This window comes from Cetorhinus maximus, chromosome 4 (assembly GCF_964194155.1).
Source record: "Cetorhinus maximus chromosome 4, sCetMax3.hap1.1, whole genome shotgun sequence".
NCBI lineage: Eukaryota > Metazoa > Chordata > Chondrichthyes > Lamniformes > Cetorhinidae > Cetorhinus > Cetorhinus maximus.
In genome coordinates, this window is record NC_135882.1 from 73441646 (window position 1) to 73980014 (window position 538369).

Genomic DNA, 538369 nt, shown 5'->3' on the forward strand with positions numbered 1-538369 from the left:
TTATAGCTTCACCAGGTTGACACCCCATTTTTAGATATGCCTGGTACTGCTCCTGGCACGCCCTCCTCACTGATCATTGAACCAGGGTTGATCCCCTGGCTTGATGGTAATGAGTGGGGGATATGCCGGGCCATGAGGTTACAGATTGTGTTCGAGCACAATTCTACTGCTGATGGCCCACAGCGCTTCATGGATGTCCAGTCTTGAGTTGCTAGATCTGTTCGAAATTTATCCCATTTAGCACGGTGGTAGTGCCACACAACACAATGGAGGGTGTCCTCAATGTGAAGGTGGGACTTCGTCTTCACGATGACTGTGCGGTGGTCACTCCTGCCAATACTGTCATGGACAGATGCATCTGCGGTATGCAAGTTGATGAGGATGAGGTCAATTATGTTTTTCCCCTCTTGTTGGTTCCCTCACCACCTGCCGCAGACCCAGTCTAGCAGCTATGTCATTTTGGGCTCAGTCAATAGTGGTGCTACCGAGTCACTCTTGGTGATGGACATTGAAGATCCCCACCCAGAGTACATTCTGCGCCCTTGCCACCCTCAGTGCTTCCTCCAAGTGATGTTCAACATGGAGGAACACTGATTCATCAGTTGAAGGAGGGCAGTACATGGCAATCAGCAGGAGGTTTCCTTGCCCATGTTTGACCTGACGCCATGAAACTTCATGGGGTCCAGAGCCGATATTGAAGACTCCCAGGGCAACTCCCTCCGTACTCTATACAACTGTGCCGCCACCTCTGCTGGGTCTGTTCTGCCGGTGGACAGGACATACCCATGGATGGTGATGGTGGCGTCTGGGACATTATCTGTAAGGTATGATTCCATGAGGATGACTATGTCAAGCTGTTGCTTGACTAGTCTGTGAGACAGCTCTCCCAATTTTAGCACTCCTCCCCAAGGAGGACTTAGCAGGGTCGACAGGGCTGCGATTTCCTTCCCTAAAGGACATGTGAACCAGATGGGATTTTACAATAATCGACAATGGTTTCATGGTCATCATTAGACTTTTAATTCCAGATTTTTATTGAAATCAAATTCCACCAGATGCCGTGGCAGGATTCGAACTCGGGTCCCCAGAGCATTACCCCGGGCCTCTGGATTACTAGTCTAGCAACTACTGGACTAGTAATCCAAAGACTGCATACCCTTTAGAATAATATCCTTTGTTTTATACTGTCTCTCCATGTTCTTTGTACCAAAGTGTATCACCTCACACTTCTCTGCATTGAACTTCATCTGTCACCGTTTTACCCACTCCACCAATGTGTTAATGTCCTTTTGAAGTTCTATACTGTCTCCTCACTGTTTACAATTCTCCCAAGTCTGCAAACTTTGAAATTCTCCCCATGCACACCAAGATCTAGATTATTTATATATATCAGGAAAAGCAAGGGTCTCAATACCGACCCCTGAGGAACTCCATTACAAACCTTCTTCCAGCCTGAAAAATACCCATTAACCATTACTGTTTGTTTCCTATCCCTCAGCCAATTTTGTATCACGTTGCGACTGTCCCTTTTATTCCATGACCTATAACTTTCCTCAAGTCTTTTTTGTGACATTGTATTGAATGCCTTTTGGAAGTCCATATACACCACATCAACGGCCTTGGCCCTCATCAGCCATCTGTTACCTCTTCAAAAAACTCCAGCAACTTAGTTGGATAGGATTTTCCTTTAACAAATCCATGCTGATGGTTCGAAATCAATCCACATTTTTCCATGTGACTGTTAATTCTATCCCGAATAATTGTTTCTGGAAGTTTCCCCGCCACCGAAGTTAAACAGCCTGGTCTGTAATTGCAGGGCAGATCTTTACAACCTTTTTTGAACAAGGGTGTAACGTTTGCAATTCTCTAGTCCTGTTGCACCTCCCCCGAATCCAGGGAACATTGAAAGATTATTGCCAGTGCCTCTACAATTTCCACTCTCACTTCCTTCAATATTCTTGGATGCATCTCATCCGGTCCCAGTGCCTTATCAATTTTAAGTACCGACAGCTTATCCAATACCTCCTCCTCATCAATTTTAAAGCCTTCTAGTGACTGAGTTTCCTCCTCTGTCACCATGGCCTGGGCAGCATCTATTTCGTAGGTAAAGACAGATGCAATGTATTCATTTAACACCTCAGACATGCCTCTCACCTCTCTGTGTAAATCCCCTTTTTGGTCCCCAATCAGCCTTACTCCTCCTTTTACCACCCTTTTACTATTGATGTGCTTATAGAATACTTTGGGATTTCCTTTTATGGTAGCTGCCAGTCTTTTTTCATAATCCCTCTTGCTTCTTGTATTTGCTTTTTCACATCCCTTCTGAACCTTCTGTATTCAGCTTGGTTCTCAATTGTATTTGCTACCTGACACCTATCTTAAGCACACTTTTTCTTCTTTAACTTAATTTCTATCTCCTTTGTCATCCAGGAAGCTCTGGATTTGTTTGTCCTACCCTTCACTTTTGAGGGAACATACCTTGATTGTGCCCAAACCATTCCCTCTTTGAAGGAAGCCCATTGTTCAGCTACTGACTTTCCTGCCAACCTTTGATTCCAGTCTATCTTTGGTCCCAGCACTGTTCTTGCTCCATTGAAGCCTGGTCTCTGCCAGTTGATTATTCTTAATCTGGATTGACCAATGTCCTTTTTCACCGTCATCCTAAACCTTATGATACAATGATCACTGTCCCCTAAATGTTCCCCCACTATCACTTGATCTATTTGGTCCACCTCATTCCCAAGAATCAGGTCTAGCAATGCCTCCTTTCTTGTTGGACTGGACACATACTGCTGTAGGAAATGCTCCTGAACACAATCTAGGAATGCTTGTCCCTCACTGCCCCTTGCACTACCACTATCCAGTCTATATACGGGTAATTAAAGTCCCCCATTATAACTACTCTATGATGTTTACACCTCTCTGTAATTTCCTTGCAGATTTGTTCCTCTATATCCTTCCCACTATCTGGTGGTCTATATATTACACTAAGCAATGTAATTGCACTCTTCTTATTCCTTAGCTCTAGCCAAATTGATTCTGTCCTTAAATCCTCTGACATCCTCTTTCTCCAGTACTGCAATACTCTCCTTAACCAAAAATTCCACTCCTCCTTTTTTCCCATTTCTATCTTTTCTGAACACCTTTTAACCATGAATATTTAATACCCAGATCTGCCCTCCCTTTAGCCAGGTCTCCGTTATCGCCACAACATCATAATCCCTCAAGGGAATCAGTGCCTGTAACTCCCCAGTTTTATTAACTATACTCCGTGCATTCAAATATACGCAGTGTAACCCTGACTTAGACTTCATTACTTGCTCCCTTACTCCGACTCCATCTTACTATTCTCTATTTTAGTGCTACTTGCCTCTCCTAGCCTTCTGTGCACCCTGGTATTACCTTCTAATATCCTCTCCTGGTTCCCACACCCCTGCTGAGTTAGTTTAAACCCTCCCCAATAGCAAAATGACCCGCAAGGAACTCAGTACTGGCTCTGTTCAGATGCAACCTGTCTAGCTTGTACAGGTGCCATCTCCCCCAGAGCCAGTCCCAGTGTTCCAAAAATCTAAAGTCTTCCCTCCTGCACCATCTTTCCAGCCATGCATTCATCTGTCTTATCTTCCTATTTCTGTACTCACTTGCACGTGGCATTGGGAGTAATCCGGAGATTACTACTTTAGAGGTCCTGCTTGCTAACTTTCTACCTAGCTCCCTAAATTCCAATTGCAGGACCACATCCTCCTTCTTACCTATGTCGCTAGTACCAATGTGGACCATGACCTCTGGCTGTTTGCCCTCCCCCACAAGTATGTCCTGTAGCCATTTTGTGACATCCTTGACCCTAGCACCAGGGAGGCAATAAATCATCCTGGAGTCACCTTGACAGCCACAGAAACACCATCTGCTCCCCTAAGTAAAGAATCCCCTATCAGTACTGCCCTTCTGCTCTTCTCCCCCGCCTCCCCTCCTGTACAGCTGGCCCACACATGGTGCCATGGGCTAGGCTCTTGCTGCACTCTTCCAAGGATCCATCGCCCTCACCAATACACAGAATGGAAAACTGGTTAGTGAATGGGACCTCTGGGGACTCCTGCACTACCTGCCTGTTTCTCTTGAATTGCCTGGCGGTCACCCATTCCCTATCTGCCTGCTTGCCCCTAACTTGCGGCGTGACCATCTCTCTGAACATGTTATCCACGTAGTTCTCTGCCTCACAGGTGTACCTCAATGACTCCAGCAGCTGCTCAACCTTGTGCAGCTGGTGACTGTAGTAATTATGGTTTTATTTAGTGTATAATGTACCTTTAGGAATAATACTTGTTAAAGAAGATCACATGATGTATAGTAACCAATAGGAGAGTAGCACGGGCTACCTCAGTAGTTAGTAGTATAGAGGTAGAGTTGGAGTTGAAAGCACACATGCAGTAGCTGCTGAGTATCTTGTAAATAAACTTAAAGTTTTCACCAAAGAAGTGTCTGCAGATCAACTCTATCAAGAGTACCAACTTGGCCACCGCTCACAACAAACTGGTAACAAGGATGGGTTAGGATTAAACAGAAGAAATCAAATTGAAAATAAATTGGCACTGTACCTCACCCAGCGATTATAAGTAGAAAGCTCCGTTAAAACTGAAGAAGATATCCCCTCTCAAAATGCCGCAATTCAGGAGAATTGATCCTTTTTATCCAGCCATAGGTAATTGGTCTTATTACAATGAATGCCTCATGTTCTTTTTTCAAGCAAATGAGATTATGGGGAAGAGAAGAGGCGAGCAATCTTCTTAAGTGCATGTGGGAATAAAACCAATGGCTTTATTTGAAGTCTAATGGCACCCAGTGCCCCAAATTTGAAAAATTTCAATGAATTGGTGGACCTCGTATAGGGTCATTATCAGCCAAAGCCCTCAGTAACGATGTAGAGGTTCAAGTTTAATTTGAGAAATAGAGCCCCATGTGAGATGGTTGCATGCTACGTGTCAAATTTGAAGCAGCTAACGGAAGATTGAGTTTGGTACGCCTCCAAACAACATGCTCAGAGATCGTTTAGTGTGTGGTGTGAATGAGGATACTATTCAGGAAAAGTTATTGTCCGAAGTGAATTTGGATTTCAAGAAGGTGCTAGAAATAGCACTGGCCATGGAAAGCACAGGACGAGATCCAAAATCAATACAGGGGATGCAAAATGGCACCGCCCTCACATTGGGTGGGAAACCCCAGCCGAAAAGGTCGCAAAAGTGCTGAGAAGCAGGAAACAGCTAGCCGAAGAATAAGGAAAAATAACTTAGCAGTAAAATGAAGAATTATTTTAATAGAGGTGGAAACAAGCAGTCTTTTAACAATTGTCAGTTTGAAAAGCTCCCACCCGCCCCCACCGAGCCTGCCTGACGAGGGCAAAATTCTGCCCATGGTCTTCATTCAGGAAATTCCTGGATGTGCACTGTGTAGTTCAATTAAAAGTGGCTCCCTTCCCTTTGGAGACATCATTCGTGCTCCCCACAATGAGATGCCATCCTGGCTGGTTATTTCACGTCTTCTGTTGAAGTATGGTTTCATTTCATCAGATATGGACTCCTGTGGCCCAACATCATCGCATGTCATTTTACGCTCATTCGCGTTGGGCACACGCCAGCCAGACAAGCAAAAAATTCTGGCCCATAGCACGCAGCTATCTATGGTGGCCTAGGATGGATGGCGAAATAGAGTTTAGTGTAGTGAAGAATTATGTGCAATGTCAGTAACTGCAATCGACAGCTCCATTACACCATTGGGAATGGCCAGACAGACTCTGGGTGTGGTTACACATTGACTCTGTGGGCCTTTTCTTGGGAACAATGTTTCTGCTCATTGTCGATGCCCATTCAAAATGGTTGGACATGTAGTCACCAACGTCTGCTGCTACAATTGAAAAGCTGTGTCAAAGTTTTGCCATTAATGGACTACCAGAAGTAGTCATTTCTGATAACAGCATGGCACTTACGAGCGCTGAGTTTCAACGGTTTATCAGCCTCAACAGTATCATTCGTGTGAAAACTTCACCGTACAACCCTTCCTCAAATGGACTGGCCGAAAGGGCAGTTCAAACGTCCAAGGCAAGCATGAAAAAGCTAACTGGTGATTCCTTAGCAACCAAGCTTGAACACTTTCTTTCTCATTATAGGACCACCCCCTCATACAACAAGTGTCACACCTGTGCAGTTATTGTTAAAACGCCATCTCAGGATGAGATTGAGATTAATAATGCCCAATTTAAAGGGGAAGGTGGAAAGGAGTCAGGGAAACCAGAAAATTAGACATGATTGGCAGAGTCGCGAGAGGAAATTTACTGTGGAAGAGACGGTATACGTGAAGAACTTTGGAGAAGGACCAAAGAGGTTACTGGGTGAAATAAGTGCAGTGACTGGACCCCTATCTTACAATGTGGAGGTAGAAGGCTGGATCATACGAAAACATGTGGACCATTTAAGGAAGAGAGAGTCAAATCACCAAGAATTGGTTCCACCAGTGATCACGACTGGGTCAACGTTTCCTGTTGAGGGTACTCAACCCAGGACAGACATACCTGATGTTCCTGTAAGAGTTGAGTATACAGAACTGGAGGTGCCCACCGAAACACCTGATGTTCAGGCAGCTCCAGAAAAGGAGGTTCCTGACAAGGCACCTGAAGTTATAAAGCTGAGATGTTCTACACACATCAGGAAACCACCTGAAAGACTGAACTTGTAAATTCCCTACCCAGTGTAAATATTGTGTTGTCTTGAAAAATTTGTACTTGTAAATATATGTATATCCGAGTTAAAGGGGGAGGAATGTAATAATTATGGTTTTATTTAGTGTGTAATGTACCTTTTAAGAATAATACTTGTTAAGGAACATCACATGATCTATAGTAACCAATAGGAAAGTAGCACCATCTACCTCTGTAGTTAGTAGCATAGAGTTAGAGTTGGAATTGAAAGCACACATGTAGTAGCTGCTGAGTACCTTGTAAATAAACTTAAAGTTTCCACCAAAGAAGTGTCTGCAGATCAACTCTATTAATAGTACCAACTCAGCCACCGCTCACAACAGTGACACTTCCTGCACATAGGATTGCCTGGGTCATGACAAGTGTCCACGACTCCCCACATGCCACAGGACGGGCATTCCGCTTGGCTGAGCTGTCCTGCCATGCCTTAACCTTAAACTTTTAAATCATTTTATTTACTTCAACTTTAATTACTTTTACTTACTCGAACTTACTTTAACCTTACTCTTGTATTATTAACTATAAACTGGAGATTAGTAGAAAGTAGAAATTCTATGCCCTTATGCACAAATCAGCTTCCTCTCCTGTGCCTATAAATTATTACTTTCCCTGTGCTTGTTTAGAAATTTACGTTCCTGTATTCACGCTGTTTTCAATCCCCTACTGTCTCGCCATTCGTGCTGTTTTATCTCCCGAGCTCCCGCTGTTCTATCTATCTCCAGAGCTCTCACTCGGGAGCATTCACTTGGCCACAACAGCACTGTGGGTGTACCTATACCACATGGACTGCAACAGTTCAAGATGGCAGCTTATCACTGCGTTCTCAAGGGCAGTTAGGGATGGGCAATAAATGCTGCCGTATCCAGCGATGCTCACATCCCATGGATGAATAAAAAAAATCCCTTTTTGTGAGGTCTATTCCTACCCTTGAAATAGAGACAAGCAGGGCAAAGAATTCTCCATGTGAGGTCTCTTCAAGGCTGCAGTCAACTGTACACACACCTCTTTATTCCTACACCCAAACCCTTTTGCAGTCAAGACCAACTTGCCATTGCCTCCTTACTTGTAGTGATCGCCTACATATTTGCTCAATATTACAATGTAACAAGGACAGTCAGGAATGATTGGACATGCACACCTCATCATTTTCCTAACGTCTAGGGAAGCCTCTGGTTTTCTATTGTTCAGACCTTAGTAGAGAGCTTCACTCTTTTAATCCTCAAACCGCATCCACAGTGTTTCTTGCCACTCACAGCCTATTCAACTCCCCTTGAGGACTCTTTGTATCCACCCACATCTCGCATCAGGGCAACAGCAGCAGGAGATGCAATGACTTTAGTGCACACTCAGCACAGACATCATTCTCAGAGCTCAGAACATGGTGAACTGCAAGTAATGGTTTGCATGATGTGTGGCCAGGCCACATACTCACACATGATGGCCAGTGTTTAAGCCTCCTCGTGTCGGTATATTCAGTAATCACAATGTTGATACTGTGAGAAAAGTAACTCTATAGGAGGACATTATCTGACTATGATGGGGGACCAAGTTCAACACTCTTAACTGCATGCGAGCATTGAAGCAACGAGCAGCAAGATGAAACTCCAGGACACTTCAGAACAGTACGAATGAGTATTTAATTTACAAGTGCCAAAACTATTTACACTGGTTGTACATCCTTGCCACCTGTGTGCCTTCAAAATTTTTTAATCTTTCTTTTCCTTCCACTCTGCCTTGGTTGAGCCACGACATCCTCAGCTGAGGTGAAGGCAACTGCTATGCTCTGTTGACTGTGATGCCTTTGACAGGCATCCTCTGGTGGCATGAGGTCTAGAGGGTCCTGGCCTGCAGAGGGTCTCCTGCACAGGTGGAAGGTGCTGTCTAAGGAACCTTGTTGAGTTCCTGCAGTGTATCTTGTAGATGGTACACACTGCTGCCACTGTGCGTCAGTGGTGGAGGGAATGGATGTTTGTGGATGGGGTGCCAATCAAGCAGTGATTGTCCTGGATGGTTTCAAGCTTCTTGAGTGTTGTTGGAGCTGCACTCATCCAGACAAGTGGAGAGTATTCCATCACACTCCTGAATTGTGCCTTGTGGATGGTTGACAGCGGTTTCATTGCATTCATAGCTGCATTTTCTGTGGCCCCCACTATCTGTCCTACTGGTGAGAAGAATCTGCAATGGGGCATTTAAACAAAGCTGATGAATACATGCTGTTTTTGTTTTGACAAAAAGTTACGTTACTTGCAAAATGGCACACTTTGTCTTATCTGTGTAACTTCCACTGCCAACTAAGCCACCAAAAAATTTCTTGCCTTTGTCCTTGTCCCAAATACCCTTTGCTCAAAATCATTACATCTCAAACTTGGCCTGGTTCTGATGAAAGGGCACAGACCTGAAACATTAACTCTATTTCTCTCCACAGATGGTGTCTAACCTACTGAGTTGTTTCCCAACATTTTCCATTTTTATTTTAAATCCCTGCATAGGTCATTCACAATGTTGTGGAACATTCATTAATTTACTCACACTGCTTCAGCCCACATGATGCATCTGAAGGAGATGCATGCCACCCAACCTTCTGTAATTGCAAATTTACAATGGTTTGTGCCCCTTATGCATGTGATTTTGCATTGAGTAAACATTGGCACTCAAGCTGGCAGCATGCAGCAGATTTTTTTTTTAGTTCATGGGATGTGGGCATTGCTGGCTAGGCCAGCATTTGTTCAGAGGGCAGGTGGGACAAGGCATTTTCCTTCCCTAAAGGACATGAGTGAACCAGATGGGTTTTTACAACAATCAGCAATGGTTTCATGGTCATCATTAGACTTTCAATTCCAGATTCTTTTTTTATTAAATTCAAATTTCACCATCTGCCATGGTGGGATTCGAACCCCAGTCCCCAGAGCATTACCCTGGGCCTGTGGAATATTAGTCCAGTGACAACACCACTATGCCACCACCTCCCCATTTCATTCATCCTATTGCTGCACTGGAGCCATGTTCTCCTCTGGGCCTCACAGCTGCTGACCTGCACTGCTACCTCCATTCAGGCCGCTTTGGTCTGCCGGAATGGCCTCCAGCTGCCATTGCTGGGAAAGAGGACATCCCTCCTTTCCCGGTCGGCCTGAAGGATAACCTGCAGCGAGGCGTCGCTAAAATGTTGGGCCACATGCTGTCTGGTTTCAGACATCTGCCCACAAGGAGGGTCAGCCTCCAAAGGTGGTGCCCAGCAATTAAGGGAGCCATTCGTGGATGGCAGACAACGAATACCTGTCCAGGTGCCCTTTAAACATGGCACCTAAACCTTCGAACCCATGAGGTAGTGGGAGCAGCGTTAACTTCCTGCCCGCCCCACTTTGAAATTAGCTGCCTTTCATGCGCATGAATAGATAATGAGCTGAGAGACACTTAATTGCAGAAGTTATTCCTACCTGCCAAGGAGCAGGTTCAGTGCTGACCTCCACTCCCATCTTCACACATAGAGTGAAAAACAGAAAATTCTGCTGAATAATTGAGGACAAAATTAATAGTCACTTAGAAAAATGCAAGTTAATTAAGGAAAGCCAGCACAGATTTGTTAAGGGAAGATCATGATTAACTAATTTCGGTATTTTTGAAAAAAAGGGACTTTTTTTTGTCAAAGCTTTTCTTGCACTCATCAGAAGAGTTTGCAAGAATACCAAATGAAAGGAAACAGCAATTTATATCGTATGAGAAGAGAGCGCTGATTGGTTGGCAAGTGGACTCTGATTGGTAGAGGCATTGCCATGGAGAATGCACCAGTTAATGGTGACTGACAGTTAACTGCTGAGCATTGTTTGAAATTTAAACCAGGCAGCTGAGTATTGCCCTGAGGAATTAGACAGTAAATGGCTGTCACTTATTTTGTTTAGCTGAAACAGGTGCAATGTGTGTACATGTTCTTTCTGTCTGCATAGAACAGAGCCCTGTGTATTAATATATGTAGATTCCAGTACACGCAAGTGTGCCACACTGCAAGCCTGACTGATGATCTTAAATTGATTGTCACTGTAATTCTTAGTACACTGAAGACTATTTAGCAAATATTGTCCAATTGCGAAATTACATCTAATGTTGGACACTGTGTTTTGAGTTTTGCAAGCACAGGCTGGTTGGGTATGGTCTGTACCTTGCCTGTTGTGAACAGCGGAAGGGACATAAAAACAAAAAACTACTGCGGATGTTGGAAATCCAAAACAAAAACAGAATTACCTGGAAAAACTCAGCAGGTCTGGCAGCATCGGCGGAGAAGAAGTTCTGCTGAAGGGTCATGAGGACTCGAAACGTCAACTCTTTTCTTCTCCGCCGATGCTGCCAGACCTGCTGAGTTTTTCCAGGTAATTCTGTTTTTGTAGTGGAAGGGACATGCAGTTTGATATAATCTGTCAGTCTTTTGGACATACGGCCTACATATGTAGCATCACACTAACACTGAACTTCATATACCACATTACTCAGTTGTGTAATAGGCAGAATGTCTTTTTGGCTTGACAGCAGTATCCTGTTGGTGGTGAATAACACTCATGTTGCTACTGCATAGTAGCAGTGGGAAACAGCTAGCTTCACCTTTTGCTTTTCAGGGCCTTAGGCCCATTCATGAGCTTGCACGATATACAGCGCAAAGTGCTTTGATCTGGGTAACCATTATCCTGCAGGAGCCTTTGATGTGCCCTATTTCAGAATCCTTCACTATGTATGTGGTAAACTTGCTTAAAACTGCTTGTAACAGTTCGCCCAATGATTTGGCCAATTCCTGTTGTACAGAACTGGTCCTAAATAAGATAAGGTGTAAAGGGAGATGACCTTTATGTGTCTTGGACAGCTCATACATACACGGGCGCAGTGAGCCATGCGGATGAACCCTGTCATGTATCTATCAGCCTGAATTTTACCCTTGGCTGGTGCATGCGATCGACGTGCCCGGGACCAGTTGGGAAACAGACCTTGCCTGTAATTGGCCCCCAATCAAGGCCCACCCAGCATGAAACGCGTCTTCCCAAAGGTTGGGGAGGGCCAGTCGGGGGCCTGTCGGGTGCGGGTCAAATGGTGACCCTGCAGGCGTTTTAAAAACGGCACAAGCAGCTCCTTGAAGGCTTCCAGGGAAGAACATATCTTCTGCGTGCTGAAGAACAAAGCTATGGCCTCAACTACGGCTGGAGACATCAGGTGGGAGGGCAGGTCAGGTGAGCAGTCGGCACCTCCCTGCCCCTGTTTTCGGACGAGTGCCTCGGGGTCCTCCTGGAGGAGGTGGCTGCCAGGAGGGATACCCTCGTCCCCAGAGATGGAAGGAGGAGGCAACCACACCTGACAAAAAAAGCTGGGAAGGAGGTGACAGCCTAGGTCAGCAGCCACGACGTTGTGCAGCGCACATGGGCACAGTGCTGCAAAAGATTCAACGGCCTGCTGCGCTCAGGAAGGGTGAGTACTGTGTTGGCATGGATCAGTGTGGTGAAGTGTTAAGGGGTGGCCCTCCCCCTGTGGAGCTCAGGGGTGTTAGAGTCTGAGTGCCAACTGTCAATGACACCAGAGCTGGCCAAGGGGGTGAGCCCCGGCTGCTTGGACTGAGTGCCTTGCAGCTCGAGGGCCACGATTCGGATGTGCCCTGCAAGGTGTTTCTCAGGTGGAGTTGGCCAGGCTGCAAAGGTGCTGCAGATAGACAGTGGACTAATCAATGCTCCTCTGTCCTTTCAGGAGAAGACATAGGAGCCATAACAACATTGAGAGGTCATGGACAGGCTGTGGCCCCCAAAACCTCATAATCCTTACTAGATTTGAGCAGGATGCCTTAGAGCTGGAGAGGCGCCATGTACCTCAGTCAGCCGGTCGTGAAGAGGCTGGAGTGTCAGACAAAGGTAAGAGTGCAGTGCACAGAGGTGAGAGTTTCAGAGGGTGCAAACATTCTTGTGTAGTGTCTTCATTGATGGGAGCCTCAAAACTGGAGTACCCATTGATCATTGAAAGACGGTGGCACCATGATGCAGATCTCCATTGTCCCACCAGAGTGCCTGGCATGCACAGTGACGGTGTGATAACTTAAACTAATGACATGTCATTGTTCTCCCTTAGATTTGCCAGCATGCACTCATTTACAGGACCCCGAGGAGTAAACCCTGATGCCAGAGGACCGCCAGTCTTCAGCTGCACCTGCGTCACACCCGCTCTCTGAACCAGGCACCAGTGCAGATACCAGCACCTCGGCAGGCATCAGATGTTCGGTTGGAATGTCGGAGCACAGCAGTGAGGGCACTTCACATTCGTTTGAGTAGCAGGAGTAAGCAGAGAGTGCTCTGTGCGTCGGCAATCGGAGAACTGCTGGAGACCAGGATGATGCTGAGTCGAAGGCAGATGATGAGCCTCTGGAGTCGTCCATTAGATGGCAGATGCTGGATGTTCAGCAGGATGTTCGGGAGGATCTGGCGGAGTTCTATGAGGGTATGTGTGTCATGGTCTCAGTTGTGGAGGAGACCATGCAGAGCATGAGCACTGCGTTGACCCTCATGGCAGAGCGCACTACCTCCTCCATTGAGAGAGCAGCAACTCTCATGGAGAGGCAGCTGCAGGGACAGAATCAGGGGTTCCAGGGGTTGTGCTCAGACCTGCAAGCCCTCACAATGACCTCATATGGTCAGTGCCAGTGTGGGAGATGGACGAGGCACCCACTATCCCAGCTAGGTGCCCGTCCATCAATGGCGAGCAGTGCGGTCCAGAGCAACTTACGAGCTGTTTATTGTCCCTGCAGGCTCCTCTCAGGGTGCTCTGGATGATGGCAGTCTCAGCTCCATGCCTCTGCCCCTCTCAAGGTGCTCTGGATGATGGCAGGCGCTCCTCCTCCCCTCTGCCCCTCCAGGGATAGAATCAGGGTTTCCTGGGGTTTCGCTTGGATCTGCAAGCCCTCACACAGGCAATGACCTCATGTGGTCATGAGGCACCCAGTATCCCAGCTAGGTGCCCATCCATCAATGGCGAGCAATGTGGCCCAGAGGAACCTCACGTTGGCATACAAGCTGCTTGTCGTCTCTGCAGGCTCCTCTCAGGGTGCTCTGGGTGTTGGCAGCCGCTCCTCTGCCCCTCTGCCAGTGACTGTGGCACCTGATGAGTCTGCAATGACTGGGAAGATGCCAGCCCGTAGCACTGGCTGCTCCCTCCTGGGCAGGGCCAGCATAGACTCCACTGGCCAAAGGACAACTGCCAAGGTCATCAAGGCCAACAAGACAACAGAGTCAGCAGGCTGCATCCAATGCCGCTGCCAGGGAGGGGTGGTGGTGGGGGCACCAAGATGCAGACTCACAAATGTAAGTTTAAGGCACCGTGAGCACAAGAGGGACGGGTCACAGCTGATCTTCTGTTCTGTAATGTTTTGTTTATGTTTACTGGTGTGGAATTGAACAACAGTGAAGGTTGTTAATTTGTTTGGATTGTGAAAATGAAATAAATTTTGTTTTTAGTCGTAATGGCCTGAGTATGCTTCACCTTTATTTTTTGGTGCAGGTACGTCTGTATGTAATGCTGGACGTGAGTGACTCTAATCTTTAATGCACAGGCACTGAGTGGATTTTGGGTTTAAATGAAAGGGTTATTTCAGACATCCTGAATGGAGGTGGCAGCCCAGGCATGAGGTGGAAGCAGACCTTTGGCAGCCTAGCTGAAGGAGCGTTGGATCAAGGCGTCCCTGCTGTCCCTGCCTCACTGAAGGATACGGAGGTCAGCCTTCACACCCTCAGCATTCTCCTCACTGTGCTCCTCTTCTGACTCACCACTGGATTCATCCTCTGTGGCCTGTGGATCTGTGTCAAGATCCTCTTCCTCCAATGGGTCCCGCCTTGCCAGTGCCAGATTGTGGAGAGCACAGCATGCAACCACTATCACTGACACCTACTCTGGGTGCTTCCCCTGAACGATCCAGGCATCGGGAGTGCATCTTCATAAGACCTATGGTCCTCTTTATCACCACCCTTATGGAGGCATTACTCCTATTATATCACTGCTCTGCCTCTGTTCTTGGGTGGCAGAAAGGCGTCATAAGCCACCCTTTCAATGGATAGCCCTTCTAACCCAGCAGCCATCCATCCAGTCAGGCCAGAGCACTGAATAGCCTCAGCACCTGGGAGTGTCTCAGGATATAAGTGTCATGGGAACTGCCAGGGTACCTTGCACAGACTTGCAGAATCTGCATCCTATGGTCACACACTATCTGGACGAGTGGTATCCTTTCCTGCTGATGAAGGCACCCGGCTGACCCGCTGGCACCTTGATGGCCACATGTGTGCAGTCAATTGTACCCTGGATGCAGGGGAACACAGCAATCGCTGCAAACCCTCTGGCTCACTCAGCCTGGCTGGCCTCGTCCATACAGAAATGAATAAATGTCATTACCCGCCTGAACAGAGCTTCTGTCAACAGCTTGACGCAACTGTTGGACAGCTGATTGGGAGAATCCACAAAGATCCTCCCTCTCAAAGAGCCCTGTAAAGAGTCGGAGGCATAGAAGTTGAGGGCCACTGTGACCTTCAGATCCATTGGCATGGGGTTTCCACCCACACATATGGAGGTGATCTCAGGCCCAATCATATGACAAATGGAGCTCACAGTCTCCCTGGAGAGATGGAGCCTCGTTCGGCATTGTAACTCGGACATATTGAGGTAGCTGCATCGCTGCCAGTAAACCTTGGCAGCAGGATAGTGGTGTATTTTGTGACCCCTTCCGCCTTGTACTACCTGCTGGCCCTATGCCCCTTGTGCCTGCGCCTCTCCTTCCACAGGCTGTTCCTCTGGAAGCTGCATAGGGACATCTGGCCTCCTCTCCATTCTGCCCCTCTCTTCCTCCTCAAATGAGGTGCCACCAGCGGAGATCACAATCCTCATTACAAGGGTAACAGAAGGCTGTCTGATACCTGGAAGGGTCCACATGGTCAAAATCCTTCGGGGGCCTTGGAGACACCAATGAGTCCTGAAATGAAGTGTAGAAATGCTAAGAATGCTAAGAACAGAGGTGAAGCTGTCAAGTTCAAATAAGCAACCAGCAGCAAACCAGCTCCTAAACTTCCCACTACTCCCTATGGCAATGTTGCAGACCATTTTTATCCTGCTCTTGGATGAGGTTTTGCAAAATGTGGGCTGCCCACATGCCCGTTTTGCCCATGCAACGAGCGTGAAATCGCATGGGCAACATAAAATCAGGATCAATTGGGTTTTTAATGGCCTGAAATGGCTTTTTAATTGATGGCGGGTGTGGCTCCGTGTTGGAAGGCTGAAGGCTGTGTGTGTTGCGGGATGACATGAGGACGCTCGTCTGACATCTTCTCATGCTATTTTACACCCGACTGGGTCGGGTGCATGCCTGCCATGAGGTGTAAAATTCTGCCCACCATGCGGCAGCTCATCATTCTTACACATGTCCAGCAGGTGGTTTTTTTTAGCTTACTTCTGAGCAAGACAGTCCAGTCATGTTGAGTAGCAGGTCCAATGCATACAAATTTGGACCTGTCATTAAGAATGTCATGTATTTGTTGATATAGTCACATTTGTTAAGGATGACTATTCCCATCCTTTTGTCAGGCTTACTGATGTGTATGTCTGAGTTGGCCTTAAGGCCTTGCAACGCTGTAAGACATTTGTGTTGTATGTGAAAATCAGACAGGACATTCGGAATCCCGCAATAAACATGTGCTAGATCAGCTAGGCGCACTTTCAACAATTCAGCATCTTCAGTGGACACTTGTTTGTGGTGGGATAGTTGGGAGTAGAGGAGTTTGAAATCAGCAAATACCTCTTCCCATTTAATCTTGGATGAAGGCCCACCAAAATTGAAACCATTCGCAGGAACAAACTCCACGCTTTTCTGAGAGTACATGGTCAGAGAGATTTGTTGCGTGTTTAGTAGCATCATTAATTGCATTGCCAAACTGCTTCTACTTAAGTGAGTTTATGGTGTGGACATGTTCCAAACAGGTATTGTTTATGGTGCCATCATCTATTGAAGCAATATAGTGGTATAAACGGATCAAACCAGAAAATAAAATAAATTTGTGCACTTCAGATTAAGCACAGTGTAGGGCATGGCGTAAATTAATAACCCTTTTACCAACCTGTTCAATATTATCTCACATAAACGCTTGGTCGTTTGCTACTATGCAGTAGCAACACGAGTGGTATTAGCCACTGATGGGATGCTGCCGTCAAGCCAAAAAGATGTTCTGCCGATCACATAAATGAGTAATGTGGTATATGAATTTCAGTGTCTGTGTGATGCTACGTATATAAGACATATGTCCTCAAGACTGGCTGATGCTACGTATATAAGACATATGTCCTCAAGACTGGCAGATCTTATCGAATAGCATGTCCCTTCCACTGTTCACAACAGGTAAGCTACAGACCCTACCCAACCAGCCCATGCTTGCAAAACTCAAAACACAGTGTCCAACATTAGATATGACTCTGCGATTCAGCAACATTTGCTCAATAATCCTCAGTGTACTAAGAATTACATTAACAACCAATTTAAGACTGTCAGTTGGGCTCACAGTGTGGCACATTTGCGTCTACTGGAATCTACATATATTAATACACAGACCCCTGTTCTTTGCAAACAAAAAGAACATGTACACACATTGCACCTGTTTCAGCTAAACAAAATAAATGACAGCCATTTGCTGTTTCATTCCTCAGGGCAATACCTTGACCAGTCAGAGTCAAGCTGCCTGGTTTAAATTTCAAACAATGCTTGGCAGTTAATTTTCAGCCACCATTAACTCCGTGCAACGTCGCTACCAATCAAAGTCCATGTGTCAACCAAGCAGCACTATCTTCTCATACAGTATAAATTGTTGTTCCTTTTCATTTGGTATTCTTGCGATTGTCCTGATGAGTGCAAGATGAAAAGCTTCAACTAAAAATCTCTTATTTCAGCAATTAACTAACTTGCCTGAGTTTTTTGATGAAGCAATGAGAGATTAGATGAGGATAATGTGATTGATGTTGTGTAAGTGGACTTCCAAAAGGCATTTGATAAAGTGCCTCAAAACAGACGTGTGATCAAACAAAGAACTTATGGAATAAGGGAATCTGCAGCAACAAAAGTGGCTGAGTGACAAGAAAGAGAATAGTGGTGAACAGTTGTTTTTCAGACTGGAGGAATATTTATAGTGGGATCCCCAGGGGTCAGTGTTAGGACAGGCATAATTAAAAAATTTGCAGATGACATAAAACTTGGAGATATTGTGAATATTAAGGAGGATAGTGTTAAGCTTCAAAAGGACATAGATGAAATGGGTGGACAAGTGGCAGATGAAATTTAATGCCGACAATTGTGAAGTAATTGATTTTGGTAGAAAGAATGGGGAAATCCTCCGGATAGCCTTCTGAATTACGTTGCCTTGGTCTGCATTGTGGCTGCCCGGTCTGCAGTCTTTTCCCTTGTCATCAAAGGCACATCATAATGCATGCAGAGTCAGCTGAGACTATGGAGAATGCTAGTGCTTGGAAATTCCACAGATCCCGCCCGACCAATGTAAAACCATGGCCAATGAGTTTTACGACTCTAAGAGAAGTTAAAGCAAACACATGAGTAGAAAACACTGTGCTGTTGCCTAGCAACAGGGGTCCACCCCCCCACCCCCCACACACACACACACAGAAAAACTAAACACAAAGCAGTTTGAGTTCAGTAGAAAACAGCTGCTAGAGAGAGACTGGAGCAGAAGGGCAGATAGCAAGTCTCAAACTGATGTTGAAGCCAGGACTCCAGAGAGCCTGGAACCTGGGAGAGGAAGCTGCAGAGTGAGAACAGATTTCTCAAAAGAACTGAAAGGTCCCAAGGCCAAAGAGTGAGACAGAAACAGGAGAAAGTCCCAAGAAGACCTTCTAGTCAAAGGAAGGACAGGAACCTGGAAAAGGTCCTGTCAAGTGAAGTTAAGAGTGGGGAGCAGAGGAAGGTTCCAAGTTTCAAATTTAAAGGAAGAAGAGCTGCAGGATGCAGATTCAAAGCAAGAGGCCAGAAAGTCCAAGGATACAGTCAGAAGTCTGTAGCTTTTTGCTATGGGCATGTGAAGCAGTGATGTACTGTTGAGAGCTGAGTCAGTGAGTGATTGTGTGTGGAAGAAAGCTTGAATGCACGTGGTGACCCAGGGGAGAGGAACCCAGGAGAGTTTGTAACCCTGGAGATGAACTCTTGCGGAAGGCGCCTGAGAGAAAGCGAAGATAAAAACAAAATACTGCGGATGCTGGAAACCTGAAACAAAAACAGAAAATGCTGGAAAAATTCAGCAGGTTTGACAGCATCTGTGGAGAGAGAAACAGAGTTGACATTTCGAGTCTGTATGACTCTTCTTCAGAACTGAAAAAGAAAGGCCTCTGAAGAAGAGTCATATAGACTTGAAACATCTACTCTGTTTCTCTCTCCACAGCTGCTGTATGACCTGCTGAGTTTTTCCAGCATTTTCTGTTTTTGTACCTGAGGGAATGCATCAGTTTGGGAGAAGATTCCAAAGTGAGTTCTCGGAGAGTGGAGATTGGAAACCCTCATGTGAAAGACGGAGTTCAGAGAAACTGGTTGGCTCATGCTGTGACAGGTGTCTGGGGGAGTTGAGGAGAGATCCATAGCATCTGTTTGGGGTGGCATCTGTCACTTGGTTTCAGAGTGTGGTGTGCCTGACCACCAGTCGCCAATTCGTTTACATGGACTGTGTGCTTACTGTGAACATTAGAGTATAAGATAGTTTTTGTAACTTGTGTTATCCTTACAAATCTCTATATAGCTGTAAAGGTATGGCTGCGGGTAAAGGAGTATTGTAATATAGATCATCTTTTCTTGTTAAATAAATGTTTTATTCTTTTGTTAAAAGTTCATCAGCTGACTTTTGTGACTCTGTTCAGTAGCCACTCTCCAAGTATCTAAACAAAAAGTAAAAGTTAGGATCTATCAAGCCAGGTTCCACCCTGGGACCAAGCTTTCCAGTAGTAACATCAGCCGGGATCGTAACAAACTTCAGGACCTGGTGGTGAGAGAATAAATACACTAAGCCAAATTAAAGGGGTGGCAATAGTAAAGGTGCCAAAATTTCAGAAAGCTTTTAAAGGGCCTTAAAAGACACCTCAGCCAATTGGCAGGCTTTACCCAGGGTGAAATGGCAAACAAAGGTGAAGAAAACTCAAGAGATGAATATTATTCAGCAGGCATATGACAGAGCTCATTATGGATCCATTCCACACTATCCAAGTGATCTTTTTAAATATTGTTCAAATTAATTTCAAAAACCCATATAGATCTATTAGAAACCATGGCCAGAATATTGCGCTTGTCGGGCGGTTGCACGACCGACCTGGACAAGGGTAAAATAACGTGTGATGACTTTGGCGAGCATCCTGATGTCATCACTCATCTACGCAATATTTCAGTCGGCAGGTGCGTGCAGGAGTCGGCAGCACGCCCACCGACAATTAACAGGCCTATTAAGTCCATTAAAGATCTAACTGAATTAAGTTTTTTGCTGCCGTCCAACCTTATGGTTGGCGGGCAGGCAAAAAGGCCAAGCGGCCTTTGGATTTTTTAGGAAACTTCATTCACGGGCAAGATGAGGTTTCCAACAGCAATTAAAATTAAATAACAATTTTAACATTTCATTCATAACATGTCCCTGCTCACGTGACAGAGTCACATGAGGGGACATGTATTTTACCATTTTAAAATTCTTTATTTTTAATTTTCAAAAATCTTCACCTCCCTGAAGCAGCTTTGTGCCTGAGGGAGCTTTTCCTGCACGCACCCGTGCGCATGCACGAACTTGCGTGCTCACTCTCCTCCACGTTCCCCACCCCCCACCCCCCACAGGTAGCGTTGAGCGCTGCAGCGCACATTTCATTCTGGGTGGGCCTTTATTGGCCTGCCAGTGTGAAATCGCGGTCGGCCCCCAATCACGGGCGGCGGTCGGCTTCCCAACTGCTCCCGCTTGCCCCGCCATGCTTGCAAAGGCAAAATTCTGGCCTATCGGGCTGTCATTACTGGCTAATAAAAATCACCTTGCAATCCTTCAGCTATTTTTAATCAAGCAATCATAGAACTTTTCCAAATATTGTCGCCCACTGAAAAGTTTGTTAACTTTGTTCTTCCAAGGAAAACTTGATGTTCAATAATTTTCTACCTGCTTAAGATGATTAAACAAAATCTCTAAATTAAACTCTCAATTTATTTCACTCAGCTCAAAGACACATAATGGACTTTGTTCTACACTATCAATTCCATCTAGTCAAAAATGTAAGTACCTTATTATCGTATCATAAATTAATTTTTGCAAGGAATGATGTAATTTGGTATCATTCAATTTTTCTGTAATTTAGCGACTCATTTTCAAAATTCACAAATTTGATCATTCTAAAGGCAGAATTTTCTGCTTGTCGGTCGTCCGACCCAAACGAACATAAATTGACGCGCGATGACACCATTGTGAACTCTCACAATATTTCAGTTGGCAGGTGCACGCAGGAGTCGGAGCCGCGCCTGACATTAATTAAGAGACCAGTTAAGGCACTTGACAGCCCAATTGACAGCGGTTTAACGTTGCCCATGCAATTTTTCGTTCGTCGCACGGGCAAAATGGGTAGGCGGGCAGTTCACAATTTGCAAAATCTCATCCATGTGCGGGGTAAAAAGGGTCAGCAGCATTGCCAGTGTGAGTAGTGAGGAGTTGTGGAGATAGTTTGCTGCTGGTTGCTTATTGGTACTTGGTAGCTAAATCCCTGATTGAGGCTTTATTCTTAGCATTTCCACGTGCCATTTCAGGACTCATTGGCGTCTCCAAGCCCCCCTGAGGATTTTGACCATGTGAACCCTTCCAGGTGTCAGACAGCTGGGAATTGTGGTCTCTGCTGTAGGCACCTCTTCTTAGAAGAAAGAGAGGGGAGAAGGGAGAGGATGCCACATGTCCCAGTGCAGCTTCCAAGGGAGGGACCTGTGGGAGGAGAGGCACAGGCATAAGGGGCGCAGGGCTAGCGGGAAATCTAAAGTGGGAGGGGGCACAGAAGACGCCACTATCCTGCTGCCAGGATTTACAGGCGGTGATGCAGCTACTTCAATATGTCCGACATGCAATGCCGAAGGAGGCTTCGTCTCTCCAGGGAGACTGTGACCTCCATTTGTCAGATGATTGGGCCTGAGATCAGTTCTGAATGTGTGGGTGGACACCCCATGCCAGTGGCTCTGAAGGTCACAGTGGCCCTCAACCTCTATGCCTCCGGTTCTTTCCAGGTGTTAGTGGGGGATCTGTGTGGAGTCTCCCAATCAACTGCCCACAGTCCCAATCAACTGCCTCTCCACCACCCAAGAATAGAGGAAACGCAGCAGGACAACAGGAGCCATGCATCCACAAGGGTGGTGATAAAGAGAACAATAGGTCTTCTCAAGATGCGCTTCCGATGCCTGGACCATTCAGGGGCGCACTGCAATACCCCCAGAATGGATGTCACTGATAGTGGTTGCATGTTTTACTAGCTAAAATCTGTTTAGGGGGGGACCCACTGGAGGAAGAGGATCTTGATGCAGCTCCACAGGCCACAGATGATGAATCCAGTAGTGAGTCAGAAGAGGAGCAAGGTAAGGAGAACGCTGAGGACATGGAGGCAGACCTCGGTAACCTCCAGGGAGGCAAGGACACCAGGGATGACTTGATCTAATGCCCCTTCAGCTAGGCTGCCAAATAAGAGCTACCACCTCATGCCAGGGCTGCCATCACAATCCTGGATCGCAGAAATTACCCTTTCATTTGTCCCCAAGATACACTCAATAATGCAATAAAGTTTCGAGCCACCCACATCCAGCATTACATACTGGTGTACCATATACCTACAAAACAAATGTAGCATACTCAGGCCAATAACATAGAAACTAGGAGCAGGAGTAGGCCATTTGACGCTTCGAGCCTGCTCCGCTATTCAATATGATCATGGCTGACTCTCTAGCTCAACACCATATTCCCGCTTTCTCTCCATACCACTTGCTGCCCCTAATATCCAAAAATTTATCAATTTCTTTCTTGAATATACTCAGTGACCCAGTCTCCACAGCCTTCTGTGGAAGAGAATTCCATAGGTTGACCACCCTCTGAGTGAAGAAATCTTTCCTCATCTCAGTCCTAAATGGTCTGTCCTATGGCCCCTGGTTCTAGACTCCCCAGCCAGGGGAATCATCCTCCCTGCATCCAGTCTGTCTAGCCCTGTTAGAATTTTATACGTTTCAGTCAGATCCCCTCTCATTTCTTCTAAACTCTAGTGAATGCTGGCCCAGTCGAATCAATCTCTCCTCATACAACAGTCCTGCCATCACCGGTATCAGACTAGTGAACCTTCACTGCACTCCATCTATGGCAAGTATATCCTTTCTTAGGTAGGGAGACCAAAACTGCACGCAATACTCCATGTGTGGTCTCACTAAGGCCTTGTATAACTGTAGTAAGACATCCCTACTTCTGAACTCAAATCCTCTTGCAATGAAGGCCAACATACCATTTGCCTTCCTAATTGCTTGCAGCACCTGCCTATTTACTTTCATTCACTGGTGTACTAGGAAACCCAGAATCCTTTGTACATCCACATTTCCCAATATATCACCACTTAAATAATATTCTGTCTTTCTGTTTTTCAGACTGAAGTGCATAACTTCACATTTATCCACGTTATACTGCACCTGCCATGTGTTTGCCCACACATACAGCTTGTCTAATTCGCCCTGAAGCCTCCTTGCATCCTCCTCACAGCTCACAACTCCCCCAGTTTTGTGTTGTCAGCAAACTTGGAAATATTGCATTTGGTTCCCTCATCCAAGTCATTTATATATATCGTGAATAACTGGGGCCCAAGCACTGATCCCTGCGGTACACCACTAGTCACCACCTGCCACCCGGAAAAAGACCCATTTATTCCCACTCTGTTTCTAGTCTGTCAACCAATTCTTAGTCCATGCCAGTATATTACCCCCAATCCCATGTGCTTTAATTTTGCCCACTAGCCTCTTATGTGGGACCTTATTAAAAGCCTCCTTGAAATCCAAATACCAAATGATTGCCTCATCCACTGGTTCTCCCTTACCTATTCTACTAATTACATCCTCGAAAACTCCAGTAGATTAGTTAAGCATGATTTCCCTTTCATAAACCCATGCTGACTTTGTCTAATCCCGTTAATACTTTCCAAGCGTTCTGTTACCACGTCTTTTATAATAGACTGTAGCTTTTCCCCACTATTGTTGTTATGCTAACTGGTCTGTAGTTCTCTGTTTTTTCTCTCCCTCCTTTTTTAAATAGTAGGGTTACATTTGCAATCCTCCAACCTGCAGGAACTGCTCTAAAGTCGATAGAATTTTGTAAGATGACCACCAATGCATCCAATATCTCTAGGGCCACTTCCTTTAGTACTTTGTGGTGTAGATTATCAGGTCCTGGGGATTTTTCGGCCTTTAACCCCATTAATTTCTTTAGCAACATAAACCCTTGGTTTACTAACATTTCTGGAAAATTATTTGTGTCCTCTTTTGTGAAGACAGAACCAAAATATGTGTTCAATTCTTCTGTCATTTCTTTGTTCCCCATTATAATTTCCTCCATTTCTGACTGTAAGGGACCTACATTTGTCTTGGCTAATCTTTTTCTCTTCACATATTTATAGAAACTTTTACAGTCAGTTTTTATATTTCTTGCAAGTTTACTCTCATTTTCCCTTTCTTGATCAATCTTTTTGTCCACTTTTGCTGAATTCTAAACTGCTCCCAATCCTCAGGCTTGCTGCTTTTTCTGTCAATTTTATATGTCTCCTCTATGGATCTAATACTATCCCTAATTTCTTTTGTAAGCCATGGTTGAGCCACCTTTCCTGTTTTACTTTTGCGCCAGACAAGAATGAATAATTGTTGTAATTCATGTATACATTCCTTAAATATTAGCCATTGCCTATCCACTGTCAACCCTTTTAGTAAGGTTCCCCAATCCATCATTGCCAACTTACGCCTCATACCCTTATAGTTCCCTTTATTTAGATTCAGGACCCTAGTTTCGGATTCAACATCTTCACTCTCCATCCTAATGAACAATTCTAGCATTTTATGGTCGCTCTTCCCCAAGGATTGTTAATTAATCCTTTCTTATTGCACGTTATCCCGTCTAGGATAGCCTGCTCTCTAGTTGGTTCCTCAACATATTGGTCTAAAAGACCATCACGTACATACTCCAGGAAATCCTCCCCACAGTATTATTGCTTGTTTGGTTTGTCCAATCTATATGTAGATAAAGGTAGTTTGGTTTGTCCAATCTTGGATATTTATCCAAGCAAATGTAATTTAATGCTGGAACTCACAGTTATTGAACAGAATGATATCAGGGACGAGGCATTGCGCTTGACCATGAGGGTCAATGCAGTGCTCACGCTCTGCAGGGGACTCCTCCACAACGAAGACCATGGCACGCATACCCTCATGGATTTACAGCGCATCCTCCGGCATACCCCGTTGGACATTCAACATCTGCTGCCTAATGGACAACTCCAGATCCCCATCATCAGCCTTCGACTGAGTATCGCCCTGGTCTCCAGCAGTCCTCCGACTGCCTGCGCCCTGGGCATTCTCTGCCTCTGCCTGCACCTCAAGCAACTGTGAAGTGCCCTCACCAATGTGCCACCGAACCAGCGCCCACCGAGGTGATGGTATCTGCGCTGATGCCTGTTTCAGAGAGTGGGTGTGATGCAGCTTCTTTTGGAGCATGGTGGTCCTTCAGTGTCAGGGGTAGCTCTTGGAGGTCCTGCGCTTGGCTGCTTGGTGGCAGATCTAAGGGAGAAGAAGGACATGTCATTAGTTAAAGTCATCACACTGTCAATGCGCATGCCAGGCACCCTGGTGAGACAATGAAGATCTGCATCATGGTGCCATCGTCTTTCAATGATCAATGAGGAATCCAGTCTGGAGGCTCCCATCAATGATGAGACTACACAAGATCGTTTGCAGCGTCTGAAACTTTCACCTGAGTGCACTACACTCTTACCTTCGTCTGACACCCTAGCCTCCCTGTGGCCGGTTGACTGAGCTGCATGTTGCCTCTTGAGCTCCAAGGCCTCCTGCCTGGAGAGGATGAGGAGGTGTGGGGTCTTCTGTCAGTCCGCAACCTCTCAATATTGTTAAGGGATGTCTTCTCCTGAAAGGACAGAGGAGCATTGATTAGTCCACTCTCTACCTGCAGCGCCATTGCAGCCTGGCCAACCCCACAAAAGGAGCACCTTGCAGGGCAGATCCATGTCGTGGTCCTCGAGGCAAGGCACTCAGTCCAAGCAGCCAGGGCTCACCCCTTTGGCCAGCTCCGGCATCATTGACAGTTGGCACTCTGACTCTAACACCCCTGACCTCCATGGGAAATGGCCAGACCAAAACAATTCACTGACCAATGCCAACGCGGTACTCACCCTTCCTGAGCGCAGCAGGTCTGTGAAGCACTTCTGGCACTGCACCCAGGTGCACTGCACCACATTGTGGCTGCTCACCCGGGTTGCCGCCTCTTCCCATGCCTTCTTTATGAGGTACGGTGGCCTCCTCCTCCCATCTCTGGGGACAAGGGTGTCCCTTCTGGCAGCGACCTCCTCCAGGAAGGCAGCGAGGCACTCATCGGAAAAATGGAGTGCCGAGTGCCCAGCCGACCTCACCGCCCATCTGGTGTCTACATCCTCATTTGCAGCCATGTCATTGCAGCAACTCCGATGCGGGCAGCATCCCTAGGGCTGCTTGCATCGTTTTTGAACCAGCCATTGGACCCAGCGGCCAACAGGCCCATGCCCCACCTGCCGGCCCCTTCTCAGACGTTCTGCAGCCGGCATTCACGCTGGGTATGCCTTCGTGAAATCGCAGTCGGGGCCCAATCGTGGGCGGTGGTCGGCTTCCCGACCGCTCCCATTCACCCCTGCCGAGCCCGCTTAATGAGGGCAAAATTCTGCCCTATGTGTAGCTGCTGCTTGAGAAGTTTTTAATTGCCAGAGTCAATAAGTGTACAATATTTTATGACTGCACAATTATCAGAATGACGTTTTCATAATGCAGTGGCATATTTTGATGCAAATTTTTGGTAAACTTGTTTTACAAACCATGTACCTGTATACTTTTTCACAACAATGTAACAATTTTGTATAGAAATGTATTGACATTCCAAATAGTGTCAGAAAAACTTTTAAAACTTGTAGGCATTTCTTTTATGGGCTTTGTAACTTGATCTGAGGTAGAACATTTTGTCAGCATACTACCATTTCTTTTTATTTTCTAACTTGTACATCACTAGGAGAATACATTGCCATGGAATAATGGGATAATTTGGAATCACAGTCACTTGTTTTGACCATATCAGAGGTCTATCTGTATTTTCTATTCAGGCAACGTCCTGTGCATAAGTATGGCTGAACATATTTGCATCTGCTTGATAAAAATGGATTGACTACACTTTTGTTTCCTGCATCAGTCAAATTGCAATATTCATGGTGTGCTCTCAGTGGCGAGCTCGCCATATAAGAGCTGGGAACTAGCAGGCTACTGGAGGGTATAAAACATTGTTGTAGCTTAAAGGAGACACAAAACCCTTAATTTTTTGGAGAGTAGTTTAAAATCATGTCTAATTAATAAATATTTGTGAATGCTGCAAGTTCTGAAGGCTGGCATAGAGCCCCACAGTTCAACAATGAATCATAGATTGTGACAGTACAAAAACAACGGTTGAAATATTTCCATAAGTTAGGCAGAAAGGGGAGGCAATTTTTGGTTTTGAGTGAAATATGGCTCCAGGGTGTTCTCCCAGTATTACAGCTGTGGCAGGAAGTGACCTGGGCAATGCCTGCCAATATGACAACGCATGAAAACTCTGTTCAAGAAAAGGTTTAAACATTTTTCTATACCAAGTATGATTTGGTATAATTCAATTTTTCTGTAATGCATTGCACTAAGTATGTCAGTCACTTACAGCAACCTTCTCTGAATAGTTTCTAATAATTGGAATTGCTTGCCAACAATGCCAAGAAAGTTTTGCAGTGGTCATTACAACCTCAGCCTTCAACTCAATGTATTCCTTCATTTACAGTTGTATGTTTAACCTATGATCACACCCATTATGGGATGCACATTTACAATTGAGCCCTACTGAATCTCATGGTGTTCATTTTCTGCAACAGGATCTGTGACTGCCATTAAACCTTTGTGGCCCTTTGTGCAGAACCATAATTTGTGCCACTGTCAGGAAGCCTTCCCTACTCTGCAATATGAGGTATTTTGAAAATGCCCGACCCTTTAAATCCTACAGCAGCACACATTTCCTATTTAACCCCCAAAAAGCAAATTCCCCAAATACCACCAGGAGTCCACCAAAATATTTAACTTGACCTTAACAAATTTCTTAGGTGCTATTTCCAAGGAAACACTCCAGTGACAGTGGAGATCCGTGGCATTCGGTTGCACCTCCATTAGCGGTTGAACTGAGGAAGAAATTCCAAGTTGCTAATCTTCCCAAAAAAATGCAACTAGGAAAACAAACTGCTCAGAATTTTTTATAGCTTCAGTTGTTCCCTAAAAAGTAATTTATAGCATAAAAACGAGTTGTGATTTCTTTTAATTATACCTATTTGTGAATGGGAGATTAACCTGCAATTATTAAAACATAGATTATCTATAGTGAGTGCGCAAGAAAAGTGTCACTTCTGTAACATACAAGGAAACTGGCCTTTGTGTGTCATGGCACATATTTCATGTCTAGAAAACATCTTAAGGGGTTGAACCTGCATTCTTTGTCACATAGTTGGCAGTGCAAGGAATGCTTATGAAGGTTGCACCACATAGTTTGACTTTTCACACAATAACTTTGAACTGGAGTTATGAATGCTAACCCTCCAGGATTGTCCTGGGCTGTCCAGGAATTAAAGATTAATCTCTTGGACACTGCTCCAAGTAAGCCAAGAGAAAAATCACATGAGGATTAAAAACAATTCTGTTTTTCTTCATTTTCTGTGAAGGGTGTGTAAAAGAGCAGGCTAACAGCAGCACCAGGGCCTGAATTTCATGCTTAGTGTGTGCACCAACTCGGCGGGAGCGGATGCGGATGTGGAATCTGTTCCTGGCCACGGTCACGATGCAAACACTATTACATGCTGGATGGCCAATTAAGGTCCGCCCAGCGTGAAACGTGACTTCTCAGTGGTCAGGAAGGGCCAGGCAGGGGCCTCTTGGGCTCCGGACCCAGTGGCAACCCGGCGAGCGCTTTAAAGCCAGCAGAGGCAGCTCCCTGAAGGCTGCCAGGGGAGAATCTTTGGAGTCTGTCCAGGAAACAATTTCATTCGAACAATGGCTCTACCAGTGGCTGGAGATGTCAGGCGGGAGGGTAAGTTGGGTGGGCACTCGGCCCCCCGTTTCTCGGACAAGTGCCTCATGGTCCTTGTGGAGGAGGTCAGTGTCAGGCGGGACACTCTAGCACCCAGGGATGGCAGGAGGAGGCCACCACACCTGACCAAAAATGCCTGGGAGGAGATGGCAACCGAGGTCAGTGGCCATGATGTTGTGCGGTACACATGGGCGCGGTTCCGCAAAAGGTTCAATGATCTACTGCGCTTGGCAAGGGTGAGTGCCGAGTTGGCATGGATCAGTGTGGAGAAGTGTTAGGGGCTGGCCGTACCCCCGTGAAGCCCAATGGTGTTAGAGTCTGAGTGCCAACTTTGACTGACACTGGCATGGGCTGAAGAGGTAAGCCCTGGCTGCTTGGCCTAGGTGCCTTCCGGGTTAGGGGTCACAACTTGGATGTGGCCTGCAAAGTGTCCCAGAGGAGCGGGGGGTGTGCCAGGCTGCAATGGCGCTGAAGGTAGAGAGTGGACAAACCAATGCTCCTCTGTCATTTCAGGAGAAGAGAACCTATAACACCAACGAAAGAACCCCCAAACCTCCTCATTCTGATGAGGTACAAGATGGATGCCTTGGAGTTGGATTGCCGCCACCCACCTCAGTCAGCAGGTCATGGAGAGGCAGGGCTCTCTGACGAAGGTAAGAGTGCAGAGCACAGAGGTGAGAATGTCGGATTGTGCAAACGTTCTTGTGTAGTCTCATCATTAATGGGAGCCTCAAAACTGGAGTCTCCATTGATCATTGAAAGACGATGGCACCATGATGCAGATCTCCAGTGTCTCACCAGGGTGCCTGGCATGCAGTGACAGTGTGATGACTTAAACTAATGACATGCTGTTGTTCTCCCCTAGAATTGCCAGCTCTCACACGAACGTAGGACCCCAAAGAGCCACTCTTGATGCCACAGGAACACTGGGCTTTAGGTGCACCTGCGTCACAACCACTCTCTGCACCAAGCACCAGCGCAGATACCAGCACCTCAGTAGGTATTAGATCATTGGCTAGAATGTCGGTGCATAGCAGTGAGGGAACTTCACGCTCACTTGAGGTGGAAGCAGAGAGTGCCTAGGGCAGCGACAGTCAGAGGACTGTGGAAGACCAGGACAATTCTGATTTGAAGGCAGATGATGAGCCTCTGGAGTTGTCTATCAGGCAGCAGATGCTGGATGTTCAGTGGCATGTGCAGGAGGATCTAGCGGAGATCCATGAGGGTATGCGTGCCATGGTCTCTGTTGTGGAGGAGCCCATGCAGAGCATAAGCACTGCGCTGACTTTCATCGCTGAGCGCACTGCCTCTTCCATTGATAGAGTGGCGACTCTCATGGAGTACCAACTCTAGGGACAGAATCAGGGGTTCCTGGGTTTGCGCTTGAACCTGCAAGCCCTCACACGACAATGACCTCAGGAGGTCAGTGCCTGTGTGAGAGATGGATGAGGCACCCAATATCCCAGCTAGGTCGCTGTCTATTAATGACGAGCAGGGAGGTTCAGAGCGACCTCACATTGGCGCAGGAGCTGCTTGTCACCTCTGCGGCTCTTCTCAGGGCGCTCTGGATGACGACAGCAGCTCCTCCATCCCTCTGCCAGCTACCATGGCATCTGATGAGGCTGTGATGACTGGGGATAGGCCAACCGTGGTGGGGCCAGCACAGGCTCCACTGGCCAGAGGACCACCGCCAAGGTCATCAAGGGCAACAGGACAGCATGGTCAGCAGGCTGCCTCCAATGGCAGGGGGGGCCAAAAAGACGCAGCACTCACAAACCTAAATTTAAGGCACCGTGAGCACAAGAGGGTGTTCACGGGTGATCTTCTGTTCTGCCATGTTTTGTTCATATGTTTACTGGTGTGACTATTTATAGCATATGTTGTTATGTTCATTTAATGTGAGTGCCAACATGATCTGAATTTTGCTTATGTCTTAATGGCCTGAATATGCTTCACTTGTTTTTTGGGTACAGGCCAGGCCTGTATCTCATGCTGGATGTAAATGACTCTAAACTTTATTGCACAGGCACTGAGTGGACTTTGGGTTCAAAGGAAAGGGTCATTTCAAACATCCAGGATGGATGCGGCACCCCTGGCATGAGGTGGAAGCAGATCTTTGGCAGCCTAGCTGAAGGAGTGTTGGATCAAGGCGTCCCTGGTGTCCCTGTCTCCCAGAAGGATCCAGAGGTCTGCCTCCATGTCCTCACCGGTCTCCTCTTCTGACTCACCACTGGATTCATCATCTGTGGCCTGGCCTGTGGAGCTGCATCAATATCCTCTTCCTCCAGTAGGTACCACCTTGCCAGAGCCAGATTGAGAGCGCAGCATGTAACCACTATCAATGACACCCATTTTGGAGGGTATAGTAGTGCTCCCCCTGAAGGGTCCAGGCATCGGAAGCGCATCTCCAGAAGACCTATGGTCCTCTCTATCACCCTTGTGGAGGCACAACTCCTATGATAACGCTGCTCTGCCTCAGTTCTTGGGTGACGGAGAGGCGTAATAAGCCAACCTTTCAACAGTTGTCACAGCAGCCATCCATCCAGTCGAGCTGGAGCAATGAACAACCTTGGCACCTATGAGTGCCTGAGGATGTAAGTGTCATGGGAGCTGTCATGGTACCTTGCACAGACTTGCAGAATCTGCGTCTTGTGGTCGCAAATTATCTGGGCATTCATCGAGTGAATGCCCTTCCTGTTGACAAAAGCATCCAGCTGACCCGCTGGCGCCTTGATGGCCACATGTGTGCAGTCGATTGCACCCTGGATGGGGGGGACCCAGCAATCGCTGCAAACCCCCTGGCTCACTCAGCTTGGCTGGCCTTGTCCGTAAATGTCATTACCTACCTGAACAGAGCTTCTGTCACCAGCTTGTCGCAACTGTGGACAGCTGACTGGGACACTCCACAAAGATCCCCACTGACCTCAGAAAGAGCCGGAGGCATAGAAGTTGAGGGCCACTGTGACCTTCGGAGCCACTGGCATGGGGTTTCCATCCACACGGTTGGAGGTAATCTCAGGCCCAAACATCTGACAAATGGAGGTCACAGTCTCCCTGGAGAGGCGGATCCTCCTTCGGCATTGCACCTTAGACATGTTGAGATAGCTGCATCGCTGCCTGTAAACCTTGGCAGCAGGATAGTGGCGTCTTCTGTGACCCCTTCCGCTTTGGACTACCTGCAGGCCTTGCGCCTCTTGTGCTTGAGTTTCTCCTCCCACAGGTCACTCCCCTGGAAGCTGCATAGGGACACCTGGCCTCCAGTCCCTTCTGCCCCTCTCTTCCTCCTCAGAGGAGGTGCCACCAGCAGAGACCACAATCCCCATTACCAGGGTAACAAAAGGCCGTCTGGTGCCAGGAAGGGTCCACACGGTCAAAATCCTTTGGGGGCTTGAAGACACCAGTGAGCCCTGAAATGAAGCCTAGAAATGCTAAGACTGAAGCTCAGAACAGAGATGAAGCTGTCAAGTTCAAATAAGCAACCAGCAGCAAACTATCTCCTGAACTCCTCCGTACTCACAATGGCAATGTTGCAGATCATTTTTATCCCGCCCTTGGATTAGGTTTTGTTAAATATTGGCTTCTCTCCTGCCTCTTTTGCCCATGCAATGAACACAAAATCACACGGGCAGCATAAAATCGGGATCAATTGCCTTTTTAATGACCTTAAGTGGCCCCTTAATTGTTGGCTGACGTGGCTCCGACACCAGTGTGCGCCCACCGACCTGACGATTGCTCATCTGCGGGATGACATCGGGATGCTCGCCCAACGTCATCTTGCACCATTTCACGTCCTTTTGGGTCAGATCTGGCACATGCCTGCCCGCAACACCTAAAATTCTGGCCCAGGTGTACTTGAAAATGAGGTGCCATCTGGTGAAGCTCTAGCACTAGACTATATTGTTGTTAAACACTGGGCAACTCATGCTATAAACAGAATCAAGCAATCCCAAAACTAACAGTCAACTCAAAGTTCTAAAGTCCTGCCACATCCAGTTGCAAGTAGCGGTGGTCAATTAGGCAACTAATGGGAGGAGGAGGTTCCATGCAGTTCTCCATCCCCAAAGATGACAGAACCTAGCATGTGAGTGCAAAAGGCAAGGCAAAAGAGTTCATAGCCATCTTCAGCAAGTGGGTGATCCTTCTCAGCCCCCTCTGCGATCCTTGCTATACTGATGCCAGACTTCAGCCAATTCAATATCACCCCATGAAATATCAAGAAATGACTGGGTGTACTGAACACCATTGCGAGACAAGTTAGTTTACCCAGCTAATGATGTGTTGTTGCAATAGTAATTTTCCTCAATACAAGAATAATGGAAATGGTGCCATGCACCACATTTCCACCTAGCTGATGCTCAGTTTGTGTACTGCCAGACAATTGACATATATGGTTAATGCAAAGCTGCTACCATCTGTGCGATTATACCGCTTCCCCCTCCCCTGCCCCTCCAACCTCCGCAACACAAAGGTCTGATAACATCCAGCAGTAGTGCTGAAGGCATGTGTTCCAGAACCAGCTGTGTCCTAGTCAAACTATTCCAGTACAACACTGGCATCTACCCAGAAAAACGAAAGGTTACTCAACTATATTCTGTCCATAAAAAGCTGGACAAATCCAACCTGGCCAATTGCTTTCCTGTCAGCGTATGATCAATTATCAGTTGAGTGATGGAAGGTATCATCAGCTGCCCCACTTCTGATCTTACATTAGAGGGCAAGACATCATTTAAGGCAGTGACCTTGGCCCAACTACTGACAGCTGCTTTATTAATGACTTTTCCTCATAAAGTCAGAAGTGGGGCTATTCAATGATAATCACAGTGTTCAGCTCTATTTGCAACTCCTCAGATAATGAAGCAGTTTATGCATGCAAGAGTTGTGCAACATCCACCTTGAGCTAATAACTGGCAAATAACATTTGTGCCACAGAAGTGCCAGGCATTGACTATCTCCAACAAGAGAGAATTTAACCATCTCCCCTTCTTACCTTGACATTACCAAAATAACACTCAAAATCCTGGGGTCGCTATTGACCAGAAACACAACAGGACCAGTCACATAAGTGACGTAGGTATCAGAGCAGGTCAGAGGCTGAGTATTCTGCATTGAGTGACTCACGTCTTGATACCCCAAAGCTCTTCTACCACCTACAAGGAACAAGTTAGTGGTGTAATATAGTTTGAACTACACAGTTGCAGCCTCAACAACTCTCAAACAACTTGACATAAATCAGGACAAAGCAGTCCACTTGACTGCAGCCTGTTCATTATTTTAGGCGTCCCTGGATCCACCATTGGTACACTGTGATGGAAATGTGCATTATCTAGAAGATGCACTGTATCAATTCATCAAGGCTTCTTCAACAGCATCCATGATCCCTATTGCCTAGAAGGACAAGACAGCAGATGCGTAAGAACACCGTCACTGCATGTTTCACTCCAAGTCACACACTCCCCTAGTTTGGAAATGTATCACTGTTCCTTTATTGACGCTGGGTCAAAATTTGAAATTCTGCATCCTGCACCACCCAGAAGGACAAGGAAAGCAGGCACATGGGAAGCCCTGCACCTCCAAGTTCTCCTCCAAGTCCTCCATTGTGAGTTGGATATTTATCACCATTCCTTCATCTCTGTTGGGTCCTGGTAATCTCTGCCTTAACAGCACTGTGGGAGTACCTTCGCCACATGGACTGTATTGATTCAAGAAAGTGATGTGCCATCACTTTCTCAAGGGCATCCTGGGGTGAACCAATAATGTTGACTTTGCTTGTGATTCTATATACAAAGAATAAATATTAAAAAAACAATCCTTGGTTGCTGCTCCCATTTAAATAACACCATGCAAGATGATAAGGATAGTTGTTCCTTTGCCATTGCTTGATTTAGATGAGGAAGGGAAATTTATGAGGTCTCAACAAATGTAGCTGGAATGACATTGAATGATTTATCCACACACATGACTGCTCACAGATTCTGCTGCCTTCTTAGATATTTAACTTTGCTGCCTCTACATCATGACAGAGATGTGCCTTCTGCTGCAGACTGACCAACAGGTGAATCATATCACAGGGATTGCTCAAACTCTGGGTGTGCATTAAATATTTATGATAACTTATCTAACAGCAGTAATGTCTTTCTCTTTGGGAAGAAGATATATGTTGGACAAGGCATGGGATATATTGCAGGTACCAAATTTTCCAAAAGTGAAGACCATCATTGGTGGTGCCCTTGAACTGTGTAGACCCTGGAACATGCCCACCACTCCCTCCAGGTGCCCATCTTACACAGAAAGCTGCAAATTATGACAATAAGCAGCAGGCTCCAGAGACTTTCTGACTTTTCTCCAATGATTCCCTTGATGAAATTTATTTTTAAAATTCCCAAAACCTCTTTTGGGGTCTGGGCCTTGACCCAAGCTTGAACCCCTAGGTGGTCCTCACAACCATCATTGCAGAGGTCAGTAAGTCTTTCTTCTTAGCATACTGTCTTTCAAACACCTGTCCTGTCTCTGAAATCTCTGGAATACAGGAACACTAATGTTTGGGTCTTCTGCTCCTGGTCCCACAATCTCCTTTGTTGATGGTTTTCTTTGGTTGAGATGGAGGCTCTGCCATCTGGAAAGCCTGGGGAACAGCCAGGATCCAGTGTACCTGGGTGCTGGCCTAATTTTCAACTTTGCCTACATCCTCCTGCATTGTGCTGAAAGGTTCAAGCACTTATGCCATACAGTAAAACTTTAAAAGGGTTAGAGGAGCAGAACGACTTAGTGGAAGGTCAAGGTATTAGCATTGTAAGATAATAAGTATATGGAATCTTGGTTTTAAAGATAGAAACATCAAGTACATTACATCAGTTTTACCTAAAGTGAAGGGTATTGGGAAGGAGAATCCTGAAGTGGTCAAGAGTGAAATGGGAGATATTATCAGGGATAAAAGGAAAACTTTAGATGTAAGTTAATCTAAAGGAAGACAGCACCAAGGTCTGATTAGCTATATCCTAGGATCCTGAGGGAGGTGAAGGAGGAAATTACAGAGGACCTATTAATTATAATTCAGGGCTCTACTGCACGTAGATATGCACTGGAATAGTAGCTAACTTTTAATGAGAGGTAGAGCTAATCCAGGTAATCACAAAACAGTTATCTTAACATCTGACAGGGAAGAATTTTGAGTCTTTAATTAAAGATGGCATTTTCATGGCTAAACATATGAAAAAATTAGAAGTAGCTGGCTCAGATTTTATAAGAGATGATGGTGTGTTGGAAAGCTCATAAAATATTTTGAGGAGGCAACAGATGGTAGAGAGGGAATTTCTGTGAATGTAATGTACATGCATTTAGAAAAGCCTTTGACAAGGGCCAAATTACCAACTGGGAGATTACTAGAGAAGATTCAAAGGTCCGGAATTATGGAAGGAAAACAAACTGGATTAAAATTTGGTTAGAATACAGAAAATATTGGGAAGGAGTTAAGGGCAGATTTTCAGAGTGGATGGAAGTGGGTAGTGATATCCCACAGAGTGAAATTCTGAGATAACTTCTCTTAACTGTGTTTATCAATGTTTTCATAATAGGTCAAGAGTAAAGTCAAAATTTGAAAATGGTATCAAAATGGGAGGCACAGTTAATTATTTAGAAAACCAAAGGAAGCTGCAAAATTATATTGATAAGATGGAGGAATGGGCAAAAAAGTGGCAGATGAAATTCAATGTCAGTAAATATGAAGTAATGCATTCTGGTAAAAAAAACCAGAAATAATTATAAATTGAATGAAAGGATTCCAGTGCTATTGAATAGCAGAGGGAATTAGTAGTAGCGGCTCACAGGACATTAAAGCAGCACCTTAAGTTAATGCAGCAAACACCATAAAATTCTAGGTTTTATTAATGGTGTAGAATATGAAAGCCAAAAGGTAATGATGAACCTGAATAAACCATGATAAAACTTTATTTTAGAGTACTGTGTATGGTATTGGGCTTCATATTACAGGTAAGATATTGAGGTTTTAGCAAGGGTACAGTGGACATTCACTGGTGTGGCGAAATCTAAAAAAAAGCTTTTTTTTCATTAGAACAACACAGGTAATAAATCAATTAGGAGAGAAATGTTTAAAATTATGGAAGGAATTAATCACAATAGATAGAAGCGGGCTGTTTTGAATAGTGGAGGAGTCAAGACTGAGGGACAGGGGAAAAGGTGGTGGTGGTGGCGGCGGCGTAGTGGTATTGTTGCTGGCCTAGTAATCCAGAGACCCAGGGTAATACTCTGGGGACCCGGGTTTGAATCCCACCAGAGCTGTCTCACAGACTAGTCAAGCAACAGCCTGACATAGTCAACGTCACCACCATCACTATTCCCACAGGCAGGACAGACCCAGCAGAAGTGGTGGCACAGTGGTATACAGTCAGAAGGGAGTTATCCTGGGAGGCCTCAACATTGACTCCGGACCCCATGAAGTCTCATGGCATCAGGTTCAACATGGCAAGGAAACCTCCTGCTGATTACCACATACTGCCCTCCCTCAAGCTGGTGAATCATTGCTCCTCCATGTTCAACACCACTTGGATGAAGCACTGAGGGTGGCAAGGTGGCAGAATGTACTCTGGGTGGGGTTTTCAATGTCCATCACCAAGAGTGGCTCGGTAGCTCCACTATGGACCAAGGTGCTAGACTGGGTCTGTGGCAGGTGGTGAGGGAAAAACATACTTGACCTCACCCTCACCAACCTGCCTGCTGCACATGCATCTGTCCATCACAGTATTGGCAGGAGTGACTACTGCACAGTTGTTGTGGAGATGAGGTCTTGCCTTCATATTGAGGATACCCTCCGTGTTGTGTGGCACTACCATTATGCTAAATGGGATAGATTTCGAACAGATCTAGCAACTGAAGACTGGGCATCCATGAGGAGCTGTGGGACATCAGCAGCAGCAGAATTGTATTCGAACACAACTGTAACCTCATGACCTGGCATATCTCCCACCCTACCATTACCATCAAGCCAGGGGATCAACCCTGGTTCAATGAAGAGTGCAGGAGGGCATGCCAGGAGCTGCACCAGTCATACCTGAAATTGAGATTTCAACCTGATGAAGCTGTAACACAGGATTACTTGCGTGCCAAACAGCATAAGCAGCAAGTAATAGAGCTAAGTAATTCCACAACCAACAGATCAGAACTAAGCCCTGCAGTTCTGCCACATTCAGTCGTGAATGGTGGTGGATAATTAAACAACTCAATGGAGGAGGAGGAGGCTCCACAAATGTTCCTATCCTCAATGATGGAGGAGCCCAGCAAATCAGTGCAAAAGGTAAGGCTGAAGCATTCGCTACAATCTTCAGGCACAAGTGCTGAGTGGATGATCCATCTCGGCCTGCTGCAGAGATCCCCAGCATCACATATGCCAGTCTTCAGCCAATTCAATTCTCTCCACGTGATATCAAAAAACAGCTGAAGGCACTAGATAGTGCAAAGGCTATGGGCCCTGACAATATTCCGGCAGTAGTACTAAAGCCTTGTGCTGCAGAATTGCCGCGCCCCTAGCCAAGCTGTTCCAGTACAGCTACAACATTGGCACCTACCCGGCTTTGTGGAAAATTACCCAGGTATGTCCAGTACACAAAAAGGACAAATCCAACCCGGCCAATTACTGCCCCATCAGTCTACTCTCGATCAGCGGTAAAATAATGGATCATCAACAGTGCAATCACATGGCACTTGCTTAGCAATAATCTGCTCACTAATGCCCGGCTTGGGTCCCGCCAGGGCCACTCAGTCCCTGACCTCATTACAGCCTTTGTTCAAACATGGACAAAAGACCTGATGTCCAGAGGTGAGGTGAAAATGATTGCCCATGACATCAGGGCCACATTTGACTGAATGTGGTATCAAGGAGCCCTAGCAAAACTGGAGTCAATGGGAATCAGAGAGAAAACTCTCTGCTGGTTTGAGTCATACCTAGCACAAATGAAGATGATTATATTTGTTGGAGGTCAGTCATCTCAGTTCTAGGACATCACTGCAGGAGTTCCCCAGGGTAGTGTCCTCAGCCCAACCATCTTCCTTCCATCATAAGGTCAGAAGTGGAGATGTTCGCTGATGATTGCACAATGTTCAGCAAAATTCGCGACTACTCAGATATTGAAGCAGTCCATGTCCAAATACAGTAAGAACTGGACAATACCCAGGCTTGGCTGACTAGTGGCAAGTAACATTTGCGCCACACACGTCAGGCAATGACCATCTCCAACGAGAGAGAATCCAACCATTTCCCCATGCTGTTCAATGGCATCACTATCACTCAATCCCCCACTACCGACATCCTGGGGGCTACCATTGACCAGAAACTGAACTGGACTAGCCATATAAGTACTGTGGCTATGAATCATGTGACACGTAACTCATATCCTGACTCCCCAAAGCTTGTCCACCATCTACAGGGCACAAGTCAGGAGTGTGATGGAATACTCCCCACTTGCCTGGATGAGTGCAGCTCCCATAACACTCAAGAAGCTTGACCTTGCCCAGGACAAAGCAGCACACTTGATTGGCACCACATCCACAAACATTCACTCCCTCCACCACTGAGGCACAGTAGCAGCAGTGTGTAACATCTACAAGATGCACTACAGGAATTCACCAAAACATCTTCGACAGCACCTTCCAAACCCACAACCACTACTATCTAGAAGGACAAGGGCAGCAGAAAAATGGGAACACCACCACCCGGAAGTTCTCTTCCAAACCACTCACCATCCTGACTTGGAAATATATCACTGTTCCTTCACTGTCGCTGGGTCAAAATCCTGGAACTCCATTTCTAACAGCATTGTGGGTTTACCTACACCACATGGACTGCAGTGGTTCAAGAAGACAGCCCACTGCCACTTTCTCAATGGCAACTAGTGATGGGCAATAAATGCCCTGCCAGTGAAGCCCACATCGCGTGAATGAGTAAAAAAAATGTGCAAGGATAAATATAAAATATTGAGAACACAGGTCAGGAAAAAAAGTCTTTACACAATGTGGTGCGGACGTGGAATTCAAATCAACACACTAGATTAGATTGAATAGTTGGATTGACAAAAGAAATTGAAGGGGAATTGGAACAGGGCAAGCAAACTTGATTAACTCTATTTGCTCGTGTGGAGGGTAAACACTGACCTGATCTAGTTGGGCTTAATGGTGTTTTCCCATGCTGTTACATTGTATTTCGATGTGCTTCTGATATGACCGACGCAGTTGGTAAAGTGGAGCTATTTAAAAATCCCACAGAGAAACTTTAAACAACTGTCATAACCTATAATTTTAAGTGTTATGTTTGAGATGCAACTTTAAACTCAGGAATCAGACCACCAGTTCTCGAGGTTTTACATTAAACTAAATTAAACATTTTATTAATTTTACACAGATTAAAATATATATACACATGGCTTCAAATTACTACTATCATAACTTTTAACAAATTCCCAAACTAATCTCCATTAAGGCAACAGCAACTCATAGACTTAACCAAATGCCAGGCAAAGCATTTTCACCATACGAATTCAAAATGTAGTTCTTTTCACTTTGTTTCCTATGGGAGAGAGTTGGAGGCTTACAGCTGCCTTTTGATCTCACATTACCACTGCTCTGCACATCTGAAAACTGCTGAAATTATACCTACCAGCCCCACTGAATGTTAATTCTCATTGTATCAACAACCTCTGAACTAAACCTCCCTAACAATAAAACCTCTTTCATAGTTCCAATTTTATTAGTAATATAAACATATTGCTTGGTAGCTACTAGAAAGGCATCTCACTTTTTGAATGCTGTATTCAAAAAATGCAAATGCACGCTACCTCTCTAAAAATCAAAACTAGTACACATCAAAGCACCCAGACTAGCTGGCTTTAATCCAATTAGGACACATCCACAGACTAAACCTCTATTCTAAAAGAAAAATATTTTCCTATATTATTATATATATTAATAGCTTCATGACAGCTTCATAGAAAGCAATAAATACTGACCTTATACAAATCATTGGTTAAATTATAAAATTGGTCCAGTTTTGGCCACCTTACATTCGTAAGGATATAATCCCATGGATAGAGGCTTTAGTTATGAGGTGAGACTCGAGAAACTTTTGCTATTCATTAGAACAAGGAAGGTTAGAAGATTTATCCCTGACCCTTCCTACTTCTCACCTACATCCTTCAGTTCCATCATCATTAAGGATGGGGGTGTTTATGGAGCTGTTTCCTCACATTAATTGTTTAACTGTGCACTACCATTCATGACTGAAGTGGCAGGACTACAAAGCGTTAATCTGATCTGTTGTTAGTGGGATTGCTTAGCTTTCTCAATAACCTACCCCTTCTGTGTTTAGTTTGATGTAGTCCTGTGTTCTGTCTTCACCAAGATGGTGCTTCATTTTTAGGTACACCTGGTGCTGCTCCTGGTATTCACTTCTACACTCCTCAGTGAACCAAGGGTTGATTTCCTGGCTTGATAGTAATGGTAGAGTGAGGGATATGCCAGTTCACGAGGTTACAAATTGTGGCGGAATACAATTCTGCTGCTACTGATGGCCTGCAGCGCTTCATGAATGCCCAGTTTTGAGCTGCTAGGTGTATTCTAAATCTAAAACAAAAACAAAAATATCTGGAAAAACTCAGCAGGTCTGACAGCATCTGCGGAGAGGAATACAGTTAACGTTTTGAGTTCGAATGATTCTTCATCAGAACTAAGGAAAAATAGAAAAGAGGTGAAATATAAGCTGGTTTAAGGGTGGGTGGGACAAGTAGAGCTGGATAGAAGGCCAGTGATACTTGGAAATTTCCAAAATATGTCATAGACAAAAGGACAAAGAGGTGTTGACGGTGGTGATATTAGCTAGAGATGTGCTAATGGTGACATTAAGGGTAGAAAGCAGGATGAGCAAGGTATAGATAGCCCTAGTGGGGGTGGGGTGGGGGGAAGGGATCGAAATAGGCTAAAAGGTAAAGAAAAAACAATGGTTGGAAATACATTTAAAAATAATGGAAATAGGTGGGAAAAGAAAAATATATATAAATTATTGGAAAAAGGGGGATCGGAAAGGGGGTAGGGATGGAGGAAGGAGTTCATGATCTAAAGTTGTTGAACTCAATATTCAGTCTGGAAGGCTGTAAAGTGCCTAGTCGGAAGATGAGGTGCTGTTCCTTCAGTTTGCGTTGAGCTTCACTGGAATATTGCAGCAGGCCAAGCACGGACATGTGGGCATGAGAGCAGGGTGGTGTGTTGAAATGGCAAGCGACAGGGAGGTCTGGGTCATGCTTGCAGACAGACCGAAGGTGTTCTGCAAAGTGGTCACCCAGTCTGTGTTTGGTCTCTCCAATGTAGAGGAAACCGCATTGGGAGCAGCGAATGCAGTAGACTAAATTGAAGGAAGTGCAAGTGAAATGCTGCTTCACTTGAAAGGATTGTTTAGGCCCTTGGACGGTGAGGAGGGGGCAAGTAAAGAGGCAGGTGTTGCACCTTCTGCGGTTGCATGGGAAGGTGCCGTGGGAGGGGGTTGAGGTGTAGGGGGTGATTGAGGAGTGGACCAGGGTGTCCCGGAGGGAACGATCGCTGCCGAATGCCGCCGGGGGGGTGAAGGGAAGATGTGTTTGGTGGTGGCATCATGCTGGAGTTGGCGGAAATGGCGGAGGATGATCCTTTGAATGAGGAGGCTGGTGGGGTGATAAGTGAGGACAAGGGGGACCCTATCATGTTTCTGGGAGGGAGAAGAAGGTGTGAGGGCGGATGTGCGGGAAATGGGCTGGACACGGTTGAGGGCCCTGTCAACCACCGTGGGTGGAAAACCTCAGTTAAGGAAGAAGAAAGACATGTCAGAGGAACTGTTTTTGAAAGTGGCATCATCAGAACAGATGCGACGGAGGCGAAGGAACTGAGAGAATGGGATGGATCCCTACAGGAAGTGTGGTGTGAGGAGCTGTGGTCAAGGTAGCTGTGGGAGTCGGTAGGCTTGCAATGAATATTGGTGGACAGTCTACCACCAGAAATTGAGACTGAGAGGTCAAGGAAGGGAAGGGAAGTGTCAGAGATGTTCTGAATCTATCCCATTTAACACAGTGGTCGTGCCCCACACCATGATGGAGGGTGTCCTCAGTGTGAAGGCAGGACTTCATCTCCATAAGGTCTATGCAGTGGTTACACCTACCAATACTGTCATGGGTAGATACATTTGTGACTGGTAGATTTTTGATCTCTAAGGGTGGAATTGTCCCAGATATTCACTAAGTGCAGTCACAGGCATGATAAATGTCGTTTTATCCGCTGGCCACAATGGTGGGTTTTCGCAACATATAAATTGTGCAGTTACAGAAACCACACAGGGCTGCTGACGGGTGGCCTCTGATTGGCCTGCCACACCATTACCTCACCACTTCCTCGCGCCGAGCGCCATATTTAAAATGCAGCCATGAGCACACTTCCCAGTGCTTGCAGCTCAGGACTGCAACAGGCAAGACATGGCCCCAAAAACCAGGTAGATTGCAGCCCCACAATTCAGTGACGCATCCTTGAGACACCTTCTGGATTCCTTGGAGGCCCGCTGCAAATGCCTCCACCCTCGCCGTGGCCACAGGAGGCCCATCAGTCTGACCACTCCGGCTTGGGAGGCGGTGGCAGAGGTGGTCAGTGCCAAAGCTGCACAGAAGAGATTGGCCATCCAGTGCAGAAAACTGATGAATGATCTCATCTGTGCCGCCAGGTAAATCAACCATCTCATCAATCTCAACTCACCCGCTCACAAGCCCATCACACATTCACTGGGATCTCACTAACTCAAGGGACCTCATCACTCATTCTCTAACACACACCCTCACATCTCCATCTTGCCTCATCTCCTCTGGAGACTGCCTCCTCATCCCGTCCATGGCTCCACTCAGCACACACGCACGCCTGCCATCCTTCTCCTTTGGCCTGGCATGTGCCTTGCTCACACTCTCTCAATCTGTTTTTAATGCAGGACAAGGTCATGCACAATTGCTGGGAGAAGCCACAGACCAGTGGTGGAGTGCCAAACATCAAGGTCCTCATTCCATTTGAGAGTAAAGCCTTGGAGATGAGTAGATGTCAACTGCGGCGACAGCGAGGTCGGCAGCGAACACCCACATATGGATCCTGCACCACATCAACCCTCTCTCAACGCTACTCTGAGTCCACTGTTCTGTGTTCAATGTGGCTGCCAAGCACTAAATGTCCACTTTCTCTCCTAGGCACATCTGACACATCACCCCAGGCAACCATTACCCTGACTCCAGCGCCAAGAGAACCTTGGATGAGGACAATGAGGGCTGAACGGGTGAAGACCCGTCATGGCGCTCACCCACACCCTCCGCCAGTGCAGCAACACACACCTTGATGTAGAGTAGCCTTGAGATCACAATCTGGTGAGCACACCGCACAATCTGTTCTACAGCAGGCAGAGGGAGGGACATCCTTGGTCGCCGGCATCGGAAGACAGCTGAAAGCAAGGAATCTGCTGAGTCTCTGTCAGATGACAAGTCTTTGGACTCAGTCCTCAATCAGTTGGTAGAGCTGCAAAGTCTGTCACGGGAACATCAGGAAGGGATGTCAGGTACACTCCACAGATTGCAAGGGATGATGGAGGAGGCTGTCCGCCTTCAGTCCGAGGTGATAACACTGGAGTTCCAACACATCGAGGTCAATAATGGCAGGATGACGGCTGCTTTGGAGACCTTGGTCCAAGACATTGGTTTTTCACTGCTGCATTGGCTGAACTCCATCGCTGATGCCACTGTTAGCCTCCTGCAGTGTCAACACTTCAGCTTCGCTTCTTCCTCAAGGAGTCAGCCAGGAGCCCTTGGTCACCCAGAGGGAGGAGGACCAACCTCTGGGGGCCATCCACCCAAGTGACTCCGGGAATGTCCGGCCAATCCAAATCCCCTCTTCTTGTGAACCCTGCAGCTCCAGCTCAACAGGCCAAATGGGGGGCACAGGCCCACTGCAGGACACCCAAAGGAGGCCATGGCCCTTCAGGTCTTGGCCCTCCAGAGGATATCCACCAAGGTCATAGAGACAGGGCATAGCAATCAGCCGCCTGCCTCCACCTCTGCTGTGGATGTCAGGGGAGTATCAAGTCGTAGTGGCAGGGCTAGGAAGGTTAAGAAGATGTAGTTGCACCTCCTGGGCACGGGTGTTAATCACTTGTACATATCTTCACTATTGTGAATAAACTCCCAAGAATGTTTCCTTGCCTGTGGCTCCTCGTTAGTGTTCATGTCACTCAGTTGTGAAACCTTGGTTCCTGCACAAGATAAAAGCAAGTGTCTCACTCCAGCACCCATTCCTTGTGCCGTGTGTAACCTTCAGGCCAAAATTAAGGTCTGGCTTTACACTCATTGGACACGTTAGCGATGCCTGAAACTCAATGGTGCTATTAGTGATGCCTGCACCTCAATGGTGCTTGTCATTGTTGCCAGAATGTCGCAGGTAGGCATCACAGAGTTCTGTCATTCTCTCTGTGTGCTCTCTGCACCTTTGAGGTGGGTCTGGCCCCCCATCTCTTCAGTATCTATGTCCAGTGATGTCCTGAAGGGGATAGGTGCTGAAGGCTGAGAAAGGATCAGGTGCACTTAAAGTTTCACGGCTGTGTCTCCATGATATGATCCTGATCATTGAGCGCAAGCAAGCTGTCCTCAGCCAGACAGGCATCAGAAGTTCACAGAGGTTATGTAAAGATGTATAGGGTGGCCTCACTGCATGTCGTCATCATCCTGCTGAAATCCAGTGACTATTAGGGCCTCTGCTGCACCTCCATGACATGAGCCTGAGCAATGAGGGTTTCTGCACTGCCATCAGCCACACTGGAGTCAAACATTCACAGCTGCAAGGTGATGATGTCAGGACTGTCCTCAATGCATCTTATCATCATCCTCCATGAATCTTGTAGCTATGAGGGCCTCCTGAACATGACTGCCTCATCTGGCCAACGTGATGGCCTCATCACCAGCATTCTCACCTTCGAGGACCTCACCACCATCACCTCCTTTGACGTCCTTCTCATCGGAAGAGACGTGCAGCACTTCTATCTCTTCCTCAACCAGGTCCTTCCACCATTGCAGCCCCAGGTTGTGTAGCGCACAGCAAGCTACGATGATACATGACAACATCGATGGAGTGTATTGCAGTGCTCCACCGGACCTGTCGAGGCACCATAATCTCATTTTCAAAATGTCTACTGTTTGCTCCACCAAAGTCTGGGTCACAGCATAAGCCTCATTATACTGTCAATCTGCTGCAGTCTGAGGCCGCCACACAGGCGTGTTATGAGACAGCCTTTTGTTAAAGCTGAGTTATTTAAAAATCTCAGAAGGAAACTTTAAACAACTGTCATAACCTATATCTTTAAATGGTATGTTTGAGGTGCAGCTCTAAATTCAGGAATCAGACCATCAGTTCTCAAGAGGTTTTTATATTAAATGAAACATTTTATTAAGTTACAACACGTTAAACACATATGCATGGCTACAAATTACTACTATCATAACTTTTAACAAATTCCCAGACTAATCTCCATTCAGGCAACAGCAACCCATTGAGTTTCAGCAGTCACCAGGCAAAACATTTTCATCTTACAAATTCAAAATGAGGTTCCTTTCACTTTGGGCCCTGTGGAGATAGTTTTAGGCTTACAGCTGCTTTGATCTTACATTACCTCTGCCCCGCACATACAAAACTGCTTTCCTTATATGTAGCACAGCTCATTGAATGTAAATTCTCATTTTATCACTGGCCTCTTCTAACAATAAAACCCCTTTCATAGTATCAATTTTATTAGTAATATAAACCTATTGCTTTGTCTCTTCTAGCTAGGTGCCAGATTTCACTCACCTTCTTGAATGCTCTACTCACAAAATGCAAATGCATTCTACCTCTCGGTTTACATCTCAAAACTAGTGCACATCAAAGCACCCATACTAGCTGGCTTTAATCTAATTAAGACACACCCACAGACTAAACCTCTATTTTGAAAGAAAAATATTTTCCAATAATATTATATACATTAATAGCTTCATGACAAGCGTCATCAGCCACATTCTCTGTGGGTAGCCCCTATCCCCGAGGGGCCAACCCTGCAGCCTCCCTGATACTGGAAGATGACAGGGATCTGAGAACTGATAAGGATGTAGGAGTCGTGGATGCTCCCTGGGAATCATACGCAGACCTATAGGATGTGTTTGTGGTGGTCACACTTGAGCTGAACATTCAGCAAGTGGAAGTTCATGTGGTTGACATAGTTAACTGTTTGTTGCCCTGGAGATCTAAGCACGTGAGTGCAGTTAACGGCACACTGCACCTGTGGAAAACCAGGGATCTGCACAAATCCCAGTGCTCTTGCTTACTGGCTTTCATGATCCCAGATGAAATGCACAAAGTTCTGTGCCTTCGCGAAGATGGCATCCATGACCTCCTGGATGCACTTGTGCATGGAGACTTGCGAGATCCTGCACAGATCACCTGTGAAGCCCTGGAAGGAACCCCGGTGTAAAAATTCAGTTCCGCGGTCACTTGCACGGCCACTGGCAGTGGATACCCTCCATGTCCATATGACATCAAATCCTGCAGCATGAGGCATATGTGACCGACCAGTCCCTAAACATGCGCAGTCTTCGGTGACACTGGTTCTCAGTTATCTGCAGGAATGCAAGCACCATCAATGGACCCCGTGTGTAGCAAAGTGGCTACGAGCGACGGCTCTCTGTGAATCTTTAGCTGCATGTGCACCAGGCCCTGCTGCTCCTTCATCTTGAGGGAGGCGTTCCTCTCTTTGCTGAGCCAAATGCCTCCACCACTCTCTTCATCTTCTTGACTGCTCCCTGTAAGCCACGAGGCATACCACTAAGTCAGCAGGCTCCATGAATCTTATGTTCTCCTCCTTCAGGATCAAAGGGAGAGAGAGTTTGAGTTAGCATAAGTGTACTAAGAACCTCTCTTGGTTAAATCTGAAGGCCTGTTCACGCATGCAGGAGAGTGCTGGCCATCACTTGGATGGTCAGTATGTAGTGTACTTCATGGTTGTCCGAAAATCCACCCACCTCTGCCCCATTCCACTTGATCGATTGGCGGCAGCTTCGACCACTTGGCTGCATGCTGTGCTCTCAGCTCAGGCGCAGGCATCCTCCTACCACACACTGCAAGGCTGCGCTGTTAGCTTGAACCATGAGAGATACTGGTCCAAACCTTAAAAAAGACATTGCAAGGGACTGTGAGCACCTCCACTGGTGACTGCGCTATGGCCATCTTTTGCAAAGGGATTGTACAACTTGCCCAGTCGGCCAATTGTGCTGCTGCCCCTAAAACGCACATTAATTTGCAGTCCGTGCCTGAGGAGTGAAAAGTTTTGTAGCATTTGGTGGCAATTACATGCTTCTGCGTTATTTGAGTGGGCAGAAAAGCTTCAGAGGCCCAACTCCAAGCATGTCAATCGAGCTGCAGCTGAACAGTCTCAGCTGCGGAAAAATTGCCCACTTTTGAGAAGCCTTGGCAAATGCATGGCCGCTTTCCTCACTCAGCACCCCCACCTTCCTCCCCAGCCCCTGCCCTCGGCATGTCCTTGTGTACTTCGATCAGTCTGCGCTGCCTTGCTCCCCTCCCCTCCCGCCTCACTTGCACTGGTGCACTTGCCCCGGCACCACACTGGAAGCCAGCCAGGAAAAGGCGACTTGCCTGTGCCCCCTGAATGTGCAGCGTCTCTTCCTTGATGTCCTGTGGGCAATGCTCGTGAGCACTGCGCAAGGTTGTGTGCACTCACATCCAAGTTCCCCTTGAAGTTCAGGTCGCCAGGTGCACACCTTTTAAAGGCAGTTGTGAAGCACACTGTTCTGAAGTCACACCGATGTGGGCGGTAAATTTGGCGTGGGCGGATAATTCCGGCGAGGAGGGCTTTTAATGAGATGCTAACATATTGGAATTAGGTTCCCGATATTTGGCGGTGGGAAACACAACCCACTCTTGATGGGCAGAGCAGATGATCACAAGCTAATTTCACAACGGTGTAAAACCGATTTTTGGCCTTCTCGTCATATTGTCTGCTCACACCCGCCACAATGCCCACCGCCAATGGGACCGGACAATACCTCCCCAAGTCCAAATAATCCCATTTTTCTGGTCTTGCCACATATCATTTTATGCTTTTTAGTTTTCAATATTTATGTGCTTCCTTTTTAAAATCATTATGGATTAAGCCCTCTGAAATGGCCTATCTAGCCACTTAGTTGTGCCAAACCACTATGCTTTGTGCTCTAAGGGAATAAGGGGATATGTGGATCAGCTGGGTAAGTGGAGTTCAGGTTGAAGATCAGCCTTGATCTTATTGAATGCCAGGGCAGTATTGAAGGGCTTTATGACAAAATCCTGGTTCTATTTCTTAATTTTTATGTCCTTGTGCATCTGTTGCCTGGGTCATACCTAGGTTACGTATCCGATTTTATTCTTATTTTTTGTAGTGTTTTCCTACAACTGGTTAGCTATGCCATTTCAGAGGTCAATTAAGAGTGGTGGAAGCAGAATCACTAATAGATTTTTTTAAATGGATAAATATTGGAAAATAAAAAATAATAATGTGGCAAAAGGGCAAATGGGACTAAACTAAATCAAGAGCTATGTAATTAGTCTCAGTCATCTGCTCTTCCACTATAGCCCTTCAATTTTTTCCTTTTAAAGTGCCTCTTTAAATTTTATTTTGAAGTTTTACAAGGCTGATCAAATATTTGCCTGTGCGTGCAGTGATTATCTTTAAATATTACAATCTTTTAAATTTAAACAACTGCCAACTGTACTATGTAAACTTTCACTTGCCTCACTCCCAGGCTAAAGATTTGCTGGAAGCTTATGCTAGTTATTCAAATTTGGAGATCATACCAAATTCAGAACATTCACTGCAGTGTGCAGTGGACCAGCTTGTCTGACATCCATTCCCATCACAAATTTTGTCCTTCTCACTAAAACAGAGCTTATGGTAATTAGAAGCAGATTCCAATATTTGTAGAAGTAAGAAATACACCAATCTTAACTGTGCCTGGAAAATGTGCTAATTGAAGATATTTATAGTTCATAATTAGCTGAGCCCATATACTCCTGAAATGTTAATCTGAACTGCAGGGCAGCCCTTTAGAAGACTGGTGTTCTCGGGTAAGCATTGGTCAAGTATAACTTATGTGAGATTTAAAGAGAAAAATACTTTTAACAATAAATCATTACAGCCAAGGCATGTTGAAAATTACTTTTTTATCCTTTGGGGTTTTCAGAATACTTACCTTCTGCTCCTATGTATCCATGCTATTCCTTGAGAAAGAGAGACAAATAAAACACAAACCACAAATGGTTTCCTATCAGGAAGCGTTTTGAATGATGAAGAAATGGTTTTAAAAATGTTATCCTCTTTCTTTCAACAATCTGTGATTCAACTAGGTGGAACAACATTTGAAATGTGAAGCTCCTGTATGGATCCCAGCACATCAATATTATTGTTAATATATGTCCCACAATAGATTTAAATATGTGATCTGTAGTAGAAATATCTTTCTTTCCCTTCCCTCTTCTTCTGAAGGTAGTGACTCATGCAGGTTCCATTGACCCCAACAGCCTTTGCCAAGATAGCAGTTCTTTGTGCATGAACCATGACAACTGGCAACTCAGTCATGGGAAACTGAACACCTAAGGTTGTCCAACCAGACATGTACTTTCCAGCAGGGGTTATTGTATAGTTATCAGGCTTGGAAACCCTGACTTATCTTTCCCCATCCTACCTGGAGACACTGAGGTCAATTATAGCTTTCTCATACCTCTTCAACTGAATTCATCACAGATCAAAAAATGAATCTGGAGTCTCATTACCCTTGCTATTATGGGTTTTACCACTAAGCCATCACCAACTTTATACATTCCTTTAATTATATTTCACTTGGAAATGTACAAATGGATTCAATGACATTGAAACAGGTTCTTATTTTTCTCTGGGGTTGGACTGAGAGGGGCCCATAAAATGGCAGAGGGCTGGAGTATCTATCATCCTACTGCCACCACGCCTTCTTGCCAGGGGAAGGTGGTGGGACAGCCTTCCTGGCATTTTACCAGAGGCGGGTGGGCCCACTGCCATGTGAGGAAACTGACAGGTGTACTATGGTGGCCTTCAAGTTGGTGCATGGTGGCGGGTGGGGGGAGTGAAGGCAGCCCTCATTTTCAGGAACTCTTTGGTCCATTGGAATCTCATTCAGCAATGGCAAGAGTGGCAAAAGTGCTGGCTTTCCTCACCAAACCGCTGATTCCAGTGTTCTAGCCCTGGCTACCACCAACCCACTTACCTTACTTTGAGGGCACATGTCCATCAATGTGCCCTTGAGCTCCAGCTGTAACTCTGGCAATGACCACTGCTCCCAGTGGCACTGTGAGGCTGCTTAGCTGCCAGCTCTATGATTGGGCTGGCAGCTCTTGGGGACAGGCTGGCTGTCCTTAATTCCACCCCCCCACCCCCCATAAAATGTGGCCCCAGGTCCCGCTGCCTGCCGAAGATGGATTGGCCCCTGCTTTCAGCTCTGGTGGCAGACCCATGCTGCCTCTGAAAAACTGCCTCTTATAGAGCTACAACAGGATCCCTTTGTTTCAATGGTAGGATTGTGGTTATTGTCTTGTAGAAGTAGCAGCTTGAAATCTACTTATGTAATACCTGGAAACAACAGGTGATAAAACATTTCAAGGATTCTATGCAGTGATCTTAATTCATTTGCATTTGTTTTTTGTTGGTGCAGTACACAGCTACCACAACCCTCTTCAGGGTGCATCAGCCTCGTTTATTCATCGACTGACAGAAATAGCTAGTTTGGAATGCGATACTATTCGGCAAGAAAAAATACGCAAGCTAAAGAAGAGATCAGACTGCTGAAGATATTTAAATTGTTCCACCGTCAGTTATATGTTTCAATGCTAAAACAAAACAGTATTGAATAATATATGACTAATGGGACTGATATGAACCAGTAGAAACAACTAGATTTGCCAAACATAAGCTGTCTGGTCAGGATTTTATATTTACCTGCACCTTAGAAAAGATAATAAATATATATTGATTTACACACTGATGTAATAAAGTCTTCATTATGGCACAGGTCAGAATAGAAATTCGGTTCTGTGTCCACATCTCTGTATCTACTTCAGCTTCACATTACATGTTCCAACTCTGTTTAAAATTAAAATTAGACACAGGAGTGTTTGGAATATATTATAAGTGGATAATAGAAAGGCAAATTGTAGATATTAGCAGCAGGAATCCAAGACCTTGTTTTAGTGTACCAATAGATGATATGTTAAAACAGATAGGTGAGACATTGGGAAATAATACTGGCATTAGATTTCTGTTGTGTTATAAAATTAGGAATAGGACCAAAAGTAGACCATACAGCCCATTGAGCTTCTTCAATCAATAAGATCCTGGTTGAACTTCTACATTAACTTTACTTTCCCATCCTATCCCCATATCAAATATAATTATTGACTGAGCATCCACAGCTTTCTGATGTAGAGAATTCCAAAGATTCACAAACCTTTGAGTGAGGAAATTTCTCCTCATCCTATGTCTTAAATAGCTGACCCTGAGCCTGTGATCCATAGCTCTAGACTCTCACAGCATTTACCCTGTCAAGCCATCCAAGAGTTTTATATGTTTCAATGAGATTGCCTCTCATTCTTCTAAATGCGGAGAATATAGCCACTTCTACTGACTCTTGCCTGATGGGAGACCCACTCATCCCAGTAATCAATCTAGTGAACTTTTGTTCCACTCCCTCTAATACAAGTATATCCTTCCTTAGGTAAGGAGGCTAAACCTATACAGACCATTCCGTGTGTGCTTTCACCTAAGTCCTATATAATTGCAGCAAGACTTTCCAGCTGCAAATTTCAGCTCCTTAACACCTGGTTTTTCGATGCCATCTGCCTCCAAAATGGTGTGCTTCTGGTATGAGTAATGCTGGATGACATTTTGGTAAGTCTCAGTATGGGTGCACGCAGGGAGCATTAGCCAGAAGTATGCAGAATAGGCAGATTGTTACGTCAATCAGCATATAACACTGATTTGCCATTTTGGAGCTCAATGTTCTCTTTAACACAAGTGCAGCAGCAGGAGGGATCCCACCAGTGCTATTTAAAGGGATCATCAACTACTTTAAGGTTGGTTGCTGATTGATTTCTATTGGCTGTTGCTGTGATTATAGAAATGTTTGGTGCTTTGCAGAGTTCTGTAAAGTTGCTAAAGTTTACAGGAAGTGGTAAGGCACATACCGAAGGATTTTGTCCTGACTAAGAAATATGCACAAACCATTTGCAACCAGACATGGGTCCTGCAGTATGCATTCCCCTTGGACTACAGCATGACGGGGAGCAGAGGTGACACATAGAAGGACAAGTTGCTGAACGAGGGAAGAGGGGGAAGAAGGGCTTTCAGCAAGAGGCCATATCTACCTGGGGTGTTCAGAGAGCCTACCTGAATCTCAGTAAGGAACAGTGGGCAGAATTTTCAATCCAAGTCGGATAAGAGATCAGAGGTGAGATGGCTGGAGAGCAGTGTGCCAGTTTCCTGGCATGTTACTGTCCCTGGCCTATTTTTGTACAGGCATGTTTGAGTGGCGGGTAGCCTATTAAGGCAATTAAAGGGCCAATTAAGGCCAATGCTCTGAGGCTGATTGGAGTTTTTGGCATCAGTTTAAACCCATGACCCCCCCACCCCCACTCCACTGCCATGTCCCCACAGTTGACATACTGAGATGGCTCCACAACTGTAGAACAGGCTGACCAGTGGCAGGATTCGGCAGTTTGGCCTGTTTTAATTTAACCTTTTCAGAAGTCATCAAAAGCCACCTCCATTTTGAGGAAGAAAGCAATCAGTCTTGCAACTTGAGACAGAGTGTGAGCTTGAAAAATTGGTGAGGGATCTTTGCTGTTAAAATTAAGATTTTTCAGTCTTAGAAATAAACAACCTCCCTGCTGGAGAGGCAGCTTTAATTAGTTAATTATGTGGCTAGTTAGAACTAGTTTCTCTAGGCAGCAGTGCCTGATTCAGCTCTGTAGAATTTCAGCTAATATAAATAACAAGTGGTCTTATCAGGCATACAAAGTAAGCAAGCTCAAGGGTAGCAGCTGGTGATAGAGTGCAGGTCAAGACAGAGTGCGAGTTTAGGAATTTGGTAAGTGAGGGAATTCGGTGTAGTGAAGGAGAAGATACTGTTCTGACCTTTAACTGAAAAGAAATGGTCTGAGAGAGGGAGCCAGAGACCAGTAGTGGGAGGTGACAATAGAAACCTGAAAGCATTAATTAGGTGAATAGGTAGGTGAGCGGTTGGTAAGTTATAAGGGTTTTTTTTCTCTCTATAAATGGAGGCAGTAGTTTAAACTAGAACTGGGGAGATATAAGTACTTCATTAAATTAACTAGTTGAACCACTTAATATAACAGATAATCACTGAATGATGTTTTAAACCTAATTTTCCAAAACAAAACACAGCAAAGGTGGCAGGGCAGATAATGCAGAGCAGCTGTAGTACATGGGAGTTGGTGGACACCTGTGTGATCCACAGCAACCGCATCTGCAGTAAGTGTCTGCAACTTGAGAAGCTTCGGCTCAGAGTTGATGAGCTGGAGTCTGAGCATTGGACACTGTGATGCATCAGGGAGGGGGAAAATTACCTGGACACTTTGTTCCAAGAGGTAGTCACAGCCTTAGGTTCAGTACTTCGAATTTGGTCCATGGTCAGGGACCTGAGGGTGTGACTGTGAGTGAGGCAGGATGGGGTCAAGAAGGCAGTAGGGGAAGAGTTTCAGCCCTTGCAATTGTCAAACAGGTTCGAGATTCTTGCAGCTTGTGTGGGCAAGAGCAGGGACTGCAGTGAGGTTGAGCAAACTGACCACAGCACCATGGTTCAGGGGAGCCATTCAAGTGTGGGGAATTAAAAGGAATGCAGTTGCAGTAGGGGACAGTATAGTTAGAGGGATAGATACGGTTCTCTGCAGCCCAGAGTGTGAGTCACAAAGCCTAATGCCTGCCCAGTGCTAGGGGTAAGGACATTGTCTCAGGGCTTGAGAGGAACTTGGAGAGGGAGGGTAAGGATCCAGATGTGTGGTCCAGGTCAGGAACAATAACATAGGTAGGACAAAGAAAGAAGTTTTGCTAAGGGAGTATGGGAAACTAGGTGCTGAACTGAAAAGGAAACCACAAAGGCAATAATCGCTGGATCACTACCTCAGCAACGAGCAAATTGACATAGGGTGAATAAGATGAGAGTTGAATGCATGGCTCAAAGATTGGTGTGGGAAATGGGTTTCGATTCATGGGGCACTAGCACCAGTACTGGTAAAGAAGAAGCTGTACGGTTGAAGGGCTTCACCTGAACCATGCTGGGACCAGTGTTCTGGCTAATCTTTTAACTAGAACCATAGAGAGGGCTTTAAATTAAATAATGTAGATGGGCTGCTAGGGTTCAAGTGAGGGGAGATTTGGAAAGTTAAAGAGGCTATAATGCAGGATAATGATATGGGTAATGATAACCAGAATGTGACAGGAAGGGACAAAATTGACAAACATAAAGGTGCATCAGCAAATAATATCAGAGTAGGGAAAAATGGAAAATATATAGAATTAAAATCTCTTTATAGGAATTTTAGCAGCATTCATAACAAGATGGATAAATTGATAGCACAAATAGAAGTGAATGAGTATATGATAGCCATTCCAGAGATGTGGTTGCAAGGTGACAAGGCTATACCTAAATGTTCAAGGGCATTTGACATTTCAGAAGGACAGCAGGAAAGGAAAAGGAGACGGGGTTGCTCAGTCAACAAAGAATGAGATCAGTACAATAGTGAGAAATGATCCTGGTTCAGATTATCAAGACGTTAGGCGGGATCATCCCAGATTTGTACTAATTGCAGTAGCGGGCGGTTAAAATGACATTCCCAAAGTGGGCAGGCTCTCATTCACCCACCACGCTTCATCACTCACTGCTTCATCACACTGGGCACCATATTTAAAGTCCAGCCGCATGCATACCTCTCAGTGTTCCCAGCCCACGACTGCTGCACAGAAGACTTGTCCCCAAAAGGCAAGAAGACTGCAGCCCCCAGGTTTAATGTCACATCCCTTAAGCATCTTTTGAACACTGTGCAGGCCTGCCATGATGTCCTCTACCCCACTCTGGCCGCAGGATCGGCAGCTGCATCACCAATCCAGCATGGGAGATGGTGGCAGTGGTGGTCAGTGCCAATGCCCTGCAAAAGAGGACAGACACCCAGTGCTGCTACAGAATGAATGGTCTCATCCATTCCGCCAAGGTAACTCACTCTTCTCATCACTCTCAACTCACCACACTCACAAACTCATCAGACTCCCACAGGGATCTCACATCTCAAGGGACAACACCACTAACTGTCACACACACCCTCACATCTCCATCAAGCTCATATCCTCTCATGCTCATGCCCTCATCCTGTCCATGGCTCCACTTACCACACAAACATTCCATGCAGTGCCATGTACCCTGCTCACACTCTCTCCATCTGTTTCCATGCAGGAGAAGCCTGCTCACATCAGCAGGGAGAGGTCCCAGACCGGGTGTGGAGTGGCCCACATTAGACCCCTCACTCACTTTGAGGAGTGTGCCATCGTGCTGACTGGTGAAGACGTGGACCCTGCCTACGGCGATGGTGAGGTTGGCTGCGAACACCCACGTGAGGATCCTGCACCACTCGACACAAATGTTAGTGCTCCCTCTCCTGTTTTTGACACTGCTGCCATGCACTAATTATCTCTACTTTGGTTCACAGGGAGCTCTGCCAAGTGACCGACACCCTCGGCCAGCCAGTCCCTCAGCTCCATCCATGTCCTCACCTACAGCCAAAAGGTGCTGGAAATAAGCAGCTTGGAAGAATCATCATAACACAAATCAACACCCTCCACCAGCGCAGACACACACACCTCGGTGGGACCCAGGTCTAGAGCAGGCTCAGGTTCACAATCTGGTGGTCATGTGTCCGTGGCAGGAGGAGGCAGGTTCAGCCGAGCTCCCCTGCACTCGGAGGACTGCTGGGGAAGAGGCATCTGTGAAATCTGAGTCAGATGGTGAACCTCTGGGTTGGGCCTTCCAACTCATCCTGGAGAATCAGCAGAAGATGGGGAAAAGTCATGCAGAGCTGTTGGAACAGAGTGGTATGCAAGTCAGAGGAGTGTGCCCACTTGCTCTCTGATGACGTGGCACCCACATTCACACATATGGAGGTCTTATGGGGAGGATAACGGATGCCATGGAGACCCTTGTCCAGCAGAACGCGGAGATGTGCGCAGACCTGCACTCCATTACAGGAGCCATGGCTGAGTCCCTGCTGTGGCGACGTGAGAGGGAAACGGAGCGCCTCAATGTCCCTCCAGGTGCCCCTTTCCCTCAATGAGTCAGGCTGGGGCCCTCAGGCACCTGAAGGGAGGAAGAATGGCAACTGGACACCTCTGGCTCATCCACTTAGGAATCTCAGAGGCTGTCCATTATCTCCGGGTCCCCTTTGCCTGTGAACCCCTCAGCCTCGTCCTCTGTCACTGCAGAGGGAGCAGCCGGCCACGAGTGATTCTGGAGGGAGAAGTGTGTGTGTGGCAGGGCCTATCAGAGCCTTGTGCAAGTATTCTACCACGCACACGGATCCTTCCCGTATCACACTCATCTCAATGTCCTGAGCATTTTCAATGCTGCCTGCTGGGGTTCTCTTTTGGTTGTCCATCTGAGCTGACCTGCATCTCCACCCACCCACTGATCACAATCCCATGCAACACCTGATCTCACCCACCAGAACTCTCATTTCACTTTCGATTTGGACAGCATGGTGTTAATTTGGTTTTACTTTCGGTCTCCCACCCTTTACTCTCCCCCATTCACCCATTTCCTTTCCCCCATCACAGTTGACCTCCATGGCATCACCTTCCACCTCCCTCCCTGACCTACAGGCCTCAACCCTTTTCCTTTGGGGATGTCCTGGTGAACGTGTACGTTCCCTTCCCGAAAATCCCACCCCATCCACATTGACCTCCCCGACCTCCTTCTTCACAACCCCAAGGTCCATGTCTGCCTCCGAGTCCCCACCAACCACACTTGCTGTCCCTTCTACTGCTACTGTCGAACCCACACCCTCCTACCCTACCGCCTCACTCTGCCCTCAGTCATTCTCACCATTCCCTCATACCACACTCACCTTCAGTTTGCTCCCCAGGAGGCAGTCATGGACCCATCAGACCACGTTTACCTGGACATGCCCCCCCCACTCTGGGCCCCTTCCCCCCACCCCTCCCTGAACCCCTTCTTCCTTCTGGGTCCCCTACGGAACCCCTTCCCCACTCCGGACCCCTTTCCCTCCAGAACCCCTTCCCCCCCTAATCCTCCCACCCCCCACTGGACTTCCCCTGCTTAGTCACTCCCCCTTCCTGACTCACTCAGACACCCTTACTTCTTCTTCCAGCTATACTCCTGCCCCCTTCCCGACTCCTTCCTCCAATCTTACTTCTTCCTCCACCCTTACCCCCTCCCCTCTCTGTGTTCCTTCCTACCCCTGGACTCCTTCCCCTCTTCACATTCCTTCCTCCCCCTCGGACTCCCTCCCCTTTCCACACTCATTCCTTCCCCTGAACTCCCTCCATTCTCCATACTCCTTCCCCCCCTCCAAACTTCTTCCTTTATATCTTCCACCCCACCTTTACACATACCACCCCGGGTGCTGTCTTCTCCCACGTTACCCCCTTCTCCACCTGTATTCCCTCCCCCCAACCTCCCCCCCCAACACCTTCATTCACTTCCTCCCAAACTCACCCCCTGACACTTTCCGTCCACCCCGTAACCTCACCCCCGACACCTTCATTCCCTCCTCCCAACCTCACCTCCCCCCTCCAACACCTCTTCCTCTCCCAGTCAATCCTAGGCCTTCCTCTCCCACCCCCTTGACCATCAATGGTGACTTTCTAAGTTCCGTGAGCTGCTTTGCAACAGAGTCCATGAGAATCCACCCAGCTTGCCATGGACTTTCCTTCAGTGTGCCGTTGTTGCCGGGCTCCAGCATCTTCTGTTCCTCAGATGTCTGCATATGAGCAAGGCCCTGATGGTAAGTCCCAACTTCTTCCCGTCACAGTTGGCAAGACATGTTCTTCACCAGCATGTTTTCCCACCAATGTGGGCAGACGATCCAGTGGGGGGAATGAGTCCAGCGGGCCGGCCCTATGATAATATTATGGTACTCCCCGCCATCGATGGGCTGAGCAGACAATCGCAAACTTCTTTCACGACATCATGAAACCAATTTTTGGCCTTCTCGCCATATTGTTCGCTCATGCCACCAAACAACCTACACCAGAGGGCACCAAAAATTCCACCCGTTGAATCAGTTTGGGTGGGGAGAGAAAAAATAACAAAAGAAAATAGTTACTGGTGGGAGTAGTTTATAGGACCCCTAACAATAGCTACACAGTAAGAAAGAGTATATTGAGAAATAATGGGGGCTTGCAAGAAAGTGGATGACTTTACCGCAGTAATTGTGGGTGATTTTAATCTTCACATCGATTAGACAAATCAAATTGGTAAAGATAACCTGGAAGATAAGTTCATAGAGTATATTCGGGACAGTTTCTTAGAACTACCCATTCTGGAGTCAACCGGTGACCAGGCTACTTTGGACCTGGTAATGTGTAATGAGGTAGGATTAATTAAAGACCCCATGGTAAAGGATCCTCCTAGCAAGAATAATCATAAAATGATAGAATTTTATAAAATTTGGGAGTGAGAAATGTGGACCCATAACAAGTGTCCTAAACTTAAATAAAGTCGATTGCAAGGGCATGAAGAGAGAGCTGGCCAAAGTGGAATTGTAAAATAGGTTAAAAGGTATGGGAGCAATTGCAGACATTTAAGGAGACACTTCAAAATTCTCAACAAAAATATATTCCATTGAGGAAGAAAGACTCTACCGGAAGGGTGCACCATCCGTGGATATCTAAGGAAGTTAAGAGTGGTATCAAATTGAAAGAAAAGGTATACAATGCTGCAAATATTAGTGGTAGGCCAGAGGCTTGGGAACATTTTAGAAACCAGCAAAGGTTGCCAAAAAACATAGAGGGAGAAAAAGTACCATGGAAACTAATGGTGCTAACGGCTGATAAGCCACCTGGATCTGATGGGTTGCATCCCAGGATATTAAAAGCAATAGCTGCAGAGATAGTGGATGCATTGGTAGTAATCTTCCAAGAATCCTTAGATCCTGGAAAAGTCCCAGAGGATTGGAAAACTACCAATTCAAAAAGGGGGGGAGACAAAAAACAGGTAACTATCGGCCGGTTAGCTTAACATTTGTCATTGGGAAAATATTAGAGTCTATTATGAAGGATGTAATAGCAGAGCATTTAGAAATGCATAATATAATCAAGCAGATTCAGCATGGTTTCATGAAGGGGAATCATGCCTTACAAATTTATTAGCATTCTTTGAGGAGGTATCAAGCAGGATAAAGGGGAAATAGTAAATGTAATATATTTGGATTTCCAAAAGCCATTCAATAAGGTACCGGACATAAGACTACTTAATAAGATAAGAGCTCATGGTGTTGGGGGTAGTATATTAACATGGGTAGAGGACTGGCTAACTAATAGAAGACAAAGAGTTGTGATATGGGGGGCATTTTCAGGACGGCAACCTGTAACTAGTGGAGTGCCACAGGGATCGGTGCTGGGGCCACAATTATTTACAATATACATTAATGACTTGGATGAGGTAAATGAATATTCTATCGCCAAGTTTGCAGATGACACAAAAATAGGTGGGAAGGCAAGTGGTGAGGATGACACAAAGAGTCCACAGAGGGATATAGACAGGTTAAGTGAGTGGGCAAACCCATGGCAGATGGAATATAATGTGGGAAAATGTGAGGTTATGCACTTTGGCAGAAAGAACAGAGGAGCTGAATATTAATGAAACGGAGAAAGACTGAAGAAAACTGCAGCACAGAGGGATTTGGGGGTCCTCGTGCATGAATCCCAAAAAGCTAGCATATACGTTAAGCAGGTGATAGGGAAGGAAAATGAATTGTTGGCCTTTATTTCAAAGGGAATGGAGTATAAAAATAGGGAAATCTTGCTAAAACTATACAAAGCATTAGTTAGACCACACTTAAAATACTGTGAACAGTTTTGGTTCCCTTATCTAAGGAAAGATATATTGGCATTAGAGGCAGGCTGGAGAAGGTTTACTAGGTTGATCCTGGGTATGGAGGGATTTCTTATGAGGAGAGGCTGTGTAGTTTGGGCCTGTACCCAACTTAACGGCCCAGCCTCTACAGCCCTCTGCGGTAAAGAATTCCACAGATTCACTACTCTCTGAGAGAAGAAATTCCTCCTCATCTCTGTTTTAAATGGGTGACTCCTTACTCTGAGATTACACCCTCTGGTCCTAGACTCTCCCAAAAGGGAAAACAACCTCAGCATCTACCCTGTCAAGGGCCCATAAGAATCTTACATGTTTCAATAACGTGGCCACTCATTCTTCTAAACTCCAGTGAGTACAGGCCCAACCTACTCAACCTCTCCCCATAAGAAAATCTCTCCATACCCGGGATCAACCAAGTGAACCTTCTCTGGACTGCCTCCAATGCCAGTAGATCTTTCCTTAGATAAGGGAGCCAAAACTGTTCACAGTATTCTAGGTGTGGTCTAACTAGTGCCTTGTGTAGTTTTAGCAAGACTTCCCTATTTTTATATTCCATTCCCTGTGAAATAAAGGCCCACATTCCATTTGACTTCCCTATCACCTGCTGAACTTGTATGCTAGATTTTTGTGATTCATGCATATGGACCCCCAAATCCCTCTGTGCTCAGCTTTCTGCAGTCTTTCTCCATTTAAATAATATTCAGCTCCTCTATTCTTCCTGCCAAAGTACATACTCACATTTTCCCACGTTATATTCCATCTGCCAAGTTTTTGCCCGCTCACTTAACCTGTCTATATCCCTCTGTAGACATTTTGGGTGTAATTTTCCCAGAATTGCACTAAGTGCAGTAGTGGGTGGGTAAAATGGAGCCCTACCCGCCAACGAAAAATGGAGGATTTTCACGCCGTATCATCCCGAGCCCACCTCATTATTTATGCATTCCCAGGAAACACGCCATTTCTATGGCGGGTGGGTTCTCATTCGCCCACTCGCCATCACCCTGCTGTTGCATCATGCTGGCCGCCATCATTAAAAGGCGGCCAGCAGCAAAGCACTGATCACCACCAGCCCACCACTGCTGCCTGGGAGACATGGCCAGCAAAGGCAAAAAGACTGCAGCTCCCTGCTTCAACAATGGGCCCTTCGAGCTACTGCAGGATACCATGGAGGCCCAATGGGATTTGCTCTACCCCCACCCTGGCCGCAGGATAGGTAGCAATGTCACCAACCCGGCTTGGGAGGCGGTGGTCAGCGCGAATGCCTTGCAGAGGAGGACAGCCAGCCAGTGCTGCAAAAGGATGAATGATCTCCTCCATTCGGGCACGGTGATTCACTCTTTTCATCACTCCCAACTCACAGTCACAAACCCATCACTCATCCACAGGCCTTCACTCACTGCCAGTTCAAGGGACATCACCATTCACTCTTTCACACACACTGTCATTGTTCTCATCCCATCCATGGGACTACTTACCACCCCATGGGCCAGGCGTACTTATCATCTGGCCTGGCAGGAGTCCTGATACACTCTCCCCATCTCTATCTATGAAGGACAAACTGACTGACAACAGGAGGGAAAGGTCGCAGACAGGTGGAGGGATGCCGGAAATCAAAGTTCTGACAGAATTCGAAAACAGAGCCATCCAGCTGGCTGGCGATGACTGGGATTGGTCCTGTGCTGACGGCGAGGTCAGCGCTGCTCTACCAAGTGAGGATCCAGCAGTGCAACATCCATCAGACAACCATGCCATGAGTGATGTGTCCTCTTTCACAGGCCACTGCCATGCACTAATTATTTCACCTTGCTTTTGCAGGCACATCTGCCAAACAGCTGACAGAGTCCATGACCCAGAACCTCCAATCAAGCTCCGAAGAAATCCCTGAAGAGGAATCTGAAGGCACCCTCCCTGAAGTCCCATCACAGAGCTCACCCACACCCTCCACCAGTGCAGAGACGCACACCTCGGTGGGACCTAGCCTTACAGTAGCCTCGGGATCACAATCTGGTGAGGACATCACACATCACAGGCGGAGGCAGGGACTTCCCAGGTCCCCGGCACTCGGAGGACTGCTGGAGGCCAGAACGTTGCTGAGTCTGAGTCAGATGATAAGCCTCTGGACTCAGTCATGGCACAGTTGCTGGAGCTGCAAAGGCAAGCTCAGGAACATCAGGAAGGTATGGCCGCTGCACTCCTCAGATTGCAAGGCACGATGGAGGAGTCCATCTATCTTCAGGCTGAGGTGATAGCGCTAGCATTGCAACACACCAAGGTTAACACTGACAGAATGGAGGCTGCCATGGAGACCTTTGTCTGGGACATCACTCCTGCACTGCTGTGTGGGCTTAATTCCATCGCTGATGCCATAGTTGGCCTCCAACAGTGTGTACAGGAGAGGGGCTGGGTAGCCCAATCTCACTCCAGCTACCCCTTCCCCTCATGGAGTCAGCCAGGGGCCCTCAGGCACCCATAGGGAGGAGGATCAGCAGGTGCTTGCTCCGGGGCCATCCACCCAGTTGACTCTGGGAGTGACCGGCCCATCCAAACCCTATCTTCCTGTGACCTCCACAGATCCAGCTTCACAGGCCAAGGAGGATGCCACTGCCACACAGCAGGACCCCGAAAGCAGGCTGCAGCCCTCCAAGTCTCAGCCATCTAGAGGACGCCCGCCTGAGTCATCACAGACGGCATCACAGTCAGCAGGCTACCTCCGCCTCTGCTGTGGATGTCCAGGGAGCACCAAGATGTAGCGGCTGGGTTAGGAAAGTTAGGTAAAAGTAGTTGCACAGCCTAGCCACGGGTGTTGATCATTTGTACATACGGTTCACTATTGTCAATAAACCCCCAAGAATGTCTCCCTGCCTATGGTTCCTTGTTCTGATGAGTAGTGTTCTTGTCACTCAAATGTAAAACCTTTCTGCGCAAGATAAAAGGCAGGTGTCTCAGTCCAGGACCTCTTCCCTGTGCTCAGTGCAGCCTTCAGACCACAGTGATGATCCAGCCTCACACTCCCTGGAAACATTACTGATGACTGCACCTCACGGTGCTTGTCATTGCTGCCAGAATGTGGTGGGCAGGTGCCACAGTGTTCTCTCATTCTTTCTGTGTGCTCTCAGCACCTTTAAGGTGGGGCTGGTCCCCATCATACCAGCATCTGAGACCAGTGATGCTGTGCACCAGCTCCTGAAGGGCCGAGGTGCTGAAGGCGAACACAGCATCAGATGCGTCTAGAATTTCATGGTTGTGTCTCTGAGATGGCCCTGATCATGGAGCGCAAGCAAGCTGCCCTCGGCCAGACTGGAGTCAGACATCCTCAGAGGCCATGTGAAGATCTATGGAGTGCCTTCACTGCATGTCATCATCATCCTCCTGCGATTGAGCGACTATTAGAGCCTCCACTGCATCTCCATGACAGGAGCATTCTCACAGAGGGCATTGGCGCTGCCATAAGCCAGACTGGAGTCAAACATTCACAACTGTGATGTGAGGATCTACGGAGACAGCTTACTGCATGTCATCATCATCCTCCACAAATCTGACAGCTATGAGGGCCCCCTGAGTGTGCCTGCCTCTTCTAGCCAGTGCAGTGCGAGAGTCTCATCCCCATCATCCTCACTACCGAAGACCCTCTCACCCTCATCTCCGTGGTGTCCACCTTATCAGAGGAGACGTGCAGCTCTTCCATCTCCTCCTCAGCCAGCTCATCTCCCCGTTGCAGCGCCAGGTTGTAAAGGGCGCAGCAGACAACGATGGTGCATGACACCCTCTGTGGAAGGTATTGCAGGGCTCTACCAGATCGGTCCAGGCACTGGAACCGCATCTTCAGCATCCCAATGGTCTGCTCCACCAAGTTGCAAGCTGCTGCATGAGCCTCATAATAGTGTCGCTCTGCTGCAGTCTGAGGCTGCCGCACGGGGGTCATCAGCCATGGCTTCTGTGGGTAGCCCTTGTCCCCAAGGAGCCAACCCTGCAGCCTCTGTAGACCCTGGAAGACTGCAGGGATCTGCGAGCGACTCAGGATGTAGGTGTCGTGCACACTCCCTGGAAACCGTGCGCATACCTGCAGGATGCATTTCTGATGGTCACATACCAGCTGCACGTTCAGTGAGTGGAAGACCTTGTGGTTGATGAAGTTCACCGAGTGCAGCGACGGAGACCTGAGCGCCACATGAGTGCAGTCAATCGCACCCTGCACCTGTGGGAATCCCGAGATCAGGGTGAATCCAATGGTCCTTGCATCCTGGCTGTCCCGGTCCAGGGCAAAATGCACAAAGTTGTGTGCCATGGAGAAGATGGCATCCGTGACCTCATGGATGCATTTGTGGGTGACGGATTGTGAAATCCCACAGAGGTCACCTCTAGATCCCTGAAAGGAGCCACTGGCATAGAAATTGAGTGCCACGGTCGCTTACATAGCCACTGATAGTGATGCCCTCCATGTCCCCTTGGCGCCAAGTCCTGCAGTAAGTGGCAGGTGTGAGCCACCTGGTCCCTAGACATGCGCAGTTGTCGGCGACACTGGTTCTCAGTCATCTGCAAGAATGACAGGCGGTGTCTATAGACCCTGGGTGTTGCTAGGCGCCGACCAGCCCTGGCTCACTTTCACTCCTGGGCAGCATGTGTGGGAGCCCCTGCTGCCCCTTCTTCATGCGGCTGCTGCTCCTGCTTTTGCGCAGTCAGGTGCCTCAGTCGCTCTCTCCTTCATTTCCTACGATCTCTGTAGGCTAACAGGCATACAGCTAGGTCATCAGGATCCATGATTCTGACTTGGTCCTCCTGCAGCATGAAAGAGAGATAGATGTGATTATCATGGTTGTACTTAGCACCTTTCCTAGCCCTGTGTGACCGCCCATTAATGCTTCCTGGAGGGTGCTGGTCACCCCTCGGATGGCCAGGGATGAGTGCGCTGCATGGCTACCCTGTCAACCTGCAACATGGGGGCCAATGGTCCAAACAGGGATGCTGAGATTGCAAGGGGCTGTGAGCGGCTCCAGCAATGACTGCGACATGGCCAGCATTGGCGAGGAGATTGTACAATGTGTGTAGTCTAACTGCTCCGCGGTCCAGTAAAGTGGCAGTGGACTCAAGTCTGTGCCGGGGGGGTCAGGGGGAGGGGGCGGTGGGGCGGTGGGGGATAAAGTATGGAGCGTTTGGTGCTTCTGCGTTGCTTCCATGTGCGGGCAGGTTAGGAGCCTGACCCCAATCACATGACTGTGGCTGTGCCTGATCTGTCTTAGTTGCAGAGACATGGTCAGTATATACAGGTGTCCCTGATCCATGGCCTTCCCTTCGTTAACCCTGTCCCCAACTCGATTGCCTGTGCATGGGCATCAGATGCCCCCGCCCCCGGCACCTCTCAGGCCTGTAAACAATAGGCGAGCTGTGGAGAATGCTGCTGCTCACTCACCTCAGCTCACCCCAAATGAAGGCTGCTAAGTGCATGTTGTTGTGAAACACGTCGGCTTGCTTTCTCACCGACATGGACGGACAATACAGCGGGGTTCCAAGCGTCTGGCAGGATGGCCTTTTAATTATAAGTAATGTATTACAATTAGCTCCCCACTGACCAACGGTGGGAAACGTGGCCCGCCGTTGGCAGCTGAGCGGACGATCACGACCTGCCTTCATGCCATCGTGCCATATTTTCTGCTTATGCCACCTATCATGCCAGCCGCCAGCGGGCTCAGAAAATTCTGGCATTTGTACCATCCTCACCACTTGCTTTCCCACCTATTTTTGTATCATCTGCAAACTTGAAAATAATACATTCACTTTCCTCATCCACGTCTTTAATATATATTTTAGATAATTGTAGCCCCAGCACTGATCTCTGTGGCACACCACTAGTTACAGGTTGCCATCCTGAAAATGCCCCCTTATCCCAACTCTCTGTCTTCTATTTGTTAGCCAATCCTCTATTCATGCTAATATACTACCCCAATACCCATGGGCTCTTATCTTATTAAGTAGCCTTATGTGCGGTACCTTATCGAACATCTTTTGGAAATCCAATATATTACATCTACTTGTTCCCCTTTATCTATCCTGCTTGTTACCTCCTCAAAGAATTCTAATAAATTTGTTAGGCATGATTTCCCCTTCATGAACCCATGGTGACTCTGCTTGATTATATTATGTATTTCTAAATGCTCTGCTATTACATCCTTTATAATAGACTCTAACATTTTCCCAATGTTATATAAAGCCTATAATTACCTGTCTTTTGCCTCCCTCCCTTTTTGAATAAGGGTGTTACATTGGCAGTTTTCCAATCCTCTGGGACTTTTCCAGAGTCTAAGGATTCTTGGAAGATTACTACCAGTGCATCCACTACCTGTGTAGCTACTTCCTTTAATATCCTAAGATGCAACCCATCATGTCCAGGGTTCTTATTGGCCTTTAACCCCATTAGTTTCCATAGTACTTTTCCTTTGGTGATAGTGTATTTATTTCCTCCGCTACCCCCCCACCCCTCCCCACCCCCAACTTTTACCCCTTGATTATTTAGTATTTTTGGAATGCTATTAGTGTCTTCTACTGTGAAGGCTGATGCAAAGTATTTATTCAACTCCTCTGCCATTTCCTGGTTCCCCATTGTTCTTCCCCCAGCCTCATTCTCTAAGGGGCCTATGTTCATTTTGGCCAACTCTTCCTTTTTATATGTTTAAAGATGCAAAGATGCTGTTACTGTCCGTTTTGTATATTACTTGCTAGTTTACCCTCAAAGTATATTTTTTCCCTCTTATTTTTTGGTTATTTTTTTGTTGGTCTGTAAAACTTTCCCAATCCCCTGGCTTACCACTAATCATTGCTACATTGTATGTTTTTTTTCTTTCAGTTTGATACCATCCTTAGCTTCCTTGGTTAACCATGATTGGGTTATCCCCTTCCTACAATCCTTCTTCCTCACTGGGATATATCTTTGTTGTGAGCCATGAACTATTTTCTTAAACGTCTGCCATTATTCATCAACCATCTTTTCTGCTAAACTCCTATCCCTGTCCACTCCAGCCAATTCTGCCCTCATTCCTTGGTATTCCTTTGTACCCTTATTTAAGATTAGCACAGTTTTTTTCCGACGCAAGTTTCTCACTTTCAAACTGAATGCTAAATTCTTCCATTTTTGGTCACTGTTTCTACAGGATTTTTACTCTGAGATCATTTATTAAACCTGCCTCATTACACATTACCAGATCCAAAATAGCCTGATCCCTGGTTGGATCCACAACATATTATTATAGGAAACTATCCTGAATACAATCAATGAATTCTTGCTCATGCCTACCTCTGCCAATTTGATTTTCCCAATCTACATGAAGATTAAAGTCACCCATGATTAATGTACTGCCACTTTTACATGGCCTCATTTAAACATTCCAAATCAAATTCATAAATGCAAAACATGCAAATAAACGTCAATTAATCACCCTTGTGCAATCCCTTTGTGCCTGTCTTCTATGTGTTTTTGTCTGTCCTGGTGCTCCTATGCAGTGCTGCCCTACTGGCTATAGAAAGGCTGTTGGAAGGCTGCTGACTTCAAGGCACAGGGAGATTACAGATGGAGGATAACCTCAAGCAGCTCTGGGCCTAAAACACCCAGTTTCAAATTGGGCAGCAGAAATGTGGGCTGTCTGGCTGGCTGACATGTGCAAGGGCACTGGTGGAGTGACAGGAGTGGGAGAACAAAAGCTGTCATACTGAGAGAGAACAGCAGGTTCATGCCTCATGGGGCCACTGCCACTTGTCCAGAGTGGCACCTCAGCAATCCTAGTAATCTGTTGGGGGACAGATTGCTGGACTACCATGATAACCTGCAAGTCCCTTTGAGCACTGGTATGCAGTCATGATGACAGCAGTCTGAGCTGACAGGAAACTGAACTTGCATTATAAAAGCCTGAGCTTCCACCACAGCAACTGTTGCATGGTTTCTGTCTGTGCTGCAATGGAAGCTGGAACATTTTTCATAACACACTGCATCATGGTAGGTGCTCTGAGTGTGCTCATGATATTGGCCACCACTTTCATGTTGGAAAGGATGAGCTCTAAGCCCTGCATGAAGCATTGAGCAAAGTTGCTGCTGGACTCCTCAGTGCTCCTCAACCTTGACCACTGGCATTCAGGCAGGCCTGCTAGCGTACCAAGCATTTTATGGTGCATACCCATCAGCCTCCTTCTGCAGCTCACCACATCAGTGCTCATCTCAGTCCTTTCCAGCAAAACACCTTTGCACCCCCACCCTCTAGCAAGCTGGCACCTGTGTTACCCTTGTTACCTGCCTGGCTCCAGCCCTCTTGCGCCCACCGGTGTCTCACCGCAGTGTCAACGCGTGTTAAAAGCAGTGTCAGTATCTAGCTGGCGGCTGTGAGCGTGAGAGCGAGCGACAGTGCTCTTTTTTAAATCACTGTCTTCCTGTTCTTCCACCACTGCCTGTCCAGGTTGTAGTTCTTGGGTATCTGAAAGGAGGAAGACACAAGACTACAACTGTGCTAGTGGAAGGGGGAAAAGCAAGAGGTGCATGTTTACACCATCTGCACCTGTAAATCAGCAGATTGTGCGATGAGGAAAAATGGGATGTGAGAAGGAGGATTAAGGATGAGGCTACCACCATCTTTAATGGGTTTCAGTTTAGCCACGGGCCACAGCCTCATCAATGGCCACTCTGATGATGTTGACAACCATCTTCTCCCTGGTGGAGAAGGACATGTGGCTGTGCCTGTCCCCCCACTGGCTAGCTCCTGCTCCCTCAGGTTTTGTGCCAACTTGTCCAGCAAGAGAGAGTCCTTCATGGAGGCGGAGGTATGGCTGAGGTACTAATTGAGTACTTTGCATCTGTCTTTACGTAACAAGAAGATGCTGCCCAAGTCTCAGGAAAAGAGGAGGTAGTTGAGTTGTGGTGCCAGAGGACTGATATTGAAAATGTTACACCCTTATTTAAAGAAAGGGTGTAAGAATAAATGCAGCAACTGCAGACCAATCTGTTTAACTTCAGTGGTGGGAAAACTTTTAGAAATGATAACCTAAAATTAACAGTCACTTGGAAAATAATGGATTAATTAAAGAAAGCCAACTTTACACCCTGGTCCACTCCTCCATCACCCCCTACTCCTCAACCCCCACTTATGGCACCTCCCCATGCCCACGCAGAAGATGCAACACCTGCCCCTTTTTCCTCTCTCCTCACCGTCCAAGGGCCCAAACACTCCTTTCAAGTGAAGCAGCATTTCAATTGCATTTCCCCTAACTTAGTCTACTGCATTCGTTGCTCCCAATGCGGTCTCCTCTACATTGGAGAGACCAAACGCAAACTGGGCGACCGTTTTGCGGAACACCTGCGGTCTGTCCGCAAGAAAGACCCAAACCTCCCTGTCGCTTGCCATTTTAACACTCCACCCTGTTGTCTTGCCCACATGTCTGTCCTTGGCTTGCTGCATTATTCCAGTGAAGCCCAACGCAAACTGGAGGAACAGCACCTCATCTTCCGACTAGGCACTTTACAGCCTTCCGGGCTGAATATTGAATTCAACAACTTTAGATCTTAAACTCCCCCTCCCCCCATCCCCACCCCGTTTCTCCCCCCCACCCCCCCCCCCCCGCTTTTTTTTTCAATAATTTATATAGATTCTTCTTTCCCCACCTATTTCCATTATTTTTAAATCTAAAACTAAAACCTTGTTAGTCTTTCCACCCCACCCCCACTAGAGCTGTACTTTGAATATCCTGTCTTCCATTCTTAATTAGCACTTTTCTTAGACAAATATCACCACCTTCAACACCTCTTTGACCCTTTTGTCTGTGACATCTTTTGATTATCTGCTCATCTCCACAATCACCACACCCTCAACGTCTCTCTCCCCCACCCTCCCCCACCTTAAACCAGTTTATATTTCTCCCTTCTAACTATGCTTCAGTTCTGCCAAAGGGCCATGAAGGCTCGAAACGTTAACTGATTTCTTCTCCGCCGATGCTGCCAGACCTGCTGAGTTTTTCCAGGTAATTCTGTTTTTGTTTTGGATTTGTTAAAGGTAAATTGTGTTTCATTAACTTGATTGGGTTTTTCTGATGAGGTAACCGAGCATTGATGAGGATAATGCAGTTGATTGGGCATGCATGGACTTTCAAAAGGCATTTGATAAAATGCCACATAATAGGCTTGCCAGGAAAATTGAAGCCCATGGAATAAAAGAGACAGTGACAATATTCGTATGAAGTCGGCTGAGTGACAGGAAACAAAGAATAGTGGTGAATTGTTGTTTTTTTGGACTGGAGGAAGATATAGGTCAGAATTTTCCGCACCGGGCGTCATGGTGGGTGGGGGGGTCACAATATGGCGAGAAGACTGAAAATAATTTTCACACGGGCGTGAAAGCATAGCGGGATCATCCGATCGTGCCCACCACTGTGGAACGACAATCCCGGTGGAGGCGGTGTGAACCCAGTTTGCATCCTGCTAAGGGGGGAGGAAGGTGTAAAGGAAGGAGTTCAGAGGGGCGGGGGGGCAGGACTTACTGGGGAAGAAGGAGTTCGGAGGAGGGAAGGAGTTCGGGGAGGGATAAGTCCGGGGAGAGGAGGGAGTAAGGGTGGAGGAAAGATTAAGGGTGGAGGAGGCAGAAAGGGTCCAGGTGAACGTGCAAGGGAGGGGTCTGTGGAGTCAATGACTGCTTCCTGGGGAGTGAATTGAGGGTGCGCGTGGTAGGAGGAAATGGTGAGCATGAGAGGGGGCAGAGTGAGCTGGAAGGGCGGAAGGCTGAGGGTGTGATGGTAGCAGTAGAAGGGATGGTGAGGGAGGTTGCTGGGGGCTCAGAGGCAGACACGGCCCCGAGGGGTGGGGTGGAGGAGGTCAGGGAGGTCAATGTGGATGGGGGCAGATTCTCAGGAAGTTAGGGAACGTGCATGTTCACCTGGACATCCTGGAAAGAAAAGGGTTCTGATTGGTAGATGGTGGTGGGGAGGTGGAAGGTGAAGCCAGGGGGGGGCAACAGTGATGGGGGAAAAGACATGGGTGAGTGGGAGAGGAGAAAGAACAGTGGAGCTTAGAAGAAATCTTACTATGACCATGTTTTTCAAATTGAAAGTGAGTAGAGCCTCATGTTGGGCAGGCATATGTGCTACATGGGACTGCGATCAATGGGTGGGCAGAGTTGCAGGTCAGCTCAGATGGAACACTGAAAGAGAACCCCAGCAGGCATCATTGAAAATGCTTGGGACATTGAGATGAGTGTGATGGATCAAGGCTTCGGTGTGTGGGAGAGTACTCGCAAGAGGCTCTGAAAGGCTCTGCCACAAACACACTTTCCTCTCCAGGATCACTCGTGGTCCAGCTGTGTGCAGCTAACCTGCTATGGGGGCCAATAAATGAAGCTGAAAGACACCGTTCCACATGACTCAGTAAAGTGAATATATTTTCAGATTATAAAGTGACAAAATGTGTTCACCCATGCAACAGCTTGTGATCAGAAATTCTTAACTTTACTAGGCCTACCAATTCTAGGTGTTGCCCTGACATCTGCAGGAGGGGTGGAGACAGCCTGTGCAATGGTTGGCCCTGTTGCCTCTGATGACTTTAGCATGGGTCCTCCGGAGAGCCGAGGCCTTGAGGGCCCTGGCTGGCTTCGGCTGTCCACCTGTGGCCAGCTGCTCCCTCTGCAGTGACAGAGGATGAGGTTGATGGGGTGACAGGCAAAGGGAACTCAGAGGTAGAGGACAGCCTCTGAGATTCCTGAGTGGATGACCCAGGAGTGTCCAGCTGCTGTTCCTCCTCTCTTCGGGTGCCCAAGGGCCCCAGCCTGACTCCTTGAGGGGAAGGAGCACCTGGAGGGATTTCAAGGTGCCCTGTTTCCCTCTTGTGTTACCACTGCCAGAGCTCACCTATGACAACCGCATGGAGTGCAGGTTTGCGCGCATCTCTGTGTTCTGCTGGATCAGGGTTTTCTTCCCATGGAGACCTCCATATGTGCACATGTGGGAACCACTTCATCAGAGAGCAGGTGGCACACTCCTCCGACTTGTGTGCTACTCTGTTGAGGGCTTCCAACACTTTGTGTGATTTTCCCCCGGCTTCTGCTGACTCTCCACAATGAGTTGGAAGGCCGAATCCAGAGGCTCGTCATCTGACTCGGATCTTACCCAGCAGTCCTCCGATGCCAGGGAGCGTGTCTGAACCTGCCTCCTCCTGCTGCGGACCCATGTCCGTGCAGTGCCCACCAGATTGTGAACCTTAGCCTACTCTAGATCTAGGTCACACTGAGGTGTGTCTCTGCGCTGGTGAAGGATGTGGGCATGCGCTGGTGCTTATTTCCAGCTCTTCAATGGAGGAGGTGTCCTCTTGCCTGGAGGTGAGGACGTGGATGGAGCTGAGGGGCTGGCGGGCTGAGGGTGTCGGTTGCTTGGCAGAGCTCCCTGTGAATCAAAGTAGAGATAATTAGTGCATGGCAACAGAGTCAAAAGCAGGAGAGAGAACACTCACATTTGCATTGAGAGGAGATGATGTGATGTAGGATCCTCACATGGATGTTCGTCGCCGACCTCACCATCACCGCAAGCAAGCAAGGTCCACATCCTCACCAGTCAGCACAATGGCACACTCCTCAAAGTGAGTGAGGGATCTAGTATGGGTCACTCCACCCCCGGGTCTGGGACCTCTCCCTGCTGTTGTGAGGCAGCTTCTCCTGCATGAAAACAGATGGAAAGAGTGTGAGCAGGACACATGGCACTGCATGGAATGTTTGTGTGGTGAGTGGAGCCATGGATGGGGATGAGGACGCGAGGTCCAGACGATATCAGCCTGATAGAGATGTGAGTGTGTGTGTGAGAGTTAGTGGTGTTGTCCCTTGTGGTATGAGATCCCTGTGGATGGATTTGTGAGTGTGTGAGTTGAGAGTGATTAGAAGAGTGACTTACCCTGGCGGAATAGATGAGACCATTCATCCTCTTCCTGCACTGAATGGCTGACCTCTTCTGTGCTCCAATGGCACTGACCATCGCTGCCACTGCCACTCAGGCCGTAGCGATGACTCTGGTGGACCTTCTGCAGCCAGAGCGAGGTAGAGGGCACTGGGACGGCCTTCCACTGCATCCAGCAGGTCCCTCAGAGAGTTGTCACTAAATTTGAGGCTGCCGCCTTCTTTGCCTTTGGGGCCATCTGTTGCCTGGAGCAGTCCTGATCTGAAGGTATGAAGTAGGCTGTGCTCTGGTGCACTTTAAATATGGCACCCGGAGCGAGGAAGCACTGAGGTCATGACATGGCGGGCAACTCTGAGCTCGCACGCCAGCAAGCCAATGTGTTTCCCCATGAATGCATAATTAATGAGGCGGGACGCACCAGGAATGGGTTGATACAGCACAAAAAGCAGCCATTGCGGCCGGCAGGTAAAATGTCCTTTTTCCCACCCGCTACCACGTTTAGTGCAAATCTGGGATGATTCCGTCCAATAAGTGGGGTTCCCCAAAGGTTTTTTTAATTCATTCATGGGATGTGGGCATCGCTGACTAGGCCAGCATTTATTGCCCATCCCTAATTGCCCTATTCAGGCGGCATTTTAAGGTTGGTACTATGATCCCTGCTTTTCTTGATTTAGGCTTGTGTGTGCAGGCCACAATGTCAAAATTTGCATATGACACAAAATTGAAAGTACTGTAAACTGTAAGGATAGTGATCAACCTCAAGAGGACATAGACAGGCTGATAGAATGGCCAGACATGTGGCAGATTAACTTTAGTACAGGGAAGTGTGAAGTGAATTGTTTTGGTAGGGAGAATGAGAAAAGGTATTATAAAATAAAGGATACAATTCTGAAAGGGGCGCAGGAACAGAGAGACATAAGGGTATATGTGCACAAATTGTTGAAGATGGAGAAGTGGTTAAAAGGCGTATGGAATCCTGGGCTTTATAAACAGGCACAGAGTACAAAGTAAAGAAGTTGTGATGGACCTTTATGAAACACCAGTTTTGGCCTCAAATGGGCTATTGCAGGCTTGTCCAACCTTTTTGCTGTGGGGTGGGATGGGATGGGGTGGGGTGGGGTGGATCATTTGCATATTTTTCTCACTAAAGGGGCCAATGAGCAAATTTCAGAAAGATAAGGTTTTGCACAACAATAAACTGAATTTCAGTAAAAATGTTGAGCTTTCAAGGAAAGAAACAATGGTTGAGCAAAAGTACTGCGATGCCACAGCAATAAATTGTTACATTAAAAAAAGAGTAATTAATAAAAATGACCAGAGTGTGAGAGGGTCAGTGGGTGTGTCTGGCTCACTCCCAGTCTCAGGGTGCTCACTCACTCACCCTCACCCATTGTGAGTGGGTGTCTATCTATGTGTTGGTGTGTGGTGGTGAGAGTGAGTGAGAAACCCAAGACTGGATGTAAGGTAGACTCACACTCTCCCCCAACACACTCAGTCTCTCGCATTTCCCCACACATACTCACTCGGTCTATTGCACTCCCCCTCCACACACTCACTCAATCTCTCGCACTCCCCCCACACATTCAGTCCTCACTCACTCCCACACACATAATCAGTCACTTGCTCTCACCCCCACATACACACTCAGTCTCTCTCACTCCAACTTCCACACACTCAGTCACTCACTCTCGCTCCTACCCACACACATTCAGCCACTCATTCTTACTCCCACATACACACTCAGTCACTCACTCCCACACACACTCTCAGTCACTCACTCCCACACACACTCTCAGTCTCTCACTCCCACACACACACACAGACACACTCTCACTCCCACAGACTCACTGTGGCACCATCTCCTTCCTGGGCCCGACAAAACTTCACACACCCCGGGCCGCCAAAACTTCATCTTCCCTGGGCCCGCCAGAACATCATCCTCTCTGGGCCCAACATGAGTTCGCCCTCCCCGGCCACCCAAATTTTGCCCTCACTGGGCCCAACGTACCTGGCTCCCTGTCTCCAGCCGCACCATTGCTTCAATCCTCGACCTTCAGCTCCACCATCGTTTGGCTCCCCAGGCTCCAGCCCCACTGTTGTTTGGCTCCCCAGGCTCCAGTCCCGCCATTGCTGGCTCCCCAGGCTCCAGCCCTGCTATACCTTCACTTCTTTCGGCCCGGCAGCAATCAGCACACTCACCAATACCAGTGTTCACTGCTCCTCCAATCAGAGACTTTCTCTCCCTCATTGCTGTCAATAACTGGCTCCAGGGGCCACATAGAAGGGCTTCATGGGCTGCATCTAATCCGGGGGCTGTACATTGGACAAGCTTGGACTATCATGTCTAATTCTGGGCACCGCAGCTTAGAACAAGAGGACACCAATTTAAGATGATAGTTCTTTTAACAATCAGTGACATGAGAAAAAGCTTTTTACACAGCGAGTGGTTAGAACCTGTATTGCACTGCCTGAGAGTGTGGCGGAGGCAGATTCACTAGTGACTTTCAACAGGGAATGGGATGACTATATGATGCTTGGTAAAATTATAAGGGAGTACCTGACAGAATATATTTTAAAAGGGAGCGTTTGGGGAAAAAATAAGGGACATAAGGTCATAAGAAATAGATGCAGGGGTAGGCCATTCAGCCCCTTGAGCTCACTTCACAGTTGAATAAGATCATGGCTGAGCTGATTGTGGCCCTAACTCCACTTTCTTGCCTGCCCCCATAACCCTTGATTCCCTTGTAGGTCAAAATCTATTGAACTGGGCTTTGAATATATTCAATGACCCAGTCTCCACTGCTGTCTGAGGAAGGAAATTCCAAAGATTAATGACCTTCTGTGAGAAGAAATTCCTCCTCATCCCCATCTTAAATGGGAAACCCTTTATTTTTAAACTGCGAGCCCTAGTCCTAGATTCCTTCATGAGGGGAAACACCCTGTCAGCATCTAGCCCGTCAAGCCCCCTCAGTATCTTATATGTTTCAATAAGATCATCTCTCATTCTTCTAAACTCCAATGAGTATAGGCCCAACTGATCAACCTTTCTGCATAGGACAGCATCTTCATCCTAGGGATTAGCATAGTGAACTACTTTCAATACAAGTATATCCCTCCTTAAGTAAAGTGACAAAAACTGTACATAATACCCTAGGTGCAGTCTTACCAACGTCCTGTACAGTTGTAGCAAGAATTCCCTACTACTTTTATACCCCATCTCCCTTGCAATAAAGGCCAACATTCCATTTTCCTTCCGAACTATTCATTGTACCTACATGCTAACTTTCTGTGATTTATGTACAAGGACACCCAGCACCCTCTGAACTGCAGCATGCTGCTATCTCTCTCCATTTAAATAATATTCTGCTTTTTTTCTGGAAGCACTGGTCCCTGTGGCAACCCACTAGTTAAAGTTTGCTAACCTGAAACTGATCCATTTATCCCAACTCTCTGTTTCCTGTTTCTTAGCTAATCCTCTATCCATGCTAATATATCACCCCTAACACCGTTAGCTCATATCCTTTGGTGTAACCTTTTAGGTGGCACCTTATCAAATGCCTTTTGGAAATCTAAACACTACATCTACTGCTTCCCCGTTCTACAGGTTGGCACAAAATCAATGGTAACTCAGACAAGTGCAGGATAATTAAGGAAAGCCAGCATTAATTCATTAAGGGAAAATCATGTTTCACTAACTTGCTGGAGTTTTTTGAGGTGGTAATGGAGAATATTGATAAGGGCAATGCTGTTGATGTGGTGTATATGGATTTTCAAAAGGCATTTGATACAGTGCCACACAACAGACTTGTGAGAAATATTCTAGCTCATGGAATAAAAGGGAGAGTAGGCACTTGGATAAGAAATTGGCTGAGTGACAGGAAATGGGGGAGGCGATGGTGTAGTGGTATTGTCGCTGGACTAGTAATCCAGAGACCCGGAGTAATGCTCTGGGGACCAGGGTTTGAATCCCGCCATGGCAGATGGTGGAACTTAAATTCAATAAAAACCTGGAATTAAAAGTCTAACAGTGACCATGAAACCATTGTCGATTGTTGTAAAAACCCATCTGGTTCACTAATATCCTTTAGGGAAGGAAATCTGTTGTTCTTCCCTGGTCTGGCCTACATGTGACTCCAGACCCACAGGAATGTGGTTGACTCTTAAATGCCCTCTGAAATGGCCTAGCAAACCACTCAGTTGTATCAAACCGCTACAAAGACACAAAAAAGGAATGAAACCGGATGGGCCACCCGGCATCGACCTTGGCACCAGAAACGACAACAGCAATTGCAGCGCTGTCAACCCTGCAAAGTCCTCCTTACTAACATCTGGGGGCTGGTGCCAAATGTGGGAGAGCTGTCTCACAGACTAGTCAAGCAACAACCTGACATAGTCATCCTCACGGAATCATACCTTACAGATAATGTCACAGACACCACCATCACCATTTCTGGGTATGTCCTGTCCCACTGGCAGGACAGACCCAGCAGAGGTGGCACACAGTGGTATACAGTCGTGAGGGAGTCGCCCTGGGAGTCCTTAACATCGACTCCGGACCCCATGAAGTCGTGTGACATCAGGTCAAACATGGGCAAGGAAACCTCCTGCTGATTACCACATATCGTCCTCCCTCAGCTGATGAATCAGTGCTCCTCCATGTTGAACATCACTTGGAGGAAGCACTGAGGGTGGCAAGGGCGCAGAATGTACTCTGGGTGAGGGACTTCAATGTCCATCACCGAGAGTGGCTCTGTAGCAACACTACTGAACGAGCTCGCCGAGTCCTAAAGGACATAGCTGCTAGACTGGGTCTGCAGCAGGTGGTGAGGGAAAAACATATTTGACATCTTCCTCACCAACCTGCCTGCCGCAGATGCATCTGTCCGTGACAGTATCGGTAGGAGTGACCAGCGCACAGTCATTGTGAAGACTAAGTCCTGCCTTCACATTGAGGGTACCCTCCATCGTGTTGTGTGACACTAACACCGTGCTAAATGGGATAGATTTCGAACAGATCTAGCAAATCAAGACTGGGCATCCAATGGGGCGCTGTGGGCCATCAGCAGCAGCAGAATTGTACTCAAACACAATCTGTAACCTCATGGCCCGGCATATCCCCCACTGTACCATTACCATCAAGCCAGGGGATCAACCCTAGTTCAATGAAGAGTGCAGCAGGGCATACCAGGAGCAGCACCAGGCATACCTAAAAATGAAGTGTCAACCTGGTGAAGCTATAAAACAGGGCTACATGTGTGCCAAACAGCATAAGTAGCAAGTGATAGACAGAGCTCAGCGATCCCACAACCAACGGATCAGACCTAAGCTCTGCAGTCCTGACACATCCAGTCATGAATGGTGGTGGAAAATTAAACAACTCACTGGAGGAGGAGGCTCCACAAATATCCCCATCCTCAATGATGGAGGAACCCAGCACAGCAGTGCAAAAGATAAGGCTGAAGCATTCGCAACAATCTTCAGCCAGAAGTGCCGATTGGGTGATCCATCTCGGCCTCCTCTGGAGGTCCCCAGCATCACAGATGCCAGTTTTCAGCCAACTCCACGTGATATCAAGAAATAGCTGAAGGCACTGGATACTGTAAAGTGATGGGCCCTGACAATATTCCAGCAATAGTACTGAAGACTTGTGCTCCAGAACTTGCCACGCTCCTAGCCAAGCTGTCCCAGTACAGCTACAACACTGGTATCTACCCGGCTATGTGGAAAATTGCCCTGGTATGTTCTGTGCACAAAAAGCAGGACAAATCCAACCCAGCCAATTACCGCCCCATCAGTCTATTCTCGATCATCAGTAAAGTAATGGAAAGCGTCATCAACAGTGCTATCAAGTAGCACTTGCTAAGCAATAACCTGCTCACTGACGCCCAGTTTGGGTTCAGCCAGGGCCACTCAGCTCCTAACCTCAGTAGCAGCCTTGGTTCAAACATGGACAAAAGAGCTGAACTTCTGAGGTGAGGTGAGAGTGACTGCCCTTGACATAAAGGCAGCATTTGACTGAGTGTGGCATCAAAGAGCCCTAGCAAAACTAGAGTCAATAGGAATCAGGGGGGAAACTCTCTGTTGGTTGGAGTCATACCTAGCACAAAGGAAGATGGTTATGGTTGTTGGAGGTCAGTCATCTCAGCTCCAGGACATCACAGCAGGAGTTCCTCAGGATAGTGTGCTCGGCCCAACCATCTTCAGCTGTTTCATCAATGACCTTCCTTCATAAGCTTAGAAGTGGTGATGCTCGCTGATGATTGCACAATGTTCAGCACCATTTGCGACTCCTCGGATTCTGAAGCAGTCCATGTCCAAATGCAGCAAGACCTGAACAATATCCCGGCTTGGGCTGACAAATGACAAGTAACATTCGCGAGAAAATCCAATCATTGCCCCTTGATGTTCAATGGCATTATCATCACTGAATCCCACACTATCAACATCCTGGGGGGTTATCATTGACCAGAAACTGAACTGCAGTAGCCATATAAATAATATGGCTACAAGAGCTGGTTATAGGCTAGGAATCGTGCGACGGGTTACTCACCTCCTGACACCCCAAAGCCTGTCCACCATCTACAAGGCACAAGTCAGGAGTGTGATGGAATACTCCCCACTTGCCTGGATGAGTGTAGGTCCTAAAACACTCAAGAAGCTTGACACCATCCAGGACAAACCAATCCGCTTGATTGGCACAACATCTACAAACATTCACTCTGTCCACCATCGACACACAGTAGCAGCAGTGTGTACCATCTACAAGATGCACTGCAGGAACTCACTAAGGCTCCATAGACAGCACATTCCAAGCACATGACCGCTACCATCTAGAAGGACAAACGCAGCAGACACATGGGAACACCACCACCTGGAAGTTCCCCTCCAATTCACTCACCATCCTGACTTGGAAATATATTGCTGTTCCTTCACTGTTGCTGGTCAAAATCCTGGAACTCCCTCCCTAAAAGCACTGTGGGTGTACTTACACCAAATGGACTGCAACGATTCAAGAAGGCTGCTCACCACCACCTTAGGGATGGCCAATAAATGCTGGCCTAGCCAGCGACACCCACATCCCATGAAAGAATTTTTAAAAATTAAAAACTGTAGCTACAAGGATAGGTTGGAAAGGTTGGGACTGTTTTCCTTACAGAAAAGAAAGCTGAGAGGAGACTTGATAGAGTTATTCAAGCTCCTGAGGGGTATGGGCAGGATAAATAGTGAGAAAGTGTTCCCACTCAAGGGAGCATCAAGCAAGAGAAGGCATAGATCAAAATAATTGGGAAAAGGAGTAAAAGTAATGTGAAGAAAATTTTTTTCACCCAGAGGGTGGTTGGAGTCTGGAATGAACTTCCTGAGAGAGTGGTGGAGGCAGGTTTGATCGATATGTTCAAAAAGGAATTGGATTGCTATCTGAAAAGAAAGAATGTATAAGGTTACGGGGATAAGGCAGGGAGGTAGGACTAGGTAGAATGCTTTTCAGAGAGCTAGCGCAGACTCGATGGGCCGAATGGCCATCTTCTCTATTGTAAAGATTCTGTGATTCTGTGAAAAGGTATTATGGTTAATAAATAGAAGTAGACATTTAAGGATATATTTTATAACTGTCAACAAAAATATATTCCATTGAGAAAAATAGATTCTACAAGAAGGATGCATTATCAATGGCCAGCTAAGGAATTTAAGGATGGTTTCAAATTCGTGGTCGTTTGGAAGATTGGGGAATATTTTTGAAACCATCAAAATATAGCTTAAAAAAGAGTGATAAATTGGAGTATGAAAGAAAACTAACAAGAAATATTCTGCTTTTTGTCTCCCTCCTTGAATAGCAGTGTTACATTGGAGGTTTTCCAAGCTGCTGATGCCTTTCCAGAATCTTGGGAATTTTGGAAAATTATAACCAATGCATCCTCTGTCATGTTGCCACTTACTTTAAGATCCAAGGTCGCAGTCATCGGGTTCAGGGGACTTAGACCATAAGATCATAAGACGTAGGAGCAGAAGTATGCCATTCGGCCCATTGAGTCTGCTCCGCCATTCAATGAGATTATGGCTGATCTGATAATCCTCAACTCCTTTCCTGCCTTTTCCCCATAACCCTTGATTCCCTTACTGATTAAAGAACCATCTATCTCAATCTTCAATTTTTTAACAACCCAGCCTCCGCAGCCCTCTGCAGTACAGAATTCCACAGATTCACCACCCTGTCAGAGAAGAAATTCCTCCTCATCTCTGTCTTAAATGGGCGCCTCCTTACTCTGAGATTATGCCCTCTGGTCCTCAACTCTCCCAGAAGGGGATACAGCTTCTCAGCATCCAGCCTGTCAAGTCCTCTAGGAATCTTATGGGCAGAATATTAAGCTCGGCGGGCTGGCGCGCGCCCAACCCGGTCAAGCATAAAATGACGCGCAATGATGTTGGGCGAGCGTCCCGTCGTTATTGCACAGTCCTGCGATATTTCATTCGGCGGGCACACGCCAGGGTCGGCAACACACCCGCCGACAATTATAAGGTCTATTAAGGCCATTGAAAAGGTAGTTGAATTCAAATTTACGTTGCCTGCCCAACCTAATGGTTGGCAGGCAGGCAAAAAGGCCAAGTGGCCTTTACACTTTTTAAGAAACCTCATTCACTGGCGGGATGAGGTTCCTAAAGCAAATAAAAATCAAATAAAAGTTTTACACTTGAAATAAAAACACATCCCTGCTCATGTGACAGAGTCACATGACGGGACATGTTTTATGAAATTTTTATTTTGTTTATTTTTTTTTGAAAGGCGCTTCATCAGATTATGAAGCACTCACTTGTGTGCATGCGTGAAGTTCACATTCAGCCTGCCTGTCCTCCTCCCCCCACCCCCATAGGTAGCTCTGAGTGCTGCTGCTCACGTTCCATGCTGGGTGGGCCTTAATTGGCCTGCCAGCGTGAAATCGCGGTGCGCTGTTGATCGTGGGCAGCGGTGGGCTTCCTGATTGCCCCCGACCACCCCGGCTGATCCCACACGCCAAAGGCAAAATTCTGCCCTATATGTTTCAGTAAGGTCGCGTCTCATTCTTCTAAGCTCCAATGAGTACAGGCCCAACCTACTCAACCTCTCCTCATAAGAAAACCCCTCCATACCCAGGGTCAATCTAGTGAATCTTTTCTGGACTGCCTCCAATGCCAGTATATCCTTCTTTAGATGAGGGAACTAAAATTGTTCACAGTACTCTAGGTGTGGGCTAACTAGTACCTTGTATAGTTTTAGCAAGAATTCCCTATTTTTATACTCCATTCCCTTTGAAATAAAGGCCAACATTCTATTTGCCTTCCCTATTACCTGTTGAACTTGTATGTTAACTTTTTGTGACTCATACGCAAGGACCCCCAAATCCCTTTGTGCCGTAGCTTTCTGCAGTCTTTTTCCATTTAAATAAAATTCAGCTATTCTATCCTTCTACCCAAAGTGCATAACTTCATATTTTCCCACATTGTCAGTCTTAAGTTCCATTTAGATCCCGAGCACATTTTCTCTATTGTGCTTGTTTTAGGTTCATCCATCCCTTTTGCCCCCTGCTTTTCTGCTGTTCTTGGATTGTTTTTTGTATTATCCACTACGAAGACAGATACAAAATACTTCAGCCATATCCTTGTTTCTCATTATTAATTCCCCAGTTTCAGCCTTTAAGGAACCAACGCTCACTTTAGCTTTCTTTTCCTCTTTATATACTTGTAGAAGTTCTTAATGCCGTTAGAATCATATCTCTCAAGGCTGCTGTTTTCTTTTACAAAATGGAATGATCTGGACATGTGGATGCTAACCTGGGATTTTTTTAAAAATAAGGTCATCAGTTTAACTTGGAACTATAAAGAAGCAGATCTCTTCCAAGAAATTACCTGACCTATATGGTACTTGAGAAGTTGTTTGTTTGTGTTAAACTGCAAAGTATTTAATTAATTAATGAAAAGCTGAGAGACAAAAAGGCAATGACATGGCAGAGGGACAAACTTAAGTTGTGAACCTGCTTGTGTGAATGGCAGTTTTGTTGGAGAACAGCCTGAGAAAGGAAGGCTACCTCAAATGGCCCCCACTCTCTACCTTGCCTAAAATTGTGTGTAGCTATCAACCTGTTGCCAGAGAATCCTCATCTGAGTGTAACTAGTCTGCACGTGGACCTGCAAAGCTGAGACCAGTGGTGAGAACTTCCAGACATCCACCGGGATGAACTCTGGGTCGACAGCGTCGGGACCCTGCGGACTTTATCCTTTATTTTATAATGCCCATCCTCCAAAGCCCATCTCTGCAGAGAGACTCTATCTGTTTGTGTGTGTGTGTGTCTGTGTCTGTGTGAGTGTGTGTGTCTATGTTCGTGTGTGTGTCTGTGTCCGTGTGAGTGTGTGTGTCTGTGTCTGTGTGTGTGTGTGTGTGTATATGTGTTGGGGAAATTCTTTAGGAAGAGAGAGATAGTTATATTTCCCAATTACAATTGTAGTACTTGCAACTTTTTAAAAGAAGTTTTGTTTTAAAATAAATTAATCATTCTGAGTTTTTGAAAGAAGCCTGGTCAGAGTCTCTTTTCTTTTAGGTACTAGAGGTATATATAGATACACAATTGGCCATTTTGGAGAGAAAATTAGGCACTTAAGTTAATGGTACGGCCTGCAGAGTAGCAGGGCTTGACAATTTGCGCTTTCCTCCCATCCCAGTCGTAACACTTGTTAGCTTTTTTCGTACTCCAATTTCTCACTACTTTTTTTTGTTATCCTTTGTTGGTTTCTAAACTTTTCTCCAATCTTCTGAATGACCACTAATTACCACTAATTTGATACCATCCTTAAATTCCTTAGCTGACCATCGATAGTGCACCCTTCTTGTAGAATCTATCTTTCTCAATGGAATATATTTTTGTTGAGAGTTATGAACCATATCCTTAAATATCTGCTGCTGCTTATTTACCATCTTACCGTTAATCTATCTTCCCATTCCACTGTAGCCAACTGTGCCTTCATACCCTTATAATTGCCTTTATTTAAATTTAAGACACTAGTTTCAGACCCACATTGCTCACCCCAAAACTGAATGCGATATTCTATCATGTTATGATCACTCTTACCTAGAGGATCTTTTACCATGAGGTCATTAATTAACCCTGTCTCATTACATAGTACCCCTGTCTCACTACACAATACTAATTCTAAAATAGCCTGCTCCTGGCTGGTTACAGAACATGTTGTTCTAAGAAATTGTCCCACATACACTCTAGGAACTCATCCTCCAGGCTATCATTGCCAATTTGATTTGTCCAATCTAAATGAAGGTTAAAATCGCCCGCAATTATTGCAGTACATTTTCTTACCCGTCCCAATTGTTTCATGATTTATACTCTCTCCTACTGTGTGGCTACTGTCAGGGGGCCTATAGACCACTCCCACCAGTGACTTCTTACCTTTGCTATTTCTTAGCTCCACCCAACTGATTCTACAGTTTGACCTTCCAAACCAAAATCATTTGTCACGACTGTCCTGATTTCAGCCTTCATTAACATAACTACCCCATCTCTTTTTCCTTCCTTCATATCCTTCTAAAATGTCAAACACCTTGAATATTCAGTTCCCAGCCATGGTCACTTTGCAATCACATCTCAGCCATCATATCATATTCATTTCCTCTATTTGTGCTATCAATTCATCCACACATGTGGAGCAAAAGAAAATGGTGAATGAGAGATAAAAGATTCAAAGATAGTGAAATAAAGACAACTGGAGTTCATGAGATGTGCTTACTTTTGGATGTTTACAAAGGAGAAAGTCAAACTTGGTAGCTAAGCAACAAGAGGTAATAATTGTCAATTGATCAATAAGTTAAAAGAGATCATTATGGCAGTAAAGTGGAAGGCAGGGAAGCTACAAGAATAGGAAAGCAGATTATTGAAGGCAATTAGATGGTATTAGACTTGTTAAGTGAGTTATCACAGCTCAGTGATATCCAGGTGATCACTATGTCTTCAGATTAAGCCATCAGGGATTGGAGCTAGAAACAAGTAGCAATAGGAACATGGTTACCATTGTAAGGAACATATCTTTTCATTTCTGTTGGACTGTTGTAAAGAACATACTTTTTTATTTTCTGTTGGACTGTGGATTAGAATGACAATGGCTGCAAGTTGAAAGACATGTCCACTGGAACAAGATGAGAGATAAAAACAATGCTGCAGTCCTGGAACAGAGTGTGCCATGAAAGCTAGGATGGTGCCGGAAAGGAGTCCTGGACCAAGGGAGCTGTCTGACAACAGCATTTTAATTGGCTCCTGACAAGGTGACCAAGGTTTTGTGTAAAGAACAGGGCAGCAGAAAGTTCCTGGTCTGCAAAGAGAAAACATCTAAAATCTCTTTTCCTTATATCTCTATAACTTGCTCTCTCTCTGAGGAAACACCTGTAAAAAGGAAAAGGGAAAACCACTGTTAGGGACATTGAAAATCAAGTTGTCAACCACTGAACAAAATACTGAAAGTGCTGGAAGACCAACTCGTATCATCAACAAGAGCTGAAAGGAATTTGGAAGACATTGATCAAAATTAACCCATCAAATCCTGTACTCCAGAATTGGAAATGTTTTACCCCACCATTAAAATCCATGTTTTTGTGTGTCTTAAGTGTTTTGTGTGTATGTGTGTGTGTGTGTGTGTGTGTGTGTGTTTAGGGATTTAAGAAGGGGGCTGATTGTAAGTTATAGTGTTAGAGGTTAGCAGTTCATATTTCTTTCTTTTGTCACTAGTTAGTGACAATTTGTTCAATAAACAGTTATTTATTTATTAAGTTTATAAACCTGGTGCTCATATTCTGTTAACCTAAATTAAACAGTTAGGTAGAATCAGGGCAATCTGGTGGTTTGGTCAAACTTTTCATATTTGTCGTGGCTCAAGGAACAGTGAGGCTTGATATTGCAGTGCATTATCCCCAGTGAGTCGTGACACCATGATGTAGGGAAAGTGCTCTGGAAAGCCAAGAAAATGGGGATAGAAGGTGGATTAAGAATAGGAACATTAATAAAGGTAAGAAATCCTGTGAAGCTACTTAAGAGATTATAGTAACATAAAGATACAGGACATTATCCTTATGGGGCAAGAGGGTAGTTGGGGGAGTAGGGGGTGCTGTTCCAAGCATTGGCATTCTCGACTACCTCTTCCCACTATTTCCTGAGTTGATACTGGGGGCAGGGGTTGGTTAGGGAGAGTATATCCCAAATCCACTGCTAAGACCAGGCACTCTGAGGAAGGGGATGTCAAGAAGATATAATAATGCCTATAATGTTATTAGAAATTATTTTAAAATAGAGTTCTAGTGGTGCCTCTGTCTATGTGTGTGTGTCTTAACTGGATTAAAACCAGCTGGTCTAGAGGTTTTTATGTATAGAAGAGAAGTAGGTTTGAAATGTTAATTAGGTAAACATATGGAAGTACAAGGTGAAGTGTAAAGGGGGCAATTTGCATTTGTAAATAAACAATTCAAAGGAATGGGTGAAATATTACTCGTAGCCAGAAGAAGCCAAACAATGTGTTTACTTTTTCCAAAGCTTACTAATAAAATTGGTGTTATGAAAGGGTTTTATTGTTAGATGAGGTAAACTTCAAAAAACCTAATGATACAAGGAGAATTTGCATTCAAAAAGGAAAATATTTATAAAGGAAGAGAAGGCTGTTAGTAAAGGAATAGGGATTCTAAGATCTAAAGCCTCCAGCCTGTAAGCCTCAAGCCACTGTCTTCAAGGACCCAGAGCTGAATGCGACTGTCCAGAGTATGCTTTGCCAGGGGCCTGTTTAAATCTATGTGTTTTACCATTGCCTTAACAGAGGTGTAACTGAGAGTCAGATTAATTAGGGGATTTTTTTAGAAATTACTATCGTAGTAATTTGTGGACATATGTATGTGCTTACAATCTTTTAGTTAATAAATGTTTGTGTAATTTAGTTTTATAAAAGCCTCTTGAGACTCCGTGGTCTTATTATAACTGGATTCAAAGCCTGTGTCTTGAAACATACAAATTACACAAATTGGTTATGACAATTATTTCAAGTTCCCCTCTGTGATTTGAACAACTCAGTGTTTATCATTGGCTGTGTCATAATAATTGGAGGCTCTTTGTGGGATATATTTGAAATTCCTCGATTTTTTGGAGTTGGTGAATCTTAAGGTTCCAAGTACAAGACGCACTTTGAATTCAGGAGTGGGTGTGAGGTATTTTTGAAGTGATGAGACTGCAAAAATGGCTGTATCCATGGTTAAAATCTTTTTTGGAAGTAGAAGATATAACTCTGATTGGGTTATAGAAAATATCCAAGAATAAGTTAACAGAGTTGGTGAATAAATTACTATTGGGGTTACCTGCAGGGGCTAGGAAAGCACATATAATTGAAGTCATAGCACAGCATTTGAAGTTGTAAGTGATACCTGACACTAGTGAGTCACAGCTGGAGGTAGTGAGACTTCAGTTAGAAATGAGGAAGCTTGAACTTGAACAAGCACAGGAAATGAAAACACTTGAGCTAGAGGCAGCAGAAAAGGAACCGGCAGAAAGAGAAAACAAAAGGGCACTTAAAGGGAGCAAGCGGAAAGGCAGGAAAAAGAAAAGAAGCTGGAACTAGAATTCCAGGCAAGAGAGAAGGATAAAGAAAGAGAGGCAAGGGAAAGAGGGGAGGAAAGAGAAAGGGCATATGAGCTTAGAAGGCTGGAAGTTAAAAAAGAGACCTCGGATTCTGAGGAAAGTTCTAATTATGAAAAACCTTTAACCTAAAACCCAGTGGGGAGATGTTGAAATTTGTACAAGCTCTTCCAAAGTTTAAGGAAAGAAATGTTGATGCATTCTTTATTTCATTTGAAAAGATAGCTAAATGGATGAAATGGCCATGGGAAAACTGGACATTGTTGTTACAATCCAGGTTGGTGGGTAGAGCACAAGGCATATGCTTCACTGTCAGAAGAAATGTTGGTGAATTATGATGTGGTTTCAAAAAAGGCTATTTTTGGTGCATATGAGTTGGTTCCTGAGGCATACAGGCTGAAATTTAGGAATATGAGAAGACAGCCTAGGCAAACTTATATTGAGAGAGTAAAACAAAGTAATTTTGACCGGTGGATACGGGCATTAAAAATAGAGATGACATATACAGCTCTTAGAGAAGTAATTATTTTAGAAGAACTTAAAGATTCAATTCCTTTGGTAGTGAGAACTCATGTGGAGGAACAGAGGGTTCAAATGGTAAGGCAAGCAGCAGAGATAGCTGATGATTATGAGTTAGTCCATAGAGCTAAACCTTTTTTTTGCTACCCTTTCAAATTGGAAAAGTATAGAAAGTGGGAAGGTGAAAGGAAGATGGGAGTCAGGGAAGAGGAGTAGGTGGAAATTCCCAGGAAGTTTTTTTTCTCAGAAAAAAGAAGGAAGTTGCTGAGGGTAGAAGTGACATTTGAAAATTGAGGTGTTTTCATTGTAATAAAATTGGACACACAAAGTCAGTGTGTTGGAAATTACTGGGAAAATCTATTGGAATTATAGTGGTGCAGAAAAGTTATGGAAGTAAGAGTGCTGTGGGTTCTGAGGTTCAGGCACAGGAAAAAACAATAGTTTGTGTACAAGTAAAATACAAAGCAGCAGTGTTAGGTAAAGAAGCGTGAATGTATTCACAATTTACCCAAGAGAATTCAGAAGAGCAGGTTGCAGAAATGTTTAGAGATTTTGTATGTGAAGGGAAAGTCTTTCCATGTGTACAGGGTGGAATAGGTAAAGATGTTAAAATTTTAAGAGACACAGGGGCTAGTCAATGCTCAATGTTGTGGGATAGTGATATTTGTTGTTCAGAGGGAGTATTGCAGGAACAGGTGATAATGGAGATGATAAACCTATTCCATTGTGGAAAGTAAACTTAAAGAGTAAGTGGAAAACTGGTGAAGTGACTGTTGGAGTGGTGGGAAAATTGCCCATTGCAGGGGTTCATTTTATTCTGGGTAATGATATAGCTAGATCACAAATGTGGGTGATAACTATGGGAGTTGATCAGCCTGTAGAAGTGTTTTCAACAGAGGTGTTGCAAAAATGGTATCCTGGATTGTTTCTAGATTGTGTGATAATGAGATCCCATATACATAGGTTGAAACAAGAAAAACAAGAAGGGCAGGTAGTTCAAAGGCAGGAAGAAGGTATTGAAATCCAATTATCAGGCCCTGAGTTCGATAACATTGTTCAGAAAGACATAGCAGAGGAAAATGCAGTTAATTGCGTTGCAGCAAAATAATTTGCAATTAAATCAGTTATATCAGACAGCTTACTCAGAAACAGAGGCAAAATGTATTCCAGAATGTTATTACCTTAAGTGTGATATTTTAATGAGAAAGTGGTGGCTAGAACATGTCTCAGCAAATGAAAACTGGCAGGAGGTACATCAGATTATTATCCCAGTTGGGTTTAGAAATGACATTCTGAGGATTGCTCATGAAATTCCAATGGGGAGACATTTAGGAATTAGGAAAACACAGGTGAAAATACAGTGATTTTTTATTGGCCTGGTTTGCATAGGGATGTAGTCAAATTCTGTAGAACATGTCACACATGTCAGGTGACAGGGAAACCCTGTGATAAAGACGGCACCTTTAATCCCAATTCCAGCATTTGAAGAACCTTTTACTAGGGTCAGTATTGATTGTGTAGGACCTCTCCCTGCTATCAGGGGTGCTTCTAATTCATCGACTGGTTTTGGCCTTTTTGAACTAGTTTTTGGTCATGAGCTAAGGAGACCACTGAATGAGAAATTGGTGGGTCAAAATTCAGAAACTACTCTCCTGGATTATGTATCAAACTTCAGAGAGAGATTAGGCAGAGCATGTGAGTTGGCTTGGGAACATTTAAAAATATCACAGCAAGTGATGAAACTGAAAGCAGACAGAAATGCTGCAGATCAGAATTTTTTTGCTGGAGAGAAAGTGCTAGTTCTGTTACCAGGACTGGGTGACTCATTAAAGGCACAGACTCATAGTGGGCCTTACAGGATCGAAAAGAAATTGAGTGAAGTAAATTATTTAATAAATACTCCAAATAAAAGAAAGAAGCAGATGGTGTGTCATGTAAATATGTTTAAAAAGCACTTTGACAGGGAAGGGGACCAAAATAAGGTGTTAATGGTGGTAGATAATGAAAAAGAGGCAGAAATGCAGGATTCTGAAAATGATTTTCTTCTCATCAAATTGGATAATGAGGGGATACTTGAAAACTTAAATGTAATATTGAGTTACCTTCCAGATAAATGTCAAAGTGATTTGGAAAAGCTATTGTAGTCACACAAAGCTATTTGTGGAAATAAATTGGGGAGAACAGATTTAGTTATACATGATGTCTCTGTAGAGGTTTCATCTTCGATAAGGCAACATCCTTATAGATTAAGCACAGCAAAGTTATCACAAGTACAGAAATAAATTGCCTTCATGCTTCAAAATGATATCATTGATTCAAGTTGCAGTAACTGGAATTTGCCTATTGTACTGGTACCGAAACTAGATGGAACACAAAGACTGTGTGTGGACTATTGAAAGCTGAATGCGGTGACAAAAGTGGATTCATATCCTATGCCATGGTTGAAGGATTGTATGAGAAAGTGGGAGAATCAAAATTTATCGCAAAGATTAACTTGCTAAAAGGATATTGGCAAGTACCGTTGTCAGCGAGAGCAAAGGAGATATCAGCTTTCGAAACACCAAGTGAACTATATCAGTTTAAAGTCATGCCACTTGGTATGAAGAATGCACCAGCGACATTTCAAAGACTGACGAATAAAGTCATTGCAGGTCTAGGTAATTGTGCTGTTTATATTGATGACTTAATAGTTTTCAGTCAGATGTGGGATGAGCATTAACAACATGTGGAAGAATTATTTACTTGATTACAAGAAACTAATTTGACGATGAACTTGGCTAAAAGTGAATTTACAAAAGTTACGTATTTAGGCCATACCATTGGACATAGTAAGGTTTCTCTGAGAGATGTGAAAGTCAAAGCTATTGTAGGTTTCCCAGTGCCTACAACAAAACAAGAAGTTTTGAGATTTCTGGGCATGAGTGGGTTTTTTTGGAAATTTGTACCAAATTTTAGCCGAGTGGTTGCTCCACTGACTGAACTATTAAAAAAGAACAAGAAGTTTCAATGGACACTGAAGTATCAGAAGGCATTTGATAATTTGAAAACTGTATTAACTACGACACCAGTTTTGGCAGTACCCAAATACACAATTTAAGTTGGCCATTGATGCAAGTGATATAGGCACTGGGGCTGTACTGTTACAAGAAGATGACACTGGAATTGAAAAGCCGATAAGAATATTTTCCATGAAAGTTGAATGCACAACAGAGAAGATCTTCAACAATTGAAAAGGAGACATTGGGTTTGGTGTTAGCATTGCAGCATTTTGAAATCTATGTGGCAAACAACTCATCAGAAACAATTGTTTGTATAGACCACAATCCTTTAAATTTTCTGGACAAATTTCGAGACAAGTGCAAAGCTATTCAGATGGAGTCTATTATTGCAACCATTTAATCTACAGATTATACATGTGGCTGGTAGAGAAAATCTGTTTGCAGATGCTTTATCAAGAGTTTGAAGCTTAAAGGGAAAATTGGGCATTTAAACACTGGACAGTGAACTTGAATGATTTCTGTTGATAACAAGGATTTGTGTATATATATTGTTATGTTAATGCATGCATCTGGTAATATAATAGAGTAGATATAAGGCTAAGTGTAGGAGATAGTAAGATGGGTTAGTAAAAATGAAGCCATCTTCTAGAATTGTGACGGTTCATTTTTCGATAAGGAGGGGCATGACAAGAAGATATAATAATGTCTATAATGTTATTGGAAATTATTTTAAAATTGAGTTCTAGTGGTGTTTGTGTCCATGGGCATCATTTTCCCCCGTCTGGTGGGTTGTGTGGGTGTGGGCGGGCGGATTCCCGATTGGCGCCCCCAGTTGGAGGCGTGCTGCCAGTTTACGTAGGCGGGCCAATTACGGCCAGCCCAGCATGATGTCCACTCAGAAGTGCTGGGCGCTCCCTGTGCGGCCGGGGGAGGGGGGATTCCCTGAGCATGGTGTGCACACTTTTGCGCATGCGCATTAAAGAGCGCACAGGTCAGCCTGAGACAAAGTGCTGCCTCAGGGAGCTCGGCTCAAGTTTGAAAACTTTATTAAAGGGAGAAAAAAAAATTCCTGACATGTCCCCTCATGTGATACTGTTACATGAGCAGGGATGTGTCAATTACTTTTATGTAAAAATTTTATACACATTTTAAATCCCTCATGAAACCTCATCCCGCCCGTGGGTGAGGTTTCATGTTTTTTCTGAAGGCCACCTGGGCTGTTCGCCTGCCCGCCAACCTTAAAGTTGGACGGGCTGGTCTATTAATTGGGTTAAATTTTTTTTGAAGGCCTTAAGTGGCCGTTGACAGTTCGGCGGGCACGCAGTCGACTTCGGTGCCCGCCTGCCGAACTAAAGATCAGAATGATACGCGATGACATCGGGACGCATGCCTGACGTCACCCTGTGTCACTTTACGCATTGGTGAGTGGGCCCCGCCCCCGCTTGCTGACCAGAAAATGCAGCCCTGTGTGTGTGTGTGTGTGTGTGTGTGTGTGTATGTGTCTAAATTGGATTAAAGTTGGTCTGGAGGCTTTGATGTATAGAAGTGAAGTAGGTTTGAAATGTTAATTTGGTGCAAGGTGAAATGTAAAAGGGGAAATTTGCATTTGTAAATAAACCATTCAAGAGAATGGGTCAAATGTTATATCTAGCCAGAAGAAGCCAAACAACATGTTTACTTTTTCCAAAGCTTACTAATAAAATTGGTGTTATGAAAGGGTTTTATTATTAGAAGAGGTAAAAACCTCTTCACGAAATCTAATGATACAATGAGAATTTGCATTCAAAGAGGAAAATATGTATAAAGGAAGAGAAGACTATTGGTGAAGAAGGAGGGATTCTAAGATCTAAAGCCTCCAGCTTGTAAGCCTCAAGCCGCTGTCTGCAAGGACCCAGAGCTGAAAGAAACTAATTTTGAATGCAATTGTCCACAGTGTGCTTTGCCAGGTGTCTATTTAAATCTGTGTGTTTTACTGTTGCCTTAATGGAGGTGTAACTGAGAGTCAGATTAATTAGCAGACTTTTTAGAAGTTATTATTGTAGTAATTTGTAGACGTGTGTATATGCTTATAATCTTTTAATTAATAAATGTTTAGTTTAGTTTTATAAAAACCTCTTGAGACTCGGTGGTCTTATAACTGAATTCAAAGCCTGCATCTCGAAACTTACAAATTGCAAAAATTGGTTATGACAGTTGTTTCAAGTTTCCCTCTGGGATTTGAACAACTCAGACTTTACCATTGGCTGTGTCATAATAGGGGAGAACCTTGGTGCTTGGCTGTGTGCTAAATGCTGTGATTTCAATATTGGTAGTGTTCCTTCCTCCTGCCAAAGTGCACCTCCTGCTTGAGGTTTTGGCTGCCTTTAAGTGATACCAGGGCTATTATGTATCCTTTTATAAGTACCCTGGGATGTTTTACTAGTTTAAAAGCAGTATAAAATAACAACATACATTGATATAACAAGATGCAGCCATTTAAAAGCTGCTGCCTTCCAGCCAACACCACAGCCAAGCTCCCTGTGTCAGATTTTCTTATGCCTGTAGTATATTCAGATTAGGGTCAGGTCTTAGATTGTAGAAGTCAACACCACAGTCACTGCACTAAGGCTGTAGATGCTCTATGCTATTAGCACCTGCAATTTCAATTTTAAATGATCAAAATTCAGGGTAAGGATTTCAATATAGCCGGGATTTATGTGGAGAGAAGAACATGTCCAAATTAGACTGCTTCAACAACTACTCACCTCCCAGGGTTTCAATCTCATCTCCCGAAATTATTTTCTCCTGAATTCCTGAGTCTGCACACCAGCACCAACTCATAGGCACAACTCCAGCTCTTCAGCCATGCCAAGCAGAACACAGCTGCTCCAAAGGGTTGCCTTTGCCGCAACAGCCCGCAGCAACCTTCCACTGCCTTTTCAGCTCACCAGGGTTTCTCCTGAGCCCGCATTACATGGAGCCTGCTAACCCAACTTCTCAGAGCTAACAGCAGCATTTTAGCTGCATGAAGCTTCTTCCACTGTTTCTTACTCTCTCTCTCTTGGACCTTTCCCTGTCCCTGTCCCAAGACTCCTCTGGTTATGGCGCCTGACACCTGTGTCCCATGATCAGGTTTTTCACACCGGTTTTCCCACACAGGCGCACTGGGCAATTATCTCCGGTCCGAAGGTCTCTAAAACGCTGGACTGGACATGTACAGCCCGCTCCTAATCCCCTCATGTGTGGAAACTCCTGGGCTATGTTGTGATTTGTAGTCCCCCACCTCCATCCGATGACAAGGTAACTTTGGATCTCTTAACAATCAAATGACAAGCTGTTCCTGTACACTGCCCAGGAGTTCAAGAACAGTGCTAAGAGAAGGTCAATTTAAATCCTGATAGACCTGGGGTTTAAAGCACTGAGTATGAAAATGGTTATACAATTAGTACACTATCATTTTCTTGTGTCACTTCTTAGTATTTGTAGTTATTTACATCCAATTAACATGAAATGCTTTTCAGATTCTCTGGATACTGTTTCATAAAGAGGATTTGTTTTTGTTAAACAGGTCTGATTTATTTTTTTAAAAAGCCTTGGAAAATGCTTTTGAGTATCTCAGCACAATATTTAAAGTGCTACAGCTAGATTATAAGTCATCTATATAGGGGAAGTTTGAGTAAATTAAAGGGAAATGACAAGGCGGGCGAGGCAATGGTGTAGTAGCATTGTCACTGGACTAGGAATCCAGAGACCCAGGGTATTGCTCTGGGTCCAGTAATGCTTTTAACCAGGTTCAAATCCCACCATGACAGATGGCGAAATTTGAATTCAATAAAAATCTGAAATTAAATGTCTATTGAAACCATTGTTGTAAAATAAACCCATGTCTCACTAATATGCTCCTTGCCTACAAAACTGCTAAAAAGCCTATAAGGAATGAAACCAGATGGACCACCCTACATCAACCTAGGCACCAGAAATGACAACGACATAACCAGCCCTGTTGACCCTGTAAAGTCCTCCTTACTTACATCTGGGGGCTAGTGCCAAAATTGGGAAAGGTGCCCCACAGACTAGTCAAGCAACAGCTTGATATAGTCATACTCACAGAATCACAACTTACAGGCAATGTCAGACATAACCATCACTATCCCTGTCTACCTCCTGTCCCACCGACGGGACAGATCCACCAGAGGTGGTGGCACAGAGGTATATAGTCAGGGCGAGTTGCTCTGGGAGTTCTCAACATTGACTCTGGATCCTATGAAGTCTCATGACATCAGGTCACATGTGGGCAATGAAACCTCCTGTTGATTACCATGTACAGCCCACCCCCACCCCCCAGTCAGCTGATGAACCAGTACTCCTCCATGTTGAACACGACTTGGTGGAAGCACTGAGGGTGGCAAAGGTGCAGAGTGTACTCTGGGTGGGGGAACTTCAATGTCCTACACCAAGAGTGGCTTGGTGACACCACTACAGACTGAGCTGGCCAAGTCCTAAAGGACATAGCTACTAGACTGGGTCTGCAGCAGGTGGTAAAGAAACCAACAAGAGGGAAAAACATACTTGGCCTCATCCTCACTAACCTACCTGTCGCAGCTGCATCTGTTCATGACAGTACCAGTAGGAGTGACCATCACACAGTCGTTGTGGAGACAAAGTCCCATCTTCACATGGAGGATACCCTCCATCATGTTGTGTGGCACTACCACCGTGCTAAATGGGATAGATTTCGAACAGATCCAACAACTCAAGACTGGGCAACCAACTGAGGTGCTGTGGGCCATTGTACTCAGCCACAATCTGTAACTTCATGGCCAGCATGTTCACCCTCCCCACCCTTCCCTTTAACATTACCACCAAGCCAGGGGAACAACCCTGTTCAATGAAGAATGCAGGAGGGCATGCCAGGTTCTGCACCAGACATAGCTAAAAATGAAAACAAAAACAGAATTACCTGGAAAAACTCAGCAGGTCTGGCAGCATCGGTGGAGAAGAAATCAGTTAACGTTTCGAGTCTTCATGACCCTTCAGCAGAACTGAGTATAGTTAGGAGAAAGGTGAAATATAAGCTGGTCTAAGGTGGGGGGGCGGGGGGAGAGAGAAGTTGAGGGTGGGATGATTGTGGAGATAAGCAAGCAGTGATAGGAGCAGATAATCAAAAGATATCACAGACAAAAGGATCAAAGAGGTGTTGAAGGTGGTGATATTATCTAAGAAAAGTGCTAATTAAGAATGGAAGGCAGGATACTCAAGGTACAGCTCTAGTGGGGGTGGGGTGGAAAGACTAACAAAGTTTTAGTTTTAGATTTAAAAATAATGGAAATAGGTGGGAAAAGAAGAATCTATATAAATTATTGAAAAAAAAGGGAGGGGGGAGAAACGGGGTGGGGATGGGGGGAGGGGGAGTTTAAGATCTAAAGTTGTTGAATTCAATATTCAGCCCGGAAGGCTGTAAAGTGCCTAGTCGGAAGATGAGGTGCTGTTCCTCCAGTTTGCGTTGGGCTTCACTGGAACAATGCAGCAAGCCAAGGACAGACATGTGGGCAAGAGAACAGGGTGGGGTGTTAAAATGGCAAGCGACAGGGAGGTTTGGGTCTTTCTTGTGGACAGACCGCAGGTGTTCTGCAAAGCGGTCGCCCAGTTTGGGTTTGGTCTCTCCAATGTAGAGGAGACCGCATTGGGAGCAACGAATGCAGTAGACTAAGTTAGGGGAAATGCAAGTGAAATGCTGCTTCACTTGAAAGGAGTGTTTGGGCCCTTGGACGGTGAGGAGAGAGGAAGTGAAGGGGCAGGTGTTGCATCTTCTGCGTGGGCATGGGGAGGTGCCATAGGTGGGGGTTGAGGAGTAGGGGGTGATAGAGGAGTGGACCAGGGTGTCCCGGAGGGAACGGTCCCTACGGAATGCCACCAGTAGGGGGGAAGGGAAGATGTGTTTGGTGGTGGCATCATGCTGGAGTTGGCGGAAATGGCGGAGGATGATCCTTTGAATGCGGAGGCTGGTGGGGTGATAAGTGAGGAAAAGGGGGACCCTATCATGTTTCTGGGAAGGAGGAGAAGGCGTGAGGGCGGATGCGCGGGATATGGGCCGGACACGGTTGAGGGCCCTGTCAACGACCGTGGGTGGAAAACCTCAGTTAAGGAAGAAGGAGGACATGTCAGAGGAGCTGTTTTTGAATGTAGCGTCATCAGAACAGATGCGACGGAGGCGAAGGAACTGAGAGAATGGGATGGAGTCCTTACAGGAAGCGGGGTGTGAGGATCTGTAGTCGAGGTAGCTGTGGGAGTCGGTAGGCTTGTAATGGATATTGGTGGACAGTCTATCATCAGAAATTGAGACAGAGAGGTCAAGGAAGGGAAGAGAAGTGTCAGAGATGGACCATGTGAAAATGATGGAGGGGTGGAGATTGGAAGCAAAATTAATAAATTTTTCCAGGTCCCGACGAGAGCATGAAGCAGCACCGAAGTAATCATCGATGTACCGGAGAAAGAGTTGTGGGAGGGGGCCGGAGTAGGACTGGAACAAGGAATGTTCCACATACCCCATAAAGAGACAGGCATAGCTGGGGCCCATGCAGGTACCCATAGCCACACCTTTTATTTGGAGGAAGTGAGAGGAGTTAAAAGAGAAATTGTTCAGTGTGAGAACAAGTTCAGCCAGACGGAGGAAAGTAGTGGTGGATGGGGATTGTTCGGGCCTCTAGCTAAAAATGAGCTGGTTAAGGAGCTCATTAAGAGTTCAGTAATGGGAGAAGTTGAGAGTTTTTCAGCAGAGCACCAGCTGCATGCACTGTCTGGAGCAAACAGGTGAAGGGAGGTGGGACATGGTCAATCACAACACCAGAGAATTACCTGGACCCCATAAAAGGGATGATCACTGAAAAGAGTGGTGATTCCATGCAGAATAGCTGGAGTAAGTCACTTCTTTAGTACAGATATGGTATAGGGGCAGCATCAGGAGCGGCATCAGGCATACCTAAAAATGAGGTGTCAACCTGGTAAAGCTACAACACAGGACTACTTGCATGCCCAACAGCACAAGCAGCAAGTGATAGATAGAGCTAAGGGATTCCACAACCAATGGATCAGATCTAAGCTCTGCAGTCTTGCCACATGTAGTCGTGAATGGTGACAGACAACTAAACAATTCACTGAAGGAGGAGGCTCCACAAATATCCCCATCCTCAATGATGGAGGAGCATTTGCTACAATCTTCAGCCAGAAGTGCAAAGTGGATGCTCCATCTCTGCCTCCTCCGGAGGTCCCCAGCATCACAAATGTCAGTCTTCAGCCAATTCGATTCACTCCACATGATATCAAGAAACGGCTGAAGGTACTGGATACTGCAAAGGCTGTGGGCCCTGATAATATTTCGGCAATAGTACTAGAGACTTGTACTCCAGAACTTGCTGTGCCCCTAGCCAAGCTGTTCCAGTACAGGTACAACACTGACATCTACCTGGCAATGTGGAAAATTGCCAAGGGAAAACTCTCTGCTAGTTGGAGGCATATCTAGTACAAAAGAATCTGATTGTGGGTTTTGGAGGTGAATCATCTCAGTTCCAGGACATCACTGCAGGAGTTCCTCAGGGTAGTGGCCTGGGCCCAAACATCTTCAGCTGCTTCATCAATGACTTTCCTTCCATCATAAGGTCAGAAGTAGGGATGTTTGCTGATGATTGCACAATGTTCAGCATTCACATCTCCTCAGATACTGAAGCAGTCCATGTCCAAATGAAACAAGACCTGGACAACATCCAGGCTTGGGCTGACAAGTGGCAAGTAACATTCACGTCACACAAGTGTCAGGCAATGACCATCTCCAACAAGAGAGAATCAAACTATGCCTCTTGACATTCAATGGCATTACTATTGTGGAGTCCCCCACTTTTAACAACCTGGGAGTTACCACTGACCAAAAACTGAACCGGACTAGCCATATAAATACTGTGGCTACAAGAGCAGGTCAGAGGTTAGGAATAACTCACCACCTGATTCCCCCAAAGCCTGTCCACCATCTACAAGGCACAAGTCAGGAGTGTGATGGAATCCTCTTCACCTGCCTGGATGAGTGCAGCTCCAACAACACTCAAGAAGCTTGACACCATCCAGGACAAAATATCCTGCTTGATTTTCATCCCATCCACAAACATTCACTTCCTCCACCGCCGATGCACAGTGGCAGCAGTGTGTACCATCTACAAGGTGCATTGCAGGAACTCACCAAGGCTCTTTAGATAGCACCTTCTAAACCCTCAACCACTACCATCTAGAAGGGCAAGCGCAGCAAGCACATGGGAACACCACCACCTGGAAGTTCCCCTCCAAGTCAGTCACGATCCTGATTGGGAAATATGTCTCCATTCCTTCACTATCGCTGTGTCAAAATCCTGTAACTCCCTCACAGTACTGTGGGTGTACCTGCACCACATGGACTGCAGCGGTTCAAGAAGGCAGCTCACCACCACCTTTTTAAGGATAATTAGGGATGGGCAATAAATGTTGGCTTAGCCAATGATGCCCACATCCCATGAATGAATTTTAAAAAGGCAGTAGATCAAGGTAGCAATAAAATTAATGCTAATCAGAGTATGGCAGGAAGGAACAGTAATTGTAAATTTAGGAGTGTGCCAGCAGATAGGGTCAGAGTTTATAAAAATAGTTAAATAAACCCAATTTAAGAGGTTAGCACCTGAATGCCCACAGCATTCACAATGAAACAGATAAATTGGCAGCCCATGTAGAAATTCCTATGAATGACCTAAATCCATTACAGAGATGTGGCTACAAGGAAACCAAAGCTGGGACCTGAATATCCAAGGATATGTGACATTCAGTAGGGACAGGAAGCTGGGAAAAGGTGGTGGGGTAGTTCTGTTAATTAAAGAGGGCATTAGTACTGTAAGGAGAGACAATGGCATGGTGGTATTGTTGCTGGATTAGTAATCCAGAGACCCAGGTCTCAGGAAGGGACAGAATACATTGGCAGGGGTTGTTTATAAGCCACCGAACAGCAGTGGTAATGTAAATCACAGTATAAATCAGGAAATTAGAGGTGTGTGTAACAAGGGTAATACAGTAATCATGGCGGATTTCAATCTGCATATAAACTGGCTAAACCTAATTTGTACTAATGTTGTGGAGGGCAAATTCTTGGAATGTATTCAAGTTGGTTTTCTAAAGCAGTATGTTGAGGAACCAATAGGGAATGGACTATTTTATGTCTAGTATTGTGCAATGAGAAAGGATTAATTAATAATCTTGTTGTAAAGGATCTTTTGGGAAAGAGTGACCATAGTATGATAGAATTTACATTGAATTTGAAAGTGATGTAGCTCAATCAGAATCCAGGGTCTTAAATCTAAACAAAGGTATGAGGGGAAAATGGGCTATGGGAGATTGGGAAACTATGTTAAAAGGCATGACGGTACATAGGTAATGGCTAATATTTAAAGAACTGATACATAGTTTACAACAAAAATACATTCCTTTAGTGCACAAAAGCCTAGCAAGGAAAGTGTGGCTAACAAAAGAAATCAAGAACTGCATTGGATCAAAGGAAGAAACATATAAAGTTGCCAAAAAATGAGAAGCCTGAAAATTGGGAGCATTTTACAATTCTGCAAAGGAAGAGTCAGAAAAAGATTAAGAAAGGGAAAATAAAACATGAGAGTAAACTAGCAAGAAACATAAAAATGGATTGTAAAAGCTTCTATGGGTATGTAAAAAAGAAAAGATTGGCAAAAACAAATGTAGGTCCATTACAAGTGGAGTCAAGAGAATTTATAATGGGGAATAAGGAAATGGCAAATAATGGAGAATCAAGGGACTAGTGTAAATACGAACATATGAATTGGGAGCAGGAGTAAGCATCTCTGCCCCTCGAGCCTGCTCTGCCATTCAATAAGATCATGGCTGATCTGGATGTAACTTCAACCCCACATTCCTGCCTACCCCCAATAACCTTTCAGCCCCTTGTTAATCAAGAATCTCTCTAGATCAGCCTTAAAAATATTCAAAGGTTCTGCTTCCACCGCCTTTTGAGGAAGAGAGGGCAAAAATTCACAACCTTCAGAGAAAAGAATTCTCCTCATCTCCGTCTTAAATGAGCGATCCCTTATTTTTAAACAGTGCCCCCTAGTTCTAGGTTCTCCCACAAGAGGAAACATCCTCTCCACATCCACCCTGTCAAGGCCCCTCAGGATCTTAAAAGTTTCAATTAAGTCACCTCTTACTCTTCTAAACTCCAGTAGATACAAGCCTAGCCTGTCCAGCCTTTCTTCATAGGACAACCCACCAATTTCTTGTATTAGTCTAGTAAACCTTCTCTGAACTGCTTCTAGCGCATTTACATCTTGCTTGAAATAGGAGACCAGTACTGTGCACAATACTCCAGATGTGGTCGCACTAATGCCCTGTACAACTGAAGCATAACCTTTCTACTTTTGTAATCAATTCTGCTCACAATAAATGGTAAGATTCTATTAGCTTTCTTAATTACCTGCTGTACCTGCATACTAACCTTTTGTGTTTCATGCACTAGGACACCCAGGTCCTACTGAATCTCAGAGCTCTGCAATCTCCCACCATTTAGATAATTAACTTCCTTTTTATTCTTCCTGCCAAATTGAATGATTTCACATTTGCCCACATTATACTCCATTTGCCAGATCTTTGCCCACTCACTTAACCTATCTATGTCACTTTGTAGCCTCCTTACGTCCTCTTCACAATTTATTTTCCTACCTATCTTTGTGTCATTAACAAATTTAGCAACCATTCCGTCGGTCCCTTCAGCCAAGTCATTTATATAAATTGTAAAAAGTTGAGGTCCCAGCACTGATCCCTGTGGCACATCACTCATCGCATCCTGCCAACCAGAAAAAGACCCATTTATGCCAACTCTCTACTTCCTGTTAGCTAACCAATCTTGTATCCATGCCAATATGTTACCCCCTATGCCATGAGCTTTTATTTTCTGCAATAACCTTTGTTGTGGCACTTTATCAAATGTCTTCTGGGAATCTAAAGCAAAATTTTTACCTCAGCAGGCAGACGTGCGCTCAACCCGCTCGAGCATAAAATGGCGTACATTGATGTCGGGTGAGCATCCCTATGTCAATGCACAGTCACGCAATATTTCAGTTGGCAAGTGCAAGCGCAAGCAGGAATCAACAGCGTACTCGCCTACAATTAAAAGGCCTGTTAAGGCCATTAAAGTCTTCATTAACGGACATTTTTCACTGCCAGTCCATCCTTATGGTTGGCGGGCAGGCAGACAAAAAGGCCAAGCGGCCTTTGTGCTTTTTAGGAAGCCTCATCCATGGGTGGGATGAGGTTTCCAAAAGCAAATAAAAATAAAATAAAAGTTTTAAAATTTAATTATTAACATGTCCCTGCTCATGTGACATGAGGGGACATGTTTTATAACATTTTATGTGCTTTTATTTTTTGTTCTGGAAAATCTTCATCTCCCCGAGGCAGCTCTGTGCTTCAGGGAGATTTGCATGCGTGAAGTTCACGCTCGTACCTCACCCCCCCCGATTCGCCCACACAGGCAGCGCTGAGCACTGAGCGCTGCACTCGTGTTTCACACTGGGCAGGCCTTAATTGGCCCGCCAGCATGAAATCACGGTCTGGCTTCCCAACCACCCCCACCCGCTCCGTGCTCACCCGACAAAGGCTAAATTCTGCCCCTAAGTACTGTACATCCATTGGTTTCCCTTTATCCACAGCACATGTGACTCCTTCAAAGAACTCCAATAAATTGAGTAAGCATGCTTTCCTTTTTACAAAATCATGTTGACTCTGCCTGATTGCCTTGAATTTTTCTAAGTGCCCAGCTATAACATCTTCAATAATAGCTTCTAACATTTTTCCTATGACAGATATTAGGCTAACTGGCCTATAGTTTGCTGCCTTCTGTCTCTCTCCCTTTTTGAATAAAGGAGTTCTATTTGCCAATTTCCAATCTAGTGGAACCTTCCCTGAATCTAGGGAATTTTGGAAAATTAAAACCAGTGCATCTATCTCACTAGCCACTTCTTTCAAGGCCGTAGGCTGAAGTCCATCCAGACCTGGAGATTTGTCAGCCTGCAGCCACAAAAATTTGCTCAATACCACTTCCCTGTGATTGTAATTTTCCAGAGTTCCTTCTTCCTTTCCATTTCCTGTTTTACAGCTATTTCCAGGATGTTACCTCTATAGTGAAGACTGATGCAAAATACCTGCTTAATTCATTCGCCATCTCCCTACTTTCCATTGTCAATGCCCCAGATGCATTCCCTATAGGACCAGCGCTCACTTTGTTAAATCTTTTCTTATTTAAGTATCTTTTGAAGCTCTTACTATCTGCCTTTATGTTACTAGACAGCTTTCTCTCATACTCTAATTTTTCCCTCCTCATTAATTTTTTTTGTCATTCTTTGTTGTTCTTTATATTCTTTCTAATCTTCTGACCTGCCATCCGTCTTTACATAATTATATGCTTTTTCTTTAAGTTTGATGCTGTCTTCAACTTTTTTGGTTAACCACGGATGCTGAGCCCTCTCCTTGGAATTTTCCTTTCTCATTGGAATGTATATATTCCGTGCATTCTGAAATATCCTTTTAAATGTCTGCACTGAACTTCTATTGACATATCCCTTAGCCTCATTTGCCAGTTCACTTTAGCTAACTCTGCTTTCATGCCCTCATAATTGCCCTTATATAAGTTAAAAATACTAGTCTTGGGTGCACCCCTTTCTCCATCAAAATGAATGTGCAATTCAATCACATTATGATCACTGCTACCTAGGGCTGCCCTCGCTAGGAGGTTACCAATTAATCTTAACTTGTTGCACAATATCAGGTCTAGTATAAACTGCTCTTTGGTTGGGTCCAGAGTGTGCTGTTCTAAGAAACTATCCTGAAACTCTTTATCAACGCTAGCTTTGCCCATATGATTTTCCCAGTCTATATGTAGATTAAAATCCCCCATGATTATTGCTGTACCTTTCTGGCAAGCATCTATTATCTCTTCTTTTAAAGTTGTCCTACTGTGTAGTTACAATTAGGAGGCCTGTACACCACTCCCACAAGTAACTTCTTGTATTTATTATTCCTCATCTCAACCCAAACCGCTTCTACATCCTGGTTTCCTGAACTTAGGTCATCCCACTCTAATGCGCTAATACCATTATTAATTAACAGAGCCACCCCTCCACCTCTTAACTTCCACGTCACATACCCTTCGATATTCAGGTCCCAATCTATGTCATCCTGTAGCCATGTCTCTGTAATAGCGATCAGATCGTTCTTATTTATTTCTGCTTTGTTTCAAATGCTACATGCATTTAGATACAGAGCCTTTAGTTTTGTCCTTTTATTATTTTTGATGTGTCTGGCCTTATCTGCTCATTTACTCTCAGAATTGTATTCTCTGTCCCTTTCTGTCACAGTCTGTTTATCATTTCCTATATTAATTCCTGTCTCTCTTGCCTTATCTCTACTCTTTGGTTTATCACTTCTTCCCAAATTTGATCCCTTGCCCCCACTATTCAGTTTAAAACCCTCTCTACTTCCCTAGTTAGGTGGCTTACAGGGACACCAGCCCCAGTGCAGTTCAGGTGTAGATTGTCCCAACAATTCGGATCCCATTTTCCCCAATACTGGTGCCCCACAAACCAGAACCCACTTCTCCCACACCAATCTTTGAGCCATGCATTCATTTCTCTAATCTTATTTGTACCATGTCAATTTGCACGTGGCTCAGACAGTAATCCAGAAATTATTACCTTTGAGGTTCTGCTTCTTAATTTGGTGCCTAGCTCATCATACTGACTGTGCAGAGCTTCCTTCCTCATCCTGCCTATGTCGTTGGTACCTACATGGACCAAGACCACTGGACCCTCCCCCTCCCACTGCAAGTTCCTCTGCAGCCCTGAGCAGATGTCCCGAACCCTGGCACTGGGCAGGCAACAAAGCCGTCTAGACTCTCACTCTTTGCTACAGAGAACAGTGTCGATTCCCCTACTACCACTACATTCCTACTTGCTCCCCGCACTTGGATGGCTTCCTGTACCACGGTGCCATGGTCAGTTTTTCTCATCCACCCTGCAGGCCCCACTCTCATCCAAACAAGCTGAGAGAACTTCAAACCTGTTGGACAACTGCAGAGGCTCATGTTCCTGCACTCCTGCCCTTTGGGTCCCCATACCTGCCTGACTCGCAGTCACACCCTCCTGTCCCTGACCACTGACCAAATCAGAAGGCCCTATCCTAAATGATATGACTGTTTCCTGGTACAAAGCATCCAGGTAACTTTCCTCCTCCCTGATGTGTCGCAGTGTCTGCAGCTCAGCCTCCAGCTCAATGACTCTGAGACGAAGTTCCTCAAGCCGCAAACACTTGCTGCAGATGTGTTGCCCTGGATCACAATGTTATCCAGGAGCTCCCACATGCTTCAGCCTTGACACATCACCTATCCTGTCATCTTTAATGTGTTTTAAATAATTATTTAATTATATTAATCACTTATCTAATGTTGCTTTCTTATATGTTTGATTAACTTTCCCACCAAATTGTGTACTATTTTAACCTTAGGGATAGAATAGAACTTACCCACTTAACAGATATTCACCAAACAGCTCGCTCCTTTCCCTGTAGTAGAGAAAGAACTAATTTCTAGGGGTGAGAAAGATAGAAAGAGGAAACGAACAACTCCTTATCCCAACTCCCCTCACCAAACTCCAAGTCTTCACTCAGTCAGCTGCACTCCATTGCCAAGGCTGCACTGAAATCAGGAACTGCAAGATATTAATATTAGTTTAAAAAGTGCTAGAGAAATTAATGGGGCTTAAAGTAGATAAATCTCCTGGACCTGATTATCTACATCTCAGAGCATTGAAAGAGGTGGCTGCAGAGTTAGTAGATGCATTGGTGGTCATCTTTCAAAATTCTATAGACTCAGGAATGGTTCCTGCAGATTGGAAGGTGGAAAACATAACCCCATTATTCAAGAAAGGAGGGAGAAAGAAAACGGGGAACTATAGACTTGTTAGCCTGACATCAGTAGTAGGGAACCAGCTAGCGTCTATAATAAAAAATGTGATAACAGGACACTTAGAAAATAATGGTAGGAATGGACAAAGGCAACATGGATTTATGAAAGGGAAGTCATGTTTGACAAATACTGTTGGAGTTTTTTTGAGGATGCAACTAGCAGAATAGATAAGGGAGAACAGGTGGGTGTGGTATATTTAGATTTTCAGAAAACTTTTGATAAGGTACCACACAAAAGTTTAGGAAATAATATTAGAGCACATGGGATTGGGGGAAATATATTGGCATGGATTGTGAATTGATTAATGGACAGAAAGCAGATTAGCAATAAATGGGTCATTTTCAGGTTGGCAGGCTGTGACTAGTGGGGTACCGCAAGGATCAGTGATGGGCCCCAGCTGTTCACAATCTGTATCAATGATTTGGATGGGGGGGTTAAATATAATATTTCCAAGTTTGCAAATGACACAAAACTAGGTGGAAGTGTGAGTTGTGAGGAGGAAGCAAGGATGCTTCAAGGGGATTTGGAGAGGTTAAACGAGTGGGCAAAAATTTGGCAGATGGAATACAATGTGGAGAAATGTGAGGTAGGAAAAACAAGAGTACAGAGTATTTCTTAAATTGTGAGAGGCTTGGAAGTATTGATCTTCAAAGGGGTTTAGATGTGCCTGTTCATGAGTCCCTGAAAGCTAATGTGCAGGTAAAGCAAGCAATTAGGAAGACAAATGGTATGTTGGCCTTTATTGCAAGAGGATTTGAGTATGTGACTAAAAATGTCTTACTGCAATTATATAGAGCCTTGGTGAGATGGCACCTGGAGTATTGTGTGCAGTTTTGGTCTCCTTTCCTAAGGAAAGATATACTTGCCATAGAGGGAGTGCAATGGTGTTCACTCAATAAATACCTGGCATGGAGGCATTGCCCTATGAGGACGATTAAATAGACTGGGCCTTTATTCTCTGGAGTTTGGAAGAATGAGAGGTGATCTCACTCAAACATTCAAAATTCTTACAGAGCTCGACAGGATAGATGCAGGAAGGATGTTTCCCCTGGCTGGGGGGTTGGTCTAGAACCAGGGGACACAGTCTCAGAGTAAGGGGCAGGTCACCTGGGATGAGGAGGAATTTCTTCACTTTGGAATTCTCTGCCCCAGAGGGCTGTGGAGGCTCAGTCATTGAGTATGTTCAATACTGAGATTGATAGATTTCTACATGTTAAACACATCAGGGGATACAGGATAGTACAGGAAAATGGTGATTTTTGCAATGCCTTAAAACTTCACTAAATGCAAAGTGGCAGCCCCAGCTTTAAACCTTATGCACTATTAGCAATACAGTATTGTCATTAGTTGAAAACATAAAAGAAGGGTCTTACGGACTCAAAACGTTAACTCTGTTTTTCTCTCCACAGATGCTGCTAGACCTGCTAAGTTTTTCCAACATTTTCTATTTTTATAACTGGCCTGTAGTTTCCTGCTTTCTGTCTCCCTCCCCTTTTGAATAAAGGAATTACATTTGCTATTTTTCAATCTAGTCGAGCCTTCTCCGAATCTAGGGAATCTTGGAAAATTAAAACCAACGCACCAACTATCTCACTAGCCACTTCTTTTAAGACCCTCGGATGAAGTTCATCAGGACCTAGGGTTTTGTCAGCCGCAACTCCAACAATTTACTCAGTACCACTTCCCTGGTGTTTGTAATTTTCCTGAGTTCCTCCCTCCCTTCCATTTCCTGATTTACAGCTATTTTGGAATGTTACTTGTAGCTTCTATAGTGAAGACCGATGCAACATACTTGTTCAATTCATCTGCCATCTCCTTATTTTCCATTATTAATTCCCCAGACTCACTTTCTATAGGACTAGCGCTCACTTTGTTAACTTGCTTCTTATTTAAATAGCTATAGAAACTCTTACTAACCATCTTTATATTTCTAGCTAGCTTTCTCTCATACTCTTTCCCTCCTTATTAATCTTTTTGTTATTCTTTGCTGTTCTTTATTTTTTGTCCAATCTTCTGACCTGCCACCCGTCTTTGTGCAATTATATGCTTTTTCTTTAAGTTTGATACTGTCTTTAACTTTTTTAATTAACCACGGATGTTGGGTCCTCCCCTTGGAATTTTTCTTTCTCATTGGATGTATTTATTCTGTGTATTCTTGAAGTTTTAGCTCCTTCCATTGATGAGCCTGGTACTGAGATCACAATCTTCTCCACCTTCTCTCCTGTCTGGATGCGAGGATGCAGGAAGCACCAAATCCAGCCTCTGTCTCCCTTAAGTTCTCCTCTCCACAGCATCAATGAGAAAAAAAGAGCCCCCAAAGATCTAATTTCTGTAGATTACTATTGTGAAGCTATTGGTTCAAGGGCTTGGATCCAGTGATGGCACCTATTTGCCAGTGAAATCATGGCCATCACAAGGAATGTTTCATGGTATACCTTCCCCTACACCCACTGACGTGACTGACTGCTATGAGATTGGTTTGGCCAGGTGCTGGGATCACAGTCTTTGTAATACTCATGAGGTCGAATGTTCATTGAAGAACTGTGATTATTTGAGGTGGCTCTAAGACTTCTCACCTATGAACCTGCCAACACCAAGACTGTGAGTTCCTGCTTTAAAGACACATCTGCAGCTTGTCCAGTCACCAAAATGCTCTAGACCTCATTATCGCTGTGGGAAATTGGCACAGATGGAACAAGGGGTTAAAGCAAGGAATTCTATTAGTGCCATGTCTCATCATTAATCTCGCATGAATGCGCTTCATTACTTCACTCTCCTGATTCCCTGCATTATCATTGAAAGTGTTGTGGAAAAAGCTGCGAGTAACTACGGACTTTTATTTACAAGCATATGCTGGGCAGACACAGCCTGGTTTTACAGGGTGCCTCTCCGATACAAAGACTGCATAACATATTTATATCTTTCAGTTGTCACGTTTCACTGTACTGCCGAGTACAACCTCCAGTTATATACCCAATGAGCAGAATTATTCAGGCTGTAGATGTCTCTGTTATCTCAGTGGGAGTCTGGGAAATGCCTCAGTTTTAATGCCTCCCAGTCTGTGCTCTTATCACCCTAATATTTGTTTACCCATCCTCTGAAGATCATTATGTTTATGACCTATGATTATTAGTTGGATTTCCACAATACCATACCCATCGTGCCTGCGTGTTGGCTATATTTCACATTACGCTTAGAAAGAGCTCTTATAACTACATTGGTCTATTCTAAAGCTATTAATACATGTCCATCCTAATCAGTTATCGAAATTCAGTCCCTCCTTTTGGACACCTGGTCAGGAGCTACCTGGCACAGGCGGGACATTCCCAAGGCCCTGTGCCCACCAGTAGCTCTAAGGATCCTATTAGAGCATAGTGGCCTTGGATCTACTGCTGTACTGTTCTCTTACTGCTTTGCCTAAGTCCTAATGACCAAAGCTAGGCCCGGAACCATTATTTCCTTAAATTGCAAAATCTTCATAAATGTTCCCAATTTTTGTATTCCCTAGGAGTGGAGTTTCAGTCGCAGTGGACACTGACCCTTTACTGGCCAGCATTGCCATCTGTACTGCTTGGGATACCATTGATCTCCGATAACAGCAAACATAAAGACTTACTTCCCACTAGTTCTACTGCATTCTTGTCATCTTGGCCTGATTACTAGCTGAGTCCTTCAATTTCCTAGCCTCTCGGGTGGCTAGATTCACCTGCAACCTTCCCCTCGTGATTACTTGATGGCTTTGTTCCATAAACCTCCTGGTAGTAGTGAGGGCCCTCTCCGCTGCTACCCAAGCAATTTGGCCCTGGGCGTTGCTGATGTTTAAAGTACTATCCTGCCATGAACTGAATACATAATCATTAAGGGCCCTGTCTGCAAGATGGAAGTCCCTATAGTAGAGGAGTCAGTGATCTGTAAACAGAAAATGTGGTTATTGTCACACTCTACTCCTCCATATAAGAATCTTGCCCTGCCCATCAGAAAGCACCGCTCTGCAGGGGGGGTTTGGACTGGCTTGAAAGCCCCTTCAATACCATGATGGCAGAATCGTTCCTGATGGGTTTCAGGGTATTGTAGGAGTAATGCTACGTTTCAACACAACATTCTTGTGCTGCCATTAGTAGGGTGCCATTCTGCCCCAGGACTGTATACTCATGGGATCCTACATGGTACACCCACCGATTATTTACTGCTCCCAGGGATTTGAATTTATATCCCCCCCGATCTGTTCCGTTAGTGTGATCCTGTGGTATACTCATCAGAAATTTCATTGTGGCTCCCTTGTCTCCTGTCAGGGACTGTGTAACTACTAATTCCTGTTGTTCTTCCTGCAAATTGATACGGTCTAATTTCTCCACAGTGATATGTGTGTCGAGGCATAATACCAAATCTTAGATAATGTTATGTCTGATATTGAAGATATATCTGGTCCCGAGCCAGCATCTCACATGCCCGCCCCTTAGACTGTGAACCTGTTACATTAATAATAGCCTGAGATAGTAGTTTTAACCCTTCCATTATACCTTATCCCTGGACCTGAACAGCCATAAACGTGCATTTAGTTCCTCTTGCTGTGAACCACAATCCTCCCATGGTCATTTAGCTACCCAAGAGGTATTATAATCATTAATATCGGAGATTTGCAGTGAATTCAGGGCTGAATTGGCATTTCTGAACAAACCCTCTAAATACCCCATCTTCTCCTTCCCCGCTCCCTGATATCCTGAATTTCCGGGGCTATGGGGGTTTGGAAAGCCAGGGACAAACGCTGTAATTTTTATTTTACCCAGCTATTAGATTCTGCATGATCACCACAAGCCACTAGTCGGGTTGAGGTGAGCCCGGTTAAATTATAAGTCACTTCTAAGGTCACCATTGTGACACCATATAATATTACTTAAGGGGCAGAATTTTCCATCTGGCGGGGGGGGCTGAGCGGGAGTGGGAGCGGGCGTGGACCCGATCGCCAGCGGCGTTCACGTCTGCACCACTATTTTATGTGGGAATTGGCCCACCCAGCATGTTTCGCAGCTCCCGAGTACAGCAGGAGTGGGCAGATCGGAAATCGCCACCAGGTCCAATGGTGACCCGACAGCCTGTTTAAAGGCAAGCTGCAGCTGCTCCAAGGCTGCTGTACATGGCCAGGGGTCGGGGCTAACGCAGATCCAGGCTGACCATGCAGGAGGGTAGGTCAATGTGCACCCCGGTTTTTGGATGAGTGCGTTGCTGCCCTCCTCGAGGAGGTGGTAGCATGGCGGGAGGTGCTTGTCCCCGGGATGGTGGGGGGGAGGCCCTCCCACATGACAAAACGTGGCTGGGAGGAGGTAGCGGAGGTTGTGAGCTCCCACAACGTGGTGCAGTGCACATGGATCCAGTGCCGCAAGTGCTTCAGCAACCTGCTGCACACGGGAAGGGCGAGTAGCATGTTGGCATTGTTCACTTCACCCATCATATAAGCTTCTTCCCCCCCTGGCACCCCACCCATGTCTGACTGGCCTGAATGCAATGAGTTATTGACGGCATGTGTCCTTAGTGGGCGGGCCAGCAGATATTCCCTATGCTTTGGTCAGCCTGAGAGGGTGGTGATGAGATGGATTCTGCACCCGCAGCATGTGGTACACTGAGACCCACATGACTGTGGTGGGGGCAACCTGGAGGATCTGCATCCAGTCACAGTGCTCGAACTCCAGGACATGTCGAAGTCAGGGTGATGACATGGTGGGAGGGGGTCTTCAAGATGGCGTGGCACAGATCGATCTGCTGCCCTCAGCGATCCACGTCATTGTGCCTCCTCGGTACGGCAGGTTAAACTGTGTGCTCCCCAAGTGTGATGAAGGCAGCATGTGGCCAAGCGGGGGGTGGTGGAAGGACACACCTGGCATATTTGTGTGAGTGTTCGGCAGCAGTGGGGTAAGGATACACTAGACCCCTGCAATAGCCAACTGGGCTTAGGGTGGGCCGGCTGCGAGGAGATTCACGGTACAAGTATCACTTATCAATCTCTTTTCTCATTTCCAGGAGAAGAATTCTCACAACACCACTGGGCAGGTGAGGACTGGCGTTGGCCAGCCCAGGTAGTGCTGCTTAGCTGCTTCAAGCAGGAGGCCCTCGACCTGGCGAGGCGCCATGTGCCCAGGTCCACTGGAGCTGGAGAGGCTGAGGTTCCAGGGGCAGGTATGTGTGGCCAGCACTCACGTCACCAGTAGTCTCCTAACAGCCATGGCAGTGCTGATTGTTGAGTGAGTGACGTTACCATCATGCCTTGCCCAGTGCGTGTGGAATGATGAATGTATGATGATCCGGGGGACAGGCATGTACATTGACATTGTCCGCATGCTAACTGATCGAATTTCCTTACTCTTCCTTTCAGCATCAGCGGCGCAGGGCCAGGACCCGGAGCAGCAGAGGCCTCCCTCTGACACCTGAGGGCCATGAAGTTCCAACATCACAAGCGTCACACCATCTCTGCCAGGCAGGCACCAGTGCAGATACTGGCACCTCGGTGGGTATCAGATCTTCGGCTAGTGTCCCGGGGCGCAATGGTGAGGGCACTTCACAGTCGCTGGGGGAGCTGGCGGAGACAGAGAGTGCCCATGGCGCCAGCAGTTGGAGGACTGCAGGGGCCCAGGTACGTGCTCAGTCCGTGGCTGATGATGAGCCTCTGGAGTCGTCCACGACACAGCAAACGCAGGAAATGCAGCCGGGTGTGCGGGACCATCTGGTGGAGATACATGAGGCTGTGCTTGGCTTGGTGTCAGTGGTGGAGGAGTCGACGCAGACTGTAGCCAATGCATTGAGCCTCATGCAAGAGCGCCAAGCTTCCTCCATTGAGAGAGTGGCGAGTCTCACGGAGAGGCAGCTCCGGGGACGGGATCAGGGGTTCCTGGGGTTGTGCTTGGACTTGCAATCCCTCACAGCAGCATTGACCTCAGGTGGTCAGTGCCCATGTGGACGGCGGTTTGGGCACCATGCATCCCAGCTCGGTGCCCATCCATCTACGGTGAGCAGGGAGGGCCGAACAGACGTCACATCGGCGCAGGAGCTGCATGTCATCTCTGTGGGCGCTTCTCAGGGCACTCCGGATGAGGCCGACAGCTCCTCCCCTCATCTGCCAGTGACCACGGCACCCAATGAGGCTGGGGAGATGCCAGCTGCGGAGCTGGCAGCTCCCTCCCAGGCGGGGCCAGCACAGGCTCCACGGGCCAGAGGAGGTCCGCCAAGGTCATCGAGGCCAACAGGACAGCAGAGAGAGCAGGCTGTCTCAGATGCCAGTGCCAGCGAAGGGGCACCACAAAGACATAGCACCCGCAAAGGTAAATTAAGGCACCTTAGGCACACCCCGGGTTCATCTCTGGTGGTTTTTTGTTGGCCCCCCTATGAGTTCCTTCTGATTGTGTTTGCAGTGCGACCCCATTTTATTTGTGTTATGTTAAGAGACTTTTGTGAAAGCATTAAATTAAAATCATCTAACATGACTGGGAGTGCCTCTTTTCTTGGGCAGGTGGATGGATTCCTGATTTGTTATGAGTGATTTGTGTATCATTGACATTTATTGACTGGGCCCATTGTCATTGTTCCTATCCTGACAGATTTGGGACTAATGTCTCCAGTATGGAGGCTGCAGCCCAGGCTTGTGTTGGAGGTCCATATGTGCTGTGCCAGGTGAAGGTTCCTTGGATTAGAGCATCCCGGGTGTCCCTGCCTCCCTGCAGTAGGCTCGGGTCAGCATCTGCCCCATCAGCATTTCCCTGTGTGTGCTCATCCTCAGAATCGCTGCTGGATTCATCATGTTCAGCCACAGCCGCTCCGTCTACAGCGTCCCCCCTTTCCAGGAGAGTGCAGCATGCAACCACTATCAGTGACACTCGACTGGAGTGCACCCCCGGAACGGTCCAGGCATCAGAAGCGCATCTTGAGAAGACCGATGGCACTCTCCACCACAGCCCTTGTGGAGGTGTGGCTCCTATTGTAGCACTGCTCAGCTTCTGTTCTTGGATGGCAGAGAGGCATCATGAGGGGATAGCCCTTGTCACCCAGCAGCCATCCTTCCAGCCGGGCTGGAGCACTGAAGAGCCCCGGCGCCTGGGAGTGTCTGAGGATGTAGGCGTCGTGGGAGCTGCCTGGGAGCCTTGCAGAGACTTGTAGAATCTGCATCCTGTGATCACACACTCTCTGCACGTTCATGGAGTGGAAGCCCTTCCTGTTGACGAAGGCACCGGGCTCACCCGCTGGCGCCTTGATGGCCACATGTGTACAGTCTATTGCACCCTGGACGCGGGGGAAGCCAGCAATGGCCGCGAAGCCTCTGGCTCGCTCTGTCTGGCTGGCCTTGTCCCAGCGGTAGTGGATGAAAGTCAATGCACGCCTATACAGAGCGTCTGTCACCTGCTTGACACAAGTGTGGACAGCTGATTGGAAGACACTGCAATGGTCACCTACCGAGCCCTGGATAGAGCCGGAGGCATAGAAATTGAGGGCAGCTGTGGTGTCCACCCACACAGTTAGCAGAAATCTCAGGCCCAATCATCTGACAGATATAGTTGACTGTCTCCATTGACAGGTGGAGCCTCCTTTGGCATTGCACCTCAGACATATTGAGGTAGCTGCTTCGCCGCCTGTTTACCCTGGCAGCAGGATAGTGGTGTCTTCTGCGGCCCCTTCCTCCTTGGTCTACCTCTTGGCCCTGCACCCCTTGTGCCTGCGCCTGGCCTCCCAAAGGTGACTCCCCTGGAGGCTGAATGTGCATTCCTGGCCTCGTCCCCCTTCTAACTCTCCCTTCCTCCTCAGAGGAGGTGCGTCCAGTGGAGAGATCACCTCCCATTCCCAGGCTCAGGGAGGCTTCCTGAAATCTACAGGCCCCAAAACAAATCTTCACTGCAAAGTGCTGACCTGAAGGTTATGAGTCCAGTCCAAGCAGCTGGTATGCGTTTTGGAGTTTTCCAGCTCACACAGGCAAGTTTCAGTGACTTTTGTACAATAACTTTTAAATCTGTAGAATCGTGACCCCAGTGAGCCCTCTTCTCCTGCTCGTGGATGAGGTTCATACAAATTTCTGCTACCCACCTGCAAGTTGCACCCATGCAACAAGCTGAAGATCGCACGGGAGCCACAAAATCCCCATCAATTGGAGCCTCAAGGGCCTTAAGTGGCCTGTTAATTAATGGCGGGCGCGCAACGGAAATCGTCGCGTGCCCGCCCACCGAAATATTGCGATGGCGCGCCGTGAGGTCGGGTCGCTCACCCAACATCACCGTGCATCATTCTATGTGTTGGTGTGTGGGTGCCGCCCCCAGCACGTCAAACAGAAAATTCTGCCCTGGGTTTCCGTATTTTAATTATCCCACCCGGGAGCGGTGACATTGTCTCAACATTTAAGTTATTAATACCACCTTTCCCAGTTTCCTTGCATGCTAAATAGTATATACCCAGTCCGGAACCTGGGCTGTAAACACTTTGCACATCAGTCACATTACCCCTACTGATGTGTACGTTAAATTAGATTCGATGATGTGCTGCCTACAAGAGGTGCTGACACAGCCCTCGGGTTCAAACAGCCTAGATGCCACTGTGCCGTTGCAAGAGGACCATGGATTTGGTAGGTGGAATGTGGTCCTGGGTCTGGGCCGCGTCACTTGTGTCCCATTGGCCCTTCCAGATAACACAACTTGAACAACACAGTGCCTGCTGGTAGTGACTCTATCAGAAATCCAAATGCTGGGGTTTCCTTATCCACTCTCCGCTCCCTCCTTTAGGTAGCTGCATGTACTGTCTTGCGTGCAGACAGGTGGTTTTATCGATGTTGACATTGGGGGCCTCCCATGCTGCTGTTATTGTTAAGAGGGTGATTACTGCTGCCACTGACCTCCAGATTGCCATTGCTCTGATGATTTGTCTGAAACAATATAGTTCAGCAAGCTGCTGGTTGCTTTCCTGCTGACAGAAACAGACTGTGAGATATAAGGTTTCACCTGTGGCGAATGCTTCCAAACATAGACAGGTCTCATTAGTCATTATTATCTGGTCAGGTCCTTGCCATCGTGAGGTAGATCCCGGTCATTCCGATGCCCTCTTAACCATTCCCTGATGGCAAGATCTGGGGGTGCTGCTCCCCCACACTTCTTTCCCGCTACCTCCTGCTGCTGTTTCATCTCGGACCTCAATTCCTTAAGCTGTCTACACAACTCAACAATGCACCTTCTTATCCTATCTTTCAATGGCCCAATATCTTCACTCCCAGTGGCGGTTTCCTCTGGAGGCTGCATAACTCTGCCTGTCATCATGGTGTTAATCCTGTGATCCTATTTCTTATAGCTCACAGGCACATTCATATGGTCAGTAACGCATCCATTCATCCTTTTTCCAGCTCTCCCTTTACCTGTATCCATCTTGCAGTAAATTGTTGTTAAGTATTATTTCTCCTTACCGTTAAATTGTCCCAGCCACAGCTTTCTTATAATTTTATTTTAAGTTTTTTTTACTCCCTCTGACCATGATCATCTTGAGATTCTCTTAAAATCAGCTTCTCTATTGCCTTGATCGTTAAAAAATGTTTCCTTACTCTTTAGGCCATATTAACCATTTCATGTCAAAGAGGGTCTCTGTCTCTAGATCTTTGCTTATCTCCCCCTGTATGGTTCCAATGTCTCAGGTGATGGCCAGATTATCAAATTCAGTTCTCTTAAAAAGTTTGTGTATTGTGTCCTCTTTCCCTAATTCTATCTTCTACCCTTAATCATTTCCTCAAAGCACTTTACACATGCAATTGCTACCATCTTATTTCGTTCAGGTTGTCTGCAGAATGAAGTATTCTCATGAAATTTTTAAAGAGGAATCAAAACATTTCTATTTGATTCCAGGCAATAACATGTTTTACTTATTTGTCTTCTTCCCCGTAAACAACATTTTATTTTCTCAGAAGTAACCCGCTAGATTGTGTCTGACTTTTTCTTCATTTTAAAATTATCCCAGATTCAAACAGCAGTATTGTTGAGCTACCTTCTTTAACTTTGCCAAAAATTGAACTTCTGCCAAACTTCTTCAAGGCTTTGGGCTTATCTTTATATTTTGGGAACAGACTTACAAGTACATTTTAAAATCCTTTTTTTCAGCATGGAAGCTTGCAGCATTTGAATTAATGTCAATTGTCAAATCTTTTAAAATAAAAATTCCCTTTCCTTTTTGAGAACTTTATCAGGAACCAAATCTCTAAACTTTGTAAGAATTGTAATTTACACTATAAAAATTAAAACCACCTCTTTCACATGCACTGAAATTTGCGCTGAGCGGGTCGGCGCACACCTGACCCACTCAAGCATAAAATAACGTACAATGACGTCGGGCGAATGTTCGACGTCATCTCGCACTTGCACGATATTTTGGTCGGCAGGTGTGCACGGGAGTCGGCAGCATGCTCGTTGACAATTAACAGGCCTATTAAGGCCATTAAAGTAATAACTGACTGAAATTTTTCACTGCCTGTCCAACCTTATGGTGGGTGGGCAGGCGAAAAGGCCAGGCAGCTTTGGATTTTTTAGGAAACCTAATCCACAGGCGGGATGTCATCCACAGACAGCAAAATTACATTAAATTACATAAAAATTTCTAAATTTAATCCTTCGTATGTCCCTGCTCATGTGACAGAGTCGCATGAAGGGGCATGTTAGTTTTGTTATTTAGTATAGTATAACAGTATATAATATAGTATAACAGTATAGTATATAGTATAACACTACTAGTTTTGTTATTTTCAGTTTTTAAATCTTCACCTCCCTGAGGCAGCTCTGTGCCTCAGGGAGCTTTCATTGCGCAAACTTCCATGCTCGCCCTCCTCCCGCCCCACCCTGGCAGCGCTGAGCGCTACAGCATGTGTTTCACGCTGGCTGGCTGTTTATTGGCCAGCCAGCTTGAAATCGATTTCGGGGCCTGATCATGGATGGTGGTCGGCTTCACTTCTGGTCCCGGGCCGTCCTGCCGCGCCCGCCCGACGAGGTTAAAATCCTGGCCCATGTGTATGAATTTGAATCCAGATTAAAAGTCCCACATGTTTATCAACCTATGTTCTTTATCTGAGAAGGCACCATAGTTTTTCAAAAGTAACTTGCTAAAAGGTCTGATACTCATTGCTCGGTGTCTTTGTACCAGATCTCCTGGCCTGAATGGGTTAAGTCGTTTTTTTAAAAGGTAAAGCCTCTAAACCATGACTATGCTGTGGTATTGAAAATCTACATATAAATTTTTAGATTCTTAAAGCTGCTAGAAATGTTGTTACATTTGCGGTTACCTCTGAATAAAAACACAAGGGTCCATTCTGCTCGAGGTGGAATGAATTAATTCAGCAGCCTGAAAGCTGAAGCTGCTGGCGGCAAGAGTCAACTCCCTGTTAGTCTGGAACCTGCTGTATCTTCTTTAGAATATCTTCGAATTGTGATTTTTGGCCAGAAACCTCAACTCAAACCTTATAACTCAAAATATTGGTTTGTTTAATTATACCTTCCTTTAATCTGACTCACAATCCTCATTGTGAGGTTTTAAACTCAGAAGTGTTGAAACTCCGCACACAAATGATAATTTAGGGAGAAAATCACATTAAATCTCACACACAAATTCTTCATTGCACACAAACACACACACACATATATATATATATATAGATATATATTTCCCATTTTGTAACATTTATCTTAACTTAAAACTTTCATACTCTAAATGGAACTCCAAGTAGTAATGGGGAGAAAATGATCTTCAAGACTCTCTTCCCTCCCCAGAACAAAAGCCTAAGTGACTTATATCAATTTAAGTTTTTTTTTCCATTCACCTTTTAAGTTATTTGCCAAAAATTCAGTGGTAAGCCCTTTGGGTTCCTATTCTAAATTTTTATCTGTCCTGACTGATGTTATGTTCATAATCCAACGACTATTATTGCTTTCTTACTGGGAGATGGATCCCTCCCCATTCCAAGGTTCTCTCACTACACCGGGCACTAGGAAATGGTTGATCCCGTTTTACTGCACTGGTTCTCTCAATACACTGGGCACTAGGAAATGGCCAATCCTTTTTTACTGCATGATTCCCTCAGAGCTCTTTCTAGCCGTTGGTTAATTGGCGCCCCACCATCCCCAGTTACTACACCCACAAACCCGTACTCTGGTTCAGATCCTCAAACTGACTCACCGGCTTCCCGTCTCGAATGCTGACCGCCCTATCTAATGGGTGGTAAATGAACGTACTTACCCATTCTCTGCTGTCAACATTTGCTATGATGCCAACGACCAATATTGCGAGGATCCTGCCGACTATGCCAATTCTTGTGGAAAAAGAAAGCACTCGAATCTGTAAGCTACGAATAAACAAGGACTTTTATTTACAAGCATATGCTGGGAGGACACAGCCTGGTTCTACAGGCTGTCTCTCCAATACAAAGGCTGCATAGCATAATTTATTTTTTAGTCATCACATTTCCCTATACTATCTAATACAACCTCCAGTTACATGCCTGAGGAGCAGAATTATTCAGGCTGAAGATGTCTCTGTTACCTCACTGGGAGGCTGAGAAATGCCTCGATTCTAATGCCTCCCAGTCCGTACTCTTGCTTTTATCACCCTAACATTGGTTTACGCATCCTCTGAAGATCTTTAAGTTTTATGACTTGTGATTGTTAGTTGGGTTCGCACAGTACTACACCCATCATGCCTATCTGTTGGCTTTATTTCCCATCATGCTTAGAAAGAGATTTCATAACTACATTTGTCTATTCTAAAGCTATTAATACATGTCCATCCTAATCAGTTACTCTGCTTCAAAAGGCTCCTAACATTTCTCAGGTGTGCATCTCTCCTCATTTGGAAATACACAATTCATCTGAAGCCTATCCTGACTGTGAGCGTGCCAATCACAGCCCATTACAGATGGTAGTCAACTAACTAATTGAAGACTTGAAGTTTGGTGAGAGGGCAGTTTTGAGTGTTAATTTTGTTCTTAAAATCCAATCTAGTCTGTAATTAGCAGTAACTGGAAAGTACTGTGTAAGCAGGCTAAGTTCTTTCTTCCTTGCAGTTTAGACAGGGTAAACTCACTGTCAGCTGTAGGAGCTGAGTAGTTAATTAGCTAACTGGTTGAATCTGGTTACAGTAGTCCCAGTTCAGTTTATGATAAATTCAGGGTTCTTTAGTGCAGCCTTGGAAAATGGAGTGTAGCTGACTAATTGAGTGAAGACTTGGAGTTTAGTGAGAGGGGAGTTCGGGGAAGGAGTTGTTTGTTTCCTCTTTCTATCTTTCTCACCCCATAGAAATGTGTTCTTGCTATGCTAAAGGGAAAGGAGTGAGCTGTTTGGTGAATATCTGGTAATTGGCAAGTTCTATTCTATCCCTAAGGTTTAAAATAGTATACAATTTGGTGGTAAAGTTAATCAAACATATAAGAAAGCAACATAATTAAGCAATTATTTAAAATACATTAAGGATGGCAGGACAGATGATGTGTCAAGGCTGCAGCATGTGGGAGCTCCTGGATAACGTTGTGATCCAGGGAAAATACATTTGCAGTAAGTGTTTGCGGCTTGAGGAACTGCAGCTCAGAGTCATTGACCTGGAGGCTGAGCAGCAGATTCTGCGACACATCAGGGATGCGGAATGTTACCAGATGCTTTATACCAGGAGGCAGTCACACCACTTAGGATAGGGTCTTCTGATTTGGTCAGTGGCCAGGGAAAGGAGGGTGTGTCAGTGAGTGAGGCAGGTAAAGGGACCCAGAGGGCAAGAGTGCAGGAGTGTGAGCCTCTGCAATTGTCCAATAGGTTTAAGGTTCTCTCAGCTTGTTTGGATGAGCGTGGGGCCTGCAGGATGGATGAGCAAACTGACCATGCCACAATAGTACAGGAAACCATCCAAGTGGGGGAGCAAAAAGGAATGTGGTAGTAATAGGGTACAGTATAGTAAGGGAAATTCACACTGTTCTCTGTAGCAAAGAGCAAGAGTCCAGGCGGCTTTGTTGCCTGCCCGGTGCCAGAGTTTGGGACATCTGCTCAGGGCTGGAGAGGAGCTTGCAGTGGGAGGGGTAGAATCCAGTGGTTTGGTCCATGTTGGTACCAACGACATAGGTAGGATGAGGAAGGAGGCTCTGCGTAGTCAGTATGATGAGCTAGGCACCAAATTAAGAAGCAGAACCTCAAGGGTAATAAATTCTGGATTATTACCTGAGCCATGTGCAAATTGGCATAGGACAAATAAAATTATACGAAATAAATGCCTGACTCAAAGACTGGTGAGGGAGAAGTGGATTCCGGTTTGTGGCACTGGCACCAGCACTGGGGAAAGTGGGATCTGTATCATTGGGACGGTCAACACCTGAACGGCACTGGGGCTGGTGTCCTCGCAAGCCCCCTAACTAGGAAGGTAGAGAGGGTTTTAAACTGAATAGTGGGGGCAAGGGATCAAATTTGGTAAGATGCGATAAACCCAAGAGTAGAGACAAGGCAAGAGAGACAGGTATTAATATGGGAAATGGTAACCAGACTGTGACAGGAAGATGCAGAGAGTACAATTCTGAGAGTAAATCAGCAGATAAGGCTAGACACTACAAAAATACTAAAAGGACAAAACTAAAGGCTCTGTATATAAATGCAAGTAGCATTCGAAACAAAACAGATGAGCTGATAGCGCAAATAGAAATAAATAAGTATAATCTGATAACCATTACAGAGACATGGCTACAGCATGACATAGATTGGGACCTGAATATTGAAGGGTATGTGACATTTAGGAAGGACAGGAAGTTAAGAAGATGTAGTGGGGTGGCTCTGTTAATTAATGATGGTGTTAGCACATTAGGGAGGGATGACCTAAGTTCAGGAAACCAGGATATAAAAGCAGTTTGGGTTGAGATGAGAAATGATAAAGGCAAGAAGACACTTGTGGCAGTGGTGTACAGGCCCCCTAATTGTAACTACACAGTAGGATAAGAATTAAAAGAAGAGATAATGGATGCTTGCCAGAAAGGTACAGGAATAATCATGGGGGATTTTAATCTACATATAGACTGGAAAAGTCAGATGGGCAAAGGTAGTGTAGATGAAGAGTTCATAGAATGTTTTTGGGACAGTTTCTTAGGATAGCACGTTCTGGAGCCAACCAGAGAGCAGGCTATACTAGACTTGGTAATGACCAACAAGATAGCACTAATTGATAACCTCCTAGTGAAGGCACCCCTAGGTAGTAGCGATCATAATATGATTGAATTTTAAATTCATTCTGAGGGAGAAACGAGTCCATCCAAGACTAGTATATTAAACTTAAATAAGGGCACTTATGGGGGCATGAAAGCGGAGCTACCTAAAGTGAACTGACAAATGAGGTTAAGGGATATGTCAATAGAAGTTCAGTGGCAGACATTTAAAAGGATATTTCAGATTACACAAAATATATACATTCCAATGAGACAGAAAAATTCCATGGGGAGGTCCCACCATCCGTGGTTAACTAAAAAAGTTAAAGTCAGTATCAAACTTAAAGAAAAAGCATATAATTATGCAAAGACAGGTAGCAGGTCAGCAGATTGGAAATATAAAGAACAGCAAAGAATGACAAAAAGATCAATAAGGAGGGAAACATTAGAGTATGTGAGAAAGCTAGCTAGTAATATAAAGACGGATAGAAAGAATTTATATAGATATTTAAATAAGAAAAGTTAACAAAGTGAGCATTGGTCCTATAGAGAGTTCATCTGGGGAATTGATAATGGAAAGTAGGGAGATGGTGGATGAATTAAACAGGTATTTTGCGTTGGTCTTCACTATAGAGGACACAAGTAACAATCCCAGGAATTAGGAAATGGGTGGGAGGAACTCGGGAAAATTACAACCACCAGGTAAGTGGTATTGAGCAAATTGTTGGGGCTGTTGGCTGACAAATCCCCAGATCCAGGTGAGCTTCACCATAAGGTCTTAAAAGAAGTGGCCAGTGAGATAGTTGATGCATTGGTTTTAACTTTCCGAAATTCCCTAGTTTTACGACCGATGCAGTTAGTAAAGCTGAGTTATTTAAAAATCCCAGAGGAAAACTTTAAACAACTGTCATAACCTATAATTTTAAGTGTTATGTTTGAGATGCGACTTTAAATTCAGGAATCAGACCACCAGTTCTCCAGGTTTTACTAAATGAAACATTTTATTAATTTACACAGGTAAAAATATATATACACATGACTTCAAATTACTACTATCATAACTTTTAATAAATTCCTAAACTAATCTCCATTAAGGCAACAGCAACTCATAGACTTAACCAGACACCAGGCAAAGCATTTTCACCTTACGAATTCAAAATGAGGTTCTTTTCACTTTGGTTCCTGTGGAGACAGTTAGAGGTTTACAGCAGCCTTTTGATCTCACATTGCCTCTGCCCTGCACATCCAAAAACTGCTGAATTTATACCTAACACCACTTATTGAATGTTAATTCTCATTGTATCACCAGCTTCTCCTAACAATAAAACCCCTTTCATAGTATCAATTTTATTAGTAATATAAACATATTGCTTGGCATCTGCTAGCTAGGTGGTAGTTTTCACCCCACTTCTTGAATGCTCTATTCAAAAAATGCAAATGGACGCTATCTCTCTTACATATCAAAACTAGTACACATCAAAGCACCCAGGTTAGCTGGCTTTAATCCAATTAAGAAACATCCACAGACTAAACCTCTATTTTAAAAGAAAAATATTTTTCAATAATATTATATACATTAATACTTCATGACACCCCCTCCTTATTGGAAAATTAACTGTCATAATTCTAAAAGACTGTTTTATTTTAATAACCCATCTCAAACTATCTCCTATACTTATTACACTATTAAAGTTCTTGGTATCAACAGAAATCGCTCTAGTTTAGTGTTCAGATTTTTTTTTTTAAATGTCCCATTTTCCTTTAAGTTTCAAACTCTTGATAATGCATCTGCAAACAGATTTCTCTTCCAGCAATATGTATAATATGTAGATTAAATGGTTGTAATAATAGATGCCATCTGAAAAGCCTTGCACTTCTGTCACAAAATTTGTCCAAAAACTTCAAAGGATTATGATCTGTATAAATATTTGTTTCTGGTGAATTATTTGCAACATAAATTTCAAAATGCTGCAATGCTAACACCAAAGTCAAAGCCTCTTTTTCGATCGTTGAATATCTTCCGTTGTACATTCAGCTACCACGAAAAATACCCCATCAGTTTTTTTAATTCCAGTGTCATCTTCTTGTAACAGTACAGCCCCAATGCCTATATCACTTGCATCAATGGCCAACTTGGATTGCTTGGCATAATTGGGTACTGCCAATACTGGTGTCATAGTTAATGCGGTTTTCAAACTATCGAATGACTTCTGATACTCCTGTGTCCATTGAAACTTCTTGTTCTTTTTTAATAGTTCAGTCAGTGGAGCAACCATTTGGCTAAAATTTGGTACAAATTTCCGGTAAAACCCACTCATGCCCAGAAATCTCAAAACTTCTCATTTTGTTGTCGGCACTGGGAAATCCACGATAGCCTTGAATTTTGCATCTCTCGGAGCCACCTTATCATGTCCAATGGTATGGCCTAGATAAGTAACTTGCGCTTTTGCAAATTCACTTTTAGCCAAGTTCATCACCAAATTAGCTTCTTGTAGCTGAGTAAATAATTCTTCCAGATGCTGTAAATGCTCCTCCCACATCTGACTGAAAACAATTAGATCATCAATACAAGTGGCACAATTGCTTAGACCTGAAATTACTTTGTTTGTTAGCCTTTGAAATGTCACAGGTGCATTCTTCATACCAATTGGCATGACTTTAAAGTGATATAGCACACTTGGCGTTATGAAAGCTGATATCTCCTTTGCTCTCTCCGACAGTGGTATCTGCCAATATCCTTTTAGCAAGTCAATCTTGGTGATAAATTTCGATTGTCCCACTTTCTCAATGCAATTCTCCAAGCATTCACCTTTCGATAGTCCACACAGTCTTTGTGTTCCATCCCGTTTCGGTACCAGCACAATAGGCAAACACCAATCACTGCAACTAGACTCAGTGACATTATTTTGAAGCATGAAATCAATTTCTCTGTATTTGTGATAACTTTGCCAGATTTAATCAATAAGGTTGTTTCTTTATTGAAGATGACATTCCTATACGCACATCATGTAAAGCTAAATGTGTCTTTCCCAACTTATTTCCACAAATAGGTTTGCGTGACTGCAATATCTTTTCCAAATCACTTTGACACTTGCTTGGAATGTAGCTCAACATTTCACTTAAATTTTCAAGCACCCCCTCATTATCCAATTTGATTAGAGGAAAATAAATTTCAGAGTCCTGCATTTCTGCCTCTTTCTTATCATCTAGCATCACTAATATCTCTTTTTGTTCCTCTTCCCTGTCAAAGTACTTTTAAGCATGTTTACATGACACACCCTCTATTTCTTTCTTCTATCTGGAGTATTTATTAAATAATTTAATTCACTCAATTTCTTTTCATTCCTGCAAGGCCCACTAAATCTTGTATTTAATGAATCATCTAGCACTGGCAACAAAACTAGTACTCTCTCTCCAGAAACAAAACTGTGAATTTTAGCCTTCTTATCTGCTTTCACTTTCAACACTTGCTGTGAGATCTTTAAATGTTCCCTAGCCAACTCACATGCTCCGTTCAATCTTTCCCTAAAATTTGATATGTAATCCAGGAGAGTAGTTTCTGAATTTTGACCCACCAATTTCTCATGAATCAATTTCAGTGGTCCCCTTACCTCATGACCATAAACTAGTTCAAAAGGGCTAAAACCAGTCAATGCATTAGGAGTGTCTTTAATAGCAAATAACAAAAATGGAATTCCTGTAGCCCAATCCGTGCATAATTCTGACAGTATGCTCTTATTATTCTTTTAAAAATTTGATGCCACCTTTCCAAAACATCTGTGTTTTTCCTGTGTTTTCCTAGTTCCTAAATGTTCCCCCATTGGAATTTCATGAGCAATCCTCAGAATCTCATTTCTATTCCCTAATGGGATAAAATCTGATGCACCTCCCTCCAGCTTTCATTTGCTGAGACATGATCCAACTGCCACTTTCTCATCAAAATATTCCCTCGAAGATAAATAACAGACTGGAATACAGTTTGCTACCATTTCTGAATAAGCTTTTTGATATAACTGTTTTAATTGCAAATCACTTCTCTGTAATTCCACTAACCTCTTTGAGTTAAACATTTCAACTGAACTGTCCTGCATTCCTTCCTCTTTAACAATGTCATCAACCCAGTGTCCGCTGAACTTTCTTGCCTTTGAACTGCCTGCCTTTCTTGTTTTTCTTGTTCTTCCCTATGAGCCTTTGATCTCGTTACAACACAATCAGGATCCAATCCAAAATATTCTTCTGTAACACCTCTGTTGAAAACACTTCTACAGGCTGCTCAACTACCACAGGCATCACCCACATTTGTGATCCAGCTATATCATTACCCAAAATAAACTGAACCCCTGCAATGGGCAATTTTTCCACCACTCCAACTATAATTTCACCTGTCTTCCATTTGCTCTTTAAATTTACCTTCCACAGTGGAATAGATTTAGCAGCTCCATGAACCCCACTTATCATTACCTTCTCCTGCACCACTCCCTTTGAACAATGAATATCACTATCCCACAACATTAAGGATTGACTCGACCTGTGTCTCTTAAAATTTTAACATCTTTACCTACTCCACCCTGTACACATGGAAAGACTTTCCCTTCACATACAAACATTTCTGCAACCTGCTCCTCAGAATTCTCTTGAGTAAACTGTGAACACAATCCAGGTTTCACCTGTAAATAAACCACTGGTTTCTCCTGTGCCTGAACCTCAGAAATCACAGTACTTTTACTTCCAGAGCTTTTCTGTACCCCAATAATTCCAACAGATTTTTCCTGCAATGTCCAACACACTGACTTTGTGTGCCCCGCTTTATTACAATGAAAACACCTCAATTTTCGAATGTCACTTCTACCTTCAGCACCTTCCTTTTTATTCTGAGGAAAAACTTCCTGGGAACTTCCAGCTACTCCTTCTCTTCCCTGACTACCTACCTCCCTTCCACCATCCCACTTTCAATCCTTTTCCAATTTGAAAGGGTGATGAATAAAAGGTTTAGCCTTATGAACTAACTCATAATCATCAGCTATCTCTGCTGCTTGTCTTACAGAATCACCCTGCATTCCTCCACGAGTTCTCATTATTGAAGGGATTGAATCTTTAAATTCTTCCGAAAGAATGACTTCCCTAAGAGCTCCATAGGTTGTCTTTATTTTTAACACCCATATCCACTGGTCAAAATTACCTTCTTTTACTCTTTCAAGCTCAATATAAGTTTGCCCAGGCTGTTTTCTCATATTCCTAATTTCCCGCCTGTATGCTTCAGGAACCAAAATATTCCCTCAAAATAGCCTTTTTCACCAGATCGTAATTCACCGACATTTCTTCTGAAGGCAAAGCATATACCTCAAGTGCCCTACCTAGCAACTTAGACTGTAATAATAATGTCCCGTTTTCCTGTGGCTATTTCATCTGTTTAACTAACTTCTCAAATAAGATAAAGAATGCTTCAATATATTAATCCTCAAACTTTGGAAGAGCTTGCACAAATTTAAACATATCCTATTCTGGAGATAAGTCCTTCCTCACCTACTGGCATCTCTTTTCTAACTGTCAACATTTTCAGTTGGAATTCTCTCCCTCTTTCTCTTTCCCCCTCTCCATCTTTGCTATTTCTAATTCCCTTTTAAAAGCCATTTCTTTGTCCTTTGCTTCAAATTCAAGCTTTTTCAGTCCCTTTGCTTGTTCAAATTCAAGCGTCTTCTTTTGTGACTGAATTCTCACTGCCTCCAGCTGTGACTCACTAGTATCAGGTTTCACTTCCAACTGCAGATGCTGTGCTATACTATCAATTTCCTAGCCCCCGCAGGTAACCCCAATTTTAACTTATCTGCCAACTCTGTTAGCTTACTTTTGGTTATTTTCTCCAACCCAATCGGAATTCTCTCTTCTACTCCTAGACAAGTCTTAGCAATTGCCGAAGCTATCTTGCAGTTTCACCACTTCTAAAATACCTCACCACCTCCTGAATTCAAAATGCCTCTCATACTCATAAGCTTAAGATTCACCAATTCCAAACCAATCAAGGAATTAGAAATATATGGGGAGAATTTTCTCCCCATTGGGTGGGCTGGTTGGGAGCGGGTGTGGGCTGGCGCGGAGCCAATCGCCACCTGTGACTGGCTGCACGCCGTCAATTTACATGGATGGGCCAATTAAGTCCCACCCAGTGTGACGTGCACCCGGAAGTGCTCAGCGCTACCTGTGCGGATGGGAGGAGGAGGGAGAGTTGGGGCCTGCGGTCTTTCGCTCATGGAGCTGCCTCAGGGAGATTAAGTTCAGTTCAAAAGATGTTTGAACTAAAAACATATATATTCAGACATGTCCCCTCATGTGACGGTGTCACATGAGCTGGGATATGTTTATGAAGTTTAATAAAAAAATTTATTTAATTTATAAACCCTTCATAAAACCTCATCCCGCCCATGGATGAGGTTTCATGAGAAATGTGAAGGCCGCCTGGGCACTTCGCCTGCCCACCAACCTTAAGGTTGGACGGGCAGCCTTGAGGATTACTTTAATTAGTTAATTAATGGCCTTAACAGGCCTTTGACAGTTCGACGGGCACGCAGCCAAGTCCGGTGCGCACCTGCCAAACTGAAGATCGGAATGAGGCATGGTGACATCGGGGGCCTGCCCCCGCTCACTGAACGGAAGATTCTGGCCTTACTTTATCCCGGAAAGAGCTCCCAATTGTTATGACCAATGCAGTTGGTACAGCTGAGGTATTTAAAAATCCCAGAGGGAAGCTTTAAACAACTGCCATAACCTATAATTTTAAGTGTTATGTTTGAGATGCAACTTTAAATTCAGGAATCAGACCACCAGTTCTCCAGGTTTTACATTAAACCAAATGAAACATTTTATTAATTTACACAGGTTAAAATATATATACACATGGCTACAAATTACTACTATCATAACTTTTAACAAATTCCTAAACGAATCTCCATTAAGGCAACAGCAACTCATAGACTTAACCAGACACCAGGCAAAGCACCTTACAAATTCAAAATGAGGTTCTTTTCACTTTGGTTCCAGGGAGACAGATAGAGGTTTATAGCAGCCTTTTGATCTCACATTGCCTCTGCCCTGCACACCCAAAAACTGCTGAAATTATACCTACCACTGCCCATTGAATGTAAATTCTCATTGTATCACCAGCCTCTTCTAACAATAAAACCCCTTTCATAGTACCAATTTTATTAGTAATACAAACATATGGCTTGATATCTGCTAGATAGGTGTCAGTTTTCACCCCACTTCTTGAATGTTGTATTCAAAAAATAGAAGTACACGCTATCTCTCTTACATATCAAAACTGGTACACATCAAAGCACCCAGACTAGCTGGCTTTAATCCAATTAAGATACACCCACAGACTAAACCTCTATTTTAAAAGAAAAATATTTTCCAATAATATTATATAGATTTATAGCTTCAGGACACCTAGATTCAGGGAAGGTTCCATTAGATTGGAAAATAACAAACAGAATTCCTTTATTCAAAAAGGGAGAGCACAGAAAACAGGAAACTATAGGCCAGTTTGCCTAACATCTGTCATAGGGAAAATGTTGGAAGCTATTATTAAAGATGTTATAGCAGGGCGCTTAGAAAAATTCAAGGCAATCAGGCAGCGTCAACGTGGTTTTGTAAAAGAGAAATCATGATTAACCAATTTATTGGAGTTCTTTGAAGGAGTCACATGTGCTGTGGATAAAGGGGAACAGGTGGATGTATTGTACCTAGATTTCCAGAAAGCATTTGAAAAAGTGCCACATCAAAGGTTATTGCAGAAAATAAAAGGTTATGGTGTAGGGGTTAACATATTGATATGGACAGAAGATTGGCTAGCTAACAGGAAACAGAGAATTGGCATAAATGGGTCTTTTTCTGGTTGGCAGGATGTGACAAGTGCTGTGCCACAGGGATGAGTGCTGAGGCCTCAACTTTTTACAATTTATATAAATGACTTGGATGAAGGGACCGAAGGAATGGTTGCTAAATTTGCTGAGGACACAAAGATCGGTAGGAAAGTAAATTGTGAAGAGGACGTAAGGAGGATACAGAGTGAGATAGATAAGTTAAGTGAATGGGCAAAGACCTGGCAAATGGTGTATAATATGGGTGAATGCGAAATCATTCAATTTGGCAAGAAGCTCATTACCTAAATGGCAAGAGACTACAGAGCTCTGAGATTCAGAGGGCTCTGGGTGTCCTAGTGCATAAATCACAAAAGGTTAGTATGCAGCTACAGCAGGTAATTAGGAAAGCTAATAAAATGTTATCATTTATTGTGAGGGGAATTGATTACAAAAGTAGGGAGAGTATGCTTCAGTTATAAAGGGCATTGGTGAGACCACATCTGGAGTTTTGTGTACAGTATGGTCTTGTTATTTAAAGAAAGATGTAAATGTGTTAAAAGCAGTTCAGAGAAGGTTTACTAGACTAATACTGGGAATGGGCAGGTTGTTTTATGCGGAAAGGCTGGCAGATTAGACTTCTCTCAACTGACATTTAGAAGAGTCAGATGTGACTTAATTGTAACCTTGAAGATCCTGAGGGGTCTTGACAGGGTGTATATGGAGAGGATGTTTCCTCTTGTGGGAGAATCTAGAACTAGGGGCCACTCTTTAAAGATAAGGGGTTGGTCATTTAAGACAGAAGTCTGGGACCAACACAAACTGGAGGAACAGCACCACATCTTCTGCTAGGCACTTTACAGCCTTCTGGACTTAACATTGGGTTCAATAACTTCAGACCATGAACTCTCTCCTCCATCCTCATCCCTTTTTTATCCCCTTATTTTCAATATTCATTTTTATTGTTTATCCATTTATTTTCATTTTTAATCATTGTTTTATCCCCACCTTTTATTCTATTTTCAATCTTTTCCCCCCCATCTCCTCTCCCCCCACCCCATCCCCACAAGGGCCACCTGTCACTTGTTCATGTTGTTCCGTCCAGAGTGCTTACCCTTGACCTGCTATTATCACATTCTTCTTTCTTACCTTAATGCCACCATCAGCACCTCCTTTAGCCTGTGCCACTATCATTATCACCCTCTTTGTCCTTTTGTTCATGGCAACTTTGTCAATCTCTCCTTTGTCCCCACCTATCGCTGGCCTTCTATCCAGCTTAATCTTAAACATTATAAATTTCATCACATTTTACTTCTCTAGCTCAGAAGAAGAGTCATACGGACTCGAAACGGTAACTCTGTTTTTCTCTCCACAGATGCTGTTAGACCTGCTGAGTTTTTCCAGCATTTTCTATTTTTGTTCCAAAATGACGTTGCTGTTGTCAAATCAGGATTACCTGCTGATTGATCAAATAATCTGCCTACTCTGCATACTTCCAATGGCCTCTCCCTTTGTGAATTCTTAAACCCTAATTAAAATGCAGCTGGCACTAGATGTGCATACATGCTATACTGCCAAAAATAGGCGCTACGGAGCTGAATGTTATGACATTGGTTTTTGCGGTTCTTATTCTCTCTGGGAAATGTATTTATCATGCAAGACATTCATGCAGATTTGTGATATTGACTTTTGTAGATAGAGGAGTTGAATCCTAGGTTGGGAAAGGAATTTCTTTTAATTTCAATAGTTTCTTAAATATCTTTAGGTTATGAGCTTGAGTTTTGTCATTTGTACACTTATTTTTCTTCATAATGCTTGAATGACAAAGAACATGGTAACTATTTGATATTTGGTTACATAGTCAACATCACCATAGTTGAAAGTAGTCAGAATACTTCTGAAGTCAATAATGAAATATTTGTTCATGCTTTGTTTTAATGCAATAAATCTTAGTTTATTTTTTTAAAGTTTGCTAAATATGTTTAAGTAATGTATGTATTTACTTGGCCTTGATTTTTGCGGTCAGTAGCAAAGCAATGGCATTCACTGCTGAATGTGAAGCATGTGACCACAATGATCTAGTGATCTCAGTGGTGAGAATTTCACCTTTCCCAATGCCAGTTTGATTCTGGTGCCAAGTCAAGGGGAATCACCAGACTTCCAGCAACAGTAATGTAATTAAGCAGGGTAAGCTGCAATCACATTGAAGTATTCTGATGGACAGCAAACCATGAAGTAAAATGTATTGAATTTTTCAATGTTAATTAAAATTCTACAAAGAACAAAATGAGTGATTTGGACTTACATATGGGATTAAGGTAGAACTAAAATATTATAAATAAACTTTTAAAGAACTTAAAAAGTGACTTTTTAATCATAGGAGAAATCTGACATTCCAAAAATATAAAATTATTTTTCAGGGCCAGTGAAGTTGTTCAACAGTAATTATGAACTTAAAAACCCATTTACATCTCAAAAGAAACTGTAATTTTAAAATATTTTTACAGCAAGACTAATTGCATAAAAGGGGGAAGCCTCTTCAGTTCAGTAATTTCTACTTGATTGAAGTCTATTGGGATCCAAGGACGCACCTTATGGAGAAATGTAAAAGCACTGACAGCAACTTCTGCATTTCCAGAATAACTGATGCATGTAAACTCCAAAGTTGCTGTCAGTTTCAGAGAAGTGATGATGGTGAATGTTGACAGTTTTCCCATCATTGTCACTGCAAAACCTGGACCATTCGGAGCCCAACAGACAGCTAGTGAAATGACAGGATTTTATAATATATTTTCTTGATCTTGCATTAAATTTTGTGCCAATGCCAAACAATGTAGATGATTGTTTTCATGAACTACCAATCTGAATCTACTATTGCTAGTTTGTTACTTAAGTCTTTTTTTTCTTAATTAAAAATTAATTAATTAGTACATTTTTAAAATTTAAAACGGCTCTCATTATGCTGGGTAGAAAAAAAAAATCTAGTTCCAAAGTTTTTCTGTTATTCACCCATAATACTAAAAGAAAAATTACCAATTGACTTTTTTCTTAAATTAAACTTTTTTACTAACTGTTAAGTGACATACAGAATATGGGTTGGACTGTGGCTAACTATTACCTTGTTGATTTTAGGAATAACCACAATAAACAAATGTGGAAATAGATTCAGTCACATATCTACATACAGTTCAGTCTTTTTATAAAGACAATTTACAATATTTTAAAATAAAACATATCTAGAAAACCATTAATGGACCATACCATATAGTGGGAAATTTAATATACCACTTTCACAAAAAGCACCAAAATGAAATTCTCTCAAATTACTTTGGATTCAATGAATAATAAAGTGTTTTAAAAAAACATCAATACATTGTATTCTATTCCATAGAATAGCTTCTTTTGGCAAGGGTTCCTCTTGCTGGTATTTCCCACTGTATAGTATTTAAAAAGATACATGCAACATATTAGCAGTTGTCCTAGATTCTATCCATCATTTGGCTGCCTTGACTAATTTAGCAAATAAACCATCACTTTGTTGCAGGATTTGTGGGTCTCCATCTTCTACAATCTTCCCTTGTTCCATAACTAGAACTCTCTCACAATCCATAATAGTACGTATACGATGAGCAATAATAAGTACTGTACTGTTCGTGAATGCTGTGTGGACAACCTAATGAAACCAAATGCATAGAATTATATGAAATGTTAGTTTTGTTTTCAAATGCCAAGGTTTCCTATTGTTAACAATGTAACATAAGCAATGTAATCAGTTACTTCTACGCTAATAATAAAACAACTCTGAAACTTGTGATTGTTAAACAAAGCACAAACATTTACCATGACAGCTTTATTAATACAATGGTGTGTAATGGCATCCTGGTGCAGTGCCACTGGGACCGCATGCTTGTATCCAAATGAGCTGACCTTACAGAATAATTTAAAGTCAGTAAATTTGAATATTTTAAAGGTATTCCTGGTACTTGGTGAACGATACCATGGGAGCATAACTGGGGTTTGAAAATTGAATTAAATGGTCACGGCAACATTTTTTTTTGAAATCATTGACAAATTGGTCTTTAAAGACCAGGCATAGGTGTAAAACATTAACAACAGGCTTTGTTATTAGTAGGAAAGGGTCATACTGTAGAAAATATTATAATTTTTGGGCAGCCCTTTCCTGCAGTGCCCACTCCAAATAGGTGCTTAACTTCTGGAGTACCTCTCAGACTCTTTACTTGTAATACAGGCTTCTGACCCAAGCTAAGAAGAAATTGAATGGTTACTGAGTCTCTCGCATGCTTTTTGCACAGGTTCTCTGCACCTACTACGTAGACACAACGCATTATTGGAATTCAACTTGCACAGATCCTGCATTACTGGGTAAATGATGAACAGAAACAAAGGCAACAATATATGCTGGTGACATAAAAACTACTACAATACTTCATTTGCATTAAACTATATCTATCATGTGCAATAATTCTCCACATAACCCACACACAATGAACTGGAAGTCTATTAATTAATAAACACAACTTTGCAACAAAATATGCTCAAAAATAAATTCCAGTTGTATATAACTTGGCTTAATGAATTTGCCCAGGAAAAATCCAAACCATATTATGTATATTCAGCAAAAATAAATTTCTTACAGTTTGGAAAGCAGCATCAGTTTCCATATCGACAGATGCTGTGGCCTCATCCATAATAGTAATTTTTGATTTCTTGATAAGGGCTCTAGCGATGCAGAAAAGCTGTCTCTGGCCCAGGCTGAAGTTTTCACTCCCTTCCGTTACAAGGGTGTTCAGTCCCTCTGGGAGCTCACCGACCTAGTAAAGTAAAGCATTTTATGAAACTGGAAATTGAAAACTCAAAAGTGTTTTGAAATTCAAGTAACAGTTAGTCACTTTAAAATGATTGTTGCTGTAACAATATTTAGTTGCTGATCAGTTTGTCGTGTGTAGAAATTTTATTTACTATTTTTAAGACTGTGTTCAAAAATTTTTAAAAGGGTTATTTTACTTAAATGTTTAGGTATCAGAGCACAACAGTTTATTGTATCTTTTTATTCTGGATACAACTGAGTGGATAATGCAAGTGAAGCTGGTGATGTAGCCCTTTGCTGTTTATGTCACAACCGCACAATGGACAAACAGAAATAGCACTGATTTCATTGTAAAGGCTGATTTATCAGTTACTTGCTATGCAGTGAACATAATAAAGGCCAATGTACTCCTTGTAATTAATGTGGCACCAATATCCTGAACATGCTGTCCACATAGTTAAGATTGTTGCTACGCTACATTTTCTCATTAAACAGACCTTACACATCAATTCTTTCGGTGTCCATGTCTATTGTCTATTAAGCATTATGGGGAAAAACATTTTGTATATTTGAAAGGCAGTTTAATTAATTTCCTTGATTTAATGCTTTTGAATTTGGAGGCAACTGTGTTTGTATTTGTGGGGATATAATGGTTTGTTTAAAGGTTATTAAAGATGCAAGCAGCGTATTTACTGAAATTCTATTTCTGCATTACAATTGAGAAGATCTTCTGTTTAATAGTACAAAACTAATAGGGTGGTGGCTGTGACTCATTTTCTCCCTACAAAGCAAGTTTACAATTCTTGCTAGTTTGTCAGGGGCAAATTGGCAATTGAAGGTAGTTCCGCATAAGAAAAAACTGGAAACTAACCTGGATTATTCTTGCACAGAGCAGAAACTGGAAATGGAATATGGCATTTGGACAGGAGTACAGTGAAGCCTTGAATTTTCATAGATAATGAGACTAATGGGAACCAGGCGACCAGAATTTCTTTTTGCTTCAGAGCAAATTTCTACCACAGCTCAGAGAGAGTTGAGTGCAAGGCTGCTTGTATTCGCCTCCAACAATCCTGGTGGCACCTTCTTCAGCCCTGATTTTAACAGCAGTGATGATTTAAGCTACCAGCTTAAACAAAGATATAATATTTTAAAAGGCAGGCTATGCATTGCTTTAAAGTCATCAGATCTGGTATCAATTGTATTGCTCGGCTTAATGCTACCTTGGCTATGCCCCAAGTAGTTGGATGACTGTGTTCATTTCAGGGAAGTGTTTTGTCTCAGGTTCTTTGCAGATCTGGAGGTTGAAGCCATGGGCAGAATTTAATGCCCTCACCTGATGCGAGCTTGGCGGCAAGGGGGCATTTAATCCACTCGGAGTGTGGTGGGTGGGGATCCTGTTGCTTTCCTGCCTTTGCCCGATTAAGTCTGGGATGAGAAGGTTTATGGATGGCCTTCTCACTTCAGCATTAATTTAGGCTCTTAATTGATCAATTAACGCCCGCTAACAGGCCTCATCCCGCCGTCACTGGTATTAAACCAGTGTTGGGCCAGGGGACTCACCATGCAGGAGGCCCAAGAAACAAACCCTGTCAGCTTTGCTTGCGGGGTCACGGGGGTGGGGTGGGGCATGGGGGTATCCCTCATTCTCAGTGCCTGATCGAGGAACGGGCATCAGGAGGAAGAGATCCGTTGTCAGCCACCCCTCTGACCTTGCTGCCGACCCCCTTCCTCCTCCCTGCCCTCACTCACCTGGGGCCCAGGTCCCCTAGTGGATGCATTACTGGACCCTGCCCCAGTGGCGATGCCTGCAATGCACAGCTGCTGGCCTCTGATTGGCGGATAGCTCTTCGGGGGTGGGATTTCTGCACCCAGGGTTCTTGATTCTGTGGAAGGCTTGTCGCAGGCCCCTTAAGTGTCAAAGGGATACTTCATCCAGCAGGCCTTCTTCAAAGGAGACAACATGGAGCCCTCGCTGGCTCTCCAGCCGGCGCGTGAGACCCCTATTGCCTACACTAAATATCTCCTCATGAATGGGTGTGTGGTGCAACTATAAGACAGTGGTTCAGTGATTGTTTAGTTATTGCAATAGCAGCTCATCTAGCTAGTGTTAGGATGAAGGTGTGCACTTTTGGAGAGGATTGTGTCATACAATGGGGGGGTGGGGTGGTTGTTAGGGCAATATACAGTAAGTTAGAGATTTTGATTATTTGCCAATTTCTGTTCTCTGCAAGGATGGTCCCCTCCCAGTACAGTGTATAAATGAGGTCATACAGTACAAGTAAAATTATGAAAACAGGCAGATAAAAAGGAAAGATCCTAATTTCACTCCTGAATAATTAAATAATTTTCTTCACACGAAAGGTCTTTTTGTGGTTTATTGTTTGCATATTCTATAGTAACGAAGATCAGGAAAGAAGGGCCCAGAGTAATTGATTTAAAAGGTTTAATTTAAAGGGATAAGTCATGGCAGGAGAGCTCAAAGCCGTGGTGTGCTCCTCGTGCTCCATGTGGGAAGCCGGGGACATTTCCAGTGCCCGGGACCAGCATGTGTGCAGGAAGTGAGTCCAGCTGCAGTTCCTGGAAGCTTGGGTTTCAGAGCTGGAACAGCGGCTGGGGACGCTGTGGAGCACCTGCGAGTCTGAGAGCATCGTGGATAGCACGTTTAGAGAGGTGATCACACCCCAGCTGAAGGGACTTGAGGAAGGAAGGGAATGGGTGACCACCAGGCAGTCCAAGAGAAACAGGCAGATAGTTCAGGAGTCCCCTGGGGTCCCGCTCACAAATCAGTATTCCATTTTGGAGGCTGATGAGGGCGCTGGTTCCTCCAGGGAGTGCAGACAGAGCCAAGCTTCTGACACCACAAGCAGCCTGTCTGTAGAGGAGGGGAGGAAGAGAGGAAGAGCAATAGTAATAGGGAATTCTATAGTCAGGGGAACAGATAGGCGCTACTGTGGCCGTCAACATGACTTCAGGATGGTATGTTGCCTCCCTGATGCCAGGGTCTGGGATGTCACTGAACGGCCGCAGGGCATCCTGAAGGGGGAGGGTGATAGGGCAGAGATCATGGTATATATTGGTACCAATGACATAGATAGAAAAAGGGATGAGCTCTTGCATCAAGAATTCAGGGAGTTAGGTAGTAGACTAAAAAGCAAGACCTCTCGGGTTGTAATCTCTGGATTACTCCCAGTGCCACGTGCTAGCGAGCTCAGAAATAGGGGAATAGCACAGATGAATACGTGGCTGTGGCTTAAGAGTTAATGCAGGAGAGAGGGTTGTAGATTCCTGGATCACTGGGACCGTTTCTGGGGAAGGTAGGACCTGTACAAGCGGGACGGTCTACATCTGAACCAGAGCGGGACTAACATCCTTGCGGGCAGGATTGCTAGTGCTGTTGAGAGGAGTTTAAACTAATTCGGCAGGGGGAGGGGACACAGAATGTTAGTAGAATAGGGACACATCACAATACAGTAAAACAATCAAGTCAGGGGGAGTACAGCTGCATTAAGTTTCAAGGGAGTAAGGCAAGGTTGGATGACCTCTACTTTAATGCCAGGAGTCTTACAGGTAAAACGGATGAGTTAAGGGTGAGGATTGACACGTGGAATTGTGATATAGTACCCATCACTGAGACGTGGTTGAGGGTGGGGCAGGATTGGCAGCTCAACATTCCGGGATATAGAATCTTCAGGTGAGAAAGGGGAGGGAGTAAAGGAGGAGGAGGCATTGCATTATTAGTTAAGGAGACAGTTACTGCAGTAAGGAGAGATGATATCTTGGAGGGGACATCGAATAAAGCTTTGTGGGTAGAGCTTAGGAATAAAAAAGGGGTAGCCACATTGTTAGGTATTTATTATAGACCCCCAGATAGTCAGTGGGAAATTTAGGAGCAAATATGTGCACAATTTGCGCAGGTGTGTAAAAGCAATAACAACAGGGTAATATATTAGGTGATTTCAACTTTCCCAACATTAATTGGGATAGACATAGTGTTAAGGGCTTGGATGGAGTGGATTTCTTGAAATGTGTACAGGAGAACTTTTTAGGTCAATATGTAGAGGGTCCAACAAAGGATGGCGCAGTGCTAGGCCTAATTTTGGGGAATGAAGCCGGACAGGTAGATGAGGTGGTGGTGGGGGAGCATTTTAGTGATAGCGACCACAACATGGTACAGTTTAAGTTTGTTATGGACAAAGAAATAGACAAGTTGCAAAAAAATGTTTTGGATTGGGGGACAGTGGATTTTAGTAAAATAAGGCAGGATCTGGCCAAGGTAGATTGGAAACAGCTACTTGTGGGGAAATCTACAGAGGAGCAGTGGGGGGCGTTCAAAAAGAAAATGGGGAGGGCACAAGCTCAACATGCTCTAGGGTGATAGGAAGGAGTAACAAGCCCAGAGAACCATGGATGACCAAAGATATTCAGGTTACGATGAGAAGGAAAAGAGAAGCTTTTAGCAGGTACAAGGGAAGCAAATCAGCGGAGGTATTAGTGGAGTACAGAAAGTGCAGGGTGGAGCTTAGGAAAGCAATTAGGAGAGCAAAGAGGGGATATGAGAAAGCTCTGGCTGGTAAAAGTAGGGAAAATCCCAAGATATTCTATAAGTATATCAATGGGAAGAGGATAACCAGGGAAAGAGTAGGGCCCATTATGGACCAAGGGGGCAATCTATGGGTAGAGTCAGATGACATCGCTAGAGTGTTGAATGAATCTGTCTTCACCCAAGAGAATGAGGATGAAGGTATCGAACTCGGGGAGAGAGACTGCGAGGTTCTTGAGCAAATTGATATAGGGAGTGACAAGGTATTGGAGGTGTTGGCAGCCTTAAAAGTGGACAAATCTCCAGGTCCAGATGATTTGTGTCCCAGACTGCTGAGGGAGGCAAGGGAGGAGATTGCAGGGGCTCTGACCCAAATTTTTAATTCCTTTCTGGCCACGGGGGAGGTGCCAGAGGACTGGAGAACAGCTAATGTGGTTCCGCTATTTAAGAAGGGTTGTAGAGATAAGCCAGGGAACTACAGGCCAGTGAGTCTCACTTCAGTGGTAGGGAAACTATTGGAGAAAATTCTGAAGGAGAGAATCAGACTGCTGAGGGAGGCAAGGTTTGATCAGAGATAGTCAGCATGGCATTGTCAGAGGGAGGTCATGCCTAACAAATTTGATTGAATTTTTTGAGGAGGTGGCCAGGTGTGTAGATGAGGGTAGTGCAGTTGATGTTGTTTATGTGGATTTCAGCAAAGCCTTTGACAAGGTCCCACATGGGACACTTATAAAGAAGGCAAATGCACATGGGATACAGGGTAATTTGATAAGGTGGATTCAAAATTGGCTTAGTTGTAGGAGACAAACAGAAGGATTTTCCCCTCGGCGATTTGGGGGTGGGGCCCGCTCGCCGAGGGGATAATGACGCGGGATGACGTTGGGAGGAACCCCCAACGTCATCCCGGTCCATTTAAATCTTCAGCGAAATCAGCTGTCCGCCCGCCAGCCTGTCAATGGCCAATTAAGGCCATTGACAGGCTAATTAACATTGTTAAAGACACTGCCCATCCAACCTTAAGGTTGGCAGGCAGGCCAGGAGCCCCAGTGGGCTCCAGATTATTCATGAAACTTCATCCACTGGCGGGATGAAGTTTCATGTCCATTTTTTTTAATAAACTTTATGTGTTTCTTATTAACATGTCCCATCTCGTATGACATTGTCACATGAGGGAGACATGTTAATAATTTTAATATTTCTCTGTTTTTTGACTTTTCTTACCTGTCAGTAAACTCCCTGAGACAGGACTTTGCCTCAGGGAGCAGTGAAAGAGTGCACTTTGACAGTTGGAGATTCCCTCCACCCCCCGCACAGGAAGTGCATAGCGCTTCCTGTCGGGCAGGCCGCTGGGCGGGCCTTAATTGGCCTGTCCACTCAAAATGGAGGCGGGCCCTGGCTGCCCGCCCACCGCCGAGCCGGTGGGGCCCACTCGCCCACCAAGGGCAAAATTCTGCCCAGAGGGTGATGACAGAAGGATACTTTAGTGACTGAAAGCCAGTGTCCAGTGGCATACCACAGGGATCTGTGCTGGGTCTCCTATTATTTGTCATTTATATAAATGACATAGATGACTATGTGGGGGGTAGGATTATTAAGTTTGCGGATGACACAAAGATTGGCCGGGTGGTTAAAAGTGAGGTTGAGTGTCTTGGGCTACAGGAAGATATAGATGGGATGGTCAAATGGGCAGATAAGTGGCAGATGGAATTTAACCCTGAAAAGTGTCAGGTGATACACTTTGGAAGGAGTAATTTGACAAAGAACTATTCAATGAACGGCATGACACTAGGAAGTTGAGGAACAAAGGGACCTTGGCGTGTGTGTCCATAGATCTCTGAAGGCAGAGGGGCATGTTAGTGGGGTGGTGAAAAAGGCATATGGGACAATTGCCTTTATCAATCGAGGCATAGATTACAAAAGTAGGGAGGTCATGTTGGAGTTGTATAGAACCTTGTTGAGGCCACAGCTGGAGTACTGTGTGCAGTTCTGGTCGCCACATTATAGGAAGGATGTGATTGCACTGGAAGGGGTGCAGAGGAGATTCACCAGGACGTTGCCTGGGATGAAACATTTAAGTTACGAAGAGAGGTTGGATAGACTTGGGTTGTTTTCGTTGGAGCAGAGAAGACTGAGGGGCGACCTGATCGAGGTGTACAAGATTATGAAGGGCATGGACAGGGTGGATAGGGAGCAGCTGTTCCTCTTAGTTGAAGGGTCAGTCACAAGGGGACATAAGTTCAAGATGAGGGGCAGGAGGTTTAGGGGAGGATGTGAGGAAAAACCTTTTTACCCAGAGGGTGGTGACAGTCTGGAATGCGCTGCCTGGGAGGCTGGTGGAGGTGGGTGGCCTCACATCCTTTAAAAAGTTCTTGGATGAGCACTTGGCACATCATAACATTCAAGGCTATGGGCCTAGTGCTGGTAAATGGGGTTAGGTAGGTAAGTCAGGTGTTTCTCACGTGTTAGTGCAGACTCAATGGGCCAAAGGGCCTCTTCTGCACTGTGTGATTCTGTGAAAAGGGTCAACTGAAATTCCTTAGAATTAAGTTGGCAGAGTTTTGTTTGGTGAAGGTATCAAGGGTTATGGAACGAAGGCGCATAAATGGCATAAAGGTACAGATCAGCTAGCATCTAAATGAATGGCGGAACAAGCTTGAGGGGCTGAAATGGCCTATTCATGTTCCCAAATTCTTATGATTACCGCTGGTGTTTTTAAATCACAACTCATGTTGCTCTTAACCAAATGAGATTCTCCCATTCCTAATTTTAGTCATCTAGCACACTGATAGTGATTTTTATTCCTGGAATTGGGAACTGCTATAGGAAATGTAAAATAAATTGAATTTTGTCTACGGTTTTTGTTTGCTCACCCCTTTTAACTCTTTGTTTTAAATATGCTTAAATATTACCACTTTCAAAATGCAGGTTACACATTCAGTTAGTCAACATGCTCGCTCAGACACAAGAGACTAGATTTTTCACTACTGGGATAGTTCAGACTTGATTGACTAGTTTGGGCCTATTTTAGACAGATGCCGATCACAATATGCTGTTGGTATCAATTTTCCAAAGTTGCTTAAAACCTGTTATGTAGGGCAGAATTTAACCCAGCCAATTGCAGCGGGATACAATGTGGCCAGGCCCACTTAATCGTGAGAAAGGCCAAGGTCTCCAGGCAGTGGGAAAACCTCCTGCGATTAAGTTAGAGGTGGGAAGGGGCCAGTGCGAGCTTGCCCACTGGTGGCGGGATGTCAATCACACACATTAAAGAACCATTGACACCATTCATCCCTGAGCTCCACAAAAATTCGTGGTGGCTCAGGGGTTAAATGGGAGCCAAACAGCTTTCCCATGCCTCCCAAAGGCCACCGAGCAAACCCTGTCAGGTTTGCCAGTGGCCTACCTGGAAGGTGGAAGGAGACCAGCATTGGCAAGGGCCTGGGCCACTGAAAGCCACCCCATACCCTTGCCTCTGATCCCCACCCCACCCCCCTCCACCCCTCTCCCATGAATCTGCCCTCGTTCACCTGAGTCCAGGCATCCAACAATGATCCCTGGTGAAGTTCTGGGAGCACTACATGCAACAGCCATGGTACTAAATCCAGAGGAAGGCCTGCGCTAGCCAGTTAAGAGTTGGGCTTTCCCTATGGAAGCAATGCAGGTTTCCACTGGTCCTCCAAGCGGTGAGCAAGACCCGTGTCGGGACCATTAAATCCAGCCCATAGTTTCAGGTGCAGATTTGCATCCACCCCTACCCTAGCTCTCAGGCGGAATCTTCCACTCTGAAGACTAAGTCTGGTTGCGGACGCAGAAGTGGGAGTAATTCCCGCTGGACAGCGGGATGACTGAGCACCCGTAATCTCGCACTGGTTCAGCTCATTACTTATGCATCCACAAAGAGCACAGTGAATCTTGTGGCGGTGTGGGCAGGAAGTCACCCTGCTGTTACCTCATAGGGTCTAAGGTCCAGATAGCCATTCACACACTGCAGGCCAGGAGCTCCAGATTGTCCTTCAACTGCAGTATCCAAGAGAAGAGAGCTATCTTCGGCTCCATGGTTCAGCGATTGCTCCCTGGAGATTCTTCTCCTCAAGGCTGTCCAGGAAAGACGTGAGGTGCTGTTTCCCTGGGAGATGGGCAGCAGGAGGCCCTCCAGTCTGACCACGGCAGCCTGGAAGGAGGTCATGAGGTGATTAGAGCCCATGGGGCGCAGGAAAGAACTGGCCAGCAGTGCCGCAAGAGGCTGAATGATCTGCCGTGCTCCGCCAGAGTAAGTGCACCAGCTACTCACTGCAAACTGTCATTCACGTAAATGGCATCAGGCAGTCTAAGGGTTAAGAGTGCACAGGGATGTCACACACGATCAGCACATGGGTCATCAGCAATGAATGTGTGCCAGCCACTGTAAGCTCTCCATCTCATTTCAGTTGTAGGACTAACTGCTTCTTAATCATCTTCTGAGAAACGGCCATAGGCATGCATGTTTCTGAACTTCACCATTGGGATCACAATAAATTCTGTCTTTCTGCAGGATAAGAACGCCCACAACCAAAGGGAATTGGCCAAGACCAAAGTGGGTACATCAGAGATTCAAGTCCTCACCCCTTTTGAGGAACAGGTCTCTGAGCTAGCTGGCGGGGGTGGGGGGGGGCGGGGGCGGGGGGAGTGTGATCGTGCCTGTGTAGCAGGCAGGATTGGACTCCCCCTAGGAACCCAGTTAGGATGCGTCCAGTATGCAGTTCTCATATATGCGCACAGACTGGGAGATCTCTTTAATTTACGAGTCTGCTTAGTCAATCACAAAATCTCTCTTTTCTCTATTCCAGAGACCAGCAAGAAATGGGTGAGGACTCCAAGCCAAACCAGCCACAGCCCAGCCCCAAGCCCACCTCTGAGGAGGATGCCTCAGAATCCTCAGAGGATGCACTATCACGGCATTCACCTGCAACCTCCACCAGTGCAGATTCATTCACCTTGGTAGGTCCAAGTTCTATATTAGGCTTGGGGTCACAACCTGGTGAGCATATCACTGACACGGGTCCACAGCTGGTGGAGACAGTGACAACAGAGGTCTCTGACACTTGGGGGACTGCTTGAAACCAGGCCCCTGCTCAGTCCGAAGCAGATGACGAACCTCTGAACTTGGCCCTAAGAGACCCATTGCAAATGTAGTGAGAGGCAGGGGAACTTCAGGCAGAGTTGCCAGAGGCCATCCGCAGACTGGATAGAAGGCTGGAGGAGTCTGTCCACTTTCTGTCCGCTGGTGTGGCTCTGGAAAGCAAGTGCTTGGCTGTCTCCATGGAAAGGGTAGCACCTGCTTTGGGGACCCAGGTCCAGCAGTTGTGTGCTCGGATCTGCATTCTAACGCTCTAGGCATTGGTGCAGTGCAGCAGTGGCTAGACGAGAGGGGGATGGGGCACCTTGAGGGCTTCATCCCAGGACAATCCAAGGGTGCCCTGCTGCTCCACCTCCCCCCTCCCGCCAGTGACCTCCATCGCCTCCAGCAGGTCAGGCCGAGGAGGAGACACTCCTCCTCCTGAGCCTGAGCAGGAACCCCTCAGCAGGCTACAGCCCTCTAGGTCTCGAGCTACCAGAGGATGCCTGCCCAAGTCCTTACAGTCAACCTGGCATAGCAATCAGCAGGCTGCCCCCACCTCAGCTGTGGATGTTAGGGACGCACCAAGATGTAGCGCTAGGATAAGAAAAATTAAGAAGTATTAAAGGCGCACAGATAGCACAGTGTACACTCATTGTTTATATTTTGCACTGTTGTAAATGTATGTTCCATTTAACTGTTTGAAAGTCTCATGGATTCCATCTTGTCACTAGTTGCTTCAATGTACGCGGACATTTAAGGCTCTGGAATGTTGGCCCCACCATCAGAGTCCAACCAGGATCTCCGACAGCTCAGTTCTCCCACATTATCACCACAGTGATTACTCAATCATCCTGCACTGGCCATCAGTTGTCAGTGTCCTGGCTGGCCACTCCTCATGCAAGCCATTTCTTGCAGCCCAACTTGTTCTGACCTCTAAAGATGTCATCAAGGTCATGGCATCTCCTGTTCCTGTTTCCTTCCCTGCTGGTCCTCTCTCCCTTTGTCCTGCCCCCAATCCACCTTTATCCACAGGTCCTCCCTCCACTGTCCACTGTCCTGCCTCCATTCAACACTACCCTACTGGCCTTGCCTCCCATACCCAGTCTGAGTTTCTGCTACCAGCACCCAATGTGACTGAGACTCTGAATGGTCCCCAGAATGTGAAAGCAGCATCTACTGACCTCAAAGTTGTGGATTAAGTGAAGCTCGCCAGATGCATGCCACTTACGTGCAGTCATAAAAGTGAACGTTCTAAATTCTCACTGCCGGGGAACTTAATTTGGAGGACGAACTTAATTCTGGTGAGGTGGCCTTTTAATGAGCATGCATGAGATGCTAATGCATGCAAATGGGCTTCCCGAAATTGTTTGTTGGGAAGCTCGACCCACCTTTGAAGTCCCAGAACAAAATTCCAACACTCACAAAACAGATTTATGTCCTCCCACCAAATTAAGTTTGTCCGCCCACCATGATTCCCACTGCTGGCCAGACCAGACGATTCTGTCCCTCATCTCCCTGGTTCACTGGAGGTCATGCTGCGGGCTGTAAGTGCCTGAACAGAAATATTGTTCCTTGCAGGTAGGAGGAAGAGACCAGCTTCTCAAACAAAACAGGTGTGGTTCGAAGTAGCTGAACAGGTCAGTTCAGCAGTGTGGAGTCTTGCAGCTGGACAAAATGCTGCAATGACCACCACATTCTGAATTCCCCAGTATTCTCCTGCACAACCTTCCTCAGGCCAACACACTTTGTATCTCCACTAATTCCTCACTCTCCAGTCACCTCACATCTCCATTTGAGCAACAAACATGTATTCACCCTCATTTTATTGCTATTTCATACCCATCCCTCAGAGTCACCCTCCTCAAATGTAATTTTATTCTCTCCACACAATCCAATTCTCATACTCATAACACTTTTCTCTCTTTGCAGAAGAGAGCACACAACTCCAGGGAGAGGCAAGGAAATAAGAATGCAGAGGCAGCGGCCAGGGAAAACAGCAGAATGGTAGAGTTCATGACCATTGGTGATGGAGGGGTGAGGGTCTTCCAGGTAACTCGTAATGGAATTACAGAGCAGACTATCACATGGCATCTAACACTCATATTGACTTGCTGTCACCCACAAACTGAAATGTGAACATTGCACAATGTAGACTTTGAATCTTTTCCCCAAGTCATTTCTAATTCATGTCTTCCATTCCCACAGGTCTTTCAATGTGATGCGGGAACGGGTGCCCCGCTCAGAGGATATCACACACTCTGATTAATCACTATTACACGTCCCATGCACATCCTCTACTGGTGCATATACACACATCTTGGTGGCAGGGAGATGCACTTGTGTGCAACAGATCGGAGAGAATTTTCTGCCCATCGGGGGGATTGTGCAGAGGCGGGCGTGGGCAGGCGCGCAGCCGATTGATGCCCCTGATCGGCTGGGTGCCGCCATTTTATGTGGGCGGGCCAATTAAGGCCCGCCCAGCGTGACATGCACCCGGAAGTGCTGTGCGCTCCCTGTGCGGGTTGGGGTGGGGGGTGGTTGCCTGAGTCGGGAGTGCGCTCTTTCGCGCGCAGAAATCTCCCTGAGGCACAGAGGTGCCTCAGGGAGATTAGTTATAAGTTTAAACAGTTTAATAAAGTGTTGAAAATTTTTTTATGACATGTCCCCTCATGTGAAACTGTCACATGAGCTAGGGCATGTGCATTAATTTTGACAAAAATTTTTCTTAAAATTTTAAATCATTCATGAAGCCTCATCCTGCCTGCGGATAAGGTTCCATGAAAAATGCGAAGGCCGCCTGGGCTCTTCACCTGCCCGCCAGCCTTAAGGTTGGAAGGGCAGTTCAGCTGATTGCCTTAATTGCTTTTTAACAGGCCTTAATAGACCTTTGACAGTTCGGCAGGCACGCAGCTGATTCGGCTGTGCGCCCGCTGAACTGAAAATCTAAATGATGTGTGGTGATGTCGGGACGCACGTCATTTTACGCCTCAGCAAGCGGACCCCACTCGCCGAGCCGAAGATTCTGCCCATGGTGAAATCCTGTAGTTCGCACCAGCAGGCCCCAGGAAGGAGCTGGGAGCAAAGAAATTCAGGCTGTGGTGACCCTAACAGCCATTGACAATATGTGCCCATCCGGCTCACATGGAAGGAAGTCTTGTTCCAGGAGGTTACAGATGTCAGCAATGACCTGCCATGGAAATCTGAGCCTCCTGGGGCACTGTTGCTCAGTCATGTTGAGAACGTGGATCCTGCGTTGAAAGCACTGTCTCTTTTGAGCTGGAGCTCTGTGTCCTTCCCCACTGTCCTGTCAAGAAGCAGGTGGCTGAGGAGAAAGCTGTTGCTCATATTGAGCTTGCTGCTTCTCTTGTTCCTCAACAGAAGTGCAAAGTAGAGCTACATAAACTGCTTCAGTGAAGGCTGAAATCGGGGAAGTCCAAAATGTTGTCATCACCTCTAAAACAGTGAAAGCATATTCTCAAAACAAGTCCTGTGAGCAAAAGCCTTTCACCTAGTCAAGGATGCAGCTGTCCTGTTTTAGTATTTAAAGACTTTGCAGGCTGTCCTGTTAATTTTTCATCCCTGCTGTGTTCTCATTTGTTGCTTCTGGCGAGTTTCCGACAGCATGAGAAGTTAAAGCCAGGATGCTGTGTTAAATGTCCTTGGGGAAAGAAGCATTTAAATGCACAAGCTGTCTGCCCAAAGCAAAGCTGTCTGCAGATGGCAGTGACAGCATGCAGCAATCTGCTTGGCATCCATTTGTGTAAGACACTTTTCAAACACCCCAGGTAGAGAATACCTACAAGGTGAGGTTAATCCCCTCTTAACTTTCTGCTCAGCTCTATTTAAACTTCCAGCCATAATTCCCTGATGAACTTTATCCATTTACCAGCTCTCATGGCCACACCAAACATTTCTCAAGCGGCCTTTACCAGCCTCCATTGTTCTGCCTCGCCAGCTCTCGGCTGAGCTCTAACAGTTCTCATGACTTTGCTTCTTTCTTTTGCCCACTTCGCCCAACTACGTTTTTTTTAACCTAGGTAGTACCTGTTCTCGTGGTCACACTCTGATTTTCTGCTCAGTTCTCAAGGTGGTGGTTTCAAATCTCTTCTTAGCACTAGCTGTTCAACATGTGTAGAGCTACCTCCTGAATGATCTGGTATTGGCAGGGACATATGTTTTTATTCTAAATAATTTGTCAACTTGATAAAGATTAACATTAATATTTGTACATTACACTTAACCTACTGTAGAGAGGGTCCTCAAGTTATGTGTTGATAACACAGCATCAAACACAGGGAGGGACATATGAACAGTAAAGGCCAAGTATCCTGGGAACACTCGCGTACTCCCTTTGAATGGTTACAAAGGAGCATTGGTAAAAGCCTGGAAGGAAGTCACCTGTCCACCCTCTCAAACTAGAAATACTGCAAGGCAGTCAGCCTGGAGAGGGCCCTCTAAAGATGTTGCACTAACACAGTGAAGAGCTTTGGAGATTACAAACATAAAAAACACAAACTAAATCTGTGCCAAATTACTAGTGTAAATATTAAACATCATAGCTGTGGAAGCTTTGAGATGCAGGAGTGTGATCAGAGAAAATGTTATGTTATTAAAATATGGTGCACTCAGAAATATCATGGCAAGTGAGGGAAGCTGCAGTTGAAACTTTAAACTCACAACAAACCTACATTATTGTTCTATTTTACCTTGCTTATTTATCAATCAGTAAATGTTGTTATTCAGAGGGATTTGGGTGTCCTTGTACATGCATTATAGCAAATCAATATGCAGGTACAGAAAGCAATTAGAACTCAGAGGTTGTAAATTTTCAGATTCCCAGAGGGCCACTGATGCTCATTTGTTGACTATATTCAAGACTGACATTGATGGATTTTTCAACACTAAGGAGATCAAGGGATATGAAGATAGGGCAGGAAAGTGGAATTGAGATAGATCAGCCACGATCTTACTGAATAACGGAGCAGGCTTGGGGGGACATATGGCCAACTCCTGTTCGTTTTTCTTACGCTCTTATACAAAAATTGATTCTATATCACTTTATAAGTGAATTAAAAGTGTAATCTCTGACTAATTGGTAGCACTCTCTCCTCCTAACCACAAGGTGTGGGTTTGAATCACTCCAAATCAAGACTGTCACTCCAGTGCAGTACTGAGGGAATGTTGCACTATTTGAGGTGCCATCTTTCAGATGAGACGTTAAAAGAGATCCCACCTGCCCTTTCAGGTGAACGTAAAAGATCCCATTGTACTACTTCAAAGAGCAGCAAGGGAATTATTCCCAGTGTCCTGGTCAATATTTTATTCCTGAATGCACGTCACAAAAACACATTATCTGGTCATTTTCGCATTGCTTTTTGTGAGAATTTGCTGCGCACAAATTTGCTTTTCCCACATTACAAGAGCGACTATGCTTCAAAAATGGTTAAAAAGAGTTTTGAGATGCCCTGTGGTCATGAACGAAGCATTATCATTACAAGTCTTTCTTTTTAAAAGATTGATTGTTTTATTCCTGTAGGTGACAGAGTGTTCAATGATTTGCTAACAGATATGGCTTTTTGTATTCACATTTTTATGGTTATAAAACTTAACAGTTAGCTAGAAGCTGTGTGAAATCTATACTGAAATACAACTTGTATATATAAATCACAAATTTTCATTTCAACAGCTCATTAGAAAAGTGCTGACTATTGCTCTAGGGTCTTGCTTGGTCTGTACATGTAGCCCTCACTCGAAACAGGTGTGTTGAGAGTAAAACCTACATTCTTTATACATGTGCATACGTGGCCATGCAAAGTCTCTGGGACAGCTATTACAGATTTGAGTGGAACTTCCTCCAGGACTTGTCAAGGAGAAACTGTCTTCTTAGCTACAAAAGTAGTTTGGTAGTTTAAAATAAATATTTTGGATTCCACGTTAAAGAGCATTATAAAGAGGTTTAGGATGATTTATGTATTTTTTTTACCATTAGAGATTCAAGTTTGAATACAGCCTAAAAATGGTTGATGAAGATCGCTTCCTTACAGATGTTGAAACTTTAAATTAAAATAAAGTCACGCAGCAGTAATGTAGTCATTAACATGAAGGATTCCAAAGCCGTGCATCATCACTAATTTGAATTTGTTCAGAAAGACCAAGGGAAAATTTTTCCCCTGTTGGGGGTGGGGGGGGTGGGGGGAGTGCGGGAGCGGGCACAGATGGGCGCGCCTCCGATTGGCGCCCGTGATTGGGAGCGTGCCGACATTTTACATAGCGTAACATCCGCTCGGAAGCGCTATGCACTCCCTGTGTGGGTGGGGTGGGGGTTCCCTCAGCCGGGAGTGCGCTCTTTTGCGCACGCGTGCGAAAGAGTGCACAGATCTCCCTGAGGCTAAGTGCTGCCTCAGGGAGATCAGCTCCAATTTAAAATTTTTAATAAACATGTTTAAAAATTTTCTCTGCCATGTCCCCTCATGTGACACATGAGTTGGAATATGTCCATAAGTTTTATTGAAACCTTTCTTAAAAATTTAAATACCTCATGAAACCTCATCCCGCCTGTGGATGAGGTTTCATGCTTTTTACGAAGCCCACCAGGGCTCTCGGCCTGCCCACCAACCTTAAGGCAGGTCCATTAATGACCTTAATTAGTTTTTCAATGGCCTCAATAGGCCGTTGACAGATCGGCGGGCGCACAGCTGACTTGGCTGTGCCCCCACTGACCTGAAAATGGAAATGATGCGGGGTGGCTTCAGGAGTTCCACCCAACGTCATCCCGCATCACTTTACATGTCAGCGAGCGGGGGCGGGGCCTGCTTGCCGACCGGAAGATCCTGCCCCTAAACTGAGTATACACAAAATGCAGAAATGCCAAGTACAGCATTTTTGAGGTGCTCGAAGCAGCTGTATTGTTGTGATCCCTACATTTTCCAGCATCAAATTTCACAACAGCATCAGAAATTGTTCAAAATCCAGATTTGCAAATAAAATGTACTTGACATTGTAGTATTTATAACTGCTTGTATGATTGACAGGATATTAATTCTCCTCAGATAAGGCTGAAGAATTTGCAAGAATCTTCAGCCAGAAGTGCCGAGTGGATGATCCATCTCGGCCACCTCCAGAGATCCCCAGCATCTAAGATGCCAGGCTTCAGCCAATCTAATTCACTCCACGTAATATCAAGAAATGGCTGAAGGCACTGGATTCTGAAAAGGCTACGGGTCCTGACAATATTCTGACAGTAGTACTGAAGACTTGTGCTCCAGAACTTGCCACACCCCTAGCCAAGCTATTCCAATACTGCTACAATACTGGCATATACCCAGCGATGTGGAAGATTGCCCAGGTATGTCTAGTACTCAAAAAGCAGGACAAATTCAACCCGGCCGATTATCACCCATCAGTCTATTCTTGACCATCAGCAAAGTAATGGAAGGAGTCATCAACAGTGCCATCAAGCAGCACTTGCTTAGCAATAACCTGCTCACTGGTGCTCAGTTTGTGTTCCGCTGGGGCCACTCAGCTTCTTATCTTATTACAGCCTTGGTTCAAACATGGACAAAAGAGCTGAACTCCAGAGCTGAGGTGAGGATGCCTCCCTTGACATCAAGGCAAAATTTGACCAAGTGTGGCACCCAGGAACCCTAGCAAAACTGAAGTCAATGTGAATCAGGGGGAAAACTCTCTGCTGGTTGGAATTATACCTAATGCAAAGGAAGGTGGTTGTGGTCGTTGGAGGTCAATCATCTCAGTTCCAGGACATCACAGCAGGAGTTCCTCAAGGTAATGTCCTCGGCCCAACCATCTTCAGCTGCTTCATCACTTGCATTGCCATTGCCTCCAGGGCTATGGGCCAAGCACTGAAAAATGGGATTAGTGTGGTCGGATCTTTGTTGACCGGATGGGACATGATGGGCCAAATGGCCTCTTTCTGTGCTGTAAACATCTATGAGTCTATCAATGACCCTCCTTCCATCATAAGGTCAGAAGTGGGGATGTTCACTCATGATTGCACAATGCTCACGACACCTCAGACACTGAAGGAGTCAATGTCCAAATGCAGCAAGGTCCGGAAATATCCAGGCTTGGGCTGACAAGTGGCAAGTAACATTTGCGTCGTACAAGTGCCAGGCAATGACCATCTCCAACAAGAGAGAATCTAACCATCGCCTCTTGACATTCAATGGCATTACCATCGCTGAATCCCTCACTATCAACATCCTGGCGGTTACCATTGACCAGAAACTGAACTGGATAGCCATATAAATACTATGGCTACAAGAGCAGGTCAGAGGCTAGGAATCCTGCAGTGAGTAACTCATCTCCTAACTCCCCAAAGCCTGTCCACCATCTACAAGATACAAGTCAAGAGTGTGATGGAATACTCTCCACTTGCCTGGATAAGTGCAGCTCCAACAACACACAAGAAGCTCAACACCATCCAGGATAAAGCAGCATGCTTGATTGGCACCCCACCCACAAACATTCACTCCCTCCACCACTGATGCACAGTAGCAGCAGTGTGTACCATTTACAAGATGCACTGCAGGAACTCACCAAGGCTCCTTAGACAGCACCTTCCAAACCCGCAACTGCTTCCATATCGAAGGACAAGAGCAGCAGATGCATTCCCTCACAAGCCACACACCATCCTGACTTGGAAATATATTGCTGTTCCTTCACTGTCGCTGGGTCAAAATCCTGGAACTCTCTCCCTAACAGCACTGTGGGTGTACCTACACTACATGGACTGCAGAGCTTCAAGAAGGCAGCTCACCACCACCTTCTCAAGGGCAACTTGGGATGGGCAATAAATGCTGGCCTAGTCAGTGATGCCCACATCCCATGAATGAATAATTTTTTTTAAAATGCAGAGAACTTTAGAAAATTACATGGAAAATGCTAAGCTCACATCTTCGGGGGCAGAGGGGGCTGGGGATAGCAGTGGTAAAATTCTGCAAATGAAATCAAATATTTCATATTTTGTGGATGAGCAGAGAGACATAAGACTTCAGACATACAAATCTTTAAAAATGAGAGGACAATTTGATGTGGCTCTGAAGACATGGACTGTCAGGTTTTCAAAATAGTGACATTAATTGTGAAAGCAAAGGCATAATTTAATTGCTAGACAAGTGATGGACGCCTGAAACTGCAAAAATGTCAGCCAGACCTTCAGGTTATCTTTGGCCCACCACGGCAAACCAGAGGCTGACTGCTGGCTGGTAAAGAATATCCGTTATACACCTGACTCATGACTTTCCTCTGCCACTGTCATGCAAGGACAGCGCTCCTACAAAGGGAGCGCCATGAAGCAACCAGGAATTGTGTGGAGCAAACCAATGGTGTCCTGAGACAACAGTTCCACAACCTAGACGGTACGGAGGGATCCCTCCACTACTCACTAGAGCGTGTCCCCAAGCTTGTGGTGATCTGCTGCATCGTCCACAAGCTTGCTATCATGAAGGCGCAGCCTTGCCACCAGGCATGAGAAGGCCACCTCAGGAAGAGGAAGAATATAAAAAGGAAGGAAGGAATCATCTGGTACCCCTTTGTTCCAGACAAGCTGTTCATGTGCAGATACCCATCCTCCAGACTGCTTTAGATGACATCCCACATCACGGTTGTTACGCAATTCCCTGTATTTCAGTCCATCTTTTACATACAGATGACAAAATTTGGAAGCAGTTTGAACTCTGAGGAGGATAGTGATAAACTTTAAGAGGGCATATACAAGCTGATGGAATAGGTGGACACATTGCAGATAAAATTTAATGCAGAGAAGTGTGAAGTGATATAGCTTGGTGGGAATTACGAGGAGAAATAATATAAAATAAATCCTAAAGGGGCTCCAGGAACAGAGAGACCCGGTGGTATATGTGCACAAATCGTTTAAGATGGCAGGGCAGGTTGAGAAAGTGATTAAAAAGGCATACGGGCATCCTGGGTTTTACATATAGAGGCAAGAGTATAAAAGCAAGGTAGTTATAAAGAACCTTTATAGAACACTGGGTCATCTTCAACCTGAGTATTTCAGTTACAGGTAGTGGACTTCAGGAAGGTTGTGAAGCTATTAGAAAGGCTGCAGAAAACATTTATGGGAATTGCTGAAGTGATGAGGGACTTCAGGTACATGGATAAATTGGAGAAGCTGGGGTTGTTTTCCTTAGAAAAGAGAAGGTTGAGAGGAGATTTAACAGAAATGTTCAAAATCATGGGGGTTCTTGACAAAGTAGATAGAGAGAAACTTCCCATTGGTGGAACAGTCAAGAACCAGAGGACATCTAAGATTACTGGCAAAGAAACAACGGTGATGTGAGGAAGTTTTTTTTTTACACATGCATTGTCTAAGAGTGTGGTGGAGGCTGATTCAATCATGGCTTTCAAAAGAAAAAAGTCTGCAGGGCTGTGGTGATGGGATGAGGGAGTGGGAGAAGCAGGGTTGCTCTTGTAGAGAGATGGCATGGACGTTTTGTGATGTTACCATTCTATAATTCATTGATTTGGCCACAGTTACAATATTGTGTTCAATTTTGGCCACATACTTGAGGAAGGATAAGACCAAGGTGAGGGTCCAAAAGAGATTCACTAAGATTATATAAACAATGAGAGTTTTCACTGTGAAGAGAAACTGGGTCTCTTGTAATTCATAATGAGTTCACTGTGCACAGTAAAGGTTATGGGTCCAGAAAACAGCTCACAGCGTTCAAGACCTCTGCATCAGAACTATCCGCACATCTAGCCAAGCTGATTGGTACAGCTATAACATTGTCATTTATCTGACAATGTAGAAATTTGCTAGATAAGTTCTGTCCATAAATACTAGGAAAAGTCCAATTTGGCCAATTATTATCCCACCAGCCTACTCTCAATAATCAGCAAAGTGATAGAAAGAGTAGTCTACATTGCTATCAAGTGGCAAACACTTTCCAATAACCTGCTCACCGACACTCAATTTGGGTTCCACCAGGACAACGCCGCTCCAGGGTTCATTACAGCCTTTGCCCAAACATGGACAAAAGAGCTGAATTCTAGAGGTGAAGTGAGAATGACTGTTCTTGATATTATGGCAATAATAGTCTAGTGTGACATCAAGAAGCCCTATTAAAACTGAAATCTATAGGGATCACAGAAATAAGTCTCCAGTGGCTGGAGTAGCACAAGGAAGATGATTGTGTTCATTGAAGGACAATCATCTCCTTCCCGTGATATTGTTACAGGATTTCCAGAGTTACAGGTTAGTGTGCTAAATCCAACTATCTTCAGCTGCTTCATCAAGAACCACCCCAACACCCCAGTCCCTTGACCCTCACTTAAGGAGTGCAGTGGGGCTGTTCACTGATTGCACAGTGATCTGTTCAATTTGCAGTTCCTCAGATAATGAGGCAGTTCATGTTCCCTTGCAGCAATACCTGAACAACATCTAGGCTTGTGCTGATAAGTGGTAAGTAACATTAATGCCACCCAATTGCCAGGCAATGACTATCTCCAAACAGAGAGAGTCTAACCATCTCCTCTTGACATTCAATGGCATTACCATTGCCAAAACTCTCAATATTAATATCCGTTGACCAGGAGCTCAAATGAACCAGCCACATAATTCCAAAGGCTACATAGCAGGTCAGAGGTTGGGAATTCTTATGGCAAGTGGTTCATCTCCTGACTCCCCAAAGCCTTTTCATTGCCTATAAGGCACAAGTAAGGTGTCTGATGGAATGCTCTCCACTTGTTTGAATGAGTGCAGCTCCAAGAACACTCAAGAAACTCAACATCATCCAGGAACAAACAGTCTGCTTAATTGGCACCTCATTCTCTGGCTTAACCATCAACTACCAGTACACTGTGGCTTCAGTGTGTATTATCTACATGATTCACTACAGCAACTTGCCAAGAGTTCTTCGGCGGCATCTCCCAAACTTGCAACTGCCATCACCTAAAAGGGCAGCAGGAATAACATGCATAGAAACATTATCACCTCCAATGTACACACCATGCAGACTTGGAAATTCATCACCACTGTGTAGGAACTCCCCATTTAATAACACTATGCAAATGCCTTCACCACATGGACTGCAATGGTTCAAGAAGGCGGTTCATCACCAGATTCTCAAGGGTAATTATGGATGGGTAATAAACGCTGGACTGGTTAGTGTTGCCCATATCCTGTGAATTGAATTAAGAAAAATAGGCCTATGGGAGGTATGAAAGACATGTTCAAAGTTATGAATTTGATAAGGCAATAAATGGGAATAAATATTTCTACTGGCCTGTGAGTCAGTAACTAGGGGATATAATTTAAGATCATGACTAAACAAATGAAAGGGGAGGTTAGGAGACTTTTATTTTAAGTTGAGGTGGTTGTTGATACATCCAATCCCCTGACGGAAAAAGTGGTGGCAGCTTTTAAAGGCAATAGATAAATAACAAGATTTAAAAGTGTATGGGGTACACTAGGGGAATGGAGCCATGTAGAGAGATTTTTCTTGGAGCTGGCACAGGCACAAATGGGCTGAACAACCTCATTCTGTGATTTAAAGTTCTATGATTAGATGATTCTACGTTCTTGGGAATATTTGAACTCGGATATATTTTATGGGCAAGGCTGACCAGCCGCCACATGAGACATTTTACAATAACAGTGTTCACCCTTGCAGTTACTTTTACTAGAAAAATTCAAATTTAAGTAGCAATAAAAAAACATTTATTGCACAAACAGCAGCAGTTTCTTTCGAGCAATTCTTAAAATGAACAGGTTCCACTTAATCTTATCTTTTCAAAATATTTAGCACACTTTTGGATAAAATATTCATGCAGAGATTAAATGAAATCAGCAGAGAGGATTTACAAATTATTTGCCTTACAGCAGCAGACAAGCCAATCACTTACCACAGGTTTCAACTGTGCAACTTCTAAAGTGTCCCACAATTCCTCATCGCTGTGTACCAAGTCTGGATCCAGATTAAATCTAGATGTAAATTAGTACACAGATGCATTTCAACAAGCTGATCAAAATTCAAGAATAAATTGTAATTTTATGACTGTTTTCTTGTGTAACATGTGATACCTCTGAAACTGCCATGCATGATTTACCTGATAGTGCCATTGAACAGAATAGGATCCTGAGGAATTATTGAGATTGCTTTCCTCAAATGGTCCAATGTGACTGAGGAAATATCTAATCCATCAATTTTTATACAGCCTGAAATGATAATGACTATCAGAATTAACAGCTCAATGAACAAACAGAATCTGGATAAACATTTTGTATAAGGGTATCTAAAAAGTAACCCACTACAAGCAATATCACCCCAGCAAAGGCCTGCACAAATACAAATTATAATTTGTTTATTTACTGCGCATTTGAATAAGAAGTCTGTCTCGAAACTGCATGTAATCTTAAACCTTAGAATATAAATAGGCATTATTATCTTGGATGAAAGGAAATCCATGCTTCACATTATCTAAGTTGTATGAGCAGTGAAAAGACAATATTTACAATAATCCCAAAATACACCAACTGTTCTACCTTTTGGTAATAGGGCAGAACCCTCAAATTAAGGAAGTACAGGGAGTGACATAAAATGCAATCCTTGAAAATTTATCAAGAGCAGTTCATATTCTAATACCCTTAGGAATGTTACTTATTAGTTACTGGAGGTATTATCAGCTCAATGCTGTAATATGTGAAAGCTCATTATAGATGCTCCAAATAGATGGCAGAGGTCTTATTGGAATTAATCCATAATTTACAGGAGCTTGATTTATGTATCTTACTCTGAACACCAAAGCTTGGTATTTTGTATAAAACATAATCTGCATCAGACCAATGAACCTCTTGTAAAACAAGGGATCCTATTAATAAATCAGCTGAATTATAGGTTATTCGTCGGCCCCTGCCTCAGTGCATCTTTTGTTGAATCCCTCATCCAACCCTCTCCACACTTGTCTACTCCAATGATCTCTGGGTCAGCCTCCTAACCTGCTAAAATCTAGAAAAATATTGCCCATATCCTGTCCCATACCAGGCACTGCTTATCCATCATCCCTCTCCTCAATGACCTGCACTGAGATGCTGAAGGACCAGGAGTCAAAGTTAAATGCCTTCATGCCTTTTCTTCCCCTACCTTTCTAACTTTCTCCATCCTGACCATTCTTCCAAACTCTCCATTCCTCTGACAGGCCTCTTATGCAACTTTCTTTCTCCACCCCAGCAGTGTGAGCCATATTTGAATTGCCTGAGCCCCATGCTCTGGAATTATAAAGCTAAGTACCGCAGTCTCTCTTTCCTTCCCTCTCTTCCTTTAAGACTCACCTTAAAACTCACCACAATGATCAAGCTATTGGTCACCCTTGTTAGGCTGTCCTTTTGCTTAGTGTCCTCTCTTTACTGTGCCTCTGTGAAATACTTTGGGCTGTTAAAGGGTGCACATAGATGCAACTTCTTCTATTGTGACCTTACTGTGGTTGATTTTCCCTCTTTCTACCCATTTCTATCTATGCCGCCAGTCCTTTGCTGTGAATACCAAAAGACTTAGCGAAAATGTACAGAGCTATAAACAGTGGTGGATCCATGCCAGATTTTAACCAGCCCTCTGGGGACAGACTGGGAGGTAGGGGTGCCTGTAAAATAGCGAGGAAAGGCAGGGGTGTAGTGCCTGTAGTCCTCCAACCACCAGTTTACTAGTAGTGGGAAGGTGAAGGATGGCTCTCCTGCCCAAAGGCCTATTGGGCCATTTAGTGGTGAATTAAGCGCCTCTTCCCACCGCAGTGGACATTTTACCAGCGGGTGGGCCCTCCACCATGTGGGAAGATCACCAGGTCAACCCTGGAACCCTCCCTGCAGGGAGGAGGGTGGGGTGGGGCGGGGGGAGGTGGGTGGGGGGGTGCGCGCGGGGAGTGGCAGGTGTAGAGGATCCTCCTTTACAGGCACTGTTTGGCCAATGGGAAGTGTTCCCCAGTATCAATGGCCACCCCTGTGGCAAAAACATTCTCTTTCCCCACCAACCCCCCACCCTCATAGACCTGCCTGTCTGGCCCTGGCACTCCCAGATCCCACTTACTTGGATGGTAGGGCGCCCCCCTTCCATGATTCCTCTTTCTTCCAGGTGCAGTCCTAGCAGTGGCCACTGCTCCCAGTGGTACTACTGAGACTGCTAAGCTGTCAGCCATCCAATTGGCTGGCAGTTCCATTGGGCCGGCAACAATCCTTTAAAGGAATGGCCATAGACTACTAATTAGACAGCTGAACACCCTTCCCATTCCCCCAGTAAAATGCAGCCGAAGGTCCCACAAACAGCTGAGGCGGGGTGATCCCTGACTTTCTGGCCCATCTTCAGGACTTCTGCCACAAAAATAAACTTCAGCCCATTGTCTTTAAGACAAATTTACTTTACGTCTCATGCAACATTTTAAACAAAGCATTCAGCTTGAACAAAATTGTATCATTTACAAATATTAGTGACAAATGTAAATTAGGCAAATGTTTGCATTATATTGTCATGTTTTCACATTCTTATTTTATTAGCACATATCTTTACTATGTGTTACGCCAAGCTTTCAATCAAAATACTTTTACTGAAGAAACACAAACCTTCAAAGTTGTCAATAATTCTCAGAAGGGCTAATGTCAGGCTTGACTTCCCACTTCCTGTTCGCCCACAGATTCCAACTTTTGTTCCAGGGCTAATTTTTAGTGTCAGTTTGTGGACAACAGGATCAAGTTTCTCATCATATCGAACACTGACCTCATTAAACTCTATTTCTCCAGAGTGTGGCCAGTTGGTAAGATTTGAACCTGGAGAAAAATTTACAAAAAATAATCTGATGAGTGATCAAGTTACAGGATGAAATCACTATTTGTACATATTTTTATGAAATGGATTACTTTTTCAATAAAAATGAAAATAAAGTAAAACGCTATGCACAACTGTGAGTGCATGAAAGTAATGTCATCTTCTTCAGTTCTCCGCTTGAAGGCAGTTCCAACCCACAGTGTCATGACCTCCACCATGGGTAGGGCAAGGAGGCAGGTCCCGCATCCACCCGAGTCAGAAAGGGTATTGAACCCCATGTTTAGGTACCAATCTGATGCACACCGGCTGTCCAACCCACCAAGAAGTCTGAGTTGCTGCGTCAACATGCACTTTTACATGCATGTAGTAGTTCCGGAGCTATGAATGGTGATGGTAGAGGCTCCAATTTTCTTTCCATCACGTGGCTGACCAGGAATCTCTTGCCCTCTTCTGCCTGCCATTGGGATACGTTGGAAGGATTTACAGGTCAATACTCAACCTGTTTGGTCACATTATGAATGCAGCTTCCTTGGCCTTAAAGTCCTGGAGTCAGGCTTGAATCCAGTGCTTCTGGCTCAGAGGCAGGGATGCTACCCACTGCACCTCAAGACCTCCATGAAAGTATAGTAACCTACTGAAAAGAAAGAAAGACTTGCATTTCTACAGCATCTTTCATAACGTCAGGACATCCTAACGTGCTTTACAGTCAATTAAGTACTTTTGAAGTGTAGTCAATGTGGTAATGTAGGAAACGTGACAGTCAATTTGCACACAGCAAGCTCCCACACCTAGCAATGTGACTAATGATTAAATAATTTGTTTTAGTGAAACATTGCTGGATGGAGTGATAGGACTCTGGTCTCGATCAGGACTGAGATCTTCAATAAGAGTTTTGGTCACAGCCGGAGGAAAGAAATCAACGTTCATTATTTACACAGGACAGTTATACAGCAACACTGGAGGGCTTGCGTGCAGTTTTTCATCGGCTGTAGATAAGAGTCAAGTCTACGCCAAACAGGGTAGGAGTAAAATCAAATACTTTCAGAACTTCCAATCTTTGCAGGGTTGTGCCCTGGAGATACCCCAGAAGATGTGCGGGGGGACCCCCTCATAAGTCCCCATGGAAAGTTGCACGGGAATTGCCTGGGAAGTTTAAACTTCTGAGGGACAATTACTCTGCACTGAGAACCATTCGAAACTCTGATTTAAATTGGTGACATCGGATGGTTCTGACTCTCTTAGCAGAATCATTACCCAGGAAAAATTAAAAGGGTTAAAACCACTTCTAACTCCTGGGTAACCATGGTACTGAACCCCCAACTCCCCACTGGATCCTCTAACTACCAAGCCACACCCCCACCACCCCTCCCTTACTATCCACCCTACTACCCCCTCTACCCCCCCTACCGCCCCGGCTATCCTCCCGATCCTCCGACTACCCTCCTAACCACCTGACTACCCTCCCGACTGTCCCCTAGGACCACCTGGCGATACTCTCAACTCCCCAGCTACCTCTACTCCCCTGACTACCCTCCCAAAACCTTGACTAAGCACCCGACTACCCCCTCCCAACTTCCTGACTACCCTCCACTCAACCAATTATTCTCCCAACACCCCCAACTACCTCATGACCTCCAAGCTACCCACCTGACTATCCCCATGACCACCCGACTCCCCGACTACCCCCCACTCTCCTGACTACCTCTTGACGCCCCCAGCTACCCAGCCAACTACCCTCCCCAATCCTCGACTACCCCCCACTCTCCTGACTACCTCTTGACGCCCCCGGCTACCCAACCCAACTACCCTCCCCAATCCCCAACTTTCCTCCGCTCTGACTACCCTCCCGACGACCCCCAACTACCTCCCGACTACACCTACAATCACTTGACTCCTGACTCCCCGACTACCCTTCCAACCCCCCGCCGACTACCCATCCGACTACCCCCTACGATCACTCAACTACCCTCCCAACTCCCACGACTCTCCTCCTGACTAGCACCCAATCCCCTGACTACTTTCCAAGCCCCCAACTGCAGCCACCACACCCCCGACTATCCCATTGATGCTCCAACTACCTTACCCAAACACTAAATACGTTTCCACACCTGACTGCCCTCCCGACCCTCCTGGCTGCCCCCCACCTTCCCCGACCACCCCCTAATAACCCTCCCGACTACCCCTCCAACCCACCCCAGACTACCCTCCCGGCCCCTGACTACCGGCAGACTACCCCAGCATGCCCCCTCCCCCGGCTGACCACAAAGCTCCACTTGACCCATCCTAATGCCCCGACCCATCCTACCCACTTCCCAGACTGAAAAAGTATAAATCTATCACAAATGTATTCTGAGAGTTCACCAGGGCCAAGGACTCATCGACCAAATCCAAAGTTGTTATCATAATTACCACTGACCCAAGCTTCAGTCAAGTACAGACAGTTCTGAAAGGTTTGCAGGGGACATTTACTTAACAGATTGTGACATAGGATGTAGGGCCACCAGAGTGGGATGAGATGAATAGAGAAGTGATTTCCTGCAACTGGAAAAAGCCTTCTTCCTAGCTTCTCAAAATGCATTTAAACACAGGGGCCTTTAAACTTACTTGGTTTACGGCAGATAGCGCTGTAAAAAGAGGGCGTGGCTTCACTCCCCCGACACTGCTGCCCTGTACTGGAAGGCCTCGGGAACCAGGTGCGCTGCACCATTTCTCACTAGGCCCGAGTTGGAAGAGCAGGCAAGAAATGTGCAGCTCCCGACTTGGGCAAGTAAAAATGAGCGGAGTGGCAATCCAACTGTGGTTGCCACTCCTCGGAGGTCCTGGCCCATTACCTTTCTAAAAATGCAATTTGAAAATTAATAGAAAGTAATTTTGTCCTTCCCACTCAACAATCAGAAATTTTTTTTCTCTCCCTTCTCTTTGGGGGGCCTTCCTGTGGAATAAAGAAGGAAAGGTGATTTCTTCTCTGGCATCCACCAATTCTATCTTATAAAGAACAGGCTACTTAGAAAAGTTAGAAGGTGCTTCTGGCTTTTTCCTCTCAAAAGATTCCACTCGGCACCTTTCCCATTGTTCAGTTAAGAAACCACTCTATGCCGCTTTGCATTGGTAGACCAGTGTTACCAGGCAGCACTTCAGGATTTATTGAACTCACAGCTATGTTACTTCACGAAATTACATTTGACTAATGAAACAAATTTTTAACTAGGTAAAAGATATTTTATAGCTTCATGATTTCAATGACTTAACTACTTTGATTCAATTATTTACTTCTGTATAAGGTAGAATTCATATCTTTAACAGAATGTACAAAACAAATCATAAATCAAGTATTGTTGAAAAAAAGAGAATGTTGAATCTTTTTGTCTTGCACTCATCAGGACAGACTCAAGAATGCCAAATTTCGAATGGAGCAACAATTTACACTGAATGCAAAAAGGGTGCTGATTAGTTGGCTGGTTGAGGCATTGCCATGGAGAATGCACCAGGAAACGACGGTCCCTCAAGCTTTTGTTTCATTCAAAAAAGGCACAATGCCTTCACATGTTCCTTTTGCCTACAGAGGACAGGTCCCTGGATATGAATATGTGTAGCTTCTAGCAAGCGTAAATGAGCCACATTGCTTCGTCTTAAATTGGTTGTTAGTGTAATTCTTGGCACACTCGGGATTGTTCAGCAAGTGCTGTCAAATTGCAAAATTCCCATCTAACGTTAGACATTATGTTCTGAGTTTTGCAAGCATGGGCTGGGTGAGCACTGTCAGTGCACTGCCTAATGCAAACTGTTGAGTGGACATGCTATTTGATACTATCCACCAGTCATTGGGATATATGGCCTATGTAGCTGGCATCATATCAGCATTGCAACTCATATACCATATTACTCATTTCTGCAGTAGGCAGTACGTCTTTCTCACTGGGCAGCAGCAACCTTTAAGCGGACAATGCCACTTGTGTTGCTACTGTATAGTAACAGCGTGAAATGGCTAGTTTCACCTGTGCTCAAACTTTTGAGATAACTTACTCTTCCAGTGCAATATGTGGGATAATAGCTACCCCAACCAGATCATTGTATTGCGTATACTCACAAATGGGCCTAGTTTCGGACATGAAAAGTGCCCAGTTTACCTCAAATTACCCTGGAAGGATAAGGTATTTCAAAAATTTGAGCAACAGGTGAAGCTAGCTATTTCACGCTGCTAGTGTGAAGTATTAACACAAGTGGTATTTTCCACAAACAGGATGTTACTACTCTTGTTCACTATTCTGCAACCCTTGTTAGCAGCCTGTGAAGGTCAAGTGACTCTGGAATTGAACTTGGTTGTGATGCCCTGTGGTCAAAAAGTCCATGCCCAGTTATTAACAAAACTCCCACTGAGTTATCCGCATTCATGAAACTGTACACCACAGGAAGTTTACATCTTTAAATGAGGAGATGGGTAGAGAAATAATTGATGGGAAAAAGAACAAAAAAGTTCACAGAATCACAGAACTGTTACGGTGTAGGAGGCCATTCTCTGAGCACCAGCTCTTTGAGCATTTTAGCTTAGTGCCAATCTCCTGCCTTTTCCCCGTAACCCTGCACATTGCTTCTATTTAAATAGTCATCCAATGCCCTCTTGAATGCCTCAATTGAGCCTGCCTTCACCTATCTCTGTTAGAGTATTAAATGCAAGCTAAAGCAAAATACTTCAAGTGCTGGAATTCTGAAATAAAAACAAAAAGTGCTAGAAATACTCAGCAGGTCAGACAGCATCTGTGGAGGAAAAAAGAGTTAACATTTCAGGTCGCTAAATGGCACTGCCTGATCTTCTGAGTTTTTTCAGCATTTTAAAAAAAAAATTCGGGGCATCAAAGTGAAACAATTTGACATTGCTCTGTGTAGAAAAAGCACTGTTAATTGAAGCTCATTTATTTTTCACAAATTTTGTTACATATTGTGGAGAACATTACTACAAATGAAAACAATAGGCTAAGTTTGTGATTGTAAGCTCTAAACAAATGATATAATGTGACTAACATATTTCAATTTGGCTTTGCAACTTTCTACTTAAAAGAATTCAGATTATGTCACCAGAAAACCAATCAAGAGTAGATTGGAAGTTACTGAATTAAAAAAAACAGAATGATTGAACCTGTGTCAATTTGTGATTCTTTAAGTTGCTGTTCAGATGGAAGTGTAGAGTAGTGATTCACCCGCTCAACGGCATTCATCTGCATTTCCATATCTGCAAATTCCCGGACACACCAATTCAAATAAGTAGACATCTGGAAACAAAGAAACATGTAAACAAAGGCAGCTGAAATAAGGAACTAATTAAAATCACAAACTGTAGGTTTTACACCTCTTATGCAGAGTGCATTGACAAAATAGAAGTAGAGGTAATTTGACCTATTATACCTTTGTTAACACATCTGCAGGTGCTGTTCATTTTAATCCATTTCCTGTCCTTTCCTCTCTCGCCTTTTATAATTCTCCTTTTCAAATAATTATCTAAACCCTTTTAAATCATATTACAATGTGTGTCCCAGCAACCACCTGCGGGAAAGCATTTCCTGTTCTCATTAACCTTCATGTGAAAAAAGTTTCTAACTTTCATGTTAATTCTTACAGTAGTAATTTGGAGGATTATTGTAGCATCCCTATCACCAGAGATCAGCCAACTCAACACAGAGCTATGAGGAAAGATTGGAGAATAGGTTCTACAGTCAGGATTGAAATTTAAATTACTGAAAAGCAAATTTAAAACAAATCTTGGAAAATATTTTTTCACTCAGGATAATAAATATTTGAAATGATCTACTATGTAAGGAAACAAAATCAAGTATATAAACTCAATGACAAAATGGACATTTCTAGTAGCGTAGGGGAATTAAAAAAAAACACATATGCAACTCGAAGTGTTAAGAAATGGCCTAGCTACAGCAGAACTTTGTTGTATTTGTGCAGCAAAATGAAAAGTCATGATAGGTAGAGAAGAACAACATATTAAAATGCTCGTTTTGTATTGACCTTCAGTCAGATGGCAGAATGCTTAGCAACAACTCTATCATTGAGACTGATTATTCCATCTGACTAATTTTGTTATGTCCTTATGAATCATATCCATATTATAACATTCTTGACCCTGAAAATAATTCCATACAGCAAAGATAAAGGGAGAAATAGATTTTGGAGCTTCATATATCTTGAATTAGACTTATTTTTGGATTTAATAATAAAAACAGAAAATGCTGGAAATACTCAGGTAACATCTGTGGAGAAAAAAAAAGTGTTAATGTTTCAGATCAATAACCTTTTATCAGAGATCATCAATCTGAATTGTTAACTCTATTTCTCTCTCCACAGATGCCTGCTGGATCTGCTGAGCAGCCCTAATATTTTCAGTTTTTATTTCAGATTTTCAGCATCTACAGCATTTTGCATTTGCATTACGGTGGAATTTTGTTTTTAAAAGCAAGGCATTGCATGAAATGCCAAATGGCTTCATCGAATGGCTGTCAAAATTTAACTGAAAATCATACACCAGATTTTGTATAATATTGGCAGCATTAACTTTGTGAACATAATACCATCCAAAAATATCATTTGCTTTCTCTTCTGTACCTTTAAAGCATATACAATGGCAAGGCCAACGAGTCCAGCTTGCAGGTAGCCCAGTGTTGCTGTCAATAATGAGCAGAGTGCTGAAGCAAAGACAATACTTGTTCCAATTAAATCCTGAAAAATGGAATCAACATTAAAATTATATAATTATTCATCCAAATTCAGGCATCAAGAAGATTAATGATATTAACAATCGGGTCTTTTGGGAACCAAAGTTTAAAATGTCAACTTTGTCTTCTAATATCACGCTTTAAAGTATTCTTTCTATAAGCTCCATATAGACTTAACCACAATTCAGAAAATAAAAACAAATCTCTCAAAAATCATTAAAATATGTGCTTCATTTGGAAACTAACCAGTCGTATTCCCAACCATCTGTTCACTGTGTTCAGATATAAATAAGCAATGTTGTTATAGTCAATCTTGTTAAGGATTTGTTGAAAAAACTTGTCTTCATGTCTATACGCCCTGATAGTTGTCAGACCTCCAAGGGTCTCCGAAAAATGTGAAAACACAGGTGATTTGGTAATGCTGTCCAACCGCTGAAGTTCCCTATAATGATTAAAAACACAATTAATATCCTTTTTATAAATGCTACTGCCTTTACATATTACATTTTTAATGGCTGAATCAACCTACAATAATTGCTTTATATTCCATTAAAAGACTTTGAAGGTTATGGCAAATTTCAGTGGAAAGCTAGATGCACATCTCTCCAGATACTGTTGACATTGACAGGAAGTTTTCAATTTTCAAAATATAAAAGTTTCTTTTTCAAAATCCCCTTCTTCTACTCAGTGCCAAATTCTATGAATAAATTCCTACTGGCAATTTAAGGGATAGCAAAAATTATAGAAAGAAAATCAATAATTCAGAATCGAGAGCAAAGAACTTGATAATATTTTAACAACAGATTCTATAAAGTGCAGCCATTTTTAAAAATGACTTCTTGTATTAATCAAGATGAGGGTGACTATTGTTCAGAACAGTTTCTATTTCAGAGTTTAGCTTTCAGCTCTTCAAGAACATATTTACAAACGATTCCAAAGAAGAGTCACACTGGACTTGAAATGTTAACTCTGTTTCTCTCTCCACAGATGTTGCCAGACCTGCTGAACTTTTCCAGCACTTTTTGTTTTTATTTCGGACCTCCAGTATCTGCAATATTTTCTTCTATTTTAGTATTTACGTTAAACTTATATAAAGCTCTGGTTTGGCCTTAATTGGAATTTTGCATCCAGTTCTGGGTGCCATACTTCAGGAAAGATGTGAAGGCATTAGTGGGAGTGTCGAAAAGGTTCACAAGAATAAAGTTCTTCATCCCTGGAACCAGTTGTGTAGATAGATTGGAGGGATTATTATGATGTGACTATGCTGAGGATCCCTTTAGGATGTTTTGAGGTCATGAAAAGTGCTACATAAGTGCAAGTTCTTTCTTACTACAGGAACAGGATTGTGGTAGCACCATCCCCCACCTCAAAATTCTGCCAACACAGTCTTTCCATCCCCTCTCCCTCCATTTCTGGTAGCTGCCCCCTTTCCCTGGTTCTGGCACCACAGTCCCTGTACCGTGAGAGTGGACAGCTGTTACTGCGAAAGCAGTGGTGGCTAACCATTGCATAGTAGCTTCTGGTGGTTGGCACTGGTTATGCTTGGCTGGCCACAGACTGGTTTGCTAGCTCTTTGTGACAAATCACTTGCTGAAATTTAGCTGACCAACCACTTTTTGTGCATGGGTGGTTTCTGGTGTCTGATGTGTTAATGGTTGCTGGCTGGCTGGTAGTTGTGAATGGAGTTAGGTATATGGAACGAGGATGCAGATCAGCCATGTTAACAGAATCACAGAATTGTTACAGCACAGAGAGGCCATTTGGCTAATCATATCTGTGCTGGCTCTCTGAAGAGTGCCATTCCCCTGCCTTCTCCCCATAACCCTGCATATTCTGCATGGAAAAGATTTTGCTCATGTCTCTGTTGCTTCTTTTGTCACTTACTTAAATTTGTGCCATTTTATTCTTGATGCTTCCACCAGTGGGAACAGTTTTTTCCTATCTACTCTGTCCAATGTCCCAGACACCACTATCACCATCCCTGGGTATGCCCTGTTCCACCAGCAGGACAGACCCAGAAGAGGTGGCAGCACAGTGGTATACAGTCGAGAAGGAAGTGTCCTGGGACTCTGGACCCATTGAAGTATCATTGCAGCAGGTCAAACACAGGCAAAGTAACCTCCTGCTGATTACCATGTACCACACTCCCGCAGCTGATGAATCAGTGCTCCTCCATGTTGAGCATCACTTGGAGGAAGCACTGAGGGAGGCAAGAGTGCAGAATGTTCTCTGGTTGAGGGACTTCAATGTCTATCAGCAAGAGTGGCTCGGTAGCACCACTACAGACCGAGCTGGCCAAGTCCTAAAGGACATAGCTGCTAGACTGGGTCTGCAGCGGGTGGTGAGGGAACCAACAAAAGGGAAAAACATACCTGACCTCATCCTCACCAACCTGCCTGCCACAGATGCATCTGTCCATGACAGTATCGGTAGGAGTAACCACCACACAGTCGTTGTGGAGGCGAGATCTCGTCTTCACTTTGAGGATACCCTCCATCATGTTGTTTGCTTCTACCATTGTGCTAAATGGGGTAGATTTCGAACAGATCTAGCAACTCAAGACTGGGCAACCATGGGGCGCTGTGGGTCATCAGCAGCAGCAGAATTGTACTCAACGACAATCTGTAACTCATGGCCAAGCATATCCCCCACTCTACTATTAGTATAGAAGCAGCATCAGGCATACCTAAAAATAAGGCGTCAACCTGGTGAAGCTACAACACAGGATTACTTGTGTGCCAAACATCATAAGCAGCAAGTGATGGACAGAGCTAAGCAACCAACGGATCAGATCTAAGCTCTGCAGTCTTGCCACATCCAGTCGTGAATGGTGCGGGACAATTAAATAACTCACTGGAGGAGGAGGATGCACAAATACCCCTACCCTCAATGATGGAGGAACCGAGCACATCAGTGCAAAAGATAAGGCTTAAGCATTTGCAGCAATCTTCAGCCAGAAGTGCTGAGTGGATGATCCATCTCAGCTTTCTCCAGAGGTCCCCAGCATCACAGATACCAGTCTTCAGCCAATTCAATTCACTCCACGTAATATCAAGAAACAGCTGAAGGCACGGGAGACTGCAAAAGCTATGGGCGCTAACAATATTTCGGCAATAGTACTGAAGACATGTGTTCCAGAACTTGCCACACCCCTAGCCAAGTAGTCCCAGTACAGCTACAACACTGGCATCTACCTGGCAATGTGGAAAATTGCCCAGGTATGTCCTGTACACAAAAAGCAGGACAAATCCAACCTGGCCAATTACCGCCCCATCAGTCTACTCTTGATCATCAGTAAAGTGATGGACAGGGTCATCAACGTGCTATCAGGCGGCACTTGCTTAACAATAACCTGCTCATTGACGCCCAGTTTGGGTTCTGTCAAGATCGCTCAGCTCCTGACCTCATTACAGTCTTGGTTCAAACATGGACAAAGAGCTGAACTCCAGAGATGAGGTGAGAGTAACTGGCCTTGACATGAAGGCAGCATTTGACTGAGTGTGGCATCAGGGAGCCCTGGCAAAACTGGAGTCAATGGGAATCAGGCAAACTCTCTGCTGGTTGGAGTCATACCTAGCACAAAGCAAGATGGTTGTGGTTGTTGGAGGTCAATCATTTCAGTTCCAGGGCATTACTGTAGGGGTTCATGAGGGTAGTGTCCTAGGCCCAACCATCTTCAACTGCTTCCACAATGACCCTCCTTCCATCATAAGGACAAAAGTGGGGATGTTCACTGAGATAAAAACAAAAAACTGCGGATGCTGAAAATCCAAAAGAAAAACAGAAATACTTGGAAAAACTCAGCAGGTCTGGCAGCATCGGCGGAGAAGAGCAAAGTTGATGTTTCGAGTCCTCAAGACCCTTCAACAGAACTAAGTAGAAATAGGAAAGGGGTGAAATATAAGCTGGTTTGGGGGGGTGGGGGGGGGGGGGGTGTTGTTGGGACAAGCAAGCAGTGATAGGAGGAGATAACCAAAAGATGTCACAGACAAAAGATCAAAGAGGTGTTGAAGGTGGTGATATTATCTAAAAGAATGTGCTAATTAAGAGTGGAGAGCAGGACAAGCAAGGTAGCTCTAGTGGGGGTGGGGTGAATTAAGCGATGGGTGGAATACATTTAAAAATAATGCAAATGGGTGGGAAAAGAAAAATCTATATAAATTATTGGAAAAAACAAAAGGGAGGGGGAAGAAACGGAAAGGGGGTGGGGATGGAGGAGGGAGTTCAAGATCTAAAGTTGTTGAACTCAATATTCAGTCTGGAAGGCTGTAAAGTGCCTAGTCGGAAGATGAGGTGCTGTTCCTCCAGTTTGCGTTGAGCTTCACTGGAACAATGCAGCAAGCCAAGGACAGACATGTGGGCAAGAGAGCAGGGTAGAGTGTTAAAATGGCAAGCGACAGGGAGGTCTGGGTAATGCTTGCGGACAGACCGAAGGTGTTCTGCAAAGCGGTCACCCAGTCTGAGTTTGGTCTCTCCAATGTAGAGGAAACCGCATTGGGAGCAACGAATGCAGCAGACTAAGTTGGGGGAAATGCAAGTGAAATGCTGCTTCACTTGAAAGGAATGTTTGGGCCCTTGGACGGTGAGGAGAGAGGAAGTGAAGGGGCAGGTGTTACATATTTTGCGTTTGCATGGGGAGGTGCCGTAGGTGGGGGTTGAGGAGTAGGGGGTGATGGAGGAGTGGACCAGGGTGTCATGGAGGGAATGATCCCTACGGAATGCCGCCGGGGGGGGTGAAGGGAAGATGTGTTTGGTGGTGGCATCATGCCTGTCTCTTTATGGGGTATGTGGAACATTCCTTGTTCCAGTCCTACTCCGGTCCCCTCCCACAACTCTTTCCCTGGTACATCGATGATCACTTCGATACTGCTTCATGCTCTTGTCGGGACCTGGAAAAATTTATTAATTTTGCTTCCAATCTCCACCCCTCCATCATTTTCACATGGTCCATCTCTGACACTTCCCTTCCCTTCCTTGACCAGTTAATAGAAGCATCTACCAATTGTAAAGCGAGTGTCACCTTTGACCACATTCCTGGCTAATCATAAGGGAGTATGGTGAAAAATTCAGTTGAGGTTATTATTACTGATTGCAATACAGCGATTCCTGCTGGAAAACGCATGAGTATGAGGTCAGAATCACTTAGAAATGTGACGAGTCTTTCAATTTACGGTTGAATTGCCTGTCAGAACTCCTTGTTCAAGTTTATACTAAAGGCTAACTGGACTATATACACGGTGAATCACCACTTTCAGGACAGGAAGGATGGAATAAAATTAGAAGAGAACAAAAGGAAAAATTAAAAAAGAAAGATTTCATTACATATCAAAAATAGTGACAACTGTTCCATCATCAAAAGGCTATTTGGAGATTTTGCTATGCACACTATTGGATTCATCTGTGTACTTTTATTATTGTACCAGTAACCCTCAGATTGTGACTGCAGTCATCAAATTTCACAAGACAGATTCTAACAAGTGCAGACAATCAAATAATTGTGAGTAATTGTTTTACAAATTTCTCCATCTCATCTACCAGTTTGTTTTGAAACTCAAACCTTAATCGAAAAATTGCACTGCTCAAGACAGTTTTAACTTTAAAAAATATATCACAAACTACCTTACATTCTTGATTGTTTACAACCCAAGTTAGATTAAAATGAAACAGGACTGCCATTTAAAATCATACCAACATGCCCAGTCATTGCTTGGGGCAAATTCCTGAAATTCCTAAGTGTAAAATGAACTGAACTGCATTTTAATTTCACAGGTATAAGACCATAAGATATGGGAACGGAAGGAGGCCATTTAGCCTATCAAGTCTGATCTGCCATTCAATGAGATCATGACTGATCTGATAATCCTCAATTCCACTTTCCTGCCTTCTGCCCATAACCCTTGGTTCCCTTACTGATTAAAAATCTGTCTATCTCCACCTTGAATATACTCAACAACCAAGCTTTTAAAGCCTTCTGTGGTAAAGAATTCCACAGATTAACTACCCTCTGAGAGAAGAAGTTCCTCCTCATCTCCGTTTTAAATGGGCACTCCCTTACTCTGAGATTATGCCCTCTGGTCCTAGACTCTCCCACAAGGGGAATCAACCTCTCAGCACTTACCCTGTCAAGCCCCCCAAGAATCTTATATGTTTCAATGAGGTCTCATTCTTCTAAACTCCAATGTGTACAGGCCCAACCGACTCAACCTCTCCTCATAAGAAAATCCCTCCATACCCGGGAATCAACCTAGTGAGCCTTCTCTGGACTGCTTCCAATGCCAGTGTATCTTTTCTTAGACAAGGGGGCCAAAACTTCACAGTATTCTAGGTGTGGTCTAACAAGTGCCGTGTTTAGTTTTAGCTAGACTTACCAATTTTTATACTCCATTCCCTTTGAAATTAAGGCCAACATTCCATTTGCCTTCCCTATAACTTGTTGAACTTGTATGGTAGCTTTTTGGGATTCATGAACATGGACTCCCAAATCCCTCTGTGCTGTAGCCTTCTGCAGTCTTTCTCCATTTAAATAATATTCAGCTCTTCTATTCTTCCTTCCAATGTGCATAACCTCACATTTTCCCACATTATATTCCATCTGCCACTTTTTTGCCCGCTCACTTAACCTGTCCATATCCTTCTGTAGACTCCCTGTGTCATTCTCACCACTTGCCTTCTCACCTATTTTTGTGTCATTCGCAAACTTGGCAATAGTACATTCACTTCCCTCATCTAAGTCATTCATATATATTGTAAATAACTGAGGCTCCAGCACTGATCCCTGTGGCACTCCACTAGTTACAGGTTGCCATCCTGAAAATGCCCCCTTATCCCAACTCTCTGTCTTCTATTAGTTAGCCAATCCTCCATCCATGCTAATATGCTACTCCCAAAACCATGGGCACTCATCTTATTAATAACCTCACGTGCGGTACTTTATTGAATGCCTTTTGGAAATCCAAATGTATTACATGTACTGGTTCTCTTTATCTACCCTGCTTGTTGCCTCCTAAAAGAATTCTAATAAATTTGTTGGGCATGATTTCCCCTTCACGAAGCCATGTTGACTTTGTTTGATTAGATTATGTAATTCTAAATGCTCTGCTATTACATCCTTTATAATAGAATCCAATGACAGATGTTAAGCTAACTGGCCTATAGTTAACTGTTTTTTGTCTCCTTCCATTTTTGAATAAGGGTGTTACATTGGCAGTTTTCCAACCGTCTGGGACTCTTCCAGAATCTAAGGATTCTTGGAAGATTACTACCGGTGCATCCACTATCTCTATAGCTAATTCCTTTTATATCCTAGAATGCAACCCATCAACTCCAGGGGACTTATTGGCCTTTAGCCTCATTAGTTTGTCAAGTAATTTTTCTCTAGTGATAGTTATTGTATTTATATACTCCCCCTCTTTTGCCCCTTGATTATTTAGTATTGAAATGCTATTAGTGTCTTCTAATGTGAAGACTGAGGCAAAATATTTATTCAACTCCTCTGCCATTTCCTGGTTCCCCATTATTATTTACTCACCCGCATTCTGTAAGGGGCCAATGTTCACTTTGGTCTCTCTCTTCGTTTTTATATATTTAAAGAAACTCTTGCTGTCCATTTTTATATTACTTGCTAGCTTACCCTCAAAGTTTATTTTCTCCCCCTATCTTTTTTTGGTCATCTTTTGTTGGTTTTTAAAACTTTCCCAATCCTCTGGCTCGCCACTAATCTTTGCCACATTGTATGTCTTTTCTTTTAATTTGATATTATCCTTAACTTCCCTGGTTAACTGTGGTTGGTTTATCCCGTTCCTTGAATCCTTCTTCCTCACGTGGATATATCATTTTTTTTATTCATTCAGGGGATGTGGGCTTTGCTGGCTGTGCATGCTCATCCTCGGACTCACTGTTGGACTCATCGTGTGCATCTGGAGCAACCGCGTCTATGTCTTCCTCGTCCATGTGTTGCCCTTTTCCAGTGCCAGATTATGGAGAGCGCAGCATGTAACCACTATCAGCACAATCTGGGGGGCATTGGAGGGCGCCCCCTGAGCAGTCCAGGCTTCGGAAGCGCATCTTGAGAATACAGACTGTAGAGCTCTGACTTGAAGGGTTTTACTCCTGTCCAAGCAGCTGGTATGAGTTTTGAAGTATTCCTGCTCACACAGGCAAGTATCAGTAACTTTCACACTTAAATACCTGAAAGATAACATTCGCGACTCCACTCGCCCTTCTTATCCCACCCGTGGATGAGGTTTGTACAAATGTCTCCTACCTGCCTGCCCTTTGTGCCCATGCGACGTCCTGAAGATCGCACAGGCCCTAAAAAATTGCAGTCAATTGCTGCCTCAAGGGCCTTAACTGGGTGATTAATTAATGGCGGGCGCACATCTGCGGACATTGCGCGCCCGCCCACTAAATATCGTGACGGCGTGCGGTGACGTCAGGACACTCGTCCGATGTCACTGCACGTCCTTGTACACGTCAGTGTGCGGGGCCTGCCCCCGCACGCCAACATGAAAATTCTGACCTAGGTGAAGCAGGATACATTAAATGAAAGATATGAGGCTATTGACATGATGCTTTTCAGAACTTGCAGAAATGACTGCTGCCGATTCTATAAAGCAAAGGAAAAATAAACTAATTAAATTAAAAAAACAAAAAGGATTAAACATAGATATTGCAAATCACGCAATGTGTAGAATACTTGCAAGAAGATTACCTGGAGGATGCTCTGAAATACATTTGAAGAAAATAGTAGAGAACAAGTAAGGGAATAGCTGGAAGAAGAAAAAATGGAGTCACGATAATATTGATCACAATGGCACTTAAACACATCATAATGTGCCACATAAGGCGCTCCAGGTTTGAGGGAATTTGATCGTCTATGGTCTTGAAATCGGATGAAAATCTGGAAATAAAAAAGGATTCAATTAATGATTACACTGATGTTTACTTAAGCCATCAAAGTCTCTCAGTGTACTTGATTTGCATTTTGCAGTAATCCAGAATGTTGTTCCAATTGCAGATGATCTGTTTCCTCTACTTTTTTTTTCACCCACACCCACCACCCTGCCCCAGACCTCCATCAATTCTGGCCTCTTGAGCATTCACGATTTTGATCATTCAGCCATGGCTACTGTACCAAGTTGTTTCTGCAACAGGGGTTACTTCACCAATTGCACTGGAAATTAGGGAATTCTTTTTCCACAGATTGTGATCAAACATTTGTTCTGAGTACAAGAAGTATACTAAGAAGAGCTCTAAGCTTTGACACAGCCTATTAAGATCACAGAGTATACCTTTAATATATAAAAAATATATTAACAAGTTCAAAACCCACTGAAAGTACGTTTTGGAATGAAAAGGCAGTGTTGAATTTTAAGCAAACAATCACATCATGTTCCTCCTTGGTAATAGCAATTATGCTGGGTTACTTACGGCTACGTATCTTAAATTCTGACATAGCCTACATTTCTGGTTAGCTATTCATACATCAGTCTCACTTGCCTCTATAATTACAGCTTCCTAATGCTGCACTGTCTGTCACGCTATACAATAATAATTTAGGAAAAGATGATTGTTTGGAAGTGACCTATATAATTAATGTAACTTTTCAAGATTCATACCTGTTTAGAATTCTTCCAACAGGTGTGGTTTCAAAGAATCTTAATGGAAGGGTTGTAACGTTTTGCAGCATATTTGTGAAGAGATATTTTGAAGCACGGATACCTTCACATAGGAGGGAATAAGAAAACCATTGTGAACCTTGAATGCACATATATTACATTAAGTTAGAACAATTCTAAAGAACAGAAAAGGAATATATACACGTTTGTTTAGTTAAATTAATTGTGCTAAGTTCAACTGTCAATGCAAGAATGCACAAACCTGAAATGACATGTGCAAAGGAACTGAACAATGCAAATAAGACTCCAGCACAAGCCAGCCCGATGTATCCATAGAGGTAACAATTCAAAAAGCTACTTTCCACATCATTTTCGTACTAAGGATATGCAAGAAACACAAAAGAATAAAGGTGATTTAGTGAAAGGATATGACTGTTTATTTAGCAACACGTGTAAGTGTTAATTCTGGTCTAAATTTAGTAATAGATCAAGGGTAACAAAAGAACTTTTGGAAAAAAGACAAAATGCTTTTCATAATAGACCTGAGTTGCAGTCGTCTCCGAATGGTTCTCCGCAGATGACCACTCAGCTAGCCAGAAATCAACAGCTACCAGAAAGCTTTGTTTCATTATTACAGCGAAAATTAAAAAAAACAAAAAGGAATGGCCAATGGCACGGGCATAAAGCCAATAGATTTTTAGGGATATGGATCCTTCTTCTCTTTCCTCTTCTTGAATCAGTTTTCCACTCAAATTATCATCAGGTTTTTTCTGAATTTTTGAAACTTCATCTACCACTTCACCTTCAGTTTCCTTTTCTTCTTTATGGTCACCTATTAAAATGCAATTGCACACATTTTTAACTTCTGAAAAAAAAACAAAGTAAATACATACACACAATTTGCAGATATTAGCTTTATAGGTACAGACTTTGTATTGCGATATAGACTATAGCAATTATGGTATGTAACTGGTCATCTAATGGTGTGAGAGTTGATGGCTATGGTTTCCCAAGGGAAAATACCTGGTCTCCACACATTGCTTCCTCTTGACAGAAATATTGGCACCTCCAGATTTGACTTTCCCAATGCCCTAGCCACCCTACATAAACTCCAACTCAACCAAAACTCTGCCACATCCTGCACAAAACCCTGGCTCAACTCTCACCCTCCTTGACTTTCAGTAGCTTTTCATCACTTTGCACACTTTGTTTCACTTGCCACTTGGGCATAAAATTTGCACTGTGAAGTGGTGACAGACTGTAAAAATTGCAAGATTTTTATTTCCCCCATCTCCAAGTCCACAACTTTGCTGCCAAAGGGAAGACATCAAAGATGAGGTCAATGCCAGGTGTTCAGTGTTCAGGGCATAGCTACAATGGAGAAGAAAGTTCAATGGTCTCATCTAGTGGCCTATAAAATATGGGATACTGTACTAAAATTCCTGGATCATAGGTTCCAGGAGGTGATCATCCCACAGCCAGAGAGAGTTCAGAATAGCTATTGCATTGCCACCAAGAAGGGTAGGAAGAGGCAAATAGCGCAAGAATCCTCCAGGGGTGTGACTCTCAAATCAATAATCAGCACTGAATATTGGCAAGGGTGTCAACACCTCGAAGGAATGCAGTCCCTAGACTGCCAACAACATGAGGCAAAGCTCAGTGGACAGTACAGCAAAGTGTAAGGATACTGTAGTAATTGGGATCCAATAGTCAGGGGACAGACAGGCAGTTTTGTCACAGTTGACTTGAGACCTGTAAGATACGTTGCCTCCCTTGTGCCAGGGTAAGGATTATAATGGAGAGGCTGGAGAATATTTTCCAGGGAGTAGGGCCAGAAATTGCAATCCATGTCAGAACCAACAATGTAGGGAGGAGTTTAAGGAAGTCGGGAGGAAGTTTAAAAGCAGGATCTGAAAAGGTAATAATCTGATTACTCCCAAAGCCATGCCCTTGCGAGAGTAGAAATTGGAGAATATAGCAGGTAAGTGTCTTTTTTCATATTCGTTCATGGGATGGCTAGGTCAGCATTTATTACCCACCCCTAATTGCCCTTCTTCAGCAGACATTTAAGAATCTGTGGGTCTGGAGTCATATGTAGGCCAGATTTCCTTCCCTAAAGTGAACCAGATACGTTTTTACAACAATCAAATTCAACACCATTAGACTTTTAATTCTAGATTGTTATTGGTTTCAAATTCCACCATCTGCTATAGTGGAATTTGAACCCAGGGGATTACCCTGGGTCTCTGGATTACCAGTCCAGTGATAATACCACTGTGCTATGGTGTGGGAGGGAAGGCTTCAGATTTCTGGGAAATAGAGTCTAGTTCTGTGGCAGGATGGACAGGTCACACCTGAATAGAGTTGGGACCATTATCCACCAAGTCAGGCTAATTAATGCTGTGTGGTGGAGTTAAACTAATTTGGCAGAGGGTTGGGCACCAAGATGTAGCATTAAAAAGTAGAAACAAGGCTCACAGAAAACTGGGAAAGACAGAATTAGAAATAATATAGAATTAGGTAGGGATCATAGAAAATGAAAATGGGTGGAATGCATGTATGTAAATGCACAGTGTGGTTAATAAGGTTGGTGAGCTATAGGAGGGAATATGATGTGATACCATTAGGAGGATTACGTTTTGGGACTGCATCTTTAAACTTAGGGTGAAATAAAGGGAGTGATCTGTTCTGAAGTCTGCCTGACAGTAAGCCTGGGTGGTTTGATTGTTGGGATCAAACAAAGGCTTAGATTGTTTTACTGCAAAGAAGGTGTGAGGTATTTACACTTGGAGACAATGGCAGCAACCGGTGTGTTAACAGTGGAGACTCCAGAGTCCCCGAAAAGTGTTGAGAATGTCCCACCTATTTCCATTATTTTTAAATGTATTTCCATCCATTGTTTTATCTCTACCTTTTAGCCTATTTCGATCCCTTCCCTTCACCCCACCCCACCCCCACTAGGGCTATCTGTACCTTGCCTGCCCTGCTTTCTACCCTTAATTAGCACATTCCTTAGATAATATCACCACCTTCAACACCTCTTTGTCCTTTTGTCTATGACATCTTTTGGCTAACTCCACCTATCACTGGCCCTCTATCCAGCTCTGCCGCCTTCCCCTTAAACCAGCTTATATTTCACCTCTTTTCTATATTTACTTAGTTGAAGAGTCTTATGGACTCGAAACATTAACTGTGTTCCTCTCCGCAGATGCTGCCAGACCTGCTGAGTTTTTCCAGGTATTTTTATTTTTGTGTTGAGAATGCCATGTTGTAAACAGTTATGCTTTAAACTGTCCCTTTTCAGAGTCAGCATGGTTTATCAGAGTCAGCATGGTTTTATGAAGAGTAAATCGTGTTTGACTAATTTGCTAGAGTTCTTTGGAGGTGTGACAAGCAATGGGGATCCTGTAAGTGTAATATATCTGGACTTCCAGGAGGTCTTTGATAAGGTGCCAAAAGATTAATACACAAGATAACATCACACTGAGTTAGGGGTAATATATTAGCTTGGATAGAGGATTGGCTAACCAACAGAAAGCAGAGAGTCGGGATAAATGGGTCTTTTTCTGGATGGCAAGCTGTAACTAGTGGGGTGCCACAGGGTTCGGTCCTTGGGCTCCAACTATTTACAATCTATATTAATGACTTGGATTCAGGGATATAAGGTACTGTGGCTAAATTTGCCGATGACACCAAAATAGGTGGGAAAGTAAGTTGCAATGAAGAAATAAGAAATTTACAAATGGATATGGACAGGTTAGGTGAATGGGCCAAAATTTGGCAGATGGAGATTAACGTGGATAAGTGTGAGGTTATCCATTTTGGTCAGAAGAATAAAAAGATGACTTATTATTTAAACGGGGAGAAACTTCAGAATGCTTCAGTGCAGAGGGATCTGGGTGTCCTCGTGCATGAATCGCTGAAAGCTAGTATGCAGGTACTGCAGGTAATATGGAAGGCAAATGGAATTTTAGCATTTATTGCTAAAGGAATGGAGTATAAAAATAGGGAAGTGTTGTTTCAACTGTACAAGGCATTGGTGAGACCGCACCTGGAGTACTGTGCACAGTTTTGGTCCCCTTACTTGAGGAAGGATGTAGGTGGGCATTGGAGGCATTTCAGAGGAGGTTCACTAGATTGATTCCAGAGATGTGGGGCTTGTCTTATGAGGAGAGATTGAGCAGTTTAGGCCTATACTCGCTAGAGTTTAGAAGAATGAGAGGAGATCTAATTGAGGTATTTAAGATGCTAAAGGGGATAGACAAAGTAGACGTGGAGCGGATGTTTTCCCCTTGTGGGGCATTCTAGAACGTGAGGCCGTAGTTTTAGGCTAAGGGGTGGTAGATTTAAATCAGAGATGAGGAGGAATTACTTTTCTCAAAGGGTCGTGAATCTGTGGAATTAACTATCTCAAAGTGCAGTGGATGTTGGGACGTTGAATAAATTTAAGGAGGAGATAGATAGATTTTTAATTAGTAATACGTTGAAAGGTTATGGGGAGAGGGTGGAAAATTGGAGTTGAGGCCGAAATGAGATCAGCCATGATCGTATTGAATGGTGGGGCAGGCTCGAGGGGCTGAATTGCCTACTCCTGTTCTTATGTTATATTCTTATGTTTTGGCCCCAAGATAAGAGAGAGTTGGGCTCTCAAGGATAGCTAATTAGCATTTCTACCTGGATACAAGGTGCATATGATTCACATTGCCATAGAAAGGATGCAGAGAAGGCCAATGTAAAGATCAGGTTACAGGTTTTCCTAGAATATCACAGGCAGTGTTTTGAATATGCCTGGATCCAGGAGAGAGGGAGCACCTAGAGGCCAAAAAGGTCTCTATGGTTCGCTGCACAGGAATGTGGGTAGAAGCTTGCGTTCAGATTGACAAGATCAAATTTGCAGGGAGTTAAAATGAGGTTGGAAGAGTTGCCCAGTTTGGGCTAGAGAGAGATTCTCCAGGAAAAGAAAACCTCACTGTGAAAGACAGTTCTAAGATTGCAAGTTACCAGGCTGGAAAAAGAAAAGAACAGGAATAAAGCCTCGGAAGCTAAGAATCACTTAATTGATTCCGGTAAAATTGAATTTCTCCGTAAAGGACAGTGTAAAGTATACCCATGAAGTGTGTTTCTTTTGATTGGGCTAAAAATAAGAAGGGAGTAATCTGTGGTTTAAGGTATAAGTTGCCTATTGGTCAATAATGCTTTTAGCCTGTTGTTATAGTAAAAGTATTGAAATGTCATTCTTTCAGCTATTAACTGGAAGTTCAAAGTTCTTTTAAAAATTTTCAGTCCATACAAGGATCGTAACAGATGTAGTGGTGATAACTGAGACCTGGCTCAAACAAAAGGGAATATTGGATGCTTAATATTCCTCGCTACAAGTTATTCAGGAAAGATAGGGAAGGAAAAAAAGGAGGGGTAACAGTCTTGATTATGAAAATACCGAAGTACAAGAAAGAGAGAATGTCTTGGAGTGGGGGGGGGGTTATGATCTTCTATAGGCATATTAATAGTGAAAGGGTTGTCAGAGGGGCAGTTAGACTTACTAGGGACTGAAATAGAGATCTGTTAGAGGAGGCAGAAGGTATGGTTGAAGTACGAAATGAGTACTTTGCATTGGTGTTTAGCAAGCAACAGGACTTTGTCAAAGATATAGTAAACAATCAGGTTGTCAGGATAGTGGATGAAATAAAAATAGATATGGAGGAGGTACTTAATGTGGATAAGCCACCTGGTCTGGATGGGTTGAATCCTAGGTTGTTGGGGGAAGTAAAGGTAAAAATCGTGAAGGTGTTAGCCACAATCTTTCAATCTTCCTTAGATACAGGGATAATACCAGAGGATGAGGGGATTGAAAATGTTATTCAAAACAGGGGAGTAAGAAAGAACGCGAGGGGGAGAGAGCAGCGAGACTTCATAAAGAGTCGTGAGAGGGAGAGAAGAGGGCAATTGGTGAGTGACCCAAACATTTTATATAAAGGTTGAGGTGGTCACACCGCAGCTAAGAAGTACACAGGCAGAAAGGGTATGGGTGACCACCAGAGTATCTAAGAGAAACAGGCAAGTAGTGCAGGAATCCCCAAGGCTATCTCGCTCCTTAACCGCTTTTCCATTTTGTATACCGGTGAGCGAGATTGTTCCTCAGAGGGCTGTAGCAAGAGCCAAGTTCGTGATACCATGGGTGACTCAGCTGCACAGGAAGGGAGGAGGAAGAGTGGAAGTGCTATAGTTGTAGGGGATTCCATAGTCACAGGAGCAGACAGGCATTTCTGCAGCCATAGACGTGACTCCAGGAGGTATTGGGCAAGAAGGAGTAGAAATTATGTGAGGAATGTGGTTAGAGTCTGGAACAAACTTCCTGAAAGGGTGGTGGATGCAGGTTCGATTGAGGTATTCTAAAGGGAATTGGACTGCTCTCTGAAAAGAATGAATGTGCAAGGTTACGGGGATAAGGCAGGGAGTGGGATTAGATAGACAGCTCTTTCAGCGAGCTAGTACAGACTTGATGAGCCGAATGTCTTCCTTCTGCACTCCTTCTGTGATTCTGTGAAGATATATCTAGCAATTACAGGTTAGTCAGTTTAACATTGTGATGGGGAAACTTTTATAAACAATAATCTGAGATAAAATTAATAGCCACTCGGGCAAACATGGACTAATAAAGAAGAGGCAGCATGGATTTGTTAAGGACAAACCGTATTTTACTAACTTGATTTAGTTTTTTGACAAGGTAGCAGACAGGGTGGATGCGGGTAGTGAAGTTGATGTGAATGTGGAACTTCAAAAAGTGGTTGGTGAAGTAGCATATTAAGCTTGTCAGCAGAATTGAAGACAATGGATAAAAGGAGCAGTGGCATCACAGATGCAAAATTAGCTAAGGGGTAGAAAACCAAAAGTAGTGGTAAATGGCTGTTTCTCAGACAGGGAGGAAATGTACAGTCCCCCAGGGTTAAGTATAAGGATCACTGTCATTATTGATAGATGTTAACGTCTTGGACTTGAGGATACAAATTTTAAAATCTGCTAATGACACAACAATAACTTATATCTGTCTTGCACCTTTTATGTAATAAAACATCCCAAGTTGCTTCGTAGGAGCATTATACAACAAAATATGACACTCAGTCACATAAGGAGACTTTAGATCGGATGGTCAAAAAAAACGTTTTAAGGAGTGTCTTAAGGGGAAAAGTGAGATAGAGAAGTGGGGAGGTGAGGGAATTCCAGAGTTCAGGGCCTAGCTGAAGACACAGCCACCAATGGTGGAGTAATTATATTTGAGGATGCTCAAGAGTTGTGGGGCTGGAGGATATTATAGAGATAGGAAGGGATGAGGTCATAGAGGGATTTGAAACAAGGATGAGAATTTTAAAATCACAATTTTGCTTGACTGGGAGCCAATGTAATTCAGCAAGACAGGGATGATAAATGAACCAGACTTTGTATGAGTTAAGACATGGGCAGCAGAGATTTGTAGACCTCAAATTTATGAAGTGTAGAATGTGGGAGACCAGCCAGCAGTGCATTGGAATTGCCAATTGTATGTAATAAAGGCATGAATGAGAGTTTCAGAAGCACGTAAGTTGAGACAAGTGCAAAGTTAGGTGATATTGAGGAGGTGGAAAAAGGCGGTGTTATTAATGACACGGATATGTGGCCAAAAGCTTACCTCGGGGTCAAATATGACACCAAGATTGCGATCAGACTAGTTTAGTTCCATAGCCTGGCTCCTCTTCCCTGCCTCCATGGCGCCTCACCACACCCCCTCCGGCTTCCAAGGCACCTCACCTTGTGCCCCTCAATCCCAAGCCGCCCTACTCTCACCCCAAATACTCTCTATCCTCACCGCCTGAGGTTTTGCTGTGCTTTTCCCCTCCCATCAAGTGCTGTTTACGACATTGGCAGGACTGAGGAACTGGGTGGGGTTAAGAGGAGAGCGGGGAACTGGGGGAAGGGTGAGTAACTAAGCCAGGGGAAGACAAGAATGGGTGGATAGAGTTGCTGGGGAAACAGAGGAACAGGGTGGAGAAGAGCTAGGGGAACCCTGTAGTGTTGGGGGAGGGTGGGGCAAGGGGGAGGAGCGTATAGGGAAGTCGAGCTGGGCAAGCGGAATTTATTTGTCACCCTCTTTCATTCTTGCCAATGAATGATGGATTGTGAAAAACTGTGGTTTTATTGCTGATATTTTCATCAACCTTGCCCAATAGATTTACTTATCAAGAATTTTTTAGTCAAATGCTGAACTTACGTCTGTCATTATTAGCTATAACTCTTTGCATGTTAAAAATTTGTGGGAAAATGGGCAAAATTCTTGAACTAATGATCCCAGGTGCTTTAAGAATCAGAATAGCAGGAGCATTGGCTTCTCTGGAGCCCACTGAGGTGCACTGTATCATCTGGATTTCTAAAGTAAGGTTGCTGGAAGTTGCAGTGTTTTTGTGTCCTTCAATAGCGGGGATGGTGGTCAGTACCACAGTTTCCCAAGAGTTACAAATGGTTTTAATCCTTCTAACTTCTCCTGGGTAACTATTCTGCTAAGAAAGTTGGAACAATCCAAAGTCTCCAATTTGAATCAGAGTTTTGGAGGGTTCCAGGTATAGGGTAATTGCCCAACGGAAGTTTAAACTTCCCGGGTAATTCCTGTGCAGCCCTTGCATGGGGTCTTCTGGCTGGGGAGGGAGTGGGGGGGGGTTCCTGGATGGTGTCAAGCTTCTTGAGTGTTGTTCGAGCTGCATCATCCAGGCAAGTGCAGAATATCCCATTGCACTCCTGACTTGTGGCTTGTAGATGGTGGGCAGGCTTTGGGAAGTCAGGAGGTGAATTATTCTGCACAGAACATTGTGCAACCATCAGCGAACATCCCCACTTCTGATCTTACAATGGAGGGAAGATCATTGATGAAGCAGCTGAAGATGGGTGGGCCTAAGCACATTGAGGAACTTGTGCAGCGATGTCCTGGGACTAAGAGGATTCACCTCTAACAACCACAACCATCTTCCTTTGTGAAAGGTATGATTTCAACCAGCGTACACAATTCTTCAGGATTACAGCCAGCACGTTGTCAGTTCAGGGCCCATTGCCTTTACTATAACTAGTCCGCTGAGCTATTTCTTTAAATTACATGAGGTGAATCAAACCGACTGATGATTGGATTCTATGACAGTGGTCACGTCAAGAGGGGGTGAAATATCATACTGTGATATTTCTGGCTGTAGATGGCAGTGAGCTCAACAGCCTTGTCTTTTCCACTCACATGCTGAGTTCCGCCATCATTGAAGATCGAGATGTTTCTGGCGCCTCCTCCTTCCATCAGCTATCTAATTATTCATCACCATTCATGATAAATATGGTCAGGTTGCAGAGCTGACCTGATCTGCTGGTTGTGGGATTGTTTAGATCTATCTATAACATGCTGCTTTCGCTGTTTAGTATACATGTAGGGCGGAATCATCCCAGATTTGCACAAAGTGCAAAAATGGTAAAATAACATCTTACCCGCTGGCCGCAATAGCAGCTTCTCACGCTGTATCATCTCAAACCCGCCACATTAATTATGCATTCCCAGGAAACACGCTGTTTTGATGGCGGACGGGCTCCAAATCGCCTGCCATGCCATTACCTCACCACTTCATCATGCCGGGCGCTATATTTAAAGTCCAGCCGCACGCACACCCCTCAGTGCTTCCAGCCCAGGACTGCTGCAATTAAGACATGGCCCCGAAAGGCAAGAAGACTGCAGCCCCCAGGTTTAGTGACGCATCCCTTAAGTGCCTTTTGAACGCTGTGGGTGCCTGCCATGATGTCCTCTACCCCGGCTCTGGCCGCAGGAGGGGCAGCAACATTGCCACTCTGGCTTGGTAGCCAATGGCGGTGATCAGTGCCAATTGTTGTACAGACCATCTAATGCAGATAGAGGATGAACGATCTCATCTGTGCTGCCAGGATAAGGCAACCATCTCATCACTTTAAACTCACACACTCAAGCCTTTCACACATTCATTGGCATCTCACTCACTGCCAGCTCAAGAGACATTACCACTCACTCTCTCACACACACCCTCACATCTCCATCAGGACTCATCTCCTCTGGAGACTGCCTCCTCAGCCCTCACCAGCTTGAGGACACTTGCACAGATCAACTTGTATCCCCACACAATCCCTGGGATATCTCCCTTCCTCAGTACAGCCCTCACCCTGCAGCCTCTTCCCTTGCCTGAGGCTATGTCTCCCCCTTCGCCAAGCACGCCCTAGCCCTGCAGGCATGCAAAGCTGGTCTGGTAAGTAGAGACCTACCTGTGAGCCCCCCTAAAAGTGCTGTGGTGCTGTCTGTGAAATCTGGCGCTGATGACTGCGAGTGCTACCCGAAGCAAGGTAGGCAAACAAACTTCGAAGTCCAAAGCAAGTGCAGCTTGCTAGGTGCATATCACTTATGTACAGTTGTGAAACATGTTGGCGTGATGGGCAGAAGATCCAGCGCTGAGGGATGAGTCCGGTGGGCTAGCCTTATAATGATATGCAGATGTATTACAATGAGCTTCCTGACGTCCGATGGCGGGAAACACAGCCTGCCATCGACTGGCTGAGCGTACGATTGCAAATTGGTTTCACAATGTTGTGAAACCGATTTTTGGTCTTCTCGCCATGTTGTCTGTTCACACCGCCGGCATACCCGGTGCCAGCGAGCACAGAAAATTCCACCCATGGTCTTGTGCTGTAGCTTCAGCAGGCTCGCACCTCATTTTTAGATATGCTTGCTGCTGCTCCGAGTATGCTCTTCTACACTCCTCATTGAAGCATTGTTGATACCTGGCTTGATGGTAATTGTAAAGTGACGGATATGCCAAATCATGACGTTTCAGTTAATATATACTTCTGCTGTTGCTGATGGCCATAACGTTTCATGAATTTCCATTTTTTGAATTGCTAGATCTGTTCTGAATCTATATCATTTAATATGGTAACAGTGCCACATCACGTAACTGAAGGTGTCCTCAGTGTGAAAATGCCACCTGCTCAATGCAAATCACACCAGCAACATTGTGAAGAGAAGACCAGGGGTGGAGGTACAGATTCCTATGAAGAAATCATTCAGATGAGGTGCGTAGACCAATTTTGTGCCCTACCTGCCTCGATCTGAACATGCATAAGCATGTAATGAATCATGGCCAATGTGTACAGAAATAAGGGCAGATGAATTTCTAACTCTAGTCTCTCACCATAAAGAGAATATTTCTATTTATCTTTCTCTGATCCAAAGTGGATGATCTCACATTTCCCCCACAGTAAATACTATCTGCCATAATTTTGCCCACTCACTTAGTCTGTCAATGTTTCTTCGAACTTGTTGCTTCCATCTCCACAACTCGCTATGCCATCTGATTTACTATAATCTGTACATCAAGATATACAACTCTCTATCTTTCATCCAGGTCATGAATATGTATGCTGAAAAGGTGAAGCCCCAGTACTGATCCCTGGGAAAAATGCTCGTCACATCCTGCCAATCAGAGAACATTTATTTTATTCCTACTCTTGGCTCTTACATCCTAACCATAAGATTGTCTCCAACTCTCTGTGCTTTCATTTTCACTAATAATGTCTTGCGGGATTATTGTGGATGGGGGAAAGAGGACAGCAGAATGAACTTTGCCCCAAAGCAGAAAGTTTAATCAAAGGTTGGCAGGAAAGCACACCGATGTGTTTTACAACAACATATAAAAGGCATTGGACTTGGCAGGCTGCACTTTGAGGGGAACTCGGAAGTGAGTGCCCAGCAACGCTGCACAGCACTCACCAGGGTCACCTATTGGACTTCAAGCTTGGGACGCATTGGTGGGGGGGCAAGGGCAGCGCTGCGGTTGAGGTGACTTGGCGGGGGGAACGGGCTGCCCTGCGGTTGAATGTAGCACACAAGCATTCGAGGGTGGGGGGTAGGGTGGGTGAGGGAAGCAGCCACACATTAGGGACACCTGATATAAAGTGACCATTCCTCTGCAACTGACACAGTTCAGGCGCAGTCATTGATATGATTGGACTCGAGCTTCTAGCTTATCTGCCCATTCAAGCAACGCAGAGGCATCAAATTGCCACCAAATCCTCCAGAGCTTTTCACCCCTCGAGCACAGACTGCAAAGTAATGAGTGTTTTAGTGGACTGCAGAACAGTTGGACGACTGCGCACGTTGTGCAATCTCCTTGCTAAAACTGGCCACGGAGCAGTCACTAGCAGAGGCGTTCACAGCCCCTTGCAATGTCAGCATCCCAGTTTGGACCAGTCTCCCCCATGGATCAAGCTAACAGTGCTGCCTTGCAGTGTGGGTTAGGGGGATACCTGCGCCTGAGCTGAGAGCACGGCATGCAGTGCAATGGGCAAACCTGCTGCCAATCAGTCAAGTGGAAAGAGGCAGGGGTGGGTGGGGTATTGAGCAGCCATGCAGCACACTAATCTCTGGCCATCCAAGTGGTGGCCAGTGCTCTTCGCGATGCGTTAAGAGACTTTCACACTTAACCAGGACACGTTCTTAGCATACCCATGCTAACCCACTTATCTCTCTCTTTCATCCTGCAGGAGAACATCATGATCATGGAGCCTGGAAAACTGCTGTATGCCTCGTGGTGTACAGAGAGTGAAGATGACGGTGAGAGAGCGACTGAGGCGCCTGGCTGCGCAGGGGGAGGAGCAGCACCCTCAGGAAGAAGGGGTGGCTGGGGCTCCCGTACACACTGCGGAAGACCCACACTGAGCCGTCGCTGGTTGGTGCTTAGCGACACCGAGGGTCTATAGATGCCGCCTTTCATTCCTGAAGATGACCGAGAACCAGTGACACCGAAGACTGCACATGTCTAGGGAACTGATTGGTCACATCTAGCACTTGCTGCAGGATTTGGCGCGGGGAAATGGAGGGCATCCACTGCCAGTGGCCATGAAAGTGACAGTGGCGGCAACTTTTACATGAGTGGATCCTTTCAGGGCTCCACAGGTGACCTCTGTGGGATATCACAAGCCTCCACCCACAAATGCATCCATGAGATCATGGATGCCATCTTTGCGAGGGCACACAACTCTGTGCATTTCACCCAGGACCAGGGCAGCCAGGATGTAAGAGCGATTGGATTTGTCCAAATCTTGGGTTTCCCACCAGTGCAGGGTGCCATCAACTGCACTCACATGAGCTCAAATCTCCGTCACAACACGCAATCAACTATGTCAACACGCAATCAACTATGTCAACTGCAAGAGCTTCCATTCGCTGAATGTGCAGCTGGTGTGCGACCCACCACAAATGCATCCTGCATGTCTGCGCACAGTTTCCAGGGACCGTGCATGGCTCCTACATCCTCAGTTGGTCACAGGTCCCTGACGTCTTCCAGGGTCCACAGAAGCTGCAGGGGTGGCTCCTCAGGGACAAGGGCTACCTGCAGCAGACGTGGCTGGTGACACCTATGCGGCGGCCTCAGAGTGCAGCAGAATGAAGGTGCAACGAGGCTCATGCTGTAACTCGTAACTTGATGGAGCAGACCATCGGAATGCTGAAAATGAGGTTCCGGTGCCTGGACTGGTCTGGTGGAGCACTGCAATATAGTCCACAGAGGGTGTCACACATCGTCGTTGCCTGCTGCACCCTTTACAACCTGGCTCTGCAATGGGGAAAGGAGCTGGCTGAGAAGGAGATGGGGAAGCTGGAGGTCTCCTTGGATGAGGAGGGCGCCAATGGGGATGAGGGTGAGGAGGTCCTCGAAGGCGGTGATGACTGGGATGAGGCCCTTGCACAGGCCAGACAAGGCAGGCGCACTCAGGAGGCCCTCATTGCTGCTAGAATTGTGTACACACTGTTGGAGGCCAACTATGGCATCAGCGATGGAGTTGAGCCTGCGCAGCAGTGCAGGAGCGACATCCTGGACCAAGGTCTCCATGGTGGCTGCCATCCTACCAGTAGTGATCTTGGTGCGTTGGCATGCTGGCGCTACCTCCTCAGACTGAAGGCGGATGGACTCCTCCATCGTGCCTTGCAATCTGAGGAGTGCAGCGGACATCCCTTCTTGATTTTTCGTGAGCTTGCCTTTGCAGCTCATGACCGCGTCCAGAGGCTTGTCATCTGACTCGGGCTCAGCGAACTCCTGGCCTCCAGCAATCCTCTGAGTGCCGGACACCTGGGAAATCCCCACCGCCGCCTGCTGTGGATCAGACAGTGCGATGTGCTCACAGATTGTAATCCCAAGGCTATTCTAAAGCTAGGTCCTACCAAGGTGTTTGTCTCTGCACTGGTGGTGGGTATGTGTGAGTGTTCTGATGGGTCTTCAAGGAGGCTACCTTCAGATTCCTCTTCAGAGATTTGTTCGGGACTTGACTGGAGGCCCTCCGTTGGCTATTTCCCAGAAGTGCTTGCTGAAGCAAGGGGAGATAATTAGTGCATGGCAATGGCCTGTAAGACAGGACACATCAATCACAGTATGCTTGTCTGATGGATGTTGTACTGCTGGATCCTCACTTGGTAAAGCACTGCCAACTTCACCGTCAGCATCCAGATCCTTGCCGGCCAGCTGGATAGCTCTGTTTTCAAAGTCAGTGAGGATCTTGATTTCAGGCACTCCTCCACCCATCTGCGACCTCTCCCTCTTTTTGTGTGGCAGCTTGTCTTGCACGAATAGAGATGGAGAGATTTAAGCAAGACGCCTGTCAGGCCAGATTATAAGTACGCCTGGCATGTGTGGGTGGGAGTGGTCCCACGGACGGGATCAGGACAATGAAGGTGTGTGTGAGAGAGTGAATGGGGATGTCCCTTGAACTGACAGTGAGTGAGATCCCTGTGAATGTCTGATGGGTTTGTGAGTGTGTGAGCTGAGAGTGTGAGAGGAGTGGCGGAACGGTGGAGATCATTCATCCTCTTGCGGCACTGGGTGCTGTCCTCTTCTGAAAGGCATTGGCGCAGAGCAAAGCTACCACTGCCTCCCAAGCCTGGTTGGTCATGCCGCTGCCCATCGTGTGGCTAGAGTGGGGGTAGAAAACATCGCGGTGGGCCTCCATGGCATTGAAAAGGCGTTCCAGTGACACGTCGCCAAACCTGTGGACTGCAGTCTTTTTGCCTTTCGTGGACAGGAAGCAATGAGATGTGTGCATGCGGCTGGACTTTAAACGTGGCACCCGGCATGATGAAGCAGCGAGGTGATGGCGCGGCAGCAAATGAGAGCCCATCCGCCATGGAAACAGCGTGTTTCCTGGGAATGCATAAGTAATGTGGCGGGTTTGGAACGATATGACTTGAAAACCCGCCATTGTGGCCGGCGGGTAAAACATCGCTTTACCTGCCTGCTACCATGCTTAGTGGAAATGTGGGACGATTCCGCCTGAGGAATGTGGGAGGGTCTCAGGAGCACTGTAGGGAGGGGCAGGGGGTAAAACAGGGTCTGTAGTATGGAGGAGTTGGTGGGATCTGCAGCATTGGAGGAGCAGCAGCATCAGCCTTGTATGTGGAGGAGGATCCAGGAGAATGAGACTCAAATTGATCTTAGCACCTTTCCGCCCCATGCATGAAACATTCCTGCCTTTCAGCCTCCTAATGCCAATCTATCCACACCACTTTTGCTGCTACTTTCTGCCTTGGCAGTTGGTTTGTATCTTTATGTTCCTGCGTTAAAGCATCTAGAGAACCATTAGGAAATTTGTTTATTTACGTAGTCTTTAATATTCACAAATTTTCATTAACAAAAAATAACCTTATACAATTTTTTTTCTTTATTCTTTCATGGGATGGCATCACTGGCAAGGTCAGCATTTGTTGTCCATCCCTGATTGCCCTTTAACTGAGTGGCTTTGCTAGGCTATTTCAAAGGGCAGTTAAGATTCACCTCATTACTGTGAATCTGGAGTCACATGTAGTGCCATACCAGGTAAGGATTGCAGATTTCCTCCCTAAAGGACATGGGCGAACCAGATGGGTCTTTACAACAATCAATGATAATTTCATGGTCACCATTACTGAGGCTAGCTTTATATAGGGGATTTGGGATTTAAACCCACGAGACCATTAGCCTGGGCTTCTAGATTACTAGCCCAGTGACATTACCACTATGTCACCATCCCCGCATACTCAAAGGTTCATTATTTACAGTTTCTCTAATTCTTATACATAAAAACTATCCTTTAAGCCCAAAATGGCTCTCAGTGGGAAAGTCTTCTTAATATGAAAATATTAAGTTTACCCAATATAGTTAAAAGAACAGCTTACTATAAGTGATGTAGACAGCAGCTAATCAGAAGGAAGAAAATAATTCAAACATGTGTTTCATTTAGAAAATGAAATTAAATTCTCAGTGAATAATTTTTGTTTTGCTTTCTAACTGCCATGGAAATGCTGTCTAAGTATCATAACAGAAAACAACACGTTAATATCTTAAATGGGAGACTGGACCATATTTTAAGAACTCGGTCTCCAGTTTGTTTCAAAATGTTCTGGAAAAAGCAAAGGAGAGATTAGGTGACAAACTCATTACTTCAACACAGGGATTTCTCATTATAAATGTTGAAACACAAAGTGCTACTCAAAAATTATGACACAGAATTAAGAAAAATGTGTACTGGTGATGCACATCAGGTGCAAGACTTTTAATATAGGTGTATTATTAGAACAGAGGGTCCATTTTATAAGGTTCTCAAAAATTGCACTGTTTAAGCACTCATTTGCTCAGAAATGTTTTGTTGATAGCAATTTTGTGGAAATATGTAGTCTGATATATCCATATTATTTTCTTTAATTTATTATTGATCAAATAAGTAGAATCAACAAAGATTAAAAAAGTAATTCCAGAGTAAATATGGATTTGTTAGAAATGGGGAGATATATTACACTGTAAAGATAATCGTGTGCAGCTCAAACTTCCATATTAGTTCAGTACTACATATGTTAGGCTTCTGGTAGTATCCTCTTGACCATATTTTTAACTTTGAAAGATCAGAAGAACAATAATATTTTACCCTAGGAGACAAACCTTTTGCCGTCAGGCTTTTCCAAGCTTTTATCAGATTTGGATTTTGTTGAGAAATGTCCTGGTAGGTACCCTGGATTTCAATCTTCCCATCCTGCATAACAATTATCTAAAAACAAATGGATAGCAGTATATAGAATATTGCATATTTAAATATGTACTTGCTGCAATTAATTTGTTTTAATTAGACTAATATTTTTGTTGAACTAAAATTTTTGTTGACCATAATTTAGATTACACTCATTTAAAAAAAAATGAAAATGAGAAGGGAAGCTTGGGAGAAGAAATATATGACAAAGTTACAAAGCTTTACAGCACAAAAAACAGGCCATTAGGTCCAACATGTTCCTGCTGATGTTTACACTCCACAGGAGCCTCCTCTCACCCTTCTTTATCTAACCCAAACAATATATTCCTTCTGTTCCTTTCTTCTTCATGTGGTTACCTAGCTTCTCCGTAAATGCATCTATGCTATTTGTCTCAACTACTCTTTTTGGTATATTGGGCTGAATTTTCTGTTTGGCGGGGATGGGGGGTGGGGAGGCTGAGCGGGTGTGGGCGTGGACCCGATCGCCGCCCACGATCGGGACCGCGCCATTTTACACGGGAGGGCCAATTAAGGCCCGCCCAGCGTCATGCCCGTCTTCCGAGGATAGCAGGAATGGGCGGGTGGCGGTGGGAATGCACTGACCGCCGGGTCCAATGGCGGCCTGGCAGCCTGTTTATCAGAAGCGCTGGCAGCCTTTGCCAGGCTGCTCACAATGTCAAGTGGAAGAGCTCACCAGAGGGCTTCTGGTGAGCAGGCCAGTCCGGAGGAAAGGCCAGTGGAGCAAGCGAGGCTAGGGTAGGGCAGCGGGACAGGCCAGACCTGTGGGTAGGGTGGGGAGGTCAGTGTGCCTCTCGTTTCTCGGATGACTGCCTTGCTGCCCTCCTCGAGGAGGTGGGAGGTGTTGGTTCCCCAGGATGGGTGGAAGAGGCCCACCCACATGACGAAATGTACCTGGGAGGAGGTGGCAGAGGTGGTGAACTCCCGCAACTTGGTGCGGCGCACCTGGATCCAGTGTAGCATTCTTAGCCGCTTCGAGCAGGAGGCCCAGTATCTGAGAGGTGCCATGCGCCTGGTGTCGGTGAGGCTGGGGTGCCACGGCCAGGTATTTATGCCCAACAGTGAGGTCAGCATTGTTCTCCCAACAGCCATAGTACTGCTGAATGTTAATTGATTTAATTTTGCAACATGGCTTGACCATTCGTTATGGAAGGATGAGCACATAATGATCTGGGGGACAGGGATGCACATTGACATTGTCTCCACTTTAACTGATTCACTGTCCTTGTTCTTCCTTTCAGCATCAGCGGAGCAGGGCCGGGAGGAGGAGCAGCAGGGGCCCCCTCTCATACCTGAGGGGCCTGAAGTCTTACCAGCGTCACACCATTTCTGTAAGGCAGGCACCAGCGCAGATACTAGCACCTCAGTGGGAATTCAAACATCGGCTAGTGTCCCGGGGCACAGTGGTGAGGGCACTGCAGTCGCTAGAGGTGTCGGCAGAGACAGAGTGCCCATGGCGCCAGCAGTCGGAGGACTGCAGGGCACCAGGCACATGCTCAGTCGGTGCCTGATGATGTGTGCCTCTGAGGTCGTCAGTGACGCAGCAGGTGCAGGAAATGCAGCCGGGTGTGCGGGAGCATCTGGGGGAGACACATGAGGCTATGCTTGGCTTCGTCTCCGTGGTGGAGGAGTCCACGTGGACGATCGCTGAAGCAATGAGCCACATGTTCGAGCACCACGCATCCTCCATGGAGAGAATGGCGACTCTCGTGGAAAGGCTACTCCAGGAGACCCATCAAGGCTTCCAGGGGATGCGCTCTGACAAGCAAGCCCTCACATCGGCATTGACCTCAGCTGGTTAGTGCCAGTGTGGGAGATGGCTTTGAGCATCAACTTTCTCAGCTTGGTGCCCATCCATCCACGGTGAGCAGGGAGGTCCAAAGCGACCTCATGTCGGCGCAGCAACTGCCTGTCATCTCTGCGGGCTCCTCTCAGGGCGCTCCAGATGAGAGCGGCAGCTCCTCCGCCCCTCTCCCAGTCACTGTAGCATCCAGTGAGACTGCGGCGACTGGGGAGATGCCAGCTGTGGAACTGGCAGCTTCCTCCCAGGTGGGTCCAGCACTGACTCCACGGGCCAGAGGACGACCACCAAGTTCATCGAGGCCAACAGGACAGCAGAGTCAGCAGGCTGTCTCAGATGCCACTCCGAGCGATGGGGCAGCACCAAGATGTAGCACCCGGAAACAAAAACATAAAGTAGCTTAGGCACACCACTGGTTTTTCACTGGTACTTTTGTGTTGGCCCGAGATGAGGTCCCTATGATTTGTTTTGTTTGGTAACACTATTGTCTTTTTTTTGGAATAAATTGGTTTGCTTCACAGAATAAATTCAGATATGTCACCATGGCTGAAGGTGCCTCTTTTCTTCTGCATGTGTATGGTTTCCAAAACTGTAGTGAGTGCTTGGTTGGATATTCAGCTTTATTAACAAGGCCCTTAGCGACTGTTCCTAACCTGGCAGATTTTGCACTTAGGTGTCGAGTATCGAGCCTACAGCCCAGGCTTGTCCATCTGTGGTGTGCCAGCTGAAGGTTTGTTGGATTAAAGCCTCCCGGGTGTCCCTGTCTCTCTGTAGTATGCCTGGGTCAGCGTCTATCCCCTCAGCATTTCCCTGTGTATGCTCATCCTCGGACTCACTACTGGACTCATCATGTGCAGCTGCATCCACTGTCCCCCTCCCTTCCCAGCGCAAGATTGTGGAGTGTGCAGCATGCAACCACTATCACTGGGACACGATCTGGGGGGTACTGGAGTGCACCCGCTGAGCGGTCCAGGCATCGGAAGTGCATCTTGAGAAGACCGATGGTTCCCTCCGCCACAGCCCTTGTGGAGGTGTGGCTCCTATTGTACCGCTGCTCAGCTTCTCTTCTGGGATGGCGGAGAGGGGCCATGAGCCACCTTCTGAGGGGATAGCCCTTGTCACCCAGAAGCCATTCATCAAGTCAGGCTGGAGCACTGAAGAGCTCCGGCACCTGGGAGTGTCTGAGGATGTAGGCGTCGTGGGAGCTGCCTGGGTACCTTGCACAGGCTTCTAAAATCAGCATCTTGTGATCACACACTATCTGCACGTTCATGGAGTGGAAGCCCTTCCTGTTGATGAAGGCACTGGGCACACCTGCTGGCGCTTTTATGGCCTCATGTGTACAGTTTATTGCACCCTGGACGCGGGGGAAGCCAGCAATGGCTGCAAAGCCTCTAGCTCGCTGTGTCTGGCTTGCCTGATCCCAACGGTAGTGGATGAAAGTCAATGCACGCCTGAACAGAGCGTCTGTAACCTGCTTGACACAAGTGTGGACAGCTGATTGGGAGACATCGCAAAGATCACCCACCGACCCCTGGTAGGAATCAGAGGCATAGAAGTTGCGGGTAGCTATGACCTTCAGAGCCACTGGCATGGGGTGTCCACCCACACAGTTAGCAGAGATCTCAGGCCCAATCATCTGACAGGCATAGTTGACTGTCTCCCTTGAGATGCAGCCTCCTTCGGCACTGCACCTCAGACATATTGAGGTAGCTGCTTCGCTGCCTGTATACCCTGGCAGCAGGATAGTGGCATCTTCTGTGGCTCCATCTGCCTTGGACTACCTCTTGGCCCTGCGCCCCTTGTGCCTGTGCCTGTTCTCCCAAAGGTGGTTCCCCTGGAGGCTGAATGTGCACTCCTGGCCTCCTCCCACTTCTAGCCCTCCCTTCCTCCTCAGGGGAGCTGCCTCCAGTGGACAGTTCAGCTCCCATTCCCAGGCTTCCTGAAACCTGCAGGCCCAGAAAAGATTACTCACTGCAGAAAGCTGATCTGAAGGTTAAGAGTCCAGAAAAAGCAATTGGTATGCATTCTGAAGTACTGCAGATCACACAGGTAAGTTTGAACAACTTTCAGAAATAAATGCTTGAGAGAGCACACTCTCGACCCCAGTGAGCCCTCTTATCCCGCCCATGGATGAGGTTAATATAAATGTGTCCTACCCGCCTGCCCAATGTGCCCGTGCACCGAGCCGATGATCACACAGGCGCTGAAAAATCGGCATCGATTGGCACCTCAAGGGCCTTAACTGGCCCGTTAATTAATGGCGGGCATGCGTCGGATATCATCACGTGCCTGCCAGGTGAAATATCACAATGGCGTGTAGTGATGTCGGGACACTCGCCCGAGGTCACCGCGCGTCATTTTATGCTCCGAGGTGCAGGGCCTGCTCCTGCATGCCAAAGGGAAAATTCAGCCCATTAAGTACAAAGTACATCTTCTATTTCTCTCTCCAACGTGTACATTTATAACGCCACACAATCACTTTAATACATGAGATATCTCACTTATTTTTAGCCTCCTCTGGTGGGACAGCCCAGAACATAGAAGCATATTTGTAATGTAAAAGCAAAATACTGCAGATGTTGGAGATCTGAAATAAAAAACAAAAATGTTGGAAATACTCAGCATGTCAGGCAACATTTATGGAGAGAGTAAAATAGAGTTAATGTCTCAGGTTAATGACCTTTCATAAGAACTAGGAAAAATTAGAAATGTAATAGATTGTAAGCAAGCGAAAGGGGGAAGGGTGGGAAAAAGAACAGAAGGGTTGGTCTGTGAGAGGTTGGAAGATGAGACAGATTAAGTGACAAAAGCGTTGGTGGTGCCAGGCCAAAGTCAGTAGAGGTGGTGTGAATGGCAGAAGGATGAATAGCTGCTATTTGAAAGTGAAAACAGGAGAAAAATGAGTGTAAAGCTGAAATTTTTAAGGAGAAAGTTAACAAAATGGGGGTTGAAGTTAGGCTTGAAATTTTTGACATCTATGTTGAGTCAGGAAGGCTATAAAAGTGCCTAAATCAAAGAGGAGGTGCTGTCCCTTAATCTTATGTTGAGCTTCACTGGTACATTGCAGAGTCCGAGGATAAAGAGGTCAGTGTGAGACAAGGTGGAGAATTAAAACAACAGGTGACCAGGAAGTTCTGGATCACGCTTTTAAAAAATTATTTCATGGGATATGAGTACCATTGGCAAGGCCAGCATTTGTTGTTCATCCCGAGTTACCCATACCTAATTGCCAGGCAGTGGTGAGCTGCAGTCCATCCGGCATAGGTACACCCACAATGCCATTAGGGAGTTCCAGCATTTTGACCCAGCGATGTCGAGAAGGCGGTTTGGCATATTGCTGCAGTGCATCTTGTATATGGTATACATTGATGCCACTGTATGCCGGTGATGGAGGGAGTGAATATTTAAGGTGGTGAATGGGATGCTGATCAAGTAGGCTGCTTTGCCCTTGATGGTGTTGAGTTTCTTTGACTGTTGTTAGAGCTGCATTCATCCAGACAAGTGAAAAGTATTTCATCACATTCAAGGCCAAACACTCTCACATCATCTCTTGAATTCAGTTCTTTTGTCCATTTTTGGACCAAGGCTGTAATGGGGTCTGGATCCAAGTGTCCCTGGCTGAACCCAAACTGAGCATCCATGAGCAGGTTATTGCCTGGTAAGCACTGCTTTATAGCACTGGCAATGAAACCTTTCATCACTTTGCTGATGATCGAGAACAGGCTGATAGGTTGGTCATTGGCCGAATTGCATTTGTCCTGTTTTTTATGGACAGGACATACCTGGGCAGTTTTACACATTGTCAGGTAGATGTCAGTGTTGTAGCTGTACTGGAACAGGTTGGATAGGACTGCAATTAGTTCCGGCGCACAGCTTTTTGGTGTTACTGCCTGGTGTTGTCAGGGCCTATAGCCTTTACTGTGTCCAGTGCATTCAGTCATTTCTTGATATTATATAGAGTCAATCAAATTGGTTGAGGATTGGCATCATGGGATCGCTTAGTTCTGTCTATCGCATCCCGTTTCCACTGTTTAGCATGCCAGTAGTCCTGTGTTGCAGCTTCACTGAGTTCACACCTCATTTTTAGGTATGTCTGGTGCTGTTCCTGGTGTGGTCTCCTCTACTCCTCATAGCGGACTAAATGAAGGTATTTCACTAAATGACCACCCAATCTGCTTTTGGTATCCCCAGCGTAAAATAGACTGCACTGTGAGCTGCAAATACAGTATACTAAATTGAAAGAAGTAATATAAATTGCTGTTTCACCTAGGAGTGTTTCAGGCCTTGGATGATGAAGAGGTGAAAGGTTTTGCATCTCCTAACTTGCATGGAAAGGTTCAGTGGGAAGGGGAAGGACTGTTTGGGGTGATTGGGGAAGGGTCTGTGGAGACAGTAACACAGTTAACGTTTCAGGTCGATGACCTGAATAGTTAGAAATGTAATAGATCTTAGGTTTTAAAAAAGTGAAAGGGAAGGGTGGGAAAAAGATCAAAAGTGAAGGTCTATAATAGGTTGGAAGACAAAGATGATTAAATGACAAAAAAGTTTGTAGTGCAAGGCCAAATGGAGTGGTAATGGAAGAAGTAAAGAAAAAACAATTGTGTCTAAAGGAGGTGTGAATGAAGGCAATGGTCCCTTGGGAGGTGAAGCTGTGTTTAGTGGTGGCATCATGCTGGGGGTGGTGGAAATGGTGGAGGATGATCCATTTAATGTGAAGGCTGGGGGGGTGGAAGGCAAAGACAAGGGGAACCCAACATACTTCTGGGAGGGAGCAGAGCAGAAGAAGTGAGAACAGAAGTGTGTGAAATGTTATTGACATGGCCATGGGCCCAGTCAACCACAGTGGGAGGAATCCTCAGTTGAGGAAAAAAGATATATCAAAATTCTCAACTGGGAAATCCCCACATCCCACCAAACGTGGTTAACAGCACCCTCAACTGTATCCATCAGCCTATCATCCCTCCATTTCCGCCACCTCCAGCGTGATGCCACCACCAAACACATCTTCCCCTCCCTGCCCCTTTCAGCATTCCAAAGGGACTGTTCCCTCTGAGACACCCTGATCCACTCCTCAATCACCCACAACAACCCCTCCCCTTCTTATGGCACCTTTCCATGCAAGCACAGGAGATGCAACACCTGCTCTTTCACGTATTCTCTCATCATTGTCCAAGGCCCCAAACACTCCCTCTGGGTGAAACAGCAATTTACTTCTTTCAATTTAGTAGACTATATTTGCTGCTCACAATGCAGTCTGCTCTACTCTGGGGAGACCAAACGCAGTTTGATTAACCACTTTGCCAAATACCTTTGTTCAGTCCGCAAGTGTGACCTTATTTACCAGTTGCCTGTCATTTTAATTCTCCACCTTGCTCTCACACTGACCCCTCTGAATAGCCTTCTTGTCCACCCTAACAATTCTCTGAGTCTGTGAGACCTTGGCCTCCTGCAATGGTCCAATAAAGCTCAATGTAAGCCCGAGGAATAGCATCTCACCTTTTGATTAGACATTTCTCAGCCTTCTAGACTCAATGTTGAGTTCAACAATTTCGGACTGTAACCTCTACCCCCAATTTGTTAACTTTTTCTTTCCCAGATTTTGTTTTTACCCTAATTTTTTCTTGTTTTTGATTCTGGATAGCAACTGTTCATCCTTCCGCTATTCACACCTTCTCTAGACACATCTTTTGTTTTTTTTTTCCAATCCCTTTGACCCTACACCATAATTTTTTTGTCATTTAATCTCTCCTGTCTTCCTATCCCAGATGTTCCCTTTTGTCCTTCTTCCCACTCTCCTCCCTCTCACTTGCTTAGAACCTATTAAATTTCTAACTTTTCCAAGTTCTAATGAGAGATCATTGACCTGAAATGTGAACTCATTTCCTTTATAAGTGAAATAAACAATCATTTTTTATCCCCAATATTACTGTGGGATACTGAAGCAGGCTTGTGGGGACTGTGTATGTATATTTGTGTGTGTGTCTAGTTTAAGTAAACTGCAGACAGTCAAGGGATTAGGTATAAAACAGGCATTTGAAATGAAGATGGGTAATCTGGAATGAAGTCTCAGCAGATACAGTGTTAATGGAATTTTTTATTTTTAGATAAGTTGAGAGGTTATTTTATTTTCAAAGGGACATGACAAGAAGCTTACAATTAGCAAGATAAAGAAGGCAAAGTTATTAAGTTTATTTTTCCCGAATGTGCTGGCCATAATGACAACATGAAAGATTTTTATATTCTGGGAAAAGTAACTTTGAAAGAAAGGGTGAAACAATGGGATTTACAGATCAAAAGGGAGGAAATATATTTAAAGAAAGATGGAAAGCTGTATGGTGTGCAGCTGTGTGAGAAGTGTATTTAAGACCGAGATAGATAGGTTCTTGATTGGTAAGAGGATCAAAGATTACAGGGACAAGGTGGGAGAATGGGGTTGAGAAACTTATCAGCCATGATTGAATGGCGGAGCAGACTCGATGGGCCGAATGGCCTAATTTCTGCTCCTATGTCTTATGGTCTTATGTTGAAAGGTGCGCTGTGTGAAACAGACTTGTGGGAAAAGTCTCTCGCCACCTGGGGTAAGTTTGCTGTTCCAGTAACCAAGGTTATGATAAAAGCCTTTGGAGTTCCATTGTCTAGTGAGAGGGAGAAAGAAGCTGTGAAATCCCTCCCTTTCAGCAACAGTGGGTGCTTGTGATAATATTGCTGGATGTTTTATAGATTAAGAATCTATTTGGACTATTGCCTGAAAGGGGTATTTAGCTGGGAGTTTAGTTATGTAGAAGTCTTGTGGGAACTGTTGTAAAACTAAATGTAACTGTGTAACTGTAGTCTTGTGTGTGTAAGTTTTCTTTTCTTTTGTTAATTAATGTTTTAATTTAATCTTTAAAATTTCTAAAGATAGTGGGCTCATTACTTCTGACTTCAGTGCACAAACCTTCTCATAATAAATGCAAATTGCAAAATCGTTGTGGTAGCGTGGCCAAGTTTCCCTTTGAGATTTGGTCACCCTGGCAATTACCACCTGCCATATCATTACAGTCCACAGATATTGCCTGAGCTGCTGAGTATTTCCAGCATTTTCTGTTTTACAGTATATTTGTAAAACTAGAGCTGGAATTAGAGTGCAACATAGAAACACGTTTACACACAAAGGAAATTTTGGAAATCTGGAACTTGCTGCCCCAAAAGTCTGTGGATCCTGGCTCAACTGAATTTTCCCATGACTAAGATTGGTAAATGTTTGTTAGAAAAGGGTATTAAGGGATATGGAACAAAGTTGGGTAAATGGAGATGAGGTACATTCAGCAATGAGCTAATAGAATGGCAGAACAGGTTTGAGGAGCTGAAAATTCCATTCCTGTGTTAACCCAAAGGCACATTACAGATGGTCATAAGAAGTATGGACACTAACCAGGAAGGAACAGATTAGCAGGGGAGACTTACATTTTGGATCAAGAAATACATTTTCAGAAGGATTTTAAAGGAGGAAAGAGAGCTTTAAGGAGGAAATTCTAAACAGTATGGTTGAGGCAACAGAGAAGATATTTAGCTCAAGGAGTTTGCAACAAGGTCACAGAAAGAATTAAAAACAAGGCTGATGGTTTTAAATTTATATTGAGAAACAGGAGTCCATTCTTAGTATAAGGATGAGGTGAGGGGTGAGTTAGAATTAGTGCATGATAGGATATGTTTGGCAGAGATTTGTACAAGTTGGAGTTTATGGAAAGTGAAGGATGGGAGGGCAGTGAGGGAAGCTTTTGAGTCAAGTCTAGAAGTGATAAAGGCAAATTTGAAGTGTTACCTGTAAAGGGGTTGAAGACAGAATGAAGGTGGACAATGTCATGAAGGTGGATGTAAGTGGTCTTTGTGATGGATGAAAAATGGAATCTGAAAGATACCTGTGTGTTGAAGACAACAGTCCCAATTAAGCCTGAGACAGTGAGCAGAGAGGAGAATGGAATCAGTAACAAGGAGTGAAGATTGTGCCAGAGGTCAATGACAATGGTTTTGATCTTTCCAACAATGAGCTAGAGGAAGCTATGATTAATCATAAATGTTGGCCAAGCAGTCTGATAACACAGAAACAACAGTAAGAGTAGCACAGTTGATAGATCATCATCAGCGTACAGGTAAAAGTTGATACCTAGAGATGATTTATGAAGCAAATAAATGAGGAAGAGGACTGAGCCAAGAGGTGAGAGGGGTTGGGGTTCTTGAAATAAAGAACAAAATCAACAAGGATGAGGAGTTATTTGCTGCAAAGGGAAGAGAGAATGGAGAACAACTTCGGGGGGAAATCAGCTTCGAATTTGGAAGGGTAACATTGAAGTTTTTAAATGATGTTAATGAAAAGGTTGGATGGATATTTGTTGTAGGAACGCTTACCCCATCAAAGGGTTGCTCTTTCCTTTAATATGAGATGCGTTTTTGAATTATGCCCATATTAATAATGATTATGTTATGAGCCCAGAAGCATAGCAAATCTATATATTAAAGCAATATGCTATGAAGCAGGAAGTGGGAAATCATAATCTTCGGTAAAATGTTGAGCAGAGATTAGGCACTGGGAGAAATGGTAAAGAACAGAGAAAGGTGAGTCACTTAAATCAGTAATACTCTTGTATATTTATTAGCAGCTAGCTTCAAAAAGGGCAGAGGCCTGGAAGCAGGCTGCTCGTCCATACTCTTAGTTAAGGAGTAGAGTATGGTACTAAAATACCTAAATAAAGATGAAATAAATAAAACAGGCCGCTAAGACACCACAGCACTAATGGAATATATCAACTGAAGGCTTCTCACAAAAACACCACATGTGCTGCCCATTACAGAAGTCATTTAGAAAGTATGATGTCTGAAAGGTAAGGTCTAGTAATTTAATCAAAATATCTTACGTACATAGTCACCTTCCTCAGCATATTCCAATTTGTGTGTTACAAAGATGGCTGTTCTGTTTTCCTTCTTTAACATCCCCATGATCCCTTGGTGGAAGACATGACTTCCCACACGTGCATCCAGGGCTGATAAAGGATCATCCAGTATTACAACAGAGCATCTAAATTATGTAAAAGGTATAATAATTCAGTAAGTGTGCTTACAGGCAGTCAGTCATTTAAAGTTGCAAAGCTTTCAATGTAATTCAAAATTTCAAAGGAAAGGATCATAATACAACTTTGACCATTTTACCCTTGGAATGACGTACGTTGCTCAGAAAGTATGCTCAAATTCTCAAGGGAATTGGAACAATTTTGGCAAAATATTGATTGCAAATCATGGTTACATCTTTTATTATAGTGACGCCAAAGTAAAACATTAAAATAGTACTTACAGGGGACAGCTTTTTCCAAGATATTTCACAGGGGTAGGCAGTAGCATAATGGTATTGTCACTGGACTAGTATTCCAGAGACCCAGGTTAATGGTCTGCTGAAACCTGAATTCAATAAAAATCTGGATGACCACAAAACCATTGCCGATTGTCATAAAAACCCATCTGGTTCACTAAGGTCTAGTGAAGGAAATCTGCTGTCCTTACATGGTCTGGCCTACATGTGACTCCAGACCCACAGCAAAGTGGTTGATTCTTAAATGCCCTCTGAACAAGGGCAACAAGGGATGGGTAATAAATGCTGGTCTAGCCAGCAATGCCCACATCCCAGGAATAAATGAAAAAAAGGTTGGTGATCGGTTGGTTATTATTGTGGAAAATACTCATTAAGTTTTGCAATCCCTTGTATTAGCCAGTAAAATAAAATCTCTTATCAAACCTGGTAGATAAATTGGAGCTGAAAGTCTATCATGCCCATGAAGGACACACTTGCCTTGGAAGGATGGGAAATTGAATGAGGCAAAGCATAATGAGTCTTTCTATGCAATGTATTTTTATCTTTTTTAAAGCTTTGCAACATAACTATCACAAACTATTGACTGGGCTCTGCATTTTCAATCTTCACTTTTGCAAGTTGTTCTCTGACCCGTCCCCCTCTTTCTTTTCTTGAATTTTGCAAAGAGGTTTGTTCCCCCAGTTCTGATGGAGGCTTTAAACCCAAAACGTTACTTTGTCTTTTCATTACTGACCTGCTATGCATTTCCAGCATTTTGTGTTTTATGCCAGATTAACACTTTAGAGAAAACCACATTTCATATGGAATTGAATACTCAGAAAATGCAAACATTTCTTTTTCAAGTTTATGGAATCAGCTCAATTCTTTTTTATTTCCTGCATTATTCTATATTAACTGCTATATAAAGAGAATAGCAGTACTGTGAAACGGCACTGCATGCGTAAGGATGACCATTTTACAGAATTATACAGCACAGGAGGAGGCCATTTGGTCCACAGTGAGAGCTCTCTGGAAATTATCCAATTAGTCCATGCCTCTTTTCTTTATTCATAGCCTTGCAAATGTTTAATTTTCCATTATATATCCAATTTCTTTTTGAAAGTTATTTCCACCACCATTTCAGGGAGTCCAGATTATAACAACCGGCGACAAAAGAAAATCATCTCACCGCTGATATAAAAACAGAAAATGCTGGAAAAACTCAACATGCCTGACAGCATCTGTGGAGAGAGAAACAGAGTTAACGTTTCAGCTCTTAAGAAGAGTCATAAGGATTCGAAATGTTAAGTCTGTTTTTCTCTCCAGATTTCCAGCATCTGCAGTATTTTTGCTTTCATCTCACCTCTGGTTATTTTGCCAGTTATGTTAAATCTGTGTTCTCTGGTTACTGACCCATCTGCTAGCGAGAACAGTTTCCCCCATCCTGCTCTAACAAAATCCTTCAAAATTTCGAACACCTCTATTAAATCTCCATAACCTTCTCTGCTCTAAGGAGAATTTTTAACTCTTTGCATGAAGTGCTATGAGTTTTGTTTCAAAAGCACAACAAAAATGCAAGCATTATCATAACTTTTAATGGTTATAAGAATTGCTAAACGAGAAAACCAAGTTCGTCTTCTATCATCCTGACAGTCACATGATACAACAATAATAGCAATCAATCTTTATTACTCTGCAATGAACCAAATACAAGGCGAGGAAATCCCAGTGTTAGAAGCCTTTCAGAATCCTAGGTCCAAAGTCACGCATTCCTCCCAAGCATGCTACACTTGCCATAGATCATTCCATAAATTACTCATATATTTTATCCCAAAATATTATTTGAAATAAATTATCTAATTTGCATTTGAATGAATCAGCATCTTCTACTCTCTACACTGTCTCTCAAAGAAGCTTGTTCCATAGGTTTATTAAGTCAAAGCAAGTTAGGCACAAAACAATTTCTTCATTTTACAAGCAGCCCCCTTGTGAAAATGAAGAGAAAAACAACTTTTAATATATTTGAAATTTTATTTTATACTCAAGATGACGGCTAGCAAGCTTTAGGTAAATGCTATTTTCTGGAAATTTGTCTCAAGCTTAGAAGTATTTTTAAAACGCAAAAAATCTGCGATTCCAGCTACACATGACATCAATATGGATGGTTCACACAGTGACTGGCACAGAGAAAAAAAAAGTCTTGTGAGCAATTTAGTCCAAGCAAAAATCTCAAAATAAATAGGTTCTATTGTTAGCATTATTGACAGCTACTAACTTTCAAGGGGTCCTATTAAAAACGTGAATGACTTTTCACAACAATGGTAGAATACAGCTTTTTTATACAACTTGTGATGCTGTACTAATATAGATCCTCTTTGGATTTCAATTAGATTTCCCTAATCAAGAGTGGCATGCACTGGATGTGTTGCCCTGGAAATCGCAGGTCCAATATTTTTTTTATTTAAATGAGTGGATGGAAAATCAGGCACTGTGGGCCTACAATTTCCAAACAGGTGCTGTTCCTCAAGGGAAGCATACAATTGTGGAAATCATCCCTTATATCAAACATCAGATAAGTCTGTCAATTAATGTCTGTCATCACAATCAACAAACTGGAAAAATGTATCTATACCTTGAGTAAAGAGCCCGTGCAACACTAACACGCTGTTTCTGGCCACCACTCAGATTAATACCCTGGAAAGAAAATCAAAACTAATACTTTTAATAACACAATACAGGCCAGACTAAAACATAAGAGGCTAAATTTTGCTTGAAATATAATGGTTTCTAAATGATGCACACCATTATTAATGTGCTAATAAGCCAGCAATTTGAGGTGAAAGCAATATCAGATGAATTGCTAATCATTACAAGTTGCGAGCAGATCGGCTTCAAAGTGTGGAAGAACCAGGTCACCTTCTAATCACCACAGAAAGTGTTGGTGAAGAAATAAATGTTAAACCTATTAGAGGATGCCCTGATCACTCAGCAAATTTATTGGGCAGAATTTTCTGCCTTGCGGGCGGGCGGGCCCCGCCACCATGTTACGTGGGCACAATTAAGGCCCGTCCAGAGTGACGTCTGCCGGGAAGCTCTATGCACTTCCTGTGTGGGTGGGGGTGGGGGGGTTCTCCAAAAGCGGGAGTGCGCTCTTTCACGCATGCACACAAAAGAGCGCACATCACCCTGAGGCTAAGTGCTGCCTCAGGGAGATCGCTGACAGTTCTTAAAACATTAAAAATATTTTTTAAAAATCCTTAACATGTCCCCCTCATGTGACAATGTCACATGAGATGGGACATGTTCATAATTGACACAAAAACTTTATTAAACTTTTTAAATCCCTACATGAAACCTCATCCTGCCGTTGGATGAGGTTTCATGTTTTTTCTATTGCCTATCGGGGCTCCTGGCCTGCCCGCCAACCTTAAGGTTTAATTGTTTCAATGATCCTGTCAATGGCCTCAGTTGGCATTGACAGGTCGGCGGGCGCATTGCTGATTTTGCTGCGGGCCCGCCTTCCTGAAAATTTAAATGGGGCGGGATGACATCAGGGATTTCCCCAGATGTCATCTCGCGTCCTTTTACGCGTCAGCAAGCGGGCCCCACCCCCTGCTCGCTGACGGCAAAATTCAGCCCATTCAGTGTATAGTTTAGCCGTAAAGCTCAGGGTAGACCCAAGTTTGATTCTCAGTCTCTAAATTAGCTGATCTCACTGGGATAGCTATCTGGGGTTGGTGGGTGGAGGTGTGGTGGATGTACTAATGCCTCAGTGCCTCCAAGTTGGAGAGGGTAAAATTAGTTAGAAATTCTGCTCCTGATATGTATAAGGATTTTAGATGAGGAAAAGATCTGGCTTTGCCCGTTCTCTCCTCTCTCCTTCACAGCTGTCTAATAGCTTGCCAACACTCACTGTTCAGGCTTCTGGGACAGGAGACTAAAGGGTGACCAGTGGCCAAAAAGCCATTCATTAGTGGGAGGTCAGCACCTTGAAGACGGGATGGGTAAAAGTGAAAATTATCTCTCCATCATCATTTTGATTTTATTATCCTCTCAAAAACTTCTGTGAAACTTCAAATGAAAAGCTATATACTGTAATATGTAATTCTTCTGCAATCTGAAGTGAAACAAAAGCAAACATCACTGCAGTTAAAATTAAACAATAAATTGTCAGTTTAAAATCACATAGGCCCAGATCTTCCGGTCTCTGGATGGTCGTACCCTGGAAGAAGCGCTGGGGGATCCCTCGGAAGTGCCAATGCAAGGAGAATTGCCCGGGGAAGTTTCACGTCTATTAGGAAATTCCCCTGCATTAGGAACCCTCCGAAACATTGAGTTAAATTCAGAGACTTCAGATGGTTTTGTTACCAGAAAAGTTACCCAGAAAATGTTAGAAGGATTTAAAACCAGTTCTGACTCCTTGGTAACTATACTACTTACCCATCAAATAACCCCCAGACTAAACCCCCCTAACCCCTGACTATGACACTGACTCCTCCCAATGTCAGGTTTCCCCCAATGCTCTGTACTACGAAGGAAGGACTCAGGAGCAAGGTAAATATTTTTTTTTAATTCATGGGATGTGGGCTTTGCTGGCTGGGCCAGTATTTAATGCCCACCCCTAGTTGCCCTTGAAAAGGTGGTGGTGAGCTGCCTCCTTGAACCGCTGTAGTCCATGTCGTTTAGGTACACCTACAGTGCTGTTAGGGTGGAGTTCCAGGATTTTGACCCAGCAGCAGTTAAGGAATGGTGATATATTTCCAAGTCAGGGTGGTGAGTGACTTGGAGGGGAACTTCCAAGTGACGTGTTCCCATCTATCTGCTGCCCTTGACCTTCTAGATGGCAGTAGTTGTGGGTTTGGAAGGTGCTGTCTAAGGAGCCTTGGTGAATTCCTGCAGTACATCCGGTAGACAGTACACACACTCTACATTGGTAGTGGAGGGAGTGAATGTTTGTGGATGTGGTGCAAATCATTCGGGCTGTGTTATCCTGGATGGTAACAAGCTTCTTGAGTATTGCGGAAGCTGCACGCAAACAGGCAAGTGGGAGTATTCCATCACACTCCTGATTTTGCCTTGTAGATGGTGGACAGGCTTTGGGGAGTCAGGAGGTTAGATACCTATCGCAGGATTCCTAGTCCCTGACCTGCTCTTGTAGCCACAGTATTTATATGGCTAGTCCACTTCAGTTTCTAGTCAATGGTAACTCCCAGGATGTTGATAGTGGGGGATTCAGTGATGGTAGTGCTATTGAACGTCAAGGGTCAATAGTTAGATTCTCTCTTGTTGGAGATGGTCATTGTCTGGCACTTGTGTGGCATGAATGTTATTTGCCACATGTCAGCCCAAGCCTGGATATTGTGCTGCATTTGGACATGGACTGCTTCAGTATCTGAGGAGTCGCGAATGGTACTGAACATTGTGCAATCATCAGCAAACGTCCCCACTTCTGACCTTATGATGGAAGGAAGGTCATTGATGAAGCAGCTGAAGATGGTTGGGCTGAGGACACTACCCTGAGGAACTCCTGCAGTGATGTCCTGGAACTGAGATGACTGATCTCCAACAAACACAATTACCGTCCTTTGTGCTAGGTATGACTCCAATCAGCGTAGAGTTTTCCCCCTGATTCCCATTGACTCCAGTTTTGCTAGGGTTCCTTGATTCCATGCTCGGTCAAATGCAGCCTTTATGTCAAGGGCAGTCACTCTCACCTCAACTCGGGAGTTTAGCTCTTTTGTCCATGTGTGAACCAAAGTTGTAATGAGGTCAGGAGCTGAGTGGCCCTGACGGAATCCAAGATGAGCGTCAGTAAGCAGGTTATTGCTAAGCAAGTGCCGCCTCATAGCCCCGTTGATGACCCCTTTCATTACTTTACTGATGATGGAGAATGAACTGATGGGGCGGTAATTGGCCGGGTTGGATTTGTCCTGCTTTTTATGTACAGGACATACCTGGGCAATTTTATGCATAGCTGGATAGATGTGTTGTAACATTACTGGAACAGCTTGGCTAGGGGTGCAGCAAGTTCTGGAGCACGAGTCTTCCATACTATTGCTGGAATAGCCTTTGCACTATCCAGTGCCTTCAGCCATTTCTTGATATCACGTGGAGTGAATCAAATTGGCTGAAGACTGGCATCTGTGATGCTGGGGACCTCTGGAGGAGGCCGAGAGGGATCATCCACTTGGTGCTTCTGGAAGAAGATTGTTGCAAATGCTTCAGCCTTATCTTTTGCACTGATGTGCTGGCTCCCCCATCATTGAGGATGAAGATATTTGTGAAGCCTCCTCCTCCAGCAAGTTGTTTAATTTTCTGCCACCATTCACAGCTGGATGTGGCAGGACTGCAGAGCTTAGATCTGATCCGTTGGTTGTGGGATCGCTTTAGCTCTGTCTATCACTTGCTGCTTATGCTGTATAGCATGCAAGTAGCTTAACCAGGTTGACTCCTCATTTTTAGGTATGCCTGGTGCTGCTCCTGGCATGCTCTCCTGCACTGCTCATTGAACCAAGGTTGATCCCCTGGCTTGATGGTAATGGTAGAGTGAGAGATATGCCGGGCCATGAGGTTACAGATTGTGTTTGAGTACAATTATGCTGCTGCTGATGTCCCACAGCACCTTTTTCAGTCCTTACCACTACCATTAACGCTCCCTTTGTCCTTTTGTTCATGATATCTTTGTCAATCTTTCCTTTGCCTCTGCCTATCGCCGGCCTTCTGTACAGCTTCACCTGCTCCACCCACCTTAAACAGTGTAAATTTTATCACATTTCTACTTCTCTGTAGCTCTGAAGAAGGACCATACAGAGTCGAAACGTCAATTCTGTTTCGCTCTCCACAGATGCTGTCAGACCTACTGAGTCTTTCCAGCATTTTCTGTGTTTGTTTTAGATTTCCAGCATCAGCAATAGTTAGCTTTTATTACAGTGTGTTGGAATACTCCCCACTTGCCTGGATGAGTGCAGCTCCCGCAACACTAAAGAAGCTTGACACTGTTCAGGACAAAGCAGCCCGCTTGATTGGCACCAGAACTACAAACATTCACTCCCTCCACCACTGATGCACAGCAGCAACGGTATGTAACGTCTACAAGATGCACTGCAGCAACTCACCAAGGCTCCTTAGACAGCACCTTCCAAACCCTCAACCACTGCCATCTAGAAGGGCAAGGGCAGCAGATAGATGGGAACACCATCACTTGGAAGTTCCCCTCCAAGTCACTCACCATCCTGACTTGGAAATATATTGCTGTTCGTTCATTGTCACTCGGTGAAAATCCTGGAACTCCCTTCCTAACACCACATGGACAGCAGTGGTTCAAGAAGGTAGCTCACCACCACCTTCTCAAGGGCAACTAGGGATGGCAATAAATGCTGGCCCATCCAGGGAAGCCCACATCCTGTGAATGAATAAAAAATTTAGCACGGTGGTAGTGCCACACAACACGATGGAGGGTATCCTCAATGTGAAGACGGGATTTCGTCTCCATAACGGCTGTGCAGTGGGTGGTCACTCCTACTGTCATGGAGGGATGTTGTTGAGGATGAGGTCAAGTATGTTTTTCCCTCTTGTTGGTTCCTTCACCACCTGCCGCAGATCCAGTCTAGCAGCTATGTCATTTAGCACTCGGCCAGCTCAGTCAGTAGTGGTGCTACTGAGCCACTCTTGGCAATGGACATTGAAGTCCCCCACCCAGAGTACATTCTGCGCCCTTGCCACCCTCAGTGCTTCCTCCAAGTGGTGTTCAACATGGAGGAGTACTAATTCATCAACTGGGGGAGGGCAGTACATGGCAATCAGCAGGAGGTTTCCTTGCCCATGTTTGACCTGATGCCATGAGACATCATGGGGTCCGGAGTCGATGTTGAGAACTCCCAGGGTAACTCCCTCCCGACTGTATACCACTGTGACACCACCTCTGCTGACACCGTCCTGCCAGTGGGACAGGACACACCCAGGGATGATGATGGTGGTGTCTGGGACATTATTTGTAAAATATTCCGCGTGGATGACTATGTCAGGTTGTTGCTTGACTAGTCTATGAGACAGCTCTCCCAATTTTGGCACTATCCATCAGACGTTAGTAAGGAAGACTTTGCAGGGTCGACAGGGCTGAGCTTGCCGTTATCGTTTCTGGTGCCTAGGTCGATGCCGGGTGGTCCAACCAGCTTCATTCCTTTTTTGAGACTTTGCAGCAGTTTGATACAACTGAGTGGCTTGCTAGGCCATTTCAGAGGGCATTTAAGAGTCAACCACATTGCTGTGGGTCTGGAGTCACATGTAGGCCAGACTAGGTAAGGACGGCAGATTTCCTTCCCTAAAGGACATTAAATAGGAGCAGAGTGGCAATCTGATGATGAATGCAACTCCTCAGAAGATTCAGCCCTCGTTTAATGCAGAAGTCTAGCTTGAGATCCCATCTCAGTTATTGCAGAGGAATTATGAATTATAAGGTTATAACATGGAGAAGGTTGAGTTGTAATTGCTACACTCCAAGGGTAAAGCTCTACTAATTAGTTTATAGTATTATCTTAACCCACTGAAGCATTATTTGTTTGGGGGGGGTGGTTAGTTGAAGGGTCAGTAGTATAGTTACCCAGCAGTTGGAACTGGTTTTAAATTCTTCTATCTTTTTCCTGGGTAACAAAAGCATCCAAAATCTCTGACTTTAAGTCAGTGTTTCGGAAGATTCCAAATGCAGGGAAATTGCCTAACCGAAGTTGAAACTTCCCAGACAATTCCCACAGGCTCCTTGGGTTTGGACTTCTGAGGAGTTCCCCAGCTGATCTTTCAGGGTATGATCATCCAGAGACCGGAAGATCTGGGCCTATGTGATTTTAAACTGGAATTTCATCACTGTATGTAAGCTCTACGTTATCCGATATATGCATTAAATTATTAAGCCTGAATTCACAAAGGAAGGCTAAACTTTAGCTTGTTTAAATTGCACTAAAACATTTTTACCCAAAATGAAAAACTTTTAAATATTTTTCACATAAAATTTATTTTATGAAAAAAGACTGGTCTTACACCAATTTTTAAGATTCCAGGTTACGTCCTAACGTCATTCCATCAAAAATGAAGAAGTTAATACAAAATATGAACATTAAGCCTAGGCAATTATTGCATCAGTGCACCTACCTTTTCACCAATTTCTGTGAACCGCCCAGCTGGTAAAACATCGATATCTGACTGAAGAGCACAGGCTTTGATCACAGTCTGAAAACGCTCTTCATTAAAGCTTTCTTCAAACACAATGTTATCCTGTAAAGAAGCATTCCTCAGCCATGCTGTCTGTGCAGAATACGCTAGCGGCTGATTGGCTGATGCCCACACCACATTACCGGAGATCGTTGTCATTTCTCCTAATATGGCAGATATTAGCGATGTTTTTCCACTTCCAACCTGAAATTAATTAAAATTGGATAAATTAGCCAACAAGTTTATTTGTTCTGATGAAAGGTCATAAACTTGAAACAGTATTGTTTCTCTCTACATGGATGTTTTTTCCTTTATTATTTTATAAGAACTAAGGAATAGGAGCAGGAGTAGGCTATTTGGCCCATACAGCCTGCTCCACTATTCAATAAAACCATGGCTGATCTGATTATGGCCTTAATTCCACTTTCCTGTCTGCACCCAATAACCCTCAACTCGCTTGTAGATCAAAAATGTCTTAATGTTTTACGATAACATAATTTTAACTTTAAATATACTAATTATACATTATGAGACTGTACATTGCAAAATGATGTTTCTCAAGCCAGTCTAGAAAGATAAGATGTGCTAAGTCGAAGCCGTCATGGCCTTGGGGAGTCACATTAAGATGGGTAAAGAATAAGGCATTATTCAAGTATCATACAAAAATCAGATACTGAAACATTCTGAGTAGCCCCATTGTATTACTCTATGGGAAGGTGTTCACATATTAGAAACCAATTATAAGTAAGCGGACAGTTAAGTTAATCAATTATTGTTTCACAGTTAGGCTAGTTCAAGATAAGAAAATACGAGTTGAGGGGATAAAATGAAGCTTTGTTAGCATCTTATCCAAGTCCTGAGTGTCCTAGGTGGAATTCTGAAAGATCTACTGTCCACGAAGGACCAGAGGGTTATCATCACTTCATGCCTTCAGCTTGATCAACCGAGGAAGCCATGAGAAGCCCATTTAGTTGTTGTTAAGCTTTTTCCTTTTACTGTTAATTTAAACTTTGTCTTCTATGTTTTTAACTGGTTACCTTTCTACCTTTTAATTGTCGATAAACCTTTTGAGTTTACCATCTGAAGCGTTCAGTCTTGCCTGATGTTTGAGTCCAGTGCGCACTAAATGATTTATCAGATAATTCACAATTGGGATTTATTGAATAGTTATAACATTGGGTCAAACGAGTTGTACCCCATATATTATCATAACAGAGTGAATGTTTAAGTTGGTAGATAGTTGCTGATCAAGTGGTCTGATTTGCCCTGATGGTGCTCTTGAGTGTTGTTGGAGCTATGCTCATTCAGGCAAGTGGAAAGTATTACATCACACTCTTGACTTGTGCCTTGTAAATGATGGGTAGGCTTTGGGGATTCAGGAGGTGAGTTAATCACTCCAGAATTCCCAGCTCTGACCTGCTCTTGTAGCACAGTGTTTACGTGGCTGGTCCAGGTCAAAGCTGGTCAAAGGTAATCCACAAGATGTTGATAGAGCAAGGTGGTAATGCGATTGAATGTCAAGTGGAAGAAGGTTTGGGTTGTCTCTTGTTGGAGATGATCATTGATTGGCACTTGTGTGGCATGAATGCTACTGACCTAAATGCCAGACCTTCTTAGTACTTTAAGCATTTTCTGCTTTTATTTCATATTTCCAGCATAATATTTTGCTTTTGCTTTTTTTTGTAATTTTATTGCCTGTTTTCCTGCTGATGCTGTGTCTTTCAACGTTATTATTACTTGGTTGTTGGCAGTCATTTGGTACCTCAGCCAAATGTTCATTCATCATGCTCTTGGATGGTACCACAGGAGAAAAATCTCTAACCAACTTCTCACCACGCAGGAATGTAGAGGCGAGAATTAAGACTGCCACTATGTATGGAGGAGGAGGGAAGATTCTCAGCATTAAATATGAGGGGGTGGGGAGGTGAGAAACAGGGAAAGCATTAACTGGGGAATAAATATCAACATAAGATTGATTACAAGGCAAAGGAGTGAAAGGGTGAAATGGAATAGATGACAAGAGACAACAGGATCAGTATAAACCAGGAGAGTTCATGGTGAAACAGTATCCTTGAAAAGATTGGGAAATGAATGGAATACTATGACCTAGATTTTTTGGAGTCGTGGAGACCCTGGGGATCTTTAAAATTGATGGGCAGGACTAAGATACGGAAGTCCCACCCCCATTTCCAACAGATCCTATTTTTGCCAGCTGGGAAATGGGAACAGGATGTGATTCACACATGAGGGAAACTCAAACACAGTAGGGCCATTGTACTCGGGCATGAGTTCAAACAGGCCCCATTTTCACTGGAGCAAGGGCCTTATACCACAGTGCATGAGTTATGAACTTTTAGAGTAGAGGTAAATGCTTGTGAAGGGTGGATAAAATCTACAGACCTATCAAGTTATCAAATTATTTAAATATTCTGCCCTTTAAAAATTGAAAAAAACTGTCTGTCTGTGTCTGTTAGTTGAAAAAAATCCATGCTTGCATTGTCAATAGTTGTTTGTTGACGTAAAACTAAGTGTTACCATTATAGCATTATTATGGTTTGACTGCTTTTCACAATCTATCGTTATCCTAGTGGGGAGCTGTAAGTTCACGGTTTGATTAACAGCTCAAATAGCTAATCCTTTAATAACCTGTCTTTAATGTGGGGTTATGAACAAAAATGTTTGTTTTTATAAGGCGTTAAGTATTTGAGGGGATTTAAATGTATTGAATGGGCTTTCATGAATGGGAACGTTTTATACAGCAAAGTCTGTAATAGACATTTAGAACTTTATTTTATTTCATTTCAGCATGGCTCCTGAAGTTTGCCATTGGTGGATACGGGTGAGTTGCCATAGGGGCTTTAAGGGGCCATGGGGATGGGTGGGGGCCATCGCGGTGGATTGAGAGCATAAGGTTGGCAACTAAGTTGCAATACGGGCTATAGGGGGCCATGGGAGTCGATGGAGGCATGGGTTAGCATGTACGGACAAGGGATTGGGTGTGAGGGCTGAGACCTAGAGGGCCTGTCATTTAAGAAAACAACTGGATGAAGACCGAGAGAGCCAAGGCAGGCCTTTCAACCTGCCCTGACATCATTCAGTACCTGTACCCCACCACACCCCCCCAGAATGACGGTCCACTATTTGGGGCACTTTTCTCTGGGGTGGGTGCGGCAAGCCAGAAAATTTACCGATTCTGCGCACCCGCCTTGCATGCGAAAATCCAGGCCTGTGTTTTTGTTAACTGGGTCTGGTGCAAATTGAGTGCCCCTATGCACTACTGTGTAGAGGTGGATGTAGGGGTTAAATATGAAAGAATGATTGATGAGGTACTTCCTGAACACATTACTGATTAGTTGATATTGATGTTTTGAAAATCCAACTATCTCTGTATTTGTTATTTTTATTTTAAATCCTTTGATAAGTACAGGATTGCTTAAATTTTAAATGTAAAAATGCAACACTTTCCAAATAGCAAGCCTCTCACCTCCAAGAAAGACACCACCAATTTGTGTTTTCAATGTTTATATTTTCTCACTTTAGGCTTTCATGTACTGAAGCTTTTTCCCACCTCATCTCAAGCTTATGACATTTAGAATTGTCAGCGTTTTGAGGGAATAAGCAACATGTGGTATATAGCAAATGGAAGAATTCAAACTGATGCAATAGAGCTTTAGCTGAGGTTTAGGATGAAGTGCATTCTTTTGGCAGACTTTTATTCTATATTTGGTAGTTTTGCACAAGAACTAGAAGGACTTGATACTAACACTGGGACACCTAAAATGCAAGGGCTCCACACATAGCACTGACATTCTTCAGCTTAATCAACACAATTTTTGATACAAAAAATAGGAATCTAGGCTCCATATCTCTGCTGTAACATTTTTAGAACATTAATAAAATGTTTAAAAGGAAAATGTCCACATATATTAAAATGTTAACCAGGAGGAGCTATCCATAATACATATTAATCCTTAGAGAATTTATATAGCGGGGTCAATCTTTTTCAAATGTTTTTAATGTAAACTACTTGTGCCTAAGATGTGATAATTTTCAAGACCAAAACACCTTTTCCTTTAGTTGATCTTACATCTGCCATCTGGTATATATATCAACATGAGGTGAGCAATGAGAGTTCATCAAGCATTATAAGATGTTACACATGGGGGTACAGGTTTTGTGGGAGGGAACAGCTCAGCTGTGTCTAATTTCTAGTCTGATATGCAATAAAAAACAATATAAAATGAAAACAACAATTATAAAAAAGGCAGAACAAACATAATTTTAAGTGACAAGTGGTGGGTTTCACTAGGGCATATCCAAGGAGAAAGGGAAACCCCTCATTGAGTTGTCAAGTTAATCATTTAAAATGTGATTAATTAATTCAGTCTTTAATCTTAAATTCTGGCTTTAAGTCAGTTGCTATAAACACTGGAATTTACAAGGCAGTTATGTTTTAAAATGTCTCCTTTAACTTAAGGTGAAACAGAACTTTCTGGAAAGATGGGTGATGAAGTCATACTAAACACCTCTGCTTGGAGAGAGGCCCATGCAATCTGGTTGCCATGGGGCAACATCACTCCAGGACAAACAGCCAATAACAACTCACATGCGTACCACGAGAAGCCCTGAACGCTTTAACGATTATGTGTGCAATGCGTGTACAGGGACAGACGAAAGTGGGACAGATTAGAATGAACATGTATGTGTGTGACTTGCAACTGCAAATTATGGTGTATGCAGGTTGTTTTTTTTTTCCCTATGTTTGAAGAAGAGCCTTTGTGCACCATGGCTTGCCATAGTCATGAAACCCCTGATGTCATCCTTTACAGTAATCATCGTATTATACATTTTAGGATGATGATAGAAAAGGACGATAGGCAATCCAGAGTAAGAATAATTAATTGGACAAGAGCCGACCTAGATGGGGAAAGAATGGAGCTGGGCCAGATAGACTGGAATGAAAGATTGGCAGGAAAAACTGTAGCTGAACAATGGGCTACCTTCAAAAGAGGATCGGTTTGGGCAGAGTTAAGGTATATTCCATCGAAAGGGAAAGGTAGGACAAACAAATCCAGAGCTCCCTGTTTGAAAAAGGAGTTTGAAATTAAGATAAAGAACTTATGACAGGTGTCAGGTAGAAAATACAACTGAGAAACAAGAGGAATACAGGAGGTTCAGAGGGGAGGTGAAAAAGCATATTGGAGAAGCGAAGGGGGATTATGAGAAAAGAATGGCAGCCAATATATAGGCATATAAATAGTAAAAGGGTGGAAAAAGGAGTAGGGCCGATTAGGGACCTAAAAGGGAATTTACACATGGACGAAGGGGCCATGGCTGAGGTACTAAATGAATACTTTGCATCTGTCTTTACCAAGGAGGTAGACCAAATCACCAGGCCATGGTGACAGACGAGGAAACTCTGTCACTAGAAGGGTTAAAAATTGATAAGAAGGAAGTGTTGAATAGACTGTCGGTACTTAAAGTTGACAAGGCACCGGGACCGGATGGGATGTATCCAAGGATATTGAAAGAAATGAGAGTAGGAATTGCAGGGGCACTGGCCATAAACTTTCAGTCTTCCCTAGGCTCAGGGGTAGTGCCAGCGGATTGGAGAGTTGCAAACATTACGCCCTTGTTCAAAAAAGGTCGTAAGGATAAGCCCAGCAATTACAGACCAGTCAGTTTAACTTCAGTGGTGGGCAAGATTCTAGCAATGATTATTCAGGACAGAATTAGTAGTCACATGGAAAAATATGGGTTGATAAAGAAGAGCCAGCATGGATTTCTAAAGGGGAAATCGTATTTAACTAACTTGCTGGAGTTTTTTGAAGAGGTAACAGAAAAGGTGATGAGGTTAATACTGTTGATGTGGCGTACATGGACTTTGAAAAGGCATTTGACACAGTGCCACACAACAGACTTGTGAGAAAAGCTTTTGTTCATGGAATAAAAGGGACAGTAGCAACATGGATACAAAATTGGCTGAAAAATTAGGGAGTGAGTAATGGTCAATGGATATTTTTCAGTCTGGAGGAAGGTTTGTAGTGGAGTTCCTTGCTTTTCCTGATATATATTAATGATCTAGATCTTGGTATGCAAGGACAATTTCAAAATTTGCCGATGATACGAAGTTTGGGAGTGTTGTGAACTGCAAGAAGGACGGTGTGGAACTTCAAGAGGGCATAGATAAGTTGGCGGAGTGGGCAGATAGGTGGCAGATTAAGTTCAACGCAGAGAAATGTGAGGTGATGCATTTTGGTAGGAAGAACATGGACAGACAGTGTAAAATAAGAGGTGAAATTTTGAAGGGGGTGCAGGAGCAGAAAGACTTGGGTATAGATAAGCATAGATCATTGAAGGTTGCAGGACAGTTGGAGATAGCAGTTAATAAAGCATATAATATCCTGGGCTTTTTTAATAGGGGCATAGAGTACAAGGGCAGGGAGGTTATGCTGAATTTATATAAGACATTCGTTAGGCCTCAGCAGGAATATTGTGTACAGTTCTGAGCACCATAGGAAGGATGTGAGCACATTGGAGAAAGTGCAGAAGAGGTTTACAAGAATGGTTCCAGGGATGAGAAACTTCAGCTATGAGGATAGATTGGAAAGGTTAGGGCTGTTCTTCTTGGAGAGAAGGAGGCTGAGAGGTGATTTGATAGAGATGTTCAAAATCATAAGGGGGCTGGACAGAGTAGATAGGGAGAAGCTGTTCCCACTCATAAAAGGACCAAGAACGAGAGTGCACAGATTTAAAGTGACCTGCAAAAGAAGCAAGGGTGATGTGAGAAAAAACTTTTTCACACAATGAGTGGTTCAGGTCTGGAATGCACTGTTTGGAAGTGTGGTGGAGGCAGGTTCAATCAAGGCATTCAAGAGGTCGTTAGATGATTATTTGAATAGAAACAATGTGCAAGAGTATGGGGAAAAGGCAGGGCAACGGCACTAGGTCATAATGCTCATTTGGAGAGCCAGTGCAGACATGATGGGCCAAATGGCCTTCTGTGCAGTTGAGATTCTGTGACTGTGTATAAAAGATGTCTGAAAATTATTTGTGATAATGAATCATGTAATTACTGTACTGCATCACTGTTCGCTGATGATGGGTTTCACCACAGAATAGCATCCCCTGTGCACCTCCAGCATTTAAATTTTTATTGTATTCGAGTGGGAAACAGGAAAAAGCAAGACAGTGAAAATGGCGCATACTTCCAGTTCCGCCGTTTGGAACGGCACCCCGACACGGCACCACTGACAAATTTCCACCCAGGGAGAGAAAAAGAGACAGTTTGTTTTCCATTCAAAAGGGCACTGAAATGACGGGACTTTTGGAGATTTAAGAAACAAGGGGCAGGATTTTCCCTCGGCGATTTGGGGGCGGGGCCCGGTCGCCGAGGGGAAAATGACGCGGGATGACGTTGGGAGGAATCCCCAACGTCATCCCGGTCCCTTTAAATTTTTAGAAAGGCGGGCGGACAGCGAAATCAGCTGTCCGCCCGCCGACTTGCCAATGGCCAATTGAGGCCATTGACAGGCTCATTAAGATAATTAAAGTCCTACCCGTCCAAGCTTAAGGCTGGCGGGCAGGCCAGGAGCCCAAGTGGGCTTCTGATTATTCATGAAACTTCATCCACTGGCGGGATTTTCTGTTTTTTAAACATTTAATAAATTTTGTGTGTTTATTATTAACATGTCCCATCTCGTGTGACATTGTCACATGAGGGGGACATGTCAATAATTTCAATATTTATCTATTTTTAGACTTTACTTACCTGTCATGAATCTCCCTGAGACAGGACTTTGCCTCAGGGAACAGTGCGCTTTTTCACGTGCATGCGCGAAAGAACGCACTTTGACAGATGGGGAATCCCTCCCCCCCCACAGGAAGCGCATAGCGCTTCCTGTCGGGAAGGCCGCTGGGCGGGCCTTAATTGGCCCGCCCACTCAAAATGGCGGCAAGCCCCGTTTCGGTGGTGGGGGTCAGCTGTCCACCCACCGCCAAGCTGGTGGGGCCCGCACGCCATCCGAGGGCAAAATTCTGCCCAAGGAGTCGTCGAATTGGGCTTTGCTGGTGAAAATAGGATCTGAATGACTTGGGCTGGATGGAACAATTTTTGAAGGAAACTGGAAGTTTCGACTTAGCGTGGCAGGAGGAAGTGAACCTGCTGGAGAGCTGGGAGTCATGGAGAGACTCTTCCTGTATTGATATATATCTGCCAGAAGTGGGATGCACAGCAAAAGAGTTTTTAAAAATTACTGCACGGGGTCTGGAAGTTGCTGGCTCGGGCAGGATTTATTGCTCAATCTAATTGCCCTTGAGACGGTGGTGGTGAGCCACCTTCTTGAGCTGCTGCAGGCCATGTGGTGCAGGGGCTGCAGCAGTTCAAGAAGGCAGCTCACCACCACCTTATCAAGGGCAACTAGGGATAAGCAATAAATGCTGGCCCAGCCAGTGAAGCCCACATCCTGTGAATGAATAAAAAAAAGGTACACCCACATTGATGTTAGGAAAGGAGTTCCAGGATTTTGACCCAGCGACAGTGAAGGAACGGCGTGCAAGTTCCAACTCAGGATGGTATGTGGCTTGGAGGGGAACTTGCAGGTGGTAGTGTTCCCAAGTATCTGCTGCCCATGTCCTTTGAAGTGGTAGAGGTCGAGGATTTGGAAGGTGCTGTTGAAAGACTCTTGGTGAGTTGCTGCAGTGCATCCTGTGGAAGGCACACACTGCTGCCAGTGTGCGTCAGTGACGGAGGGGTTGAATGTTCAAGGTGGTGGGTGGAGTACCAATCAAGTGGGCTGCTTTTTCCTGGAGCTTCTTGAGTGTTGTGGAAGCTGCACTCATCCAGGCAAGTGGAGAGTATTCCATCACACTCCTGACTTGTGTCTTGTAGATGGTGGACAGGCTTTGGGGAGTCAGGAAGTGAGTTACTCGCTGCAGAATTCCTAGCCTCTGACCTGCTCTTGTAGCCACAGTATTTATATGGCTGATACAGTTCACAGCTTCTCAAGGGTAACCCCCAGGGTGTTGATAGTAGGGATTTCAGCAAAGGTAATGCCATTGAATATCAAGGGGAGATGGTTTGAATCTCTCTTATTGGAAATGGTCATTGCCTGGCACACATGTGGCGCAAATGTTACTTGCCACTTATCAGCCCCAGTCTGAAAGTTGTCCAGGTCTTGCTGCATATGGACATGGACTGCTTCTGTACGTAAGGAGTCATGAATGTTTCTGCACATTCTGCAATCATCAGCAAACATCCCCACTTCTGCCCTTATGTTAGAGGAAATGTCATTGATGAAGCAGCTAAAGACAGTTGGGCCTTGGACACTACCCTGAGGAATTCCTGCAGGGTTGTAAGATGTATCTTGATTGCATAAGTTAATTGAAACCAAAATACCTTTTCTTTAGTTTAGTGTATTAGTTGCCTGTTAAGTAATGTTTGATGTATTTTGGTTTTAGTTTGCTTGTTACATTAGAAGTCTTAAAACATGAAATCTTGTCCTTTGGTAATTTCTTCTGTTCGCTGGGAAATTTGTCTCTTTTTTTAAAGGAAAGTTATAGTTACTCAATACATGGATTTTCTGCATTGTGTGGAACTCAAAGGTCAACAAGTGAGAGCATAGAAGGGACTCATTGATTAATGGAGCGACAGCCTGGGGTGCATTTAACCAGTAAAACAGCATAGCCGCTGCCTTACCTATGGTAACAACACTAGTTCTGAGAGCGTGATTTCACTGTTTGGATGATGATTTCCAAATTTTTGGAACTCGTTTCACCTACCTGTGACTTAACTCACCATGATCTGAATTTCCCTGCTGTCAACCTTCACTGGAGCATGGACGTCTGATGAGGAATAAAAGCAGCAGCCACATCAACATCACCAACAGCACGAGTCACACCAAGATCCCCAATACCAGCAGTGGGATCAGTAAGAACACCAACAGCAGCAGGAGGGGCAAGGATACCAACAGCTCAAGCAGGAGCAGCAACAGAGGCTGAATTATCCGCAGCCACATCCTGCTCCGCAGGGCAGAGGGGGTGGACACAGAGATCCAGTTTTAAACAGGGTGTACCTCAGCACAGGGTATACAGGCAGAGGAACAGTGTCCTCTGACACGATGGAGCACCAGCTCCTCAGGAGGTTCAGGCTTTTGCAGCAGGTTGTTGCTGACGTCTGCAACTTTCTTGAGTAAGATCTCCTTCCAAGTGGGCCAGGTGGGCAGGTACTGTCAGTGGACTTTAAGGACAGCCTTGAATTTCTTCACCTCCAGCTCCTTCTAACATCTTGTGACATCTGCAGGATTTCACAATCAACAGTCCACAAGGGTATTTCCCAGCTGTCCAATGACATGTTTGCCAGAATCACCACTTACGTTTACTTTGACACTGATGAGACCAGTAAGACGCTCTCACATTTTCTGCAGTGTCTGGACTCCTTCAGGTACAGGGAGTCATTGGCTGTACATGTGGCAATCAATGGACCCACAGATCAGCCTGGAGCATTTGTTAATCAGGACGGATTCCACTCCCTCAATGTTCAGCTCATATGTGACCACCAGAAGGTTATTAGCCATGTCTATGTAAGATATCTTGGAAACTGCCATGACTCCTTCTTTCTGCATATTCATATCTCCCACAGGTTTGCACACCTTCACACATAGTATGTGAGTGGAGTCAGGGGTTATCCCCTGAGGACCTGGCTGACAATACTAGTAATGAGCCCTACCAGTGATGCAGAAGAGAGGCACAACAATAACCACATGACCACAAGGGTCATCACTGAGCAGGCCATTCAGTTGTTGAAAATGGGATTCTGGTACCTCAACAGATCTGTGGGTGCCCTTCAGTATGCACCAGCAAGGGTCTTCAGAATGACACAGCACAGAGGAATGAAGTTGCAGGAGGGAGATGCAGACTGCTCGGCACCCTTCAAAGAGGAGGAGGAAGAGCTGATGTGGTCATGGTGCCCGCAGCCACTCACCTGGCCAGAGAAGCCTGCGACGGACACACTTCAGATAAACTGAGTGAATGAACCCATATGGCACACTCCAATGATAAAATTGCAGCCACACCTGAGGGTGCCTGGCCTCTTCCTCTTGTCTGCAGGAAACAACACACGTCCAAGCCCTCACAGCCTCCAGCATCACCTCCAGGGAACAGTCAGACAACCGGGGGTTGTTGGGGTGGGTGGTGATGTGGTGTGGGGAATAAGTAGCCTTTCCACATCTTGCTTCCATCCTTCTTCTTCTTGCAGCCTACTGCATACGAACATAGGAACAAGGAGCAGGAGTAGGCCATTCAGCCCTCGAGCCTGCTCCACCATTTAATAAGATCATGGCTGATCTGATGGTAACCTGAAATCTGCATTCCAACTACTGCCGATAATTTATCACCCCCTTGCTTACCTAGAATCTATCCAACTCTGCCTTAAAAATATTCAAAGATTCTGCTTCCACCACCTTTTCAGGAAGGGAGTTCCAAAGAGTCACGACCCTCTGAGTGAAAAATTTTTCCCTAATCTCTGTTTTAAATGGGCGATCCCTTATTTTTAAGCAGTGATCCCTAGTTCTAGATTCTTCCACAAGAGGAAACATCCTCTCCACATCCATGCTGTAAAGACCCCTCAGGATCTTATACGTTTCAATCAAGTCACCTCTTACTCTTCTAAACTCCAGCAGATACAAGTCTAGCCTGTCCAACCTTTCCTCATAAGACAGCCTGTCCATTCCAGGTATTAGTCTGGTAAACCTTCTCTGAACTGCTTCCAATGCATTTACATCTTTCCTTAAATAAGGTGACCAATACTGTACACAGTACTCCAAACGTGGTCTCACTGGTGCCCTGAACAACAGAAGCATAACCTCCCTACTTTTGTATTCAATTCCCCAGGCAATAAATGATAACATTCTATTAGCTTTCCTAATTACTTGTTGTACTTGTATACTAACCTTTTATGATTCATGCACGAGGACACCCAGATCCCTCTGAATCTCAGAGCTCTGCAATCTCTCACCATTTAGATAATATGCTTCTCTTTTATTCTTCCTGCCAAAATGGACAATTTCACATTTTCCCACATTATACTCCATCTGCCAGGTCTTTACCTACTCACTTAACCTATCTATATCTGTTGGTAGCCTCCTTATGTCCTCTTCACAACTTACTTTCCTACTTATCTTTACGTCATCAGCAAATTTTGCAACCATCCCTCCAATTCCTTCATCCAAGTCATTTATATAAACTGTAAACAGTTGAGGTCCCAGCACTGATTCCTGTGGCACACCACTCATTACATCTTGCCAACCTGAAAAGATCCATTTATGCCGACTCTCTGCTTCCTGTTAGCAAGCCAATCTTCTATCCATGCCAATATGTTATCCCCTATGCCATGAGCTTTTATTTTCTGCAAAACCTTTGATTTGGCACTTTATCAAATGCCTTCTGGAAATCTAAGTACAGTACATCCACCGACTCCCCTTTATCCACAGCACATGTTACTTGCTCAAAGAACTCAAATAAGTTGGTTAAACATCATTTCCCTTTCATAAAACCATGTTGACTCTGCCTGATGACCTTGAGCTTATCCAAGTGCCCCGCAATAACTTCTTTAATAATAGCTTCTAACATTTTCCCTATGACAGATGTTAAGCTAACTGGCCTGTAATTTCCCGCTTTCTGATTCCCTCCCTTTCTGAATAAAGGAGTTACATTTGCTATTTTCCAATCTAATGGGACCTTCACTGAAACTAGGGAGCTTTGGAAAATTAAAACCAATGCATCAACTATTTCACTAGACACTTCTTTTAGGGCCCTCGGATGTGGTCCATCAAGACCCGGGCTCTTGTCAGCCCACAGCTCCAACAATTTACTCAGCACCATTCCTCTGGTAACTGTAATTTTCCTGACTTCCTTCCCGGCTTCCACTTCCTGGTTCATAGCTGCTTCTGGGATGTTACTTGTATCCTCTATAGTGAAAACGGATGTAAAATACCTGTTCAATTCATCCGCCATCCCTTGTTTTCCATTATCAATTCTCCAGACTCACTTTCGATAGGACCAATGCTCACTTTGTTAACTTTTCTTTTTTTAAATATTTGTAAAAACTCCTACTATTTGTTTTTATATTTCTGGCTAGCTTTTTCTCATAATCTAATTTTTCCATCCTTATTAGTCTTTTAGTCATTCTTTGCTGTTCCTTATAGTCTGTCCAACCTTCTGGCCTTCCACCTAGCTTTACACAATTACATGCCTTTTCTTTGAATTTGATATTATCTTTAACCTTTCTAGTTTACCATGGAGGGCGCATCCATCCCTTGGACTTTTTCTTACTTGAGAATGTTGGATACAGCGATTCTGACTCCTAACAGGTCCATTTTCATTGACGGGTGCGGGTCCATCATCACACCCGCACTATGATTGGTCAAGAATCCCAGAAGTGGGATGCTAATGCAGTGGCCACGTTTAACAGCCATAGCAAAGCTAACAACTGGGTTCTGGATGTTCTCCACCACCCTCTGCTGTGAACGGTTTGGTTCAAATAAAATTCTACCCAACTTGTCCGCTGGGAATTGGAAATTACATTGGTGGCAAGAACATTAACGAGTGAAGACATTTAAGACAGATGAATTTCTGAAAAAATGTACAATTGAGAGACACAAAATAACTGATTTATAGATATTTACAACCTGATGGTTGGATAACAAGTTCACTATCTCACAAAAAGTAGATTCTGCATCCAGAGGAATTTGATCCTCCTGACACTACTAATTGTCAGGGAATGATGAAATTGAACATAGTCTGACTACTGGGATACCAAATCTGCTTCACTCATAAATCAAAAAGCAATTCTAATTCAGTTTATTAGCCCAGTTATCATACTACAACCTATTCAATGTTGCTCAATTCTGATTACTGGATAATAAGAGTGCTGTTGAGAAAATTATCTTCCAGGATTGTATTGTTGGACTTGCTTAGTTAGAATTATTTAGATAAAATGATAGATAACTCAAATATTTCTGTGTAGAAGTCAACTTAGAATATGAAGAGCATAACTATCATTTTGACATTTAAAAAAAATGTGAATGTTGTAGAACAATGTAAAAGCCATAATGTATAGCATGGGAATTAAGGGACTGCAATGTAGCTGCAACCGCTATGAAGTGATTTCAACTTAATTTTAAATAATTCACACCCACCAAAAGTTTGACTGACTATTCAGCATTTACCAAAATTAAAAATATACCCTCGCCCAAATGCCAGTAAGCAGAGCTCTGAAATGCATGGAAACACACACGCATTGAGTTTAGTTTTCCTGACCAAACAACAACATGATATTAACAGCATATAAAAAGCAAGTAGAGATTTTTAGCTCAGGAAGGCTATGAATACATACAGTAAAGTAGGACATACCCCAGAACCTTTATGAAACAGAGCTGGAGGCTGGGTTATTCAAAGTTCCCTTATGGCCCACAAAGTTATACAAGTTAATGGATGTTAGTGCAAGTTAATTTATTCTCTATTTATTTTCCTCCTCCTATTTTGGTCCCCCTCTTTAAACCATTGACAGGCAAGATTATTTAATTATATATCTGGTATTATGTCAGACTGATCTGATCTACTAATGCAGAGGAAAAGTAGTAGGAAAGATTAGACATATATGCACAGAGGGAAACATGGTCTTCATCATTCATGTTGGCTCCATTAGAACCTCATCAATCTTCCATGGTAGACTCAATAATTAGGTGTCTGAGACAAGTTCCTGCAGTACTCGACAATGTTTTATACCAGGAGTTCTCAATCTTTTGTTTCTGAGGTCCCCCTCCCATATTATAAATATTTCACAGACCCTTGCAATGCAATACAAGTATTTTAACAGTTTTTTAAAAAAAGTTATGTGATCAAACATATATTTGTTTTATTCTATTTAATATGAAACCTCTTGCTGGTGACAAGACGTGGAGGTAACTTTGACAAGCATATGTGCATGCCGTGCTCAATATTCATCACGGCTCAGTTATTCTTAAGTTAGTAGACTGTCACTTTGTGGTTGGTAAACTGTCACTGAAGCTGACAGAGCACTAATGAGACCAATGGTGTTGACGACCGGACCAGTTCTCACTTCTCCTATTGTCCATTACTAAGAAGTCGACCGGCATGCGCTACTGAGACTGGAAGGCATCTCCTTGACAACACAGTGCTAGACTGATTACCATGGGGCCAAGTTTCTAGTTCTTCATATCTTTTGTGGGGCTGGAGCCGGAGACCATTATGGTACTGTGCTGGTGTTGATCAGTTACTTGAGGCTGGAAAGTATACCTCCTGTGCCCTGGATACTATAACCTTTGTGAATTTTCATTAAACTGACTTTAAACTGTCTGTGCAGTGGAGATAGGGAGCCACTGGTGGGACCCTTCGAAATCTGGATGTGGACCTCCCAGTTGAGAACCCTTACTCTAGATCAGTCAGCTTGGTGCATTGATGGGACATTGTAGGGAAGACCTACCATTGGGGCTGGACTCTTTCCATTCAGCTCCACATAATCCTGCAAGCCAGTATCATAACTGGTTGGTTCTGTTGCAAAACTACAGGTCTGATAAATTTGGGAGGGGTCTTTACCTTTTTGAAATTCAACTAAGGAAAAATGCAACAAAAACAAAAATAGCTGAAAAAACTCAGCAGGTCTGACAGCATCTGCGGAGAGGAACACAGTTAACATTTCGAGTCCATATGGCTCTTCATCATAAGAAAAAATGCAGTCTGTTTTCAATAAATTCTCCAAAGATCATGGGTGGCATCCATTTAAAATAATTATAGAAACTTACCTAACTTTTCCTCACAGAATAATACTGGTTTAAATCATTCAACAACTAAATGCTTGCAATAATGACCTTACTTTGTGCATTCTAGAAGAATGAGTTACCATTCTTCATGTTTTTTTTTCTCCAGACTTATCAAAGGAGCTCTGTTAATGCTATTGTAAAAAAGCATATATTAATAGATTAATGTGGCACTTATTTACACTTTTAGCTATCCCAGAACTCTGTATCTCAGTCATAGCCAATGCTCCTTTCCTCAACAAATTTTGCAGCTTCCCTGTGCTTCAGTGAATCTGTTTCAAGGTCCTAATTTTAGGTCCCACCACAACTTTGTCCTGACCAATTTGGAAGATCCATTCCAGCCAGATTTTCTCACTCTCACCCTCCATACCTCCACCTCAAATTACTATTTGTCTCTTTGCCGCCCCCCCTCCCCCATTCTACTATAAAAATCTAACATTTCTGTCATTATATCTTCTCCTCCTGAAGCAATCTTTCAAAAGTACCTTGCTTTGCCAGAACTACCTTCAAAGACTGATTAACAGCTGATCTATCCAGGCACAGGAATATTGAAATAGGAGTAGGCCACTCAGCCCTTCAGGCCTGCTTCTGTCATTTAATTAGATCTTAGCTGATCTAAACCTTGACTTCATTTACCTGTCTTTGATCCATATCCCTTAATAACCTTACATTAAAAAAATCTATTAAACTCAGTCTTGTAAATTCAATTTAATCTGGCTTTTTGGGGGATAGAATTCTAGATTTCTGCTATGCTTTGTGTAATAATGTACTTACTGTTTCACTCCTGAATGGCCTAGCTCTAATTTGAAATTGTGCCCTTGTGTCCTGGATTCCCCCAAGAGGAAATAACTGTTGACTCTACTCTATCAAATCCTATTATTTAAAAAAAAACTCTAATTGTTGTATCTGTCAATCATGTCTTCCCACGCCCACCAATATGTGTTTACCTTCTCGTTGGTGTCAACCTCTAGTTGTAAAGAAGTTTAATATGATATTTTACATGACAAACACCATAAAAATGTCAATTATATTGTTGTTGCCCTACATATTAGATATAAATCTTACCTTGCCTATAATAACTGTAACTTTGCTTTTGGAAATTTTTACTGAGATATCCTGAAGGACAGATCTGTCAGAATTTCTATCCCATGTAAAATAGCCATTGTGGATCTCCAGCACATTGCCAAAACTGGAAAAGAAATAAAGAATTGCATTCAGCTTTTTTTTAAAAAAGCCTTTTAAACTATAGACTTTTGTAACAAAGACTAAAGTAATAGATTATCTAAAGTTCTGCAATTTCCCCAACTTCTTCATTTACATTAGCTTAGTATTGTTAAAAGAATTATTAAAAATGTAGGCAAAAACAAAAATAGGGGGAAGAGAAAACAAATTAGAGTTCACATGTATAACCAAGTCAGAAATGTGAGTCTTCCCAAAAATTTTGCTCTTCCAAGCATATACACAATCTATCCCAGCATGGGGTCTCACCAAATTAAACAAAATCCAAACAAGTTAACTCTTGTTATTCATATGTATGTATTAGCTATGACAGGAAAGGGGAAAGGAGTGCCAATATGAGGGAAAGAGGCAAATAGAGTGCCAGCACGAATTGAAGAGGTGAGAAGGGAGTGCTGGCATGATTTGCAAAGGAACAGTGAGAAGAATGTTAACTTGAACTGAAACGAAAGATAAGGATGACTGTGAACCATAGAAAAGGTAGAGAAATGTGCAATTAGGGATGGACAATAAACGCTGGCCTAGCCAGCGAAGCCCACATCCCTTGAATGAATAAAAAAAAAGTCACTCTTGGGGTGATAGAAGGTAAATGTCCAGATTTCAAACTTCTGTTCACAGCCTTCAACCGTGCTTGGAATATATGTTTGTTGATATCACGAGGACAGGATCATGTGTTTCTTCTATGGTAAAACAGCCTGCTTGCACATAAATAATGATCACTTGGGTACTGTACTGGAAGGAAATCAATGCCCAGGAAGAAATCAATTTCACCTCCCATCATATCTACCCATCTCTCTTCAGGAGAGGGGCAAGACAGAAAAATAATCACACATACGATATAACAGACTGTTTTGGAGTTTTGAAATTTAAAAAAGAATCACATTGAGCTACAAGGCATTAGAATTATTATATGGAAGTAAGGAACATTGCTGTTAAAAGATAACTGAAACAGAAAATATATTATGGTGGTCCTCCTGTCTCTTGTATCATCCAGGAAGTGGAAAATCACAATTCTATTTTAAACAAGTCACTTTCCCTCTGAATATTCATATTTGTATGGGCAACTTCATCATAATAGGTTGAGTATTAGCAAAGATAAATAATAAAATCATACCTGCAATGTACTGTGAAGATAGGAACTAAGGAACTTAGAAAAGAGCAGGCTCCTAATGTATATAAATGAGGGGCCTGAAGACAGTTTTGGAACCTCTCGTTACCCCAGATAGCAGAGAAAATACATCACTTAGCATAACCATGACCCGGGAGCCAGCTGTTACTGAAAAGCTAAGTTTTAGTAATTTTTAAGAATAAATCTGGTAGAGCCTGAAGAAGCAGGAGCGTAGGCTTTTGTTAGCCTGCTCCCACTGAACCTCCTCACTCTCAACTCTTGCTAAAATTGTACAGGGCTTTGAAGTCTTGCTACAATTTTATAGGGTTTTGGTGAGACCAGACCTGGAGTACTGTGTACAGTTTTGGTCTCCATGTTGAAGAAAGGATATACTTGTATTGGAGGCAGTTCAGCAAAGGTTTATTAGATTAGTTCCTGGGATGGGATGGTTGTCCAATGATGAAAGGCTGAGTAAATTGGGCTTATACTCTCTGGAGTTTTGAAGAATGAGAGGTGATCTCATTGCAACATAAAAGATCCTGAAGGGGTTTGACAGGATAGACACGGAGGGGTTGTTTTCCTGGTTGGGGAATCTAGAATTTGGGGACATTGTCTTATGATTAAGGGGCTAATCATATAGGACTGAGATCAGGGGAAATTTCTTCACTCAAAGATGTGTGAATCTATGGAATTCGCTACCCCAAAGGGTTGTGGATGCTCCATCATTGAATATATTGAAGGCTGCGATAGACAGGTTTTGGTCTCTCAGGGAATCAAGGGATATGGGGAGCAGGCAGAAAAGTGGAGTTGAGGCAGAAGATCAACCACGACCATAATGAATGGTGGAGCAGGCTCAAGGAGTCATATTTTTTTTAATTAATTCATGGAATGTGAGCTTCGCTGGCTGGGCCAGCATTTATTGCCCATTCCTTGTTGCCCTTGTGAAGGTGGTGGTGAGCTGCCTTCTTGAGCTGCTGCAGTCCATGTGGTGTAGGTACACCAACAGTGCTGTTAGGAATGGAGTTCCAGGATTTTGATCCAGCGACAGTGAAGAAATGGCGATATATTTCCAAGTCAGGATGGGGAACCTCTCGGTGGTGGTGTTCCCATCTATCTGCTGCTCTTGTCCTTCTAGATGGTCATGGTCGTGGGTTTGGAAGGTGCTGTCGAAGGAGCCTTGGTGAATTCCTGCAGTGCATTTGTAGATGGTACACACTGCTGCTATTGTGTGTTGGTGGTGGAGGGAGTGAATGTTTGTGGATGTGGTGCCAATCAAGCGGACTGCTTTGTCCTGGACGGTGTCCAACTTTTTCAGTGTTGTGGGAGCTGCACTCATCCAGGCAAGTGGGGAGTATTCCATCACACTCGTGACTTGTGCCTTGTAGATGGTGGACAGGCTTTGGGGAGACAGGGGGTGAGTTACTCGTCGCACGATTCCTAGCCTCTGACCTGCTCTTGTAGCCACAGTATTTATATGGCTGGTCCAGTTCAGTTTCTGGTCAATGGCAACTCCCAGGATGTTGATAGTGGGGGATTCAGTGATGGTAATGCCATTGAACATCATGGGGCGACGGTTGGATTCTCTCTTGCTGGCGATAGTCATTGCCTGACACTTGTGGTGCAACTGTTACTTGCCACTTATCAGCCCAAGCCTGGATATTGTCCAGGTCTTGCTGCATTTGGACATGGATTGCTTCAGTATGTGAGGAGTCACAAATGGTGCTGAACACTGTGCAATCATCAGCAAACATCCCCACTTCTGACCTTATGATGGACGGAAGGTCATTCATGAAGCAACTGAAGATGGTTGGACAGAGGACACTACCCTGAGGAACTCCTGCAGTGATGTCCTGGAGCTGAGATGACTGACCTCCAATAACCACAACCATCTCCCTTTGTGCTAGTTATGACTCCAACCAGCGGAGAGTTTTCCCTCTGATTCCCATTGACTCCCAATTTAGGGCTGGTCACGAGCTTTCTGAATCAACTACACATTGCGGCTGCATCATTGGTTTCAGACTAGAAATGAGGTGGCAACGAAATTCTATCCCTATAAATTAACAAAATTCTGCTCAGGCTTAATCAGTAAAACCTAAAAGCTAAACATCTTTCAAATGTCTTAGTATCCCTTGTACCTTCTCAATTCAGTTATTCCTAACTAATTTTGTAAAACTTCTAGTTCTCCCTGCTTTTTTTTCATTCCTTGCAGTTTTTAAAAATAGTTTTATTGAGGCCATGGTTATTTTGAATCTCTTTACTCAGCCATTATGGTGCCAACCTTGTTATTTGTTTCTTTTTCTCAAAGGAATATATTTATTCCCATATCCTTCAAAGTAGTCTTAAAATATATTGTATTTTTAGTTTGGTTTCCCACTTAATCTTAGAACTTTTCTCATAGTTCCATAGTTAGCTCTCTGGGTTCTGCTACATCTATATTGTTTTTGGCCTTTGCCTTGATTATCCTTCTCAGTAGAATCTAAGTAGCAACACTGCCAATCAAAAAAGAGAAAACATTTCAACAAGAAGCACCCTTCAAGGGATTCACAAAGGGCAATGAGAACCCCTCATAAAACACCACTTTAGCAACATCCTTACTATTCCCTAACTTAATAAAATCCCAGAGACGGTCACCAATCATCATGATGCTCAAAACAAATCTTATCCCTGTATCGACATAACCAACGCCAACAATACAGATGTAGCAATGTACTGTGTGGCAAGTACAGTGCAGTAAAACTGTATAGGGACGTCACAAAATAAACATGGTGTGTTTTTCTGAATTGATGTAAATTAATTCAACACTGCTGGTATAAATCCTCTGCAAAAATCATTATTATGGATCTGCTGAGTCTCAGTCTGACTGCGTTCTGTTCTTTCCATGGACAACCATAAAAGTTGATGGCTCAGGAATGGACAAATCCCTGTTTAAAACCTACTTGACAAAAGAAGAAAGTCTTTCCCCATCTCCTGTTCAGGTTAGCCACACTGTAACAAAGCACTCCAAAAACTTGGAAGCACAGGGCTACAAAAGATCTGTTAAGTTTCTATTCTTCCTTGTGCTCCTGAAACATGGTGCGTGAATAGCTAGCTACCTATGAACAGACATAAAACAGTGCCAAAATTGCAGTCTCCATGCACTGTTATGTTGTGTTACTTTTTTCACAGTACATAGAAAGGAAGGTGGTCAAGCACCAGCTTGGCTCAATGAGACCATTCTTGCTTCTGAGTCAGAAGGTAAGGGATTCAAGCCTCACTCCAGTACCTTAACTTTTGATTTATGCTGACATTTCACCACCAGACTGAGCCAGCCCAACATCGTTGGAGTTGCAGTTCTTTGGTTGAGACATTAAACCAAGGCTCTATCTGACTGCTCCAGTTGAGGTAAAAGTTCCCATGATACTATTCAAAGAAGAGAGTTCTCCTTGTGTCCTGGTCAACATCTATTATTGAAGCATCATCATCAAAATAGATTAGCTGACAAATTATCTCTTGCTTTCTGTGGAACTTTGCAGTGTGTAAACTGTTGCCTGTCTGCCTACAAATAACATTTCAAAAGTAATTAATTTATTTGTGAAGCATTTTAGGCCTTCTGAATAGGTGAAATTTGAATTATAAATGCAAGTTATTTCTTAATAAGAAATATTGTGGTAAAAGACATGTCAAGGGAGCTAATGCTGCCCCAAATTATTATTGAGTGGAATTTTACACTGACCCCATCCACTGCCTGCTCTCAACCGCCCCCCGCCGCACCCCAGATGGGGCAGAAGACTCACCTTGTGACAATTAATGCCCCAACAGCTGTTAAATTATCAAGTGCTGACGCAGCCAAGTGGGCTCACCCCCAACTTTTCAGCCGGGTGGGGTGGGCCACTGCCTGCTCATAAAATTCGACCCATTGTATCATAATTTTGTAGCATATATTTAAACTGCTTCGTACCAAACATGGTACCAACATCCATGGTAGCACTCCAAATTTCAGAGGAAATTGGAATCAGGGAAGTTAGTTAATAAGGAACCACTTCAATTTTTTAACGATCAGAGAAGAAGCAAGAAGAACAGGAGTAAAATGCAAAGCAATTTAAGATGGATTTGGAGTGCATGTACATAAATGCAATAAATGTGATAATAAGGCTGGTGAATTGCAAGGACAAGTTGCCACACGAGACTATGATCAGTGACAATAAGGGAGATCTTGCTCAAAGAGCGGAGTATTTGGAACCTAATATTCATGACAAGGTATTCAGGAAAGATACTAAAGGAAATAAAGGAGGAGGGGGCTGTGGCATAAATGATCAAAGAAACCATTACAGCACTGGAGAAGGAATACCTAGTTGAGAGACAAAAGACAGGGAGTAGGATCATCCAGCCCATTAGCGGCAGTTGTCATAGCGGGCACAAGCAGACAATATGGTGAGAAGGCGAAAAATCGATTTCACACATCGTCATGAAACCAGTTTGCGATAGTCTGCTCCGACCGTCAATGGCAGGCTATGTTTCCCTCCATCTAACATCTGGAACTTAATGTTAATGTATTTGCATCTCATAATTGTTCTCTCACGCTGGAATCATCCCCCCACGGTCAAATTTACCGCCCACATTGGCATGACTTCAGGGCTGCATGTTTCATGGCTACCTTTAAAAGGCATGTATTTGCCGAGCTGAACTCCAAGGGGAACTAGGAGGTGAGTGCACACAATCTTGCGCAGTGCTTACGAGCATCGCCTGTAGGACAACAAGGAAGAGGCGCCATGCATTTGAGGCGGGGGGGGCACGGGTAACTCACATTTTCCCGGCTGGCTTTCAGTGCGGTATCAGGACAAGGGCTCCAGTGCAGGTGAAGCCAGGGACGGGGGGGTCAGGGCTGCACAGACTGAAGGAAGTGCACAAGCACCTGCTGGAGTGGGGAGGGGGTTGAGGGAGGAGGCCTCGCACTTGGAAAAGCTTGTCAAAAGTGAGCATTCTTCCGCAGCTGAGACAGTTCAGAGCTGCTCCCTTGACTTACTTGGAGTCGGGGCTCTGAAGCTTTCCTGCTCACTCAAGCAACGCAAAAGCATGAATGTGCCACCTAATGCTCCAGGACCTTTCATCCCTCGGGTGCAGACTGCAAATTAATGAGCGTTTTACGGGGCAGCAGAGCAATTGGCCAACTGGGCAAGTTGCACAATCCCCTTGTGAAAGGTGGTCCTAGCACAGTCACTGGTGGAGGTGCTCAAAGCCCCTTTCCAATTTCTTTATTAAGGTGTGGACCAGTATCCCTCATGGTTCAAGCTAACAGCGCAACCTTGCAGTGTGAGTTAGGGGAATGCCTGACCTGAGCAGAGAGCACAGCATGCAGACCAGTGGCCGAAGCTGCCAACAATTGGTCAAGTACAGTGGGGTGGATGTGGGTAGGGTTTCGGACAGCCATGAAGCCCAGGACACACTGGCCATCCAAGTGGTGGCCAGCACTCTCCAGCATGCGTAAAAGGGCCTTCAGACTTAACCGGGAGGTTCTTGGGGCACCATATACTAATCCATTTTGATCCTGCAGGAACAGGACATCAGGATCATGGAGCCTGGTGATTTAGTGATATGTCTCATGGCCTGCAGGGGGCAGAGGAAAAGAAAAAGAAGAGTGCGGCAGAGGTACCTGGCTTGGCGAAGGGAGGAGCACCTCCCTCAAGATGAAGGGGCGGCAGGGTCTGCTGTGCACACAGCTGAAGATCTACAGAGAGCTGTTACTCATAGGCACTTTGCTAGACCTAGGGTCTATAGGTGGCGCTTGTCATTCCTGCAGATGACTGAGAACCAGTGCCACCGAAAACAGCACATGTCTAGGGAACTGGTCGGTAGGTCACATATGCCACCTGCTGCAGGATTTGGCGCCACTGCAACGCTCAATTTTTACATCAGTGGCTCCTTCCAGGCCTTCACAGGTGACCTGTGCGGGAACTCGCAAACCTTCTCACACAAGTGCACCCAGGAGGTCACGGATGCCATCTTTACGAAGGCACAGAGCTTTGTGCATTTCACCCGGGATCAGGAAAGCCAGGAAGCAAGAGCGCTGGGATTTACTTAGATCTCCAGTTTTCCACAACTGCAGGGTGCCACCAATTGCACTCATGTGGCACTTAAGGGTTTCTGTGGCAACAGGCAGTCAACTGCATCAACCGCAAGGGCTTCCAATCGCTGAATGTTCAGCTGGTCTGCAATCACCACAAATGCATGCTACAGGTCTGCGCACAATTCCCAGGGACCGTCCATGGCTCCTATATCCTTAGCAGGCTGCAGGTCCCCGATATCTTCCAGGATCCACAGAAGCTGCAAGGTTGGCTCATCGGGGACAACAGTACCCACAGAGGGTGTAGCTGATGACGCCTGTACGGAGGCCTCAGCCTGCAGCAGAGCGACGGTATAATAAGGCTCATGCTGTGATCCAGACTTTGGTGGAGCAAACGTTAGGCATCTTGAAATCAGGTTCCGGTGCCTTAACAGATCCAGTGGAGCACTGCAATACAGTCCCCAGAAGGTGTCGCACATCATCGTAGCTTGCTGCACGCTACACAACCTGGCGCTGCAACAAGGGGATGGCCTGGCTGAAGAGGAGATGGAAGAGCTGCACGTCTCCTCTGATGAGGAGGGCGTCAAAGGGAATGATGGTGATGAGGTTCTCGAAGGCGAGGGTGCCTGTGATGAGGCCATCGCACTGGCCAGATGAAGCAAGATTCGTGGAGCATGATGATGAGATGCAGTGAGGACAGTCCTGACATCCTCACCTTGCATCTGTGAACGTTTGACTCCTGTGTGGCTGATGGCAGCGCATGTACCCTCAGCGCTCAGGGTCATGTCAAGGAGATGTAGAGGAGGCCCTAATAGATGCTAGATTCCAGGAGGATGGTGATGGCATGCAGTGAGGTCACTCCATACATCTTCACATTGCCTCTGTGAATGTCTTGACTCCTGTCTGGCTGAGGGCAGCTCACCTGCTCTGTGATCAGGGTCACAACATCGAGACGCCGCCATGAAACTTTAAATGCATCTGATCTTTTCTCAGCCTTCAGCACCTGAGCCCTTCAGGAGCACAGCATCACTGGACACAGATGCTATGAGATGGGGGGCCAGCCCCACCTCAAAGGTGCTGAGAGCACACAGAGAAAATGATGGAACTCTGTGGCGGCTACCCACAACATTCTGGCACCAATAACAAGCACCATCAAGGTGCGGGCATCACTAATGTGTCCAGTAAGTGTGAAGCCAGACCATCACTTTTCTCTGGAGGTTACACACTGCACAGGGAGGATGCCCTGGACTGAGACACCTGCCTTTATCATGCACAGGAACCAAGGTTTCACATCAGAGTAACATGAACACTGCTCATCATGACAAGGAGCCATAGGCAAGGAGACATTCTTGGGAGTTTATTTATAATAGTGAACATTATGTACAAGTGATTAACACCTGTGTCCACGCTGTGCAACTACATCTTCTTAAGCGACTTTCCATCTTCAGACCCTGCAGCGATACCTTTACGTTGAGCCTCCTCTGAGATGGTGTGCCCCGGCAACGTATTTCTTCCGCCAGGTGCACGGCCTGAATTATGACGTGCAGCTCCTGTTTAAAGAGCAGAGGGGCCTCGGTGGCTCCTTACAGGCGTTGCCCGTCTTTTACCAGGACCTGATCAAAGTCTGGAACGTGGTCGCCTCGCAACGCAGCTCTCCCCCGTCAGGAGTAGCGGCTATCGTCAGAGAGCCGCTGCTCAGGAATCTGCCCCTCCGTCCCTTTCAGTGGCTGGCGGAGAGGAGGGCTATGGCTGCCGGGGTGACCAGGGTCGGGGACATGCTGGGTGGCGGAGGACTGGGCTGGATGCTCCCGCAGGAGTTGGCGCGTCGCGCGTCAGTGAGTGTCCAGGTCGCAGCCGATGCCATCCAAGACCTAAAAACGGTCGTGCTCGGACCCGAAGTCATTTTAGGTCTGGAGGTGGCCCAGGTGCGCAGTGATCTTCCGGCTGAACGTTCCCCTGTTCGGACGGAATTCCACATTGGCCCCAGGCCCCGAACCCTCCCTCGGGTGCCGGTGCCCCGCAATAATATGAGCCGCCTCGGGGACATGCCCTCCGTGCCATTTGGCACGGTGCGGATGGGTTTTCTGTACGGACTGCTGCTGCACACCTTCCATTTTCTCGCCCTGGTCCGCCGCCCGGACACGCCCTGGCGTGCCTTGTTGCCGTCCGGCGGCGGAGGCCCCCGATGGGAGGCCCTCTACGGAGGAGTTCTCCCCCTTTCTATCGGGGACCTGGGTTGGAGGGTGTTGCATGCGGCAGTCCCCTACAATAGGAGGATGTTTAGGTTCACGGACTCCCAAGACACCTGCTCTTTTTGCGGTCTTGTGGAGTCCGTGGACCACGTGTATATAGGGTGTCTTAGGCTGCACTCCCTTTTTAGTTATTTAAAAAATCTTTTGTTACTGTTTTGGTTGCACTTCAGTCCCACGCTCCTGATCTAGGGACACCCGGTGCGGAAAGGGGTCGGGAAGGAGGAGGACCTCCTCGTGAACCTGCTCCTGGGTCTGGCCAAGTTGGCCATCAACAGGTCCAGGCAGCGGGCGATCGACGGGGGAGTCCCGCCCGATTGTTTGTCCCTCTTCCGCGGCTACGTTCGCGGCCGGATGTCCCTGGAAAGGGAGCACGCGGTGTCTGCCGGCACCATCGAGGCCTTCCGTGCTCGGTGGGCACCGCGGGGTCTGGGGTGTTTTGTTGTCCCCTTTAATCACATCTTAGTTTGATGTTTGTAAGGTTCCTTTAAAGTTTTTCCTTGATTTTACAGCTGACCTGACTTAGGGGCTGTGCTTGATTTCTCCCTTGTTCTTTTTGCTCATTTAGTTTATTGTTTTGACTCAAAAGAGTTACATCTTCTTAAGCGACTTTCCATCTTCAGACCCTGCAGCGATACCTTTACGTTGAGCCTCCTCTGAGATGGTGTGCCCCGGCAACGTATTTCTTCCGCCAGGTGCATGGCCTGAATTATGACGTGCAGCTCCTGTTTAAAGAGCAGAGGGGCCTCGGTGGCTCCTTACAGGCGTTGCCCGTCTTTTACCAGGACCTGATCAAAGTCTGGAACGTGGTCGCCTCGCAACGCAGCTCTCCCCCGTCAGGAGTAGCGGCTATCGTCAGAGAGCCGCTGCTCAGGAATCTGCCCCTCCGTCCCTTTCAGTGGCTGGCGGAGAGGAGGGCTATGGCTGCCGGGGTGACCAGGATCGGGGACGTGCTGGGTGGCGGAGGACTGGGCTGGATGCTCCCGCAGGATTTGGCGCGTCGTGCGTCAGTGAGTGTCCAGGTCGCAGCCGATGCCATCCAAGACCTAAGGACGGTCGTGCTCGGACCTGATGTCATTTTAGGTCTCGAGGTGGCCCAGGTGCGCGGTGATCTTCCGGCTGAACGTTCCCCTGTTCGGACGGAATTCCACATTGGCCCCAAGCCCCGAACCCTCCCTCGGGTGCCGGTGCCCAGCAATAATATGAGCCGCCTCGGGGACATGCCCTCCGTGCCATTTGGCACAGCGCGGAGGGGTTTTCTGTACGGACTGCTGCTGCACACCTTCCATTTTCTCGCCCTGGTCCGCCGCCCGGACACGCCCTGGCGTGCCTTGTTGCCGTCCGGCGGCGGAGGCCCCCGATGGGAGGCCCTCTACGGAGGTGTTCTCCCTCTTTCTATCGGGGACCTGGGTTGGAGGGTGTTGCATGCAGCAGTCCCCTACAATAGGAGAATGTTTAGGTTCACGGACTCCCAAGACACTTGCCCTTTTTGCGGTCTTGTGGAGTCCGTGGACCATGCATATATAGGATGTCTTAGGCTGCACTCCCTTTTTAGTTATTTAAAAAATCTTTTGCTACTATTTTGTTTGCACTTCAGTCCCACGCTCCTGATCTACGGACACCCGGTGCGGAAGGGGGTCGGGAAGGAGGAGGACCTCCTCGTGAACCTGCTCCTGGGCCTGGCCAAGTTGGCCATCAACAGGTCCAGGCAGCGGGCGATCGACGGGGGAGTCCCGCCCGATTGTTTGTCCCTCTTCCACGGCTACGTTCGCGGCCGGATGTCCCTGGAAAGGGAGCACGCGGTGTCTGCCGGCACCATCGAGGCTTTCCGTGCCCGGTGGGCACCGCGGGGACTGGGGTGTTTTGTTGACCCCTTTAATCATATTTTGGTTTAATGTTTATAAGTTTCCTTTAAAGTTTTTCCTTGATTTTACAGCTGACCTGACTTAGGAGCTGTGCTTGATTTATCCCGTATTTTGTTAATTTAGTTAATTGTTTTAACTCTATAAGAGTTACATCTTCTTAGGCGACTTTCCGTCTTCAGACCCTGCAGCGATACCTTTACGTTGAGCCTCCTCTGAGATGGTGTGCCCTGGCGATGTATTTCTTCCGCCAGGTGCATGGCCTGAATAATGACGTGCAGCACCTGTTTATAGAGCAGAGGGGCCTCGGTGGCTCCTTACAGGCGTTGCCCGTCTTTTACCAGGACCTGATCAAAGTCTGGAACATGGTCGCCTCGCGACGCAGTTCTCCCCCGTCAGGAGTAGCGGCTATCGTCAGAGAGCCACTGCTCAGGAATCCGCCCCTCCGTCCTTTTCAGTGGCTGGCGGAGAGGAGGGCTGTGGCTGCCGGGGTGACCAGGATCGGGGACGTATGGGTGGTGGAGGAGAGGGCTGGATACTCCCGCAGGAGTTGGCGCGTTGTGTGTCTGTGAGCGTCCGGCTCGCGGCCGATGCCATTCAAGACCTCAGGACGGTTGTGCTCGGTCCCGACGTTATACTGGGTCTCGAGGTGGCCTAGGTGCGCGGTGGTCTTCCACCTGAACGTTCCCCTGTTTGGACAGAATTCCACATTGGCCCCAAGCCCCGAACCCTCCCTCGGGTGCCGGTGCCCTGCAATATGAGCCGCCTCGGGGAAATGCCCTCCGTGTCATTTAGCACGGCGCGGAGGAGCTTCCTGTACGGACTGCTGCTGCACACTTTTCACTTCCTTGCTCTCGCCCGCCGCCCAGACACGCCCTGGCGTGCCTTGTTGCCATCTGGCGGCGGAGGTCCCCGTTGGGAGGCCCTCTACGGAGGTGTCCTCCCGCTTTCCATCGGGGACCTGGGGTGGAGGATGTTGCACGCAGCAGTCCCCTATAACCGCAGAATGTGTCGGTTCACGGACTCCCAGGATACCTGCTCTTTTTGTGGTCATGTGGAGTCCGTGGACCATTTTTACATAGGGTATTGTAGGCTGCACTCCCTTTTCAGTTACTTAAAAAACCTTTTATTACTGTTTTGTTTGCACTTCAGTCCCACGCTCCTGATCTACGGACACCCGGTGCGGAGGGGGGCCGGGAAGGAGGAAGATCTCCTCACAAACCTGCTCCTGGGCTTGGCCAAGTTGGCCATTAACAGGTCCAGGCAGCGGGCGATCGAGGGGGTCGTCCTACCTGACTGTTTAGCCCTCTTCCGCGGCTACGTTCGCGGCCGGGTGTCCCTGGAGAGGGAGCACACGGTGTTTGCCGGCACCCTCGAGGCCCCCCGTGCCCGGTGGGCACCACGGGGACTGGGGTGCTTTATCGATCCCCTTAATCACATTTTGATTTGATGTTTGTAAGTTTCCTTTAAACTTAGTCTTTGGTTTTACAGTTGACCTGACTTAGGGGCTGTGTTTATTTTACCCCTCATTTTGTTGATTTAGTTTGATTGGTTTGACTCTGAAAGAGTTACATCTTCTTAACCTTCCTAACCCTGCTGCTATGTCTTGGTTCCCCCCGACATCCACAGCAGAGGTGGAGGCAGCCTGCTGACTGCGACGCCATCCGTGATGACTTCGGCGTGCATCCTCTTGAGGGCCGAGGCCTGGAGGGTCCCAGCCTGCTGTGGGTGTCCTGCTTTGGGCCAGCTGTACCCTCCTTGGCCTGTGGAGCTGCAGGGTCAGAGAGAGAGGGGTTTTGGATCGGCCAGACATTCCCACAGTCACCTGGGTGGTTGGACCCCGGGGTTTTGAGCTGCTGGCGGTCCTCCCCATGGCTGCCTGACAACCACTGGCTGACTCCTTGAGGAGGGGGATTTGGAGTGAGATCGAGCTGCCCCGCACCTCTCTCACATTGACACTGTTGGAGGCCAACTATGACATCAGCGATGAAGTTCAGCCCGTGCAACACTGATGTCCTGGACCAATGTCTCCATGGCGGCCGCCATTCTGCTGGTGCTGAACTCGGTGCGTCAGCATGCCAGCGCAATCACTTCAGACTGAAGATGGATGGACTCCTCCATCGTCCCTTGCAATCTGAGGAGTGCACTAGACATCCCTTACTGTTGTTCCCGTGATTGTCTTTGCAGCTCCACCAACTGATTGAGGGCCAAGTCCAGAGGCTCATCATCTGACTTGGACTCAACAGGTTCCTTGCCTCCAGCAGGCCTCCGGGTGCCAGTGACTAATGATGTCCCTGTCTCCGCCTGCAGTAGAACAGATTATGCGCTATGCTCACTGGATTGTGATCCCGAGGCTGCTCTGCATCTAGGTCCCATCGAGGTCTGTGTCTCTGCACTGGTGGAGGGTGTGGGTGAGCGCTGTGACGGGTCTTCAATGGTGCTGCCCTCAGGGTCCTCAGCCGAGGTGCTCTCGACGCTGGGGTCAGTGTCAAAAGTGTCTGAGGGCAACGTGTCAGATGTGCCTAGGACAGAAAGTGGGGATTATTAGTGCTTGGCAGCCATGTCGAACACAGGACAATGGACTCAGAGTAGTGTTGAGAGAGGGATGATGTGGTGCAGGATCCTCATGTGGGTGCCCACCGCCGATCTCACCGATGCCATATCAACGGTCCACGTCCTCTCTGCCGAGCTCCAGCATGCGACTCTCAAATAGAGTGCGGACCTTGATGTCTGGCACATCACCCCCGGTCTGGGACCTCTCCTGTTGATTGCATGAGATCTTGTCCTGCATAAAGACGGATGGAGAGAGTGTGAGCAAGGCACATGTCAGACCCAATGAGAAGCATGGCAGGCATGCACGTGTGCTGAGTGGAGCCATGAATGGTTTTAGTGAGTCCTGACAGGTTTACTTTTGGATTATAGCCAGTTGCAGGAGATTCATGCATCAGGTGGTGGCAGCACCAGCATGGGTCTTCAATAAATCAAAGGCAACACAGTTCTGCCCAAATGCTGTACACAGGAGTCAGGAACCATGGGTAGATCTGTTCTGAGAAACAAGTTATACTTTTATATTAGAACGTCCAGGGCTGAACAAATGCTCAAGTTATATGCATACCCCCATTGTCTGTTAACTACTGTGCATTGTATTTTCAAAGGAACCCTTGACATTCTGATACATAAGGGTTAAAAGATCAAAACATTGTTTCTTAACAAACTCTGCATACTTTATTCATATATCTAGACAGTGAAATATTCATTAAAAATATCAATATATACAGGCCAAATGTTGCAGTCTCCAGGTCACAGAATATTTGAAGTACTGTAAAGAAGTCATTCACTTTTATAATATACTTTCATTTTTAAATAAATAATATAAATAAATAAAGAAATATGTAATACTTACACTTTGTAACCTTGAATTTGCCAGTATGGATAATGACAACTTCAAGGTATACCATTTTGTCAGTTAGGAGCCTTTGGATTTATTTGGTGCCTTTTGTTCTGCAGTAAACACGCTTCAATATGGCGTGAAACAGCAACTAATTTTCTTATCACCTATTATACTGGACATAGCAAAGGCCAAGCTGATCAGTACAGCTATAAATTAATGTACCCAGCAATATGAAAATTATCCTGGTTTTATGACTTTCCACAAAAAGTAGAACAAATCCAACCCCATAAATTGTCGCCCAATCAGCCTTCGCTTAATTATCAGCTAATGAATTGAAGGAGTTTTCAACAATACTATCAAGCAACACTTTCTTACCAATAACTTGCTCAATTTAAGTTATGCAAGGACAACATAGCTTCAGACCTCAATACAGCCTGGTCCAAATCATCATCATCTTGAGTTCTCTGCCTGAAGGCAGGTCCTGAATCCACTCCAGCTGGAATGGGGATCGAACCCCATGTTGTTGGCACCAATCTAATCAACGCCAGCTGGCCAGCCAGCTAAGCCAACCAGCCTCCCAAGGAGTCCAAGTTGCTGTGGCAACACACACTTTTACATACATGTTGCAGTCCGGAGCTAGGAAAGATGATGGTAGAGGCTCCAACTTTCTTTCCATCACAGGGATATCACATGCTTCATCACATGGCTGACCAGGAATTTCTCCTGCTCTTACTGCCTGCAATTGGCGTATGTTGGAAGGATTTGCAAATTGACACTCAACATGTCTGGCTGTATTACAAATGCAACTTCATTGGCCATCAAATCCTGTAGTGGGGCTTGAACCCAGGGCTTCTGGTTCAGAGGCAGGGATAATACCCATTGCACCCCAAGACCTTCTTGGTCCGAATATTGACATAAAAATTGAATTCCAGAGGTGAAGTGACAGTAACACTCCTTGTCATCAAGGCAGCATTCAGCCGATTGTGGCACCAAAGAACTCAAGTAAAATTAAAGTCAATGGGGATTGGAGGAAAGCTCTCAAGCTGGCTTCATAGTTGACACAAAGGAAATTGGTTGTGGTGGAGGCCAATCAATTCTGCCACAGGATATTGCTGCAGAATTCCTGGGTCAGCATCTTCAGCTCCTTCTTCAATGACCTTCCTTACATAAATGTCAAAAGTGGGGCTGACATGTTTTCCCAGATTACAATAGTGACTAAATTTCTAAAGTGCATTGTTGGCCATAAAGAGCTTTGGGATCTGATGAAGTCATGAAAAATAGTCTATAAATGGGAGCTATTTCAATTCTTTAAGAAGGAGAAAACATAAAAACATAAATCAAAAATGAGGAAAAAGTCTAATTCAGCTTTATCAAGATCTATCCCACTAAACACCCCCTGGGCATGAAGTCCAGAAGCACTTCAATGTCTCAAAGCTCAAATAGGCAGTTATTTTTTCTTATTAGATTATGGAATGTGGGTATCACTGGCTAGGCCAGCATTTATTGCCTTTAAGAAGGCGGTGTGTGTTGCCTTCCTGAACCACTGCAGTCCATGTGGTGTAGGTACACCCACAGTGCTGTTAGGAAGGGAGTCCCAGGATTTTGACCCAGCAACAATGAAGAAGCAGCAATATAGTTCCAAGGCAGGATAGTGTGTGACTTGGAGGGGAACTTGCAGGTTGTGGAGTTCCCATGCATCTGCTGCCCTTGTCCTTCTAGGTGGTAGAGGTCATAGGTTTGGAAGGTGCTGTTGAAGGAGCCTTGGTGAGTTCCTACCACACATCTGGTAAATGGCATACACTGTTGCCACTGTGCATCGGTGGCAGAGGGAGTGAATGTTTAAGGCGGTCAATGGGGTGCCAATCAAGCCGGCTGTTTTGTTCTGGATGGTGTCAAGCTTCTTGAGTGTTTTTGGAGTGTACTCATCTAGGCAAGTAGAGATTATTCCATTACACTCCTGACTTGTACCTTGTGGATGGAGGACAGGCTTTGGGGAGTCGGGAGATGGGTTACTGTTTGCAGAATTCCCAGCCTCTGACCCGCTCTTGTAGCCATAATATTTATATGGAAAGTCCAGTTCAGTTCCTGGTCAATGGCAACCCCCAGGATGTTGATAGTGGGGGATTCAGCGACGCTAATGGCATTGAATGTCAAGGGGAGATGGTTAGATTCACTCTTGTTGGAGGAGGTCATTGCCTGGCACTTGTGAGGCGCGACTGTTCTTGCCACTTATCAGCCCAAGCCTGAATATCGTCCAGGTCTTGCTGCATATGGACACGGACAGCTTCAGTATCTGAGGAGTCGCGAATGGCGCGGAACACCACGAACATCCCCACTTCTGACATTATGTTGTAGAGAAGGTCATTGATGGAACAGCTGAAGGTGGTTGAGCCTAGAACATGAGCTCAGGAAGGAATCTTTCTCAGAGAAAATTGAGAGTCACTTCTGTACAGCAAAAATGGACACACTGTGTCGAGAATGATTAGTTGACCTTGACGGACCTAATATACTCAACTATTCTAGAGGCCCTTGGTCCTATCTCTATTAAGTGTCAAGATTGGTTCAATGAAAACAATGAGGCAATCCAAAAACTACTGGAGGAGAAACTTTGCTTCCACAGGGTTTGCCTCAATAACAAATTATCACTATCCAAGCACGATGCCTACAGAAACATCTGCAGGACACTCCAATGCAAGGTCAGAAAGATGCAAGACATTTGGCTAAATCAGTCACATGCAGACCACAAGGATTGGAAGAGATTCATCAATCCTCTGTGCTGATGAGTCAACCCTGCTCATAGAAAAAGCCGAAATTCTAGAAAGATGGGTACAGCACATTAACCACATTCTCAACCAGCCTTCTTCCATCACTGAAAAAACAATCAACAGGCTGCCAAAGGTTGCCGTCAACTGCTCTCCTGATGACCCTCCCACAATGTTAGAAATGACAGGCACAATCAAACTCTTATCTAGCGACAAGGATCCAGGAGCTGATGCCATCCCAGCTGAGCTCTACAAGTCAATGCCTCGTCAAGAAACTCACTAAACTCTTTCAGTCTATGTGGGAGCAAGGAACCATCCCACAAGAATACAAAGATGTCTCCATTGTCCACCTGTACAAGGAGAAAGGAGCCTGTCAAACTTGCCACAATCATAGAGGAATCTCACACCCCTCCATTGCTGGCAAAAGCTTTGCCAGAATTCTTCTGCACTGCCTAATTGCCAAAGCAAATATAGCCTTCAGCAGGCTTCGAACATCAGTCTGGGAATGAAGAGGAAGAAGTCTGCCTACCAAACTGAAAGTTTATTGAGCAATAGTCCTGCCCATTCTGCTCTGCGAACGGGAGGCCTGGACTATGTACCAGCATCATGCCAAGAAGCTCAACCACTTTTACTTGAGCTGCCTTCAGAAGCTTCTGAAGATCATGTGACAGACAAAATACCAGACGTTGAGGTGTCTCAACCAGAGATGGCATGCCAAGCATCCAAACCATATTGAGACAGTCACAACCGATTTGGGCTGATCATGTAGCCAGAATGCCTGACACTCACTTAGCAAAGCAAATCTTCTAATAGAAAGTTTGAGTCTGGGGTGCACTCTCATGGCGATCAAAGAAAGCGCTACAAGGCGCTCTGAAGGGTTTACTTAGGAGTTCTGACATTGACTACAAGCCCTAGGAGAAGCTTGCCCAGGAAGCACCTGGTGCAATCAAATAAAAAAACAGTGCAGCCTCTTTCAAAAGCAAGCACATATCAGAGTCAGAGAAAACGGAAGGAGAGGAAATCCCAAGCTAGCATCTTACCCAAAACTCAATCGTCTGCGGTATTCTCTCTTATTTACTGTAGAACTTTCCAGCACAGGTCGGCCTTAGCAGTTATCTATGTTCCCTCGGAACCCTACCAAACATCCCAGATGAAGAACATGGTCATCTTCACTTCCAAGGACGAACAAGAGAAAAGGAAGGGGAAAATGCAGAAATGGCATTAGGAAGAGAATTTCAGACACTGGAGCAGAGGTACCTTCAGGTTTCACCATTAATGGTGGGACAAAGGAAGAGGGACAAAAGAAAGGGAAGAATGAAGATGGTGATATAAAGTAGAAAAATGTTGCAGAGGAAGGCTAGGCACACTGAAGGCAAGGCTGTGGAGTTTAAATTTTATGCAATGTGGATTTGGGGCCAATGCAGATCAGCAAAGAAAAGTCTGGTGGACAAGTAGGACTTAGGACAAAGCAAGTTATCTGTGCGTGCATTTTGACAAGTTGAGAGTTTGTGTAAGATGAAAATCATGAGGCCAAAAGAGCAGCATTGGATAATCAAGCCTAAAAATGATAAAAGCATACAAGAATTCAGCCACCATGGGGCTGAGGTAGGGGCAGAAATAGGCAATGCTGCGAGGGTGGAAACCACCACAATGTTGATGGAAAGGATGTAGGCCAATATTTTACATGGAGATGGTGGCCAAGCCCCAGGCTGAAAAGCCATGGGCGAACACCCCTCCGCATGGCTGGGAAGCCACGAGCTGATTTTATAGCCGTCAAACTGTTAATTGGCTCAGGGCGAGACTTCCACCTCCAAGAGTTGCTGGTCAACCAGATGGCTGGCAGCTGTCTAGTCCCAGGAGCGCCACTGAGAGTAGTGGCAACTGCTGGGACTGCAGGCAGTCCCAAATGACAATCGTCACTGGAGCCGGATAACAAGGTGAGTGAGGGAAGGAAGGTTCTTTAGGGGCCAGGATGGCAAGGTGTTGGAGGGCCAGGATCAGAAGGGCAATTGGCTCAAGGGCAGGTGGGCCATTCAATGCCTCCCCTCCAACAGAGGGGGTATGGACATGGCATCTTGCCATGCCACCTGATTTTGTGCTTCTCCCCCTCCCCCAACCTGCATGCCGCTTACAGGGGTGAGTAAAACTCCGCCATTAGTCTCAAATAAAATGGTTATATCTTGCATGGTCTGGTTCAGCTGGAATAATTGACAAAGAATAGGAATGGAGTCAGTGGCGAGGAAATGGAGTTTATTTTGGGGGACAAAAGCAATGTCTTTGGTCTTCCCAATGTTCAGTTGGAGAAGTAGTAATGCATCTAAGACAATTTCAGGCTGGCAGTCTCACAGCAGAGGGGTGATCATATGTTCAAGAAAAGTAGAGAAGTGGTAGTGGTGGATATCATTACATATGGAAACTAACCCCATGCCTGGAGATGATGTGACTGAGGAGGGGCATGTAATAAAGGAAAATAAGGTGGCCAAGAATAGATTGGAACTTAAAGGTAATAATGAAGGAAAGACAAATTTCATTTATTGGAGGGGACCAAGACAAACTTGATGAACTAAAAATCAGAGTGAGAAAGGAAATTCAGAATGCGAAAGATGCATACAGAGACAGGCTGCATAACTGTTTCGGACAAATAATCCCAGTGATACATGGAAGTGTATGCACAAAATGTCAGGCTTTACATCGATAAAGAAAAATGACCCCTATTTTTCTGCAGATAATCCTTGTGATGTTGTGAATGAATTGAATGGATTTTTTAGCCATTTCGAAAATGACGAATTGGAAGAACATGTGATTCTGCAGCAGGCTTCACTTCGTGAATTAGAAGGATCTCATGTTGCTATCAACCAATGGGAGGTAGAGAAGCAATTCAAGCGAGCGAATCCATGGAAAACATGCGGCCCAGTTCAGATTAACAGAAAATTTTTTAACAAATGTGCTAATCAGTGGCAGTTCCTTTCTCTCTTGTCTTTCAGAAATCGTTCGACAGGCAGTCGGTGCAGACTCGATGGGCCAAAGGGCCTCTTCTGCACTGTGATTCTGATTCATACTGTTCCCTAATGTTGGAAAGCAGCCATCATTGTTCCGGTTGCTAAGGGGTTGCGGCCTCCTGAGCTGAATGGTTGCCAACCAGTTGCTCTTACATTGATAGGCATGAAGTGTTTTAAGCGCATTGTGTCAAAGTGTCTTTTAGATCCTTTTGTTCTACATATTTACAGTTTGTCTATCAAGCCCATAAGTCTGTGGACAATGCCGTTCTGACCTTAGTCCATTTGATCCAACAGCACACGGATAGATTAGCCAACTATGCTCACACTGCCTTTGTTGATTTCTCTTCAGCTTTTAATACTATGCAACCATTAATGCTAATTGAAAAATTGAAAATCCTTGATTTCAATCCTACTCTCCTACTTTGGAGCAGTGATCTCCTTCACAAAAGAACCAAATTGGATTAGCTTCCGGGGGTTTACTTGGAGCCCACGTTAACGAATACTGGATCTCCTCAGGGCTGTGTACTTTCACTTTTGCTTTCCATCCTCTGTACGAATGATTGTTGATCAGAGTACAAAGACATAACAATCCTGAAGAATGCTCATGATACGGTATTTGTGGATCTCATAAGGAATAAGGAACTCAGTGGAGAAGTTTGTGAAATGGTGCAATAACAATTCTCTTAAACTGAATAAAAAAAAATGAAAAAATGAGTTATAGACTTTAGGAAAAAGCCAGTTAAAGGTATTGTTCCCATGAAGATTCATGGTATGGGCATTTAAATAATTATTAATTACAAGTATCTAGGTATCAAAGCAGATGATAAGTTGAATTGGAGGGAACAGTGTAGAGATGTGTGGCCAAGGGATTTACACGATTATGCTACCTCAGAAAATTAAAATCCTTTTGAGTAGATCCCACAATCATGGAACTCTTTTATACAGCTGCAGTTGAGAGTGTTATCCTTTTCGGGTGTCTCTCCTGGTACTGTGGTTTTAGGAAAGTAGAGTTTTTAAAGAGTACAGAGATTGTTGAACCAGGCAGGAAGGTATTTGAAGACAAATACAAAATATGAAGGATTTTATTGAAAGTTGAGTGTCATTATCAATTAGAATCACCCTTTATCTCAGTGTTACTGCAAGTTGCATTCAGGGAAAAGGCTACAATCCCTCAGATACAGGACAAGTCTGTTCTTGAACTCATTTGTGCCCTTCTCAATAAAAACTTTTAACAGAAGTTTGATGATTGGATGAGGATATGCACTCATGGTGGGATTCACTGACTGATTATTTTAATGCATTGGAATAATTTTTAACATATATTTTAATTAAAGTTAGATGCTGTGACAGGGTAATTTTCTTTCTTTTTTCTTGTTATTATTCATTTATATGTAATTTTTAAATGAACAAGCAATGTGGCCGAAATTAATTTCCATATGGACAATAAAGAGAAATTGAATTGAAATTGTTGGGAACTCCAGAGGTAACAGAGGGGTGCAGGAAGAGAGGCCATAGCTGGAAAAATGCTTGTTATGTTCAGAGAGATAGGAGAGGAACCACATAAGGGCAATCCTAAAAAGCTGGACAATGGAAGAAAGACAAAGGAAGAGATGGTTCAATGTTTTAAATGCTGTAAAGAGGTCAAGCACAACAAGAAAACTGCACAAAGACACAGGGCCACTTCAGTGCAGTAAATAAGGCAGAAATCAGAGTGAGCAAGGCCTTCAATTGGGGAATTTTGAGAGCTGGGAGGAATTGAAAAGAATGCCTCAATATTATGTGTTTAAATTTGCAACACAACAGCCATCTGATTACAAATCCAGAATTAGATTCCAATCTCACATTCCAGGTTCGAATTTTCTGAACACACAGAAAATAAGTTTCAAAATTAATGTGCTCCATTTGCCGAGAGCAGCTATTTGCTGCTTTTGAGAAATAATAATAGCTGCTAAGCACCACAACCTCATGCCACTGGTTAAAAGGTGCAGAAACTATGTAAGCAAAATAAAAAAGTCTCCAGTTTCCTAGATTTCCATGTATTACATCAGACAACATCAATCAGGGGGATGTTAGATGACAAGGCTAATAATCTTTTTTTACAAAACAATTGGTTGCCCCCAATAAGGAGAAAAACATAAATTTTTACAAATAAAATGATTTTACAAATAAATGAATGCTCTTTCAGAGATCCAGTGCAGACTCAATGGGACAAATGGCCTCCTTCTGCACTGTAAAGATACTATGATTAAAACAAACACATTGATAGAATATCTATAACAATCTATCAATTAATTGCAAGCTATTTGTATACTGGAATTTGGCTTTAATGCTTCAATCTATTTTGTACGTTTTATTTTTTAATCAACCGTGCCTTTATCCAGAAGCAGTATTATATGCAAGGGGTACAGGCTTGCAGATGGCAACATTAGGTGAAGTCCACTGTTAAACATAGAAACATAGAAAATGGAAGCAGGAGTAGGTCAGCTGGCCCTTCAAGCCTGCTCCACCAATCAATATGATCATGGCTGATCCTCTATCTCAACGCCATACCCCCGCTCTCTCCCATAATGCTTTTAGAGTCTAGATATCTATTTCCTTCTTATATATACAGTGACTTGACCTCCATAGCCCTCTGAGGTAGAGAATTCCACATGTTCACCACCCTCTGAGTGAAGAATTTTCTCATCTCATACTAAATACCTTGTATCCTGAGATTGTGACCCCTTATTCTAGACCTCCCATTCCTGCATCCAGTCTGTCCAGCCCTGTCAGAATTTTATAGGTTTCAATGAGATCACCTCTCATTCTTCTAAAGTCCAGTGAATACAGGCCTAGTCGGCCCAATCTTTCCTCATACCACAATCCTGCCATCCCAGGAATCAGTCTGGTGAACCTTTGCTGCATTCCCTCTATGGCAAGTATTTCCTTTGTTAGGTAAGGAAAGCAAAACTTTTTTTTTTTATTCATTCATGGGATGTGGGCATCACTGGCTAGGCCAGCATTTATTGCCTACTGTGGATCTGGAGTCACATGTGGGCCCGACCAGGTAAGGACAGCAGATTTTCTTTCCTAAAGGACATTCAGTGAACTAGATGGATTTTTACAGCAATTGACAATGGCTTCATGATAATCATAAGACTTTTAATTCCAGATTTTTATTGAATTCAAATTTCCTGGATTTGAACACGGGTCCCCAGAGCATTACGTTGGATCTCTGGATTACTAGTCCAGTGACACAATACTCCAGCTGTGGTCTCACCAAGGCCCTGTACAGCAGCAGTAAGACATCCTTGCTCCTGTACTCATGTCCTCTTGCAATGAAGGCCAACATACCATTTGCCTTCTTAACTGCTTGCTGCACCTACTGCTTGCTTTCAACAGTTCCCTCCCTTCATGAGTTTAGATCACAAACATTTTGAGGAACAAATAATCCAAATAATAAAAAACAAAAAGATAACTTCATGTTTAAATCAGATGCAAATAACGAGAAAACATCATTCACTGTCCACTGGTCATGAAGTTAATGAAACAGCAGACACTACACACTATTACGCCAAGGTTTCCTCCTGATCATTCCCCACTCCTTCTCATGATCACCTTTCCTCCCCACACCCCTAGGCCGCAGCAACTTGAAATTTAATGTCAGCAACCTGCAATCTGCAACTCATAAATTGTATTTACTTAGGCCCAAAGCATACTTGCAGGAATTGTTCTGTACTGGAATCATTCCCTGCACAGTTTGCATCAGCAGGCCTGTATTCAATTTCTAGCCCACCTATTTCACACAGTCGGTTTTAGAGACAAGCTGTATGAAAAGTTAGCAAATCTCCCAATTGACTTACCAGCCACAATAGTAAATGCAACAGTGATTCAGTGAGTACCATAGAAGTTCACAGCAGTCAGCGATCTTGCACATTATGTTTGTCATGCTCTGTGGTAAAAAATCCAAATCTAACCCCATTACCTTGGCCATGCCCCATAGACCTGTACCTCCCTTTGCTTCTAACAGTGCATTTTTCACTTAAAACTGCAATGGCCTCTACTTCAACTACATACACCGTGTGACTTTTCCACTCAGGGAATAAATAAGTACACTTTAGTAAACCACTAGTTCTCCTACCTGTATGCACCCAAATACATGATATTACAAAGCAATCCCTTGGCAGAAAGCTGACAAACAAAGCTAATTACCAAAACATTGAACTTTTACAATTTTCTTCACATAAACTGTAATCTGCAAACTCAGCCAGATAACATTCAGAATAACTGTTCTCATGCAGATTACTTCAGGAAAATTTTACTTTACTATCTGGGGTCTGATAACTCAAGGTGAAAAGAGTCTTTGTCTGTAAATATGTCAATGGAATTCAAGAATACAAGATACAGGTCATTAGATACAAAGAAATTTCAACTTATAACCCAGCTGTAAAACCGCCAAGTGACAAAACCAAAAGTTAGATCATGATTTGAATGGCTTGTGTACTGAGTCATATCACAAGACCAGCAGTTTCGATAGGTAACAGCCTTACAAATATTTTAACTTACATTGTGAAATGGTCATCGCTGTAATTACTATCAATTCACTCCTTTTAATTTTGTTTTTATAAAGTAGTCATACCCTCATGACAAAACATCGGAGAGGGCAAGAGTGACTTTTGACCCCTCTTATTTACGAATCATCTTTGCAAACCCTTTTCCACATCCCACCATTTTCACTTCCAATATAAATTGAGAAGCTCAAGGATTTTTTTGAAATATCAGGTGTTATTTTCTTTACAAGATACGAAAAAGCAACAAGAAAGAGTCATATAATAATGTTACATATTTATAGTGGTAAAAAACTTCCATTAAACTTCTTGAGTGGTCAAAATAATAGAAGAAAATGCAACTGTAAGAACTAGACAGATGTTTTTCTTAAGTAACTTTTAAGTAATGCACAATATTTATTTTCCTAAAATTTCTCACTGCTTTGGGAGCCTCAATTATCCTTAACTGTTTCTTGGAAATCAAGCTGAAGTATTTTTTTCAGGAGTTGCAAACTGATTAGTTCCTTCTCTAAGATTTCAAAGATGCACTCAGAATAAAAGAATGGCCTTCCTTATATCTGACCATTCAAATTTAAAATGGGACTGTTGGCTATATACAAACTGAACCAATCACACGATTTCGTTTAAATGTAAATTAAAGTAATGTCGCGACTTCCTTGTTCACGTTTTCGCTTACCCACGCATTGTATTTTGTACACCAATGCATGAGCAATGTTCGCTTATCCGTGTATTCTTTCCCCTCTCTCCTCTTTCCTCTTTGCCCAGGAAGATGGCAGCCATGACGGAGCAGACACGTGTTAACGGGTAGACGGTGTCGAAGTCTCTGGAAGCAGAGCTTAATCTGGAAATGTCTGAATCTCTCGGTCCAGAGCTGCAATAGCGGCTCTGTTCAATTTTGAAATGTTCACCAATTTTGTCTGCCAGTTTTGAAGTGATTCATTTTTATCTTAAATGGGGATTTTCTCTTCTTAAAATTTTCAAAACATGTCTTGTATTGATCAGAAGCTCACCCCACATTTTTTAATAATTCATTCACGGGATGTGGGCTTCGCTGGCTGGGCCAGCATTTATTGCCATCCCTAGTTGCCCTTGAGAAGGTGGTGGTGAGCTGCCTTCTTGAACTGCCGTAGTCCATGTGATGTAGATACACCCACAGTGCTGTTAGAAAGGGAGTTCCAGGATTTTGACCCAGTAACAGTGAAGGAACGGCGATATATTTCCAAGTCAGGATGGTGAGTGACTTGGAGGGGAACTTCCAGGTGGCAGTGTTCCCATCTATCTGCTGCCCTTTTCCTTCTAGGTGGTGGTGGGCGTGGGTTTGGAAGGTGCTGTCTAAGGAGCCTTGGTGCATTCCTGCAGTGTATCTTGTAGATGGTACACACTGCTGCTACTGTGCGTCAGTGGTGGAGGGAGTGAATGTTTGTGGATGTGGTGCCAATCAAGCGGGCTGTTTTGTCGTGGATGGCGTCAAGCTTCTTTAGTTTTGTGGAAGCTGCACTCATCCAGGCAAGGGGTGAGTATTCCATCACACTCCTGACTTGTGCCTTGTAGATGGTGGACAGGCTTTGGGGAGTCAGGAAGTGAGTTACTCGTCGCAGGATTCCCAGCCTCTGACCTGCTCCTGTAGCCACAGTATTTATATGGCTTGTCCAGTTCAGTTTCTGGTCAATGGTAACCCCCAGGATATTGATAGTGGGGGATTCAGTGATGGTAATGCCATCTTGTTGGAGATAGTCATTGCCTGACATTTGTGTGGTGCGAATGTTACTCACCATTTGTCAGCCCAAGCCTGGATATTGTCCAGGTCTTGCTGCATTTGGACATGGACATGGATTCGATATCTGAGGAGTCGTGAATGGTGCTGAACAATGTGCAATCATCAGCGAACATCACTATTTCTGACCTTATAATGGAAGGAAGGTCATTGATGAAGCAGCTGAAGATGGTTGGGCCTAGGACACTACTCTGGGGGACTCCTGCAGTGATGTTCTGGAGCTGAGATGACTGACTTCCAACAACCACAACCATCTTCCTTTGTGCTAGGTGTGACTAACCAGCGGAGAGTTTTCCCTTGATTCTCATTGACTCCAGTTTTGCTCGGGCTCCTTGATGCCATACTTGGTCAAATGCGGCCTTGATATCAAGGACAGTCACGGTCACCTCACCTTGGAGTTCAGCTCTTTTGTCCATGTTTGAACCAGGGCTGTAATGAGGTCAGGAGCTGAGCAGCCCTGCCGGAACCCAAATGGGTGTCATGAGCAGGTTATTGCAAAGCAAGTGCCCTTTGATAACACTGTTGACGACCCCTTCCATTACTTTACTGATGATCAAGAATAGACTGATGGGGCTGTAATTGGCCGAGTTGGATTTGTCCTTCTTTTTGTGTACAGGACATATCTGGGCAATTTCCCACATAGCCAGGTAGGTGGCGTGTTGTAGCTGTACTGGAACACCTTGGCTAGGGGCGCGGCAAGTTCTGGTGCACAAGTCTTCAGTACTATTGCCGGAATATTGTCAGGGCCCATAGCCTTTGAATTGTCCAGTGCCTTCAGCCGTTTCCTGATATCACGTGGAGTGAATCGAATTGGCTGAAGACTGGCATCTGTAATTTGGGGATCTCTGGAGGAGGCTGAGATGGATCATCCGCTGGCATTTCTGGCTGAAGATTGTAGCAAATGCTTCAATCTTATCTTTTACACTTATGTGCTGGGCTCCTCCATGATTCACGATGGGGATATTTGTGGAGCTTCCTCCTCCAGTGAGTTGTTTAATTCTCCACCACCATTCACGACTGGATGTGGCAGGGCTGCAAAGCTGATCCGTTGGTTGTGGGATGGCTTAGCTCTGTCTATCACTTTGCTGTTTATGCTGCTCGGCATGCAAGTAGTCCTGTGTTTTAGCTTCATCAGGTTGACACTTCAATTTTATGTATATGGTTCTGCTCCTGTGATGCCCTCCTGCACTCGTCACCGAACCAGGGTTGATCCCCTGCTTGATGGCAATAGTACAGTGGGGGATATGCTGAGTCATAAGGTTATGTAATGTGTTCGAGTACAATTCTGCTGCTGCTGATGGCCCACAGCGCCTCATGCATGCCCAGCCTTGAGTTGCTAGACCTGCTTGAAATCTATCCCATTTAGCACGGTGGTGACCCATCATGCTGCCACAAGCCAGCGCTAGTGGCCCGCAGCAATGTAGGTGACCCACCCGACCCATCTTGAAACACAGACCAAGAAACCTACCACGTGCGCGAGTCAAAGGGTGTCAAGAAACCCCACGGCGTAATGAAAAAACCACACCCGTCATATACAGGTACTGTACCACAATTTGTTGTAGGGTAACAGCACAAACAATGCTGCCCTCGCATTGCTGGAACCTACCCAAATGACTCCGATTGAAAAGCATGTCCATCATTCGCGATTTCGCTGTTTGCGAAGTTTCCAGGGAACATAACCCCCGCGAACAGTGAAACTTTACTGTATTCCCCTCTTTAGCCTGTAACAATTGCAACATCGCCAACAAATAAACTAAATGAAGACATGTGTATAGCACATAGATAGTTGCCAATCTATCTATTTGCACTGATTTGAGTTAAAATACGCACAAATAACAAAACTAAAATAAATACTTCATTTTAGTCATGTGAAGACTGTTATTTTATTTAGAAACATGGGCAGAGTTTTCTGTCTGTCAGGTGAGCCCGACCCAATCTCCGGCGGGCGGGGAGACGATCCCCGCCGGAGAAGCGGGCCCCGCCGCCATTTTACGTGGGTGGGCCAATTAAGGCCCACCCAGTGTGGCGCCCGGCGGGAAGATGCACTTCCAGTGCGGGCGGGCAGGGATTCCCCAAAATCGAGAGTGCGCTCTTTCACGCATGCGCACGAAAGAGCGCACATCTCCCTGAGGCTAAATGCTGCCTCAGGGAGATTGCTTCCACTTTTAAAACTATTAAAAATAGAAAAAAAATAAATTCTCTAACATGTCCCCCTCATGTGACAATGTCACATGAGATGGGACATGTTCATAATTTACATAATAACTTTATTAAACTTTTTAAAACTCCGCATGAAACCTCATCCCGCCGCTGGATAAGGTTTCATGTTTTCTCTATTTGCCGCTGGGGCTCCTGGCCTGCCCGCCAGCCTTAAGGTTGGATGGGCAGGTCCTTTAATTATTTAAATGATCCTGTCAACGGCCTCAATTGGCCATTGACAGGTCGGCGGGCCCACAGCTGATTTTGCTGCGCCCCCGCCTTCCTGAATATTTAAATGGGGCGGGATGACGTCGGGGTTCCGCCTGATGTCATCCCGTGTCATTTTACACGTCGGCGAGCGGGCCCCGCACCCTGCTCACCGACGGCAACATTCTGCCCATATATTTCTAAAGGATCTTGAACATTATACACTGGAGTTATGGTACAGCGCATGTAACCGGTTAAGATGTGCAAAATGCTTAGTTCTCAACGACTATGTCAGAATTAGGGTGGAGTGTATCCGTACAGAATTTCACAAAAATGGTGCTGCAACGATGCAAACACATTGGGCCCAAAATTGGATCAAGCCATTTTTCAGACATCCCTGGCAGCAGTTTAAAATAGATTTTGGCTCCTTTGAGATATAAATAAGGGACTATTTTAGGCGCCTTGCCAAAATTGGATTATAATTCTTAAAAAGCCAACAAGTTTTTTTTTATATAACTTAAAATCACTGTGGTGGTACAGAGGAAGCACAGTAGTTCTCCACCACAGAATGTCTGATTGGCTACCTCAGCCCCCACACACCTAAGTTCTGCTGCAAGTGAACTAAGTGGTGTAATATTCAAGTTCTTAAAATGGATAAGTGGCTTGTACAAGTATGACAGGTATCAACAGCTTAGCAAATGTTATCACTTTAAATGATTATCTTAGAAAACAAAACTTTTTGGTGGAATATTTAGCATACACATTTGGCCTTTCTGATGTTAAATTTCAGATTATTAAACACATTGTTTATTTAAGCGCATTAAAAAGTTAGCACCAATTTAATAACTCCTTGAGCTTGTTGAGAATAACATTTAACGAAAGCAAAAAAAGCTGCGTGCTTAGAATGTCGCATAATAGAAAATTAGGATTCCCGTAACATTTCCAGAAAGCAAACAATTTGATAACTTCTGGCACATAATCCAAAACTCTTTAGGATTTTTAATTCCTCATCTCTTTGGTTATCCAGCATGGATGAGTATATTGTTTGATAATGCTGCTTATATGGTTTTACATAGATTAGAATCAGCTCCTTTATTTGTTAGCCTATTTGGATTAATAAATATTTCCCTATCTGGTTTCTTAGCAAAAGATGAAGTGATATTTGTGCTCATAATGTGTCAGATTAGACCACTACAATAATGTTTCCACTATCTGCTATTACTGGCAATATCATGAATCTACAAACAATACACAAGTTTCCACTGTTCTAGTCTATTTTCTATTGCTCTTGCATTAGAGTTGAATGTTTTTCATTTGTGATGCAACTTGGCCAGCCAACCAACTAAAACTATTAATCAGCAGTTTTACTGGATCATTTCCAACTGACATTTCACTTTCCATTCTCATGTGAGATTGTGATCTTTCAAAAATCCACATTTTCATTGCCTTTAAGCAAAAATCAAAGAAGTCAGAATTGAGAAAATGTTAATTGGCCCAACAAAGCTAATTACTGTCAAGTACATTATCTTTCCAAACAAGTAATCTGGTTGGTCTTGTAATACCCCAGTGTTTTTATTCACCTACACAACTTGCAGCTTTCAAATACCTTCCATGTGTCTAGCATGCTACTAACACCAAAAGAAAATTTGCTATATTTAAAATTAATAAAATTGGATTTGAAACATTACCTGCATTTGGGAAGGAGTTCCACATCATCTATATTGCTTTCATCTGGCTTTGCTCCATTGGGATAATTAATTATAGAGCCCAGATAGGGTTTGTCTGAGTGGGCTAAAGAACCATTGTAGTTGTTAGAATGACCAGGAACATCTTTTCCTTCTGGCTGCATAGGCTGTGAAAGTCAAATCAAGTATAGTGAAAATAAAAGTGCACTTATATTTTTCTTGTAGTAGTTCAAGAAAATTATTCCTTCAAAACTCCATTGAACAAACATCAAAGTCATTTGCATGTGCATTTAAGCAATACTAAACCAAATTCACTCAAGTCCAATATAAGAATATTTTAACACTTGTTTAATATCAAAAGACAGTAAGAGCTTCTTTAAATATATAAAAGAGAGAGACCAAAGTGAACATAGGCCCCTTACAGAATGAGGCTGGGGAAATAATAATGGGGAATCAGGAAACGGTAGAGGAGTTGAATAAATACATTGCATCAGTCTTCATGGTAGAAGGTACGAATAGCATTCCAAAAATACTAAATAACCAGGAGGCAAAAGTTGGGGGGGGGTGGGGGGAGAAAATAAATACAATAACTATCACTAGAGAAAAAGTGCTAGGGAAACTAATGGGGCTAAAGGCCGATAAGTCCCCTGGACCTGATGGGTTGCATCCTAGGATATTAAAGGAAGTAGCTACAGAGATAGTGGATGCACTGGTGGTAATCTTCCAAGAATCCTTAGATTCTGGAAAAGTCCCAGAGGATTGGAGAACGGCCAATGTAACACCCTTATTCAAAAAGGGAGGCAAAAAACAGATAACTATAGGCCAGTTAGCTTAACATCTGTCACTGGGAAAATGTTGGAGTCTATTATAAAGAATGTAATAGCAGAGCATTTAGAAATACATAATCTAATCAAGCAAAGTCAGCATGGCTTCATGAAGGGGAAATCATGCCTAACAAATTTATTAGAATTCTTTGAGGAGGTTACAAGCTGGATAGATAAAGAGGAACCAGTAGACATAATATATTTGGATTTCCAAAAGGCGTTTGATAAGGTACCGCATATAACATTACTTAATAAGATAAGAGCCCATAGCGTTGGGGGTAGTATATTAACATGGATAGAGGATTAGCTAATCAATGGAAGACAGAGAGTTGGGGTAAGGGCAGCATTTTTGGGATGGCAACCTGTGACTAGTGGAGTTCCACAGGGATCAGTGCTGGGTCCTCAATTATTTACAATATATATTAATGACTTAGATGTAGGAAGTGAATGTACTATCGCCAAGTTTGCAGATGACACAAAAATAGATGGGAAGGCAAGTGGTGAGGATGACACAAGGAGTCTACAGAGGGATATAGACAGGTTAAATGAGTGGGCAAAAACTTGGCAGATGGACTGTAATTTGAGAAAATGTGAGGTTATGCACTTTGGCAGGAATAGAGGAGCTGACTATTATTTTAAATGGAGAAAGACTGCAGAAGGCTGCAGCATGGAGGGATTTGGGAGTCTCTATGCATGAATCCCAAAAAGCTAACATACAAGTTCAGCAGGCAAATGGAATGTTGGCCTTTATTTCAAAGGGAATGGAGTATAAAAATAGGGAAGCCTTGCTAAAACTATAGACGGCACCAGTTAGACCACACCAAGAATACTGTGAACAATTTTGGTCCCCTTATCTAAGGAAAGATATACTGGCATTGGAGGCAGTCCAGAGAAGGTTCACTAGGCTGATCCCGGGGATGGGGGGATTTTCATTTGAGGGCCAGTTGAGTAGGTTGGGCCTGTACTCATTGGAGTTTAGAAGAATGAGAGGCGACCTTATTGAAACATATAAGATTCTTAGGGGGCTTGACAGGGTAGATGCTGAGAGGCTGTTTACCCTTGTGGGAGAGTCTAGGACCAGGGGACATAATCTCAGAGTAAGGGGGCACCCATTTAAAACTGAGATGAGGAGGAATTTCTTCTCTCAGAGGGTAGTCAACCTGTGGAATTCTTTACCAGAGAGGGCTGTAGAGGCTGGATCATTAAGCATATTCAAGGCTGAGATAAGACAGGTTTTTAATCAGTAAGGGAATCAAGGGTTATGGGGAAAAGGCAGGAAAGTGGAGTTGAGGATTATCAAATCAGCCATGATCTCATTGAATGGCAGAGCAGACTTGATGGACCGAATGGCCTACTTCTGCTCCTACATCTTATGGTCTTGTTTCATTCTATTTTCTTAAGTTTAAAAAAATATATATTTTCTCAGTCTCATGGACCCTTGTGAGATCACAAAACAATTACAAAATGCTCAAGAGCCATGTACTTCTTATCAAGCAACCAAACTCTCACCTTCTGGAAGTGCTTGCAGAAATCAATTTATTTGCATTAATTAGGAACATAGGAATAGGAGTAGGCCATTCAGCCCTTTGAGCCTGTTCCACCATTCAATAATATTGAAGCTGATGTGTACTTTAATTCCACCTACCTGTCTTGGCTCCATAATATTCTTGGTTAGAAAAAAATCTTCCATTTAAAAATTATTAATTGAGACAGGATCTTTGTAGGAGAGAGTTCCACACTTCTACCACCCTTTAAATGAAGAAGTGTTTCCTAACTTCCCTCCTGATTGGACTGGCTCTGAATTTAAGATCTTGTCACTTTACCCTAGATTTTCTCACCAGCAGAAAAAATTTCTACCTACCTTTTTAATTCCTTTCAAAATTCTAAAAGCCTCAATTAAATCAGCCCCTAACCTTTCATATTCCAGGGAATATAAGCCTAGTTTATATAATTTCTCCTCATAATTGAATTTGCACTATACTTCTTCTAAGACTAATATATCTTCTTTAAGGTGCAATGGCCAGAACTGTACATAGTATTTCAGTTTTTGTAACATTCTCCCCATGATAATCTAGCCCTCTAGTCATAAAGACCAACATTCCTTTTGTACCTGACTACTACATTTTAGTGTACATGAATTCCTAAACCTCTTTGGGTCTCCACTGCTGTCCCACTCGATTATAATTAAATACATGCTCTCCATTTAACTAAAACTTTCATGTCTCCTGCGGCTCCATCACTAATTTTCTCCAAATGAAATTTTCCGTAATTTCCAAATACTTACATACAGGCAAAATTTTAAGTTACACACAGTGAGATCACCATACTTTCAATTTTGTAATCCACAATGTCCATACAATCCAAGTGTGAGAAAAGTACTTTATCGCTACTACAAGTTGTTGAGCCAAAATTACTTTATTCCCTTTATGGTGGTTCAATAATAATTCAAATATTCAGAAAAATCAATCTACGGCATCTCCCTTTAAAATGTGGTATCAAACTCAGTTAAAAAAAATTATGGACTAAGTTAGCTGTACCCACACTCACTAAAAATAAAACATTTCCAGCAGATGAACTCCACAACAGTCACCCTTCATTCTTTCCTCTGCCTTAAAATTATGTTCTCCTGTCAGCCCAGACTCTGGCAATCACTTTCAGCAGCCTTGAGTATGTGCTGCTCTTCTTCCAAACTTTACTTTAACCTGTGTGTCAGATATGGCTCAGTTGGCAGCACACTTGTCTCGGAATTACAAAATTCTGGGTTCAAGTCCCACTGCAAGGCTTGAGCATAAAAATCAAGGCTGATACTCCAGTGCAGTACTGGGGGAAACATTACGTGGTCAGAGATGCTGTTTTTCAGATGAAACATTAACCCGAGGCCTCCATCTGTTTGCTTGAATGGATGTAAAGATCCCACTATTGCGAAGAAGGGCAAGGGAGTCAACCCTGGTGTCCTGGCCAATATTTATCTCTCAATAAACATCATTACCACATTGTCGTTTGTGATTGCAAATTAGCTGTGTTTTCTACACTACAACAGTGACTACAATTCAAAAGTACTTCAGTGGCTTTATGCACTTTGAGACATCCGGTCGTCGTGAAAAGCACTATATAACTGCTAGTCTTCCTTTTTTTCACCTCATCTTTATAACATTCCTTTTCCTTCTTGTGTTGCTCCTTCTCAGGCTCCATTTTCAGCATTTCTAATTTGCATGCATGTTCGTTTTTTATTAACTTTGTCTTGAAAAGTGGGTGACGCTGGCACGGCACACTTCTTGCCCATCCGTCACTACCCTGAGAAAGTGGTGGTGGTGGAGCTTCACCTAAAACTGTTGTATTCCTTGTGCTCGTAGTGTTCGTGCATATTAGGTATGACATTCTGTCTTGCAATGTGATCGTTTCCACCCTAGTGGTCAACTCTGTGTTAAGCATCACCTGATGTGGTTCAGGAACCTGGCATGGCACTCTCTGCCGCATTTGCTGCAGAGGAAGACAGTGGGCTGAGAAGGTGCAGGATTTGCTGGCCTAGATTTTCTCTGGGCACTCTTCTCAGCCACCTGAGCTTTTCATTTCTGTTTGCATTTTCCAATGCCCTTTCAAACAGTCAGCCTCCAGAAGATGTGGACATCAGTGAATGTCTCCCAGTTATCAGTGTCATCTTCATATCTCACTTGCAGGTGTCCTTGTAGTGGAGGTATTAATGCCCAGGAGTTGTGGCACAGAGGCCATATCACCATACAGAAGGTCTTTGTGTATACAGCCATTATCCATTCACTGAGTACAGCCAAATCAGCACAGATGTCGCCTCAGCAATGAGTATATGCTGATGGAATTAGCACGCTTCAGGACCATTGAGTTGATGACCTTGTCCTATCAAGGGTCATAACAGCAGACCATAGCCCAAATCACTTATGGACATATTGAACTTTTAAGTAAGCTATGTGTTTTTTTTTAAAAAAGGACATGCAAGCAAAAGCTGGCTGAGACTGTTGGACCACTTGCTGGAAAATTCCCATGTGGATTACACTTGGCCAACTAGTCCAGAGGACAGAATGGCGCACAGAAAATGGTATCAAGGCCTAGTTCAGATCAAGATCAAAGGGAAAGATGCAATGCAAAAACTGAACGGTAATCTCCTGTGGTTGTGCAGATAATGAAGGCTAATTACCATCTTAGCAGAAATCATCTCCCGTGAGCTATATCCCAGACTGGGGACATGATGTAAGTTGGAAACAAAACAGATCTGGGCGAAAGACATGTTTGTTTTCTCCCTTCCAGGAATACACAAGAAAAAGGTTTAAAAAGCACTGCAACCCTAGTTCTGTGTGCTAGTTTTGGTGTTCCAGGTGTGGTATGCGAGAATGTGCTGTGAAGGTCATAGCTGAAAAACATCAACTAGGCATCCCTACACTTTCAGGTTAAAAAAGTCATCTCTCTCTGATTTCTGGAAGGATGTCACAAGTTAGCAAGCCACAGTCAAAAAAGAAACAGGACAACTCCTTTCAGCTAACCTGTAGAACCAAGAATCTCCAAACCAACTGCTCAAGTGCCCAAAGTCTGCACTACTGGAATCATCCAACTTAAAGGCAGCAAAGTTTCATCATCCACTCCTCACGGACCAGCCAAAGACAGATTTGTATATGTTTTCAACTTTTATTCTGGACTCACTTCTCATTTCTAATCTGAGTGTATGTGTGTTGCGTTGTTAATATTTTTTTCTCATGTTTCAGTAACTAATAAACTCACTCTTTCTTTAACCCAAGAAAGCCTAGTTAAATTAGCTCCTTTTACAACATTAATACATTTGGACTAGGAAAAGGTATCCAATGAGGGAAGGGGTCCTTTTTAAATTAACTTTGTTGCAACCAACCAAAGAGGTTGAATAAAGAAGGGAAGCCAGTTTATCCCTCCTCACCCGGGACCATAACAATTTGGGGTACCTTGTCCCGGATCATGGGCTGAATTTTCCCCCCAATTATGGCCCGCCCAGCCTGACGCTTGCCTGGAAGCGCTGAGCGCTCCCTGTGCAGGCGGGAGGGGGGGAATTCCTTGAGTCGTTCCCTGCGCTCTTTTGCATATGCGCGTGAAAAAGCGCAGTGATCTCCCTGAGGCACAGAGGTGACTCAGCAGGATCGGTTTGGCATGTATAAATTTAAATAAAGGGGAATAAAACTTTTGAAACATGTCCTCTCATGTGAAACTGTCACATGAGCTGGAACATGTGAAAGAATTATTTATAAAATTTTATTGACTTTTAAAACACTTCATGAAACCTCATCCCGCCCGTGGATGAGGTTCCATGAAAAATGCGAAGGCCACCTGAGCTCTTCGCCTGCCTGCCAACCTTAAGGTTGGACGGGCAGCTCAGCTAATTGAATTAATTACTATTTAAGTGGCCTTAATAGGCCTTTGACAGTTTGGCAGGTGTGCAGCCGCCTCAGCTGCGTGCCCACCGAATTGAAAATCTAAATGACGCGCGGTGATGTCGGGACACCGCGCGTCATTTTACGCATCGGCAAGCGGGCCCCACCCCCTCTCGCCAACCGGAGAGTTCTGCCCCATAAAAAATTGGGGAACCTCACCAGGGGACCAGTCATAACAGAGTGGGGGCTCATCCAGGATCATAACAAATTGGGGAACCTCGCCAGGGGACCGATCATAACAAATTTGGCAGGTCTGGCAGCATCGGTGGAGAAGAAAAGAGTCGACATCTCGGGTCCACACGACCCTTCAACAGAACAGCTGTTCTGTTGAAGGGTCGTGTGGACCCGAAACGTTGACTCTTCTCTTCTCCACCGATGCTGCCAGACCTGCTGAGTTTTTCCAGGTAATTCTGTTCTTGTTTTGGATTTCCAGCATCCGCAGTAGTTTTTTGTTTTTATAACAAATTTGGGGTTCATCGAGAAAATTATTCCCACAGATGAAATGAAAGAATTAACATGGGGAAAATTAATTATTCCTTTGAAACTAATATTTAAAAATGCAAAAAGGCTTCCTTGAGTCTGTATTACTCAAGTGTAGGAATGTCCACATTTGCTGCCAGTGCTTTTCTAGGAGAATTAGGGGAAGTTACTTTTGAGGATTTAAAAGCTCTGTTCCTTGAACAGTTAAAAGATTTAGTAATTTCACCCAAAAGCCAGAAAACCTGAAATTTTAAAAGGGGTGGCCAACGGTCTACAGGCAGAAATTGAGGATGATGAAACGGATAGAGTAGTGGTAGAGAGATTAAAATTGGAGCAGCAGAAATTAAGATTTCAGGCAAGAGAAAAGGAAATGGAAAGAGAAAGAGAGAGAGAGGAAAGACAGGAAAAGGCACAGAGAGAAGAGAGAGAATTTCAGGACAAAGAGAAGGGAAGGGAGTTTGAACTAAAACAGCTCGAGCTGAGGGGCAGGAATCCTATGTCCCTTTGAAGACACCACTGGCTCAGATTTAAGGGCTGAGGCAATCCTGTTTGCTAATTTAATCCCTGAATTTGATGAAGCAGAGGTGGAAGCCTTCTTCATCTCTTTCGAGTGGGTAACACAGCAGCTGAAGTGGCCAGTCCAACATTGATCCTTATTACTGCAAAGCAAACTTTCAGCGAAAGCTCACAAGTTTACTCCCTCTTGCCTGAGGAAAGTGCCACTGACTGAGGCAGCAAAAACGGCTACTTTAAGAGCGCGCCAGCTAGTGCCAGAGGTGTACCTCAGAAATTCCATACCCCCAGGAAACATCTTGACCAGATGTACATGGAATTTGGGGCCAGGCAGATAGCTACACTGGCTAATTATTATGAGCTGATCCAAAAACCCTTGTTCCAAAAGAGACCCTCCTCTAGTCACCCAACTGGAAAGGATAGAGGTGGAGAGAGTGAACGGAAACTGAGCACCCATGGGAGAGAAGGAAATGCCGGGGGCCCTGCTCAGGGTAGCAACGGTGGTGCTGATGAAAAGTGAGGCCAAGAAACTTGTGTGTTTTAACTGCCGAAAGGTAAGGCACCTCTGGGCCAACAGCTGGAACTTATGGGAAAAACAAGTGGGATTTATCGGAGCACATACAATCTGAGCAGAGAATGGGAGTTAGTCAGAGACCATTGCAGACCAGGCTATGGCTCTGACTGCGGCTGCGGATCCCTGCAGAGGCACTCCTGAGAGTGCAGATGAGGTTAAATAAATCCCTGAGAGTCACAAGGATTTTGTATCCAAAGGAAGGGTGGCCACATTTCCCCAGGGTGAGGTGAGTAAGCCTGAAGTGATAGGGATACAGGGGCCAGCTAAGCTCTACTGCTGGGAAAGGGCATGACCTTCCCACCAGAGAGTGCAGTAAGTGGCAGGGTGTTGGTAAAGGGGATTGAAGGAGAGTACATGTCCATCCCCTTATACTGGGTACATCTGGATTGCGGCCTTCTGTCAGCACCTGAGACCGTGGGAGTCATCCCCAGTTTGCCTGTGGATGAGGTCGACCTGCTCTTCGGAAACAGCCTTGTGGGATCAAAGGTAATATCATCCCCAGTGGTCTTAGAGAAGCCCACTGAGGTCAGGGAGACAGAACAGCTACAGGAGAAAGTGCCTGGCATTTTCTGAGACTGTGTGGTAACAATGTCGATGGACAGACAAGCTCTGTCAGACGAAGCTGAAGTGGCACTGCAGACAGAAGACCCTCCGATCAGGTTATCTAAAACCCTTCTCAGGAGTCTAAAAGACCCTAAGGAGCTAATAAATAGATCTTCCTTGGTAGTGGCCCAATAAGTTGACCCACTGTTAATTTGTAAAAACATTGGCTCAGACTGCACACAATGAGGCTGAGGCAGAAGCAGTCCCTGAATGAGGCGCTGATATGGAAATGGAAATCCCCTCACAGACCTACAAATGAGGAGTGGTCAGTGATCTACTAGGTAGTGGTGGCAGCCGGGGTACCATAGGGAAATATTGTGGCTAGCTCACGAAACTCCGATGGCTGGATGTGTCGGTATATGCAAAACCCAAGCCCGCATCAGCCAGCATTTTTACTGGCCACACTTCCACAGGGATGTAATTAAAGTTTTGCAGAACCTGCCACCCATGCCAGGTTGTGGGGAAACCCCAAACTGCAATAAAACCTGCACCTGTGATTCCCATGCTAGCTGTTGGGGAACCATTCAGCAAGGTGTTAGTGGACTGTGTGGGGCCCCTGCCCAAAACAAAAGGGGGCTACCAGTGTATCCTTATCATCATGGATGTGGCTACCTGCTTCCCAGAGGCTATTCCCCTGAGAACCATATCTGCCAAAACAGTGGTGAGGAAATTGGTCCAATTCTTTACCAGATATGGTCTGCCCACCGAGATCCAGTGGGATCAGGACTCAAATATCATGTGCAAAATATTCTAGGGAGTCATGGGTAACCTGGGCATTACCCAGCTGAAGTCTTCAGCATATCACCCACAGTCGCAGGGGGCGCTTGAACGGTACCACCAGACCCTAAAAACAATGATCAGGGCATACAACCACAAGGTACCCCCGGACTGGGATAAAGAACTAGGTTTTCTTTGGTTCGCTACCAGGGACTCACCCAATGAGTCCACCAGTTATACTCCGTTTGAATTAGTTTATGGACACCAAGTAAGAGGGCCTCCAAAACTAATCATGGAGAGGTTTGTAGAACAGAAGGAGGAAGTCTCCATGCTGGCCTACGTAACAGTGTTCTGGGAGCAACTCATGAGAGCCTGTAATGTGGCATGACAACACTTCAAAATCTCCCAAACAGCTATGAAAAACAGGCAAACATGCTGGGACCTGAACTTTTCAGCCAGGAGACAGTGTTAGTGCTCCTACCAATACCAAGTGAATCCTTAAAAGCCCGGTACAGTGTCACAGAATCACAGTGCAGAAGAGGCCCTTCGGCCCATCGAGTCTGCACTGACACGTGAGAAACACCTGACCTACCTACCTAATCCCATTTACCAGCACTTGGCCCAAAGTCTTGAATGTTATGACATGCCAAGTGCTCATCCAGGTACTTTTTAAAGGATTTGAGGCAACCCGCCTCCACCACGCTCTCAGGCAGTGCATTCCAGACCGTCACCACCCTCTGGGTAAAAAAGTTTTTCCTCACATCCCCCCCAAACCTCCTGCCACTCATCTTGAACTTATGCCCCCTTGTGACTGACCCTTCAACTCAGGGGAACAGCTGCTCCCTATCCACCCTGTCCATGCCCCTCATAATCTTGTACACTCGATCATGCCCCTCAGTCTTCTCTGCTCCAATGAAAACAACCCAAGTCTATCCCATACAGAGTAGCAAAAAAATTCGGGGGAGTAAAATTTCTAATCGAGAGCCCAGGTCAGGGGAAAAAGCAAAGGCTGTGTCATGTCAATATGATAAAGCAATATCACGGCTGAGAAAAGGACAAGCAGGTAACGGTGTATCCCATTACTACCGACCTAGAGGGTGAGGGTAGCAGTGGGGATGAGTTGGAGGGAGGCATGGGCGAGGCCCACATTGAAGCCCCTACTACCTGGCTAACCAACACAGAGATACTAGTGAACTTAAACTCCTTATTCACTCATCTAAGTGCAGAATAGCGAGCAGACTTGACGGGCTGCTCACTGCATTTCAAGGCTTATGCAGGGACAAGCCAGGCTGCATCACACTAGCTCTACATAATGTGGCTGTGGGAGAGGCCTGTCCCATAAGGCAACATCCCTATCGTCCTGTCCCAGAAAAGTTGCCCAGGTTCAGGAGGAAATTAACTACATGCTGGCACACCGACTAATACAGCCTAGCAGCAGTAGCTGGTGCTCTCCGGTTGCGCTCGTGCCCAAGACAGGCGGCTGCACAAGGTTCTGCATTGATTAGCAAAAAGTCAATGCAATGACTTAAGCCGATTCCTACCCGATACCCTGCCTGGAAGACTGCATAGATAGGGTGTGTAAAGCAGCCTACATTACAAAGATAGATTTACTCAAGGGATGCTAGCAGGTTCCCTTGACTGTCTGTGTGAAGGAAATCTCTGCCTTCGTAACTCCGGATGGGTTATACCAGTGTCGAGTCATGCCATTTGGACTCCAAAATGCCCCTGCCACCTTTCAAAGGCTGATAAACCAGGTAATGGTGGTCTTATCCAATTGCATAGCATACCTAGATGATCTCCTAGTGCACAGCAACACCTGGGAAACTCACTTAGGGCAACTGGCAGCCCTCTTCCAGAAAGTACAGTTATCTAACCTAGTAGTCACAAAGATCGAGTTTGTTAATGCTCAAGTGGCCTATCTAGGACATGTAATGGGTCAAGGACAAGTGCTTCCCAGGGCTGCAAAGGTACAAGCAGTAGGAGAGTTTCCCATTCCCACAACAAAACAGGAAATCATGCGGTTCTTGGCTATGTGCCTGTTCTACCGTAAGATCATCCCAGATTTCAGCACAGTGGCTGCCCCACTGACAGACCTACTACAGAAAAAAGGCAAAGGTAGTATGGACTGAGAAATGCCAGACAGCTTTCAAAAGATTGAAAGCCATTTTAATAGGCGAGCCTGTGCTGCAGCTCTAAACTTCAACTAAGCATTTAAAGTATCCATCGATGCAAATGACATTGGGGTAGGGGCTGTTCTCCTCTAGGAAGATGAATCAGGGACAGAGAGACCAATCGGGTACTTCTCCAAAAAACTAAACAAGCATCAGAGACAGTAGTCCACAGTAGAGGAGGAAAGCTTTGGTTTATGGCTGGCTCTCAAACACTTTGAGATAAATGTCCAGAATGGATACAAAGAGACCACAGTCTTTGCTGACCACAACCTGTTAACCTTTGTGGAAAGGTTTCAGACACAGAATGCCAGGTTATTCCATTGGAGTTTGTTTCTCCAACCGTACCACCTAAAAATCACCCACATTGCAGGGAAATCAAATGTTCTATCTGTCAAATCAGACGCCCTGTCAAAATCTTAAAGAGATCCAGTTAGAACTGAAGAGATGACACTGACTAAGGCTCGGAAAATGAATGTGTGTGTGTGTGTGTTCATTGTTTTATAATAATTTTTATTCTTTTTCTCCTTTTGTAATAAAATGAGAATGAATCTCATTTCACTCGTCATGCGGGGGAAGTGTCATGACAGCGGAACATAGCCGAATTACTTACGGACATATTGACATTTTAACCAAGATATGTGGGGATTTTTTTTTAAGAGAAAGGACATACAAGCTGGCTGAGACTGTAAAGTAACCGCTTGCTGAAGAATTCCTATGCGGATTACACTTGACCAACTAGTCCAGGGAACAGAATGTCAGACCTAAAAAGGTGTCAAGGCCTAGATCAGGCAGAGACACTTCAAAGGAAAAGGTGCAATGCAAAAACTGAACTGTAATCTCCTGTGGTTGTGGAGATCTTAGCAGAAACCATCTCCTGTGAGTTATATCCCAGACTGCAGACATGATATGAGTTGAAAAGAAAGCAGATCTGGGCAAAAGACATGTTTGTTTTTTTCCCTTCCAGGAATACACAAGAAAAGGGGTTAAAAAGCCACTGTAACCCTACTTCTATGTGCTAGTTTCTGTGTTCTAGGCCTGGTGCGAGAGTGTGCTAGTTTTGGTGTTCCAGACCTATTGTGTGAGGGTGTGCTAGTTTTAGTGTTCCTGGCCCGGTACGCAAGGGTGTGCTGGTTTTGGTGTTCCAGGCCTGGTGTGCGAGGGTGTGCTGAAGAACATCAACTCAGCATCCCTGTGCTTGCCGGTAAAAACGCCCTCTCTCTGAGATTGCTGGAAGCAAGTCACAAGTCAGCAAAGCAACAGTTGAAAAGGAAACAGGACAACTCCTTTCAGCTAACCTGCAGAACCAAAAATCTCCAAACTAACTGCTCAACTGCCCAAAGTCAGCACTACTGAAATCATCCAACTTAACGGCCACAACATTTCATCATCTACTCCTCATGGACCAGCCAAAGACTGATCCGTATATCTTTTTAACTTTTATTCTGGACTCACTTCTCATTTCTAATATGTGCGTATGTGTATTGCATTTTTATTATTTTTTCTCACGTTTTAGGAACTAATAAACTTACTCTTTCTGTAACTCAAGAAACCCTGGTTAAATTGGCTCATTTTAAAACATAAATACATTTGGACTAAGAAAAGGTATCCACGAGGGAAGGGATCCTTCTTAAATTAACCTCGTTGCGACCAACTGAGGGGGTTGAATAAAGGAGGGGAGCGAGTTCGTCCCTCCTCGCCCGGGAGCATAACAATTTGGGGTACCTCGTCCAGGATCATAACAAATTGGGGGAACCTCGCCCAGGGACTGGTCGCAACACAAGAGATGCCGAGGATATGTCTGAGACAGCGAAGGTCAACAATATTGCTCCAGCAATGATGAAGGAATGCTGATATATGCCCAAATCATGATAGTTATTGCCTTGGAGGAGATTTTAGAAGTGATGGTGTTCCCACAATATTGATGCTGTTGAAGTAGCAAGTTGTAAGTAAGTCACACATACTGCCAAAGCAATGCACCGTTGATAGAGGGAGTACATTGAATGTCTAGTGGCAAGAGTGCATTAACCAAACTTGTGTCATGAACGGTGTCAAGCTTCTAAGAGTGTTGCTGCAGCTGCACCCATTCAGGTGAATGTGAGTGTTCAATCGCATTCCTGATATCATCTTCGTAGACAGTAGAGAGGCTTTGTAAAGCAGGTGAGCTACTCATTATACAGTACCCAGTCTCTGCCCTGATATTGTAGCCAAAGTTTTGATAAGGCTTGTCTAATTAAGTTTCTGATCAACGTTGCTCAGGAAGTACGGGATGACAATCTGTTCAAGGTCAGTGGAAGATGGCTGAGCTTTATGTTCTTTGCAAGGGTCTTTAATAGGCACATATGTATCTTGTAAATATTACCACCCACTTGTTAGGAGTGTTTTCAGGCTAACAAGGTCTTGCTGTATGTTAGTGTGGAGTGCTGATGTCATGACAGAAAGCAGGCTATTAATTAAGCAGCTGAAGGTAGTTGAGCCAGGGCGATTGCCCGAGGATCTCCCACTGAAAATTTCTGGGGCTGTGATATTGGACTTAATCAGCCACAATCATCTGACAGTACATCATGCATGATTCTAGGTGCTGGAACATTTTTTCCTTTGACCCGAACTGCCAAAAGCATCGCCGCTCTCCACCCTGCCCAATCTGACTTGAGCTTTGCTAGCATTTCTTGGTGCCATACCAGCTCAAATGCTGCTCATCCATCCATATCTGGATCAAGCCTATGGTGAGGTCTGAAGCAAAGTGGCCTGCTGCCATGTCACTTCATAACAATATTGATTACTTTTTCCTTTACTTTACTCATGATTAGGAGGACTCTAATAGCGTGGTTATTGGCTAGGGTAGATTTATCCTGTTTTATTGTTGATAGGGCATAACTGGGCAATCTTTTAGAGTCATCACTATACTTGAACTGCTGTGTTGGAGGGTGTGGGTAGCTCTGGTGCACAGTCTTCAGCATTATGTTCCTTGGCTTTTTCCTTTGCAGCTAAACAGGTTAACTTTAGCTCCCTCTCCAAGTCTTATTGAGACTCTGTGCTAATTTTTAAATACTGTTTTGATAAGTTCCTCTGAATTTTACAACATTTGAACAATATTCTTGTCTTAATATTCATCTGTGCCAAGCTATCATCACTCACCTTTATTTTACTCAAGATATTTTCCTTGGATTCAGCGCCACTGCCAACTCCCACAAATGCATCTCTCAATGCCTATGAACTGGAGTATGCCTTTACTCTCCTAAGATCTAGTGAATTGTAGTGAGACACAGGGGTCAATAGTTAACTCACATTCTAGTAGATTGGAATATCGTGATAGTATGTGCCACCATTTGATCTCTTTGATGCAGGCAGGGTGGAAGAACCTTCATATATAGTGCCTTTAACGCACTAAAACATCCTAATGTGCTCCACTTGAGTGCAAAAAGGATGACAAGCCAAATTCTTGGTCAAAATGTCAGTTTTAAGAAAGGTCTTGAAGAAGAGGAAGATGGAGAGACAGAGGATGGGAATTTCACAGCTTAAAGCCTAGGCTGTTGAAAATATGCTACCACTAGTGGGGCAAGGGGGAGAGTGTGCATAAGAAGTCAGTGTCAGCAGGGCAGAGTTTTGGGGGAAGGTGACATAGGGATGGAGGAAGTTAAAGACATGAGGAGGGACGAGGCCATGAGAAGATTTAAACATAGATGAAAAGTTGTTAAGGAGCCAGGAGTCAATGTAGGTCAAAGGGACAAGGGTGAGTGAGCCAGAATTCTGGCAGCAGAGCATTAGATGAGCTGAAATTGGCAGGTGGAAGATGGGAAACCAGCCAGGGGAATGCTAGAATAGTTAAGTCTGGAAATGACAAAGGCATGGATGAAAGTTTCATCAGCAAATAGCCTGAGGCAGAGGCACAGACAGAACATGTAATGCAGTTGGATTTAGGCTCTCTTTGTGACGGAAAGAATGTTGAGTCAGAAGTTCAACTCAGAATTGAATAGGACTCTGAAATGCATGCAGTCTGGTTCAAAAGAAACATCCTTTACCTGGACTAGACACAAGACTAAGGGCGGAATCATCCCAGATTTGCACTAAGTGCGGTAGTGGGCGGGAAAAAGAACGTTTTACCTGCTGGCTGCAATGGCGGCTCTTCACGCCATATCATCCCAATCCTGCCTCATTAATCATGCGTTCCCAGGAAACATGCCGTTTAGATGGTGAGCAGGCTCTCATTTACCCACAATGCTGTCACCTCATCACTTCCTCTCGCCTGCTGCCATATTTAAAGTGCAGCCTCAGTGCTTCCAGCCCAGGGCTGCTGCATGGAAGACATAGCCCTGAAAGGCATGAAGGCTGCAGCCCTCCAATTCAGTGATGCATTCCTCGAGTGCCTTTTGGACGCCGTACATGCTCACCATGATGTCTGCTACACGCGCTCTGGGCGAAGACCAGCAAACAAGGTCACCAATCCAGCATGGGAGGCAGTGGTAGCAGTGGTCAGCGCCAATGTCCTGCAAAATAGGACAGCCACCAAGTGCCGAAAGAAGATGAATGGTCTCATGCATTACACCAGGGTAAGTCACTCTTCTCATCACTCTCAACTCACACACTCACAAACCCATCACACATCCTCAAGGATCTCACACCACAAGGGACAACACTACTAACTCTCACCCACACTCTCACATCTCCATCAGGCCCATATCCTCTCGAGCTCGCATCCTCATCCTGTCCATGGCTCCGCTCACCATGCAAACATTCCACGCAGTGCCATGCATCCTGCTCACACTCTCTCTATCTGTTGCCATGCAGGAGAAGCTGGCTCAAAGCAGCAGGGAGAAGTCCCAGACCAGGGTGAAGTGGCCCACATTAGAACCCTCACTCACTTTGAGGAGTGTGCCATCGCGCTGACTGGTGAGGTTGTGGACCTTGCCTGTGGTGACGGTGAGTTCGGTGGCAAACACCCACATGAGGATCGTGCACCACATCATCCCACTCTCAACACAAATGTGAGTGCTCTCTCTCCTGCTTTTGACTCTGCTGCCATGCACTAATTATCTTTACTTTGATTCACAGGGAGCTCTGCCAAGCGACTGACACCCTCAGCCAGTCAGTCCCTCAGCTCCATCCAGGTCCTCACCTCCAGCCAAGAGGACTCGTCCTCCATTGAAGAGCTAGAAATAAGCAGCCTGGAAGACCTGTCATAGTACTTACCCACACCCTCTACTGCGCAGAGGCACAGACCTCAGTGAGACCTAGATCTAGAGCAGGCTTAGATTCACAATCTGGTGGTCACTGCACGGACATGTCTACAGCAGGAGGAGGCAAGGTCAGCCTAACTCCCCAACACTCAGGGGACTGCTGGAAAGAGGCACCCTCACCATCTCTTCTACTGATATCATCACACCCTCATCCTCCCACCTTACCGCCTCACTCTGCCTTCTCATGCTCACCTTTTCTCCTACCACACCACACCGAGTTTGCTCCCCAGGAGGCAGTCATCGACACCACAGACTCCTCCCTTGCACGTTCACCTGGACATCCCTCCTCTGATCTCCTTCCCCACCCTCCGCTTAGTCCTTCCCTCTTCCAGACTCCTTCCTCCCCCTCTCTGGACTCCTTCCGCCCGTGAACTCCTTCCCTTACCGCCTCCTCCCCCTGTACTCCCTCCCCTCACCAACCTCAACCCCAACACGTTCATTCCACCTTCCCAACCTCACTCCCCTAACACCTTTGTTCCCCACTCCCAACCTCACCCAGCGACACCTTCATTCCCCTCCTTCCAACCTCATCCCCCGCCCGCCCACCTCTCCCAGTTGAACTTAGACCTTTCTCTCCAACCCCACCCCAGTACATCTTCCTCTTCCACTCACAGGTGGAACTTCCTCCCCACCCCCCCCGACAATCATCCGTTGCAGACCATGGCCAAGACACTGAAGTCCCAAAGCAGACCCTCAACAGTGACTTTCCACCTTCTGTGAGCTGCTTCGCGGTGGAGCCGTGTCTATTAAAATCCACCCAGCATGTGATGGACATTCCTCCAGGGTCCCATGGCTGTCAGGCTCGTCTGCTCCTTGGATGTCCACAATGTGAGCAAGGCCCTGATGCTAAGTCCCAACTTCTGCACATCACACTTGTCAAGACATGTTCTGCATCAGGGTGTTTTCCCACCGACGAGGGCGGTAAATTTCACATGGGGGCATGATTCCTGTGAGCTGGGCTTATAATGATATGCATTTGTATTACAATTAAGTTTCCGACATCCGACGGCAAGAAACGCAGTCCATCATTGATGGACAGAACGGATGACTGCAAACTGGTTTCACGACGTCATCTCACCATATTATCTGCTCACCCTGCTGCCAAACTCGCTCGAAGCCAGGGCACATGGAAAATTCTGCTCTAAGGGTGGAATTTTACAGCCCCGTCGCAGCAGGGACAGGCCATAAAATGCAGCCAGCGTAAAATTCCGCTCTTAATTTTCTGATCAGGCAAGCCAGGTGGGAAAACTGTGGAATCGTGCCTGGACCCCACCACTTTTTTTCGGCTGACCTATCTTCCAATCATTTTATGGCAACTGAAGGAAATACCTGCTATTTCTGGGTGGTCCCATGCTAAAAAAAGGCATAAAGACATAAGGGCCAACTGGGATCATTTCTGTGCAATTTCTTCCTCTCTCACCCATAGGACAGCCATCCTGGGTTTTTTTAAGAGCTGGTGATAAAGCTAGGGCTAAAGGAGAGGAGGAATTAAGAGTTCAACATCAAAATTATAGCACAATTTAAGCCATGAGGCCCTCCATTTGAGGAAGCCCACTATAAAACCACTAGATTGATTCCAGAGATGCGGGGCTTATCTTATGAGGAGAGATTGAGCAGTTTAGGCCTATACTCACTAGAGTTTAGAAGGATGAGAGGAGATCTAATTGAGGTATATAAGATGCTAAAGGGGATAGACAAAGTAGACGTGAAGTGGATGTTTCCCCTTGTAGGGCATTCTAGAACGAGGCGCCATAGTTTTAGGCTAAGGGGTGGTAGATTTAAATCAGAGATGAGGAGGAATTACTTTTCTCAAAGGGTTGTGAATCTGTGGAATTCACTACCTCAGAGTGCAGTGGATGCCGGGACGCTGAATAAATTTAAGGAGGAGATAGACAGATTTTTAATTAGTAGTGGATTGAAAGGTTATGGGGAGAGGGCGGGAAATTGGAGTTGAGGCCGAAATGAGATCAGCCATGATCGTATTGAATGGTGGGGCAGGCTCGAGGGGCAGAATTGCCTACTCCTGCTCTTAGTTCCTATGTTCTTATGAAAGACAAGTCTCTTGCTGGCTTCTTACAATGGCTGTGCAGTTTCCCAGGACACAAGCTGAGCACATGTATAATAAGGTTGGATGATTCATCAGAGTTAATAGCTAAATAACTAATAATTGTGCATACTTGATGGCTACTTCAGGTGCCTGAACTGATCTTAGATGTATTCCACGATGTAACACAGCTAGGGTTCGAGGATTTTGGCTGTGTCCTAGCTGATCTATATATCATACATTGCAACTCCCTTTGGCTTGCTCTTGAAGTCCCCTAGGGTGGATGTCTTTAACTTAGTGTTTGTAAGAGCCAAGTTCTAGTAGCACCAAATACAACTGAGCTTGTGGCTTGTTCTGGCACATTTGAGAAGGAAAAGAGGTTAGAATGGCTTCTTGAGGAGCAGAGCTCATGTACCACTTTGAACAGGTGTGATGGGAGGATTTTATGAGATGGTTTATTGATAGTTAATGCAATACATTAGGATGACAAGGAAATGAAACAGAGACCCTGATCTTCCATGGAGCAGCAATCATTGTTGGATTGCCACTCTGCTGAAACCTTTCCATGCCTCGACGCTGCTCCATATTTCTTGCCAGATCTTCTGAGCCCAGTTTCTCCAGAAAAGTGTCCCTTGGAAAACTCCAGCACAGCACTGTAGTGTTGGGAGGAAGACAAGAAGCCCCCTTTTTTATGGCATTAGCTACTGTAAGGTAAATTTAAATGTCCAGCGTGAATGTTGGTGAATGGATGAATGTTGGTGAATGGGTGAATGGATGCTAATGAATGGCACCAAGGACATTGCAATGACCCTGCAGCTTGTACTGTCCAACTCAAAATTAGCTGCCAATTCAAAATGAACAGCCCAATTTACCACCAACCTGGCTAACCAACAAAGCAATTATTCGCTGCTTTGTGAAACACTGCCTGTGGAGGCTCTGCCACCTGGGGTCTTCAGTGCATAGACAAAGTCTTGTGCTGTACAAAGGCTGTATGTGGCTTTTCCTATGATCTTCAAATCTTCATCATTTTGTTTAAGAGGAATCACTGCTGATCACCATGTTGTATTCCTATGTTTGCTTAACACAAACTTACCCATCTCGCACAGGACTGGTAAAGTCAGTGTATGTTTGACTTATTTGAAGATTGTGTACGTGATTGCTCAGTGACAGATTTACTATAAAGATTCAACAGCTATTGTTAACAGGAAAGTACAGATGTAATTCCTTCATACCACACTTTGCTAGCTAAACTGAAAAAGCCTCTGAACAATATCTGCTGATCACATGGTTTACAATCTGGTTATTTAGTCATCAAGATATTCTCTCTTAAAGCTATATCACAACAAGTAGGGTGGTGGTGGGGGGATAGGGTGGCAGGGTGGGAGGTAGGTAGGGTGGCAGGTAGGCGAGGTGACAAGTGGGTGAGGTGGTATGTGTATTGGGGAGGTCGGGTTGGGTCAGGTCAGGTCAGGAGCTAGTCAGGTGACTTCAGGGAGGTAGTCAGGTGGTCGGTGGAGGTGGTGGTTCACATCAGGGGCATGTTCATGGCTCAGAAGTGAACCCACCACTCAATTCCTGCCTCCTCCACCAAAACCTGGCTCTCTGCCCTTCTGCCAATTGGACAGCATTTTTTCCCTCAAATGAATTTCCTTATGCATACCAAAACTAATTCTGAGAATGCTGTCACATTAAATTGCTACAGGATTTTAAATCCTCCATTAACAAGCTACTTCCCAACCTCCAACAACTGCGTTCCAAAGATTTATAAATGACTTGGTAAAGGAATAAAGAGCCATATGCCTAGGTTTGCTAATAACACCAAGTTAGATGACACAGGAAATCGTGCAGATGGCAGCAAAATGTTACCAAGGAATGTGCACAGATTCAGTGAATGGGCAAAAACTGATGCAGCTTAAGTTCAATATGGGAAAGTGTGAAGTTATTCATTTTTGACCCAAGAAAAATAGACCAGACTGTTTTCTTAAAGGCAAGAAGCTAGGTAACGTAAATGAGCAGAGGGATTTAGGAGTCTCCGAGTACAGAAATCACCAAAAGCTAGTGCACAGATAGAAAAAATAATTAAAAAGGCGAATGGAATGTTGGCCTTTATCTCAAGAGAGCTGAAATACAAATGGATTAAGTTATATTACAGCTATACAGAACTCTAGTTAGACCTCATTTACAGTACTATGTCCAGTTCTGGGCACCACACTTCAGGCATTGGAGGGGGTGCAGTGTCACCAGAATAACATTGGACCTAAAAGGGTTACTCTGAGAACAGATTGCATAAGATGGCTTACATTTCCTTAAAGATAGAAAAATATGGAGTGATCTATTTGACATGTTTAAGATGATCAAAGGAGATGATAGGGTAGATATAAATAAACTATTTCCTCTGGTTAGTAAGTTCAGAACAAAGGGGCAAACCTTAAAATGAAAGCTGGACAACTCAGGGATGATGTCAGGAAACATCTAGAAAGTTAGTAGAAATCTGGAATGCTCTGCCCGAAAAAGATGTTGAGGTTAGGTCAATTGAAAACATCAAATTGAGATTAATAGAGTTTTGTTCACTTAAGGGTATTAAGGTTATGAAACCAAGGTGGGTAGTTGGGGTTAGGATATAGATCAGCCAGGATTCAATTGAATAATGAAATAGATATCAAGGAGCTGAACTGCCCGCTCCTGTTCAGAGACATTTCTTGGTGCCTAAAACTTGGCCGAAATTTTATAATGAGGTTCATCTTGGAAAGTTGCAGCAGGTGAGGCACTCATGATCCTGGGCAAAAGTTAGGACTGCTGTTATTCAAAAGTAAGTGATTTTTTAATGTCATAATAAGTGATTAAATTTGCTGAACAGCTCTCTGGCCCTGAAAAATTAATTTTACATGCATGACATCTTATTACCTCAGAAGTAAATTAATGTTGCACATTTAAAAATTAGAACAATTTTTTTTGTTTTTCTGTCTGTCCCTTTTATCTCTCTCCTTTAATCACAACTATATTTTCCAATTTCATTTCTATTTCTGTACATAACTTAAATACAATTTATATTTCCTGCTTTGGACTCTACATCTCAATAAGGATTGAAGCACCTCACTGTTTATTTCGCTGTTCACAGGTCTCCTACAGATGCCAGATTAGTGGAAATTTCCACTGACAAGCATATGTAATGTCTGACAGTTGTCAGCACTCTGAATGGTGAAAGTTGTACCTTCACTACTGAGAACAAAATTCAGACCACTATATTTTAGAAAACTGTTCAAACCTGTGACACACAGGCTCCTCAACGTACTTGCAAAATAAATATTCAATTTACACTGTGAAAAGGAAGGATTCTATACCTGCTTCCAAATAATTTTTTCACTGAATTGAATTCAGCTATATTTTTATTGAAAAAGGAAAGCAGTGCTCTGAATCTCCTGATATGATGTATCACATTGGCTATAATCCAAACCTTTAGGCAAAATACACCAGATGCCAAGAAGGAAGTGAGAAGAATCACTTGCCTAAATTTTTCTAACTGCTGAATGATGTTATGGCCTCAGGACGTCTTAGCACGCTCTTGACAGTATTTCAGAGGTAAAAACTGAAATTCTGTTATCACATTGATTTCCTCCAAGTAAAAAAAAAGTACAACTTCCAAAATAATGCTCTGAACCCTACTTGGAACAGAATTAAACATATTGGTCCGGATTTTGCAGTAAAAATAACTATGAGGCTATCACCATTATTGAAGGCTAAATCGGACAGCAAATTCAATCAACCAAACATACAAAATTGCATGCAAAAATCAGCAAGTTGCTGTCGGAGTTTCCCTGTCCTTCCAGAAGCTTTGCTATACTGGTGTCTCACATGGAAAGCTGTAGTTACCCAGTAGAGATCAACTAAACTTATCAGAAAAAGTTAATGTTTACCCATTCTAATGTAAGTGTACTTTTAATGCCACGATAAGTCTTAATTGCTGCCAAAGAATCTTTCTGGCACCAAAAATTAATTTTTACAAGAGTGTAGTTTTACAACTTCAGATTTTAATAATTGTTGGAGATTTTTTAAAAATTACTTTTTTTTAAAAAACTTATTCTTCCTAGCTCTTACCTCTTTTTCCTAAATAACTTTTTTAAAAAACTTTTTCTTTCTATTTCTTTTAACTCCCTTTTTGCCTTTCTACCCCACTTTCAGTTAATGATTTGGCATTGAATTAAATATTCTAACTTTCATTTCTTGATCTAAATTCCATGCTGTTTATTTAGAGATGTTCAATCTGATTGGTTAAGGGGTTACACAATTCACATAATCCCAGATCCCCTGTAGAGAACGTTATGCTGAAATGGATTTCATATTGCTGAGTTCTAGTGCAAAAGCCCATAGAAAGACTGTGGGCGAGCATAAATGTGATGAACAGTTAATGCCATTCATCTCAAAATCCAGGCCAACAGGTATTTTACATCAGCCTTAAGTTTATACTCTAGTCTCAAACAACATTTTGAAAATTAATCAAGTGATTACACATAGCCTGCCACAGAAAACAATTTTATAGAATTCAATTCACAATTCATTCCTGCTTCAGTAACAATCATGATTGTAGAAAGTTTCCATTTGAAGGGATTTTGTAGTTTTTAGCTGATTAATTGCCACATTTTGCATATTAAAATTCATCACAACAAATTTTATAAAGGTTAACTTTTTTGTGGATTAGTTTAGTCCAAGCAATAAGGAAATTAAAACTGTGTAAAATGTATTAGGATTTCTAGAAATTTACTTTTTCTTCAATTAAATCTATATGCTATTGATTGCCACTTATAATGAAAGTAAATGATTTGCACACCTTTGAATAAACAATGCAGGATAGGACAATATGTTTAACAAACCAAGGCACCAATCTGTAAAAGGGGAATTAACCAAAGTTTTCACACCAGTCACAGGCACCCCACATATCACAAGGGCCTGCTTGTCTTAAACACTTTCTAAACAGTGCCTCAAAGATATTGAAAGTTTATGTAAAAATATAACCTGAGTTTATTTTGTTCGTTGCTTTAGCCAAGATTGTAACAGCTTTTTTTCAAAAAAGAAAAAGAATATAATTATCAACAATTTCTTACTTCAACAGGCATTTTTCCATTTTTGCCAGATGTGCCAGGAGGGGTCAAGCAGTATTCTGCTTCTTTAGATGCAATGTTGGATGCTGGCATTTGTTTCAGTTCCTCGGTGTTAAAGAAAGATGCTAATCGACAAGTGCTGACAACTGCATTCACTGTTATTCTTATAATCTGGAGTAAAGCGAAACAGAAATTACATTTCTTTATCTGACAAGTGAATTTAAACAAAAAGAAGAAAAATTAGAATCGATTCTGAAAGATAAATTATAACAGGAAGTAAGCATATCTATAATCACTTAACAGACTGTACAGCAAGTTATACTTTTAATGGTTGTAAAAAGAAAGTCTAGTTACATAAAAATTCAAATTGTTATACCTAATGACTAAAGGACTGCCATTTTCACATCATATCCAGGGAACGAAGTTGCTGATGTGACAGCACATCTAATTCTAGAAAGTCATTCAAAGTCACCTTGAGAAGGTAACTTTACACTGCACCATATACTCACCAATTATACCATGCAAACAGCATGATGCAAATTTTAAAAGTTCCCAGATGGTGGAACTGTTCAAATATTTGATTGCAGCAAAAAGTCAATTTGCCCCTTCGGCTCTTTCTAACATTAAAAATTTAGTCTGCACTTGGATGGTTGAAAACTGCAATGTCAGGGTTAATAATCAGTGAGGCTGAGAGATATATTACATTTCTGGGTATCCCCAGGCTACAGTAGCTAAGGATGTTCAGGCAGAGAGGGAACGGGTGACCGCCAAACAGGGCCAGGCAGATGGTACAGGAGACCCCCGAGTGCATCTTAGTCTCTAATCTGTATTCAGTTCTGAATATAGGTGAGGGAGACGGCTCTTCTGGGGGGGATACAGCTAGAACCAAATCCATGGTATAATTGGTTCAGCTGGTTAGGATGGAGGCAGAAGATCAGGATAGCAACAGTGGTAGGTGACTTAATAGTTAGGGAGCAGACAGGTGTTTCTGTGGTTGGAGATGTAGCTCCTGGATGTTGCCCACCCCCTAGTCCCAGGGTAAAGGATGTCACTGAGCAGCTGCAGAGCATTCTGAGGGGAGGGTGAACGGCCGAAGGTCACGGACCATTTTGTACCAACAACGTAGATAAAAAGAGGGATGATGTCCTGCAGGCAGATTGCAGGTATTAGGAAAGGAATTAAAAAGTACGACCACAAAAGTAGTAACTACGATTATTCCCAGTGCTATGCACCAATGAGTACAGAAATAAGAGGAACAGTGTAGCTGAATGCATGCCTGGGGAGATACTGCAGGAGGGAGGGCTTTAGATTCCTGGGGCTTTGGAACCAGTTTTGGGGAGATGGTACATTTACCAACAGTTTGCATCTCAGCAGTGCTGGGCCGAACGCCATGGTGGTGAGATTTGCTAGTGCTGTCGAGGAGGTTTAAACAAGCTTGACAGGGGGTGGGATTCAGAACAAAGAGAAGCAAAACTGGAAATAGAAGGCAGAAAATTAGTAAGCGAATATGGAACCTTGAGGTACCAAAGGAACGACAGACAGACAACAAGGACAGAGGCAAAATATTGCAGATGCTGGAAACTTGAAATAAAAACAGGAAATGATGTAAGCATTCAGAAAGTTAGGAGAGGGAAACAGTTAACATTTCAGGTCAATGATCTATAATCAGAACTGGGAAAAGATAGAAATATAATCAATTTTATGCAAGTGAAAAGATGAAGGTGGAAAAAGATCAAAAAGGAGAAAGTCATGAGAAAAGAATTGGTGATGCAGGGTTAAAGGAGTGGTAATGAGACAAATGCAGAAGCAAATTGTGTGTCTAGAAGATGTCTGAATGGTAGAAGAATAATCAGCTACTGTCCAAAAACAAAACAAAGATAAAAATGAGAGTAAAGCTGAAATTTACAAAGAAAAAGGAAAGAAAATGCTGCCTGATCTGATGAGTATAGACAACAGAGTTGTTCTGCGATTGGTGGTATTTACTTCAAAGCAAGGAGTCTCCTGAATGTGGCAGATGAGCTGAGGGCATAGTTACAACACTTGGAAATATAATATCGTAACTATTACTGAAACATGGCTTAAAGATGGTTGTGACTTTTGGAGGCCCCAGTGCATCACTGCAGGAGTTCCTCAAGGTAGTGTTCTCGGCCCAGGCATCTTTAGCTGCTTCATCAATGACCTTCCCTCCATCATAAGATCTGAAGTGGGGATGTATGCAGTGTTCATTACCATTCGCGACACTGAAGCAATGTGGTCTGCATGCAGCAACATTCAGGCTTGAGCTGCTAAGTGGCAAATAACACTCACACTACACAAGTGAGGGGCAATGGTCATCTCCAATAAAAGAGAATCTAACCATCTCCCTCTGACATTCAACTGCATTACCATTGCTGAATACCCCATGATCAACATCCTGGGAGTTACGATCCGCCAGAAACTTAACTGGACTAACCATATAAATACCGTTACTACAAGAGCAGGTCAGAGGCTGGGAATTCTGCAGTGAGTAACTTGCCGCCTAGCTGCCCAAAGCCTGTCCACTATTTAAAAGGCACAAGTCAGGGGTATAATGGAATAGTCCCCACTTGCCTGGCTGAGTGTGGCTCCAACAACACTCAAAAAGCTCTACACAATCTAGCACAAAGCAGCCTGCTTGATTGGCACCCCATCCACCAATACAAACATTCGCTCTCCCCACCATCAACACACAGTGGCGGCAGCATGTACCATACACGAGATGCAAGGCAGCAACTCACAGAGGTTCCTTCAACAGCGCTTCCAAACTCACAACCTCTACCACCTGGAAGGACAAGGGCAACAGACACATGGGAACCCTGACTTGGAACTATATCACCATTCCTTCATTGTCACTGAGTCAAATTCCTGGAACTCCCCAACAGCGCTGTAGGTGTACCTACACCCAATAAGAATAGCCCTTATCCAACAGGTTAATTCTCCTGTGAGAATCAAAGGGTTAGGAAGCACCAGGGTGGTGAAGAGATTTGAGGCGCTCTTCATCCACTAGAAGTCCCATATAGTTAGCACCTCAAATAGCCTCTCCTAATCAAATTCCTACTGCCTGGCTTCATGTGCCGATCCCTGTTTAGGACTAGAGACCTGAAGGTAGATGTTTGGTGCCTCTAAACCAAACAGCTCTGGGTTGGTAGGGCTCATCAGCCTTGACTGGCTGTCTAGCTGGGAGAAGGTAACTCTTATTTCAACACCCCCAGCTATGGGTTAACTAGAAAGGTTTACGTTAGCTGACAGTGCGGGAGATCACAAATAGTGCCAACGGAGCGGAAGGCGATGTCAAGGGTATATGAGGCTCTTCAGTCTGCTCAGCAGCTCATCTTGGAGAAGGACAACTCCAGTATCAAACCTGCATCCTTTCAGCTGCTACACTTGTGGTATGCATTGCACCAGTATATAGTGCCAGCTGACTCAGACAAGAGAGTGGGAGAGGCCCTGCACAAACCCCACCCACTTAAATATACTTAACATGCAAGTTGTTCAGCAAGTCATCAACCAAAACATTAGACATATCAAGCCCTATGGTGATAGGGAAGTGATGAAGGGGACAGGTAGAGGATGCTACTCGTCCTCAGTCATAACCGTACACAGGCAACCACAAGATGACAGTCACTTTCCGCAGATTGGGGCAGATGTGGAGTGTGTATCCTCCTGAGATGACAGAGCAGACCTTTTCAGGTACAACACTGCTCACCCCAATGTAGGGAAGGGAAGGAAAAGACAGGGTGCTCTCTCTGCAACTGCCAGGTTACCGCTCCTGGCTGGTGATCCATTCACCATGGTTGAAATGTAAAGAACAAGACTACTAGTCATCGTATGAGGTTCGGTTCATGGAATGTCAGAACACTTCCAGACAACAACACAAGACCAGTGCACAGAACAGCCTTCATAGCCAGAATGGTGGATAGATACAACATCAACTCAGTCACCCTAAGTGGAACAAGGTTCGCTGAAGAGTCTCAACTTGAGGAGGTTGTTGCAGGTTACACATTCTACTGGGTTGGCAAGTCCAAGGACCAGCCTTGGCAGAATGACCTTCCTTCCATCATAAGATCAGAAGTGGGGATGTTCGCTGATTATTGCACAATGTTCAGCACCATTCGCGACTCCTCAGATACTGAAGCAGTCCATGTCCAAATGCAGCAAGACCTGGACAATACCCAGGCTTGGGCTGACAAGTGGCAAGTAACATTCACGCCACATAAGTGCCAGGCAATCACCATCTCCAACAAGAGAGAATCTAACTATCGCCCCTTGATGGTCAATGGCATTACCATCACTGAATACCCCACTATCAATATCCTGGGGGGGTTACCATTGACCAGAAACTGAACTGGACTAGCCATATAAACACTGTGGTTACAAGAGCAGGTCTGAGGTTAGGAATACTGCGGTGAGGACTCGCCTCCTAACTCCCCAAAGCCTGTCCACCATCTACAAGGCACAAGTCAGGTGTGTGATGGAATACTCTCCACTTGCCTGGATGGGTGCAGCTCCAACAACACTCAAGAAGCTTGACACCATCCAGGAAAAAGCAGCCCATTTGGCTGGCACCCCATCCACAAACATTCACTTCCTCCATCACTGATCACAGTGGCAGCAGTGTGTACCATCTACAAGATGCAGTGCAGGAGCTCACCAAGCATCCTTAGGCAGCACCTTCTAAACCCATGGCCACTACTAGCTTGAAGCACAAGGGCAGCAGACACATGGGAACACCATCACCTGGAAGTTCCCCTCAAGGCCGCACATCATCCTGACTTGGAAATGTATTGCTGTTCCTTCACTGTCGCTGAGTCAAAATCCTGGAGCTCCCTCCCTAACAGCACTGTGGGTGTACATACATCACATGGACAGCAGCAGTTCAAGGAGGCAACTCAACACCACCTTCTCAAGAGCAAATAGGAATGAGCAATAAATGCTGGCCTAGCCAGTGACTCTCACATCCCATGAATGAATAAAAACCATAGTCAGGTGTGGGCTTTGCCACTCGATCTGAACTGGCACGCAAGCTTGACTCACTTCCTACAGGGATCAGCAATCTAGTCATGGTTCTTCATTTAAGCCTTGCAAGTAACCAACATGCAACACTCATTAGTGCCTCCAAGAAAGACACATACAGATGAGGTCAAAAAAGCGTTCTATGATGACCTCAGCAAGATAATTAGAGAAGTACCCCACCAGGACAAACTCATTGGGCAGAATTTTCTGCCTACCGGGCGGGCAAGCCTGACCCAATCTCCGGCGGGCGGGGAATCGATCCCTGCCGGAGAAGCGGGCCCCGCTGCCATTTTAAGTGGGCGGGCCAATTAAGGCCCACCCAGCGTGACGCCCGGCGGGAAGCGCTATGTGCTCCCTGTGCAGGCGGGGAGGGGGATTCCCCGAATGCGAGAGTGCACTCTTTCGCGCACGCGCACGAAAGAGCGCACATCTCCCTAAGGCTAAGTGCTGCCTCAGGGAGATCGCTGCCAGCTGTATAAACAATAAAAATAGAAAAAAAAAATCCTTAACATGTCCCCCTCATGTGACAATGTCACACGAGATGGGGCATGTTAATAAATTTCACTAAAACTTTATTCAGCTTTTTAAATCCCTACATGAAACCTTATCCCGCCGGTGGATGAGGTTTCATATTTTTTTTATTCCCCGCCAGGGCTCCTGGCCTGCCCACCAGCCTTAAGGTCCTTTAATTGTTTTAATGATCCTGTCAATGGCCTCAATTGGCCATTGACAGGTCGGCGGGCGCACAGCTGATTTGGCTGTGCTCCCACCTTACTGAAAATTTAAATGGGGCGCAGTGATGTTGGGGGTTCCCCCCGACGTCATCCCGCATCATTTTGCGTGTCGGCAAGTGGGCCCCGCCGACGGCAAAATTCAGCCCATTATTCTTGATGATTTCAACGCCCGAGTGGGCACAGATTGTAATGTATGGAGAGAAGTATTAGGACACTATGGTATTGGCAGAGCAAACTCCAACTGCCAGCTCCTTCTCCCCAAGTGCAGTAAGTTTGACCTAACCATCACAAACACAGTCTTCCAGCAAGCAGACAAACTGAAAACAACATAGATGCACCCAGATCCAAACACAGGGACATGTTGAACTACGTTATTGTATGACAAAGAAATCTCAAGGACGTGTGCTCTACCCACTCCTTAGAGGTGCAGGAGTATTGTGTCTTTGAAGATAAAATCTAAGGCGCTTTGGCAGAGTCAAGCCACAAAGGAAGCTTGATGTAACTGTTCTTAAAACTTATGGCTAAGAGACAAGAACAGGAACACAAACTAGCCACAGGATTCCTGATCACCCGAAGGACAATCTTGCCATTGAAGATTCTTGGAAAAAGTTAAAGGATGTTACTTACAGCATGCAAGGTCCAAGAATTCGTTAACCAGAAACATCAAGGCTGGTTCGACAACAACGATAAAGACGTAGGCAAGCTTCTAGAGAAATTGCATGACACTGACAGATTTTGCATATCTGACAAGAAATCACCAGCAAGGACTGCCAAATGCAATTGCGCAAAGCACATGCTGCAGGCCAAACTAAAAGAGATGAAGAACCAATGGTGGGAAAACAAGACTGATGACCTTCAAGCAGCTGCTGATAAAACCAACCTGAAGATTCCACAAGGAGGTCTGCGATCAGTCTAAGGCCCCAAAACCAACAGTGTGACACCGTCCCCTCAGCAGATGGCAATCAGCTTCTAATAGGCATAAGATTCTCTATTGTTGGGCAGAGCACTTCAGCAATCTCCTAAACCAACAGTCCATAGTGTGCAATGATACCATTGAGTCACTTCCACAGCACCACAGCCCAGAAGAGCTTGCCCTCGATCCTTTTCAAGCGGAAGTCACGAAGGCCGTAAAGCAGCTTTCTGTGGGCAAGTCACTGGAAGCTGATGGCATCTGAGCTGAAGTTTTCAAGGGGCTGACATGGTTAGGAAACTCACTAGCCTCTTCTGCCTATTCTGGAACCAGGGCACTATGCCCCAAGACTGCAAGGATGCCTCCATAACTCATCTCTATAAATGGAAAGGGAACAAGCCCATCTGTGACAATCACTGTGGAATATCACTTTTCTCAACAGCAGGAAAAATTCTTGGCAAGAGTTATTCTTAGTCAAATTGTCACTCTCTCATTGATTTTGTGCACCCAGCATCACAGTGTGGATTCTGTGCAGGACTCGGAACAGTAAACATGATCTTTGTGGCATATCAAATTCAAGAAGTCCCGCAAACAGAATAAGGATCTCTATATAGTGTTCGTTGACCTGACCAAGATTTTTGACAGGGTAAACAGGGAAGACTTGGGAAAGGTTCTGTACAAATATGGCTGCCTTGAAAAGATGATTGATATTTCACAATGCCATGATGGGCAGCGTGATGCAGAGATGTCATCAGATGCCTTTCCTGTCACCAACGGCACCAAGGCTGTGTATTGGCTGCAGCTTTGTTTGCCGTATACTTTTCGGCCATGCTGCAGTGCACACTCAAAGATCTTGACACAGGAGTACACATTCAATTCAGGACAGACACGGTAAAAACTCTTCAACTTGCAAAGGTTCAAGGCTCATACAAAGGTTACTGAACAGTTCCTGAGTGAGTTCTTGTTTGTGGATGACTGTGCTCTCATAGCACATACTATGGAGAACACTCAGCTGTTTGTTGATCATGTTGTCCTAGCCTCAGAACACTATGGCCTGACAATAAGTCTGAAGATGTTAGATATCTTGTATCAGCCTGCCCTGGCTACATACTCCAAGACTCCACAGTGAAAACCAACAACACATCCCTCCGTTCATTACAGATGGTTTGCTATCTTGGGAGTGTCCTCTCCAATAACACTATGCTGGATGACAAAACCAATCATTGCCTGGCAAAAGCAAGCTCAGTGTTTGGCAGGCTCACTCACAGACTTTGGAAAGATCACGGAGTTTTCTCAGAACAAGATGAAAGTCAACCATGCAATGGTTCTTATATCACTTTTTTATGGGTGTGAAACTTGGACAACCTACTGACATCACATAAAGCAACTAGAAGTATTCTATCTTCGCTGTTTGAGATCTATTTTCAACATCAGGGGGCAGAACAAAATCCCCATCACTGAGGTTCTTGCAAAGCACTGCATACCTGGCAGTGAGAACATACTCAACAGAGCTCAGCTTCGCTGGGTCAGTCATGTGGTTCGCATGGAGGATTCCCGCATACCATAGGCAGTACTCTACAACCAGCGGAGCATGGAAATACGCATCACAGGACATCCCAAGCTTAGCTATAAAGACAATTGAAAGCCAACTTCAGAGCTTGCGAGCTGGATCCCAATATATGGGGGAAAAACAACTTTGGGCAGAACCAAATGGACAAGTCTGTCATCAAGCGATTTCGACATTTGAGGAGAACAGCGTCAAGTGCCTTCAGGGCAAGCGAGTACAGCGCAAAGCCAATGCCTCCATCCATCGCTTCAACACTGACTTCATATGCAGTATTTGTAATTGGTTTTGCAAATTGAGACTTGGTCTGATGTCACACATGAGATGACATGAAAGTAGACCGTAAACCTTTCTTTTTGCTGAACACTCATCCAAAGCAGTGGAATAATCCATCAATTCTCCTGAAAGCTACTTAATACATTAAAGGGGATAAGCACATCCCTTGGAAAACAGAAACTTCTCACATCCACAATTCTTTGCCACCATTTTGAATTGTGTATAATTATGCAAAGAAATCTAGCCTGTAACACCAGAAGGACCGCAGAGGTTCTAGAAGGCAGCCCACCTTCTCAAGGACAATTTGGGATGAGCAACAAATGCTGGCCTTGCCAACAACTCACACATCCCATGAAATAATATTAAAAAACTCCTAGTTATAAAAATATGGCACTCAGTGCAATGCAGCTTGGCATTTAAAAACTGAACACTACATCGAAATTAAGTTTACAACCAATGAGCACTCCAAACACTCTAATAAAATTAGCTGCAAATACAAAACAATCTCATCAGAATCTTAGAATCATAAAATGATACAGAACAGAAAGAGGCCATTCAGCCTATTATGTCTGTGTTGACTCTTTGAAAGAACTATCCAATTAATCCCATACCCCTGCCTTTTCTGTGTTTATGGACAGAAAAAAAAATATTTGGCAAAGCATTCACCCAATATCAACAAAACTGTACTGCGAGTAACAAATACAATACACTAGATTCAATGACATATATATTCAGATACTAGCGGATTGGCTGTATACTGCCAGCAATTTTTGTTTTTGAATTGATTTGTATGTTAGGAAGAATTATATTTTTTAACGGATATTTACATAGAATAAAACACAGAAACAGACCATTCAGTCCAACTAGTCCATGCTGGCATTTATGCTGCCTTCAAGCCTCCTCCCATCTTTCCTCATCTAACTGTCAATTCTCAATTTCCTCTCCCTCACATGCTTAGATTCCCCTAAAATCCACCCGTACTATTTGTCTCAAATACTCCCTGTAGTAGCAGGTTCCATGTCTTCAACGCTCTCTGGAAAAAGAAATTTCTTCTGAATTCTAATATCTTCTGAATTCTCTATTTGATTTGTTGTTGAGTATTCTATATTAATGGTCACTAGTTCTGCTTTTCCCCACACGTGGAAACAATCTGTCTACTCCCTTACCTTTCATAATTTTTGAGACCTCTATTAGGTTACCCTATAGCTTCCATTTTGAAGAGAAAATAGACCTGGTCTGTTCATGCTTTTCCAATAGGTATAACATTGCAGTTCTGGCATGATCCTTGTAAATCTCATTCGCCCTTTTTTCTCATTCTTTTGCACAATTAAATTCAGAATCCTTCAACGTGATTGGTTAAAGAGATGCAGAGTTGCTTGCCCTGTTCACTCAAGTCCCAGATATCTGATTTTCCTCGCTGTGACATTATCATAAGAAAAGCAGCTGTTTCTTCTCAGTTCAAAAGTGTGCCAAGATCAAATAGCTCCTGTCTGTACATCAGTCAGGGAAGCTGTCATACAAATCTTCTTAATGGTTAGAGACCAGGAACTGTGGAGGAGCAAAAGGTATCCAAGTGCACAGCTCTCGAAAACCTAGCGCACAAGTACAAAAAATAATAAATATACTAAGATAATGTTGAACTTCATCTCAAGGGGGTTGGGATATTGAGGGAGTGATATTCAGTTGCACAGGATCTTCATTAGACCCAATGTGGGTATTGTGTTCAATTTTGAGCATCAAGCCTCAGAAATAAAAACAGAAAATGTTGGAAATGGTTGGCAAGTCAGGCAGTATCTGTGGCAAGAGAAGCAGAGTTAACGTTTCAAGTTGATAACCTTTCACCAAGAAATGTTACAGGTTTAACAAGTTTTAAGTAAACCCAGAGATTGGGAAAAAGGGAAGGGGGAAAAGGACAAAAGGGAAGCGCTATGATGGGGTGGAAAGCAAGAACGATTAAATGACAAAAGTGGTGACCATGCAAGCCAATATGGGGTAGCAATGGGACAAGAAAAGAAACTAAACATGGGTCTAGTGAAATTGTAAATGACAATAACAGAATAAATGCTAGCAATTGCTGTCTGGGGGGAAAAATTGAATAGTGGTAATGAGCTGAATATATAGATCATGGCTGCTGCTCTCATTATTTCTTTAGACCACCTTGTTTCTTTTCTTGTCCCTCTTTGCTTTGCACTGTCACTCCTTTTGTCACTTAATCACTCCTGCCCTCGACCCTATCACAGGCCTTCCCTTTTGTTCTTAACTCCCTTCCACTTTCCCAGCCTTCACACTTGTTTAAAGCCTCTTACAAAGCTAACCTATTCCCAGTTTTGATTAAAGGTCATTAACATTCTCCACAAATGCTTCCAGACCTGCTGGCTATTTCCAGCATTTTCTTTTTTTTATTTCAGATTACCAGCATCTGCATTATTTTACTTTTGTCTCAGAAAAGATACATTGACCTTGCAGGAATATGACAGAGCTTCACCAGAATGATGCAGGAGCTCAAAGGGTTAAATTAGGATGGCAAGTTGCATAAACTTGCCTTGTATCAACCTGAGTTTGAAAGGCTGAGGGGTGATTTAATTGAGGTGTTTAAAATAACAGAAGTATTCAACTGTGCAGATACAGAAAAACTATTTCCTTTCATTGGGAATTCAGAACAAGGGGACATAATCTTAGAATTAGAGCTAGGTCATTTAGGAGTGAATTCACACAAAAGATGGTAGAAATCTGAAACTTACTCTCAGAGAAGGCTGTGGGCAGTGAGTCAATTAAAATATTCAAAACTGGAGATTGATATGTTATATATTGATCTCAAGGAATATGAACCTGCCTATGCTCCACCTGTTCCTAATAAGCAAAATTCTCCAAAATTTATGGATGTTTTTGTCTATTAAACAATCACTTCTCCCAATGTAAGTGCATAAATACAATTTTTTTTTCCAGCCTTGACTTTCTAAATCACATGACTCAAAAATCTTATATATTCGATCAGCATGCAACTTACCACTGGGAGCAAAAGTAGCGGAGCATTAAATTTATCAAAAAGTGCCAGCGCTGAAAAAGCCTTGTTGGCAGTCAGTGGCGACCCATTCAAACTGGAATAAATGGTGAAAGTCTAAGTATAAAAAGAAAATAAATATTAAAAAAACAATAAAACTGAAAATCCACTATACTCTTTGCCTCACAGATTACGCCATAGATTTTGTAGAATCAATTTATAAGTATGCGCTCAAATGAAGAAATCCTTCAAATGTAAACAATTTTAATCTGCAAAGAATCCAAACTTAAGCTTTTGAATATAAATTAAATATGTAATTTTTAAAAAACAATCTATTTTGCATCCAAACAAATTAATTTTCTGTATTAAAATATGGTGCTTCCAAGTGTTTTATTTTACAGAACAGTAACTAAATCTTTGCTCACACTCCATAAATGTAGTTGAATGATGCAGCTGGTGAAACTAGGACTATAACTAGACATTCAATTTGCATTAAATGCAATCTGAGCAAAACGGGATAAGGGCAAAACAATACTTCGATTTTTCTTACATCTACATACCAACTGAATGACAGAATGCTAATTGGCATGAATACCAAAAGGCACTAATAGTTGGCACTGCACTTCAATTAGACTCAAGAGGCACATGATGATTGAAGAACAGTTAAAGCTATGGCTGCATTTTTGTGTGCACGCCACAATTAATTTTTCATCCTTCGCAAAACTCAGCACTATGGCTCATTATCAAACTGAAAGAGTACAGCCAAAAGTGCAACACCAAGAATTTTTGTAATTCCAGACATTAACTAAGTTGGAAATCAAGCTTATTTCTAGCTCTGACTTTAGATCAATATCCATGACGCCCTCAGATCTTAAAGTTCTGACTGCCAAGAGATTTGTGCTGTGCGTTAATTTCCAATTAGCATGTATAGCTGCTGATCAGAGTCAGTGGGAAAAGAAACTTTCAGTCCAATTTGGGCCTTGCAATCAAATTTACCTTCTTATATTAATTTTGTCTAAGTGTACAATTCAGAAGATATAAACATGAAGTTTGGAAATATTCAATAAAACTAGAAAATGTTCATCAAGTTAGTCACCAACTAAAAGAGAAACAAAAGGTTATAACATTTCAAGAAGAACCCTTCGAGAGAATTCGGTTCTCAATTTAGTTCTGGTGACATCCAAAATATTAACACATCTTTCAGATGCTGCTTGACGTGTTGTACATTTCCACAATGTTCTATTTTATTTAGGTTAGGCCAGAAACATGGCAGACATTGTACAATGTTTTAATATGGTTGGATTTACCGTATCAAAATAGTTAACATGTAAAATTATTCCGTGTACCTAGAGGTTCACATAACTTGACAGTTAAGACTGGTAACTCAACAGTCAACAGTATCAACAGTGGAGGGAGGAGAAAAGAGGGAATTAGATACAAACTTGGTCCCATCCTTCTAGGTGCTGCAGCACTGCAGTGTTAGTGCAAACCTATAACATAGTCTTTTGTCCTAATATGTTTCAGCTGACATATTAATCTCAATTACAATAACAATTAAACTAAAATGGTGAATTAAATAGGTTTACTTACCACCATTGTTGCTAAAAGAGGTGTCACCTGGGTGAGAAACACTGCAAAAGACAGTTTTAAAAAAACATGAAATATTCAATTCGATTAAAAATGTATAATCTCTGACATACAAAAATTTTATAAGCATAGAAATTTAAAGAAACTGCTTCATGCTTCTAACAGCAAGAGCCATAAACAGCTTCAATCATCAAGTACTCAACATCAGTATTCACATTTTTCAACCTTTGCTTCACATTTTAAAAGACATATCAATTTATGTCAAGGGCTGACTCTCCGCTAGCCACCACGCACCAGATCCCCAACCAAGACCCCTCCCAAAAAATCCCCAGTTTTTGGTATTTTAAATCAGGCCCCATAGTTTATTTTTAATTGCTGGTTGGTACAATGGATCCTTGCTACAGTTCTGATATATAGCCCTATAGCAATTATACAGCTGCTCACTACTACATCCCAACTATTCTTTTGATCTCGTGCTTTATAGAACTACACAAGATGATCAAAGGAAATTTCCAATCAGTTTTAGCACTGTAACTTGCAGTGCACAATATCCATATTCCACCACACAAAGAGAAATGAAAAAAGACTGCATTTCTATTGTGCCTTTCATACCCTCCAAACACCCCAAAGTACTATACAGCCGATGAAGTACTTTTAACGCGTGGTCATTGTCGCAAAGTAGGAAATGCTGCAGCCAATTTGCACACAAGCTCCCACAACAAATGATTTGTTTTTTTTTAATGATTTTGATTGGTCAGGAATGAAGACCATGCTGAAGCACACAACATATTTACTTCAAGACCATTGAAAATTTAAACTTAAAAGAGTAAATTAAAAATTCAACCAAAAGCAAATATATTTCCTGCTAAATGTATGCTAGTCATGCAGAACAAAAGAGTTTCAGAACATTTTGGCGAGTTTAATTTCTATTAAAGGGGACATTAATGCAAGGAGTGCTTTTCAACTAGAAGAACTTTTTCTCCCACAAGCTCTGGATTTTCATGTTGGTGACAAGTGTTATGTTCATGAGTATCTTTTCTCCTAGACTGTGTTATTAATGCCAATTACTTTCTTAGTTCATCATCTAACCCTATCAATCACTGAACCTTAACCACTCTTTTACTATTGATTCCATTCTGCATTATCAACTTCCTTCAGGTTGTATTCGTTTACTGAACAAATCTCCTGCATAATGGCTGACTCTGTATATTTTGATTTTATTTGTAACCTTTAAAAGGGCAAAGAAATGTTTGGTTAAGTCTCTCAAACCAAGCCAACTACTAGCATCTCTTACTTTCCTTAGCCTTCCATCTGTTGACTTTTTCAACCTAAATATGTATTCTGCCATCAAATTCATCTTCCACATCAACCCATTGCCATAGCTGCCTCAAAAACACTTCATAGAATCATAAACCACACAGAAAGAGGCCATTAGCCCATCAAATCTGTGCTGGATCGTTGCTGAAGCAATCCAAAACTAATTCTACTTATCCCGTACTCATACCATAGTTTTGGTACATTTTTCAATTCAAATATTTATCCAATTTTCCCTGAAAAGAAGCAATGCTCTCTGCCCCTATCACTCATTGCACTGAAGCATTCCATGCTCCACAATCTTTCCCTTCTCAGTCTCAATGATCATTTTGAATTAATATTCCCTTGACGTGCATTCCGTAACAGGATGAAATAGTCTTACCTATTCATTATGTCAAAACTCTTAATAATTTAAAAAATCTTTTATGAAATATCCCCAATCTTCTCTGATCCATTGGAAACAGCATCAAATCTTAAGATTCTCCTCAAAATATGTGTGTGAGATGGGTTTCTGGAGCAGTACGTTGAGGAGCCAACTGGGGATCGAGCTACTTTGGATGTGGTGTTTTGAAATGAGAAACGGCTATTTAATAACCTTGCTGGAAAGGAGCCTTTGGGAAATAGTGACCATAATATGATAGAATTTCACTTTAAGTTTGAACATGATATAGTCATTCTGAAACGAGGGTCTTAAATCCGAGGAAAGGAAATTATGAAGGTCTGACGGTTAAGTTGGCTATGGTGATTGGGAAAATACACCAAAATATTTGACAGTAGACAAGCAATCGCTAGTATTTAAAGAAATACTATAGTCTACAACAGATATACATTCCTCTAAGGCACAAATACCCAAAGGGAAAGGTAAATCAACCTTGGTTAACGAAAGGAATTAAAGGTTGCATTACATTAAAGGAAATAGCTTATAATGATGCCAGAAAAAGTGGTAAGCCTGAGGATTGGGAGCAATTTAGAACCCAACAAAGGGGGACGAAGAAACTGATTAAGGGAAAAGAGAACATGAATGCAAACTAGCAAGGAACATAAAGGCAGACTGTAAAAGCTTCTTTAGGTATGTGAAAAGGAAAATATTAGTTAGGACAATTGTGGGCCCATTAGAGGTGGGGACAGGAGAATATGTAGTAGAGAACAGGGAAATGGTGGAGAAACTAAATAGTTACTTTGCATCTGTCTTCACAGAAGATACAGAAAATCTCCCAGAAATGCTAGGCAACCAAGGGACTTGTGAAACTAAGGAAAGAAATGAAATTAGTATTAGTAAAGAGGCAGTATTTGAAACGTAAACTGGATTGAAGGTTGATAAAACCCCTGGGCCAGATGAGCTTCCTCCCAGATTGTTGAAGGAGGTGACTAGAAATAGTAGATACATTGGTGGTTATCTTTCAAAATTCTTTAGATTCTGGAAATGTTCCTGCAGACTAGAAAGTAGCAAATGTAACCCCACTATTTAAGAAGTAAGGAAGAGGAGAACGGAGATCTATTAGTTTGACAACAGTGGTAGGGAAAGTGTTAGAATCTATTATTAAGGATGTGATAACTGGGCATTTAGAAATGGAATGGTAAAATTGGGCAGAGTCACATGGATTTATGAAAGTGAAATCATGTTTGACAAACTTGGGAGTTTTTTGAGGGTGTTACTTGTAGCATAGATAAAGGAGAAACAGTGAATGTGGTGTATTTGGTTATTCAAAAGGCTTTTGATAAGGTCCCACACAGGAGGTTGGTATATAAAATTAGAACGCATGGGATTGGGGGAAACATACTAGTATGGATTGAGAATTGGTTATCAGACAGAAAGCAGAGAGTAGGAATGAACAGATCATTCTCAGGATGGCAAGCTGTTACTAGCAGGGTGGCGCAAGCATCGGTGCTAGGTCTATAGTTGCTCACAATCTATATAAATGATTTGGATGTGGGGACCAATTGTAATATTTCCAAATTGGCTGATGACACCCAACTGGGTGTGAACTAAAGTTGTGAGGAGGATGCAAGGAGACTTCAAGGGTTTTGGGCAGGCTAAGTGAATAGGCTAGAACATAGCTGATGGAACATAATGTCAATAAGTGTGAAGTTATTCACTCACTTTGGCAGATGAAACAAGGCAGCAGTGTATTTCTTAAATGATGAGAGGTTGGGAAGTGCAGGTGTCCAAAGGGGCCTGGGTGTCCTTGTTCATGAATCACTAAAAGCTAGCATGCAGGTGCAGCAAGCAATTAGGAAGATAAATGGTATGTTGGCCTTTATTGCAAAGGGATTTGTGTAAAGGAGTAAAGATGTCTTGCTGCAGTTATATACAGCCTTGGTGAGGCCTCACCTGGAGTATTGTGCACTGTTTTGATCTCCTTGTCTATGGAAGGATATGCTTGCCGTAGAGGGAGTGCAACAGAGGTTCACCAAATTAATCCCTGGGATGGCAGGATTTTCTTATGAGGAGAGATTGAGGAGACTGAGTCTATGTTCCCTAGAGTTTCGAAGAATTGAGGCTGAACTCATTGAAACTTCCAGAATTCTTACAGGGCTTGACAGGGTGGATATAGATAGATGTTTCCTCTAGTTGGTGAGTCTAAAGCCAGGGGCTGTAATCTCAGAACAAGGGGTAGGCCATTTAAGACTGAGATGAGGAAGAATTTCTTCACTCAGAGGATGGTGAAACTTTGGAATTCTCTACCCAATAGCTGTATAAGCTCAATCATTGTTCAGGACAGAAACTGATAGATTTCTGGAGACCAATGATATCAAGCGGTATGAAGATAGTATGGAAAAGTGGCTTTGAGGTAGATGATCAGTCATGATCAAATTGAATGGCGGAGCAGGCTCAAATAACCTATTCTTGTTCCTATGTTCCTAACTAGAGTTTTTTGTTTCCCACCCCAGGCATGATCCTAGTGAAACAAAAACAGAATTACCTGGAAAAACTCAGCAGGTCTGGCAGCATCGGTGGAGAAAAAATCAGTTAACGTTTCGAGTCTTCATGACCCTTCGGGAGAAGTTAACTGATTTCTTCTCCACCGATGCTGCCAGACCTGCTGAGTTTTTCCAGGTAATTCTGTTTTTGTTTTGGATTTCCAGCATCCGCAGTAGCTTTTAGCTTTTTGTTTTTATGATCCTAGTGAACCTATTTAGAACTCTCTTTATTGCTTTAATGTTCTGTCTACAATGGGCAATCCAAAGCTACACACAATACTTAGTGAGCTAACCAATGTTTTCTATAAATTCATCATTACTTCATTTGTTCAGCCCCAGGGCAAGATCTAACTCAAGTCTGCAATTCTTGAGCTACTTATTAGAGAAAAGTAGCTGAGATGGTCTCTCATTACCTTTCTCAAGGTTTTAATCTTTGGAGTACCTTCTCTTAGATGGGCTGCAACCACGAGTGAAGACTACTCCATGCTTACCATGGGGCAGGGACCACTTGTAATTATCCACCAGGTCAACCCAGTGTTTAAGACCAGTGGTCCATTCGCCACTCGCCAGGGCTGTCTAAAATAAGGTTTGTATCCAAATTTTCCGATTCAAAAACAAGAATATCATCACTGAACCAGTGGTTACTCCGTCCAAATGCAAGTATCCCATTGGATGCCAATCCAGCATTTAGCCTAGTTTCCACTCACTGGAGTTGTCACGTGAGCGTCAAACCCTTCTGACCAAGAGGTGGGAATGCTCCGAATGCCTATTTATAAAACCCAAAATTCTACTAATCTATATTATGGGTTTATCTACCAAATTATGGATTTGCACCCCTTGGTCTCTCTGTTCATCCATACCTTCAGTGTCTTTCTGACAAATATATACCTCAATTCCTTGTTTATCTCCCAAAACGTATTACCTGATTTATTTACAACAAATTGCATCTGCCACCTGTCTGCCAATTCTGCTAACCTTTCTATGTCTCCTGGAAGTTTTCTGTAGTCTTCCTAATTATTCCAAAGCTTCTATTTCTGAGTTTCCAGCAAATCTCTTCATACAAGTCCAAATCATCTATAACCACTGAGATCAAAAGTGCATATAACACTGATCCTTGGGGTACACCATTCCCAACTCTTCTCCAGACCAAGCAACATTTACCCTCAACTCTGTTTCCTGCCCACCATGCACTTTCCGTCAATGTGGCTACATTTCCTCTTATAATTTTATGTCTGGAATTTCCTAACAAGCTTCCTCACACAGCTTATTTACCACCTTCTAAAAATCAATATACACCACATCAACTGTATTCCCTTTCATGATTATGAAAAAACTCAAGTTTGTGAAACACAACTTACCTTAAACAAATGCATACTGTCTATCCTTAATTAACCCATGCATTTTTAAAAGTTCATTAATCTCATCTTGAATTTGGAGGCAGACTTTAGAGCAGTGTGAAACTGATGGCAGCTAATCAGCCACCTGATGATTTTACACACCACTCACATCAATGGAGAGCAAAATTGTGGGGCGTGCAAAACTGATCCAAACTAGCCGGTTTCGCATCCAGAGGATTAGGTTAGATTGACCCCATGGATTTTAAGAGATGAATTTTGATGTTCCGACCGCTCACAATGCAGGAGGTCGGCAGTTCGTTGGGAGTCCATTAGTTTCAGCAGCATTCTTGTCAGAGGCTTTTTAACTCCATTTCCATAATAGCATTTCCATCTGACTTCTTGGTTTCCTGACCTGTTAGAGCTGGCGGACATGCTGGCATCCCACTGCAGTATGTTTCAGCTCTACTCTATAAAGGAACTCTGCAAGGGACAGAATGGAATAGAAATGCCAGAACTGAGCCAGCAGCTGGAACAAATGGAGGGTCAACATATACCTGTAAGGGCCTGCAGGGAGGTTCTGTTCCTCAAAGATGGGAGGAAGAAGGAAGCCATAGAGAATGAGGATATGTGGCTGGAAGTGGTAGCAGAAGTGTAGTGCCATGCTCCCAGATACACTGCCTGTTTTAATAGTGTGATCGGGAGCAGTGAAAATGTGGAATTCCACATTCAAGTGCAAAGCCTCACCCTACCTTTTCCAACCTTCTCCTGCACATTGTTCCTCAGAACAGCACACCTTGTAGGTGAACCTATCCCTCTGTCTTAAGATACTTTCTCATATTCCCTTCTGACAGCCACCATTGACACTTAGCCTCATCTTATTCCAATGCCACACCAATCCCTCACATTGACCCTCCACAAATATTGGCCTTCCATCCTCTTAAAACATTCCACAGCTCTCATTCATAGGTTTCTTCTTTCTCTACTTGCAGAAGAGAGCACAGAACACCAGGGAGAGGTAAAGAACCAGGGCTGGTTTTCAAATCATAGCCACATATACAGCAGTGAAAGCAGCAGAGATAAACTGGATCCGCGTCTTTGACCATTGATGCTGGAGAGATGGGGGGAGTTCCCAGTTACCTGCAACAGGCTTAAATATAACATGGCCACATGGCATATGATACTTATGTAGACTTGATATCAGCAGCCATCAAATCACATGATTTATGCAACACTCCACCAGTTCAGGTACTCAGACCAGCGGTCACCAAGAGAGGTCATTGAGCTATCACATTGTGAAATGTACATCACAAGTAAGCAAGAACAGGTGGTGGAGGCAGGTATAACAGTGAAGAGTCCCTGTTGAGGATACAGGACACTCCCAAGATCTGTTCAGGTGGAGGCAGATGCAGGGACGAGAGTGGCCAAAGGCAAAAAGGTTTGAAAATCAGAGGCCAAAGATAAAAAGGCCTGAATTTTCTTTTTTGTGACAAAGAATCATGTACTTATAGCACTTTTTATTATCTGTAGTGAATGCAAAAGCTTCTTGGCCACTTCAAATATGGGGAAAAATTAGATTTAAGTGGATAGAAACAATAGTTTTCCCTTTGTTCACCTTCTATTACCATCAAGATTGTGGACCAGTGCATTTGTATCAAATCTCCAAAGTAATCCCAGCATTTCAGCATTCAATGCAGTTTATGCATGGAAGATAGGATGAAGTCCATACCAACACCAGAACATGACCTTGCTGGATTATTTCCATGTGAAGCAAAGCAAGGCAGTGCTTCACAAAGTATTTTCTAATGTGACCCCAATTTGACTCATCATCACCTTCCCAAGGGCACTTAGGAATGCGTAACAAGTTCTAGCCTTACCAGCGATGCCCAGGTCCCATGAAAGAATATTTTTTAAAACTCTTGAAAATTAACAGACTCCAACAAAAACAAGACAGCAATAAAGCAGCATTGCAACATTCAATCTAAAATTAAAGTTTGCTTATTATACAGTTTGAAAAGTGTTTTTAAAGTACTTTGTAAAATTGTTATGATTTTATGTACTTACGAAGGTTTCAATCAAGATCTCCATATTCCCTGGTCACAGTAGACTCAGTGAAAAATCTTACTTCCCAACCCCCATTGTAATCAACACCTCGCACCCCACCCACCCCCCCCACCCCACACAAAATCCTTATCCCAAACTCTCTCCCCACTACTCACTCAGTAGCCCCTCTTCCCAACATGCTCCCCGACCCAACCTGCTGAACCTCACACAGACTCAGGCTCCACTGTTCCCTCCTCACCCCCCCCCATCAGCCTGCCAAACCCCGTGGACACATGGGCTCCACTGCTCCCTTCTCCTCTCACCTGTCGAGCCCTACAGCTCCGTCAAGTAGCCAACAACAGAGTGCGCCCCTCCACTGGGATGGGGAGCAACCCCTCCAAGCCTACTCCCAGCCTCATTATCTTCCAGACATTGAGACTCTCTCCTCCCCGGCTTTGGTCGCATTGGAGATGCGAAGATTGAGGGTAGGCAGAGATTGGAAAACAAATTAAAAGGCAGAGTTTCATTATCCAAAAGTCAGAATTCCAAACAGTGGAAATTTCTCAACTCTGCAGATGCTGAGACATGGGAGTGACTAACAAAGAGGACTATTCTGCAGAAGTAGCAGAAAATGTGTGGCGGTTCTGTCAGCCTTTTAAGAGGCATTGGGCATGATTGGAGAGCTTGTAGCGCCATGATGTCTCAAGCCTTGCGCTGATGTATATGTCCAAGGAAAAGGTGGTCAGCTGCAATGGAGCTCAGACACAGCAGTCCACTGAGTGCATGCTGGTCTCCACCTATGGTCTGAAAACTCAGACTGCCACCTTAAGCAGGATGGAGGGAAGCTTCACCTTGGCCTTTCAGTATCTCAGTGAAATGCAACAAAGCATTCTCCACTTTTTAGCTAGTAGGCTTGGCTTAGCTAGTATATCAGCTTGACAGGGAAGATGGAAAAAGGGCAGATGGAAGTGGGGACTCTGCTCAAAGTACTTCAACTCCTCATCCATCTCAGAGCCCCACATGCTGTCTCCTGTCCCGAAGGCTAAGTCTGTCCCTGCACAGGTGCAGGTGGGACAATCTTTGGCAGGCCCAGACAGGCTCCAAAACCCAGAGGACTTCAGCCAGATGCATCTCAGCAGTCGGAGCAGCGAAACGAGCAGCCTGTCTCTAACTCTGCTGAAGCCAGAGGGGTTGCACTACGCAGGAGTAATAGAAGAAGGGAGAATCCTTGGTGTAGAGCATGGTTTTCACTGAAAGGGGCGTGTGGACACCAGGCTATGCTTGAGCGAGACACAAATTGAGTGAGGAGTTGGGAATTTGATTTAGGTGGAAATTTGGTGCAGGTGGGAAAGAGGTGCTCCTTTTTCTACTTTTTCCAGCCTCCATTGGTTGGTGAGTTTCCTCCCTCGTCTCCAAGCTACGTGATTGTAACTTTCTATTACTTTATCTGTGTAGGTTATTAGCTAATTGACTAATTAAATAAATGAGGTTGGACAGAAATGGCAGAAGTGGTGGTGTGCAGTGATTGCAGCATGTGGGAATCTGTGGAATGCACTGCAATCCTGGATAGCCATATCTGGAGTAAGTGTCTGCAGCTCAGGCAACTTCAGCTCAGCTGGAATCCACTTCTCCCACACCAGTCTTTGAACTATGCATTCAGCTCTCTAATTTTATTTACTCTATGCCAATCTGCACATGGCTAAGGTAATAATCCAGAGATCATTATCTTTGAGGCTCTGCTTTTTAATTTAGTGCCTAGCTCCTCATACTCTCTATGCAGAACCTCATTCCTATTCTTACTTGTGTCATTGGTCCCAAAATGGACCACGACCACTGGATCCTCCCCCTCCCACTGAAAGTTCCTCTCTAGCCCTGAGCAGATATCCCAAACCCTGGCACCGGGCAGGCAACACAGCCATCTGGATTGCACTCTCAATTGCAGGGAACAGTATGTATCCCCCTAACCATGACGTCTGCTATTACTATCACACTCCTCTTTGGGGATGGGGAGCAACCCCTCCAAGCCTACTCCCAGCCTCGTTATCTTCCAGACATTGAGACTCTCTCCTCCCCGGCTTTGGCCACATTGGAGATGCGAAGATTGAGGGTAGGCAGAGGTTGGAAAAAAAATTAAAAGGGGATTCCAGTTTGTGGGGCATTAGCACTAGTACTTGGAAAAGTGGGGGCAGTACCGTCGTAACAGTCTACATCTAAACCATGCTTGAACCTGTGTTCTAGTGAGCTTAATAACTAGGGAAGTAGAGAGCATTTTAAACTCAATACTGGGGAGAAGGGATCAAATTTGGGAAGATGTGGTAAATCATAAAAACATGGCAAGAAAGGTATTAATATGGGAAAGGATAAACAGACCGTGACAGGAAAGGACAGAGTGTACAAATCTAAGAATAAATCAGCAGATAAGGCTAGAGGTTACAAAAATAATAAAGGACAAAACTAAAGACACTGTAACTGAATGCGCGTAACATTTGAAACAAAACAGATGAAATGAGAGCGCAAATATAAATGAATAAGTACGATCTGATAACTATTGCAGAGACATGGCTGCAGGACGACATAGATTGGGAGCGGAATTTAAGGGTACATGATATTAGGAAGGACAGGAAGCTCGGAAAAGGTAGAGGGGTGGCTCTGTTAATTAATGATGGTATTAGCTCGATAGAGAAGGATGACCCAAGTTCAGGAAACCAGGATGTTTAGGTAGAGATGAGAAATGATAAAGGCAAGAAGTCATTTATGGGAGTAGTGTACAGGCCCCCTAACAGTAACCACATGGTAGGGTGAGGTATAAAGGCAGAAATACTGGGAGCTTGTCAGAAAGCCACAGTGATAATCATGGGAGATTTCAATCCACATATAGGCTGGAAAAATTAGGTGGGCAAATGTAGTCTAGATGCGGAATTCATAGAATGTTTTCACGATTGTTTCTTAGAAGAGCACGTTCTGGTGCTAACCAGAGAGCAGGCTATACTAGACCTGATATTGTGCAGCGAGATAGGATTAATTAATGACCTCATAGCGAAGGCACCCCTTGGTAACAGTGATCATAATGTGATTGAATTTTATATTCAATTTGAGGGAAAGAAGAGTGTGTCCAAGGTTAGTATTTTAAACTTAAATAAGGGCAATTATGAAGGCATGAAAGAAGAGCTAGCTAAAGTGAATTGGCAAATTATCTTAAGGGATAAGTCAATAGAGATGCAGAGGCAGAAATTTAAGGGGATATTTCAGAATACACAGAATTCCAAAGAGAAAGAAAAAATCCAAGGGAGGACCCACGATCCATGATAGCTTAAAAGATTAAAGATGGCATCAAACTTAAAGAAAAAGCATACAATTGTGCAAAGATGGGTGGCAGGTCAGAAGATTGGACAGAATATAAAAAACAGAAAAGAATGCCTAGAAGGTCACAAACATACGAAATAGTAGCAGAAGTAGGCCATTGACTTCTCGAGCCTGCTCCGCCATTCAATAAGATCATGGCTGATCTGTTTGTGTTTTGAATTCCATATTCTCACTTACCCCCGACAACATTTGATTCCCTTGCCTAGCAAGAATATATCTTCCTCTGCTTTAAAAATATTCAATGACGCCGCCTCCATCGCCTTCAGAGGCAGAGAGTCTCAAAGTCGCACAGCCCTCTGAGAAAAAAAATTCTCCTCATCTCTGTCCTAAAAGGGCAACTCCTAATTTTAAAACAGTGCCCCCTAGTTCTTGACTCACCCGTCAGAGGAAACATCCTTTCCATATCCACCTTGTCAAGACCATTCAGGGTCTTATAAAGTTCAATCAAGTCAGCCCTCACTCTTCTAAATTCCAGTGGAAACTAACTAAGTCTGTCTAACCTTTCCTCATAAGACAACCCAGGTATGGAAGGGAAAAAATACAGTATGAGAGAAAGTTAGCTAGAAATACAACGAAAGTTAGTAAGAGTTTTTAGAGCCATTTAAATAAGATAAGAGTTAACAAAGTGAGCGTTGGTCCTATAGAAAGTGAGTTTGGGGAATTAATAATGGAAAATAAGGAGACGGCAAATGAATTGAACAGGTATTTTGCATCGTTCTTCACTATAGAGGATACAAGTAACTTTCCAGAAATAATTGCAAATTAGGAAATGGAAGTGAGGGAGGAACTCAAGAAAATTACAATCACCAGGGGATTGGCACTGAGAAAATTGTTGGAGCTGCGGGCTGACAAGTTCCCAGGTCCTGATGGACGTTATCCTAGGGTCTTAAAGGAAGTGGCTCTTCAGGTAGTTGATGGATTGGTTTTAATTTTCTGAAATTGCCTAGATTTGGGGAAGTTTCCATTAGATTGGAAAACAATGAATATAACTCTTTTATTCAGAAAGGGAGGGAGACAGAAAGCAGGAATCTACAGGCCAGTTAGCTTAACGTCTGGCTAAGGGAAAATGTGAGGAGCTTATAAATTCAAGGTAATCAGGCAGAGTCAACATGGCTTTGTGAAAGAGAAATCATGTTTAACCAACTTATTGCAGTTCTTTGAAGAAGTAACATGTGCTGTGGATAAAGGGGAAACCAGGAGGTATTTGATAAGGTGCCATATCAAAGGATATTGCAGAAAATAAAAGCTCATGGTGCATATGGGGGGTGATATATTGGCATGGATAGAAGATTGGTGAGCTAACAGGAAACAGAGAGTAGGCATAAATGGATCATTTTCTGATTGGCATGATGTAACAAATGTTGTGCCACAGGGATCAGTGCTGGGGCTCAACTTTTTACAATTTATATGTTACTTGAATGAAGGGACCGAGGGTATGGTTGCTAAATTTTCTAATGACACAAAGATAGGTAGGAAAGTAAGTTGTGAAGAGGACATAAGAAGATTACAAAGGATATACACAGGTTGTGAGTGGGCAAAAATCTGGAAAATGGAGTATAATGTGGGAAAATGCGAAACTATCCATTTTGACAAGAATAAAAAATATGCATATTATCTAAATGGTAAGAGATTGCATAGCCCTGAGGTGCAGAGGGATCTGGTGTCCTTGAGCATAATCATGAAAGGTTCGTATGTAGCTACAGCAAGTAATTAGGAGAGCTAATAGAATGTTATCATTTATTGCGAGGGGAGCTGAACACAGAAGTAGAGAGGTTATGCTTCAGTCATACAGAGCATTGGTGAGACCAAGTCAGGAGTACTGTGTACAGAACTGGTCTCCTTATTTAAGGAAGGACGTAAATGTATTAGAAGCAGTTCAGATAAGGTTTACTAGACTAATACTGGAATCGACGGGTTGCCTTAGGATGAAAGGTTGGACAGGCTAAGCGCGTATCCGCTGGAGTTTAGAACTTGATTAAACATAAGATCCTGAGGGGTCTTGACAGGGTGGATATGGGAAGGATGTCTCACAAGAGGAAACAATCCAGAACTAGGGGTCACTGTTTAAATCTAAGATAGAGATGAAGAGAAATTTTTCTCTGATGGTTGTGAGTCCTTAGAACTCTCTTCACAAAAGGAGGTGGAAGCAGAGTCTTTGAATATTTTTAAGGCAGAGATAGATAGATTCTTGATAAGCAAGGAAGTGAAAGGTTATCAGGGGTAGGTGGGAATGTGGAGTTGAGGTTGCAATCAGATCAGCCAAGATCTTTTGAATGGCAGAGCAGGCTCAAGGGACCGAGCAGCCTACTCCTGCTCCTTATTCACATGTTCGTATGTTTGTATGAAAGTCTCGCTGAGAGGGGTAGTCTGCATTCAAATATTATATGGCATTCTGCATCACCACCCAAAAATGCTGCATTCAGTGGCCTAACTGTAAGACAATGGACAGTCATCACAATCCAAATGTTTTTAAAAAGAATATTTATGCCAATGCTGATATGACCTAAAATGTTGATCTGTAACTCAAAAATGGTGCTGAATCTAAATTTTGGCATGAAAGCAATTAACTATGTCAATAAAGGTCAGCACAGGCATGGCAGGCCAAATTGCCTACTTTGGTGCTATAATTTCTATGACATGGGCTTGCCCTAACTGTTAGGAAATAGAGATAGTTTAAGTAAGTTATATTTTTATTTATGGGTGTTAGGAATGAGTTTTAGCTTTAATGTTTAAGTTTGATTTGTATTTCTGTATTTGTGTGTTAAGAAAAGGTCAAATTGAGTCTTAGTTTCACTTTAAAGGGTGCCTACGTTTCTAACGAGAGGTTTATGTTTGTTGCAGCTAAGTTAAACAAACAAGAGTAGAGAAACTGGGCTGTTGCCGAGCAACAGGGGTCCAGAGAGGCAGGTCCTTCCAACAGACACACACAGAAGAAACTATAAACAGTAGTTTGATTTGGAAGCTGTTTGAATTCAGTTGGTTTTGAAAGTAGCTGCCAGGAGAAACTGGAGCAAAGGGAACAGATAGCAAGTCCCAGTCTAAAGAAAAGACCCCAAAATCCAGGGGAGCGGAACAGGAGAAAGTCCCAAGAAGACCTTCTAGTTAAAGGAAGGACAGGAACCTGGAAAAGGACCTGTTAAGTGAAGTTAAGAGTGAGGGGCAGAGAGAAAGGCTCCAAGCTTCAGATTTAAAGAGACAAAAGCTGAAGAAAGCAAATTTAAAGCGAAAACAGCTTCAAGAGGCCAGAAGGTTCAAAAAGGCAACTGAAGGTCTTTAACTCTTTGCTATGGGCATGTGAAGCAGTGGTACTGTTGACGGCTGTGTCGGTCAGAGAGAGCGCGTCGAAGACAGCTTGAATGCATGTGGTGACCCAGGGAAGAGGAACATCAGAAGGAGAATTTGAAACCCTGGAGGTGACCCCTTTCGGAAGGTGTCTGAGAGAAAGTGTGGGTTTGGGAGAAGATTCCGAGGCGAGTTCTTGGAGAGTGGAGATTGAACACCTTCGTGTGAAAAACAGAGTTCAGTGAGACTGGCTGGCTCATGGTGTAACAAGTGTCTGGGGATAGTTGGGGAGAAATCCATAGCATCTATCTGGGGTGGCATCTGTCACTTGGCTTCAGAGTGTGGTGTGCCTGACCACAGGTCACCAACTGGTTTACATGGGTTGTACTTACTGTGAACATTAGAGTATGAATGCTTTTGTAACTGTATATATCTGTATATTTCTGTAAAGATATAGTTGTGGATTAAAGAGTATTGTAATTGAGGGCGGAATTTTCTGAGCCCGCTGGCGGTGGGCCTGATAGGTGGTGTGCGAGGAAAATATGGCGCAACTTGCTTCACGATGGCGTGAAGGCAGGTCGCGATCGCGTGCTCAGTCCGCCAACAGCGGGCCGTGTTTCCCGCCATCGGTCGGCATGAAGCAAATTGTAATGCATCAGCATATAATTAAAAGGCCATCCCGCCAGGCTCCTGGAACCCCACCGTATCGTCCGTGCACATTGGCAGGAAAGTACGCCAATGTGTTTCACAACAGCACGTAGGCGAGTGCACATGGCGGCCTCCACTTTGGGGGAACTGAGGTAAGTTAGCAGCAGTATTCTCCACAGCTCACCTGTTGTTCACAGGCCTCAGGGGCGCCAGAGGGCAGGGACAACTGATGCCTGGCTCCGGAGGCAACTGTTGAGGGGTGGAGAGTGGGGGGGGGGTGTCCGGGGGCAAGTGCTGGCCAGCCTCAGAGGCGACCGTTGTCAGTGCGGCAGGGGGGTCAGGTGCTGCCCTGGTGCTGCATCCCGCACACAGGCAATCGAGGTGGGGGGCAGGGTAAATGAAGGGAAGGCCATGCATTAGAGACACCTGTATAAACTAACCATGCCTCTGCAACTGAGACAGATCAGTTGCAGCCACAGTGATATGATTAGGGTCGGGCTCCGAGCCTGCTTGTCCATGCAAGCAACATGGAGGCACCAAAGGGCCAGCCACCAAGCACTCCAAACCTTACCCCATTCCCCCTCCCACCCCCACCCCCTCTGGCACAGACTTCGAATCCGCCATCACTTTATTGGACTGGGGAGCAGTTGGACTGCACACATTGTACAATCTCCTCGCCAACGCTGGCCATGTAGCAGTCACTGCTGGAGGCGCTTACAGCTTTTGCAATCTCAGCATCCCCGTTTGGACCAGTGTCCCCCATGTCACAGGTTGACAGGGCAGCCATGTAACGCAATCATCTCTGGCCATCCGAGGGGTGACCAGCACTCTCTGGGAAGCATTAAGGGTCGGTCACACAGGGCCAGGAAAGGTGCTAAGTACAGCCATGATAACCCCGTATATCCCTCTCTTTCCTGCTGCAGGAGGACCACGTCAGGATCATGGATCCTGGTGACCTAGCTGTATGCCTGATGGCCTACAGAGACCATAGAAGATGGAGGAGAGAGCAACTGAGGTTCCTGGCTGCACAAAAGCAGGATTAGCAACCTCATGAAGAAGGGGCAGCAGGGGCTCCTGCACAAGCTGCCCAGGAGCGACAGGGAGCCATGGCTGGTTGGTGCCCAGTGACACCCAGGGTCTACAGATGCCGCCTACCATTCCTGCAGATGACTGAGAACCAGTGTCGCCAATGACTGCGCATGTATAGGGACCTGGTGGCTCACATCTGTTATTGAGGGGACATGGAGGGCATCCACTGCCAATGGCTGTGAAAGTGACCATGGCGCTCAATTTCTATGCCAGTGGCTCCTTTCAGGGCTCCACAGGTGACCTCTGTGGGATTTCACAATCCGCCACCCACAAATGCATCCATGAGGTCACGGATGCCATCTTCTCCATGGCACACAAGTTCGTGCATTTCGCCTGGGACCAGGGCAGCCTGGATGCAAGGGCCATTGGATTAACCCTGATCTCGGAATTCCCACAGATGCAGGGTGCAATTGACTGCACTCATGTGGTGCTCAGGTCTCCATTGCTACACTCAGTGAACTTCATCAACCGCAAGGGCTTCCACTCACTGAACGTGCAGCTGGTATGCGACCACCAGAAACGCATCCTGCAGGTGTGCGACCGGTTTCCAGGGAGTGTACACGACGCCTACATCCGGAGTTGTTCGCAGATCCCTGCAGTCTTCCAGGGTCCACAGAGGCTGCAGGGTTGGCTCCTTGGGGACAAGGGCTACCTGCAGAGGCCGTGGCTGATGACACCTGTGCGGCAGCCTCAGACTGCAGCAGAGCAACACTATAATGAGGCACATGCAGCAGCTCGCAACTTGGTGCAGCAGACCATCGGGATGCTGAAGATGCGGTTCCGGTGCCTGGGCCGGTCCGGTGGAGCCCTGCAATACAGTCCGCAGAGAGTGTCACGCATCGTCATCATCTGCTGCTCTCTTTACAACCTGGCACTCCAAAGGGGAGACGAGCTGGCTGAGGAGGAGCTGGAGATCTCCTCAGATGAGGAGGTCGTCGACGGGGATGAGGGTGATAGGGTCCTCATAGTTGCCAGATTTGTAGGGGATGATGACAACATGCAGTGAGGTGTCCCCATAGATCCTCACATCACAGTTGTGAACATTTGACTCCAGTCTGGCTTCTGGCAGTGCCAATATCCTCTGTGAGAATGGTCCTGTCATAGAGATGCAGTGGAGGCCCCAATAGTCGCTTGATCACAGGAGCATGATGACGACATGCAGTGAGGACACTCCATAGATCTTCACGTGAGAACATCTGACTCCCGTCTGGCTGAAAGCAGCTCGCTTGCGCACCATAATAGGGCCATCTCAGAGAGGCAGCCATGAAACTTTAGACGTACCCGATGCTGTGCCTGCCTTCAGCACCTCAACCCTTCAGGAGCTGGTGCACAGCATTACTGATCGCAGATGCTGGTATGATGGGGGCCAGCCCCACCTTAAAGGAGCTGAGAGCACACTAAGAGAATGAGAGAGAACTCTGTGGCGCCTGCCCACTACATTCTGGCAGCAATGACCAGCACCACCGAGGTGCAGGCATCAGTAATATTTCAGGGGTGAGAGAGGCCGGACCATTACCATGGTATGAAGGCTGCACAGAGCACAGGGAAGAGGTCCTGGACTGAGACACCTGCCTTTTATCTTGTGCAGAAAGGTTTCACATCTGAGTGACAAGAACACTGCTCATCAGAACAAGGAGCCATAGGCAGGGAAACATTCTTAAGACTTTACTGACAATAGTGAACAGTATGTGCAAGTGGTCAACACCTGTGCCCAGGCTGTGCAACTACTTCTACCTAACTTTCCGAACCCTGCTGCTACATCTTGGCGCTCCCCGGATATCCACAGCAGAAGTGGAGGCAGCCTGCTGACTGTGACACCTTGTCTGTGATGACTTTGGCAGGTGTCCACTGGAGGGCCGAGACTTGGTTGGCTCCAGCCTACTGTCGGGGTCCTGCTGTGCGGCAGTGGCACCCTCGTCGGCCTGCATGGATAGAGATGGGGACAGTGTATCAGGATACCTGCTGGGCCAGATGATAAATATGCCTGGCTTGTGTGGGTGGTGAGTGGTCCCATGGACGGTATGAGGACAATGACGGTGTGTATGAAAGAGTGAATGGTGATGTCCCTTGCACTGGCAGTGAGTGAGGGCCCTGTGGATGTGTGGTGGCTTTGTGAATGTGTGAGTTGGGCGTACTGAAAAGAGTGACTTACCCTGGCGGAACGGAGGGGATCATTCATCCTTTTGCGGCATTTGGTAGATGTCCTCGCCTGAAGGGTATTTGCGCTGACCACCGCTGCCACTGCCTCCCAAGCCAGGTTGGTGACTTTGTTGCCCATCCTCCAGCCAGAGCCAGTGTAGAGCACAGCCTGGCGGGCCTCCACGGCATCCAGCAGTCACTTGGGGGACCCGTCGTTGAAGCGGATGGCTGCAATCATTTTTCCTTTGCTGGCCATGTCTCCTGGGCAGTGGTGGTGAGCAGGTGGCGATGAGCACTTTGCTGGCAGCTGTCTTTTAAAGATGGCGGCATGATGCAGCAGCGGGCTGATGGCAGCCGAGAGCCTGCTCGCCATGGAAAAGGCATGTTTCACAGGAGTGAATAAATAATGAGGTGGGCTTGGAACAATACGGCATGAAAACCCACCATTTTCGTCGGCGGGCAGGACTCCATTTTACCCGCCCGGTACCGCATTTAGTGCAATTCTGGGAAAATTCTGCCTCTAGTTCATCTTTTCTTGTTAAATAAATGTTTTATTCTTTTGTTAAAAGTTCATTAACTGAATACGGCGATTCTGTTCAGTGCCGCTCTCCACGTATCTAAACAAACAAATGAAAATTAGGATCTATCAAGCCAGGTTCCACCCTGGGATCAGGCTTGTCCAGTTGTAACATCAGCTGAGATTACAACATAATTAAAAGATTTGTAGTTGGACAACAGTATTCCCTTGGGTTTTTACGATTGTGTTAAATTGCTACATTTCTGTTCAATGTTAATGAACCATATAGTCGATTTCAAAGCTCCAGTGTTTCATCCTCCCCACTGTTGCCTTATGAGAAATGGTATGACAAGAATAAAAGGTGAGTTTCTATGAGAGGATGGTTTCTGATTGTGGGACTGCTTTACGCTGGAGGCTGGGAGTGGGTGGCACAGTGGATGCAGAATTGGTGGGCCAAATGGCTGTACTGTCCCAGATTAGCTAAAGCTCGCCTGAATCAGACCATCCTGGGCAGCCCTGGCAGATGAGCAGGTACGAGAGAGCACAGGAGCTCAAGCGGGGAGAAACCAAGGGAGTGCAAAAGTGGGAGGCTGAGTTTGAAAGTGTCTGAGAAAATGAACAGGAGCATCACCTTCCTCCTTTCTGTGCATATGTCCTCTCCTGGCAACACACAGGGCCCATCTCGCCTCACGCCCACACGAGAGCAAACAAGCAAGAGTGCATGAGAGAGTATGAGTGGGCAGGAGAGAATGTTTGCAAGAGATTGTACACATACTTGAGAAAGTGCTTGAAAGAGTGTGTCTCACACACACAGATGCACACCAAGAAACAAATTATAGACCATCAGAATCAGCATGCAGATATAAAAACAAAAAGCTAAAAGCTACTGCGGATGCTGGAAATCCAAAACAAAAACAGAATTACCTGGAAAAACTCAGCAGGTCTGGCAGCATCGGTGCATCAACTGTTTTCTTCTCCACCGATGCTGCCAGACCTGCTGAGTTTTTCCAGGTAATTCTGTTTTAGAATCAGCATGCATATTGATTCCTTAGAAAGTCACAAACCAGTGCTGATGGACCTGGCAGATTAATGCAGTCAGACCCATGCTGTGTCTCTCCATTTAATGTTGATTAAATTAAACACCAGGGGGTAGATTTTCAATTGCAGAGATGGGAGCTCGTGTAGGTACACTTTAAAAATCATGGCCCCAGAGGTCGTCTCTGGATCCCTGCGCCACTGGGACGCTGCGCAATTTTTGAAGTCAGGCCGTGGGTAGCGGGGGGTAATGGAGGGAATGCGGAACCTGCTTGCCTCCAATTAATGGCCTGTTAGTTCCCTTAGTAGCTTGTTAACAGGCTGGGGAAGTCAGGGCTGTAATTTTCAATGGCGATTTTGGATAAGCCAAATGAATAGTCTGGTGCACGTTAGTGCACGGCTATGAGTTTCACACTGGTGCAAATGGGATCTTTTTTAATGGCAAAATTAACGAGCCTTCATGTATCATGCGCTGAATCATGTACATTACCTCAGTTTTGCCAGTTCACACTCGATCTCACGCCTTTATGCTGCTGGCCCTCTGAGGAGCTGCCTTCTCCCTTTAGCACAGGAGCAGCAGCCCCGTTTTGGCTACCGCCTGCCATCACCACTGCTGCCAGGCAGGCAGCCTCACCTTCTGGAGACACTCAATGCCACTAATTAGGCACCAAGTTTCCCTCCTGCCCAATTATGACTGTTACAGTGTCGCTTGTAGCATGAAGGGCATGAAGGGGTCGGGAACATGAGCTCATCTGGGCTTAGGGTTCCTGGCCTCGCTTTGAAAATCCACCCCCAGGAATCTACCAGTGAGCCAAATTTCACAATTAAGCCCCAGTTATGCCAACCCCTAGGTTCATCCTATACAGTTCTACTAAACCTCAGGCATTCATTGCAAAATTATGTCAGATCAAATCACTCACCATGCTACCAAATTCCAGAAGTCCTGTTTCATTACTGTCAAGCTCTGAGATTCACCATCCGGTGCTACCAAAATTTTTAGGTTAGAAGAGTTTCGTGAATGCTTTTCATTGGAGTTCTTGGTGTCAAAGGAGCATTGGTGAGTTGTACAGGGATCTTGTATATGGTACACACCAATGCCATTATGCATCAGTAGTGGACAGGGTGCCGTTCAAGCAGGCTGCTTTGTGCTGGATTATGATGAGCTCCTTGAGTGTTGTTGAAGCTGCACTCATCCAGGCATGTGGACAGAATTCTGTCACATTCCTGACTTGTGTATCGTACATAGTAGACATGATTTGAACAGTCACTGCAGAATTCCCAGTCTTTGACCTGCTCTTATAGCCATGGTATTTATATACACATACAAAATGATGCACAGAAATTGTGAAATTCAATTTCTACACCACTGTTAAAATGAAACATTTTTCAAAAATAATGTAATTTGATTTATTCACTCATGGTAAATCAGTGGCTATGATAACTTCTGCATTGCATAATTAGCTTTTTACCATAAACAGCTATTTCTCACTTTCTGGGTGGAAACTTACTACCTTGAAATTATTTTTCCATCGGGAACAAACGTAGATCCGGGCCTCATGGTCTGTGAGTCTCGTCCTCCTGTGTGATCTTCCTGGAGGCAGCCTACTAACTGACTGCCTTACATTTGCCATCCAATTAAGGGTGGCAGGTGGATTCCTGAGGTTGCCGGCCCAATCAGAGGACCTGAAGCTTTGAAAGGCTGGCAGCCCCACTGGAAGAGGTGGATGCCGCTAAGGCAGCAAAGCGGGTGTGCAAGTGCTTCAACTTGGAAGTGCTTTTGGAGGTGTGCATCAGCTTCATGAATGATGAGGGCCAAAGCCAGTAAGCCTTTGGAGTGATGGGGAAACCCCTCCGGTGAATTTGTTTGGGTCGCGCGTGCAGCCTTTCCTGCCCATGTCCACAGAACTGTCAGCGGGAGGACGCTCCACCACCAGGAAGATCCTGGCAGTGTCCTCCCCACCCCCAACTTTAGCCTCATAATTCTAATTATTGACTATCCACCACTGTCAAGTAGGTAGCTGCTTCCATTGTTCACCTGCCTCCAGCAAGATCACCTGCAAGTAGGAACACACAATCCAGCAACCCAACTTCCAAATCCACAAGTTTACTCCTGGTCCCTCCTTTAAACCTGCTTCCATGGGATCAAGAAGGTTTTGCCAACTACAAGCCACACAGGTAATCTATTAGTGTAGAATTAAATACTGGTCTTCTGAATTGAAGGGGCTGCAACATAAGAGTACAATTAAACTTTTTAAGCACTAAAGTCCTATTTCGCTATGCTATTTGCAAATAAACGGATAATACAAAGTTTTGTGCAAAAAGAACTGATTTTTCAGGAAGATTGAACTGCCTGCAAACATTATAGGCAGAATGTTCACCTTGGCGGGCGGGAGCAGTAGGGAATCGGCAGCACGCCCACCGACAAATAAAAGGCCTGTCAAGGCCATTGAAATGTCAATTAAGTTAAATTTTTCACTGCCCGTCCAACCTTACAGTTGGCGGGCAGGCGAATAGGCCAAGCGGCCTTTGCATTTTGTTTGGAAACCTCATCCATGGGTGGGATGGGGTTTCCAACATCAAATAAAAATAAAATAAAATTTTAAAATTTCACTTTTAACATGTCCCTACTCGTGTGACAGAGTCACATGAGGGGACATGTTTCATAACATTTTTCACATCTTCTTTTGAAAACTCTTCATCTCCCTGAGGCAGCTCTGTGCCTCAGGGAGATTCACAAGCGCACACTCGCGCACATTCGCATTCACCCTGCTCGCCCTTCTCCCACCGCGCCTCCCCCCCCCCCCCCACCCCCCCCCCCCCCCACCAACCCACCACACAGGCAACGCTGAGAGCTGCTGCTCGCATTTCATGCTTGGCCCATCAGCGTGAAATTGCCTTCCTGCCTCGATTGCGGGCGGCGGTCAGCTTCCCGACTGCTCCCGCCAAGCCCACTTGACAAGGACTAAATTCTGCCCCATGTAATTCTTTCCTAAATTACACACTAATGTACAGCTGCTATGAACAAATCCTGATTCTTAAGATATCAAAGGTTTGTATAAATGATAATGAGTAGAACTCACATGATGCAATGACATAAACAGCTCCTTTCAGCATATACTTCAGCTCCTTCTCCCTTGCCATCGCAACAGCCTTGATAAAGATACCTTCCCAACTGTAAAGCTTCAAAAGCTGGAAGACAATTAAATATATGTTAAATAAGAACACCACTTAAAAGCATTCATGTAACTCTTCTTAACCTAAAAGTTGACAAAAACAATCTGATACAAGGCATTTGAAAGAAATGTCAACATACAAAAAATAAAACAAATCTGAGTGGCACCTAGGTGGTTCTTGGAATAGAATAATTATTTAAGATTCTACTCATTCCTTTAAATGATTTGGTTGGTCAATTAATTATCACACATATCAAGGAACAAAGTTAAGTCATGATCCTAAAGGCGGAATTGTCCCAGATTTGCACTAAGTATGGTAGCGGGCGGGAAAAAGGAAGTTATACCCGCTGGCCACAATGGCGGGTTTTCACGCCACATCATCCCAATCCCGCCTCATTAATCATGCATTCCCACAAAACATGCCATTTCGCTGGCGGGCGGCCTCCAATTCACCTGCCACACTGTCACCTCGTTACTTCCTCATGTCAGGTGCCATATTTCAAGTACAGCCATGCACAGACCGCTCATGCTTCCAGCCCAGGACTGCTGCACAGAAGACATGGCCCGAAAAGCAAAAAGACTGCAGCCCCCTGATTCAGGTACGCATCCCTGGAATGCCTTTTGGACACCTTTGGAGCCTGCCACGATGTCCTCCAGCCAGAGGAGGCCCATCAATGTCACCACTACAGGTTGGGAGCAGTGGCTGTGGTGGTCAGTGCCAATGCTGCACAGAAGAGGTTTGCCATCCGGTACAGGAAGCAGATGAATGGTTTCATTACTCTAAGCTCACAGGAACATGCTGGTCCCAGTCCCGGCCAGCGCACACACGCACACACCTCAGCCCTCACCCTCGTGAAGCCACTTGCACAAATCAACATGTGTCCCCACACACACCCCTGGGATGCCCCCCTTCCCCAGTAATGCCCTCATCCTGCAGGCTCTTCCATTGCCTGAGGCCACTCCTCCCCCTTCCCCAAGCAAGCCAAAGCCCTACAGCTGTTGAAAAGCCAACCCCACCTTCCAGCTGGCAGTGAGCCCCCCTAAAAGTGATGTGGTGCTGCCAGCAAAGCCTCACGCTGATGACTGCGAGTGCTGCCTGAAGCAAGCTAGGCAAACAAGTCTCAAAGTCCTGAGTGAAGTGTAGCTCGCCAGATACATGTCGCTTATGTTCAGTTGTGAAACATGTTGGTGTGATGTGCCCATATGATCCAGCGTGGGGAGATGATTCCGATGAGCAGGGCTTATAATGGTATGCAGATGTATTAAAATGAAGTTCCCAACATCCGGTGGTGAGAAAGGCAGCCCGCTATTGATGGGCAGAGCGGATGATTGCAAAATGGTTTCACAACGTTGTGAAACTGATTCTTGACCTTCCCGCCATATTGTCCACTGATACCTGCCAACGGGCATGCAAAATTCCAACCTAAGTTTGCAACTATGTAGAAAAGGAAATAGTTGCCTACACATGACCAGCAAAAAAATCAATTTTATTCCAAAACTAAACTTACCAAGAATGCAATAGGTGTAAGGCTCTTAGTTAGAAGTTAGAAGCAGTTCAGAGAAGATTCACTCGACTCACTTCTCAGATGAAGGGCTTACCTTATGAAGAATGGTTGAACAGGTTGGGCTTATATCCATTGGAGTTCAGAAGAATGAGAAATGATCTTATTGAAACATGCAAGATCCTGAGGGGACTTGAAAGGGTGGATACCAGGAGGATGTTTCCTCTTGTGAGAGAAATTAGAAATCGGAGACATAGTTTAAGACAGAGATGAGGAGAATTTTTTTCTCTCAGAAGGTTGTTGGTCTGTGGAATTCTCTTCCCCAGAGAGCTGTGGAGGCTGGATCATTGAATTGATTCAAGGCTGAGTAAGATAGATTTTTGATTGACAGGGCTGCCAAGGGTTATGGGGGGACAGACAAAAAAGTGCAGTTGAGACCACAACCAGATCAGCCATGATTTCATTGAATGTCGGAGCAGGCCTGAAGGGCCTAATGGCCTCCTCCTGCTCCTAGGTCTTATGTTCCTATGGCTCTATAAGGACCAACTGAATTGAGACAATGCAAGCAAATACATCAGATTTCATCTTCAAGTAGTAATGAGGAGCGAGTTTGCATTTATATGATGGCACCTTTCACAATCTTGGGATTCTCAAAGCTCTTTTACAGCCAATGCAGGATTGTTATAATACAACAAATATATCTGCAAGGCAAGGACCCACAAATAGAAATAAAACAAATGACAAGATCATTTTAAATTTTTTTAAGGTATCGGGTGGGAAATAATGACACTGGGAGAACTCGCTCCTCTCTTTAATAGTGCTATGAGATCTTCAATCTCCACAGGTGAGGATTGACTAGGCCTTGGTTTAACATCTTACACAGAAGGCAGCACCTCAAACAGTGCAGTGCTCCCTCAGTACTACACCGAAGTGTCAGTCCAGATTATGTGCTCAAGTCTCTGGAGTGAAGTTTGAACCCATGACCTTCTGATTCAAGGAGCAAAAGTGCTACCACTGAGCCTAGGCAAACACCTTTAAGTAGTAGCACAGAAACATTGTTTGGTCTATAGCAGGTTAAGCATTTGTTCTGAGAATGGTGCATAGTGCAGAGAAGCAGAGAAAAATAATAACCAGCTGCATAAAGTCATCTTACTAGATTTGCAATTAGACAGTGTTAACTCAAGGTCTTGATAACTATACGACAGCTTGTCCAGAGGTCATGTGAATGGGACAGGTCAGTGACAATCAAGGGACAGAAATAGAGCATTTGAGGCAATTATATCACAAAATTTGATTATTTTCAACAAAGTTAAGGCATTTTTCTTTCTTCTCTCCACAGAAATAACAAATCTAAAGTTGTAAAGAGTGAATCATTGGCTTCTCACTGCTACCATCCAACTCAACACAGGCCTCAATGTGAGATTGAAAACAAAACTATTCCATGTGCACAATGTACTCTTAGAATTCAACTGCAATTGTAAAGTGAAGGCAGAAATGCACAATGTATTAAAAACAACTTGCAATTTAAGCTCAATTGTAAATTAAAATATTTGGATTAACCATCATTAGAAGGGTACAGACAGTAGGTGATCATTCAATCCTGAAGGAAAGATAAAAATTTAAATTCAAAAGTCATAATTGCAATCAGATACAAAGCTTTTGTGCTGCTTTTACCCAGAAGTAAATTTAGGAGGAAGAGTAATTGAAAATCCAGTGCAAGCCAGGTACTGCAATCCCATTTATTCTTTACAAAGGTCAATTTTACATGGCTTTAGTGAAAAAAGATTAGCAATGTTCAAACGATCAGAGGCCTATCACATTATTCTAAAAGATCAGTCCGCTGAAGCCCTTTTAAGAAGCATAAAATTCTAAGCATACTGTATTTGGCAGTTACATTTATGCTGTAATGCTCAGAAGTTTGTAATTCAACTCAAATAAGGAGTACTGGTGGCATTGTATACTAAGCACAATGGTTCTCAGTCTGAATTCCAAGAATTTCCCTAAAAAGGCAAAACTACAAGAAGTCACAATGCATTAATTCTGTGAATCCCAAAAAGTGACCTCTCAAAAAAAAACTGACCATACAGTGTGAAACTGTTGTAGAAAGCAGACAATTAGATACTATTAAGAATATATTTATTCTATGCATTTGGCAAGATAGTTTCCATGCAGGATGGATAAATCAAAAGATAATTTGGCACTTTGAAAAAAAATCTTATTTTGTTGGTTTGAAAGTTCTATACAGTCCAATTGTATTTTAACTTTTGAATGTGGTTAGTTTCTTCGTAATTTAATCTGGATTGCACTAACCACAATACTCAAAGCACTAAAAGATAAAATGTTTACTAATCACATTTTAAAAAAATCTAATTGTTGCAAGCTTTGAAATCTGACACATTTCAGAATTGAACGCATTCATTATTTTGTATATTTTCATTTCATATCCTATATCCTTAAAGGAATATCATAAAAAATTAATTTGTTTACATACGTAGGTAGTAACCATTTTGAGGACAGAATTAATCAATTGGAGCTCCTGCTCAGAATTACTACATAATGAATTTCATTGCTAGAAAGTCTGTGTATGCAATTACGAACAAGTTCAGTTGTTTTGTTTGTACATGAAGAATGGCCATTTGCCAAAAGTGCTACAGAGCTGCAGATCCTATCAAAAATAACTGCCTTCAACAGAAGAACAGTTGAGGAAACAAAGGACGTACTTCACTACATCCTACATCACTACAGCACATGAAAGGTGTTACGAATTCAATGCTCTACAAAGAGAAATAGGGAACATAATCTGCAAAGGTGAAGCTTAGGTCATTAATAAATTTATCCAGAATCTGAAATTATCTTCAACTTAGTCACATCACCTATTCGAGATTGGGTATTTCAATATTTGGAATCACATATTTTACTGCTGCACTCTTTTGCTGTTTCAGTTTAGATCTTCCAGAGCTATCTGTGTAAGCTTCCTAACAGGACTGTGGGTGTACCTACACCACGTGGACTGCAGTAGTTCAAGAAGGCAGCTCAACACCACCTTTTCAAGGGCAACTGGAGATGGGCAATAAATACTGGCCAACCAGCAATGCCCACAACCCATGAAAGATTAAAGAAATAGTTAATATTAATGTATAGATTCTCAAAGAGGAACATTATTCTGATAGAAAGCAAGAGGGGAACTTATGAAGAGAGCTACAAGAGTCAAGGAAGTTAAAATATTTAAGACAGTTGAGAAGGTAGGTGTTTATGATTTTGAAGAGGCTATATTGTAAATAGCTATAGATTGTTTCCACAGCAAAAATTGGGGCACATATTTAGTTGGTCAAAAAAGAATTAGGGGAGATTAGAAAAAAATATTCACACAGTGGGTGGGTGGAATATGACATTCGCTGATAGAAACTGTTGCAGTAGTGCAGCCCATAAAATATTTTAATGGGGATTTTTATAGTTGCTGGTTATAAAAAAATATTAAATTATAAGGGGTGAGCAGGATTGGGTCAGTTGGCTCAAGGAGAAAAAACACCGTCACTGATGTGATGAGTTGAGAACAGTAAATATTCTGAATGAATACAATAACCTAGATAACAACGAAATCAATTGAAGTCAAATTCAGATCGTACTGCAGCAAGTGAAATCAAAGAAAGCAGCACAGAAATTAGAGGAATGGGTTGGACAAAATATGTATGTGGGCAGAAAAATGGTTCTAAGGCCAAATTTATCTCAGACAAGGACGAAATACTATACACAGGGGAAGGAAAAAGAGGCAATACATAAACACTTGTTATATTGTTGATATAGCCATGGATGAATATGGATGAGATCTAGGAGGTGTGATGATCCCTGTGCTGGAAAAACCCTATATTTTATTTTGTGCGAAGGCCCTTTAAGACCAACGTGGGCTGGAGTGTATTCTGAGAGAAGGTTAATTGGTTTCCTGATTATGACATCATCCAAGAGATTCCCATGTAAGCTGAAGTTGCCATAGGGATGAACAGCTAAGAAGCAAGGGTAAATAGAAAGCTAATTGTAGTGGGGTTGGGTCCCCCTAAGTTTTATGTTTGGAATTTTCTGATAATTTGTACAAACAGGAAACAAGCAAGGGTGCCTCCGAATGGAAGTTTTCTGTATGGAAGTCTTCGAATAGTTCCTGGTGCTGAAGTAGGCGTCTGAGAATAGAGCAGAGGCTGTTATGGTGTCTCTTAAGTGGTTGGAAAGAGAAAGGAACTGAAGACAAGAAGGGCAAGGGGTTGTGGATTGGACAAGACCCATTGCCATTGTTTCATTGTTGCCAGAGCCCACCAGACTGTTTATAGAGGTCAGAGAATGGACCCTCTGAGGATTCTGTGCCATCAGGACTATTGTGAACCAAGTGAAGGAGGGTTCATAGACGTGAGACTTGTCAGTGTTGACCGTGTCCAAAAACGTTGGATGGAATACAGCTGCTGCTAAATGGGACTCGGGTACTAAATTGAGTAGGAAGTGAGAGATTCCACATAGCAGAGGCTGAGTTGGAAAGACTGAGAGGTTGCACATGGTCCCACATTTGTGTGGGAAGTAATGTGCGTGCTTGTAACTACACAAGGCCTATCTTTGTTGTACACGTTGAGAGTGTCCGAAGACAAAAAGGCCTGAAAATTCGTGGCCTTAGGCAAAAAGTCTGAATATTTTTCGTGACGAGGAATCACGTAATTACAACACTTTTTATATGCATTTAAATCCAAATACTTCTGGTCCACTTCATATGGATGGAATTATTAGACTTCAAGTGGGTGGAAACATTGGTTTTTCCTTTGTTTACTTTCTCTTACCATCAAGACTGTGGACTATGCATTTGTATAAAATCACAAAAGTAATCTTAGCATCTCAGCATTCAATGCCGTTCGAGCATACTAACAACAGAACATGACCTTGCTGGATTATATACATGCAAAGCGAAGCAATGGACTATTGCAGTGCTTTGCAAACTATTTTCACATGTGACTCCATTTTCGTTTACCACCAACTTCTCAAGATTGGCCTTGCCAGCGATGCCTACATCCCATGAACGAATACATAAAAAAAAGCACGTGTTGTGTGTGTGTGTATAAAATCTCTTAAATTAACATGTCAACAAACCAAAACAGCAAAAAAGCAGGATCATAACATTCAGTATATTATTATTAAAGTTTGTGTGTTATGGATCAATATATCATCATAAATATGAAAATCTGTATTTTAATGTACTTTGTAAAAATGTTTTTATTTTATGTACTCATGTATGTTTCAGCAAAAAGCTCTCTATAATCCATGTGACAGAAGACTCACTGAAGCCCCTTTAACCCCCACCCACACACACTGTAATCAGTTACACACGCACACAACCTCTTCCCAAACTACCACACACTCATTCAGCAGTCCCTCTTCCCAACGCCTCCTGTTCCCAGGCACTTACTTGGCAGACTCTCTTCCCAAACCCCTTCCTCACTCATCCCTCCCTCCTCACCCACCTGCACTCACTCAACCATTCCCTCCCTTGCCACCCACCTCCTACTCACTAAAACCATCCCTCTCCCCAACCCAGACCCCAATCACAGCCTTGCCCTCCCTCACGACTCAGACCCACTCACTTAACCCTTGCCTCCCTCCCCACCCAGACCCAGTCACTCAGCCCTTCCCTCCCTTCCTCCCCATCCAGACTCACTCACTCATTCCCTCCTCCTTCTCCAGCCTTCCCTCATTCCTGGATTTCTCCACCTTGCCCAGATTTGGCTCCTTGTCAGTGGGTGGCTACAGCTCCTCCTTAGGTGCACCAATTGGATCCGCACTGCTGGGGAGGGCAAGCCACCAGTCCAGGGGATAGGAGTTTCAGGCCCCAGAAGTCCAGGGAGCGCAGCCTCTTCCATCACTGGGCTCTTGGATAGCACCAAAGTCCCAAGAAGGCCAAGCCAGAGATGGCACAAAGCAGTAACTGTTGCCAAGGGCAGTTTGTGGTTAAAACCACAGCTGGCTAGAATTTCCCTCCCTCCAACCCTGCACCCCCTCCACCCAGGGTCAGAGCCAGTGCCTGAAGCTGGCAGGTTGCAGTTGGGTTGGAGCTGAGTTGCTGCATTGGTAACAGGGCTTCTGATAGTAACAGATTACAGGGAAAGAGGCTGTGGATGGTTCCCTCGGGCCAGACTGAAGTCAGAAAAAAATTTAAAAGAGCGAATTTTGGGATCCAAAAGTCAGAATTCTGCCAAACGGTGGAAATTTCTCATCTCTGGTTGCTTTGATTATTTAAAGTGAAATTTACCTTTTTATTTGAAATATCCTTGACCTGTTAATTAATGTTTGAATTAAGCTGATTTTAGTTGATTTGTTACAGTCAAAGTTTTAAAAAGGGAAATCCTGTCCATCAGTTTTCTTCCCATTGGCTTTGTGTGGATTCCTTTTGTTTAAAAGTTATTGGTCTCTACTGGATCATAACAGAGGCTTGGTAGATTCTATGCTCAACGTGTCCAACTAATGCACAGCAGCAATTAAAAAATCAATACAATATTGAACCACATAGCTAAGGCCATAACATACAATTAAAGAAAGTTATAATAAAACAGTGTAACCCAAATCTTCAGCACATAATATAGTAGGTTTGGCTTTTAATGAACTGTGCTAGAGTTTTGTGTCATGAAGAGATATTAATGTCTATAATGTTAATGGAAATTATTTTTAAATTGGAATTGTAGTAGGGTAAGTGTCTGTGTGTGTCTTAATTGGATTAAAGCCAGCTAGTCTGGGTGCTTTGATGTATAGCAATTTGAGATGTGAATTAGATAAACTTAAGGAAGCTAAAAGGTAAAGTGCAATTTGCACATGTTGAATAAACCATCCAAATGAATGGGTAAAATCTTGCACCTAGATGGGAGACGCCAAGAATGCGTTTATATTACTAATTAAATTGGTGGAATGAAAGGATTATTGTTAGGAGAGGTAAAATTTTAAAAACCTAGTAATACAATGGAAAATTTACATTCAAAGGGGAAGCTAGGTATAAACAGAAAGGAGTTTGTATGTGTCAGTCAGAGGCATTTAAGATCTAACCAGACTGTAAGCCTACAACTGTGTCTGTAAAGGAAACAAATTGAAAGGTCAAATGTGCTTTGCCTGGTGTTTGTTTAAAGTCTATGGGTTATTGTTGCCTTGGTGAAGATTTACCTGGGAGTGATTAATTTGGTTTGTTTACAAGTTATTATAATTTGTAGACATGTGTATGTGTTTAGATTGTTGTTAAATTAATAAATGTTTAATTTAGTTTTATATATAAAAAAAACCTCTTGAGCCTTGGTGGTTTTATTCCTGAATTCATAGCTGCATCTCAAACATTCCAATTGAAAATAAAGGTTATGACATTGTTCAAGTTTCCCTCTGAGATTTAAACAACTCAGCCTTTACCAACTTCTGTGTAGTCAGTTCAGATGCCAAGCTGAGGCTAGTTGCTTCCCACTTGGAGAATGGGCCAACCAGAGCCATCCTTGTGCAGCTTCTAATAGTTGAACCAAATACTATGATGTAGATATCTGGAAGTACACTGCCTTTACTTTTATGCTAGGATCTAGCAGCAGCAGAGGAAGACCCAAAGAGAAAGCAGAAATTGCACACGTTTAAAAACTGCAATTAATCTAAAGCTTAAGTTAATGTTGGATACATCTATTCTAAATAAAATAAGTAATTTTAAAACTAGGTGCTTTGGTACTTCTCTATCAGGAACTCACTTCTGTCCCCACTTGTTGTCAGATTTTGTATTAAACATAAACAATACTTGGAAGTAGTTACTGACTGGAAAAGAAATATCTTGCATTCGCTCAAATTTTTCACAACCAAGAACAACCTTCAGAGCTAATTAAATAGTTTTGAATGTAGTCACTGTTATGTTGTAGGAAAATGTAGCAACCAATTTGCACACAGGGTCCCACAAGCTGCACTGAGATGAATAATCAGATAACCTATTTTAGTTGTGCTGATTGTATCCACCTGAGGAGGTAGTTGGGACCTCATCTGGAACTCAGCAAGTTTGTGAAAACAAATCATTTTATATTTCGTGTTTGCAAAGGTTATTACTTGCAGATTAAAGATTAGATAAATGCTCAGGGTGGATTATGCAGCAATTGACTCTGCCCAAGTACATCAAAACCAAAAGAAATGTGATAAAGAACTTTGAATATTTCCTCTGCTTAGAGACATTAAAGCTGTCTATTATAATCGTATTTTATTCAAGAAACACATTCACAACCTGAAGGCTGAACTACAGCATAATTTACATGTAAAAATTCATATATAAACTAAGTAATCAGGTTAAAAACATGCAAGCATGTAACAATCATGCAAGAACAAAAATAGACAACCAAATTAAGTAGGTAAGAAAGAAGTGGCAGACAGGATATTAAAAGGGTATTACTGAATTAAAATTTATATTAAAATCCAAAACACACCATTCCTACATTATAGGTGTTGATAATAGATATAAATTTAATCACTGAAGTACTTCATTGAGGACCTGAACCAAGTTAAGGAAGAGGGCTGCATCTGTACCTTCCTGTCCTGTCCTGTTTCCTTCAATTTACAGGGTTGAATTTGGTCAAAATTCTTAGTTGCCTTGATGCTCTAGGCCTGATGGTGGTGACCAGTTCTGAAACTGGGCAGATTGTTTAAGGAACTTTCTGAACTTAGCACAAATGTTAACTCTTGTAAAGTTTAGAGCTTTGTGACATGAAAGGTGTTGTTATACAACTAGTACTGAGGGCCTAAGGTCAATCTCAGCTCAGGATTTTCAAGGCTTTCACCTCTGACAGAGGTAACTGCAGAACCTTGTGACAAGGGGTATGCGCTCATGTCTAGATGGCATTACATCTAGTAGCATTAGCTGCATACTGTTTTACCCACACCATTCATTGAGTGTCGAGAGCCTCCTGAATCTCACTGACCTCACTCCACAGCCTAGATTCAGAGACTGTTACATCGTCCAGATATGTCCCTTTTTGAGGCCAGAGGAAGAGAGCAAAAAAAACCAAATAGTGCATAAAAGCCATACTAGGTTCCAGTGATCCTACAATAAGAGTGGATAATAAATGCAGCCCTGCTAGTGTAATCCACGTTCCAAGAATAAAAGCATTTTAAAATTATCTCTTATGAAATTAATATAGTTAATTAAATAGAGTATAGTATATACATTGTACAAACTTAGCTATTTCAATGCTCTCTTGGCCGGCCTTCCATCTCTCACCCTCCATAAATTAGAGCTCATCCAAATTGTCCTGCTACCATTACTAAGTCACGTTCATCCATTACCTCTGTGCTCACTGACTTATATGAGCTTACAGTCCAGCAGTGGCCTTAATTTTAAAATTCTCATCCTTATTTTCAAATCTCTCCATGGCCTCACCTCTGTCCATCTCTGTAACCTCCTCTGGCTCTACAACCCTTTGAGACCTGCTCTTTTAATTCAGACCTCTCGCTCTACCACTGGCTGCTTAGGCCCCAAGGTCTGGAATTACTTCCTTAAACCTGCCCATGACTCTACTTCTCGCTTCTTAAGATGGTTCTTAAAACCTAGCTCTTTGACCAATCTTATATTTATCTGTTCTCATATCTCCTTATGTTGCTTGGTGTCAAATTTTGTTTGGTAACATTCCTGAAGTGCCGTGGGATGTTTTATTACGTTAAAGCCATTATACAATGCAGGCTCTTGTATACATTATAGCCAGAATTTTCCCGTCGACGATTTGGGGGGGAGCCGCTCGCTGACGGAAAAATGATGCGGAATGACATCGGGAGGAACCCCCGACGTCATCTTGGTCCCTTTAAATTTTTAGGAAGGCGGGCAGACAGCGAAATCAGCTGTCCGCCCGCCGATCTGTCAGTAGCCAATTGAGGCCATTGACAGGCTAATTAAGATCATTAAAGACCTGCCCGTCCAACCTTAAGGCTGGTGGACAGGCCAGGAGCCCCAGCAGGTTTCTGATAATACATGAAACCTCATCCACTGGCGGGATGAGGTTTCATGTCCATTATTAAAAAGTGTAATAAAGTTTATGTTGTTTTTATTAACATGTCCCATCTTGTGTGACATTGTCACATGAGGGGGACACGTTAATAATACTTTTATTTTTCTATTTTTTAACTTTTGTGCACTGTCACTAATCTCCCTGAGACAGCCCTTAGTCTCAGGGAGTAGTGCGCTCTTTCACGCGCATGCGCGAAAGAGTGCACTTTGACAGAAGGCCGCTGGGCGGGCCTTAATTGGCCCGCCCACTCAAAATGGCAGCGGGCCCCGTTTCGGTGGTGGGGGTCGGCTGTCTGCCCGCCGCCAAGCCGGTGGGGCCCACATGCACACCAAGGGCAAAATTCTGCCCTATATATATATTATATATGTTGCTTTATTATACAGCTATTTTTTAAAGTGTATCGGACTATATAAACTTCACCTCCACAATGTATCCACCACTGCCTATTATTGACCAAGTATATGCTGCAATTTTTTCAAACACTAGGAGCTATGTGTAAATGATCCAACGTGAATAGTTGACTGATTTTCTTTCTCCTCAGTCTGAGTTTCAGTGGACAATGAAACCTCAAGCTCATGAAGTGGTGTCAGAGACCAAACCTGTGCCCCAACACTCAATGCCAAAATCCATTTGCACAATGTACCATACTATTATTCTTTATCCTTTCTCCATAGCCAAGTTCATTTTTCTATAGGAACAGAAGTAGGACATTCAGCCCCATCATACCAGATCTGCTATTTAATTAAATCATGGCTGATCTGCATCTTTGGCTCCCCACCTTGGTACTATAACATTTCATACCCTTTCCCAACAAAAACTTAATCGCTCAAATTTTTAAATTTCAATTGACGTAACTGCAACAGCTTTTGAGGGGAGAAAAGAGTCCCAGGTTTCCACTTGTTCTGTATAGAACCTTGGTGAGGCCACAGCTGGAGTACTGTGTGCAGTTCTGGATGCCACATTATAGGAAGGATATGATTGCACTGGAGAGGGTGCAGAGGAGATTCACCAGGATGTTGCCTGGGATGAAACATTTAAGTTATGAAGAGAGGTTGGATAGACTTGGGTTGTTTTCGTTGGAGCAGAGAAGACTGAGGGGCAACCTGATCGAGGTGTACAAGATTATGAGGGGCATGAACAGGGTGGATAGGGAGCAGCTGTTCCCCTTAAAGTTGAAGGGTCAGTCACAAGGGGGCATTAGTTCAAGGTGAGGGGCAGGAGGTTTAGGGGGGATGTGAGGAAAAACTTTTTTACCCAGAGGGTGGTGGTCTGGAATGCACTGCCTGGGAGGGTGGTGGAGGCGGGTTGCCTCACATCCTTTAAAAAGTACCTGGATGAGCACTTGGCACGTCATAACATTCAAGGGTATGGGCCAAGTGCTGGTAAATGGGATTAGGTAGGTAGGTCAGGTGTTTCTCACATGTCGGTGCAGACTCGATGGGCCGAAGGATCTCTTCTGCACTGTGATTCTGTGATTCTATATGATTCTGTGACTCTCCCACCAGAGGAAATAGCTTCTCAGTATCTACCCAACTGGATATATTTATCATTGAAAACACTTTAATCACCTCTTAATCATCGATAATCAAGGGCATACAAGCCTAGTATATGCAATTTGACCTCATAATTTAATCCTTTTAGCTCTAGCACCTTTCTGGTGAATCTATGCTGCACCTCCTCGAAGGTCTGTGTATCCTTTCTGAGGTGTGGTGCCCAGAACTGAATGCAGTACTGTAGATGTGGTCTAACTAGAGTTCTGTACAGCTGTAACATAACTTGTGACCTATTGTGTTCCAACCCCTTTGAGATAAAACACAATATTCCATTAGCCTTTTAAATTATTTTTTGTACATGTTCAGTAACTTTGAGTTATCTTTGTACTTGGGCCACCAAATCTTTTTACTGATGCACAAGTCCCTAGCTTCTCACTATTGAGAAACTAAAAAGTGGGTGACTTCATGCTTTCCCACATTAAACTCCATCTGCCACAGTTCTGTCTACTTACTTAACTTAGCAATGACCCTTTGTAACTTTCTGCTCCCATTTGTATTATTTACTGTGCCAATGGAGTTAGCATCACCAGCAAACTTAGATACATAGCTGTCAATTCCTTCATCCTGGTCACTTATAAATATTGTGAAAAGTCGAGGCCTCAGTATAGGTCCCCTACCTCCTAACCAATTGACTTCCAATTCTATGCACTCTCTATACTGACAATTCATGTACAATACTAGTATAGTGCCTCTTCCACAATTTATGTTTTAGGAAAACTTTTCAAAACAGTAGGCTCGATTTGGCAGGTCAGGTTGAATCCGCAAGGCTCATGCACAACTGTCTTAACACTCTCCGTGGCCCACACCATTCACACCACCACAATCATGGATCTTACAAAAACCAGAAAACCTTGGGGACTATGCAATCAATCACCTTGAAATTAATAAAAAGAAATTCTGCCAACCATCTGCAGAACCCTCTCCATGCCATTTAGCAGCATGGAGCCACTCCAACTGTTCTGCTGGCAATCAGGGCAAATGTCTCAACTGTGACTGCACAAGTGAAGGACTCCCATTCAAACAACTCTATCACCACACTTTGGCATAGAATGCATATCCTCCATTGTTGGCAGACCAGCTTCTCATCAATGGAGCAGAGAGGCAGAGATCTGCGAACTTAAGGCCATGTGTATTCAAGAGAGACTGTGAAAGATTAAGAGGGGATTTTTTTTTTCAATGTAAAAGCCTGGCCTGCTATAGAATTAACAGATGTAATAGGCCCTCACATAAGATGCATCACTTCAAAAGCACTTTAGTCCCACGTTTCATGCCATTTAAGGAAGTTCCATCTTGAAATGGTTCATATCACAGTAAAAATTTAAATAAAGCTTTAATTCTTTTTAGACAAGTGATAAATTAAAAGTACAATTACAAGGAAAAACAGTGACAACACATAATATAGTTGCAGTCTTGTTGTCGAGGATGAATAAATCAAGATTAGATATGGCGCTTTCAATCAACTATGTTTACATTATGAATTTAGAAAGTTTATGAAATACATTTTTTCCCTGAGAATTATTACTTTGTTCATTTACATGTTGGAGTTCATCCCTTAATGTTGGCAACCTTCCATCTGGAAGGATCATTTTATGGAAGCATTCCAAAAGTTGAGAGTAGGTGAACGCATGAGAGGCCTTAGAAGGAGATTATGTTTTATTCCTCTTCATGTTTCACATTTACAATATCTTTCCTTTTTCTACAAAGAACAACATTCTGATCGACAGATAAAGCTAACATCCAGTTAATTAGAGTACTGGAACAGTACACTACTCCCATTGTTAGAACTCAACAAGTACTGTAAAATACAAAAGTTACCAAATAACTAATTAACAAAAATGAAATAGTTTGATTCTATGACATAATTTTCTGAAAAGCATTCAATTGTTGAACAGTATCCCTGGCTCCTACTCAATCAAATGCTGTTTCCGACAATGAGGTGGTGGGAGGTGGTGGGGGGAGGGTGGTGATGAAGAACGGGTAGAAGAAGGAGCCGGGGGAGGGCAGTAGGGGAGCATCGGAGAAGCTGAGAGAATCATGAAGGACATTTTTACTGCAAATGACCCTACCTAATATGCCTGTGCCTAAGTGAGCAAAGTTAATGAAAACCATCTGCTCTAACATTTTCCATGCAAAAATCCATGCATTTAGGCAAAATTTACAAATTAAATGGTCACTGGTCTTAAAGTGGCAGGAATGGTGAAACTAGCTGCTTGGGTTCCTCTGAAGCCTATTCAGGATGCACTGCAAGTTGTAGACTTCAGCATTGATGAGCAGGACAGAAATTTCAGTGCCATTGCAGCCCTCAATAATGGCTTACTTCTCAGAGTTTTCACTATTGGAGTTTAAGATCCGGGCCAATAATCTCTAATAATAGGAACTATATATTTAAAAGCATACACCTCAATTCTGTTATTCAAATAATGTTGATTTTTGAGAAGGTTCTGATGTAAGAACATAAGAAATAGGAAGAGTGGGCCATTTAGCCCCTCAAGCCGGATCCACCATTCCATAAAATCATGGCTGACCGGATTGTGGCCTTAATTCCATTTTCCTGCAAGCCTCCCATAACCCTTGGCTCCCTTGTACATCAAAAATCTGTCTAATTCAGCCTTGAATGTATTCAATGACCCAGCCTCCACCGCTCTATAGGGTAGACAATGCCAAAGATTAATGACCCTTGAAATCTCCATCTTTAATGGGAGACCCCTTATTTTAAAACAGTGGCCCTAGTTCTAGATACCCCATTAGGGTAGACATTCTCTCAGCATCTACCATGTCAATCAGCTTCAGAATCTTAGATATTCCAATAAGATCACCTCTCATTTTTCTAAACTCCACTGAGTATAAGCCCAACCTGCTCAGCCTTTCCTCTATCCCAGGAATCAACCTAATGAACTTCCTCTGAACTGCCTCCAATGCAAGTATGTCCCTCCATAAGTAAGGAAACCAAAACTGTACGACTGTACAATGCCTTGTGTAGTTGTAGCAAGACTTCCCTACTTTTATAAAAAGCCTAGCATTCTATTTGTCATCTTAATTTCTTGCTGCACCAGCATGGTAACTTTTTGTGGTTCATATACAAGAACATCCAGAGACCTCCATACCATAACATTCTGCAGTCTCTCTCTGTAAGAACATAAGACACAGAAGCAGGAGTAGGTCATAAAGCCCATCAAGTCTGCTCCACCATTCAACGGGATCACAGCTGATCTTCTGCCTCAATTCCACTTTCCTGCCGCTCCCCATATCCTTTGATTCCCTGAGAAACCAAGTATCTGTCTACCTCAGCCTTAAATATATTCAATTATGGAGTTGCCCCAAACCTCTGGGATACAGAATTCCAAGGTTTACAACCCTTTTGAGTGATGATTAAGTAAATAATAAAGAATGTGATTTTGTACTCTTCCCCCACCAAAGTGGACAACCTCACATTTCCTGCATTATACTCCATCTGCCAAATTTTTGCCCATTCATTTAACCTACCTATATTCCACTGACAATTTGCTTTCCTACCTATCTTTTTATCATCTGCAAATTTGGATACAATATACTCAGGTCCTTCATGCAAGACATTCATATAGATCATAAATTGTTGAGGCCCGAGCACAGATCCCTCTGGCACCCCACTAGTTACAATTTGCCAGCCTGAAAATCATCCATTTATCCTGACTCTCTTTCTCCTGTTAGTTAGCCAATCTTCTATCTATGCTAATATTTTACTCCCAAATCATGAGCTCTTATCCTCTGTAGTGCTTTTTGGAAACCCAAATATACTACATCTACTGGTTCCCCTTTATCCACCCTGCTCGTCACATCTTCAAAGAACTCTATTAAATTTGTCAAACACGATTTCCCTTTCTGCTTGATTGTAGTATGAATCTCTAAATGTCCTGCTGCTACTTCCTTAATAATGGATTCCAATGACAGATGTTAGGTTAACTGGGATTTGGCTTTCTCTTTCTGAATCCCTCCCTTCTTGAATAGAGGTGTTTCATTTGCGGTTTTCCAATCCGTTGGGACCTTTCCAGAATCTAGGAAATTTTGGAAGGTTGCAACCAATGCATCCACTGTCTCTGCAGCCACTTCTTTTAAGATCCTAGGATGCAAGCCATCAGTCCAGGCGACTTGTCAGCCTTTAGTCCTATCAGTTTTCCTAGTAATTTTTTTGCATCTTGATTTTCTATTATTGGTATGCTATTTGTGTCTTCTACTGTGAAGACAGATACAAAATACTTGTCTAAGCCTCTGCAATTTTCTTGTTTCCCATTATTGATTCCTCCATCTCACCCTCCAAGGGACCAATGCGCTGAAAAAGGGTCATACGGACTCGAAACGTTAACTCTGTTTCTCTCTTCACAGATGCTGCTAGACCTGCTGAGTTTTTTCCAGCATTTTCTGTTTTTGTTTCAGATTTCCAGCATCTGCAGTATTTTGCTTTTAGCTCGCTTTAGTTACTCTCTTCCTTTTTGTATACTTGTAAAAGCTCTAACTGATTTTATATTTCTTGCTAGTCCTCTCATTTTCTAATTCCTCCTTCTTTATTTTTTTTGTCATCTTTTGCTGGTTTCTAAAATGTTTCCAATCTTCTGGCCCACCATTAATTTTTGCAGCATCATATGCATTTTCTTTCAATTTGATACCATCCTTAACTTCCTTAGTTCTTCACGGATGGTGCATCTTTCTTGTAGATTCTTTCTCAATGGGATATATCTTTGCTGAGGGTTATGAAATATTTCCTTGAATAGCCACCACTGCTTCTCTACCCTCTTACCTTTTAACCTATTTTGTCAGTGCACTATATCCAATTCTATCGTCATACCTTTGTAATTGCCTATATTTAAGACTTTGGGCGGAATTGTCCCAGATTTACACTAAATGCGGCAGCGGGTGGGTAAAACAAGGTTTTACCCCCGCCCCCCCCGGCTGTGATGGTGGGTTTTCATGCCATATGGTCCCAAACCTGCCGCATTGCTTATGCATTCCCATGAAACACACTGTTTCCATGGTGAGCGGGCTTTCATTCGCCCACTTCACCATCACCTCGCCGCATGCACACATCTCAGTGCTTCCAGCCCACGACTGCTACAGGGGAGATGTCCACGAAAGGCAAAAAGACTGCAGCTCCCAGGTTTAGTGATGCATCACTGGAATGCCTTTTGGATACCGTGGAGGCCCGCCATGATGTCCTCTACCCATGCTTTGGCTGCAGGATGGGCAGCGGCGTGACCAACCAGGCTTGGGAGGCAGTGGCGGCTGTGGTCAGCTGCCACCGCCTTCAAAAGTGGACAGCCACCCAATGCTGCAAGATGATTGATTTCCTCTGCTCCACCAGGGTAAGTCATTCTTCTCACACTCTCAATTCACACACTCTCAAACCCATCAGACATTCACAGGGATTTCACTCAGTGCCAGGTCTAGGGACATCACCATTCACTTTCTCACACACACCTTCATTTTCCTTATCCCGTCCATGGGGCCACTCACCATCCACACATGCCAGACATACTTATCATCTGGCTTGGCAGGCGTCCTGCTTACACTCTCTCCATCTCTATTCATGCAGGACAAGCTGGCACACAACAACAGGGAGAGGTCGCAGATCAGTGGAGGAATGCCTGATATCAAGGTCCTCACTGACTTTGAAAACAGAGCCATCCAGCTGGCTGGCGAGGGTCTGGACCGTTCCTGTGCTGACGGTGAGGTCAGCGATGCTCTACCAAGTGAGGACCCAGCAGTGCAACATCAATCAGACAACCATGCTGTGAGTGATGTGTCCTGTTTCACAGGCCACTGCCATGCACTTATTACCTCCTCTTGCTTCCGCAGGCAGATGTAGGAATCAGCCGACAGAGTCCACGACGCAATCAAGTCCCGAAGAAACCTCGAAAGAGGAATCTGAAGGTACTCCCCTTGAAGTCCCGTCACAGTGCTCATCAACACCCTCTGCCAGCATGGAGACACACACCTCGGTGGGACCTAGCTTTAGAATAGCCTTGGGATCGCAATCTGGTGAGCACATCGCACTTTCTGATCCACAGCAGGTGGCGGCAGGGGCCTCCTAGGTGTCCGGCACTCAGAGGATTGCTGGAGCCAGAAATTTGCTGAGTCTGAGTCAGATGACAAACCTCTGGACTTGGTCATACCTCAGTCGCTGAAGCTGCAAAGGAAAGCTCGGGAACATTAGGAAGGGATGTCCGCTGCAATCCTCAGATTGCAAGGCACCATAGAGGAGTCCATCCTGCTTCAGGCTGAGGTGATAGCGCTGGCATGCCAATGCACCAAGGTCAACACTGGTAGGATGGCGGCCACTTGGAGACCTTGGTTCAGGACATCGCGCCTGCACTGCTGCATGGCCTCAGCTCCATCGCTGATGCCATAGTTGGCCTCCAACAATGTGTATGTGAGACGGGTGTGGGCAGCTCGATCTCACTCCAGCTCAAGGAGACAGCCAGGGGCCTTGGACACCCATAGGGAGGAGGATCAGCAGGTGTCCCCTGCCCCCAGGGCCATCCATCCAGGTGGCTCTGGGAGTGTCCGGCCCATCTGAATCCCCTCTTCCTGTGACCTCAGCAGCTCCAGCTCCACAGGCTGAGGAGGGTGCCACTGCCACACAGCAGGACCCCGAAAGCAGGCTGGAGCCCCTCTAGGTTTGGCTCTCCAGGCGACACCCATCAAGGTCATCACAGTCAACAGACTGCATCCACCTCTATTGTGGATGTCCGGAGAGCTTGAAAGGTTAGGAAAGTTAAGAAGATGTAACTCTTTTGAGTCAAAACAATAAACTAAATTAACAAAAACAAGGGAGAAATCAAGCACAGCCCCTAAGTCAGGTCAGCTGTAAAATCAAGGAAAAAACTTTTAAAGGAACCTTAAAAACATCAAACTAAGATGTGATTAAAGGGGTCAACGAAACACCCCAGTCCCCGTGGTGCCCACCGGGCACGGAAGGCCTCGATGGTGCCGGCAGACACCGCGTGCTCCCTTTCCAGGGACATCCGGCCACGAACGTAGCCGCAGAAGAGGGACAAACAATCGGGCGGGACTCCCCCGTCGATCGCCCGCTGCCTGGACCTGTTGATGGCCAACTTGGCCAGGCCCAGGAGCAGGTTCACGAGGAGGTCCTCCTCCTTCCCGACCCCCTTCCGCACCGGGTGTCCGTAGATCAGGAGCGTGGGACTGAAGTGCAAACAAAATAGTAATAAAAGATTTTTTAAATAACTAAAAAGGGAGTGCAGCCTAAGACACCCTATATACGCATGGTCCACGGACTCCACAAGACCGCAAAAAGGGCATGTGTCCTGGGAGTCCGTGAACCTAAACATCCTCCTATTGTAGGGGACTGCTGCATGCAACACCCTCCAACCCAGGTCCCCGATAGAAAGGGGGAGAACCCCTCCGTAGAGGGCCTCCCATCGGGGGCCTCCGCCGCCGGACGGCAACAAGGCACGCCAGGGCGTGTCCGGGCGGCGGACCAGGGCGAGAAAATGGAAGGTGTGCAGCAGCAGTCCGTACAGAAAACCCCTCCGCACCGTGCCAAATGGCACGGAGGGCATGTCCCCGAGGCGGCTCATATTATTGCGGGGCACCGGCACCCGAGGGAGGGTTCGGGGCCTGGGGCCAATGTGGAATTCCGTCCGAACAGGGGAACGTTCAGGCGGAAGATCATCACGCACCTGGGCCACCTCGAGACCTAAAATGACTTCGGGTCCGAGCACGACCGTCCTTAGGTCTTGGATGGCATCGGCTGCGACCTGGACACTCACTGACGCGCAGCGCGCCAACTCCTGCGGGAGCATCCAGCCCAGTCCTCCGCCACCCAGCACGTCCCCGACCCTGGTCACCCCGGCAGCCACAGCCCTCCTCTCCGCCAGCCACTGAAAGGGACGGAGGGGCGGATTCCTGAGCAGCGGCTCTCTGACGACAGCCGCTACTCCTGACGGGGGAGAGCTGCGTCGCGTGGCGACCACGTTCCAGACTTTGATCAGGTCCTGGTAAAAGACGGGCAACACCTGGAAGGAGCCACCGAGGCCCCTCTGATCTACAAACAGGAGCTGCACGTCAAAGAAGATGTAACTCTTTTGAGTCAAAACAATAAACTAAATGAGCAAAAAGAACAAGGGAGAAAACAAGCACAGCCCCTAAGTCAGGTCAGCTGTAAAATCAAGGAAAAACTTTAAAGGAACCTTACAAACAAACATCAAACTAAGATGTGATTAAAGGGGTCAACAAAACACCCCAGACCCCGCGGTGCCCACCGAGCACGGAAGGCCTCGATGGTGCCCGCAGACACCGCGTGCTCCCTTTCCAGGGACATCCGGCCGCGAACGTAGCCGCGGAAGAGGGACAAACAATCGGGCGGGACTCCCCCGTCGATCGCCCGCTGCCTGGACCTGTTGATGGCCAACTTGGCCAGGCCCAGGAGCAGGTTCACGAGGAGGTCCTCCTCCTTCCCGACCCCCTTCCGCACCGGGTGCCCGTAGATCAGGAGCGTGGGACTGAAGTGCAACCAAAACAGTAACAAAAGATTTTTTAAATAACTAAAAAGGGAGTGCAGCCTAAGACACCCTATATACACGTGGTCCACGGACTCCACAAGACCGCAAAAAGGGCAGGTGTCTTGGGAGTCCGTGAACCTACACATTTTACGATTATAGGGGACTGCTGCATGCAACACCCTCCAACCCAGGTCCCCGATAGAAAGAGGGAGAACACCTCCGTAGAGGGCCTCCCATCGGGGGCCTCCGCCGCCGGACGGCAACAAGGCACGCCAGGGCGTGTCCGGGCGGCGGACCAGGGCGAGAAAATGGAAGGTGTGCAGCAGCAGTCCGTACAGAAAACCCCTCCGCGCCGTGCCAAATGGCACGGAGGGCATGTCCCCGAGGCGGCTCATATTATTGCGGGGCACCGGCACCCGAGGGAGGGTTCGGGGCTTGGGGCCAATGTGGAATTCCGTCCGAACAGGGGAACGTTCAGCCGGAAGATCACCGCGCACCTGAGCCACCTCCAGACCTAAAATGACTTCGGGTCCGAGCACGACCGTTTTTAGGTCTTGGATGGCATCGGCTGCGACCTGGACACTCACTGACGCGCGACGCGCCAACTCCTGCGGGAGCATCCAGCCCAGTCCTCCGCCACCCAGCACGTCCCCGACCCTGGTCACCCCGGCAGCCACAGCCCTCCTCTCCGCCAGCCACTGAAAGGGACGGAGGGGCGGATTCCTGAGCAGCGGCTCTCTGACGATAGCCGCTACTCCTGACGGGGGAGAGCTGCGTCGCGTGGCGACCACGTTCCAGACTTTGATCAGGTCCTGGTAAAAGACGGGCAACACCTGGAAGGAGCCACCGAGGCCCCTCTGATCTACAAACAGGAGCTGCACGTCAAAGAAGATGTAGTTGCACAGCCTGGGTACGGGTGTTAATCACTTGTGCATACTGTTCACTATTGTCAATAAACTCCCAAGAATGTCTCCCTGCCTATGGCTCCTTTCTCTGATGAGCAGTGTTTGTGTCACTCAGATGTGAAACCTTTCTGCAGAAGATAAAAGAAAGGGCCTCTTCCATGTGCTCCTTGTAGCCTTCAGACCAAAGTGATGGTCCGGCCTCACACTCCCTAGGCACATTGGCCAGAAATTTCCCGTTGGCGATTTGGGGGCGGGGCCCGCTTGCCGACGGGAAAATGACGCAGGATGATGTTGGAAAGAACCCCAGACATCATCCTGGTCCATTTAAATTTTTAGGAAGGCAGGCGGACAGCGAGATCAGCTGTTCGCCCACCGACCTGTCAATGGCCAATTGAGGCCATTGACAGGATCATTAAGCTCATTGAAAGACCTGCCTGTCCAACCTTAAGGCTGGCAGGCAGGCCAGGAGCCCCAGCAGGCTTCTGAAAAAAGGTACAACCTCATCCACTGGCGGGATGAGGTTTCATCTCAGTTTTTAAAAAGTTTATTAAAAGTTTCACTCATATTTATTAACATGTCCCATCTCGTGTGACAGTGTCACATGAAGGGGACATGTTAATAATATTTTTCTTTCTCTATTTTTAAAGTTTTGTAAACATTCAGCACTCCCCCTGAGACAGCACTTAGTCTCAGGGAGCAGTGCGCTCTTTCAAATCCCTCCCCCCCCGCACAGGAAATGCATAGCGCTTCCCGTTGGCAGGCCTTGATTGGCCCGCCCACTCAAAATGGCAGCCGGCCCCGTTTCGGCGGCGGAGTTTGGCTGCCCGCCCACCACCGAGCTGATGGGGCCTAACCGCCCATCAAGGTCAAAATTCTGGCGATTATTGATGCCTGCACCTTGACGGTGCTTATCATTGCTGTCAGAATGTCGTGGGCAGGTGTCACAGAGTTCCGTCATTCTCTCTGTGTGCTCTCAGCACCTTTTGAGGTGGGGCTGTCCCTCATCTCTTCAGCATCTGTGACCAGTGACGCTGTGCTCCTGAAGATGTCAGGCTGCTGAAGGCAGATAAAGGCTCAGGTGCTTCAGAAGTTTCATGGCTGCATCTCTATGATATGACCCTGATCACAAAGCGCAAGCGTGCTGCCATAAGCCAGACTTGAGTCAAATGTTCATAGATCCAATGTGAGAATCTATGGGGTCTCCTCACTGCATGTCATCATCATCCACCATAAATCTGGCAGCTATGATGGCCTCCCGAGCCGCCTGCCTCATCTGGTCAGTGGGAGGGCCTCATGCCGGTTAGTGCTGCCTTCGAGGACCTCCTCATCCTCATCATCCTCGGCATCCTCCTCATCTGTGTAGGTCTCCAGCTCTGCTATCTCCTCCTCTACAAGCTCCTGTCCCCATTGCAGCGCCAAGTTGTAAAGGGTGCAGCAGGCAACAACGATGCATGGCACCCTCTGTGTACTATATTATAGGGCTCCACCAAACCAGTCCAGGCACCGTCATTTTCAGCATCCCGATGGTCTGCTCCATCAAATGCTCGTGCACTACATTCAACTGCAGGGCAGCCCTAGTGCAACCCCTCACCAAGTCACCTAAACCGCTGGGCTGCCCTTGCACCACGCACCACCCCCCCCTCTTCCCACCAACGCACCTAAAGATTGAAGTCCAAAATGCGATCCTGATGAGTGCTGCGCAACATTACTGTGTGCTCACCTCCCGAGCTCCCCTCAAAGTGCAGCCCGCCAAATGAACGCCTTTAATATGCTACCACCGGCGGCTTGAATGGACAGTCGCAAACTGGTTTCATGCCATCGTGAAACTGATCGTGCTATATTGTCCGCTCATGCCACCGAACACGCCCGACACCGGCAGGCACAGAAAATCCCAGCCATTGTTTCAAAACTTGGACCTGAAACTAATGTACAATGATAAATAAAAGATATATCCCACATGCTGAATGAGCCAGTCCATTTTTGTACACAATCTATGTATAACAAAACAACTTTTATTATAGGTATCAGCATCCTTTTTTATACTAGTCAGGATCGCAATTTTAGAGTCTGAAGCAACAGGAAGGCTCAACACCAGCTAATGAATAATGAAATTATTTCATATATTGCTGAAAAGAGAGACATGTTGTCAAAGCTTTTCATCCTTCATTCATCAGGACAAGAATGCCAAACTTCAAACAATTACAACAATATACTACAGGAAGAAAGGGTGCCGACTGTTTGGCAAGTCAACTCTGATTGGCCCGGGCGTTGCCATGGAGAAAGCAATGGGGTGCGATAGGCTCCCCAATCTCCTGGGTAATTCGAAAAAAGATGCAAAGCTTGCACATATTCCATCTGTTGCAGAGAATGTGTCCATGCGTATGGATGTATGTCACTTCTAGCAGGCATAAATGAGTCATGTTACGAGCTCGACTGATCATCTTAAATTGGTTGTTACTATAGCTATTAGCGCATTCAGGATTGTTCAGCAAGCGCTGCCCAATCACAGAATCACATCTAATAGTAAACATTTTTTTTTGGGCTTTGCAAGAGCAGGCTGGTTGAGTACGGTCTGTATTCTGCCTATTATGAAAAACTGAAGGAACATGATGTTTGATTGAATCAGCACAAAATGTCTACTGTTGGATTTGATTCTGTGTTAGGTGTGAAGTTCACAGAATGACAGTAGGAACTCTTTTTGGGGACTTTTATCCTAGTCTTGTTTTTACTTGGCTCCAAATTAAAAATCTTGGCAATATTTTCCATGTCAATGGAAAATAAAAACTGGCAGAATGTATACCCTACAAGCCCATTTTACACTACTGGCATAGGCCAATTTCACCCCCACGGTGCTCAGTTGGTTCACTGGAATTAATCTCTGACCTCCATTCCATTCCCTTGTTCTCCTCCCACTCCTCCCCTCGCCAACCTCCCCAGCAAGTTTCCAACCACTAACACTTTTGTGCTATCCTCAAGAGTGCTTGTTCCCTTGCCAATATGACCCTCTCCATTCATGACCTCACCTTGTATGAGTCTATTAATATCTTCAATCTGTCTGAAACTGGGTCAATGATGGTGCCTTTTTCCTTGACCAAGGCCTCACTGCCAGATTTAAAAATCCACAATGCTTTTCAGATTTCTCCACTATGCTGACTGCATGGCTTTTGTGGATTTCTAGCATTTTTTTCTCGCTGCAACACCTAACTGCTCCGTTTTCAAATTTGTGGTAATCTAATAACCCTTCCTACTCAAATCCTTAAAGTGATTTCTGCTTCAATTTTCCTTTCCTTAGCCTTTGCACCAAGTGATTCTTCATCCTTCATGACTTCAACCTCCATTCAAGTTTTCTTTGCTGCCTCTTTTTAAAAAAAATTTCTCCTGCTGTTCAGCATGACCGGACAGCCTTGCTTAAAAGCATGCTAAGAAAAATGTTTGTTGGACTTGTGTAAGAGCAAAAAGCTGCTGGGTGATATATATGATAGGATTCATCCTCACGGCTCACTGCATATTTAAAGTCCAGCCACAACACCTGTCTCAGTGCTTCTAGCCCATGACTGCTGCACGGAAAACATGGCCCCAAAAGGAAAAAAGGCTGCAGCACCCAGGTTTAGTGACAAGTCCCTTAATCGCCTTTTGGACATCGTGCCGTGATGTCCTCCACCCCTGCGCTGGCTGCAGGAGGGGCAGCAGCATCACCAATCCAGCATGGGAGGCAGTGGCAGCGGTGCTCTGCGCCAATGTCTTGCAGAAGAGGACAGACACCCAGTGCCGCTACAGGATAAATGGTCTCATCCATTCAGCCAGATTAAGTCACTCTTCTCATCACTCTCAACTTACACACTCACAAACCCATTACACATCCACAGGGATCTCACACCTCAAAGGACAACACCACTAACTCTCACACACACCCTCATATCTCCATCAATCTCATATCCTCTCCAGCTTGCGTCCTCATCCCGTCCATGGCTCCGCTCACCACACAAACTTTCCATTCAGTACCATGCGTTCTGCTCGCACTCTCTCCATCTGATTCCATGCAGGAGAAGCCTGCTCACATCAGCAGGGAGAGGTCCCAGACCAGGGTCTACTGGGTCTCATTAGGCCCCTCACTCACTTTGAGGAGCATGTCATCACGCTGACCGGCAAGGACGTGGACCCTGCCTGCGGCGATGGTCACATTGGCGGCGAGCACCCACCTGAAGATCCTGCAGCACATCATCCCTCCCTCAACGCAAGTGTGAGTGCTCTTTCTACTGCTTTTGACTCTGCTGCCATGCAATAATTATCTCTATTTCAGTTCATAGGGAGCACCCTCAGCCAGCCAGTCCCTCAGCTCCATTCACGTCCTCACCTCCAGCCAAGAGGACACCTCCTCCATTGAACAGCTGGAAATAAGCAGCCCGGAAGACCCATCACAAGCACTTACCCACACCTTCCACCAAGGTAGAGACACACATCTCGGTGGGACCTAGTTCTAGAGCAGGCTTGGGTTCACAATCTGGTGGTCACCTCATTGACATGCATCCGCAGCAGGAGAAGGCAGGTTCAGCCGAGCTCCCCAGCACTCGGAGGACTACTGGGGAAGAGACATCTGTGAGGTCTGAGTCAGATGATGAACGTCTGGATTAGGACTTCCAACTCATCCTGGCGAGTCAGCAGAAGGCGGGGGGGGACATCACTCAGAACTGTTGCAAGCCCTCAACAGAGTGGCTCAAGAGTCAGGGGAGTGCATCCATCTGCTATCTGATGAAGTGTTGCCCACATGTGTGCGAATGGAGTTCACGTGGGGGGGATGGCAGATGCCATGGAGACCCTGGTCCAGCAGAATGCGGAGTTGCGCAGAGACCTACACTCCATCCCGGGAGCCATGGGTGAGTTCCTGCAGTGGCAACGCGACAGGGAAAAGGGGCACCTCGGTGTCCCTCCAGGTGCACCTTCCCTCAACGAGTCAGGCCAGGACCCTCGGGCACCCGAAGGGAGGAGGAATGGCAGCTGGACACCCCGGGTCATTCACTCAGAGGTTGTCCACTTCCCTTTGCCTGTGAGCCCCTCAACCTCGTCCTCTGTCACCACAGAGGGAGCAGCCGGCCCATGAGTGATTGAGGCGGGAGAAGCGTGTGTGTGACAGAGCCTTTCGGAGCCTCGTGCAAGCACTCTCCCATGCACGCAGATCCTTCCCATATCACACTCATCTCAATGTCCCGAGCATTTTCAATGCTGCCTGCTGGGGTTCACTTTCGGTTGTCCATCTGAGCTGACCTGCATCTCTGCCCACCCACTGATCACATTCCCATGCATCACCTGATTTCGCTCACCACAACTCTCGTTTCACTTTCAATTTGGACAGCATGGTGTTCATTCGGTTTTACTTTCGCTCTCCCATCCTTCACCCTTCCCCAGTCACTTATTTCCTTTCCCCCATTACAGTTGAACTGCCCCCGGCATCACCTTCCACTTCCCCCCCGTGACCTATCAGCCACAGCCCTTTTCCTTTGAGGATGTCCTGGTGAACGTGCACATTCCCTTCCTTCCCGATATCCCACCCCCATCGACATTAACCTCCCCAACCTCCTTCTTCCCAGCCCCAGCATCCGTGTCTGCCTCCAAGTCCCCACCGACCACCCTTGTCATTCCTTCTAACGCTACTGTTGAACCCTCACCCTTCCACCCTACCGCCTCACTCTGCCTTTGGTCATTCTTCTCACCATTCGCTCATACCACACCCATCCTCGGTTCACTCCCCAGGAGGTAGTCATGGACCCATGAGACTCCTTCCTTAAACGTTCACCTGGACATCGCCCCCACCTCTGGACCCCTTCCCCACTCCCTTTAGACCTCCTGTCCCCTGGGCTCCGCACCCCCCATTTATTCCTTCCCCATCCTGACTCCTTACTTTTTCCACTACCCTTAGTCCTTCCCCCCCACCCTGACTCCTTCCTCCAGCCTTACCTCTTCCTCCTGCCTCACTTCTTCCTCCAGCCTTACTCTTTCCCCCTTCCTGACTCCGTTGGACACCCCTATTTCTTCCTTCAGCTTTATTCCTTTCCCCTTCCTGACTCCTTCCTCCACCCTTACTTCTTCCTCCCCCTGAACTCTCTTCATTCTCCGCACTCCTTCCTCCCCCAGAATCCCACCCTTCTCCACACTCCTTCCTCCACCCTTACTCCCTCCCCTCTCCGCACTGCTTCCTTCCCCCAGACTCCCTCCCCTCTCTGTACTCCTTCCTCCCCCTTACTCCCTCCCATCTCTGCACTCCCTCCTTCCCCTGGGCACCCTCTCCTCTCCGCACTCCTTCCTCCCCCTGGACTCCCTCCCCTCTCCACACTCATTCTCCCGTCCAAACTCCTTCCCTTACACCTTCCACCCCCCTTACACTTACCTCCCCTGTTGCCATCTTCTTCCCTGTTACCCCCTCTTCCCCCCATACTCCTTCTCCCCCCCACAACCTTCCCCCAACCCCTTCATTTCCTCCTCTCCCAAACTCACCACCCCCACACCTTAATTTCCCCCATCCCAACTTCACCCCCTAACATTTTCATTCCCCTCTCCCAACCTCACCCCCAACACTTTAATTCCCCCCCTCCCAGCCTCATCTCCCAACAGCTTCATTCCCCATCTCCCAACCTCACCCCCAACACCTTCATTGCCCCCTCCCAACCTCACCCACGACACCTTCATTTGCCCCCTCCCAACCTCAACTCCCCGACACCTTCATTCCCCCTCCCAACATTACCCCCCAACACCTCTTCCTCCTGCACCCCCTCAACCATCATCCATTGTGAGCATCAACGATGACTTTCCAACTTCCGTGAGCTGCTTCGCAGGAGAGCCATGTCCATGAGAAGCCATCCAGCATGCCATGGACATTCCTCCAGTGTGACGTTGCTGTCAGGCTCCAGCATATTCTGCTCCTCGGATGTTCGAAGGCCCTAGCAGGAAGTACCAACTTCTGCACATCACACTTGTCAAGACATGTTCTGCACCGGTGTGCAATCATGCCAACGTGGACAGATGATCCAGCAGGGGGGGGGAATGAGTCTGGCGGGCTAGCCTTATAATGATATGCTGATATATTACAATGAGGTTCCCGACGTCCAATGGCAGGGAACGTGGCCTGCCATCAATGGGCTGAGCAGACGATCGCAAACTGACTTCACAATGTTCTGAAACTGATTTTTGGTCTTCATGCCTTATTGTCCACTCATGCCACCGATCATGCCCGACGCCAGTGGGCACGGAAAATTCCACCCGTACACTTCACTAGGAAAAATACGCCCATTTTCCATACCGTTTTCGCCTTACTTTTGATTTACTCCAAAATTCAATGCTGTCACAAGGCACCTAACAAAACTATTACACAAAGCAGCGTGTTAAACTTTTGGTTACTTTAACATTGGTTATAAAAAAAACTCAATTTTTCACTAATCATAAAGCTGGCATTAAATAGCTCAGGTAGTGTAGATGGCTAGGATTTTCCAGTCTGATAATTCCCGCCCGAAGTCAGTGGGCCTTTAGCTGGTCCGACAAAATTTCCATCTTACCCATGACGATTCCCGCTGCGGGCGGGACTTGAAAATCCCGGCCGATGTCTTTCAATAGAAAGCATCTGCATGGAGGGATATGAAATTCTTTTGAACGCTTGGAAATCTAGTTTCAACTGATTTATCCAACAACTTGCATCTATATCATATCTTTAACAAGAATAGATCCTGGGGGGTCTCCGGAGAGAACAGTCCAGGAGTGGGAAGAGAAGCAATTGCAGGTGATTCCCTGGTAATGATTCAATAGATAGGAATGGAATCAGGTGAAGGCAGTCCCACCCAGCTGGACAACAGAGCAAAGGAGTTGGGGGAGGATGGTGTGGTCAGCTGCGTCAAAGGCTATGGATTGGTCTAAAAGGATAAGGAGGGATGGTTTACCACAGTCAAGTAGGATATCATTTGTGATTTTGATAAGGGTGTTTCAATCTGATGATAGCGAGGAAACCCCATTGAAGGGATTCAAAAAGAAACCGAAGTTCCACTGTGTGTCCCCAAATAACAGTGAGGATTAGACAACTTCTGTTAACCATTCTGGAAAGTTCAACCTGAAATGCGGAGATTACTCACATTCATACTGACACCATACTCTTTGGTCAAACAACTTCTTCAATTCCAATAGAATTGAAGACAATATACAGTGGTGACTAAATGTTCCAGTGGGAGAGTTAAGCTAATATTGAAAACAAAATGAAATAGTGATGACACAATAATTATGAAAGTAAATAGCATTCTTTGAATATAAAAGAGAAGAAGAACTGAATTCCCCAAAATAATGGTGAGTTCATACAACTTGTTTTCCAAAATCAGGTTTTTGGTGCTTCACTTTGGTAAGAACGTAGATTTGTACCTAGCATCTCCAACTTTCTAATATATTAACCATTACCTTTATGCTCTGCAGCATTTCGTTTGATTTTTTGATCCTTTCATCTGAATATTCCATTGTTTTCCTCTGAATAGAAGTAAATCGCTTTGAGATAAAGTACTGAAGGGGGATGAGCACAACGATGATAGATACTCCAATCAAAGCACTATAACCCAACTGGCTATAGAGTAATAGCACTGCCAGTATAATCTGAAATAAAAATATAATTAATGCATTTAATAGAAAAGTTATCATGCAGATTGGAATAAGTATTTAAGCAATGTAAATTAACTGTTTTACACTTATGTAATAAAGGGCTGGTGCATCCCCTTGTCAAACATGTTGAATGGGCACTAAAAATTGCCAACAGTTTATTGTGCTAGTTTCATTGGTCACTGTGGAATTTGAATTTTTTGACTGTATGTAGAGCTGTTGTACTTCAAATGACCCTACACCAGTGTGTCTTTTTTTTGAGGAAGAGTTTACTTCATGTACCAAACTGTTCCTTTCTAATTTTCTCCAACAACCCTGTCAGAACATGGAAAGTTTGAACTTTGTTCAATGCAAGCTCAAGGGACAGCACCTCTTCTTTCAATTCTGTGCTCTACAGTCTTCTAGAATCAACACTGAGTTTAACAATTTCAGGCTGTAATCTCTGCTCCCACTTAATTTCCTTTTCTTTGCAGGTTTCAGCTTTAGTCTTATTTTTCCCCCTTGTTTCTGTTTTCTGATGGCAACTGTTCATCAATCTGCCTTCACATTTCCTTAGACACATCTTTTGTTTTTTTACCATTATGTAGAAATTTTGGGAACTGTTATAACTGTAAAACTGTAATCTTGTGTGTGTTTTAAGTTTTTTTTCTTTTGTTAATAAATATTTTGATTTAATCTTTAAAGTCCCTAAAGGTGGTAGTAAGCTCATTATTTCTGACTTCAGTGTACAAACCTTCTCATAATAAATACAAAATGAAAAATCATTGTCAGAGTGTGGCCAAGTTTCCCCTATGGATTTGGTCAGCCTGGAAAATACCACCTGCCATATCATGACACTCAATAACATCTTAAGCACATTGGGGGTAAAATACCAAAGGCTATGGAGCTATAAAAATGCTGAAATTGACATAATCTGTCAGCTTTATACACAAAAGTAATCTAAAGAAGGAAAAGGTCATTTCATGGAATTTCAGGTGTGTAGTAATTATGGTTTTATTTAGTGTGTGTGTAATGTACCTTTAAGAATAAGTCTTGTTAAGCAAGATCACATGATCTGTAGTAACCAATAGGAGAATAGTGCGGGCTACCTCAGTAGTCAGTGTAGAGTTAGAGTTAGAGTTGGAGTTGAAAGCACACGTGTAGTTTTTGCTCCACCCAAGAAGTGTCTGCAGATCAACTCTATCACTAATAGTACAACTCGGCCACTCTACAACAAACTGGCGATGAAGATAAAACAGGACTGAAGAAATCAAGTTAGAAAGAAATGGCACTGTAGCTCGCCAGTGATTGTAAGTGGCAAGCCCTGTTAGAATTGAATAATTTATCCTCTCTCAAAATGCCACTATTTGGGATAACTGATCCTTTCGAACCAGCCACAGACGATTGGCCACAATACATAGAACACCTCACGTTCCTTTTTCAAGCAAATGAGATTATGGGATAAGAGAAGAGGTGAGCGATCCTCGTGTACTTGTGGGAGCAAAACCTAGGGTTTGATTCGAAGTTTGACAGCACCCAGCCACCCCAGATTTGAAAAACTTTGGTGAATTAGTGGATTTCGTGAAGGCGCTTTCAACCCAAGCCCTCAGTTACGATGCAGAGGTTCAGGTTTAATTCACGAAATAGAGCCCCTGGTAAGACAATTGCATGCTACATGGCAAATTTGAAGCAGCTAACGGAACATTATGAGTGTGGTACAACTCTGAACGACATGCTCAGAGATCATTTAGTGTGTGGTGTGAAAGAGGACACTATTCAGAAAAGGTTATTGTCCGAAGTGAACCTGGATTTCAAGAGATAGCACTGGCCATGAAAGCGCAGTAAGAGATTCAAAAGCAATACAAGGTGCGCAAACTGGCACCGTCCTCCACATCGGGTGGGAAACCTCAGCCGAAAGTGGCGTGATGAAGCAAGACTCTGCTGGGAAACAGCCCCCGCTAGCCAAAGAATAAAGAAAAATAACTTAGCAGCGAAATTGAAGAATGATTTTAATAGAGGTGGAAACAAGCAGTGTTTTAGCAATTGGCAGTTTAAAAAAATTAAATGCTACTATTATCACAGAAATGGACCCATGATGAGGCAGTGAAAGGAAAGTTTCAAGCAGGCTTGTAAACAAAAGAAGAAGCCCAATGAAATCTGCAATGAAACAACAAATTCTGACATTTACTCGTCGTTTAACCTGAAAGTTGGAAAGATAGAACTAATATTTATCATAGTGAAAGTAAATGGCAAACTTGTTAAAATGGAAGTAGACACGGGAGCTTCCACTACAGTAATTGGGCAACATACCTTCAGATATTTGAATAATGGTGAACATCAGTTAAGCTTGGAATGAACAGCGGCCAAGTTAAAAACTTACACAGGTGAGGACATTCAAGTAAAAGGCATAAACAGAGTTAACTGTCCATTATGGAAGCCAATCGGCACAGCTACCCATGATGGTGGTAACAGGTGATGGGCCAAGACTCCAGGAGCAAATCTGAAAAAGCAGATTAAGTTGGAATGGTCCAGAATTTTTCAGTTGAGAGCATGTGGGCTACCTGAACTACTGAAAAAGTATGCCACCGTCTTCAAGGACGAACTGGGAAAAATCCAGGGCCTGCAGGCCAAGATTTATGTGGATCCAGAAGCAACACCTCGCTTCATGAAGGTGAGACCGGTGCCATAGGCCCTGCGAGAAAAAGTTGGCATTGAGCTGAACAGGCAAGAGAAACTGGGCACTAAACAAGCTGTTCAGTTTTCAGAGTGGGCAGCACCCATAGTCCCCATCCTTAAACCTGACCAAAGCGTCCAAATTTGTGGGGACTACAAGCTGATGGTTAACAAAGTAGCCAAACTGGACAGGTACCCCATTCCAAAAATTGAAGACCTGTATGCCAAGCTGGGCAGGAGGGACAACTACAAAAATCTTGGCATGAGTCATGCTTATCAACAAATAGAATTGGATAATGCCTCCCAGGAATTTGTCACAATTAATACCCACAAAGGGTCGTACCATTATACACAATTGCCTTTCAGTGTCTCCTCAGCTTGTGCCATCTTTCAGAGAACAATGGAAAGCTTACTGCAGGGAATACCCCAGGTTGTAGTCTATTTAGACGATGTATTGGTGACAGGATTCACTGAAAAAGAGCATTTGGCAAACTTAGAAGAAGTCTTAAAATGTTTCTTGCAAGCTGGAGTGCGTCAAAAGAAACAAAAGTGCAATTTCCAAGCGAGAGAGGTAATCTATTTGGATCACCGGATAGACTCAAAGGGCCTCCACCCAGTTGAGGAGAAAGTGACAGCCATAGGAGAGGCACCTATGCTAAAAAACGCCTCAGAGATCAAATCATTCCTCGAAATGATCAACTATTGCGGGCAATTCTTACCCAATTTGTCAACAGTGCTGGTCCCCCTGCATTCTCTACTCAAAAAGAACCAACATTGGTCTTGGGAGGCGCACCAGAAAGAAGTTTTCATAAAGGTGAAGCAATTGTTGCACCCGTCCAATCTATTCGTGCATTGACGAAAGAATTGGTGCTGACACGTGTCGCATCTCCCTACAGAGTGGGAGCAGTGCTATCTCATTGGATAGTTGACGGCACAGAAAGGCCAATAAGTTATCTATCAAGGACGCTCACCACAATGGAAAGGGATACTCACAGATAGAAAAAGGCCTGTCCATCATCTTTGGTGTCAAGAAATTTCACCAGTACGTAGACAGCCACCATTTTACAATCATTTCAGGCCACAAACCACTGTTAGGTTTGTTTAGTGAGGAAAAGGCTATACCACCGGTAGCTTCAGCAAGAATACAATGATAGGCCTTGATTCTGGCAGCACATGAATACACTTTCATACATAGGCCTGGCAATCAAATTGCAAATACCGACGTCCTTAGTCATTTGCCTTTACAAGAAAATGATGAGCACGTCCCAGTTCCACAGGAACTTTTTTTACTGTTAAATTTCCTAGATTCCTCGCCGGTATGTGCTTGACAGATCAGAGATTGGACAAGTCAGGACCCAGTCCTATCTCAAGTATGAGAACAAGTGCTACATGGTTGGTCTCAGGTGCCCACATCTGATGAAATTAAACCATACTTCAACAGAAGATATGAAATAACCAGCCAGGATGACATCTTATTGTGGGTTGCATGAGTTCCTCCAAAGGAAAGGGAGCCACTTTTAATTCAATTACACAGTGCCCACCCAGGAATTTCCCGAATGAAGACCATAGCATGCAGCTATCTATGGTGGCCAGGTATGGATGGTGAAATATAGAGTTTAGTAAAGCACTGTGTGCAATGTTAGCAACTGCAAAAGTTGCCAGTCACAGCTCCATTACACCTATGGGAGTGACCAGGTTGACCCTGGGTGCGGGTACACATTGTTCCCAGGAAAGGTCCAATGTAGTCAATGTTCCTGCTCATTGTCAATGCCCATTCAAAATGGTTGTGCATATATGAGGCGAAGTCACCGACATCGGGCGCTACAATTAAAAAACTACGTCACAGTTTTCCACTTATGGACTAACAGAAGTAGTCATTTCCGATAAAGGCACAGTATTTATGAGTGCTGAGTTTCAACGGTTTACCAGCCTCAACGGTATCACTCATGCGAAAACTGCACCGTACCACCCTTCCTCAAACGGACTGGCCAAAAGGGCGGTTCAAACGTTCAAGACAGGCATGAAAATGCTAACTGGTGATTCCTTGGCAACCAAGTTAGCACACTTTCTTTTTCATTACAGGACTACTCCTCATAAAACAACCGGTGTCACACCTGAGGAGTTAGTGTTGAAATGCCGTCTCAGGATGGGATTGAGCTTAATAATGCTGAATTTAGAGGGGAAGGTGGAAAGGAGTCAGGGAAACCAGAAAACTAGACATGACTGGCATAGTTGTCAGAGAAAGTTTACCATGGAAGAGGCGATATACGTGAAAAACTTCAGGGAAGTACCAAAGTGGTTACCGGGTGAAGTAAGTGCGGTGACTGGACCTCTACCTTACCACGTGGAGGTGAAAGGCCAGATCATCCATAAACATGTGGACCACTGAAGAAAGGGAGAGACAAATCAGCAAGATATGGTTCCACCAGTGACCATGACCGGGTCTGCATTTCCTGTTGAGGATACTCAACCCAGGACTGACATGTCTGATATTCCTGTAAGAGTTGAGGAGACTGATGTTCAGGCAACTCCAGAAAAGGAGGAGAAAAGAATCTGAAGTTGTGGAGCTGAAACGTTCCATATGTATCAGGAAACCACCTGAAAGACTGAACTTGTAAATTCCTTACCCAGTGTAAATATTATGTTGTCCTGAAAAATATGTGCTTACAAATATATGAATAGCCAAGTTAAAGGGGGAGGAATATAGTAATTATGGTTTTATTTAGTGTGTAATCTACCTGTAACAATAATACTTGTTGAGGAAGATCACATGATCTATAGTAACCAATAGGAGAGTAGCACGGGTTACCTCAGCAGTCAGTATCGAGTTAGAGTTGGAGTTGAAAGCACGAGTGTAGTTGCTGGTGAGTATATTGTAAATAAACTTAATGGGCAGTAATTTCCCCCCGTGGGGGGGTTGTGTGGGAGCAGGCGCGGGCAGGCGGGTTCCCGATCGGCGCCCCCAGTTGGGGGCACGCCACCATTTTACATGGGCAGGCCAATTAAGGCCTGCCCAGCGTGACGTCCACTCAGAATCACTGAGCACTCCCTGTGCGGGCGGGGCAGGATTCCAAGCTGGGAGTGCGCTCTTTCGTGCATGCGCGCAAAAGAGAGCACAGATCTCCCTGAGGCAAAGTGCTGCCGCAGGGAGATCGGCTCAAGTGTGAAAACGTTATTAAAGGCAGAAAAAAATATTCCTGACATGTCCCCTCATGTGCCACTGTCACATGAATAGGGACATGTCAATTACTTTTATTTAAAAATGTAACATACATTTTAAATCCCTCATGAAACCTCATCCTGCCCGTGGATGAGGTTTCATGTTTTTTCTGAAGGCCGCCTGGGCTCTTCGCCTGCCTGCCAACCTTAAGGTTGGACGGGCAGGTCCATTAATTAGGTACATAACTTTCATGCATGCCCGACATCACCACGCATCATTTTACACGTCGGCGAGCCCCGGCTCGCGGACTGGAAAAAGCTGCCCAATGTTTCCACCCAAGAAGTGTCTGCAGATCAACTCTATCACTAATAGTATAACTCGGCCACCCTACAACAAGGTGTGACATACTTCATACATAATTTCTGCATTTTCCATAAAATTAATGATCATTTAGCTTTTATAAAGTTAACATACCTGTATCGGAATTGCAATAATATAGTATCCCATAAATGCTGCCATCATTATTTGAAAAGCATCTATTGACATGTGATTGATGATCTGGCCCACTGTCAGATGGCCCCCACTGAAGGTCCACATAGGCAATGACAAGGTTTTCAAGTAAATCATTGTCTAGGGAAAGAAATGGAAAATACACTGATGTTACTGATAGAAAATGGTTCACATTTACTACAGTATTTTATGTTACACCCACTTCTATAAAGCAATATGAATGGAAGTTTTGCTTAGGCAAATAGTACAGTGCACTTCTTAATCAAAATCACAAAGCATACTCATGAAAGCGACACAATGGGGCTGATGTGCAAGGGAGGCAGGGAGGGAGACAGGGTGTCTGCCAGCAGTCAGGAAATCCAGAAATGTTTGGAAAGCAGAGGTCCTTGTGAATTCAAGCAAAGGCTATTAGATTTTTTTTTACTCCAATTGCCACCTGACAGCCAGCCACATTGAACACAGACTTCTAGAGATTGCCAAGAGGGTGGCACTTTAACTTGTAGGATGGCACGGGTTAGCACATCTGTTCCTCCTAATCCCACAAGCAGTACTAGAATGGCAGTTAGCTGCTGGATCAGAGATCTGGAAGTTCTTGCCTCCCTTTAGCTGCTGTGTTTCCTGAGCTCTGGTTAACACAACCCACAGCCATTAAATTCAAGTGTCTGCTAAATTCTGACCCGCAGAGTGAATTTATTACTATAACTGCCAACTCGCTCTGCCGAACAGGTTACTTATCGAACCAAAACTGCCCCCCACTAAAATAGAAGTAGTTGTATTCGCAACAGTTGTCCCTTAATTCAAATGTATGCAAATCATGGGAGTTTGAAATGATTTCCAATGGTTCTATTAAAATGCATCAGAGAAGGATGACACCATTTCTTGCCTCCTGACAAACCTGAATTTCAATTGGAGTCCAATATGAATGCTAATTTCCACCTCCTTTGCTTGTATTTTTTGGGCTCGTTGCCAGTCCCTTGCAACGAGGATAACATCTGCCAGGCTTCCTCATTTGTGTTTCCTCAGGTGACTCAGCAGGCCAATCTTGGAGCTACAGGTCTTTGGGCACAGACGACAAGAGTTGCACTGAGGAATGGAGGGGTTCTTGAGCTAGGGTTCTGCTCCTTTTCCTACTGCTTTTGTCACTTCTCCAAGAGCTTATGTCGTCAGTTTCCAACTGTATTGCAGCTTGTTGGGTGAGGTGCCGCCACATGGCATGGTTAGCAGCAAATTCCTCCCACACACCATTGTCAATTTGTCCCCTTATCGATGAGGCATTCAATGTCCTTATAATGTTTTCTCTGTCTTCCTTGAGATTGGGTGCCATCCTTAAGTTGTGAAAAAAGGGTTTGCTTCGAGAGCAGATTATTTGGCATGTGGACGCAGTGTCCAGACCAGCAAAGCTCATTCTGCATGATGTGATTATGGCTCTCATGCTGGAGGAACTGGTTTCAGTGAGGATTCTGGAGTTTATCTGCCTGACTCTCCATTTGAGTTTGAGTATCTTGTGGAAACACCACAAGTGGAAATTCTGCAGCGACCGCAGGTGCCTTTAGTAGGTGACCCAAGTCTTTTATCTTTATTTATTCTTTCATAGGATGTGGGCATCGCTGGCTAGGTCAGCTTTTATTGCCCACCCCTAATTGCCCTTGAGAAGGTGGGGTGTGCTGCCTTTTGAAACACTGCAGTCCATGTGGCATAGTGCAGTTAGGAAAGATGTTCCAGGATTTTTGCCCACAACAGTGAAGGAACAGCAATATAATTCCAAGTTAGGATCATGTGTGGTATGGAGGGGGAACTTGAAGGTGATTGTGTTGCCATGCATCTGCTGCCCTTGTCCTTCTAGGTGGTAGAGGTCATGGGTTTTGAAGACGCTGTTGATGGAGCCTTGGTGAGTTGTTGCAATGCATCTTGATGGTGGTGCACACTGCTGCCACCATGCGTCAGTGGTGGAGGGAGTGAATATTTAAGGCAGTGGATGGGGTGCCAATCAAGTGGGCTGCTTTATCCTGGATGGTGTCAAGCTTCTTGATTGGTGTTGGAGCTGCACTCATCCAGGCAAGTGGAGAATATGCCATCACACTCCTGGCTTGTGCCTTGTAGATGGTGGACATGCTTTGGGGAGTCAGGAGGTGAATTACTCTCATTGTCATATAGAAGAGTGGTGACAACAGCAGTGTTGTAGCCTAAAGACTTTGCCTTCTTAGAGATTTCTGTTGTCAAAGACTGGTTGTGTAATCTTGGGAAGGCTGCACCGATACAGTGTGGCAAATCCAAGAAAGTGTCCAGAACAATGCAAAAGCTCCACATGGCATTTATTGATCTGTCAAATGCCTTTGACTCGATCAACTATAAAGCCCTTTGGGAAGTCCTCCAGCATCTTGAATGCCCAGCAAAATTTGTTACTATCCTGCAACTTTTGTATCACAGTATGACAGCAACTGTCCTTTGCAACCAATTGGAGACTGAACCTTTTCGTATCTGGATGGGTGTTAAGCAAGGTTCTGTGAGTGTGCCAACTCTTTTCACTATTTACCTTAGCCTGGTCATGGAATTCATTTATGACAAACTTCCACAACGGGTCATGATTGAGTTACGACCCAATTGAAAGCTTTTCAATCTCAACAGGCTAAGAGCCAAGACTAAGGTAACCCTCCAGCACTTCCAAGACTTACAGTATGCCAACAACTATGCAGTTGTGACACACACTGCAAACGTCAGTCAGATCACCCTCAACCTCTTCAACTCTGCATACAAAAGGGTTGGTCCCTCACTCATAAGAACATAGAATATAAGAAATAGGAACAGGAGTAGACCATTCGCCCCCTCAAGCCTGCCCCGCCATTCAATAAAATCATGACTGATCTGCTTGTGTTTCAAATTCCACATTCTCATCTACCCCCATTAACCTTTGATTCCCTTGCATAACAAGAATCTATCTACCTCTGCCTTAAAAATATTCAATGACCCTGCCTCCACTGCCTTCGCAAGCAGAGAGTCCCAAAGTCGCACAACCCTCTGAGTGAAAAAATTTCCCCTCATCTCTGTCCTAAAATGGCGACCCCTAATTTTAAAACAATGCCCCTCTAGTTCTGGACTCACCCACAAGAAGAAACATCCTTTCCACATCCACCTTGTCAAGGCCATTCAGGATCTTGTATGCTTTAATCAAATCACCCTCACATCTAAACTCCAGTGGAAACAAGCCCAGTCTGTCCAACCTTTCCTCATAAGACAACAGTCATTGCAGATATCAATCTAGTAAATCTCCTCTGAACCGCCTCCAATGCATTTACATCCTTCCTTAAATAAGGAGACCAAAACTGCACACAGTATTCGGGGTGCGGTCTCACCAATGCCCTGTACAACCGAAGCATAACATCCTTATTTTTATATTCAACTCCTATCGTAATAAAGGATAGCATTCCATTAACCTTCTCAAATACTTGCTGTACTTGCATACTGACTTTTTGTGACACATGTAATAGAATACCTAGATCCCTCTGCACCTCAGAATTATGCTGCCGTTCTCCATTTAAGTAGTACTCTGCTTTTTTATTCTTCCTGCCAAAGTGAACAACTTCACAATTCCCCACATTAAACTCCATTTGCCAGATCTTTGCCAACTCACTCAACCTATCTATAATCTGTCTGCAACTTCCTCATGTCCTCTTCACAACATACTTTCCTGCCTATCTTTGTGTCATCTGCAAATTTACCTACCATACCTTCACTCCCCTCATTTAAGTCATTGATGTAAATTGTAAAAAGTTGAAGCCCCAGCACAGACCCCTGTGGGACTCCACTCGTCACATCTTGCCAATCAGAAAAAGACTCATTTATGCATAATCTCTGTTTTCTGCCAGCCAGCCAATCTTCTATCCATGCTAAAATGTTACCCCTACACCATGCGCTTTTATTTTCTGTAATAACCTTCGATGTGGCACCTTATCAAATGCCTTCTGGAAATCCAAGTACAGCACGTCTACAGGCTCCCCTTTATCCGCAGCGCATGTTACTCCTTCAAAAAACTCTAATAAATTGGTTACACATGATTTTCCTTTCACAAAACCCTGTTGACTCTTCCCGATTGCTTTGAGCTCTTCCAAATGCCCAGCTATAACCTCCTTGATGATCGAGTCTAACAACTTACCCACAACAGACATCAAGCTAACTGACACAAAGCTTTCCACTTTCTGCCTCCCTCCCTTCTTGAATAGAGGGGTTATATTTGCTACTTTTCAGTCTGATGGAACCTTTCCAGAATCTAGTGAATTTTAGAAAATTAACACCAGCGCATCGACTATCTCACTATCCATCTTTTTTAAGACCCTAGGATGTAGTCCATCAGGAGCTGGAGACTTGCCAGCCCGCAGCTCCATCAATTTTCTCAGTACTGCTTCCCTAGCGATTTCAATTCCACCAAGTTCCTCTCTCACCAGCAAGACCAAAATCCTCCACCAGTTCTTCCCTGGGCAAGCACCTACCATCCCCAGCTATTGTTATTGATGGGGAGACTTTAGAAGTCATTGGATACTTCCCATATCTCGGCAGCTACTTATCTCAAAAGATCACCATCAAAGTGAAGATTTTTGAGCTACCCATGGATTTAGAGAAAGCGGAGATAAAAGATTCTGAAAAGAAAAATGGATCCAGAAAAGGGCCAAATGAGACCTCTGTGCTAATGCAGAAATATGGATGACAATGTTTTTACAGAACACTGCAATTCCTGGTGCCGAACAGGAACAGGAACTCAATACCCACTCTGTCCATGAACGCACACGCAGTTTCTCACATCACTGACGCCACTGTTGTGTGCCCACTCCCCCATTCCCTACCACTCCACCAGTCCCTGTTCTCTCCCGCTTGCCACTTCCTACCCCAGCACCCATTCCCTGTTCCTTTTGCCCTGTGGAGTGTGGGAGGTGCAGCGGTGTAGGGAATGACGAGCAGGAAGGCGTAACGAGCAAGGTGGGGGTAAAGAGTGAAGGGTGCGGCAAGCGGGAGGGAGTAGCAAGTGGAGAGGCAAAGAGATCTGAGCCATCTTTGATATAGACAGCTACCTGGGACACCACTGTCAGCAAAATCACAGGCACTTAACTGCATGTGCGGGGTATGCACCGTCTGCAGTTACGGCATCAGCAAACACAGCCTTTACAGAAAGGTAAGCAAGTCTATCGGCCAACCCCAAATCTTAAATATCTCCTTGTCAACCTTGAAGGGGTAATCCACCACTTGTAAGCATGAAGAGATTCAACTGAGTGATTACAATCGCCACTATGATTTCTGTTGTGATTCAGTGAATCAGCTGGGCTGTATTATGACCACAGCCAGCGTTAATTGCCGCACAAACCAAATCCCAGAGGGAAACTTGCCTTACGGGCCATGCAATTTTTTGTATTCGAAAACAAGACGATGACATACTGAGCTTAGCATCAAGTCATCCAGTAACACTTTTCAGATTTTAAAAATTAAAAGTAAAAGTTTTATTAACAAGGATAAAAGAAAACTTAAGCACACAAGATTACAGTTGCACAATTAAAGTTAGTCTTACAACACATTCCCCCAAAAAGACTTTCTACTTGGTCAGAGCCACAAGTAAGCACCTTCCAGGCAATACTCCCTTATAGATGTTTAACTAAAAGAATCCAGTAATATTACCCAAGGCAAAAATAAAAATACCTGGAAAAACTCAGCAGGTCTGACAGAATGTATGGAGAGGAACACAGTTAACATTTCGAGTCCGTATGACTCTTCAACAGAACTAAGGAAAAATAGAAAAGAGGTGAACCAGGAAAAATAGAAAAGAGGTGAAATATAAGCTGGTATACCCAAGGCTGTAGCTTTAATAAAGGCATACCACATGACCTATAACTCTCTTCCATTCTACTGTGGAAATCCAAACTTCAGAATAAAACTGATTTGCAGCCCAAGGCTTTTCTGGCTTGACAGGATGACTGATTCAAACTGCATCCTCTCCCAGCCCAGAGCACCAGCTGCTCCATCTCGCCAACTTCAGCCCCAGTTCAACAGCTCAGATGGCTATATCTCACAGCTCCTGCTTAACAGCTCAAACAGCTCCCTTAAACTCTCCACAGTAACTCTAAAAGATCATTTTGCCCCTTTCATCTCAGGTTCCATTGTTTTCACACTGGTGAAACTCAAATCCTTCCAAATACAAGATCTTTAATGTTTCCATCTTCTTTGCTTTAGAGTCAATAAAATATACTATCCCCACTTCTATTTACCTATGGAACTCCTGCAAGATGCAAACATGTCTCTTGTTACCTCTGACTTCCCTTTGATATTCAAACAAACTCTCCACTTATCTAAAATACAAGTGTTAAATCTAACCTATTCATTTGTACCTCAAATCTAACACCTCTATCCTTTTCATGTTTTAAACTCCAGAGACAACTTGTCTCATTTTAATCTCTGCCCAGCTTAATTAAATCATACACACATACACATAGACACACACAGACTTCTTCACAGAATAATAGAATATTCCCTACAAATATTAAAACAAACAATAATTTCTCACAGACTGCATGATCTCGGCTACGATTCAGTGAATCAGCTGGACTGCAGCTAGGATAATAGACAACTCACTTTTTGATACAGCAAGTCATTCTAGCATTAATCCATATGCATACAGCACTACTGCCTCCAAATTCAGAAAATAGGTCTGCCACTTAATCTGTTCCATACTCCATTTGACCCATCCTGCTAGAAATGGAGAAATTACCATCAGCAGCTATGGGGCTGATATTGTAATAAGGAAGGGTCCCATGTAAAATACTAATCTTTTACAAAAATGCAAGAGTGATTGATTTATGTTTGACTGAAACAGGAGTGCTTTGTCAGGAGGATCCATTTTAGTGACTTTGAACTAGATAGGGGGCAGAATTTTTAGTTCAGCGGGCAGGCGTGGTCAGCTGGCCTGGGATCAGCCAGGAAATGGGCCCCCGGCTGCGATTTCATACTGGCGGGCCAATTAAACGTGGCTCCCCACTGGTCAGGAAGGGATGAGCAAGAGCAGGGGCCTGTTAGCTGCTGGGTCCAATGGTGACCTGGCAGCCGGTTTAAAAACTGCACAGGTAGCCCCTTGAAGGTTGCCACAGAAGAACATCCCCTCTGCGTTGTCAAAATTCAAGTAATGGAGTTGAGGGCAGCTGGACACGGCAGGCAAAAGGGCAGGTCAGGTGGACACTCGGCCCCCCCTCTTTTCAAATGAGTGCCTCGCAGTCCTCCTGGAGGACGTAGCTGCCAGGATGGACACCCTTGTTCCCAGAAATGGGAGGAGGAGGAGGCCACTGCACCTCACAAAGAGGGCATGGGAAAAGGTTGCAGCGCTAGTTAGCAGCCACGATGTGATGCAGCGCACATGGGTGCAGTGCCGGAAGAGGTTCAATGACATGCTGCACTCAGGAAAGGTGAGTACCGTGTTGACATGGGTCAGAGTGCAGAAGTGTTAAGGTGTGGCTGTCCCCCAGTGGTGCTAGAGTCTGAGTGCCAACTTTCAATGACACTGGAGCTGGCCAAGGGCGTGAGCCCTGGCTGCTTGGACTGAGTTCCTTGTGACTCGAGGGCCACGGCTTGGATGTACCCTGCAAGGTGTTCCTCAGCTGGGGTTGGCCAGGCTGCAATGATGCTGCAGGTAGAGAGTGGATTAATCAATGCTCCTCTGTCCTTTCAGGGAAAGGTGAGCCATAACAAGCAGAGACGTCACGTACAGGCGGAGGCCCACCCAACCTGCTGCTGCTCACCAGGTTTGAGAAGGACGCCTTTGAGCTGGAGAGCCAGCACACTCCACGTGCAACCAGTCATGCAGAGACAGGGGTGCCAGATGAAGGTAAGAGTGCAGTACACAGAGTTCAGAGTTTAAGATTGTGCAACCATTCTAGTGTAGTCTCTTCATTGATGGGAGCCTCAAATCTGGAGTCCCCATTGATCATTGCAAGACGATGGCACCATGATGCAGATCTCCATTGTCTCACCAGGGTGCCTGGCATACACAGTGACAGTGTGATAACTTTAACTAATGACATGTCCTTGTTCTCCCTTTTAGATTCACCAGCACGCACTCGCTCTCTGGACCCCGAAGGGCCACCCCTAACGCCGGAGGACCACAAGGGCTTCACTTGCAGCTGCATCACACCCGCTCTCTAAACCAGGCACCAGCACAGATACCAGCACCTCGGCAGCTAGAATGTTGGTGCACGCTGATGAGGTCACCACACTCGCTTGTGGTGCAGGCAGAGGCAGAGAGTGCCCAGGGCGCCAGCAGTCGGAGGACTGCTGAGGGCCAGGATGATGCTCAGTCCAAAGCAGATGATGAGCCTCTGGAGTTATCCATTAGGCGGCAGATGCTGGATGTCCAGTGGGATGTGCGAGAGGATCTGGTGGAGATCCATGAGGGTCTGTGTGCCATGGTCTTCGTTGTGGAGGAGTCCATGCGGAGTGTGAGCACTGCATTGACCTTCATGGCCAAGCACACTGCCTCCTCCATTGAGAGAGTGGTGACTCTCATGAAGGGGCAGCTCCAGGGATTGCACCTGGACCTGCAAAGCCTCACACAAGCAATGATCCCAGGTGGTCAGTGCCAGTGTGGGAGATGGATGAGGCACCCAGTATCCCAGCTAGGTACCCATCCGTCAATTGTGAGCAGGGAGGTCCAGGGCGACCTCACGCTGGTGCACGAGCTGCTTGTGTCTCTGCTGGCTCTTCTTAGGGAGCTCTGGATGACGGCAGAAGCTCCTCCGCCCCTCCACCAGTGACCATGGCACCTGATGAGGCTGAGATGAATGGGAGATGCCAGCCATGGCACTGGCCGCTCCCTCCCTGACAGGGCCAGCAGAGGCTCCACTGGCCAGAGGATGACCGACAAGGTCAACAAGGCAGCAGAGTCAGCTGGCTGTCTCCAATGCTGGTGCCAGCGAGGGGGGAGCACCAAGACGTAGCACATGGAAACGTAAGTTAAAGGTACCATGAGAACAAGAGGGATGGTTCACAGGTGATGTTCTGTTCATTTATGTTTGGATTATATGTTGCTGGTGTGGACATCAACACCAGTAATGGTAATGTCATTATGCATTCAATGTGACAATAACATTAAATTTGCTTTGGTTCTGATGGCCTGAGTATGCTTCACCTTTTTCCTTTCTGGTGCAAGGTGCCCCAGTATGTAACGCTGGACGTGAGTGGCTGGATACTTTATTGCACAGGCACTGAGTGGACTTTGGGTGCAAATGAAAGGGTCATTTCAGACATCCGGGGTGGAAGCGGCAGCCCTGGCATGAGGTGGAAGCAGATCTTTGGTAGTCTAGCTGAAGGAGCGTTGGATCAAGGCATCCCTGGTGTCCCTGCCTCCCTGGAGATTACCGAGGTCTGCCTCCATGCCCTCAGCGTTCTCCTCACTATGTTCCTCTTCAGGTTCACTAATGGATTCATCATCTGTGGCCAGTGCAGCTGCATCAAGATCCTCTCCCTCCAGTGGGTCCCCCCTTGCCAGTGCCAGATTGCGGAGTGCGCAGCATGCAACAACTATCAGTGACACCAGCTCGTCGGGGTATTGTAGCGCACCCCCTGAACAGTCCAGGCATCGGAAACACATCTTGAGAAGACCTATGGTACTCTTTGCCACCGCCCTTGTGGAGGCACGACTCCTATTGTAACGCCGCTCTGCCTCTGTTCATGGCCGGCGGAAAGGCATCATAAACCACCTTTTCAACGGATAGCCCTTGTCACCCAGCAGCCATCCATCCAATCGGTCTGGAGCACTGAAGAGCCTCGGCAACTGCGGAAGTCTCAGATTGTAAGCATCATGGGAGCTGCCAGGGTACCTTGCACAGACTTTCAGAATATATATCCTGCGGTCACACACTATCTGCATGTTCATCGATTGGAATCCCTTCCTGTTGACGAAGGCACCCAGCTGACCCGCTGACACCTTGATGGCCACTTGTGTGCAGATGATGGCACCCTGGACGTGGGGGAACCCAACAATCGCTGCAAAGCCTCTGGCTCGCTCAGCCTGGCTGGCCTTGTCCGCATGATAAAGAATAAAGGTCAATACCTGCCAGAACAGAGCTTCTGTCGCCAGCTTGTCGCAACTGTGGACAGCTGATTGGGAGACTCCACACAGATTCCCCACTGACCCCTGGAAAGAGCCAGAGGCATAGAAGTTGAGAGCCGCTGTGACCTTCAGAGCCACTGGCATGGGGTTTCCACCCACACAGTAGGAGCTGATCTCAGGCCCAATCGTCTGACAAATGGAGGTCACAGTCTCACTTGAGAGGCGGAGCCTCCTTCAGCTTTGCACCTCAGACATATTGAGATAGCTGCATCACTGCCTGTAAACCCTGGCAACAGGATAGTGGCATTTTCTGTGATCCCTTATGCCTTGGGCTTCCTGCTGGTCCTGCGACCCTTGTGCCTGTGCCTCTCCTCCCACAGGTCCCTCCCCTGGAAGCTGCACTGGGACACCTAGCCTCCTCTCCCTTCTGCTCCTCTCTTCCTTCTCAGAGGAGGTGCCACCAGCAGAGAGCACAATCCCCATTACCTAGCTGCCTGGCACCTGGAAGGGTCCACATGGTCTGAATCCTCCAGAGGCCTTGAAGACACCAAAAAGTCCTGAAATGAAGCCTGGAAATGCTAAGAATAAAGCCCCAAACAGAGATGAAGCTACCAAGTACCAAAAGCAACCAGCAGCAAACTATCTCCAAAAATCCTCACTACCCACACTGGCAATGCTGCTGACCCTTTTATCCCACCCTTGGACGAGTGCATGACTATGTCAGACACTCACCTGACATCATCACGCGCTATTTTATGCTCGAGCGGGTTGGGCGCATGCCCGCCCGCTCAGCGAACAATTCTGCCCATGTAGTGTGAACTAGAAACATACCTGCCACCAGATACAATCTCAACTTTGCCTAAGAAAGATCAGGTCCTTGACTACTATAAATTTGTCTCATAAAATAAATAATTTGTAGTTAGTTGTTCAGAATATTACCTTTAGGACCACAAGTTGCACATCAGTAAAACTAAGACTTCTCAAAACTGACTATGAAGCTCACCTCCTGAACTGAATTGAGGGTCTGCTGTATGGTTGCGCAGCAGATAGCAAGCAATGGACTGACAAGCTATAAATCCAATTATAGGTGAAGGTAGAAATCTGCATCCTGAGGAGCTCTGCAAATACAGAGAGCACTTAGTAAAAACCATGGCCCCTAACAACAGGACAAAGAGCAGTACCTTGCGCCGAAGACTGTACCCCACAAATTAAATGAGATAAACTAGTTAGGAGATTGATTTTTGGCTGCGTAGGAGTAGAAATCTTTTAGTTCTACAGCCACAAGACATATTACTTCTGGACACGCTACCTAAGTAATCTGTGCGACCACCTTTTTTGGCTCGAGAAACTTGTTTAGAATTACAAGGTCTCAATACTGGCCTGCAGAGTGCATTAAATGAATTGCTTTTGAAAAAAAAGAAGTTACCAATCTATATCCTGTCCAATAACACATTTAATATGAAAATGCAAATTTCCATTGAGATGGAAAAGAAAATAGGAAAGGAACATGAGAAGAGGAACAAGCCATTACGCTTCTCAAGCCTGTTCTGCACATAGTTACACCACGATCTATATGTCAACTTCATCTAACCTCACAGTTCTGTAACCCTTAATACCCTTGCCCAACAAAAACCTACCAATCTCAGTTTTGGAGTTTTCAGTTCACTCAGCCTCAACAGCTATTTTTTTGGGTGCGTGGTGTGTATCTTCCAGACTTTCATTATCCTGTGTGTGAAGGAGTGCTTTCTGACATTATCCTTAAATGGTCTAGCTCTAACTTTAAAGCCCCCATGTTCAGGGTTTCCCAACACCCCTCCCTCCCAGAAGAGGTTGTTTTGCCCCATCTGCACAACAATCTCTTCCATCATCTCAAACACCACAATTAGATATCTTGTACATTAAAGGGAATACAAGCCTAGTCTAGACAGAAACCTGACTTCATAATCTAACTCTTTTACCCCTGGTGATATAATTCTGCCGAATCAGTGGTGCACCCCTGCAAGGGAAAAGAGAAAGGGAAGGGAGGGAAAAAAAAAGGGGAAAGAGAAGGAAGGGGCAGGGGGTAGAAGAGTGGGGGAATGAAATAAAGGTTCAGACTCCTGATTGCTGTCCAAAAACACTGGTTAAATTATAGAAGCTGGATATCAGATGAGGATAGGATCAGATGTCCTCCAACCGCTCAACAGCCTACACACAGTCTAGACTTTGAAGAATGGCCACTTTGGTAAGACATAGATCATCACTGGGCTTCCACAGAATCAGACCCTTGGAAGAATTCAACACATTTAGGAAAGGAGATGGGTGTGAGAAAATTGATTTAAATGAGAGAGGAAGAAAGAAAAAAGCAACTTACCTGCAGAGCTGCCTTTATGTGTATTCCATCCCGGATAACAATGTAATATGAAATCTGTAAGCAAACATTCTGAAGGAGAACTGTACACAGCATCAGGAATGCCAATACGTATCCATTACTAGTAAATTCCCAGAAACTCACAAAATGTATTCCCTGTGTAAAGTGAGAATATAGAACAGTATTTAATTGACTACTAAAGATGACCAATGTCTCTTCACAGGCATATGCATACATTTATGCAAACCAACATTGTTTTATATAGACAGTCAATTTTTGGATCCTCATATCTGCGTGTCCACATTTACTGATAATAATCAGGCCATTCAAACTTCCACCAGAGAACTCTGCTGTGCTGAAATTTAGTTCCAGGGCTCAGCAGATAAATACACAGGTGTTCTTAGTAAGAGGGAGATTAGAGGCAGTAACACCACCAGCAAACAGACAGCACTGTCACTCATCCTATCCAACCTGAACACTACACAATATGAAGAATAGGAACAATGCTCAAACAGCTCAATTTGCACTGACTGGGTTTGGACTTTTTTGGGAGGAAAGAATGAAAATTGAGTTTTCAGGTTTTCTGGACAATAACTGCATGAAGGACAGAATAAATTGAGTTTTTAACAACTTTCAGAGGAAGCTAGTGATGGAATTGTAGCTATCCAATCCGGTCAACAATGGAAGTTATGGTTTCTGAATAATTTGCTTGTCTAATAACTTTTCTTAAAAAACAATTACTAACCACTATCAATGTCATGGAGCTATTAATGTATATATTATTGGAAAATATTTTTCTTTTAAAATAGGGGTTTAGTCTGTGGGTGTATCTTAACTGGATTAAAGCCAGCTGGTCTGAGTGCTTTGATGTTACTAGTTTTGAGATGTAAGAGAGGTCGAGTGCATTTGCATTTTTTGAATAGAGCATTCAAGAAGTGGAGTGAAATCTGGCACCGAGCTAGCAGAGACCAAGCAATACCTTTATATTACTAAAAATATTGGTACTATGAAAGGGGTTTTATTGTTAGAGAGGTGTAGTTCAAAGAGACTGGTAATACAATGAGAATTTACATTCAATGAGCTATGCTAGGTATATCAGACAACAGTTTTGTGTGTGGGAGAGGCAATGTAAGGTCAAAGCAGTTGTAAGCCTCCAACTGTCTCCACAGGAACTAAAGTGAAAAGAAGCTCATTTTGAAATCGTAAGGTGAAAATGTTTTGCCTGGTGTCTGGTTAAGTCTATTGGTTGCTGTTGCCTTAATGGAGATTAGTTTGGGAATTTGTTAAAAGTTATGATAGTAATAATTTGTAGCCATGTGTATATATTTAACATGTGAAAATTAATAAAATGTTTTATTTAGTTTAATATAAAACCTCTCAAGAACTGGTGGTCTGATTCCTGAATTTAAAGTTGCATCTCAACCATACCACTTAAAATTATAGGTTATGACAGTTGTTTCCTTCTGGGATTTTTAAATAACTCAGCTTTACCGAAAGGCTGTCTCATAACAATCAGAGAGCTCTACTGCAATCACTAAATGCCTGGAAACAAAAAAAGATGAGGAGAGATTGCAAAGTATCACAGAACTATTTGAGGTCCAAAAATGGCTACCACGAAGTTGAATTCAGCAGTGCAGCATTCCAACAGGTTCATAAAGTCTTAACAAATAGGAGCATGAGGAGGCTATTCAGCCCAATAGCCTGTTCCACCGTTCAATAAGATCATGGCTGATCTCACTGTAGCCTTAACTCCACTTTACTGCCTGCCTCCCTTAACCTTTGACTCCCTTCAAATCAGAAATCTAACTCAGCCTTGAATATATTCAATGACCCAGCCTCCGCTCTCTAGGGCAATGACCCTCAGGGAAGAAATTCTTCCTCATCTACATCTTACTATGAAACTGTGCCTCTAGTTCTAGATTCCCCCAAGGGGGGAAACATCCTCTTAGCATCTACCCTGCAAGCCCCCTCAGAATCTTATATATTTCAATAAGGTTACCTCTCATTCTGCTAAACTCCAATGAGTATTGGCCCAGCCTACTCAACCTTTCCTCATACGACAGTACCTGCATCCCAAGAATAAACCCAGTGAACCTTCTCCGAACTGCCTCCAATGCAAGTATATCTCTCCATAAGTAAGGAGGTAAAACAGTACACAGAACTACAGGTGTGATCTCACCAATGCCCTGTACAGTTGTTGCAAAATTTCCCTACTTTTATACTCCATCCTCTTTGAAATAAAGGCCAACATTTAATTTGCTTTCCTAATTACTTGTTGTACCTGCATACTAACTCTTTGTGATTCATGTACAAGGGCACCAAATTCCTCTGTACTCTAGCATTTTGCAGTCTCTCTCCATTTAAAAAATATTTTGCTTTTTTATTCTTCCAACCAAAGTGGACAACCTCACACTTTCCACATTATGCTCCATCGGCCAAATTTTTGCCCAGTCACTAAGCCTATCTATATCCCTTTGCAAACTATCACAACCTGCTTTCCTATCTATCTTTGTATCATCAACAAAATTGGCTACAATATGATCATTCCCTTCATCCAAGTCATTAAGGTAAATCGTTAATAGCTGAGCATTGATCCCTTTGACACTCCACTAGTTACAGTTTGCCAACCCGAAAATCACCCATTTATCCTGCCTCTCGGTTTCTTGGTAGTTAGCCAATCCTCTATCCACACTGATATATCACCCACAATGCCATGAGCTCTTATCTTGTGCAATAATGTTTTATGTGGCACCTTATCGAATGCCTTTTGGGAATCCAAATACATACATCTACTGGTTCCCTTGTTTGTTACATCTACAAAGAATTCAATAAGTTTGTCAAACACAATTTTCCTTTCAAAAATCATGTTGACCTACCTCCATACTCAACTATTCTAAAGCTCTCTTTGTTAATTGTATATAAGTTGTGTTTAATTGGACACAGATCGTGGGCATTAACTAGGGATTCATAAAATCCCCATAAATAGACACAGACTCAAACTGTGATTGTTGGGTTAGACGATGCATATTTTTCAGATGTATCTCTGTAAATAAATGCAAAAGTGTGTGATTGGCACCCATCCAGCATCTTCAACATCCACACGTGACCATTAACAACGCACCGTGGCAGCACTGTGAACCATTGACAAGATGCACTGCAACAACTCACCAAGACTACTTCGACAGCACCTTCCAAGCCCACGATCTCTACCACCCTAGAAGGACTAGGGCAGCAGATGCATGGGAACACCACCTGCAATTTCCCCTCCAAGCCACACACTGTCCTGACTTGGAACTACATCGCCGTTCCTTCATTGTCGCTGGGTAAAAATCCTGGAACTCCCTTTCTAGCAGCACTGTGGGTGTACCCACACTACATGGACTGCAGCGGTTCAAGAAAGTGACTCACCACCACCTTCTCAAGGGTAATTACGGATGGGCAATAAAAATGCTGGCCTAGCCAGCAATGCCAGCTTCCCATGAAAGAATGAAAATAGTCTGGCTTTCTGGAAAGGAACACTCCTGGCCAGGCTCTTTGATTCTCAATAAACATGAGCTCATCCAAATTCTGTTACCCGTATCCTAACTCACACTGTTCCATTCATCTAGCACCATTGTGCTTGCTGACCTACGCTGGCTCCCATCTACTAAAGCCACAATTTGAAAATTTTCACCCAATGTTCAAACCCTTCTACGGCCTCACTGTTCTTCTTCTCTGTAACCACTTTCAGCTGCATTTCTTCAACTCTGGCCTCATTTGAATCCCCTACATCCTTCACTCAACCATTGGTGACTGTGCATTCAACTATCTACCCTTAAGCTTTGGAATTTCCTCTCAAAAAAGGGTTTGTGGTCCTTTTTCTTGAGTTTTTGTTAAATAACTAAGTGGTTTGTTAGGGCATGCCATAAGGTATTCAAATCAATCACATTGCATGGGGTTGGAGGCAAGTACACATCAGACTGATATGGGTGGTAAGTTTACTTCTACAAAAGACATCAATGAAAGGTTGAGCTATTATGACAATCTGGTAGATTTCATGGACATTTTTTCTGCCCACAAAATATCAGAGTTATTGAACTCAATTTTATAACTTACTGTTAAAACTCACAACCTCTGGGTTGCTAGGCTTTTGCATGACCACTATATTATCATCACTGAACCAGGCCATATGGCCAGATTTTAAATTGTAAGTATGGTTAGTTCAGAAAAATATACTAGGACCCTTACCTTCTCCGGTTCCTTTGACTCAGCAGACACAAATCTGAGAATACCATCAATGCAGAGTGGCCCACCTAATCCTGCTAGGTCACCTATAACCTTCAAAACTGCTGCTATCAGGAAAGGCCCCCCAAAAGCCTTGAAATAAACCTTTCCTAGGTCTCGCGATCCTGCTGTTCCTGAAGGTTTATTTTCCTAAAATTAATAAAAATCATTTAGTTCAAAGTTTCATCCTCCCTTAGAAATAGTACACACAATTATCTAGGTTCGAAGGATTTTATAGAAACTTACTTACCTTTTGCTTATCATAATACATCTTTAATAAATCAAAATTTTTCTGCGCAGTTTCTTCCTGAAAAAGGAAAATACAAATATAAGATTGGGCAATTTTAATATTTAGACTGCCAACACCATGGTTACAAACACAGGATAAAAGCCCTTTAGTCAAGACATCCAAGGGTGGCAATGGATCCACACTCAAAACCTCCCAGGATGGAATTTTACAGCCCCTTTGCAGCAGGGGCGGGGACATAAAATGCGGCGAACCATTCAAAAGTCCACTGACTTCAGCAAGACCAGGAAATCCCGCTGACAGGAAGGGCCATAAAATTCCGTGCCAGGATTGGGAGCATTGAATACAATGAGAAAAATGATTAAATAGTCAAAGTTGTCAGATAAAAAGAAAAACGTTTTAATTTCACCTGTGCATAACATCTCAAAATTTCAATTTTTTTTTGTTTTAAATGCTCGAGGTTTACATTTTTACTAATAGAATTCCTGCTACACATATGAACTGACTTATCCAACAAGAATAATACATTCAAATGATGGTGCCAACAAAACAATTAGCACAATAAGATGGAAACATTTAGAATTTAAAAAATAAAATTGACCTTAGCACTCGGGGTTAGAAAAGGCTAAACACAGCCAGAAAGTACCTCAACTTGCCCGGAATTACATTTTTGCACCAACTCCAGTAGAATTTTAAAAAAACTTATCAACTGTTTTTACATCAAATGTATATAATTCCATTTTTGTATTATGCATGAACTTTTCTAAGACAAGTTCTCTAACAAGTACTAAATAATAAACAACCTGAGGGAGTCCCCCTAGATCTTCCATCTTAATTGGCTCCTGATAACCACTTTTTAAAAGCCATGAAATCCACCTAGGCAATAAAACAGAAGACACTGTTGTAATGAAGGCAAACATGATAGCTAACACTTACACAGAAGAAGCTCTCACAAACATTAAAATTATATAAACAACCAGTTATACATGGCTTTTGGTAGTTGGGTGCTATAGGAATGTTGACCAGGGAGAATCACAAGAACCTCTTGCTCTTCTTTAAAGAGTTCCCATGGATTCTTTACACCCTCCAGAATAGACAGACTGGGCCTCCGTTTACTGCCTTATCCAAATGATTGTTCCTCTGGCAATCTAGTATTTGCTCAGCATTGCATTGAACTGACAGTCTAATAATGCATGAAGACCTGGAGCAGGTTTGAACCCACAGCCTTCTGACTCAAAAGCGAGAGCAAATACTTGCCTTTTTTGCAATAATCTGATTTTCTGTAATGCAGTAGGCCTGACAATTAAGAAAATAGAAATTAATGTGAATTAATTTGGGATGTAGTCTCTGCTTCTGAACAAGTCAGCATAGATTCTTGAGACTTAGTAGATAACAGCACACATGATATTGTGATGAAATGTCACAGATTCAGTCTCTGCTGAATTGACGGCAGTTTGGGTGCTATAATTGGCCCAGGGCTCCCTAGGCTATAGAGGGGATGAAAAAAATTTAGTCATACCTTTCAAAAGGTTCAAAGGACTCAAATATAGCACCTCCAAGAATGGAGCACACCTTAGGTATTACACTGAAGTTTGAGCCTGGATTATGTACTCAAATCTCCAGAGTGGGATTTCAAACCACAGCCTGCAAACCAAGAAGCAAAAGTGCCACTACCTAGCCAAGATTGACAGCTTAAATAACTAAAATGCAACATTAAAAAAAAACTGAAATAGGCATTTCTTTTAGGTTTGAACGCTATTTCCACAATAATCACATTTTTTTAAATTCCCTATTATTCTGGAACAATTTTGATCTTATTATTCATCATAAAAACTGTCTTCACACTGCAATCCAGTTTTGAGAGCATCTTCAGAGGATTCCACTAAACATCAGCCATTAAGCTGTGGACAACAAATTTATTTAGAAAATATCGTGTATCACATATTTCCTTACGTGTATGTAATCTGTGACAAAATATTGACATAAGGTTGGTGAAATTTGTTTTCTGGGTCTTGTAGTTCTAAAGGTGGGGTGTCTCTGGAATACCCTGGACAGAAGTAACCCTAAAATAAATAAATTATGTATTAGTTCAGCATAAAACTTGACAATTACAAACAATTTTTGTCATCTTTCAATAGTATGCAAAAAACTTCTCAAATGCTTTGTAATAATGGCCCATAACTTCTGTGGAGTGGCAATCAGAGCCAGGTTGCCACTCCACTCTGACTTACCTGTAAATATGCTCCCCAGCATACTTTATAGTACCCCTGGAATCAACGCCCCGGAGTTCGGGAGTTGTGGGCCAGTGTATTTGGGAAGTCTGAATATTCACAAAATACTAATGCTGTGAGATCAGTTAGGACAAAAGACATTGTCATGACAAAATGTTCTGACCAAATTGGTGGTTTTCCCCAAAGAAGTTTTAAAAATACTTTTTCCATGAAAAGAGTGAATTATGCAATACATACTTACATGCGTGCAAACGCACATATAATCCATTTAATTACACATATGTTTTTTATTTATATTTAATTTATGAATCAATTTAACCTATGTCCCCAAAAGCTACAAGGAAACAAAATACAAACTTACAAATATATGTACATACGAATTAGGAGCAGGAGTAGGCCACTCTGCCCCTGGAGTCTGCTCCGCCATTCAATAAGATCATGGCTGATCTGAGGTTAACCTCAAATTCACATTCCTGCCTACACCGATAACCTTTCACCCCCTTGCTTATCAAGAATCTAACTATCTCTGCCTTGAGGATATTCAAGGACTCTGCCTCAACCACCTTTTGAGAAAAGAAATCCAAAGGCTCACAACCGTCTGAGATAAAAAAAGATTTTCCTCATCTCTGTCCTAAATGGGTGACCCCTTATGTTGAAACAGTGACCCTGAGTTCTAAATTCTCCCACAAAAGGAAACATCTTTTCCAAATCGATCCTGCCACGACCCTCAGGATCTTATATGTTTTAATCAAGTCACCTCTTACTCTTCTAAACTCCGGCAGATACAAGTCTAGCCTGTCCAGCCTTTCCTCATAAGACAACCCACCCGCCCATTCCAGGTATTAATCTAGTAAACCTTCTCTGAACTGCTTCTTATCCATTTACATCTTCCTTAAGTAAGGAGACCAATACTGTACACAGTACTCCAGATGTGGTCTTGTATCACTGAAGCATAACCCCTCCACTCTTGTATTCAATTCCCTTTGCAATAAACAATATCATTCTATTAGCTTAGTAAATTATTTGCTGCACCTGCATACTAACCTTTTGCAATTCATGCACTAGGACACCCAGATCTCTCTGCATCTCAGAGTTCTGCAATCTCTCACTATTGAGATAATATGCTTTTTTTTTTATTTATCCTCCCAAAATGGACAACCTCTCATTTTCCCACATTATACTCCATTTGCCAGATCTTTGCCTACTCACCTAAACTATCTTTATCCTTTTGGAGCCTCCTTATGTCCTCATCACAACTCACTTTCCTATCTGTGCGTCATCAGCAAATTTAACAACCATACTATCCAGTCCCTTCATCCAAATCATTTATACAAATTGTAAAGAAATAACACCACCATTACAATCCCACGTAAAACATTTCTATATTCAGTCAATTTGTAAAGACCGCATGGAAGGTTACATAAAATACGATCTATCAAGTAATTACATTCTGTGTTACAGTTTTCTAACGAAATCCACATGTGACAGTTAAGGATCCAAGGCCTTTAATACCCTCAAACTTATATTGTTCTTGTAAATGAGCCAGCTGATCCAAAACATTAACTCTTACCAACCCAAGTTCAAGCAGGATTTAATGCAAACATACATACGAACTAGGAAATTCAGAGCACGAGTAGCCATTCGGCCCCTCGAACCTGCTCCATCATTCAATAAGATCATGGCTGATCTGATTGATCCACATTCCACCTATCCACAATAAACTTTGACTCCCTTGTTAGTCAAAAATCTATCTACCTCTGTCATACAAATATCCAATCACTCTGCCTTCATCGCTTCCCGAGTGGGAGTTCCAAAGATTCACGACACTTTAAAGAGAAAAAGATTTTTCTCATCTCCGTCTTAAATGGGAGACTCCTTATTTCTTAAACTGTGTCCCCTAGTTCTAGTCTCTCCCACAAGGGGAAACATCCTTTCAGCATCCACCCTGTCAAGCCCCCTCAGGATCTTGTATGTTTCAATAAGATCATTTCTCAATCTTCTAAACTCCAATGGATGTAGGCCCAACCTGTTTAACAGTTTTAAGACCATGCCCACTAAGTGCTGCTGTAATAGCCCAAAGTAAATTTGTTTAGTACAACATGCTTTAAAAAAATTACCATAATAATCTGGATTTTAAAAAATGATGCAATTTTTGTTTTAAATTGTACTTAAGGACTTACCTTTTTAAAAAATATGCTGAGTTCCAGAATGAGAAAGAATCCATATATTGAAACCAAGATACAAACTAGAAGAAAAGTCAAATCACTGATGATGAATTTCTGTGAATATAGCTGATACACCTTGAATACATTAATGCTAAAGGCAGCAGGCCAGTGGAAGATAAAGAGCACCAAAAGCATGGGTGCATTTGCACTTTCAGCTACATCATAGTAGATGATTGAAAGAAGACAAGAGGCTAGTTGTGCTGCATCGGGTATATAAATAAATGGTCTGTCAAACTTTGAGTACAACTGTGACAAAATGCCATCTCCTAAACAACAGGCAGATATAAAGATGTAGAAGAATGTTAATATCCATCGAATAGTGTGCCGTGGAAAATGAATCCAGCCTCTCAAGCCACTATCAATATGAAATGTGGTAATGAATCTCCGTCTGCACTTAATCACAATAAGGCCAACAAGAGAACAAAGCACAAATCCCAAATGTACAAGAAGGTTTACACCTTCAGTGAAACAAATTTCTTCAATGAAAGCCACTTCATTTGGTTTAAGACTATTATTTTTGTTGGCAAGGCCACAGAACACATCAAAAGCATCTTCCATCCTGATTACTTCCTTTCGATATTCTTAATCGCAATTCTAGTATTGTAGCTTCTTCTTTTAAGTAACTTAGTTTAACCTGTGAAAAGAAGAAAGAAATGGTTAGTCAACTGAACGTTGGTACACACTGCATTTCAGTTTCTTTGTAAATTGAAGTAGCATAAACTTTTTATTAACTGTTGAAGGGAGCTATAGTCTAGCAGTGAATTCGTTATCTTTAACCAAGTCATTCACTTAGCTTCTCAGTTATTTTATACCCTTAATGTGGTCTGTGGTTGGACAGCCTTTCAGTTACTTGTTGTATCTTTAATACCAAGAACTAAAGTTAAATGAGGTCACTGAAGGCTCACAGATTCATTCAACGAAACAATTTTAAACAGGAACTGAGTCAGCTGTTGATTGCATCATCCTGAATTCTTAGCATGTATCATGTGGCCTTTCCAACTACAAGAAATTAGATGTATCATGCTAAGAAACAATGAAGATCTTAATCATTCACATTAATCAACTAGAAAAAAATGATAAATATAATGAGGAGAATGATATCTGTATTGAAGTTTTCCACAACTCTGTAATGATCTTTCATTCTTTCACTATATGACTTAGTGGTCAATGTTCATGCTTAAATTGATCTGTAGTTATACAAGATGAAAACTTCTAACTAACCACAAAGGCTTTAGTTGGAATGGAAAAGGTGCAGAATTTGAAAGTTTACATGACGTACAATTTAGTGTAGGAAATTTGAAGAGAATTTTTTAATTGTTTCTGGGTTAGGGAGTGCAAACAAGCAAACTATGATTAAAATAGGCTAGGTTTCCACATCCGCTATCTCAGTATTGCTCATCAGCTGTTGAGTTAAATTTATGAATGAAGAAATTCATAAGGTAATACATACAAGAGTGGCTTCAGACATAGAAAGTATACAATAGCTAATGACTGGAACAAAGGAAATGCTAAAGTTTATATGGTAATAGAATTCAATAAGTAGATACTGTTATGTAGATTAGGCTTCACAACATTTTATTTTACAAAAGGAAAGCAGAGTTATGAGTCAGTAACAGAGCAGAAGGGCTCCAATGATCTTTTGAAATGGATATGCAAATTTCAATAGCTCATCAAATAAATCAGGGGTTCCCAAGCTGTGGGTCGGAGTTTTGGGATGAGATTTTGAGGTCGTGAGCTCTGAGGCAGAAATGACGGCCGTGAAGCTCAAGCTGAGTTTTGACAGCAGTGAGGCACCTTTAATGTTTGTGTTTTTTGCTGTCTGTAGGTGTGGCTTAATCATCTGTTCACTGAGACCCAACTCCTCTTACATCCACAGCCTGTAAAAAGATGGGTCTTCACTTTTTTCAGGGCAAACCCAGCTGTTTCACCCACAACCCCCAGCCGGTCAACCACTCACCGCCCCAACAAGTCTCTAAACCTTGCCCCCCCACCCCCAATCCTCGACCCCTACCACCATCACACAAAATCTGAGGCATTAAAATGGGGTCACATTGAGGGGAAAGTTTGGGAAGCACGATGTAGATACTGTTAGATGCATTGTGGTACTGGATTGGCTGTTTATTCATCTTCTGTAGAGTTATATGGCAATAGCCAAAGGACATAAAAAGGAATGCTTATCAAGTGACGTTTTGATTTTCATATGATCAGGACTATCATCATATTTTTTGATTTTAGGCACTCAATGTTAGCATGAGGAATAGCACATCCAAATTAAGAATGAAATTTCCTCTACTCTAACAACCCCTGGAAAACACGACTTGCTGTATCACTTCTCACTGAAGAATGATTGAAAGATTGATTAGTGTAAGAAATGTATATGCAACATGGATTTCTTCTGAAATCCTACTTGGTGCAATATTGGGGGAGAATTGAGGACATATAATTCCAAATATTCATGGGCAGAATTTTCCCCCCGTCGGGGGGGTTGTGTGGGGGCGGGAGCAGTTGGGTGCGGACCCGATCGGCACCCCCAATCAGGTCCGCACCGCCATTTTACGTGGGCAAGCCAATTAAGGCCCGCCCAGCGTGACGCACACCCGGAAGCGCTGTGCGCTCCCTGTGCGGGCGGGGTGGGGGTTGCCTGTGTTGGGAGTGTGCTCTTTCGTGCATGCGTAAGTTTTAAGTTTTAATAGTTCAATAAAGTGTTGAAAAAATTTTTATGACATGTCCCCTCATGTGAAACTGTCACATGAGCTGGGACATGTGCATTAATTTCAATAAAAATATTTGAGAAAATTTTAAATCATTCGTGAAACCTCATCCTGCCCGTAGATGAGGTTCCATGAAAAATATGAAGGCCACCCGGGCTCTTCACCTGCCCACCAGCCTTAATGTTGGACGGGTAACTCCGTTAATTATTTTAATTGTTAGTTAAATGGCCTTAATAAGCCTTTGACAGTTCGTAGGGCGTGCAGCCGCGCGGTGATGTCAGGACACATGCCCGATGTCACCCCGCGTCACTTTACGCCTCGGCAAGCAAGCCCCGCCCCTGCTCGCTGAGCCAAAGATTCTCCCCCATGTTTCACCTGAATTATGATTTCTCAATGCAAGTACTATTTTTTTATATATTATATGCACAGCTTCATTGTGAGCACTTTGTTGCTGATCAGCAATGCATTTTTTATATCCTACCAACTGAATCTTCATCTCCTGTCCCCAAACCTCTTATTTCCTCTTGTGGGTCATAGGAACATGTAGGGCCATAGGACTTAGGAGCAGGAGTAGGCCATTCGGCCCTTCGAGCCTGCTCTGCTAAAGGATGCATAAAGTACAAAATTATTAAATTAATTTACAAAATCATGCTGATTAAGCAGCACAAGTGAATCTAAACTACAGATAAAATTAAATAAAACCTTACCAGCTTTAAACCTTTCTTTTTAATTAGTTGAGATATTGACCTACAGGATAAGGCCTTCTCTTTGGATATTTGTATGAAACGCATACCTACATAATATTTTAAAAATCTCATTGACAGTATGCTATCTGCCAATACAGGTCATTATTTTAAAAAATTTTCTAAGGCCAGGCACTAGCTTTGCTTCTCAGGAACCATTGCTTCACTGAAAACATGTACAACGAAAATCAACCAGCACAGAATGCCAACTGATAAACAAAACTGAGGCACAATGATCAATATAGAGTCACCAGGAATTATTCGTTTTCCTCTTACAATGAGAGCTTGATGATAGTTTTGAAAGGGAAAAGCAGAAAAGCATGAAGAAGCATCTAAACTTGGGTAATTTAAAGAATATATGGATATTGGGAGAATTTTGTTCATGAGGATTTGGCTTAATGGTGTCATGGCAAACATGCATCCAGTACAGTGCTGCAAATATGACTGCTGCCAACAAACCCAGAATCTACAAATACTGCTACATAAATAACTTGCCTCTATTTGAAGTGAGGGGCATTTGTCGAGTGGGTAAATACATTGCCTGTTCTTTGAGTAACAAATTTTTTAGTAAAGCTGTTAGTATTGAAAGGCAATTGCTTTCATGGCTCATACCTGATTCACCATGGAAGGAAGATGAAAGGATTGTAATGGCCTATTCAACTGGCAATTCCCCTGAACCTGATTGTTATGGACAACCTGGGGAGGGAGCAGGCATGTCACTTAAGATACTAATGACCAGAGACTGAACCTTTTGCTACCATCCTCTGCAGTGAGTGCACATGGAATTGATGTCTTCTGAGACACTGTCAGAGAAGCTCTGCATCCGCAGACAATGCTCCAGCAGGGAAGCAACTATGTGATGACCATTTATGTGAGATGTTCCATGAAGACTTAAAGCCCAATCTGCTTTTGCAGGGCCTCATCAGTAGAAATAAAGGTGATGACATTCCTCAATTTCCATGGCACCGGTTTCTTCCAATCAGACACTACAGACCAACGTTAACATCAACCAAGAAGCTGTGAAGTCCAACATTTTATAGGTGAAATACAATATCTTCTGCAAGGCATTTGACTTTGTTAACTACAACATATTCACTGTGCAGCAAGAAAAAAGATTAATTAACCTTCCACTGGATTGCTGGCTTCCCCAAGATGTAGGCAGTTATCAATGGGACCCATGTATCACTGAAGGTTCCACTTCAGGAATCTGACATTCACTGGCAGGAAGTGTCATTACTTGCTAAATGTGCTAATTGTTTGCAATGCCCAATTAGGATTCTGGATGGAAATTCAGAGCTTCGAGAAAGCACTCATAATGCCTTTGTCCTTCACTCCAACATCCATGGCTCATTAAACAGGAAATGTCAAGGACAAGGGGTAAAAGGCCCTATCTACTGAAGCAGTGGCTGATGATGCCAATCTACAACACCAACACACAGCACAGGACCAACATAGCTATGTACAAATGGTGACCACCCCAGCAACCTACAGTATGTCTTTGATAAACAAGCAAATATTATAGTGATACTCTGCATATGACACAATTTTGTCCATCAGGGAGGGCTCGCCCAAGACTTGGCAGACAAGCTGCTCATGGAATCGGATAATCCTGACCCAATGCCCTTAGCTCATGAATAGCCGTCTCCTGGGTGAAAGCACAGTAACAGAGGTCAACTCGTGGTTCAGCTGTTTGATTACCCCCATCCCAACATGGCTGCAGGGTGACCAAGGATGGAAACCGAACATCCAAGGTATTCAATATTTAGGAAGGACAGGCAAATAGGGAAAGGAGGTGGGGTAGCACTGTTGGTAAGGGAGTATATCAATACAATAGTGAGGGAGGATATTGGCTCAGAAAATCATGATGTGGAATCCGTTTGGGTGGAGATAAACACCAAGGGACAGAAAACATAGGTGGGAGTTGTCTATAGCCCCCCAAACAGTAACGGAGAAGTAAGGGAAGGTATTAATCAGGAAACTAGAGATGCATGCAGTAAGGGTACAACTGTAATCATGGGTGACTTTAATCTACATATAGATTGGACAAACCAAACTAGCAATAATACTGTGGAGGATTTCCTTGAGTGTGTATGTGATGGTTTTTTAGACCAATACATTGAGGAACCAACTAGAGAGCAGGCTATCCTAGACTGAGTATTGTGCAATGAGAAAGGATTAATTAACAATCTTGTTATGCAGGGTCCCATGAGGAAGAGCGACCATAAAATGATAAAATTGTCCATTAAGATGAAGAATGAGAAAGTTGAATCCGAAACGAAGGTCCTGAATCTAAATAAAGGGAAGTACGAGGGTATGAGGCTAGAGTTGGCAATGATGGATTGGGGAACCTTACTAAAAGGGTTGACAGTGGATAGGCAATGGCTAATATTTAAGGAATGTATACATGAATTACAATAATTATTCATTCTTGTCTCGCGCAAAAATAAAACAGGAAAGGTGGCTCAACCATGGCTTACAAAATAAATTAGGGATAGTAATAGATCCAAAGAGGAGATATATAAAATTGCAGAAAAAGCAGCAAGTCTGAGGATTGGGAGCAGTTTAGAATTCAGCAAAAGTGGACAAAAAGATTGATCAAGGAGGGGAAAATGGAGTATGAGAGTAAACTTGCAGAAAATATAAAAACTGACTGTAAAAGCTTCTATAAATATGTGAAGAGAAAATGATTAGCAAAGACAAATGAAGGTCCCTTACAGTCAGAAATGGGGGAAATTATAATGGGGAACAAAAAAATGGCAGAAGAATTGAACACATATTTTGGCTCCGTCTTCACAAATGAGGACACAAATAATTTCCCAGAAATGTTAGGGAACCGAGGGTCTAGTGAGAGGGAGGAATTGAAGAAAATCAGTATTAGTAAAAAAATGGTGCTAGAGAAATTATTGGGGTTAAAGGCTGAAAAATCCCCAGGGCCTGATAATCTACACCACAGAGTACTAAAGGAAGTGGCCCTGGAAATATTGGATGCATTGGTGGTCAGCTTCCAAAATTCTCTCGACTCTGGAGCTGTTCCTACAGATTGAAGGGTGGCAAATGTAACCTCAGTGTTTAAAAAAGGAGGGAGACAAAAAACAGAGAATTACAAACCAGTTAGCCTAACATCAGTAGTGGGGAAAATGCTAGAATCTATTATAAAAGAAGTGGTGACAGAACACTTGGAAAGCATTAATGGGATTAGACAAAGTCAGCATGGGTTTATGAAAGGGAAATCATGCTTAACTAATCTACAGGAGTTTTTTGAGGATGTAACTAGTAGAATAGATAAGGGAGAACCAGTGGATGTTGGGTATTTGGATTTCAAGAAGGCTTTTGATAAGGTCCCACATAAGAGGCTAGTGGGCAAAATCAAAGCACATGGGATCGGGGGTAATATACTGGCAGGATTGAGAATTGGTTGGCAGACTGGAAACAGGGAATGGGAATAAATGGGTCTTTTTCTGGATGGCAGACTAGTGGTGTACTAATGGTAGTGAGTTGTGAGTAGGATGCAAGGAGGCTCCAGGGCGATTTAGAAAAGTTGTATGTGTGGACAAATACATGGCAGATGCAGTATAACGTGGATCAATGTGAAATTATACGCTTCGGTGTGAAAAACAGAAAGGCAGAGTATTATTTAAATGGTGATATATTGGGAAATGTGGATGTACAAAGGGATCTGGGTGTCTTTGTACACCAGCCAATGAAAGTAAACAGGCAGGTGCAGCAAGCAATTAGGAAGGCAAATGGTATGTGCATTGCAAGAGGATTTGAGTTCAGAAGTAGGGATGTCTTATTGCAGTTATACAAGGCCTTGGTATGACCACACCTGGAGTATTGCATGCAGTTTTGGTCTCCCTACCTAAGAAAGGATATACTTGCCATAGAGGGAATGCAGCAAAGGTTCACTAGGCCGATACCAGGGATGGCAGGACTGTTGTATGAGGAGAGACTGATTCAACTGGGCCTGCGTTCACTAGAGTTTAGAAGAATGAGAGGGGATCTAATTGAAACGTATAAAATTCTAACAGGGCTAGACAGACCAGATGCAAGGAGGATGTTTCCTCTAATTGGGGAGTCTAGAACCAGGGCCCACAGTCTCAGGATACAGGACAGGCCATTTAGGACTGAGATGAGGAAAAATGTCTTCACTCAGATGGTGGTCAATCTGCAGAATTCTCTCCCACAGAAGGCTGTGGAGGCCAGGTCACTGAGTATATTCAAGAAAGAAACTGATAAATTTTTGGATATTAGGAGCATCAAGGGGTATGGAGAGAAAGGGGGAATATGGCGTTTAGAGGATCAGCCATGATCATATTGAATGGCGGAGCAGGCTCAAAGGACCGAATGGCCTACTGCTGTTCCTAGTTTCTATGTAACACTTCACCCAAGCCCCCAAAGATCCAACAGTGAAATGGAGGGGCATATGGAGTGATAGTTCTGTGGATTGATCCCTGTGGTGATACTAAAAAAGAACAAGCAAGATTTAAGCAAACAAATGAACTTCTGTTGAATACAATATTGCGATGACAGCCAGCCGTTAAAGAAGTTTTTCTATAATTCTATGATGATTCTTTGAAACTGTAATTAACCTTTAAAAGTTGATTAAGGTTGATTTTAGGAGCTGCAACTCACTAAACTGCCAGTATACTATACCTTAAATTGTCTGTGGCAGATGTTCCCAGCTATTTATAGTGCCATGTGGCTTGTCTGTGAGGTAAGCCATTAGCTACGCTGTTCAGGAGGTGCCTGAATAAGCCATTGACCTCACCATGCCTGATATAGATCAACATTTCAACAAATAATGGTGCAAATATAAATCAATATAAATGGGGAGCTGAAACTGGCATGCTTCAGACATGCCATTCCAACAATTTCAGACCCCATGAGACCATTCCCAGCACAAGTCATTAGATTCAAGTAAGATGAAAGCATGTAGAGAACAAAAAGCAAGGAGCTGAACTGCAAAGTCCTGAGGAAGTCAAATCACAGAAAAACTAAGAATATATTTGTTGTATCAGCCATCTTTGTGACCATTAACAGTTCCAACTTTGCCAATATATCCATGTAAATGAAGTCTCTCGACCCCGGAGCCAATCTCATAATTTTTTTTTTTGCAACATCTCCAATGTCATTATATCTTTTCTAGATTAGAATTAGACAAAATACTCCAGTTGAGACTGAACTAGTGTTTTATAGAGATTCACCATAGCAGCCTTACTTCTGCACTCTATGCTTCTTTTTATAAAGCCCAGGATCTTCATATCTTTATTAACCACTTTCTCAACCTGCCTTGCCACCGTCAGATTTATGCACATATATCCTTATGTCCCTCTGTTCCTGCATCCCTTTACAAAATAAAGGATACAATTCTATTGCCTATCCTCATTCAACCTACCAAAATGTATCGCTTCAACATCTCTGCATTAAATTTCATCTGCCTTATTTTTGCACACTCCACCAGCCTGTCTATGTACTCTTGAAGTCTATCACTCTCATCCTCACAGTTCACCAATGCTTCCAAATTTTGTCATCTAAAAATTCAGAAATTATGCCCTGCATCCCAAGTCTAGAAAAGCAGTGGTCCTAATTTGGGGAGCCCTATTATATATACAGTAAGTCCTCATTTTGGTCATCTGTTTAATGGCGTTTCACTTTAATATAAATTATTCTTTAGGGTCTTTTTTTCCATCTTGTGTCACCATTTTCGGTTTTACTTCGCCTGCACTCTGGCCCCATCCCACTGCGTGCTGCACTCTGGGCCAGTTGCCAGCATGTTCTGATGCTGGAGCTGACGCTGCAGTCACCAGAGGCCCAGGCTGTAGGGAGAGAGTGAAGCCCAAGATCTGGGAGCAGGAGCACAGGCAGCAGAGATGGGAAGCTGCTGGCTGCCGACCAGGTGGTGAAACGAGAGCAACCCAGGGTTCAGTGGGGGGGGGCGCAGAGAAGAGTGATCAGGGCGCCCTGGGCTCCATCCACAGCCCCCTCCCAGCCCTTCTCCGTCGCAGCCCGGCACAGGGGCTCGGCCCCTGCAGACTGTCAGAAAGGGGTCCAGAGAGAGACAGAGACAGAGTGCGAAAGGAGATTGACACAGAGAGAGAGAGAGAGAGAGAGACAGACAGACAGACAGGTGTCATGATTGTTGCTTTAAGGCTAGCCTTACTGAGTAGGGGTCACGTGGTCAGATCAGCCAATCAAAACCGAGTGTGGGAAATTTTTTAGGGGGTGGAGTTTTCCTAGTCTAGGGAATATATTGTAGCCTTGCTAGAGGCATGCAGCTAATCCAGCAGCTCTGTGAATAGAGTTCTTAATTCAACTAAAGAAGCCTCTCGGTAGTACACGTCTACAACAGAGATAGCGGGAAAGGAAAGAGACAGAGAAAGACAAAGGAAAGGGAGGGGTCAGAATAGGAAAGGAGAGGGGGGGAAGAGAGAGACACAGAGTGGGAAAGGAGAGACAGAAAGAGTGGGAAAGGAGAGAAAGAGAGACACAAAGAGTGGGAAAGCAAAGAGAGAGACAGACAGACAGAATGGGAAAGGAAAGAGAGAGACAGAGTGGGAAAAGAGAGACACGTGTGCGCGTGTACACACACAGAAAGGAGAGAGAGAGAGATACGGGAAAAGGGAGAAAGAGAGAGAGAGAGACACAAGTGGGATAGGAAAACAAGCAAAAAAGTTGAGCTTAGTTTCAACAGAGACACAGAGTTGTGCTACTCAGGGCTTGTTTGGGTGATTTATTGTTATCTTGTTTGAATTCATAATTATTTCTGTTATATTCAGTGGTTCATTTTATGTTGCAAGTTATTCCAGTTAGGAATGCTCAGTGCTGCACATGTATGGTACAGTATTTCAACTTTTACATTGGTTTTTCAGAGCAAGAAATGTCTGAAGGAACCTAATTCCAGCTTTAACTTTGATTCCTATCGGAACCCATGACTCACTTAAAGTTGTTTCACTGAATACCACAATTTTCAGGAAGCAACCGCAACTTTGAGGACTTATTGTTTACCATCCTCCAGTCCAGAAAATAGCATTTACCACAACTCTATCTCCTGTCTTTCAGACAACTTCATATCCATGCTTCCAATGTTTATTCTCCTTAGTTCCATGAGCTCCAATTTTGCTGTCAAGCCTGTTATGTGATATTTTATCAAATGCCTTTTGAAAGTCCCTGTACACCACATCAACCACATTACCTTCATCAGCCTTCTCTATCACCTAATCAAAAAACTCAATCAAATTAGTTAAACACAATTTGCCCTTAACTATCTGTGATAACGTTAACTAATTATTCTACATTTTCCCAAGTGACTGTTACCATACAAGTCATGTAAAAGTCAAATTTTTAAGACTAATTTTCTGGGCCAGGAGTCAGGGGGTCGACTTTTACACGGGTAATGTTGAGGGACTGACATGCGTGCTTAATTTGGGCCCAAAAAGACTGTTGCAATGGAATGAAGTAAAAACCAATAACACGAAAGAGTTCATATTGATTCTCTAACATTTATTTATTTTATAATATAAACTATATACATTTCATCCTGTAGTAATTGTGGGTAAAACCTTTACTACTGCTTTTAGGGGTCATGTGATTGTACTAACAAATTATCCCTAAGTGTGGGTAATCTTAGGGATGGAGCTTTCTAGTCATGGGGCATGTAGCTTCTACAAGAGCTCTTTAAATAAAGTTAACTGTTTCAAGCAAGAAACCTGGCCGGTACATCAAGTTTATTATAATTGACAATGAGGATAAATAGCTCCGACACTGCACCTCACCTTGTGAACGTGAGTACATCAATTCTTAAGGAAAGAAAGTATCCTCACCAGTCATGCCACTCTTCAACAGAATCAACTCTTATGACTCGCTCATGGAAGACTGGAGCCAGGCGGATGAAATAATAGCAGAGAAGCAGAAAGCAATTCTTTTAAGTGTCCGCAGGAGCAAGACATATAACCTCATCTGTAGTCTGACAACCCCAAACACGCCCAATTCTAAATCTTTTAACGAGCTGATAGACTTTGTGAAGACACATTTTCAGCCAAAGCCATCGGTAATTTTGCAGAGATTTGAGTTCAACTCCAGAGTAAGGGACCCGGGTGAGTCAATTGCAACTTATATCACAAAGTTGAAACAGTTGACTGAGCACTGCAACTTCAGAGATAATACCTCAATGACATGTCGCGAGAATCGTTTGTTTTGTGGCGGACACGACTACACCATTCAGCACCGTTTACTTGCAGAAGTTAACATGGCACCGTTCTTCAGTTGGAGCGGGAACCCAGCACTGGGTGTGGTGCAAAAACTAGACAGACAAACACGAAGCAGGAAACAGTCTCTACTACTCAAAAAATGAAAAGAAATAATGGAAGCATCTCACCAGCGATTCAGAAATTAATCTGTTAGCAATGTGGGGGTAAACACGTATCAGAAATCTGCAGATTTAAGGTCACAGAATGCCACTACTGTCACAAAAGATGGTATGTAATAAAGCAATGCAGGGTAAAATTGAGACAGCCAATCAGACAGTAGGACATAAGACCTAGGAGCAGAAATTAGGCCATTCGGCCTATCGAGTCTGCTCCGCCATTCAACCTATCATGGCTGATAAGTTTCTCAACCCCATTCTCCCGCCTTCTCCCCATAACCTTTGATTCCCTTACCAATCAAGAACCTATCTATCTCGGTCTTAAATACACTCAATGACCTGGCCTCCACAGCCTACTGTGGCAATGAATTCCATAGATTCACCACTCTCTGGCTAAAGAAATTTCTCCTCATCTCTGTTCTAAAAGGTCTTCCCTTTACTCTGAGGCTGTGCCCTCGGGTCCTAGTCTCTCCTACTAATGGAAACATCTTCCCCACGTCCACTCTATTCAGACCTTTCAGTATCCTGTAAGTTTCAATCAGATCCCCACTCATCCTTCTAAACTCCATCGAGTATAGACCCAGAGTCCTCAAACGTTCCTCATACGTTAAGCCTTTCATTCCTGGGATCGTTCTCGTGAACCTCCTCTGGACCCACTCCAGGGCCAGCACATCCTTCCTGAGATACGGTGCCCAAAATTGTTCACAATATTCTAAATGTGGTCTGACCAGAGCCTTATAAAGCCTCAGCAGCACATCCCTGCTTTTATATTCTAGTCCTCTCGAAATAAATGCCAACATTGCATTTGCCTTCCCAACTACCAACTCAACCTGCAAGTTAACCTTAAGAGAATCCTGGACTAGGACTCCCAAGTCCCTTTGCACTCCAGATTTCTGAATTCTCTCCCCATTTAGAAAATAGTCTATGCCTCTATTCTTCCTACCAAAGTGCATGACCTCACACTTCCTCACGTTGTATTCCATCTGCCACTTCTTTGCCCATTCTCCTAACCTGTCCAAATCCTTCTGCAGCCTCCCAGCCTCCTCAATACTACCTGTCCCTCCACCTATCTTTGTATCATCTGCAAACTTAGCCAGGATGCCCTCAGTTCCTTCATCTAGATCATTAATGTATAAAGTGAAAAGTTGTGGTCCCAACACTGACCCCTGCGGAACTCCACTAGTCACCGGCCGCCATCCTGAGAAGGACCCCCTTATCCCCATTCTCTGCCTCCTGCCAGACAGCCAATCTTCTATCCATGATAGTACCTTGCCTCCATCACCATGGGCTCTTATCTTACTGAGCAGCCTCCTGTGCGGCACCTTGTCAAGGGCCTTCTGGAAATCCAAGTAGATAACATCCATTGGCTCTCCTTTGTCTAACCTACTCATTACCTCCTCAAAGAATTCTAACAGATTTGTCAGGCATGACCTCCCCTTGATGAAACCATGCTGACCTTGCCCTATTTTACCATGCACTTCCAAGTATTCTGAAATCTCATCCTCAATAATGGACTCTAAAATCTTACCAACGACAGAGGTCAGGCTAATCGGCCTGTAATTTCCTGTCTTTTTCCTCACTCCCTTCTTAAACAGGGGGTCACATTAGCGATTTTCCAGTCCTCTGGGACCCTCACTGACTCCAGTGATTCCTGGAAGATCACCACTAACGCCTTCACTATCTCTTCAGCTATCTCCTTCAGAACTCTGGGGTGTAATCCATCTGGTCCAGGTGATTTATCCACCTTCAGACCTTTCAGTTTTCCTAGCACCTTCTCCTTGGTAATGGCCACAATGGTTGAAGTGCACAATGAAACTGAACCAGAAGCTGCTGATACCGATATCTATTCCCTACATAACGTCAAAACAGTTAAGAACTAAACCAATCACCATCACCCTTCAAGTGAATGGGAAGCCTCTAGTCATGGAGGTAGACACGGGAGCATCAACCAAAGTGGTGGGAGAACACACATTTAAAAACCTAAGTGAAGGTGCCTAGCCACTGAATCTAGAGTAGACCACAGCTCAGCTGAAGACATCAATACACTGGAGAGTCAATACACGTAAAAGGCATCGCCACTGTACCTTGTCCTATTGGCAACAGACAGCCCAACTTCCAGTGATCATTGTAACAGGTGAAGGAGCTAGTCTTCTGGGCCGCGACTGGTTACAAAAAATTAAGCTCAACTGCTCAGAAATCCTTCAAGTGAGAACAGGAGGAATTCCTGAGCTGTTAATGAAGTACGGCAGTGTGTTTCGTGGTGAATTGGGAAAGATAAAAGGCCTACAAGCAAAAATATATGTAGATTCGGAGGCGACACCCCGGTTCTTTAAGGCCAGACCTGTGCCTTATGCCCTAAAGCAGAAGGTGGATGCAGAATTGTGCCACTTAGAGAAGCTAGACATCATCCAGCCAGTCCAGTTTTCAGACTATGGGCGCTCCCATTCTCTGTGATGAAACCAGGTCAAACTATTCGCATTTGCGGAGACCACAAATTAACTGTGAACAAGGCTCCTAAATTAGATTAATATCCTATCCCAAGGACTGAAGGTTTGTACGCTAAGCTAGCTGGAGGATAATCCTACACTAAACTGGACTTGAGCCATGTATACCAACAGCTAGAGCTGGACAGCATGTCTAGAGGGTATGTATCAATAAACATGCACAAGGGCCTGTACCAATATACATGCCTACCCTTTGGCGTATCATCTGCCTGTGCAATTTTCCAAAGGACCATGAAAAGCCTATTGCAAGGACTTCCGCGAGTAGTAGTGTACCTGGATGATGTCCTGATCACAGGGTCAACGGAAGCCAAAAATTTGACCAACCTAGAAGAGGTTTTAAAAATATTTTTGCAAGCTGGTGTATGATTTAAGAAAGAGAAGTGTGCTTTCCAAGCAACTGAAGTCACTTACTCGGGTCATCGAGTGGATGCCCAGGAGTTGCATCCAGTAGAGGAGAAAGTCAGGGCAATCAAGGAGGCGCCCTCTCCTACCAATGTCACTGAACTCAAGTCTTTTTTGGGCATGATAAATTATTACAGTCGCTTCTTGCCAAAATTGTCAACAGTGTTAGCCCCTTTACACTTATTATTGAAAAAGAACCATTGGTGGTCATGGAAGGCTCAACAAGATGAAGCCTTCGTAAAAGTCAAGAAGCTATTACATTCATCATGTCTACTAGATCATTATGACCCATCAAAAGAATTAATATTAACTTATGATGCGTCACCCTACGGTGTAGGAGCAGTGTTGTCGCACAGGATGGAAGATGGTTCCGAAAGGCTAATAGGGTATGTCTCCAGAACTCACTCTACAGCCAAGAAGGGTTAGTCACAACTTGAAAGGAAGGTTTATCAGTAACATTTGGAGTAAAGAAATTTCATCAATATCTGCCTGGTCGACATTTCAACATAGTGTCAGATCATAAACCACTAATGGGTTTATTTAATGAAGCTAAAGCAATTTTGCCAATAGCCTCAGCCAGAATTCAACGTTGGGCTTTGAATTTATCAGCGTATAAGTGCACCTTTATGCACCATCCGGGTGTGTATATCACAAATGCAAACGCACTCGGACATCTTCTGTTACCAGATTGCATTGTATATGCTGCAGTGCCACAAGAAGTTGTCCTTGTGTTGAATTTCTTCAACTCCTCACCAGTCTGTATGAAGCAAATACAGAATTGGACAAACAGGGATCCAATTTTGTCAAAATTTCGAGACCAGGTATTGCAAGGACGGTCGAATACACCAGTCTCTGAAGAGATAAGACCATTCCATGCCCATAAAACTGAGTTACGTTGTCAAGATGTAATCTTGTTGTGTGGATCAAGAGTCGTCATCCCTTTTCAAGGAAGAGAACCACTCTTGACAGAGCTTCACAGTGCGCAACCAGGCATTTTGAAGATGAAAATGCTTGCGTGAAGCAATGTCTGGTGGCCAGGTATAGACAGTGACATAGAAAAAATGGTTAAGCACCGTCTCCAATGTCAGGAACAACAGAAGTTGCCCATTTCAGCTCCACTGCATCCGTGGAAGTGGCATAGTCAACCCTGGGTTAGACCACATGTAGACTATGTAGGTCCATTTTTAGGTACCTAATGAAAATGCTTTTATTGATCATCAATGCGCATTCTAAGTGGATGGATGTGTATGAAGTTAGATCACCGACATCGTGTGCAACTACTGAAAAGCTGTGCCAATGTTTTAATATACATGGCCTACTAGAAGTCATTGGGGAGGATCTTCCAGTGGCGAGCAGGGGCGGGATCTGCTCGCCAACGCATAAAATGACGCAGGATGACGTCGGGTAGAACTCCCAACGTCACCCCGTGTCATTTCCATTTTCAGGTCGGCGGGGGCGCAGCCGAATCAGCTGTGTGCCTGCCGACCTGTCAACGGTCTATTGAGGCCATTGAAAAAGTAATTAACATCATTAATGGACCTGCCCATCCAACCTTAAGGTTGGCAGGCAGGCCGGGAGCCCTGGCAGGCTTCAGAAAAAGCATGAAACCTCATCCACGGGCGGGATGATGTTTTCATGAGGGTATTTAAATATTTAATAAAGGTTTCAATAAAAGTTACGGACATGTCCCAACTCATGTGACAGTGTCACATGAAGGGCCATGTCAGGGAAATCTTTCTATCATTTGTTTAACAATTTTTAATTTGGGGCCGATCTCCCTGAGGCAGCACTTAGCCTCAGGAAGATCAGTGTGCTCTTTCGCACGCAAGCGTGAAACAGCACACTCTTGGCTGAGGGAATCCTCCCCCCGCCCGCACAGAGAGCACATAGCGCTTCCTGGCGGACGTCATGCTGGGCGGGCCTTAATTGGCCCACCCACGTAAAATGGCGGCGCGTCGATCAGAGGCACGCCTGCCCGCGCCCGCTCCCGCACTTCCCCTCCAATGGGGGGAAAATTTTTCCCATTGTTTCAGATAACAGTACTGCCTTCACTACTACAGAATTCCAAAGATTCATGAGCTTAAATGGAATTAAACATATTAAAACAGCACCGTATCATCCCTCATCAAATGGGTTAGCAGAAAGAGCAGTACAAACTTTCAAACCAGGAATGAATAAGTTATTCGAAGAAGCTTTAGAAACTCAAATTTCAATTATCGCACAACTCCACATGCAACTATGGGTTCAGCACCACCTGAATTACAATGAAACGCTGCCCTCGTACAAGGTTAAGTTTGGTGTTCCCAAACTTAGAGGGGAAGGTAGAGAAGAACCAGAGTAGTCAGAAATTGAATCATGATATTATAGCAAAGCTCGAAGATTTACTGTGGGAGAGGCAATTTTCATGTGAAATTTTGGAAATGGGCTTTTGAAACTGGACCTATGTCATTCCAGGTGGAAGTGGAAGACCGGATTGTTCGAAAACATGTGGATCATCTAAGGAGCAGAGAGACACTCCAACAACAAGCTATTCCACCTGTAATTGATGTCGAACCTTTAATCCCTGAGGTGACAGATCAACCTAGAATAGACATACCGAATGTCTCTGTTGAATTACCTAATTCTGAGCTGCCATTGTCTAAGGGTGTCCCTGATGCTGCAATTCCTTATCATGTCGATCCAGTGGGAGAATCTCAAGTCGTAGAGCTATGTCACTTTAACCAAATTAGAAAACCACCTCTGAGATGTAACCTTTAATCGCATGACCTGTATAAATGTTGTGGATTAAAATACTCTTGTAAATAAGAAATGTAAAAAAAAAGGGAGGAATGTAGTGATTGTGGGTAAAACCTTTCTTACTGCTTTTAGGGGTCATGTGGTTGTACTGGTGAGCCCGAAGCGCGGTAAATCTTAGGGGTGGAGCTTTCTAGTCACGGACCTGGTTCAAGCATGTAGCTTCTCAAGAGCTCTGTAAATAAAGTTATCTGTTTCAAGTAAGAAACCTGTCCAGTACATCAAGTTTATTACATATCCAAATTAATATATATACCATACCACAGGGCTGTCCAACTAGCAGCCGCGAGGGTTTGTGCAGCCTCCAAGATTTCTCACAGTGAGAATTCAGGAGAAGAAGCAGCAAGTGAGAGGGAGTGGGGAAGGTGGGAAACAGGACAGTCAGGGAAGGAAAACAGCAAGCAAAAGGGCGGAGGAGCAGGAGGGAAGCAGTAAGCAGGAGGGAAGCACGTCAACCAAGAGCAACTGAGCAATCATGGCAGGGATTCAAGCAGCCTGCCTCTGGCTCTGCTGAAGCCAGAAGGGTTGCACCTCATAGGAGTAATCAGAAAAGCAAGTGTATTCACTTGAGTGTTTAACACCATGTTGCGTTGTCACATTTCTGTTTAATGTTTATCAACTATAAACCTTATTTCAAAGTTCCATTGTCCTTGTCCTCCCCATTTTTGCCTGCCACCTGCCAAATGGCCTTCTGCCTTGTGAAAAACAGTATGACATATGACATGAGTAAACATGAGCAATGGTTGTATTGTGAGGGATGAATTGTTGTTTTTATGTCTGTTTTGCACTGGTGGCTCAGGGACACAGTTGGTTCAGAATAGAGTGCCAGATGCCTCAGATTAGCTGAAGCATTCAGCTAAGTGAAGGGCTACTGGTGCCTTGCCATATTGGACTTCACCTCCTCCATCGATGCAGATCATTAGCACCCTCCTCCTGGAGTTCCAGTCTTCAGTGCTGCGCAATCTTGTGCAAGATTCAGCAGATCACTACCATTCTGGAAACCTTTGCTGTTGCATACCGAAAGGTGCCTTCAAATCTGTCCAGACATTTGAATTACATCTTCAGCAGCACGAATGCTTGCTCAATTACAAATCTTGCGCTCATGTAGCTTCTGTTGTGCCTTTCCTGGGTGTCAGTGATAGAGCTCCTTCCAAGTGTCCATAAGCCACATCCTGCAAGGGGTAAAAGGGATTGGTAATGGGACTTGTAAAGAAATTTTAAAAAGTGTCTGAAGGAGGTGTGAATGACAAAATGATGAACAACTGCCACCCAAATGCAAAAACAAAGGAAGAAAAAGAATAAAACCAAAAGCTGCAGAAAAGAAGGAACTGCAAGCAGTTGCCACCAAGTAGCCAACCACCAACTCCGCTGCGAGGTATGAACTCTGAGAGTTGACTAGCGCATGATGAAGTCATCATGGCAGCCCCATAGGTATCTTATGCAGATATGCATATTGATCTTTTAGTGGTTTTAGGCCAGCAATATAAATGGAATGGAATGCCTTTCAGTTGATGAAACTTCTGGGTCACTCTTAGGGCCCCTTGATTGTAATAGGTGTGTAATCTATGAATCCATGGACCTGTGGGGATGTGCACACAAGTTCTGCCTTGGTAAACATGACATTTGTTACTGGTGAGATGCAACTGTGGGCAACAGATTCACAAAGGAGCAGGAGACAAAAGAAATTAAGGGCCGTGGTGACCTTGAATGCCACTGGCAATGTGTGCTTACCTGGTCTACTTGAAAGGAGATCTTCTTCCACACGGCTGAAGAAGACCTGACGGGAAAGTCCGAGCCTCCTACAGCACTGGTGTTCTGTTATGTCCATGAAACTAATCCTCTGCCTGCATACCCCTGTGTTATAGGTTTTGGCCTCCTGCAAACTGGAACTCTGTGCTCAACCCCTCTGTCCTGTGGAGTGGCAGATGGTTGTGGAAAAGGCTGCTGCTGGTGCAGTTCCTGCTTCTCCTTTTGTTCCTCAAAGGTCCAAGGTGGAGCTGCTGTGATGGCTTATAGTTGGGAAGTAAAATCAAAAGCAAAAAACTTCAAGGCAGCAAAAATGGCTCAAAATATTGATAATCACCTCCAAAGTAGTTGAAGTGAAGTCCTGTGAGCAAAACCCTTTCACTTAGGCAAGGAAGCAACTGTCACCTCAGAATTTAAAGATTTCCTTGCCTGTCAATTGCTCAGCCCCATCAACCCACGCTGTCCCCTCACCTTGTTTCAACTCACAAGTTCGAGGAAGTCCAGGAAATCCATGCGCACAGAGTTGTCAGAATTGAAACTGCAATTAATGAGCATTTAAATTTAATTATCGGACCTGCCTATGCCACTGTCACTTCCCACAAGCTGAAAAATTCATTTGGATTAAAGGCAGAAACGGGCGGGTTTCTGCTGACTTCCTGACACACTGGCACTTCTGGTGTTTAAACCTGCAGCCAACACAGAAACCCACCACTTTGGCAGTTTAAAATCCTGCCCTCCCTATTCCAAAGTGGGAAAGTAGCTTTCTGAAAAAAAAGATGGTGCTGTCCTTTGTGGGCCTGTAATTACCTTGGTTAATGATTGCCCATTGTGCATTTCCCCCACTTCATAAGGCCGCAGTCAGACACATTTTGTTCTGGAATCAAGAGTCAGGTTTTTCAATGGAAAACACTGGCGTTACGGTAAGCTATTTGGCTGCAATGGCCCCACACAAGTATCGGAAGAGGGTGCGACTGGTTGGCAAGTTGACTCTGATTGTTAGAGGTGTTGCCATGGAGAATGCACCAATTAATGGTGACTGACAGTTAACTGCCAAACATTGTTTGAAATTTAAACCAGGCAGCTTGACTCTGATTAGTCAAAGCATTGCCCTGAGGAATGAATCAGTGAGTAGCTATCACTTATTTTGTTCAGCCTAAACAGGCGCAATGTGTGTGTGTGTTTTTTCTGCCTGCAAAGAACAGGGCCCTGTGTATTAATATATGTAGCTTCCAGTACACTGACATTAGTATTCTTGCCATTGTCCTGATGAGTGCAAGATGAAAAGCTTCAAAAAAATGTATTTTTTCAGCAATACTCAAGTTCTGCACTGCGACTATTGGAAGGGGGTGAAACAGTGACTCCAGTGCTTGTGTGCTGACCCAGTGTTCCGTTACTAACTTCAGGGTTCCTCTGGGTCAATAGCGAGTGAAAAGGCTTGCTGAGGTGGTAGGAACAACACTGGGCCCAAGTGGCTTTGTCTTTGCCAGACAAAGTTATACCAGAAGACCGCTTTCTGACTGCTAAATTTGTGGATCTGAGACCAACCATCTTGGGTGCAGGACAGGGTGAAGGACATCCAATGATACTGGAATTAACCTGGTTGGCTGACAGGGAAGCTAGGTGCTGGTCCTCAGAACCTATTGAGATGGACCTGTTAAAACCTCAGGGATCAAGGCTGCTATGTGTGGGTATACAAGTCACCTTGTCGTGGCAATTTTCAGTTCTCCAGTTCTAGGGTAGTTTAGACACACACATTTTGTTCTAGAGTTCGGAGTCTGATTTGGCAAACTTCTGGAAACCTTCTTGCAGGCCCCTGGTTGAGAACCACTGCGCTGACCATTTACAATTTTATAATTAAATAACTGTGTAGCTTTTCCAGAATTTATTTCAGTACTTTTTCCTCATCTTCAGTACTAGGATTATAATTGTTCCCTTACACAATTCAGTACACCACCTTTCAGAGTGAAGTCCCACCATTCGCGACTTCCTCTTTCGTGAATTCGCTTACCCATGCAAAAGTCTTTATACACCGGTTTGCCAATTGCGGGCCCAAATATTCGTCTATACGCTGTTTTAAACATAAAAATAGAAGCCAACTTTAGAAAATACTGACAAGAAAAACCTGACTAAATAAAGACTTTAAAAAAGGAAGGTGTCCATGATGTATTTCCTGCAGTAGGAAGTGCACACTGCGTGTGCGTCATCAGCCGTTGCTCTTTCCAAACATGGAAAGAATCATTGCCTTTCGCAGCATGATTGACGCTACTATTGCTCTTTACCGAGAACTTTACAAAATTAAAAAGCAAAAGGCGAAGCAGTCAAAAATATCATCTTTTTAAATCCACATCAACATCTACAGCAGCCACTTCACCCACTCCCTCCACCCTCAAGCAAAGTACAGTGCTGTATGCGTGACAAATTTTACACTGTTCTTGTTTTATTGCTTCATTAAACAATTTCTCCAGTAAATTTCTATTAAATTTATGTAAAATATAGTTTTTATTGCCTTTGATCCTTTATACATGTCAAATTTAGGATAGCTGGAACCTGTCCAATCCCATTCCAAAGTATGAAACAAAAACAGAAAATGCTGGAAAAACTCAGCAGGTCTAACAACATCTGTGGAGAGAAAGACAGAGTTAACATTTCGAGTCTGTATGACTCTTCTTCAGAGCTAAAGAGAAGTAAAAATGTGATGAAATTTAAACTATTTAAGGGGGATGGAGGAGGTGAAGCTGGAAAGAAGGCCAGTGATAGGTAGAGGCAAAGGAGAGACTGACAAAGATGTCATGAATAAAAGGGCAAAGGTAGTGGTGCTGGCTAAAGGAGGTGCTGATAGCGGCCTTAAGGTCAGAAAGCAGAATGTGGTAATAGCAGGACAAGAATAAGCACCCTGGAAAGAACAACGTGAACAAGTGACAGATGGCCTTAGTGAGGGTGGGGTGGGGGGAGGGGAAGGTGGTGGGAAAAAAGATCGAAAATAGGATAAAAGCTGGGGATAAAACAATGCATTAAAATGAAAATAAATAAAAATAAAAATAAGTTGATAAAAAATGAAAATTAAAAAATAAAAATGAATATTGAAAAAAAGGGGATAAAAAAGGGATGAGGATGGAGGAGAGAGTTCATGGTCTGAAGTTGTTGAACTGAATGTTAAGTCCAGAGGGCTGTAAAGTGCCTAATTGGAAGATGAGGTGCTGTTCCTCCAGTTTGCGTTGGGCTTCACTCCCACTGCAGCAGGCCAAAGATGGACATGTGGGCATGAGAGCAGGATGGTGTGTTAAAATGGCTAGCAACAGGAAGGTCTGGGTCATGCTTGCGGACAGACTGAAGGCGTTCTGCAAAGCGGTCACCCAGTCTGTGTTTGGTCTCTCCAATGTAGAGGAGACCGCATTGGGAGCGGCACTTTTGCTTTTACCATTCTAAAGTATGTTCATCGTTTGCGATTTCGCCATTTGCGAGATTCCGCGGGAAAGTAAGCTCCGCAAACGGCAGGACTTTACTGTCCTGCAATTTACTCAGCTGTGGTTGACCCTTAACTGCCCTCTGAAATGGCCTAGCAAGCCATTCAGTTCAAAGGCAATTAGGGATGGGCAACAAATGCTGGTTTTCTAGCAACACCCACATACCATGAAAGAAGAAAAAAAATTAAAAATAATCAGGGACTTTCCTTAGCTTAGCTTTTCCCAGGAAATTAAAACTGAATCTTAAAGTTTCCCCATTTTTGCAATTTACTTGCAGTAAATAATTTCACAAGCCAGCTGCAATCCTTTACAGTAACTAATGAAACTGGAAAGTGTCCAGCAGGATAGGAACATGCCCATGCATATTTTTTTATAATTGTATTGTTTGACAATCTATGCATTCATGGTTGGTTATTCATCTTTATTTGGCTAACCATAAACAGACTGCACTTACGTATTCTGCATAAATTCTGATGTACAGAAAGACTCTTACATTTTCTGAGAAAAACTAATTTAAAACTAACATTGCTCCATATGCACTGGCTTCCGATAAACCAGGAAATTATAGCTCAGTTATCATTGGTCCCGCCAGGTAGAAATTTTGTGATATTCAGGAAGCTTCATTTTGAATATTTGTCACTGCATGCATTTATTTGGATCATATATTCACTCCAACATTTTTAAAAGCCCTCTGCTATAGCATTAAAATTATTGGTGTGGAGTTGCTTTATTTGTCAGGCTGGGGTCAGATCTAGCTTGAGTTCTGAAAGTTTCTGAGCTGCTGATAAAAATAAATTCAAAACTGAGTAATTAGTACCCTTATGAACAAGACCTTTGCTATCAAGTTTACATTTCCAGAAGATCCATTCAAAAAAACAGATTACTGATAATGCTATTGGTAATCGATGCATCAAATATGGCAGATCCAAGGAGGCGTATTGTATACACAACTTGCATAGTAGGAATTTTTTAAAAAGTAGTAAGGCTCTACTGTAATCTGGATTAAGGGTATATAAATTCAAAGCCTGCTCAAATACGAATATTCCCTGAAAATAGTACCAATGAAATGCCACTGTGGCAATGGTCTCAAAACACTTGACAGCTTAATGACTCCGCTGAACACCTCAGACTGACTTTATCAGTCTTTATATAGTAATGGTTGCTCAGAATCAAGAGAGAATTGCAATTTAACAAGCATCACACATATTTTGTGGATAGTTATAACTATGAGTTAATCAATTGCCATTTAGAGGGAAAATTTCCAAATAACTGCAGCTGAAGTTAGAAAGTATATTTTAAAAACAGCTATTTATATTTTTAGAATTATAGTAAAATTATTCACCATAACACAGTGAATTACAATGTCATTTCAAATGTACAAACAGGAGTTAATGGATCAGACTTTCACTTTCAGCGAGGGTGGTGCAGTGTTCGCCGATTAGTTACCCATTATACAGCCCAACAATGTGCAGTCAATGGAACTGAAAAATCGGGCAGGGGTGTATAACTTGCAGCCAATCTGTAACCATTTTTCTACCGCCCACACTGAAAATATTGGCTGAAGTATCTTTTATGAAATATGGCTCCTGATTTTAACAGTTAAAACTGAAGAAATAAACAATCTGTGATAACCCATGCATTGGGAAAAGCCTGTATTTTCTTGTGTGTGATGTCTCTTTAAAAACCAAGTGGGCTGGAGAGTATTTTGAAAGTGGGTTAATTGGTTTCAGGATCACAACATCATTAGGTTCTAAGAAATACGCATGTGACCTAGGCTTGTCATAGGGGTCACCAGCTAAGAAGTAAAAGATAAATAGAAAGCTAATTACAGTAAGGTGGGGGTCAGCCTGTTTTTTTTTCTGTTTGGCAGTTCAGAAGAGGGAATTCTTGAAAAGAGAAACAAGCAAGGCTCTTTCCAAGTGGAACAGTTTTCTGTTTGGCAGTCCTCAAACAGATCCTGGTGTTGAAGCAGGTTTCTGAGAATGGAGCAGAGACTGTGTGTGTTATATAGTTGGAAAGGATAGAACACTAAAGACAGGAAGAATGAGAGATTGTAGATTAGACAATATCCATTGCTGAAGTAGTACCGGAACCCATCAGACCATTTAAAGAGAGTCAGAGATGGAAGTCCTTCTGTGCCATCAAGATTGTTGTGACCCAAGTGAGAGGGGATTCAAAGATGCGCACCTCGTCACTGGTAACCATACCCAGAGACATCGGCTGGAATAAGGCAGCCAGTGAACGCAACTCATAGGGGGAAATTATTAGTTGGGAAGTGAGAAATCCTACAAAACAAAGGTTGAGTAGGAAAGGCTGAGAGATTATGCTTGTGTAGGAAGTGACGTGAGTGCTTATAACTTCATGAGGCACTACTTTGTTGTATTCAATATTTAAAGTGAAATGTACCTTTTATTTGAAATATCCTTTATCTGTTAATTAATGTATGAATTGTGTTAATTTCACTTGGTTTGTTACACTAGAAGTTTTAAAGTGAAATCTTGTCCAGCAGGTTTCCTTCCATTGGCATCATGGGATTCCTTCCATTTTAAAAAGTTATCAGTCTCTACAGGGATCGTAACAAATTTATGGCCAAATGTACTTGTTATGCTGGAAACAGGGGCTAAAAGCTAAAATGGTATACTGGTTGGTATACAAAAAGTTAACATCTTATAAAAATGCATTGTATCAGAACATTTCTAAAATCATTTGAAAAGATAAATTTTGAATATATTTCTGGACAACTTTCAGTTAATTATTAAAACATTACTTCTCTTTAAATTCAAATTAACCCATACATTCCGGCTTTGTATAGATGTGGCTAAAATTCCTCCCCTTTAATGCTAGCCCTCCAGTAATGAAGGCTAGCATTCCACTACCCTTCACTGTTTTTTTTTGTACAAAACTACTACATTTTTCTGATCTATGAACACAGACTCATAAGTCAGGTTGAACCTTCACTGTTTCGAGCTTTCACCATTTGATCCAAATTTGAGGCCCTCACACTTACCTGTTTTGAAATCCATCTGACATAGTTTGTGCACTCACTTAATCTATGAATGTCTCTCTGTAATTCTATGTTCCCAAATATGTTTCACAGGAGAAGGAGCATTTCAAGAGATGGAGCAAGACACAACGAGAGCTGAGGTTTAGAGGCATGAATTGGGTGAATAGGTAGGTAAATGGTTGGTGATTTTATAATTTTCTTTTCTCTAAAGTAAGGCAGTAGTTTAAACTAGGACTGGGTAGATTAAAGTACTGTATTCCATTTATAGTTAAACTCATTAATATAATTACAAATAATCGCTAAGTGATATTTCAAAACTTGAAACTCTATTTAGTTAAATAAAATACCATGGAGGTTGCAGGGCAGGTGATGTGTTGCAGCTGTGGCATGCAGGAAAAATCCGGTTTCTCTGTCAGAACTCCATTCCATTCTCCCAGTTTTTCTGTCTCCATCGCATCTGTTCTGATGATGCTACCTTCCACAGCAGTGCTTCAGACACTGAACCGAGGATTCCCCACACTGTTGTTGACAGGGCCCTCAACAGTCACCGACCCATTTCTACCCTCACCCCTTCCCTCCCTCCCAGAACCATGACAGGGTTCCCTTTGTCCTCATTTTCCACGCACCCCACCCCCAGTCTCCATATTAAAAGGGTCATCCTCAGACATTTCCACCACCTACAACATGATGCCATCACAAACAATCTTCCCTTCCCCTCTCCTGTCAGCATTCCAAAGGGCCCTTCCCTCCGCTGTCAACATTTCGAAGGGACCATTACCTCTGCAACACCCTGGTCCACTCTATCACCCTTAACACCTCATCCCCTTCCCACGGTACCTTCCCATGCAATCTCAGGAAATGTATCGCCCACCCTTTACGTCCTGTCTCCTCAGTGTCCAAGGCCTTCAAGGTGAAACATCGATTTACTTGAACTTCTTCCAGTTTAGTCTATTGTATTTGCTGCTCACAATACGGTACCCTCTACACTGGAGAGACCAAATTCAGACTGGGTGACTGCTTTGCAAAACAGCTCTGCTCAATCCACAAGCATGACCATGACCTTCTGGTCTTTTGCCATTTCAATACAACATCCTGCTCTCATGAACATATTTCTGCCCTAAGCCTGCTGCAATGTTCCAGTGAAGCCCAATGCACACCGGAGGAACAGCACCTTATCTTCTGATTAGGCACTTTACAGCCATTTGGACTCAACTTTGAATCGAACAGCTTCAGACCATAAACTCTGTCCTCCATTTTAAATTCCCCCCACCCCCAAGTGCCAGTTTGTATCTTGTTCTCATGTTTTTCCTTTCAGACAAGAGCTGACCTTTATTCTGCAAGAAACACCCACTCTGGGCCAGTGCCTTGTTTCCTTACTTCTACCACTCCCTTTGCCTCTTGTTCCACAACACATCTTTGGTATTTAGTCTCCCCCATGAAACTATTGTTGATTGTCATAAACAGTCATCTGGTTCACTAATTCCCTTTAGAGAAGGAAATCTGCTATCCTTACATGGTCTGGGCCACATGTGACTCCAGACCCACAGCAACGTGGTTGACTCTTAAATGCCCTCAGAAATGGCGTTACAAGCCACTCAGTTGTATTAAATCGCTACAAAGTCTACAAAAAGGAATGAAACCAGACAGACCACCCAGCAACCTAAGCATCAGAAACAACAATAGCAAACCCAAAACAAAAACACCTGGAAAAACTCAGCAGGTCTGGCAGCATCTACGGAGAGGAGCACAGTTAACGTTTCGAGTCCGAATGACCCTTCAACAGAACTAAGTAAAAATAACAAACCCAACCCTGCTAACATTGCAAAGTCCTCTACTAACATCTGGGGGTTTGTGCCAAAATTAAGAGGGCTGTCCCACAGACCAGTCAAGCAACAGCCTGACATAGTCATACTCATGGAAGCATACCTTACAGACAATGTCCTAGTCACCGCCATCACCATCCATGGCTATGTGCCGTCCAACCGACAGAACAGGTCTACCAGAGGTGGCAGCAATCCCACAAGCAACTGATCAGATCTAAACTCTACAGTCCTGCCACACTGAGTTGTGAATGGTGGTGTAAACAACATGGAGGAGCAGGCTCCACAAATATACCCTTCCTTAATGATGGGGGAGCCCAGCAGATCAGTGCAAAACAGAAGGATGAAGCTGTTGCAACCCATCGACAGCCAGAACTGCCGATTGGATGATCCATCTCAAGCTCTTCCTGAGGTCCCCCAGCATCACTGATGCTGGTGCTCAGCCAATTCAATTCACTCCATGTGATATCAAGAAATGGCTGAAGGCACTGGATACTGCAAAGGGTATGGGCCCTGACAACATTCCAGCAATAGCACTAAAGAATTGTGCTCCGGAACTAGCCATGCACCTAGCCAAGTTATTACAGTACAGCTACAACACTGGCAATGTGGAACATTGCCCAGGTATGTCCTGTTCACAAAAAGCAGGACAAATCCAGCATGGCCAGTTAACACCCCATCAGTCTACTCTTGATCATCAACTAAGTGATGGAAGAAGTCGTCGACAGTGCTATCAAGTGGCACTTACTCAGCGATAACCTGATCACTGAGCTCAGTATGGGTTGCGCAAGGGCCACTCAACTCCTGACTTCATTACAGCCTTGGTCCAAACATGCACAAAAGAGCTGAACTCAGGAGGTGAGGTGGGAGTGACTGCCCTTGACATCAAAGCATTTGACCAAATATGGCATCCCTAGTCCTAGCAAAACTGAAATCAATGGGAATCAGGAGATAACTCTCCGCTGGATGGAGTCATACCTAGCACAAAGAAAGATGGTTGTAGCTGTTGGAGGATAATCATCTCAGTCCCAGAACATCGATACAGGAGTTCCTCAGGGTTTTGTCCTAGGCGCATCCATCTTCAGCTGCTTCATCAATGACCTTCCTGTCATTAAAAGGTCAGAAGCGGGATGTTCACTGATGATTGCACAATGTTCAGCAGCAAGTCCTCAGATACTGAAGCAGTCCATGTCCAAATGCAGCAAGACCTGGACAACATTCAGGCTTGGGCTAATCTGAGGTGCAGAGGATTCTAGGTGTTCTATTACATGCGTCGCAAAAAATTAGTATGCAGGTACAGCAAGTAATTAGGAAGCCTAATGGAATGCTATCCTTTATTACGAGGGTCTTAGAAAAAGTGATTGCAGAGATAGTGGATGCATTGGTTGTCATCTTCCAAAATTCCCTGGATTCTGGATTGGAAAACTGAAAAAATATAACACTTCTGCTCAAGAAAGGGATGAAAAAAAAGCAGGAAACCACTGGCCAGTTAGTCTAACATCTGTCCTTGGAAAAATGCTGGATTTATTATTAAGGACGTAGCAGCAGGGAATTTAGAGAATCATAATACAATCAAGCATAGTCAACATGGATTTTATGAAAGAGAAACAGTGTGTGACAAATTTATTAGAGTTCTTTCAGGATGTAACAAGCAGGGTGAATAAAGGGGGAATAGCAGATGCAGTGTATTTGAATTTCCAAAAAGCATTCGATAAGGTGCCAAATAAAAGTTAAGAGCTCATGATTTGGGGGCAGTCATATATCAACCTGATAGAGGATAGTCTAACAAGAAAAAGAGTTGGGATAAATGGGTAATTTTGAGTTTGGCAAACTGTAACTAGCAGGGTATGACCCGGATCAGTGCTGGGCCTGATTTACAATCTATATTAATGACTTGGATGAAGGGACACAGTGTATTGTAGCTGAATTTGCTAACGATACAAATTAGGTGGGAAGGCAAGTTGTGAAGAAGACGCGAAGGGAGAATTTTATGCCCTTGCGCATGGCATGTTTAGAGGCAGGGATGGCCTTTAATCAGGCTGAAGAGTGGCTTGTGATCACCCCACGCCCCCTTTCATCTCTAAAGTTAAGTCCAGGGCGGGAAGGCCCATGGTCAAACTTCCCGCCCAGCTGCCAATCACTTAATGACCACTTAAGGGCCACATTCCGCTACCAGTGGCACTAACCCAACAGTGGGCAGGCCTGTCACCACATGGGAGGACAACAAGCAAATGAATGCAAGCTGCTTGTGATCTCTTGGGTGGAGTGGGGGATGGGGCCCTCGTTCAAAGGAATTCAGTACCTGATCAGAGAACCCGGTATCAGGAAGTGGGGGAGGGGTCCGGCGAGAGCCAACCCCCTGCCCTTGCTGCTGAACCCATACCACACTCAATCCTGAGCCTCTAGTGGCTGTCATTCCTGCAGCAGCCACCGCCTCCCTAATGATGCTGGACAGCAAAAGAGCTGCTGGCCTCATTGACCAGCAGCTCTCGGTGGGCAGGACTTCTGCCCCTGGTGTCCTTGCTCTCCAGCTTACAGGTGAGACCCCCAATGGCTCCATAAAATCCCCCCACCATGCCCACCCCCACCCCCACAGTCTGCAAAACAGAGAGTGGACAAAAAAAAATGGCAGATGGAAGATAATGTGGGAAAATGTGAAGTTATCCACTTTGATAGGAAGAATAGAAGAATAGATTATTTAAATGGAGAGGGACTATAGTATGCTGTGGTGTCCTTGTACATGAATCACAAAAAGTTAGCACGTAGGTAATTAGTAACACAAATAGAATGTTGACTTTTACTGCAAGGAGTATGGACTATAAAAGTAGGGAAGTCTTGCTACTACCGTACAGCACATTGGTGAATCCATACCTAAAGTACTATGTACAGTTTTGGTCTCCTTTTATGAAGGGATCTACTTGCATTGGGAGTATTTCAGAGAAGATTCACTGGATTGATTCCTGGGATGAAGGGATTGTCTTATGAGGAAAGTTTGAGCAGGTTAAGCCGATACTCAAGGGTATTTAGAAGATTGAGAGGTGACCTTATTGAAACATAAAAAATTCTGAGGGGGTTTGACAGGGTAGATGCTGAGAGGATTTTTCCTCTGAGGAGGAATCTAGAACTAGGGGGCACAGTTTTAGAATTAGAGGTCTCCCATAAAGATGAAGATGAGGAGAAATTTCTTTTAGCAGACGGTCATTAGTCTTTGGAATTCTCTACCCCCGAAAGCTGTAGAGACTGGGTCATTGAATACATTCAAAGCTGAGTTACAAATTTTTCATCTACAAGAGAGTCAAGGATTATGGGGGATAAGCAAGAAAGTGAAGTTGAGGCCATGATCAGATTAGCAAGATCATATTGAATGATGAAGCAGACTTATGGGGCTGAATGGCCTACTCCTGCTCCAATTTCTTATATTCTTCTGATTTTATCTATACTACTTACTACACCATCAATATTTATGCCTTTGGCAAACTTTAGATAGATAGCTCTCAATTGCATTCTGAATAATTAATAAATGTGGTGAATAGTTTCAGGCCCCAGTGCATATCCTTGTATAGTATTTCTGGTCACTTCCATCCAATTTAAGTATCGTTCCATTAATTATCCCTACACTCACTCACTCTTCTTCCATTTAACCAATCCCCTAACTCAACCAATATTTCAATTTAATGAGCTAAAAGATTGTGAAACCTTATCGACTGCCTTCACAACTCCCACTACATCCACAGACATTACTCTAAAATTCAGAGCCGAATCTCTGGTCTTCAAATATTCATCTACTGTCCTTTTAAAAACTATTATGAATTCTGCTGCTACCACTTTTGTAGTACAACAGTCCATGTCCTAACAACCACTTCATCAAACTAATTTAGCACAGTCATGCATAAATAAATTATACACTTGAGATGTCATGTTACCTTGATAATGATACATTTGATTTATTTACAGTGTATTATCAAAATAATTTGGAATTAAATATTTCAAAACGATAACACAAGAATATATTTAATCTCAGGTGGAAAAGACAAAGTGAGGACAGGAATGATTTAAAGGAAGTGGCTGCAGAGATAGTGGAGGCATTGGTCAAAATATTACAGAACTCACTGAATTCTGGGAGGGTCCCAGCAGATTGGAAACCGCTAATGTGACGCCCTGTTTAAGAAGGGAGGGAGACAAAAACCAGGAAACTATAGGCCAGTCAGTCTAACATCTGTCATTGGGAAAATGCTAGAGTCCGTTATTAAGGAAGAAATAGCAGGAAATTTAGAAAAGCTTAACGCAATCAAACAGCGTCAACATGGTTTTGTGAAAGGGAAATCATATTTGACAAATTTGCTAGAGTTCTTTGAGTATATAATAAGCAGAGTTGATAAAGCAGAACCAATAGATGTAGTTTATTTGGATTTCCAGAAGGCATTTGATAAGGTACCACATAAAACGTTATTGCACAAGATAAAAGGCCACGGTATTGGGGGTAATGTCTTAGCATGGGTTGAGGATTGATTAACACACAGAAGACAGACTGTCGGAATTAATGGGTCTTTTTCAGGTTTGGAAAGGCGTAACTAGTGGAGCACCACAAGGACCAGACCTAGGGCCTCAATTATTTACTATCTATATTAATAACTTGGAGGAGAGGACAGAGTGTAATGTATCCAAATTTGCTGACAATACAAAAATAGATGGGAGGGCATGTTGTGATGAGGACATAAGGAATCTGCAAGGTTGTTAAAGATAGGTTGAGGGAGTGGGCAAAAACTTGGCAGATGGAGTTTAATGTAGGAAAGTGTGAGGTCATGCACTTTGGTAGGAAGAATAAAAAGGCAGACTATTATTTAAATGGAGAGAGACTCCAAAAAAGTGCAGCACAGAGGGATCTGGGTGTTCTTGTGCATGAAACACAAAAAGTTAGCATGCAGGTGCAGCAAGTAAATAAGAAGGCAAATGGAATTTTGGCCTGTATTGCTAGGGGGTTGGAGTTTAAAAATAGGGAAGTCTTGTTACAACTGTACAGGGTGTTGGTGAGGCTGTACCTGGAGTACTGTGTACAGTTTTGATATCTGTATTTAAGAAAGGATATACTGGCATTAGAGGCAGTTCAAAAGAGATTCACTAGGCTGATTCCTGGGATGAAGGGGTTGAATTATCAAGAACGGCTAAACAGGTTAGGCCTTTATTCATTAGAGTTTAGAAGAATGAAGGGTGATCTTATTGAAACGTACAAGGTTCTGAGGGGGCTTGACAGGGTAGATGTTGAGAAGATGTTTCCACTAGGGGGAATCTCGAACTAAGGGACATAGTTCCAGAATTAGGGGACACTCATTTAAAACTGAGATGCAAAGGAATTTCTTCGCTCAGAGGATAGTGAATGTCTGAAATTCTCTACCCCAGACAGTTGTGGAGGCTAGATTACTAAAAGTATTTAAAGAGGAGGTAGATAAATTTTTGAAATATCAGGGAGTTGAGGGCTATGAGGAGCTGGCACGAAAGAGGAGTTGAGGCCTGGGGCAGATCAGCCATGATCTTATTGAATGGTGGGGCAGGCTTGAGGGACCGAACGGCCTACGCCTGCTCCTATTTCTTATGTTCTTATAATTTCTTGTTATGCTGCTTTCAGTGTAGTTTCATGCAGACTGATCAATGGGAAGACTCTCTAATTGTTTACGGAGATGTAAAGAAGTAAGATTTTTTAAATTTATTGATCACGGGATGTGGGCGTCGCTGAGTAGGCGACCATCCCTAATTGCCCTTGAGAATATGGTGGTGAGCTACCTTCTTCAGCTTCTGCAGTCCATGTGGAGTAGGTAAACCCACAATGCTGTTAGGAAGGGAGATCCAGGATTTAAGTTAGAAAAATCATTAATAATAAATCTTAGGTTATCACAGCCATTTAGTGTTTAATTTTCCTACCTGTGCTTCCAAACAGTGGCTAAGAGTGGGTGCCCATTCATAGTTTAGGAGTTGCCATGAATGGGTATTAATTGTTCAATAACAACCTCAGATGGTGGGTTACCAAATGGCACACAGCCTCCTGTACCAACTGCTAACTCATTTTCAAGTCAGTGCTTTTAATCTATCCAACTGTACTTAGAATTCGAGCCAGAGTCAAAAATGAAGAAGAAACAAGGTTGCAATTGTTTTCATTTGCCCAAACAAGCTGCACTTTATCCCTCATCCTCAGTTCCCCTAAGGTTGTTGTGGGCCTCCTCCTTGAACTGCTGCATTACTTGTGCTGATAGTGTTCCCACAATGTTAAGAAATTCCAGGAGTTTGACCCAATAACAATAAGTGGACAGAGATACATATCCAAGTCAAAATGGTGTGAGGCTGGTGGGGATCTTGCAGGTGATGATGCTGCCACTCATATCTTTCTTGATCAAGAGCCTTTGGTGCAGGGTGGTGCCTGAATGAGTTGCTGCAGTGTAACATGTCAATCATATATATTGCAGCCAGTTGGTGATGATTGTGAGCAGGCTGATAAGGTGATAATTAGGTGAGTTAATTTATCCTGCTTTTTGTGGATAGATCATACCTGGACTATCTTTCAGATAGTTGTTAGAATGATACCAGTGTAATGGCTACACTCGAATAGTGTGGCTAGGCAGGTAGCTGAGTCCTCTTTATTCACAGAGACCCATCTTTGCCCCTGCCTCTACTCATTTGCTGCTGAAACCCCCATTCACAGCTTTGTTACTCCTAGTCACAATTATCCCAACGTTACACTGGATGACCTCCTAATTTGCACTCTCCATAAACTTGAACTCATCCAACCTCTGCAGCCCGTTACTTAACTCACACCAAGACCCATTTACCCCTCACCCATGTGCTTGCTGACCTCCAATGGCTGCTAGTCCAGGAATTCCCTATTTTAAAATTCATACACACCCCATTTACTTCTTCATGTACACTCCAAACTACAGTGTAACTACTATTAGGGGGCCTACAAACTACTCAAAGTGACCTCTTAACTCTCCTATTTCTTATCTCTACCCAAACTGATTCTACATCTTGCACTTCCAAGCCAAGGTCATCTCTCACTGCTGTACTAATGACATCATTAATTAATAGGGCTAACCCACCGCCTTTTCCTAGCTTCCTGTCTTTTTGAAATACCATACATCCTTCAATATTCAGGTCCCAGCCTTGGTCACTTTGCAACCACGTTTCTATAATGGTTATCAGGTCATATATATTTATTTCTATCTGTGCTAACAATTCAACTGTTTTGTTAAAAATGCTGCATGCATTCAGACACATCTTCATTAACTCTGTCTTTATACAATCTCTGGCCTTATCTGCTGGTGCACTCCCTTCCTGCCACACTCTAGTTATTATTATCCAAATCGCTACACTGCTGTATTACTTTGTTGTTCCCTTTAATTTACCACATTTCCTCTCATATGATCCCTTCCCCAACTATTTAGTTTAAAGCTGTCTCTACTGCTCTAGTTATAGGGCTCACAAGAATACGGATCTTAGCATGGTTAAGGTGAAGAATGTCCCAACAGTACAGCTCCCACTTTCCCCAGTACTGGTGCCAGTGCTCCATGAAAAACCCATTTCTTCCACACTAGTCTTTGAGCCATGCATTTATCTCTCTAATCTTATTTACTTTATGCCAAAATGCTTGTAGTAATCCAGAGATTATTACTTTCAAGTTCTGCTTTTTAATTTAGTCCCTAGCTGCTCATAATCCCTAAGCAGAACCCATTTCCTAGATTTATGTCATTGCTAGGAGGCAAACAAGTACAGCTGAGGAACTGAGTGCGTACCTGAGAGTTTGGTGAGTTTGGGGGTGGGGGGAGGGAGGAAGGGTGGTGGGGGAAGGGTGGGGGGTGCGGAAGGTGGTATTCATTTCCTTTGCTTTTTCTACCTTTTCACTCTGTAGGAATTGGTTCTTACTCTACTACAGGTAAAGGAGCTAGCTGTTTGGTGAGTATCTGGTAAGTGGTTAAGGTCTGTTCCAGTCCTAAGGTTTAAAATAGTATACAAACTGGTGGTAAAGTTAATAAAGTATACAAAAAAAGGAACATAAATAAGTGAATAATATAGTTAAGTAATTAATTAAAACACATTAAAGATGGCGGGACTGATGTGTTAAGGCTGCAGCACGTGGGAGTGTCTGGATGCTGGTAATCCAGGGCAAACGCATCTGCAGTAAGTGTTTGGGGCTTGAGGGGCTTTGGCTCAGAGTCATCAAACTGGAGGCGGAAATACAGACATTGTGGTACATCAGGGAGGGGTAAAGTTACCTGGATGCTTTGTACCAGGAGGCAGTCACACCTCTTAGGATAAGGTCTTCTGACTTGGTCAGCAGTCAGAGACAGGTGGGTGTGACCGCGAATGAGGCAGGTAAGGGGACCCAGAGGGCAGGAGTGTCAGCCCCTGAAATTGTCCATTAGGTTTGAGGGTCTCTCAGATTGTTTGGATGAGAGTGGGGGCTGCAGATTAGATGAGCAAGCTGACCATGGCACCATGGTACAGGAAACCATTCAACTAGGGGGAGCAAAAGGGAATGTAGTGGTAGTAGGGAACAGTATAGTGAGGGGGATTGACACTGTTCTCTGCAGCAAAGAGTGAGAGCCCAGACAGCTCTGTTGCCTGCCCGGTGCCAAGGTTCAGGACACCTATTCAGGGCTGAAGAGGAACTTGCAGTGGGAGGAGGAGGATCCAGTTGTCATGGTCCATGTAGGTACCAACGACATAGCTAGAACAAGGAAAGAGGTTCTGCATAGAGAGTATGAGGAGCTACGCACTAAAAAAGCAGAAGCTCAAAGGTTATAATCTTTGGATTATTACCTGAGCCACATGCAAACTGGTATAGGGTACATAAAATTAACAAGATGAATACGTGGCTCAAAGACTAGTGTGGAAGAAGTGGGTTCCTGCTAGTTGGGACTGGCGCCAGTACTGGAAAAAGTGGGGACTATACTGTTGGGACATTCTACACCTGAACCATACTGGGACCAGTGTTCCAGTGAGCCGCATAACTAAGAAAGTAGAGAGAGTTTTAAACTAAATAGTGGGGACAAGGGATCAAATTTGGGAAGATGTAGTCAATCAAACAGTAAAGAAAAGACAAGAGAGAAAGGTATTCATGTGGGAAATGATAAACAGATTGTGACAGGAAGGGACAGGGACTACAGGGAGTACAAATCTAAGAGTCAATCAGCAGATAAGGAGGTTACAAAAATAATGTAAGGATGTGATGAAACTAAAGGCTCTGTATCTGAATGCATGTAGTATTCGAAACAAAACAGGTGAACTGAGAGCACAAATAGAAATAATTAATTATGATCTGAAAACCTTTAGAGTCATAGCTACAGGATGGCAGATTGGGACCCAAATATTGAAGGATACGTGACATTTAGGACAGGAAGATGGGAAAAGGTGAAGGGGTGGCTCTCTTAACTAATGATGGTATTAGCACATTAGAGAGGGATGACTTATGTTCAGGAAACCAGGATGTAGAAATGGTTTGGGTAGAGATCAGAAATGATAAAGGCAAGAAGTCACTTGTGGGAGTGGTGAACAGGCCCCTTAGCAGTAACCATATAGTAGGACGGAGTAGGATGGGGTAGAAAGGAAGGGATAATGGGAGCTTGTCAGAAAGGCTAGGCAATAGTCATGGGGGATTTTAATCTGCATATAGACTGGGAAAATCAGATGGGCGAAGGTAGCCTAGATGAGGAATTCATAGAATATTTTCAGGATACTTTCTTGGAACAGCATGTTTTGGCACTGACCAAAGAGCAGGCTATACTCGATCTGGTATCGTGCAACAAGATAGGATTAGTTAATGACCTCATAGTGAAGGCATCCCCAGGTAGCAGTGATCATAATATGGTTGAGTTTTACATTCAGTTTGAGGGAGAGAAGAATGGATCCAAGACTAATATTTTAATCTTAAATAAGGGCAATTATGAGGGCATTAAAGAGCTAGCTAAAGTGAACTGGCAAATTAGGTTAACAGATAGGTCAATAGAGATGCAGCAGCAGATATTTAAGGGGATATTTCAGAACACACAGAATACATAGATTCCAGCGAGAAAGAAAAATTCCAAGCGGAGGATCCACCATCTGTGGTTAACTTTACAAGTTAAAGATAGTATCAAAATTAAAAAGCATACAATTGCACAAAGATAGGTGGCAGGTCAGAAGATTGGACAAAATATAAAAAAACAGCAAAAGATTGATAAAGAAAGGAAAAATTTGAGTATTAGAGAAAACTAGCTAAAAATATAAAGAGAGTAAGAGTTTCTATAGATATTAAAAAAGGAGTTAACAAAGTGAGCGTTGGTCCTATAGAAAATGAGTCTAGGGATTTAATAATGGAAAATAAGGAGATGGCAGACGAATTGATCATGTATTTTGCATCGGACTTCACTATTGAGGATACAAGTAACATCCCAGAAATAGCTGTAACACGGGAAATGGAAGAGGGGGAAGAACTCGGGAAAATTACAATCACCAGAAGAGTGGTACTGTGCAAACTGTTGGACCTGCGAGCTAAAATGTCCGTGGGTCCTGATAGACTTCAGCCTAGGGTCTTAAAAGCTAGTGAGATGGTTGATGACGTTGGATGTCCAATCCCTCTCCACCTCCACCCCCCACCAGGATGGTCTGAGGACTCTCCGCTTCTTCCTTGAACAGAGGCCTGCACAATCCTCATCCATCACCGCTCTATCACTTTCACATGGTCAATCTCTGACACTTCCCTTCCTTAACCTCTCTGTCTCCATTTCTGGTGATAGACCGTCCACCAATATTCAGTACAAGCCCACCGACTCCCACAGCTATCTTGACTACAGCTCCTCACACCCTGCTTCCTGTAAGGACTCCATCCCATTCTCTCAGTTTCTTCACCTCTGTCACATCTGTACCGATGTTGCCACTTTCCAAAACAGCACTGTGACATGTCTTCCTTCTTCCTTAAACGAGGTTTCCCACCCACGGTGGTTGACAGGGTCCTCAACCGTGTCTGACCCATCTCCCATGCCTCTTCCCTCATACCTTCCTCTCCCTCCCAGAACAATGATAGGGTCTCCCTTGTCCTCACTTTTCACCCCACCAGCCTCCGCATTCAAAGGATCATTCTCTGCCATTTCCGCCAATTCCAGCATGATGCCACCATCAAACACATCTTTCCTTCATCCCCCACTGTCGGCATTCCATAGGGACCGTTCTCTCCGGGGCACCCTGGTCCACTCCATCACCCCCATCACCTCAACCCCCTCCCATGGCACCTTCCCATGCAATCACAGAAGGTACAACACCTGCCTCTTTACCTCCCCCCTCCTCACCGTCCAAGGGCCCAAACACTCCTTTCAAGTGAAGCAGCACTTCACTTGCACTTCCCTCAATTTAGTCTACTGCATTCGCTGTTCCCAACGCGATCTCCTCTACATTGGAGAGACCAAACACAGACTGGATGACCGCTTTGCGGAACACCTTCGGTCTGTCCGCAAGCATGACCCAGACCTCCCTGTTGCTTGCCATTTCAACACACCACCCTGCTCTCATGCCCCCATGTCCATCCTTGGCCTGCTGCAATGTTCCAGTGAAGCTCAACACAAACTGGAGGAACAGCACCTCATCTTCCGTTAGGCACTTTACAGCCTTCCGGACTTAACATTGAGTTCAACGACTTAAGACTATGAACTCTCTCCTCCATCCTCGTCCCTTTTTTATCCCTTTTTTCAATATTAATTTTTATTTTTTAAATTTAATTTTTTTCTGCTTACTTTTATTATTATTTTTAAAAGTTATTTTCACTTTTAGTCATTGTTTTATCCCCACCTTTTAGCCTATTTTCGATATTTTTTCCCACCACCCCACCCCCACTAGGGCCATCTGTCACTTGCTCATGTTGTTCTTTCCAGAGTGCTTACCCTTGTCCAGCTACTATCACATTCTGCTTTCTATTCTTAATGTCACCATTAGCATCTCCTTTAACCAGTGCCACCACCATCAACACCCCTTTGACCATTTGTTTATGACATCTTTGGCAATCCCTCCTTTGCCTCCACCTATCGCTGGCCTTCTATTCAGCTTCACTTGCTCCACCCCCCTTCAACAGTTCAAAATTTCACCACATTTTTACTTCTCTTAGCTCTGAAGAAGAGTCAGACTGACTCGAAACGTTAACTCTGTCTTTCTCTCCACAGATGCTGTCAGACCTGCTGAGTTTTTCCAGCATTTTTTGTTTCAGATTTCCAACATCGGCAGTATTTTGCCTTTATCTTGAGATAGTTGCTGCATTGGTTTTAATTTTCCAAGATTCGGGTTAGGTTTCATTAGATTGGAAAATAGTAAATTTAACTCTTTTATTCAAAAATGGAGGAAGACAGGAATCAGGAAACTACAGACCAGTTAGCTTAACATCTGTCATAGGGAAAATGTTAGAGGTTATTATTAAAGACGCTACAGCAGGGCACTTGGAAAAATTCAGGGCAATCAGGCAGAGTCAACTTGATTTTGTGAAAGGGGAATCATGTTTAACCAATTTATTGGAGTTCTTTGAAGGAGTCACATGTGGGTGGATAAAGGGGAACTGGTGGATGTACTGTATTTAGTTTCCAAAGGGCATTTAATAGGGTGCCACACCAAAGGTTATGGCAAAAAATAAAAGCTCATGCTGTAGAAAATAACATATTGGCATGGATAGAATATTGGCTCGCTAACAGGAAACAGAGAGTAGGCATAAATGGGTCTTTTTCTGCTTGGATAGATGTAACAAGTGGTGTGCCGCAGGGATCAGTGCTGGAGCCTCAGCTTTTTACACTTTACATAAACGACCTGGATGAAGGGACTGAAGGTATGTTTGCTAAGTTTGCTGATGACACAAAGATAGGTAGGATAGTAAGATGCGAAGAGGACACGAGGAAGCTACAAAGTGATGTAGATAGGTTAGGTGAGTGGGCAAAGATCTGGCTAATGGAGTATAATGTGAGAAAATGTGAGGTTGTCTATTTTGGGAGGACGAATAAAAAAACTAATTATCTAAATGGTGAGAGATTGCAGAGCTCTGAGATGCAGAGGGATCTGGGTGTCCTAGTGCATGAATCGCAAAAGGCTAGTATGCAGCTACAGCAAGTAACTAGGAAAGCTAATAGAATGTTATCATTCACTGTAAGGAGGATCGAATACAAAAATAGGGAGGTTATGCTTCAGTCATACAGGGCAGTGGTGAGACCACATCTAGAGTATTATGCATAGTATTGGCCTCCGTATTTAAGGAAGGATGTAAATGCATTGCAAGCAGTTCAGAGAAGGTTTACTAGATGACCTGGAATGGGCGGGTTGTCTTATGAGGAAAGGTTGGATAGGCTAGACTTGTATCCACTGGAGTTCAGATGAGTAAGAGGTGACTTGATTGAAACATATAAGATCCTGAAGGGTCTTGACAGGATTGATGTGGAGAGGATGATTCATCTTGTGAGAGAATCTAGTACTCGGGGCTACTGTTTAAAAATAAGGGGTTGCCCATTTAGGACAGAGATGAGGAGATTTTTTTTCTCTCAGAGTGTTGTAAGTCTTTGGAACTCTCTTCCTCAAAAGGCAGTGGAAGCAGAGTCTTGAATATTTTTTAAGGCAGAGATAGATAGATTCTTGATAAGAAAGAAGGTGAAAGGTCATCAGGGGCAGTCGGGAGGGTGGAGTTGATGTTACAATCAGATCAGCCATGATCGCATCGAATGGCGGAGCAGGCTCGAAGGGCTGTATAGCCCACTTCTGCTTCTAATTCATATGTTCGTACCCATATGGACCATGAAAACTGGATCCTCCCCCTCCCACTGCAAGTTCCTCTCCAGTCTACAGCAGACATCCCGAGCACTGGCACCTGATAGGCAACATAGCCATCTGGACTCATGCTCTCAGTTGCAGACAGCTGTGTCTATTCCCTGATTACACTGTCCCCTGTTACCACAATGTTTCTATTTACTCCCCCCGCTTGAATGGCTTCCTCTTCCACAATGCCATGGTCAGTTTGCTCATCCATCTTGCAGCTCTTACCCTCATCCATACCAGCTGCAAGAACCTCAAAACTGCTGGGCAATTGTAAGGCCTGAGGCTCCTTCACTTCTACCATCTCGAACCCCTTACCTGCCTGTCTCACAGTCACACCCTTCTGTCCCTAGCCAAATCAGACAACCCTATCCTAAGGGACAAAGTGTTCCGTTAACTCTCCCCCACCCTGGTGAATCGCAGTGTCCGTAGCGTGGCCACCAGTTCACTGGCTCTCAGCCGAAGTTCCTCAAGCCAGACGCTTAACGCAGATGTGGTTACCTTGGCTACACATGCTGCAACTGTAACACATCGACAGCCCTGCCATCTCTATTGTGTGTAAATTAATTTATTTTTCATAATTTATAATTAGATAACCCTATTACTCCTAATAAACTTTACTACAACAAGCAAAACTCACTACTACAAATAAAACCATAAAATTACTAATAAATTACCAGGGTTTCGGAAGATAAACGAGAAAAATACTCACCATTAATTTAACCATTTCCTTTTGTGATCACATTTAGATTTTCTCAAAACATGTTCGGTCCATTCTGGAGCCATGGACTGGCCTAACTCTTTCAAATGATGTCCCACTCATTCTCTCTCTTTGCCCTCTTTTAAACAGTGTCTCGCTGCTCTCTCTCCCCTTGCACTGTGCTTTTTTATTCATTCTCGGGATGTGGGCTTCACTGGCTGGGCCAGCATTTATTGCCCATCCCTAGTTGCCCTTGAGAAGGTGGTGGCGAGCTGCCTTCTTGAACCGCTGCAGTCTATGTGGTGTAGGTACACCCGCAGTGCTGTTAGAGAGTTCCAGGATTTTGACCCAGCGACACTGAAGGAACGGCGATATATTTCCAAATCAGGCTGAGTGGCTTGGAGGGGAACTTCCAGGTGATGGTGTTCCCACCTATCTGCTGCCCTTGTCCTTCTAGATGGTATTGGTCATGGGTTTGGAAGGTGCTGTCTAAGGAGCCTTGGTGAGTTCATGCAGTGCATCTTGTAGATGGTACACACCACTGCTACTGTGCATCGGTGGTGGAGGGAGTGAATGTTTGTGGATGTAGTGTCAATCAAGCAGGCTGCTTCGTCCTGGATGGTGTCAAGCTTCTTGAGTGTTGTGGGAGCTGCACTCATCCAGGCAAATGGGGAGTATTCCATCACACTCCTGACTTGAGCCTTGTAGATGGTGCACAGGCTTTGGGGAGTCAAGAGGTAAGTTACTCGTCACAGGATTCCTAGTCTCTGACCTGATCTTGTAGCCACGGTATTTATATGGCTAGTCCAGTTCAGTTTCTGATCAATGGTAACCCCCAGGATGTTGATAGTGGGGGATTCAGTGATGGTAAGCCATTGAACATCATGGGGCAATGGTTGGATTCTCTCTTGTTGGAGATGGTCATTGCCAGACACTTGTGTGGCGCGAATGTTACTTGCCACTTGTCAGCCCAAGTCTGAGTATTGTTCAGGTCTTGCTGCATTTGGACATGGACTGCTTCAGTACCAGCAGAGTCGTGAATGGAGCTGGACATTGCGTGATCATCAGCGACCATCCCCACTTCTGACCCTATGATGGAAGGAAGGTCATTGATGAAACAGCTGAAGATGGTTGGGCCAAGGACACTACCCTGAGGAACTCCTGCATTGATGTCCTGGAGCTGAGATGACTAACCGCCAACAACCACAACCATCTTCCTTTGTGCTAGGTATGAATCCAATCAGCGGAGAGCTTTCCCCCCCACCAATTCCTATTGACTCCGGTTTAGCTAGGGCTCCTTGATGCCACACTCGGTCAAATGTGGCCTTGATGTCAAGGGCAGTCACTCTTGCCTCACCTCGGGAGTTCAGCTCTTTTGTACATGTTTGAACAAAGGCTGTAATGAGGTTAGGAGTTGAGTGGCCCTGGCGGAACCCAAACTGAGCATCAGTGAGCAGGCTATTGCTGAGCAAGTGCCGCTTGATAGCACTGATGATGATCCCTTCCATTACTTTACTGATGATCGAGAATAGACTGATGGGGCGGTAATTGGCCGGGTTGGATTTGTCCTGCTTTTTGTGTACAGGACATACCTGAGCAATTTTCCTCAAAGCCGGGTAGATGCCAGTGTTGTGGCTGTACTGGCTAGGGGCGCAGCAAGTTCTGGAGCATGTCTTCAGTATAATTGCCGGAATATTGTCAGAGCCCTTAGCCTCTGCAGTATCCAGCACCTTTAGCTGTTTCTTGATGTCACGTGGAGTGAATTGAATTGGCTGAAAACTGGCATCTGTGATGCTGGGGACCTCCGGAGGAGGTCGAGATGGATCATCCACTTGGTACTTCTGGCTGAAGATTGTAGCAAATGCTACATCTTCTGCACTAATGTGCTGGGCTCCTCCATCATTGAGGATGGGGATATTTGTGGAGCCTCCTCCTCCAGTGAGTTGTTTAATTGTCCACCACCATTCATGACTGGATGTGGCAGGACTGCAGAGCTTAGATCTGTGCGATCGCTTAGCTCTGCCTGTCACTTGCTGCTTATGCTGTTTGGCACACAAGTAGCCCTGTGTTATAGCTTCACTGGGTTGACATCTCAATTTTAGGTATGCCTTGTGCTGCTCCTGGCATGCCTTCCTGCACTCTTAATTGAACCAAGGTTGATCCCCTGGCTTGATGATAATGGTAGAGTGGGAGATTTGCCAGACCACAACATTACAGATTGTGTTTGAGTACAATTCTGCTCATGGATGCCCAGTCTCTAGCTGCTAGATCTGTTCGAAATCTATCCCATTTAGCACAGTGGTAGTGCCACACAACATGATGGAGGGTATCCTCAATGTGAAGGCAGACTTCATCTCCACAACGACTATGCGGTGTTCACTCCTACCAATACTGTCATGGACAGTTACATCTGCAGCAGGCAAGTTGGTAAGGATGTGGTCAAGTGTATTTTTCCCTCTTGCTGGTTATCTCGCCACCTGCTGCAGACCCAGTTTAGCAGCTATGTCATTTAGGGCTCGGCCAGCTCGGTCAATGCTACCGAGCCACTCTTGCTGATGGAGATTGAAGTCCCCCACCCAGAGTACATTCTGCACCCTTGCCACCCTCAGTGCTTCCTCCAAGTGGTGTTCGACATGGAGGAGCGCTGATTCATCAGCTGAGAGAGGATGGTTCATGGTAATCGGCAGGAGGTTTCCTTGCCCATGTTTGACCTGACGCCATGAGACTTCGTGGGGTCCGAAGTTGATGTTGAGGACTCCCAGGGCAATTCCCTTCCGACTATATATCACTGTGCCACCACCTCTGCTGGGTCTGTCCTGCCGGTGGGACAGGACATACCCAGGGATGGTGATGATTCCGTGAGGATGACAATGTCAGGCTGTTGCTTGACTAGTCTGCGAGACAGTTCTCCCAATTTTGCCACTAGCCCCCAGATGTTAGTAAGGAGGACTTTGCAGGGTCGACAGGGCTGAGGTTGCCATTGTCGTTTCCAGTGCCTAGGTTGATGCCGGGTGGACCGTCTGGTTTCATGCAACTGAGTGGCTTGCTAGGCCTTTTCAGAGGGGATTTAAGAATCAACCACATTGCTGTGGGTCTGCAGTCACCAGGTAAGGACGATAGATTTCCTTCTCTAAAGGGCATTAGCGAACCAGTTGAGTTTTTAAACAACAATCGGTTCATGGTCATCATTAGACTTTTAATTCCAGACTTTTATTGAATTTAAGTTCCACCATCTGCTATGGCAGGATATGAACCCAGGTCCCTGGGTCTCTGGATTACTAGTCCAGCGACAATTCCATTACACCACTGCCTCCTCCTATGATGTCTCGCTGCTCTCTCTCCCCTTGCGCTATTTTATGGTGTCTCGCTGCTCTCTCTCCCCTTCCACTCTCTTATGTTGTCTCCCAGCTATCCATCTGTTTAAATAAATGTCAACACAAGTTTAACATCTCTGGATAAGATCTATTTTTTTATGGACGGAGAATGGGGTGGTCGTGGTGTACAGCAAAGCAAACATTTAAAATAGTTAATAGAAACAGAAAATGCTGGAAATACTCAGTGGAACAGGCAGCATCTGTGGAGAGAGAAACAGAGTTAACGTTTAAGGTCGATGACCCTTCATTAAGAAAAGTTAGAAATGTGGAAGGGTTTAAGCAAGTGAAAGAGGCAAGGATAGAAAAATAAAAATAAGAAGGTCTTTGAGAGGATAGAGGGCAAGGGAGATTAAATGACAAAAATGTTGACTGTGCAAGGTGTAAGGGATTAGTAATGGGACTTGTAAAGTCATTTTTAAAAGTGTCTGAAGGAGGTGTGAATGACAAAATGATGAACAAATGCCACCCAAAAGCAAAAATAAGGGAAGAAAAAGAATAAATTCAAAAGCTGCAGAAAAAAAGGAAACAAAGTGGGGGCTGAGGTCACAATCCAAAATTGTTGAACTCAATGTTGAGTCCAGAAGGCTGAAGGTGTGAAGCATTTAAAATAGTTAACAGGTTTTGAAGATCATAATTCCGACTGAAGCAAACTTCTTATAGACAACCTATTCCCATTATCAGATAATAACAGTCCCTTTGGCTGTTTTGCTACTGTAAGATACAAATTTACAGCAAGACAAAAAGCTGGATAAAATCATTTTATGCAAGTAAAATATGTATTATTTCTGGCATAGGAGAAGGTCTTCACTTTTTTGAGCAATACAGATATTTATTATGGAATTAGCTCCATTTTCGCTACCAGCTGAGGTTAACAGGTCAAAAACAGGAATACTTCCAACATTAAAAAAAATACTGCTGATCCCCAGCAAGGGTCATTTGAGTTACATGAAATACCAAAGTTCAAGTTCTGTGAATTATTAAACTGACTGCTCGCATGATATGACCGAAAAAAAGAACTTTACCCACAGCAACCTCTTTGTTTTACTGTAGTTACAAGGGTTCAGAGTAAAAAAAACTTGCAGATTAGCAATTTCATCCCCAAAATCTTCACACTACTGCACAATAAATCTTGAGCCGAATCTTCTGAGGATTGGCAATCACTGTTGGATTGCCACTCCACTCCTATTATTTCTTCCATGCTGGAGCTCTGCATGTCTGACCCGGAATTCCAAACCGGGCCTCTTCAGAAAGTCCTTCTTCATAGGGGAGGGTTGTTGAGAGAAGCCAAGTCATGGCCCCTTTTTTTTAAGGCACTAGCTGCTGTATTTTGGTAAGTCTTTATTCGTTAACACACTGAAAAGCTTTGGGACGTTTAAATAGCTTTTCACTGTGTTAGTGAATGAATGTGAGTGAGATAATTGGTAGGATGCTAGGGTTGCGGATGGCAAGCAGCAGGCAGGATGGTGGGGTGGGTAGAGTCAGAGGGTCCGGCGGAGGTTTTCTGAAGGTCCGGGGGCGGGGAGAGGGGGTAGTGTTGGAGTGCTGGGGAGGGAGTCAGGGGAGTCGTAGGAAATCAGGGCAATTAGAGGGACATTGGGGACAATTAGAGGGTCAGCAGGGGCAATTAGATGGTGAGGTGGGACAATTGGAGGGTCAGCAGGAAGGGGGATGTTCAGAGGGTAGGGGGGATGGAATTGGAGGATCAGGCAGATGGGGATGTCGGAGCAGTGGGTGTAGGGGATGTTGGAGGAATGGGGGGAGATGTATCGGAGGGGTCGGGGCCCGAGGGTTGAGGGATCCAGGATGGGAGGTGGTGTGGGAAAGGCAGAGAATGGGGGAGAGGAGTGTCAGAGGTCGTGGGAAGGGGAGAGAGTCAGAGGGTCGTGGGAGGGGGCAAAGAGTCGGGGGGGGAGGGGGGTCAGTGGAGTCAGGGGTTCAGCTGTAGGACAAGGTTTCTTCCGTGTCTAACATTTCTTGGGTAACTATCCAGGTAGGTGAGTTAGAACCCTTTGAAGTTTCTGACTCTAACTCAGAGTTGTAGACTTTTTCAGAGGGTTCCAGGCAGAGGGGAATTCCCCATCAGAAGTTGAAACTTCTAGGGCAATTCCCGCTTGGGATTTCCAAGGGGTCCCCAAGCTTAACTTCTTGGGTACTTCTGGGGTACAACTATCCAGAGACCTCAAGATCTGGGCCATTATCTATCTCCCTTTTATATTTCAGGGCAATCTTCCAAAATGTCTTTTGGCTTGAGTAATTATTCATCTCGGCCCTTGCCCTCAACTCAGTTCCTAACCTCTACTCAGTTAGCTGATCTCAACTACGGGTGACGAAAATAGCTCCACAACTGACCCCAGCATTCCAGCCTGGAAAGGGAAAAAAAATCATATCAAATATCCACGTGTTTCAAGTGAGGATGCATTAGGATATATGATACCCTATACTTGCAAATTTTCCATATAATTTTTGACAGCTTCTCATATTTCAGCTCACCAGGGCTGGGAACCTGCCAGCTCAGTGCAGGCGGAAATCCAAGAGTGACAAACTTCATAAGCTAAGGTGAAAAGGTAGTTCTGAGGAAACAAAATCAAATTACTTTTGATATACCTGTTATGAGGACTTCATGGTGCAGAAGACCAAAAAAAAGCCCCTCTCTCTCTCTGTCATCTTTTAGCACCACACAAGAAAGTGTTCATATGGTTTCTATCATGGCATCAAGTCATAGTGAAGATCTAACAATCAACATCCTGTTTTAGTACACAATTCCCCAACAGCAAAAGTCTTTATTTCCAAGGCATTTTGAATAATGTTGTTCCAGTCACACTGGTCAAGCTATACTGACCGATTACACTAGATGCTCTGGATTCCTCCAAAAATCCATGCACATGAATAGATATGGCATCACGACTCATGTATATGCCAACATGGTGCTATTTTGAGTCTAGGATTAGGCTGGAGCAGCTTTTAAAGTCATTGATAGAAACAGGAACTCCAATGCACAATATAATGGAATATTAAGGACTGTATTATGAAGTTTTGTCTTAATTCTTCATACAACAGAGTAACTTTACTACGCTACCACATCACTTGTAATGAAGGCCAATTGACATGAGCTGGAACCATTACAAATCTGGCAACACTATTCTTGGGATTGACCTGGTTGCCCCCTCTTTCTTCAGTCCTAAATGCTCTGTTTAAGCAGAATCCGACGCTGCCTAACAGCATAGTAGCATGAGGTTAAACAAACACTAGAACTATAATTATCCATGATTCAGGTTCTGCTAAGTGAACATCCAGTACCTTCCACACAAATTAGATATATGAGCATGGCGTTTGAAATAAATTGTTTTCAGCATAAGAAAAACATCAAAATGTGGCATTTTATAAAGAAATGCTGATGGCTCTAGTATAGCTGATCCCAATAACAACCGGTAGAACTTCTGTGTTGCAATCTGCATTTGAAATTGTGCTGGTTTTCCCCAAGTGGAGCCAGTTCAAATTTCTATTAAATCATTTGCATAATAAATGCAAAATCTTCCATGAACCAGTGCAATCAGCTAGCATAACAGATTCTAAATAGTTTTTCTTTGCATGAAAAAATATTAATTGATTCATTTCAGAGTGGAAACCTGGTGCAGTTTCATTAATAGTCTAAAATAGGTTTATGATAAGAAAAGTAAGTATTTTTAATAAGATTGTCTAGACTAATCTGTTTTTTTAAAATAAAAAATAACTCGGCAGAATTTAGCGCTGAGCGCGCAGATCCTGTGGGCAGGAGCGGAAGTAATTTCCACTCCTGGCAACTCCCAAATGCCGACAGCAATCACGCCCTGGCTGACTGATTAACAGCCGGCCAGCGGGGCAGGTTCAAGGCCGGAAGACGCTGCCGGCGGGAGGCTTAAAGCGATGTCGGCAGTGTCATTCAGCACTAACGGGGCAGGGGGCGACTTCCATGAAGGCATAAGGAAACAGAAAAGTGAGTAACGAGGCAAGCTATATTAAAAGGGACTGCTGTGATCCTGCCAGCCCCACTGCACCCGAGAGAGTGTGAGTCGCTTGAAACTGAGGAGATAAACTGAATGGCTTGTAAAGATCAAATTCTACCGTACTCCAGGAATGGCAAAGAAGCAAGGATGGCTCCATGGTTCACTGATGACTCCCTCTGAACCCTCCTCCTGGCTGTCAGCAAACGGTGGGAGGTTCTCCGTCCATAGATGGCAAGTGGAGACCTCATCTGACCAAGAAAGCCTGGATGGAGGTGGAAGAGGTGGTCAATGAGCGTGGGGTCATAGGGCCTGGGCACATCACAGAAAAAGGGTGAACCACCTTCTCCATTCAACAATGTGAGTGTGGGAGCTTAACGTCAATGTGCTCGCAGAACTATTGAAGGCTATGGGTATGGTCTGCCTGGGAGATGGCTGCCAAGGTTGCGGATGCATGATCCCTGCATGCCCTCAATGCCAACTGTAGTCTCAGTATCCTCCCAGGCTCTGGTGGGGGACAGGGGGGTGGAAAGTGGGGCTGGGATGTGTTGAATGGGAATGTCATTTGCAAGAGGTGTAGCACTGTGATGCGCAGTGCAGAAGCCACTGCAGATGATGGCGACCAACCCAAGTGGTTGATCCATCCAGCTATTGAACTCATTAATCTGCCATTGTTTTCACAAGAGAAGATGGCCCTTAGCACCTGCAAGAGGTCCATGACAGATTGGTGGAGTGCTCAGCCTGACAGTGCTAACCCAAATCGGGGAGGATATCCTGGACTCACCAGTCAGCACAGGGCCAGATCGGTGAGCAGAGGACAGGCCAGAGTTAGTGCTGGAGCTGGTGAGTATCTTAGAGACCCTCTCTCGTCAATGGGGGTGATCTTTTAAGAATGTAACAGGCAATGGGATGAGTGTGTAAGGTACAAAAGTGCTAGTTCAAAACATATATGCAATGTGTTACAGGTCTCAAGCTACTTTGACTCAGTGTCCCTTCTCATTATTGATGTGCAGTCGCCTTTCTTATTCCTTCTGCAGGCCAACCATACAATGACCCAAGGGTCTGACACTGACCTCTGAGGAAGGGGAGGGGAGCTTAGAGGGTGTGCTATCCCATCGTTGCTCCTAGCTCAGCATGGACCTAGCTCCAGCTCAGATTCTGTCACATTGGTAGGTTTGCGCACGTCAGCCCAAACAATAGCAGAAGTTGGGGTTAGTACTGCACGTTTGCTGAACCAGCTGTCGGAGGCTATGATATCCTCTGACCCTTGGAGGAGTGTGGGAAACCAAGATGATGCTGAGTTCCAGACAGATAATGAACCTTTGGAGTCATCTGTAAGGCACGAGATGTTATATGTGCATAAAATGGTGGCTGATTGCAATACACCCCACCAATCACCTGCAGATGCCTGAAAGGAACCGGACACATAGAAGTTCAGAGCCTTCAACGCTATAAGCATTGGGTGGCCACCCATGCAGTTTGAACTGATCTCCCTACCAATTATGTTGCATATCAATATCACTGACTCCCTGGCTAGATGGAGCCTACTGTGACATTGGTGCTCATTCAACTTGAAGATAGTTACTGTGCTTGTCTCAGGGTAGTGTCTTCTCCTGGCGTGTACCTGCCTACTCTCCCTTCACTGCCCTTCTAGGCCTTCAGTGTCATGATGACGCTCATGTTGGAGTGCTGGCTGAAAGTAACCATGGCTAGCAGCTATCCTCTCTCCTTCCCTCTTCCTCACTGGAGGAGCTTTCAACTGAATGGGCTATTCCCCTCGCTTCTGTAGCTGCAGAGAGTCCTGAAATTGTCCCTCCTTGGTTCAAGTCTCTCTTCCAAGTGAGTCTATCAGAAGTGTGCCCTTTAATTCATTATCAGTAAAACTGACCAATATTTTGACACTGGATAACTTCACAAGCCTTTCCTGCAGATGGACTGTGGGGGACAATTGCTTTGCTAAGTTTTTTTTTAAACTCATTCACAGGATGTTGGCTTTGCTGGCTGGGCCAGCATTTATTGTCCATCCCTAGTTGCCCTTGAGAAGGTGGTGGTGGTAAGCTGCCTTCTTAAACTACTGCAGTCCACGTGGCGTACGTACACCCACAGTGTTGTTAGGAAGGGAGTTCCAGGATTTTGAACCAGCGACAGTGAAGGAATGGTGAGTGACTTGGAGGGGAACTTCCAGGATGTGGTGTTCCCATCTATCTGCTGCCCTTGAGTACCTTAATTAATTTATAATTGACCTTAAATGAATGACAGGCAGGCTTACAACTTTTGGACTCTACCAACTTTGGTGACAGTGCACTAACTGCAGCATAAGTAACCAGGATGAAACATTGAGCATGGCATTCGTGTGTTGGTGTCAAAGATACCTCCACACCCTAAATTTCATCCACCATATGGCTACAGATTTCACCAATTACCTCAGTTTTACTGGGGGGGTTCTTGTTGCCACACTAGGTCAAATGCTGGCTTGATGTCAAAGGCAGTCACTGCCTCTGGAATTCAGCTCTTTTGTCCATATTTGGACCAAGGCTATAACGAGGTCTCAAGCCCAGTGGCCCTGGTGGAACCCAAATGGAGCAGCAATGTGCACATTATTGGTCAGTAAGAATCATTTGATAGTGCTGTTGATGATTGAGAGCAAGGAGTAAGTTGATAGGAAGTAATTGGAAGAGTTGAATTTGTCCTTTTTATGGACAGGACATACCTGGGAAATTGTCCATATTTTTGGATAGATGCCAGTGTCATGGCACACCTAATTCTGAAGTTAGATTTTTAGCACTTCAACATGGGTTATTTTATGAGGAAAGGTTGGACAGGTTGGGCCTGTATCTGGTGGAGTTTAGAAGAGTGAAGTTGATTTTATTGAAACATATAAGATCCTGAGGGGGCTTGACAGGGTGGATGCTGAGAGGATGTTTCCCCTTCTGGGGGAGACTAGAACTAGGTGGCAGAGTTTAAAAATAAGGGGATCTCCCATTTAAGATGGAGATGAGGAGATTTTTTTTTCTCTCAAAGGCTTGTTCGTGGAATTCTCTTCCCCAGAAAGCAGTGGAGGCAGGGTCATTAAATATTTTTAAGGCCGAGTTAGACAGATTCTTGATTGACAAGGGAGTCAAAGGATCTAGGGCAGTGGTTCCCAAATTCTTCGCGAAATGCTTCAGAGAGTTTGTGGGAAAAATCCCATAATAGCATAAGTGTTTGTGCCCAAAATTACGGGAAAATGATGGCTGTCGGTTTGGCGCTCACCAAATGACTGGGGCCTGGGCTCTTGCGGGCAGGGGGGGGGGGGGGACGCGCTCATCGACCATCCTGAATGACAGACTACTCAGCCACTGTCCAAAGGAGCTAATCAGGTATGTAGACAGATTACTTGGCCAATGATTGCTGCTGTTCAGACAACAGCAATCATTGGCCCAGTAGAACGCGCCTTGTCTCAATCCTCGTGACTGGACTTGGAGTTGGAGAGCCGTCTGTGGTTGGGTGTGCCATGTCTTCTGCTTGGGCTTTGGAGTCGTGTGCTGCCTGTGCCTGTAGAAGTGGAGCTTTTAGGTAAGTACCTACAATTCAGTTTCACTCCCCAGCTGGCTGCATTCCCCCTCGCTCCTCCCCCACCATCATCTGGAAACCTTTGCTTCTTCAACAATGTTTTCTGTGGCCTTGGCCTGGGCCTTTCCCCTCCTGACCCCTTCTGTGAAGGAGGACTTAGGGGTTTAGAGATGAGGTTGGGAGGGGAAGGGCCCTGGGCCATAAACAGACACCATGTCTGTGGCCCAAGACCCTTCCCCTCCTGATCTTTTCTGAGTCTTGAAGTTGTCCCCAAATCCAGTCCCTCGATAATGGGTTTGTGGGCCAAGGCCCTTAACTCTTCTTTCAGATCTCTTCTCTTGAATCTCCCCCAGTTCCTCGACGCAAGGAAGGACTGGGGAAGAACTTTTGCCCATCAGAATGGTAAGGTGCTGCTTCTCTTGCTGGTAGAAAATCGAAGATGCCTTCATTGCATCTCTGTAGACATGTGTCCTCATGCCCAATATTAAAGGCTCCATTAAGTGGTGACTGGTGACATAATCTGGCCAGAATGGAAATGATTGGGCCATTCCCCCATCAATCACACCTGGAGTCTAGCAATTCTGTAAGTAACTAGGTTTGATTTTGTGCATCTAATTTGTATTAGGTAGCTATCCTTCACTTATTACATTTTGCTAAATAATAAATTTCTAAGATCACTGCTTTAAAATTTATACTCAGGCAAGGAAAAAGATGCCTGGAAAAAGTTTATTTTTAGGAGGGGGTTCATGAAATTTGGCATTTTCATGAAAAGGGTTCGCTGGATGTTAAAATGTTTGGGAACCACTGATCTAAAGGGTAGGCAGGAAAGTAGAGTTCAAGAAGGCAGCTCACTCCCACCTTCTCAAGAGCAACTAGGATTGGGCAATAAATGCTGGCCCAGCCAGTAAGGCCCACATCCCATGAGTCAATAAAAAAAAGTAGAGTTGAGGCCACATCAGATCAGTCATGATCTTATCAAATGGCGGAGCAGGCTTGAGTGGCCAAATGACCTACTCCTCCTAATTTGTATGTTTGCATGCATGAAAGAAGTAAGTAGCAAATATTTGTAGAGCATGCCAATTAATCAGGAAATTACTCTGAAAAACATATTCTACACAAAACATAAATAAAACTCTATTTTCCTGAAATCAAGCCTGATAATTTAGTCAAGAAATTTTGTACTCCTATATTCTGCTTAAAATTGCAAGTGAAATTCTACACCAACACCAAGAAAGAATTGACCTTAAGTTGTACTATGTATGTATATTCCAGCTTCACTCCATTTGATATCAAGAAATGACTAAGTACACCTGAGAGCAATGGAAAGCTTTAACCATGGCTAATTTTTCTCTATGCTGGAGATATTAAAGTTAATGTAGCGTCCTTACCAAAACATACATACATGGGGCAGTTATCTACCATTTCCTACCAATATCCAGACATAGACATCCTTATGAGGATATTTGTTAAATAATTTAAAATGCCTTTAAGATTTCTGTAGGATCACTATCCACATACTCTACACAGCACAAAAAGGTTATTCTTTACTATGTATTCTCAGAAGCTGCCTTTACAGTTTAAGACTGAAAAGAACAAATGCTTTATACTAGTAAGATGGGTGAGTAATATGCAAGGAACATTAGCAGCTTAAATGTAAACAAAACCGGGCAGGAGAACATAGGAAAGGGTAAAGTAAGGAGGCCATTAATGGCAAGAGATTAAGGGAATGAAGTTCCTACGATGTGTAGGAATAACCCAATATGTAAAAAGCCCAACAGATTCAATATTGGGTCTAGTAATGGGAAATGAACCAGAGAAGCAGGAGAACATCTAGGCAATAGTGACCAAAATATAATACTTATGTTCTTCTCTATCATAAAGTGCATGATGAAAACTAAATTAATAGATTGAAAAAAAAACTGATTTTGAGAGCCTGAGAATAGAATGAGAAAATAAAATGGGCAACAATATTGGCAAGCAACGATTTAGAACAGCAATGTGAAACATTTAAAACCGTGATCAGAGTGCAAAACAAGTATATTCCGCTAAAAGAAAAGAACAAACTAAACACTATTGAGACTCCATGGATGAATAAAGAAATAATTGAAAAATTGAGGCTTTAAGAGTCGTACATAAAAGAGTGCATGAGAAAAGAAAATACAAAGATTAGGAGAGGAATAAAAAAAATAATTAAGAAGGGAAAGAGGAACTATGAAATTAAGTTGTCAAGGAGCATTATACAGAATAGTAAAATATTTTACAGGCACAGGAATAAAAATGGAAAACTGTGATGGAAATAGGACCACTGAGGGATAGACAAGATAATACCACGGGTAACAATGGAGAGATAGCAGAAATATTAATAATTATTTCATTTTGGTGTTTACCAGGGAGATAGAACAGGTTGACATGACATTGAAAGATGAGATAAGCAATGAGATAAGTGCATTTAAAATAATAAAACAATGTATTGAATAAACCAATCAAATTCAAAGAGGCTTAAGACCCTGGTCGGATGGATTGCATCCACCTATTTTTTAAAAATCTGGGATGATATAGCTCAGACTTGGAGTCCTTTTTGGAGTGTTCCGGGTGCAGGGGAATTGCCCATTGGAAGTTGTAGTGCTAGAAGACTGGCAGAGGACTAATCAAATTCCTATATTTTAGAAGGGGGACAGTACAGGCTCATCACTGGTAGGAAACATAACAGAATCTTTACTAAAGGAGAGAATGGAAGAACATCTAGAAACAAAAATATAATAATGAATAGTCAGCATGATTTTAAAAAGGGAAAATTGCTTGAATATTTTGAGGAGGTAACATGGAAAGAAGACATGGTAATGCAGAAGCTGTAATTTATCCAGACTTTCAAAAGGCTTTCAATAAGGCGTCCCATAATAAACAAATGAATAAGGTCAGAGAATGTGGAGTCAGGAGACAAATGGCACAACGAATTGCTAGCAGGCAGAGTGGCAGAAAGCGGAAAGCGCTGTTCCACACACATCAATACTGGGACTACTGAGGCACACAATTTACATTAACAATTTGGACTTTGGAATCAAGAATACAATTTCTAAATTTGTGGATGACGCCAAATTGAGGAGGATTGTCAATATGTGGAAGACTGCAATAAATTACAGAAAGACATTAATAAACATGCAGAATGGGCAAATACTTGGCAAATGAAGCTCAACACAGATAAATCTGAGTCAATATATTTTGGTAGAAAGAATAGGGAGGTCATTACTTGGAAGGTGCAAGTCTAGGTGAGGTAAAGGATCTCACAGTACAAATGCATCAATCATTAAAAATTGCACCACAGGTTTGCAAGCCCAAAAAAAAACCAACAGCACTAAGCTTTATTTCTACAGGAATGGATTGAAATGTATGGAAATTATGCTAAACCTGTATCGAACATTGCTTAAAACATACTTAGTGTATTGCTTTCCATATTATAAAAAGGATATAGAAGCACTGAAGAGGGTGCAAAGCAGATTTATTTACAAGGTGAGACCAAAAATACTTAAATATACACATCAGGAGAAAATTAAAGGCTGGGTCTATTTTCCCTTGAAGAAAAGAGGTGGAGTGGTTTAAGACTAGTGGAACTTAAAATTATGAAACATTCTAATAGAGTCAATAAAGAAATAATTTTCTTCTAGGGGGGATAAAGCATAACCAGAGGCCATCAATATAAGACAGTCACAAAGAAATTCAATTGAGAATTCAGAGGAAACTTCTTCACCCAAAGAATGGCAAGAAACGAACTCGATAACACGGAGTGGTTGAAGCAAATAGTATAGATATATTTAAGGGGAAGTTGAACAAGCATATGAAGGAGAAGGGAATAGAGGGGTACGATGATAGATTTGGATGAGGAAGTTCCAGTGAAGTATAAACGCTGGCATGGACTGATTGGGCCAAATGGCCTGTTCCTGAGCCATATATCCTATGTTAATATTTCACAAGCTTTACTGCTATTTTGACAATTGTGCCTTAATCGCAAAACCATTTATTGGAATTGCATTCAAGGGTCAAATAGCAGTTTGATATCAGGTGATCAAAGAAACCAATTCAATGTGAACATCAATTTTCCAGTGAAGGGCCCAACTTACAATGAAAACTTGAATAGCATTTCACGCAGCAATTAAAGATATGTTAAGACATGAGCAGTCTTGTTAACCATAGTTATCTAACCACCTTTTTAATCTCCCAAATATGGCTCCCTCAGCAAAGAACTTTTCGAACTCACTTTTCAAATGATTCCAAAGACGAAGACTTTATAAATATGGTCTACCTGGTTAATTAGGTTATTACCATTTATTTTCCCAAAAAAGAACATACCACATGAAGACATTTAATATGTTCTACATATGTAAAAAGTTTTGCAATATGTCACAACTACATTGACATTAAACACCTATCCTTATCCTTATGAGCTTTCATCATTTCCTGAAGCGATGTTCTTGATACTCTATCATCGCTTTCATAATTCATTTTTTAATAAAAGGGGAACTGGTCCCTTTATTAAAAAAAACTTCCAACTCTAAAAGAAACTTTTAATTAATTTAATGAGATGTGTTTTTGTCTCAAATGTTAAAAATTGTTATAATTAGTGCTATTGAGTGATCCCATTCAATTCTGTGGTACTTGTATGTTGACATTGGGTTTGAAATTGATCCTGGGACTCTCATCATTAATAGCCATTTTAAACTATTGGATTGTCTTAACACTCAATTTAAATTTTATAACAAAAACAGACCCTCTTAGTTCCCTCTCTCAGCTTGCCTAAGGCATAAGAAATTGCAAAAAAAATGTTGAAGAAAAATATTAAAAATACGAAGCCAAAGCAAGATGTGATCACATCCCAAAGTCCTTTTATAGTCTATAATTAAACTGGCTACAGAAAGTTCAGGCTACTTACAATTGTACACATATATGTTCTCAATAGAAATAATCTCATGTAATTTATAGTCAATTCAACCCCAGCATGACATTTCATTTTTCCACCATCAAAATTGTAAGAACATATTGGACAAAACAACAGCTTGGCAAATTACATGAATGATTACAATGTAATTTGGAGGTACATAAATAGTCACCATAATTAAATGAAAAGAGTAATACAATGAAATTAAAGCATTACTTGACTTCTCAGATATATATGTGCATTGATTATTGTAGTACAAGGGTCCGGCATATATTGGGTTAATGTGGAACTGAGTACAGTGCTGCCTGCAGTGATGTAAGAGAGAACACAGCTCGCACCCAAGGGGTCTGTCTAGCATTGGACAGAGCCCTGTGCACAAGCATGGAGGCAACGGCTCCAAGATTGGACCCTTTACTGTATATATGTACATAGCTTTGTAGTTAATAAATAAATAGTTAACCTAATTAAGACTACAAAGACTTCAATAAAACCTACCAAATGGTATCTAACACCCTACAAACAGTTATCAATAAAATTTTTCTTGTGCCAACTTGAAATCATCTTCAAAATGTTGGTACATTCTACACCAATACACCCTCAAATAATACTGGAAAACATTTACATTAAAAATAAACAAGTCACAAAATGTAACTATAGGCTGCTCCAGTGGCCCAGCAAATTTATCCAATAAATAAATGATAAACAGACTAGAGAGTCCTGAGTTTAATTCCCACTTTGCTGTAAGTTAGTTGATCCCAGTATGGCAAATTAGTTAGAGATGCTACAGTTGGCCTCAGTACCACAGGGAAAAGCAAAATCAACGAGCGTCCCCACTCCTGATTATGATTTAATCATTCTTCCTAGAAAATGCATGTGTCCAGGTTGGATAAGGATAGAATCGAGCTGTGATGCACTGCATTCGAACACACATCATTTAGGCCCACGTAAAATTTCAAGCAGGGAAAGACACAGTAGAGTTACCAATGACAATTTAAGAGAAAAAAAAATATTGACAAAAGAAAAGCAAAATTTCATTGAAAACTCCACACCTGCCTCCCTCGGCTTTTGGGAATAGAACGTTTGTGAGTGCGATCAAACATTAGAAAAGACAGTTATGATTTATCTGTAAAAATTTTGATATTATTTTATCACATTATATCAGTGTCTCTTGGAGACTCACCAGACCGAACACCTCCACCACAAGGCCACTCTGATGATTAAATGCAACCCAAATGCATTCCAAAGCAGCCCCACAATATTTTGACAGGTCTGGAAACATAGAGTTGAGTCAAATTACAGGAAAGGGTGTTTTTCTTAGCATTTATTGAAAATGGATTGTGCAACATTATGATGACCATGACAGGTAGTATTTTGGTAAACTAAATACATCTTAAGGTATTGGTATTTGCATTCCCATACTTATAAGCAAAGATTGGCGCATATCAGAATAGGTCCTGAACAAACAAATGGACCAAGCCACAATTCTAAAAAAACCAGTCTTCAGAATCAGTCCTACCTCCTTGATCAGCTGAAGCGAAGCACAGAATTAAACCTATCGTGGGAATATGCAGCCGATTTCTGCCAAGTTTTTGAATCAGATGCAGAGATAGGTTGCAGCTTCACACCACACAACACTGGATGAATTCACCAATTTGCCGACGTTTGCTTTATCACAAGGAAGGTTCTGCTCTATGGGATAAACAATAACTGAACTGATCTCAGCAGGTCAAGAACAGCCTGCAAAATATTTGCTTTCAACGGTCACCAATATATACACTACTTGATTACACGCAAATTTAAAAGGGATTTGAAGTAGGTGGTATTCGCCCTCCTGACTTTGGACCCGACCTTACAGCAGCTCGGCACTTGCCGGTCGGGCCTAATGGTCCTCGGGCTTGCCGCAGAGAGGCAGCCGCCTGACCTCCCCGTTCAGGGACTCACCTGAGCGCAGGCCGCCGGTGACGTAACTGAGCTGTGAGCGGTTTGCCGTCCGCGCGGGGACAAATACATCGCCGCATCCCGGAGCGAGCGTCATTTCCCCGGCGGCTCGGTTACTGGAAGGAAGGAAGGCGAAGGAGGGTGTCTCGCACTTTACACCGGGGCAGGCCTTTTCTGATCTTCAGAACCCGCACTCGCTCGAGTTTAAGGGTTATCACGGGGTTGCTAAAAAAAAATAAACCAGGTCCCCGGGCTACGACCACTGTACCAGAGTGAATTAACCGCACAAAAGTCAGCCTTTGTCGTCCATTTCTCCCATTTCACTGCAGAGTAACTGGGCGGCGGCTGGCTGGCTGCGGCGACTTTCTGCTATTTTCCGATCAATCGCGTCTAATTTCGGGTTTAATTTCTGCCTCTTTTGTAAAAAGACTTCAGAAATGCAGTATAAAATGGAACAAAACTACGGACATAATATTAGCTGATCATCAACAGAATGTATAATTTGTGTTCATTTCATCACAAATGATTATGGGGTATTCTCTCATATACTTTTAGCAGAGGAACGACTTCTTAACCAGTTTCACTTACTGGAAATGAAAGTTAATTAAATTGCCTAAGTATGCTTCATCTTTGATTGATTAGTATTAGCTGTTTTTTTTATAGATTCTTCCATGGGATGTGAGTGTTGCTGGAAAGTCTAGCATTTGTGTCCTTGACGGACCATTTCCGTTAAGTTAATCAGGTTGCTTTGGGTATGGAGTCACATGTAGGGCAGAATAGGTAAGAATGGCAGGTGGGTTTTTAAACAATTAAATTCCATCAGCTACCATGGTGGGATTTAAGTCCATGTCCCTAGAGCATTATCATGGGCCTCTAGGTTACTAGTCCAGAGACATTACCACTAGGCCACTGCCTTTCCCTTAAGGGGATAACTGTTTCCTAATGTAAAAAAATGCAGAAGCACACCAGTAAAATATATCTTGCTATGGGTTACTTCACTTTTTTTCATGTAACTTTGGTCTCTGTCTAGGTAAGAACCCCCTTGCCAAACAAGTAAACTGACATAAACAAAAATAGCTGGAAAAACTCAGCAGGTCTGACAGCATCTGCGGAGAGGAATACAGTTAACGTTTCGAGTCCATATGACTCTTCATCAGAACTAAGGAAATATAGAAAGGAGGTGAAATATAAGCTGGTTGAGGGGGGTGGGACAGGTAGAGCTGGAAAGAGGGCCAGTGATAGGTGGAGGCAAAGAAGAGATTGCCAAAGATGTAATAGACAAAAGGACAAAGGGGTGTTGACGGTGGTGATATTATCTAAGGAATGTGCTAATGGTGACATTAAGGGTAGAAAGCAGGACAAGCAAGTGACAGCTGGCCGTATTGGGGATGGGGATGGGGTGGGGGGAAGGGATCGAAATAGGCTGAAAGGTGGAGATAAAACGATAGATCGAAATAAATTTAAAAATAGGTGGGAAAAGAAAAATATATTTAAAAAATTATAAATTATTGGAAAAAGGATTGGAAAGGGGATGGGGACGGAGGAGAGAGTTCATGATCTAAAGTTGTTGAACTCAATGTTAAGTCCAGAAGGCTGTAAAGTGCCTAGTCGGAAGATGAGGTGCTGTTCCTCCAGTTTACGTTGAGCTTCACTGGAACATTGCAGCAGGCCAAGGACGGACATGTGGGCATGAGAGCAGGGTGGTGTGTTGAAATGGCAAGCGACAGAGAGGTCTGGGTCATGCTTGCGGACAGACCGAAGGTGTTCCGCAAAGCGGTCACCCAGTCTTGTTTGGTCTCTCCAATGTAGAGGAGACCGCATTGGGAACAGCGAATGCAGTAGACTAAATTGAGGGAAGTGCAAGTGAAGTGCTGCTTCACTTGAAAGGAGTGTTTGGGCCCTTGGACGGTGAGGAGGGTGGAAGTAAAGGGGCAAGTGTTGCACCTTCTGCGGTTGCATGGGAAGGTGCCGTGGGAGGGTGTTAAGGTGTAGGTGGTGATGGAGGAGTGGACCAAGGTGTCCCGGAGGGAACGATCCCTGCGGAAAGCCACCGGGGGGGGTGAAGGGAAGATGTATTTGGTGGTGGCATCATGCTGGAATTGGTGGAAATGGCAGAGAATGATCCTTTGAACGCGGAGGCTGGTGGGGTGATAAGTGAGGACAAGGGTGACCCAATCATGGTTCTGGAAGGGAGAGGAAGGTGTGACGGCAGATGCGCGGGAGATGGACCAGACACGGTTGAGGCCACTGTCAGCCACCGTGGGTTAAGGAAGAAGGAAGACATGTCAAAGGAACTGTTTTTGAAAGTGGCATCATCAGAACAGATGCGACGGAGGCGAAGGAACTGAGAGAATGGGATGGAGTCCTTACAGGAATTGGGGTGTGAGGAGCTGTAGTCGAGCGAGCTGTGGGAGTCGGTAGGCTTGTAATGAATATTGGTGGACAGTCTATCACCAGAAATTGAGACAGAGAGGTCAAGGAAGGGAAGGGAAGTGTCAGCGATGGACCATGTGAAAATGATGGAGGGGTGGAAATTGGAAGCAAAATTAATAAATATTGCCAGGTCCAGACCAGAGCATGAAGCAGCACCGAAGCACTCATCGATGTTCCGGAGAAAGAGTTGTGGGAGGGGGCCGGAGTAGGACTGGAACAAGGAATGTTCCACATACCCCATAAAAAGACAGGCATAACTGGGGCCCATGCGGGTACCCATAGCCACACCTTTTATTTGGAGAAAGTGAGACGAGTTTAAGGAGAAATTGTTCAGTGAGAGAACAAGTTCAGCCAGACGGAGGAGAGTAGCGGCGGGTGGGGATTGTTCGGGCCTCTATTCAAGGAAGAAGCGGAGAGCCCTCAGACCATCCCAGTGGGGATGGAGGTGTAGAGGGATTGGACGTCCATGTTGGAAAGGAGGCGGTTGGGGCCAGTGAACTGGAAATTGTTGATATGATGTAGGGTGTCAGAGGAATCGCGGATGTAGGTGGGAAGAGACTGGACAAAGGGAGAGGGAATGGAGTCAAGATAGCAAGAAATGAGTTCCATGGGGCAGGAACAGGCTGATACAATTGGTCTGCCAGGACAGTCCTGTTTGTGGATTTTGGGTAGGAGGTAGAAACGGGCCATCCGAGGTTGGGAGACTATGAGGTTGGAAGCTGTGGAGGGAAGATCTCCAGAGGAGATGAGGTCAGTGACAGTCCTGGAAACAATGGCTTGATGTTCAGTGGTGGGGTCATGGTCCAGGGGGAGGTAGGAGGAAGTGTCTGCGAATTGACGCTCAGCCTCTGCAAGGTAGAGGTCAGTGCGCCAGACAACAACAGCACCACAGTAAACTGACATTATAAAGGTAATGTTGAAATACAAATTTGCTTCATGCTACAACTCAATCTTTATCAGAATTAATTCATGAGATGGAGAATATAGCAATTCTTGTCAAAAGCAATTCTGTATCGGTCCCCGTCACTGTAGCAAACTGATAACAGATTCATTTTGAACAAAATTACACTGGGGAGTAATCACATTTTTATTTTCCATGAAATGAACTAAATGAAGCAGATGAAAATTAATAAATAGGGAGGTGGTGGCATAATGCTCTGGGGCCCTGGGTTCAAATCCCACCATGGCAGATGGTGAAATTTGAATTAAATAAAAATCTGGAATTAAAAGTCTGATGATGAAACCATTGCTGTGAAACTAGTGCTGTTTGTCCTAAAAATCTGCTGTCCTTCCTGGTCTGGCCTACATGTGACTCCAGGCCCACAGCAATATGGTTGACTCTTAAATGCCTGCTGAGCAAGGGCAGTTAGGGATGGGCATTAAATGCTGGCCTAGCCAGAGACACCCACATCCCATAAAACCATATTAAAAAAAAGTTATCACTACATGCATGTGCATTGTGGTGCACTTACTATTAACTCATTGCTGTTGGTTGAATGGGCAATTACTCCAGTGGTAACATTTCTTTAATGTTGAAGCGACAGCAACAGCACAAATACCATTCCCAACCATCACTTCAACAAGGAAAATGGTCCTATATTCTGTTTTGCTCCTTGGGGCAATGGGTGAGGCATTCTTGTAATCTCAAGTATTTGTGGATATTATAACCAGCAAGGCTGGTCTCTCCCTCAGTTTCACAGATAATTTACCCTCAGCTCATTCCTTCTATTTATTGGCATGTTATTGTATCAACTACAAGCTACAACTACAGTTGCTTTCACATGTACACTGAAGATACTCAGTTTTACCTTACCACTATCTTTGGCGACCCCTTAAACACCTCCCTGCTATCATACAACATCTGCGATGAAGTCTTGAATAAATCACAGCTTGCTTCAGCAGCAGTGGAAAACCAAAACCATTGTTCTTAGCTCCCATGATAAACTCTGCTTTTTTGTCAATGATTCCATGTTTCTACCCCCTGACACTCTCTCAGCCTGAATCAGAATAGTTGAGTAGCCTCAGTGGGCAAAGTTTTAAACCCCATATTCATTCCATCACCAAGCCTGCTTATTCCAGATCCACAACATTTCCTAGCTCTAACACAAACAAAAATTGCTAGAAGAACTCAGCAGGTCTGACAGCATCTGTGGAGAGAAAGACAGAGTTAATGTTTCAAGTCTATTTGACTCTTCTTCAGAACTAAAGAGGAGTAAAAATGTGGTGAAATATATACTGTTTAAGAGGGGGTGGGACAGATGAAGCTGGATAGAAGGCCAATGATAGGTGGGGGCAAAGGAGAGATTGCAAAAGATGTCATAAACTAAAGGTCAAAGGGGTATTGATGGTGGTGTTACTGGCTAAAGGAGGTGCTAATGGTGACATTAAGAGTAGAAAGCAGGATGAGCAAGTGACAGATGACCCTAGGGGAGGGGAAGATGTGGGAGAAAAGATCGAAATAGGCTAAAAGGTGGGGATTAAACAATGAGTGGAAATAAATTTTAAAAATAATAATAGGTGGGGGGAGAATATATATATATATATATATAAAAATTTAAAAATAAATATTTGAAAAAAGGAGATCAAAATGGGGCGAGGATGGAGGAGAGAGTTCATGATCTGAAGTTGTTGAACTCAATGTTAAGTCCGGAAGGCTGTAAAGTGCCTAATCGGAAGATGAGGTGCTGTTCCTCCAGTTTGCGTTGAGTTTCACTGGAACATTGCAGCAGGCCAAGGACGGACATGTGGGCATGAGAGCAGGGTGGTGTGTTGAAACGGCAAGCGACAGGGAGGTCTGGTCCATGCTTGCGGACAGGCCAAAGGTGTCCCTATCTCTGTTAGATAGTTTCTATCTCTGCTGGGTTGACAGCCAGATGACACAGAGTTAAAGTGATTGAAAAAGAATCAGCGGTGCAACGAGGAAAAACTTTTTACATGATTGGTTAGGGTTTGGAATGCACTGCCTGACAAGATGCTGGATATAAATTCAATAATAGCCATAAAATTGACATTGGATAAATATTTGAAGAAGAAAAAATTGCAGGAATGTGGGGAAAGGGAACAGGGGAGTGGAACTAACTAGATTCCTCGTCTAAAGAGGCAGACTCTATGGGCAGCATATTACGGGGAGGCGGCTGGATCACTCCCCCCGGAAGCAAAGTCAGCGTGGAGTCGACCCGTCCAATGACAGCCAGCCCCGAAGCCATGCCACACTGTAGGTGGGCTAAATTACAGCAGCATGGGACTTCTGCCCCTCACTGGGAGAAAGTCCCACCCTCAGGGGCTGCCAGCCAATCAGATTGGCCGGCAGCTCCATCAGTCCTAGTAGCACCAAGAGCGCATTAGTGGCCACTGCCGAGGCAGCAAGCAGGCCCAAGTAGGAGGCCCATAGATCCTGGAGCAAGGTATATCCAGGGGTTTTAGATGGGGAGAGTTTGGGCAGGGAAGGGGGCTGGGAGTGGTGGGTTTTAGAGAAAAGGCAGGTAGGAAGAAGGTGGGTGCTATCTTAGGGGTCTGCCCCCTGATATGCAACGGGCAACTCCTGAAGATAGTACCCCTCCTTCCCACCCTTTGAAAATGTTTTTTTTAAAAAGCAGCCTGCCCACTCCCACTCAACTACCCACACCAACTTTATTATGGCATGGGCAGTGTATTATTTGGGGAAGTGTATTATTTGGGTCAATTGGCTTGTCAATTGGCCCTTTATTTATTTAAATATGGCAGGTGGACTGCCGCTTTCAGCATTTGTCCACCCCCTATGTTATGGAGGTGAGCCCAGGGGTGGGCAGGAATGTGTAGTAGTCTGTAGTCTGGTACACAGGGGGTTAATGTGGGACTGAGAACCGTATTCCCCAATCAGCGCTGTAAGAAGACACATGCCCCAGAGCCAGGGTCAGTCTAGAGATGGACAGAGAAAGGTAAAGACCTAGAATGGAGTCAGCTCCATACCTGTTCCCTCTACTCTAAATATGTACATAGTTATGAGTTGTTCATAAAGACTTGCTGTTATTATACTCAAGACTACGAAGCCTACTTCATGGTGTCCAATGCAGGATTCTTCATAGTGGCAGCATCAGGATCAAAATCCTCATCCTCACAAGAATGCTGAGAACCTAAGAAAAAAGACATCTTCAACGGATTCTGCACTGAACCTAACTCCAAACTGAACGCTGAGAAACCTCACCAGAAAAATAAATAAAGAAAAAGCTCCAGATTGGGCCAATAGCTGATGACATTATTGCATGACAAGCTATTGATGAACCATCTTTCAAATCTGATTTCGCCTGTGATCTCTTTTTGCGGAGCAGGCTTGTCCATCATCATCCCGGCTCCCAGAAAGTTCTCAATGGTCAGACCAACCTCCCACACATGAGATTACAATTGCACCTCCTGTGGAAGTGGTACCAGAGAAGGATCAACAGTCTGAGGAGCCTCTACCTCCAACTATGATGATGGTACAGTTGGTAGTCACACCAACCACTGTACACACCCAACAACCTCCAGCCAGTGTGCCAGAACCACAAGGAATGTTAGAATCTCGTAGCAGTCTCGCACCATTAACAGCAAAAAAACAAGAGGCGAGCATGCTACTCAATTTTCTTCTTGCCACAGCAATGCTCTTCCTCAGCCTCAGAGAGCTTCCCAATGGTCCAAATCAAAAAAGAAGATAAGGCCCCACCAAGCAGACAAATACCATTTTTTTCCACCCTGCAAGAAACGACCAAAACAAACAACAACCATATACCACCAAACCAACCAGGCATGGTTTAACGTCAAGCAATGGTAAAAATGGATGAAACAATACCCAAACACCAGTCCAATCTACATACCGACAACAAGAACAAGCAATACCAGAGCCTGCCACTCTCCCTACAAAACAGCAAATGAGGTGTGGAAGTATTATAAGACCTTCAGAACACCTGAACCTCTAATTTAAAGGACTTGATGGGGCAGTGAGAATGTTGTTCATATTGTTAATGTTAATATTTAATAGCAAAAATGTTAAGAATAGTATGAAGGTTGTAACAATAAGATTAATGCACAAAACTTATAACAACGTAAGACTTTAAAGTAAGGTAACTATATATCCATGGAATAAAGACTAGGGGGGAGGGGTAGCAGTAAGGTTTGGTACATAAAGGATTAATGTGGTACTGAATACCCACACAATGATACAAGAAGACACATGACCCAGAGCCAGGGTCAGTCAAGAGATGGACAGAGTTGGATAAAGACCTTGACTGGGGTCAGCTCCATCTTTGTATCCTCTACTGTAAGTATGTACATAGTTGAGTTGTTTTAAATATCCTCAAGATGACAAAGTCTACTTCATGTGTCCGAAGCAGAATTCTTCAGCGGGGTGAGCACCTGCCCTATTTCACATGCCCCCTGCCGAAAACACGCCCAGCGGGGGCACATAAAATGCAGCCCTATGGATCAAATGGTGTCCTTCCGTACATTTTTGTTTAATTATTTTGTGGCATGAGTGTCGCTGGCAAGGCCACCATTTATTGCCCATCTATAATTGCCCTTGAGAAGCTGGTGGTGAGCTTCCTCCTTTAACCATGTGTTGTAGGTACGTCAACAGTGGGTTTTACGAAGGCAATTCATGAATTGCTTCATTATTTGAGAAGTCGCAACTGGTATACTGTGCACTCATCAGTGCAGATCCTCACTTCTGACCTTGTGATGGACATAAAGTCACTGATGAAACAGCTAAAGCTGGTTGGGCCTAAGATACTACTCTAAGGTACTCTTGCAGCAATATCCTGGGCCCTCATTGATTGGCCTCCAACAGCTACAGCCTTCCTTTGTGCTAGGTATGACTCCAACCAGTGGAGAATTTTCACCCTGAATCCCATTGACTTCAATTTTGATAGGGTTCCTTGATGCCAGGGGGAGATGATGGCATTGTGATAATATCACTGGGCTAGTAATATTGAAGGTCCAGGTTAATGCTTTGGGGACTTGGGTTCAAATTCCTGGTGGAATTTGAATTTAATTAATAAACCTGGAATTAAACAGCTAGTCTCTGTAATGGTATTCATGATAACAATTGTTGTATAAAACTCAGCTGGTTCACCTGGTTGCCATCCTTTCCTGGTTTGGCCAACATGTGAGTCCAGATCACAGCAATGTGGTTGACTCCTAACTGCCCTCTGAAGTGGCCTAGAGGCCACTCAGTTTAAGGGCAATTGGGGATGGGCAACAAATGCTGGGCTTGCCAGTAACACCCACATCCCATCAAAGAATAAATAAAAAATAAAGAGGTCTGGAGCCAGGTGGCCCAGGCAGAACTCAAATTGAGCATCATTGAACAGATTGTTGCTGTCGAAGTGCTGTTTGATAGCATTGTCAATGAAACCTCCTATCTCTCTCCTAACGATTGAAAATGGACAGATGGGACGATAAATGGCTGGATTTAATTTGTCCTGCTTTTGTAGACAGGACATACCTGGGCAATTTTCCGCATTGTCAGGTAGAGGTGCCAGTGTTGTAGCTGTACTGGAACAGCTTGGCTAGGGCTGCGGCTAGCTCTGGAGTGCAAATCTTCAGTATCCCAGCCGGAATTATGTCAGGACCCATAGCTTTTGCTGTACTCAGTGCCTCAGCTGCTTCTTTATATCAAATGGAATGAATCGAACTGGCTGAAGACTGGCATCTGTGATGTTGGGAACTTTAGGAGGAAGCCGAGATGAATCATCCACTCAGCATTTCTGGCAGAAGATGGTTTCAAATTCACAGATGTGCTGGGCTCCCCCCATCAATGAGGATGGGGATATTTGTGGAGATTTCTCCTCCAGTTAGTTGTTTAATTGCTTACCACCATTCATGACTGGATGTGCCAGGACTGCGGAGCTTTGATCTGATCTGTTGGCAGTGGGATTGCTTAGCTTTGTCCATCAGATGCTGCTTCCCTCATTTAGCAAGCATGTGGTGCTTTTTTCTAGCTTCACCACGTTGGCATCTCATTTTAGGTATGCCTGGAGCTGCTCCTTGCATGCTCTCTTGCAGTCCTCACTGAAGAATGTTGATCCACAGGCTTGATATCAATAGTAGACTGAGGGATATGCAGAGTCATGAGGTTACAGATTGTGTTTAAATACAATTCTCCTGCTGCTGATGGTCCACAACACCTCATGGATGCCCAGTATTGAGTTGCTAGATCTATTCCGCATCTATCCCATTTAGCAAGGTGGTGGTGCCACACAACACAATGGAGGGTATCTGCCATGTGAAGATAGGACTTCACCTCCACAAAGAGATATGCTATCACATATGCAACTGTGTCATGTGGATTGGTGACGGCAAGGTCAAGTAAATTTTCCTCCTTGTGTGTCCCCTTGTCACCTGCCACTGGCCCAGTCTGGCAGATCAGAATCACACAGTGCAGAAGAGGCCCTTCGGCCCATCGAGTCTGCACTGACACGTGAGAAACACCTGACCTACCTACCTAATCCCATTTACCAGCACTTGGCCCAAAGTCTTGAATGTTATGACGTGCCAAGTGCTCATCCAGGTACTTTTTAAAGGATGTGAGGCAACCTGTCTCCACCACCCTCCCAGACAGCGCATCCCAGGCTGTCACCACCCTCTGGGTAAAAAAGTTTTTCCTCACATCCCCCCTAAACCTCCTGTCCCTCACCTTGAACTTGTGTCTCCTTGTGACTGACCCTTCAACTAAGGGGAACAGCTGCTCCCTATCCACCCTGTCCATGCCCCTCATAATCTTGTACACCTCGATCAGGTTGTCCCTCAGTCTTCTCTGCTCCAACGAAAACAACCCAAGTCTATCCAACCTCTCCTCATAACTTAAATGTTTCATCCCAGGCAACATCCTGGTGAATCTCCTCTGCACCCCCTCCAGTGCAATCACATCCTTCCTATAATGTGGCGACCAGAACTGCACACAGTACTCCAGCTGTGGCCTCACTAAGGTTCTATACGACTCCAACATGACCTCCCTACTTTTGTAATTTATGCCTCAATTGATAAAGACAAGTGTCCCATATGCCTTTTTCACCACCCCACTATCATGCCCCTCCACCTTCAGAGATCTATGGACACACACGCCAAGGTCCCTTTCTTCCTCAGAACTTCCTAGTGTCATGCCGTTCATTGAATACTTCCTTGTCAAATTGCTCCTTCCAAAGTGTATCACCTCACACTTTTCAGGGTTAAATTCCATCTACCACTTAGCTGCCCATTTGACCATACCGTCTATATCTTCCTCTAGCCCAAGACACTCAACCTCACTGGTAACCACCCGGCCAATCTTTGTGTCATCCGCAAACTTACTAATCCTACCCACCACATAGTCATCTATGTCGTTTATATAAATGACGAATAAAGGGGACCCAGCACAGATCCTGTGGTACGCCACAGGACACTCGCTTCCAGTCACTAAAGCAGCCTTCTGTCATCACCTTCTGTCTCCTACAACTAAGCCAATTTTGAATCCACCTTATCCAATTACCCTGTATCCCATGTGCATTTGCCTTCTTTATAAGTCTCCCATGTGGGACCTTGTCAAAGGCTTTGCTGAAATCCATATAAACTACATCAACTGCACTACCCTCATCTGCACACCTGGTCACTTCCTCAAAAAATTCAATCAAATTTGTTAGGCATGACCTCCCTCTGACAAAGCCATGCTGACTATCCCTGATCAAACCTTGCCTCTCCAAGTGGAGATAGATTCTCTCCTTCAGAGTTTTCTCCAATAGTTTCCCTACCACTGACGTGAGACTCACTGGTCTGTAGTTCCCTGGCTTATCTCTACAACCCTTCTTAAAAAGCGAAACCACATTAGCTGTTCTCCAGTCCTCTGGCACCTCCCCCGTGGCCAGAGAGGAATTAAAGATTTGGGTCAGAGCCCCTGCGATCCCCTCCCTTGCCTCTCTCAGCAGTCTGGGACACAAATCATCCGGACCTAGAGATTTGTCCACTTTTAAAATATGTCCTTCAATACTTGGCCAACTCAGTCAGTAGCGGTGCCACAGAACCACTCTTGGTAATGGGCATAGAAGTACCCCAGACAGTGTACATTATATTCCCTTGCTACTCTGAATGCTTCTTCCAAGTGGTCTGTAACATGGAGAAGTTCTGATTCATCAGCTGAGGGAGGATGGTGTGTGGTAATCAGCAGGTGGTTTCCTTTCCCATGTTTGACCTGATGACATGAGACTTCATAGGGTCCAGAGTCAATGTTGAGGACTCCCAGGCTGCTCCTGCCTGATTGTATAGCACTGTGCTACCACCTCTGGTGGGTCTATCCCGCCAGTGGGACAGGAAATACTCAGGAATGATGATAGAAGCATCTGGGACATTGGCTGTGAGGTGTGATTCGGTGAGTATGACTATGTGAGGCTGTTGCTTGACTAGTCTGTGGACATCTCTCCCAACATGGCACCAGTGCCTAAATGTTAGTAAGGAGGACTTAGCTGGGTCAACTGGGCAGAGCGTGGCATTGTTGTTTCCAGTGCCTAAGTTAATTCCAGATGGCCTGACCAGTTTTGTTCTTTTTTGACTTTTCTAGAGCATTTTGATACAACTCAATGGCTTGCTCGGTCATTTCAGGAGGCAGCCAAGAGTCAATCACACTGCTGTTGGTCTGGAGTCACATGTAAGCCTGACTGGGTAATGATGGCAGATTTCCTTCCTTAAAGGAAATTGGTGAGCCAGTTGGGTTTTTACAACAATAGGATAATTTCCTGATTACCATTATTGAGATCAGATTGTTATTCCAGATTTATTAATTAACTGAATGTAAATTCCACCTTGGTTGGCTGCCTTGGTTGGATGTGTCTTGGGAGCATTGGCTGAGTCATCTGGATTACTAGTCCATTAACATTAAAACTACGCCACCATCCACAATTCTATGAAAGAGGTGTTGTTTTGGTTACCATGAATATTATCATCATTATCAAAGATAAACATCGCTTACTCAAAATTAAATCATCTTGATGCCTGGTGAATTTCTACTTACTATATGCTTGTTTTTATTGAACAGTACATAACTTGCATTTATATTATGATTTTCATGATTTTGTGACAAGCCAAAGCACTTCACAGCCATGAATACTTCTGAAAGGTAGTCACTGTTGTAATGTAGGAAATGCGGCAACCAATTTGCACAAAGCAAGGTCCCACATGCACAAAGCAAGGTCCCACAAACAGCAGTAAGATAATTGAATGGTCAATCTGTTATAAATACAGGCTGACTAATTAAAAATTGGCCAGGATACTGGAGACATCCTTCTCTTAAGAAATCCCATTTCACTATTTGATGATCACCTAGGAGGGCAGATAGCACCTCAGTTTAACATATTGCCTGAGTGTATTGATGAAGCCTCCTATGTTAATTGTATATCAATTGTGTTTAATTATATACAGATGGAGGCCATTCGTTCAGGTTTCACTTGAGCAAATATAAAGAGACAGTTACTGGAATTGTGGTGTGGTTGAGTTAGGAGATGTATGCTTGTAATGTTTCACTCTGTAAATAAATGTAAGATTGAATAAAGATTGGCTTCAGCACTATCCTTCACCAATTGGGTTTCCAGTGTAGAACATCCTGCATATGTGGTGTTACATTAAATGATGTGTATGGTTTTCATTCTTTCCTTTAATGGCCTAGTACCTCATCACTTTGTTTTATATTGAGTGGTTTAGCTTTATTTGCGTATGTGAGTTAATTGTTTGCAACTGTTTTAATATTTCTCTTCATGATGTGCTTTATTGATAGCCACATTGCCTGTTGGGTTTATAAATGTAGAAAGCTTGATTATCAATTTTCAATCAAATCGAAGACCCATTGCTGATTGGAATGAAGTGTTATGGGATAATCCTTCATAATTTTTCAAGGATTAGTAATTCTTGTTTAATAACTTTTGTTCAACAGTAAGGTCTTTGTACATTGTTTACAGAAAGACCTATACTTAAGCATCAGTGTTGATATAAAATAGTGTGTTACTTTGATGTCTGAAACTCAAACAAAGAGAATATGTAAGGTAAAAATATAGCTATTTCAAGATAAGCATTGTCTATTTTATCACTTACCACCATTGCTTGGCTGATCAATCAGTACCCTTCCATTTTGAATACATTTGAAGGCACTTGGAAGAAGCATTGAGGGTAACAAGGGCACAGAATGTACTCTGGGTGGGATAATTATTTTGAATTTGTTCTTGGGATGTAAGCATGACTGGCAAGGACAGCATTTATTGCCCATCCCTAATTGCCCATGAGAAGATGATGCTGAGCCGCCTCCTTGAACTACTGCAGTCCCTGTGAGGTAGCTACACCAACAATGCAGTAAGGGAGGGAGTATGAGCTGCTCAGTACGAACTGCTACTGACCAAGCTGACCCTGTCATGAAGGACGTATCTATCAGACTGGGCCTTTGGCAGGTAGTGAGAGAACTAACAAGAGAGAAAATCTTACTTTACCTTATCCTCACCAATCTATCTGTAGTAGATTCATCTGTCAATGACAGTGTTTGTAGGAGTGACCACCACACAGTCCATGTGAAGATGAAGTCTAGTCTCCATCATCAACCTGTTGAAGCCACAGCACAGGATCACATGCAGGCTAAACAGCGGAAGCAGCATGGTACAAATAAAGCTAAGCAATTCCACTATCAAAAGATCAAATAAAAGCTCTGAAGTCCTGCCATGTCCTGTCATCAAAGGTGGTGGGCAACTAAACAACTAACTGAAGGGAGGGCTCCAAAACATCCTAAACCTCAATATTTGGGGTACCCTGCGCATTAGTGCAAAAGCACTAATTAGCTGAAACATTTGCAATCATCTTCAGCCAAAAGTGCCAAGTGGATAATCAACTCAACCTCCTTCTGATGTCTCCACCATCACAGTGGAGATGTTCATGATGATTGCACAGAGTTCAGTACCATTTTCAACTCCTTAGACACTGAAGCAGTCCCTACGTGTTGCAACAAGACTTGGACAACATGCAGGCATGGGCTTATAAGTGGAAAGTGACATTCACTCCACACAAATGCAAGGCAATGATAATCTCAAATAAGAGAGAAATTAATCTTCTCCCCTTGACATTCAATGGCATTACCATCACTGAATCCCCACTATCAACACCCTGGTGTTTACTATTGACCAGAAACTGAACTGGACCAGCCAAATACATACCATGTCTGCAAGAGCAGGTCAGAGACTGGAAAGTCTGTGGTGGATAGTTCATCGCCTGACTCCCCAAAGTCTGTCCACCACCTACAAGGCACAAGTCAGGAGTTTGTTGGAATACTCTGCATTTGCCTAGATGGGTGCAGCTCCAACAACATTCAAAGCTTGACACCATGTAAGACAAGGGCTGACTTCCTTTACCACCGGCACACAGAGGCAACAGTATGTACCGTATGCAAGATAAACTGCAGCAACTCACCAAGGCTCCGTCAACAGCACCTTCCAAACCTACAACCTCTACCACCTAGAAGGACAAGGGCAACAAACACATAACACTGCCACCTGCAATTTCCCCTCCAAGTCACTTGCTGTCCTGACTTGGAACAATACCACTGTTCTTTCACCGGCACTGGGTCCAAATTCTAAAACTCCCTCCCATACAGCATTGTTGGTGTAGTTACATCACATGGGCTGCAGTGGTTCAAGGAGGTAGCTCACCATCACGTTCTCAAGGGCAATTAGGGATGGGCAATAAATGCTGGCCTTGCCAGTGATGCCCACATCCCAAGAACTGATTTAAAGTAATTATTTTTGGAAGTATGTTGTGGAAGTTATACTGATAGATGAGTATATTTGGTCACAATTGGGAGCAGGCCTCTATTCATTCTCTATTCATCAGTTGCAATTAGAAGATAGTCCTCAGAGAGGAAACATCCATAAAGTTTTCAAATTTAGTATGGTCCCTCAAGAAATCCTAATTCTGCAGAAATGGCAGATATTTAGTACCAGGAAATGGAGTTTGAACTAGAATGCAGAAACAATCAATTTCAAAATATTTGTGTGTTATTGAAATGTGTGAAATCTACTTTGTGTTGGTACTGAATTGATGACTTGGTTCGGACAGAGCTAGCTCAGACAGTATCTCATAGATCAGTGGTAACTAACTTTTCCCCTCTAACTGCTTCGATTATTGTGTATTTTTAAAATTTATTCTTTCACATGGTGTGGGCATTGCTGGCTAGGCCAGCATTTATTGCCTACCCCTAATTACCCTCGAGAAGGTGGAGATGACTCACTTTCTTGAACTGCTGCAGTCCATGTGCTGTAGGTATGCCCACAGTGCTATTAGGGAGTTCCAGAATTTTGAACCAACGACAGTGAAGAAACAGCGATATAGTTCCAAGTCAGGACGGTATATGGCTTGGAGGGGAACCTGCAGGTGTTGATGTTCCCATGCATCTGTTGCCCTTGTCCTTCTAGGTGGTAGAGTTTGCAGGTTTGGAAGTTGCTGTTGAAGGATCCACGGTGAGTTGCTGCAGTGCATCTTGTAGATGGTACACACTGCTGCCACTATGCATCAGTGGTGGAGGGGGTGAATTTTTAAGGTGGTGTATGGAGTGCCAATCAAGCGGGCTGCTTTGCCCTGGATGGTGTCAAGCTTACTGAGTGATGTTGGAGCTGCACTTTTCCAGGCAAGTGAAGAATATTCCATCACACTCCTTACTTATGCCTTGTAGATGATGGACTAGCTTTGGGGAGTCAGGAGGTGAGTTACTCGCTGCAGAGTTCCCAGCCTCTGATTTGCTCTTGTAGCCAGAGTGCTCATATGGCTGGTGCAGCTCAGTTTCTGGTCAATGGTAGCCCTCAGAATATTGATGGTGGGAGTTTCAGTGATAGTGATGCCATTGAGCGTCAAAGGGTGAGGTTACATTCTCTCTTGCTGGAGATGGTCATTGCCTGGAACTCATGTGACGTGAATGCTACTTATGTTTTCAATTCAATTTTGAAATTAAATTACCTTCTTATTGATAGTGTGATATATGTAGATAAATCCTAATTTAATTTTGCAGTTTATATTGTTATGCTATTTTTAATCACATTCTGTTCAATATTTCTCTATCAAAAATCTTTTCATAGGTGCTCAACATGGCTATCTCAACCATTGATTATTTTGGAAACGTTACAGACCTAGCATAAATTTATTTATAACGATTCATAAGTAATGTTGGGTTAATTAAAATATAGATGGGTCAGCTAATCAATATTGTTCTCTGACTGCACTTCACTCACGCTGTACTACTTGGCATACTTTAAGTATGTCACCTTGGCCATGCTGTGCAGTAGCACCATCTAGTGGTAAGAAACAGTTTTACATAAAGAGATTTTATTTACCATGGGGAGAATTTTCTCCCCTTCAGTGGGGTTAGGTGGGATTGGGCGCGCGCAAAAGAGTGTAGAAATCTCCCTGAGGCACAGAGCCGCCTCAGGGAGATTAGTTTAAGTTCAAAAAAATTTAATAAAGGAAAAATTTTTTTTAAAGACATGTCCCCTCATGTGATACTGTCACATGAGCTGAGACATGTCTATTAATTTTATTAAAAATTTTTACAAGACTTTAAAAACCTTCATGAAACCTCATCCCGCCCGTGGATGAGGTTCCATGAAAAATGCGAAGGCCACCTGGGCATATTTGTGAGCAATATGTTTTTTTATGTGAAATGTGTGTAATTTCTTACCCCCAGAGTGATTGTCTCTATTTAAATAATTCCAGCAGCAAGCTTTTTGTGAGTTTTAAAATAAAGAAGGTTATTCATTATCTCACACATACTATCATTCACAGAAAGGTTAGATACAGATAAAGAAAAAATATGATTACAATGTATAATTTCTCTGTTTCTTTTTCATGGCAGGCCTGTAGTTTCTTAGATGAGTTGATGCTGTTAGTTGAAGTGAAGGTCTTTTGCCAGAGGATTCTCAAGCTACAAGGCTTCTTGTAGTTGAATTTCCAGAAGGTTGGGTTCTCAGGTGAACTTGAAGTTGAAGCAGATTGGGGAGAGTCCTTCTCCCACTTTCAAGGTATTGCTGTTTATTACCTTGACTTCTTAGTTGACTTGCAGCTAGTTCCATGGATTTTCTGATAGACTTGGATGGAACTCTGTCACTGTAAGTTGTTTGTGCTGTTTTAAAAGCAGACAGGAAACATGGCTCTGCTCATTATGTGACTTGTACAAGTTCAAAGTTCTTTGTCTAAAGAAAGTGGTGTATTGATTACATATTTCATGTTGTCGTTTGACACTTTGAAATTTATCCTGTTTAGTTTGGATGAGGGGCCGTCATAACACAATGGAAAGTCAATGGGATCCATTTCATAGTTGTCCAGCACACATTGAGTTCTGATGTGTATTTTGTCCATGATGAAACAGAAATACAAGACAGTTGGAATGCTATAGTCCATTGTTGATTGTCCAACCTTAAAGGGATTTGTGAATTTCCCATCTGGCTGTGAATGTCCATGTTTAATTAGGTATTTGCTTGAGACTCAGAACTATCTGGAGCTCAAAATGACAATGGTCACATGATTTGCAATGGCCATTTTAATAGACTGTATTCAAAATTTTAAAGTATTGTCTGAAAGTTCATAATATACTGAAACATGACAATATTGTGCTTAATTCTATAAAGGAAGCCTTTCCTTTCACAACCTCAGGATATCCAATGACACCAATTAAGTATTTTTTATAAACAAAAATAAAAAAAGCTGGAAAAACTCAGCAGGTCTGACAGCATCTGCCCAGAGGAATACAGGTAACACGTCGAGTCCATATGACTCTTCATCAGAACTGAAAAAATATAGAAATGAAGTGAAATATAAGTTGGTTGAGGGAGGTAGGACGGGTAGAGCTGGATAGAGGGCCAGTGGTAGGTGGAGGAAAAGAAAAGATTGCCAAAGATGTCATAGACAAAAGGACAAAGGGGTCCTTTCTCTCCGACAAGTATTTTTCATATGTAGTCATTTTTGTAATGTAGGAAACACAGTAGCTAACAAATCTTTATATTTAATTGCAATGTGACAATAACCAGATACTTTTTTATAGTGATGTGATTGAAGGATAACTATTGGGCACCGAGGATATCTCCCTTTCTCTCCTGCGAAAAAGTGCCATGAGATCCCTGACCAACTGAGTCTTTCCCAACCAAAAGACAGGACTTCCAAAAGTGAAGCTGGAGTGCCAGTCTAGATTATTTGCTTAAGCCTTTGGAGTGGGACTTAAATCTTTGGCTTCTGACTCAGAGACAAAACTGCTACCAACTGTGCCACACCTATGACTTATCTGACATTTCAAGTATTAAATGTATGGATAGCAGGGCTCTCAGGACCGTACTTTCTTCAAACAATAAAGAGACCTTTGCTATTAAGCAAGTCTTTAAAAATGCATAGGAGTAGCTTGAAGTGATTCAGCCACTAGTTTTCACTCTTTGCATGTGAGAAAATGCTTACATTCCATTCAATACTTCATTATGCATGTTTAAGTGGGTGCACCAATTGGTATGTGGTCAATGGACATACTGTACCACTCTGCTGTCTCAATTGTTCATTATCACTGCATTTTGCACTCTCCCCCATAAATGAAAACCTAGGAAGTCAGTAAGCCATCTGCTACTTGGACATTATGTCATAGATTACAATACACTTGATCACCCCTGTAATTCCTGACATAGCGAGTTGGGAAGGCCTTGAATGAAAGCAAGATTTGCATTGGCAAAGAAGGAAATTCAGAAGGTGGCTCAACTTGGCTTATTGACATGTAGCCCATTGTAGCCAGTCTAACAGTAGCACTCTCAAAGCTATGACATCTCAAGATAAGTGCACTGAAAATGAGCAGGGAAGAAAAATAACTAACAGATAAATGACTAGGAGAATTCTTGCGGGTGGGGGTGGTGGTGGTGGTGGTGGTGGGGGTGGGTGGGGGGGGGGGCGCGCGGGGTGGGTGGTGGTGGTGAAAGAGGTGGGTTAATTTTAGTTTAATACCAAACTGAAAAATGTAAGAGTTATTTATTAATTGTAGAATGACTAGAAAGAAAATAATATTCTGAAACACTGAATCTCTTTATCACTAGATTATATTTGTTGCAGGTTCAGGATCCTGCCATAGACATGCCCTCAAGTATAATAGGAAGCCTGTTTATACTGTCTAATATCTAATTCTATGATATTGCGTCCCAGCCAATATTTATACTTCAACCAACGTCATTAAAACACAGATTATCTCACCATTATCACATTGCTATTTGTTGCAACATTGCCATTTGCAAATTGAGTGCTGTGTTTCCAACACTACAATAGTGACTACACTTCAAAAGTACTTAATTGGCTATAAAGCACTTTATGATATCTTGGGATTGTTAAAGGCACTATATAAATGTATATTCTTAGTGTTCTACCTGAGCAAACCTTCAGTGCTTCTGTTTCACTGTGAACACAGTGACTGCTATGTCATCTGCCATAGTCTGACTTAAATACAACATCAAGAACTGGGCCAATTCTTCTAAATGTTGCAGCTTCAGCGTGTTTTGCAACTGGAGGCTTCCAAAACATCAATCATCATCAAGTAAATATACTGTTCATTCCTGCATAAAGCAAGTAATTGATGCAAAGTTTGCTAGGAAAAATAGTTTCATTACCTTCCTAATACAAAGGAGACACTAACTGGACAGGGCTTAGAACTTTTATTCACTGGAAGGCTTTTCCAGAGTCCAAAGGGTTATAGGTGGAATTCACGTGGGTACCAGGGATCCTCACAGCAATTCCAATGAGACATAAACAAGAAGGGGTTTCACTAACTTGCAGGGGGTTTTCAACTACAAAAATGTTATCCAGAATGTAAATATTATTATCCAGGAGGTACTTATATTGCTTTCATGCTACAGTGGTCCCTAGTATCTTCATTGTTTTAATGCAGTGAGAGACCAACATGGTGCCCCATTGCAAATGTGCCCTGCACCTTGTATTGCATGCAAGAGTGCTGTGAAAAGGAAGCATGTGTGTCTCGTCCTATATCCCCGAGGAGATAGGGAAACACACAATCCTCTATGCCACACTTTCCATGGAGAAGGAAGAAGCTGTAAGTTTAAAAGGAGAGTACACTTAACTTGGCAGTTTCATAAATGTCCAAAATCTGTTCCCTAAAGACAGCATTGAACTGCACTGCCAATTTATCGCCCCCAATTTTACTGGCCGATGGCACGAAAAAGAGCCATCCCTCTCCATCTGCTTCACCTGTAATAGGATCTCCAAGCCTTTTCTGTGTGACTGTCGGTCCTGAGACCTATACTTTATGAGGACTTATGATACCTCTTAATAGGGGAAAAAATCCTCCACCCACCCTCCTTTTTAAATACAGCTGCCTGGCCTGAAATAGTGGCTGGCAATCAGCCATCCTACAGGCCTGGCTCCTCACACATGGAGCCTAGGCAAATGGAGGAGGAACCTGTGCCCTGGCGCGGGAGCACCTTCACTACCGGTTTGCGCAGCTCCAATTTTTCGAATGGGGATTAAAACATAGCGTTTAAAATATTTTATCTTTCCAATTAATGATATAAAATATGAATGTATGTCGAGTTAATAGGGTTTGATTCCAACCATAGATGACTGATTCATCCATAATGATTCCAACGTTACGTGTAATAATGCAAACATATTAATTATTAATATGCTATAAAATATGCCCGGGCTGTCTTTAAAGACCCCATTGATAGGAAAAAGAATTTGATGCGAGAAAGCCGAGCCAGTCCCCACACACTGTAGGCTCTTTTATGTGGCTTGGAACCAAATGTTCACATTCCTTTGGGCGGTGTGAGAATGGCATTAGAGGCACACGCTAACTGGCCGCTCTGACTCACTGGAGAGAGACTTGTGAGTGAACTTTCTCCTCGCTGCACTGGCATCATTGGAAACAAGTCACAGCAAATCATCACATGACGACCTCAGTCTATTTCAGCCTCCGACATCGGGACTATCATTCTGCACGTTTTCTTACAGACTGGACAAGATCAAGATTTCTCACACTTGGATTTAGTCTCTTGTGGGTAAAGATCAGCCCTGGCGAGGTTTTCCTGGAGTCGCTTTTGTGAAGAAAAAGCACCCACTCCACCTGGAAACTTTTTTTTAGGTTAAAAAAGAAATATAATCTTTGAAATTATTTTCGATTTTTAGAGAAAAAAAACCCCCACTTCAGTATTACAGCGTCGCCTCTGTAATATTGGCAGTAGAAGCCCGTCAGTAGCTGCGGTAGCTGCGGTTGCGGTGCTAGAATTACGATGGGGAGTTTACGGGTGAGTTTGCTTCTCTTGGCCGGATTGCTGTGGCTTTCGGATAATGCTGAAGCGGGATGCTCCGAATCTCACAAATGCTGTAACGGCAGAGACCACAGATGCAGTAGCACAGGCTGGAGAATGGACCGGGTTTACGGGACTTGCTACTGCGACGAAGCATGTAAAAGTACTGGGGACTGCTGTTACGATTACATCCAGACATGTCCAGGTAAAGGGAGAGCTCGGCACGCCACAGTCAAAGCGGTTTCAGTAGTGTGTTCCTTCCGCTGAGTGCGGGCAGTTGTTTCTCGGTTTATAATGATACGGAGGTAGGTCAGCGCGGTTAGTTCATTCACTTAGGGAGGGGTTGAAACATCGAGTGGAGCAATATTTTGCTTTCACAATTACAATAAATTAATGCACTTTTTTCTATTTTTAATTAGTGTAAAATATATCAGCATGTGAAGTTATTTTGCAAGCTTACAGAAGTTAGTTTTTATTACAATCTGAAGCAGACAAAATTGCTTGACTTAAATGTGATACTAGTTCAACTTTCAGGCACGAGTTAGTAAATTAGTTTTAAAAAGCGGGATCCTGGAGGAAATATATGCTGACTGTCCAGTGGTGATTTTATGGTACGGTGCAGAACACCTCGCATTGCTGGTGATAATGCCAGTTTGAGTGACTTCTGGTGTAGAGAACATGGAGTGATGACACTGGGCTGCTGTATTAGTCAGCAAGACGTGAGGCCCGCTCTGGTCATCCATTTGTAAACACGACCAGCTATTCAATCGGACACGATCATTAGAAAGACAACTATCCATTTCGAATAGATTTTTAAAAATGTATCATCCTTCAAATTATATAGATGGTTTTGAGCTATTTTCAATTGAAAAAAACTGAGTTTTAACTTGAGTTTTTTAATTGACTCATTAAAACTTGTCACAGAAAACTTATAAATGCCTGAAATTTCAGGCTTTTTAAAGACTTTTCGTGATAAGTTTCAACGCTTCAAATAAAAAAAAATCCATAAACATTTTAAAATGAAAATAGTTTTGAAACTATCTATGTTAATTTGACAGATTATATTTTAAAATTTTTCTTTTAATCTATAATTACCAGTACCATTTGTAATAACTATCCAGGTTAGTTTCTAAACAGTGTTTCATTTCCATTTTTAGGAAGACAATTGAAAATTGAAAAGAGGTGTTAAGTCTGTTTTTGGTTTAAGAAAGGTCACAGTTTGTAAATTACTGCATTAATTAAAATGATTATTGTTCACTGGAAGGTGTGAAAATTGGTGTCAAGCATTACTCAAAATAATGGCTATGGTAGTAATGTTAGCGATATAATTCATAAGTAAACCCTGGAGTTACAATTATTGAAGAATGTAAGAACTGGAAAATTGTCTCCTTACAATGGCATCTTTACCTGGAAAGAGGGGAGGACTCACCCTTGCTTTGACTGAGATTTCTGTTATATCTATCACCCTCTTCTGGCTACTCTCTTCACTGCTTTACTTGTGTCAAAAACATTTAACAAAAATGTCCACATTTATTTGGATTACATTTACACTTGCAATTTAAGTATCACTGGAAAGCACTTTCCCCTTCACACCAATCTTACAGTTGTAGTATAAATCCAGAGTGAAATCCTGATCTAATTGTGGCTTTAGACTCCCTGGAGGGAGTAATCACATAACCATTTTGATTTAAAGCCAAATGGAGTGTAAGAGCCATTGGACTTTCTGAAGACTTTTAAAGCTTATTTTGAGCTAAAAAAAAACTCTAGAGATGCTTACATTTTCAATATTTAAATTTTAATAGTTGTGAAAGAAACTCTGAGCATGTGTATAACCCCATATGCAAAGCATTTTCTCCTTGGCAAAGGAATTATAGTTCCAGACAGATTGTATAAAGAGGGTGGCGTAGTTTTTGTTTTGGATGCAAGCAGGATTACAGTTCAAGGTTCTGCTAAAATTTATTTGCACAGTAACAAACAAATCTTCCATGAACCAGCAATTTAGACAGCGTAATGAAACATTTTTTGATATTTCTTTCCATTAAATAGTATTTCTTGATGTATTTAAGAGCGGTAATCAGTTAAGCCCAGTTATATCAATACAGTTGAAAGTGGGTTTTGGAACAGCATTATTAATGTAGCTGAAAAATGGGTTTGTCGACAAAAATAAGGTTTTGAATAAGCATGCTCAGTGCTTCACCTGGGAGTAACCAGAAAGCATTGAAAATGACTTTAAAAGCCATTTAATTGTTCCATTGCTGTAGACTAGCCAGCTTCTTAGTAAATTGAATAATTAAATTAAAAAAATATGATATGAAGCAACTCTTAAAAGGTGCCTAGTAGCGCCATTATCCCTAAGAAAATGAATGCAATTTGAAGAGCTTGCCTGAATCAGCATAATCGACAAAATCTCTCAACATTGATCTCTGGTGTGGCCAGTTTTACCTATGACCAATGTCCATAGAAGAGGCCTTTATTGCAAAGGGATTGTGATACAAAAATAAAGAAGTCTTCAACAATTGTATAGGGCTTTGGCTTGAGATGGCCCATGTATTTTGGGGGGAAAAAATTATTCATTATCTTGGCATGATAGTCCCTTCAAGAACTAAGTTTTCCTAGGATCAGTTTTATGGTAAAGCACCTGGATTCTGGTAAATGATCATGTGACCAGGTTTCCAGAGAGATATACAATAGAGACAAAAAATAAGTTGGTTATAGGGCATGGGTTCTGTGTTCAAGCAGTTTAGTTTTAGGGTTTAAAACAAACTGGAGTAAAGGAAACATCTCTTTCATGAAGGATTCAGTTGAAATCTGGTATGTTGGCTAAAAGAGTTAAAACATTTTGTTAACTGAAAGTTAATAGTGGACCAAATCTTCTGGTACCTGCATTGTTGCAATTGAAACTTAAGTTGGGAGATGCATATAGAAACATAGAAACTAGGAGCAGGAGTAGGCCATTCAGCCCTTCGAGCCTGCTCCGTCATTCATTATGATCATGGCTGATCATCCAACAATCCTGCTCCCGCTTTCTCCCTGTACCCTTTGATCCCTTTCGCCCCAAGAGCTATATCTAACTCCTTCTTGAAAGCATACAACATTTTGGTCTCAACTACTTTCTGTGGTAACGAATTCCACAGGCTCACCACTCTCTGGGTGAAGAAATTACTCCTCGCCTCAGTCCTAAATGGTCTACCCCATATCCTCAGACTGTGACCCCTGGTTCTGGACTCCCCCACCATCGGGAACATCCTTCCTGCATCTACCCTGTCTAGTCCTGTTAGAATTTTATAGGTTTCTATGAGATTCCCACATTCTTCTGAACTCCAGCGAATATAATCCTAATCGACTCAATCTCTCCTCATATGTCAGTCCCGCCATCCCAGGAATCAGTCAGGTAAACCTTCGCCGCACTCCCTCTATGGCAAGTACATCCTTCTTCAGATAAGGAGACCAAAACTGCTCACAATATTCCAGGTGTAGTCTCACAAGGCCCTGTATAATTGCAGCAAGACATCCCTGTTCCTGTACTCGAATCCTCTGGCTATGAAGGCCAACATAGCATTTGCCTTCTTTACCGCCTGCTGCATCTGCATGCTTACCTTCAGCGACTGGTGCACAAGGACACCCAGGTCTTGTTGCACATTTCCCTCTCTCAATTTATAGCCATTCAGATAATAATCTTCCTTCCTGTTTTTGCTACCAAAATGGATAACTTCACATTTATCCACAGTATACAGCATCTGCCATGCATTTGCCCACTCACTCAGCTTATCCAAATCACACTCTCTGCATCCTCCTCACAGCTCACCCTCCCACCCAGCTTTCAGGAACCTGAGGTAACCCTGGTGCAACAAATGCGCTGGAATTGGTTGGGGAGTTTCCAATGGGCTGATTTCTGCTACCCTGAACATTCTGCAAATGTCTGACTCTGAGCTCAGTGTCAGAGACTTGGGCCAGATACTTGGGACTTGCCTAGAAACTTACCATGGAAATGTTTCACTGTTTAACACCTGGTCTAACTCTGTGATTAGCCAGGGTAACTGAACTAAGCACCATAATTGAGACTCCCCACAAATCATCCCCTCTGACCTAATCACTCCCTGATCCGACACAACCCCACTTGACCCTCTCTTCCACCAACCACCCCTACCCAGTCCAACACTCTCTCCCACCTCCAGCTCCCAAACCCACCCAACTCAACTCTTTCTCCCATCACGACCCCCAGCCCAAACTGACTATCCCTGAAAACCCAACCCGACCTGACCCAACTATCCAGCCAACTGACCCGATTCTCTCTCCCATCACCATATCATAAACCAGAACCGACTACTTCCCTAACCCAACCTGACTCCCCCATCACAACCCCCAATCGGACCCAACTGCTCACTCACTCACTCTCACTCACTCATTCACTTGCTCACTCAGTCACCCATCCTCTCACTCACCCATTTCTCACTCACCTACCCTCTTACCTACCCTCTCACCCACCCTATCAACCTACATCTTGCCTGCTTGCCCAACCTCCTGTCCGCCCGGCCACCCAACCTCTCATCCACTTGACCACCCAACCTCCTGCCTGGCTGCTCATCCTTTCACCCAGTCGCCCAACACCTCACCTGGGTGCCCACTCACCCACTCACTCATGCGCTAACCAACGGGAAGACATGAGACCTTTTAAAAACTTAACTGAATAAGGCAGCTAATGCCATAAAATGGTGGCGTGTCCATCGCATCAGTCTTCCACGGGGATAGCTATGCTGACCCATTGCTGCTTCAGCCGGGATCAGATTTCAGTTGGGAATTCTGATTCTGGCTGAAATAATGCAATATGGGTCACAGGAATCTTCATGGACAGCAGCAATACGTGCAGCATTGACACTGAATGGAAGATCTGGGTCCATAATTTGGACTCCTGGTATAGCCAAGCTGAGGAGAGAGAGTGAGCCAGTTTTTGATGCAAGACTCTAAAGTTAAAGAATATTATAAAGAGGAGAATTCTGACCCTAGGTGGCTACGCTTAAGATACTAAAGATGCTGTGTTGAATGAGAGTTTGCAACCAGAGGATGGCTGGAGGAGATTTGAAGAGATAACCTTGCCAGAAGTAAGTGGATGGCCCGAGAAATCTCAACCCTTGTACAAATCTTCAAAGCAGTACTCAGGATCAGTTAACCTTCCAGTTTTTGCTAAGTATCTAACTTGAGTTTTGGTGTGTAAGCCCAATGGGTGTAGCAGGTAAGTGAATTTAAGGTGTTTGGCTTAGGTTATAAATAACTGAGCTTTTTGTACCTTTAATATCTTTGATGTAAGAGCCGATTTAAAATAGAGTGGAATTAGGATACATGTACCTTGATCTTGGTGTAGTAAAATTCTGCTGCTTTATGGTTTCATTCTTTTACTAAATACCTGGGGTTTCAGATTCTAAAAACAGTTAAATGTGTTACTGGTCTCTACCAAGATCACAAAAATTGGGAACTGTAGTGGGATCGCAAATTAACAGATTGTGATGGGTGAGCTGGGATATTGGCTGTGGTGTAAGCTAACAGGGTTTCACGGCGAATTTTACTATATAAAGTGAACAGCAGAATGGCTTTGTCAGTGGCAAAGACTTTTCTGGAGAGGGAAGATTTATCCCTGAGTGATTTGCAACAATTAACCAGGGTTAGGTTAATAGAATTAGCAGGAAAGTTGAAGGTAGAGATAAAAGCAGGGGCACAAAATTTGGAATTTGAAGAAGGAAAGGTTAATCCAGATAAATCGCAGCTTGAGTTAGTTAAGATTCCATAGCAGATGAAGTATCTTGAATGGGAAGAAATGGAAAAAGAAAGAAATGCTGACGTTTGAATTTGAACTCATAAAATATATAGAAAAGACATCAAGGGAGGAAAGAGCACAGCAAATGGAACTTTAAAAACTTTTGATTTTTGAGTTTTGATTTAACAATGAATCTTTGCCTAATGCCTAAATTCACTGAGGACAGAGTTGAGAGATATTTTATCTCATTTGAGAAAGGGGCAAAAAAGCTAGGCTTGCCACAGAACACAAGGACCCTTATTTTGCAAAGTGTTTTGGTGGGTAAGGCAATGGATGTATTCAGGTCTTTCGGAAGAGTAATCTTCAGATTAGAGACAGTTAAAAATGCGGTACTTGACATCTATGAGCTGGTTCCTAAGATGTATCAATTAAGATTTTGAGCTCTCGAGAAGAAACTGAACCGGACATTTGTGGAACATGCTCGAGAGAAAGAGCTGTTATGGAACCGATGGTATCGTTCAGTGAAATTAGCTGAGACTTTTAAAAATGTGAGGCAGAACATGACCCTAGAAGAATTTGGGAACAACATTTCAGTAGCTATTAGGTCTCATTTGGAGGACTGGAAATTTTCTAAAATAAGGGAAGCTGCAGTTCTAGCCAATGGATATGACATCTCACATGGACAACTAGGGGGCATTAAAGCTCCATTTATGAACCTACAAGGAAGCTAGAGGAATCAGGAATTTGGAAAAGGTTCTGGTTTTAAGGGACAGACTGAGGCTGTTATGCTTAATAAAGATGGTAATATCATAGATTAAAGTAAGGTAAAGAAATCCATATATTTTCATTATGGTAAGCTGGGGCATGGAAAAGCGAACTGTTGGAAGTGTAAAGGAAAAGCAGTTGCAATAGTAGGAATGTCTAAGGAGTCTTCAGAAAAGACTGTATCAGTAAAAAACGAATAATAAAATCATAGCAATTAGACAGTAGCAAAGTAATCCCTCAGAACCTACTACAGTGACGGAATTGCTCAGGCTAGTCAGAGAGATTCTTCCTTATGTATTGAAGTGAGTCAGGTTACTGAACATTATAAAGGTTTTCTTTCCAAGAGAGAAGTATTCCTTTACTCTAACAAAATAAGTAAACAAATTAATATTTTGATAGATAGTGGATCATTGCAGTCATTGATACAATTGGCTGATGATACAATTTGTCTTCCAGATATAAAAACAGAAAATGCTGGAAAAACTCAGCAGATCTGGCAGCATCTGTGGAGAGAGAAACAGAATTAACATTTTGAGTCCATATGACTTCTTCAGAGCTAAAAAGAAGCTCTGAAGAAGAGTCATACGGACTCTTTAGCTCTGAATAAGTCATATGAACTCAAACGTTTCTCTCCCCATAGATGCTGCCAGACCTGCTGAGTTTTTCCAGCATTTTATGTTTTTATTTCTGATTTCCACATCCGCAGTATTTTGCTTTTGACTTCCGGGTAGTCTGGTGAAAGAAAAGGTACTGATAGAGAGTATTCATGTGAGGTATGAACCTGTTCCCTTTTATGTAAAGTTAAGTTTCAAAGTGACTTAATACAGAGTTTTTACTGTAGGAATTTTTAAAATTTACTTGTTCACAGGATATGGGCACCATTGGCAAGGCCAGCATTTATTGCCCATTCCTAATTGCCCTTGAGAAGGTGGTGGTGAGCTGCTTTCTTGAACCACTGCAGTCAATGTGGTGTAGGTACACCCACAATGCTGTTAGGGAGGGAGTTCCACGATTTTGACCCAGTGACAGTAAGGTATGGTGTGTGGCTTGGAGGAGAACTTGCAAGAGGTGGTGTTCCCATGCACCTGCTGTCCTTGTCCTTCTAGGTGGTAGAGGTTATGGGTTTGAAAGGTGCTGTCAAAGGAGTCTTGGTGAGTTGCTGCAGTGCATCTTGTAGATGGTACACCCTGCTGCCACTGTGCGTCAGTGGCGGAGAGGGTGATGTTTATAGTGGTGGATGGGGTGCCAATCAAGCAGGTTGTTCCTAGTTTGCCTATTGAGGGGGTAGATTTTTTATTAGAAAATGATTTGGCAGGTGATATGATATTAGCATCTCCAAGAGTTTAAAGCCAGTTGAAGTGAGAGAAACTGAGATTTTGCGGGAGGAACATTCTAGTTTGTTCCCAGATTATGTAGTAATGAGGTCTCAGGCTCATAAGGTGAGACAGGGTGAAGTAAAATCAACTGAAATGGAGGATCATTCAGGTATTCGATCAGGACTTTTTTCGGGAAGTTGGATGAGGATAAAAAACTTGAATAGAACAAGGCTGACTTATTTAGTCAATCTTCTTTAGTTTAGTCTGAGCAGGTAGCTCCTAGTTTGCGGGGATTATCTCAGGTAGTGTATGCTGAGGAAGAATCAGTAAAGGTTCCTGAATGTTATTACCTAATAATGATATATTAATGAGAAAATAGGGACTTCCTGCAAGACCAGCAGATGAGGAATGAACATTAGTCCATCAAATTAGATGAATTGCTCATTCGGAGAGACGGCACCGACATGACAGACTGAATGGCCTCCTTCTGTACTGTAACAATTCTGTGATTCTGTGAAATTGTTGTCCCTCCTGGTTATCACAAGGAAATCTTAAGGATTGCACATGAGATTTCGATGGCAGGTAATTTAGGAATAAGAAAGATTCAGGCTAAAGTAATGAAACATTTTTACTGATTGGGATTCCACAGGGATGTAGTTGAATTCTACAAGACATGTCACAGATGTCAAATGGTTGGAAAATCCCAGCCATCAGTTAAACAAGCTCCATTGATCCCTATACTTGCTTTCAATGAGCTGTTTGTTAGGGTTCCAGTGGATTGTGTGGAACCCTTACATAAACTAAAACAGAATATCAATATCTTTGAATTATCATGGATTTGGAGGTTACAACTTTAATAATATAAGATATGCCGATGACACTGTTCTTTTTGCCGAATCTGAAGAGAAATGCAAAAGATTTTGGATAGAGTAGTGAGTGAAAATGAAAAGAAGGGCTGAGCATAAATTGTAAGAAAACAAATATGTCTAGTAGTGTCTAAAAGGAAAATCATTCCAGAATGTAAGATCACAGTGAAGAATGAAAAGGTCACATAGATAGACAAATTTTGTTACCTAGGAGGCATATTAACATCAATGGAAAATGAGACCAAGAAATAAGACCAAGAATTGGAATGGCCAAAGATGCATTTCAAAAGATTAAAAAGATTATGATCAACTCAAAATTAAGCACAAAAACAAAGCTGAGAATCCTGGAATGCAATATCACGCCAATTTTGACAAACAGAAGCAAGTGTTGGACAATCAGTAAAGCAATGCAGAGAAGAATTGAGGCTGCAGAGTTGTAGGTTTTGAGGTGAATAATGAAGATATCTTGGACAAGTCACACTACCAATGAAGAGGTGCTAGCAAAATCTGAGGCCAAAAGAACTCTGGTGACCAAGATCAGGAAGAGTTGGAATTTCTTGGGCATGTAATAAGAAATCATGACTTAAAAAGATTGATGCTGATGGGAAAGCTCCATGGTAAAAGAGATTGAGGTAGACAAAAAACAATCTTTCTAAAGAGCCTCCCAAACTGGATGAATGTACCATCAACGAAGATGATCCATGCTTCCAGGGCAAGATTAACATGGAGGCCCATGGTTTCCAATTTATTCTTAGGGAATTGTACCTGAAGAGAGAGAGAGAGAGAGGATTTGTCTACAAAGTTCCCAGAGAACATTCCCTTAAGAAAGATTACTGGAAAGGTGGTAAGTGAAGGGTTAATTCAGTTTTTCACTATACATGGATTGCCCAAAGAGATTCAATCTGGCCAAGGGTCAAATTTTATGTCACATATATCCCAGGAAACTATTTGCAGTTTAAGAATAAAGCAACTTCAATAAATGCATATCACCCATAGTTGCAAGAGGATTTGGAAAGATGCCATCAAACCTTAAAAACTATGATCAAAGCTTATTTCCTTGAATATCCAGAGGATTGGGATAGAGGAATTTCATTTTTATTGTTTTGCAATTAGGGATGCACCTATTAAGTCAACAGATTTCAGTCCCTTTGAGTTATTCTCACATGAAGTAAGAGGGCCACTTAAATTTATTAAAAATAAATTGATGGATCAGGAAGAGGAAATTTCTCTTTTAGATTATGCATCCAAATTCCAAGACAGACACTCAAAAGCATGTACAGTTGTTCGAAAACACCTTAAGGTTTCTGAACAGGTAATGAAAAACAAGCAAGTAAGACAGCTAAAGAATGCACTTCTAAACCTGGGGTTAAGGCATTGTTTCTGTTACCTATGCAGGATGATCAATTGAAGGCTAAATATAGTGGACCTTATTCAGTTGTCTACATTGATGATTTATTGGTCAACAGTGACTCTTGGAAAGACCATGTGAAATTTCTCAGTGAATTATTCAAGAGGCTACAAAAAGCTGACTTAGTGATAAATTTGGTAAAAAATTGAACTTGCCATGGCCAAGGTTACTTATTTAGGCCATGTCGTGGGAGAATGTATCAGGGAAGCTACAGTTAAAAATATTGTGGATTTCCCTGTTCCTAAAACCAAACAAGAGATACCGCATTTCCTTAGAATGTGTAGATTTTACAGAAAGTTTAACTTCCGAATTTCAGCACAGTAACAATTCCGTTAACAAAATTATAGAAGAGGAAAGCCAAATATGACAGGGCAGACTCTTGTCGGTCTGTCTTTGAGAGATTAAAGGCTGTCTTGATAAATGAGCCTGTGTTGGCTGCTCCAAATTTCCACAAACCATTCAAGATAGCAATTGATGCCAGCAATGTGGGCGTGAGAACCGTATTGTTACAAAATCATGATGCTAACATAGAGCATCCAGTTAGTTATATTTCTAGAAAATTTTCAAGGAAAGAACTCCACAGTTATAAAGCGTTAAGCCTTGTTTTGGTTTTGCAACAGTTTGAAAAGTACATTTCTGGAAATGTCGGAGACTGTGATCTGCACAAACTATAATCCACTAGTGTTTCTGGGGAAATTCTGCATTAAAAATCTGTTTGTTTTGCTGGTGTCTGACGCTACAACGATTTACCTTAAAACTTGTTCAAGTTGCAGGAAGGAACTATGGGTGGAATTTTCTGAGCTTGTTGGCGGCGGGCATGATAAGTGGCGCGCGTGGAAAATATGATGGGCCCCACTTCAAGACAGCGTGAAGGCAGGTCGCAATTGTCCGCTCAACCCGCCAACAGTGGGCCACGTTTCCCGCCATCGGTCAGCGGGGAGCTAATTGTAATACATCAGCAAATAATTAAAAGGCCATCCCACCAGGCTCTTGGAACCCTGCCGTACCTGCAGACGTGTTTCACAACAGCACGCAGGTGACGTGCACTTGGCGGCCTTGGGGCAACTGAGGTGAGTGAGCAGCAGCGTTCTCCACAGCTCACCTGTTGTTTACAGGCCTCAGGGGCGCTGGGGGGGTGGGGGGGGTGGTGGCAGGGGCAACTGATGCCTGGCTCCGGAGGTGACTGCTGAGGGGACGGTGCCTGGGGCAAGTGCTGACCAGCCTCGAAGGCGACTGATGAGGGTGGGGGGAGGGTTGTTCCTGAGGCAAGCCTCGGAGGCGACCGTTGTCGGTGGGGAGGGCGGATCAAGTGCTGCCCTAGCGCTGTGTCCCGCGCACAGGCAATCAAGGTTGGGGGTGGGGGTCAGGGTAAGTGAGGGGAGTGGCCACGCATTAGAGACACCTGTATGCCTCTGCAACTGAGATGGATCAGGCGCAGCCACAGTGATATGATCCTAGCCTGCTTACCCATACAAGCAACGCAAAGGCACCAAAGGGCCAACAAGCGCTCCATACCTTACCCCACCCCCTGCCCCACCCCCCCTCTGGCACAGACTTCGAATCCGCCCCCACTTTATTGGACTGTGGAGCAGTTGAACTGCACATATTGTACAATTTCCCCAGCAATGCTGGCCATGTAGCAGTCACTGCTGGAGGTGCTCATAGCCCCTTGCAATCTCAGCATCCCGGTTTGGACCAGTGTCCCCCATATCGCAAGCTGACAGGGCAGCCATGCAGCGCACTCATCTCTGGCCATCTGAGGGGTGACCAGCCCTCTCCAGGAAGCATTAAGGGTCAGTCACACAGGGCCAGGAAAGGTGCTAAGTGCAGCCATGATAACCACGTCTCTCTCTTTCATGCTGCAGGAGGACCATGTCAGGATCATGGATCCTGGTGACCTAGCTGTATGCCTGATGGCCTACAGAGACTGTAGAAGACGGAGAAGAGAGAGTGACTGAGGCACTTGGCCGCGCAAAGGCAGGAGCAGCAGCCTCATGAAGAAGGGGCAGCAGGGGCTCCCACACACGTTGCCCAGGAGCGACAGCGAGCCATGGCTGGTCGGTGCCCAGCGACACCCAGGGTCTATTGACGCCGCCTGACATTCCTGCAGATGACTGAGAACTAGTGTCACTGAAGACTGCGCATGTCTAGGGACCTCGTGGCTTACATCTGCCACTTACTGCAGGACTTGGCGCCAAGGGGACATGGAGGGCATCCACTGCCAATGGCTGTGAAAGTGACCATGGCGCTCAATTTCTATGCCAGTGGCTCCTTTCAGGGCTCCACAGGTGACCTCTGTGGGATTTCACAATCCGCCACCCACAAATACATCCATGAGGTCACAGATGCCATCTTCTCCATGGCACACAACTTTGTGCATTTCGGCCGGGACCGGGACAGCCAGGATGCAAGGGCCATTGGATTCACCCTGATCTCGGGATTCCCACAGGCGCAGGGTGGGATTCACTGCACCCATGTGGCGCTCAGGTCTCCGTCGCTGTACTCGGTGAACTTCATCAACCGCAAGGGCTTCCACTCACTGAATGTGCAGCTGGTGCGACCACCAAAAACGCATCCTGCAGGTGTGCGACCGGTTTCCAGGGAGTGTGCACGACACCTACATCCTGAGTTGCTCGCAGATCCCTGCAGTCTTCCAGGGTCTACAGAGGCTGCAGGGTTGGCTCCTTGGGGAAAAGGGCTACCCACAGAGGCCGTGGCTGATGACACCCATGCGGCGGCCTCAGACTGCAGCAGAGCGACACTATAATGAGGCTCATGCAGCAGTTCACAACTTGGTGGAGCAGACCATCGGGATGCTGAAGATACGGTTCCAGTGCCTGGACTGGTCTTGTAGAGCCCTGCAATACAGTCCGCAGAGGGTGTCACGCATTGTCGTTGTCTGCTGCGCCCTTTACAACTTGGCACTCCAACAGGGAGAGGAGCTGGCTGAGGAGGAGATGGAGGAGCTGCACGTCTCCTCTGATGAGGAGGACACCGATGAGAATGAGGGTGAGGGGGTCCTCAGTGGTGACAATGATGGAGATGATGCCCTCGCACTGCCTAGACAAGGCAGGTGCACTCAGGAGGCCTTCACAGCTGCCAGATTTGTGGAGGATGATGATGATATGAAGTGAGGTGTCCCCATAGATCCTCACATCACAGTTGTGAACATTTGACTCCAGTCTGGCTTCTGGCAGCATCAATACGCTCTGTGAGAATGCTCCTATCATGGAGATGCAATGGAGGCTCTAATAGTCGCTCAATCGCAGGAGGATGATGACAACATGCAGTGAGGACACTCCATAGATCTTCACATGGCCTTGGAGAATGTCTGACCCCTGTCTGGCCGAGGGCAGCTCACTTGCGTTCCATGATCAGGGCCATCTCAGGGACGTAGCCATGAAACTTTAGACACATTTGATGGTGCACAGCATCACTGGTCGCAGATGCTGGTGTGATGGGGACCAGCCCCACCTTAAAGGTGCTGAGAGCACACAGAGAGAATGAGAGAACTCTGTGGCGTCTGCCCACTACATTCTGGCAGCAATGACCAGCATCGCTGAGGTGCAGGCATCAGTAATGCTTCCAGGGAGTGTGAGGCTGGATCATCACTGTAGCCTGAAGGCTGCACAGAGCACAGGGAAGAGGCCCTGGACTGAGACATCTGCTTTTTATCTTGTGCAGAACGGTTTCACATCTGAGTGACAAGAACACTGCTCATCAGAACAAGGAGCCAAAGGCAGGGAGACATTCTTAGGAGTTTATTGACAATAGCGAACAGTATGTGTAAGCGATCAACACCCGTACCCAGGCTGTGCCTAACTTTCCTAACCCTGCGAATATGTCTTGGTGCTCCCCAGACTTCCACAGGAGAGGTAGAGGCAGCCTGCTGACTCTGACACCCTGTCTGTGAGGACTTTGGCAGGTGTCCTCTGGAGGGCCGAGACTTGGTGGGCTCCGGCCTGCTTTTGGAGTCCTGCTGTGTGGCAGTGGCACCCTCCTCGGCCTGTGAAGCTGGAGCTGTAGAGGTCACAGCAAGAGAGGAGAAAGATGGGCCGGTCACTCCCAGAGCCACCTGGATGGAAGGCCCTGGAGCATGCACCTGCTGATCCTCCTCCCTATGGCTGCTCGAGGGCCCTTGGCTGACTCCATGAGGGGAAGGGGTAGCTGGAGTGAGATCGAGCTGCCCAGCACCCCTCTCCTGTACACACTTTTGGAGGCTAACTATGGCATCAGTGATGGAGTTCAGCCTGCGCAGCAGTGCAGGAGCAAAGTCCTGGACCAAGGTCTCCATGGTGGCCGCCATCCTGCCAGTGTTGACCTCGGTGCATTGCAATGCTGGTGCTATCACCTCAGCCTGAAGCTGGACGGACTCCTCCATTGTGCTTTGCAATCTGAGGAGTGCAGCGGACATCCCTTCCTGATGTTCCCGAGCTTGCCTTTGCAGCTCCAGCAACTGTGACATGACCGAGTCCATAGACTTGTCATCTGACTCGGACTCAGCAACTTTCTGGCCTACAGTAGTCCTCCGAGTGCCGGGGACCTGGGAAGTCCCTGCCTCCGCCTGCTGTGGATCAGACAGTGCGATATGCTCACCAGATTGTGATCCCGAGGCTACAACGAGGAGTGGGTCTCTGCACTGGTGGAGGGTGTGGGTGAGCGCCGTGATGGGACTTCAGGGAGAGTGCCTTCAGATTCCTCTTCAGAGGTTTCTTTGGGACTTGATTGGAGGCCCTGGGTCATGGACTCTGTTGGCTATTTGGCAGATGTACCTGTGAAAGCAAGGAGAGATAATTAGTGCAGGGCAGTGGCCTGTGAAATAGGACACATCACTCACAGTATGGTTGTCTGATGGATGTTGCATTGCTGGATCCTCACTTGGTAGAGCAAAGCCAACCTCACCGTCAGCACAGGACTTGTCCTGGTCATTGCCGGCCAGCTGGATGGCTCTGTTTTCAAATTCTATCAGAACTTTGATCTCCAGCATCCCTCCACCTGTCTGCGACCTTTCCCTCCTGTTGTGAGCCAGTTTGTCCTGCTTGGATAGAGATGGGGAGAGTGTATCAGGACTCCTGCCAGGCCAGATGATAAGTACGCCTGGCCTGTGGGGGTGGTGAGTGGTCCCATGGATGGGATGAGGACAGTGACGGTATGTGTGAAAGAGTGAATGATGATGTCCCTTGCACTGACAGTGTGTGAGGGCCCTATGGATGTGTGAGGGGTTTGTGGGTGTGTGAGTTGGGAGTGATGAAAAGTCTGACTTATACTGGAACAGAGGAGATCATTCATCCTTTTGCAGCACTGGATGGCTGTCCTCTTCTGCAAGGAATTTGCGGTGACCACCACTTCCACCACTTCCCAAGCCGGGTTGCTGACTTTGTTGCCCATCCTGTGGCCAGAGCCGGTGTAGAGCACATCCCAGCGGGCCGCCACGGCATCCAGCAGTCGCTCGCGGGACGCATCATTGAAGCAGAGGGCTGTAACTTTTTTTCCTTTGCTGGCCATGTCTCCCAGGCAGCGGTGATGAGCTGGTGGCGATGAGCGTTTTGCTGGCAGCTGCCCATTAAAGATGGCGGCCGGTGTGATGCAACGGCTGGGTGATGGCGAGTGGGCGAATCAGAGCCCACCCGCCATGGAAACAGTGTGTTTTGTGGGAGTGAATAAATAATCAGGTAGGCTCGGGATGATACGGCGTGAAAACCCTCCATTTTTGTCGGCGGGTAGGACTCCATTTTACCCGCCCGCTACTGCACTTAGTGCAATTCTGTGAAGATTCTGCCCCATGTAATTGCAGACAGCCCCAAAGAGTTGTGGGTGCTGAATCATTGAATATATTTAAGGCTTGTGTTAGACTGATTTTTGGTCTCTCAGGTATTCAAGGGATATGGGGAGCAGGCAGGAGATGTATTTGAAGCTGAGGATCAGCCACGATCATATTGAATGGCAGAGTAAGCTCAACAGACCATGTGGTCTACTTCTGCTCCTATTTGTTGTGTTCTTACATTGTAATTCAGTGCCTTATTTGCCTTTGTTAACTATAGCTAAGCACTGTGCTGATAGTTCTTTAGATTTATCACATTATGCCCCAGATCACTTTCCAGATCAGCATGCTGTACTAATATTCCATCTAACTGACACTCTCTCTTTTGGTTCCTCGTTTCTATTATTTTATTCTTTTTCCAAATTTACTAGCATCTGCTGTCTATTGACCCAGTTACCTAAAAGACCTAAATCCTTCTCAGTCTGATAGCAGTATCTTTTTTATTGTTTGTCCTGTGACCCACTTGGTATCATTTAATATTTTTCTTAGTGTACCCTTATTAATTATGAATTAAAAATAGAAAAATCCAAAATTGATCCCTTTGAGAAACGTAAGCTGTAATTTCTTGCCAGATTGAGAAGTTCCCATTCATGGGGCAGAATGGTCGTAGATTTGCACTAAGTGCAGTAGCGGGCGAGTAAAACAACATTTAACCCGTCGGCCGCAATGGTGGGTTTACACACCATATCATCCCAAACCGCTGCATTAGTTATGCATTCCCAGGAAACACGCTGTTTCCATGGCGGGCGGGCTATCATTCATCACCTCACCGCTTCGTCACGCCAGACGCCATATTTAAAGTCCAGCCGTGCTCACACCTCTAAGTGTTTTCAGCTCACAACTGCTGTAATGAATACATGGCCCTGAAAGGCAAAAAGACTGCAGCCCCCAGGTCCAATGATATGTTTCTCGAGCGCCTTTTGGACACAGTGGAGGCCTGCTGTGATGTCCTGTATCCCCACTCTGGCCACAGGATGGGCAGCAACCTCACTAATCCGGCTTGAGAGGTGGTGGCAACTGTGGTCAGCGCCAATGCCCTGCAAAAGAGGACAGCCACCCAGTGCTGCTACAGGATGAATGGTCTCATCCGTTCTGCCAGGTTAGCTCACGCTTCTCATCACTCTCAACTCACACACTCACAAACCCATCACACATCCACAGGGATCTCACATCAAGGGACAACACCACTAACTCTCACACACACCCTCACATCTCCATCAGGCTCATACCCTCTCGAGCTCACGTCCTCATCCAGTTCATGGCTCTGCTCACCACAGAAACATTCCATGCATTGCCATGTGTCCTGTTCACACTCTCTCCATCTGTTTCCACACAGGAGAATCCTGCTCACATCAGTAGGAAGAGGTCCCAGACCAGGGGTGGAGTGGCCCACATTAGGCCCCTCACTCACTTTGAGGAGTATGCCATCGCACTGACTGGTGAGGACATGGACCGTGTCTGTGGTGAAGGTGAGGCCATGCACTACCTACCTCTACTTTGGGAATATCACGCAGAATTGTTGGAAGCCCTCAGCAGAGTGGCATGCGAGTTGGAGGAGTGCGTCCGCCTGCTCTTTGATGAAGTGGTGCCCATATGTGCATGTATGGAGCTCTCCATGGGGAGGATGGCGGACTCAATGGAGACCCTGGTCCAGCAGAATGTGGAGATGTGTGCAGACCTGCGGGAGCCATGGGTGAGTTCCTGCAGTGGCAACACGAGAGGGAAACGGGGCACCTCGATGTCCCTCCAGGTGCTCCTTTCCCTCAAGGTGTCGGGCTGGGGCTCTGGGGCACCTGAATGGAGGAGGAGTGGCAGCTGGACACCCCTGGGTCACCCACTCAGGAATCTCAAAGGCTGTCCTTTCCCTCCGAGCCCCCTTTGCCTATGAGCCCCTCAACCTCCCCCTCTGTCACTGCAAAGGGAGCAGCCGGCCAACGAGTGATTCTGGAGGGAAAAGTATGTGTGTGGCAGGGCTTTTCGGAGCCTCGTGCAAGCACTCTCCCACGCACGCAGATCCTTCACATATCACACTCATCTCGCTGCCTGCTGGGGTTCGCTTTCAGTTGTCCCTCTGAGCTGACCTGCATCTCCACCCACCCACTGATCACACTCCCATGCAGCCCCTGATCTCACCCTCCACGGCTGTTGTTTCACTTTCAGTTTGGACTGCATGGTCTGGATTTGGTTTTTCATGCACTCCCCCATCTTCCCCCCCACCAACTCCACCGCCAGTCACCCATTTCCTTTCCCCCATCACAGTTGACCCCCTGGCATCACCTTCCACCTCCCTTCAGTGACCTACCAGCCATAACCCTTTTCCTTCGGGGATGTCCAGGAGAATGTGTGCGTACCCTTCCTTCCCAAAAATCCCACCCCCATCCACATTCACTACCTCCTCCTTCCCACCCCCAGGGTCCGTGTCTGCCTCCAAGTCCCCACCAACCACCCTCGCCGTCCCTTCTACCACTACCATTGAACCTTCACCCTCCTGCCTCACTCTGCCCTCGGTCATTCTCACCATTCGCTCATACCATGCCCACCCTTAGTTCACTCCCCAGGAGGCAGTCATGGAGCCATCAGACCCCTCCCTTGCACGTTCATTTGGACATCAGACTCTTCTGGACCCCTTCCCTCCCTGGAATCCCTTCCCCCCTCTGGACCCCATCCCCCCTGGAACCCCTTCACCCTACTTAGTCCTCCCATTCCCCAGACTCCCCTCCACCCCAGCTTAGTCCCCTGTCCCTTCATGACTCCTTCCTCCATCCTTACTTCTTCCTCCACGCTTACTCCCTCCCCTCTCTGCACTCCTTCTCTCCTCTAAACTTCTTCCTTTACACCTTCCACCTCCCTTATACCTACTTTTCCAGTTGCCATTTTCTCCCCTGTTACCCCCTCCTCCCCCACCCCATATTCCATACCCCCCAACCTCAATCCCCCAACACTTTCATTCCCCCCTCCCAACCTCACCCCGACATCTCTTCCCCTCCCAGTTGATCCTAGACCTTTCTCTCCCATCCCTTCAACCATCGTCCGTTGTGTCAACGGTGACTTTCCAACTTCCGTGAGCTGTTTTGCAGCAGAGCCATGCCCATGAGAATCCACCTATCATGCCATGGATGTTCCTCTCTGATCCTGCTGCTGTCGGGCTCCAGCATTTTCTGTTCCTCGGGCATCCGCAATGTGAGCAAGGCCCTGGCAGTAAGTCCCAACTTCTGCATGTCACAGTTGTCAAGTCATGTTCTGCACCAGCATGTTTTCCCACCGACGTGGGTGGATGATCCAGCTGGGGGTGCGGGATGAGTCCAGCGGGCTGCCCTTATAATGATATGCTGATGTATTACAATGTTCCTGATGTCCAATGGTGGGGAATCGGTGGGCTGAGTGGACAATCGCAAACTGGTTTCACAACATCGTGAAACCGATTTTTGGCCTTCTTGCCATATTGTCCGCTCATGCCACCAAACACGCCCGATGCCAGCGGGCACGGAAAATCCTGACCATGGTCATCATCTGTATCATGTTTAAAGCTGATTTTTTTTATCCAGTACTATGTCATATATTCCATTACTCCTCATCTAAGCCACTAATTGCTAATGTGGAACCTCACCAAATTATTTGAAAATCCAAATATAAATCAAATGATATAAATCATTAAAAGTAATGTCTTCAAAAATGTCAAACAGGCCAGTTGAATATGTCCTGCTTTTCCAGAATTTATGCTGACTTGTTAGCAAGTTGTGCTTTTTCCAAGTGTCCCCCACAGGATGTATCAAAATAATTTCAAAGGCTTTCCATACAATGCTAGATACATTTACTAATCGATAGTTTACAAGAATGCGATTTAGTCTCTCTATAAATAATAGCGTTAACCACTTCGCAATTTTCCAGAATCTCTTAAATTTAACAAGTTTGCTAAATGTCAATTCAGGTTTCATTATTTTCTTCTCCACTTAAGGATACATATTATGTTTTTTTTTCTATTTTAAGAGCAAAAGCCTTTTTGAAATAATCTGTCCCCTAAAGTTAGTTTGGAATTAGCAATTTGACAAATAGCTTGGAAAGGAGCTGGCTGATGGAGATACTCCAGAACATTTGATGATAATGCAGGGTGAAGATGACAATATTTCCAGAACTGTAATAAAAACAAAATGCTGGAAAAACTCAGAGGTCAGGCAGCATCAGCGGAGAGAGAAACAGAGTTAACGTTTCGAGTCAGCTCATCTCGTCCTCAGAGGTAAAGAGAAGTAGAAATGTGATGGAATTTATACTGTTTAAGAGAGGGTGGAACAGTTGAGGCAATATAGAAGGTCAGGGATAGGTGGGAGCTAAAGAGAGATTGACAAAGATGCCATAGACACAAGAAAAAGGGAGTGTTAATGGTAGTGGTAAGACTAAAGAAGGTGCTGATTGAGGTGAGGGCATAAGGGGATGGAACTGAGCCCTTTGCTGAGTACAGAACGTTCAGCATCAGAGAGGGGAAGGTCAGAGGATATGGTGAATACATGGCAAGGGCTGGGATTAGACAAGGCAAGGCCTGCAGTGTCCCTTTGTGACAGCCCAGCTGAGGTTGACGGAACAGTATATGACCACCAAGGCAAAATCTGTTGCTTCTCCAATATGATGTGTATTTGCATTACTTTATTAAAGCGTTTAAAAAATGGGGCCAAATCATCGGATTTCAAGAAAATCATTTCTGGACTGAAATCTTAGACTAGTAATCTGAGCCCCACTTTATTACTGCTCTGCAATTTAGATACAAATTACATGGGGCACAAGAAATTGAAATCTTAAAATCATGTCCAAAATCCGATTTCTTAAAATATATGAGCACTTACAGCTTGATGCATTTACTTTTGGATTACTCATCTTAGCACGATGTCCTCTCTATGAGAATTTGTTTTCTTTATTTTATGGCAAGGATATCATAAATAGTTGGCACTTGAGTAAAGTTCCACAATACCTTAGCAAAACCACTCTCCATTGACGAATTTAGTTCCCATTTAAAATTAAAATTTGCATCTAAAGTATTTTTGTAGACACTGATTTACAATTTGAAAATGCCAACTCTGCAGCACTCCATTCTCAAGATGCCAGGCACATTTTTAAAGTTAGTGAAAAGCTGACTGTCTTATCAACTCATCCATGACATTAGAAATATAAAGGGATAGTTGAGAAGACTGCCTAGCTATGTAGTAAAGGTGTTGAGTGCACTGTGCAGCCATGCATTTACCAGCTTATGGGCTTTCAAACTCACCAAATAAGCTGTGCAATTCATTACTACTGATGAAACACAAAGAATAGTTTTACAAAATCACACTCCTTGTGTGAGTGTTACCAGCAACAACATGTATCAAGATTTTGAGCACATGCTCCCCACGATTTTCCATCCATTGGATAATCAAAGGAAGGGTGGGGCCAATTAGGGACCAAAATATAAATGTTCTTTGAGGCAAAAGACATGATTGAGGTGTTAAATGAATATTCTGCACCTGTCTTCATTAAAGAAAAGGATGCTACCAATGTCATCGTAGAGGAGGAGGAGTAGAGAAATTTGATGGGATAAAAATCAATAAAGATTAGGTTCTTAAAAAGTTGGCCGTTTTTGTGGAAAAGTTATGCAGTCTGGGTGGAATGCATCCCAGGTTCCTGAGGGAAGTAAGGATGGAAATAGTGAAGGCTCTGGCCACAATCTTTCAATAATTGTCGAATTATGGGAATAGTGCCAAAGGGTTGGAGGGTTGGAAACATTACACCACTGTTCAAAAAAGACGAGAGGAATAAATTAGACAACTACAGAGCAGTCAGCCTAATGTCAATGGTGGGGAAACATTTAGAGACCGCAATCCCAGGCAAGATTAGTTGTCATTTGGAAAATCAGCCATTAATAAATGACAACCAGCATGGATTTGTTAAAGGCAAAACAGGCAGAATTTTACCAGCCCTGTTGTGGCAGGATTGGAGGCAAGAGCGTGCAGGTAAATTGAGTTGGGCCCACATCTAGCTGACTCACTGATGTCTTCCCATTGGTGACCAATTTTACCAGATATGGGCAGCAGAACAGATCAGTGGCAGGTACATTGGTGGCAGGCATGCAATTAAGGTAACTCAATTGCCAATTGTCAGGTATTATTTTTAAAATTTTCTCAACACCACGTGAGATGCAAGGAGGTTCAGAGTCTTGTTTAATCAAAGGAGGCAAGATCTGAGGATAACTTGAGTTGTGGAGGGAACTAGCAGCTGTACTGTGAAGCTGTCTGCAGGCTATTTCTTGAAGAAATGACACCATCAAGTTTGGAGACACAGCAGAGGGTGGGATCAAAGTGAAGTGCAGTTGTGGAAATTATTTCCCAGGTCCACAACAGCCACTGGAGGCAGGAAAGTTCTTGAAAGGCTCACTGCAGGGGAGATTTTAGCTGATTATCCGATTAACGCTTTCAGACTTTGGCTCTTTTAGTGAGGAGCAGAGTGGTACAGAGATGGGGATACAGCCAGATGGAGCACCTGTGCAGGGGCCACGGGAGCTCCATTTCTGGCTTGGGGAAGCCATTGGATGTGGATGAAGAGGTTGCATAGGAACAAGAGGGCAGCCTCATGCTCACAGAAGGTGCTACCCAGCTCAAAAGGTGTACCATCAGAGCCTCAGCTTCTTGGAGATGTCCAAGCATTAATTTCTACAAAGACAGTGGCCTGGAATTTTATGCCTTTGCCCATGTTGGAACAGAAGTGGGCTGGCAAAAAACATGATAGACAAGATCCAATTCTCGCCCCCGTTCTCATTGCTGGCAATTTCCAGTGGTGTGGGATAAGGGTAGTGAGCCCACACACAGCAGTCCTGACCTTGCTAGCTCCATTCCAGGGATGGGCATGTCAGACCCCACATCACCCTCCCAACCACCCCCCACTCCAAGCATTTTTGATGGAGTTGGGCTGGCTTCTGAAGGGAACATGGCTCACACCAGCTCAGAGGTGTTGTGAACCATGGAGGATCCCAAGAATGGAGTCAGGAACCATTCGGTGTATGATAAGTTATATATGTTTTTCATGCAGTTATTGATGATAGGGATTTGTTCTTGAAAGGTATGTGACCATTAAATTGAACAACATTGCGAAAGGGGAAAAATCTTCAGATGTGTTACAGTATATTATCCACTGGATAAAGTTCTTCTGCATTATTGATATTCAGATTGGGCTGTGTCAGTTGTCCTCTGTGATTTAGTCTTTTCACTGAATGACAGCTCAGACATCTGTTTCCCTCCTTCAAAGCTTGAGCTGTTACAGTAACTTCAAAGGCATTAATGGATTCAGCTCTGGAGGTTTTTTGACACAATTGTGTAATGGAATTCCTTTACAAATGCTTGGCTGAGTTCCAAACCCCTATAATGGATTAAACTCAGCAGTGTTGTTGATATTGCTGTCAAGGGAACTGTGGGTAGAAATGTTCATTCAGCGGGCGGGCACATGCCCAACCCATCATGCGTGAAATGACACGCGTTGACATCGGCTAAGTGTGCTGATGTCAACACACAGTCATGTGATAGAATGGTTGGTGGGCAGGCAAAAATGCCAAGCGGCCTTTGCATTTTTTTGGAAACCTCATCCACGGGCGGGACAAGGTTTTCAAAAGCAAATAAAAATAAAATAAAAACTTTAATTTTTCATTATTTACATGTCCCTGCCCATGTGACAGAGTCACATGAGGGGACATGCTTCATTATATTTTTATTTTTTTTATTATTATTTTTTTTAAATCCTCATCTCCCTAAGGCAGCTCTGTGCCTAAGGGAGATTATGAAGCGTGCACTCGCGCGCATGCACCAAGTTCGCGCTCTCCCCGCTCGCCCTCTTCACCCCCCCCCCCCCCACCACCACCACTCACAGGCAGCGCTGAGCGCTGCTGCTCGTGTTTCATGCCAGGCGGGCCTTAACTGGCTCACCAGCGTGAAATCACAGTGCAGTGCCGATCGTGGGCAGAGGTCAGCTTCCTGACCGCCCCCACTGAGCACCACCGCCAAGGGCAAAATTCTGCCCTGTAAGTTTGTTTATCTTGACAGCTTCTTGATCACTTAGTAGGATAATGGGTTTTTGGGGGGTTTTTGAATGACTGTTTATCTTAAGAGTTCTGAACATAGTGGATATTGGATGAGTGGACATGGAAGGGTGAGAGGGCATGGGGTTGGTTGAGTGGGTATGGGGGTAAGAAGGGATATGGGAGGGATGGGGGGTATGCAGGGCTGAAGTGGTTATAGAGGCATAAGGTGTGAGTGGAGCATGGGGGTAAAGGGGGGCCATGGGGGTTGGGGGTGAGGGTTAGAGGGCCTCACACTTATGTACAGACTGGGTTGATATCTCAGCGAATGAGATGGGCCTTCTGACCTGCCCTGCCTCAGCATTTGTCAGCCTCCATTTCCATCTTGGGCCTACTTCTAGAGGTGGCGGCCCCCAACTCCAGCCCATCCCCACCACCCCATCATGAAATTAACATAAGCAGTCACTGCTGGGCAGGAAGTGAGATCATGACATCAGGAAATGGCGCAACTCATGATTCCTGCCTCAAGAATGAAAATCCAACCCTCTCCAGGCAGGTGATGCTGGAGCTGTGCGATATGTTGAAGCAGGAGTTGGTGCCAATGGCAATTGGCAGGCACCCAATGCCTGTAGCCTTATAGGTGACATTGGCATTTAACATTTTTGCCTGTGATCATTCCAGGGATTGTCTGGATGCCTGTGTAGTATATCTCAGTCAGTGACATATCACTCCATAAACAAGGTGATGGATGCTATGCACTGTTGGGCTGGCCAACATATCAAATTCACAACCAATCAGGCTGAGAAAGCAGATGATATGTAAAGCAGAAAAGTGTGAAGTGATACATTTAGGAGGGAAGAATGAAGATATAAACTACATGGTACAGTTTTTTTAAAGCAGATACAGGAACAGAGAGACCTGGAGGTTCACATGCACACATTATTGAAGGTGGCAGGACAAGTTGAGAAGGCTGTTTAAAAAAAGCATTATGGATCTTGAGTTTTACAAATAGAGACAGAGAGTACAAAAGCAAATTATGCTGAACCTTTAGACATCACTAGTTAAGTCTAAGTTTATTGTGTCAAATTCTTGCTGCCACACTTTAGGAAGGATGCCAATGGTGTGGAGATGGTGCAGAGATTAGACTTGTACAATGGATGAGGAATGTCAGTTATGTGGAGAGACTAGAGAACCGGATTATTCTCCTTGGAGAAGAGCTGGTTAAGGGAGATTTAAAGAGGTAAAAGCAAAATATTGTGGATGCTGGAAATCTAGAACAAAAACAAAAATACCTGGAAAAACTCAGCAGGTCTGACAGCATCTGCGGAGAGGAATACAGTTGACGTTTCAGGTAAAGAGGTGTTCAAAATTATGTTAGTTTTGAGAGTCAAAAAAGAGAAAGTTTCCACTGGGAGATTTGATAACCAATGGGCACAGATTCAAAGTATGCTCAAAAGGAGGCCATTCGGTCCATCAAGTCCATGCTGCCTCCCTGCAAGAACAATTTGGCTAGTCCCACTCCCCCATCCTTATCCCATAGCCCTGCAGATATTTTCTCTTTTGAAAGCCATGATTGATTCTGCATCTACCACTTTCTTAGGCAGTTCATTCGAGATTCCAACCATTCATTGCGAAAATATTGTTTCCTCATGTTGCCTTTGGTTATTTTGCCATTCACCTTAAATTTGTACCCTATTGTTCTCAACCCTTCTGACAATGAGAACAACCCTATTGTTCTCAACCCTTCTGACAATGAGAACAATTCCTCTCTATCGATTCTTTTCTAAAGCCCTCATCTCTATAAAATCACCTCTCAACCTTCTCCTCTCAAAGGAGAACAACTCCAACTCCTCCAATCTATCCACATAATTGAAGTACCTCATCCTTGGAACTTCTTGTAAATTTTTTTGCACTCTTTCTAAAGTCTTCACATTCTTTCTAAAGTTCAGTACCAAGAATTGGACACAAGTACTCCAATTGAAGCGTTTTATAGCTGTTCATCATGATTTCCTTCCTTTTATACTGTATGCTTCTGTTTGTAAAGCCCAGGATCCCGTCTGCCTTTTTAACCATTTTTTCAACCTGCTCTGCCATCTTTAATGATTTGTACACATATACCCCAGCTGTATGTGTTCCTATGCCCAGTTTAGAATTGTATCCTTTAGTTTATATTGCCTGTCCTCTACGGTGGCCACTGGCGGAGGATATGAGTATCATACACAGACCACGCCCAATAGCCTACAAACCCCCATGCATGCACACATGCAAAAATGGCTCCAGGCTTAAGGCCTGCCGATATTGAAAAAAGCACGGGATGGAGCACTGATGCAATCACATTAATCAGTTTTTTTATTAAGTTTAAGTAATAATTGTACTAATAACTAATATGTAGTATAATAACCAATATATAGTATAATATTGACCTGGAAATCATTTTAAATGACTGACTAATACTGATGTCATTGAGGCTTACCTAATTACCTTAGATAATGTTTAGAGTGGCGTCACAGGACCTTTCTTTGTGGGCACACTCACTGACCTGGAAATGATTTTGACTGGTGTTTAACAAATGAAGCTGGTAGGGTTACCATTTGGAATCACCTAGCCTCTATTTGGTTGATCTTTGATATCATTATTGTTTCTAAACCCTTTTGTACCACTGGGCTTAAACTAGCCTGTAGTTGTTTGGTTTATCCTTACACCTTTTTTGAACAACAGTGTCACATTTGCAATTCTCTAGTTCTCTGGCACCATCCCTGTATCTAAGAAGAATTGGTTATGATCAGTCCCTCTGTTATCTCCACAGTTATTTCCCTCAACATCCTTAGATGCATCCCATCTGGACCTGGTGAATCATCAACTTTACAGCCAGCATTCCTGGCACCAATTTTTTTTAGTAATTTTTGGCCCAGCCAGTATCTTAACCACCTCCTCAATCACTGCGTCTTTGGAAACACCTTCTTTGGTATAAAGACAGATGCAAAGGACTCAGTTAGCACCTCAGCTGTGCCTTCTGCCTCCATGCACTTTTACTATTTATATGCTTACAGAAGATACTTGGATTCTCTTTAATGTTAGCTGCCATTCTCTTCTCATACTCTTCTCTTTGTCTTTCTTATTCCCTGTTTCACCTCCTGCCATGAAGTTTCTATTTTCAGCCTGGTTCTCACTTGTATTATGAACCTGACATCTGTCATTTGCACCCTTTTTCTGCTTCATATTGCTCTTTATCTCTTTCCTCATCGAGGGAGCTCTGGCTTTGTTTGCCATATCCTACCTCCTCATGGGAATGCACCTCAACCATGTCAAACCATCTCTTTTAAAGGCAACAAATTCTTCCATATAGTTTTGCCTGCCAGTCTTTGATTTCAATTTAACTGGGATAGATCCATTCTCAACCCAATGAAACTGGCCCTCCTCCAATTAAATATTTTTACTCTGGATTGCTCCTTGCCCTTTTCCATACCTAATTTAAACCTTATGGTACTGTAATCACTGTTCCCTAAATGTTCCCCAACTGAAACTTGGTCCACTTGCCCCACCTCATTCTCCACAACTGGATCCAGTAGTGCCTCCTTCCTTACTCATTGGGCTGTAAAAGTACTGGTCAAGGGGATTCTCTTGAAAATACTTCAGAAACTCTTCTCCCCTACTGCCTTTTCCACTATTATTATTCCAGTCTTTATTAGGGTGATTGAAGTCCCCCATTTTCACCACTCTATAGCTCTTGCATCTCTCGATAACTTCCCTGCAAATTTACTCCTCTTCCCTCTCACTCTATTTGATGGCCTATAAAATACATTCAGGAATTTAATGACAGGATGCCTTGTGGTGCAGTGGTAGCATTGCTACCTCTGGACCAGAAAGCTCTGGGTTCAAGTTCCACTTCAGGACTTGCTGGCTATGGAAGGTGCGTTTGTAATGTAGCCAAAGGTTTATTATCAGCCTGTTATTTCTCCCAGTACATCTGGGCCAGAATTTTTTAGTTGGCGGATGGGAACGGGCGGGGGGTGGTCACAGAGCTGATCACCGCCCGCAATTGGCACCACGCCACCATTTTATGAGAAGCGCAAGACACAAGCCATAGCGCTCAGCACTACCTGTGCAGGCGGGGTGAGGAGAGAGAGTCTGGGCCAGTGCTCTTTCGCGCATACGTGCAAAAAAGCACTTCAATCTCCCTGAGGCACAGAGCTGCCTCAGGAAGATTGAAGGGCTTTTGAAATTATCAAATAAATGGAGTAAAAATTTAATTAAACATGTCCCCTCATGTGACTGTGTCACATGAGATGGGACATGTTTTGATATTTTGGAAAAATTATTTATTTAATTAATAAAAAACGTAAAGGCCGCTTGGCCTTTTTGCCTGCCCGCCAACCTTAAGGTTGGACGGCCAGCATTAACAATTACATTAATTACTTCCTTAGTGGCCTTAATAGGCCGGTTACATATCGGCGGGCGTGCAGCCGATTCCAGCGCGCACTCGCTGAATGAAACATCGCGAGATGGCGCGATGATGTCAGAACGCACGCCCAACGTCATTGCGTGTCATTTTACACATCGGCGTGTCAGGCCCTCCCCTGCACGCTGACTGAAAAATCCTGCCCCTGATGGCAAGCGGTAATAACAGATTTTCCTGGTCAGCCATCTGTAGAAGGCAATGACAAACCACTGCAGTGTTTTGCCAAGTGTAACCATGGACAAATCCAATAGAAGTCCATGGTTGCCAATGCCCTCTTGGAGGTCGCGAAACTTGAATACTAACCTTGGAGTTACAGTTCCCAGCGGACTTTAGGACTTTTGTGCATGTACTGGCCGCACATGTGCAGTCCGAGTATTTTTCCTTTTCCGTGTCTCCTGCACATGCGCCAGCTGGGAGATGGCTGCACGTGAGCAGTTCAATGGTTTCACACGTGCTGGCTGGGAAGGGGGCTGCACATGCGCAGTTTAGTGGTTTTACTTGTTTAGAGGCTGGGAACCGACCCTGCGCACATGTGCAGAAGAGAAGTGAAACATTGCAAAACTAGGTCAGGTGATCTGAAGGGGACCACTATTACAGAGAAGGTGTCCCAGGGATCAGGACATGGAGAGGGGGACAGGGAGATGGTCCCAAACCAAGAAGAAGGTCCCAAGCAAGGAAATGGGACAGAAAGAGGTCCCAGAAGACAGTCCCAGGTAAGGGGCAAGGACAGAGATCAGAAACGGAGCCTGTTAGGTAAAGTCGAAAGAAAGGAGCAGAGAAATAGGCTCTGAATTAAAGACAGAGCTGCAGGAAGCAGAATTGAAGCAAAGTGGGCTTGAGAGAAACCCTGAAGATCCAATGAGGCAGCTGAAGTTTGGTGACTCTTTCTGCGGGCCTTCTGGAGCAGTAGTGTTTTGTTTGGCATGGCCGAAGACCTGACATTCTGCTTGGAACATGAAGCTTGAGTGTACGTGGAAATACAGGGGAGAGGAATCTCTGAAGGTGAGATTGAAACCCTGGAGGTGGATCCTTGTTGAAGCTATCCAAGTGAGAGTGACATTTGGAGAGAATTCCAAGGTGAATCCTTCGAATGTGGAGGTTGAAAACCCTCATGAGAAAGACAGAGTTTCAGTGAGACTGAATGGCTCACAGTGTAACAAGAATCTGGGTGGGTCATTGAGAAATCCATAGAATCTATTTTGGCCACATCTGTCATTTACTTTGGAGTGTGGTGTGTCTGTCCACAGTTTGCCAGTTGGTTCACATGTACTGCATATTTGCCCTGAATATCAGAGTATAAGATAGAAATTGTAAATTGTTTTATCTTTCCAAATTTGAATGTGTCTGTAAAGAGGTCGTTGGGGTGAAGGATTAGTGAATATTTGAATCATTTTTTCGTGTTTGTATTGAGATTTTTCCAACCTTTTTGCCTGGTGTATTATAGTTAATTTCTCTTGTTTAACAAATGTTTTAATAAATGAGAGAGGAGCCAGGAGATAAAAGACCACCAGAAGGAGCGAGAGAAGGAGTGAGAGTGGAGCTGGGAGATAAAAGAGCCCAAGAAGGAGCAAGAAAGGAGCTGGGAGATAAAAGAGCACAAGAGAGAGGAGGCGGGAGATAAAAGAGTGTGAGAAGGAGTGAAATAGGAGGAGGGAGATAAAAGAGCATGAGAAGGAGCGAGAGAGAGGGGCCGGGAGATAAAAGAGCGCAAGAAGGAGCGAGAATGGAGCCAGGAGATAAAAGAGTGTGAGAAGGAGTGAGAGAGGAGGTGGGAGATAAAAGAGCACGAGAAGGAGTGAGAGATTAAGCAAGAGATAAAAGAGCGCGAGAAGGAGCTATAGAGGAGGCAGGAGATAAAAGAGCATGAGTAGGAGTGAGAGAGGAAGTGAGAGATAAAAAACTGTGAGAAGGAGTGAGAGAGGAGGTGGGAGATAAAAGAACGCAGGAAAGAGTGAGAGAGGAGACGGAATAAAAGAGTGCGAGAGGAGGCATCAGATGAAAGAACGTGAGCAGGAGTGAGAGAGGAGGCAGGAGATGAAAGAGCTCAAGAAGGAGCAAGAGAGGAGCTGGGAGATAAAAGGGTGCGAGAAGTAGCGAGAGAAGAGGCAGGAGAAGAAAAGGCATGAGAAGGAGTGAGAGGGGAGGCAAGAGATGAAAGACGCAAGAAGGAGCGAGAGCAGAGCTGGGAGATAAAAGAGTGTGAGAAGGAGCAAGAGCGGAGGCAGGAGATGAAAGGGTGTGAGAAGGAGTGAGAGTAGAGGCGGGAGATGAAAGGGCGTGAGAAGGAGTGAGAGTAGAGGCGGGAGATGAAAGGGTGTGAGAAGGAGTGAGAGTAGAGGCGGGAGATGAAAGGGCTAACTGCTGGTGGTGGGTCTCAGTGGACCAACCAGATTTGGAGAAAATCAAGTGTGATATCATAAGGAACTAGGTAGGTGATTGGTTGGCGAGTATTTTACTTGTCTTGCTCATTTATCCTTTAAATACTGGTACAATTTATTGCTAACTGTAAGGCTTTCTTCAAAATAAGGTTTTTGTAATAACAGTAATAAAGGTAATTGGGACTAGAAGGGTTATTAATTAAAATTAAAAATAAACAAATATAAATAAATAAAAGTAGCTAAAGCTTTAAAATAAAATAATTAATATAAAAAACTTAAACACATGCCTGTATAATTAAGTACTGTATAACTTTTAGTTGTAGGTGGTGCTAGCTTTTAATGAGCACACTAAATTGTAGTATATGTAGGAATTATTCTAAGTTAATTAAGAAAGTAATTAAATTAAATTAACTAAATAACATAAAATACAATGGCAGGACTTATCACAGGATTCCCAGCCTCTGACCTGCTCTTGTAGCCGCTGTATTTATATGGCTAGTCCAGCTTAGTTTCTGGTCAATGGTAACCCCAGGATGTTGATAGTGGGGGATTCAGTGATAGAAATACCATTGAACGTCAAGTGGTGATGGTTAGATTCTTCCTTATTGGAGATGGTCATTGCCTGGCGCAAATGTTACTTGCCACTTGTCAGCCCAAGCCTGGATATTGTCCAGGTCTTGCTGCATTTGGACATGAGCTGCTTCAGTATCTGAGGAGTTACGAATGGCCCTGAACATTGTGCAATCATCAGCGAACACCCCACTTCTGACCTTATGATGGAAGGAAGGCCATTGATGAAGCAGCTGAAGATGGTTGGGCTGAGGACACTACCCTGAGGAACTCCTGCAGTGATGTCCTGGAGCTGAGATGACTGCCTCCAACAACCACAGCCATCTTCCTTTGTGCTAGGTATGATTCTAACCAGCAAAGAGTTTTCTTCCTGATACCCATTGACTCTAGTTTTGCTAGGGCTCCTTGATGCCACACTCGGTCAAATGCGGCCTTGATGTCAAGGGCAGTCACTCTCACCTCACCTTGGTAGTTCAGCTCTTTTGTCCATGTTTGAACCAAGGCTGCATTGAAGTCAGGAGTTGAGTGGCCCTGGCGGAACCCAAAATGAGCATCAGTGAGCAGGTTATTGCTAAGCAAGTGCTGCTTGATAGCACTGTTGATGATCCCTTCCATTACTTTACTGATGATGGAGAGTAAACTGATGGAGCGGTAATTAGCTGGGTTGGATTTGTCCTGCTTATTATGTACACGACATACCTGGGCAATTTTCCGCAAAACTGGGTAGATCATTTCAAAATACACAGATTTAGTATATTCCTGCTATAAAGAAAAATTCTAAGGGGAGGACCCACCATCCGTGGTTAACTAAAGAACTTAAGGAAAGCGTCAAACTTAAGGAAAAAGCTTATAAGTGCACAAAGATGACTGGCCGTTCGGATGATTGGTTAGAATATAAATACAACAGAGAATGACTAAAAGGTTAACCAGGAGAAAGAAATTAGAGTATGAGAGGAAGACAGCTAGAAATGTAAAAATGTATAACAAGAGTTTCTCCAAGCATTTAAAAAGGGAAAGAGTAAGTAAAGTGCGTGTTGGTCCTCTAGAGAGTGACAATGGGGAGTTAATTGTAGATAATAAGGAAATGGCGGATGAAATTAACAAATATTTTGCTTCTGTCTTTACTATAGAAGATACAAAAAACATTCCAGTAATAGCTACAAATCAGGAGATGGAAGGGAGAGGGGAACTTGGTGAAATTACAATCGCTAGGGAAGCAGCACTGAGCAAATTGATGGAGCTGCGGACTGACAAGTCTCCGGGTCCCGATAGGCTTCATCCTAGAGTTTTAAAGAGGAGGCTAATGAGGTAGTAGATGTGTTGGTATTAATTTTCCAAAATTCGCCAGATTCTGAAACGGCTTCATTAGACTGGAAAGTAGCAAATATAACCCCTCCATTCAAGAAGGGAGGGATGCAGAAAACAGGAAACTATAGGCCAGTTAGCTTGACACCTGTCATGAGGAAGATGTTAGAATCGATCATTAAGGAGGTTGTAGCTGGGCACTTAGAGGAACTCAAGGTAATCGGGAAGAGTCAGCATGGTTTTGTGAAAGGAAAATCATGTTTAACCAATTTATTGGAGTTTTTTGAAGAAGTAACATGTGCTATGCATAAAGGGGAGCCTGTAGATGTTCTGTATTTGGATTTCCAGAAGGCATTTGATAAGATGCCAAATCAAAGGTTATTGCGGAAAATAAAAGTTCATGGTGTAGGAGGTTAAATATGAGCATGGATAGAGGATTGGCTGGCTGGAAGAAAACAGAGTATGCATAACTGGGTCTTTTTCTGATTGGCAAGATGTGACGAGTGGAGTCTTGCAGGGATCAGTGCTGGGGCCTCAACTTTTTACAATTTATATCAATGACTTAGATAAGGGGAGTAAAGGCATGGTAGACAAATTTGCAGGTAGGAAAGCAGGTTGTGAAGAGGGCATAAGGAGGTCACAGGTGCATATAGATAGGTTGAGTAAGTGGGCAAAAACCTGGCAGATGGAGTATAATGTGGCAAAATGTGAAGTTGTTCACTTTGGCAGGAAGAATAAAACTGCAGAATTCCAAGGTGCAGAGAGATCCAGTGTTCTAGTGCATGAGTCACAAAAAGCTACTATGCAGGTATTCACTTAATGCCATTTTGTATTCCCTCTTAGTCTGACCAAACATAAAATCTTACTATTTCTTAAGCTTGTGCTACCTGATTCTCCAATACTTTGTGCACTTTTTCTCTCCTTTCTAAATCTACATCCTGGTTCCCACCCCCTGCTCTGTTGAGGTGCCAGCCATGCAGTCTGTACAGGCCTTAACTCCCCCAGAGCCAGTCTCAGTAATCTAATGCTGTCCCTCCTGCACCATCTCTCCAGCCAGCATTCATCTGCACTATCCCACTAATTTGTATAGCCACCAGCGCATACTACCGGAAGCAATTCGAAATTACCGCCTTTCAGTTTCTGCTTCTTAGTCTCTTTCCTAGCTCCCTAAAATTGCTCTGCAGGACCTCATCCCACTGAAAAAAGACATTTTGTCGAAGCTTATTGTCTTACACTCATCAGGTAGTTACAAGAATACCAATGTTAGGGGAAGCAACTACTTTATACTGTATGAGAAAAGAGTGTTGATTAGTTGACCAGTGGACTCTGATTGGTAGGGGTGTTGCCATGGAGAATGCACCAGTTAATGGTGACTGACAGTTAACTGCCAAGCATTGTTTGAAATTTTAAACCAGGCAGTTTGACTCTGGTTGGTCAAGGCAATACTCAAGTTCTGTGCTACCAAACAACTATTTGTCTGCTTATGGTGTTGGTACCGATATGGACCACAACCCCTGGCTGTTACCCTCCCACCTCAGAATGATCTGTAACCAAAAGAACCAGAGGACAGATGAGAATAGTTTAATACAGTGACTTGCTATGACCTGGATTGCACTGCCCGAAAGGGTGATGGAGGCAAATTCAGTAGTAACTTTCAAAAGGGAATTGGATATATAATTAGAAAGGAAAATAATGCAGGGCCACGTGAAAGACCCATGTAATGGGACTAATTGGAAACTCTTTCAAAGAGGTGGTGCAGGCTCAATGAGTTGAAATGCCTTCTGTGCTGTATGATTCATTAAATTAATTAATGGAAGATTGCAGTGATTGGCCACCAGAATTCCTGAAATGCACTCCAGGAACACATGTTCATAAAACTATCAGCTCACATATCTTTTTTAATCCATAGAAGCTATGGCATTAACCATAATTTTTGAGTCAATCAGATTGTGGCCTTTGTTAGCTGCACAACAATGTTTTTTAAAAGTTAGTTTAAAAGTCATTATCCTCTGTTTTTTTGGGGGAGTGGCCAATCTTCAGTCCACCCCAAACATAATCCCTGCATCAGAGGGAATAGCACCGAGGACAGCAAATTCCCTCACTTGGAATTTTGTTCATCTCAGCCGCCACTGTCTTGCCCAGAGCTTTCATTTTATCTTGTTATCTCTACCCTCTACCCTATAATTTACTTATTTCTCTCTCTTACAGAACTCAGTGATGTTAGAACTGGAATTTGTTCTTACTTTCAGTTGTTTGTCCCTTCCAGAGCATGTGAATATGTTATAGTAAAGATCAGAGTTGGCTCAAATCCTGGAAGTTTGGATTTTCAAGCCAGCACCTTAACCTAAGGATAGAGTACGCTTCCCTTTAGTACTTCAATGTGAAGGTTGGAGAGAGCATGCTCTTTAGCCCTAGGAATATTATTATTTAGGATCACATCTCTCCATTTTCTCTTCTTTATGACACCTATTTTTCCTCAAGTAAGGTTGCACTTATTTATTTTAATGCATTTCTATTCTATGGTATGATCAGTAATTACACTGCCTATGTAGTTGCTGTTTCATATATGAATTTCAAAACAGTGAATTCCCATGTGTGAAATAACATGACAGCAGTAAGCTGTGGTAAGAATGTATTTAGGAAAAATTGGAAATGTTACCAGAGGTATTTGCCTATGGGATAAACAGCCCAGCTGGACAGCATCAATGAGCTGCAGCTGTATTTCAAATCATATGAGGGACCACCATAGCTTAGTGATGTAGACTAAGCTTGTAGATCTTTCAAACTTGTCAAAGTGGCTGTTTAATTCCAAATCTCCAATGTGATATAGTATTCTAATTTCCTCCTCTAGAATTTGAACCTTTACAGTAATTAATTTACTCGCAGGGTAAACTTGATTTGCTATGGCTTGGATTTTGCAGTCTACTATCAAAGGGATGGTGCTAAATGCTGACCTTGAACAAACCTGCCTACAAAGATTTAACAGGCTTCAGGGCACCAATATTCCCCTATTCCAAAGTCCGTTTCAATCTGATACCGTCTGTGGTGGATCTGTGGCATCCAGCAACAGCCTATTTGATGACATCAATCACAGTGAAGAATTCTCACAATCAGCAAACTAGGAAGTAAAATGCATGGATTATATTTCACTTTTTACCATTTTACAGAAAGCTAAATAAAGATCGGGCAATACACAAGGGATTTATGTAAAAAGCAAAATATCATACATTTTTAAAAATAAAATAATTTTAAAAATCGTTTTAAAAATCATGTGTTGCTGGCTATGACAGTCCACATTTATAAAAATAGTTTTTCAGGGCCAGAGAGGTTGTTCATAAGTAATAAGGACATAAAACTTTGTTACCCTCAGTTAAACCTCTTTTAACTTAACATTTTGCTTAACGTTTTCAATGGCATCAGTGGGATTAGTGCATAAAAACTTGAAGTTCACATCAAATCACTCAATTCCTCTGTTGATTGCATTTATGAAAATTGCAACAATGCACCCTGTGGAAGAGCAAAGTATCACCGACAGCATTTTATGATTTTACACATTTAACTGCACGTATGCAGATGCCAGAAGTTGCTGTCAGCTGTATATAGCAATGACAGACAACACTGACATAATAAGAACATTAGAACATTAGAAATAGAGCAGAAGTAAGCCATTTGGCCCCTCAAGCCTGCTCCACTATTCCATAAGGTCATGGCTGATCTGACTGTGGCCTTAATTCCACTTTTCTGCTTACCCCCCAAAACTCTTGTCAAACTCCCTTGTCAATGAAAAATCTGTCTAACTCAGCTTGAATATATACACTGACCCCAGTCTCCACTGCTGTCTGTGGAAGAGAATTACAAACACTAGCGACCCTCTGAGAGAAGAAATTCCCCATCTCCTTAATGGGAGACCCCTTAATTTGAAACTGTTCCCCCTAGTTCTGGTTTCCCCCACAAGAGGAAACATCCTCTCAGCATCTACCATGACAAGCCCCCATAGAATCTTATATGCTTCAATAAGATCACCTCTCATTCTTCTAAATTCCAACGGATATAGGCCCAACCTTTCCTCATAAGACAAACCCCTCATCGCAGAATCAGTCTAGTGAACCATCTCTGAATTGTTTCTAAAGCAAGTATGTCCCTCCTTAAGTAAGTTGACCGAAACTGTACACAGTACTCTAACTGTGGTCTCACCAATGCCCTGTATAGTTGTAACAAAACTTCCCTATTTTTAAACTCTATGCCCTTTGCAATAAATAATTTGCCTTCATAATTACGTGCTGTACCTGCACGCTAACTTCTTGTGAGCCATGTAAAGACACCATTGTTTCTCTATACTGCATTATTCCTCTATCTGTGGCATAAAAGGCCAAGGGCCTAGTGCTGGAAAATGGGATTAGAATAGTTGGGTACTTGTTTGACCAGTGCAGACTTGATGGGCTGAAGGGCCTTTTTCTGTGCTGTAGGCCTCTATGACTCTATGCAGCATTCTGCAATGCCTCTCCATTTAAATATTCTGCTTTTCTATTTTTCGTGTCAAAGTGGATAACTTCATATTTTCCCACATTATACCCCGTCTGCCAAATTCTTGCCCACTCACTTAACCTATCTATATCCTTTTATAGACTCTTTGTCTCCTCCTCACAACTTGCTTTCCTGCCTATCTTTGCATCATCAGAAAATTTGGCTACAACACAGTCAGTCCCTTTATCTAATTCATTAATATAGATCATAAATAGTTGAAACTCCAGCTCTGATCCCTATGGCAGTCCACCACTTATAGTTTGCCATCCTGAAAATGACCCATTTAAGCCGATTCTCTGTTTCCTGTTAGACAATTTCACAACCTTAAGTTCCTGGCCACTGCTTTGTGTGTGTGTTTTTTAAAAAATTTCTAGTAAACATGATGGAATATTTTACTAAATATTTTTCTGAAAATTTCGGTAGAGAATTCTGCCAACATGGTGAAGTGATGTAGGCAAGTTTACTGTATTTATACACAAAGGAGGGCACCGTGACAAGGTTACATTCTGACATGCATTAGTGATGATGGTAAAAATATTAATTAATCCATATATAAAAACATTACTTTAAACTTTTATTTAAATTTCCATTGGACAGGATCAGGCACGTGTTCTGCTGCCAAACCCAATGTGTAGTTTCAGTGGAGTTAAAAGCCAGCCCAAAATTCCACCTGCATGGAAGTTCTAATCCCTAGTTCATTAAATGGAAACGGCTTCCCAAAAAAATATGTTGTGTTGGTTGCAAACAGTGTGTTGTCATAGTATAATTCATGGGGTTCAGGAGCAGAGGGACAAGGGTGTATATGTGCATAGATCATTGAAGGTGGCAGAACAGGTGGAGAGAGCAGTTAATAAAGCATATAGTATCCTAGGCTTTATTATTTGGGGCATAGAGTACAAGAGCAAGGAGGCTATGCTGAGCTTATATAAAACACTAGTTAGACTTCAGCTGCAGTATTGTGTACAGTTATGGGCAACACACTATAGGGAGGATGTGAACGCATTGGAGAGAGTGCAGAAGAGGTTTACAAGAATGGTTCCAAGGATGGGAAACTTCAGTTATGAAGATAGATTGGAAAGATTGGGGAGAGGAGAAGGCTAAGAGGAGATTTGACAGAGATGTTCAAAATTATGAGGGGGCTGGATAGAGTAGATAGGGAGAAACTGTACCTGCTGGTAAAAGGATCGAAAACGAGAGGGCACAGATTTAAAGTGATTTGGAAAAGAAGCAAATGTGATGTGAGAAGATACCCTTTCACACAGTGAGTGGTTTGAGCCTGGAATGCACTGCCTGGAAGTGTGGTGGAGGCAGATTCAATTGAGGCATTCAAGAGGGCATTAGATGATTATTTGAGTAGAAACAATGTGCAAGGGTACAGGGAAAAGGCAGGAGAATGGCACTAAGTCATAAAGCTCATTCAGAGGGCCAACACAGGCACAATGGGCCGAATGGCCTCCTTCTGCACCGTACCAATTCTGTGATTCTGTGAAATCCAGCTGATAAGCAACCCTGTGCTACTTAAACATAAGGATGTAACGATAAAAGAGATCACAAAAGCTTTCTTGCTTTTTTCTCTTCAAAATAATAGTTTGCCAAATGTTTGCTCCTTTAATTTTATTAAATCCCTCATTAATTCATTTGTTATCTTGTTTTCATATCTAGCTGTGGTTTTAAGAAATAAGTTAATAGCAGAATGACTCAAGAAATATTGCAAAATATAGATGTGGATATTCACCATCAAAATAGCTTTCCTAGGCTTATTTGTGATCAACGTTCTATAAATTAAACTTTGGATACAAGGAACGGTAGAAATCCCGATATTTCTAGTGTTTTGAAAAGAATAGCGTAGTGAAATTTCCTTCAAAGGCATTAATGATTTTCTAAAAGCTGCAACATATATATCATGATAACCAAAATAAAGATGTTATTATTTGACACAGTCACATCATATGCCCATAAAACTTATTAGGAAGATGGATACTTTACTTTTAAAAGACAGCCTGAAATATGTATTATTACCTTGACAAAATGGAACCCCGAGGGTCAGGTGACTTCTTTTGTGGTTTCTGCACAGACGGGCCCATGACCCTCATGTCTGGACACGCCTCTGGAAAGGCATTAGCATGTAAATGGCCTTGGAGGGCCTTCCATTGAAGGGACTTAAAGTAACAATGATTGTTAGACTTCATGGCCCCATTAAGGTAGGAAATTACAAATAAGGACATTCCAGATACTATTCATGGCTGGAATGTTGATGGGTTATCATTGTGTGGTGAACTACTTAGCCATCAGTCCATAGTATGGACAATGGAAAACATTAATACTGTTGTCACATGACAGAAGCTGGCTTGTGATGAGAAATATCTAGAAGTAACTCATTAATCCACCAGACAGGTCAGTTTGGCATATGAAGACTAGAGGGAAGCCACCTCTCACCCAGCGCAAGGGTGGACCCTGCCTCAAAAGTCACCTTAGGCAGAGAATTGGGGCTTTTTCGTTTTACATGCAAGATTATAGTTTTTCACTGCAGAGCCTCATCAAATTTCATCTGGAAAGCCAGAGGCTTGCTGTTTTTTGGGATGAGCCAGTATGAATTCATCACCAGAAACTTCCGACCTTCATTTTTCTTCAGTGTATCACGTGAGAATCTTTCAGACCTGCAATACGTCAACCGTCGTTTTGAGGACTGATTAGGAGAGACCTTTGTCTGACTTTTTCAGATAACTAGGTGCAGGTTACATTCTTAGAAATCATCTTCCCTCACGTGTGTCTGGTGCGAATGAGGAGTGGGTGTTTGTTGCATTTACATTTTGGATGTTGTGAAAATAAACATTCATCCTTTCTTTTGATTTAAATTTACAAGAAAGCCTGTCTTTGTGTCTGTTCTTAAAAGTCGCAGCAATCAAAGCTTTAAAACACTCCTTTTCAAAGATACATCTTGGGCAGAAATTTTCGCTCAGTGGGCGGGTGCGCACCCGACTCGCTCAAGCATGAAATGAAGCGCGCTGACGTTGGCCGAGCGTGTCAATGTCAACACGCAGTCATGTGATAGTTCAGTCAGCGGCACACACCAGAGTTAGCAGCTCGCCTGCCGACAATTAAATTTAAAGGCCTGTTAAATAATTAATTAAGGTAAATTTTTCACTGCCCGTCCAACCTAATGGTTGGTGGGCAGGCGAAAAGGCCAAGCGGCCTTTGCATTTTTTGGAAACCTCATCCACGGGTGGGATGAGGTTTCCAAAAGCAAATAAAAGTTTTGCAATTGAGCAAATAACATGTTCCTGCTCATGTGACAGGGTCACATAAGGGGATATTTAATTACATTTTTATTTTCTTTATTATTTTTTGTTATACCTCTTCATCTTCCTGAGGCAGCTCCATGCCTCAGGGACATCGTGCAGCACTCACTCGCGTGCACGTGCGAAGTTTGTGCTCAGCCCGCTCGCTCTTTCCCTCCCCCTTCCCCCCACACAGGCAGCATGAAATCGCAGCATGGTGCCGATTGCAGGCGGCGGTTGGCTTCCCAACTGCCCCCACCCCCGCCTGCCAAGCCCGCCTGCCAAGGGCAAAATTCTGCCTCTTGTTGCGATCAGCTGAGAGGTGAGAAAAGGTAGAAATTATCCCACAACTTTCCCCTGTCCATAACACATTCTATTACACATATGTGTCCCTATGGAAGTAACTGCCTGCCTCAAATATTCTGTCACTGGACCTGACACAGAGGACTTGATCCCAATCTCTCATTACTGTGCCAAGCATCTGGGATCAACTTAATTGTCTTCACTTTCAAGATCCGTTAGCTGTCTAATTGTTTCTTGGCACTAAGTGCAGGCCAACCATCTCGTCACAAGGAAAGATAAAATCATACTGGTATCCTTGGAACCACAGCTGGCTCTGAAATGCATTGTCAAGAGGTCATATGCTCACCCACATTTTATACTGCAAATCATGCAAAGCTGAGTGGGGGTGGTGGGTGGTGGTGGGAAGGAAAATTGAGATGGTTTTTTCCTCACAAATAAAGTCCAGTGTTCGAGATGCCCTTTTTACTTAACACCTTGAATACTGTTCCACATGGGCCTCCAGAGGTTTTGGTGTGAAACCGAGGACTTAGAAAATCAATGAATCCTCAGATATTAAGTAGATTTAAGAAGTGGACAACATTATTGTTGAACCTTTTTTTTAGAAGTATAAACAAACTAGAGATAATATTTCTGTTAACCTAAAGATTGAACTTTCAGAGTAGTTGCAAAGATTTGGCCAGCAGTCTTAACATTTAAATAAGTTTACTGTCATCACTTGCAACGTGCATTAATCAAGTGATACATCTTATTGGTGAAGTTTTTGTATACTAACTCAAAGACAGTGGGATATGAATCTGAATTGCAACTTCATCTGACATTTGAACTCAATGGTTGGCGTTTGGTGACCTAGAAATTGGATGGTGCATGTCAATTTTACAGACATAAAACAGGCATCCAAACTCCAAAATGGTGGGCAGCATGTGTACACTTATCCTGCTCGCCTTCCAATTACTTCCATCTCCCAATGAACCTTATTATGCTTGATCTTGATGCCTTCTGTGGCTGATGGGCTGCCTTTGGGGCATAACTGGGGTTTGCATCTTGACAGTAATAAACAAATTACCTAGCAAACCAATTTCCTGTGGTCTTGTGTATCATTGGGATTTTTCCAGATTCATGTGTGATCCAATCCTGAGGCCACTGAATTTTCCACTTATTAATTTGATCAGTAGATGGAGCACTAGACAGCAATGGATTGCATTTTACAATAGAAATAAACTATGTCCATGCATGAACCACAAAAAAACTTTTTGAGGTAGAATATCATCACATAACCAGCCTGCCGATGGAATAATCCAATTAGCATCAAGAATAGGAAGCAAACAAGTTGAAGATAATCATCCTTACTCTGTACAAATGATAACTGCTAAACTGAAGCTGTTGCCACAGTAAGAGCAGCTCTGCTGAACATTTATGTTTACATCGATGTCATTGTGGTCTGGTTAGAATTTAATGGAGGGATACATTCTAGTTATGAAATTAACCATAGATCATATTGTAAAATAATTAGAAGTGCACACTTCATGCAACAGAACAGATCTACAGCACAGTAACCTAAAATCTTTAGATAAAAGCAAAATACTGTGGATGCTGGAAATCTGAAACAAAAACAGAAAAGGCTGGAAAAACTCAGCAGGTATAACAGCACCTGTGGAGAGAAAAAAAAAGAGTTAACATTTCGAGCCCTGCTCTGAAGAAGAGTCATAAGGACTCAAAACGTTAACTCTTGTTTTTTTTCTCTTCACAGATGTTGTTAGACCTGCTGAGCTTTTCCAGCATTTTCTGTTTTTGTTTGAGCCTAAAATCTTTGCTGTAATTGTATGACCACAGACCTGAGCAAATATTGCAACTTCATGTTGTTTTCTTGTTTCCAGCCAGTCCATGTGTGGTGAGTGAGTGGAGTCACTGGAGTGGCTGTGCTGAGCAATGCCACCCAACTATGCGGATTCGACGGCGTCACATTGAGCAAGAGCCTCAGAATCATGGAGATCTTTGCCCACCACTAGAGGAACGAGCAGGCTGCCTGGAGTACATGAATTATCAGGGTGTACATTGTGGACAGTCCTATGGTAAAGATCTGTTAGTTTTTCTCATAATCTCACTCCCAATGTAATCTTTTAGATTTTTCTTTTGATTTATCTAAAAATTGCTTTTAATTAGTAAGAAAGCCTATTTGGACATTGCAAATTGACATTTTTTTTCTTTTATTCATTAAATTGAGTACTGGGGCAATGGAACATTTTCCCATCCCCTATTTCACCCTTATTATCATTAAGCACTCCCAAGACTGCTAATGAATGAGTTATATGTAAAAGTATTCTCATTGTATGATGTGTACCTTAATGCTAAAATCAGAAAAACATCCTAAAGCATCACAGTACGAATTTTTAATTTCCCATACCAGCTATTCTCACAGCTTCAAATGATCTGCCAATTGATGCTAAACCCCAGGCCACTTTATGCAGTGGAATGCATGATCTCATTTCACTTGGGATCCTTAGAGCTGGCAGAGAGAAGAGACTATTGTTCTATTAGTCAGGGTTGGATTTGTATCCAGATCTCCAGAGTGAAAGGATAGTGGCTTAACTCCATGTGACATGGCATATCCATTTTCTTGGAAATATGATTGTCACCTCTAATCCTGAAAGCATTCACTTGTCATGGGCCTTTCTGTATAATTTAGCATAACTCAGCATGAAGCATCCAGCAATATCTCTACTAAATGGATAATGTTTGATGCAGAGATATTAATTTGACAGGAGGTAAATAGATGTTGATATTTAGACAATTGTGACAATAGGAGATGTCAAATTGTAACTGTTTCCTTCACTGCAGTTTTAACAACCATGCAGACTGAGTAAGCATCTATGATGATAACATGAGTTTATTTGCAGGCTTGACTGTGGACTATCGCTGAATGCTGTTCATTAATTTTAATTATTCATTGTCAGGATGTTAATTCCATTTATATGGAACCTTTAATGACCTCAGGATATCCTACAGCGCTTCTCAGCCAACGATTTATTGTTGTAATGTAGGGAAATGCGGCAGTTAGTCAACCTGCAAAAGAATGGATTCTAGTCTGTTATTTATTAAGAAATTTGCTCAGTCATACAGCTGGCAAGCTGTTTAGGCTACATTGGCATTTTCTTGTTTGGCTTTGTCTTTACTGTTATACAGGGCCTTGGTGAGACCACACCTGGAGTATTGTGTACAGGTTTGGTCTCCCTACCTAAGAAAGGATATACTTGCCATAGAGGAAGCGGTGAAGATTCACTAGGCTGGTACCGGGGATGGCAGGACTGTTGTATGAGGAGAGATTGGTTCGACTGGGTCTGTATTCACTAGAGTTTAGAAGAATGAGAGGAGATCTGATTGAAACGTATAAAATTTTAACAGGGCTAGACAGACTGGACACAGGGAGGATGTTTCCCCTGGTTGGGGTCTAGAACCAGGGGCCACAGTCTCAGGATACAAGGCAGGCCATTTAGGACTCAGATGAGGAAAAATTTCTTCACTCAGAGGGTGATCAACCTGTGGAATTCTCTCTTACAGAAGGCAGTGGAGGCCGGGTCACTGAAGTATCTCAAGAAAGAAATTAATACATTTTTGGATATTAGGGGCATCAAAGGAGAGAAAGCGGCAATATGGCGTTGAGATAGAGGATCAGCCATGATCACATTGAATGGCGAAGCAGGCTCGAAGGGCCAAATGGCCTACTCCTGCTCCTAGTTTCTATGTTTCTAAATGAATTAACAGAAAAATTAAGTAACAGAATAATGTTACAAATGGCATCAGCAGACCCGGAAGCAAATCAGCTTATGAGCACACCGAGAAATGACTTGCAACTGAGTGAATCTGGAAATGGCAGTGATGATTGAAGTTTTAAGGAAATAGGCCACTACCTCCATGATGACCTAACACAGAGATTGGTGTAGATTGCTATGCTTTAGCTAGATTAGTGATTTACTGTAAAAACACATTTATTGTGGGCCCTTCCTGCAGTTTTAATGTCAGATGTGAATGTTGGGTGATTAATGCAGTGGATTTTATTTTTAAAAATATATTTAACTTTTTTTAAAAGTTGACCTGGAAAAAATTGTTTGACTGGTATATTTTGTCAGATATTCTAATTAATTTTCTTATTGATAGGCACCTTGGGAAATAAACTTGTAGGGTTACAGGGATAGAACAGAGGAATGGGACTGACTAGATTGTTCTGCAGGAAGCCAGCATTGACTTGATGGGCTGAATCCTTCTTGTGTGCTGTAATGGCTCTGTGGGCAGAATTTTCTCACATCCAGGATGATGGGCTGAGTGGCAGGTGGGCTGGCAAATTGGCAGGAAAACACATTGGTATGGAAGCCCAACTGTTCCCACCTTTGTTGAAGATTCCCAGAGGCATCCAGGCTGTTGGGTGGAGACCGTGATTATCGGCAGTGGGCAGGAAATTAAGCTTGTTAAGGAGCCAGTTAACCAGTATTTTACAGAAGTTTACAGATATTTTCAGGGACTCATGTGACGAGCCTCACCAGCTATAAGGAGGTGGGAGTTCAGCAGCAGGTCATTGTGGGCTGCAGTTGGCAACCATTGCGAGCAGCAACATTGCAGTACAGGGAGAGTGGGAGTGAATAAAGCTTGAGAGTGACAAGCTGGAGGCTGGGCAAACTCCAGGATGCATCTTATGTATGCAGAGTAAGGGGAGTGAGAGGCCTTAAGAAGAAACACTGCAGATTACAATGGGTCTCATGTTCTCCATCAGCTGCCATTGCACTACCATCACATTATCCTGGCTTCCCTTTTGGTTTGTGCTGCCTTACAACAGAGTCCTGCCTTCTCTTCAAATATGGTGCCTGCTTCTCAGGTGCTGGGACGTCTCCTGCCCCATTGTTGTCCAACTCCCACAGCTGCTGGCCATTAATAGGACAGCCCCAATAAAATTCCCTTTCATCTTCCCCCACGTGGCTACGCCACCCGCTCTGCATCCTGACAGCGGGAATTCCTCACTGGTAACAAAATTCCACCCGATGACTCTAAATAACTTGTCTGATATGCAGCTTGTGATTCAACCTTTTGGTTTTACTGTTCTAGTTCCTGCTTTTATAAGCACAGCAGAGTATAATAAAGAGAGAAGAAAGCATGCTTTGTATGAAGAGAAAGAGATTCCTGGGTGAGTAGCATTCTTCATTATAATACCAGTTTATCACTCTGAACAGAACTGGCTGGGTATTAATCAAATATGAAGTACTCAAATTGAATAATTGGCAAAACTTATACTATACAGCATTACAAATAAGAAAGTAAATTTATAACTATGATTGGTACTTCAGTGTTTTGACCGAAGGCTTCAACCTGAAGGTGTCACTTATATTTCCTATTTTCAGCTGCTGATGGCCTCACCATACATTTCCATAGTATAAGCCTTTTATTTCAGATTTCCAACATTTGGAACTTTGCTTTATTTTAAATTTTATGAGAATGAGAATATATAATTGTTTTAAGAAAAGAAAGCACGTGCAATGGGAAGCTGCAAATAGAAGGTGAAAATGATTCTTCATGGTGAGAATAAATAAAAGCAGGGAGCTGGGATCAGAGCAAGTGTAAAGCAGCATAAGGTATGCATCTGTAAACACAAAGCAACTTGGGTAGAAAAAATGCCAGTGACTGTGAAACGTGTTTTACCACTGAGTCAGGAAGAGGCACTCAAATGGATGGAGAAGAATGGTAAGAGAACCAGATGCTTTAATTGTTCCGTATGGGGAAGAGATTATTGTACCTGTCACACCCATGCAAGGAATCCTCAAATGTATGAAAAAATGAATACTTTATTTTCTTTAAAACAACATGGAGAATGGACAATCTGAGTTGTAACAAGATGGAATCAAGGGATCAGGTAATCTCCCTCCTTGTCTGAAAATGTACATGAAACTGTCCAAGGATAGTAGTAGCCTGCTTGTCTGATCAGAACATTGAAATGTAAATGAACTTTTGGAACTTTCCTTTGAGAAGACATTAAAAATGCAGCAGATCTCTCCTGTGGATTTCACAACTACTATTGTCTAAATGACTATAGAAACTGATACACCATGACCACACAGGCTTAGTGGCTGCAGAATGAAATTCCACAGAATGGATGTGAGGAAAAACCCATTCTATCAGAAGGAGATGCAAATAGCTGAGATTCAAACCCCTTTTTGTTTCAATGCTAACATTATCAGGGACCATTTATGTGGACAATGGGAAAACTGATACTGTGGTCACCTAACAGAAACCAGCTTGTGATAAGAAACATTTATTGACACACACCTTGAGAGCAGCCTGTTTGTCAGTCAGTTTGGGAGACAAAGAGAACACAGAAGGAAGAGATCCCAACAGCACAAGAAGAATCCTGCCTAGAATCCACTAGAATCCATGCCTTTTACCTGCAGATTTTCAGAACCAAGCCAGATCTTTGCTCCAGGGACTTGATTACAACTTCCACTGGAGCAAAGCCAGAAATGTACTGTTGCCAGGAGCGATGATGGTTGTCCTTTGCATTCAAAGAAGACAATGGATGTGGAGATGGTAATGTAGTCCCAGTCTAGATGCACAGAGTCAGAAACAGTTGAGGCATTAGAACTCAAATGTTGTGACATAGGCAAATGCATCTCTATGATGTTGTTCATGGACAGCAATAAGATGTTGACATCGATTCTTTTCAAAAGTGACAGAAGCTCTGCAGGTCAGGGCTCTCCAATGACTTCCTTCTTGTGCTGTTCTTCCAGCTCATTAGGCTTGATGCCACACCACTTCAGATTTCCCTTAAGCATGTCTTTGTAGCGCTTGCTTGGCCGACCTTGGTTTCTTTTGCCAGTCACTAGATCTACATACAGCAGTTGTCTTGGAATGCAATGGTCCTCCATTCTAATTACATGCCCTACCCAGCGCAGTTGGATTCTCAGGAGCATTGCCTCAATGCTTGTTTTTTGGGCTTGGTCTAAGATTTCAAGGTTTATGATCCAGTCTTGCCAGTGGATGCTGAGAATGGAGTAAAGGATACAAAGTGAAATTGTTCCAACTGCCTTATGTGTTTGCGGTATAAAGTCCAGGACTCACAACCATAGAGGAGGGAGGTAATGACGAGAGTGTTGTACATCTTGATCTTCGTGGGCAGTGTAATGCTGTGGTAGTTTACTACTCTGGTGCAAAGCCTTCTGAGTGCCTTGCTGATCCTAGCTGGTATCTCATTATCAAGCAAACTGTTGTTGGAGGTAATGGTCCCAAAGTATTTGAAGCCATAAGCTTTATATCAATGATGGAGATGTCTGGTTGAACAATGCTGGAATTTGGCAAGTGCTAGTATAGAACCTCAGTCTTTCCAAAATTGATGGTCCACCCAAACAGCTTTGAAGCCTCTGAAAAACTGTCAACCATGATCTGCAAATCTCTGGTTTTGAGAGCAATTAAGGCACAATCACCGTCGAAAAGGGCTTTATGGATGAGTTTCTCAGAAGTTTTGGCTTTTGCACTGAGACATCGTAAGTCAAAGAATGAGCCGTCAAGATGATATCAGACTTACGCCCCCTCTTCGAGATCCATGGCAGCATGGTTAAGGACACAGGTGAAGAATGGGTTAAAGACTACTGATGCTAGAACCCAACCCTGCTTCACTCCGTTCAAGAATTCAAGGAAGCTGATGATTCGTCATTTAAAAGGACCTGGCCCATCACTTCATCGTGGAACAGCTGTCTAATCTTGACAATTTTTTTTGGGAAACGACATTGTTCCAGGATTGTCCAGAGGACCTCCGTATTGACTGTGTCAAAGACCTTTGTGAGGTCAACGAAAATGAAGCAAAGGGCCATGAGTTGCTTGAGGCATTTTTCTTGGATTTGTATTGAAGTGAACATCACATCCACTGTGCTGCAACCTGGTCATAGCAAACATCAAATCTGCTGTGCTGCGACCTGGTCACAGTAAACATCACATCCACTGTATTGCAACCTGGTCACAGTAAACATCACATCCACTGTATTGCAACCTGGTCACAGTAAACATCACATCCACTGTACTGTGACCTAGTCATAGTAAACATCATATCTAGTGTGCTGCGACCTGGTCAGAGTAAACATCACATCCACTGTACTGCAACCTGGTCACAGTAAAAATCACATCCACTGTACCGTGACCTGGTCACAGTAAACATCACATCCACTGTATTGCAACCTGGTCACAGTAAACATCACATCCACTGTACTGCAACCTGGTCACAGTAAAAATCACATCCACTGTACCGTGACCTGGTCACAGTAAACATCACATTCACTGTATTGCAACCTGGTCACAGTAAACATCACATCCACTGTATTGCAACCTGGTCACAGTAAACATCACATCCACTGTATTGCAACCTGGTCACAGTAAACATCACATCCACTGTACTGTGACCTAGTCATAGTAAACATCATATCTAGTGTGCTGCGACCTGGTCAGAGTAAACATCACATCCACTGTACTGCAACCTGGTCACAGTAAAAATCACATCCACTGTACCGTGACCTGGTCACAGTAAACATCACATCCACTGTATTGCAACCTGGTCACAGTAAACATCACATCCACTGTACTGCAACCTGGTCACAGTAAACATCACATCCACTGTACTGCAACCTGGTCACAGTAAACATCACATCCACTGTGCTGCGACCTGGTTGAAAGCCACACAGAGCCTCAGGTACATTCGCTTCTGCCACAATGATAAGTCTGTTCAGTATGATGCAAGCAAAGATCTTTCCTGCTATGGACAGAAGTGAGATACCTCTGCAGTTGCCACACTCTGCTTTGCTGCCTTTGTTTTTGTAGAGAGAAACAATTGTGGCATCGTGAAAGTCATTTGGCATCTTTTCTTCATTCCAAATGCACAAAAGGATATCATGGAAGGTCACTATCGTACCAGGGTCCGCTGCTTTGAAAATGTACGCTGGGATTCATCGTTTCCTGATGCCCCGCCTGAATTCATCTGCTTAATGGCTTTCTTGTTCTCATCAACAGAAGGAGACAAGTCAAGCTCGTCAAGTAATGATATAAAAGCAGAAAATGTTGGAAAAGCTCAGCAGGTCTGGCAGCAACTGTGGAGAGAGAAACTGTTTCGCTCTCTGCCAGACATGTTGAGTTTTTCCAGCATTTTCTGTTTTTAATTCAGGTTTCCAGCATCTGCAGTATATTGCTTTCATCAAGCTCTTCAAGGACCGGTAGCTGAGGAATTTGGTTGAGGGATGTGGGATTGACGGTATACAGACTGTTCAGCAAACTGTTGAAGTGTTCCGCCCATCTGTTTCATATTTCTGCCTGATTTTTGATCAAGGACGACCCATCAGCTGAAAGCTGTAGTGGGGCCTGTCCTAGAAGGTCCATAATACAGATTTGAAAGAACTGAAGAATTTTTTGAGTTGTGGAAATCTGCTTATTGCTGTAATTCTTCAGCTTTCCTTGTCCACCACACGCAACTCTGTCTGAACTTTGCTTTTCAGGTGTCGAAATGTGTCTCTTTTAGAGGTGGTGGTTAAATCATTCTGCCACTCCATATATGCTCTATTTATGGCCTACGGAATTTGGGAGATGTTTTTATCATTTTCATCGAACCGAGCCTGATGCACTTGCTTCTTCGGTCCAAGAACAGTGTTTCCTGTTTCAGTGACAATGGATAGAATTTTCAGGTTGGCGGGCAGCCATGATCGGTGCGAGTGGCCGGGGAACGGGCCAACGATTGACCCCCCTACTGCGATTTCATGTTGGCTGGCCAATTAACGGCCAGCCGGTGTGAAATGCATGCTGAGAAGCTCAGCGCTGCCGAGGTGGGGGCAGGAAGAGGGCGAGCGCTGAAATCAGCACGGGTGCGGGGGAGCGTGGAGGCAAGCTCCCTGCAGGCAGAGAGCTGCCTCAGGGAGCTGACGACTTTAAAATCAATGAAGACAGAATTTAAAATCCAGAAAAAATGGCCACGCATCAGAATGAGTCGCCTGTGCATATATGTTATAAAAATTCTGTGCATAGATTTTTTTATTTAGTTACAGAAACCTCATCCTGCCATTGGTCTTAATAGGCCTCTTAATTGTCCGCAGGCATGCTTCCAACTCTCGCGCATGCCCCACGACTGAAATATTGTGTGAGTGCATGATGACGTCAGGACACTCACCCGATGCCATCGCGTGCTATTTTATGCCCAATTGGGTCGGGCATGCGCCCATCTGCGGGACATAAAATTCTACCCAATGTCTTTAAATTTGCTCCACTTCTCGACGCAGTTGCCAACTAGGGGCACGCTAGCTTTGAGTCTTTGATCGAGTGTGTTCTGAAACTGCTTGTAGCAAGTGATGTTACTCAGTTTAGCCATATTGAAAAGAGCTCTGATGACTTATGGTCACTTGCGCTGAGCTGGAGCAACTCACAAGTTGAGAATTGCTCTGATTAGTCTGTGATCTGCCCAACATTCTGCACATTACATAGCATGAGTAATTCGTACATCTTGGAGATCCCTCTGATGCACAACGATGTAGCTGATCATGAGTCACTGTTTTGACCTTGGGTGTAACCACGTAGTCTTGCACTTAATAGCTTGCCTGATCATTGTGTTGGTAATGCAAAGATTGTGCTCAGCACATTTGCTCAGGAGTAAAAGGCCAGCACTGTTAAGCTTTCCAACCCCGTGATTACCCAGAACTCCTTTCCAGTTATTTCTGACTTTCCCCACAATGGCATTGAAGTCTCCCAGGACCACAAGCTTATCATTGACAGAAGTAAACTTAATAAGTTGATCCAGACTCTCATAGTGCTGTTCTTCCATGTCCTCAGGGCTGTTACGAGTTGGTGCCTAGGCATTGATGATGATCATATGATGTTTTCAGTCGAGTGGAAAATGGAACTTCATGAAGTTGATCCTCACAGGAAGTGTAGTAATGCCTTTCGTCAAAAATGATCTGATCGTGAATCCTACACCATGTATCCTGTCCTAACTCTCCATTTTACCTTCCAGAAAGAAGTGTAGCCACCGCCGTCTTCCTTTAGTGAGCCCTCATCAGCGAGCCTTGTCTCACTCAGTGCCATAATGTCGATGCGATAGCGTGCTAGTTCTTTGGATAGAAGAGCTGTTCTCCTTTCAGGTCTTGTTGTGTCCTTTCTGTCCAGTAGCGTCTGGACATTCCAAGCTCAAATGATAAAACATTTTTGTTTCTTTGATTTTGGTGTTATTCGACCATTTAATAGATGATCTGCCAGTTGTGGTAAGTTAGCCAGACGTTTGTAGGGCAGGCAATGTTTAGGGTACCCTTTCTCACCCCCCTCCCCTCGCAAAGGGTGGGCACTGCTGTCTAAAAAGAGTTACCCAGTCACCCCAGATGCTGCTAAACTCCTCTGCTGCTCCGGGTGCAGAGTCAAGTGGCCACTAGTCCAAAGGCCAACCACATGCAGGCTTGTGATGATGATCACTAGTGGTCACCTCCGCCTGTCGCTTTGCCACGCCTCCATCGCTGCAGGACTTTGGAAGAAAGAAACAAAGATGAGTTTGCACAAAAACATGTGTGAGAATGCTTTTAAAGTGGGAGAACCAATGCAGAGGAGCAATCCCACTCTCTCGGTTGCAGTAGCCTGGGTTCAGTGACTCGGAGAACCATTACGACGGAAGACTTCTTTGGTTGCAGTGGAAGACCTTTGCCTTTTGTGACTCGTCATGCTCTTCATGCTTCACAGCTGGACCGCCTTCTAGACCATTGAATCAAACAAGTGATTTCTTCTGCCAGTCCGCTGGAACAGTCTTCGCATGTGAGAGATAGGCAAATCCCAAACTCACCGAAGGTTTGAGACCCGTCAGCTGTCCTCACCTGTCAAAGCGGTTTGCCCGTGGTGTGGCCGTTACCGCATGCAAGCAACTTCCAGGAGCCACAGGTCAGAGCTGAATGTCAGGTGGGGACCAAAGCAGGCAAACTGCTAAGAGCATGACGAGTCTCCCTGTCAGAGCTACCACCCCTCCCTGAGCACCCCATACACCACAAGCCAGGAGTAAACCACTGTGAACTCATCAGCAGAAACTTCCAACCTCCATTTTCTTCAGTGAACCAAAGAGAAATCATCAAACCAGTAACATTTCCAGTTTCCATCTCAAAAGACAGGAGTAATGGTGACTTTTTGGACTCTTAAAACCTAAGTGCATGCTACCTCTTTTGTAATCACCTTTTCTGTGAGTGTGTGAATGGGTACTGTTGCAATTACATTTGGGTGTTGAGAAAATAAACATTTATTCTTTTTTAAAAAACTTATGAGAAAACCTTTCTTGGGAGTCACAGTACTCAAGGGGTTAAAACACTTCTTTAAAACACATCTTGTTGCAGTCAGTCGAGAGGTGGAAAAAGAGGGAGCCATCCTTCCATCCCTCCCCTGTCCATAACATACCATCAAGTCTACTTATTGCATAACATTTTTTTCTTCATGTCGCCTCTTTTGTCTAACAATCACCTTAAATCTGTACCCTTCGGTGTTTGATCCTTCAGGCATTGGAAACTGTTTCTCTTGATTTACTCTATCAAAATTCTCCATGATTTTAAACACCTCTACCAAATCTCTCTTCACTTTCTCTGCTCTAAGGAGAATGACCTGTTTCTCCAGTCTATCCATGTAACTGTAATCCCTCAGCCTGGGAATCAAGACAGTAGGATGAAGCAAAAAAAGCGGTTGTATGATGGATGTCACCTTGATAATAGAAGAAACAATCAGGCTGAATATAAAAAATGCAGAGAAGTGGAAAATAAATTTAAGAGGGACTAGGTGACAATACAAGAATAGTTTGGCTTCCAACATAAAAGGGAATCTAGAGGTCTTCTGTAGGCACGTTAACAGTGAAAAGGTTGTCAGAGGAGCAGTAGACTGATTAGGAACCAAAATGGAGATCTATAGCTGGAGGGTGAAAGCATGGCTAATGAGTAACACTGGTGTTTATCAAGGAAACTGGTGTTCGCCAAAGCAACGGTAAACAAAGAGATTGTCAGGACACTGGATGGGATAAAGGTAAGGTACTGGCAAGATTGGCAGAATTTAAGGTGGCTATACCAGCCGATTGGCATATCCAGCCCGGATGAAATGTATTCTAGATTGCTAAGGGAATTAAAGGAGGAATTGCAGAGATGCTGGCCACAATCTTTCAATCCTCTTTAGTTGCAGGGGTAGTGCCAAAGCACTGGAGGATTGCAAATATTACACCCTTGTTCAAAAAAGGGAGAAAGATAAACCTGGCAAATACACGCCATTCAGTTTAAAGTGGGTGGTGGGGAGACTTTAAGAAAACAATATGCAGGGTGAAAATTAACAGTTACTTGGACAAACATGAACTAGTAAATGAGAGCCAGCATGGATTTGTCACACAAACATTGCATTGGACTTACTTGATTTGGTTTTGCAAAGGGGTAGCTAAGTATGAATGAGGGAAGTACAGATGATTTTGTATTTAAGGGCTTTCAGAAATGCTTGAAAAAGTACCACATATTGGGTAGCTTTGCTAACAAAATTGAAGCACGTGGGATAAAAGGGAAAGGAGCGGCATGGATACCAAATTGACCAATGGATAGAAAACAGACAGTTGTGCTACCTGATTGTTTTCAGTCTGGAGGGAGATATATAGTGTCGTTCCCCAGGGTTCAATACTAGGAACAATTCCGCTTTTAATACACATTAATGACTTGGACTTGGAGTGTTACAGTGCAAAATTTTAAAATTTGCTGCTTAAGATGATCAGATCATAACACATAGGAGCAGGAGTAGGCCATTTGGTCCATCTTGCCTGCTCCGCCTTTTGATAAGATCATGGCTGATCTGATTGTCGTCTTAAATCCACTATCCTGTCTGTCCCCCATAACCCTTAACTCCCTTAAATTAAGGATTATGGGAGACAAAAATCTGTCTAACTCAGCCTTGAATATATCCAATGACCCAGCCTCCACTGTTGTCTGCGGAAGAGCATTCCAAAGACTAATAACTCCCTGAGAGAAGAAATTTCTCCTCAACTCCATCTTAAATGGGAGACCCCTTATTTTTAAACTGTGCCCCCAGCTCTAGATTCTCCCACAAAGGAAACCATCTTCTTGACTCTATCAAACCCCCTCAGAATCTTATATGTTTCAATAAGATCACCTCTCATTCTTCTAAACTCCAAACAGTATAGGCCCAACTGCTCAACCTTTCCTCATAAGACAACCCTTTCATCCCTGGAATCAGCTTGTGAACCATCTCTGGCTGCTTCCAATGCAAGTTTACACCTTCTTAAGTAAGGAGGCCAAAACTATACACAGTACTCTAGGGTGCAGTCTCACCAAAACCCTGTACAGCTATAGCAAGACTTCCCTACTTTTATATTCCATCCCCTTTGCAACGCAGGCCAACATTCCATTTGCCTTCCTAATCACTTGCTGTACTTGCATGCTAACCTTTCGTGATTCATGTACATGGATACCCAGATTCCCTGCCGTATTCTGTCTCTCTCTATTTAAATAATATTCTCCTTTCTATTCTTGCTACTGAAGTGGACAACCTCACATTTTCCCACGTTACACCCCATCTGTTAATTTTTTGCCCATTCACTTAACCGATATCCCTTTGCACACTCTTGGTATCCTCCTCACAACTTGCTTTCTTACCTATCCTTGTATCATCAGCAAATTTGGCTACAATGCAGTCAGTCCATTCATCCAAATCATTAATATAGATTGTAAATAGTTGAGACCCCAGCACTAATCCTTACCGCACTCTACTAGTTACTGTTTTCCACCTGAAAATGATGGAGACTAGCATTTTTCCAATGACAGAGGTGTTACATTTGTTGTTTTCCAATCTTCTGGGCATAATCTAGGGAATTTTGGAAGATTACAACCAATGCATCCATTATCTCTGTAGCCACTTCCTTTAAGACTCTTGGATGCAGGCCATCTAGGGGACTTGTCAGCCTTTAGTCCCATTATATTTCCTTGTACTTTTTCCCTAGTGGTTGTGATTTTTTAAAGTTCCTCCCTCCCTTCTGCTTCTTGTATTTCTACTATTCTTAGGATACTTTCTGCGTCTTCTATTGTGAAGATAGATACAAAGTATTTGCTCAAAGCCTCTGCCATTTCCTTGCTTCCCATTATTAATTTCCCAGTCTTACCTCGCAGAGACCAACAATTACTTTAGCTACTCTCTCCCTTTTTATATACTTGCATCAATTTTACTGTCTATTTTTTTATTTCTTGCTAGTTTTCTCTCATACTATAATTTCTCCTCTTTATTTTATTTTAGTCATCCTTTGTTGGTTTCTAAAATTTTCCTAATCTTCTGGGCTACCACTTTTCTTTGCAGCATTGTACATCTTGGCCTGGATATTAATGGAGGTGTGGAGACTTGCGATTCGGAGTTGCGAATTGTCCTGATGAGTGCAAGATGAAAAGCTTCGTCAAAATGTCTCCTTTTTTTCAGCAATACTCAAATTCATATATAATTAGAACATATACTTTAGAATTGAATAAATGGTTACAGGGAGTAAAATGGCTAGAGACAACCATTTTACCCACAAGCATTTTCATACACATACAGGGGAAGCACTAAACTTAATTAATAACAGCTCTGAATTTAATTAAAGACAAACAATGTTACTTCATGTTGGTAGCATCGATTGGAATTCTAGTACCCCTGTCCTTTTTGGAAATAGGTATTGATAAGGACTATCCTTTCACAATTTAAATGCTTCATTCATTACTAAAGGAATATAGAAAAACATTGGTAACACACATTAATGGAGTTCAGTCTGGGATTTGGCATTGTTAAATATTAGGAAAGCATTCTTAAAATTTAGCTCAGTGTATAATGAAAGGCAAATGGATTTCTAAAAGTCAGAATTGAACATTATCAGACACCCTGTACAAAAGACGGATGCTATAACAATTTAGCCTTTAACTAAACTAGAAAAGGACAACTTTAAGAATCACTATTTCTGTGTTAAAAGTTTAAAATCACTTTATGAAAATATAGAAACAAATGAAATTAATTAGGGTTGATATTGTTAAGGTCCCAGCTGAGGTTACCCCTGGACAAGCCAGATCTCAGGGTGGAGCCCAGCTTGAAAGCTCCTAACTTTTATTTTTTGTTTAGATACGTGGAGAGTAGCTACTGAACAGAGTCACAGAAGTCAGCTGATGAACTTTTAACAAAAGAATAAAACATTTATTTAACAAGAAATGATTAACTATATTACAATACTCCTTCACCCACAACTAAAGCTTTACAGATATGTACAGATTTGTTAGGATACACAAGTTACAAAAATTATCTTATGCTCTGATGTTCACAGTAAGTACACAGTCCATATAAACCAATAGGCGACCAGTGGTCAGGTACACTAAACTCTGAAACCGAGTGACAGATGCCACTCCAAACAAATGCTATGAATCTTTCATCAGCTCCTCCCAGATGGTTGTCACACCATGAGCCAACCAGCCTCACTGAACTCTGTCTTTCACATGAGGGTTTCCAATCTTCTCTTTCCAAGAACTCGCTTTGGAATCTTTCCCGAAAACTGATGCTTTCTCTCAAGACGCCTTCTGCAAGGGTTCACTTCCAGGGTTTAGAATTCTCCTACTGATGTTCCTCTCCCCTGGGTCACCACATGCATTCAAGCTTTCTTCCATGCAATCTCTGTCACCGACTCAGCCGTCAACGGTACAGCACTGCTTCACGTGCCCATAGCAAAGAGTTATAGACCTTCACCCATCTCTTTGCACCTTCTGGCCTCTCACTTTAAATCTGCTTCCTGCAGCTCTCCTTCCTTTAAGCTTGAAGCTTGGAACCTTCCTTTTCTCCTCACTCTTAACTTCACTTCACAGGACCTTTATGAGGTGTCTGTTCTTCCTTTGACTAGAAGGCCTTCTTGGGACTTTCTCCTGTTTCTGTCTCACTCCTTAGCCTTGGGCCCTTTCTTCTTTAGATTGTGATTTGCTATCTGTCCCTTTTCACGTCCTGCCTGTCCTGGCAGCTTCTTCCAACTGTAATCAAACTGCTGTTTTTTCCTGTGTGTGTGTGGGTGGGTCTCCCTCTCTGGACCCCTGTTGCTAGGCGACAGCACAGTTTTTTCTTCTCTCGTGTTTGCTTTAATTTCTCCCCAAGAGCCATAAAACTCATTAGAAATGCAGGTATACAAACAGCTTTAGACCTGCTGTCTCCCTCAAAAATGAAACGAAATCCCAGGTTTCACCTTTCAAAGTGAAACTAAAACTCAACTTGACCTTTTCGTAACACACAAATACAGAAATACAAATCTAACTTAAACTTTAAAGCTAAAACTCATTCCTAACACCCACAAATACAAATTATAACTTACTTAAACTGTCTCTATTTCCAAACAATATTAGAACATTTAAACATTTATTGACCAGACACATGCTCACAGTGCTCATATAATAAGGTCATCCTCAACAATTAAATAATAGTGAATTATAAGGGTTAATCAAAAGGGAGGAGTTTAAACAAGAAGGCAGCACCCATTGCTGCTAGAGATGATGTAATTTAGTTTAGTGAGGTATAAAAGATACAGGATTTTCTCCAGAAAAGCAGAAGTATTGAAGGAGGATTAAAGGGAAACCTTAAACCAATGCTCCTCAGGCTGTCTAAGAGTTGGACACTTTAAATGAACAGATTTTTTGTCCCCTGCTATTCAGCCAAAGCTACTCTGGGATTTACAGTAATACTTTGCTTCAAATATTTGATGGATATCATAAGTGATTTTTTTAGTCTGTAGCATTATTTTTTAACGCCTCTTTTACTGGATTCTGTGTTGGAACAAAGGTTATGTTTTCCATCTTTCTAGTCTTTAATGTCGTGATATACTTATCCACTTTTGGGTGTATTGCATTTTAAACAGTTCTTTAATAAGTTAAACAGTTCTTTAATAAACTTGTAAATAAGTTAGTAAAATATAATGGCCAGAATTTTCTAGTCGGCCGCTGATGCGTTAAATGACGCTCGGTGACGTCGAGCGAGCGTCCCAATGTCACCGTGCGCCATCGCGATATTTAGGTGGCCGGGCAAGCGGTGTTCTCCGGTGTGCGCCCGCCATTAATTACTGATGTACTTAAGGCCCTTGAGGCAGTCATTGACTGCAATTTTTCGGGGCCTGTGCAATCTTCAGGATGTCGCACGGGCGCAACTGGCAGGCAGGTAGGAGGCATTTGTACAAACCTCATCCACGGGCAGGAAAAGAGTGGTAAGTGGTGTTGTGAATGGCATCTGTTAGATATTTAATTGTGAAATTGAGCTATTTGTCTATGTGAAGACTTCAAAACTCATACCAGCTGCTTGGACAGGAGTAACAGCCTTCAGGTCAGGACTCTACAGTAAAGATCATTTTTGGGGCCTGCAGGTTTCAGGAAGCCTTCCCTTAGCCTGGGAATGGGAGTTCTGCCCTCCACTGGAGGCACCTCTTCTGAGGAAGAAGGGAGGGCCAGAAGGGGGCGGAGGCCAGGAGTCCACATTCAGCCTCCAGGGGAGCCACCTTTGGGAGGAGAGGTGTAGGCTCAAGGGGCGCAGGGCCAACAGGAAGTCCAAGGCGGAAGGGGCCGCAGAAGACGCCACTATCCTGCTGCCAGGGTATACAGGCAGCAAAACAGCTACCTCAATATGTCTGAGGTGCAGTGCCGAAGGAGGCTCCATCTTTCAAGGGAGACAGTCACCTCCATTTGTCAGATGATTGGCCCTGAGATCTGCACCAACTGTGTGGATGGGCACCCCATACCAGTGACACTAAAGGTCACAGCTGCCCTTAACTTCTATGCCTCGGCTCTTTCCAGGGGTCAGTGGGTGATCTTTGTCTCCCAGTCAGCTATCCACACTTGTGTCAAGCAGCTGACATGTGCTCTATTTAGGCGTGCATTGACTTTCATCCACTACCCCTGGGACAAGGCCAGCCAGGCTGAGTGAGCCAGAGGCTTCGTGGCCATTGCTGGCTTCCCCTGCATCCAGGGTGCAATAGACTGTACACATGTGGCCATCAAGGCGCCAGCAGGTGAGCCCGGTGCCTTCGTCAACAGGAAGGGCTTCCACTCCATGAACGTGCAGATAGTGTGTGATCACAGGATGCTGATTCTACAAGTTTGTGCAAGGTATCCAGGCAGCTCCCACGATGCCTACATCCTCAGACACTCCCAGGTGCCGGGGCTCTTCAGTGTTCCAGCCCGGCTGGATGGATGGCTGCTGGGTGACAAGGGCTATCCCCTCAGAAGATGGCTTATGACACCTCTCCGCTATCCAAGAACAGAAGCTGTGCAGCGGTACAATAGGAGCCACGCCTCCACAAGGGCTGTGGTGGAGAGAGCCATCGATCTTCTCAAGGTGCGCTTCCGATGCCTGGACCTCTCAGTACCCCCCAGATTGTGTGTCACTGATAGTGGTTGTATGCTGCCCTCTCCACAATGTTGTACTGGAAAGAGACGACGCAGTGGATGAAGACGACGTAGACACAGTTGCTCCAGCTGTCACGATGAGTCCAGCAGTGAGTCCGAGGATAAGCATTCACAGGAGAATGCTGAGGGGGTAGATGCTGACCTGGGCATACTCCAGGGGGGCAGGGACACCCGGGAGGCTTTAATCCAACAAACCTTCAGCTAGTCCAACACAGGTGGATCTTCAACACACATCAGGGCTGAGTGTTAAATCAGCCTGGATAGGAACATTACCTAAGGCCCTTGTCAATAAAGCTCAATGTCAAACAACTCACTCATAACATCATGGGTTGCCATCCACCTGCAGAAGTAAGCAATCACCCTGAGCCATGCTCACATATCAAAATTTAATAAGATTACAAAATTAACTTCAGAAACCAAAAATAAGGTGTTGGACATCACACCAAGTCTTAATGAATTAATATGGGGCAACATAAAAGAACCAGTGAGAAACCCGTGGTGTGCCTAATGTGCCTTAAATTTATGCTTATGGGTGCTACATCTAGGTGCTCCCCCCTTGCTGCCACTGACATCTGAGACAGCCTGCTCATTGTACTGTCCTGTTGGCCTCGATGACCGGGTGTCCTCTGGCCCATGGAGCCTGTGCTGGCCCCGCCTGTGAGGGAGCGGCTAGTTCCACAGCTAGCATCTCCCCAGTCGCCACACCCTCATTGGATGCCACGGTCACTGGCAGAGGGGCAGAGGAGCTGCTGCCCTCATCCGGAGTGCCCTGAGAGGAGCCCGCAGAGATGATAGGCAGCTGCTGCGCCGACATGAGGTCGCTTTGGACCTCCCTGCTCACCGTAGATGGATGGGCACCGAGCTGAGATACTTGGTGCCCAAACAGTCTCCCACACTGACACTGACCAGCAGAGATCAATGTTGCTGTGAGGGCTTGTGGCTCTGAGCGCAACCCCAGGAGGCCCTGATTAGTCTCCTGGAGGAGCCTCTCCACGAGAGTCGCCACTCTCTCCATGGAGAAATCATGGCGCTCGGCTATGAGGCTCATTGCATCGGTGATGCTCCGCATGGACCCCTCCAGCACGGGCAACATGTCACGCATAGCCTCATGTATCTCCACCAGATCTTCCCACATACCCTGCTGCACTTCCAATGCTTGCTACCTCACGGACGACTCTAGGGACATCATCAGCCACCGACCGCGCAGTCCTCCGGCTGCCGGCACCATAGGCACTCTCTGTCCCCGTCCACACCTCAAGCGAGTGTGAAGTGCCCACGCGCACCCGTTCCTGCTCGGCCCACCCGACGGGAAAATTCTCCCCAATGTCTCATGTAGTCTTCTGTAAACTGCTTAAGAACCCCTTCTTTGTATTTTCTAAAATAGGGAGATACAATTTTTTTTGAAGAGAGACCCCCAGGCCCTTATAATATCTGGGTAATTATTACCTAGCTGATAATTATTTGAAAGGCTATCTGGAAGAAGGTATTATCTTTTCATAGTTATCTTCCTTGGGGAATAAGTGGTTCATTTGTTCAGACCCAAAAACAAATGTCTGTGAATATTATGACACAGCCAATGGTACGGGCTGAGTTGCTCAAATCCCAGAGGGAAACTTGAAACAACTGTCATAACCCATTTTTGCAATTTGTATATTTTTAGACGCAGGCTTTGAATTCAGTAGTAATAAGACCACCGAGCCTCAAGAGGATTTTTATAAAACTAAATTAAACATTTATTAATACAAGAAAGATTGTAAACACATACATATGTCTATAAAATTACTACTGTAATAACTACAAAATCCCCTAATTAATCTGACTCTCAGTTACATCCCCATTAAGGCAACAGTAAATCTCATAGATTTAAACAGACACCTGGCAAAGCACACCCTGGGTAGTTGCATTCAAAATGAGTTTCTTTCAGCAATGGGTCCTTTCAGAAAGCAGCTTAAGGCTTACAGGCTGGAAGCCTTTCACACTTGTTGCATCTTAAAATGCCCCTACCTTACACATAATCTCCTTTCTTCTTTATACATATCTTTCTCTTTGAATGTAAGTTTTCTATTCTATCACTAGGCTTTTAACTTTACCTCTTCTAACAATGGCCAGGATTTTCCCCTCGGCGATTTGGGGGCAGGGCCTGGTCACCGAGGGGAAAATGACGCAGGATGTCATCGGGAGGAATCCCTGACATCATCCCAGTCCATTTAAATTTTTAGGAAAGCGGGCAGACAGCGAAATCAGCTGTCTGCCCGCCGACCTGTCAATGGCCAATTGAGGCCATTGACAGGCTATTTAAGGCTGGCGGGCAGGCCAGGAGACCCAGCAGGCTCCAGATTATTCATGAAACATCATCCACTGGTGGGATGAAGTTTCGTGTCCGTTTTGTAAGAAATTAATAAAGTTTATGCGTTCTTTATTAACATGTCCCATCTCGTGTGACATTGTCACATGAGGGGGATATGTTAATTTTTTAATGTTTCTATTTTTAAAGTTTTTTCCACTGTTAGTATTCTCCCTGAGACAGGACTTTGCCTCAGGGAGAAGTGTGCTCTTAAGCGCGCATGCGCGAAAGAGCGCACTTTGACAGATGCGAATTCCCTCCCCCCCGGAACAGGAAGCGCATAGCGCATCCTGTCGGGGATGCCGCTGGGCGGGCCTTAATTAGCCCACCCACTTAAAATAGCGGCGGGCCCCATTTCAGTGGCGGGGGTCAGCTGGCCACCCGCCGCCAAGCCATCCGAGGGCAAAATTCTGCCCAATAACATCCTTTCATCCCACCAATTTTATTAGTAAGCTGGAAAAAAAACTCATTGCTTGGCGTCTTCTAGCTAGGTGCAAGATTTCACCTGCAGTCTTGAATGGTTTCTTTTAACAAATGCAAATTTACACTTTACCTTCTACCCTCCTTACATTTACCTAATTAACATCTCAAAACTATTATACATCCAAAGCACTCAGACTAGCTGGCTTTAATCCAATTAACACACACACGTACACACACATAGACACAGACACCACTAAATTCTATTTTAAAATAATTTCCAATAACATTATTGACATTATTATATCTTTTTGACAGTGGGAAGTGGCTATTTTGAACTCAAATGAGGATGATTATAGAGAGAATGCTCATGATCTGGGGTAGCCCCCAAAAAGGGGTTAGGATTATAATTCACTTCAGGCATGGGGCTATAAGGATAGAGAGGCATAGGTTGACATGGCGGGTATGAAGGGCCATGGGAGGTGGGTATCAGGGCATAAATTGGCATGGAGGGTATGAGGGGACATGGTGATGTGGTTAGGGGCATGTTGGTATGGATGAAGCATGGGGAGTGGGTGGGGCTGAGAGGATGTGTAGGGTACAGGGTAAAGAGCCTAACTGCTTTTATTATAACTGGGACAAAGTTCCAGAGCGCTGAGGTAGGCCTTTTAACCAGCCCGTCTGAGCACTTGGCAGCCCATGTTGCTGCCTACAAATTGTTTCCGGGAGCGGCGGGCCTGATTCCAGAATGTACCCGCGCCCCGGAACAAATATCTGGCCATTTGAAACTCCCATGGTGTATGCACCGGGTCGGGAAATTTCCCAACTCTATGAAGGTGAAAATCTAGACCAATTTCTCTGAATTGATACAATCTGTAACTCCTTAAGTTCACCACAGATGATGCATCCTTTTTGTAGCATCTTTTTCAATGGAATTTATCTTTGTTGAGAGTTATGAAATAACTCCTTAAATGCCTGTCACTGCTTCTTACTGTCTTACTGTTTAACCTATTTTATCATTCCACTTTAGCCAACTTTGTCTTCACATTCTTGTAATTAACTTTATTTAAGTTTAAGACACTAGTTTCAAATCGAAAATTCTTACCCTCAAACTGAATGTGAAATTCCACCATGTTACGATGATTCTTACCTCAAAGATCTTTTAATCTGAAGTAATTAATTAATCCTGTTTCATTACACATTACCAAGTCTAAAATAGACTGTTCCCTGGTTGGTCCAAATCATTTTATTCTAAGAAAGTGATCCGAATACACTCTTATGAACTCGTCCTCCAGACTACCTTTGCTAATTTGGCTTGTCTGATCTATGTGAACATTAAAATCTCCCATAGTTGTTGCAGTACCTTTCTTACGAGCCTCCATTATTTCTAAATTTTTACTCTGTACTATAGAACAACCCACAAAAAAACCCATTTGGCCAAAACACACAAGTAAGGCAACCACTCCCTTATAGATTTTAACCATAAAGATCCAATAATATTACCCAAACAAAATAATTGTTGTCACATCAATAAAGGTATACCACATGACTCCTCAAACAGTTCCTCTCAGATGTGGAAATCCAGAAGAAAGGTTCAGAAACAGACTGCTCCCTGACAACAAAGACTTTCTGGCTTGAAACTGGATGGCTACTTCAAATTCACAACTTTTGCACCTCCTCAGCACATATACCTGATCTCAGGACATTTTCCCCACAGAGCCACCACAACTCAGTTAAACACCTTTCCTTAAATACCTATTTTCCCTTTCATCTCAAATTCCATTGTCCTCATATGTAAGCTGTAAAAGTTTCTTGTCGCTTCTAAACTTCCCTTTGAAATTCAACAGCTGAAAAGTCAAGTCTCCATTTATCTTATAATTTTAAATCCAATCTATTTATTTGTAAACCCAACCTCACCATAACCTCTCATTACAAATGCATGAACCTAACACCTTTACACTTTTATCTCTCAGTTCTCACAGACAAGCTGTGCCTATTAACCTCCCCCCGGTTTAATTAATCATGGCCTCCCCCGCCACAAACACACACAGAGGGCGGGATTTTCTGCACCCACCTGCTGCCAGGATCTTCCGGTCCTGCCGCAAGTCAATGGACTTCTGGCTGGAATGCCGCCTTGCCCACAGTGGGTCCACCCATGTCGGGGCCGGAAAATCCTGGCCAGGGCCTTCTTTACAGAATACCGCCATATTTCTAAAAAATATTTTTAAAAATAGCATCCATCATCACAGGTAGGTCATGTCTAATGTGTCTAATTGAATTTTCATGGAAGTAACTGAAAGTAGTAGACAGGGGAAAGTTTATAGAGGTAGTTTATATGGACCTCCAGAAGTTACTCAGTGAAGTTCAGTATAAGAGATAGTCAGCTAAAATTAGATCTCATGGAAATGAAGGCAAATTATTGACCTGGTCAAAGCTTGGTTAGGCAGTAGAAATTAGAGATGAGGGGTAATGAATAGGTACTCAAATTAGAAAGGAGTGAATAGTCCCATAACGCTCTGTATATATTTCTATATTTTATTAATGAAGTAATATGATAGAGAGCCATGTGTCCAGGCTTGCCTATGACACAAAAATTGGTGGCATGGTATGTAGTATAGACAGGAACATAAAATTGCACAGCAATGCTGATGGGTTAAGTAAGCAGGCAAAACTCTGGAAGATGGATTTTATTGCAGGTAAGTGTCAGGTTTTCCACTTTGGACTAAAAAAGGATAGATCTGAGTAATATTTAAATAGTGAAAAGCTAGGAATAGCGGAGGTCCAAAGAAATTTAAGGGTCCATGCCTACAGATCACTGAAATGTACTGGTCAGATACAAAAATAATCAAAATTGTGAATGGAATGTCCGCCTTTATAATGAGAGGGCTAGAATAAAAGAGAAGGAGCTTTGCTACAGCGATATAAGTGCTTAGAATGGATTTTTTAAAGTTAATTCATGGGATATGGGCATTGCTGGCAAGGCCAGAGTTTATTGCCCATCCCTAATTTCCCTGTGGGGTGGTAGCAGTGAGCCGTTCTTGAACTGTTGCAGTCTGTGTGGTGATCAGGTAGGGAATTCCAGAATTTTGACGCAGCGATGATGAAGGAATGGTGATATATTTCCAAGATAGGATGGTGTCTGATTTGGAAGGGAAGTTGGAGGTAGTTTTCCCATCTGCCTGCTATCATTGTCTTTACAATTGGTAGAGGTCATAGGTTTGGAAGATGCTGCAGTGCATCTTGTAGATGGTACACACTGTAGCTGTGTTGCACTTTGAAAGAGTACTGTGCAGATTCACCAGAATCCAGGGCTCCCTAGGTTAGATTGTGAGGAGAGAAAGAGTTGTATTCCATAGAGTGTAGAGGGCTAAAGGCTGATTTGATTGCGGGTTTTAGCATTTTGAAATGAATTGGCAACATATGTAGAGAAACTTTTTTCCACTGAGGGATATAACTTTAAAATCGGAGCTAGGTCATTTAGGAGAAAAATTAGGAAACACTTCTTCATGGAAAAGGTGGTAGAAGTGTGGAACTCTCTCTCACAAAATCAGTGGGTGCTAGCTCAATTAATTGTATGAGATTGATAGATTTTTTTCTCGCCAAGGGTATAAAAGTATATGGTGCCAGGCTGGTTGAATGGAGTTAGGATGCCAATCAACCATGACCTCATTGAATGACAGAACAGGCTTGAGGGGCTGAAAGGCCCAGTCTTGATCATATGTTCCTAATTCACCTTTTATTTTTTATGTTATTAATTAGGTATTGTACAGAATTCACGATTGAATCTCTGTCCTTCCACTGCACTGTGGAGAATCGTCCATTTGCTAGATGGATGCAGTATCTTCGAGAGGGTTACACTGTCTGTGTAACATGTCAGCCACCAGCCATGAATTCACACAACCACCGTTGTCATGGTGATGGGGCGAGTGATAAAGGGTAATTATGAACTCAATCACATATGCATGTATGAACACTAAACATAATTCAGTTACTAACTTAATTTACTAATGTGATTTCTTGAGTTTACCAGTTTCTGAAATATGTTCTATTATTGAACAATGTCAGCCCATTAGTAATTTTGCTTGATGAGCCAACTCTTTAATTCTCTTCATTAGTACAAACATATCACTGCTGATCATTACTTATCATCAAATCAAAAAGGCATAAAATTTGGAATACATTTTTCTCATGTATAGCATGCATTTTGTTCACAGTATATCCATTATCCTGTACTTAGTGACTTGTGACAATAGGACATTACAATTTACAGTGCTACATTTTGGTTAGAGGTGAAAAGAAACCTTAAAAAAAGAAAATTAGTATTAAATGATGGTTATTCTAACCTGGCACTAGAAATTTAGTTTTAGTTACAGTTGTCCACAGCAGTTTACAATTAACTTCAATTGCTTGGTTTGCCTATTTAGATCACATTGGCACATTCAGTACTTGGGCAGTGGATCACATAGGCACATTCAATACTTGGGCAATGAATCATGCAGGCACATTCAATACTTGGGCAGTGGCCTTAACAGGACAAACTATCCAGGAACACTGCTGCATGAGATCCACCAATATATACGTATTTCACAGGTTGAATGCACATATAAGACATATGTTTCAAGTACTCTTTGCAGATGCTGACATACCTGCTTCATTTTTTGTTCACCATCATTTCCTGTTTTTATTTCAATTTTCCAATTGTATAGGTTCTATAATTCAGATCAGTTTAGAATTTGTTTTGTTGTCAGGTGTATTTTGTTCTCATTAAAGCTGGTTCGTTCTGTCTGTATACGTTTCATCTACACATTTTTCCATATCTACTGACAAAGTTAGTACTTTTGTTGATTTTAATATTTTTTCATGTTTCCATTTCTGACAGGACTCATATTTTCCAGTGGCAAGCAGTGGGTAATTCTCAATGTAGAGGAACATGGAAAAAAGTGCGTGAGGTGGCACAGTGCTCATGCCCCATTGTCCACAGCTTTATATTTACTTGAAATATCATTCCTTATTTTGGAAACTTTACACACTAAGTTATAAACTGTTATGTTACGTTAAGGTTAAATTTATAACAATCTGACAAAAACCATTCATCTTGCTTTCAAGATCACATTGTGGGAGTATTACTGTAAAACAGCATTGATATTTCTGAATGTGAATGAAGATCTTTAGACCAGTTCAAACATTTAATAAAATTGGTACAGGCCTGAAGACTCAATCACTAAATTTCTGTGAATTTTATGTTGCATTCTTGAGTTTTCAGTTCTTGTTTAAAAATAAAATGCCTCGTGACATATCGCAGACATTGTTAGTTTAGGGATTCATATTAAACTTGGTGATAAGCTTTTCTTTAGTATTTTAAAATAAATTTAAATCAGTAAGAATGCATTTAGGAGACTTGCCCTTTCAGATTCGAATCTGGTCCAGACAAGGAGGAAAATAGTTCAGACAGAACAAATCCAACTCCCAGTAGAGATGTCCAAAACACCAACTTGCCACATGCTAAGTAGTGATTGAGCAATCTTATTGACAGTGCTGTAAAATTAAAGTGTGGGATGCAAATGTGATGGTGGGTTTAGTGGGCACTGCTTTTCTAAGATGGGGGCTTAGGCACATTCCCTGGATTTGATGGAGTGAGTTCTGCATTGCATCTGGACCATGCTTTACCTGACCTTGAGATGAAGGATCAGGCAGAAAAAATCTTCTATTGCCCCCAGACAAATCAACACATTTTCTAAGCACAAAATTAAATGCGCGTTTTTGGACTTTCTACCCAGTACGAATTTGGAGATTGCATTGTATTCATTCACGATTGTAAGATAAATTAAGAAAAAAAGATAATTGAAAGAATGTTTAGTCATGTTGCTTAAGATGCATGCAGTTTTTGTCTGACTCAAAGGAATATTAAAATATGGGGAGAATGTAAAATAGATACCTTAATAGATAGAGGAAAACAACTGTGAACCACATTTTTCATGATCCTTGATGAAGAGCTAAATGTTAGTTCAGGATTCTGTTGAGCAGTAGTAGCAACTACATAATGCAGCACAGGCTTTACATGTATTTGAAACAGCTTATGATAGGACACTGCACTTAAATACTGTTGATCACCATCGAAGCAGGAAATACAAAAGTTTCACTCAAGAATATAACTATGTGCCTAAAATCAGCAACACTGTTCAATTTAGTGTTATACAAAATCCGATTGTAATATACATTTGGCAACATGAAAATAAATTAGTTATGTTTTACAAATAAAGTTTTAAAAAATTGTAGCATCTGACAATAGTGAGATTTGGACTGAGTTTATTGACCAGAAATTTCTGATTAGGCAGATGATTGAGAAATAATAACTGGCATAGATTATATAAAATCTTGATCGTTGCAGTTAAGTAATATTACTGTGAAACAGAACTAAGAATCCATTCACCTCGAACACCACCTGATCTGTTGGATTTTCAAATCAAAGAGCTAATTTTAAGCAAACAATTTTTATTACATATTTAAATTGACTATGTGAATCGAAACAAGTGGTTAACTCACACTCTAAGTTTTGGCACACACTATCTGTAAAACTGTAAACTCTGTGTCTGAAACTTCATGAATTCTTAGAAAGAATGTGACCAGATTATGGTGTTTTTTCATATTTGGTAAAAATAATATTCACTCCACTTCCTACTACATTGCAAGGAAACATCTATATTCTGAATCATGCTCTTCCTCCTAAATTCAGACTTAGTACAGAATTGTATTAAATTTAAACATCTCTATCTTAGGCAGCTCCTTCTCTCACCATTGTAGGCCCTAAGGCCACAAGTTTCCAGTCTGGTATTAACACATAATTGGCAAATAAACTTCAATATAGCTACCGATAAGTGCGTGGTAATACATTTTGGTTGGAAGAACAAGAATGGCTTCACCTGGGGCAGGATCTTCTCCCCGTCTGGGGCGGGGTTGTGTGGGAGTGGGCGCCACCATTTTACGTGGGTGGGCCAATTAAGGCCCACCCAGTGTGATGTCCGCCAGGAAGTGCTACACGCTCCTGTGCGGGCGTTTGGGGAGGAGGAGGATTCCCTGAGCCGGGAGTGCGTGCGCGAAAGAGCGCTCAGATCTCCCTGAGGCAAAGTGCTGCCTCAAGGAGATCGGCTCAGATATGAAAATTTCAATAAAGAAGGGGAAAAAATTACTGACATGTCCACTCATGTGCCACAGTCACATGAGCTGGGACATGTCAATTTCTTTTATTTAAACATTTTACAAGAATTTTAATACCCTCATGAAACCTCATCCCGCAAGTGGATGAGGTTTCATGTTTCTTCAGAAGCCCGCCTGGGCTCCCAGCCTGCCCACCAATCTTAAGGTTGGACGGGCAGGTCCATTATTTATGTTAATTACTTTTTTAATGTCCTTAATAGCCCTTTGACAGTTCGGCGGACTGAAAATCTAAATGACGCGGGGTGACGTCGGGATGCATGCCCGACATCACCCTGTGTCATTTTATGCGATGGCGAGTGGGCCCTGCCCTCGCTCGCCAAACAGAAGATTCTGCCCCTGTTCATATTTTTGAGACACCTTGACCTTCCAAGGTAATCTGAGACAGACTGTGCACTTTTCAGGACTCTAAGTGGAAACCTTGGGCCCAATCATGAGTATGTGCAATATTCAGCGAGCAATGATCAGGTCAGGGTAGTCATTATCCTGCTGGGTAGCTTTGATGAGTCCTATTTCAGCATCAAACTTGCATGGTGAGCAAATGGCTCATGCCCTATTTATGAGGTTGCTGATAAGGTCAATCTATTAGCACGTGGACTGTAGGTATCCCAAATCATATATTGACCAGTGAAAATGGACTTCTTGTAGGCAGTAGTAAAGAACCCCCTGGCAGATTTCTCAACTAGCATGTCGAGGAAAGGAAGTTCATTAGACTGCTCCAGTTCAAAGGTGAATTTGAGCACAGGATAAAACCCATTAAGGCGTGTAAGGAAATTCTTACATGTAGCTGCAGGTTCAAATATACTGAACGTATCATCTACATATCGGAAATATGGAAGGGGTAGGAAGTTAGGGGTCATTCCATCAAGGAGCGTTTCTCATGGAAACTGACAAAGGTGTTGGCAGGACTGGGCCTAGAGGGGAACCCATGGCAACATCATCTATTTGAGCATACATGATGTCATTAAAACTGAACTCAACTGTGTGAGTTGCTGAGTTCATAAGTTCAATGAATAGAGTCAGACAATGGCTTCACGTCTAGATCGCTATTATATAGTGACGTGTTGCAAATATCTATGGATTCCTTGAGTGGTACATTAGTGAATAGTCTAGCAATGTGAAACGAACACATGGACACCGTATTGCTATCGATTTGCAAGTCTTTGCAAAGGTGAAGGAAGCCTTCACTGTGTGTGTGGAAAACTTGCTCAGAACTGGTTGTGGCAACTTGCTCAACCATAGGTAGATGATACATTTGCTATATTTGAATATGCAGCTGCATGTAAGAATTTTCTTACACATCTTAATGGGCTCCATCCAAATTCAAATTCACCTTAGAAATGGAGCAGCCATATGAACTCCCTTTCCTTGACCTAGTTGAGAAATCTCCCAATGAGTTCCCTATTACTCGGTACCGCAAGTCTACCTTCACTGGTCGATATATGAGTTGGGCAGTTCCACACGCTATAAGATTGGGCTTATCGGCAACTTCAAATAGGGCCCAAGCCATTTGCTCACCATGCAAGCTTGATGCTGAAATAGGATGCATCAAAGCTATCTTGCAGGATAATGACTACCCTGATGAAATCATTGGTTGATGTATATCATGCAAACTCATGGGCAGGGGGGTCGGCGGGGGCGATCGGGGCCAGAAGACGATTTCATGCTGACGGGCGTGAGTGGCAGCTCTCGGTGCTGCCTGTGCAGGCGGTGGCGGGGGGGAGGGGGGGTGCGGTTGTGCGAACCGGTCGAACACGACCTTCGTGCATACGCACTTCATAATCTCCTTGAAGCACAGAGCTGCTTCAGGGAGATGAAGAGGTATGAAAAAAGTAAAAATGTAATGAAACATGTCCCCTCATGTGACTCTGTCACATGAGCAGGGACATATTAATGGAAAATTAAAGTTTTTATTTTATATTTATTTGCTTTTGGAAACCTCATCCCACCCGTGGATGAGGTTTCCAAAAAAGTGCAAAGGCCGCTTGGCCTTTTCGCCTGCCCACCAACTGTAAGGCTGGACGGGCAGCGATAAATTTCTCTTAATTAACTTTTTAATTGCCTTAACAGGCCTTTTAATTGTTGGCAGGTGTGCTGCCGACTCCGGCGTGCGCTTGCCGGCTGAAATATCGTGCGACTGCGCGATGATGTTGGGATGCTCACCTGACGTCATCGCACATCATTTTATGCTCAGTCAGGTTGGGCGTGCGCACGCTCGCCCACCCACCAAGCTAAAAATTTTACCCCGTGAATGGACCTAAGACCGCCACTTTTGGTCCTGAAAAGTGTCCAGTCTACCTCACATCTAGTAAATCTTCATTATAACTTTTCCATGTTTCTTATATATTTTATTTAATGCAATGTCTAGATCAACACACAATGCTCCATCTCTGGCCTAAGAAATATTTTGGACACATTTATCACTTCCTTGATTTTTATATTTAATATTATAAAATTCAAAATTGCATTTATCTATAGACTCTTCTACCTGCACTCCCAGCTTTAAAAAATCTTTCTTCCATTCTAGAATCCTCTGTTCCTCCAATCTTTTAAGAGCCTAGTTAATTAAAATACATTTCCTTCTGCACTCTGTTCTACCCACTTTCCTAACCTAAAGATGTCCTCCTATAAATGTCCTGCATTTCCATCAGTTTTCTATAGCCTTAATTTAGTATATTGGGAAAGGTTTGACGATATCCTTATGTGGCTTTGCCCTGATTATTTATTTAAATAGAACATTAAATATAAATCTCAGCACAAATTCCTGGGACACACCCCAATTGATATCGTATCACTTTGAAAATATTGATCTCCTCTATTATTTCCCATTCTCTAGGCTGTTCCAATATCAGGTGCTTTAATTTTCACATCTCTTATGGGACAACTTTTCAAATGTCTTCTGAAGATCCACATGTGCATCCACTGCATTCCTTTGTCTGTACACAGTGATTTCTTCCAAAAAAAATCAATTAGTGTTGGTCAAATATTACTTGCTGTTTACAAATTCAAGATTACAATCCCTGATTAGCCTCTGCCTTTACAAGTGCTCAACAATTTCATCCTGTATTGTGATGTTCCATCTTGCTAGAATCATGTATAGGGCTCTTCAACTCTAAGATTTTTTACCTGTGGTTGCAATGGATGAGTTCTAACTATTCATATTCATCACTGACATTATGTGAATTCAGACTCTCCATACTTGCAGAAATGGAAAATTTCAACCAAATTAATGTTTGAAATAAATTTGTGCAGCATGATCTTGAGTGTTTCAGACAAGAAGGATAATAGCCCCATCAGCAATACACACTGACATCTACTAAAGACATTCAAGTTTAACCAGGGACACTGAAGCTGCACCTGAACATTTTATATTAATATAAAAAAGAATTGATGCTTGGGAGTACAGAACTTGAATATTGCTGAAAAGAGAGACATGTTGCCAAAGCTTTTCATTCATCAGGACAAATGCATTCATCAGGACAAAAACAAGAATGCCAAATTTCAAACTATCACGACAATTAATATGCTACAGGAGAAAAGGGTGCTGATTGTATGACTGAGACATTGACACGGAGAAAGCAACAGGGAACTATAGGCTCCCCAAGCTCTCTGCTAATTCAAAAAAGGTGCAGCTTTGAATTACCAGGGAGTTTGGGGAGCCTATAGTTAGTTCCCTGTTGCTTTCTCCATGACAACGCCTCATCCAATCAGAGTAGACTTGCCGTTCTTGCAATGAGTACAACTTGTAATTGTTCTGATGAGTAAAAATTGAAAGCTTTGACAGTATGTCTCTCTTTTCAGCAATATACAAAAATAAATATGCAGAGAATTGCAGCAGGGAAACTGCTTTCGTCCACTGTAGAGTTCATATGTGGCGTGTACATCTCTGGCAGATTTACTGTTTTTATATAATGCCATGGAAATTCATTGAACTTCCCTGTGGTACCAACACAATTTCTGCAAGTCTTCCTATGTTCCCAGTAATTGGAATAGTCAAATTTAAGATGTTAAACACAATTACATTTGGTTTTACTATAATCCTGTCTTTACCGTGCAGTTTACCAAACTCATTTAATATTAAAAACCAAGAAGTTAATGACATTTAACTGACTTAATACATTAGCTTTTCATTATTGAATGAAGTTAGTGCTCTAAGGCAGAACTTTTACAATATCAGATGTTGTCAGTTTTCTTTTTGAAGATTTTGGGTTATTTGCTTCCCCTAGGTACCTGTTTCCAGGCTTCTGCCTATTTTGCTTGAGTATCAGCCTAATTTTCCCCACTTTGGTAACATCACTAAAGTCAGGCATCAGGACAAATAAAGAATCAAACCTGCAACCATTAGGTTACAGCATTCTCTTTTTTAGAACAGGCATTAAAAGCGTCAAATCCAAAAGGGCTCAATGGGCCTTCATTAGAGATGTGTAATGGAATGTGTCAACCAACTTGAAAATTTCTGACCACATTGGTGTGGTTGTTTTTGGGAAATTTAGCTCAGTTGATACTAGTGCACCAATGAAATTATAAACAATTGGAGTATCGACATTCTCATCCATTGCAGCCATACAACATTTTTTAAAAAATTAATTCAATTTTTCCTTTCCATTTTCACTTGTCTGCCAAGTCATGCACCAACTAAAATGAGAGAGGGCAGATGATACTCTGAACTGAGGAGGTGTACAAGAACCATCTGGAGATGACCAACTTATTGACTTAATTGGAAAGTCTTGCTTCCATTAGCATTTCTCCACAACACTATGATTCAGACCAGAAACTGTGGACTGAGGTAATAAGATAATTTACGCTTTT

At 43.9% G+C, this 538369-nt stretch overlaps 2 protein-coding genes and 1 long non-coding RNA gene across 5 annotated transcripts; 2 read left to right on the plus strand and 1 right to left on the minus strand.

Annotated features, from left to right (window-relative positions):
* The first annotated feature begins 6800 nt into the window (after window positions 1-6800).
* On the plus strand, window positions 6801-359634 carry LOC144679694 (uncharacterized). Its single transcript, XR_013576403.1, has 3 exons — window positions 6801-6889; window positions 355198-355238; window positions 359618-359634. It is a non-coding gene; the product is annotated as an uncharacterized LOC144679694 (long non-coding RNA).
* Window positions 130479-442049, minus strand: LOC144679688 (ATP-binding cassette sub-family C member 9-like). 3 transcript variants are annotated; one of them, XM_078540317.1, is made up of 32 exons: window positions 441671-442049; window positions 441246-441418; window positions 381806-382484; window positions 379348-379457; window positions 378198-378270; window positions 377398-377454; window positions 377112-377297; window positions 372888-373040; window positions 360424-360579; window positions 353946-354134; window positions 322949-323057; window positions 300186-300226; window positions 298602-298712; window positions 287083-287250; window positions 263404-263567; window positions 232407-232530; window positions 215446-215709; window positions 208934-208995; window positions 205878-206034; window positions 195073-195178; window positions 178636-178925; window positions 178356-178470; window positions 178094-178196; window positions 177187-177375; window positions 168723-168918; window positions 168367-168480; window positions 166895-167027; window positions 161559-161762; window positions 159059-159167; window positions 158855-158933; window positions 136159-136335; window positions 130479-135176 (listed from the first exon to the last, which is right to left on the minus strand). In XM_078540317.1, the coding sequence occupies exons 3-32, from the start codon at window positions 382406-382408 to the stop codon at window positions 134997-134999; spliced, it is 4722 nt and encodes a 1573-aa protein (XP_078396443.1). In that variant the 5' UTR covers window positions 382409-382484; window positions 441246-441418; window positions 441671-442049; the 3' UTR covers window positions 130479-134996. The 3 variants fall into 3 exon arrangements, with proteins under 3 accessions (XP_078396443.1, XP_078396444.1, XP_078396445.1); XM_078540318.1 differs by lacking the exon at window positions 441246-441418; XM_078540319.1 differs by lacking the exons at window positions 441246-441418; window positions 441671-442049 and adding an exon at window positions 440910-441006.
* A 20925-nt stretch (window positions 442050-462974) lies between these two features.
* On the plus strand, window positions 462975-531566 carry sbspon (somatomedin B and thrombospondin type 1 domain containing). The gene is made up of 5 exons (XM_078540312.1): window positions 462975-463579; window positions 506017-506211; window positions 509234-509312; window positions 530108-530284; window positions 531228-531566. Exons 1-5 carry the CDS (start codon window positions 463357-463359, stop codon window positions 531343-531345), a joined length of 792 nt encoding a protein of 263 aa, XP_078396438.1. The 5' UTR covers window positions 462975-463356; the 3' UTR covers window positions 531346-531566.
* Window positions 531567-538369: the final 6803 nt, after the last annotated feature.

What these genes read in the sequence shown, in the direction of transcription:
- LOC144679688 (XM_078540318.1), bottom strand. Translation starts at nt 382,408, where the DNA reads ATGGAAGATGCTTTTGATGTGTTCTGTGGCCTTGCCAACAAAAATAAT. An exon ending in TTACAGTTATTATAGGCAAG is followed by an intron (nt 215,710 to 232,406) that starts GTAAGATTTATA and finishes AATTAATTTCAG; the next exon opens with GTTGGAAGTGGAAAAACATC. An exon ending in GTTGGAAGAATTCTAAACAG is followed by an intron (nt 177,376 to 178,093) that starts GTATGAATCTTG and finishes TTTTATTTCCAG; the next exon opens with ATTTTCATCCGATTTCAAGA.
- sbspon (XM_078540312.1), top strand. Translation starts at nt 463,357, where the DNA reads ATGGGGAGTTTACGGGTGAGTTTGCTTCTCTTGGCCGGATTGCTGTGG. An exon ending in TTACATCCAGACATGTCCAG is followed by an intron (nt 463,580 to 506,016) that starts GTAAAGGGAGAG and finishes TCTTGTTTCCAG; the next exon opens with CCAGTCCATGTGTGGTGAGT. An exon ending in GAAGAGAAAGAGATTCCTGG is followed by an intron (nt 509,313 to 530,107) that starts GTGAGTAGCATT and finishes GTTATTAATTAG; the next exon opens with GTATTGTACAGAATTCACGA.